The sequence below is a fragment of the Eutrigla gurnardus genome (genome assembly GCF_963514095.1).
Source record: "Eutrigla gurnardus genome assembly, chromosome: 24".
NCBI lineage: Eukaryota > Metazoa > Chordata > Actinopteri > Perciformes > Triglidae > Eutrigla > Eutrigla gurnardus.
The window spans coordinates 8,372,541-8,893,953 of record NC_139935.1 but is presented as its reverse complement, the minus strand read 5'-3'; the positions used below and the strand labels follow the sequence as shown (position 1 = coordinate 8,893,953).

At 43.2% G+C, this 521,413-nt stretch overlaps 6 protein-coding genes and 4 long non-coding RNA genes across 11 annotated transcripts; 3 read left to right on the top strand and 7 right to left on the bottom strand.

Annotated features, from left to right (window-relative positions):
* Positions 1 to 46,632: 46,632 nt before the first annotated feature.
* Positions 46,633 to 54,506, bottom strand: LOC311010053 (scavenger receptor cysteine-rich type 1 protein M130-like; the record flags this gene model as incomplete). The annotated part of the gene is made up of 4 exons (XM_084004531.1): positions 46,633 to 49,099; positions 49,193 to 49,507; positions 53,807 to 54,091; positions 54,185 to 54,506. Coding segments are annotated over 4 exons (1,293 nt in total), but the record flags the coding sequence as incomplete, so codon positions are not given.
* A 2,050-nt stretch (positions 54,507 to 56,556) lies between these two features.
* Positions 56,557 to 93,944, bottom strand: LOC311010052 (uncharacterized protein; the record flags this gene model as incomplete). The annotated part of the gene is made up of 17 exons (XM_084004530.1): positions 56,557 to 56,663; positions 57,662 to 57,976; positions 61,474 to 61,761; positions 61,855 to 62,169; positions 65,151 to 65,408; positions 73,981 to 74,035; positions 74,112 to 74,174; positions 74,254 to 74,391; positions 74,479 to 74,637; positions 74,716 to 74,831; positions 74,961 to 75,045; positions 80,211 to 80,267; positions 83,433 to 83,507; positions 85,433 to 85,634; positions 92,545 to 92,560; positions 93,282 to 93,472; positions 93,925 to 93,944. 17 exons carry the CDS (start codon positions 93,942 to 93,944, stop codon positions 56,557 to 56,559), a joined length of 2,460 nt encoding a protein of 819 aa, XP_083860656.1.
* A 3,320-nt stretch (positions 93,945 to 97,264) lies between these two features.
* LOC311010051 (scavenger receptor cysteine-rich type 1 protein M130-like) lies at positions 97,265 to 392,013 on the top strand (the record flags this gene model as incomplete). Its single annotated transcript, XM_084004529.1, has 17 exons — positions 97,265 to 97,348; positions 108,275 to 108,307; positions 108,387 to 108,674; positions 116,540 to 116,854; positions 116,948 to 117,238; positions 120,530 to 120,844; positions 120,938 to 121,222; positions 125,801 to 126,115; positions 126,209 to 126,499; positions 136,482 to 136,796; positions 136,890 to 137,177; positions 375,522 to 375,836; positions 375,930 to 376,217; positions 388,164 to 388,478; positions 388,572 to 388,853; positions 389,670 to 389,995; positions 391,948 to 392,013. The coding sequence occupies exons 1-17, from the start codon at positions 97,306 to 97,308 to the stop codon at positions 392,011 to 392,013; spliced, it is 4,371 nt and encodes a 1,456-aa protein (XP_083860655.1). The 5' UTR covers positions 97,265 to 97,305.
* LOC311009995 lies at positions 216,200 to 301,826 on the top strand. Its single transcript, XR_014596723.1, has 3 exons — positions 216,200 to 216,297; positions 216,500 to 216,583; positions 301,555 to 301,826. It is a non-coding gene; the product is annotated as an uncharacterized lncRNA (long non-coding RNA).
* On the bottom strand, positions 234,193 to 240,966 carry LOC311009990. Of its 2 annotated transcripts, none has more exons than XR_014596718.1 (2): positions 240,646 to 240,966; positions 234,193 to 234,477 (listed from the first exon to the last, which is right to left on the bottom strand). It is a non-coding gene; the product is annotated as an uncharacterized lncRNA (long non-coding RNA). The 2 variants fall into 2 exon arrangements; XR_014596719.1 differs by lacking the exon at positions 240,646 to 240,966 and adding an exon at positions 234,571 to 234,891.
* On the bottom strand, positions 249,319 to 271,894 carry LOC311009999 (scavenger receptor cysteine-rich type 1 protein M130-like; the record flags this gene model as incomplete). The annotated part of the gene is made up of 13 exons (XM_084004482.1): positions 249,319 to 249,712; positions 249,865 to 249,956; positions 250,113 to 250,303; positions 250,413 to 250,514; positions 250,628 to 250,688; positions 250,788 to 250,909; positions 251,088 to 251,268; positions 255,001 to 255,056; positions 255,150 to 255,464; positions 258,258 to 258,542; positions 258,636 to 258,941; positions 271,195 to 271,479; positions 271,573 to 271,894. Coding segments are annotated over 13 exons (2,712 nt in total), but the record flags the coding sequence as incomplete, so codon positions are not given.
* Positions 392,014 to 398,445: 6,432 nt separating the features above from the next.
* LOC311009992 lies at positions 398,446 to 401,581 on the bottom strand. The gene is made up of 3 exons (XR_014596721.1): positions 401,517 to 401,581; positions 400,836 to 400,920; positions 398,446 to 399,072 (listed from the first exon to the last, which is right to left on the bottom strand). It is a non-coding gene; the product is annotated as an uncharacterized lncRNA (long non-coding RNA).
* Positions 401,582 to 407,668: 6,087 nt separating this feature from the next.
* Positions 407,669 to 409,000, top strand: LOC311009936. The gene is made up of 4 exons (XR_014596714.1): positions 407,669 to 407,765; positions 407,849 to 408,031; positions 408,340 to 408,428; positions 408,525 to 409,000. It is a non-coding gene; the product is annotated as an uncharacterized lncRNA (long non-coding RNA).
* A 20,007-nt stretch (positions 409,001 to 429,007) lies between these two features.
* Positions 429,008 to 519,893, bottom strand: LOC311010050 (scavenger receptor cysteine-rich type 1 protein M160-like; the record flags this gene model as incomplete). Its single annotated transcript, XM_084004528.1, has 15 exons — positions 429,008 to 429,073; positions 430,336 to 430,661; positions 445,024 to 445,314; positions 445,408 to 445,722; positions 472,307 to 472,461; positions 474,313 to 474,529; positions 499,280 to 499,561; positions 499,655 to 499,969; positions 503,022 to 503,309; positions 503,403 to 503,717; positions 512,086 to 512,370; positions 512,464 to 512,778; positions 516,263 to 516,544; positions 516,638 to 516,952; positions 519,875 to 519,893. 15 exons carry the CDS (start codon positions 519,891 to 519,893, stop codon positions 429,008 to 429,010), a joined length of 3,786 nt encoding a protein of 1,261 aa, XP_083860654.1.
* On the bottom strand, positions 474,982 to 480,355 carry LOC311009998 (CD5 antigen-like; the record flags this gene model as incomplete). Its single annotated transcript, XM_084004481.1, has 4 exons — positions 480,227 to 480,355; positions 475,684 to 475,998; positions 475,445 to 475,590; positions 474,982 to 475,011 (listed from the first exon to the last, which is right to left on the bottom strand). The coding sequence occupies exons 1-4, from the start codon at positions 480,258 to 480,260 to the stop codon at positions 474,982 to 474,984; spliced, it is 525 nt and encodes a 174-aa protein (XP_083860607.1). The 5' UTR covers positions 480,261 to 480,355.
* Positions 519,894 to 521,413: the final 1,520 nt, after the last annotated feature.

Sequence of the window (521,413 nt, the reverse complement as noted above, 5' to 3'; positions counted from 1 at the left end):
AGAGAATAATGCAAACACTTGGTTGGATTTATAAGATTCTGGTTGTGTTTGTGAGACACGAATCTCTCTGGTTCAATAAAACACATGAATTCAATATTAGTTTGGATTAAAGAGGTCTTTAACTCTACATCCATCCATCAATTGTCTACCGCTTATCCTGTATTCAGGGTCGCGGGGGGGCTGGAGCCGATCCCAGCTGTCATTGGGCAAAGGCAGGGTACACCCTGGACAGGTCGCCAGTCTATCGCAGGGCTGACATGTAGAGACAGACAACCATTCACATTCACATTCACACCTACGGGCAATTTAGAGTCATCAATTAACCTACCCCCAGTGGAGGAAGCCGGGGGACCCGGAGAGAACCCACACTGACACGGGGAGAACATGCAAACTCCACACAGAAGGACCCTGGGCCGACCCGGGAATCGAACCTGGACCCTCTTGCTGTGAGGCAAGAGTGCTACCCACTACACCACCGTGCAGCCTTAAAGGGATAGTTCAGAATTTCGGACATAAGACCTATTTTCCAAGTGAGCCGGTGTGTTCGAGACGTAAGGAGACGTTTTCAAGACATTTCATTCAGTTCTTCTAGTTGCCGAGATCGCTTGTGCTATGGCTAGCGCAAGTCAACGGTTCTTAGTTAGACAGCCATTAAAAACAGTCTTGCCCACTCCACAGTGCACCCGAGGCAAATCCATTGTAACGGCAGACTATCGATGTACATATGTGTTGATAGAATGTTTGAAATAAAACCAACCTTGCATTTTTAAGGATTTATGTCTCAGCAGCAGCAGCAGCAGCAGCGTGTCATACTTCCTAGTAGGCTATGGTAAGTTACCGGTTCTATTATAGTTTGTTTACCTGCTGTTGTTGCTACAGACGCCCAGTAGCCTGCAGTGCTAGTTTCTTCAATCTCACAGAAATGGCCACTTTTGGAGAATATACTGAAACTTTTGAAGAGTTTTTTCCCACCCAAACCCAACGTACCTGTACGAGCCTGAATATACAGAGGAAGAATTGCGCGAGAGGGATGCTCAAAGGGCAGAACGCGAACAATCGTCTGTGGAGACCGAGATAGCTCCCGCTGGAGCTGAGAACCGGGACCGAACAAACGGAGACTGGTGGTGCCAGGAGGGAATCCCCCGCAACGCGTCCGAGGGTTTACGGGTCTACGGACGGAGCAGAGGTTCGGGTTCGCGGTGCGTAATTGTGCGTTCATGTGGCCGTGGGCTGCCCGGTGTTTGCGTGAGGTCCAAGTGCTTTTCACCCAGGTCTGAGGGCATGAGGCCCGACAATTCGTCTATTTACAGGCAGTATTTTGGGCTGCGCATCTTAGAGTTTTGAGTCCGACGGAGCAAAGTAAAGTTCCGCTGCTGCTGAGAAACTAGTTCCTCAAAAAATGGATGATTCATGCGATGCGAGGTAAGTTTTGTTTCAAATATTATTCTATCAACACACATATGTACATCGACAGTCTAGTGTTTTAATGGATTTGCCTCGGGTGCACTGTGGAGTGGGCAGACTGTTTTTAATGCTTGTCTAGCTAAGAACCATTGACTTGCGCTAGCCATAGCATAAGTGAACTCGGCAACTAGAAGAACTGAATGAAATTTCTTGAAAACGTCTCCAGACGTCTCGAACACACCGGCTCACTTGGAAAATAGGTATTATGTCCAAAATTCTGAACTATGCCTTTAACTAAATCGCCTGATGAAAGTGACTTTAGGGGGGGCCATGGGAGCCAGATTTTCAGTATAATAACACAAATGTGTAGTTTAACACTGTGGTTCCCAAACTGGGGGGTAAGGACCCACCATGGGTTCCCAATATAATTATGAGAGATGATTAAAGGGAAAAGAAAAGGAAAATATTTATTTCGGTTATAAAAAAAATCTGCTTATTTTTGTCTTCTTCTCTGTCTTTCATTGAAATGAAACGAGAAGGGGAAATTTCTTTTTTTCTTTCGGTTTACACTGCTTATAATTCACATCCACATTATGGCCCCAAATCTGTGGTCACAAGTCAAAACCATTGGGAACCACTTTTATAACAGACTGGTGATGAAGGGAGCTGATGAAACCTCCATTGTTTACGGTTATCATAACCCAGTGCCTTTTTCTGTCACACACAATAACATAAAAGCTGCAGTAGATGGCGCTGTCATACACATTTTATGTTGTTCATGAATTCAACAGGCTGTCACAGACCCAAACATTTTAAGAATATGATCCATACCCGTGTATTATTGGTCAGATAGGAGTTGGGTTGAGGTGAACTTGGGCAATAATAATAATAATTATATTAATAATAATCGTATACTGTTTTTTTCATGTCAACATGTTCTTCTTCATGGCGAGCACACTGACGGAACCGATCTAATCTGGTGGGAGTTAACCACTAAATAAGCCTCTAACAACCTCAATTTAATTTAAGATTGCGGGTCAAATGTGGTCGTTCTGAGGTATGACACAATGTTTGATAACTCTTCCATCTTACGAGCACCACTCACCAGCTCAATGCTGTCAACAAATAAGAATGTGTGCTTGAGGCAGCTTTGCCTGGCTCGAAAAAACAAACAAAATAGCCTTCATGTGACCTAATCCTTCTGAAATAGTGCAGGTGATGGGGCCAGGGATGAATGTGAACAACTATCAGCTGTTATTCTGTAGCATGTGGAGCCTAACACCAATGAAGCCCTCTTTAAAAAACACTGTTTCACATGTCTAGGCTATAAATGTGACACATCACGCAAAGCCATTTAGCAACTTCATTATTTAAATAGATTTAAGACATTGCACTACAAAGGACTTGAGTGTGATCGACTCGGTTTTCAAAAATGCTCCGGCTCGAGTGAAAGTGGAGATTAGAGATTATGGCACAGAGGAGCCGCGTTACAGCTGCCATGGCGATGCCCGTGTCCCTGACCAGGTCCTGGTCTACTTAAGAGGGGGGGGACTTTGATTGATTAATTGTAACAAGCTGTACATTTTGACTTTGTATGCAATCACACTGAGTGAAATATTTGCTTTGCATTTGATGTGAACACATTACGACCGTTCTGTCATTTACACACAAAAGTGCACGACAAATTTTTAAACTCTGCAGGACAAACATGGCCGGCAGCAAAGGGACTTTTTCAGATCCCTCCAGGTACGTCATCATTTCAACCAGACCAGCAGACTTAACAGCAGAATGTGAGGTTTAGAAAATCCTAAAAATCTGCCTTCGGTTCAATAACAAATAAGTCCACCTGTAGAAGGCACAACAGTCTCTTCTAGGATAAACATGGTAACACCTTGTACATAAAAGAACATATTCTGGGACTTTTCATGCATAGAAAAAGTGGGAAAGAGTTTTATGTAAGGATGTTGAAAGACTTTTGTACACTGTGAAATACAGTTTGTTTCAAATCAAATTAAAATTAAAAAATATATTTTTGTGTTCAAATGTGTTTTGGTTTGAACTCGACATTCCGAATTCAAATGAGTACAACTTGACTGGCCACAGTCACTTAGTGAGGTCACAACACTCAGAGTTCCACATCTTGAGAAGAGATTAAAGCAGACGTTTGGACACAGATCAGATACCTGGACACAGATCAGATACCTGGACACAGATCAGATACCCGGACACAGATCAGTTACCTGGACACAGATCAGATACCTGGACACATCACATATCTGCTATTACTACGTTCAACCACTACTGTTCGAGAGTCATGACTTCTACATTGTGGAAGACAACCAGCGCTGTTCAGTGTCCGTCCTCCAGGAGACAACTGAGTGAGTAGTGAGGACAAAGTCCTGGGAAAACTGTAGTCTCTTACTCGATAATCTCAACCTGATTTCACGGGAAGGCGTACAAATAGCTGGACATTTTAAGGACACTCATGAAAACACATTTTAAGCTTTTATGTGTCATTTTGCATCATGGTTGGTCTTCACTTGCAGCATGTAGACTAACTGGAAGGTGCTTCAGTCTGCAGTTTAAAAAATAACAACAATAATAATAATAGATTTTCTTTGTAGTGTACTTTTCATTCAATGAATAAAAATTAAGCATATTACATCAGAAAAGGGGTGCAATTTAGCAGTCAAAGGCCTTTTTTAAAGTCCCAGTCGTAGTGTACTTTTAAAAAAGTCCCAAGTTTGATTGAATGAAAAGTACACTACAAAGAAATTCTATTATTATAATTTGTATTTTTTTAAACTGCAGACTGAAGCACACACAGAGCCCCTCTTCCCTCGGGTCGTACCACTATCACAGGGGGGAGGCGGAGGGAAGTAGCAACGATCTTCCAATTTCCTCGGTTAAAAAATTAAACGAACAGGTCCAAAACAACCAAGGAAAAGAAAACACCGCTGGAAAAGGAGGAAAAAAAGAGAGATTGCGACGGTGCCCGTGATAAAACCAGAGTCAACATCGGACCCGCGTTTCAAAGCTGGCGTGATCTAAGGGATTTCAAAGGGCACGGAGTCGAGGGGGAGGAGCTCGGTGGTTGTGGGGGAGGAGCCTGAGAGTTGTAAACATTCAAAATCTGACAGAGTGCCCTTGATCCACCGGACTTGCCGACTGGGACTTTAATAAAAGACAAACTTCTGTGGTCTCTAACTTTATCTGTGATCACTCATTCCAAATGTTCATGTATTTTTAGGCTTTTAATGTGTCATTTTGCATCATGGTTGGTCTTCACTTGCAGCATGTTGACTAACTGATGCTGGTTCTTCCATTAGTCTCTCACACAGGCGATCATATAGTAGATAGTAGATAGCAAACTAAGCCATGTGTTTGTTGTTGCAGGACGCCACACTGAGCCCATCACCAATGCAGTTAGAGAGGAGATTCTTGAAAGGGCCAGCAAGAGGAGCAGGACAAGTCCACGTCCCTCCGAGGGCTGCAGCCTCACATTTAGTGGGCCTTCATCAAGTGGCAGTTCTGGTTCATCGTACACCTGCTCATCTGACAGCTCAGGTGAGATGAGACGGATCATTATTTCTGTGTTCTCAACTCAACAGTGTGAGCAGTCTGCTATTAACGGCTCAGCTCTCAATCCAGATACAAGTGAAGCTGCTTGTATTAAATGCTTGTATTATCAGGTCAACACTTGTCAACACTTGTTGACCTGATAATACAAGCATTTATAAAAATTCAGCAAACATTTTTCATACTCTGGCATGAAACTTGCGTCACAGAAACAGCTGGGTAAACACGGAAGTTGCGTCTACGCTCAAGGACGTAGCTACCATTGAGGACACCGAGGTCATGTCCTCGGCATTTTTTTTTTCACTGATTTCACTTTCCAATTTTTAAAAGTTGACTTTTTTTTTCCTTCCATAACCAAGGGGAAATAAGTATAGCGGTACAGCTTTTACAGCTGTTATAGAGCGTGGTCGCAGGTATTATTACAATGTTTCCATTTCATTGTCTTCGCGACAAGTCTATTTTTTTTCTCACGAGATATTGTTTTTAACATTCATTTTTTTATGCCGACCGGGGGCGAGCGCGCACGCACCAGATCAGGCACCGATAAAAAACTAAAAAGGAGCCGGTTAGAAATGAAGATAGGAAAAGCACAAAGAATGTCCAGGAGACCCGTCCTCACGAACGAGGGAAGATCAGATCAGATGGTGGCACAGGTTTAGCGATGAGGAAATCGTCACTGTCAGCTGCACATTCTGTCAGCAGGTCCGCTTCATGCAGACACTTTACAATTGATTGGTGCGACTGTTTGATGTGATTTAAAATAAAAGATTATTCTGTGAATCTCGGGTTCGTTGTGGTGGAATGTCTTCTTGATGCTCAGCCAGGTACACAGGACAATCAAACGGAGAAACGGAGACGTACTTTTCAGTGTTTACTTTCTTAACTAGCCGGCTTCATCACCATGACAGCGACCAAACAATCACAACTACTAGGCTACTGAACCAATCACAGGCCAGGGGAAACGGGTCTATGACACACACGTAGGAACATGAATAGGCCGATACAAAATATCTAACAACTAATTTACATCTGTCAACAATTAATTCAATTTACTATACCCAAACATATCCCAACTTAACACTATTTCATTGGTTTGTGGTTGGGAATTATTGAAACAGGGTGATAAGCAACTGCAGAGCAGTGCAGGGATGTAAAGCCAAGGGGGCCACTCCCCCCCCCCCCCCCCCCCCCCCCCCCTCAGACACAGACACACACACTCTGTGTTCTATTTGTTCCTTTTGTGCAAATTTTTGTGAAACTCAAAACAGTGGTTTCTCTATGTTTCATTGCTGCTGGAAATGAACACACACACACACACACACACACACACACACACACACACACACACACACACACACAGTAGTATAGGCCAGGCCAGCCATATACAGATGTTAAGGAATTTCAAGACATGAATTTTCATTCCAGTTAATTAATGATAATCAAGTTAAAACCTTCTCTCTCACACAGTTTAATATAAAACCTCATGTTCATCCACTTAACGTCAGAATTACATGACTGTTTATACAACCAGATGTTCAGCATCACTTGATGTTCCACCTCTTCCTTTTCAATCAACGACAAAATGAACGTTGAAGTTCAACATGTTAGTTATTACTGAAAATAAAAGTGTAATTAGCCACACTGATCTGTTTTATTCGTGCTTATTTCTTTCTTTTTGACCTTGGGGTGGGTCAGGGGGGCAGTTCAGGCCAGGAGGACTTTTGTTTTGAGGGTTGAGTTGGGATTGACCTCGGTATTTGAAAAATCCTGGCTACGGCCTTGTCTACGCTGCGGTAGCGTTAGTTTAGCGTTAGCAGCCGAGGATAGAAGCTATCAGGCAAGCTATCATGACTTAATAAACTATCGCACAGCACAAATGTTGTATCAAGAATCTAACAGAACTCTTCCTCAGAACCTGCAAAAACTCTTCATACACAGAGAGAGACACAATCTTAGAGGGAACATGATTTTCAGGCAAAGGAAGGTACGAACTACGTTAAAATCCTTTTCCTTATCGGTCACAGGTGTTAGACAATGGAATGTGTTAGAAGAAGAAGTACAAAAATCAGCAACACTAAGTGGCTTTAAGAAGAAGTATGTAAATTCAACTGTTGACCGGTACAGATTATTGCATGAGAGTTGAAAAAGGTCTGAGGCACGAATCAGCAGACATGGTGTTGTGACGGGATGGGAGCATAACTAATGAACATTCTGTACCCAAACAATAAGTTGAACCTGAGAAACTTGTATGGTCCAATGTCAGTTGTACGTAGCAGGGAGTATCAACAATGTGGAGATAAATTAGGTACGAATACTAATCGTGACTGTTAAATCCAACAGTCCACGATGGAGTTGCTGAACTGGTCACTGAATGCTATCGACAGAGTGTTCTCAACACGGCGTGCGGGTTCTGGTGAACCTACGTGCCCCGATGGGACCTTTATGTCCGGCTACATCATGAATAGTTGGGGAAAGTGGCAGCGGCGGCGCCAGGGTGGGGCTTGGTTGGGCTATAGCCTCATCAAGAATTGTGTTAGCCCTACTATTAGCCCTACTATAAAACCACCAAGAAAAAAACAACAACAAAATAACCAAGAAAAGTGCGGAGTTCAACAGCACCACCACGTCACGTCGTAACGGCATTCAGGCAGCTGCGATGACAACTGTCACTGATCTGGGTTCATTAACAGACTGTACTGTCCGTACGTCAACGTCACTCATGTGAGCCGCTTTTAGTGTATGCTCGACACAGAGACAGCAGGCTACTAGTTTGTAAGCTACCTGGCTCTAGCAGTTAGCGTTAGCAGCTTATAGTCACTCACGTTAAGTTAACGTTAGTAAGCATGGATACATTTGTTTTTAAACGTCGTCGGACGGAACAACAGATGGCGGTGGCGGGCGTGTTGGATAAAACTACGGACGCACCGTTGACACCTGCAGGGGAAGATGACCACTCGGGTCCCGGCTGTTAACGTAACTATTCACGTTTCGCTGTCTCTGTCTCTCTCTCTCACTGTGTGCGTGTTTATAGCTGTGGGAGGGTGTTGTCAGCGGCGCCGCCAGGATTCAATTTCAATGTACGCACAGAAACGGCAAATACAACAACAAAAGGAAAAATACTTTTTTAAGACAAAATCTAATGTTTTCAGTATCAGTGAAATCAGTAGTGTATATCATGGTGATAGGCCCCGGTGCAAATAGTTTTTTTGTGCCCTCCATCCCCGCCCTAATCACAAGCGCACGCTTGTGAGCACTCCACGCACGCACACACGCTTGGACACGCACAGTACGGTATGATAACTCTCCCGGCCCGGGGAGAGAGACATGCATCGGCTCGGCCCACAGTGCTCAGCAGCAGAGAGGTGACGAGACTAGAGCCGAGCTGTATTGTGTAGTGGAGAGGGGCCAACACATGCTATGCGTAATTGCGCACACACGCGCAATCATCCTCTCAACTGCGGCTGCGTCTCTCCAGGTCACTGTGTGAGAGAAAGAAAAGCTCTGACTTGCTTGGGCAGACGTTGTTTGGTGTCACCCGCTGATTTGCATAATTTAAATATCTAGCCCGCTGAATCTTCCAATCCGGCCCCGGTTCAACACCATCAATTTTTCTTTCACCTTCAAAAAAAGTCCTCACAGTGCGTACAGGATTCCGGCTGGCGGCGCCACTGGGTGTTGTTATATATTCACATTGAAATTCTGGCATTGATTTTATGCCCCACCGCCGTATGAGTTAGCCCCACCGTAGTTGAACCAGAACAAATACTCTGGCGCCGCCACTGCGTATGCCACAGAGCCGTGGTCACGTGACCGATGCGCTTTATGCTGGTTATTAGAGAGCATCAGAATGTCGTCTACATTGCATGCATTATGACTTCGAAAAACGATTACCAAAGCTGGGTTAAGGTAAAGATTTATAAGCAATTAAGGTAGAAACATTTTGAAAATGCAGACAACTCAACCCAAGCGCTTGAATCCTTATAATATCCTTATTATATATATATATATAATTATATTATTATTTATAATATATAATATTGGCCCTGCGATGGACTGGCGACCTGTCCAGGGTGTACCCTGCCTTCGCCCAATGACAGCTGGGATCGGCTCCAGCCCCCCCGCGACCCTGAATACAGGATAAGTGGTAGACAATGGATGCAGGGGCGCAACTACACAGTTTTTTGGGGGTATGCAACATCAATTTTGGTGCCCCCCCCCCCCCCCCCCCCCCAAAAAAAAATGCACATCTTAGTTAGGCTACAGAAGTTTACTGAAACCGATTTCACATATTTCCATATATACTATAACAACTGAGGTACTTTACATTTACATTGCAAAGGTACAGTAAGTACTGTAAGTGGAGAGATAAAAGTCCAAAGAAAAAGTACAAAATGTAAATACTTAAGTAAAGTCCAGGTGCTTCAAAAAGGTACCTCAACTAATTACAAGCACTTAGTTACTATCCAGCCCATCACTGGCCAGGGATACTGTAGTAAGGACCTTCTGTAAATCATAACATGCCAAAAATGTACTTCAGTACTTCAACTAATTACAACAATGTTACTATCCAGCTCATCACTGGCCAGGGATACTGTTAGGAACAAAATTATAACATGCCAAAAAGTAAATACTTCAGTAAAGTGCAGATGCTTCAAAAAGTACCTCAACTACATAATTACAACAATGTTACTATCCAGCTCATCACTGGCTAGGGATACTGTAGTAAGGAACTAAATCGTAACATGCCGTGCCTTGGCACTTGCCCATTTGTCAAGTATGGAATCAAAGGAAATAGACCTGGCCAGAGTATTTTCAATAGAGATCACTGACAGCTGTGTTAATCTGTCATTACTCATGGTTGACCGAAGGTAGGTCTTTATCAGCTTCAGCTTGCTGAAGGATCTCTCGGCTGAGGCAACAGTCATTGGCATGGTCAGGAAAACTCTGAGGGCCACAGTCAAATTGGGGAAAACCAGGTCAAGATTTTCCTGTAGCAGATAGTTCAATTTGTCTATAGCCTTTTTGCATCCCTTTAACAGGCGGCTAGCAGGATATATCTCTTGAATTATGTCTCTAGAGACATCACTGGTAGACAGGGCATATGTGGTCACAGATTCCTCTAATTCTGCTTGTGTCATCTGGTCCATCTGGGCTATGAACCGGAATCTTTTGGACACAAGAAACAGATTTTCAAATCTGTCTGACAGCTCCTGGATGACAGTATCAACAACTACATTGAAAACCATGCATCTGAAGTTCTCTTCAGGTTCCTGGTGCAGATGTTCACTGCTGCTGGTGTCATCATAAAACCTTTTTGGTTTTCTGCCACGCCTTTGTTTGAATACTGGACATCCGTCCATTTCAACTGCTAACTTGCGTGCAATGTCAACTGATTTCTGGAACCCCTCCTCTCTATAATTGAGCATGAATTCCTTTAAGGAATCAATCATTCTGATAGCCATGTCCATTGAGACATCAGCTGCTTGCAGGGCTTTGCTAACAAAGCTGATTTCAGACAACAGGTCAGACCAGATTATGAGGCACACAAGGAATTCCATGCAAGTAATTTCCTCAGACAGTGATTTTGCCTCTGAGACAGTTTTGCTATCATCAGAGGTTTCTTCTAGCTGTTCCAAAGCATCGAGAATGCCCCCTAACTGATAGCGCACAGCTTTCACTGACTCAATTTTTGCCTCCCACCTTGTGTCACTCAAGGGCTTTAGGGTTATGTCCACAAACTCTTTTAAGACATCCCACCTCTTTACAGAGGATGAGAAAGTAGTGTACAGCCTCTGTAGTGTTCCAAAGAATGCAAGACACACTTTATTGGAAGAGGCTGCATCACATAGCAGAAGGTTGAGACTGTGACTACAGCAGGGGATGAACAGAGCCTCTGGATACTGCTGCTGTACTAGGGCTTGAACACCTTTGCGCACGCCTCTCATATTAGAACCATTATCGTAACTTTGGCCCCTACAGTTAGCAAGATCTAACCCCAGACCATCCAGAACAGCAGACAGGGAGTCAGTAAGGCCTTGCCCAGTGGTATTTTTCACAACGGTGAAACCCACAAAGGACTCCTGTATCGTTGCCTTTCTGTTTTCGTCTGTATGCACATAACGAATGATGACTGAGGCCTGCTCCTGCTTTGAAATGTCAGGTGTGCAATCCAGTTCTACAGCAAAGTACTTGGAGGCTTTTATCTGAACGCAAATTTTCCCAAGTACACATTCAGCAATAGAATGCAAAAATTCATTCTGTGTGCACCATGACAGGTAACTTGTTGTTTCTTTGGAGGCTACCTTTTGTAAATGTGCTGCCATAATCACGTCATATCTGGCTAAGACCTCAAGAAAACCCAAGAAATTTCCATTTTTCGGACTGCCCAATTTAGCATCTTTTCCCCTCAGAGGGAGGTTTCGTTCAGCAAGGAAAAGTATACAATCAACCACCCTTGTGAGCACACCTCTCCAGTGTGCCTTTTCCCGGTCTAGTGCCCTCTGTATATCATTATCGATTGTTTTCCCTGTGCGCAAACGGGCTGCTAGTTCCTTCCACATGAGGTAAGCATTGATGTGAGACCTGCTGATTTCATGATTTTGTAAAGTTTTGGAAAGGCACTGCCAGTTACTGTACCCCACAACAAGGCGCTTATCAACCACTTTAGCTCCACCAAAAAGCTTACATGCAAAGCAGTACACTTTGTTTGCACTTTTGGAGTACAATAGCCAATCCCTATGTACTTTTTCGCCATTGGATAAAAGGCGTGAGCAATAAGCTTTAGAGAAACACCTTCTGCTTTTCTCTGATCTGGGGTATGGCCCATCAGGACATTTCGGTGGGCCATTCTCTACCATGAGCTGTCTCAGAGTGTCCCCTATCTCATGTGGTGCAGGCCAGTCAGATGGGTCTTGTGGCAAAGTTCTTTCCCTAGCAGCTCCTCTTTGTTCCACCTCCACTTCTTCCTCTGCCTCAAGTGGCTCTCCATCACTCTCTGATCTATCATTTCCCAAAAGGACACAGTAAAAAGGCTAGTAAATAACTTTCAACCACCCTGCATTAGGTCTGATTTTGTGTAATCAACACTAAAATGCTTCCTACCTGATGTCATCATGGGCCTCCTCCTCCTCTCTACCTGTTGCCACCGTCTCCTCCTCCTCTCTACCTGTTGGTGTCTCCTCCTCCTCCTCTCTATCTGTTGGTGTCTCCTCCTCCTCCTCTCTGCCTGTTGCCGTCTCCTCCTCCTCCTCTCTGCCTGTTGCTGTCTCCTCCTCCTCTCTGCCTGTTGCCGTCTCCTCCTCCTCTCTGCCTGTTGCTGTCTCCTCCTCCTCTCTGCCTGTTGCCGTCTCCTCCTCCTCTCTGCCTGTTGCCGTCTCCTCCTCCTCTCTGCCTGTTGCCGTCTCCACCTTCTCTCTGCCTGTTGCCGTCTCCTCTGTCTCATTTCTCTCCTCTCTCTCCCTCATGTCTTGTCCACTAGCCCATATTAAACAACCAGCTTAATGATTTTGCAGACTTTCTGCACATATTACACATCTATCTGATTCAGTCTTACCAGTAGGCCTAGTCATTCATAATAAATCAGTTAACTAAATTCAGAACAGAATAGTGACTGCCCTATACTTCCACCTCATATTAGACCTACCTGCTACTTTCCCTTTCATTTCCTGATCCATCTCCATCCTCACACCTGAATAAAATTGATATCTCATTAAATAGTTGATTTACACACATAGAAATATGCATTAGTCCACTAAATAACTACTCATTGTTGTGTGTTGCAGTCTATTGTTAGCTTAAATATTCACAATTAGAAAACAACAACAACAAAAACAGTCTCCAATTCATTGTTATATGTTCATTATGTTGAAGTGATTCTATAGTTTCATCAGCTACTTGTTAATGTTGCCTCTATGACATAAGGGAAAAAAGGTATAGGCCTACAGTACATCATACTGTAACATTGTGTCAAGATTACTCGTAGGACATTTTGGTTTAGCCTACTCTTGGTGATATTCATGAAACGGGTTAGCAAGTAACGTTAGTGTTGAAGATGATTAATAAATCCGTACATCTGATTTCACACACATTATGTAAGCAGCCACAAACTCCAAACCACAACACTCATGACATGACCTGGCAGTAGAAACGCCCACCGAATGTAGGCTACCTATCGTTACGCCGTTGGTCTAGCTTAACGTTACTTTCATCCGACTTTCCGCGAGCATGTTAGCTATAAACAGTGAAGTGATTATCATGAATCATGATCAGGTGCTAGTCTGACCGTCGTTTCGTTTTATTCACAATGCGCGCCCCAGATAACAATCAATATGACAAACGGTTTCCAAATCCTAGCCTATAACTGTGTGCATCAGCAAGAAATCACTACATTTTCAGTTTGAATGACGACCCAACTAAGTTATGTTAGCCAGCAGCAGCACAACATCTAACGTTAGCCTTGTTTTCTGTGAAGTCATTTGTTTCATTGTAGGTTAGTTCATACCTGTTGCTGTCTTTCATCCATTTCAGCATTTTCTGGCGCATTCCCTCAGACGCCTTCTCCTTTTCTTTTTTCCTCTTCCTACACTGTGCACCTGACAACTTTTTTGCCTTCTCCATCTTTCCTCAAGCACGCCTCACCACGTCAATGGCCAAATAGCTACTAAAAGGACGCTCGGCAGCGCCCCCCTCCCCACCTCCTCCCTCAACTGGGGCTTATAAGCACGAAAAGCCTTAAGGAGATTGAGGGCGCCCACCACAGTAACGTCGCTGATTATATAGCATCTAGCAAATTTAAGAGTGGCCAGGACTTTATTTGAAACATATTCTGAGAATAGTCATGAGTTAAAAGCACAAGAACATATTATATTTTCTCCCATCCTTGTTTTGGCGCCCCCCCTGGCGGTGCGCCCATATGCACCGCATATACTGCATACCCCCTTTTTGCGCCACTGAATGGATGGATGGATGGATGGATATATATAATATTGTAAGCCTCAGTATGACGATATTATGATATCAGCGTGTATATGCGTTTAATTTTCAAGATTTCTCCGTCGATCATTATTGATTATTATTAGGTTTGTGGTGCTGCGTCACAGGGGGAAACATTACCTCTACTTTAATGTCTTATGTTATACTAACAGTAATCATAATCACTATTTATTAAGCTCAACAAAAGTGGAACACAGATGTGTGCGGAAACTCGTTTGGTTAGTTTCATGGTTGTTTCGTCAAAAAGTCACAAGGTGGAGCTGCTGAGTTCATGATGCGCTGGATCTACGCTGCCGACTGAAAACGCGTCATTCGCCTTGAACGTCATCCATCTTTAGAGGTAAGTACACCTTCATCTTTTAACATTAAGTACAGTTCAAACTAAACTCTGGTATTAACCAGTCTTGACTCGTGGGGAAGTTTGTGTGAATTGGATTGTTTCTGCCTGCACCAGTAGTACGAAAACCAACATTAGCAGCACAGCACTGACTGTTCGGACTCGGCTAAAGCTAAGAGCTTAAGCTAACAGCACAGACAAAGTTACGTTTAACTAGCATTAGCTATGAAGCAAAATAAAGTGAACACATGGTTAAAGTCTGCCAATGTATGATGAATTGTGGCTCTCAGCAAGTTAGGTTCAACCATCAACCATAATCTTTACCGTAGGCAAATCATATTTTATTATGACATTACAAGAAACTCCTACATTTTCTTTGATATCTTATTATGTTTTTATTTATAGTAGTTGTTTCTCACACATTTATATAACATAAAACATCCTGGATATCAAAAAGACAGTAATGTTGCCAACGCTAATGTCAGGAAATAATTTGATATTTTGGATGAAATACAATATCTATAGGAACCTGACATGTCTTTGTTAAGCCCACTATGAGGCTAATATGATCCTATAATTGCAATCAGTGATTAATATCAACCTTATTTTTCGCATATTTTCTTTCTGTCTATCTTTAAATCATATTAATTGAAACAGTAAACTCGTTTTTTCTTGAGATACTATGGTCTACATGAATAATAGTGTAATAACCTGACCCTGTATGCATGGTCTAGTGATATAGGCTAATGTTGTTTGTTTACCTTTTCAGCACAATGCCAGGATCGACAATGAAAGCTTGCATATCTTGCAAGCAATACATACGTGTTGCTTGCAAGATATGCATCATTTTACCGTCTGCATCACTGATTCATCACAAGATATTTCAGACCACCCGTACAGAGCAGCCTGTCCTCCGCGAGAAAACGACCACATAGGTCGTGTGTCAAGCACCGAATTACGACCATATGTTACGTTTCAAAATAGCGCGCCCTCTAGCGGTCAAGTAAATATCGACACTCCGGTGTCTCAGACGATCGCCCCCCGTCAATCATCGGCAGAGACCCCCCCCACACGTCGACCTAAACCTACCCCCCCAGCGCGTGCGCGGACGATCGCCCCCCGTCAATCATCGGCAGAGACCCCCCCCACACGTCGACCTAAACCTAACCTTAACCACTACTATCGTTGCGGAAGAATCTCCGCAATACGCTCCCAGAGGTCGTATATTTGAGGACGTGACACACGACCTATTTGGTCGTATGAGTTGGAGGGTTAAACTTGCATGAGTCGTGCATGTATTGTCTGAGCCCTGTTTTGTGCATATGTAGCATTTATACATGAATCCCCTGATTTATATCATCTTCAAGGAACCAAAGAAGACCTGCTCAGTACCTTCTGGAGTGATGGAAATATCATGCCAACACTGTATACTGCTATTGTTCCTGCTTTTCTTTCCTCTTGTAACAGTTTTTTCTTCTACGCTCCCTCGTTCTTAGTTACAGGGTTAGAAATATTTAGAATTGTGATGATGTTCATCTCCACTCACTCATATAGGTTATGTTAGGACTTCACAGTCACCTGAACACACAATGGATGCAAAAGAAAGCAAAATATCTAGGAATTGTTTGTCGGAACCATTAGCTTAGATTTGTTGATGCATTGGTTCACAATCTCAGTTATCAATCTGTCATGTTTCAATGACATCCTTATTGAGCTGACAAGTGTCTTTGTATGGTGAACTTAAAATGAGAGGACCTGGGTAAATTATGGTCAGACTCGTTATTTGAGTCAAGGACAAATGGTAAAATGAAGAACAATCACAACAATCAGATCTACAACTTGTTCCATGACAACAGACTGACTCAAATGTTGGGCTCCAATGCATTAACACATTGGCTTTCTATTTTGATATATCACACAGTAGTTCTACATTTTAGCACCCTGCAGGTGTATGAAGAATATGAAAATAAGAAGTCCGTATGTGTTTGTCCTGTTGCATGTGTAAAAGGGCATAATCTGTTTGTAGGTATGTAATGTCTGTTTTTGGCACTTATGAATAGGCAATGATGCAACAAATGTTGTCAAATGACTCCGTATCAGTTGTTTCCTGCAGCATAAAGGAGCAAGATAAAGGCGAATGCTCAAACAATGAGGTGTAGGTGAAGATGTTCAACTCTGCTTCCAAATGGTACCTGAGAAAGCCTATCACTGCAAATAGTTTTCAACTGAGTGCACTTGAATAGTTGTAACTGCTATAAATTAGTGTATATGTTTTATAAAACACAAGCAAGATACTGTATGTATAATAGTAACAATTTAAAGAATATTTGTTATAACTGCTTGCCCGCTGATGCAATTGCAGTCCACACATCTCTAATGTATGATGATAATAATACAGAATGAAGGACAATGAAGATAACTCTTTTCCAAACAGTGATCGTTAAAAGGGAGACAGGGGTTGCAGCCTTGTCCCCGGGGGACCCAGAGGGACAAAGGGACCCTGCTGAGCCCTCTCTGCATCCTAAGGCTGTGGATGGGGCCTTCACCACAGAGGAGGATGGGACTGTTATTTGAACTTGAACACCTTGTGGTAAGAAGGACTGCATGACAAATGTGTTACTGTAAAACACTTTGAGTCCACTTCAGAGGACTGTGGAAGAAATTCTTCTTGAATGTTGAGAGTTTCTAATTCTCTTCTTCATGCTGCATGGAGAGAAGACCCGTATGGTGCTGACGCTCTGCCGGGCTTTTAGCGTGTCTTGTCTTATATCCTGACTGCCTCACAGCTTAAACACAGGGAAGAGGGTTGGAAGCACAAATTCTAGGATTGTGATTATGTTCCGCTTCTCTTAGGCCTGGAAGTAAAAAGCACTGGATGTAATACAAGCTTGCAATGAAACGTGACCTACATTTATACGACTTGCAACAACAGGACAACATTATCCTTTTGAAAACAACATTTGAACTTTACAACATAAAGATCTATTAGTACATTATTACATGAGTACTCAGTAGTTATTGGTTGGATGACACCCATCTTGGAACTAAAACCTTCAACTATACACTGCATCTTTCAAGGTTGTTAAGTTATCGCTGTGACAAAATGTGTCCATAGACAAAGAAACACCTGGTAAAGACTAATGAAGTGAAAACAATACCAGCCACTCGCCTCAGTGCTGGTCATTCTTTAACAGTGGGCAATAGCATGTTTCTCATGGAACATGCTCATAAGACACTATGGTGGAATTCATTAGTATAGGAGACAAATAATGATTTAGGAATACTAAATGAGAGTAAAATACTAGCAGATGTTTTGCTAGATGTCAGATATACGCAGCAGATAATCACTCTAATGACAGACTGAAAAAATAGAGAAATGGGCTGAAATGCTTATTTCAACAGCTGAAGGGTGTCCTTAGTCTTTATGGTACGAAATCTCTCCACACTGACAATGCAAAGGAAAAGACAATTTGGGGCAAGTGACAGAGACCATTGCATCAATTTACCAGAATGAATGGTGTAAAGCCTAAAGATGTATGACATTGCATAGTCTCTGACTGGCCTAAGTCTCTCTTTGGAGGTAGGTTTGAATGCTCATGCAAACTGGCCACTTAGGTACCCAGCGATAAAAGGTTAAGCCTGTGGACCACTGAATAATCACTCATTCTTTAGATGATTTTCCTGTATGTTTACAAGTTTAATCTCCACTAACTTTCAGATAACATCCTGTAATCCAGTTCATTTTCTTTACTCTTTCCGTCTTTGTTTATTCTATTTTTCCCAAACCCAAGGAAGAAATATTTTGTGTCAAAATGTTTTCTAAGAAATATATACTATATGCTGTAGGGAAGTCCTTAACCAATCTCAAAGATCGGTATGAGAGCTGATCTAGCATCTGTATTGGCAGATACTCAATATTATACAATTGTGAAGAAACTTGATAGGGTCACTACACTAGTCCCTGCCATGTCTGTTTTGGCACTTATGAATAGGCAATGATGCAAAAAATGTTGAATGCCTCAGTATCAGTTGATTATTCTCTTTTGCCCCACTGTACACTAGACCCTGCGCCTGCACCCTCTACCTCCTTCTCACTTGGACCTCCACTACCCTCTACTTCATCCCCACCCCCCATAACCAAGCCCCCTCCCCCTAAGCTGTGCTCTACACGAAAGCAAACGGGTAAGACTCTGCACTCAAGCAAGTGTAATGGAGCCTCATTGTGGACTCTTTGCAATTTGGCATGCACTGTTCTTAAAGGGAATGTGATGAGTTGATGTGATTGATTGCTAAATTCTTTTCATTATCATTTCCATTGAGTACAAACACACCTCTAAACACCTCTAACTGAAACAGGTACATTTGTAGACGATGCGCCTGCAGTGTAACTTAACCCCCAGGTCTGAGCCTTCCTCTACACACTGCATAATTCCCAGAAATACTCAAAAAGATGGCAAGGTGCTGAGGGGGGATTGCACTAGACATTGGACATCCACAGCAGCGGGCTTAGTCCTGTGTGATGTGGGAGGAAAGGAGACACTGACCAGACAGTGTGACCCACTGATCAGTGCTCATTGTAGGCAAATAGAGCAGGTAGTCAGAACTGAGCAGCAATAAACAGCTGCTGTCAGAAGGCACTGGAAACACAGAGAGTCTGCTGGAGCTTTAGCAGAGTCTCTAGTTCCCATCAAGAGGCTGAGAGGTCTCCAAGGTGTGTGTCTCTGTCTGTGGGGGAGTGTCTAACTTACTACAATCACACAACTTAATTCAGAGTGCTATTTTCACACATATGTTGCCTTTAACAAATATTGCTCCTCCTGCTATTTGGATCTTGCACTAGTCCATGTTCTAATTTTGTTTCGTTCTGATTAATTGGTCAGCTATATTTGAAAGTATAGTTTGCCACTGACCTAGGGGAAACACATTCAATAGATCAAAAACTACAACAAAAGTCATCATTTGACTTCTGAATTAAACCATTTTACACCAATTGATGTAAAGCAGCCTTGAGAGTTAAATAGTATAACCTTGAATAAACATTGAATAACCTCCTTTTATGTGTTGTGTCCTAACCATTTCCTTTATTTGCCCCTCACCTCCCCAGGTCGTAGAAAAAGACCCAAGCCAGTCAACCCAGCAGGTAATATTGCATCTGTATTACGTATATTTTATTTTTTTCTGATATCCATCACTTTTTCACTCAAGATAAGCCAAATCTAGATGTGGTATTTTGCCTTAATGTGATTCAGTTAATGATATGCTGGCAACATTTTCCATTATTGATAAGGTTTGTTATTATATGTGTCTTTGAAAAATCCTGACTATTCCAACTTGTATAAGTGCAGATACAAGCTGAGAGAGGTCATGTAGAAAGACTCTGTTGTGATAAACACAAATCATCACAGTGGTACCTCACCCCCCATGTCTTTGCACAGTGACATGAAATTCATTTCACAGGCACACCCAGTATGTAAATCCTCATGCAAACTCTCCTAATACTCTTTTCTGTCTAACTTAAATGGGCTTCCTTTCATTTTCAGACTGTGAATTCCATTCCACCATGGATAACTTCCCATATTCCAGAATCGTGTCACGAAGGACTGGAAATGTAAGTTGTTTTTGTTTTGAATTGAATACTGTACATTTCTGTCTAGCAGTACAGGGAGGAGCCAGATGTATTATGAATACAGTATGTTCCAGTAAATATGGGAAAACATTGAACTGGGTACATCTGTGGACTCCATGCTTACAGTGCAACAACCACTGTGCTGAAAGAATAGAGAATGGCAGAATATTTTGTACTAAAATGTCAAGATTGGTTTGACTTAACCTGAAAAAAGTTACTCTTTGATGTTTAATTCAATTGATTCATGTTGACATTCCTGAACCAGACTGGAAATACAGTGAATGCAGTCTATAATGTCAGCTGTTATGATTGTTATAATACCTGTTATAATTGCTTATGATTTTTTTGTCTGATGCATTTTGGCTATTGGCTATTTTTCAGGGAATAAGGGAAGTGAAAGTGAAGTGGGTGCCATGCCCTCCATGGTATGTATGTAGCTTCATCATACACATCATTTTGTACTGACCTGTTCTATGCAGGGTAGCTGTGAACGTATACAGGATCCAAGTATAGTTCAGTGCAAAGTTCATAAACACTGGACACCAGACCTATAGCCATTTTTTTTTTAAAGAATGACATTCCTCTTACAATCTGATGGATGGATGGTTAAATGCACTGCATTTATGTAGCTCTTTTTTAGTCTTTGCAATGACTCAAAGCGGCATTCACCCATTTCCTCATATAATCATACACTGGTGGCAGAGGATACCATGCAAGGTGCCACTAGACTGATAACCATCCACATACACACACAAACACAGTTTAGGGGGTCCTGCCAAAGATACTTTGCTTTTTCTGCTTGATTACCAGTTCATTCTCTGATTACTGAGTGAAAACAGGACATCCAAATAACCCAATGAATGCCACTCATGTTTCTGTGCATATGTCAATACATGGAAGTCATTTATGATATCTTGACACTGAATCAACTCGTACTAAAAAGAATTTCCCTATTTTCCATCTTTTCTTTCTTGTAGCAACCTGAGATGGGCCGATTCATGGGTGACACAAGATGACCTCACTTAGATGTCAAAGACCTTCCTTTAATGTGTTCTTTATTTTGTAATGTTCTGGTTTGTTTTTGTCATTAAAGTTATGTTGCTGCAGGCTCATCTCTCTGCTTGAGTTCTTACCTTAGTAAGTGAAGAACATGGTTTAAAAAAATGTAGGTGACACAACACTTATTTACCTACTGAAAAAGATTGCCTTAATCTCGATCATCTCATATCATCCGGTCAGTCGGGGGAAGGGAATACAGTGGCTCTAAACATCCATACCGAGTTAATGGGAAAACATTCATATCAAAAATGATGTTGTTAATGGGGGGGAAATGGGTTTAAACTGGTCCAAAATGAGAAGTATGATTGTGCATAGGCCAGTCATCATTATATTAAACATATTTGGCCACTCAATACCCCTAAAAACATGTTTTTCTGATTGTATCCAAGTTGGCCCTGAAAAGGGTGTGAGAAACTCCACCTGAAAGGGGCTGGCTCGGAGCAATATGAACATTCAACTTTGTCGTAGGAAAGCAGTGAAGACATCATTGGAAAGGTCTTGGCCTGGAGAGTAACATATATCAGTATGAGAACTGTGTGAGGTTCCTGCTCCTCAGGAGTGACCTTTGAACCTTGAAATTGAGACACTTATGAAGGCTTACAGGAAAGCAACAAAATGTGCTACAAACATGGGGTCAACCATTTTGGAAAGATCTTGACCTCTACTACCATAATCGAGGGTAATCCAACAGGGGGGGCCACTGTGTGGGGCCAAAACCAGGAAAAAACACAATTTCGCCCTCTAAATAAAAAGAAAGATCAAATCTGAACAGAAATATGTGTTTTCCACCTTCAAAAAGCTCTGCAGAGCCTCCACGCATCCTTGTAATCTTGTCACATAATAGGGAAAAGACAATAGAACTACAAAACATGTGTCGCAACACACGTCAGCATATTGCAACTCTGTACAAATTGTAGTTCTTCAAGCATTCTTCCGGGTTAGGGTTAGGTTTGTGACATTAGGGTTAAGAAAACATCTATCGGGCCGTTTTTCAACAGAAAAAGTCAAACCATATCATAAATGTTTATATTTTGAGAAATTTTATGAGATAAAAACATTAATACAAACATTTAATAGTGCTATTTAACACTTATTCCAGTCCGTTTCGCTCCGTTTCGCCGACTACAGGGGGTATGTTCAAAAGGCAAAACTAGAACGGGTGTCGCAGGCTGAGGTGCGTATATCAAGTGCTGAGGATGACGTCGTTGACTTGCAAGCTAAAGTGCACACGCTGGAGTCACAAAATAAAACGCTGGAGGACAAGCTCTTGGATTTGGAGTCCAGGTCTCGACTAAACAATCTGCGACTAGTTAACCTACCGGAGGGGGCCGAAGGACGGGATGCGTGCTCCTTTTTGGAAAAATGGATACCGGAGGTGCTTGGTGATACGGCTCTACAGTCATCAGTGGTCATTGAGAGGGCGCATCGAGTCGGACCGGCGAGGGGCGCCAATATGCCGCCGAGAACACTGATCATGAAGTTCCTCAGCTACAAGGGCAAACAGGCAGTTGTTGCTGCTGCACGGGCAAAAAAAGACATTCGGTACGAGGGCCAGCAAATACGATTCTACCCGGACTTGGCTACGGGAATACACCAACTGAGGAAAAAATTCGACCCGGTCCGACAGGAGCTGCGCAATCTAGGGATCCGACATGGAGTGATTCATCCTGCGAAGATGCTGGTCACACATAAAGAACGAACCTACACTTTCAACACCCCGGCCGAGGTACAGGAGTTCATAAAGAAGATTTAGATGGACAATGGTGGGGGCTAAATCACATTTGCACGCAAGCACACCGTGTAGTGTGTGGCCGACATGCATACACATGCAATACGCATTATACACATTGATCTCATATATCTGTTATGCATAGGCGGTAACTTAGGCCTACGCGTGGGGAAAATATAGAAGACGCAGAAAGTATTAAAATAAAAAATAAAAATGTAAGATGATGTATAAATTAGGTTATTTAAAGTGCTAAAATTACTAATTAGAGCAAACATATTACACACGTTGCAGATGAGTGTTTATTGAGGTCAAATTATACAGGAGCAGAGATGGTTTGGTAAGTGAAAAGTAAACAGTGGTCTGACTGATCCTCACTTGGTGTGGAGTGGTCGTCAGCGATAGCAGAAGTCAGAATGTTTTGGGGGGGGGGGGGGGGGGGGGGCTTCCACGAGAGTGGGTAAAGGGGAATTGTTCATGTTCAGTGTTCCACAGGAGTAGATCAATCACACAACAGGAAAATGATTTGCTTATTTTGAGAGCTGAATATGACAAGTTGTCTGCTTTCAGAGCTGCATCTAGTCTTCTAAGACTGAAGCAATCTTGTTATGAACAAGGCGATAAGTCGGGTAAATTATTAGCATGGCAGATTAAACAACTCCAAACTAGAATATCAATCACCACCATTATATCGAACGGGCACACTGTGGTCGATCCTGTAGAAATTAATGATGCCTTTAGAGATTATTATAAGGAATTGTATGACACAATTAATGAAACCAATGTACAAAATTTAAATAGGTTTTTAGATGACTTAACTGTACCAAGTATCCCAAATGAACAAAAAGTAGATATGGATTTAGAAATTAATAAAGAAGAAATTCGGCACGCTATTGATAGTATGAAACCCGGAAAAAGTCCAGGACCGGATGGTCTCCCTATTGATCTATATAAAAAATTTAAGAACAAATTACTAACACCACTTCTTGAAATGTTTCTAGAGTCATTTCAGAATGTCTTCCGCCAGCTATGAATAGTGCTGTAATTACTTTACTGCCAAAACCGGGTAAACCCTCAAACAAATGTGAGAACATGAGACCCATCAGTTTATTGAATGCTGATCTTAAGATAATATGTAAGCTTTTAGCAAAACGATTACAACCATTATTACCAAATATCATTAATAAAGATCAAAACGGTTTTATTACAGGAAGGCAAGGTTTCCACAACGTAAGAAGAGTACTGAATATAATTTATGCTAACAAAGAAATATCAGATACAGCACTTCTAACGTTAGATGCTGAAAAGGCCTTTGATAGAGTCACATGGCCTTATCTTTTCAATATTCTAGAAAGATTTGGCTGTGGAACTGACTTCATAAAATGGGTGCGGATAATATATAAAAATGCTACAGCGGAAATCTTTACAAATAGAAATATTTCAAAATCAATTAAAATCAGTAAAGGTTGCCGACAAGGATGTCCTCTTTCTCCCCTTCTGTTTACATTAGCAATCGAACCTTGAATTCGAATTGAGGTTCACACCCTCAATTTTGTGGAATAAGAGTAGGGCCGATAGAACACCGAATTTCATTGTATTGTGATGATGTAATTTTATTCATGTCCAAACTAAATCAAACCATTCCAGCCTTGTCACAGCTAATTAAAACATTTGGTGATATTTCGGGATATAAAGTGAATAATACAAAATCTTCTATATTACTACTTAATGAACAGGACAGAAGAAACCCAACTTCTGAGGTAACCCAATTTAACAGTGTAGAACAGTTTAAATATTTAGGAGTACAGATATTGCCTAGACTAGAAAATGTTGTTAATGCAAATTATGAACCGTTACTGATTGAAATTAGTGAGTTGATTGAGAGATGGACGTCGCTACCAGTTTCTATAATTGGGAGAATTAATATTTTAAAAATGACTATATTGCCGAAATTCCTTTATTTATTCCAAAATATTCCTCTGCCACCACCTTCAGACTTGTTCTCAAAAATAAAAAAAATATTTGTAGGATTTATATGGAGCAATAGGAGGGCGAGACTTCGTTTGTCTTGTTGTATTTACCATTTGATCGAGGGGGATTAAAATGTCCAAATTTACTATGGTACTACTGGGCTGTGCAGCTGAGGTCTATTATGTTCTATTTCTCAACGAATGATACCCCTCATTGGAGCGAAATGGAATCAGAAGGTCTTAAAGTACCTCTTCCCTTATACATATACTCAGATACAGAAAAAAAACTACGGAAAAAAACGAAAAATCCAATTGTAAAACATATGATAAAGATATGGTATGATGTAAAAAAATATTTAAAAGAACCACAATCATTGTCATTATATAGTCCAATATGGGGTAACCAGTTATTTCTACCAGGTAGAGCCGATGCAACATTTAAATTATGGAACTCTAAGGGACTCAAAATGATTAAAGATCTTTATTTGACTGATTCAGGTGCAGGATTCATGATGTCTTTTGATGAGTTGAGGTCTAAATTTAATCTTGATAGGAAACACTTTTTCAAGTACCTACAACTAAGGAGCTTTGTTAAAGTAAACCAAGACAATACAGAGTATTACAAATTGATGACATCTTACTCTCCTGAAAGTTCACAGTATAAGTTGAATGCCTGGAGGGAAAATTTGCATCTCTCCGATCAAGAATGGAATGTAGCTTGTGCTGGTGCTCATACTAAGTCTATAAATGTACGTCTTAAACTAATACAGTATAAATGGTTAATGAGGACATATGTGACACCTGTTGATTTAAATCGATACAACAAAAACATCCCTGACATTTGCACAAAATGTCTGGAATTTGAGGGAACATTGTTTCATTGTATATGGCAATGCAGAAAAATCAAAACGTTCTGGGAAGAGGTACGAGAAATACTTGAGAAGATAATTTCAAAACAAATTTTACTTGACCCTAAGCTTTTTCTGTTAGGTTTATTCCCAGGAAAACACAATTATAGTAAAAATGAACGAGCATTCATAGACCTCGGCTTGCTGTATGCCAAAACTTGTATTGCAATGTTATGGAAAAAGGTTAATAAACCAAACATAACTCAATGGCTCAGACGGATGTTGTCATGCCTCCCTTTAGAAAGGATAACTTACATATTGAAAGCTAAACAGCAACAATTTGAAAATATCTGGAGACCTTTTGTGAACTAGATTTAGATTTAACAGAGGATCAAGAAAATGAATAATTGTGAAAATAGGGCTAATAGTAGTTTCTAGGCTAGTAGATTTCAATTTGTTTTAAAGAATGTTGTATTTTACATGTACAGTATTGAGATATATTTACTCAACCTTGTAAAGATTACCATTTTATTATTTTTTCTAAACAGAAGAAGCACTTTCTCTTTTTTATTTTTTTTATTTTGTGTGTTTTTTTTGTTGTTGTTTGTTTTGTTTTGTTACGTCGTTGCAGTAATGTAAGGTTGTACTGACTGTGACGGACTGTATTGTAAGTTGTTTAAACTGTAATAAAAATATTTCTGAAAAAAAAAAAAAAAAAAAAAAGGCAAAACGAATTCAGCAACGTTTGAAATCAGAACTTTCGGGGCTCGTGACTTGGATCTATTTTTGTTGCTGTGGAGTGATAATGTGGTTTAAAGTTTGTTTAAATATAATGTGGCTTCCTAACGAGACGATGCACCACACAGCTCAATTTATCAGATCGATTAATAACAAACGTTTGTTAGCTAAACGTTGCAGCTAGTGAACATACCCCAAGAGCGGTGGACAGCACCATAGAATAGTATGAATATGGCGCTGACGGTAGAGAGCAATGAGACAATAGAAATTAATAGGGCATGTGTCCCCATTTCTCATGTAGCCTGTGAGCTTCATTTTCCTTTTTAATGTGCAAATAAACTCAAACTTTAGATGTTTTTAAATCAAACAATATTTCTGTCTTTCTAAATTAAGTGTCCTCATGGCAGGAATGATGAGGCATGAATGACTATTAATATTAGTTATTTATATTTAATGTAACCCATGAAGAGACAATAAATAAACATTAAAAAAAAGAGGTGGACAAAGTACACAACTCCATTTAATTGAGTCAAAGCATAGATACATACTACATACTGTACATCTGGTCAACATGTATTTGTGTTCCAAGTGCTTGTTTGTAAGTATTCAAGCATTCTTTAATGTGTTGTTGCCACAATGCATTTGCAAAACCTAATGACTCAGACGATCCATTGAATGCACTGACTTCCTTGTAGAACCTAACAATAAAACTGAGGACTTTGTAGCATATGCTACAAAGTGTGTGTGCCGTAAACAGAGCAAACATTTCAAACAATATGAATCATTCTTCATTTCAGAAATCTCAGCTGTGAAGAGATAAAGCCATACAGACATGCTTTAGTGAGGAATCTTCATCCAAGTTCCAATCAAACTTTTCCAAAAAAAAAAAAAAGAATGCAGCAAGCATTTAAACTTGACTGCCAGTGTAGACGTAGTTAACATGATCGGTCATTTTCTTGTGACAAACAGTTTATTGCCTATTCTTAGAAAAGAAAAGAAAAGAAAATTCATCCACTGATTTCCAAACAGGCTCAAAGTACCATGAACCTACATAGACATGTCATGGAGTCAAAAGTACATTCAGGGTCTACAGTAAGTATTCAAGTCAATATACAGAGTTATGGTCCATCCTTGACTGGGATAGACAGGGTGTTGGGATTGAACCAGCAAACCAAAACAAATAAACAATAAACATTCAACAAGATCACTGGCAGTGACACTACAGCATTATGCAGAATATCAAACATTTGCTGTAAATATTGGAAATGTGATTTTTTTTTGAGTGATTTCATCTCAAGATGCATTAAAGACACATTGGGTGTATTCACAGCCGTCTGTACTTAGACCTGTCCACTTGAGATCACAACTATCTATGATCTATTTGAGTATAATAATATTAATAATAAATATAATAACAATATCAATAATAATAATAATCACAACAATAACAATAATAATTAATAGTAATAATAATAATAATACATTTGTAATGCACTTTTCATAAAAACAAATCTCAAAGTGCCAGACTCAGTTTCAATAGGCGATGTTGTCTCTGGATTCTATTCCCCAACTGCACTGTCCAGTCCCTTTTTATTTGGGAGAAAAACAGAAGAGAAACAGGAATGAGTTCAACACAAACATAGAGCACTGCATTTGTCACAGAATAATCAAACAATTGTCAACCCATGACAGTATCTACAACATATAGTAATTTACAATATCATGTCCTTAATTACCTGCATGTCCATGTCCTCCTCATCTGAGTAGCTCTCCACATCACTTGCTACAACTTGCTCCTCAAACTGCTCTTCTCCCTCTTCAAGGTCCAGTGCAGACCCATCAAGTCCTGCCTTTACCACTTGCAAGTATTTATTTTTCACAGTGATGAGGTGAGACTGCAGCTGAGACCTTCTTCTCTTGAACTCTGCCTGAAGACCTCGGAGTCCTTCTTCAGAGAGGCTGCAGTGGCTACCTTCATAGTAATTAACAAAATATTCAAAAAGTCAAAATGACATTTATATTTTTCTTCTTTGAAATACTGGTAAGTTTCCTGTATGTTAAGTCAAGTCATGCTATCTATATGATGATTCTGGACATAAAATATCAAATATGAAAAATATTTGATATTTCATTAAATATCAAAGCCTATAACCAACCTCCTTTGCCCATAAACTTTGTGATTATGGCGGTCCTGGACAGGAAGGAGTTAACCATTTCCACCTCCTCTCCCAGGGTAGAACCCGCTCCATCCTGATTGCCTCCTCCCCATTTTATCGGACATTTTAGGAATATACAGTGCCGTCTATTAATCTGAGTTCAGGGAAACATGGATTGTTGTTTTGGCTCTGTAATCAAGCAGATTGGATTTGACATGGAAAAATGACTGGCATCGAAACACAAGGGATGAGTAAAAAATACCTCACACTTGATGCCATGTGCTTTCGCATGGAGCACAGACAACAGAGGCTTCATGGTGGTGAGGGGACTGTACTCTGGGCAGGCTTCAGCAATTCTCTGGATGTAAGGCCAGTACTTGCATATTACGTCCATGCAGAAGAAGGCTGGTGGACTGGCTGGGATTTCCTTCTGCAGGAACATTGGATATGCAAAGATCTCACCCCTGTGGGATTGTATGACAGCATTGCATTAATTAAGTGTCACTTCATGAGCATTTGAAATAAATGGAACTGTCGTGAAAATACAAAGAATGTTTTTATACCTGCCTGTACATATTCAGGGCCCGAAGGATAATGCCGTGACGGCACACTGCTACTTCTAGACCCTGGGGAAGAATTAAACATTTAATTAAATTAAATTTAACAATAATTCGGCCTTTGCTTCAATTCTGTATGCGTATTTAAATGTTATTACTGCTACTTTTCTCCATATGAAAAAGCAAATCATTTTGTTTGGAAAACCTCCAGTGTGGACGCAGCCCAAAACAGTTACATCACATCATATTAACTATTAATTGCACAAGTCTACCAGCTCGTCCAACTATGCATGCTCGTTAACAGTTGCAACTGCCATTTCCCTTGATGAGGACAAAGGCATTTGGTCCCTGGAGCATGGCTGCCCACTGCTTCTAAATAGTAAGGATGGGTTAATGTGAATTTCCCTCATTGTGGGACAATAAAGGAAATATTATCTTATCTTATCTTAAAATTTTGTATTTGGCAAATAAAGAATTTCCCATTAACTATTTTCCTATCATTATAGATAAGATAAGATATTCCTTTATTAGTCCCACAACGGGGAAATTCACAGGGGTTAGAGTGTAAGCAAAGGGTGGAATACAATGCACTACCACAAAAGTTAATATTGTGAAAAGGGCAAGCTCTAGACAACATACTTGCTCATCAAGGCTGGAACGAGCCCTCTTGCTTGTTGTCTCCTTTGCTGCGTTCAGCTGAGACCTGCCACAAACGCCTTTACCTGGCAACTAGAAAAAGGACAGGAGGAGGAGAGTGAGAATAGTCACATTAATGTTTCTGTTATTTAACAGTTTGGGGTGTAATTCTGCAGCATCAAACTGCAGAATGCATGTAATTGTAAATACTAGCCAATAGTAGTTCTTTCCTAAAATAAAATTTGACTTAAGGTATACAAAGTATAATGAGAATATATTATATCAAAATAAATAAAAAAATTTCTTACATGCTTGGCCCTCTTTTGGAGGTCGTCCACAAATGCTGCACAAATTGCAATCATTTCATGTTAGCATTGCTGAAGAATTAACATGTGCTCAGTGGTGTAACAAATGAGAGCTGATACATGGGCATGCCTAGACCAGAAACATAAAACTATAAACTGACTGTCCATCCTTTTTGAAGCGGTAGTGCTTCCTGTTTCCATCCACAGACACAGCCAGCATTTGAGGAGAACAGGCTGTGCAGGCGAATGGTTGCTCTGAGCACAACTTGTCCACTTCATAGGAGCTGATGACCCACTCCATGAAGCTCTTGGAAAATGTGTCCGAGCAAACTTTACCAGTCTGTTGAAAGAATCATCAAAGACAAATGTATACTAACATGCAGAATTAAAAGGAGGTAATGGTAAATATTGTGTCCTGTAGGCCAGCCCACCCTGCCATAGGCTGTTGTTTGCGCTTCCAGCATTCTCATGAAGGTCAGGCAGGAAATCCCTGGAGCAGCCAACTTCATCTCCCGAAAAGCTTGAAAAATAGCTACATCGTAGATTGTATGGAAATGGATGGTGGCAGGCCAGTAGCCACTGACTTGGACATCATACAGCCCTGGGGTCCAGCTGGCACAGCAGCCACCACATCGCAGCTCTGGGAGGGTCAGATCATATCGTCCTGGGGCAAAAGCATCAATTCATGTTATATTGGAGGGGGGGTAAAACCATAGGGAAGTAGAGGTTATGGTAAGGAGTTACCTTTCATGTTGATGAACACCACAGGCCTCCCAGGAATGACAGAAACGTTCTCTGGGGGGCAGTCACAAATCTCCATTGGCATTTCCATTGGCAATATTCTAGCTACAAAAGGAAAAGAGAGGTTTAGAAATTCCAAAATTAGAGAGGGGTCTTTTTTCAAGATGCCAAAAATAAATAGAGTTTTGTAAAGATATATATTTATTTATATATATATAGTACCGCATGTGTGATGGGAATAGCCCCCTTCTGCAGCTTCCTTAACCACAACTGTTGGTGGCAGAGGCATGTGGAAGCCATGAATCATTGATTGCCGATTGTGCAGTGCCTGGGACTCATGGTGTATGTCACAATCACAACAGAAATACTGCATAGGCATGCATTCTTGACATCTTATGATGGCTTCCTTGTTTCTATACGAAAATTCATGAGAATACGTTGAATAACGACAAAGATTCAGGTAAATTGTTATATTTGATCTTTATTTACAATGTATGAATAATTCTGACATTGTTGGAACATTGTTGGAACATTGGTTTTTTTTTTTTGCGGTTTCATCCCATATTTTAATCTTGGCCTCTCAAACTTTGGCACAAAAATAAATAAATAATCCCCTCACACTCGACGTCCTCTCTGACCTGCTGACAGCCATCGTCCTACAACACGTTCTGCATTGTAGTTGGCAACTGCTGGCCCCTCAATGCTTATGTAAAGCAGCTTCCACAACATTTCGACTGAAAGGCTGCTACGCTACTAGGTAGCGGTCCCGCCGCGAAACTCGAGATCGCGATCAATTTTGATTGGCCAAAACCACATTTAAAAAAAAATCAAATAGTACGCCAAGCATTACAAGCATTATCCGACGAGGGCAAGGGGAGGGGGCAACATCATAACTTTATCGATGATGAAACAACGGTTTTATTTTTGAAAATGCACTTTATTTTGAAAGTCCAAAGCGGATGTTTGCGTTACGCTTAATGCTGGGCATTTGGTTTAGCGCTCAGAAGCGACACTGCATGAAAAGTCGGATTTTCGTCCTTGTAAATCTCCCTAATTTTCGGGAGTTAACGACAATTTACAGGCTGCGAACGCCGCGTTCGTCTGTGCCGAAAATGGTCGGAAACGGACCACAGCGAAGGCTCTAATTAGCATATGAATAGCAGCGAAACCCCGCCTGGCCAGAGATGGCTCGAATATCCTCACTCAGGATTGGATGAAACCACTAGTTTTAAACAAGTATAATCGCTCGTGATTGGTTGGCAGATCTGGTCATTATAAATGTAAAGCTAACCCACGTTGGCAGATCTGTCACTATTGGTCAACCTGATGAGTCATTATAAATGTAAACCCCACCCCCGTTGGCAGATGTGTTACTATTGGTCACACTGGGTCTTTTAAACAAGAATAATCACTAGTGATTGGTTAGCAGATCTATCACTATATATATATACATATATATATATATATATATATATACATATATGTTTATATATATATATGTATATTTATACATATATATACACACATATATTTATTTTTATTTATTTATATATTTATAAATATAAATATGAATGAATTTATTGAGGAAAGGAAAAATTGCCAGGAGGAAGTATTCAAAGAAAGAGCTTTATTTGAAACACAACACACAACCGTACAAATTTGCCCACACAACAAACAAATGAACTGGCGACATTCTGTCCGAATTTGGTCAATTTTACAGCCGCCTGCGGTGCGTGGCCCTGTACTTGGGAGTCTTCTCTAATCGCGACTGTAGAGTCGCATAGAGCTCGGTGAGCTCCTGGCTACGAGAGGATGGAGGTCACACAATCCATCCAGACACCCCGCCAACGACGCCGTCCTCCTCATCAGACATCATGTCTGTGGTGGCGCACTTCCAACGGTCCACCTCATCGCCAGCAAGCACACTCCGTCTCGCTTCCAGCAGCTGTAAAACAATCAATAAAGACAATCAGTACTGCGCGATGCGCATGGACACAACACATCTATTAATGCACCTGAAAATAGGTTTAGGTAGGTTTGGTCACATTGACCAAAAACGGATCTAATAAATCTAATAAGTCTTACCCTCTTTCTCCTGGAACGACTCCGAGCTGACCTCTTCACAGCTTCCGCCTGCGATGCGAGATCAGGCTGTGTGTGTCTGAAGCTCCTGCGTACCGTTTCATAGTATGTCTTACAGGCAGCTGGAAAACAATTCAATGAGTGGTATGAATAAGAAAACTTAAGTCACAGTAAAATTAAAACAAGGAAGAAGAAAACAGTAAAAGTTACTTACACACAATGGCGTCACTATCAGCGTCATAGAAATCCGGACTTGGGGACAAAGCTCCGAGCAAGTAAGAGGTCACAGCTTCGTTATGAGGCGAGGTTCGTCTGTGAAAACAAAATGAACAGTTAAGATCGGTATACTGTTAACGCATCTATTTCCTTATACAGCAGAATGAAAGCATATTCTTTAAATCGTACCCTTGCTCCGGTTCGTAGCGCCTACAATTCGTCTCCGAGTTGTGAAGACGGCGTACTGCTTCCTGTAAAAGACCAACAACGTACACTTAACAAAGCAACTTAACGTTACACTGGTTCCTCTGTCTTGTTCTTTTACAAGGCTACTATGCTACTTTTAGCTTGGACTATTAGCTTTTAAGCTACTTTTAGCTTGGGCTTGCTTTGCTAATTTTAGTTTAGCTAGCAGTCACCGAACATATTCTTACCGCAATCTTGGGATTGTTCACCCGTCTTCTCTTCTTCGAGTTAACGTTAGTCTCTTTAAGGAAGGACTTCTGTCTTTCAAGGCGTTCCACGGAGAACCTCGTCCACTGCTTACTAACAGAACAGATGGGTTCCATGTCCTAGTTCCACGGTGGTGATGTGGGTGACAGCGACGAAGCCCAGCCACTCCAGCAGTCCTGGGACATCCTCAGAGTCTCCAGCAGTCCTGGATATAAGAATTATAACATTTAAACCACATTTTCTTAAGTGAAGCCTCTCAGAGCAGCATTCCTCCTGCCGGTGAACTTCTCCTCATCGTTCCCTCCACTGAATGAGGCGCCCGGTGTCTGCATCCGTCCCTTTAACGGACAACGGTGCACGGCGTTATTAATCACCGTTAGTAAATATATAACCACGGTTTAACATAAGCACTATATTATTAGTTAACGTCGGTAAAAACCGAAATCGATTCAGTTATGTGAGAGAAGATGAGAACGAGATGTCAATAAAGTAGGGCTGTCAAAAGATTGATTTTTTTAATCGCGATTAATCGCATTTTGTCCATAGTTAACTCGCGATTAATCGCAAATTAATCGCATTTTTTGGCACATTTTTTTTTCTTCTTCTAAATGTACCTTAATGTATTTTTTTCATATTCTTAATACTTTTAACAACATAAGGGCAAATATACTTGATTTATGAAAATGTTTATTTAACACTTCAAATATCCCCTTACCAAAACATGGGATCAAAACAGGGTTATAAGAATATATCACAAACAATTAAAGTGAACATGTCACAGGAGATAGTGTAACAGGAGATAAGTACAGTTAGGATATAAGTGCATTGGCTTGCAAGTGATATCTCAGACTGGACGTGCTTCTATGGTAGCTCATTTCATACCCACAGTACGCGCAGATGACTTTGGTCTTATCGACTGAACCATCTGGCAGTCTTTTGAAGGTGAATTTGCCGTTCACAAATCGATTTTAAACGCGTGTGGACGCGCCGCTTCCCAGTATTGCACGCTTGGTGGGCTGCCACTAGAGGATGATTGACAGGCGCTCTCCTTTAAACAACAACTTTTTGCGAGCGTTCGCGAGGCGGCGAGTCGAGCCCGGCGTCTCTGATTAGCATAAAGTAGATTCGACTTATACTTTAGGCAAATGAGGAGCGGCCAACTCGCGCGCCGTCTCTCGACATTCGCCGCGACGCTACCAGAATGCATTGCACGGCTTTTCACATAGACAATGAATGGGACGCGGGGAAACACCGCTGCCTGTGGACAGGCACCTTCCCTCTGGATCAAGACTACAGGTGCCACAGACGGCCATAAATCATACAATGCACGTTTTTTTTTTTTTAAATACCGAGCGTTAATCGCGCGTTAAAAAAATTAACGGCGTTAAGAGGATGTTGCGTTAACGCGTTAACTTTGACAGCCCTACAATAAAGTAAAAAAAAAAAAAAACGTAGTATGAGATGTGTTTGAGGTCACTTCCGTTGTGGCTTTTGAATTTGTGTTGTGACTTTTGTATTTGGCCTGACACCTCTGGGCCACCGTATTTATGGCACTTTAGCTTGCAATTATCCCTGCAGCGTTTAGCATGTGATTTACCGCAGCAGTTTCCACACGTTCTGCTGTGGATTACCCATAAATCACTTCTTTTAACCCTGTGCCGCAATGCAACATTGACACCAGCAGATGGCACTGTCCCCATTTATGCAGGCATTTTAACAGACTATTTACAACCCGTTACAAATGCAGGCCATTATGATCTTTTTTGTTTTATATTTTATTTTAAAGTATGCTAAAAAATGTTATCACTATACGATCACTGTGCAGAAGCGAGTCACGTTACGCTGTGGTTCGAGGAACAGACTGACATCTTTCATTGACACGCTGGTTGTGTGTTGTTCCCATGTTTCAGTTGCAGCAATAAACAAGTCCAGTGGTCCATCCAACCGGTCTCGTCTAAGTTCATAGCAGCAGAGCAAAATCAACAAGGTCACACATACAGAACAGGGCCTTACTGTTATGCATCTTTAACTTGTTCCATGTAATGTCAAACATTGGCCAGCAGATGTCGCCATATTTAACTGGATCCAAACACTGAACGTTTCCACACATTGCTTCGTATTGATTCAGTGGTTCAGAAAGCTTCGGTTTCTCCGTCACTACGTGTTGAACCGTCGTTAATAGAAGCGTGTGACGAGTTAACGGAAAGAACCCCGCAGAGAAGTACAACGTCGTCATCTGGTGTTTGGGTGGAGTTGTTCAGTTCCACTCCTTTAACGGCTACTTGTGTAGCTAGCTAGCATCGAAACAAAGGCCCAATCCCGACATCCCCCCTCACGGACTCACGCACTTTGATGCACGTTCACGTTAGGTTCCTGAGGGTTCAGGTCTTAGACCTTAGGGGGGACATTGGCATTTGGCCCAAGATGTCGCCCGTCTGGTCATTTCTCCGTTGTTGTCATGGCAACATGTGACCTTTATGGGATGCTTTCATACGGTTGTGCTGACATGAAGTGCAGACTGACGGATCCATACAGAAACATTCTAAAGTCAATCACTGTTTCAACTACAGTCCTATGGACCATCGCACACATATTAGACAGTATATATAGCAATAATAACAATAATTATAATAATAATAAGCAGGACACCACAGGGAGTCGGACCCCATCTCAGTAAACTGAAAATACCATCACCAGTGTCTTTTTATCTTATTACTGCCATTATTTATTCTTTAATATTATATTTATAAATGATAGATTCCACTCAAAGTGGTCCAAGACTGATCACATGATGATGTGAAACTACTTGAATTTAAAAACTGGCAAAGTGATTGAGAACAATGATTTGACACGTTGGAGTCAAACATTTCTTTACAACATTAAAGAGACCAATCGGAAACGGAGACAGACTTTGGACTTTTGATTGGAGGAACTGTTTGATCCCAGAATGCTCTCTGCCAACTCGTCAGCTGTTTGCTCTCAGCTGGAACACAAAAACAAACAATATGACAAAGTTCACAAATATTGTTGTAAATATGGTAAAAAGTGACTTTTAAATACTCAACACTTTTTTAACCGTTAGGAGCTAAATGTGTCAACATGTAGACGTTCATTTCAGAGTGTGTCACGTGAAAAAACAGACAGATACATCACATGATGTAATATATATGTATTTATTTTCATTTGCACAAAGATTCCAGAGGAGCAGTCGTTGGATGTGAGGATTCCTCCATGTTGGACTTCACCACTAAGAGCCCTGTTCCATGTTATTCTTGTACTATGGGGAGCTTTGCTCCGTTCTATTGACTGGAACACTGTTGATGATGTGAGCCTTACCGTTACACTGAGCCTGCTAGCACTGCTAGTTCACTGGACCATAGATTACCATCCGCATGAACACCTGGGTGATTCATGCATCTGGTTTTAAGTCCAAACACTGGGACTACTATCACTGCCATGCACCAGCATTTTCCAAACACAAACAGTCCTTGAGCTCTTGCTTTGACTTCATGATAGAATTGTGAATAAATAGTGAACGGCACGTCGTAGTCTGTCTTCTCTTTAGTCTGTCTTCACAAATCTCAAACAAACCAACACGCTGAAAAGATCTCAGGCTCCTCCAACAAAACTCCTTAAATGTGTCCAAAACTAAATCACAGCACTTCAAAACCACAACGTACCACATGAAATAGTCTAGAAATCAAATATAGGCAGAAAATGGAACATAGAAACATGAAATGAGAGATTTGTGGTCGATTGTAATTCCAAAACAAATATACAAAGTCAAGATTTCAATGTTCTACTTCAACTACATCGACCTGCTGCATATGTTTCTTATGTTTATTCAGATTGTTTGCTTAGTTATGACCATATTTCTCTTCAAAATCTGTTCAGTACAAAAATGAGCAAACTCCCTGAGACAGATGCTTCATCATTATTCCATATACAGACTTTTATTTTGAAATTTACCTTGGATTTACTGATCATCCCATGGCCTCATATTTGTTAGTTTTTTGGCATTTTTGTTTCATTTTGCTTTTTGCTTTCTCTTCTCATCATATAAAACATCGTCATGAATAAAAAGTCACGATAAACAACAACATTCCTTAAACTAAGTCAAATGAGCTCAAAACTTATAAAAAATAGCAAAATCAAGTACAATTGTTATGAAATAAGCAAAATGATTAATAAGAGTAAAATCCTGAAATACAAAATCAAATACTTGTTTATAAAGTACAACATTAAGTCAACACTTTATGTACAAAATGAAGCAGAATTTTTATTAAATATGAATATTGGTTCATCACAAAAATAAGCTGTTCATTGTGATTCTCTTCAGCTAAATGTGTCCTGCTGCCCAAATCGACTTCACAACAACAATGAGCCATGTGAACCACAAGGGGGCGCTGACGTGAAGTCATGACATGTGACTAACAGATGAAGTCGGTGTGAAAACAGTCTCTGGGACCTCCAACAGGACTCTGCAGTCCTGGTGCTGGGAGATTTCAACCACATCTCCACGATGAAACCTGTTACCATAGCAACAACAAGCCTCGCTTCAACAAGGAAGTAAGGCGCCTATGCAGTGAGACAAATGCTGCATTTCAATGTGGCGACAAAGACCAATACAAACTCCTTAAATAGCAACTTCAAAAGGCAGCTCAAACAGCTGAAGCCACTTCTAGAGTCACACCTGAAAACAAGCTCCAAGTCCATGACTTTAAGGGGGTTTGGCAGGGCCGGCACACAATCACTAACTACAAGACCAAGCATCATGTGAGCCCCCCTTCCTGAGAGGCTGAAGGATTTCTAATAATAATAATAACACATTCAATTTATATCACGCTTTTCTGAACCCAAAGATGCTTTACAGACAAGAGATAAACAGACCATCAGACAAAACAATGAAAGAAAGAAGATGGGTTTGGAGGCGGGACGGGAATATGGTGAGGGACTCAGAATCACCGATGGTTTGGGGAAGGGAGTCCCAGAGCCTGGGAGCTGCCCTGGAGAAGGCTCTGGCCCCGAAGCTGCGGAGGTTGGATTTGTGGATGGAGAGGAGACCGGCTGATGTGGATCTGAGGGCCCAAGAGGGTTGGTAGGGGGGGATGAGGTCAGGGAGATGAGGGGGGGCCAGATGGGGGAGTGCCTTCTAGATGGGAAGCCAGTGGAGAACACCAGACTGGAGGGGCTCAAACAGGTTATTAATGTGGAGATGGGATTGTAATTGTGTCATTTCTACTGTAGATTGGAGTCCAGTGAAGCTCAGACCAGCTCTCTCAGTCTCCCCACCCTAGGTTGGCTGGTCCACCCTTTTCAATCTCAGAGCATGATATCAGAAGGCTGCTCCACCATCAAAACATCAGGAAAGCGGCGGGGTGCTTACCAGGGAGAAGTAGAACAGCTCCCCACTGACCCCTCCCACCCAGCACATCACCTGTTCACTCTTTTACCATCAGGGAAGAGGTACAGAAGCATCACCAGCAGATCCTCACGCTTCAGAGATAGCACCTAGCTCCAAACCCCCCACTTCAACATGGACATCTTTTCATGTCCAGAGTAATAACAATATAGTAGAAATGTGATGAGTCATATTTCCAGAGGAACATGCGTATGAACATGAGCTGGTGTCGGTGTGTTAGAAACCCATGTGGATGTGAGAGGAGCTCCTTGGAGGTGCTACTCTGCTCCCCGAGCTCCTTCCTGTTCAGTCGGCCCTCCTTCAGCTGCACCAACGCCCAGGTTGTAGTAATCCGGCTCCACGTCCTCCCGTCTGCCCGGCTTCTGCCCCCTGCTGGCCTGGAGAGACGTGACAGCACACAGACATGTGACTTCCTGCATGGCTCCTCTCTCCAGGTCAATGAACACAGACTGAGTCAGTGCTCTCAACAACAGACATGTGTCAGTACCTTACAGTAGAAGTAAAGGCCGACCTGCGCCGACAGCAGAATCAGCGGCACGGTGACCAATCTGATGATGACAGGTCTCAGATCTGATGATCACATGGACAGTCATCACATGACTCATCATGACTCCAACAGCTGCCATTCAACACAAACTAGGGACCTGGCATTCTGTCCTCCAGTCCATTGTTTGCTGTCACCATTTACAGACCTGGTTTCACTTTGTTCACTAGATCAGGGCTGGATTCCAGAAAGCAGGTTTAGTTAAACTCTGAGTTTGTTAAGCCTGAGAAGAGGGACACTCTGGGTCCTCTGTTCCACAAAGACAGTGAACCTAAACTTCCACCTAATAGATATGGAAGCACATTGATTGGAGCAGCCTGACGTCGGGACACGATGTTCAGAATCAGAATCAGAAAGGAGTTTATTGCCGAGCATGGGCAGACTGGCAATCTGGCATCAGATTAAAACCATATGTCTTAGGCTGCCTTTTTGCACAATATTCTTCTGCTTCATTTTCAGCTGCAGCCACATTCTTTTTGTGTCTGTGGGATTAAACCTAAATCTAAAAGAATATTATTACATTTCACTTCTTCCAGTCATGCTAATCAGGAATTGAACAGTCAGCTTACCTACGACAGTGACAGAGAGCAGACGGCTCTCAGAGGAGAAGTTATGAGAAAGAACATGGACGTGATAAACACAGCTGTAGCGTCCCTGGTGGGCGGGCTCTGCAGCAGGAAACAGGAAGTGGGCAGTGTGATTGACAGCTGGCTGGGTGTAGTTGTGTGCTGAGTTGGAGGAGGTGAAGGTGAGCTGGAAGGAGCCTCCTGGGTACTGTGGCTGGACGGAGCAGAAGACGATGAAGGTGGAGCGCCTGAACGCCTGAAACCCCTGCTGCTGGGCCTCGGAGACCCCGTCCATGGTGGAGGACACGGAGATGTTTGGCTGCAGCAGCAGGTCTGTAAAGACAGAGAGATGATGAACGGTCACATGAGGCTCGTTGGAGATGAACTGCTCCTCGCCTGGAAAGTAGACGAGATCAGGCGGCAGCAGCAGGAGGCGGAGCCTAAAAGCTGCCGTCCAGTCCAACACTTTCCAGCAGCCTTCATAGACGTCACAGGAAGTCATAGAAACAGTTACATCCTGTTAGATGCTACCTGTAGTTTGTGAACACGTTCAGATTGATATATTTTTTAAGAATTCATTTGGATTTATTCATATTTGTTCATAAATATCTGGAAATGTGTGTATGTTGCATTTTATTCTCCCCTTTCCTCTCTTGATGTCTGCCTCATAAAGCATGATGTAACTACTTGTTTTGATAAGTGCTATAAATAACCTTTATTATTGTCGTTATAATTATGGTTATTATTATTATCAAACACAAAAGATATGTTTGAAAACTTTTATTGCACAACATGAGACTTACAGCCCATAATCTAGCGTTAAATATTAGAATGAGATCAAGATACGCTGTGGAAACAGGAAGTGATGTCACAAGTCTGCCAGGTGAAGCTCAGCAGTCTATGGAGGGTCTGAAGCTTCCAGAAACCAGCCCACTTCTCTACATTCTAGGACGTCATTGTCCTGGAGAACTTTACAGTTCAGTCCAGTGGAAACCACTGACTGTCACTGGGACAGAGGAAGGAACATACTGGGAACACTGCTGTCATAGATGATGTCATAGATGATGTCACTGAGGGGCTTACCTGAGCAGGTGAGATTCAGGATGGAGGAAGAGGAATCTGATCCTGCACACTCCCTCAGAGTGGATCCAGAATGAACACAGTCAGACCAGATCCACCACACAGGTCTGTCTGAGGACTCTCTCCATCCTACAGAAACAGCAGAGCCACAGTCCAGCTCTCTACAGGCAACAGCTGCTTCCTTCAGGGTCCAGCCACCGCCATCCATTGGTCTCCAGTCTCCCTGTCTCACCTCCAGTGTTCCAGCACAGCGACTGGCTCCTCCCACCAACCTGACAGGCTCTGAACAGAAAGAAGAGAGTCGTCAGTCAAAGAGCAAAGTGAGTTTGATGAGAACAGAAATGAACCAGATCAAAGCTGCAGCTCCTCTTCTACCTGAGCAGGTGAGTCCAACAGCTTTGCCAGGTGAGCAGGTGTTTCTATCTGAGCCTGAGCTTCTACAGTCCAGGAGAGCAGACTCATGGCCTCCACACTGGAACTCTTTGGTCCACGTTGGAGCCCCCACGTCTCCATAGAGCGCCCCCTGGAGGACTGAAGGAGCCCCACAGCCAAGCTCCCTACAGACCACCTCTGCATCCTGCTGGTCAAAGTCAGCTTCACACACTGAGGACCACCACTGGTTGGACTGGTTGGACTTCACCTCCAGTCTGCCTGAGCACAGACTAGTCCCATTCAGCAGCCTGACAGAGTCTGGAGAGATGATAGAAGATCAAATAGAGAGAGAGAAATGACACCAGACACCAGAGAAAAAGATGTCATGAAACTATTCAGTGATTCAAACTGGACTCAAAACAATTCCACCATCAGTTCATCATGAACACCAGAACACATGGTTACAACACCACAGCCTGCAGCCATGTTCCATCATATTCCCGTGTCCTCGTGGCTTAAGGGTGAAGCTGATGTGGTCTCTGTCCCACTGTGACACCGAGGTCCACAAGCAGACAACACAACACTTCACTAACTGTGGATGCTCCACGTAATAAGGCAGGGAGACACCAACTGTGCCACGTTAACACCATATCAGCCGTGTGACAAAGAAATGTGTTGCACTCTCTTCACACAGCACTGCTGTTGCAGAATAGTGGGGACGTCCATGTTCTCCCTCATGGTCCTCATGCAGCCGCTAACCTGTGATGATCACATTAGAGCTGCACAGTTTGATGTGTGCACGAGGGCGGAAGTTTGCATCGGGACGATAAGGACAAGTCACAACCAAAGTTTGGGAAAGACGGACTTGTTCCAACCAATATTTTGATATATTTTAATACAACAGAATGTGTTTTACATAATGCATTGAATAGAATATTTTTGGGCAAAATTCACCGTTTTCAGTCCAAATATGTCATTCGTGTTGATCCACAGGTGGGGGGGGGGGGGGGGTCGTTGGCATAATTTCACATAGACTGGAGTGAGACTATTGGCGTTTCAGAGTGTGATCTCCTTCACAATAAAATATCTTTGGTGGAACGTCAAGATAACAGCATCGTCGTCTTCTTCACTTTTCAATGATACTCGCTTTGAGGTAAGTCTCGTTATCTGCCAACGATATAATACACTGTTTAATGTTAAATGAAGTTTAATTGTGTCGTGATTCCTTTTTCCTAACGTTACCTTTTCCAACAAGTTTATAATGGAAAGCTGGTCAGCTAGTTAGCACGTCAGCTAACGTGACTGAATTGTGTATTAACGTTAGCCTACAATCAACGTCAGTTCAGAGGTCATTATGAAGAAGGAGCGCTGACCCAGCACATAATATCTGGACTAGGGACTGGACTATCGGCTGACCGATACTATCGGCCGATTTGTACATTTTTTGAACGTATCGGTGTCGGCCGATGCGGACTGCTGTTTTGGCTGATCGTTTTTCCCGGAGCGGGACGTTTCCATTCATTGTCTATGTAAGAAGCCCTGTAATGCCATCGCGGCGAGTTTCGAGAGACGGCGCCTCCCGCAAGCTTTTTTTTTAAACTGAGCATTGTCGATCTAAAATAAAGACAGATTCAGCAACTGCATAGCTTATTTCCTCGCCTAAAATGTTTTCAGAAACACGTTTCGGTGAACTATTTTCGTAAAATAAAGTAAGATTGGGAAGGTTGGGTGCATGGTGTGTTTGTGTGCGCATGCGTGGGACACACGTCTCGCAGCCATATATGAGCTGACTGACGGAGAGCGTTACCTTTGAGAGAATGTTTATATACTTTGTTGAATATGTATCCATGTTAACGTTGTGCAGTTTAGAACAGAAACAGTCTGTTGTTTAATGTGCATCTGACATCAAGTTACTTTCCTCTGCTACTTAATGTTCTGAGGTTGCTGGCAGCTTTTTTTTTTTTTTTTGCATTTTCGTTCAGACCTATTATTATTAGTGTGTTGTCTCTGCATACTAGGTGTTGCCTAGTAGCCGAAGACATGCTCATTTTATTTTGTGTAGAAAAAAAACATGGCAGTCTTAAATTACAAATAGAGCATTTTATTTTGATGGCTTTCAGGTTTATTGTTTTCGTAAATTATTAAAATGTGTTGACAAAAGTCATTTAGTGATCTGATTATATCTGTTTCATAATATGTCAGCAAGCAATGCATCAAGACTGTGTTGTAGATGTGGAAGCCTTTCCCCTTGTAAAGTTCACCATATCCACCTTTCATATGATGCAAACATAATGTGGGTGATATTAATGTAAGATGACTGCACCAGAGATTGACACTGATATGTGCTTTTGTTGATTCTTTTTAAAGAAATGGCAGAGACTCAGAAAACCAATCCAGTGTGGCAGCATTTCAGCGAGACGACTCCTGCAGCACTGGCTGACACTCTTTCAGCACTTTACTTGTTCTACCTCACCTGCTGTTAATATTTGTTCAATATTGTTCTACTTGTTCTTGTTCTACCTCACCTTTTTTAAGTTCAATACATATTCCATCTTAAATTGACACTTGTAATATTTGTAATCAGTGTCATTTTTAACATGTAAATTGAGGGAGCAAAAGTAATATTGGCTCCAAATATCGGCTCAAGAAAATTGGCAGGCCGTATCGGTCATCGGCCAAGACTGATGATCAGAAAATCGGTATCGGCATCGGCCCTAAAAAATCCATATCGGTCGATCCTTAATCTGGACACTTCTTTTCCAGAATGAGAGCTCAAAGAGGAAGACGCTATCTATGTAGCACAGCTAGCGTCAGGGCTGAGGTGCAGATGGAGCTGGGCCTGGCTAAAGGTTCAGGTCAAGAAATGAATTAGAGCCATCCCATGTCTCATTATTACTGAGGATATTTTCTTTGAGCACAGGGTGTCTGTAGGTCCTTGCATAAAAGCACCAGATGTGTTAAATGATTCATGTGAATCAAATTCTTTACAAAGTAGGAGTAAAAATACATGAAAAGAAGCAACCAACTAGTTAGAATCTATAAGACAAGTCAATAAAAAGATAAAGGATAAATAAAGGATAGTAAAAGCAACAGGTGACATGTAGGTTAAAACCAATAAAAAGAAAGAACACAATAAAAGTAATAATCCAGACCTTCAACCAGACTCCTGGGGCTCGTTCCAGAAAGCAGGTTTTCCTGAAACTCTGAGTTTGTTAACCCTGAGAAGAGGGAAACTCTGAGTTTTCCGTTCCAGAAAGAGAGTGAACTCAACCTTTAGGTCAGTTACCATAGTAACCAACTCTGTGAACCTAACCTGCTCGCTGGCAGGTTTGCTTCAACAAACCCTGAGTTTCTCCTACATGGCTCCGCCTTTTTCCGGAATCTGAACCAACTGAAAACAATGTCCGTCCTTTCCTCGTCAACCATCGATATGGAAATAAAAGTGATTCTAGCAGCTTTACGTCGGGAGAGGATTTTGATTACTTAGAAGGAAATTACCGTTTTTCCTACCGATCACATATCTAAACAATATTCTCCGACATTTTCAACATTTCATATCGTGGACATAATCCAGATTCTTTGCTGAGCTCTAGATTTTTTGCGAACGGGAGTTTTCTGAAAAAGGACATTTCTTTGTTGAAATAGCCGCTTATATTTACTGTTTAATATGTGAAATATGATTAAAATCATATGCCTTAGTCTACATATTTGTGCAATATTCTTATGCTTAATTTTCAGCTGCAGCCACTTTCTTTTTGTGCCTGGGGGGATTACACCGATATGAAAATGATTGTTTGCTCATTGCGCTACTTTGTGAACCACGGGAGTTGAACCTCTGTCGCCTGAACCGTAGGCAGCGTTGCTAACTGTTACACCAGTGTCACGCTGTGGGACTGTAAGTAAAGACTTATCACCTTTAGATCAATCGACTGTTTCATTCAGTTATACACATTAAGTCAGGCAGTGATTATCTGCCACGCCAACTGTCTCTATTTTGATGCAGTTACGTTGCTCCGCTTTCTAAGGATGACCTCGTTTTCTACATAAACACTCAGTAATATCTCTTACTCTCTCCCGGTTGCCATGGTGATTCGTAGTATCGGAGCTCCATTGATGATGGCTTTATAGAGTCGGCAGGCACGCGTGTAACTCAGAGTTTACATCCTCAGAGTTGACTGAACTAATTCAGAACAGCTGTTCTGGAACAGAAAACTCAGAGTTGGTCGACTCAGAGTTCAGGGTTCAGTTCAGAGTTGGTTGAGCCTGCTTTCTGGAAAGGGCCCCTGGACGGTGCCGCTAGAAATGAATGTTTCCAGTTTAGTTTTAAAGGACGACAGCATCGGGGCTCACCCACCATGATGAAAAGCTAAAGGCACTTTCACCAGTTTTCCTGGAGAGCCGGGGAATAACCAGACGGCCTGTTCTAGACCACCTGAGAGGTCTGGCTGCTTGGTACCTCACAAGCCTGTCAGAGAGATATTGGGGTCCCAGACCATGTAGGGTCTTAAAAACACCATTAACATGAACAAATAAATTCTAAAATGGACTGGAAACCAGTGAAATGACCTGAGCACAGCTGTTATATGGTCCTACTTCCTGTTTGTAGTTCTCTACTGAAAGGAGTTTGGTAAGACTTTAGATGGAAATGAGGGACGAGAGATGAAAGGTCACATTTACCCTCCGTTCAACAAGATGGACCCTCAAAACAGGAAGTGATGTCACAGGTCTGACAGACAGACAGACAGTCCCACTGACTGTCACTGGGACCGAGGAAGGAACATACTGGGAACACTGCTGTCATAGATGATGTCATAGATGATGTCACTGAGGGGCTTACCTGAGCAGGTGAGATTCAGGATGGAGGAAGAGGAGAATGATGTTGCACACTCCCTCAGAGTGGATCCAGAATGAACACAGTCAGACCTGATCCACCACACAGGTCTGTCTGAGGACTCCTCTCTCCATCCTACAGAAACAGCAGAGCCACAGTCCAGCTCTCTACAGGCAACAGCTGCTCCCTTCAGGGTCCAGTCATCACCTTCCACTGGTCTCCAGTCTCCCTGTCTCACCTCCAGTGTTCCAGCACAGCGACTGGCTCCTCCCACCAACCTGACATCATCAGGCTCTGAACAGAAAGAAGAGAGTCGTCAGTCAAAGAGCAAAGTGAGTTTGATGAGAACAGAAATGAACCAGATCAAAGCTGCAGCTCCTCTTCTACCTGAGCAGGTGAGTCCAACAGCTTTGCCAGGTGAGCAGGTGTTTCTATCTGAGCCTGAGCTTCTACAGTCCAGGAGAGCAGACTCATGGCCTCCACACTGGAACTCTTTGGTCCACGTTGGAGCCCCCACGTCTCCATAGAGCGCCCCCTGGAGGACTGAAGGATCCCCACAGCCAAGCTCCCTACAGACCACCTCTGCATCCTGCTGGTCAAAGTCAGCTTCACACACTGAGGACCACCACTGGTTGGACTGGTTGGACTTCACCTCCAGTCTGCCTGAGCACAGACTAGTCCCATTCAGCAGCCTGACAGAGTCTGGAGAGATGATAGAAGATCAAATAGAGAGAGAGAAAAGACACCAGACACCAGAGAAAAAGATGTCATGAAACTATTCAGTGATTCAAACTGGACTCAAAACAATTCCACCATCAGTTCATCATGATGTCACAGGTCTGACAGGTCTCTCTCCTGGCATTTAAGATGTGTCAGTCAGTTAGTCTTGGTTCTATTTTCTGTATTTATTTGATTTGGTTTGTTTGTTTTAGTTATTTGATTTGTTCATTTGTTTGTTTTACCTCAAACCCACACAAAGGATGATAGAAATTAATACAAACACCCTGCACATTAAATGACACACAAGGAAAAAAAAAAACACACACACTCATATCAGTTTCAATGCAAAATCGTATATTATAACCACAAATGCAAAAACTCCCCAATTCTCTCCCAGAAATTCCACACCAAAGGAAAAAAAAATCCACCTCAAAATTCCACTCAGGGTTTTTTTTCCAACAGTCCGTCTTTGTGAAAAAACAAAGAACAAAAAGAGGGAAAAAGAAAAAAACGATTCCTCAAAACAACCAGCACATTTGTTCCAAAAGCCTTCAAAATAAAAGAAAAGTTGTACTCACTCACACTCTCATTCACTGTCACTGTCCTGTCAGTCCGTCAGTCTGACGTCAGTCCAGTCCAGTCGACTCACTTGTCTTCCGGGTTTGGCTGCTGGATGTCTGGCGTGAGATGATGACCGGCTTCTCGTAACAGATGAGCAGTGCAATGGTGAAATGAATGGACCGGCGGGAGAACGAAAACGGATTGAGATGGTGTGTGAACCGGAGCGGCTGCATGCGGGTGATCAGACGTGAAAACGGGATTATACTGCCGTACTTTCTCGGACGCTGTGGGCGTATTTAAAAAAAATGCCGGGGCGAGCGGAGTGAATGGGTGAGTGCAATAACAGTCTTCCAGGGGTGTGTGTGTGTGTGTGTGTGTGTGTGCGTGTGTGTGTGTGTGTGTGTGTGTGTGTGTGTGTGTGTGTGTGTGTGTGTGTGTGTGATGCGACAGATCCATTCACAGATCCAGGTTGTCACAGTTTGAATTTGAATGATTCTGATTCCGGTTCTTTTAAGAGGCAGGGTCAAAAAAGTTTAGAATATTATAAATGAGCTAGCTAACCAACGGTCTTTCTGAATGAAATAGTCTGACATTCTCCATCAATTTGAATTCTATGAACGTTTTACTTTTTATGAACTTTACTATGAATTTCTGTTTTCACCTACAATATAAATATCAAATCTATGAACTTGAATATAAATATTATAAATTATTTATACATTTTCACAGGGGTACACTTTCCTCAAGAGAGCTTTATTTTTGAAAACCTCATGAAAACACATTTACACATGAGTGTATGATGCTGCAGGTAAACATGTTACCGTGCTCCCACTGATGGGCTAACCTGGTGCAGAACAGCAAATAAACAATAAGAAACAACTTGTAAAACCTTCCTTTTGTTGCACCGACATCTTCCCCTTTGCCGCTAAGGTGAACGGAGTAGGCTCAGCACATCACGGAGTCGTGGAGTCACCAGCCTGGCTAACGTTAGCAATCTCAGGTCGTAAATTGTCTATGAAAAAATATGTGCCCAACCCTAATCAAGATGCATCGAGAATCGGTTTATAATCGAATCGTGAGGTGCCAAGAGATTCCCACCCCTAATATGGAGGGTCTGAAGCTTCCAGAAACCAGCCCACTTCTCTACATTCTAGGACGTCATTGTCCTGGAGAACTTTACAGTTCAGTCCAGTGGAAACCACTGACTGTCACTGGGACAGAGGAAGGAACATACTGGGAACACTGCTGTCATAGATGATGTCATAGATGATGTCACTGAGGGGCTTACCTGAGCAGGTGAGATTCAGGATGGAGGAAGAGGAGAATGTTGATCTTGCACACTCCCTCAGAGTGGATCCAGAATGAACACAGTCAGACCTGATCCTCCACACAGGTCTGAATGAGGACTCCTCTCTCCGTCCTACAGAAACAGCAGAGCCACAGTCCAGCTCTCTACAGGCAACAGCTGCTTCCTTCAGGGTCCAGACATAGTCATACACTGGTCTCCAGTCTCCCTGTCTCACCTCCAGTGTTCCAGCACAGCGACTGGCTCCTCCCACCAACCTGACATCATCAGGCTCTGAACAGAAAGAAGAGAGTCGTCAGTCAAAGAGCAAAGTGAGTTTGATGAGAACAGAAATGAACCAGATCAAAGCTGCAGCTCCTCTTCTACCTGAGCAGGTGAGTCCAACAGCTTTGCCAGGTGAGCAGGTGTTTCTATCTGAGCCTGAGCTTCTACAGTCCAGGAGAGCAGACTCATGGCCTCCACACTGGAACTCTTTGGTCCACGTTGGAGCCCCCACGTCTCCATAGAGCGCCCCCTGGAGGACTGAAGGAGCCCCACAGCCAAGCTCCCTACAGACCACCTCTGCATCCTGCTGGTCAAAGTCAGCTTCACACACTGAGGACCACCACTGGTTGGACTGGTTGGACTTCACCTCCAGTCTGCCTGAGCACAGACTAGTCCCATTCAGCAGCCTGACAGAGTCTGGAGAGATGATAGAAGATCAAATAGAGAGAGAGAAAAGACACCAGACACCAGAGAAAAAGATGTCATGAAACTATTCAGTGATTCAAACTGGACTCAAAACAATTCCACCATCAGTTCATCATTTACTGTTTTTCTTAATTGCTTTGCCACAATTCTCAAAAGATAATGAATATTTTCTAAACAACATGTGTAAACCTCCAAACCACTGGCCACTGCTTCACAACAGATTATCATTTCTCATTCTTTTAGACAAATTGCAAATGTTTTAGCACATATATGCAAATGAGTACAATTATCTACAATTGTCTACAATTAATGATTGAACATATCTTGCTGATCAAAACTGATTATGTTGCTTCTCAGTTGAATAGTTGTTCTCTTCAAAACATGTATGAATTCTTTCATGGTTTACAGTCGTTTTACATGAATACAAATACAGGAACCGTTTCCATGGAAACGTGAGTGCAGTGTGTAATACTGTAAAAGAAACTTGTACTGATGAAATCAGCATGTGGATAGTATTCAGTTTAGTGTTCAGTTCACTGGACAAACAGAACATGCTGGTGGAAACCAGCGGCTCAGAAAGCTGTGGAGCTGAAGAAGGAGTCCTTTCAGGCTGCTTGGTGGTCGGCCCAGAGGACTCCTGAAGCAGCACACGTGGAGGTTTCTCTCATACAGATATGTTGGTGCATTCAGCAGCAGTGTTTCCCCTACCATTGTACAGGCCTGGCGGGTCGCCAGGCCAAGGAGACCTGCCGCCAGGCCAAAAAAAAAATCAATACGCCAAAAATAAGCCACCTATCACTTCATTCATAAATCAATAATCATTTACATTAGGAGTGCGTGTGTGGTTTCCCTTTTTTTTTTTTTCTTTCCCTCAACACTCTGATTTCATCATGCTAAGGCTTAGAGGGTGGGGACAGATTGGGTGGGTTGGAGGGACTGCGGGGAGGAGAGGGGGAGCAGGCATCGGCACCGCTGGACTGGGCATAGGGCATGGCGGGCATATGCCCGGTGGCCTGAAGCCTTTTATTTATTTATTTATTCATGCCAAACTCGCGTCTAACGTAGCAGGCCACGTTAACTTCAATGCAGGCCACATTAACGTCAATTAAAGTTAATGCAAGTTAAACTGGCAGATCTGCCCTTTATCATGATTGATTGAAGCCTGGGCCAATGAGGTGAGGGGCAGGCCAATTTGCCTACCCCTCCATCTCAGCCTCCGTTGGTGACTTGGTTGGTTAGCCACTGCTAGCAGGCAGATCGAAAACGGGCAATATGGACCCTAGTGGGAAGAAAAGAAAGGGTGGCGCTGAAAGAGCCAGGGACCAGAAAAAAGCAGCCCTTCAGGCAGATGCTACGAAATGCCTAAAAATAGCTGATATGTTTGCTGCTCGTGGACATGGAGCCTCCACATCTGCAGCAGCAGCATCAACAGGTAGTGGAGGAGAAGATGCTCGACAGCAGGTGGACGAGGCGGCCATGACGGTAAGTCAAGGTTAACTTCAGCTATTAATTAATGAACAGCAAAATGTTTATAAATCAGACATCTATGTGTGAGAAAGAAATATTGATCTTCTGTCGAAGTTAAGTGCTGTCTAACCTTGTCACTCAGATATGAATTAATGTCGGACCGTCGGATATTATTTTGGTGCTGCTCACTGCCAGTCATGTAACCTAGCCTAGCAATGTAGGCTAGGCTAGGTTACATGGTGTGCATGGCTAGCTACAACGCTGCCGCAGCCAGGTTGTTTATTTATTCTTTATTCGTTGTATTTGTGTGACTGTTGTGCCACCGCGGGGTTGCTTCTTTATTCTTTATTTTGTTTGTGTGACTGTCGTGCGTCGGCCTTACGAAATATGCTGTTTTGCACAGTCTTACTGAGCGATGGGGTGGACGGTCCCTTTCTATAGAACAGAATGTATTTTCTCACTCCTCACTTCTGGGCACCTACGAGTGCAGTCACGTAACCTAGCATAGCAATGTAACCTGTGCAAATTGTGTGCATGGCTAGTTACAACGCTGCTGCCGCCAGGTTGTTTATTTATTCTTTATTCTTCATTGCATTTGTGTGACTGTCGCGGTGGCTGCCGCCAGGTTGTTTCTTTATTCTTCATTCTGTTTGTGTGACTGTCGTGCGTCTGCCTTACGAAGTAAAAGCTTGCTGTTTTGCACCGTCTGTGATGCGGTGGCGTCTGCTGGTGTGTGGTATGACGGGGACCTACGGTCAATAGATCATACTTTTGATAAGCCTAACAGTATTTTGGGAGAACTTTTCATAATGCTTCTCATAGTGTTAAAATGTTTGTGTCTCCTAGTGCACATTGATCGTTTAAGGCAGTGATTCCCAACAAGGGGTATATGGTACATATACCACCTGAGGTGAGCAAGCAAACTGCAGGGGGTATGTGGATAAATTAACGAATGTGTGCAGCATAGTCATTGCATGAGTGAAGGGGTACTCATGGTGTGACAAAAAGGCTTAAGGGGTACGCATGTCAAAAGCAGTTGGGGAAAAAACCCACGCTGTCACACAGCGCGCTTACATTTTTCCCCGTCAATACCTGGTGGTGGCCTGCTCTTGGTTAAAAATGCCCGGCCTGAAAAATTTCCCCAGTCCAGCCCTGGGCATCGGAACAAGCAATATTTCACTTTGCCGTTATCACTGCTAAGGATGCTCTTATAATTTTGCTTTCACTTTGTTTCTTTTTGACTGTAAATATGCTTCCCCCTCCAAGATGTGCAAATAATGATTGAATAAATAAATAAAAAAATTTATCACAAAAAAAAACAAAAACTTATACCGGTATTTTACTTGATAAAATAAGACAATATATGCACTCATATGTCGTTATAATGTTTTATAACGTATAAAAGTATTTGTAGCTATTAATGTGATGCTCCTCATTTTCCAGCCATATTTTTCCGGCCCCTAATTTTGGATCATTTCCATCAACCGGCACCTTAATAAGTCACTCTCTCCTTTAATCCTTGAAAACCTTGAATACACTCAGGTTGAACAAAAATGTTGAATGCAAATATAATAATTGCAGACTGCTTGCTGTGCCAGCTGACTTAATCCAACTGCACCAATACACCATCCCACGCGTCTTGTCTGTTTAGGGTTTTTTCGGTGGGTACCACCGGGCCTGAAAAAAATTCTAGGGGAAACACTGAGAGATATGTTGAATATGTTGAATTACCAACAGCTGACAGCTTTCTAGATAAGTAAGAATGAAGAAAGTAAAACAACCACATTGCATGCATCTTTGTCATGACGTCATCGCTTCTAGAGCTCCGTCCATATCTTTGTTTCATTTCACGGAGCGCTGCCGCGCCGTTATTTCTGCGTGCGCGCTGCTGTCGCTGTTTCTGTGGTGAGATTGTGATTCAGAAAACTTAACTGTTCATCAGACTTCATGTGTCAAAAGCATCCGTTTATGTGGGCAGGCCAAGACGAGGAGGACGAGATTTCCTAGTGTTAAAAACACGTTTCTAAAAAAACATATACTCATTTCATTACATACATGTATACATTCCAATAGTACTGATTTGTTTACTATTCTAATTATATTTGGTTCCAGAAGTTCGTTCCAACAGCCCTAAAACATTCTAGTAGTTTTATTATAATTCCTTGTTATTCAGAGACCATGAACATGTGCATAAATATGCAAATGTGTGTGCAATCATTGATGGACTTTCACCGTGTCTGAAGTCAGCGCGTCTGTCGATCCACTCGCCGCTATTTAAGTTTCACTATCAGTTGTGAATCAGTTCATTTCTCAATGTTTCTAACGTCAGATTGTGTTTGGAGCTGCTCATCACATGGATTCTTGTGGGTCATTTGATGACAAAACTCAGAAAAAACGTATCATAAACATCTTCGACATGACTATCAATCACTGTGTGTGTGTGTGTGTGTGTGTGTGTGTGTGTGTGTGTGTGTGTGTGTGTGTGTGTCAGCCCCGCCCCTCTGATAGAGAAGTGAGACGCTGGATGAAGCGGGGTCCGTTAATTACACTAAAACACAGTAGAGACTCTCAACGTGTTTTTTCTCTTTTCTTTCGACAAATGCTTATAATGTTATATATATATATATATATATATATATATATATATATATATATTAGAGAAAACAAAGACTTTTATGAATTCAATGAAATTCCGCATTTTACAGTTGATTACATTTTAATTGTCAAAATATGTGATTCCATCATAGGGCCCTACTCGGCACGCCCCAGTTTGAAAACCACAGTCATAGATGATGTCATAGATGATGTCACTGAGGGGCTTACCTGAGCAGGTGAGATTCAGGATGGAGGAAGAGGAATCTGATCTTGCACACTCCCTCAGAGTGGATCCAGAATGAACACAGTCAGACCTGATCCTCCACACAGGTCTTCTTGAGGACTCCTTTCTCCGTCCTACAGAAACAGCAGAGCCACAGTCCAGCTCTCTACAGGCAACAGCTGCTTTCTTCAGGGTCCAGTAATAGCCATACACTGGTCTCCAGTCTCCCTGATGTCTCACCTCCAGTGTTCCAGCACAGCGACTGGCTCCTCCCACCAACCTGACAGGCTCTGAACAGAAAGAAGAGAGTCGTCAGTCAAAGAGCAAAGTGAGTTTGATGAGAACAGAAATGAACCAGATCAAAGCTGCAGCTCCTCTTCTACCTGAGCAGGTGAGTCCAACAGCTTTGCCAGGTGAGCAGGTGTTTCTATCTGAGCCTGAGCTTCTACAGTCCAGGAGAGCAGACTCATGGCCTCCACACTGGAACTCTTTGGTCCACGTTGGAGCCCCCACGTCTCCATAGAGCGCCCCCTGGAGGACTGAAGGAGCCCCACAGCCAAGCTCCCTACAGACCACCTCTGCATCCTGCTGGTCAAAGTCAGCTTCACACACTGAGGACCACCACTGGTTGGACTGGTTGGACTTCACCTCCAGTCTGCCTGAGCACAGACTAGTCCCATTCAGCAGCCTGACAGAGTCTGGAGAGATGATAGAAGATCAAATAGAGAGAGAGAAAAGACACCAGACACCAGAGAAAAAGATGTCATGAAACTATTCAGTGATTCAAACTGGACTCAAAACAATTCCACCATCAGTTCATCATTTACAGTTTTTCTCAATTGCTTTGCCACAATTCTCAAAAGATAATGAATATTTTCTAAACAACATGTGTAAACCTCCAAACCACTGGCCACTGCTTCACAACAGATTATCATTTCTCATTCTTTTAGACAAATTGCAAATGTTTTAGCACATATATGCAAATGAGTACAATTATCTACTATTTGCACAATTAATGATTGAACATATCTTGCTGATCAAAACTGATTATGTTGCTTCTCAGTTGAATAGTTGTTCTCTTCAAAACATGTATGAATTCTTTCATGGTTTACAGTCGTTTTACATGAATACAAATACAGGAACCGTTTCCATGGAAACGTGAGTGCAGTGTGTAATACTGTAAAAGAAACTTGTACTGATGAAATCAGCATGTGGATAGTATTCAGTTCAGTGTTCAGTTCACTGGACAAACAGAACATTCTAGTAGAGGAAACATTCAGGGTCAACTAAAGAAATAGGACAAACCTGAAATGTGGATATAAGGAACATTTCCAGGCTCCACTGCCGTCCTGAAAAACATCTAAACATTCTGGCCACCATTGTTTCCATGAGGTCAAAGGAACTTTTCATTTGGAGGGCAGAGACTTTTTATATGAGACACTAACTTTGTTTTGAAGCACGACTTCAATGTTTTGAGTGAGTTCTGACCTTTTGCAGGTGAGTTATGGTGTTGTGTTGGAACATGGAAGCTATTTAGACAAATCAGGTTCTGAGAATATTAACAAAGTTTCAAGAGATGAGCCAAAGAAATTGAAATAAACTGTAACACCAGAACATGTTTAGAACACCACAGCCTGCAGCAGTGTTACATCACATTTACATGAATACACTCTAACAACTGTTATCCATTGTTCAACACTTTCAATATGTTTTCAAGCAGAAACACATCATCATCTGCAGATCCTCTATTCTGTTCCTTCTGCTCAGAGACTCCACAAACGTTGCTCTCCACACAGAGAAGTTACAGCTTTGGATTCTCTCTTATCTTCCTGAGAATAAAGCTGTGTTTAGAAACGTGGTCTAAACCAATAAGAGACAGAGCTCGGGCAGGTCCTTGCCTCTGATTGGCTGTGGTCCTTTTCACTGCTGTAAATTGTGTCAGTTCGAAAAATGCGAGCGAGCTGAGCCGGTACTTTTCTTTGAAGATGAAGAGAGGCAGAAAGCCTGGCCCCAAGACAATTAATTAATTAATTAAAAAGCCCAAAAATATGCCTTCAGACAGGACTGGTTGAAGCAATTTCCCTGGCTGATGTACGATGAAGAAAGGGACTCAATGCACTGCATTTATTGTCGGGAGTGCCGTCAGAATATGGCCGGTAATAGTGCGTTTGTGGAAGAGTCTCTACGAAGGAGTGCGTTATTGTCTACTGCCGCATTTTGCATAGGGAGGCCGGTCAACATGTTAATTGGACATGTCGGGTGGAGCATGGACACGCACAGTGTTTGAAGGCCCACATTACAGCATGAGACATCATGAATAGGAAATTGTATAGTAGCCTATTCCTAATATTATTAAAAATGAATAGCCTAAGTAAAAATATAAGTAGGCTAGGCTAAGATCACATAAACAGTTTTCCATTTGCAATCTATAGGCTAGTGACCTGTATGATCTTTTTATTCTTGAGGAATTTATGCTGCCACAAAGCAAGCATTTGCTGCGTTTGGGCATCAGTGTGCAGATTGGCTGGAGAAAACGGGTGCTCTGGGTGCTGATGGTGCTGCAGTTAACCTAGGCCATAAGGGGGCGTCATTATGTAAAAGGAGAGCGATGAAAAGGTGACCTTTTGGTGTTAAAGGCGACCCGATGAAAAATGTGGGTGCACCTGAATTTTGTGCTGGTGCACCTAAAAAAAAAAGTTAGGCTCACCAGTGCAACCAATGCATAAAGTTAGTCTGGAGCCCTGTAAGGAGGTGTTCAGGGTGAAGGACTCCACGTGGGGGTGGAGGTACTGACGAGCCCCCGACTGAGCTGCTCAGAGTTGTGGCCACTTTTGGTGCCTGCTATGGTGGCAACCAAAGAACCTGCTGGTGGAAACCAGCGGCTCAGAAAGCTGTGGAGCTGAAGAAGGAGTCCTTTCAGGCTGCTTGGTGGTCGGCCCAGAGGACTCCTGAAGCAGCACACGTGGAGGTTTCTCTCATACAGATATCTTGGTGCATTCAGCAGATATGTTGAATATGTTGAATTACCAACAGCTGACAGCTTTCTAGATAAGTAAGAATGAAGAAAGTAAAACAACCACATTGCATGCATCTTTGTCATGACGTCATCGCTTCTAGAGCTCCGTCCATATCTTTGTTTCATTTCACGGAGCGCTGTGTGTGTGTGCGTCAGCCCCGCCCCTCTGACAGAGAGGAGAGACGCTGGATGAAGCGGGGTCCGTTAATTACACTAAAACACAGTAGAGACTCTCAACTTGTTTTTTGTCTTTTCTTTCAACAAACGCTTATAATGATATATATATATATATAAATATATATATTAGAGAAAACCAAGACTTTTATAAATTCAATGAAATTCCGCATTTTACAGTTGATTACATTTTCATTGTCAAAATATGTGATTCCATCATAGGGCCCTACTCGGCACGCCCCAGTTTGAAAACCACAGTCATAGATGATGTCACAGATGATGTCACTGAGGGGCTTACCTGAGCAGGTGAGATTCAGGATGGAGGAAGAGGAGACTGATGTTGCACACTCCCTCAGAGTGGATCCAGAATGAACACAGTCAGACCTGATCCACCACACAGGTCTGTCTGAGGACTCCTCTCTCTCTCCTACAGAAACAGCAGAGCCACAGTCCAGCTCTCTACAGACAACAGCTGCTTTCTTCAGGGTCCAGCCACCATACACTGGTCTCCAGTCTCCCTGTCTCACCTCCAGTGTTCCAGCACAGCGACTGGCTCCTCCCACCAACCTGACAGGCTCTGAACAGAAAGAAGAGAGTCGTCAGTCAAAGAGCAAAGTGAGTTTGATGAGAACAGAAATGAACCAGATCAAAGCTGCAGCTCCTCTTCTACCTGAGCAGGTGAGTCCAACAGCTTTGCCAGGTGAGCAGGTGTTTCTATCTGAGCCTGAGCTTCTACAGTCCAGGAGAGCAGACTCATGGCCTCCACACTGGAACTCTTTGGTCCACGTTGGAGCCCCCACGTCTCCATAGAGCGCCCCCTGGAGGACTGAAGGAGCCCCACAGCCAAGCTCCCTACAGACCACCTCTGCATCCTGCTGGTCAAAGTCAGCTTCACACACTGAGGACCACCACTGGTTGGACTGGTTGGACTTCACCTCCAGTCTGCCTGAGCACAGACTAGTCCCATTCAGCAGCCTGACAGAGTCTGGAGAGATGATAGAAGATCAAATAGAGAGAGAGAAAAGACACCAGACACCAGAGAAAAAGATGTCATGAAACTATTCAGTGATTCAAACTGGACTCAAAACAATTCCACCATCAGTTCATCATTTACAGTTTTTCTCAATTGCTTTGCCACAATTCTCAAAAGATAATGAATATTTTCTAAACAACATGTGTAAACCTCCAAACCACTGGCCACTGCTTCACAACAGATTATCATTTCTCATTCTTTTAGACAAATTGCAAATGTTTTAGCACATATATGCAAATGAGTACAATTATCTACTATTTGCACAATTAATGATTGAACATATCTTGCTGATCAAAACTGATTATGTTGCTTCTCAGTTGAATAGTTGTTCTCTTCAAAACATGTATGAATTCTTTCATGGTGTGAGTCATCACATGTACAATAGTCCGTTCAACTGTCTAAATGTGTCAGCATATATACCATGAATATCATTATGTACTATGGAGTATTTTCTAACGTCCACTAAACTGGTAAATTGTCTGTCAGGAGAAACTTGAACTTCACTAACCAATGAGGAGTTTGTCCCATCTTACATCAACCAATCACACGTCATCTCCAGTCAGCTGACAGGTGCTATTCATGAGTACGGCTGTTACCAAACATATTTATAGAGCTGGACTACAACAGAATAACCACAATGTCTGAACATGGAGGAACCTGCTCAGGTACATCATGAACAGGGCAACTGTAACCGTTTCCATGGAAACGTGAGTGCAGTGTGTAATACTGTAAAAGAAACTTGTACTGATGAAATCAGCATGTGGATAGTATTCAGTTTAGTGTTCAGTTCACTGGACAAACAGAACATTCTAGTAGAGGAAACATTCAGGGTCAACTAAAGAAATAGGACAAACCTGAAATGTGGATATAAGGAACATTTCCAGGCTCCACTGCCGTCCTGAAAAACATCTAAACATTCTGGCCACCATTGTTTCCATGAGGTCAAAGGAACTTTTCATTTGGAGGGCAGAGACTTTTTATATGAGACACTAACTTTGTTTTGAAGCACGACTTCAATGTTTTGAGTGAGTTCTGACCTTTTGCAGGTGAGTTATGGTGTTGTGTTGGAACATGGAAGCTATTTAGACAAATCAGGTTCTGAGAATATTAACAAAGTTTCAAGAGATGAGCCAAAGAAATTGAAATAAACTGTAACACCAGAACATGTTTAGAACACCACAGCCTGCAGCAGTGTTACATCACATTTACATGAATACACTCTAACAACTGTTATCCATTGTTCAACACTTTCAATATGTTTTCAAGCAGAAACACATCATCATCTGCAGATCCTCTATTCTGTTCCTTCTGCTCAGAGACTCCACAAACGTTGCTCTCCACACAGAGAAGTTACAACTTTGGATTCTCTCTTATCTTCCTGAGAATAAAGCTGTGTTTAGAAACGTGGTCTAAACCAATAAGAGACAGAGCTCGGGCAGGTCCTTGCCTCTGATTGGCTGTGGTCCTTTTCACTGCTGTAAATTTTGTCAGTTCGAAAAATGCGAGCGAGCTGAGCCGGTACTTTTCTTTGAAAATGAAGAGAGGCAGAAAGCCTGGCCCCAAGACAATTAATTAATTAATTAAAAAGCCCCAAAATATGCCTTCAGACAGGACTGGTTGAAGCAATTCCCCTGGCTGATGTACGATGAAGAAAGGGACTCAATGCACTGCATTTATTGTCGGGAGTGAGGTCAGAATATGGCCGGTAATAGTGCGTTTGTGGAAGAGTCTCTACGAAGGAGTGCGTTATTGTCTACTGCTGCATTTTGCATAAAGGGAGGCCGGTCAACATGTTAATTGGACATGTCGGGTGGAGCATGGACACGCACAGTGTTTGAAGGCCCACATTACAGCATGAGACATCATGAATAGGAAATTGTATAGTAGCCTATTCCTAATATTATTAAAAATGAATAGCCTAAGTAAAAACATAAGTAGGCTAGGCTAAGATCACATAAACAGTTTTCCATTTGCAATCTATAGGCTAGTGACCTGTATGATCTTTTTATTCTTGAGGAATTTATGCTGCCACAAAGCAAGCATTTGCTGCGTTTGGGCATCAGTGTGCAGATTGGCTGGAGAAAACGGGTGCTCTGGGTGCTGATGGTGCTGCAGTTAACCTAGGCCATAAGGGGGCGTCATTATGTAAAAGGAGAGCGATGAAAAGGTGACCTTTTGGTGTTAAAGGCGACGCAATGAAAAATGTGGGTGCACCTGAATTTTGTGCTGGTGCACCTAAAAAAAAAAGTTAGGCTCACCAGTGCAACCAATGCATAAAGTTAGTCTGGAGCCCTGTAAGGAGGTGTTCAGGGTGAAGGACTCCACGTGGGGGTGGAGATACTGACGAGCCCCCGACTGAGCTGCTCAGAGTTGTGGCCACTTTTGGTGCCTGCTATGGTGGCAACCAAAGAACCTGCTGGTGGAAACCAGCGGCTCAGAAAGCTGTGGAGCTGAAGAAGGAGTCCTTTCAGGCTGCTTGGTGGTCGGCCCAGAGGACTCCTGAAGCAGCACACGTGGAGGTTTCTCTCATACAGATATCTTGGTGCATTCAGCAGATATGTTGAATATGTTGAATTACCAACAGCTGACAGCTTTCTAGATAAGTAAGAATGAAGAAAGTAAAACAACCACATTGCATGCATCTTTGTCATGACGTCATCGCTTCTAGAGCTCCGTCCATATCTTTGTTTCATTTCACGGAGCGCTGCCACGCCGTTATTTCTGCGTGCGCGCTGCTGTCGCTGTTTCTGTGGTGAGATTGTGATTCAGAAAACTTTACTGTTCATCAGACTTCATGTGTCAAAAGCATCCGTTTATGTGGGCAGGCCAAGACGAGGAGGACGAGATTTCCTAGTGTTAAAAACACGTTTCTAAAAAAACATATACTCATTTCATTACATACATGTATACATTCCTATAGTACTGATTTGTTTACTATTCAAATTATATTCGGTTCCAGAAGTTCGTTCCAACAGCCCTAAAACATTCTAGTAGTTTTATTATAATTCCTTGTTATTCAGAGACCATGAACATGTGCATAAATATGCAAATGTGTGTGCAATCATTTATGGACTTTCTCCGTGTCTGAAGTCAGCGCGTCTGTCGATCCACTCGCCGCTATTTAAGTTTCACTATCAGTTGTGAATCAGTTCATTTCTCAATGTTTCTAACGTCAGATTGTGTTTGGAGCTGCTCATCACATGGATTCTTGTGGGTCATTTGATGACAAAACTCAGAAAAAACGTATCATAAACATCTTCGACATGACTATCAATCACTGTGTGTGTGTGTGTGTGTGTGTGTGTGTGTGTGTGTGTGTGTGTGTGTGTGTGTGTCAGCCCCGACCCTCTGTGAAACAGACAGAGAGGAGAGACGCTGGATGAGTGTGGGATCAGTTTGAAAACCACAGTCATAGATGATGTCATAGATGATGTCACTGAGGGGCTTACCTGAGCAGGTGAGATTCTGGATGGAGGAAAAGGAGAATGATGTTGCACACTCCCTCAGAGTGGATCCAGAATGAACACAGCCAGACCTGATCCCCCACACAGGTCTGTATGAGGACTCCTCTCTCCGTCCTACAGAAACAGCAGAGCCACAGTCCAGCTCTCTACAGGCAACAGCTGCTTCCTTCAGGGTCCAGTCATCGCCAAACACTGGTCTCCAGTCTCCCTGTCTCATCTCCAGTGTTCCAGCACAGCGACTGGCTCCTCCCACCAACCTGACATCATCAGGCCCTGAACAGAAAGAAGAGAGTCGTCAGTCAAAGAGCAAAGTGAGTTTGATGAGAACAGAAATGAACCAGATCAAAGCTGCAGCTCCTCTTCTACCTGAGCAGGTGAGTCCAACAGCTTTGCCAGGTGAGCAGGTGTTTCTATCTGAGCCTGAGCTTCTACAGTCCAGGAGAGCAGACTCATGGCCTCCACACTGGAACTCTTTGGTCCACGTTGGAGCCCCCACGTCTCCATAGAGTGCCCCCTGGAGGACTGAAGGAGCCCCACAGCCAAGCTCCCTACAGACCACCTCTGCATCCTGCTGGTCAAAGTCAGCTTCACACACTGAGGACCACCACTGGTTGGACTGGTTGGACTTCACCTCCAGTCTGCCTGAGCACAGACTAGTCCCATTCAGCAGCCTGACAGAGTCTGGAGAGATGATAGAAGATCAAATAGAGAGAGAGAAAAGACACCAGACACCAGAGAAAAAGATGTCATGAAACTATTCAGTGATTCAAACTGGACTCAAAACAATTCCACCATCAGTTCATCATTTACAGTTTTTCTCAATTGCTTTGCCACAATTCTCAAAAGATAATGAATATTTTCTAAACAACATGTGTAAATCAGAACTTGGGAGAGGATCGGGAAATTCACTCGTAGAGGGGGCTTGTTCTCAGCTTTACACCCCATTATAAATAATAAAGCCTTTCTTCCTGGTTTAGTTATTAACCTATTCCAATGCTGGTACGATCTGGGTATCAAGATTGTCGGTGATCTGCTCGAGGATGGAAAATTGTTGTCTTTTGAACAAGTCAGAGCCAAATATGGCATCCCCTCTCAACATTTCTATGGTTATCTGCAGGTTAGACATTTCATTAATGGTCTCAACTTCTCTGTAACCCAGGCAATACACTCAACTTTCGACTCTTCTTTGTTACAGTTTCACGGCAATAAAAAAATGATATCGTATCTCTATGGAAAACTACAGTCCTTCAATACATTTAACATTGACAGAATTAAAAGCTTATGGAACAGAGACTTAGGGAGTGTATTTGGAGAGGAAGAATGGTCCGTAGCGGTAGAGTCAATAGGCAAAATCTTTCTGTGTAACAGGCTAACAGAGAGTCAGTATAGGATACTCCATAGATTGCAACGCACCCCCCAATCCCTTAATACTTTCTATCCTGGGTCCTCTCCCCTTTGTATCAAGTGCAAGACAGAGGTGGGGTCATATATACATTGCATCTGGAGTTGCCCTCTGATATACAATTTCTGGGAAAGAGTCTCACGGGAAATTAACTCAATTTTTGTTAAGAACATACAGATAAATCCTGGTTTGTTCCTGTTGGGTCTTTCAGGGGAGGGGCTCTCTCTGTCCAGAGTTCAACAAAAACTTCTGAACAAGCTTCTTCTTCTAGCAAAAAGATGTATTCTTTTTCAATGGATTAAGTCTAGACCTCCAACTGTGAACCAGGACAAAACTGAAATGTGGATATAAGCAGGCAAGTGCAGAGAGGGGGGGGGGGGGGGGCGGAGGGTGCCCCTTTGCCCCTTGATGCCCAAAGTGCCCTTTTGTCAAAGTGATTTTTTTCCCCCCAAAGAGTGTGTGTGTCTGTGTGGCCCAAAATAATAATAAATAAAACAAAATAATAATAATTTAGATCTACCTGGTCGGTCGTGCCCTCACTCTGCCATCACTGCCCTGACGTGCCCAGACATGCCCTGCTGCTGAACGCTAAGCTGCTGGAGACGGACACTGCTCGTCTCGTGAAACCTCACTTTTTGGAGTAAACAACCGGTCCGGTGAGCAGGTTTTGCAGCGGTATTCGTTTGTGCACGGTCTATTCTTGCAAGATGACTGACGAAGTGAAGTGAGCAATGAGCATCCTTTGTGTTGTCCAACTCTGCACACACACCTCTCACAGCCATTAACCACACACAGCGTGCTGTGGGGGAAAAGTATGTCAGGCTTTTTTTTTTTAGTTTCTGTACGTTTCTCTTGTCATGGGCAAAGTGCATTAGAGAGATAATATGTGTTTTTTTACTGTCCAGCTGTTTTTTCCTATGTTTCTAGAGGCAATGAGGCAAAGACTATTTCACTAAAACTATGCGATATACATATTCACATAATTTTGGACTATTACAATATAAATACAACAATAATAGAAGAATTAGAATTTTGATTTTCTCAACCTCTCATTTAACAAATTAAATATAATATGCATACAAATTATATAACTTTTAGAACCTTGCTTTCTTGCGAAAAGTCGAGAGTCAAACTGAGTAAAAGCACAAAAATATTTAAGTACATGATTTCAATATCATTTAATTATTTTTTACTTTAATAATTTAGCACTAGGAATAATAAATGGATTAAATGGCTATACAGTACAATTTTTGAAAAGGTATGAAAGGTCACTGTGTGTGTGTGTGTGTGTGTGTGTGTGTGTGTGTGTGTGTGTGTGTGTGTGTGTGTGTGTGTGTGTGTGTGTGTGTGTGTGTGTGCGCGCACTGGCCATATATGAGGTGTGGACAATGACATGGTGTGTTGTGATTCCATGCTACATTCTTTATGAATATGGGTTTCTACCATTTAACCGGTTATATTGCAAGCTATGTTTCTGTATGGTGTTTCAAATTCATGCTCCATGTGCCCCCTTTCAACTTTGAGCACCTGCCCCTCCAAAGGTCTCTGCACGGCCCTGGATATAAGGAACATTTCCAGGCTCCACTGCCGTCCTGAAAAACATCTAAACATTCTGACCACCATTGTTTCCATGAGGTCAAAGGAACTTTTCATTTGGAGGGCAGAGACTTTTTATATGAGACACTAACTTTGTTTTGAAGCACGACTTCAATGTTTTGAGTGAGTTCTGACCTTTTGCAGGTGAGTTATGGTGTTGTGTTGGAACATGGAAGCTATTTAGACAAATCAGGTTCTGAGAACATTAACAAAGTTTCAAGAGATGAGCCAAAGAAATTGAAATAAACTGTAACACCAGAAGACATGTATAGGAGCCAAATGTGTTTGGTTGTGTTCTAAGGTTTCTGGTGTAATTCACTCATTGTGTGTGTGGGGTCGCTGTGCTGTCAGAAGGGGAGCTCAGGTGTATATAGGTGGCATTGTTCATTCTCTTTGTCAGGTTTTGACCCGGAAGGGCAAACAGTTTTTGTTTTCTTTGTTTATGGGCAATGCATAGCAATAAACCCACTATGTCGCAACTCAAGGGACAGCGTGGACATTCATTCAATGCGGTATGAGAGCGATATTCCGAAGTTAAATACCTCAGTAGCTCTAGTATTAGACTGAGCTCCTTTAACAACATGTTTAGAACACCACAGCCTACAGCAGTGACACACAGCAACATTACTGATGATGTCATAGATGATGTCACTGAGGGGCTTACCTGAGCAGGTGAGATTCAGGATGGAGGAAGAGGAGAATGATGTTGCACACTCCCTCAGAGTGGATCCAGAATGAACACAGTCAGACCTGATCCTCCACACAGGTCTGTCTGAGGACTCCTCTCTCAGTCCTACAGAAACAGCAGAGCCACAGTCCAGCTCTCTACAGACAACAGCTGCTTCCTTCAGGGTCCAGTCATCGCCATCCACTGGTCTCCATTCTCCCTGTCTCACCTCCAGTGTTCCAGCACAGCGACTGGCTCCTCCCACCAACCTGACATCATCAGGCTCTGAACAGAAAGAAGAGAGTCGTCAGTGAAAGAAGTGAAGATTCTGCTTTCTTTCTCTCTTGTTCATTTCTCTATTTACCTGTTGAGTTGTGATTTCCTTCAACCTGGAGTCCTGGAGAAACACAAACATATATATTGTTTTCATTCAAGAAATAAAATCAACAAACATGTTTTCAAATGATGTTGAAGAGAGCGAATATCTGGTCGATGTGACCACTGCTCTTTGAAAATCCTGTTTGTGTCCACTCCTGCATCCATCCTTCTGAGGACAAGCAGATGATGGAGGGAGACAGGAGAGAGACAGACAGCAGATGATGGAGGGAGACAGGAGAGACAGACAGCAGACGATGGAGGGAGACAGGAGAGAGACAGACAGCAGACGATGGAGGGAGACAGGAGAGAGACAGACAGCAGATGATGGAGGGAGACAGGAGAGACAGACAGCAGACGATTGAGGGAGACAGGAGAGAGACAGACAGCAGACGATGGAGGGAGACAGGAGAGAGACAGAAGGCAGATGATGGAGGGAGACAGGAGAGAGAGAGACAGCAGATGATGGAGGGAGACAGGAGAGAGACAGACAGCAGATGATGGAGGGAGACAAGAGAGAGACAGACAGCAGATGATGGAGGGAGACAGGAGAGAGACAGACAGCAGATGATGGAGGGAGACAGGAGAGAGACAGACAGCAGATGATGGAGGGAGACAAGAAAGACAGACAGCAGATGATGGAGGGAGACGAGAAAAGTTAACCATATCCACCTTTCATATGATGCAAACATAATGTAGGTGATATGAATGTAAGATGATTGCACAAGAGATTGACACTGATATGTGCTTTTGTTGATTCTTTTTAAAGAAATGGCAGAGACTCAGAAAACCAATCCAGTGTGGCAGCATTTCAGCGAGACGACTCCTGCAGCACTGGCTGACACTTTTTCAGCACTTTACTTGTTCTACCTCACCTGTTGTTAATATTTGTTCAATTTGTTTATCTACTACTTGTTCTTGTTCTATCTCACCTTTTTTAAGTTCAATAAATGTTCCTTTTTAAATCTAGACTCATAACATTTGTTATCAGTGTAATTTTTAACATGTAAATTGAGGCAGCAAAAGTAGTATCGGCTCCAAATATCGGCTCAAGAAAATTGGCAGGCAGTATCGGTCATCGGCCAAGACTGATGATCAGAAAATCGGTATCGGCATCGGCCCTAAAAAATCCATATCGGTCGATCCCTAGTCAATATTGTTGATAATTGTTTCTCTGTTCATCATTTTCTCATCAGACATGGAAATATCCAAATCACATCACATACACATACACGGAAGTACATCTCTCATGTGAAGAGATGCACAAAGATGCTCCTGAAGTACAAAGCTGAAATCTAAAAACTGCAGTTTAAGAGCAGCAGAGAACTTTACAGAGGATAACATGTTTGAGAAATATAATTTAAAAATGTTATGGAATGTAAGGGCAGAGAAAGAGATATGTTTGCACTGAAATAATATATGACTCAGGAATGTTTGTTTCTGTGTGAAGTTCACAACATTTTTCTTATGAAAATAGAAAAGTAGTTGTTGAAATATGGATTTTTCTGAAAAATAGATATGTAAATGGTAAAATGTTGATTTTTCTCACGAAAATTAGAAATGTTAAAAATGTTGGCCCACTAGGGAGCCTTGTCTGGGTCATGTGTTCTTGAGAGCCAAATCATCTGTATTTTTTTAAAATTGGTATAATAAACTTTGATTGCTAGTATATATGTTGTTGTATTTATTAAATGAGTGAGCTATAGTAGGCCAATGAAGTGACAAGGTTATAATGGTGGAAGTGTATGGTGATATATCTGGCCCTCGGGTCGTGAGGTGAACATTTGTGTGTCCCTCCCTTTCATCAAAGCTGCCCTCCCTGTTCTGGATGAACTGCTTTTTACTTCCCTGTGATCAAAAGCAAGGAAAACATGATTGATGTATGAAATACTCTGAAAAAACAAACAAACAAGAAATAATAAATGACTGGAATAGAATGAAAACCTCTGATTGGATGAAAATCCCGTGGAGTGGAGCCTGGCGGTGTTGATGTATGTGAGCAGTTTACTTCCCTGTAGGGCTGTCAAAATTACTCTAAAATGACGTTCAAATATTCCCTTTAAAAAAACACATATATTCAAACATATTCATATTTCTGGTTGTGCATTAGGCACATCAATAACAGGACAAATTAATACAACGAGACATAACTACTTGTATTGGTAATTTATTTAACATATTTAACAACATACTACCTCCAAAAATAAGGAAATTAACTGATGGACAAGCAGCCCTCTCTCTCTCTCTCTCTCTCTCTCTCTCTCTCTCTCTCTCTCTCTCTTCCTCTCTCTCTCTCTCTCCCTCCCTCCCTCCCTCACTCTCTCAACCCCCTCCCTCTCTCTCCCTCTCACGCTCTCTCTCTCTCTCCCTCCCTCCCTCCCTCCCTCACTCTCTCACCCCCTCCCTCTCTCTCCCTCTCACGCTCTCTCTCTCTCTCCCCCTCCCTCTCTCTCTCCCTCCCCCCCCCCCCCCCCCCCTCCCTCCACATATCGGTTTAAATGAACGACAACAAGAAACAAATGCTGATCAAGAGTTTAGAGCAATTTAAGGTCGTGATTCTTGTCCTAAATATGTCAGGCTTCATTCAGTGGTTGAAACTAATATTATTAACATTAATTGAAGTTGCCACTGTTTTTTTTTTTTTAATGTATGATTCAAAATAATTTTCACATTCGAAATTCTGTTTTTAACAACTATTCGAATATATATTCGAATTTAGAATATGATAGAAAACATGATTGATGTATGTAATACATACTAAAAAAGAAATAATAAATGACTGAAATGGAATGAAAACCTCTGATTGGATGAAAACCCTGTGGAGTGGAGCCTGGCGGTGTTGATGTATGTGAGCAGTTTGTTCTCATTTAAAGATCCAACACAAATAATATCACATCATCTTTAAAGCAGAGTCCTACCTGAGATCCACAGCAACAGCACCAGCACCAACAGGGGGTCCATGATGTGCAGGTAGACCGTCTGTCTGCCCGCCTGTCTGTCTCTGCTCTGATAAAGACCTGCGCTGTCCTCAATGTAGATCTGTGTACAGGAAGAGGTGGAGCTTTACTCTTTACTTAAAAACATTTCTCAGAACTGCATTTCTGGGAAACCAAAAAACTTTTAATCAGACAAGAATCTGCCTACTGAGGACATATTACATGACTGTTACTATGACAACCAGGAAACCAGGAGATGTTCCTATGAGATTAATGCGGTCAGTGTGGTCTTATTATTTCCGCTCGATGTTTCAACATCAAGTCTTTCAGAGGAGACTGGATTACAGCTTATATTAACTGTTGATGGATCTATTGAATGTTTTAGTAATCAATCATTGAGTCTATAAAACACCAGTAAACGGTATAAAATGTGCAGCCCAGTCTGTCAGAATCCGAGGTGAAGTCTTTAAATGTCTTGTTTTGTCCGACCAACAGTCCAAAAGCCAAAGAGATTCAGTGGATGTGGATCTCTGCAGGAAGCTCCGAGCTGTCCATTCCTGTTGGATTCCTTCTAACTTCTGAATTCAAACATCGTCCCTCAAACTCGTAGCAGGAAAATGATGATGAGAAACGGTGCAGGATGATATTTGAGTGTTTCAGTGTGTCGTCTCCTTGTTGACTGCAGTCTGTGTGTAAATGCTGCTCTAACTGACTGTGTCTCAGTCAGTTCACTGACATCATGTTTCAGTCTGACTTTGACTTTCATTCGTCCTTCATAAAGCAGCAGGATGTTTTCAGCTCTGCTGCTTTCTTTATTCAGAACACCTCATATTTTATTGCTCTGGAGGCTCATTTTATTCTGAACCTGTAAATCTGTTTGTGTTGTTTTAGCTGCATTCGGCCTCCAGAGGGGTTCCACCTTTGTCACGGCCTCCTGCACCGCTTTAATCTGGCACTCAAATACTCTAGAAAACAACTTTGACAGCTACGGTGGCTGAGGAGGAACATACAGGGTGAACTTTACAATAGTGATCCAGCGCTTTATCAATACATTACAACCAGAATCAAAGAGAGGGAGTGAGGGGGGCTCACAGTCTGGTTATGGGACCAGCCGGTCATAAACTGATGCACGGTGAACCTTTGCTGAACAACATGAACAGCTTCATGAACACAATTCAATAACATCCATGAATATAGGCCAGAGATCTTCAACATGGGGTCCTGGATCCAAAGGGGGTCCACGGATTTCCAGCAGGGGGTCCCCAACATTATTTGATCCCAAACCTTTTTTTCTTACAAAATTAAAAATATGTTCAAAAATACACATGAACATTAATACAACATCTAATAAGCAAATATAAATGTTAATTGTTGTGTAAATGTGAAATTGTGATGTAGAAATGCCAATATAGATTTACAATATGTTCTGTAAATATATATTTCTGTCAACAATTATTATTTTAATGGCTAAGCATTGCATACATACATCATTACAAAGTACCTGTATACATGGCACTATAGGCTGCACTACACATTATTATTGGCCCAGCTTAATAAGGAACATTATTTATATGATATGTAATAGGGGGCCCTCCACCGTGTCACTATCAGCCAAGGGGCCCTTGGCCTGGAAACCGTTGAAGACCTCTGATATGAATGAATCTAGTGTTGAAACTGAGAAGTGCAACAGAGTTGAGCTCAAGCTTCTTGTGCGGGCCATATTCAATTATATTTTCAGAATTTGCTGCGGGCCAATAAAAACTGGACCGCGGGCCGCAGTTGGCCCGCGGGCCGTAGTTTGGACACCCCTGTTTTAATGAATCATTTCACTGTACGACTCCAGTAAACTTGGACCCAAAGTCCGTCTCATTCTCTCCGTGGTCTCTCCGCTTCGCTGTCCGCTCTTCCAGCGCGTCATCCAGCCCGCTGTTCCCCCACAAACACGCAGCAGAGACGGCAGAGACACACGGAGCAGTGAGGGGGGGCGACGCGGCCAAATGTCCGTTCAGAACAGAGTTTTGAGTTCATAGTCTGCAGCATGCTCCACGTTATCACAAGTAATTAGTGGAATTATATTCATTACCAAAGCATTGGCTCATTAATTATCAAACTTCCTGGACAATAGAATGATTAAGAGAGCGAAGCTGGGAAGTGACCATGGCAGTGACTCAGCCGTGAAACCCGCAGCCACAGTAACATATTAGTGGAGGCTAGCTAGCTAATGCTAACTAGCTACGATAGTGTCGGTCCACCGAGCGACAAAACAATTAGTAAACACGAATATTACGTCCCCAAAAATAAACCGAAGGATTTTACTTTACGTTGCTACACCTAATATTAATGGAAAACATAATTTATTATATTTAAACTCACCTCCTGCTGCTGTAGTTAGCTGAGCGGGAAAAAGTCCTCTCTTTGAAGAACCGCGTTACGTTGAGTCGCTCCGCCTCGGCCGTTGTCGGGTAAATAGGCTCCCTCCGCCGGTGGCAGTAGTCCTTTCTTCTTTAGTGTATTTCACTTTTCAAAGTGTTTATATTTTGTTTGGAATTGGAATATAAGACGTATATATAGTTTGTCATAGTAGGAAATGCCCATACTACAACCTTGCCATGGTTTAGAGAAGACCATTGATGCTCGTTGCCATTTAGTCCCTGAGGGTTCAGGTCTATGCCACGGTCAAGTCCTGAAGTGCGCGAGGGCTCGCGGACATTTTGAGCCCACTTTTGATGCTGACTTTACCTGAAGGAAATTACCCACAGACAAAGTGCATGTGTGGAATATTACATTTACACAGATATATTAACATTAAAGATTTAAGGAGCATAAAACACTTGAAATCATAGGAATGTCATCATAAAGTAAAACTAGTAAATCAATGATTTGACAATGACGTCTGGTCTGGGATGATAAGATCCTGGAAGACGTTCAGATCAGGCTGTAAAATATGTGAAATAAAAACCAACACTTTTAGATCATCAAAATAAAGCGACATGTGGAGTGATGTCCTTATTTGTATTTCTACCATTTCAAGCCCTCACAGCCTCTCACACTCACCATATTGACAGTATGTGACGACGGACTGCCGTTACGTCGGTCATAAATCAGACGGGTGTGTAGAGGTGGATACACAGGTTGTCATGATCTGTGTTTTTGGCATGTTCTGTTTCCTTGGTTTTGATTTCCTGTTTTATTTTGTCCTCAGTGTCATTTCCTGTCTCGTACTTCCTGGTCCTTGTTGTTTCCGCTGTCTTGACTCCCCCACCCTCTCGTGTTGATTACCATGCCTGCCCTGATGTGTTTCACCTGTTCCTCGTCAGCTCCCTGCCTCCCTGTGTATATAGTCTGTGTTTCCCCTGTCTCATTGTTGGTTCATTGTTGCTGTCGATGTCGCTTTCGTCATTGTCTTCCCCTGCATGCTGCACCACGTCTTGTCACTGGATATTTTTGTACCTCGTCCTGCCTCCCGTATCCCTTCGTGTTTTGGTTCCTTTTTGTAAGTGTTTCTTTAATGGTCGTTTTTGCCTTTGTGGTTTCTTTGTTTGATACTTTGTTTTAGTCTTAGTTTTGGTTCTCGTTTATTATTTAAATAAATCTTCATTTTTTTAACTGCATTTGGGTCCTCGCCTCCCCTCTTTTTCAAGTCCACGTTTTGCCCTGAACCTGACAGAATGAACCAACCCAAAGAGGACCCAGCAGTTAATGGGCTTAGAGTCATACAGTGGTATGTGGACTTCATTACCAATCCTGCTAGCAGGACACGCCAAATTGCTGCTAGCGAACTGTTTTTTCAAGCCGCAGCTAAGCCACCAGCCCCTGTCACAGCCATGCTAACCGCTCATGCCGCAGTCTCAGCCATGCCACCAGACCATGTCTCAGCCACCGCACAGCTTCCCAGCTCCTGCCCGAACCCGTTTAGGGGTACTCATCTGGCCCTGGGAGGGCCAAGGAGCATCCAGCTGGCTAACCGGCAGTTGGCTCGTCGGTTGACGGCCTCGAGGAGGAGGTGCGGCATGAGGAAGCGAGCCGCCCCGATGCTGCTCACATCGGTTCTAACGGGGGGTCCGTCCGTCACCAGTTCCAGCGGAGGCCCGCCCGTCCAAGCTACCAGCCCATGCCACAGTTCCAGCCATGCTACCAGCCCATGCCACAGTTCCAGCCATGCTACCAGCCCAGGCCTCAGCTCCAGCCATGCTACCAGCCCAGGCCTCAGCTCCAGCCATGCTACCAGCCCAGGCCTCAGCTCCAGCCAAGCATCCAGCCCAGGCCACAGCCAAGCATCCAAGCATCCAGCCCACGCTACGGCCACAGCCAAGCAACCAGCCCACGCCACGGTCACAGCCAAGCAACCAGCCCACGCCTCGGTCACAGCCAAGCAACCAGCCCACGCCTTGGCCAGTGGCCTTCAGTCGGCGGCCCGGTCGACACCTGCCATTGGCCTTCAGTCGGCGGCCCGGTCGACACCTGCCATTGGCCTTCAGTCGGCGGCCCGGTCGACACCTGCCATTGGCCTTCAGTCGGCGGCCCGATCGACACTCTCCAGTGGTCTTCAGTCGGCGGCCCGTCCGTCACCAGTCCCGGCGGAGGATCGTCCGGCGCCAGCCCAGACAGGGGACCGTCCCACACCTGCTCCTCGCAGCCTATTGGGGGTTTGCCTGTCACCCTTTCCTGTTCCGACGGGGGTCCATCCGACGCCTGCTCCCCGCAGCCTATTGGGGGTTTGCCTGTCACCCTTTCCTGTTCCGACGGGGGTCCGTCCGACGCCTGCTCCGACGCCTGCTCCCCGCAGTCGTCCGGGAGCCCGCTCTTCGCCCGTTCCTGTTCCGACGGGGGGCCGTCCTGCGCCTGCTCCACGCAGCCTTCGGGAGGTCCGCTCGTCACCCGTTCCTGTTCCGACGGGGGGCCGCCCTACGCCTGCTCCACGCAGCTTTCTGGAGGTCCGCTCGTCACCCGTTCCTGTTCCGACGGGGGGCCGTCCTACGCCTGCTCCACGCAGCCTTCGGGAGGTCCGCTCGTCACCCGTACCTGTTCCGACGGGGGGCCGTCCTACGCCTGCTCCACGTCGCCTTCCTGAGTGGTTAGGGTTTGGGTGGATTTGAGGACATATTCCGCATCTGGAAGTTGGGAAAAGGAGCATTTATGATTGGTTGTTTTGTCAGTGCCATCTGCTTTAATGACAGGATGGAAAAAGGAATAATTAAATAATTATTTATAATTATAACAATGCAAGTTTGTGAACTCTGGCTGCTCAGCTGTAGCGAGTAATGGGAAACTGTGGTGCTATTCCAGGAAAAGTATCCGTTTCCTGTGCACTATGGTTCCTGTCAAATATACAGTATCATCATGTCTCAATACAACACAATCTGAGGCCAAATACAGGATATCCTGAACAAGTGCTGACCCCCCCGCCTCACTTCCTGGCTGTGCAAGTGTAAGTGTTATAACCTGCTCTCTCTGGGCCTTGATGGTGCGCTCCTTCTCCTGCAGCCTCCTGCCCATCTCCTGCTGCAGCCGCCGGCCGCTCTCCTGCTGCTCCGCCATGGACGACTGCATCCTGCTCAGCTCGTTCAGCAACTGGGAGGCGACGTTTCACGGCTTCAAATTACACGTAAACGACATAATAATGATGAGGTTTGATAAGAACACATACCTGGTTCTTTTCAGAATCGTGTTGGCCCTTTATTTCCTGCAGCCTGGATTCCCACTTTTGATCCTAGAGGAGAATATTTGTGTCCTCAAAAGGATTTCATTCACTTGTAATTATGGAAAGAACATCTGGCCTCGACACTGACCTGTTTCTTCAGTTGGTGTTCCAGCTTCTGCATGGCTTGGATCTGCATCTCTTTGTAGTTGTCCAGATCTCTCTCTGGCTGCGAGTGAACAGGGACGGACGATTTCTCAAGCTTGGCGGTCTGATTCTGATTTGCTTCCTATGAATAAAAATAGTAAAAAAAAAAGGTATGAATAAAATATATGCTGGAGAACCAAAATGGATTATCCAAGTATTCTTTTTGTACATTGAGAGCCTGAATGTTCCGGGTGTAAAGATACTCCATCTCTCTACGCATGCCGTCCCTGCTGTCTTCTATCTTTCTGTCCATGCGCGCCATCTCCTCCGCCTTAAAGTGGTCCAATTCTCTCAGCAGGTCTTTTTGCAGGGACTGCTGCTCTTTTTCCTGGAATCACAACGGAAATCAAACGAGCAGGAACCAGAAGTTTGGCATTTTTGCTTTAAAAGGTGTCGTTTTTCCTACCTGAGCTGTTTTGGCTTGCAGGTCCTGTTGCTGCTGAACAATCTGCTCCTTCAGACCGCTGATCTCCGATTTGAGGCTGTCGATCTGAGATTTCTTCTCACTGTCTGACCGGAACTCTGGAAGGACGTAGAAGAACAAAGAAAACAAGATATTTGTGTCACGACACAATGTGAGGAAGCGTATCAAATTTCAGCTGCAAATACATCTTCACAGGACATCCTTAAATGATTTAATGTGCGACGTACCGGTCTCGTACTCATCAGGGTGCCGCCGCTGGATGTGATTCTGGAGGAACGAGGAATTGAGGAAGGACTTTCCACAATGTGGACACTAAAAGAAAGAAACACAAAATACAGGTATCAATATATCACCTTGTGAGTTTTCTTTTACAAAGAAAGCAAAGCTCAAGCCATATTTTTGGATATTCAATTCAAATCAAGGTTGTGCAGGGCTCCAGACTAACTTTATGCATTGGTTGCACTGGTGCACCTAACTTTTTTTTTTAGGTGCACCAGCACAAAATTCATGATCACCCACATTTTTCATCGCGTCACCTTTAACACCAAAAGGTCACCTTTTCATCGCTCTCCATTTACATAATGACGCCCCCTTATGGCCTAGGTTAACTGCAGCACCATCAGCACCCAGAGCACCCGTTTTCTCCAGCCAATCTGCACACTGATGCCCAAACGCAGCAAATGCTTGCTTTGTGGCAGCATAAATTCCTCAAGAATAAAAAGATCATACAGGTCACTTGCCTATAGATTGCAAATGGAAAACTGTTTATGTGATCTTAGCCTAGCCTACTTATGTTTTTACTTAGGCTATTCATTTTTAATAATATTAGGAATAGGCTACTATACAATGTCCTATTCATGATGTCTCATGCTGTAATTTGGGCCTTCAAACACTGTGCGTGTCCATGCTCCACCAGACATGTCCAATTAACATGTTGACCGGCCTCCCTTTCCGCAAAATGCGGCAGTAGACAATAACGCACTCCTTCGTAGAGACGTCTGTGTCGCCGTCAATCATGAATGACGTGTACGCGGCGTTTCCAACCTCCGCAGCTGTCTTGTTCTTTAGTGTGTCGGCATCTTTTTCATCAGAATAATTTCGGACTTAGATTTAGTGAACGGCAACTCCTCCTTTGCAATATTGTATGCGACGTTGACTTTGATAATCATTTCAGATGCCTCAGCGGACCTAATTGATACAGCCTGACGCTGAAATGCAGCTGGGAGAGCTTTATTAACACACTTATCACGGCATGTAGTATGCTTTTTGGACATATTGCGCTTTTTCAACGTCTCGATGCGAAATGTTGTTGACTCTTCCACAAACGCACTATTACCGGCCATATTCTGACCACACTCCCGACAATAAATGCAGTGCATTGAGTCCCTTTCTTTATCGTACATCAGCCAGGGAAATTGCTTCAACCAGTCCTGTCTGAAGGCATATTTTTGGGCTTTTTAATTAATTAATTATTTGTCTCGGGGCCAGGCTTTCTGCCTCTCTTCATTTTTGGAGAAAATGGAAGCGCTCAGGAATACCTGCTCAGCTCGCTCACATTTTTCGAACTGACACAATTTACAGCAGTGAAAAGGACCACAGCCAATCAGAGGCAAGGACCCACCCGAGCTCTGTCTCTTATTGGTTTAGACCACGATACCATCAGGAGAACACAACGAGATGCTGCGCTTACGATTTCATAAAAATCACTCATAAAAATTTTGGTCGCATTTTCAACCAAAATGGTCGCACTCTGGAGCCCTGTATTGTATCTGAGATATCAGCCTGTCCAATTAGGAAGCAGCACTGATTGGGAATCAATTTCACCTGCTGTTGTGTAAATGGAACAGTCAACAGGTGGAAACGAGTGGCAATTAGCAAGACATCCCTATAAAGGAATGGTTCTGCAGGTGTTGACCGCAGACCATTTCTCTGTTCTCGGCCTTTCTGGCAGATTTTTTTCTTTTTTGAATTTTGCCAGTGTTTGCACCACTATGGGGAGCATGAGGCGGTTTCTCCAACCCACAGAAGTTGCCCAGTTAGTGCAACTCATCCATGATGGCACATCAATGCACACTGTGGCAAGAAGGTTTGCTGTGCCCCCCAGCACAGTGTCAAGAGCATGGAGGAGATTCCAGGAGACAGGCCAGTACACCAGGAGACGTGGAGGGGGCCGAAGAATGTCAACAACCCAACAGCAGGACCGATATCTGCTCCTTTGTGCACGGAGGAACAGGAGGAGCACTGCCAGAGCCCTACAAAATGACCTCAGCAGGCCACTGATGTTCAAGTTTCAACTCAAACGGTCCCAAATCGACTCCATGAGGGTGGTTTGAGGGCCCGACGTCCACAAATAGGGCCTGTGCTTAAAACCCAACACCGTGCAATGCCATTGGCATTTGCTAGAGATCACAGAGATTGGCAGATTCGCCATTGGCGCCCTGTGCTCTTCATGGATGAGAGCAGGTTCACCTTGAGCACATGTGACCGACATGACAGGGTCTGGCGACGCCGCGGAGAACGTTCTGCTGCTGCAACATCCTCCAGCATGACCGGTTTCGCGGTGGCCTAGTGATGGTCTGGGGAGGTATTTCTTTGGAAGGTCACACAGCCCTCCATGTGCTTGCTGGAGGTACCCTGACTGCCATTAGGTACCGGGATGAGATCCTCAGACCCATTGTGAGACCATATGCTGGTGCAGTGGGCCCTAGGTTCCTTCTAATGCATGACAATGCTAGGCCTCATGTGGCTGGAGTGTGTCAGCAGTTCCTGCATGATGAAGGCATTGATGTTATGGACTGGCCTGCCTGTTCCCCAGACCTGAATCCTATTGAGCACATCTGGGACATCATGTCTCATTCCAGACCTGTGCTGTCCTCGGAGTAGATCAGCAAAGGTGGAGCTTTACTCTTTACTTAGAAACATTTCTCAGAACTGCATTTCTGGGAAACCAAAAAACTTTTAATCATACAAGAATCTACCTACTGATGACATATTACATGACTGTTACTATGACAACCAGGAAACCACTTAGATGTTCCTGTGAGATTAATGCTGTCAGTGTGGTCTCATTATTTCCGCAGACAAACATGACTGGCAGCAAAGGGACTTTTTCAGATCCCTCCAGGTACGTCATCATTTCAACCACACCAGCAGACTTAACAGCAGAATCTGAGGTTTAGAAAGTCCTAAAAATCTGCCTTCGGTTCAATAACAAATAAGTCCACCTGTAGAAGGCACAACAGTCTCTTCTAGGATAAACATGGTAACACCTTGTACATAAAAGAACATATTCTGGGACTTTTCATGCATAGAAAAAGTGGGAAATAGTTTTATGTAAGGATGTTGAAAGACTTTTGTAGACTGTGAAATACAGTTAGTTTCAAATCACATTAAAATTAAAAATATATTTTTGTGTTCAAATTTGTTTTGGTTTGAACTTGACATTCCGAATTCCAATGAGTACAACTTGACTGGCCACAGTCACTTAGTGAGGTCACAACACTCAGAGTTCCACATCTTGAGAAGAGATTAAAGCAGACGTTTGGACACAGATCAGATACCTGAACACAGATCAGATACCTGGACACAGATCAGATACCTGGACACAGATCAGATACCTGGACACAGATCAGATACCTGGACACATCACATATCTGCTATTACTACGTTCAACCACTACTGTTCGAGAGTCATGACTTCTACATTGTGGAAGACAACCAGCGCTGTTCAGTGTCCGTCCTCCAGGAGACAACTGAGTGAGTAGTGTAGCTGCCATCAACGACAGTTGAATAAATAGGTTAAATAAATAAGTTAATACATATTTGAATCAATCAATAAATACACAAGTTAATACACATACATAGTAATACATACACAAGTTAATACACATGAATAGTAAGACATAAGAACAATTTAATGTCAAACTGCCTTTATTTTGTTTTATTTGTTTTCTTTGAAGTTTTGAAGTGACAGACGGGGGCGGGTTTACTGAAGGGACTGTTGTTGTTTGGACCACGTTCGCGGTACGGAGATACCTCAGTGCGCAGAGAGCGCTATTGCAAGAAGATTGTATTCCTCAAGTGTATTTTGTGAAGTACATTGAAGCGAGGATTTATGTTTAAGGAAGAACTGAAGACCTGTTTTTTATTTCTCTCAAGTAAAGCGGCCAATGAGGTACAGTTGCTATCTTGCTACTAAATGTTGATAGACGTTAAAGCTAACGTGACGTCATGTAGCCTGAAGGATACTGTTTACGCTACGTATGTGGTCTCGATAAGAAAGTAATTGTTTGTTTATGTATTTCTGTTTCTGTATGTCTAGTTCTCACGGCACACCTTTGCACATTCGTGTGAATAAATGCCAGTAAATATAAAGGAACGACTTGGTTTCGTGATTTCAACTTGAGGGGAGTAACAAGTAGTGAGGACAAAGTCCTGGGAAAACTGCAGTCTCTTACTTGAAAATCTCAACCTTATTTCACGGGAAGGCGTACAAATAGCCGGACATTTTAAAGACACTCATGAAAACACATTTTAAGCTTTTAATGTGTCATTTTGCATCATGGTTGGTCTTCACTTGCAGCATGTAGACTAACTGGAAGGTGCTTCAGTCTGCAGTTTAAAAAATAACAACAATAATAATAATAGATTTTCTTTGGAGTGTACTTTTCATTCAATTAATAAAAATTAAGCATAGTACATCAGAAAGAGGGTGCAATTTAGCAGTCAAAGGCCTTTTTTAAAGTCCCAGTCGTAGTGTACTTTAAAAAAAACTTTAAAAAAGTCCCGACTTTGAATGAATGAAAAGTACACTACAAAGAAATTCTATTATTATAATTGTTATTTTTTAAACTGCAGACTGAAGCACACAGAGAGCCCCTCTTCCCTCGGGTCGTACCACTATCACAGGGGGGAGGCGGAGGGAAGTTGCAACAATCTTCCAATTCCTCGGTTAAAAAACGAAACGAGGAGGTCCAAAACAACCAAGGAAAAGAAAACAGGGGTGGATAAACAGCTGGGTAAACACGGAAGTGGCGTCGATGCTGCGGTAGCGTTAGTTTAGCGTAAGCAGCCGAGGATAGAAGCTATCAGGCAAGTGTTCTTTTAAATAAACTCCTGGTGTACTTTCAAATGCCTCGTTTTGTGAGTACAGACCCTATTTGTACTACTGCAGAAGTTTGGTAACATTCCATGCATTATTAGTGGGGTAATTTACGAGATATACTCTATGTACCGTTCGCGCCAGCACTAAGCCATTCGGCTGATAGCCCTATCTTGACCAATGTTGACTCAAACGTGATGATGGTCTTGGTGTTTCGGCCGTCTGCGGTCGTCTCGTTTAATTCTTCGCTCAGCTTGAATTTAATCTGCGGTCTTGAATGTGGTTTCGGACTTCATTGAAATGAAGCCAGCATCGTCCATGCTGATCTTCAGATTGGGTTCGGCCATATTGCCCATTTGCCGGGTGGCGAAGCTCACACTGATTGCCTTCATGTAGTCATCGAAGTTCTCGCTGTCCCCATGTTGTCCCCCACTCTTTGAAACAGTAGACGTGAGACTGAGAGGTGGACAGCGTCAATGTTCATGCATGTTATTTTTATTTTATGTGGTGCTCCAAAAATAAATCATTGTATATTATAACAATACAAATCTATAATTATCTTCCTCCTGCTTCATTCCTTCATTAAAACTTGACAGTGTCAGAAGTCAGGAATTCTGACCTGAGTTTGGACTTCTGACTCTGCAGCTGAATTGCTGCATTAGTTTCTGCCATATTCTAAAGGAAAAGTCTAATTAGCATTTTGCTGAGGGGTTCTGTGTGACGCTAACTTCTGGGGTTCATCCCTGCAGCTGTATCATGAAGCATTTGCAGCACAGCGCCATCTCCTGGAGTCTTGAGAGATGTAAATTCATGCTCATTTTTATTGTGCTTGTATTGGTCTATAAACAGGCAATATCATCTACAGTTTACTTTTCTTAAAAAATATCATTTTTATTTAGTGTTACTCCCAATGCAGGTGATTAATTAGCAAAATGATAATAGTCCAGAGAATGTAATTAAACAGTTTTATTACAGGGTTCTGCTTGACAGGTTATAGGCCCACTGGTATCTCCTCAGTTTACATCAACAGTATCACTAGCAAGGCCAGGATTACGTTTTTCAAACCACTCTTTACACTGCAAAAGGTTTACACACTTAGTGAACTCACACTCTTAAGGTTTGCACACAACTCAATTTCACTGCAAACATTTTAACCACGTCACACCTTATGCCTGCCTTGACGGTTTAACTGAGACTACACCTGAGACTGAAAACGAGTGGGGGTTTGTCGCAGAGCACAAACAAACAAATAAACAAACAAAAAAAAAGAAAAAAAAGAAACTAGTCCACCCAAGGGCAATACCCAGCTCTTTTCACCCGTTACCGGCTCACTTGCCCGGTGGACTAGACAAAATAATAAACCCGAAATAATAAACAAAAAACGGCAAGAACAACTAATAGGCCACCGATTCTCTGCAGAGACACAAATACAAACCTTCATTACTTTATTACATCCCTAACAATGTTTAAGAGTTTACAGCCTATATCGCAACTTTAAAATACCTGGTCTGCCGAACTGTGCCCATTCATCAGCTACCAGCTACACACAAGCCCCGCAGGGCAATAAGTCTGAAAACATAAAACAAACAGTTCATATTACACAATAATGTCATGATATAAACCCTCAAAACAGGGCCTCAGCCTACCAGTTTTCTTTGTTTCCCCGCATGCCCGCACGGAGTGAGGTGTGCACCTGCCTCACTCCTCCGGCCAGAACCAACAAACTGAGTCTCGTTCCCTCTACAGGTAGGCTTATTTCTACCCGCCCCATAACTTCCTGCACCTCCCCTTCCCCACTCGGTGCCACCTGCCACATTAGTTTCACGCTTTTTATTTTTCAGAACAAATTTAACAGAATGCGTAAACATCCGAGCTGATTCCCAAATAGTGGACGACATTATTTTAACATTAGATAGTTGGATCATGTTAAGTATTCAATACATTTGCTACCTGTAAGCAAACTCTGAGGCATGGTACCGGTACCACATTCTGGAGACTGGAGGGGAATCAGCGACACAGATGGAGCTGTGGTGAACTGAAGTCAGATTGTAGGAAGTAAACGTGAGAAGAACTATTATCATTTTGATGACTCTCACACATTTAATTACACTCCATATCATACGTTAGATCCACGTTATCATGATGAACTCCAGCAGTGTTTTTGATGCTTTTACTGAGTGATATTTTTTTCATAAACACCTTCTTTTAAAATCCAACTCGTATCTTAAATCAAAATAATTTAGAAATATTGAATCAGCGCTGTCACCGCAGGAGGAGGAGGAGGAGGAGACGGCCCTCCTGCATGTAATACAGGATACAACAAATACCCTCCATTAGATCACTGCAGAACACAGCAGGAATAACTACATGTTCTCCTTATTTACTGTGCATATGTCATCAACACACATACATACAGCCATTAAGCCATCGTATACTTGTTACACTTCATCCTCGTTTTTAAACCACCAGAGCGCAGAGGAAATGCGCTGTAATGAGTGTCACGCTCGTGCGCGCTCAGTCGTGGAGCGTGGAGAGCACAACTTTACCGAACTTCAGGAGGCAGACTCTACCACCCGGCTAAGGTGGTACTAGAGACCCCAGCATGATGACCCCGAGCCACGGACTGCAGTCACGCCAGTCGCCGATTGAAAAAGCCCCGTCAAGCCAGCCTCCGCTTAGTATCAGTTGCGCATCTATTACTGCATTTACGGTACGGGTGCCCGACGTGGCCTAAATGGATGGGAAAGCAGTTTTTATACCCGGTGCAACGGTTAACCATGAGGATAATTATAGATTTGCTAATATTTTCAATGTATTCTTGTTGTAAATTATTCTGAATATTATTTTAGCAAATATCAAGCCATTTTACTGTATGCTTTTATCATAAATTCAATTCATAATCCCTCCCAGTATCAAAGTGCATACTGGCGAGTGGATAATTTCCTGATTTTCAAAAAGGAATTACAATTCTTCCTTAGGAGGTTTGCTAATATTTACAATGGATTCTTGTTCAGAGTGATCCTGCTATTAATATAGAAAATATCAAGACATTTTACTGTATGGTTTTATCATAAAATCAATTCATAATCCCTCCCAGTGTCAAAGTGGCGAATGGATAATTTCCTGATTTTCAGAAAAACATTACAATTATTCCTTAAGAGGTTTGCTAATATTTTCAATGGATTCTTGTTCAGAGTGACCCTGAATGTTATTATAGAAAATATCAAGACAATGTTTTTTCCGAAACTTCATGTGAGAATAGGTTTCCCATCTCTACTAAAGTGCCAGTGAGGAACGTTACCAGGTGAGGATGTGGCTGCAGGACTCCGAGCATCCAACCCACAGACAGGGAGTTGTCCGCTGAAGAACATCTGCTGGCCTAAATAAAGTCAATAAAGTGTAAATTCACAGGCTGAGTGCAAATGATTGGACTTCCCAACACTTGCAAACAAGACATTTTACACCTATATGTATGATATATTTGGATTTGTTTCTTATAGACAAGCAAAGATTGTTTTGTATCCAGAACGGCACCTTTGTCTCCCTCTTTGGCAGTGAGAGTAATTACAATAGTATTCCATGGTATAGTTGTCACTCACCTCGTGGCCTAAAAGCAGCCGTTCAAAGAGCAGGGAGCAGGCAGCGTCCAGATACTCAGCTAGGAAGTCCTGAGGCTGACAGAGAAGGACAGCTGTGACATTTAAAGCTGATTAAATACATAATGACATTAATGTGAGCAGCTCACCTCACAGTCAACCTGGGATCTTTGGTTCTGTGTTTGAAGCTCTGCAGCACATATCAAGGCAAGCAGCATTCTGGAGGCCAGGGCACCTCTGCAGGGAGGGAGGGGGGGAAGGGTGTTAATAACAGAGACAGGATTATTATTCCATAAAGGTAAAGTCAAGAGGATGGTGAGATGTTGACTTTTTGGCAGAGAGCAGGTTGATGCTGGTGCGCACGTCTGTCTTTCACTGTTTGACAAATGTTGTTACGCGTTCACACGCACGTGCGGTCGCAGATTCTGATGCTGCGCGGCCGGAAGTTGATCTGCTGTGCGCACCTACTCCGCGTAACTTGAACGCGTAATGTAGTTGGCCTGTTCATTTCAGTCAACCAGGGGAGGCAACTACATTACGCGTTCAAGTTACGCGGAGTAGGTGCGCACAGCAGATCAATTCCGGCCGCGCAGCATCAGAATCTGCGACTGCACGTGCGTGTGAACGCGTAACAACATTTGTCAAACAGTGAGAGACAGACGTGCGCACGCTGCTTCATATGTACGCAGCTTCTTGTTACGCGTGACAGAGTCTGCGCACGTCGTTTCCGCGTACATGTGAGCGCCTGACAAAAATGTTCAATTATCTTCATGCAAGCGTTAATGCGTGCGTTCGCTAAAAAACGCATGAATGTTACACGTAGTTACTCCGCGTCATGTGATCACAGGCGTGCAGCAGCCATCACGCGTGAACGTGCGCGTGAACGCGTGACCGTTATAAGTCAATGAGGAAACTACATTACACGTCAGGCGCTGTGTGCTGCACAGGCGTCAAAGCACGCGGGTGTGACGCGTTCAGTTGATAGTTGCGCAAGTAACATGAAACGATTCTGACGTCACACACACACACACACACACGCACACACACACGCACACACACACACACTCACACTCACTCACACTCACACACACTCACACACACACACACACACACACACACACACACACACACACACACACACACAACAATGAAGTCGATGTAAAGGCAGTTTACACTCAAATCAAGATGAAACCTTGTTGACTTATCTTTGAATCCACTGTATGAACACAACAAGGAATACTCTATGGAATCATTTCAATATGTGTTACTGTAAGGCTATTATTCTTAATGATAACTAGTTCTTGGTTGCTAAATCAACACTATATAATTGAGCAATGCACTAAAAGACTGACAGGTGTTCATAATGAATCATTGCACAGCTGCAAATGAAACAAATAAAAACTTTGTTCAGAGTGTATCTGTTGAAAGGAAGAATACCTACATTTGGATTCATTTATTTTTCTTGCTTTTCCTTTTCTCCTCCAGTTGGTTTGCAAACTTCGTGACCGGCTATTTTAGGAAACTACTACTGTAAGCCTCTTTTTTTAAAATGACATGATATATTAGTGAGTTGTTTTTAAGACTGGAGTCTACTGGGAGCTGAGAAAAAGGTTGAGAGACGGACTAATACATGGTTGGTTTTGGCCTTTTTTATGGGATATTTGGAAATATCAAGATCAACAGAAAGCTTGTGAAGCATGCTATGGATATTAAATGCAGAGCTACTAAGAAGACTAACACTACATTCTGTAGTAGAGCAGAAACACACACTGTGTCTCCGTCATCGCTCACAATAATGAAGCTGTTCCAGGAGCTCTGCAGATGGAGGGAAAGTCTGGACATGTGTGATACGGCATAAAGATGCAGCTCAGCCGTCCTTTCCTCTCCGCGGCTCACAAAGCCTCTCCTCAGCAGGCGAGACAGAACTGCACCAACGGCTTCTCATCTTTCCACATTTGGTATCCCCAAATATTTCAAACCAGGAAGCGTAACGGCGTCTGTACCTGGCCAGTGTCCGGGCTGCTCCGTCTGGGACTGGAGGGGGACAGAGGAGAGGTGGGGGAGCCGGTGGGGGAGTAGAGGGAGGGTGCTGTGGAGGGAGGGTGGGGGACCCTGAGGAGACCCAGAGTCTCCGGGTTTGCACAGGAGACAGAACGTGTGGGTGCTAATATGGGAACCTCCTCTATCCCCCTTTCACTGGGGCTCCTGGTGGAAAGGGAGATGAACTTTTGTTACAGCAGCAAATGAGGGCTGTAACTAACCACTGTTTTCATTGGAGATTCATTTAAACTCTTGGATTATTTTCTCCATTAATTGATCAGTTGTTTGGTCAAAAACATGTTAATGGTGAAGAATGTTGATCATTGTTTCCCAAAAGATGATGTCGTTGAAATATCTTGTTTTGGCCACAACTCAGGGATATTCAGTGTACTTTATCCAGAGGATATTCATATACTATATGTTATATGAGAAGAGATTTCAATTCCAATCTGCTCCCATATTCCTATTAGAGTTACTGACAGGCTGTCAAAACGCTCTCTCTGTCCTCATAGCTTCAACCCTGTTCCCACTACAGTTACTCGCTCCAGCTCTCATAGAAGGGTTCGATCTAACCTAATTAGCATAAAAACTGTTCCTGTCCCTCAAGCTCCTCCCCCTGTCGACCTCAGGTGTGCCTTACTTAATATTAGGTCACTCTCCAGCAAGACATTTTATATTTATGATTTTATTTCTCACCATGGTCTGCATTTCTTTTTCCTCACTGAGTGCTGGCTTTCCTCCACTGCCAGTGCTGTTCTTATTGAGGCATCTCCCCCTGACCATAGCTTCTTATTCTCTGCCAGGCAAGACAGAACAGGTGGGGGACTTGCGGTTATCTTTTCCAATCAATTTTCTTGTACAGCATGCTCACTTGGTAACTTTACATCTTTTGAGTATCTGGCCATGCTCATAGGAACCCGTCATCATATCCTGACACTACTCATCTATAGACCACCCAGGTATAATCCCATTTTCTTTAACTGAGTTCTCTGAGTTTTTATCTACTGTTCTGATTAAATATGACAAAATAGTCCTGCTCGGTGACCTGAATTTTCACATCAATGATGCTTTGGACTCAAAAGCAGCAGAATTTCTGAATCTTCTTACTGGCCTTGGCTTCATCCAGCATGTCACAGGCCCCACTCATAATCATGGCAATACCTCAGACCTAGTCTTTACAAAGGATATTACTGCTGATCTCCCATCTATCCTTCAGGTGCCGGTCTCGGACCACTCTTGTGTCTTTTTTTACCTCCCCTCGAATGCACTGACTACTCGCTCTGAACCTAACCCCCACTCTTTTCATGTCATTAACAGCCATGTTAAGTCCCTTTTAGCTGAGCATTTGCCTGATAAACTTGAGTCATTCTCCAATACGGCTATGTCTGTCAATAACCTTACAGATAGCCTAAACACTGCACTAATAGACTCACTCGACACCTTTGCTCCTCTTAGAAATAGTAGAGGCACTCGAACCAAATCTGTCCCCTGGTTCTCCGACCTCACTCGTTCATTAAAACGGGCTTCCCGCAGACTTGAAGTCAGATGGCGGGCCGGCAAATCAGAGTCCTCCCGTCTCGCCTGGAATCTTAGTTTTAAACGTTATAAACATACACTTTCTGCTGCCAGATCCTCTTATTTCTCCAACCTCATTGAAACCAATAAGAACAATCACCGGGTCCTGTTTAATACTGTGGCCAGGCTTACACAGTCTTCACCTATTCTGAGCCCTGCTATCACAGCTAATGATTTTTTAGAGTTTTTTACCGATAAAATCTCCCTAATAAGGAGCAATATCTTTGGCCAGCAGTCCTCTAGTAACATCACTGACCAGTGCTCTGCATCCCTGTCCACAAGTTCACTCTCACAGTTTAAACCTATTTCGGCTGAGGCCTTGGCCTCAATGGTTGCTGCCTCTAAGCCTACAACATGTTTACTAGATCCCATCCCTTCTGACCTCTGTAAGGAACTTTTTCCTTGTCTCAGTGGCCCTTTACTTACCATCTTAAAAACTTCCTTCACTGAGGGGTGTGTCCCCTTATCCTATAAATCTGCTATCATTAAACCACTCCTCAAGAAACCCAATAGCGATTCTCTGGTTCTTGCTAATTACCGACCTGTCTCCACTCTCCCCTTTTTCTCCAAAATACTTGAGAGAGTTGTTGCTGATCAACTGACTGCCCACCTTTCTGCCAACAACCACTTTGAAAAATTACAATCTGGTTTCCGCTCTTGTCACTCTACTGAAACTGCCCTAACTAGAGTAGTAAATGACCTACTTGTTACTGCTGACTCTGGATCAGCTTCCTTACTTTTGCTTCTTGATTTAAGTTCGGCCTTCGATACTGTAGATCATGATGTGCTTCTGGACCGACTGGAACATTATGTTGGTGTTCATGGGCTGGCGCTCTCATGGTTCCAGTCCTACTTATCTGGCAGAACACAATGCGTCAGTTTTAATAACTCCTTGTCCAAATCCTCTACAGTTATAGCTGGTGTGCCTCAGGGGTCTGTCCTGGGCCCTTTGCTGTTTTCTATTTACATGCTTCCTCTGGGTAGAATAATTGCTGAATACGGTATACAGTTCCATTTCTATGCCGATGATACACAACTATACATTCCACTGCAACCTAATGACCCCTCTCAAATACTGAATCTGGAAACATGTGTAAATCAAATCAAGATCTGGATGAGCCACAACTTTCTCATGCTCAATACTACTAAGTCTGATCTGATGGTAATCAAGCCAAATAATTATAAATACTTATCCCAGGGTCTTGGTCTCAATATTGACGGTTTTTTCATCTCTGAAAGCACTCGCATCAGAAACCTCGGTGTTACCTTTGATCCAACCCTGACTTTTCAGTCCCACATTAAAGAAATCACCAAAACAGCTTTCTTTCACCTGCGGAATATTGCCAAAATCCGCCCTTCTCTATCCCTGCGTAGCGCCGAGGTGGTTCTCCATGCCCTTGTGTCCTCCCGTTTAGACTACTGTAATGTCCTTTTTTCCGGCCTCCCCATCTGCACTACCAGGAGTCTCCAGCTTGTACAAAACTCAGCCGCTAGACTTTTAATGAAATCAGGTAAATTTTGCCACATAACTCCGGTCCTGGCATCCTTACATTGGCTGCCCATTCAAGCTAGAGCTGATTTTAAGGTTCTTCTTTTAACCTATAAGGCCTTGAATGGACTTGCACCACTGTATTTAACAGAACTACTTACTCCCTACACTCCGTCACGTCCTCTTCGTTCTCTTGGTTCAAACCTCCTGGTCATCCCATATATCAGTAAAAAGTCAGCTGGTGGCAGGGCCTTTTCCTACCGTGCTCCTCTCTTATGGAATGGCCTTCCACAAGACATCAGAGATGCTACATCCACTGCGATTTTTAAGTCTCGTCTTAAAACATACCTTTTTACCCAATACTTTGGTGAACACTAACTAATTTTATCACTCTCCTCTGGTGTTTTACTCTTGTTTTATTTCTACTATTGTTGTATTTATTTTTATTTTTATTGTCTGCTATTATTAGGGCCCGAGCGCCGACAACGTCGGGCAGCGAAGCCCTATTGAAACTGCTTTGTTTCTTATTATTATTTTTCCGCAACTTTGCTTGCCATTTTGGAGGCCTTAACATATTCAGAAGTTGAAAAAAATTTTCATGCACATGGGGACTCGCGAAAATTGCGACATTTTGGAGGTCACATAATTGGCCACAAAAAAGTGGCTCTCTAGCGCCACCTAACGCATCTTAGCCCTGGCCCCCGCACACCGTAACTCCAATTGACACAGAATTTGGTGTACATGTGCAGGCAAGTGTGCTCTACAAAAAAGCCTCTTGGAGTACAAAAGTCCGCCTACCGAAATTTTCCGCCATTTTGAATTTTGTGAAAAACACGTTTTTGCTCAATTCTCCTAAACCGTAGATCCGATTCGCACCAAATTTGCTGTGCGTCATCATTAGACCACGTTGGGCAAATGCCATCAAAAGCTTTTTAAAATGTCGTTGCGTTCACAAGTTATTAGCCAATGAACATCAGAGGGGCGGGGCTCTAGCAATCAATAGATATAACTCCACAATATTTAACCCAATCGTCACGAAACTTGCAGGATATGTTGAGATAACTCCCTGGAACATATCCTGAAAGTTTTATTAAAATTGACCACTCGGGGGCGCTACAGTAAATCAGCCATTTTGGGCCATTTTTGGCCATTTTAGCTTATTGCAGGCTTTGTATTTTAACGAACTCCTCCTACAGCGTTGATCCGATTCCTGCCAAAATCGCTGAGACTGTTCTAGAGGCCTCAACGATGCAAAATCATCGAAAGGTCTTCCAAAAGTCAAAGGGCGTGGCCAGGACGGCGTCCTGAACATGGACGAATTTCATGCTTCGACCACAAAAATCTAAACTGTTCTAACTTCAATGTACATTGTCTGATATGATCAAAACTTCACATATTTGTCAAGAGTCCAACTCTGAACACATCTGCACTGTAATATTGACTGATATTCAGAGCGCCACCTACTGGCAATAGAAAGTGTTACATTTTATACTTCAGCGAACTCTTCCTAGCAGCTTTTTCGGATTAACCTCAAACTTGGTCCTCATGTACTCAAGACGTCAATGATGAAAAATCATTGAAAGGTCTTACATAAGTCAAAGGGCGTGGCCAGGGCTTGCGTTATGGCCAGTGTACAGGAAGTTGTTGTAACTTCAGGATACAATGTCCAATCTGCTCAAAACTTGACATGTTTGATAAGAGTCTCACCCTGAACATGTATGCACTGTGATATTGACCTTAGGTCAGAGCGCCACCTGATGGTACCTGGAAATATCATGTTTTTACACTTTTACGGCTCCTTTTCGGATATTGAACACCTTTAACTTTGACGTACCTGCATGAAACTTTGTAGGTACATAGAACATGTAGAGATGTACAAAAAAGCCTCTTGGACCCATGCCCTAAACCCAACATTAAGTCAGCCATTTTGCATTTAATGTGAAATTTTAAGCGATTTTTCGCCTCTTTCATGCAGTATATTTTAACGAACTCCTCCTAGACCGCTGATCCGATTCCTACCAAACTTTATGAGCCTGTTCTAGAGGCCTCGATGATTAAAAATCATTAAAAGGTCTTACATAAGTCAAAGGGCGTGACCAGCACGACCCCACGAACACGGACGAATTTCATGCTTCACAACACTCTAAACTGTTATAACTTCAATGTACATCGTCCGATCATGTTCAAACTTCTCACATTTGATGAGAGTCCCACCCTGAACACATCCCAACTGCAATATTGACTCACAAACAGAGCGCCACCTAGTGGCGACATAAAATGTCATGTTTTTACACCCGTATAAGGTCCCAGTGTCGTGGAACTTTGCACCCCAGTCTAGCAGGACAACTTCAATGGTCTGATACGGTGATCGACGCGACGTTTCAGGCAAGGGACGACCCGCGCCGTGGCGGTGGCCGGGGACGACAGGCGCCAGCCGTGGCGGTGGCCAGGGACGACCCGCCCCGTGGCGGTGGCCGGGTACGACGGGGGACGACTGGCCACGTGGCGGTGGCCGGGGACGACCCGCCCCGTGGCGGTGGCAAGGCCAGGCGGTCCGACACGTCAGGCGGCCGTAGCACTAACCGAGTTACGTGCCATGCGAGGGCCCGTTATCACTGCTCGCAGTTTTAATTGTTCTTGTTTTTACTGTAAAGTGTATTGAGACCATGTACCATGGTGATTTTGCACTTTAAATAATAAATTGATTGATTGATTGAAGAGAGGGAGATTACACCAAGCGACCCTGAACCCTGAGGTTAAAAGTCTGATGAAGGTCAATTTCTACAGTTTCACATCAAAATAAGATGAAAACCTCAACAATCCACAGAACTACCACTCTTTCATTTAAATTCATATATATTGTACATTATTTATTATACATTATTTTTTGTTAATATTTATATTATAATTGTATTCTATATTTGTGTTTATTGATTTTTGCATTGTTTTACTTCATTTTTAATTCCATTTTCTCTTATTTGCACGTCATGCACCAAAACACCAAAGCAAATTCATTGTATGCCTCAAAAAAACCTACAATATTAATTGCAAAATTCCCTAATGCCATAATACCATACGTTTAACTTCTTAAATGGCTGGTTTAGAATATTAAAAAACAAAAATCTGCAAACAAACAATGAAAATAATCGCCGGTTGCAGCCCTACATTTATTCTGTGTTGTTCAGAGCCTTTAAGTCCATTTCTGGAGCAAATAAACAATAAACATTTGGATCTCGGTCAGAAGGTCAATCGTGGTACCTCTTCAAATTCCCCATTGAAGAAGAATAATGAGAGCAGGTAAACTAAGCTCTCTCTTTATGAAGTCATGAGCTACCTGAGACTGTGGAGAGGATCTCTACAGAGCGAGGCAGAGTGAAGGAGCTTTCACTTCATGCATTATTCACTTGTTTTCCAAACAAAACCAGCAGAGAACTTTTTGTGAACTGTTTGGTGTTTTAGTGAGAACGCTGCCTTCTAGAGATCGCCACACATACCATGTACACACACACACACACACACACACACACACACACACACACACACACACACACACACACACACACACACACACATACATGCAGGTATTTAGCCCCCTCAAGTTGAACCCTCCTCCTCACTTGTAGCCCTGCAGACAAACACAGCTGTAACGGTTTTATAGCTCAAAAGGTTTGTCTGTCTCCCTGACGCCCAGACAGAATCTATGCAGCACACTTTGCAGGGGAAAATGCAAAACTAGACACATAAAGCAACACCAAGCAGGGCAGCTCAGAGTCTGAAGTGTCAAATCATTCCTTTAGTTGTGAATAAAAATAGTGATCGATGGGGGGAAATCCATTTGTTTCAAAGTAGAATTAAATTACATTTAAGAAGCTTTTTGGACCAATTTTATAGACCGTTTGGTACTAAAAAGTAAGAGCAACCAGTGTGTGTGTATGTGTGTGTGTGTGTGTGTGTGTGTGTGTGTGTGTGTGTGTGTGTGTGTGTGTGTGTGTGTGTGTGTGTGATTCTTACCTCTGTGCAGGATATCCTGTCAGGGAAAAAAGACCCAGGAGGGTTAAAGTTGCATTTTAAGGGAAAGAAACCAAGACATAAAATATATACACCATCTTCACTGCTGTTACAGATTTTCACCAAATACCCAGAGTAGATGAACACATATTTTAACCAAAGACTGTAGAGTAGAAGCGGGCGTAGTCATGGTGATGTCACCCATTGGTTCGTGGACTACGGTTTTAGAGTCTCGAGTTCAGCTCTTTGGCCGTCGCCAATCTTGGATTTTGGGCTTCTGTTGTGAAGCTGTTTACAACGTTAGCTTCCATTATTGAAGGTGAACTTTACAGCTAAGTGCTAAAGTCCTCTGATTGCATTGGTAGCGTGGTTGCAACGGTGCCTTGCAGGTCGTAGTTTCATCCATCTCTCACACCACTGCTGGCAAAACAGCCATGCAAGGCGCTGGCCTGGATATCAGGAGCTATTTGGGATCTTTCTCAAGGACACGAGCTGGAAACACTAACTGGGTGATGAGTGTGAGACCTGCTCTTCCTCCTGAGTCACAGCCGCTCTTATAAACCTTGGCCTGTAACTGATCTAAGCTGCAACCTTGGCATTAATAGTCTCAATGAATTAATGAATTAGCAAATCCAACGTGCTGGTCTGCAAAGCCAAAACACCAGTTAATGTGCCACTGACCTTATTCTTAAGACTTTGTTGGACAATGACACTTGTTTGTAAAAAGTTTAGTTTTTTACCCTCTGAGGTGCGTGGTGTTGGGCAGTGGCTGGGTCTGCGAGAGGGCGGGGATGCAGGAGGAAGTCCCACCCTCCTGTCTCTCCTCATCCAATCACGGCCCCTCACAGCAGGCTTGTGGGACGTAGGTGATTCGGATGTGCTGGCAGAGTTCCCGGTCCTTCCCGTGGAGGAAATCTGGGAGGTCATTGACCTGAAGAGATGAGAGGGAGAGAAAATTCTGTTAAAAATGTCCATATTAATTCATTCCCCGTACTTATGAATTGTGTTTTTTATGATTTATTTAGTTGTTATGTGGAGGGACTGTATTTCCTGACTGGACTGGACAGCGATGTCTGAAGGTGCAGAGGTCACAGTGAGTTCAACACAGGCGATAATGTGACAGTTTAATGCAGACAGGATTAACTCTGAGGAGGAATTTAAACCTTTCACCTCTGACCTACGTGGAGTAACAAGGTGCTAATTAGAGGTATTCAGCTCCACAGACTCGGCTTCTCTTTCAGATACAAGAGCAAAATCTCATGTAGTCCTGACAAAGCCTCACTTTAGGTATTCAACAGGCAAAATACGACATTACTGAAAGGAAGGTCAGCTCATTATGTACAGTAAATAGTACAATAAGTAAATATAAAGGAACATAATCACATAGGAGTAGGGTTGGGCATCGTTTGGATTTTACCGATCCCGATCCCGATCCCGATCCTCTGTTTCGATTCCTGTTCTAAACGATTCTCGATTCTGATTCTTTGAGGTGCAGGTCAACAGGTCCAGTGTTGCCACAGTTACCTTGAAAGAGTAATCTGACTACTGACTACTCCTTTAAAAAGTAACTTAGTTAAGTTACTGACTACTTGATTTTAAAAGTAACTAAGTTAGATTACAAGTTACTTTATTAGTTACATTCAACAGCTGCCAACTACCGATTTTGCCAATACTCACTTTATTGATGTGCTTTTTTAACAGTAACATCAACAATGTATCCATTTTAAGTTGCACTTGAAAACTATGTCCTGATAGAAAATACATGTTTTATATAAAACAAATAAAGACAGTCTTTCTTGACTTCACTTAACTTAAATAATTGTTTGCATATTGTAATGGCAGTAACATCATGAATGAACATTTTATGAATATTGAACCGGCATTAGAGCAGCAAGGATTGGTTTTATGAAACAAATGAGCACAGTCCTCAAGTATGAGCGGCGTGATGACGAAGGGAGGGGGCGGGGCCAGCAAGCAGCGAGACATTTCTCCACTAAACACTCAAGAGAGACTCCGCTCGCATTTCAGCACAGACTGAGTTAGCAGGAGCTCCGTGAAATCGAGAACTCGTCTTGTTTATTCGCACGCTGCGCCTTTTCACCGTCACCGGGCGGGACCTGCTCGTTTAATGTGGTTGTGCCATGCTGTGACTCTAAATGTGTTTTCAAGTTTGACGTTGTATTCTTGAAAGTAGACAACACTTTGTTGTTAACACAGAGTGTACAACGAACCTTTATGTTGCCATCTTTTGCTGAGATGAAGTCGAAATAATGCTTGTATTTCCAGCTGGAAAATGCGTATCTCTCCCCCTCCATTGTTTACGTTTCTGCCGGTATAGCGACTACACGCGACCGTCCGTGAAGGTGTCGGCTAACATACGTCATCCCCGAGACGCAAGAAGAAAGCAGATCTTTTTTTTTTACTGACAAAAATACTAACACGCCGTGTATTTGGATAAGTAACTTTAATCGGACTACTGGTTTGGCAATAGTAGTGCGTTAGACTACTCGTTACTGAAAAAAAGTAGTCTGACTACAGTAACGCGTTACTAAGTAGCGCGTAGTTTTCCACATATGTTGCACTGTGCTAATCCATCTTTGTTCAAATTAAAATGAAGCCAGACTTTCGAGCGGCGTCTTCTTCTGCCATCCATGTTGAGTGAGTGACGCTCTTCGTTCTATCGCGGAGTCTCCGTACGCCGGGCGGAGTAATACAAACAAAGTAGTGCAGACGTTTAAGAACCGAAAAAAAAAGGATCGCAATTCCAACAGCTTCTCTTAACGGTTCCGGAACCGGAGATTAGGAAACGGTTCCTATTTGGAACCGGATCTCGATGCCCAACCCTATAGTATACATACTCAGAGATGGTCCAGAGTCCGGGATCAGGTTCAGAGTCCGGGGTCAGATCCAGAGTCCGGGGTCAGGTTCAGAGTCCGGGGTTAGTTCCAGAGTCCAGAGGTCCAGGTCCTGGCTGAAGTTAGCCTTGATCCAGTTCCATGAAAGTATGTCTCATGTCATGGCATCGGTCACCATGGAGATGTATCCTGTGGAGCTAGCCTGCTCCAGACCGGGCTAAGATCCAGGATCTATCAGTCTTATCTGTATCTCAGTCACTTTGTTGGGAAACTAATGTGTTCATTCCGGTTATCCCACTGCTCATTCCAAGTTTCCATCCAGTGAAGTAGCCTACTGTCATTATTTAAACAGTGTGACCATATTTTTACATTCATTCATATCAGAGGTCTTCAACGTTTTCCAGGCCAAGGGCCCCTTGGCTGATAGTGACACGGTGGAGGGCCCCCTATTACATATCATATTAATCATGTTCCTTATTAAGCCAGGCCAATAATAATGTGTAGTGCAGCCTATAGTGCCATGTATACAGGTACTTTGTAATGATGTATGTATGCAATGCTTAGCCATTAAAATAATAATTGTTGACAGAAATATATATTTACAGAACATATTGTAAATCTATATTGGCATTTCTACATCACAATTTCACATTTACACAACAAATAACATTTATATTTGCTTATTAGATGTTGTATTAATGTTCATGTGTATTTTTGAACATATTTTACATTTTGTAAGAAAAAAAGGTTTGGGATCAATTAATGTTGGGGACCCCCTGCTGGAAATCTGTGGACCCCCTATGGGTCCCGGACCCCATGTTGAAGATCTCTGGCCTATATTCATGAATGTTATTGAATTGTGTTCATGAAGCTGTTCATGTTGTTCAGCAAAGGTTCACCGTGCATCAGTTTATGACCGGCTGGTCCCATAACCAGACTGTGAGCCCCCCTCACTCCCTCTCTTTGATTCTGGTTGTAATGTATTGATAAAGCGCTGGATCACTATTGTAAAGTTCACCCTGTATGTCCCTCCTCAGCCACCGTACCTGTCAAAGTTGTTTTCTAGAGTATTTGAGCGCCAGATTAAAGCGGTGCAGGAGGCCGTGACAAAGGTGGAACCCCTCTGGAGGCCGAATGCAGCTAAAACAACACAAACAGATTTACAGGTTCAGAATAAAATGAGCCTCCAGAGCAATAAAATATGAGGTGTTCTGAATAAAGAAAGCAGCAGAGCTGAAAACATCCTGCTGCTTTATGAAGGACGAATGAAAGTCAAAGTCAGACTGAAACATGATGTCAGTGAACTGACTGAGACACAGTCAGTTAGAGCAGCAGTTACACACAGACTGCAGTCAACAAGTTAGAAGGAATCCAACAGGAATGGACAGCTCGGAGCTTCCTGCAGAGATCCACATCCACTGAATCTCTTTGGCTTTTGGACTGTTGGTCGGACAAAACAAGACATTTAAAGACTTCACCTCGGATTCTGACAGACTGGGCTGCACATTTTATACCGTTTACTGGTGTTTTATAGACTCAATGATTGATTACTAAAACATTCAATAGATCCATCAACAGTTAATATAAGCTGTAATCCAGTCTCCTCTGAAAGACTTGATGTTGAAACATTGATCAAAGTGATAAGACGACACTGACAGCATTTATCTCATAGGAACATCTCCTGGTTTCCTGGTTGTCATAGTAACAGTCATATAATATGTCCTCAGTAGGCAGATTCTTGTCCGATTAAAAGTTTTTTAGTTTCCCAGAAATGCAGTTCTGAGAAATGTTTCTAAGTAAAGAGTAAAGCTCCACCTCTTCATGTACACAGATCTACATTGAGGACAGCACAGGTCTTTATCAGAGCAGAGACAGACAGGCGGGCAGACAGACGGTCTACCTGCACATCATGGACCCCCTGTTGGTGCTGGTGCTGTTGCTGTGGATCTCAGGTAGGACTCTGCTTTAAAGATGATGTGATATTATTTGTGTTGGCTCTTTAAATGAGAACAAACTGCTCACATACATCAACACCGCCAGGCTCCACACCACGGGGTTTTCATCCAATCAGAGGTTTTCATTCCATTTCAGTCATTTATTATTTCTTTTTTAGTATGTATTACATACAACAGCTATGTCCCTAGCGCCCGCCGGGAACAGCTGGCTTAGGACACGTGTATGTGTGTGTGTGTGTGTTAGCGGGTCACAAACAAAGAGAGAGAAAATGCGCGAGCGATATTCGGAGGGACAGAAAGCGTGCCGTTACCACACGGGCTCGCGTGAATGAACTGGCGTTTATTCCGCGAGACCGGTCTTTTAACTGATAGTAGAGGCTTTCTGAGCTCGCGAATATGGCGGAGGTTAGTCGAAAACACTGTTACAGAAATCAACCCAGCGGCGATCACGATCAGCATTCAAATACAGCAGCACATGAACCAACGGACTCGGCGGTCCGCGATCAGAACTTAAAACACATTAACAAGAATTACAAGCATATCCTACACTATCACTTGTGTCTCTGCCCAGACTGATAGCCTCTTACTGGTATCGTTGCGTAAGACGATGACGGCGTTCCGTAACGGCGGTGGTTCGTGAGTCCCCGGCGTCAGCGGGGGACGTGATGAGTCGGCTTCGTCCAGACGAGAGCGGAGCGGGTTTCCTCTCGTTGATCAAACTCAAATAAAGAAAACAGTCCGTGTTTCTTTCTTCCACGGACGGCGATATAATCGCGGCTTGGCGATTTAGTCAGCTTACTTCAGACAGCGTCTGGTAGCTGGACGGCAGGAACCGGCTTGGTTCCTCTTGTTGCAGCGGTGCGCTGCGGGAGGGGGTCGCCACCCGTTGCAACGTGGTGTTGCGCCGGTTGTAGGAAGAGGCCAGAGTAGGAGTCGGAGTAAGAGTGAATAAGAGAGCGTTCTCCGGGCGGCTTCGGTTTATAAAGCTCAGGCCGCTCCAGGGGACCCCCCGGGGTTCCCTGAAGATGTCAGCCAATAGGATGGTTGTGAGGTGTCGCATCTCTCACCTGGGTGAGATGTGAAACTAAAATGGCGGTGTAGTTTTTAATCCCCTTTGTCCCTTTGTCCTGGCCGCATGTTTGGGCTTCTGTAGGCCGCATTGTGTAGTCCTAACGGTTAGGTCCCAACAGTCCCCCTTTTGGTCTGAAGGTTGAGGTGTGGGACGCAACCTTCGGAGCAACATAAGGGCCGAACCGTCCATGTATTCCTTGAAACACGTGGGAGTCCAAACAGTCTGTATATTCCATGGAAAAGAGGTTAAACAGTTCATTCAGGTTAAAGTCCATGACTTTGATGGAGGCATTGTCTGGGCAGAGATTGAGGCAAGGTCTGGGCAGAGATTTCTACGGTCTGGGCAGAGATTTCTACGGTCTGGGCAGAGATTTCTAACCATCTAACCTATATCAAACATCTGCTAAGACACAATTTTCACAAGCATCAACATTGTCATTACACTCAGGTAGTTTCAAACAGGACACGCCCCAACTATGAAACGGAACGAAGGAGGAAAAGGAAAGTGAGGAAAAGGAGAAGGGGTTAGTGGTCGTTTGGTTTACTCCTGGAGAAGATTTAAGTTAGCCATATTTACTATGTTGTGGCTCAGGGCTGTAACGCTCCATGTAGCCTGAAACAGAGGAAATGTCAGAGGCGCTGTCATTATCTGAGTTGTCATGTTTGTACACTGCTGGTTCACGTGACTGGGACAGAATTTCGGAGTAGGGCTTCCTACTACTTCTGTGTGAATGCCCATCTCGACGCAGTTGGTGGGCATGTCGGTGATGCTCAGTATCCCCACGCCGTCTCTTACCAGGCTTCTGGGGGGAGTTTAGTGATGGTTGGGTCGAGTCACGCCATAGCGCTATCGTTTTTATCAGCTTCTCGATTGGGTCGCACGGATCCCTATCTTCGTCAGTTTGGGAGTTTGTCTGATTCCAGGGGCGTGCTGGCCGCTCACCCCCTTTCGCGCGATTACGAGGGCTCTGCTTTAAGGCGGCGGATGTTTGGGAGTTACTCTCGTTCCTTGGTTTTGTCTGATTCCTGGGGCGTGCTGGCCGCTCACCCCCTTTCGCGCTGTTACGAGGGCTATGCTTTAAGGCGGCAGACGTTTCGGACGCAGATGTGTCGAAGTTAGCGGGCTGGCTTTTAAGTTTGCGCGCTAAGTGGGTTTCCCAAGCCATCTGTGCGTAATTACGAATCTCTTGCATGGAGAGTCGATGTGTCCTGAAGTGTATGGTGGCATCGTAGCGCACACTTTCGTGTAGGTTATGCAGGAAGAGGGCCTTGAAGGCAGGCTCTTCCTCCACTCCTGGGGAGTTACGGCCCTGAGCATAGGCGGCCCTGAAGCGCCAATAGTACTCCGTGGGTGATTCCTGCTCCTCATGTACAACGGCGAGGGCACTGATCGTAGCGGCGGCGGGATCCCAGTCCCGGCTATACTCCTTCCGGAGTGCTGCACAAAGTCTGGGGTATCGGTCCTGGGTTCTGGGTGCAAGTGTTCCTATGAAACTGCGGACATGTCTGGTTGTGGTCTTCCCGACTAGTCTGAGCTTCTCCCGTGAGGAGGCATGGGGGAGGTCAATCAGGAGTCTGTCTAACTCTCTCAAATATTCGTCAATATTATGGTTCGAGTTGTCGGGATCAAAATGTTGAATATCTTTAGCCATGCTCTCAAGCTCTTCAAAGCGGAAGCGCTGTGGCGTCCTTTCTGGTGAAGGCGAGACTAAGCTAGGTTGAGGAGGCGCGTCGCAAATTACAGGTTTGTTCCAAAGATAGGAAGATTTTGGAGGAGAACTTGTGTAAGTTCCACTGCTGGTTTCTTCGCTGTCTGTGTCGGAGCAATGGGAAGCTGCGTAGCCGTTACCGCTATCTCTCAGTGGAGTTTGTCTTAAGGACTTTGTGTCCGCTGGTAACTGTTCCCATCTTCTGCATGGCGGGGGAGTCGTATTTTCACTACAAAAAGAGTGGGAGTCGGAGACGCCTGAATCACACTGACTGGCCGAGTCGGCTGAGGGAGGACATTCTGGTTTAGACTTCGACCACCTGTTCTTGTAGGACAAAAACTGGGACTCTGTGGTGTGCAGGACATCTAAATAACGCAGGGCTCTCATGTCTGCTGCTTGAGCGTCGTGGAGGTGACAAGCACTTTGCTCCTCTAGTGCTACCACTTTTTTCTCTAGGGCAGATTTACTCTGAACCAAGAGACAGGTTTGTTTGTAGAAAGTTAGTAGCAAGCATTTTAACAATGGACCCTTGGATGATGTTACTTCATCAGATCTGCTGTTCAGTAACACGTTGATCTCCTCTTGGCACTCACTGAGATTTAGTTTCTGCAAAAACTCAGAGTAGCCTGTCTGAAGGCTCTGTGCCACAGATGAGATGAACTGTTCACAAAAGTTCTCCATTGTGTCTGGAGAGAAAGGAGGGGGTTATGCAAATCACCTGATAAGGTGACTGGCGGTTCTCTTTTAGAGAGGTCAGCTTCACGCTCTAATGATTCTATACAGCAACTCAGACTTACTGTAGGCTGCTTACTTAATTCTTTGCCAAAGGCACGCTAACTGAAATGCGCGGCAGGAACAGTTAGGGAATTATTTTGAAATTTTAACTCGAGCTAGAACCCGTGGTGGAAATAGCAAGGTACAATTTCAACGTTCACAGAGTCGGTGCACTCTGTGGCTCTATTCTCTGCTCTACTTCTAGTAAAGGGAGGATACGGTGGCTTTACTTGTTCGGTGCTAATCGCAAGAAAAAATAATGTATTTGTTGTTATACTGATGTGGGTGCACAGGTGAGCTGCGTCGACCTGTGACTTACAATGGAAATGTTACTACTCTTCTACAGCCTGTGGACTGCCAATGAGGTGTCTCTAGCACCTCTGGTGAGTAATAACAGTGTTATAACGCGTCTTAGTATCCCTAACCCTGTGTTTGTTAGTATTGTTGTCAAACAATAAATGGCTAATCACAACATGCATATGCAACCCTCAACTGTATTTGCTTGGCAAATAGTAACAGGGAGCAAACAAATCGATCCTTGAACATCGATTTCTAAACAATGATATCAATAACAACAATTCCTATTATTGTTATTATTACTATAATTCTCAGGTTATTGTGCATAAATCTCTGGATAAAGCTGGTTTAAGAAGGCCTCACACGGGGCGTCATTTATGTTGGGGTTGTAGCAGGAGCAGATTTGGTTATCAACAGTTAATTATTAATATCAATATGATTATCGGTATTAATAATTATATTTAATATATTATCATGATATAATCATGAATAAACGGGGCACCACCCTGGGATCAGGGAAAAGATAACCTAAAACTGTATTCAGTCTCAATATGAAGGTTTTATACTCACATGCCAATCATCGTGATCATTGGCATAGGAGTACAAAACCAATCGAACAATTAAAAAGGCGTGAAATTCAAGCACTAGCCTTCACAACCTGCTGTTATCCAGTGACATATACACAACAAGCACAAGAGACCGCTAGTTATAATATAATAAGATTTATTAAAATCAGTAATAATGATCACAATCAATAACACTGCAATTAACAAAGCCTTATTACCTAACTACCTAACACACAAAGCTAAGCTTAAACAAAGGATGTGTGTGTGTGTGCGCGTGCATGTGCATGTGTGTGTGTGTGTGTGTGCGTGCGTGTCGAGAGAGAGGGAGAGAGAGAGAGGGAGAGATTGCTATGGGCGGCCACCAGATGTAGCGAGAGAGAGAGAGAGGTGGAGCTATTCCTCGCAGCGTTCAGGGGCGGAGCCACTGAGGTCTGATGGAGTAGCGAGAGAGAGAGAGAGAGAGATAGCCGTATGTAGCCACCAGATGTAGCTATGTCCCTAGCGCCCGCCGGGAACAGCTGGCTTAGGACACGTGTATGTGTGTGTGTGTTAGCGGGTCACAAACAAAGAGAGAGAAAATGCGCGAGCGATATTCGGAGGGACAGAAAGCGTGCCGTTACCACACGGGCTCGCGTGAATGAACTGGCGTTTATTCCGCGAGACCGGTCTTTTAACTGATAGTAGAGGCTTTCTGAGCTCGCGAATATGGCGGAGGTTAGTCGAAAACACTGTTACAGAAATCAACCCAGCGGCGATCACGATCAGCATTCAAATACAGCAGCACATGAACCAACGGACTCGGCGGTCCGCGATCAGAACTTAAAACACATTAACAAGAATTACAAGCATATCCTACACTATCACTTGTGTCTCTGCCCAGACTGATAGCCTCTTACTGGTATCGTTGCGTAAGACGATGACGGCGTTCCGTAACGGCGGTGGTTCGTGAGTCCCCGGCGTCAGCGGGGGACGTGATGAGTCGGCTTCGTCCAGACGAGAGCGGAGCGGGTTTCCTCTCGTTGATCAAACTCAAATAAAGAAAACAGTCCGTGTTTCTTTCTTCCACGGACGGCGATATAATCGCGGCTTGGCGATTTAGTCAGCTTACTTCAGACAGCGTCTGGTAGCTGGACGGCAGGAACCGGCTTGGTTCCTCTTGTTGCAGCGGTGCGCTGCGGGAGGGGGTCGCCTCCCGTTGCAACGTGGTGTTGCGCCGGTTGTAGGAAGAGGCCAGAGTAGGAGTCGGAGTAAGAGTGAATAAGAGAGCGTTCTCCGGGCGGCTTCGGTTTATAAAGCTCAGGCCGCTCCAGGGGACCCCCCGGGGTTCCCTGAAGATGTCAGCCAATAGGATGGTTGTGAGGTGTCGCATCTCTCACCTGGGTGAGATGTGAAACTAAAATGGCGGTGTAGTTTTTAATCCCCTTTGTCCCCTTGTCCTGGCCGCATGTGTGGGCTTCTGTAGGCCGCATTGTGTAGTCCTAACGGTTAGGTCCCAACACAGGGAAGTAAAAAGCAGTTCATCCAGAACAGGGAGGGCAGCTTTGATGAAAGGGAGGGACACACAAATGTTCACCTCACGACCAGAGGGCCAGATATATCACCATACACTTCCACCATTATAACCTTGTCACTTCATTGGCCTACTATAGCTCACTCATTTAATAAATACAACAACATATATACTAGCAATCAAAGTTTATTATACCAATTTAAAAAAAATACAGATGATTTGGCTCTCAAGAACACATGACCCAGACAAGGCTCCCTAGTGGGCCAACATTTTTAACATTAATATTTTCATCAGAAAAATGTTGTGAACTTCACACAGAAACAAACATTACTGAGTCATATATTATGTCAGTGCAAACATATCTCTTTGTATTTTATTCTCTGCCCTTACATTCCATAACATTTTTAAATTATATTTCTCAAACATGTTATCCTCTGTAAAGTTCTCTGCTGCTCTTAAACTGCAGTTTTTAGATTTCAGCTTTGTACTTCAGGAGCATCTTTGTGCATCTCTTCACATGAGAGATGTACTTCCGTGTATTCGGACGGTCGGATTGATGGCCATCTAGCTCCCTCTAGCGGCTGACAGAATGAATTACAGCTGGGGTTCAAATGACATGCTTTTTACCAACGACTGTGAAACCAATAATATATTCATTTTTATAAATGGACACAGATTGTTTACACATGTACATGGATAATTATATATAATTATAAAAATAAAACATTGGAGAGGAGGGGATAAGAATCAGGTTTTTCCCAACATTAGAACAAGTGAAATAGAGCAGGGGTGTGTGGGAAAATAATACATGAAAAGAGAAAACACCTTTGTAGGGAGATTGTCTATCAGCTTTTAAAATTACCGTTCAATTAGCTGAGGACACTTTCATATTTAATCCGTTACTTCCCTTAGATCCGTCTGTGTCTTTTCATGAAGGAAACCCATTTTGACCATATTTTTGTGAATTTATCTATTTGTATATGAAGTGAAAGGTGATTTTCTTCCCATTCAGTATCTATCATTAATCATATCTGTCCATTCTTCTACTGTGGGAGGGTTGGGCTGCAGCCAGTGTCTACTTATGTTTTTCTAAGCTGCAGTTATCATTGTTGTAAATAAGTATTTGTGAAATGAATGTTTTGAAGTGGTTACATGTATTATTTCTACAATCACTGTATGTATATTCAGTAAGCATCTCTCTGTGCAGCGGTTGGTGTTGTTAGTCCGCCGTATATTCAGACTTGTGACAAACGATGCAGCATGTGATCAGTGTTACTGTGTGTAAGTCCATCTGATTGATCATCCTCACTGTTTCCTGTTCACTCTGTGTCAGAGCTGCATTTAAATGCTGCTGCTTCACATTAAAACACCTCAACTAGATAAACTTTTATTGTGGAGGGGTCACAGGAAACACAATAGTTGTGTCTAAATTCAGCGAGTCATCCTTCAGAGAACACAGCTGACGTAGAACGTGAAGGCCGAGACGGTCTGATCTACAGAGGACTTCCTGTTTGAGTCACCTGCTGTTCCCGCGTCCGCCCTCACACTTTGCCACTCCCGTTGCTTAGCAACCAGCTGCTGTTGACCGTAAAGAACAAAGAAGACGTAACTAACTGATCTGATTAAAATGGAGCCAGAGATCATAATTTGTATCCTTTTTATTTTATATTATGATGGTTCAGGCTGAGAGAGGAACATTGTCAGGTAAATTAAATAACATTGGTTAAGCTGTGCACTTTAAACTTAATCCCATCGGTCACTATAGTGACCATGAAAACATTTTCAGTTAACAGGTCCTAAAAACATGACTGAATATTGTATCGATCCATTTCCAGAAAGTATTGAAGTAATAAAACCTCTCAATGACATATGTGCAGTGTTGCATGTTTAGTGTAAATGTCACATGACCAGAGCTGATTACTTCCTGGTTGCACCTGTAGAGGAGGATGGCTGCATGAAAGCTCCGACAAAACAAGCTTAGTAAAGTACGTTAATATGAAGATAAGACTAATATTTCTGGTTCACATAATCTTTAAGATGTTTAGTATTGATATATGTATTTACAATCACTCAACTCTGTTCACTGAAGTCACAGAATGAAGAAACATGTTGTGACCAGTGGGATAACACAATGTACAGTATCTAGATGTACATGTACTTGTTACATGAGAAAGATGCTGTCCTCAGTGATGGTGATAGTGATGGGTCAGATATGGACTATGAGGGGGAGACACACACACACACACACACACACACACACACACACATACATATATACATGTATATATCCAAGTTTAGTTTGATGCTTTCCTCTTCTTGAATGCAGAATACCTCTATCCTGAATAACCCCTATATTGTAAATGAATCATGTGACTGGTCTACAGATTAAATATTACAATGTTACAATGAATGCACTAAAGTAATATTGAACTAAAGTACAAGATAAAATGTTTGAACAAAGTTAGAACATGAAGGTTTCAATACATTTTCCAAAAGTCACAATGTTACAATAAAGGAGATGTTTTGAGTTTGCTTTCTGTATTCATATCGGTGATGTATGAGGACTTTTGATATGTAAAATAGTCACACTAGCATGTGATGAAGTATTTTAGTGGCGATGATGGAGATGCTGCCAGAAACAGAGTTTTACATTTTAGAAGTATTTTATAAGACTGTGAAGGAGAAATATGCTAACATAGACATTATCCCACCGGTCACCTTTGTGACCATAAAACACACTTTTCACCTAATTTTCCATGAAGATTTTCAAAAGTAATGATTGATTATTGAAAAGGGTTAGTAATGACATATGATTTGGATATTTCCATGTCTGGGAAAAATTTGGGATTAAATGGGTTAAGCTAACATTAATGATAACTTTAGCTAGTTAATGTAGTTTATATGGCTGCAGGCCCATTTTCTCTAAATCACAACTTAAAAAGAAGCTAAGCTGTCTGTCTCTCTCCTGTCTCCCTCCATCATCTGCTGTCTGTCTCTCTCCTGTCTCCCTCCATCATCTGCTGTCTGTCTCTCTCCTGTCTCCCTCCATCATCTGCTGTCTGTCTCTCTCCTGTCTCCCTCCATCATCTGCTGTCTGTCTCTCTCCTGTCTCCCTCCATCATCTGCTGTCTGTCTCTCTCTCCATCATCTGCTGTCTGTCTCTCTATTTTCTCCCTCCATCATCTGCTGTCTGTCTCTCTCCTGTCTCCCTCCATCATCTGCTGTCTGTCTCTCTCCTGTCTCCCTCCATCATCTGCTGTCTGTCTCTCTCCTGTCTCCCTCCATCATCTGCTGTCTGTCTCTCTCCTGTCTCCCTCCATCATCTGCTGTCTGTCTCTCTCCTGTCTCCCTCCATCATCTGCCTTCTGTCTCTCTCCTGTCTCCCTCCATCATCTGCTGTCTGTCTCTCTCTCCATCATCTGCTGTCTGTCTCTCTATTTTCTCCCTCCATCATCTGCTGTCTGTCTCTCTCCTGTCTCCCTCCATCATCTGCTGTCTGTCTCTCTCTCCATCATCTGCTGTCTGTCTCTCTCTTGTCTCCCTCCATCATCTGCTGTCTGTCTCTCTCCTGTCTCCCTCCATCATCTGCTATCTGTCTCTCTCTCCTGTCTCTCTCCATCATCTGCTGTCTGTCTCTCTCCTGTCTCCCTCCATCATCTGCTGTCTGTCTCTCTCCTGTCTCCCTCTATCATCTGCTGTCTGTCTCTCTCCTGTCTCCCTCCATCATCTGCTGTCTGTCTCTCTCCTGTCTCCCTCCATCATCTGCTGTCTGTCTCTCTCTTGTCTCCCTCCATCATCTGCTGTCTGTCTCTCTTGTCTCCCTCCATCATCTGCTGTCTGTCTCTCTTGTCTCCCTCCATCATCTGCTGTCTGTCTCTCTTGTCTCCCTCCATCATCTGCTGTCTGTCTCTCTCCTGTCTCCCTCCATCACCTGCTGTCTGTCTCTCCTGTCTCCCTCCATCATCTGCTGTCTGTCTCTCCTGTCTCCCTCCATCATCTGCTGTCTGTCTCTCTTGTCTCCCTCCATCATCTGCTGTCTGTCTCTCTTGTCTCCCTCCATCATCTGCTGTCTGTCTCTCTCCTGTCTCCCTCCATCATCTGCTGTCTGTCTCTCTCCTGTCTCCCTCCATCATCTGCTGTCTGTCTCTCTCCTGTCTCCCTCCATCATCTGCTGTCTGTCTCTCTCCTGTCTCCCTCCATCATCTGCTGTCTGTCTCTCTCCTGTCTCCCTCCATCATCTGCTGTCTGTCTCTCTCCTGTCTCCCACCATCATCTGCTGTCTGTCTCTCTCCTGTCTCCCTCCATCGTCTGCTGTCTGTCTCTCTCCTGTCTCCCTCCATCATCTGCTGTCTGTCTCTCTCCTGTCTCCCTCCATCATCTGCTGTCTGTCTCTCTCCTGTCTCCCTCCATCATCTGCTGTCTGTCTCTCTCCTGTCTCCCTCCATCGTCTGCTGTCTGTCTCTCTCCTGTCTCCCTCCATCATCTGCTGTCTGTCTCTCTCCTGTCTCCCACCATCATCTGCTGTCTGTCTCTCTCCTGTCTCCCTCCATCGTCTGCTGTCTGTCTCTCTCCTGTCTCCCTCCATCATCTGCTGTCTGTCTCTCTCCTGTCTCCCTCCATCGTCTGCTGTCTGTCTCTCTCCTGTCTCCCTCCATCATCTGCTGTCTGTCTCTCTCCTGTCTCCCACCATCATCTGCTGTCTGTCTCTCTCCTGTCTCCCTCCATCGTCTGCTGTCTGTCTCTCTCCTGTCTCCCTCCATCATCTGCTGTCTGTCTCTCTCCTGTCTCCCTCCATCATCTGCTGTCTGTCTCTCTCCTGTCTCCCTCCATCATCTGCTTGTCCTCAGAAGGATGGATAGGAGTGGACACAAACAGGATTTTCAAAGAGCAGTGGTCACATCGACCAGATATTCGCTCTCTTCAACATCATTTGAAAACATGTTTGATGATTTTATTTCATTGAATGAAAACAATATATATGTTTGTGTTTCTCCAGGACTCCAGGTTGAAGGAAATCACAACTCAACAGGTAAATAGAGAAATGAACAAGAGAGAAAGAAAGCAGAATCTTCACTTCTTTCACTGACGACTCTCTTCTTTCTGTTCAGAGCCTGATGATGTCAGGTTGGTGGGAGGAGCCAGTCGCTGTGCTGGAACACTGGAGGTGAGACATCAGGGAGACTGGAGACCAGTGTATGGCTATTACTGGACCCTGAAGGAAGCAGCTGTTGCCTGTAGAGAACTGGACTGTGGCTCTGCTGTTTCTGTAGGATGGAGAGAGTCCTCATACAGACCTGCGTGGAGGATCAGGTCTGACTGTGTTCATTCTGGATCCACTCTGAGGGAGTGTGCAACATCAGTCTCCTCTTCCTCCATCCTGGATCTCACCTGCTCAGGTAAGCCCCTCAGTGACATCATCTATGACATCATCAGTAATGTTGCTGTGTGTCACTGCTGCAGGCTGTGGTGTTCTAAACGTGTTCTGGTGTTACAGTTTATTTCAATTTCTTTGGCTCATCTCTTGAAACTTTGTTAATATTCTCAGAACCTGATTTGTCTAAATAGCTTCCATGTTCCAACACAACACCATAACTCACCTGCAAAAGGTCAGAACTCACTCAAAACATTGAAGTCGTGCTTCAAAACAAAGTTAGTGTCTCATATAAAAAGTCTCTGCCCTCCAAATGAAAAGTTCCTTTGACCTCATGGAAACAATGGTGGTCAGAATGTTGAGATGTTTTTCAGGACGGCAGTGGAGCCTGGAAATGTTCCTTATATCCACATTTCAGGTTTGTCCTATTTCTTTAGTTGACCCTGAATGTTTCCTCTACTAGAATGTTCTGTTTGTCCAGTGAACTGAACACTAAACTGAATACTATCCACATGCTGATTTCATCAGTACAAGTTTCTTTTACAGTATTACACACTGCACTCACGTTTCCATGGAAACGGTTACAGTTGCCCTGTTCATGATGTACCTGAGCAGGTTCCTCCATGTTCAGACATTGTGGTAATTCTGTTGTAGTCCAGCTCTATAAATATGTTTGGTAACAGCCGTACTCATGAATAGCACCTGTCAGCTGACTGGAGATGACGTGTGATTGGTTGATGTAAGATGGGACAAACTCCTCATTGGTTAGTGAAGTTCAAGTTTCTCCTGACAGACAATTTACCAGTTTAGTGGACGTTAGAAAATACTCCATAGTACATAATGATATTCATGGTATATATGCTGACACATTTAGACAGTTAAACGGACTATTAGGGGTGGGAATCTCTTGGCACCTCATGCTTCGATCCGATTACGATTCAGAGGAATGATTCGATTATAAACCGTTTCTCGATGCAACAATTTTTTTGTGTACATTCCCATGCATGATTTAAAATAAATGAAATATGAGTTTGCTACTAAGAGTTTGCTAGTGACTTCCTACTTTTGTGATCATCATAAAAGAAAACCAACAGGTTAATTACCTTCTCTAATATGTTATTAAAGCCCCAGTCGGCAACATTTTTTTGATCATATTCACTGAAGCCGACACTATGCTCCTCGTGCACGTAGATCCTGTTATTTGTTTTGCAAAGATCGACAGCACCCGGCTCATCCTGTCCACTCAGCACCCAGGGCTGTGTTCGTGCACACACAGAGTCCCTCCCCCCTCGGGTCGTACCACTATCACAGGGGGGAGGCGGAGGGAAGTAGCAACAAGCTTCCAATTCCTCGGTTAAAAACCGAAACGTGGAGGTCCAAAACAACCAAGGAAAAGAAAACACTGGTGGAAAAGAAGGAAAAAAAGAGAGATTACGACGGTGCCCGTGATTAAACCAGAGTCAACATCGGACATGCGTTTCAAAGGTGGCGTGATCTAAGGGATTTCAAAGGGCACGGAGTGGAGGGGAAGGAGCTCGGTGGTCGTGGGCGAGGAGCCTGAGAGTTGTAAACAATTTACCAGTTTAGTGGACATTAGAAAATACTCCATACAGTGTTTCCCCTATATGCGCATCGCCACTGCTGGTTTGTCAGCGCCACGGCAAAAAGAAAAAAGAAAAAAAAATCCTGGCCTAATGGTTTGGAGTCACATTCAGACGCTACCTTGAATTTAAAGTTGCTAGCAGGCAGCTAGGTAAACTTGGCAGCGTGATCTGAAGCTTCCTTGGACCCACCAGCCTACTTACGATCTAGAATCTTTGACTGAAAGAGAAACATTATGTTTCTCCGACACGCACAACTAGTACTACGTTGCTATGTTGTTGCGATGTGCTTCTTTATCCTGATTGGATTATCTCCTGTGGCGGTAAACTCTTGGAACATCTGTATCTCGAGCTGTCAGCTGGCTCAGCTGTCATTCTGAAGTTATTGAAGTCCGATGATCCTCACCCAGCATCCACCAAGAAACACATTTCTGATGCATGTATTCCTATGGCGAGATCGAAATTATGTCCTGGTCCCGTTTGAATTGTGCCATGAATTTCACATGTTGTTTGTGGTTTTTAAAGATCATTTTTCATGGAAAAAGAACTCTGTTTGATAATGGTAGTGTAACACCCTTTAGTTACACACACACTGTAATCCCCAATATTTCTAGTTCAACTATGTTGAGCTATACAGTCTGATTGAGTTTTGTAGATGTAGTTCCTTTATTTCACCAGCAGGGTGCGTATTCCACACACGCAAGCGCCGCTCACAGGGCGTACCCACCAAACGCGATGAAACTTCATCGCGCGACAAGATTACATGTAAAGTCAATGCAAAGACGCGATTAGACGCTTCATCGCGCCGGGCGACGCGATGGACACGATAGCGCGATGGACGCGAAAAATTGCTTCATCGCGCCATCGCTTCATCGCGCCATCGCTCGAGTTGAAATAATTGAACTTTTGCGGCGAATTCGCGTGAAGACGCGCCGCGACAGCCTATCAGTGTTGAGATCGTCACCGACGTGCTGACGTACGGACGTCCTGGTGTTCCCTCGCTTTTTGCCGGCTTGCTGCTCCAGTGAAGAAGATGGAGGCGCAGCTCCTGCAGGAGACGGTGGAACTCGCCGAGCTCACGCCGCCTCCGTAGGGTAGCATGCACCCAGAACCGACGTCGGCGCCTAGCCCACAGATGAAGCTGGGAACTTCGCCAGAGTAGATACAGTGCAGCGATGGTGGTTATCTCAGCCATGATCGACGAGAGAATGAAATGGCGGAAGAAATGTTGTTGTTTGGGCGGGCTCGTCGCGCGACGCGATGACGCGATGCCGCGATGCCGCGATGCCGCGATGAGGCGTTTTTTGGCATATTGGACCGGCGTCAAAACTGGAGCGTCTAGCGCGACGCGATTTCATTTGTCGCGCGATTAAATCGCGTTCATCGCGTTTGGTGGGTACGCCCCGTCACGCTCGTAGTTCCTTGTATCCCCTGCTTGTTTCTTTCCTTCACTGATGCCGATGAGGACAGAAACTAGCCGAGAAGAGAGCTTGCTAATGTTAAATAGCTAGACTAAAAGTGGTTAAAACTTTATTTTGTCTTGAGTTATTGATCCGTGAGGTATCCACAATCCGTGAGGAGGTTTTTTTTTGGAGTACCGGACATTACCGGGTTGTTGTGTTTTGTCGAGGAAAAACTCCGGTTGGTTTTATTTTGGTGTATGAAACGATTCTGATGGCGAGCCAGAGCCCAAACCCGAGGAACGTGGAGCAGGACACCGGCTTACATGCGTGGAGGGTGTGACGTCGGAACAGCTCATCGTGCATCTGGAGAAAGCATCTATCACACCATACAGTTAAGACTCAAAAAAAAAATCACACTACCCGGGTAGATGAACAATTACATGAACAATTGCACTACCATACATTAAAGGACTAATACAAAAACTGTGGACACTGACTAAATTGGACATTTGACTATTTTTGGACTTTATTGGACTTTGTTTGTTTATTATTTTGGGCCCATTATTTCATTTGTACTTTGAACAATATTTTTCTTTTTCATTTGCACTTTAAACAACATTTTTGTGAGTTGTAAATTTGTTTATGCTGTTGGTTACAACTGAGGTTTTGAATGGTAAATACCAGGTTGAATTTACTGGGTTTTGATACATAGAGAAGATTATTAATCCAGTTATAGCTGAGCTAATTCAGTGTCGGTATTAAGAGTGGCTTTCCTGCCGATAAAGAATTGTTTTGTTACTCTTTTCTAAACTGTGGTCCACGTCATTTAAATCCTCCTTGAGCGAAACTATTTCTTCTGATTTTGGCCTAACCTTAAAAGTACATGATAGTCACCTTAGCCCATGTACTGTAGACATGTGCTACAGTAGGTTTTGTGTGAGGCCGCTTTGTGAACTACAGCTCTTCGCTGCTCTCGGCGTGAATGATATCCGTCAGTTTGAGCCAGCGATTCCTCGTCATGTCATCGGACGGGAACCGAAAGCATGAACAGCCGTACCTGCTGGAATGGAACATTCAAGAACAAAACACACCGGCATCTTCGTTTGATCGGCACTGAATGGCTGTGAGAAAGGGCGATGACTAGGGCTGTAGCAATACACTAATCTCACGATACGTACATGATATTCAACTCACGATACGATATGTATCACGATATTCAGCCAACAATACGATTCGATTTTAGACGATTCGATTTTATATGATTTGATACACTAACATCATTTTCTGAAGGATTTTAAAGGGACAGTGTAATTTTTGGTAACATCTTTTGAGTGTTCCATTGACTTGGATTGAATTAATAAAAACTGAAAGAATCAATTACACGATATATGGCTCTGACTGGACAGGGATTCTACAGCTTGCAAATGCTGGACAAAATGAATCAAAGATGTGGTGAGAAAATAAGTTACATTTATTGAAGTACAAACTGTAACTTACAAAGCAAGTACACACACACACACGCGCGTGTGCAAGCGCACACACACACACACACACACACAGAGTACGGAGTAGGCTGGCTACGGGGCGGGGGGTGGGGTTTTGGGTGTCTACAGAAACATGGCGTATTCATTTTATGAGGTTATTTACTTATCGATTTATATCGCAGAATTGATCAAATCCCTCATCCCTAGCGATGACGTGACGTCACAAAGCCACGTGTAGTCTTTCTCATTGGGTTTCTCTACAGCCTTAAAACTGAACAATTGCACAACAAACGGTCAAACTCTTCACGTGAACATTTTTAATTTAAATCCACAAACAACATATTTCTAGCAAATAATGACCAGCAAATAATTATTTTAGCTCCATTAATAGAGCTTAATTACAAGCCATTTTCCAGAAAAGCAATGTTGACAGCAATGATCTTTCTTACATTTACCACAAATACTGTTTATATTTGCTTTTTACTTTTAGGTGAAGACGGATCTGAGGAACAAGTTACAGGGAGACCATTTGGCCACTTGTATGCGGATCAGCATAAATGGGCCCCCTATACCCCAATTTAACTACAAAAGACCTTTGGAGCTTCTTTTTGAAAAGCCAAGAAAAATGAAATGCTCAGGTGCAGAGTGTAGCTCTGGCTTCAGCTACTTGTTTTAATAAATCAGGTTCAATCAAGATTGTTACGCTCGGCTCAGGGCACAACACAAAAAGAGACAGAACAACGGTTTCCATAATAATGATGAATAATATTTATTGAATGTAACCGAAGATAGTCTAGGGGTAGAAATGATCTAATGTATGGATGTGTGTCGGTCATATGTAAGTGTTTAAAAGTGGCGTGGAATGCGGTGTGTCAGCAAAGTGTCCTAACGAGAGAGAGAGAGAGAGAGCAAGAGCAAAGGAGGGTGAGGGCTTATATGCCTACACCGGCGCCAGGTGAGGCCAATCACCCCTAAGTACTCTCCGCACTGTAGGCCGTCAACCTGAAGCCGTGTGGCCACCACGAGAAACCGCAGGCGGCCCGCAGGGGGAGATGAGGGCGTCACAAAGATGCCTTGACTCTGTTGGTTGTTAGGTCATATTTGGAAGCTCAATCTGTACGTCCCCCCCCCCAAATGTCACCAGAAGTAGCCATTTAAAGGGTTATTTTTCAAAACTTTCTTCCGGGGGGTTATGCCCCTGGACCACCCTAGCGTTGCTAGGTTACCAACTCTGAGCACCACTGCCATGAATAGATTTAGGGAAAACACATTTAGACAGTTGAATGGACTATTGTACTCACACCATGAAAGAATTCATACATGTTTTGAAGAGAACAACTATTCAACTGATAGACAACATAATTAGTTTTGATCAGCAAGATATGTTCAATCATTAACGGTGCAAATTGTAGATAATTGTACTCTTTTGCATATATGTGCTAAAATATTTGTAATTTGTTTCAAAGAATGAGAAATGATAATCTGTTGTGAAGCAGTGGCCAGTGGTTTGGAGGTTTGCACATGTTGTTTAGTGTAGGGACCTCACCATCAGGACTACAAAAAGCGGCCTACGCAGGCCCAGGAGCCTTCACATGCGGTCAGAACAAAGTGACAAAGGTGATAAAAAACTACAACCGCCATTTTGGCTTTACTTCTCACCCAGGTGCGAAGTGCAACTTCACACAACTGGTGCCCTATTGGCTGACAACCACAAGTACCCCAGGGGGTCCCCGGGAGCAGCCATGAGGCATAAAACCCGGCGCCGCCTTAAAAACGTTCTCTTCCATCGCAACACCACGTTGCAACAGGAGGTGGACTCGTCCACCGCAGCACACCGCTGCAACAGGAGACCAACTTTTAACGTCTGCAGCGTTTCCTTTGTCTTAGGCCACAGTCTTTTCCCAAACTCGCTGGACGAGCAACAGACTGTTCCCCCCCATTTTCCGCGACTCGCCCCTTTTCTTTTACTCGTTTTTGGATCCTGAGAGATCGCAGCACCCGCGCGATTCTTTGTTTGCCTGCAGAAGAGGAACACGAACGGTAACTTTATTTCAGCGACCAGCCGGAAGGATAACTTCTACGACCCGCTCCTGTCTGAAGTCAGCTGACTAAATCGCCAAGCCGTGCAATTCTATTGTTGTCCGCGGAAGGCAGCAACACAAACTGTTTTCTTCATTCGAGTCGATCATCGAGAAGCATTACTGCTACGCCCCGCTCTCGTCTGGACTCAGCCGACTCGTCGCGTCCCCCGCTGCTGCCGTGGACTCGCAAACCACAAGCCGCCGGGGCGTCAAGAAGCACCGCCGCCGCACAAGACGGACTTACGCACATCGACAAAGTAAGAGGCTATCAGTCTGGGCAGAGACATAAGTTTGATAGTGTAGGAGGTGCTTGTAATTCTTGTTAACGTGTTTTAAGTTTTGATCACGGACCGCCGAGCCCGTTGCTTTCTGTGTTGTTGTATTGAATTGCGCGCATTCTCTCTCTTTGTTCCGGCTAACGCACATGTGCACACACATACACCGCCCCCACACGTATCCTCCGCCAGCTGTTTCCGTCTCCGGACGCCAAGGAAATAGCTCCATCTGGTGGCTGTACATGGCTATCTCTCTCTCTCTCTCTCTCTCCCTCTCTCGCTATTCTATCTGACGTCAGCGGCTCCGCCCCTGAACGCTGTGAGGTATAGCTCCACCTGGTGGTCGTGCCCAGGCAACTCTATCTCTCTCTCTCTCTCTCTCTCCACACACACACACACACAACCACACACTCCACGTGTGTCTCTTCCTTTGTTTAGCTTAGCTTTGTGTGTTAGGTAGTTAGGTGATAATGCTTTGTTAATTGCAGTGTTATTGATTGTGATCATTATTACTGATTTTAATAAATCTTATTATATTATAACTAGCGGTCTCTTGTGCTTGTTGTGTATATGTCACTGGATAACAGCAGGTTGTGAAGGCTAGTGCTTGAATTTCACGCGTTTTTAATTGTTCAACTGTTTTTATACTTCTATGCCAATGATCACGATGATTGGCATGTGAGTATAAAACCTTTATATTGAGACTGAATACAGTTTTAGGTTATCTTTTCCCTGATCCCAGGGTGGTGCCCCGTTTATTCATGATTATATCATGATAATATATTAAATATAATTATTGATATCGATAGTCATATTGACATTAACTGTTGATAACCACATCTGCTCCTGCTACTACCCCAACATTAGAAAATATTCATTATCTTTTGAGAATTGTGGCAAAGCAATTGAGAAAAACTGTAAATGATGAACTGATGGTGGAATTGTTTTGAGTCCAGTTTGAATCACTGAATAGTTTCATGACATCTTTTTCTCTGGTGTCTGGTGTCTTTTCTCTCTCTCTATTTGATCTTCTATCATCTCTCCAGACTCTGTCAGGCTGCTGAATGGGACTAGTCTGTGCTCAGGCAGACTGGAGGTGAAGTCCAACCAGTCCAACCAGTGGTGGTCCTCAGTGTGTGAAGCTGACTTTGACCAGCAGGATGCAGAGGTGGTCTGTAGGGAGCTTGGCTGTGGGGCTCCTTCAGTCCTCCAGGGGGCGCTCTATGGAGACGTGGGGGCTCCAACGTGGACCAAAGAGTTCCAGTGTGGAGGCCATGAGTCTGCTCTCCTGGACTGTAGAAGCTCAGGCTCAGATAGAAACACCTGCTCACCTGGCAAAGCTGTTGGACTCACCTGCTCAGGTAGAAGAGGAGCTGCAGCTTTGATCTGGTTCATTTCTGTTCTCATCAAACTCACTTTGCTCTTTGACTGACGACTCTCTTCTTTCTGTTCAGAGCCTGATGATGTCAGGTTGGTGGGAGGAGCCAGTCGCTGTGCTGGAACACTGGAGATGAGACATCAGGGAGACTGGAGACCAGTGTATGGCGGTGGCTGGACCCTGAAGGGAGCAGCTGTTGCCTGTAGAGAGCTGGACTGTGGCTCTGCTGTTTCTGTAGGACGGAGAAAGGAGTCCTCATACAGACCTGTGTGGAGGATCAAGTCTGACTTTGTTCATTCTGGATCCACTCTGAGGGAGTGTGCAACATCATTCTCCTCTTCCTCCATCCTGAATCTCACCTGCTCAGGTAAGCCCCTCAGTGACATCATCTATGACATCCTCTATGACTGTGGTTTTCAAACTAGGGCGTGCCGAGTAGGGCCCTATGATGGAATCACATATTTTGACAATGAAAATGTAATCAACTGTAAAATGTGGAATTTAATTGAATTTATAAAAGTCTTTGTTTTCTCTAATATATATATATATATATATATATATATATAACATTATAAGCGTTTGTCGAAAGAAAAGAGAAAAAACACGTTGAGAGTCTCTCCTGTGTTTTAGTGTAATTAACGGAAACCGCTTCATCCAGTGTCTCTCCTCTCTGTCTGTTTCACAGAGGGGCGGGGCTGACGCACACACACACACACACACACACACACACCCACACACACACACACACAGTGATTGATAGTCATGTCGAAGATGTTTATAATAAGTTTTTTCTGAGTTTTGTCATCAAATGACCCACAAGAATCCATGTGATGAGCAGCTCCAAACACAATCTGACGTTAGAAACACTGAGAAATGAACTGATTCACAACTGATAGTGAAACTTAAATAGCGGCGAGTGGATCGACAGACGCGCTGACTTCAGACACGGTGAAAGTCCATAAATGATTGCTCACACATTTGCATATTTATGCACATGTTCATGGTCTCTGAATAACTAGAATGTTTTAGGGCTGTTGGAACGAACTTCTGGAACCGAATATAATTAGAATAGTAAACAAATCAGTACTATTGGAATGTATACATGTATGTAATGAAATGAGTATATGTTTTGTTAGAAACGTGTTTTTAACACTAGGAAACCTCGTCCTCCTCGTCTTGGCCTGCCCACATAAACGGATGCTTTTGACACATGAAGTCTGATGAACAGTAAAGTTTTCTGAATCACAATCTCACCACAGAAACAGCGACAGCAGCGCACGCAGAAATAACGGCGCGGCAGCGCTCCGTGAAATGAAACAAAGATATGGACGGAGCTCTAGAAGCGATGACGCCATGACAAAGATGCATGCAATGTGGTTGTTTTACTTTCTTCATTCTTACTTATCTAGAAAGCTGTCAGCTGTTGGTAATTCAACATATTCAACATATCTGCTGAATGCACCAAGATATCTGTATGAGAGAAACCTCCACGTGTGCTGCTTCAGGAGTCCTCTGGGCCGACCACCAAGCAGCCTGAAAGGACTCCTTCTTCAGCTCCACAGCTTTCTGAGCCGCTGGTTTCCACCAGCAGGTTCTTTGGTTGCCACCATAGCAGGCACCAAAAGTGGCCACAACTCTGAGCAGCTCAGTCGGGGACTCGTCAGTATCTCCACCCCCACGTGGAGTCCTTCACCCTGAACACCTCCTTACAGGGCTCCAGACTAACTTTATGCATTGGTTGCACTGGTGAGCCTAACTTTTTTTTTTAGGTGCACCAGCACAAAATTCAGGTGCACCCACATTTTTCATCGCGTCGCCTTTAACACCAAAAGGTCACCTTTTCATCGCTCTCCTTTTACATAATGACGCCCCCTTATGGCCTAGGTTAACTGCAGCACCATCAGCACCCAGAGCACCCGTTTTCTCCAGCCAATCTGCACACTGATGCCCAAACGCAGCAAATGCTTGCTTTGTGGCAGCATAAATTCCTCAAGAATAAAAAGATCATACAGGTCACTAGCCTATAGATTGCAAATGGAAAACTGTTTATGTGATCTTAGCCTAGCCTACTTATATTTTTACTTAGGCTATTCATTTTTAATAATATTAGGAATAGGCTACTATACAATTTCCTATTCATGATGTCTCATGCTGTAATGTGGGCCTTCAAACACTGTGCGTGTCCATGCTCCACCCGACATGTCCAATTAACATGTTGACCGGCCTCCCTTTATGCAAAATGCGGCAGTAGACAATAACGCACTCCTTCGTAGAGACTCTTCCACAAACGCACTATTACCGGCCATATTCTGACCGCACTCCCGACAATAAATGCAGTGCATTGAGTCCCTTTCTTCATCGTACATCAGCCAGGGGAATTGCTTCAACCAGTCCTGTCTGAAGGCATATTTTGGGGCTTTTTAATTAATTAATTAATTGTCTTGGGGCCAGGCTTTCTGCCTCTCTTCATTTTCAAAGAAAAGTACCGGCTCAGCTCGCTCGCATTCTTCGAACTGACACAATTTACAGCAGTGAAAAGGACCACAGCCAATCAGAGGCAAGGACCCGCCCGAGCTCTGTCTCTTATTGGTTTAGACCACGTTTCTAAACACAGCTTTATTCTCAGGAAGATAAGAGAGAATCCAAAGTTGTAACTTCTCTGTGTGGAGAGCAACGTTTGTGGAGTCTCTGAGCAGAAGGAACAGAATAGAGGATCTGCAGATGATGATGTGTTTCTGCTTGAAAACATATTGAAAGTGTTGAACAATGGATAACAGTTGTTAGAGTGTATTCATGTAAATGTGATGTAACACTGCTGCAGGCTGTGGTGTTCTAAACATGTTCTGGTGTTACAGTTTATTTCAATTTCTTTGGCTCATCTCTTGAAACTTTGTTAATATTCTCAGAACCTGATTTGTCTAAATAGCTTCCATGTTCCAACACAACACCATAACTCACCTGCAAAAGGTCAGAACTCACTCAAAACATTGAAGTCGTGCTTCAAAACAAAGTTAGTGTCTCATATAAAAAGTCTCTGCCCTCCAAATGAAAAGTTCCTTTGACCTCATGGAAACAATGGTGGTCAGAATGTTGAGATGTTTTTCAGGACGGCAGTGGAGCCTGGAAATGTTCCTTATATCCACATTTCAGGTTTGTCCTATTTCTTTAGTTGACCCTGAATGTTTCCTCTACTAGAATGTTCTGTTTGTCCAGTGAACTGAACACTAAACTGAATACTATCCACATGCTGATTTCATCAGTACAAGTTTCTTTTACAGTATTACACACTGCACTCACATTTCCATGGAAACGGTTGCGTGGCAAAGCAGTTTCCCCTTGGGGATCAATAAAGTTTTCTAATCTAATCTACTCATTTGCATATATGTGCTAAAACATTTGCAATTTGTCTAAAAGAATGAGAAATGATAATCTGTTGTGAAGCAGTGGCCAGTGGTTTGGAGGTTTACACATGTTGTTTAGAAAATATTCGTTATCTTTTGAGAATTGTGGCAAAGCAATTAGAAAAACTGTAAATGATGAACTGATGGTGGAATTGTTTTGAGTCCAGTTTGAATCACTGAATAGTTTCATGACATCTTTTTCTCTGGTGTCTTGTGTCTTTTCTCTCTCTCTATTTGATCTTCTATCATCTCTCCAGACTCTGTCAGGCTGCTGAATGGGACTAGTCTGTGCTCAGGCAGACTGGAGGTGAAGTCCAACCAGTCCAACCAGTGGTGGTCCTCAGTGTGTGAAGCTGACTTTGACCAGCAGGATGCAGAGGTGGTCTGTAGGGAGCTTGGCTGTGGGGCTCCTTCAGTCCTCCAGGGGGCGCTCTATGGAGACGTGGGGGCTCCAACGTGGACCAAAGAGTTCCAGTGTGGAGGCCATGAGTCTGCTCTCCTGGACTGTAGAAGCTCAGGCTCAGATAGAAACACCTGCTCACCTGGCAAAGCTGTTGGACTCACCTGCTCAGGTAGAAGAGGAGCTGCAGCTTTGATCTGGTTCATTTCTGTTCTCATCAAACTCACTTTGCTCTTTGACTGACGACTCTCTTCTTTCTGTTCAGAGCCTGTCAGGTTGGTGGGAGGAGCCAGTCGCTGTGCTGGAACACTGGAGGTGAGACATCAGGGAGACTGGAGACCAGTGTATGGCTATGTCTGGACCCTGAAGGAAGCAGCTGTTGCCTGTAGAGAGCTGGACTGTGGCTCTGCTGTTTCTGTAGGACGGAGAAAGGAGTCCTCAGACAGACCTGTGTGGAGGATCAGGTCTGACTGTGTTCATTCTGGATCCACGCTGAGGGAGTGTGCAACATCATTCTCCTCTTCCTCCATCCTGAATCTCACCTGCTCAGGTAAGCCCCTCAGTGACATCATCTATGACATCATCTATGACAGCAGTGTTCCCAGTATGTTCCTTCCTCTGTCCCAGTGACAGTCAGTGGTTTCCACTGGACTGAACTGTAAAGTTCTCCAGGACAATGACGTCCTAGAATGTAGAGAAGTGGGCTAGTTTCTGGAAGCTTCAGACCCTCCATAGACTGCTGAGCTTCACCTGGCAGGACACACCTGTCTGTCTGTCTGTCTGTCTGTCTGTCTGTCTGTCTGTCTGTCTGTCCTTTCAGTAGAGAACTACAAACAGGAAGTAGGACCATATAACAGCTGTGCTCAGGTCATTTCACTGGCTTCCAGTCCATTTTAGAATTGATTTGTTCATGTTAATGGTGTTTTTAAGACCCTACATGGTCTGGGACCCCAATATCTCTCTGACAGGCTTGTGAGGTACCAAGCAGCCAGACCTCTCAGGTGGTCTAGAACAGGCCGTCTGGTTATTCCCCGGCTCTCCAGGAAAACTGGTGAAAGTGCCTTTAGCTTTTCATCATGGTGGGTGAGCCCCGATGCTGTTGTCCTTTTAAACTAAACTGGAAACATTCCTTTCTAGCGGCACCGTCCAGGGGCCCGTTCCAGAAAGCAGGCTCAACCAACTCTGAACTGAACCCTGAACTCTGAGTCAACCAACTCTGAGTTTTCTGTTCCAGAACAGCTGTTCTGAATTAGTTCAGTCAACTCTGAAGATGTAAACTCTGAGTTACACGCGTGCCTGCCGACTCTATAAAGCCATCATCAATGGAGCTCTGATACTACGATTCACCATGGCAACCGGGAGAGAGTAAGAGATATTACTGAGTGTTTATGTAGAAAAGGAGGTCATCCTTAGAAAGCGGAGCTACGTAACTGCATCAAAATAGAGACAGTTGGCGTGGCAGATAATCACTGCCTGACTTAATGTGTATAAATGAATGAAACAGTCGATTGATCTAAAGGTGATAAGTCTTTACTTACAGTCCCACAGCGTGACACTGGTGTAACAGTTAGCAACGCTGTCTACGGTTCAGGCGACAGAGGTTCAACTCCCGTGGTTCACAAAGTAGCGCAGTGAGCAAATAATCATTTTCATATCGGTGTAATCCCCCCAGGCACAAAAAGAAAGTGGCTGCAGCTGAAAATTAAGCATAAGAATATTGCACAAATATGTAGACTAAGGCATATGATTTTAATCATATTGCACATATTAAACAGTAAATATAAGCGGCTATTTCAACAAAGAAATGTCCTTTTTCAGAAAACTCCCGTTCGCAAAAAATCTAGAGCTCTGCAAAGAATCTGGATTATGTCCACGATATGAAATGTTGAAAATGTCTGAGAATATTGTTTAGATATGTGATCGGTAGGAAAAACGGTAATTTCCTTCTAAGTAATCAAAATCCTCTCCCGACGTAAAGCTGCTAGAATCACTTTTATTTCCATATCGATGGTTGACGAGGAAAGGACGGACATTGTTTTCAGTTGGTTCAGATTTCGGAAAAAGGCAGACATGTAGGAGAAACTCAGGGTTTGTTGAAGCAAACCTGCCAGCGAGCAGGTTAGGTTCACAGAGTTGGTTACTATGGTAACTGACCTAAAGGTTGAGTTCACTCTCTCTCTGGAACGGAAAACTCAGAGTTTCCCTCTTCTCAGGGTTAACAAACTCAGAGTTTCAGGAAAACCTGCTTTCTGGAACGAGCCCCAGGAGTCTGGTTGAAGGTCTGGATTATTACTTTCATTGTGTTCTTTCTTTTTATTGGTTTTAACCTAAATGTCACCTGTTGCTTTTACTATTCTTTATTTATCCTTTATCTTTTTATTGACTTGTCTTATAGATTCTAACTAGTTGGTTGCTTCTTTTCATGTATTTTTACTCCTACTTTGTAAAGAATTTGATTCACATGAATCATTTAACACATCTGGTGCTTTTATGCAAGGACCTACAGACACCCTGTGCTCAAAGAAAATATCCTCAGTAATTATGAGACATGGGATGGCTCTAATTAATTTCTTGACCTGAACCTTTAGCCAGGCCCAGCTCCATCTGCACCTCAGCCCTGACGCTAGCTGTGCTACATAGATAGCGTCTTCCTCTTTGAGCTCTCATTCTGGAAAAGAACTGTCCAGATTAAGGATCGACCGATATAGATTTTTTAGGGCCGATGCCGATACCGATTTTCTGATCATCAGTCTTGGCCGATGACCGATACGGCCTGCCAATTTTCTTGAGCTGATATTTGGAGCCAATATTACTTTTGCTCCCTGAATTTGCATGTTAAAAATGACACTGATAACAAATATTACAAGTGTCAATTTAAGATGGAATATTTATTGAACTTAAAAAAGGTGAGTTAGAACAAGAACAAGTAGTAGATAAACAAATTTAACAAATATTAACAGCAGGTGAGGTAGAACAAGTAAAGTGCTGAAAAAGTGTCAGCCAGTGCTGCAGGAGTCGTCTCGCTGAAATGCTGCCACACTGGATTGGTTTTCTGAGTCTCTGCCTTTTCTTTAAAAAGAATCAACAAAAGCACATATCAGTGTCAATCTCTGGTGCAATCATCTTACATTCATATCACCTACATTATGTTTGCATCATATGAAAGGTGGATATGGTGAACTTTACAAGGGGGAAAGGCTTCCACATCTACAACACAGTCTTGATGCATTGCTTGCTGACATATTATGAAACAGATATAATCAGATCACTAAATTACTTTTGTCAACACATTTTAATAATTTACGAAAACAATAAACCTGAAAGCCATCAAAATAAAATGCTCTATTTGTAATTTAAGACTGCCATGTTTTTTTTCTACACAAAATAAAATGAGCATGTCTTCGGCTACTAGGCAACACCTAGTATGCAGAGACAACACACTAATAATAATAGGTCTGAACGAAAATGCAAAAAAAAAAAAAGCTGCCAGCAACCTCAGAACATTAAGTAGCAGAGGAAAGTAACTTGATGTCAGATGCACATTAAACAACAGACTGTTTCTGTTCTAAACTGCACAACGTTAACATGGATACATATTCAACAAAGTATATAAACATTCTCTCAAAGGTAACGCTCTCCGTCAGTCAGCTCATATATGGCTGCGAGACGTGTGTCCCACGCATGCGCACACAAACACACCATGCACCCAACCTTCCCAATCTTACTTTATTTTACGAAAATAGTTCACCGAAACGTGTTTCTGAAAACATTTTAGGCGAGAAATAAGCTATGCAGTTGCTGAATCTGTCTTTATTTTAGATCGACAATGCTCAGTTTAAAAAAAAAGCTTGCGGGAGGCGCCGTCTCTCGAAACTCGCCGCGATGGCATTACAGGGCTTCTTACATAGACAATGAATGGAAACGTCCCGCTCCGGGAAAAACGATCAGCCAAAACAGCAGTCCGCATCGGCCGACACCGATACGTTCAAAAAATGTAAAAATCGGCCGATAGTATCGGTCAGCCGATAGTCCAGTCCCTAGTCCAGATATTATCTGCTGGGTCAGCGCTCCTTCTTCATCATGACCTCTGAACTGACGTTGATTGTAGGCTAACGTTAATACACAATTCAGTCACGTTAGCTGACGTGCTAACTAGCTGACCAGCTTTCCATTATAAACTTGTTGGAAAAGGTAACGTTAGGAAAAAGGAATCACGACACACTTAAACTTCATTTAACATTAAACAGTGTATTATATCGTTGGCAGATAACGAGACTTACCTCAAAGCGAGTATCATTGAAAAGTGAAGAAGACGACGATGCCGTTATCTTGACGTTCCACCAAAGATATTTTATTGTGAAGGAGATCACACTCTGATACGCCAATAGTCTCACTCCAGTCTATGTGAAATTATGCCAACGACCCCCCCCCCCCCCCCCCCCCCTTTGGATCTACACGATTCACATGAATGACATATTTGGACTGAAAACGGTGAATTTTTCTGAAAAATATTCTATTCAATGCATTATGTAAAATAACATTCTGTTATATTAAAACGTATCAAAATATTGGTTGGAACAAGTCTGTCTTTCCCAAACTTTGGTTGTGACTTGTCCTTATCGTCCCGATGCAACCTTCCGCCCTCGTGCACACATCAAACTGTGCAGCTCTAATGTGATCATCACAGGTTAGCGGCTGCATGAGGACCATGAGGGAGAACATGGACGTCCCCACTATTCTGCAACAGCAGTGCTGTGTGAAGAGAGTGCAACACATTTCTTTGTCACACGGCTGATATGGTGTTAACGTGGCACAGTTGGTGTCTCCATGCCTTATTACGTGGAGCATCCACAGTTAGTGAAGTGTTGTGTTGTCTGCTTGTGGACCTCGGTGTCACAGTGGGACAGAGACCACATCAGCTTCACCCTTAAGCCACGAGGACACGGGAATGTGATGGAACATGGCTGCAGGCTGTGGTGTTGTAACCATGTGTTCTGGTGTTCATGATGAACTGATGGTGGAATTGTTTTGAGTCCAGTTTGAATCACTGAATAGTTTCATGACATCTTTTTCTCTGGTGTCTGGTGTCTTTTCTCTCTCTCTATTTGATCTTCTATCATCTCTCCAGACTCTGTCAGGCTGCTGAATGGGACTAGTCTGTGCTCAGGCAGACTGGAGGTGAAGTCCAACCAGTCCAACCAGTGGTGGTCCTCAGTGTGTGAAGCTGACTTTGACCAGCAGGATGCAGAGGTGGTCTGTAGGGAGCTTGGCTGTGGGGCTCCTTCAGTCCTCCAGGGGGCACTCTATGGAGACGTGGGGGCTCCAACGTGGACCAAAGAGTTCCAGTGTGGAGGCCATGAGTCTGCTCTCCTGGACTGTAGAAGCTCAGGCTCAGATAGAAACACCTGCTCACCTGGCAAAGCTGTTGGACTCACCTGCTCAGGTAGAAGAGGAGCTGCAGCTTTGATCTGGTTCATTTCTGTTCTCATCAAACTCACTTTGCTCTTTGACTGACGACTCTCTTCTTTCTGTTCAGAGCCTGATGATGTCAGGTTGGTGGGAGGAGCCAGTCGCTGTGCTGGAACACTGGAGATGAGACATCAGGGAGACTGGAGACCAGTGGATCGCTATGACTGGACCCTGAAGGGAGCAGCTGTTGCCTGTAGAGAGCTGGACTGTGGCTCTGCTGTTTCTGTAGTAGAGAGAGAGGAGTCCTCAGACAGACCTGTGTGGAGGATCAGGTCTGACTGTGTTCATTCTGGATCCACTCTGAGGGAGTGTGCAACATCATCCTCCTCTTCCTCCATCCTGAATCTCACCTGCTCAGGTAAGCCCCTCAGTGACATCATCTATGACATCATCAGTAATGTTGCTGTGTGTCACTGCTGCAGGCTGTGGTGTTCTAAACATGTTCTGGTGTTACAGTTTATTTCAATTTCTTTGGCTCATCTCTTGAAACTTTGTTAATATTCTCAGAACCTGATTTGTCTAAATAGCTTCCATGTTCCAACACAACACCATAACTCACCTGCAAAAGGTCAGAACTCACTCAAAACATTGAAGTCGTGCTTCAAAACAAAGTTAGTGTCTCATATAAAAAGTCTCTGCCCTCCAAATGAAAAGTTCCTTTGACCTCATGGAAACAATGGTGGTCAGAATGTTTAGATGTTTTTCAGGACGGCAGTGGAGCCTGGAAATGTTCCTTATATCCACATTTCAGGTTTGTCCTATTTCTTTAGTTGACCCTGAATGTTTCCTCTATTTACCAGTTTAGTGGACGTTAGAAAATACTCCATAGTACATAATGATATTCATGGTATATATGCTGACACATTTAGACAGTTAAACGGACTATTAGGGGTGGGAATCTCTTGGCACCTCATGCTTCGATCCGATTACGATTCAGAGGAATGATTCGATTATAAACCGTTTCTCGATGCAACAATTTTTTTGTGTACATTCCCATGCATGATTTAAAATAAATGAAATATGAGTTTGCTACTAAGAGTTTGCTAGTGACTTCCTACTTTTGTGATCATCATAAAAGAAAACCAACAGGTTAATTACCTTCTCTAATATGTTATTAAAGCCCCAGTCGGCAACATTTTTTTGATCATATTCACTGAAGCCGACACTATGCTCCTCGTGCAAGTAGATCCTGTTATTTGTTTTGCAAAGATCGACAGCACCCGGCTCATCCTGTCCACTCAGCACCCAGGGCTGTGTTCGTGCACACACAGAGTCCCTCCCCCCTCGGGTCGTACCACTATCACAGGGGGGAGGCGGAGGGAAGTAGCAACAAGCTTCCAATTCCTCGGTTAAAAACCGAAACGAGGAGGTCCAAAACAACCAAGGAAAAGAAAACACTGGTGGAAAAGAAGGAAGAAAAGAGAGATTACGACGGTGCCCGTGATTAAACCAGAGTCAACATCGGACCCACGTTTCAAAGGTGGCGTGATCTAAGGGATTTCAAAAGGCACGGAGTGGAGGGGAAGGAGCTCGGTGGTCGTGGGCGAGGAGCGTGAGAGTTGTAAACAATTTACCAGTTTAGTGGACATTAGAAAATACTCCATACAGTGTTTCCCCTATATGCGCATCGCCACTGCAGGTTTGTCAGCGCCACGGCAAAAAGAAAAAAGAAAAAAAAAATCCTGGCCTAATTGGTTTGGAGTCACATTCAGACGCTACCTTGAATTTAAAGTTGCTAGCAGGCAGCTAGGTAAACTTGGCAGCGTGATCTGAAGCTTCCTTGGACCCACCAGCCTACTTACGATCTAGAATCTTTGACTGAAAGAGAAACATTATGTTTCTCCGACACGCACAACTAGTACTACGTTGCTATGTTGTTGCGATGTGCTTCTTTATCCTGATTGGATTATCTCCTGTGGCAGTAAACTCTTGGAACGTCTGTATCTCGAGCTGTCAGCTGGCTCAGCTGTCATTCTGAAGTTATTGAAGTCCGATGATCCTCACCCAGCATCCACCAAGAAACACATTTCTGATGCATGTATTCCTATGGAGATCGAAATTATGTTCTGGTCCCGTTTGAATTGCGCCATGAATTTCACATGTTGTTTGTGGTTTTTAAAGATCATTTTTCATGGAAAAAGAACTCTGTTTGATAATGGTAGTGTAACACCCTTTAGTTACACACACACTGTAATCCCCAATATTCCTAGTTCAACTATGTTGAGCTATACAGTCTGATTGAGTTTTGTAGATGTAGTTCCTTTATTTCACCAGCAGGGTGCGTATTCCACACACGCAAGCGCCGCTCACGCTCGTAGTTCCTTGTATCCCCTGCTTGTTTCTTTCCTTCACTGATGCCGATGAGGACAGAAACTAGCCGAGAAGAGAGCTTGCTAATGTTAATAGCTAGACTAAAAGTGGTTAAAACTTTATTTTGTCTTGAGTTATTGATCCGTGAGGTATCCACAATCCGTGAGGAGGTTTTTTTTTTGGAGTACCGGACATTACCGGGTTGTGTTTTGTCGAGGAAAAACTCCGGTTGGTTTTATTTTGGTGTATGAAACGATTCTGATGGCGAGCCAGAGCCCAAACCCGAGGAACGTGGAGCAGGACACCGGCTTACATGCGTGGAGGGTGTGACGTCGGAACAGCTCATCGTGCATCTGGAGAAAGCATCTATCACACCATACAGTTAAGACTAAAAAAAAAATCACACTACCCGGGTAGATGAACAATTACATGAACAATTGCACTACCATACATTAAAGGACTAATACAAAAACTGTGGACACTGACTAAATTGGACATTTGACTATTTTTGGACTTTATTGGACTTTGTTTGTTTATTATTTTGGGCCCATTATTTCATTTGTACTTTGAACAATATTTTTCTTTTTCATTTGCACTTTGAACAACATTTTTGTGAGTTGTAAATTTGTTTATGCTGTTGGTTACAACTGAGGTTTTGAATGGTAAATACCAGGTTGAATTTACTGGGTTTTGATACATAGAGAAGATTATTAATCCAGTTATAGCTGAGCTAATTCAGTGTCGGTATTAAGAGTGGCTTTCCTGCCAATAAAGAATTGTTTTGTTACTCTTTTCTAAACTGTGGTCCACGTCATTTAAATCCTCCTTGAGCGAAACTATTTCTTCTGATTTTGGCCTAACCTTAAAAGTACATGATAGTCACCTTAGCCCATGTACTGTAGACATGTGCTACAGTAGGTTTTGTGTGAGGCCGCTTTGTGAACTACAGCTCTTCGCTGCTCTCGGCGTGAATGATATCCGTCAGTTTGAGCCAGCGATTCCTCGTCATGTCATCGGACGGGAACCGAAAGCATGAACAGCCGTACCTGCTGGAATGGAACTTTCAAGAACAAAACACACCGGCATCTTCGTTTGATCGGCACTGAATGGCTGTGAGAAAGGGCGATGACTAGGGCTGTAGCAATACACTAATCTCACGATACGTACATGATATTCAGCTCACGATACGATATGTATCACGATATTCAGCCAACAATACGATTCGATTTTAGACGATTCGATTTTATATGCTTTGATACACTAACATCATTTTCTGAAGGATTTTAAAGGGACAGTGTAATTTTTGGTAACATCTTTTGAGTGTTCCATTGACTTGGATTGAATTAATAAAAACTGAAAGAATCAATTACACGATATATGGCTCTGACTGGACAGGGATTCTACAGCTTGCAAATGCTGGACAAAATGAATCAAAGATGTGGTGAGAAAATAAGTTACATTTATTGAAGTACAAACTGTAACTTACAAAGCAAGCACACACACACACGCGCGTGTGCAAGCGCACACACACACACACGCGCGTGTGTGCAAGCGCACACACACACACACAGAGTACGGAGTAGGCTGGCTACGGGGCAGGGGGTGGGGTTTTGGGTGTCTACAGAAACATGGCGTATTCATTTTATGAGGTTATTTACTTATCGATTTATATCGCAGAATTGATCAAATCCCTCATCCCTAGCGATGACGTGACGTCACAAAGCCACGTGTAGTCTTTCTCATTGGGTTTCTCTACAGCCTTAAAACTGAACAATTGCACAACAAACGGTCAAACTCTTCACGTGAACATTTTTAATTTAAATCCACAAACAACATATTTCTAGCAAATAATGACCAGCAAATAATTATTTTAGCTCCATTAATAGAGCTTAATTACAAGCCATTTTCCAGAAAAGCAATGTTGACAGCAATGATCTTTCTTACATTTACCACAAATACTGTTTATATTTGCTTTTTACTTTTAGGTGAAGACGGATCTGAGGAACAAGTTACAGGGAGACCATTTGGCCACTTGTATGCGGATCAGCATAAATGGGCCCCCTATACCCCAATTTAACTACAAAAGAGCTTTGGAGCTTCTTTTTGAAAAGCCAAGAAAAATGAAATGCTCAGGTGCAGAGTGTAGCTCTGGCTTCAGCTACTTGTTTTAATAAATCAGGTTCAATCAAGATTGTTACGCTCGGCTCAGGGCACAACACAAAAAGAGACAGAACAACGGTTTCCATAATAATGATGAATAATATTTATTGAATGTAACCGAAGATAGTCTAGGGGTAGAAATGATCTAATGTATGGATGTGTGTCGGTCATATGTAAGTGTTTAAAAGTGCCGTGGAATGCGGTGTGTCAGCAAAGTGTCCTAACGAGAGAGAGAGAGAGAGCAAGAGCAAAGGAGGGTGAGGGCTTATATGCCTACACCGGCGCCAGGTGAGGCCAATCACCCCTAGGGTGGTCCAGGGGCATAACCCCCCGGAAGAAAGTTTTGAAAAATAACCCTTTAAATGGCTACTTCTGGTGACATTTGGGGGGGGGGGACGTACAGATTGAGCTTCCAAATATGACCTAACAACCAACAGAGTCAAGGCATCTTTGTGACGCCCTCATCTCCCCCTGCGGGCCGCCTGCGGTTTCTCGTGGTGGCCACACGGCTTCAGGTTGACGGCCTACAGTGCGGAGAGTACCTAGCGTTGCTAGGTTACCAACTCTGAGCACCACTGCCATGAATAGATTTAGGGAAAACACTGCTCCATAGTATAATGATATTCATGGTATATATGCCGACACATTTAGACAGTTGAATGGACTATTGTACTCACACCATGAAAGAATTCATACATGTTTTGAAGAGAACAACTATTCAACTGATAGACAACATAATTAGTTTTGATCAGCAAGATATGTTCAATCATTAACGGTGCAAATTGTAGATAATTGTACTCTTTTGCATATATGTGCTAAAATATTTGCAATTTGTTTCAAAGAATGAGAAATGATAATCTGTTGTGAAGCAGTGGCCAGTGGTTTGGAGGTTTACACATGTTGTTTAGTGTAGGGACCTCACCATCAGGACTACAAAAAGCGGCCTACGCAGGCCCAGGAGCCTTCACATGCGGTCAGAACAAAGTGACAAAGGTGATAAAAAACTACAACCGCCATTTTGGCTTTACTTCTCACCCAGGTGCGAAGTGCAACTTCACACAACTGGTGCCCTATTGGCTGACAACCACAAGTACCCCAGGGGGTCCCCGGGAGCAGCCATGAGGCATAAAACCCGGCGCCGCCTTAAAAACGTTCTCTTCCATCGCAACACCACGTTGCAACAGGAGGTGGACTCGTCCACCGCAGCACACCGCTGCAACAGGCACTGCATGAAAAGTCGGATTTTCGTCCCTGTAAACGCCCGAAAATCTCCCTAATTTTCGGGAGTAAACGACAATTTACAGGCTGCGAACGCCGCGTTCGTCTGTGCCGAAAATTGTCGGAAACGAACCACAGCGAAGGCTCTAATTAGCATATGAATAGCGGCGAAACCCCGCCTGGCCAGAGATGGCTTGAATATCCTCCCTCAGGATTGGATGAAACCACTAGTTTTAAACAAGTATAATCGCTCGTGATTGGTTGGCAGATCTGGTCATTATAAATGTAAAGCCAACCCACGTTGGTAGATCTGTCACTATTGGTCAACCTGATGAGTCATTATAAATGTAAACCCCACCCCCGTTGGCAGATGTGTTACTATTGGTCACACTGGGTCTTTTAAACAAGAATAATCACTAGTGATTGGTTAGCAGATCTATCACTATATATATATATATATACATATATACATATATATATATACATACATACACACATATATATATATACATGTGTTTATATATATATATATATATATATATATATATATGTATATTTATACATACACACATTTATTTTTATTTATTTATATATTTATAAATATAAATATGAATGAATTAATTGAGGAAAGGAAAAATTGCCAGGAGGAAGTATTCAAAGAAAGAGCTTTATTGACAACACAACACACAACTGTACAAATTTGCCCACACAACAAACAAATGAACTGGCGACATTCTGTCCGAATTTGGTCAATTTTACAGCCGCCTGCGGTGCGTGGCCCTGTACTTGGGAGTCTTCTCTAATCGCGACTGTAGAGTCGCACAGAGCTCGGTGAGCTCCTGGCTACGAGAGGATGGAGGTCGCACAATCCATCCAGACACCCCGCCAACGACGCCGTCCTCCTCCTCATCAGACATCATGTCTGTGGTGGCGCACTTCCAACGGTCCGCCTCATCGCCAGCAAGCACACTCCGTCTCGCTTCCAGCAGCTGTAAAACAATCAATAAAGACAATCAGTACTGCGCGATGCACTGCGCATGGACACAAAACATCTATTAATGCACCTGAAAAATAGGTTTAGGTAGGTTTGGTCACATTGACCAAAAACGGATCTAATAAGTCTTACCCTCTTTCTCCTGGAACGACTCCGAGCTGACGTCTTCACAGCTTCCGCCTGCGATGCGAGATCAGGCTGTGTGTGTCTGAAGCTCCTGCGTACCGTTTCATAGTATGTCTTACAGGCAGCTGGAAAACAATTAAATGAGCGGTATGAATACAGTTAAGATCGGTATCTACTGTTAACGCATCTATTTCCTTATACAGCAGAATGAAAGCATATTCTTTAAATCGTACCCTTACTCCGGTTCGTAGCGCCTACAATTCGTCTCCGAGTTGTGAAGACGGCGTACTGCTTCCTGTAAAAGACCAACATACACTTAACAAAGCAACTTAACGTTACACTGGTTCCTCTCTCTTGTTCTTTTACAAGGCTACTATGCTACTTTTAGCTTGGACTATTAGCGTTTAAGCTACTTTTAGCTTGGGCTTGCTTTGCTAATTTTAGCTTAGCTAGCAGTCACCCAACATATTCTTACCGCAATCATCCTGAGAGTCTCCAGCAGTCCTGGGACATCCTGAGAGTCTCCAGCAGTCCTGGATATAAGAATTATAACATTTAAACCACATTTTCTTAAGTGAAGCCTCTCAGAGCAGCATCCCTCCTGCCGGTGAACGTCTCGTCATCGTTCCCCCCACTGAATGAGGCGCCCGGTGTCTGCCGTCCCTTTAGCGGACAACGGTGCACGGCGTTATTAATCACCGTTAGTAAATATATAACCACGGTTTAACATAAGCACTATATTATTAGTTAACGTCGGTAAAAACGGCACATTTTCCGCTTCGCTTGCGCTCGCTAACCCCTAAATGGTAAATTAGCGTCAGTAGGCTAGCCGGCTGGCAGGACCTTCGATTCGTAACGTTAACGTACAATGCCAACAACAATAAAGTAACGTTCATTATCAATACGATTTAAAAGTCAGCTGGAAACGTAAAAGTCATGTTACAGTATACTTACATGTGTACGCGGTTTGTGTCGGGCTCCTCGCCAGAATCACCGCAGTCGTCCGCCATTATCCAAAACTTGTGAAGTCAGACGAGCCGCATTGCATTTTGGGAAGTTGAGTAGATTTAGCAAGGTCCGCTGTACTCAGAAATTCTTGCCAATGCAGTATACATCCGGGCATTTCTCGCGTGCACAAATTCACATACTATTGTATGTGAACGCACTACGTACTCAAATTTACGTCACAATTAAGTACGAGTAGGACGTTAGTATGGCATTTCGAACACAGCCGAGATCTATGATCTATGAACCCATCCTTGACCCTCAGAACTACGACCAGCCATTATAAAGCAGTTTATAGTTGTTAATGTTGTGTCAAAAGGTACTGCATTTAAACATGTTACTGCGCAAGTTTCCTGGCTTCATCCCCATCCGGACAGACATTTTAATGGAAAGCCAATAGAAGTTTGGAGCTTGCAGGGAACAGACACGTCATACCCAGCATCATTTCTGCCTGTTGAGCGCATTGCTGGGAGATGTGTGCTTAACACATCCACTGTGCATTTAAGCACAGAAAGGGTCACTGTAGTCATGCCACTATGCACAGTGGTTGAGCTCTAGGAGACTGTGATGTTGTTTGCATGAATGTACATTTTACCTTTGTGGCAAAGCCTGATTAAAAGTAATTGTTGAAGCAAATTGTTTTGTGTATCTTTGAATGAAGATGAAATTAAGTTATATCTTTGAATGAAGATGAACTGAAGTTAACACCTTTCAGAAAAATGTCACCTGGGGGAAAACTCCCCCTGCTACCCTGATTTGCATTTGTATAGCTCACAGCATTTTCATTTACATGTTAAAGCCTCCCCTAGGATTACGGGGAGGGGGGTCATGGGGGGACAACTGCCAAGCAAGGCCCACGTCAATTCCCGGCAATTTACGTCAGTTTTCGGTGTTTCCTGCAAATTGCCGTTTGCAGTCGTAAACCTGAACTTCCACGTCAATTTACAGGGCCGCTAACTGACGAAAATCCCACTTTTCATGCAGTGAGGAGACCAACTTTTAACGTCTGCAGCGTTTCCTTTGTCTGAGGCCACAGTCTTTTCCCAAACTCGCTGGACGAGCAACAGACTGTTCCCCCCCATTTTCCACGACTCGCCCCTTTTCTTTTACTCCTTTTTGGGGTCCTGAGAGATCGCAGCACCCGCGCGATTCTTTGTTTGCCTGCAGAAGTAACTTTATTTCAGCGACCAGCCGGAAGGATAACTTCTACGACCCGCTCCTGTCTGAAGTCAGCTGACTAAATCGCCAAGCCGTGCAATTCTATTGTTGTCCGCGGAAGGAAGCAACACAAACTGTTTTCTTCATTCGAGTCGATCATCGAGAAGCATTACTGCTACGCCCCGCTCTCGTCTGGACTCAGCCGACTCGTCGCGTCCCCCGCTGCTGCCGTGGACTCGCAAACCACAAGCCGCCGGGGCGTCAAGAAGCACCGCCCCCGCACAAGACGGACTTACGCACATCGACAAAGTAAGAGGCTATCAGTCTGGGCAGAGACATAAGTTTGATAGTGTAGGAGGTGCTTGTAATTCTTGTTAACGTGTTTTAAGTTTTGATCACGGACCGCCGAGCCCGTTGCTTTCTGTGTTGTTGTATTGAATTGCGCGCATTCTCTCTCTTTGTTCCGGCTAACGCACATGTGCACACACATACACCGCCCCCACACGTATCCTCCGCCAGCTGTTTCCGTCTCCGGACGCCAAGGAAATAGCTCCATCTGGTGACTGTACATGGCTATATCTCTCTCTCTCTCTCTCCCTCTCTCGCTATTCTATCTGACGTCAGCGGCTCCGCCCCTGAACGCTGTGAGGTATAGCTCCACCTGGTGGTCGCACCCAGGCAACTCTATCTCTCTCTCTCTCTCTCTCTCCACACACACACACACAACCACACACTCCACGTGTGTCTCTTCCTTTGTTTAGCTTAGCTTTGTGTGTTAGGTAGTTAGGTGATAATGCTTTGTTAATTGCAGTGTTATTGATTGTCATCATTATTACTGATTTTAATAAATCTTATTATATTATAACTAGCGGTCTCTTGTGCTTGTTGTGTATATGTCACTGGATAACAGCAGGTTGTGAAGGCTAGTGCTTGAATTTCACGCCTTTTTAATTGTTCAACTGTTTTTATACTTCTATGCCAATGATCACGATGATTGGCATGTGAGTATAAAACCTTTATATTGAGACTGAATACAGTTTTAGGTTATCTTTTCCCTGATCCCAGGGTGGTGCCCCGTTTATTCATGATTATATCATGATAATATATTAAATATAATTATTGATATCGATAGTCATATTGACATTAACTGTTGATAACCACATCTGCTCCTGCTACTACCCCAACATTAGAAAATATTCATTATCTTTTGAGAATTGTGGCAAAGCAATTGAGAAAAACTGTAAATGATGAACTGATGGTGGAATTGTTTTGAGTCCAGTTTGAATCACTGAATAGTTTCATGACATCTTTTTCTCTGGTGTCTGGTGTCTTTTCTCTCTCTCTATTTGATCTTCTATCATCTCTCCAGACTCTGTCAGGCTGCTGAATGGGACTAGTCTGTGCTCAGGCAGACTGGAGGTGAAGTCCAACCAGTCCAACCAGTGGTGGTCCTCAGTGTGTGAAGCTGACTTTGACCAGCAGGATGCAGAGGTGGTCTGTAGGGAGCTTGGCTGTGGGGCTCCTTCAGTCCTCCAGGGGGCGCTCTATGGAGACGTGGGGGCTCCAACGTGGACCAAAGAGTTCCAGTGTGGAGGCCATGAGTCTGCTCTCCTGGACTGTAGAAGCTCAGGCTCAGATAGAAACACCTGCTCACCTGGCAAAGCTGTTGGACTCACCTGCTCAGGTAGAAGAGGAGCTGCAGCTTTGATCTGGTTCATTTCTGTTCTCATCAAACTCACTTTGCTCTTTGACTGACGACTCTCTTCTTTCTGTTCAGAGCCTGATGATGTCAGGTTGGTGGGAGGAGCCAGTCGCTGTGCTGGAACACTGGAGGTGAGACAGGGAGACTGGAGACCAGTGTATGGCTATTACTGGACCCTGAAGGAAGCAGCTGTTGTCTGTAGAGAGCTGGACTGTGGCTCTGCTGTTTCTGTAGGACGGAGAGAGGAGTCCTCATTCAGACCTGTGTGGAGGATCAGGTCTGACTGTGTTCATTCTGGATCCACTCTGAGGGAGTGTGCAACATCAGTCTCCTCTTCCTCCATCCTGAATCTCACCTGCTCAGGTAAGCCCCTCAGTGACATCATCTATGACATCATCTATGACAGCAGTGTTCCCAGTATGTTCCTTCCTCTGTCCCAGTGACAGTCAGTGGTTTCCACTGGACTGAACTGTAAAGTCCTCCAGGACAATGACGTCCTAGAATGTAGAGAAGTGGGCTGGTTTCTGGAAGCTTCAGACCCTCCATAGACTGCTGAGCTTCACCTGGCAGACTTGTGACATCACTTCCTGTTTCCACAGCGTATCTTGATCTCATTCTAATGTTTAACGCTAGATTATGGGCTGTAAGTCTCATGTTGTGCAATAAAAGTTTTCAAACATATCTTTTGTGTTTGATAATAATAATAACCATAATTATAATGACAATAATAAAGGTTATTTATAGCACTTATCAAAACAAGTAGTTACATCATGCTTTACGAGGCAGACATCAAAAGAGGAAAGGAGAGAATAAAATGCAACATACACACATTTCCAGATATTTATGAACAAATCTGAATAAATCCAAATGAATTCTTAAAAAATATATCAATCTGAACGTGTTCACAAACTACAGGTAGCATCTAACAGGATGTAACTGTTTCTATGACTTCCTGTGACGTCTATGAAGGCTGCTGGAAAGTGTTGGACTGCACGGCAGCTTTTAGGCTCCGCCTCCTGCTGCTGCCGCCTGATCTCGTCTACTTTCCAGGCGAGGAGCAGTTCATCTCCAACGAGCCTCATGTGACCGTTCATCATCTCTCTGTCTTTACAGACCTGCTGCTGCAGCCAAACATCTCCGTGTCCTCCTCCATGGACGGGGTCTCCGAGGCCCAGCAGCAGGGGTTTCAGGCGTTCAGGCGCTCCACCTTCATCGTCTTCTGCTCCGTCCAGCCACAGTACCCAGGAGGCTCCTTCCAGCTCACCTTCACCTCCTCCAACTCAGCACACAACTACACCCAGCCAGCTGTCAATCACACTGCCCACTTCCTGTTTCCTGCTGCAGAGCCCGCCCACCAGGGACGCTACAGCTGTGTTTATCACGTCCATGTTCTTTCTCATAACTTCTCCTCTGAGAGCCGTCTGCTCTCTGTCACTGTCGTAGGTAAGCTGACTGTTCAATTCCTGATTAGCATGACTGGAAGAAGTGAAATGTAATAATATTCTTTTAGATTTAGGTTTAATCCCACAGACACAAAAAGAATGTGGCTGCAGCTGAAAATGAAGCAGAAGAATATTGTGCAAACAGGCAGCCTAAGACATATGGTTTTAATCTGATGCCAGATTGCCAGTCTGCCCATGCTCGGCAATAAACTCCTTTCTGATTCTGATTCTGAACATCGTGTCCCGACGTCAGGCTGCTCCAATCAATGTGCTTCCATATCTATTAGGTGGAAGTTTAGGTTCACTGTCTTTGTGGAACAGAGGACCCAGAGTGTCCCTCTTCTCAGGCTTAACAAACTCAGAGTTTGAACTAAACCTGCTTTCTGGAATCCAGCCCTGATCTAGTGAACAAAGTGAAACCAGGTCTGTAAATGGTGACAGCAAACAATGGACTGGAGGACAGAATGCCAGGTCCCTAGTTTGTGTTGAATGGCAGCTGTTGGAGTCATGATGAGTCATGTGATGACTGTCCATGTGTTTGATCATCAGATCTGAGACCTGTCATCATCAGATTGGTCACCGTGCCGCTGATTCTGCTGTCGGCGCAGGTCGGCCTTTACTTCTACTGTAAGGTACTGACACATGTCTGTTGTTGAGAGCACTGACTCAGTCTGTGTTCATTGACCTGGAGAGAGGAGCCATGCAGGAAGTCACATGTCTGTGTGCTGTCACGTCTCTCCAGGCCAGCAGGGGGCAGAAGCCGGGCAGACGGGAGGACGTGGAGCCGGATTACTACAACCTGGGCGTTGGTGCAGCTGAAGGAGGGCCGACTGAACAGGAAGGAGCTCGGGGAGCAGAGTAGCACCTCCAAGGAGCTCCTCTCACATCCACATGGGTTTCTAACACACCGACACCAGCTCATGTTCATACGCATGTTCCTCTGGAAATATGACTGATCACATTTCTACTATATTGTTATTACTCTGGACATGAAAAGATGTCCATGTTGAAGTGGGGGGTTTGGAGCTAGGTGCTATCTCTGAAGCGTGAGGATCTGCTGGTGATGCTTCTGTACCTCTTCCCTGATGGTAAAAGAGTGAACAGGTGATGTGCTGGGTGGGAGGGGTCAGTGGGGAGCTGTTCTCCTTCACCCTGGTAAGCACCCCGCCGCTTTCCTGATGTTTTGATGGTGGAGCAGCCTTCTGACATCATGCTCTGAGATTGAAAAGGGTGGACCAGCCAACCTAGGGTGGAGAGACTGAGAGAGCTGGTCTGAGCTTCACTGGTCTCCAATCTACAGTAGAAATGACAAAATTACAATCCCATCTCCACATTAATAACCTGTTTGAGCCCCTCCAGTCTGGTGTTCTCCACTGGCTTCCCATCTAGAAGGCACTCCACCATCTGGCCCCCCCTCATCTCCCTGACCTCACCCCCCCCCTACCAACCCTCGCGGGCCCTCAGATCCACATCAGCCGGTCTCCTCTCCATCCACAAATCCAACCTCCGCAGCTTCGGGGCCAGAGGCTTCTCCAGGGCAGCTCCCAGGCTCTGGGACTCCCTTCCCCAAACCATCGGTGATTCTGAGTCCCTCACCATATTCCAGTCCCGCCTCCAAACCCATCTTCTTTCTTTCATTGTTTTGTCTGATGGTCTGTTTATCTCTCGTCTGTAAAGCGTCTTTGGGTTCAGAAAAGCGTGATATAAATTGAATGTGTTATTATTATTATTAGAAATCCTTCAGCCTCTCAGGAAGGGGGGCTCACATGATGCTTGGTCTTGTAGTTAGTGATTGTGTGCCGGCCCTGCCAAACCCCCTTAAAGTCATGGACTTGGAGCTTGTTTTCAGGTGTGACTCTAGAAGTGGCTTCAGCTGTTTGAGCTGCCTTTTGAAGTTGCTATTTAAGGAGTTTGTATTGGTCTTTGTCGCCACATTGAAATGCAGCATTTGTCTCACTGCATAGGCGCCTTACTTCCTTGTTGAAGCGAGGCTTGTTGTTGCTATGGTAACAGGTTTCTTCATGGAGACGTGGTTGAAATGTCCCAGCACCAGGACTGCAGAGTCCTGTTGGAGGTCCCAGAGACTGTTTTCACACCGACTTCATCTGTTAGTCACATGTCATGACTTCACGTCAGCGCCCCCTTGTGGTTCACATGGCTCATTGTTGTTGTGAAGTCGATTTGGGCAGCAGGACACATTTAATTGAAGAGAATTACAATGAACAGCTTATTTTTGTGATGAACCAATATTCATATTTCATAAGAATTCTGCTTCATTTTGTACATAAAGTGTTGACTTAATGTTGTACTTTATAAACAAGTATTTGATTTTGTATTTCAGGATTTTACTCTTATTAATCATTTTTCTTATTTCATAACAATTGTACTTGATTTTGCTATTTTTTATAAGTTTTGAGCTCATTTGACTTAGTTTAAGGAATGTTGTTGTTTATCGTGACTTTTTATTCATGACGATGTTTTATATGATGAGAAGAGAAAGCAAAAAGCAAAATGAAACAAAAATGCCAAAAAACTAACAAATATGAGGCCATGGGATGATCAGTAAATCCAAGGTAAATTTCAAAATAAAAGTCTGTATATAGAATAATGATGAAGCATCTGTCTCAGGGAGTTTGCTCATTTTTGTACTGAACAGATTTTGAAGAGAAATATGGTCATAACTAAGCAAACAATCTGAATAAACATAAGAAACATATGCAGCAGGTCGATGCAGTTGAAGTAGAACATTGAAATCTTGACTTTGTATATTTGTTTTGGAATTACAATCGACCACAAATCTCTCATTTCATGTTTCTATGTTCCATTTTCTGCCTATATTTGATTTCTAGACTATTTCATGTGGTACGTTGTGGTTTTGAAGTGCTGTGATTTAGTTTTGGACACATTTAAGGAGCTTTGTTGGAGGAGCCTGAGATCTGTTCAGCGTGTTGGTTTGTTTGAGATTTGTGAAGACAGACTAAAGAGAAGACAGACTACAGACTTCACTATTTATTCACAATTCTATCATGAAGTCAAAGCAAGAGCTCAAGGACTGTTTGTGTTTGGAAAATGCTGGTGCATGGCAGTGATAGTAGTCCCAGTGTTTGGACTTAAAACCTGATGCATGAATCACCCAGGTGTTCATGCGGATGGTAATCTATGGTCCAGTGAACTAGCAGTGCTAGCAGGCTCAGTGTAACGGTAAGGCTCACATCATCAACAGTGTTCCAGTCAATAGAACGGAGCAAAGCTCCCCATAGTACAAGAATAACATGGAACAGGGCTCTTAGTGGTGAAGTCCAACATGGAGGAATCCTCACATCCAACGACTGCTCCTCTGGAATCTTTGTGCAAATGAAAATAAATACATATATATTACATCATGTGATGTATCTGTCTGTTTTTTCACGTGACACTCTCTGAAATGAACGGCTACATGTTGACACATTTAGCTCCTAACGGTTAAAAAAGTGGTGAGTATTTAAAAGTCACTTTTTACCATATTTACAGCAATATTTGTGAACTTTGTCATATTGTTTGTTTTTGTGTTCCAGCTGAGAGCAAACAGCTGACGAGTTGGCAGAGAGCATTCTGGGACCAAACAGTTCCTCCAATCAAAAGTCCAAAGTCTGTCTCCGTTTCCGATTGGTCTCTTTAATGTTGTAAAGAAATGTTTGACTCCAACGTGTCAAATCATTGTTCTCAATCACTTTGCCAGTTTTTAAATTCAAGTACTTTCACGTCATCATGTGATCAGTCTTGGACCACTTTGAGTGGAATCTATCATTTATAAATATAATATTAAGGAATAAATAATGGCAGTAATAAGATAAAAAGACACTTGTGATGGTATTTTCAGTTTACTGAGATGGGGTCCGACTCCCTGTGGTGTCCTGCTTATTATTATTGTTATTATTGCTATATATACTGTCTGATATGTGTGCGATGGTCATGTTGCCATGACAACAACGGAGAAATGACCGGACGGGCGACATCTTGGGCCAAATGCCAATGTCCCCCCTAAGGTCTAAGACCTGAACCCTCAGGGACCTAACGTGAACGCGCATCCAAGTGCGTGAGTCCGTGAGGGGGGATGTCGGGATTGGGCTTTTGTTTCGATGCTAGCTAGCTACACAAGTAGCCGTTAAAAGGAGTGGAACTGAACAACTCCACCCAAACACCACGGAGGCACACTGGCCAATCACAGCGCAGCAGGGTGAGCCTAGGCGGAAGTGGGCGGGGCCAAAACGTCGTGCGGGAAACGGTGGCTCCAGGCCGTAGTTTGTTGTTTGTAATGTGTAGCGGAGTGTTTTCTCCAACGTTTCACCGGACTGAATATGGAGAAGACAACATGGCGTCTTTTTTTTTTACTTTATTGACATCTCGTTCTCCTCTTCTCTCACATAACTGAATCGATTTCGGTTCTAGCTCCCATTTAATGGACATTACTTATCAAAATATAAAGCATGATTAGGATTACACTTAATTAAATATTTCAAAATATTTTTTCAGTCAAACTACCATTGTCAAATGTTTTCTACAGTTTTTTATTTATGCGCGCTCTCGCTTTCTTCCTCTTACCTGAGTAGCTGCTTTCACTCGCCATCGATTGCAACTATTAAGCAGCTTTTATCGATCATTAATGTTCATAGATTGTATTATTCCTCTGACCACGGAACACCAGCACCTTCACCGCGGAGACGACGGAGGAAATCGGCCGTCGGAGGAGCTACATTATTCACATACATGGAATTTGGATTTCCCTCTGAAGTAAGTAATATCACTTATCTGGTTTAAATAAGTTCTTCTATTATTTGATTATCAATAGACAGGCATATGCATGCATAAACAAAATCAACAGACATGTAGGCTAATATAAGCCGTTTTAATATCATGTATGAGTTTAGTGGGATAAAAAAAACAAGTAGTGGGCTATTAGTGAATCATTTATTAGACAAATAATCCATGTTATATATACAGGTTGCAATACGTGTATGATAAGAAATAAGTACTGTTCATCAACAAATTAACAGGAAAACATTCAGAATAAATGTAATATATTGTGTTTTCTGTTACAGGTTGGTGCCAGAGGGCTGTACTGCAGGTCAAACCTCATGTTCCCCCGCTGGGGGAGGGGATTTAAGGAAGGACCTCCGTCTTTCAAGGCGTTCCAAGGAGAACCTCGTCCACTGCTTACTAACAGAACATACCTTATATATAGTTTACGTAATTTCTCCGGCGGCTGAGGAAGTTAAAGGTCTCCCCCTCCATCCTGAGGACCTTCTACTCCGCAGCCATTGAGAGCATCCTCACAGGTTGTACCTCAGCCTGCTATGGAAGCTGCACTGCACGGGACCGAGCTGCATTGCAGAGGGTATCAAGGCATCCCTCACCACGCTGGAGGAAACGTACAGCAAGAGGGTGAGGCTGAGAGCCAGGAAAATCTCTTCTTTACCCTGCTGCAGTCGGGCAGACGTCAACGCTGCATAAAGGCCAGGACAGACACTGAGGAAGAGCTTTTTCCTGCAGGCAGTCAGACTTCTCAACCCTGATGGACTTTAATTGGCACTTTATGCACTTAAAAAAAAACACATGCAATTTTTTCTATAGCATCGCCTTAGGTAGATGCCTGTTTTTTTTAAATACATTAAATTACATTGCTCTGGAGGAGAGACCCTGCTGCAGTGGTTGGCATCATGGCTGAGGAGATGGGGTGTAGTGGGGTAATAGCAGGTCTTTGCTCCATCACCTCATCCATGACAACAAACACTTCCAGTGTGCAGCAGTGACCTCTCCTCCCTCAGTGCTGACACTGTCAGTTCCTTTAAACAACATATACAAACACTTCTTGTAATCATTGTTTAGATCAACTATTCACCACTAGTCATATATTATAATATGTACTGTAATACTGTTCCACATGGGACCAACTTAATGGACTCTGATGTTTTAACACATTGTAGATATTACCCAGCACCGACTTTGCCTGATTATTAATAAGAAAGACAACATCATCTTGTTTCTTTTATGCTTCACATCAAGCATGTAGAGTTCAATACTTTAAACTGCTTCCAACTCACCTTGTATTTCTGCTTGAGGGTCTCCCACTTCTTCTTAGCTCATCCAGCTCCACCTTCCCTCCACCCCTGTTCTTTAAGAAACATCCTATATGAAGAACAGTACATAGAAAAGTGTTACAGCACATTGATGATTTCTTGCTGTTCAACAGAACGTTTCAGGTAGACATCTCAGGAGAGCAGGACATCTCCCATCTATATACGCTGGTGTTCAACCTTATACCATTGAGTAGCTAAATATGCACCAGTAGTACTTAAGCCCTGCATATGAGAATTATAACATTTAACACCACATTTTCTTAAATGAAGCCTCTCAGAGCAGCATTCCTCCTGCCGGTGAACTTCTCCTCATCGTTCCCTCCACCGGATGAGGCGCTCGGTGTCTGCATCCCTCCCTTTAACGAACAACGATGCACCGTGTTATTTACCACCGTTAGTAAATATATAACCACGTTTTAACATAAGCACTATCTTTTTAGTTAACGTCGGTAAAAACGGCACATTTGCCGCTTCGGTTACGCTCGCTAACCTCTGTGGTAAATTACCGTCTGTAGGCTAGCCGGCTAGCAGGACCTTCGATTCGTAACGTTAACGTACAATTCCAACAACAATAAAGTAACGTTCATTATCAATACGATTTAAAAGTCAGCTGGAAACATAAAAATCATGTTACAGTATACTTACATGTGTACGCGGTTTGTTGCTGACTGTCGCCAGAATCACCGCAATCGTCCGCCATTATCCAAAACTTTTCAGAAGTCAGACGAGTCGCAATGCATTTTGGGAAGTTGAGTTTATCCGTGTTTTAGGTCACTTCCGTTGTGGCTTTTGTATTTGTGTTGTGACTTTTGTATTTGTGTTGCAGCTTTTGTATTTGGCCTGACACCTCTGGGCCACCGTACATAAAGCCCACAACACATCACTTTAGTTTACTGTATTTTTGTTATCTAATTGAGAAATGAACGCTGTTTATTTGGCGTCAGGTAAATTATTAAAGGAGTCATCACCAGGAAATCGCAATTTCTCTTGTTAAAACATGCATATCTGTGTTTGACCTCAGTTGAAACTTGCCTGAAAGGCTGGAGTTTGAAAGTGGCGCCGTTTTTTCGCTTCTGCTATTTTTCCGAACAGGAATAGCACACAAGGGTGTGCATTCCTAAAGCACGAGATTTTGATTCTGCGCCTACGGTGACGTCACCGTGGAGGGTACTTGCATAAGCCCACCCCTCTTTCACCACCCAACCCCGCCCCGTCCGCTACCTGAAATCGCCGAAGCGCCGCCATTAGAGAACAGCAAGATGTCAAAACGTCGTTCACATGTAAAGTGCGCGGTGGTTGGTTGCCACAATCAACATCCAAGTATTTTTAATATCCCTGCGTCGGCAGATCAATCCACCAGGGACCAGTGGGTCAATTTTATATACAACGGCAATGTTCCTGGGACCCTCCCTGCCCCTCTTCATGTCTGTGGTAAACACTTTACCACAGACTCCTTCACGAACCTGGGCCAGTATCAGGCACAGCTGGCTACAGCGCTACGGCTAAAAAAGGGGGCGATTCCGACCATCAGGGACACACCTGCAGCGCAGTCGGTAAGTGTTGTGTAAGATTATGCTTTATAATGTCTGAGACCCTGAAGTGACGGTATACCGCTGTCTGTTTGGCAGAAAGGGCACCAGCTAACTGCTAATCGTGCTAACACTAGATGCTAACGGGACTAGTATAAACTATATGAACCCCGTATTTTCCGCGGTGCGTCTGCGGTTTGCACCCCGGGTTACTCTGGTTCGTACATAAATGCCTGAATTCCGTAAGGTTCGTCATTTAGTGTGTGCGCCATGACAGGGGGCTGTTTATGTTTTGGAGTCTGCATGCAGGCAAGCCCCCCCGGCTCTGTCCTTCCTGCGGCGAATCAACGCGCGCCTCATTACATATTATACAATGCACATCCGGACCAGTCAAAACCTCGCGCGTAATCTCGCGTGATAAAATCGCGGTACGAAAAAGGGTCAGAACAAGCTCAATGTTTGATTAAAATTTTTTTTTTTTTTTTCTAATAAGTTTTACGAATTGATCCAAAGCGATCCAAGGGGGGCTGGATACGTATAAAACCAGGTTATGACTCCTTTAAGTTCAGGCGCAGAGCTCAATGCTAGCTTATGCGTAGCTTATTTTACGTTGTCTCTGATGCTAGCCCTCCGTTCTCATTTATTATGTGTTGTGTAGGGCTGCTTGTGTCTCTGTCCGTGATGCTGACGTGCTGTCTTTGACACACTGGATTCCCCATGTGCAGGTGCAGGTCTACATATACAGCGCAGAGAGCAAGAGAGACTGGCACATAGTGGACCGTTACACATTCACATATAACACAGAATATTTTACATTCAACAATACAAACAAACATACCTGAAACATGGGAACAACACACAACCAGCGTGTCAATGAAAGATGTCAGTCTGTTCCTCGACCTACAAAAGAAGAGCTCCGCATGAGAGAGATGAGAGTACGCAAGTCACGTACACCTCGTGCTGCTGGTAGCTAGCTTAAAGGAGTCATCACCTGGTTTTATACGTATCCAGCCCCCCTTGGATCGCTTTGGATCAATTCGTAAAACTTATTAGAAAAAAAAAAAAAAATTTTAATCAAACATTGAGCTTGTTCTGACCCTTTTTCGTACCGCGATTTTATCACGCGAGATTACGCGCGAGGTTTTGACTGGTCCGGATGTGCATTGTATAATATGTAATGAGGCGCGCGTTGATTCGCCGCAGGAAGGACAGAGCCGGGGGGGCTTGCCTGCATGCAGACTCCAAAACATAATGGCGGCGCTTCGGCGATTTCAGGTAGCGGACGGGGCGGGGTTGGGTGGTGAAAGAGGGGTGGGCTTATGCAAGTAGCCTCCACGGTGACGTCACCGAAGGCGCAGAATCAAAATCTCGTGCTTTAGGAATGCACACCCTTGTGTGCTATTCCTGTTCGGAAAAAGAGCAGAAGCGAAAAAACGGCGCCACTTTCAAACTCCAGCCTTTCAGGCAAGTTTCAACTGAGGTCAAACACAGATATGCATGTTTTAACAAGAGAAATTGCGATTTCCAGGTGATGACTCCTTTAAATCACATTCGCACATATTACGGCAACAATTCTTCATAAAACAGTCAAACTACGAGTTTTACAAGACTTACGCTTAACAAGCAATTATACACATTAAATGCTGACCGAGTCTACATAATAATATAACAATATGAAAACATAGTTTGCATTTATAATTATCGTGATGTCCGAGCGAACAGAATGGTAACTCACCCACAGCGTAACGTTACTCGCTTCTGAGCGCTAAACCAAATGCCCAGCATTAAGCGTAACGCAGACATCCGCTTTGGACTTTCAAAATAAAGTACATTTTCAAAATAAAACCATTGGTTGCAGTCCCAAGTTTGACAGGAATTTAACAAAATAACAAATTCATTATTTTGTCACAGCCCCTGTAGGTACCTTTTCAGGGCCTGTGCTGGGCAGTCTCTCTCCTTCTCTCTCCTCAGATCCACGGCTGATTGGAGTATGGGGCTCTAATTAGGGCAACTCAGGGCACCTGGCCAGTGGCCTGTGTGGTGGTGGTGAAAAGCCCTGTCTTTGACCGGTTGAGGGATCCCCTGAGGACGGCAGCGCTGTTTTTGATTCTTTTGGCGTTACCTTTTTGTTCGTCTAAGTTTTGCACCATACAACACCCTCGCAGCACATTCTCCACCTACAACATCACCAACTTACTGACTACTGATTTCCACACCGCACATTTTCTCCTTTGTTGTCTGTCAAGTTTAGTTTCTGAACAGTTAAATAAATATACTTCTTTTGTTTACGCTAAACCGTGTGCTTCCTCCTTTTTTGACGCGGCCTATGAGCAAAGAATAATCCAGAGCCGGTTTTACCAGGTTTCATACATGATTAACGGAAGTTTGAGTTCGTAATAAAGAGGTTATTATAATTATTTTGGATCTTGTTTTTGTGAATATTTTAGCCATAACAACTTGAGACTTAAGTTTTTGTCACCCTTACATGATACAGTAAAATGTCTTAACTGTTTTATGTATTGTTTATTTTCTCTATCCCCACCGTACACTAGAGCCTGTGCCTGCACCCAATGTCGTGTCCCAAACCCCTCCTGAACCAACTCCCCTACCCTCTGCTTCGCCCCCTCCCCCTAAGCTGTGCTCTGCACCCAAGCAAACGGGTAAGACTTCATGAAAAATACCTGCAAGAGACAAGGGACTTTCCAGGGATTGTGTGAAACAACTCTTCTGGCGGTGCAGTTTTGGCATAAAATCATGCCTACACCTCCCACTCAGACCACGTCTAAATGCAAAAGCTGTTTTTGTTAGCTGTTATTAGTGTGGCTGGATCCCCCCTGTTAGTCCCTTGTTGAACTTAGTGTAATGGAGCCTCATTGTGGACTCTTTGCAATTTGGCATGAACTGTTCTTAAAGGGAATGTGATGAGTTGATGGGATTGATTGCTAAATTCTTTTCATTATCATTTCCATTGAAAACTATATTAAAGTACAAACACACCTCTAAACACCTCTAACTGAAACAGGTACATTTGTAGACGATGCGCCTGCAGTGTAACTTAACCCCCAGGTCTGAGCCTTCCTCTACACACTGCATAATTCCCAGAAATACTCAAAAAGATGGCAAGGTGCTGAGGGGGGATTGCACTAGACATTGGACATCCACAGTAGCGGGCTTAGTCCTGTGTGATGTGGGAGGAAAGGAGACACTGACCAGACAGTGTGACCCACTGATCAGTGCTCATTGTAGGCAAATAGAGCAGGTAGTCAGAACTGAGCAGCAATAAACAGCTGCTGTCAGACCGCACTGGAAACACAGAGAGTCTGCTGGAGCTTTAGCAGAGTCTCTAGTTCCCATCAAGAGGCTGAGAGGTCTCCAAGGTGTGTGTCTCTGTCTGTGGGGGAGTGTCTAACTTACTACAATCACACAACTTCATTCAGAGTGCTATTTTCACACATATGTTGCCTTTAACAAATATTGCTCCTCCTGCTATTTGGATCTTGCACTAGTCCATGTTCTAATTTAGTTTCGTTCTGATTAATTGGTCAGCTATATTTGAAAGTATAGTTTGCCACTGACCTAGGGGAAACACATTCAATAGATCAAAAACTACAACAAAAGTCATCATTTGACTTCTGAATTAAACCATTTTACACCAATTGATGTAAAGCAGCCTTGAGAGTTAAATAGTATAACCTTGAATAAACATTGAATAACCTCCTTTTATGTGTTGTGTCCTAACCATTTCCTTTATTTGCCCCTCACCTCCCCAGGTCGTAGAAAAAGACCCAAGCCAGTCAACCCAGCAGGTAATATTGCATCTGTATTACGTATATTTGATTTTTTTCTGATATCCATCACTTTTTCACTCAAGATAAGCCAAATCTAGATGTGGTATTTTGCCTTAATGTGATTCCGTTAATGATATGCTGGCAACATTTTCCATTATTGATAAGGTTTGTTATTATATGTGTCTTTGAAAAATCCTGACTATTCCAACTTGTATAAGTGCAAATACAAGCTGAGAGAGGTCATGTAGAAAGACTCTGTTGTGATAAACACAAATCATCACAGTGGTACCTCACCCCCCATGTCTTTGCACAGTGACATGAAATTCATTTCACAGGCACACCCAGTATGTAAATCCTCATGCAAACTCTCCTAATACTCTTTTCTGTCTAACTTAAATGGCTTCCTTTCATTTTCAGACTGTGAATTCCATTCCACCATGGATAACTTCCCATATTCCAGAATCGTGTCACGAAGGACTGGAAATGTAAGTTGTTTTTGTTTTTAATTGAATACTGTACATTTCTGTCTAGCAGTACAGGGAGGAGCCAGATGTATTATGAATACAGTATGTTCCAGTAAATATGGGAAAACATTGAACTGGGTACATCTGTGGACTCCATGCTTACAGTGCAACAACCACTGTGCTGAAAGAATAGAGAATGGCAGAATATTTTGTACTAAAATGTCAAGATTGGTTTGACTTAACCTGAAAAAAGTTACTCTTTGATGTTTAATTCAATTGATTCATGTTCACATTCCTGAACCAGACTGGAAATACAGTGAATGCAGTCTATAATGTCAGCTGTTATGATTGTTATAATACCTGTTATAATTGCTTATGATTTTTTTGTCTGATGCATTTTGGCTATTGGCTATTTTTCAGGGAATAAGGGAAGTGAAAGTGAAGTGGGTGCCATGCCCTCAATGGTATGTATGTAGCTTCATCATACACATCATTTTGTACTGACCTGTTCTATGCAGGGTAGCTGTGAACGTATACAGGATCCAAGTATAGTTCAGTGCAAAGTTCATAAACACTGGACACCAGACCTATAGCCATTTATTTTTTTAAAGAATGACATTCCTCTTACGATCTGATGGATGGATGGTTAAATGCACTGCATTTATGTAGCTCTTTTTTAGTCTTTGCAATGACTCAAAGCGGCATTCACCCATTTCCTCATATAATCATACACTGGTGGCAGAGGATACCATGCAAGGTGCCACTAGACTGATAACCATCCACATACACACACAAACACAATTTAGGGTGTCCTGCCAAAGATACTTTGCTTTTTCTGCTTGATTACCAGTTCATTCTCTGATTACTGAGTGAAAACAGGACATCCAAATAACCCAATGAATGCCACTCATGTTTCTGTGCATATGTCAATACATGGAAGTCATTTATGATATCTTGACACTGAATCAACTCGTACTCAAAAGAATTTCCCTATTTTCCATCTTTTCTTTCTTGTAGCAACCTGAGATGGGCCGATTCATGGGTGACACAAGATGACCTCACTTAGATGTCAAAGACCTTCCTTTAATGTGTTCTTTATTTTGTAATGTTCTGGTTTGTTTTTGTCATTAAAGTTATGTTGCTGCAGGCTCATCTCTCTGCTTGAGTTCTTACCTTAGTAAGTGAAGAACATGGTTTAAAAAAATGTAGGTGACACAACACTTATTTACCTACTGAAAAAGATTGCCTTAATCTCGATCATCTCATATCATCCTGTCAGTCGGGGGAAGGGAATACAGTGGCTCTAAACGTCCATACCGAGTTAATGGGAAAACATTCATATCAAAAATGATGGTGTTAATGGGGGGGAAATGGGTTTAAACTGGTCCAAAATGAGAAGCATGATTGTGCATAGGCCAGTCATCATTATATTAAACATATTTGGCAACTCAATACCCCTAAAAACATGTTTTTCTGATTGTATCCAAGTTGGCCCTGAAAAGGGTGTGAGAAACTCCACCTGAAAGGGGCTGGCTCGGAGCAATATGAACATTAAACTTTGTCGTAGGAAAACAGTGAAGACATCATTGGAAAGGTCTTGGCCTGGAGAGTAACATATATCAGTATGAGAACTGTGTGAGGTTCCTGCTCCTCAGGAGTGACCTTTGAACCTTGAAATTGAGACACTTATGAAGGCTTACAGGAAAGCAACAAAATGTGCTACAAACATGGGGTCAACCATTTTGGAAAGATCTTGACCTCTACTACCATAATCGAGGGTAATCCAACAGGGGGGGCCACTGTGTGGGGCCAAAACCAGGAAAAAACACAATTTCGCCCTCTAAATAAAAAGAAAGATCAAATCTGAACAGAAATATGTGTTTTCCACCTTCAAAAAGCTCTGGAGAGCCTCCACGCATCCTTGTAATCTTGTCACATAATAGGGAAAAGACAATAGAACTACAAAACATGTGTCGCAACACACGTCAGCATATTGCAACTCTGTACAAATTGTAGTTCTTCAAGCATTCTTCCGGGTTAGGGTTAGGTTTGTGACATTAGGGTTAAGAAAACATCTATCGGGCCGTTTTTCAACAGAAAAAGTCAAACCATATCATAAATGTTTATATTTTGTGAAGTTTATGTTTATATTTTGTGAAGTTTTATGAGATAAAAACATTAATACAAACATTTAATAGTGCTATTTAACACTTATTCCAGTCTCTTTCGCTCCGTTTCGCCGACTACAGGGGGTATGTTCAAAGGCAAAACTGATTCAGCAACGTTTGAAATCAGAACTTTCGGGGCTCGTGACTTGGATCTATTTTTGTTGCTGTGGAGTGATAATGTGGTTTAAAGTTTGTTTAAATATAATGTGGCTTCCTAACGAGACGATGCACCACACAGCTCAATTTATCAGATCGATTAATAACAAACGTTTGTTAGCTAAACGTTGCAGCTAGTGAACATACCCCAAGAGCGGTGGACAGCACCATAGAATAGTATGAATATGGCGCTGACGGTAGAGAGCAATGAGACAATAGAAATTAATAGGGCATGTGTCCCGATTTCTCATGTAGCCTGTGAGCTTCATTTTCCTTTTTAATGTGCAAATAAACTCAAACTTTAGATGTTTTTAAATCAAACAATATTTCTATCTTTCTAAATTAAGTGTCCTCATGGCAGGAATGATGAGGCATGAATGACTATTAATATTAGTTATTTATATTTAATGTAACCCATGAAGAGACAATAAATAAACATTAAAAAAAAAGAGGTGGACAAAGTACACAACTCCATTTAATTGAGTCAAAGCATAGATACATACTACATACTGTACATCTGGTCAACATGTATTTGTGTTCCAAGTGCTTGTTTGTAAGTATTCAAGCATTCTTTAATGTGTTGTTGCTACAATGCATTTGTAAAACCTAATGACTCAGACGATCCATTGAATGCACTGACTTCCTTGTAGAACCTAACAATAAAACTGAGGACTTTGTAGCATATGTTACAAAGTGTGTGTGCCGTAAACAGAGCAAACATTTCAAACAATATGAATCTTTCTTCATTTCAGAAATCTCAGCTGTGAAGAGATAAAGCCATACAGACATGCTTTAGTGAGGAATCTTCATCCAAGTTCCAATCAAACTTTTCCAACAAAAAAAGGAAAAAAAAAAAAAAATGCAGCAAGCATTTAAACTTGACTGCCAGTGTAGACGTAGTTAACATGATCGGTAGTTTTCTTGTGACAAACAGTTTATTGCCTATTCTTAGAAAAGAAAAGAAAATTCATCCACTGATTTCCAAACAGGCTCTAAGTACCATGAACCTACATAGACATGTCATGGAGTCAAAAGTACATTCAGGGTCTACAGTAAGTATTCAAGTCAATATACAGAGTTATGGTCCATCCTTGACTGGGATAGACAGGGTGTTGGGATTGAACCAGCAAACCAAAACAAATAAACAATAAACATTCAACAAGATCACAGGCAGTGACACTACAGCATTATGCAGAATATCAAATATTTGCTGTAAATATTGGAAATGTGATTTTTTTTGGAGTGATTTGATCTCAAGATGCATTAAAGACACATTGGGTGTATTCACAGCCGTCTGTACTTAGACCTGTCCACTTGAGATCACAACTATCTATGATCTATTTGAGTATAATAATATTCATAATAAATATAATAATAACAATAATAATTAATAGTAATAATAATAATAATAATACATTTGTAATGCACTTTTCATAAAAACAAATCTCAAAGTGCCAGACTCAGTTTCAATAGGCGATGTTGTCTCTGGATTCTATTCCCCAACTGCACTGTCCAGTCCCTTTTTTATTTGGGAGAAAAACAGAAGAGAAACAGGAATGAGTTCAACACAAACATAGAGCACTGCATTTGTCACAGAATAATCAAACAATTGTCAACCCATGACAGTATCTACGACATATAGTAATTTACAATATCATGTCCTTAATTACCTGCATGTCCATGTCCTCCTCATCTGAGTAGCTCTCCACATCACTTGCTACATCTTGCTCCTCAAACTGCTCTTCTCCCTCTTCAAGGTCCAGTGCAGACCCATCAAGTCCTGCCTTTACCACTTGCAAGTATTTATTTTACACAGTGATAAGGTGAGACTGCAGCTGAGACCTTCTTCTCTTGAACTCTGCCTGAAGACCTCGGAGTCCTTCTTCAGAGAGGCTGCAGTGGCTACCTTCATAGTAATTAACAAAATATTCAAAAGGTCAAAATGACATTTATATTTTTCTTCTTTGAAATCAAGTCTTCTTATGTGCATTACCTCGTCAAAAATCTTTTTTTTGGCAAGGAAATCCACAACATCTGGAAATGTAAAAAAAAGAAGAAAAGAAAAATGAAGCCAGAACAAAAAGACTAATAAGCTAAAACATAAATTAATGTAGAACAGTTGGCGACCAGTCTCCCAATTCAATACATTTTTTACACGAGAAGAAATAATGTTGCCAAGAATAATTAATTAGGCCATGACCTCTTTTGTCATCCAGACCCTTCTCTAAACTCATTCATAAAAAGTTGAGGCTATTCGGTGATACCAATTAGAAGGTTCAAAAAATGCAATGTGTAACATACCATTGGGGGGTAACTGGCAAGGAAATATGTAGCCAGCTTGTACAGTGTTACTGACAGGGCCGATTTGCTCTTGGGGTTGGACCATTGCATCATGTTGAGCCACATAGATCTCAAGCTGTTTCTGCTCCCTCCACATGCGGTTGCGGATCACAGAGCGTCCTGAGTTGCTGTCTGGGAGACATCAGAGAAGACACATTCCGATCCATGAAAAAACCCTAATAATCAAATGTGAAAAACATTCTGAAAACATCTGATGTCTTTCACAAACGTTGTACCTGTTTGGCTATAAAGCCGTGCCCTACGCTGCCTTAGGCCCAGAGAAGTCTCCTCAACTCTGGATCTCACTTGTAGCAGAGAATCATTACTGGCTGCAGGGGGTTCTTTACAACACAAAGCAATGTTGAGTTATGCAAGAACATTGTACTGACTTATTTAATCAGAGAAGGCCCTTAAGAGACTGCTCTCTTTTACATGGACACCCTGAAGTTACAGTGTACTGCAAATCAACAAATTATACAAGGAAATCACATAACAGACAACACCAACTCAAAGAAAGAACATGCTCATAATTGACATTGCCATGGTTCATAACAGATAAAAACATTGACCGAACATTTGGCTTTCTGCAGAAACGGCAAAAATGCTTGTTTCAATTGTAATGCAGAAATGTTCGATATTATACAAGTTGATTAATGATACCTACCATGTTCAGCCCAGTCCCGGACATCTCTGACCCACTGTTCCACAGTCCCATCATGTGCAGACATCTCTCCCTTGAGGGTCTCTAGGCTCTGCCTCTCCCACTCAAGATTCTGCTGTGTCTGTAGGAAAAGGAGGGATGGGGGAAATGAAACTTTAAGAGTGACATTTGTCACTCATATTGCAATGTGGCCACTTTTCTGCAAAGAGAAGGTTACCTTACGAAATCTTGTGCACATGGTTTTACACATGTTCTCCATCTTTCTCTTATTCCGGTCCATAATCTGGACAGTTAGCATGTCTGTGCTGTTACCGACCGAAAAAGAAGACAAAAATGATGTTTGCCTAGCAGCTCCAGTTAACAACAATGCTGTTAAAAGGCTCCACTAGTGGAACTCTATGCTGTCAAGTCATGCTATCTATATGATGATTCTGGACATAAAATATCAAATATGAAAAATATTTGATATTTCATTAAATATCAAAGCCTATAACCAACCTCCTTTGCCCATAAACTTTGTGATTATGGCGGTCCTGGACAGGAAGGAGTTAACCATTTCCACCTCCTCTCCCAGGGTAGAACCCGCTCCATCCTGATTGCCTCCTCCCCATTTTATCGGACATTTTAGGAATATACAGTGCCGTCTATCAATCTGAGTTCAGGGAAACATGGATTGTTGTTTTGGCTCTGTAATCAAGCAGATTGGATTTGACATGGAAAAATGACTGGCATCGAAACACAAGGGATGAGTAAAAACTACCTCACACTTGATGCCATGTGCTTTCGCATGGAGCACAGACAACAGAGGCTTCATGGTGGTGAGGGGACTGTACTCTGGGCAGGCTTCAGCAATTCTCTGGATGTAAGGCCAGTACTTGCATATTACGTCCATGCAGAAGAAGGCTGGTGGACTGGCTGGGATTTCCTTCTGCAGGAACATTGGATATGCAAAGATCTCACCCCTGTGGGATTGTATGACAGCATTGCATTAATTAAGTGTCACTTCATGAGCATTTGAAATAAATGGAACTGTCGTGAAAATACAAAGAATGTTTTTATACTTGCCTGTACATATTCAGGGCCCGAAGGATAATGCCGTGACGGCACACTGCTACTTCTAGACCCTGGGGAAGAATTAAAAATAAATTTAATTTAATTTAACAATAATTCGGCCTTTGCTTCAATTCTGTATGCCTATTTAAATGTTATTACTGCTACTTTTCTCCATATGAAAAAGCAAATCATTTTGTTTGGAAAACCTCCAGTGTGGACGCAGCCCAAAACAGTTACATCACATCATATTAACTATTAATTGCACAAGTCTACCAGCTCGTCCAACTATGCATGCTCGTTAACTGTTGCAACTGCCATTTCCCTTGATGAGGACAAAGGCATTTGGTCCCTGGAGCATGGCTGCCCACTGCTTCTAAATAGTAAGGATGGGTTAATGTGAATTTCCCTCATTGTGGGACAATAAAGGAAATATTATCTTATCTTATCTTAAAATGTTGTATTTGGCAAATAAAGAATTTCCCATTAACTATTTTCCTATCATTATAGATAAGATAAGATATTCCTTTATTAGTCCCACAACGGGGAAATTCACAGGGGTTAGAGTGTAAGCAAAGGGTGGAATACAATGCACTACCACAAAAGTTAATATTGTGAAAAGGGCAAGCTCTAGACAACATACTTGCTCATCAAGGCTGGAACGAGCCCTCTTGCTTGTTGTCTCCTTTGCTGCGTTCAGCTGAGACCTGCCACAAACGCCTTTACCTGGCAACTACAAAAAGGACAGGAGGAGGAGAGTGAGAATAGTCACATTAATGTTTCTGTTATTTAACAGTTTGGGGTGTAATTCTGCAGCATCAAACTGCAGAATGCATGTAATTGTAAATAATAGCCAATAGTAGTTCTTTCCTAAAATAAAATTTGACTTAAGGTATACAAAGTATAATGAGAATATATGATATCAAAATAAATAAAAAATGTTCTTACATGCTTGGCCCTCTTTTGGAGGTCGTCCACAAATGCTGCACAAATTGCAATCATTTCATGTTAGCATTGCTGAAGAATTAACATGTGCTCAGTGGTGTAACAAATGAGAGCTGATACATGGGCATGCCTAGACCAGAAACATAAAACTATAAACTGACTGTCCATCCTTTTTGAAGCGGTAGTGCTTCCTGTTTCCATCCACAGACACAGCCAGCATTTGAGGAGAACAGGCTGTGCAGGCGAATGGTTGCTCTGAGCACAACTTGTCCACTTCATAGGAGCTGATGACCCACTCCATGAAGCTCTTGGAAAATGTGTCAGAGCAAACTTTACCAGTCTGTTGAAAGAATCATCAAAGACAAATGTATACTAACGTGCAGAATTAAAAGGAGGTAATGGTAAATATTGTGTACTGTAGGCCGGCCCACCCTGCCATACGCTGTTGTTTGCGCTTCCAGCATTCTCATGAAGGTCAGGCAGGAAATCCCTGGAGCAGCCAACTTCATCTCCCGAAAAGCTTGAAAAATAGCTACATCGTAGATTGTATGGAAATGGATGGTGGCAGGCCAGTAGCCACTGACTTGGACATCATACAGCCCTGGGGTCCAGCTGGCACAGCAGCCACCACATCGCAGCTCTGGGAGGGTCAGATCATATCGTCCTGGGGCAAAAGCATCAATTCATGTTATATTGGAGGGGGGGTAAAACCATAGGGAAGTAGAGGTTATGGTAAGGAGTTACCTTTCATGTTGATGAACACCACAGGCCTCCCAGGAATGACAGAAACGTTCTCTGGGGGGCAGTCACAAATCTCCATTGGCATTTCCATTGGCAATATTCTAGCTACAAAAGGAAAAGAGAGGTTTAGAAATTCCAAAATTAGAGAGGGGTCTTTTTTCAAGATGCCAAAAATAAATAGAGTTTTGTAAAGATATATATTTATATATATATAGTACCGCATGTGTGATGGGAATAGCCCCCTTCTGCAGCTTCCTTAACCACAACTGTTGGTGGCAGAGGCATGTGGAAGCCATGAATCATTGATTGCCGATTGTGCAGTGCCTGGGACTCATGGTGTATGTCACAATCACAACAGAAATACTGCATAGGCATGCATTCTTGACATCTTATGATGGCTTCCTTGTTTCTATACGAAAATTCATGAGAATACGTTGAATAACGACAAAGATTCAGGTAAATTGTTATATTTGATCTTTATTTACAATGTATGAATAATTCTGACATTGTTGGAACATTGTTGGAACATTGGTTTTTTTTTTTTGCGGTTTTATCCCATATTTTAATCTTGGCCTCTCAAACTTTGGCACAAAAATAAATAAATAATCCCCTCACACCCGACGTGCTCTCTGACCTGCTGACAGCCATCGTCCTACAACACGTTCTGCATTGTAGTTGGCAACTGCTGGCCCCTCAATGCTTATGTAAAGCAGCTTCCACAACATTTCGACTGAAAGGCTGCTACGCTACTAGGTAGCGGTCCCGCCGCGAAACTCGAGATCGCGAAAACTCCCGCTACTATGTAGCGGAGTAGCGGGAGTTTCGCGATCTCAATTTTGATTGGCCAAAACCACATTTAAAAAAAATCAAATAGTACGCCAAGCATTACAAGCATTATCCGACGAGGGCAAGGGGAGGGGGCAACATCATAACTTTATCGATGATGATCGTTTTTTTTTTTTTTTTTTTGCTTCGAGTCCTCCACTTGCCCGAACGGGCAAGCGGGCTGTCATAGTTACTTGCCCGACGTGGCGTTTTACTTGCCCCGGGACGTCGGGCAATCCTTATTGTTGAGCCCTGTAATATTAATGACTTTCACATATGTCAACATGCACACAGAGCCTTTATAGTTACACATATGTAAAGTGTAAATAATGAATTTGTTATTTTGTTAAATTCCTGTCAAACTTGGGACTGCAACCAACGGTTTTATTTTTGAAAATGCACTTTATTTTGAAAGTCCAAAGCGGATGTTTGCGTTACGCTTAATGCTGGGCATTTGGTTTAGCGCTCAGAAGCGACACTGCATGAAAAGTCGGATTTTCGTCCCTGTAAATCTCCCTAATTTTCGGGAGTTAACGACAATTTACAGGCTGCGAACGCCGCGTTCGTCTGTGCCGAAAATGGTCGGAAACGGACCACAGCGAAGGCTCTAATTAGCATATGAAGAGCAGCGAAACCCCGCCTGGTCAGAGATGGCTCGAATATCCTCACTCAGGATTGGATGAAACCACTAGTTTTAAACAAGTATAATCGCTCGTGATTGGTTGGCAGATCTGGTCATTATAAATGTAAAGCCAACCCACGTTGGCAGATCTGTCACTATTGGTCAACCTGATGAGTCATTATAAATGTAAACCCCACCCCCGTTGGCAGATGTGTTACTATTGGTCACACTGGGTCTTTTAAACAAGAATAATCACTAGTGATTGGTTAGCAGATCTATCACTATATATATATACATATATATATATATATATATACATATATGTTTATATATATATATGTATATTTATACATATATATACACACATATATTTATTTTTATTTATTTATATATTTATAAATATAAATATGAATGAATTTATTGAGGAAAGGAAAAATTGCCAGGAGGAAGTATTCAAAGAAAGAGTTTTATTTGAAACACAACACACAACTGTACAAATTTGCCCACACAACAAACAAATGAACTGGCGACATTCTGTCCGAATTTGGTCAATTTTACAGCCGCCTGCGGTGCGTGGCCCTGTACTTGGGAGTCTTCTCTAATCGCGACTGTAGAGTCGCACAGAGCTCGGTGAGCTCCTGGCTACGAGAGGATGGAGGTCACACAATCCATCCAGACACCCCGCCAACGACGCCGTCCTCCTCATCAGACATCATGTCTGTGGTGGCGCACTTCCAACGGTCCACCTCATCGCCAGCAAGCACACTCCGTCTCGCTTCCAGCAGCTGTAAAACAATCAATAAAGACAATCAGTACTGCGCGATGCGCATGGACACAACACATCTATTAATGCACCTGAAAATAGGTTTAGGTAGGTTTGGTCACATTGACCAAAAACGGATCTAATAAATCTAATAAGTCTTACCCTCTTTCTCCTGGAACGACTCCGAGCTGACGTCTTCACAGCTTCCGCCTGCGATGCGAGATCAGGCTGTGTGTGTCTGAAGCTCCTGCGTACCGTTTCATAGTATGTCTTACAGGCAGCTGGAAAACAATTCAATGAGTGGTATGAATAAGAAAACTTAAGTCACAGTAAAATTAAAACAAGGAAGAAGAAAACAGTAAAAGTTACTTACACACAATGGCGTCACTATCAGCGTCATAGAAATCTGGACTTGGGGACAAAGCTCCGAGCAAGTAAGAGGTCACAGCTTCGTTATGAGGCGAGGTTCGTCTGTGAAAACAAAATGAACAGTTAAGATCGGTATCTACTGTTAACGCATCTATTTCCTTATACAGCAGAATGAAAGCATATTCTTTTAAATCTTACCCTTGCTCCGGTTCGTAGCGCCTACAATTCGTCTCCGAGTTGTGAAGACGGCGTACTGCTTCCTGTAAAAGACCAACAACGTACACTTAACAAAGCAACTTAACGTTACACTGGTTCCTCTCTCTTGTTCTTTTACAAGGCTACTATGCTACTTTTAGCTTGGACTATTAGCTTTTAAGCTACTTTTAGCTTGGGCTTGCTTTGCTAATTTTAGTTTAGCTAGCAGTCACCGAACATATTCTTACCGCAATCTTGGGATTGTTCACCCGTCTTCTCTTCTTCGAGTTAACGTTAGTCTCTTTAAGGAAGGACTTCTGTCTTTCAAGGCGTTCCACGGAGAACCTCGTCCACTGCTTACTAACAGAACAGATGGGTTCCATGTCCATAGTTCCACGGTGGTGATGGGGGTGACAGCGACGAAGCCCAGCCACTCCAGCAGTCCTGGGACATCCTCAAAGTCTCCAGCAGTCCTGGATATAAGAATTATAACATTTAAACCACATTTTCTTAAGTGAAGCCTCTCAGAGCAGCATTCCTCCTGCCGGTGAACTTCTCCTCATCGTTCCCTCCACTGAATGAGGCGCCCGGTGTCTGCATCCGTCCCTTTAACGGACAACGGTGCACGGCGTTATTAATCACCGTTAGTAAATATATAACCACGGTTTAACATAAGCACTATATTATTAGTTAACGTCGGTAAAAACCGAAATCGATTCAGTTATGTGAGAGAAGATGAGAACGAGATGTCAATAAAGTAAAAAAAAAAAAAACGTAGTATGAGATGTGTTTGAGGTCACTTCCGTTGTGGCTTTTGTATTTGTGTTGTGACTTTTGTATTTGGCCTGACACCTCTGGGCCACCGTATTTATGGCACTTTAGCTTGCAATTATCCCTGCAGCGTTTAGCATGTGATTTACCGCAGCAGTTTCCACACGTTCTGCTGTGGATTACCCATAAATCACTTCTTTTAACCCTGTGCCGCAATGCAACATTGACACCAGCAGATGGCACTGTCCCCATTTATGCAGGCATTTTAACAGACTATTTACAACCCGTTACAAATGCAGGCCATTATGATCTTTTTTGTTTTATATTTTATTTTAAAGTATGCTAAAAAATGTTATCACTATACGATCACTGTGCAGAAGCGAGTAACGTTACGCTGTGGTTCGAGGAACAGACTGACATCATTCATTGACACGCTGGTTGTGTGTTGTTCCCATGTTTCAGTTGCAGCAATAAACAAGTCCAGTGGTCCATCCAACCGGTCTCGTCTGAGTTCATAGCAGCAGAGCAAAATCAACAAGGTCACACATACAGAACAGGGCCTTACTGTTATGCATCTTTAACTTGTTCCATGTAATGTCAAACATTGGACAGCAGATGTCGCAGTATTTAACTGGATCCAAACAGAACGTTTCCACACATTGCTTCGTATTGATTCAGTGGTTCAGAAAGCTTTGGTTTCTCCGTCACTACGTGTTGAACCATCGTTAATAGAAGCGTGTGACGAGTTCACGGAAAGAACCCCGCAGAGAACTACAACGTCTTGTTTACCTTCTGCTGCTTCCGGTCTGTTTGTTAGCGTCCAAGGCCAAGTCTGAACGTCCTCTCCTCGGCCTCACAGGAATACGTGCGGACACCGGCTTCAGACGCCATGTTGTCTTCTCCATATTCAGTCCGGTGAAACGTTGGAGAAAACACTCCGCTACACATTCCGGACAACAAAGTACGGCCTGGAGCCACCGTTTCCCGCACGGACGTTTTGGCCCCGCCCACTTCCGCCTTGGCTCACCCTGCTGCGCTGTGATTGGCCAGTGTGCCTCCGTGGTGTTTGGGTGGAGTTGTTCAGTTCCACTCCTTTAACGGCTACTTGTGTAGCTAGCTAGCATCGAAACAAAAGCCCAATCCCGACGTCCCCCGTCACAGACTCACACACTTTGATGCATGTTCACGTTAGGTCCCTGATGGTTCAGGTCTTAGACCTTGGGGGGGGGGACATTGGCATTTGGCCCAAGATGTCGCCCATCTGGTCATTTCTCCGTTGTTGTCATGGCAACATGTGACCTTTATGGGATGCTTTCATACGGTTGTGCTGACATGAAGTGCAGACTGACGGATCCATACAGAATCATTCTAAAGTCAATCACTGTTTCAACTACTGTCCTGTGGACCATCGCACACATATTAGACAGTATATATAGCAATAATAACAATAATTATAATAATAATAAGCTGGACACCACAGGGAGTCGGACCCCATCTCAGTAAACTGAAAATACCATCACCAGTGTCTTTTTATCTTATTACTGCCATTATTTATTCCTTAATATTATATTTATAAATGATAGATTCCACTCAAAGTGGTCCAAGACTGATCACATGATGACGTGAAACTACTTCAATTTAAAAACTGTCAAAGTGATTGAGAACAATGATTTGACACGTTGGAGTCAAACATTTCTTTACAACATTAAAGAGACCAATCGGAAACGGAGACAGACTTTGGACTTTTGATTGGAGGAACTGTTTGGTCCCAGAATGCTCTCTGCCAACTCGTCAGCTGTTTGCTCTCAGCTGGAACACAAAAACAAACAATATGACAAAGTTCACAAATATTGCTGTAAATATGATAAAAAGTGACTTTAAAATACTCACCACTTTTTTAACCGTTAGGAGCTAAATGTGTCAACATGTAGCCGTTCATTTCAGAGTATGTCACTTGAAAAAACAGACAGATACATCACATGATGTAATATATATGTATTTATTTTCATTTGCACAAAGATTCCAGAGGAGCAGTCGTTGGATGTGAGGATTCCTCCATGTTGGACTTCACCACTAAGAGCCCTGTTCCATGTTATTCTTGTACTATGGGGAGCTTTGCTCCGTTCTATTGACTGGAACACTGTTGATGATGTGAGCCTTACCGTTACACTGAGCCTGCTAGCACTGCTAGTTCACTGGACCATAGATTACCATCCGCATGAACACCTGGGTGATTCATGCATCTGGTTTTAAGTCCAAACACTGGGACTACTATCACTGCCATGCACCAGCATTTTCCAAACATAAACAGTCCTTGAGCTCTTGCTCTGACTTCATGATAGAATTGTGAATAAATAGTGAACGGCACGTCGTAGTCTGTCTTCTCTTTAGTCTGTCTTCACAAATCTCAAACAAACCAACACGCTGAACAGATCTCAGGCTCCTCCAACAAAGCTCCTTAAATGTGTCCAAAACTAAATCACAGCACTTCAAAACCAAAACGTACCACATGAAATAGTCTAGAAGTCAAATATAGGCAGAAAATGGAACATAGAAACATGAAATGAGAGATTTGTGGTCGATTGTAATTCCAAAACAAATACAAAGTCAAGATTTCAATGTTCTACTTCAACTGCATCGACCTGCTGCATATGTTTCTTATGTTTATTCAGATTGTTTGCTTAGTTATGACCATATTTCTCATCAAATCTGTTCAGTACAAAAATGAGCAAACTCCCTGAGACAGATGCTTCATCATTATTCTATATACAGACTTTTTCAAATTTACTTGGATCTACTGATCATCCCATGGCCTCATATTTGTTAGTTTTTGGTAATTTTGTTTCATTTTGCTTTTTGTTTTTTCTTCTCATCATATAAAACATCGTCATGAATAAAAAGTCACGATAAACAACATTCCTTAAACTAAGTCAAATGAGCTCAAAACTTATGAAAAATAGCAAAATCAAGTACAATTGTTATGAAATGAGCAAAATGATTAATAAGAGTAAAATCCAGAAATACAAAATCAAATACTTGTTTATAAAGTACAACATTAAGTCAACACTTTATGTACAAAATGAAGCAGAATTCTTATGAAATATGAAAATTGGTTCATCACAAAAATAAGCTGTTCATTGTGATTCTCTTCAGCTAAATGTGTCCTGCTGCCCAAATCGACTTCAAAACAACAATGAGCCATGTGAACCACAAGGGGGCGCTGACGTGAAGTCATGACATGTGACTAACAGATGAAGTCGGTGTGAAAACATCTCTGGGACCTCCAACAGGACTCTGCAGTCCTGGTGCTGGGAGATTTCAACCACGTCTCCATGAAGAAACCTGTTACCATAGCAACAACAAGCCTCGCTTCAACAAGGAAGTAAGGCTCCTATGCAGTGAGACAAATGCTGCATTTCAATGTGGCGACAAAGACCAATACAAACTCCTTAAATAGCAACTTCAAAAGGCAGCTCAAACAGCTGAAGCCACTTCTAGAGTCACACCTGAAAACAAGCTCCAAGTCCATGACTTTAAGGGGGTTTGGCAGGGCCGGCACACAATCACTAACTACAAGACCAAGCATCATGTGAGCCCCCCTTCCTGAGAGGCTGAAGGATTTCTAATAATAATAATAACACATTCAATTTATATCACGCTTTTCTGAACCCAAAGACGCTTTACAGACAAGAGATAAACAAACCATCAGACAAAACAATGAAAGAAAGAAGATGGGTTTGGAGGCGGGACTGGAATATGGTGAGGGACTCAGAATCACCGATGGTTTGGGGAAGGGAGTCCCAGAGCCTGGGAGCTGCCCTGGAGAAGGCTCTGGCCCCGAAGATGTGGAGGTTGGATTTGTGGATGGAGAGGAGACCGGCTGATGTGGATCTGAGGGCCAGCGAGGGTTGGTAGGGGGGGATGAGGTCAGGGAGATGATGGCGGGCCAGATGGTGGAGTGCCTTCTAGGTGAGGACCAGGATTTTGGAGGGGATGCGGTGGGAGATGGGAAGCCAGTGAAGGTTCTTTAGGACTGGGCTGATGAGACGGGCGGCTGCGTTCTGGACCAGTTGGAGTCGGTTTGTGGAGCTGGAGTTGATGCCGTGGAGGAATGAGCTACAGTCATCCAGATGGGAGGAAATGAAGGCATGAATGAGGATGGAGATGATGAAGAGGAGGGGGCCGAGTACAGATACCTGGGGAACACCCTGTGTGACTGTGGCTGAGGAAGAGGTGTGGTTATGGAGGGAAATAAAGTGGGATCTGTTGGAGCCAGCTGAGTGCGGTACCTTCCATACCGAGGTCTTGGAGCCTGGAGAGCAGAATGTTAGGGCTCACGGTATCGAAGGCTGCACTCAGATCGAGGAGGGTGAGGATATTGAGGGAACCTGTGTCAGCAGAGGTGAGGAGGTCATTGAGGACTTTGACGAGGGCTGTTTCAGTGCTGTGGAGGGGGCGAACACCAGACTGGAGGGGCTCAAACAGGTTATTAATGTGGAGATGGGATTGTAATTGTGTCATTTCTACTGTAGATTGGAGTCCAGTGAAGCTCAGACCAGCTCTCTCAGTCTCCCCACCCTAGGTTGGCTGGTCCCCCTTTTCAATCTCAGAGCATGATTTCAGAAGGCTGCTCCACCATCAAAACATCAGGAAAGCGGCAGGGAGCTTACCAGGGTGAAGGAGAACAGCTGGTGAGGTGGTGCCAAGACAACAACCTCATCATCAATACATCTACAAGCAAAGAGCTGATGGTTGACCTCAGAAAGAAGGGAGCCCAACACCTCCCCCTCTCCATCTATGGCCATCTTGTTGAGAGGGTCTCCTCCTTCTGCTTCTTAGGTCCTACCATACACCAGTCCCTCTCATGGGACCTGAACATCAGTGTCATTGTCAGCAAAGCCCAGCAGAGACTCCACTTCCTCCGTCAGCTGAGGACATTTGGGGTTAGCAACAGAGAGAAAGTAGTGCACAGAGCCTCCGAGGTCATTGGCTGCAGTCTGCCTACCATCGCCTCACACTATGACACCAGAATCATCAGGAAGGCTAGAAACATCCCCACTGACCCCTCCCACCCAGCACATCACCTGTTCACTCTTTTACCATCAGGGAAGAGGTACAGAAGCATCACCAGCAGATCCTCACGCTTCAGAGATAGCACCTAGCTCCAAACCCCCCACTTCAACATGGACATCTTTTCATGTCCAGAGTAATAACAATATAGTAGAAATGTGATGAGTCATATTTCCAGAGGAACATGCGTATGAACATGAGCTGGTGTCGTTGTGTTAGAAACCCATGTGGATGTGAGAGGAGCTCCTTGGAGGTGCTACTCTGCTCCCCGAGCTCCTTCCTGTTCAGTCGGCCCTCCTTCAGCTGCACCAACGCCCAGGTTGTAGTAATCCGGCTCCACGTCCTCCCGTCTGCCCGGCTTCTGCCCCCTGCTGGCCTGGAGAGACGTGACAGCACACAGACATGTGACTTCCTGCATGGCTCCTCTCTCCAGGTCAATGAACACAGACTGGGTCAGTGCTCTCAACAACAGACATGTGTCAGTACCTTACAGCAGAAGTAAAGGCCAACGTTCACCAACAGCAGAATCAGCGGCACGGTGACCAATCTGATGATGACAGGTCTCAGATCTGATGATCAAACACATGGACAGTCATCACATGACTCATCATGACTCCAACAGCTGCCATTCAACACAAACTAGGGACCTGGCATTCTGTCCTCCAGTCCATTGTTTGCTGTCACCATTTACAGACCTGGTTTCACTTTGTTCACTAGATCAGGGCTGGATTCCAGAAAGCAGGTTTAGTTCAAACTCTGAGTTTGTTAAGCCTGAGAAGAGGGACACTCTGGGTCCTCTGTTCCACAAAGACAGTGAACCTAAACTTCCACCTAATAGATATGGAAGCACATTGATTGGAGCAGCCTGACGTCGGGACACGATGTTCAGAATCAGAATCAGAAAGGAGTTTATTGCCGAGCATGGGCAGACTGGCAATCTGGCATCAGATTAAAACCATATGTCTTAGGCTGCCTGTTTGCACAATATTCTTCTGCTTCATTTTCAGCTGCAGCCACATTCTTTTTGTGTCTGTGGGATTAAACCTAAATCTAAAAGAATATTATTACATTTCACTTCTTTCAGTCATGCTAATCAGGAATTGAACAGTCAGCTTACCTACGACAGTGACAGAGAGCAGACGGCTCTCAGAGGAGAAGTTATGAGAAAGAACATGGACGTGATAAACACAGCTGTAGCGTCCCTGGTGGGCGGGCTCTGCAGCAGGAAACAGGAAGTGGGCGGTGTGATTGACAGCTGGCTGGGTGTAGTTGTGTGCTGAGTTGGAGGAGGTGAAGGTGAGCTGGAAGGAGCCTCCTGGGTACTGTGGCTGGACGGAGCAGAAGACGATGAAGGTGGAGCGCCTGAACGCCTGAAACCCCTGCTGCTGGGCCTCGGAGACCCCGTCCATGGAGGAGGACACGGAGATGTTTGGCTGCAGCAGCAGGTCTGTAAAGACAGAGAGATGATGAACGGTCACATGAGGCTCGTTGGAGATGAACTGCTCCTCGCCTGGAAAGTAGACGAGATCAGGCGGCAGCAGCAGGAGGCGGAGCCTAAAAGCTGCCGTCCAGTCCAACACTTTCCAGCAGCCTTCATAGACGTCACAGGAAGTCATAGAAACAGTTACATCCTGTTAGATGCTACCTGTAGTTTGTGAACACGTTCAGATTGATATATTTTTTAAGAATTCATTTGGATTTATTCATATTTGTTCATAAATATCTGGAAATGTGTGTATGTTGCATTTTATTCTCTCCTTTCCTCTCTTGATGTCTGCCTCGTAAAGAATGATGTAACTACTTGTTTTGATAAGTGCTAAATAAATAACCTTTATTATTGTCGTTATAATTATGGTTATTATTATTATCAAACACAAAAGACGTGTTTGAAAACGTTTATTACACAACATGAGACTTAAAGCCCACGATCTAGCGTTAAACATTAGAATGAGATCAAGATACGCTGTGGAAACAGGAAGTGATGTCACAGGTCTGACAGGTCTGACAGACAGACAGACAGGTGTGTCCTGCCAGGTGAAGCTCAGCAGTCTATGGAGGGTCTGAAACTTCCAGAAACCAGCCCACTTCACTACATTCTAGGACGTCATTGTCCTGGAGAACTTTACAGTTCAGTCCAGTGAAAACCACTGACTGTCACTGGGACAGAGGAAGGAACATACTGGGAACACTGCTGTCATAGATGATGTCATAGATGATGTCACTGAGGGGCTTACCTGAGCAGGTGAGATTCAGGATGAAAGAAGAGGAGATTGATGTTGTACACTCCCTCAGAGTGGATCCAGAATGAACACAGTCAGACCTGATCCACCACACAGGTCTGTCTGAGGACTCCTCTCTCCGTCCTACAGAAACAGCAGAGCCACAGTCCAGCTCTCTACAGGCAACAGCTGCTTCCTTCAGGGTCAAGCCATCCACTGGTCTCCAGTCTCCCTGATGTTTCACCTCCAGTGTTCCAGCACAGCGACTGGCTCCTCCCACCAACCTGACAGGCTCTGAACAGAAAGAAGAGAGTCATCAGTCAAAGAGCAAAGTGAGTTTGATGAGAACAGAAATGAACCAGATCAAAGCTGCAGCTCCTCTTCTACCTGAGCAGGTGAGTCCAACAGCTTTGCCAGGTGAGCAGGTGTTTCTATCTGAGCCTGAGCTTCTACAGTCCAGGAGAGCAGACTCATGGCCTCCACACTGGAACTCTTTGGTCCACGTTGGAGCCCCCACGTCTCCATAGAGCGCCCCCTGGAGGACTGAAGGAGCCCCACAGCCAAGCTCCCTACAGACCACCTCTGCATCCTGCTGGTCAAAGTCAGCTTCACACACTGAGGACCACCACTGGTTGGACTGGTTGGACTTCACCTCCAGTCTGCCTGAGCACAGACTAGTCCCATTCAGCAGCCTGACAGAGTCTGGAGAGATGATAGAAGATCAAATAGAGAGAGAGAAAAGACACCAGACACCAGAGAAAAAGATGTCATGAAACTATTCAGTGATTCAAACTGGACTCAAAACAATTCCACCATCAGTTCATCATTTACAGTTTTTCTCAATTGCTTTGATTCTCAAAATATAATGAATATTTTCTAAACAACATGTGTAAACCTGAACTAAAAGAACAGATTATCATTTCTCATTCTTTTAAACAAATTGCAAATATTTTAGCACATATATGCAAATGAGTACAATTATCTACAATTTGCACAATTAATGATTGAACATATCTTGCTGATCAAAACTGATTATGTTGTTTCTCAGTTGAATAGTTGCTCTTCAAAACATGTATGAATTCTTTCATGGTGTGAGTCATCACATGTACAATAGTCCGTTCAACTGTCTAAATGTGTCAGCATATATAGAAACAACCAGTGGACACTAATCTGCCTGTATTTAAGTATTAGTGACAAACACATTTACATTTCATTTATATTTATTTACAATGTTGTATTGTATTTATGTATTTCCAATGTTGTTGATGGACAGTAGGCTATGTTAATTGACAGTATGATGCACAGTAGCACTACAGCCCTGAAGCCCTGCACTAAAGAGTAAAGATGAGAACTCTTCGAAGTTGCCTACTTGTCTTTCATTAGTTGCTGTTACGGCCACCACATAAAGTTGGCTCAATCTGTGGCCGCAAACATACCAAAGAGTCCAAACTCGACACTGAAGAGACAAAAACCCAAATCTTTATTAACGAAATATAAATCAAACAATTAACACCACCAGAGTCTGGAGGTCTGGCAAAAAAAAACACAAGAGTGGAGAGAGCCCAGGCCAGCCGTGCAATGGGCCGTAGGACCCGGACTCTTCCCTAACAAAAGAAATAAATGGTAACTCAGGTTACCAACCTAAAACCCCGAAAACATAACCGCCAGACCCCCATCCTCAAGGCAGTAAATCAAAGAACTAAAGTAGAACAAAAACTGCCCCGATCGCAGTTTGGCCGGAACCCGACAGCCCGGACGCCAGAGAGACAGAGAGCGCGCGGCACCTCCCGCGGCTCTTAAATGGACCACAGGTAATCACCTTCCTCCAGCGCACACCTGGTGAGGAGAGGAAAGGGAAAAAAAGAAAAGGAGAAAGGGCGGGCGCGCATAACAGTTGCTTTAAAGGAAAAGTTCGGAATTTTGGACATAGGACCTCATTTCCAACTTACCCGAGGTGATATAGGTCGGTGGAGAAAATTTAAAAAAAATTAAACCAACCTTGCATGGCATTGGAATAGCTTATACTGTAGGGCGCTTAGGTTTCGTTTTTACGCACTACTACTAACACGCAAAGTAAAATTCCGCTGCTGCTGAGAAACTAGTCCCTCAAAATGTTTTATCATTGAAAATGCAAGGTTGGTTTAATTTCTAAAATTATTCTACCAACACTGACATGTACATCGATAGTCCGACGTTATAATACATTTGTCTCGGGTGTTCTGCGGAGCAGTTAAAGCTGTTTTTAGTGACAGGCTGGATGTTACCGTTGACGTGCGCTAGCTCAACACCAGTTAGCAACGGTCACTTGTGCAACTATAAGGACTGGACCAATTGTGCTGAAAACGGTCTCCACCGACCTATATCACCTCGGGTAAGTTGGAAATGAGGTCCTATGTCCAAAATTCCGAACTTTTCCTTTAACTTATAACATCTTCATGAAGTGAAATTATGATTGCTCGAGTTAATTTCTAGAAAGGCTGAAAAGTACTCGTTACTTTCAGGTCTGCTCTTTTTTTTCTTTCTTTTTGTTTTAAATACTATTGAACACAAGCTGTGTTTGTCAAAGAAGGAAACCTATCACAGTGCACGCTCTCCACTGGGATCTACGTAAAAGCAGAAATACGTAATCCCTCCCCATAAGGATACCGCCAAAGTAGCCACGCTCTCCACTGTGTTTGTCAACACAAAACCGCGACAATGACTGAGTCTCAGACTGAGTGTGATAATGATCCGGAGGAACTTTCAGAACATCCTTGGCCTTATCTGGACTCCATGTTTGAGTTTTACAGAGTAAAAAACATGGACACAGACAAACAGTCATATATTTTCCAATGTGTGTTGTGTTTGCAGAAGGAAAACTACATCTCTGCTTTCAACAACTCCACGTCCAACTTAAAGAAACACGTTGACGTAAGTTAACCAGACTTTCACCGTGTGTTTTTCCTATTTGTCTCGGTCAATGTCATCGTGTTGTGAGAATGTGAGTGTGTGTTGATCACAAAAACTACATTTTGTAGGAAGTGGCACTGTGTGTGGTGTGTGTGTGTGTGTGTGTGTGTGTGTGTGTGTGTGTGTGTGTGTGTGTGTGTGTGTGTGTGTGTGTGTGTGTGTGTTGTGGTTTGAAACGGAGACAGACAAGACAGACATGGGGAGACAGAGTTTGTTGTGCTCCTATATTGTCCTTCCTGTAAAGACAAGTGACCTCAACATTGAGTTATTGAAAGCAGAGATGTCGTTTTTTGTAAAACAGTGATTCTCAACCAGTGGTGTGGGGACAACATTGGTCTTTGAGGGGGTTCCAGTTCCCAATGATAGAGAGTTCGTTGGACGGTGCAGGTTCATCTGGTTACAATTTCAATGATTGTTAATAAACATCTGCAACATCTGCTGTAGTCCTGTGATCCCATTCATTTGATTTGAAATGTACTCTTACTCTTACTTTTATTTAAAGTAAATTTAATAGCATGTACTTTTGGATACTTAAGTACCTTTTAAAAGCAAGTACTTTTTTACTCTTACTCGAGTACCATGTCGACTGAGCTACTTTTACTTGTAACGGAGTAAATGTTGACCAGTAGTATTTGTACTCTTACTCAAGTACTGGGGTCGTGTACTCTGTCCATCTCTGAATATCATTATGTACTATGGAGTATTTTCTAACGTCCACTAAACTGGTAAATTGTCTGTCAGGAGAAACTTGAACTTCACTAACCAATGAGGAGTTTGTCCCATCTTACATCAACCAATCACACGTCATCTCCAGTCAGCTGACACAGGGCCGGTTTTTGCTATGGGCAATGTGGGCGACCGCCCAGGGCGCAATCTATGTGAGGGCGCACGAGCGAGCGCCCTCCAAAAATAAATAAATAAATAAATAAATAAATAAATAAAAAAATAAAAAATAAATAAAAAAACTCTCATCGCTCATTTCCATGTCAAAGTTGGTGGAGTGGGCGCTTGGGCGCCCTCACGTCAACTTGCTGCTGAGAGTCAGAGTCATACAGGTTATGTGTGTGTGTCAGAAGAGGCAAGAGGGAGGGGGGCGGCGGGGGATCAACTTGCGACTGCAGAGGTCGGCAAGAGGGAGGGGGGCGGGGGATAGACTGATCCTAGGCCACCACACAACACAAACTGCTGCCAAATAAATTGTATTTCATTCCTAAAATTAACATAGACCCACATACCTACATGTAATTAATTGGGTTATGTGAAAAATGTAAAAAAAATTAAAAAAAATCTGTGTCAATCTCCGTGAATTTATTTACGTGATGTCACGTGACTCCGGTTGATTGACGGGCGAACGGACGGTGTTGGCAAAAGGTCATGCAAAAGGTGCTATTCATGAGTACGGCTGTTACCAAACATATTTATAGAGCTGGACTACAACAGAATAACCACAATGTCTGAACATGGAGGAACCTGCTCAGGTACATCATGAACAGGGCAACTGTAACCGTTTCCATGGAAACGTGAGTGCAGTGTGTAATACTGTAAAAGAAACTTGTACTGATGAAATCAGCATGTGGATAGTATTCAGTTTAGTGTTCAGTTCACTGGACAAACAGAACATTCTAGTAGAGGAAACATTCAGGGTCAACTAAAGAAATAGGACAAACCTGAAATGTGGATATAAGGAACATTTCCAGGCTCCACTGCCGTCCTGAAAAACATCTAAACATTCTGACCACCATTGTTTCCATGAGGTCAAAGGAACTTTTCATTTGGAGGGCAGAGACTTTTTATATGAGACACTAACTTTGTTTTGAAGCACGACTTCAATGTTTTGAGTGAGTTCTGACCTTTTGCAGGTGAGTTATGGTGTTGTGTTGGAACATGGAAGCTATTTAGACAAATCAGGTTCTGAGAATATTAACAAAGTTTCAAGAGATGTTCTAAAGATATTGAAATAAACTGTAACACCAGAACACGTTTAGAACACCACAGCCTGCAGCAGTGACACACAGCAACATTACTGATGATGTCATAGATGATGTCACTGAGGGGCTTACCTGAGCAGGTGAGATTCAGGATGTAGGAAGACATATCTGATGTTGCACACTCCCTCAGAGTGGATCCATAATGAACACATTCAAACCAGATCCACCACACAGGTCTGACTGAGGACTCCTCTCTCCGTCTTACAGAAACAGCAGAGCCACAGTCCAGCTCTCTACAGACAACAGCTGCTTCCTTCAGGGTCCAGACATAGCCATCCACTGGTCTCCAGTCTCCCTGTCTCACCTCCAGTGCTCCAGCACAGCGACTGGCTCCTCCCACCAACCTGACATCATCAGGCTCTGAACAGAAAGAAGAGAGTCTTCAGTGAAAGAAGTGAAGATTCTGCCTTCTTTCTCTCGTGTTAATTTCTCTATTTACCTGTTGAGTTGTGATTTCCTTCAACCTGGAGTCCTGGAGAAACACAAACATATATATTGTTTTCATTCAATGAAATAAAATCAACAAACATGTTTTCAAATGATGTTGGAGAGAGCGAATATCTGGTCGATGTGACCACTGCTCTTTGAAAATCCTGTTTGTGTCCACTCCTGCATCCATCCTTCTGAGGACAAGCAGATGATGGAGGGAGACAGGAGAGAGACAGACAGCAGGTGATGGAGGGAGACAGGAGAGAGACAGACAGCAGGTGATGGAGGGAGACAGGAGAGAGACAGACAGCAGATGATGGAGGGAGACAGGAGAGACAGACAGCAGATGATGGAGGGAGACAGGAGAGAGACAGACATGGAAATATCCAAATCATATTTCATTACTAACCCTATAACGCAATAATCAATCATTACTTTTGAAAATCTTCATGGAAAATTAGGTGAAAAGTGTGTTTTATGGTCACAAAGGTGACCGGTGGGATAATGTCTATGTTAGCATATTTCTCCTTCACAGTCTTATAAAATACTTCTAAAATGTAAAACTCTGTTTCTGGCAGCATCTCCATCATCGCCACTAAAATACTTCATCACATGCTAGTGTGACTATTTTACATATCAAAAGTCCTCATACATCACCGATATGAATACAGAAAGCAAACTCAAAACATCTCCTTTATTGTAACATTGTGACTTTATGAAAATGTATTGAAACCTTCATGTTCTAACTTTGTTCTAACATTTTATCTTGTACTTTAGTTCAATATTACTTTAGTGCATTCATTGTAACATTGTAATATTTAATCTGTAGGCCAGTCACATGATTCATTTACAATATAGGGGTTATTCAGGATAGAGGTATTCTGCAGTCAAGAAGAGGAAAGCATCAAACTAAACTTTGATATATACATGTATATATTTATGTGTGTGTGTGTGTGTGTGTGTGTGTGTCTCCCCCTCATAGTCCATATCTGACCCATCACTATCACCATCACTGAGGACAGCATCTTTCTCATGTTGAGGGCTAGCTGTAATATTGCATGCCTTGTGTGGGCGGGAGCCCTCGGTCCAACATATGCAGCATGTTAGTGTGTGTAAGTTCAACTAGAAGACAGAAGAGAAAGTTAGGTAGAACAACAACTCTGTATGTGTACAAGTTGAAGTATGCCCTGTCTTCTCATGATAGGATTACTTGTTCATGTCCTTAACACAATCATGTCTGATCACTAATGTCACTTATTAATCATCTAGTTTCTTTGATCGTCTGTTATACTTCTCTATGAGTCGTATCTTCCCATCTTTTTCTTCTTATTTAATTAATGACATGTTTCTGTTTGTGTCCGTGTGTTTCTGTTCAATGTTTTGTCTAAATTGTGTTTTCATTGTATTCATGTTGTTCGGGACCCCCTGGAAAACGAGATGGTACATCCCAAGGGCTTATTCCTAATAAAGAACTCCAAACAAGTACATGTACATCTAGATACTGTACATTGTGTTATCCCACTGGTCACAACATGTTTCTTCATTCTGTGACTTCAGTGAACAGAGTTGAGTGATTGTAAATACATATATCAATACTAAACATCTTAAAGATTATGTGAACCAGAAATATTAGACTTATCTTCATATTAACATACTTTACTAAGCTTTTTTTGTTGGAGCTTTCATGCAGCCATCCTCCTCTACAGGTGCAACCAGGAAGTAATCAGCTCTGGTCATGTGACATTTACACTAAACATGCAACACTGCACATATGTCATTGAGAGGTTTTATTACTTCAATACTTTCTGGAAATGGATCGATACAATATTCAGTAATGTTTTTAGGACCTGTTAACTGAAAATGTTTTCATGGTTACTATAGTGACCGATGGGATTAAATTTAAAGTGCACAGCTTAACCAATGTTAATGTTATTTAATTTACCTGACAATGTTCCTCTCTCAGCCTGAACCATCATAATATCAAATAAAAAGGATACAAATTATGATCTTTGGCTCCATTTTAATCAGATAAGTTAGTTACGTCTTCTTTGTGCTTTAGGGTCAACAGCAGCTGGTTGCTAAGCAACGGGAGTGGCAAAGTGTGAGGGCGGACGCGGGAACAGCAGGTGACTCAAACAGGAAGTCCTCTGTAGATCACACTGGGCGCGTTTGGGATCGCATGCATTTGCGCCGATGCATGCACGAGACTTGAGAGGATCCGCCGGAACTCGTCATAAACACGCAAAGTTATCACCACGTCAAGTCGGACACAGGTGCACTTCACGGACTTTTTTTTAATTTAAACTTTATTATTAATTGTATACATAACAAAAACTATCGCGCCAGGGGAAACTTCACGGACTTTGCACAAAGAATATGGCCTGCCCAGTGGCGCTGGCTTTCTTCGTCGCTGACGAACTCGAGCCGAGGCATTTGAAGTCCCGTTGTTGACGGAGGCTGAGGAATTTTCTCACGTGGGAAATACCACGTGATAATTCTAACCAACTAGGGCAACGTTGAGGGGAGTGTCTTATGTCCGCACTTATTTCAGACCATCTGCAGAGAAAAGCATGCGAAGGGAGGTACCTGGAGATACCGCAGCTGCGTTTCAATAACGGTTTGAGTCGCCCTCGCTCACTCGCCCTAAGCACTTGCCCTCGGGGGAATCCCCGCCGCCATCTTAAGGGCTGTTCCATTTCCCTGAACAGCTGAAGTGAACTCCGTGAGATCGACCCTTGAGGGCTGAGTGATCGAGTGAACAACGATGGCCACTTCAGAGCTGTATATCACCCACAATGCATTGCAGTGGTGCACGAAAAATATGTCCATGCGGTGGCGATAATGAACCTCAAACACCAGTGTCTGCTGTCTATTCACCACCAAGGAAGAAGAAGAAAGAAGAAAGTAGAAAATGAATTAAATTTAATTCATTTTCTTAAATTGTGCAATTAGACTGTCTGTTGCAGAGTTATGGCAGAGCCCACCGTTTACAAGTGTAAGTATATAAGCCGACGTATTGCCATTAAGCGTAGAATACGTCTTCGTCTCAATGAAATGAGTCTCCACATATTTTGTGTAATTTGGAATAGGCAGTATAGCGCTACTCCAACAACGTGTGGTTGATCCATGATTGTCTGGGCTGTTAGTGAACGAGGGCAGGTGTGTTCCATTTACCTCTTTCACTCCCCCTCCGCCCTCTTTCCCTCCGCCCTCCAAGTGGCCTCCGTGTGACGTCATAGCAAGGGCTGAGGGCAAGTGAGCGAGGGCGACTCAAACTGTTATTGAAACGCAGCCCGCGAGTTTTTAAAGTCATGTGACATGTCGCAAAGGGAAGTTATCACCAGCATTTGTGACGTTTTTTTCCCAGAATGCCTTGTTTTGCGAGGCAAATGCATGCGCATGCTTGATTCCAAACAAGCCTACTGTCTCGGCCTTCACGTTCTACGTCAGCTGTGTTCTCTGAAGGATGCAGCCGCTGAATTTAGACACAACTATTGTGTTTCCTGTGACCCCTCCACAATAAAAGTTTATGTAGTGAGGTGTTTTAATGTGAAGCAGCAGCATTTAAATGCAGCTCTGACACAGAGTGAACAGGAAACAGTGAGGATGATCAATCAGATGGACTTACACACAGTAACACTGATCACATTTACATTTACATTTACATTTAGGTCATTTAGCAGACGCTTTTGTCCAAAGCGACTTACAATAAGTACATTTGTCAAAAGAAGGAAACAAGGAAACCACAACGAATCATTGCCGATAAAGTAAGAGCTAAAAGTAGAACAAGTGTTAGGTCCTCATCTGAGTAAACTAGTAGTTCACTCAGGACACACATGCTGCATCGTTTGTCACAAGTCTGAATATATGGCGGACTAACAACACCAACCGCTGCACAGAGAGATGCTTACTGAATATACATACAGTGATTGTAGAAATAATACATGTAACCACTTCAAAACATTCATTTCACAAATACTTATTTACAACAATGATAACTGCAGCTTAGAAAAACATAAGTAGACACTGGCTGCAGCCCAACCCTCCCACAGTAGAAGAATGGACAGATATGATTAATGATAGATACTGAATGGGAAGAAAATCACCTTTTCAATTCATATACAAATGGATAAATCCACAAAAATATGGTCAAAATGGGTTTCCTTCATGAAAAGACACAGACTGATCTAAGGGAAGTAACAGATTAAATATGAAAGTGTCCTCAGCTAATTGAACGGTCATTTTAAAAGCTGATAGACAATCTCCCTACAAAGGTGTTTTCTCTTTTCATGTATTATTTTCCCACACACCCCTGCTCTATTTCACTTGTTCTAATGTTGGGAAAAACCTGGTTCTTATCCCCTCCTCTCTAATGTTTTATTTTTATAGTTATATATAATTATCCATGTACATGTGTAAACAATCTGTGTCCATTTATAAAAATGAATATATTATTGGTTTCACAGTCGTTGGAAAATAGCATGTCATTTGAACCCCAGCTGTAATTCATTCTGTCAGCCGCTAGAGGGAGCTAGAGGGCCATCAATCCGACCGTCTGAACACACGGAAGTACATCTCTCATGTGAAGAGATGCACAAAGATGCTCCTGAAGTACAAAGCTGAAATCTAAAAACTGCAGTTTAAGAGCAGCAGAGAACTTTACAGAGGATAACATGTTTGAGAAATATAATTTAAAAATGTTATGGAATGTAAGGGCAGAGAAGAAAATACAAAGAGATATGTTTGCACTGAAATAATATATGACTCAGGAATGTTTATTTCTGTTTGAAGTTCACAACATTTTTCGTATGAAAATAGAAAAGTTGTTGTTGAAATATGGATTTTTCTGAAAAATAGAAATGTTAAAAATGTTGGCCCACTAGGGAGCCTTGTCTGGGTCATGTGTTCTTGAGATGTCTTATGCATTTATTCTAAAACTTCGTACAATGTACAAATGAATAAACACTGTCCAGCTGGACACATTAAAGTGCATGAACATTAATAACATGTCTTATGTAAACTAGAGGTGGGGGAAAAATCGGGCAGCGGGCGGCCCCCGCGGATCCGCTCCGGAGAACCGTAAACTCTTAGACGCACCGATGGGAGTCTAAAAAAACCTGTGGACCCAAAGTATCGATATTTGCCGTCAGTGTATCGATTATTTATTGCGACAGAGAGCACAACAATATATTGTAATATAGATTTTTTTCCAACCTCTAATATTACCTACAAAAATAAGGAAATTAACTGATGGCCAAGACCGCAGGCCTCTCTCTCTCACTCTCTCTCTCACCCCCTCCCTCCCTCCCTCCCTCCCTCATTCTCTCTCTCTCACCCCCTCCCTCCCTCACTCTCTCTCTCTCTCCCCCTCCCTCCCTCACTCTCTCTCCCCCCCTCCCTCACTCTCTCTCTCTCTCCCCCTCCCTCACTCTCTCTCTCTCTCTCTTCCCCTCCCTCCCTCACTCTCTCTCTCTCCCCCTCCCTCCCTCACTCTCTCTCACCCCCTCCCTCACTCTCTCTCTCTCCCCCTCCCTCACTCTCTCTCTCTCCCCCCCTCCCTCCCTCCCTCCTTCCCTCCCTCACTCTCTCTCTCTCCCCCTCCCTCCCTCTCTCTCCCCCCCTCCCTCACTCTCTCTCTCTCCCCCTACCTCACTCTCTCTCTCTCCCCCCCTCCCTCCCTCCCTCTCTCTCTCTCTCTCTCCCTCCCTCCACATATCAGTTTAAATGAACGACAACAAGAAACAAATGCTGATCAAGAGTTTAGAGCAATTTAAGGTCGTGATTCTTGTCCTAAATGTCAGGCTTCATTCAGTGGTTGAAACTAATATTATTAACATTAATTGAAGTTTTGCAGTATAGAACAGACATTCCCTGACCTCAGGCGCACGCCCACCCACAAAGCAGACAGTCGCACCGCTGTTGTTTTACATATGATTCAAATATTAATTTTCACATTCGAAATTGTTTTTAACAACTATTCGAATATATATTGGAATTTAGAATATTTGTCGACAGCCCTACTTCCCTGTGATCAAAAGCAAGGAAAACATGATTGATGTATGTAATACATACTAAAAAATAAATAATAAATGACTGAAATGGAATGAAAACCTCTGATTGGATGAAAACCCCGTGGAGTGGAGCCTGGCGGTGTTGATGTATGTGAGCAGTTTGTTCTCATTTAAAGATCCAACACAAATAATATCACATCATCTTTAAAGCAGAGTCCTACCTGAGATCCACAGCAACAGCACCAGCACCAACAGGGGGTCCATGATGTGCAGGTAGACCGTCTGTCTGCCCGCCTGTCTGTCTCTGCTCTGATAAAGACCTGCGCTGTCCTCAATGTAGATCTGTGTACAGGAAGAGGTGGAGCTTTACTCTTTACTTATAAAAATTTCTCAGAACTGCATTTCTGGGAAACCAAAAAACTTTTAATCAGACAAGAATCTGCCTACTGAGGACATTATATGACTGTTACTATGACAACCAGGAAACCACTTAGATGTTCCTATGAGATAAATGCTGTCAGTGTCGTCTTATTATTTCCGCTCGATGTTTCAACATCAAGTCTTTCAGAGGAGACTGGATTACAGCTTATATTAACTGTTGATGGATCTATTGAATGTTTTAGTAATCAATCATTGAGTCTATAAAACACCAGTAAACGGTATAAAATGTGCAGCCCAGTCTGTCAGAATCCGAGATGAAGTCTTTAAATGTCTTGTTTTTTCCGACCAACAGTCCAAAAGCCAAAGAGATTCAGTGGATGTGGATCTCTGCAGGAAGCTCCGAGCTGTCCATTCCTGTTGGATTCCTTCTAACTTCTGAATTCAAACATCGTCCCTCAAACTCGTAGCAGGAAAATGATGATGAGAAACGGTGCAGGATGATATTTGAGTGTTTCAGTGTGTCGTCTCCTTGTTGACTGCAGTCTGTGTGTAACTGCCGCTGTAACTGACTGTGTCTCAGTCACTTCACTGACATCATGTTTCAGTCTGACTTTGACTTTCATTCGTCCTTCATAAAGCAGCAGGATGTTTTCAGCTCTGCTGCTTTCTTTATTCAGAACACCTCATATTTTATTGCTCTGGAGGCTCATTTTATTCTGAACCTGTAAATCTGTTTGTGTTGTTTTAGCTGCATTCGGCCTCCAGAGGGGTTCCACCTTTGTCACGGCCTCCTGCACCGCTTTAATCTGGCGCTCAAATACTCTAGAAAACAACTTTGACAGGTACGGTGGCTGAGGAGGAACATACAGGGTGAACTTTACAATAGTGATCCAGCGCTTTATCAATACATTACAACCAGAATCAAAGAGAGGGAGTGAGGGGGGCTCACAGTCTGGTTATGGGACCAGCCGGTCATAAACTGATGCACGGTGAACCTTTGCTGAACAACATGAACAGCTTCATGAACACAATTCAATAACATTCATGAATATAGGCCAGAGATCTTCAACATGGGGTCCGGGACCCATAGGGGGTCCACGGATTTCCAGCAGGGGGTCCCCAACATTATTTGATCCCAAACCTTTTTTCTTACAAAATGTAAAATATGTTCAAAAATACACATGAACATTAATACAACATCTAATAAGCAAATATAAATGTTAATTGTTGTGTAAATGTGAAATTGTGATGTAGAAATGCCAATATAGATTTACAATATGTTCTGTAAATATATATTTCTGTCAACAATTATTATTTTAATGGCTAAGCATTGCATACATACATCATTACAAAGTACCTGTATACATGGCACTATAGGCTGCACTACACATTATTATTGGCCCGGCTTAATAAGGAACATGATTAATATGATATGTAATAGGGGGCCCTCCACCGTGTCATTATCAGCCAAGGGGCCCTTGGCCTGGAAAACGTTGAACACCTCTGATATGAATGAATTTAAAAATATGGTCACACTGTTTAAATAATGACAGTAGGCTACTTCACTGGATGGAAACTTGGAATGAGCAGTGGGATAACCGGAATGAACACATTAGTTTCCCAACAAAGTGACTGAGATACAGATAAGACTGATAGATCCTGGATCTTAGCCCAGTCTGGAGCAGGCTAGCTCCACAGGATACATCTCCATGGTGACCGATGCCATGACATGAGACATACTTTCATGGAACTGGATCAAGGCTAACTTCAGCCAGGATCTGGACCTCTGGACTCTGAACCTAACCCCGGACTCTGAACCTGACCCCGGACTCTGAACCTGACCTACGAGTCACCATGGCAACCAGGAGAGTTAGAGATATTACTTTTGTGTTTATGGAGAAAACAAGCTCATCCTTAGAAAGCGGAGCAACACAGCTGCAGCAACGGAGCAATAGTTGGTCTGGGAAGCAAATGTAGACCGAATTAAATAGTCATTTGATTTCAAAGTGAATAACATTTTCTTTTTAGGTCCACAGCGCAGCGGCGTAACGGTAAGCAACGCTGACTAATACAAACCCGACTGAGGTTCAGCTCCTGTTGGTCATGGCTGAAAGTTGTGGAAATAAAAAGAAGAGTTTTGATTTAGGTTTAATCCCACAGACACAAAAAGAATGTGGCTGCAGCTGAAAATGAAGCATAAAACTATTGTGCAGCCTAAGACATGGTTTTAATCATATTTCACATATTAAACAGAGTTAATATCAGTGGCTATTTCTACTTCCAACAGAACGCTGCTTCAACACACAGAAATGTCCTTAAACATTTCAGAAAACTCCCGTTTGCAAAAAAAAACCTAAGAGTTCTGCAAAGAATCTGGTCTGAGATTACGATATGAAATAAAGAAATGGAAGGCTGGAGAATATTGTTCAGATGTGTGATGGATGGTGAGGTAAAACTGAAGAGTTCTACTAAGTAATCAACATCCTCTCCAGACGCGAGGCTGCTAGAATCACTTGTGCTTCCATATCGATGGTTGACGAGGAAAGGACTCTGCAAGTTTCCACAGCTGGTTCAGGATCAGCAAAATGGAGGAGACAGACTGGGAGAAACTCAGTTTGTTGAAGAAAACCTGCCAGCGAGCAGGTTAGCTTCACAGAGTCAGTTACCATGGTAACAGTTTACTGATAAGGAAACGTCAGCCTGTTAAAGCCTGAACGTATTAAGTGTATGTTGCAATAACAGCTGAGTGGAAGGAGAGGCGGTTTGAGGGGGAAGGGGGTGGAGCTGCTGATACAGCTGATAACGACACACACGTGCACGCGCTAGTGCTCGAGACGGCAGAGTGTGTGCAATCAGGAAGTAAGCATCGACACACAGGCACGCCGTCCAAGTTTACCTCCGGCCCGACTTTTTGATTGACGGGGTTTTTAACCTTTAACGACAACTTTAATCTGCAGAATCAAGATCACTTTAGGTATTTACAAATCAGGGATTTTGTCTGCAAAATATAAAAAAAAAAATGATACTACAATGGGAGAGGAGATCCTAGACATTTTTCAAAAAGCCTGTAAAAGAAGCTACTTACCAAAACCAGATTATCTTAATGATATTGAAAAGAGACCATTCTCTGAATATTAAAGCAAGATGGAAAGCCGAGCTTCACAAGCTCTCCCTCCTGGAGAGAACGGGACTCCATTATTCTGAACTCAGCACAAAATACTCACTTCTCTAATCACTCTGTTTGCTGGAGGTCCTGTTGAAGCATCTTCACATTTCCTGGAATCGCCCTTCTGTGGCTCCATTTTTGTGTCCATGGTGTCCTGGAAGCAGTTTTTAAGATGAAAGTCTATTTTAGTGTTTAAATCTTGTACCTGGGTGATCTAGAAGGGCTTCACTGTGCAAAGTGTGATACATATTAGTTGAGGGTGTTATTAATGGCATGTAAAAAGACTTTGACCTCACTGTCAGACATTTCAAGCTGGCAATTTGCAATTTAAGTTCATTTTTAAACAATTTAGGTGATTTTGATGTCTTTGTTTGCGTTGAGATTTAAATAAAGAAAAAACATTTATCTTTAGCTTTTTTCTCTCCTTTCTTCTTATCTTTATTGCTTTTTATAGTCATGTATGTGTATATGGGAGCTGTATACAATGTTCATTTTTTTATTCGATTACTCGATAAACCGATGGAATAATCGGTAGATTACTCGATTACAAAAAGATCTGATAGCTGCAGCCCTACTTTTAACCACTAGTTATTACAACTTCATACTATCAGTTAAAACAAATAATTATTTTACATTATAAATGCCAGAAAACTTCCCTTACCGAGTCACACAAACACACGTCTGCATTATTGTAACTCACCATCTCAAGTTAAAACAACTTGAATATGTTTATATGACTTCCCATTTCAAGTTAAGATTTATATTCCAAATGACTTTCGACTAAAGGCTCATTTATGCTTCCATTACGTGCATAAATAGAGATGTGCGTTATCAACGTTCTAAACGTCGCTGCCCTCATGCTTTCATGCATCCTCTACATTGGAATGGACGTTTAGCAATACATCCTCTAGAGGGCGTCGTCCACATTTAAACGTTACTCCAATAAAGTCTTAAAAAAATACGTTTATCACAACAACAAACATGGCGAATGGACAAAGGAGGAGATAACGATCCTGCATCTATTGAGTAGGAGGCAAAATTGCAGGCTGCGTTGTAGACGGCGGTGGTCTGTGAGACCACTGAATACATCCCGAGTGTGGACGGAGAATTCCAGTCATTGGTTTTACCGATGAGAGAAATTGACGACGAACGTCATTTTCAGTATATTTTTGTATGTCCGTCGGGGCTTTCGACAACTGGCTTCGCCGGGTGGCTGCTCACATTAAGCATGGGAACTCGCACAATTCACCGGTGACGCCAGCTGAGCGACTAGCGTTCACCATTCGCTTCCTCGCGTCAGGGATTATTCATTTTAAAACGTTTTTTAATTTGTGTATGCGGACAGAAGGCTCCGTCCGTATCCGTATGCGTGTCTAGCATAGAGCATAAATGAGCCTTTACATGTAGAAGTTAACTTGACTGACAATTATTTCAGTGTATCTGTATCAGATTGGGTTGTAAAGCGGCAGAACATTTCCAGTACATTTTCTGAAGACTTTCCATGGGAAGTTACGCTGGGGAATTTGGGAAATATTCATATATTATATTTGCACTTTACAATATGCAGCTGCAGTTTTGTGGCATTCTTCACGTATGTCTTTTCACAATATTTACACATATACAAAGACATTTTGTGGTAGAATAAGATACCAGCATTGATACTCTCAAGTGTAGCCTACTTGCATGAAATCTGGTTGTTTCAGTCAAAATTATGCTTAAGTATATTTTCCACAACTATATTAAAAATCCCTGTTCAGGACCAACCTTCACTTTTGTAAATTCCAGGTTTATTCACATGAATTCCTGATAATTCCCATGGAAAGTTTCCAACTGAAACTTGCATTAAGCAGCCCTGTGACGTCACTGCTCCTCTCCTGTCAGCCTCTCTGCTGCTGTGAAGACACACAGCGGTGGTAGGGAGGACGGGCTGGTTGTCTCAACCTCAGAGTAACAACAAGTTCACCTGTTTCCAGACGCTTGACGTTAAATTATGACTCAACTGTTTTACCTTCAAACTGACGTTCGTGTTGTTTAATCCGACGTTCCGTTTGTCGTGTAAAACATAACGGAGGACACGAAAAACCCATTCTAACGTTCGTTTTTAATGAATCATTTCACTGTACGACTCCAGTAAACCTGAACCCAAAGTCCGTCTCATTCTCTCCGTGGTCTCTCCGCTTCGCTGTCCGCTCTTCCAGCGCGTCATCCAGCCCACTGTTCCCCCATAAACACGCAGCAGAGACGGCAGAGACACACGGAGCAGTGAGGGGGGGCGACGCGGCCAAATGTCCGTTCAGAACAGAGTTTTGAGTTCATAGTCTGCAGCATGCTCCACGTTATCACAAGCAGGGCCGCCGCTGCCTACACGCAGAACACGCGCAGTGCATAGGGCCCCGCGATCCAATAGGGGCCCCGTTTTGCACAAAGGATGCGCATATGCACAGCCGTGGGCACGCTTCTAGATCAGCTATCAGCGCGAGGCAGGAGAAGAGAGAGAAGAAGAGACCTTTTTTTTAAATTTATAATCTGACGCCGCACGCGCCGTCACTGCAATGATTGACAGCAATCGATCTGACCAATCACTGGTCAGATGCACATACGCTACAGACACTTGTCAAGCAGCTGCAGGTGAAGACGTGATGGCTTCGAAAACAACCCGACAAGTCAGGCGCGAGCAAGAGGGGAAAAAAGCCAAACAAGAGGAAACTCGTGCTTCTCTCAGATATTCTGCTCGTCTGTACGACGGCGTATCAGGGCCACTGTATGAACAAAAAAACGGAGCTGAGAGAGGAGGGCGATATTCTGGGGAAAAAGCTACTTTATTACGATGCTAACAAACAACCGCTAGCTAACTTCCCATGAATGTAGGCATTTATTTGTCTAATTAATCCATCCCAACGTGTGACAACGCCTCGTTAAGGTCCTTAGGGTGACGGCTGTTGATGCTTATTGTCGGTTTTATTTATACGGGCCAAATTGTCATCTTATGGGTGTTTATTGATCGGGTGGTCGGGCGGAGATTAGCCGTAACTCACTCGTGTTGCCATAGCAACGGCAAACATCCGGTCACGCTCCGTCTCTTCTTCTACATTTTTGTAGCAGAAACAGCGCCGCATAAGGGCCTGGAATATGTACTACAGCGCACTGAGTCGTTTTCAGTGGATTCGTCTGGAAGCAGATTTTCTTGAAACGATGCCAAGGCAAAAAGGAGAAAAAAAGTTTGTTTTGCTTCGTGTGTACGGGGCCTAAACCTCCATGCTCAACATGCTTGTCTGACTCAAAGGTCTGACTGTAAGTTTTTTGTAGACACAAGTTGAAGTTACTGTTAATTTTTAAGCCCTGAAATAAGCCAGCTCGTTTATTTCCTGTCTTATATTATTGGACAAACTGATTAATCATTATACTGTCGTTTTGTACCTCATATACATTTGGGATTTGGTAGGGTCGGATGGCGTTGGGGACAGAGAAAGATAATTCAGGCGTTGGCCTGAAGAAATTTTTTCGCTTAGGGCCCCATTTTGGTCAGGGGCAGCCCTGATCACAAGTAATTAGTGGCATTATATTCATTACCAAAGCATTGGTTCATTAATTGTCAAACTTCCTGGACAATAGAATGATTAAGAGAGCGAAGCTGGGAAGTGACCATGGCGGTGACTCAGCCGTGAAACCCGCAGCCACAGTAACACATTAGTACGACGCTGAAGTTGGCTTCCGATTCGCCAGCCTCCGATTCGGCACTTAAGGGGAAAGTTAAGGGGAAATTAACTCATTGTGCAGTGCGACTGTTTGTCCACTGATTGACTGTTTTTTTGTGACACTTCTTGATGTGAAAACTCTTTAGACATTTTAGGTAAGACATCAGCTTTGCCAGACACCTACTATTGTATCTGTAAAACTTTTATTTAATTTGTGAAAATGCTAAAGGGGAGATTTTGCCGTTTTTGTTTTATACCAAGACCTCATTAGACCAGGTCCAGATCCAAAACCACTGTGCCTAGACTTCTCAAATCTACGCACATTCTGGAGACTGGAGGGGAATCAGCGACACAGATGGAGCTGTGGTGAACTGAAGTCAGATTGTAGGAAGTAAACGTGAGAAGAACTATTATAATTTTGATGACTCACACACATTTAATTACACTCCATATCATACGTTAGATCCGTGTTATCATGATGAACTCCAGCAGTGTTTTTGATGCTTTTACTGCATGCAATTTTTTTCATAAACACCTTCTTTTAAAATCCAACTTGTATCTTAAATCAAAATAATTTTGAAATATTGAATCAGCGCTGTCACCGCAGGAGGAGGAGGAGGAGACGGCCCGACTGCATGTAATACAGGATACAATAAATACCCTCCATTAGATCCAGTGGCGTGGCGTGGGGAACATTTCCGAGGAAGCCAAGTGAGACACAACCTCGAAGCTGTGTATGTTTTTTACGGGGTGGGAGCAGAAAAACGGATGTTGCAGTTTATATGGTGCTATTTCCCGTGGTCGGATGAACTATTAGAGCGCCCAGCATCATTTTACCAGGACTTACACACGCTGAGCTCTCTCTCTCTCTCTCTCTCTCTCTCTCTCTCTCTCTCTCTCTCTCTCTCTCTCTCTCATTATTATTATTATTATTATTATATGATTATTCAGGGAGCAGGAATCCTTGTCAAAAAGGAGACAGGGCCAGCAGAATAGCCGCTGTAGCTTGGCGCTACCAGCTAGCCACTCAGTGCGGACGTAATTCTCCTCATTAAAGGTAAGAAAACCTTTCTTTTTTTTCCACCAAGGGAGTTCAGCGCAGCTTGGCCTCCTCACAGACAACAGGGTGCAGTAACATGTTTTCAACACTCATTCACCCTGTAATATTTAGAGGGGCGCTGTTTAACACATCATGAAACGCTCAATAATTACTGAAGAGAGACGAGGAGGAGACGACAGACACATCACAGAGGGATTACGTAAACTGTTAAAAAAAAAAGTGATTTTATTAAATGATGGTTATATTCTGAAAAAACTGAGGAAGCCTGGCTTCCCTTGGCCTCTGCAAGGAAACACCACTGATTAGATTAGAAAATCAGGAAATGATCCATTCGCCAGTGTGCACTTTGATACTGGGAGTGATTTTGAATTGAATTTATTATACAACCAGTAGAATATCTTGATATTTTCTATAATAACATTCAGGATCACTCAACAAGAATTCATTGAAAATATTAGCAAACCTCTTAAGGAATAAGTTTAATTCATTTATGAATATGAGGAAATTATCTGATTGTCAGTATGCACTTGAGAGAGATTTTGAGGTGACTTTATTATAAAACCATCCAGTAAAATGACTTGATATTTGCTATGTAACTGCTAGTCACAGTCACTCTGAACAAAGATCTATTGAAGAAATTAGCAAACCCATCATTTTCCTCATGTTTAACCGTTGCACCTGATATAAAAACTGCTTTCAACACCATTTTGGTAACTTCAGGCACCCGTACCGTAAGTACAGGAATAGATGCGCAACAGATTTCAATCGGCGGCTGCCGGACCGCAGTGAGCCACGGCCCCCTGCCTGACTGGAGGGGTATCAACATCCGTCAGGATTTCATGCAGGGTTTGTAAGATAAGGAAGACAACAATCATTGTTCATTTTAAAGAATTCACTTATTAATATGGCAATTTCTTGCATCACAGAGCGTGTTTGCTGTAGCTCATCTGCATCTAGACAGTTGGCAGTGATGGAGAAAATACCGACTTATTCATGTGAGCTTGTTATTTTCCAAATTTGCATTGCATTAGCCTATGAATTCCAGATCATTTCAGTTTGTTTCTGTCTGTGAGTGAAGACCACATGTTATTGACTCATTCACTTAAGCTTGTGTAACCGGTCAATGAATGACATATTTTTGTAACCTTTAATTAGATATTTTGTGGTTTGTAGAGTTTTATTTGACTAAAATGCTGTGTTGTTCATGGTAGCTGAGTATTGAGAGATTGATTTGTTGTATAACTCTGCCATCTAGTGGTTAGTGGTGGCTATTTCAGTGTGCACATGTGTGAGTGCACATGATAAATTGCACGGTTATCCTGATGAGTGCACATAAATTTAGTTGTTATGTTGAGAACATTGCTGTTTTGAGAGCTTAATAAAGTGCCATAAAACAACAACAGCGTCCCATCTTCAATGCATCATTATGTATTACGCTACGAGAGAGGTATGGAAATATAGTTTTATCTGCTTTAAATTGTCTAGCGATGTGTCTTACTATATTGTAAAAAAAATGGATCCACTGACCTCATGGCAAATTTCTGTCCCCACCACTTTACAAACCAAACCTACACCCTTGCCTCTCAGTCAGATGAACCACCAAAGTGGTTCGACCCCAAAGCTTCAAATAAGTACGCTAGGGACCCCTAGTGGTGAATGAAATAATGAAGAAAGTCAAAGAGTTTCCAGTCAACCTAACATGAGATTGTTTGCTTCATGTGCCGATCCAACATCAAATCATTTGAGAATTAAGGTCATCTTGGTGATACATGTGTGTGAGTGTGCCTTTCATAAATAGTTCTGAACTCAAGGTAGAAAATAAGTCATTCGGTTTATAATTCCCTCAGGTACCACAGACACAAGCGGTTTCCTCAACTGATGAATTTATTAGCGTCCATCTTGCATAGAGCCATATAAATCACACCGTGAAAACTAAAGAAAAACAGACATATAAAACGACAATTAGCTTAGCATAAAACAAATACATTTGACAATTACAATTACTTTTAGAAAATAAAATACACAAAACTAACCTCGTTGGCTGGATACCGAGTGAGGGATTAGCTTGAGTTTCTTCTTATTTCTGTCTTTCTATGATTTACACACTTTTCTCTTGCTTTTCTCTTAATCATGCTGTCTTTTTCTCTCTGCTGAGATCGCTTCTTCTCTGCTACTCAACCTGCAACTGCGCACAAGTCCGACCACCGCTACAGCGCCTCCTAGTGACACCATCCAGAACCACAACAAAAAACATGCCCCAAACAGAAGCAACTGTATAACTGAATGTGTGGCAGTTACACTCCCACCAAATCTCACTATACACAATGTGGGATTTCAAATCTCAAACAAACTGACACAATTAAACAAACAATGTGTCTAGTCTGCCTCCAACAACACAATAACCTTATGTATTGGTCTTTCTAGGGAAGTTGTCTTGGTAGTAAGTTTACCCCTTTTATCGTAAGTGCTGTCACTAATCAAAAGTCTAATCTTTCTCACTTTGTTATCTGCTCCAGGATAGACATCTGTGACTCTGGCTAATTTCCATTCATTCCGTGGTGCGAGATCTTCTTTGAGAAGAATGATGTCATTTATTTTCACGTCTCTTTTATGTGTATTCCACTTCTGTCTTGTTTGTAAGTTGAGCAAGTATTCCTTTCTCCAACGGATCCAAAACTCGTTAGACAAATACTGTACTCTTCTCCATCTCTTTAGAAGGTACAGATCTTCTCTCATGAACTGTCCTGGTGGAGGTTGAACAATGGTGGACTTCATAGTTAGAATGTGGTTGGGTGTCAATGGTTCAGGGCCTGTTGGATCATTCAAATATTCAACAGAGAGTGGCCTACTATTGATAATCGCCATAACTTCGTACAAAAACATTCTCAGGGATGTACTGTCAAGTCTCTTTCCTGATTGGTCCAGGATAGCTGAAAGAACACTCCGGATGGTCCTTATCTGTCTTTCCCACACTCCGCCCATGTGGCTTGCTGAAGGGGGATTCATGAGAAATTCACATCCAAGATCTTTCACCCTTTCCTGATCCATTTCCGTAACGAGACTTGCAAACTCTCTCCGTGCACCAACAAAGTTGGTTCCTCTGTCACATCTTAGCTGACGAACATTTCCTCTTATTGCAATGAATGCCCGTAAAGCATTGATGAACGCGTCTGTACTTAGGTCATCAACAACCTCAATATGAATGGCTCGCGAACATAAACATGTTAGTATGAGACCATATTTCTTGAGCTCCTTGCGTCCATCCTTGACATAAATCGGTCCAAAACAATCCATCCCGACATACGTGAACGGTGGAGTTGGTTCTGTTCGGTCAAGTGGTAAATCTCCCATACTCTGGATCTCTGTTTTCCTTCTATACTTGCGACATTTCACACATTTGTAAATGTAAGATGAAACTGCACGACTGCATCCAAGGATCCACCAGCCGTTAGCACGCAGTTCATTTATTGCCATTCCACGACCTTGATGTTGAGATTTCGAATGAAAATGTCTGATGAGTAAAGTTGAAATGTGGCTGTCTTTGGGAAGTATCGCTGGATGCTTCACATTCGTGTGTAGTACAGCTTGACTCAAACGTCCGCCGACTCTGAGGATACCTTCTTCATCCAAAAACGGACTGAGTTTGTATAGTTGGCTGGTTTTGTGAATAGCTTTCTTTGCTTTCAGACCTTTTATTTCTTCTGTGAAGGCTTTCTGTTGAACAAGTTTGATGACAAACATTTCTGTGTCCTTTCTTTCTTCCAGACTTGTGCTTCCTGTTGTCTTTTGTATTTCACCCTTGTGCTCTTTTACTTTCTTTCTCAGGATTGCAAGCGCTTTTATCAGTCTGGACCATTCTGAGAATTTCTCAAATCTGCTGAGCAAAGATGGCTCTTCCTTTGAGTTTGTGGTGCGAACAAAGGCTTTGCGAAGCTCTGGATCACTTTCTTTGATCTCTCCCACCTTGACGTCTCTATCTGGTAAGTTCTTTTCCCAGAGAAACGATGGCCCTGTGAACCAATCTGAAGACTTAAGTTGCTCTGCTGTCAAACCTCGAGAAGCGTAGTCTGCAGGGTTTTGTTCTGAAGCAACATATGCCCATTGTTCTGGTGTTGTACTGGACTTGATTCTTTGAATGCGGTTTGCTACGAAGACTTGAAACCTTCTGGCATCATTGCTGATGTAGCCGAGAACGACTGTGGAGTCTGTCCAGAAGAACTCTTGAATGTTTGGGATTTCAAGCTCTGCTCTGAGAAGATCGCTGACTCTGACTGCAACAACTGCTGCTGAGAGTTCAAGACGAGGGATTGTCGTGATACTAGTAGGTGTTACTCTTGACTTGGCCATTACCAAGCATCAATGGACTTGATATGACTCATTAACAACACGCAGGTACGAACACACTCCATATCCGCTAACGCTGGCATCTGCGAAGTGATGTAGCTCGTATCTCTTGACGGGTCCAAAGTCTGAAGGAACGAAACATCTTTGAATCTCGACGTCAGCCAAACTTGGAAGATCTTTGATCCAAGACTCCCACTGGGGTTTCAAATGTTCTGGAAGTTCTTGATCCCAATCAACTTTCTCTCTACACATTTGCTGGAGAATCTGTTTCCCTATGAGGATGAACGGTGCAATGAAGCCTAAAGGATCATAAACAGAAGCTACGGTGGAAAGAACACCTCTTCTTGTCAGTGAGTTTGTCTTGACTTGAACTCTGAACTTGAACGCATCTGATGTAATGCACCATTCTACTCCAAGAGCTCTCTCCATGCGTGGTAAACTTAGCGACATATTGAGATCCTTGACTACTGCACACTCCTCTTCAGGAATAGTTGACATTACGCTTTCTCTGTTGCACACAAACTTGTGAAGCCTTAACTTTCCTGTAGAACACAGTTCTCTTGAGTCCTTGATGAGCTGAATGGCTTCCTTTTCTGTTGAGACACTTGCCAAGCCATCATCAACATAGAAGTTTCTTTGTATGAAACGAATGGCATTATCTTCGAACTCTCCTTGCCCTTGAGCTGCCAGGTGTTTCAGGCCAAAGTTGGCGCAGCCTGGTGAAGACGCTGCTCCAAAAAGGTGGACCTTCATCCGGTAGACTAAAGGTGCAGCTTCCAAATCTCCCTTCTCCCACCAAAGAAACCTCAAGTAATCCTGATCCTCCCTTGAAACGTGGAACTGATGAAACATTCGTTCTATATCACAGATGAATGCGACAGAACCTTTTCGAAACCGACAAAGAACACCCACCAATATGTTCGTCAGGTCAGGACCGGTTAACAGATGGTCGTTGAGAGAGGTATCTTGGTACTTGGCGGAGGCATCAAACACTACCCTGATTTTTCCTGGTTTGTGTGGGTGATAGACCCCATGGTGTGGGATATACCACGAAGGCAGGTTGTCCAACTCTTCATCAGGGACCCTTTCTGCGTCACCTCTGGAAATAATATCATCCATGAAGTTTGTGTAGTCCTTGTAGTATGTTTTGTCTTTTCTTAGTCTTTTCTCCAGACACTTCAGACGATGCATTGCACACACTTTGTTGTCTGGTAGCTTGGGTCTTTCAACACGAAATGGTAAAGGCATTTCAAAGTGACCACTACTGTTTTGTTTGATGTTGTCTCTGAGTTTAGAGAGAAACTGGAAATCTTCTTGAGACACTGGGTTCTCATCCAGAGTCCTTTCAGAGAAATCAGACTCCAGCGCCTTGACAATGTCTGCAGGTGTGACCTCTCTTACCTTTGTCCTGTTCACGTAATGAACTGTGTTTTGAAGATTCACAGAGGGTTCAAGCTCGGGAATGACTTTCTTTACAAAGATGCGATGACTGATTCCGATAGCATCTCCATAGTTCAAACAGGGGTTACTTTGTCCAACAATACTCCAACCCAGGTCAGTGCGTTGTGCGTATGGCTCATCTTCATTACCTGACACTATTTCTCGTGGAAGGAGAGCTTGTGAGCAGTTGTATCCGACCAACAGACCTACTTCACAGTCTTGCAGAGGAGGCAACTCTGTTTGAAGGTGCTCCAAATGAGGCCAAGCTTTAGCGGTCTCATTGGTAGGAATGTGGGTTTTGTTGGCTGGAATAAACTCTCGCGTGAATGTTGGAGGTAGAGTGATTCTCTTGCTTGAGTTAAATTCACGAACTTGCAAGTCTTGTAGCCTGTGAGACTGCACAACTGTGGTCTTGGAAGACATAGTAGACAACTCTAGTTTCACTGGTTCTTTGTCACCTTTTAGTGAATCAGCAACCTCACTGAGAATGAATGTTGTGTCACTTTGCGAGTCCAGTAAGGCATAAACAAGGATTTCTCTTGTAGGCTGTGTAGACGTTGAAAGCCAAACAGGAACAATCGCGGCTGTTTGTGTGTTACATTCTTCACGCACAACTCTGTTTGTTGTAGCTGTGGCTGTCGCTTGTGGTTCTTGAGATTGACTGTTTGTACTTAGTCTTTCGTCGCTAGTGTGCAACTTATCTGGTTGTCGTCTTAGTTCTCCTTTAACTCTATCTTCGTGTAGACAGGTAGGGTGCCTTTTGTTGCACTTCTCACAACTGCTTCTGTTTGTACACTTCTTTGAGAGATGGCCAGGTTTGAGACAGCCGAAACATAGCTTTTCTGACTGAATGAACTTGACTCTGTCTTGTACAGCAATCTCCAGAAAACTTCTGCACTTGTGTAGCGAATGCTTAGGCCTTTTGCAGAAACTACAAGTCAGTTCTTGTGATTTTTCTTGAGAACTTGTGGCCAGTGTTTTAGCACCAACTTGTCTCTGTCTTGTAGTCTTGAACCTCTCAGATTTATCTGACTCACTTTGCTTTAGTGACTGTAATGATGTAACCGGATTACAGGCTATTTTGGCTTCTCTTGTTAGAAACGCGACAAACTGGCTGAATGTGGGAAACTGATTTGTTTGCTCTTCTATTTCCATCACTTTGCGGTTCCAGCTAGCGGTCAGCCAATCTGGTAACTTGGAGAGAATCTTTCTGTTTTCAATGCAGTCGTTGAGAATCTCCAATGACTTGATGTGAACCATAGCTGCTTCACAACTGCGCAAGAAATCTGCAAAGTCTCTGAGCTCCAAATTGTCCTTTGACGTCATCTTGGGCCAGGCTTGTAGCTTGTCTCTGTAGGCCTTTGCAATAGTAAATGGATTTCCGTATCTTTCTTCAAGAACTTGCCAAGCAGCAACATATGCAGACTCAGTTCCAAGCAGGAAGTATCCATCAAGCGCACTTTTCACCTGACCAGTCACATATCTCCGAAGGTAGAATATTTTCTCATTCTCAGGAATGTTCTTTTGGTCGATGAGTGTTTGAAATGAAAGTTTCCAGTCACTGTATCTTATCGGATCCCCGCTAAACACTGCTGGTTCAGGAACAGGAATGCGGCTTGCACTTAGCGCACTTGCTAGCACTTTAACAAGGTCTGCTACACTGTCACTTGTTGACATGGTGTTGACTGCTTGTGGCACCACTTGTTCACGAGGAGGAGGAAAACTTACATGTGCGTTGTCTTTGTCTTCAGTGTGAAACTTAGTTACATCAACTTTCTGCCCCTCCTTCATGCTTGCCTGGTCGTACACCTTCATTCTTGCTTGTGCTGCCTTGAGATCTTTGATTTTTTCCAATTGCTGTAACTTTCTTTTCTTTTCATCAAGCGTTCTTTGCAAAGCTGCATATTCTTCTTCTTGTTGCGCTTTCATTTTAGCTTCATCTGCTTCTCTTAGCATTCTTAGTTTGATTTCTTCTGCCTCTCTTTCTAAACGCTGATTTCTGACCAAAACTTCTTGCTCTGCAGCCTTTCTCTTGACTTCAGTTTCAAGTCTGTCAATCTCTTGTTGTTCTCTTTCTTGTTCTTGTAACACTTGGAGAACGGCTTGACTTGCAGCTGCTTCTGCTGCAGCTTCTTGGTGCTTGACAGAAGACCTACTTGACTGTGAAGTACTCTTGGTTGTTGCAGAGTTTGACTTACTGGTTATTGTAGTTTGAAAGAGAGAGCCTGCCTCTGGCCAGTCTTGTTCCTCTTCCACCAAACTTCCTTTCAAACGAGATGAAGCTTTATTAACGATGAACTTTGAGATCTCCACACAAAGGTCCACTCTGCGACGTGTCTCTTGATCTGGTGGGGTGAGCGTGCGCAGCTCTGTATAAATCTTTCTGACATCTGCAGAGAGTCCTAAAACATCCTGAATAATATCATTAAGCACTTCTTCACTCAGCGGTTCTGATTGTGAGAGGGGTTTCTTGGATGATCTTGCATGTGTTCTCCATTTATCATAAGTGTAGCTGAATCTTTGTTGGAGTGACTTAATTCTCTCATCCTGCATTTCTTTGCCCTTCTCCGTGAGCCCTCTCACTCTTTTACTTCTTCTTGGTTGAACTTCTTCTATTTCTTCATCACTGGTTTCTGGCTCATGGGGTTCTGCACTAACCTCAACTTGAGCTTGAGACTCACTTGGCTCACTCATTGTGATGTCTTAGTAAACAAACTTAAAGTGGCACTGAATAGTGTAAAATGTCTTAAGTATTAACTTAAATGCCTCTTAGTATGAGTTTAAACCATTTGAAAGTAAGGGTTTTAGTTTGTAAAATAAAATGTGCTCCTTTAACTGTAGTACAGTAATAAACGTGACTTAAATAGAAGCTCAAATATTACCCAAATGTTACCAAATATGCTCTCAGAGTCCTTAACTTCAAATAAAATACAGCATTCACACAACTGTTTCACATGTACAAAATGAAATCAAATATGTAGATAGATCAACTTATGTGGGCTTTACCTCATAAACCTATAGCAGCTTTAACTTAATTGACAGGGAACTTTTGAATAGCAGGGTCAGGGCTGTTCCCTTCTTTCTTCAGTTTGATTAACCAACCTTTACTTTGCCTCTGATGCTTGAACTCTTTACATGTGAAAGATCAAGTTCTTATGGCGTTATCTTGTGGTGTTGCTTCTCAAACTGCGAGCTGCTGCGTCCTGTACTGTCCCTGGTTCAACAGTCCCTTGGTCGCAGCTCCGCTCCGTATGCGCCTCGACCACGCCCCAACATATACGCTGCTCCTCCGTCCATGCGCGACGCCGTTTTCTCTCCACTCGCGCTGATTTCAGTCCGAGTTTTCACTATAATTCCCTCAGGTACCACAGACACAAGCGGTTTCCTCAACTGATGAATTTATTAGCGTCCATCTTGCATAGAGCCATATAAATCACACCGTGAAAACTAAAGAAAAACAGACATATAAAACGACAATTAGCTTAGCATAAAACAAATACATTTGACAATTACAATTACTTTTAGAAAATAAAATACACAAAACTAACCTCGTTGGCTGGATACCGAGTGAGGGATTAGCTTGAGTTTCTTCTTATTTCTGTCTTTCTATGATTTACACACTTTTCTCTTGCTTTTCTCTTAATCATGCTGTCTTTTTCTCTCTGCTGAGATCGCTTCTTCTCTGCTACTCAACCTGCAACTGCGCACAAGTCCGACCACCGCTACAGCGCCTCCTAGTGACACCATCCAGAACCACAACAAAAAACATGCCCCAAACAGAAGCAACTGTATAACTGAATGTGTGGCAGTTACACGGTTTAAATTTAAACCTAGATTTGAACCAGCAACTCTTTGATAATGTGTCTTATTCCTTAGCCACTACACCACCATTGTCTATTTGTAACATGAGATAGTAGTAATACTTATAATAGTGATATATAATAATAATCATTTGTAATATGACTAATGGATCCATGAAGGTGGGTCAATGCAACTCATATATATATGATAATAATAATAATTATAATAAACAGGACACTACAGGGAGTCGAACCCCATCTCAGTAAACTGAAAGTACCTCCACCGCTGTCTTTTTATATTATTATCACCATTATGTATTAATTCATACTAAACTCATGAATTACATATACATTGATTTATAAATATATATCCATGAATGAATACATTTGATTTATAAATTATATAGATACATTAGTTTGTGAATTATATTTACATTAATGTATTATACAACATTCATTTATAAATTAGATATACATTACAGTCCTTCTGTGCAAATACACTTTTTTTTCGTGAGGCATCAACTGTTTCTTCCCTTTTCTTCACAATAGTGAACAATTTAACAAAAGGCACAACTAGTTTCTTTCTTTGTGTTTTATATAAAAAGGCCAGTGTTCTTCATACACCCTTTTCAGCCAATTAGAAGTCGAGGACTTGCCTTGGCTGAATGGGACGACCGTACCTGGAACAGGGATTGCTGTGCTCTGGTTCACACACTCAACCATGGTGAGTTTGTAGTTCACTTGTCTCTTTTTGTCCAGAGGTCAAATCGTCTTTGCTGACCTCTGGCTGTTGTGTGAGGTGTGTGTTTGTTAAGGAGGACGTGTTGTCGGTCACCCCTGAAGGTCCGTCCGTTGCTGCTTTGGATGTGGGAACTTGGCGGGGTCTCTGCGGGTTGGATGACTGTGCAGGTTTCCAGCGGCCATCTTCCTGCTGGAAACGGATGGGTGCTCCGGCATGCAGCGCCGTCAGAGGTGGAGCAGACTTGTTGCATTGCTGCTTCTGGCGGCGCTGGCATTCCTCTCTGCTTGCTGGCTGGTGTTCAGAGGGGTTACCTGGGGTTGCAAGTGTTGCTGCTGTCGCAGTGTTGCTAGGTGAGAAATGTAGGATTATCGTACCAGAGACATAAAATTATCCTATTTTGAGGGAAATTATCGTACACCTGTCATAACCAAAATAACAAGTCTATTGATGCGCTGTAGTCACTCTAGTGTTGAATAGCGTCTAACATGTTCACTCATTTTCAGCGCTTCTTCTTCCAGACTGGCTCTGCTTCTTAATTTTTATTTATTTTTTTCTCACTCATAGGGCGGGCGCAGCGGACTATTCAGCCAATCATGGCCGTTGTTCTGAGGCAAACGCATACACGTCACTTGTAGCTCACATTTAGAAAAGGCACTCGTTACACTGCCACCTATAGGTTCAGCATGGTTGTGACGGCACTAAAGGCGATACGTTCAAAGTCGTCGGCTGTGTTCGAAATGCCATACTAACGTACTGCCTACTACATACTCAACGTGTATGTACTGCATACTGCCTACTAAATGAACGTTTGAGTATGCTGTTACCCTCAGACTGTTCACACCGAAGTATACACATCTCATACTACATTTTTTTTGTTTTTTAACTTTATTGACATCTCGTCCTCATCTTCTCTCACGTAACCGAATCGATGACGTTAGCGGTTCTAGCTCCCGTTTAATATTAATTACTCATCAAAATATAAAGCATGATTATTATTACAGTTAATTAAATATTTCTTAATATTTTTAAGTCAAATTACAACTGTCAAATGTTTTCTACAGTTTATTATATATGCGCGCTCCCACGCTTTCCCTCTTTCTTCCTCTTACCTGAGTAGCTTCTTCACTCGCCATCGATCGCGACTATTAAGTAGCTTTTATCGATCATTAATCGTCCGTTCATAGATCGTATTATACCTCTGACCACGGAACACCAGCACCTTCACCGCGGAGACGACGGAGGCAATCTGCCCGTCGGAGCTACATTATTCACATGAACATGGACTTTGGATTTCCCTCTGAAGTAAGTAATATGATTTATCTGGTTTAAATACGTTCCTTTATTATTTAATTATCAATAGATGTGCATATGCATGCATAAACATAACAAATGTAGGCTACATGAAGGCTAATATAAGTGGTTTTAATAATATCATGTATGAGTTTAGTGTGATAAAAATAAACAAGTACAAGCAAGTGGGATATTAGTGAATAATTTATTAGACAAATAATCAATGTTATATATAGCCTACAGGTTGCAATACGTGTATGATAAGAAATAAGTAGTTTATCAACAAATGAAAAGGAAAACATTCTGAATAAATGTAATATCTGATGTTTTCTGTTACAGGTTGGTGCAGACGGCCGTACTGCAGGTCAATCCTCATGTTCCCCTGATGGGCCTCTACTTCGGGAAGGGGATTTAAGGAAGGACTTCTGTCTTTCAAAGTGTTCCACGGAGAACCTCGTCCACTGCTTACTAACAGAACAGATGGGTTCCATGTCCATAGTTCCACGTGGTGATGGGGCTGACAGCGACGAAGCCGAGCCACTCCAGCAGTCCTGGGACATCCTCATAGGCTCGTAGCTGCAGTGTCTGCTCCAAATGTCCAGATCCCTGTGTTGGAGGAACAATATTATTGTTGAGGTTTTATTTGTGTTCATCAGTAATGCAGTTTATAAGTAATACTACACAGTAGAAGTTCTTACAAATGTTTCCTGTTTAATGTTTTACGATTATTAGGTTGTGTACAAATCTAAATAATAAATATCTTAATATATATACACGATTGTTGACTCATGTTTTAGGCCTGCAGGTCTATTTCCCTCCTGCTCTGGAGGAGAGACCCTGCTGCAGTGGTTGGCATCATGGCTGAGGAGATGGGGTGTAGTGGGGTAATAGCAGGTCTTTGCTCCATCACCTCATCCATGACAACAAACACTTCCAGTGTGCAGCAGTGACCTCTCCTCCCTCAGTGCTGACACTGTCAGTTCCTTTAAACAACATATACAAACACTTCTTGTAATCATTGTTTAGATCAACTATTCACCACTAGTCATATATTATAATATGTACTGTAATACTGTTCCACATGGGACCAACTTAATGGACTCTGATGTTTGAACACATTGTAGATATTACCCAGCACTGACTTTGCCTGATTATTAATAAGAAAGACAACTTCATCTGGTTTATTTTATGCTTAACATCAAGCATGTAGAGTTCAATACTTTAAACTGCTTCCAACTCACCTTGTATTTCTGCCTCATGTTCTCCCACTTCTTCTTAGCTCATCCAGCTCCACCTTCCCTCCACCCCTGTTCTTTAAGAAACATCCTATATGAAGAACAGCACGTAGAAAAGTGTTACAGTTCATTGATGATTTCTTGCTGTTAAACAGAACGTTTCAGGTAGACATCTCAGGAGAGCAGGACATCTCCCATCTATATACGCTGGTGTTCAACCTTATATCATTGAGAAGCTAAATATGCACCAGTAGTACTTAAGCCCTGCATATGAGAATTATAACATTTAATACCACATTTTCTTAAGTGAAGCATCTCAGAGCAGCATCTCTTCTGCCGGTGAACGTCTCCTCATCGTTCCCTCCACCGGATGAGGCGCCCGGTGTGTGCATCCGTCCCTTTAACGGACAACGGTACACCGCGTTATTAACCACCGTTAGTAAATATATTATCACGTTTTCACATGTCCCAGGACTGCTGGAGTGGCTCGGCTTCGTCGCTGTCACCCCCATCACCACGTGGAACTATGGACATGGAACCCATCTGTTCTGTTAGTAATGCTAACAATAGCCGACATGCTAGCGGTTAGCTCGCTAGGTAGCTACCTTAAATGGGTCAAACTGAGCTTAATGCTTCATTTACGCTACAGATTTCACGATGTTCCCAGAATTTGCATGTTGTGTGACATCATGCGACAGAGTAAATCCAGCAGACCAGATGGAAGGTTCCGGGCTCCGTGGACTCAAATCAGGATCACAAGTCGATACGAGTTGGAAAAAGCTGTCATCTTTATTTCGCATGTTTTCACAACACTGAATACGTGTAGACCTTCATCAGTTTCAATCTTTCAGAATGCAACCGTCGGGAGTTGAACCCATGGATGAAAACGCCTTTCCTTGCCAGGATGGGGTTGACCTTTTGACCTTCCCAAGAGCTCTGTCACATGTCCAAGTGAGCAGCATGTTCAGCATTACAAAACGGAGGTACAGAGTCATGTTAAAAGAGACCTGGGCTCACTAACGGCTGAAAGTTATCCTCCATCGCTCCACATGACGGAGGTTTCCATGAAAAGTTGCCTCCCGCATCACTTTGCCCAGGCTTCCACCATCAAACCAAAAACCCATTAAATGATAATACATTCAGATGGAGTTCAGAGAGAAGTTGGTGAAGAAAAGCTGCTAAAATGAGGAAGACAACAGTAAGTGTAGAAAACTCTGGGTTGGGTTGAAGTGGTGTTTGTGGACAGAATGTTACCTTCAGTGTTTTTCTGACAAACAGGGTGAAATAATACTTGAACATGGATTATGTGTTGGATGAACGGTGTCGGTGTCGGGGCCGTTCTTGGTGATGATCATCTTCAGCTTGCCCAGCCCGCCTACGGGCGCTCGGTCGGTGCCGGTGGTGAACTGCAGGAAGAGGCGCTTCTGGTCCTCCCTGAACGAGTGCAACGTCTCCCAGAACTCCCTGCGAGTCATCAAACGGACATCCCAACAGTCTGAGTCTCTGAGGAGCGACTTGTAGACGTTCCGTGTGTTTAACCCATACATGCTGCACCGACAAAAACACTTTCTTACTTGATGATTGGAGAATCTCTGTTGTAACCTCCGTCGTATCCGTCGTTTCTTCCAGGGCGAGGAAGTCCAAAAGATTTACATTACTGAGCTAAATGTGTCCAATGGACGGATCAAAAGAAGCCCATCGTTGACACATATGAGGCAAACTACAGTCACAACTTACACACAGAGACAAGATCATCTTTAACTCAACACATGGACTCGTACTAAACCTTTACATACAAGCTGTGGAGGAAAAACCCCAAATAAACCACAACACAAGAAGCTTTCTATGACTGGATTTGCACTAAATCCAACATCCAACAGCTTCCATTTTGGCTCCACGGTTTCTCTTTCCCCCGTGCTTATGGATGACGGATGATCTCTTCACCACGGCCATAGTTGCTTCTGCGTCTTCGTGCTTTCGTCTCTTGCCTCGGCCGACTCCGAGCTCGGTGTCTGGCAAATACAAGAGAAGCGAGGATGAGAGGAGGACAGAAGCCGAGGGGAACAAACACAACGAGGAGAACCAACACAGTCATGGAGGTTGCAGAGGAAAAGAAACCAGGACAGAAGAGCACAAATGGATCTTCTTCCAGGATGAGATGAGATGATTGATTCACCGTTCATCTCCTCTGATTGAACAACGGGTGTCGTCTATGACATCATGCTGACAATTGATCAGAGAATAATGCAAACACTTGGTTGGATTTAGAAGATTCTGGTTGTGTTTGTGAGACACTAATCTCTCTGGTTCAATAAAACACATGAATTCAATATAAGTTTGGATTAAAGAGGTCTTTTTTTATTCAACAGGTCACTTTTACACTCGTTTCACCTCCGTGATGCTCTCCACATATTCAGGCTGTTGGAATGAAATTCAGGATCGAATGTCATTCAAATAGGAAACAAAATCTAAACTAATCAAATGCTAACAAATAATAATCCAATGTGTTAGCAAAACCCACCCTCCTCACCTTGGCCTACCCACATAAACAGATGCCTTTGTGACCTGTAACCATGGCAACGGACACACGGCGTCCTCCGGAAACGGCAACGTGGTTGTACTTTCTGTTAAAGTTGACTATTTGAGGTCATTCACTTTGTAGTACAACGCTTCACTAAGCTTTACGTTTAACTAAGCAAGAAAGCTGTCGCCTGTTGGGAACTCTACATATTTACTGGAAATGTTTTTGGAACGCCCTCTAGTGGACAAGACGTAACACAATCACGATAATGGCATTGACTATGGATTTACACATGCTAATATTGAACTAGGGCTGAAACGATTCCTCGAGTTATTCGAGTAACTCGATTCTAAAAAATGCTCGAGACAAAAACTCTGCCTCGAAGCTTCTTAAATTCCTATCTCACACATTAAGCTGCTGCTCAGCAGGGAACATTGTTCCACACGGACCGTTTTTCAGGAGTCCTGGGCTGCAGAGTGCAACCATTTAGGGTGCACATGCGACCAAAAATCAGTGAAGTGCAGCTAAAATGTGTTCCTTGGTCGCACCGGAGCTCCAGCGGGTCTATCTAGCGTCTTTCCCCCCCACAGCATACAGAGATGAATCACCACGGTCTGAGCCGATCAGAGGCCGAGTATGGGTGGGCCAATCATCTCTGATTGGCTCTGACCCCCGTTGAAAAGTTTTTTTCATACAGAAAGTTGACATGCCGTAACACTTGTCTCCCCTCGCGCCGTAAGATCCCGGTCCTGTCTCACGCGTCTCCGTCCAAGACGATGTCGCAGCCCTATACTGAACCAAATATGGATTTACATTTGAACAGGATTAAAGAGACACATTGACAGCTCCACTACATATAGGTGCTTCATTTATTAGATGGTATTTTAATACACTTCATAGTCACCATCAGTGACAACAAACACCAGTTGTTCCTGCAAGCAGCCTGTTTGGCCTCCCTCCTTATGTCTCCTTATGTCTCTCTCTCTCACTCTCTCTCTCACTCGTGCCTGAAATTCAAAACAACCATTTGCTGACAGTGTGCTTCAAATATGACATTTATTTACATGAGTTGTATTGAAATAATTACATGAACACTAAATGTCTACATCACCGATCTCATGGAAATAACAACAATAGGCATATACAGTATATATATATATATATATGTGTATAGCATAATAACACAATTACACATATAATATTAATTTCACATATGTCAACATGCACACAGAGCCTTTATAGTTACACATATGTAACAGTGTAAATAATTAATTTGTTATTTTGTTAAATTCCTGTCAAACTTGGGACTGCAACCAACGGTTTTATTTTGAAAATGCACTTTATTTTGAAAGTCCAAAGCGGATGTTTGCGTTACGCTTAATGCTGGGCATTTGGTTTAGCGCTCAGAAGCGAGTAACGTTACGCTGTGGGTGAGTTACCATTCTGTTCGCTCGGAAATCACGATAATTATAAATGCAAACTATGTTTTCATATTGTTATATTATTATGTAGACTCGGCCAGCATTTAATGTGTATAATTGCTTGTTAAGCGTTAGTCTTGTAAAAGTCGTAGTTTGACTGTTTTATGAAGAATTGTTGCCGTAATATGTGCGAATGTGATTTAAGCTAGCTACCAGCAGCACGAGGTGTACGTGACCTGCGTACTCTCATCTCTCTCATGCGGAGCTCTTCTTTTGTAGGTCGAGGAACAGACTGACATCTTTCATTGACACGCTGGTTGTGTGTTGTTCCCATGTTTCAGGTATGTTTGTTTGTATTGTAATAAATATGGGTTTTATCCTTTGGCAGGAAAATACTGCCAGTGTCAGAGCCTTTAAATAATCACAACGATATAGGAAAATATACAATCTTTATTAAATGATCACATGTTGAATATATAAAACTATTGCATAGAGGTAAGGAGGACTACAAATGACTAGAGGTCACCAGTCACCACGGGACGATCACTGCACGTTTCATCCAGGTGAAGAACCACTACACAGCACACACAGGGCTAGTTTCTAGCTTAAGGCACACCATTTCAAATCACAGCACGCAACACCCTCAACGCAGGAGGCACTGCAATTTATCAATCACAGCAACTTGAGAAATCACAGCAATCCACTCTCACCGTTTAAAGTAGGGCTGCCCCCAAATAGTCGACCAAGGGTCATTCCGTGTCATTTCATCAAATGCCTCCCACCTGACCATCTCAGAATGTCCTGAAAAAATTTGAGTACAAAGACACACTTGTTAATAGGACAAATCCAAAATATTAGGTCTCTACTGTCAACAGTTTCCTCATGAAACGTCATTGAATGAAGGGTAGTTTAGACGGTTTTTGGCATCATACTCTGAAAAGCCATTTTTAAACGGCATTATCTTGAAAACTATCTCACCTGTGGCCTTCAAAGTTTTTACAGAGTATATCTGTTATGAATAGCCTCCAGACATGGAATATTGGGGGTGTAGCTCAATGATAACCTAGTATGGTAGGTACTTAAAATGTGGCTTGTTGAAATAAAGTAGTACATTTGAAGAGTGGCTGAGCTCCCATTTTTGCAGATAAAAGACTTCTATCACTTCTGCTTCTATCTCTGGTGTTAGCTTAAACATTCTACAAAATATGGTTTCTCTTAGATTATTAGTTTCACAGATATTAAGGCTCAAAAATGGAAGTAAACACATCTTTGCCCAACTTCAGAGTCATATTCCAAAAAACTGACAACACGTATCAGGTCCAAACTTACTTTTTTTGAAATATCATATTCTTGTTAAAATCATATTAAAAAATCAGGAGGGTGTTTTGCCTCATTTTGTCACAGTGATTTTTTAAAATCCTGATATTGGTGGGGTTTTTGTGGCTGGTTTTGGTACTGCATGTCCTAATAGCCTACCAGTAAACATCACAGGAGGGCAATTCAAATGTGTTTTTTACCATTTACCAAAGACTTACATGTGCCTAAATGCTTCTGATAAATTTAGCCTTACGAAAACCTTAAAATGTAGCACAGTTGTAGTTACAGAGGCAATAAGTCCTTGAATGTGAGTTAAACATGCTGAAAGCAGCTTTTCTTAAACCATGAACAAACAGCATAATATTGAAGACTGTACATTTTGTCACACTTTAAGTATATAAATACCACAACCAAATCAAATAATAATCTTTATTTGAGCATAAGATTTTACATTACAGTACAAAAGTCTCCAAAGTTTGATATTGAATAACAGTTTGTCTCTATGCTCACTGTGAGGGATCACACATTTTTCATCTTTTAGATCCAATTCCTTCGTCACATTCATTAATTTGGCAGTCACTTTAGAAATTGTCTAATGTAAATCTCTGCTCTGTTGTGCTCATCTTTTTTGATGGCATACATGCGCCCAGTTTCTGTAGAGGGAACGTCAAATCTTGCAATTCTATGCTGCAGTGGGACATTGCACATCTTCTTTTCTTGGCCAGTAGAAACTCTTGGCAGGGCCATGTGGGTGCATGAACTGAACCAGTACATCTTCATCTTCATCTGAAACATCTCTGATACTTCCTATCCACCATTTCTGATAATAACTCACATATTGTCTCATAGTGAGCATAGAGACAAACTGTTATTCAATATCAAACTTTGGAGACTTTTCTACTGTAATTCAAAATCTTTATGCTCAAATTAAGATTATTATTTGGTTTAGTTGTGTAATTTATATACTTAAAGTATGACAAAATGTACAGTCTTGAATATTATGCTGTTTGTTCATGGTTTAAGACATTAAAAGCTGCTTTCAGCATGTTCAACTCACATCTAAGGACTTATTGCCTCTGTAACTACAACTGTGCTACATTTTAATGTTTTCGTGAGGCTAAATTTATCAGTAGCATTTAGTCACATGTAAGTCTTTGGTAAATGGTAAAAAACACATTTGAATTGCCCTGCTGTGATGTTGACTTGTAGGATTATAAGACATGCAGTACCAAAAACGGACACAAAAACCCCACCAATATCAGGATTTTTAAAAATCACTGCGACAAATTGAGGCAAAACACCCTCCCAATTTTTAAATATGATTTTAACAAGAATATGATCTTTCAAAAAAAGTACGTTTGGACCTGATACGTGTTGTCAGTTTTTTGGAATATGACCCTGAAGTTGGGCAAAGATGTGTTTACTTCCATTTTTGAGCCTTAATATCTGTGAAACTAATAATCTAAGAGAAACCATATTTTGTAGAATGTTTAAGCTAACACCAGAGATAGAGGCATAAGTGATAGAAGTCTTTTATCTGCAAAAATGGGAGCTCAGCCACTCTTTAAATGTACTACTTTATTTCAAAAAGCCTAATTTTAAGTACCTACCATACTAGGTTATCATTGAGCTACATCCCTGATATTCCATGTCTGGAGGCTATTTGTAACAGATATACTCTGTAAAAATTTTGAAGGCCACAGGTGAGATAGTTTTCCAGATATTGCTGTTTAAAAATGGCTCTTCAGAGTATGATGCCAAAAACCGTCTAAACTACCCTTCATTCAATTATGTTTCATGAGAAAACTATTGACAGTAGAGACCTAATATTTTGGATTTGTCCTATTAACAAGTGTGTCTTTGTAGTTGATTTTTTTCAGGACATTCTGAGATGGTCAGGTGGGAAGATTTTCAGAAATTTGATGAAATGACACGGAATGACCCCCAAGCACTGGTCGACCAAAAAATCATTAGCTGACCAAAATTTCATTAGTCGATTGGTCGCAGGAAAAAAAAAAAAAAACATTTGGAGCCGTGTCTTTTCAAAATTAAGTGAAAATCTAAATCTATGTGACTGGCGGCTGGCCTAAAAGGCTAGAGGGCTTTTAATTTGTAGGAAGTCGTGACACTCGCTCACTGTCGGTGTTTTTTTTTTTCAACACGGCAGGTCCCTTCGACATCGCGGTTAGACAGTTAACAATTAATAGCCAATCATGTCGGGAAAGACGTCTAAAATATGGGATCACTTCGAAAAGAACAAGGATGACCCCAAGAAGGTCACATGCAAACTTTGCAAGAAAAACTTTGCCTATCACTCGTCCACGACGAACATGACCTACCTACTGAAACATGTAAGTAGCCTAAGGCTAGCCTAGCTACCTGTCCATTGCGGCCGAAGTTTGAAAGCAGATAAATAAAAATGATTACTGTTATACGGAAGCTAAATTATCCAGCTCACCGTGTTTTACTTATTGTAAATCTCTCTACTAACAGGCGCATCCACTTTACTGCGGAAAAGACACCGCGCCATCCACCTCCACGGCATCCTCCACTGCATCCATGACGCAGCAAAAGCTAATTCTGAAACCCCCTCTTTCCGACAAAAGGAAAAGAGACATCACTGACAAAATAGCCGACTTTATTGCATTGGACATGAGACCTGTTAACATTATCAGTGGTGATTAGGGGTGTAACGGTTCACCAAAACCACGATTCGGTTCGACTTCGGTTTTTGACTCACGGTTCTTAAAAACATACTGAAAAACCTTTTGGAAAACTTCCAGAAAAAATGTCTGGATTTTATTAAAGGATATATCAAGAGACAAGAACATGAACATTAGTTATATTAACAAGTATAACACTTCTCTTTGAACAAGTCCACAACAAAAACATTTTTTTTTAAAACACTTCTATTCATCTCTTATGGAATACAAAAAAATTAACATTTGTCTACATTGTCTAAATAAAGTAAAAATGAAAAACTTCTTACACCAGTCTGAGGTATAACGAAAATAAATAAAAAGCACTTCTCTTAAGACCAGTCTACAATAAAAAAACAAAACCAAAACCTAATTTCTAGGCCAGTCTCACATATACAAATAAATAAAAGCACTTCTTTTAAGACCAGTCTAGAAATAAACAAAATAAGAAATATAAATAAAAATTGCCACTGAGTAGAACAGTCAGTGGTTTGTGCATTCAGTTATCGGAACATTTGTGTAAATGCTTCAGTAAATTTCCAGGTTCTTCTTCATGAAGACCATCATGTCTACATGTTCAGATGAGAGGCTTGCTCTTTGTGCGGTTACAATGTCCCCTGCAGTAGAGAAAACTCGTTCACTAGCAACAGATGTTGCTGGGACTCCGAGGTAGCATTTAGCCAACTTGGCTAAATGGGGAAACAGCCTCTCATTGTCCTTCCACCATGTAAGTGGGTTTGACTCCACTGGGATGCTGTTCTCTGCCTTGTAACGCTGCACCTCTTCCTCCACCACTTGACACCAAGGCTTGGTTGTTGTCTGTTCAGATGATGGAAACAGACTTCCAAACAGTTCGGTGATTGCTGCCCTTTTGGCTGGAGGACCACTGCTGCTGGATGCCATTTCCACTTCCTCTTTGTCAGTCTCAACCTCTGAGGCCTGGACCTAACCAAGACAAGTGCACAGTTGCAATATAATGTTACTATATTATTTATCAAAATAGTTCACAACAGGCCTACAAATCCAGGGAAACAAGATATTAAATCTACCAAAACATTGATGTACATTTCTGATGGTAATAGTATACATTTATAGTTAATTTATTGTTAAATTCAATTATAAAACTTGCAAAGCATTTGTCACACAACATGTTTTTAACTATAGGGCTTACAGGTCTCAGGACCTAACAGGGAAGTAAACTGTATTTTTTAAATTTTTTATTAATTTTACTTTAAATTAAAACTATTTAACAAATACCTGTGGGGGGCCACGAGCTGTGATATCCTCAGTCAGGCTGTTGAAGATCTGGCCACGAGTGGTCTCATCCAGAAAGGGCAGAGATTTAAAACGTGGGTCAAGTGCTGTGCTCACGTGAAGAAAGTGAACAAGTGTTGAGTCAGTGTCAGGGTATCTCTTTTTGAAGTCAGATGTAATGGCAGCTTTGACATCTTTCACAACTGCTGAATCTGAATCATTCTGCTCCATGGATGCAAGAATTGTGTGTTTCAGAGGCATTATCATTGAAACTGTTGGCAACTGTTCACTGCTCATTAGTGTCGTCACTGTTTTCAGTGTTTTCATAGCCTGGACGACGTCCTCCGCTGTTTTAACGTCATCTTCAGACAGAGTAACAACATCCTTGATATTCTTCTTCACTCTCTTGTCTGTAAGTGCTGAGAAAACAGCCGTCTGCTGTACAAGGTAGCGCTCCAGCATGTCGAGGCTCGAGTTCCACCTAGTTGAGACATCCTGAATCAGTTTGTGTGTCGGAAGTTGTAGCATCTCTTGTTTATCCCGCAGCACTGCTGCAGCAGTCGTGCTGCGATGGAAAAATGAGACCACTTTTCTGACCCTTCCTAAAACCCGTGACACCTGGTTTATGCCCATGCCCTTCTGCGATGCCAGGTTAACTGTGTGCCCGAAACACCGGATGCTTGGAGAAAATCCACATGCTTCAACGGCATTAACGATATTTTTTGCGTTGTCCGTTGTCACGGGAATGGTGACGTTTGGTCGGTCAATCTTCCACTCTGATACAGCTGCCTGTAGTATTTCCGACAGATGATCACTTGTGTGACTTTCATACACAGCGCGTGTCTGAAGAACGGGATTCTTAATTACCCAGTTATCGGTGATGTAGTGTGCCGTTACTGTGATGAAGCTCTCCGTTGCGCGAGATGTCCAACCATCGGTAGTTAATGCAATGAATTTTGCGCTGCTTAAGTCCTCTCGCAGTTTAGCCTTCACGTCCTCGTAAAGTTTTGGCAACACATTTTGGCTGAAATGCGGTCGACTTGGTACGTTATATCGATGATCCAGGACACTTAGCAAATGCTTGAATCCAGGGTTCTCAACAACAGAAAAGGGGCTCATATCCAATGCCATGAAAACCCCTATAGCATGTGTAATTGCTTTGGCTCGCTCTGAGTTTTGAGGAAGCTTCACTTTAAAGGCCTCGTGAAGAGTTTGCTGTTGTTGTGGTTTCTTACTTGCTGCTCCGCTGGACTGAGTGAGCTCAGTGTCGGGGTGATGTCTCCGCATATGCGCGTGCATATTTGAAGTGTTAGTGCCCCTCCGACAACAAGTTTCAGAAAGCACAGACGACAAATAACGTGCGTTTTGATAACTACGCGACTGCCATCCTCATTAACATCCACTGGATATCCAAAATGTTTCCACACGGCTGACCGTAATGTGGCCGGGGGATCCGCTAGCTCAGGTGTATTAGCCATCTTGCAGAAATGAAACTAACCTGAGCTACCTGACACACGTGTGCGGTCGGGGCGGGTTTGAACCGAGGTTCGGGAAGATAGAATGAGTTTCTGAACCGAAGTCCTCTGAACCTCGGTTCAGAACCGTTACACCCCTAGTGGTGATGGATTCAAACAACTGGTTGAATTCCTGGAGCCAGGATACAGTCTCCCTAAACGGGACACTGTAATGCACGCGATTACAAGCAAATACAACACTACAAGAGAAACACTTCTGGACAAGATTAAAAGCTGTACAGCACTCAGCCCCACAACGGATATATGGACATCTAACCAGATGGACAGTTACATGACAGTCACAGCACATTTCATTTCCGATGACTGGCGACTGCACTCATTCGTGCTGGAAACAAAAGTGTTGGAGGTGAGCCACACAGCTGCTAACATAGCAGAGCGACTCAGTGACGTACTGGCGGACTTTAACATCCCTGCAGAAAAAAGGGCCGCTATTGTACACGACAATGCCGCGAACATGGTGTTGTGCGCGGATCAGCTGTCTTATAACCGGTCCTGGGGTAATGTCCAGGGAGTTAGTTGTGCAGGGCACACTTTGCAGCTGTGCATCAATGCGGCTCTTAAAAAAGACCCGATCTGCCGAGTCACTGCAGCTGCCAGACGTCTCGTTGGACATTTTAAAAAAAGTGCCAAGGCTACAGCAGCTCTGACCGACAAACAAAAACAACAGCAAGTTGTGGAACATAAACTCATTCAGGACGTCTCCACGCGATGGAACTCAACTCACTACATGCTGGAGCGTCTCCTGGAACAGAGGTGGCCGGTCACAGCTGTGCTTTCCGACCCTGTTACCACCAACAGATCTGACCGCGATCTGGATCTCACCACAGCCCATTGGAGGATAGCGGAGGACATCGTCTCGGTGCTGAAGCCGATGGTCACGCTCACCGAGTTGCTTTCGCAGGATGTTAATGCATCTCTGCCACGCTGCCCATGCTCATAAACATGAAAAGACGCCACCTGTTGCTGCGCGATGATGACAGCGCGGCTGTGACCGCAATGAAGAAAACGCTTACTGAAGAAATTGACAAGAGATGGGGGCTCAAAGGGAATTTCGAGACCAGCATATACATCCAAGCTTCTGTCTTGGATCCACGGTTTAAAAGCCTGTCATTCCTCGAGGTGGAGAAACGGGACGAGGCATACACAACGGTGTTGGACTTGGCTGAGAGTTTAGCTCCAGCAGAAGAACCTGCTCAGGGAGAGCACAGTGGGGATGACAGCGAACCCGGCCCTGCACCAAAAAAGAAGCGGGAAAAGCAGGAGGAAATACCCATGCTGATGAATACAGATGAAGAGCAGCCAACAGAAGAACAGAACAGTGAGATGAAACGATACTTGGAGGACAAAACAAAAGTGGAATCAGGACCGCTCCCATGGTGGCAAAAAAACGAGGACCGCTACCCGAAGCTGGCCAGAGCAGCTAAGCGTGTCCACTCCATCCCATCCACGTCCACACCATCGGAGCGCATCTTCTCCAAGGCCGGCTTCATTGTGAGCAAGACGCGGAGCTCACTTCTCCCCGACAATGTGGACAAACTTGTGTTCCTTTCTCATAATATGAGGAAACTGAGAGCCGAGGGGATATAACTGTGAGTTAATTGCTTGTGCAAAACGAAATGTGTGATTTACATCATTTGTGCTGGCTACTGACTTAAGGAAAATGTAGAAAGTTGTTTGGGCTACTTTTCCGTTTATTTGCACTGAGTGTTTCAGTTTGCTTAATACATATTTATTCCGTTTATTCACAATGTTTGCCTATTTTATAGTCATTGAGTTTTTATTTCATGTAAGCTTAGGCTATACCTCACCGTTGGTCTGTGTATTTGCACTAATTATCCTAAGTGTTTTCGTTTTGCCGAATGGTTATTTATTCATTTTTATTTGAATTCTTGTTATATTTATCTTTCGAATCTGACAGCCTATATATTTTTTTCGTTATCTAGATTTTGAAAAGAAACGAAAATATTGTTTAATTTAGTTTTCAAGGCTGTATTTTATTTGTTTGTTACAATTGTGTTGTTACATCAACGATGTGTGTGTGTGTGTGTGTGTGACGTGTTTAAATAAATATTCAGAATGTTCCGACAGTCCCCTTGCTGATTTTTTCTGACACATTAATAATTAGAATCTGAAATAATCTGCCAGTGTCATTAACAGGCGGCAGATTTAAAGCGCGCAGCTGTGTGCACTTGTAAAATTAATGGTTATTTATTTATTCAGTCGCTCAGGCTAATTTGGGGAGAAAAAAATTAAATATATATATATATATATGCGTCGATTAGTCGACTAATCGCTCTAAATGACGACCAGTGGTCGACCAAGAAAATCCTTGGTCGGGGGCAGCCCTAGTTTAAAGTGACCCGTACGGATGTCCCGCTTAGGACGATAGCTCTCCCACCTGTAACCTCCTCCCCCTCTGCACTACACAACGGCCTATCTGAAACACACACACATACAGAAATACATTTAACAAGAATATTGGTCAAACTTAACTCGCCCGCTTGACGAGACCCTCCTCCGGGGTCTGAGCTTGTGATGCCGTCCAACTCCCCCGGGAGCGGCTTCGCTGGACGGCACAGACAGTTCGGCTGGCGTCAGTGTCGCGCACGGCAGCAGGGAGTATGAAGAGCAGTGGCGGCTCCTGCACTCTTCTAAAGCCCGGCCCTAACTTCCTACAGGAGGCAGCAGACCTCCCCTCCTCACACAGGAACCTCTGACCCCCTCTCTAACTATCTTCATCGCCGGCAGTCCTAAACGGCTGCGAACGACACCCTCCCTCCCAAGAGTGCCGAACCGCAGTAGTCAGATGCTCTCGTCGTGCCCCGTCTGCTCTGTCCTTTATCACCTTCCAGACGACCTCCCGCCCGCAACCACACACACACATACACACACACCTGTACTCAATTCCCTTGATACACAGGTGATGCTAATTACGTCACCGAATGTGTCCCCCAGCATATTCACATCACAGTATTGTTGAATGTAAAATATTCTGTGTTATATGTGAATGTGTAACGGTCCACTATGTGCCAGTCTCTCTTGCTCTCTGCGTTGTTTATGTAGACCTGCACCTGCACATGGGGAAACCAGTGTGTCAAAGACAGCACGTCAGCATCACGGACAGAGACACAAGCAGCCCTACACAACACATAATAAATGAGAACGGAGGGCTAGCATCAGAGACAACGTAAAATAAGCTACGCATAAGCTAGCATTGAGCTCTGCGCCTGAACTTAATAATTTACCTGACGCCAAATAAACGGCGTTAATTTCTCAATTAGATAACAAAAATACAGTAAACTAAAGTGATGTGTTGTGGGCTTTATGTACGGTGGCCCAGAGGTGTCAGGCCAAATACAAAAGTCACAACACAAATACAAAAGCCACAACACAAATACAAAAGCTACAACACAAATACAAAAGCCACAACGGAAGTGACCTAAAACACGGATAAACTCAACTTCCCAAAATGCATTGCGGCTCGTCTGACTTCTGAAAAGTTTTGGATAATGGCGGACGATTGCGGTGATTCTGGCGACAGTCAGCAACAAACCGCGTACACAGTATACTTACATGATGTAAGTATACTGTAACATGATTTTTATGTTTCCAGCTGACTTTTAAACCGTATTGATAATGAACGTTACTTTATCGTTGTTGGAATTGTACGTTAACGTTACGAATCAAAGGTCCTGCTAGCCGGCTAGCCTACAGACGGTAATTTACCACAGAGGTTAGCGAGCGTAACCGAAGCGGCAACTGTGCCGTTTTTACCGACGTTAACTAAAAAGATAGTGCTTATGTTAAAACGTGGTTATATATTTACTAACGGTGGTAAATAACACGGTGCATCATTGTTCGTTAAAGGGAGGGGTGCAGACACCGAGCGCCTCATCCAGTGGAGGGAACGATGAGGAGAAGTTCACCGGCAGGAGGAATGCTGCTCTGAGAGGCTTCATTTAAGAAAATGTGGTGTTAAATGTTATAATTCTCATATGCAGGGCTTAAGTACTACTGGTGCATATTTAGCTTCTCAATGATATAAGGTTGAACACCAGCGTATATAGATGGGAGATGTCCTGCTCTCCTGAGATGTCTACCTGAAACGTTCTGTTTAACACCAAGAAATCATCAATGTGCTGTAACACTTTTCTATGTACTGTTCTTCATATAGGATGTTTCTTAAAGAACAGGGTGGAGGGAAGGTGGAGCTGGATGAGCTAAGAAGAAGTGGGAGACCCTCAAGCAGAAATACAAGGTGAGTTGGAAGCAGTTTAAAGTATTGAACTCTACATGCTTGATGTGAAGCATAAAAGAAACAAGATGAAGTTGTCTTTCTTATTAATAATCAGGCAAAGTCAGTGCTGGGTAATATCTACAATGTGTTAAAACATCAGAGTCCATTAAGTTGGTCCCATGTGGAACAGTATTACAGTACATATTCTAATATATGACTAGTGGTGAATAGTTGATCTAAACAATAATTACAAAAAGTGTTTGTATATGTTGTTTAAAGGAACTGACAGTGTCAGCACTGAGGGAGGAGAGGTCACTGCTGCACACTGGAAGTGTTTGTTGTCATGGATGAGATGATGGAGCAAAGACCTGCTATTACCCCACTACACCCCATCTCCTCAGCCATGATGCCAACCACTGCAGCAGGGTCTCTCCTCCAGAGCAGGAGGGAAATAGACCTGCAGGCCTAAAACATGAGTCAACAATGATATATATTCAGATATTTATTATTTATATTTGTACAGATCATCAGATATATTCCTAAAACATTTAACAGGAAACATTTGACTGTAAGAACTTCTACTGTGTGGTTTTACTTATAAACTGCACTACTGATAAACAAAAATAAAACCTCAACAATAATCATGTTCCTGCAACACAGGGATCTGGACATTTTGTCCATGGTTGAGAAGTCTGACTGCCTGCAGGGCTCCAGAGTGCGACCATTTTGGTCGCATATGCGACCAAAATTTTTACGAGTGCGACTGAAAAAAATTGTAGGTCGCACTGGTGCACCTAACGCTGCTCGGGTGAAAAAAAAATCATAAGCGCAGCATTTCTTTGTGTTCTCCTGACGGTATCGTGGTCTAAACCAATAAGAGACGGAGCGCGGGCGGGTCCTTGCCTCTGATTGGCTGTGGTCCTTTTCACTGCTGTAAATTGTGTCAGTTCGAAAATGCGAGCGAGCGGAGCAGGTACTACGGAGCGCTTCGATTCTCTTTGAAAATGAAGAGAGGCAGAAAGCCTCGCCCCGAGACTAATTAAAAAGCCCCAAAATATGCCATCAGACAGGACTGGTTGAAGCAATTCCCCTGGCTGATGAACGATAAAGAAAGGGACTCAATGCACTGCATTTATTGTCGGGAGTGCGGTCAGAATTTGTCCGGTAATAGTGCGTTTGTGGAGGAGTCAACAACATTTCGCATCGAGACGTTGAAAAAGCGCAATATGTCCAAAAAGCATACTACATGCCGTGATAAGTGTGTTAATAAAGTGGCCCCTCATCCAGCTGCATTTCAGCGTCAGGCTGTATCGATCAGGTCCGCTGAGGAATCTGAAATTATTATAAAATTAAACGTTGCATACAATATTGCAACGGAGGAGTTGCCGTTCACTAAATTTAAGTCAGAAATTATTCTGATGAAAAAAATGCCGACACACTAAAGAACAAGACAGCTGAGGTTGGAAACGCCACGTACACGTCATTCATGATTGACGGCGACACAGACGTCTCTACGAAGGAGTGCGTTATTGTCTACTGCTGCATTTTGCGTAAAGGGAGGCCGTTAATTGGACATGTCCGGTGGAGCATGGACACGCACAGTGTTTGAAGGCCCACATTACAGCGTGAGAGATCATGAATAGGAAATTGTATAGTAGCCTATTCCTAATATTATTATTAAAAATTAATAGCTTAAGTAAAAATATAAGTAGGCTAGGCTAAGATCACATAAACAGTTTTCCATTTGCAATCTATAGGCTAGTGACCTGTATGATCTTTTTATTGTGCCACAAAGCAAGCATTTACTGCGTTTGGGCATCAGTGTGCAGATTGGCTGGAGAAAACGGTTGCTCTGGGTGCTGATGGTGCTGCAGTTAACCTAGGCCATAAGCGGGTGTCATTATGTAAAAGGAGAGCCATAAAAAGGTGACTTTTTGGCGTTAAAGGCGACGCGATGAAAAATGTGGGTGCACCTAAATTTTGTGCTGGTGCACCTAAAAAAAAAAGTTAGGCGCACCAGTGCAACCAATGCATAAAGTTAGTCTGGAGCCCTGGCCTGCAGGAAAAAGCTCTTCCTCAGTGTCTGTCCTGGCCTTTATGCAGCGTTGACGTCTGCCCGACTGCAGCAGGGTAAAGAAGAGATTTTCCTGGCTCTCAGCCTCACCCTCTTGCTGTACGTTTCCTCCAGCGTGGTGAGGGATGCCTTGATACCCTCTGCAATGCAGCTCGGTCCCGTGCAGTGCAGCTTCCATAGCAGGCTGAGGTACAACCTGTGAGGATGCTCTCAATGGCTGTGGAGTAGAAGGTCCTCAGGATGGAGGGGGAGACCTTAAACTTCCTCAGCCGCCGGAGAAATTACGTAAACTATATATAAGGTATGTTCTGTTAGTAAGCAGTGGACGAGGTTCTCCTTGGAACGCCTTGAAAGACGGAGGTCCTTCCTTAAATCCCCTCCCCCAGCGGGGGAACATGAGGATTGACCTGCAGTACAGCCCTCTGGCACCAACCTGTAACAGAAAACACAAGATATTACATTTATTCTGAATGTTTTGCTGTTAATTTGATGATGAACAGTACTTATTTCTTATCATACACGTATTGCAACCTGTATATATAACATGGATTATTTGTCTAATAAATGATTCACTAATAGCCCACTACTTGTTTTTTTTATCCCACCAAACTCATACATGATATTAAAACGGCTTATATTAGCCTACATGTCTGTTGATTTTGTTGCCCGTCTATTGATAATCAAATAATAGAAGAACTTATTTATAAAAGCTGCTTAATAGTTGCTGTTGGGACCTTACCGTTAGGACTACACAATGCGGCCAGACAAAGAGACAAAGGAGATAAAAAAACTACAACCACCATTTTAGTGTCACCTCCACCTGGTCGCGAGATCTGATGTCACACCCCTGGGGCCCGATTGGCTGACAACTGAATGGGACTCCAGGGGGTCCCCCGGACCAGCCGTGAGCTATAAATCCCGCGGCCACCAGACAAACTTTCTCTCTCCAAAGTAACTCACGTTACCCCAGGAGGTGAAGATTACGTCTGCAGCGTTTCTCTTTGTCCTAGGCCGCAGTCTTTCCCCCAAACTCGCTGGACGAGCAACAGACTGTTTTACCCCTCTTTTTCCCTACCCGTTTTATTTTTTCTTTGTTTATCATTTTGGATCCTGGGGAGACCGCCACGACAGCGCGACTCTCCCGTTCCCCACGGTAAGAAGAAAAACTTTCTTCGTCCCAGCTGCCAGCAGAACGGATAACTCGACCCGTCTTTGTCTGAAATCAGCTGACTAAATCGCCGAGCCCCGCGATTTTCATTTTCATTTTACTAACGGTCTTCTTCAACTAAATTGGATCCGGCGCTGAACGAGCGCCCACGAACTGCCGTCCGTTGCCGGCATCAAGGAACGCCATTCCCGCACGGGACGAAACCCTCACATCGACGCATCTCACATCGACAAAAGTAAGAGGCTATTTGTCTGGGCAGAAGCAGAGATTCAATAGTGTAGGACATGCTTGTAATTCTTGTTAATGTGTTTTAAGTTCTGATCGCGGACCGCCGAGTCCGTTTGTTCATGTGCTGCTGTATGTGAATGCTGATTGTGTACCCACGCAGCTGGGTTGATTTCTGTAACAGTGTTTTCGACTAACCTCCGCCATATTCGCGAGCTCAGGAAGCCTCTACTATCAGTTAAAAGACCGGTCTCGCGGAATAAACGCCAGTTCATTTACGCGAGCCCGTGTGATAGCGGCACGGCTTCTGGGCATCCGAATATCGCTCGCGCATTCTCGCTCTCTTTGTTTGTGTCCCGCTAACACACACACACACACACACACACGCCGCACACACGTGTCCTAAGCCAGCTGTTCCCGGCGGACGCTAGGGACATAGCTACATCTGGTGGCTACATACGGCTATCTCTCTCTCTCTCTCTCTCTCTCGCTACTCCATCGGACGCCAGTGGCTCCGCCCCTGAACGCTGCGAGGAATAGCTCCACCTCTCTCTCTCTCGCTACTCCATCGGACATCAGTGGCTCCACCCCTGAACGCTGCGAGGAACAGCTCCATCTGGTGGCTGCACATAGCCATCTCTCCCTCTCTCTCTCTCTCTCGACACACACGCACACATGCACACGCACGCACACACACACACACACACACACACACACACACACACTCCACGTGTGTCTCTCCCTTTGTTCAGCTTAGCTTTGTGTGTTAGGTAGTTAGGTAATAAGGCTTTGTTAATTGCAGTGTTATTGATTGTGATCATTATTACTGATTTTAATAAATCTTATTATCTTATTAATCTTATTATTATAACTAGCGGTCTCTTGTGCTTGTTGTGTATATGTCACTGGATAACAGCAGGTTGTGAAGGCTAGTGCTTGAATTTCATGCCCTTCTTAATTGTTAGATTGTTTTTGTGCTTCCATGCCAATGATCACGATGATTGGCATGTGAGTATAAAACCTTTATATCGAGACTGAATACAGTTTTAGGTTATCTTTTCCCTGATCCCAGGGTGGTGCCCCGTTTATTCATGGTTAGATCATGAGAATATATTAAATATAATTATTACTACCGATAATCATATTGATATTGATAATTAACTGTTGATAACCAAATCTGCTCCTGCTACAACCCCAACATTGCAATCGATGGCGAGTGAAAGCAGCTACTCAGGTAAGAGGAAGAAAGCGAGAGCGCCCATATATAAAAAATTGTAGAAAACATTTGACAATGGTAGTTTGACTGAAAAAATATTTTGAAATATTTGATTAAGTGTAATCCTAATCATGCTTTATATTTTGATAAGTAATGTCCATTAAATGGGAGCTAGAACCAAAATTGATTCAGTTATGTGAGAGAAGATGAGAACGAGATGTCAATAAAATACAAAAAAATAAAAAATGTAGTATGAGATGTGTTTGAGGTCACTTCCGTTGTGGCTTTTGTATTTGTGTTGTGGCTTTTGTATTTGGCCTGACACCTCTGGGCCACCATATTTATGGCACTTTAGCTTGCAATTATCCCTGCAGCGTTTAGCATGTGACTTACCGCAGCAGTTTCCTCACGTTCTGCTGTGGATTACCCATAAGTCACTTCTTTTAACCCTGTGCCGCAATGCAACATTGACACCAGCAGATGGCACTGTCCCAATTTATGCAGGCATTTTAACAGACTATTTACAACCCGTTACAAATGCAGGCCATTATGATCTTTTGTGTTTTATATTTTATTTTCAAGTATGCTAAAAAATGTTATCACTATACGATCACTGTGCAGAAGCGAGTAACGTTACGCTGTGGTTCGAGGAACAGACTGACATCTTTCATTGACACGCTGGTTGTGTGTTGTTCCCATGTTTCAGTTGCAGCAATAAACAAGTCCAGTAGTCCATCCAACCGGTCTCGTCTAAGTTCATAGCAGCAGAGCAAAATCAACAAGGTCACACATACAGAACAGGGCCTTACTGTTATGCATCTTTAACTTGTTCCATGTAATGTTAAACATTGGCCAGCAGATGTCGCCATATTTAACTGGATCCAAACAGAACGTTTCCACACATTGCTTCATATTGATTCAATGGTTCAGAAAGCTTCGGTTTCTTCGTCACTACGTGTTGAACCGTCGTTAATAGAAGTGTGTGACGAGTTAACGGAAAGAACCCCGCAGAGAAGTACAACGTCTTGTTTACCTTCCGCTGCTTCCGGTCCGTTTGTTAGCGTTCAAGGCCAAGTCTGAACGTCCTCTCCTCGGCCTCACAGAAATACGTGCGGCCACCGGCTTCAGACGCCATGTTGTCTTCTCCATATTCAGTCCGGTGAAACGTTGGAGAAAACACTCCGCTACACATTCCGGACAACGAACTACGGCCTGGATCCACCGTTTCCAGCACGGACGTTATGGCCCCGCCCACTTCCGCCTAGGCTCACCCTGCTGCGCTGTGATTGGCCAGTGTGCCTCCGTGGTGTTTGGGTGGAGTTGTTCAGTTCCACTCCTTTAACGGCTACTTGTGTAGCTAGCTAGCATCGAAACAAAGGCCCAATCCCGACATCCCCCCTCACGGACTCACGCAATTTGATGCACGTTCACGTTAGGTCCCTGAGGGTTCAGGTCTTAGACCTTAGGGGGGACATTGGCATTTGGCCCAAGATGTCGCCCATCTGGTCATTTCTCCGTTGTTGTCATGGCAACATGTGACCTTTATGGGATGCTTTCATAAGGTTGTGCTGACTGACGGATACATACAGAATCATTCTAAAGTCAATCACTGTTTCAACTACAGTCCTGTGGACCATCGCACACATATTAGACAGTATATATAGCTATAATAACTAGAAAATGCATTTCCTGCGGAAATACGTGGAAATGCTTTAATGCTGAAGCAACACTGAAAAAAAAGCTGAATATTTGAAGAAAATATTAAAAAAGCTGAATATTTGAAGAAAATATTTAAAAAGCTGAATATTTGAAGAGAATATTCAAAAAGCTGAATAAGTGCAAAAGTATGAAAAAGCTGAATTAGTGCAAAAGTATGAAAAAGCTGAATATTTGAAGAAAATATTAAAAAAGCTGAATATTTGAAGAGAATATTTTAAAAAAGCTGAATATGTGCAAAAGTATGAAAAAGCTGAATATTTGAAGAGAATATTCAAAAAGCTGAATATGTGAAAAGTATAAATAGCTGAAGAGAATATTCAAAAAGTAGAATATGCAAAAAGTTTGAAAAAGCTGAATAGCTTTAGAGAATATTCCAAAAGCTGAATATGTGAAAAGTATGAAAAAGCTGAATGTGTGCAAAATTATGTAAAAAGCGAAATATTTGAAAATAATATTAAGAAAGCTAAATATCTGCAAACGTATGAAATAAGCTAAATAGCTGAACAAATATGAAAAACCTGAATATTTCTAAAGAATATGAAAGGCAAAAAAATGTTGAAGACAAGTTGAAATGTCCTTAAACAGCTGAACATTTTAATATTTGAATTTTTGTTTTTGTTTGTAGTATTAGTAGGGTACTAAAAGAACTAGAAGGAGTAGTATCAGTAGCAGTAGAAGCAGTAGTACTAGTAGTATGAGTAGAAGCAGTATTAGTAGTAGCAGTAGTATAGTTATAGTAATATTAGTACAAGTATTAGTAGTAGTAGTAGAAGTACTACTAGTACTAGTAATATTAGTATAAGTATTAGTAGTATTAGTAGTAGTAGAAGTACTACTAGTACTAGTAATATTAGTACAATTATTAGTAGTATTAGTAGTAGTAGAAGTACTAGTACTAGTAGTAGTAGTCCTAGTACTACTACAAGTAGTGGAGGTAGTATCAGTAGTAGGCTAGTAGTAGTAGTAGTAGTAGTGCTATTACAAATAGTGGACATAGTATCAGTAGTAGTACTAGTACAAGTTCAAGTAGTGGACGTAGTATCAGTAGTAGAAGAAGTTGTAGTAGTATTACTACTACAAGCAGTGGAGGTAGAATCAGTAGTAGGCTAGTAGTATAAGTATTAGAAGTAGTATCAGTAGTAGTCTAGTAGTAGAAGTAGTAGTACTAGTACTAGTACTACTACAAGTAGTGGACGTAGTATCAGTAGTAGGCTAGTAGTAGTAGTATTAGTAGTAGTACTATTACAAGTAGTGGACATAGTATCAGTAGTAGGCTAGCAGAATAAGTAGTAGTAGTACTAGTACAAATACAAGTAGGGGACGTAGTATCAGTAGTAGGCTAGTAGGAGAAGTAGTAGTAGTAGTCAGACAGACAGAGAGTGAGACAGAGAGAGATAGACAGACTTGTGTCTACATTTTAAAGTTTAAATGGAGTTTCTAGGTGAAAGTATACCTGAGCAAAAGATGTTTGACAAAAAGAACTAGAAAATTCCCCCGCCGGGAAATTTTGAAAGGGCCACGGGGGCTACTGCCGGAGTGTATATACATTACGATGAGATTCTTGGAGATTTCAAACGAGACGGAGTTGTTTTAGAGGCAAATACAGAGACTGCTTGCTGACTGAGCTGTCAGAGTAGTCCGTTTTGAGTATTGTGATGTACTTCAAAAACTGTCCACCAATCAGAGCACACCACTCGTGTCTCCATTTTAAAGTTTAAATTGAGTTTCTAGGTGAAAGTATGACTGAGCAGAAGACGTTTGACTAAAAAAAACTACATTTCCCACCAACTGCTCCTTCCTGTCCACCAATCAGAGCCCACCACTCGTGTCTCCATTTTAAAGTTTAAATGGAGTTTCTAGGTGAAAGTATGACTGAGCAGAAGACGTTTGACTAAAAGAACTACATTTCCCACTACTAAATGTAGTTTTTAGTACATTCCTGTCCACCAATCAGAGCACACAGCTCGTGTCTCCATTTTAAAGTTTAAATGGAGTTTCTAGGTAAAAGTATGCCCGAGCAGAAGAAGTTTGACTGAAAAAACTACATTTCCCATTACTAAATGTAGTTTTTAGTACATTTCTGTCCACCCATCAGAGCACACCGCTCGTGTCTCCATTTTAAAGTTTAAATGGAGTTTCTAGGTGAAAGTATGCCCGAGCAGACGACGTTTGACTGAAAAAACTACATTTCCCACTACTAAATGTAGTTTTTAGCACATTCCTGTCCACCAATCAGAGCACACCGCTCGTGTCTCCATTTTAAAGTTTAAACGGAGTTTCTAGGTGAAAGTATGCCCGAGCAGAAGACGTTTGACTGAAAAAACTACATTTCGCACTACTTAATGTAGTTTTTAGTACGTTCCTGTTTAGTACATTCCTGTCCACCAATCAGAGTACTCGGTAGTACTTGGTAGTACTCTGTAGTACTGAGAAATACTAGGTCCTATGTATTGTCACTGGGCTCAGCTGTCACTCAATTACTACCTAGTACTACCTAGTACTACCAATTACTACCTAGTACTACCAAGTACTACAGAGTACTACTGACACTCAGGTACTGAGTAATACTAGGTACTATGCATTGTCAAACAGTTGAGTGCTTCGCACTCAACTGTTTGCCAGTACTAGTCGCCTGGCTCGGCTGTCAAGTACTACCTAGTACTACTGAGTACTACAGAGTACTACTGACACTCAGGTACTGAGAAATACTTCGCACTCAACTGTTTGCCAGTACATGTCACCGAGGTCAGCTGTCACTCAAGTACTACCGAGTACTACCAAGTACTACCAAGTACTACCGAGTACTACTGAGACTCAAGTACTGAGAACTACTAGGTCCTATGTATTGTCAAACAGTTGAGTGCTTCGCACTCAACTGTTTGCCAGTACATGTCACCGAGGTCAGCTGTCACTCAAGTACTACCAAGTACTACCAAGTACTAGCGAGTACTACTGAGACTCAAGTACTGAGAACTACTAGGTACTATGTATTGTTAAACAGTTGAGCGCAAAGCGTATGCCAGTACATGTCACCGAGGTCAGCTGTCACTCAAGTACTACCAAGTACTACCAAGTACTACCGAGTACTAGCGAGTACTACCGAGTACTACCGAGTACTACCGAATACTACCAAGACTCAAGTACTGACAAGTACTAGGTACTATGTATTGTTTGAAAAACTAATACTCTGCCAGTCAGAGCGCACCTGCTATCACTTCTGAGTGAGACAGAGACAGATAGTCTCCATTTTAAAGTTTAAATGTAGTTTCTAGGTGAAAGTATGGCTGAGTTGACGATGGACTACATTTCCCACGGACTGCTCCTTCCTGTCCACCAATCAGAGCACACCTACTGTGAGTTATGAAGATCAAAGCACCACAGTGCTGTCACCATGGCAACGGCCCTCTCTGCGTATGTGTAACTGCTTTGGAGCGTCTCTCATCCTCTCACTATCGCTCCATTCCCCCTTTGCGGAGGGTCCGAACAAAAGCTTGCCACGCTCACAACGAATCGCCAAAATTTTCGCACCGTTAGCGCCACAAGACTCGGCTGAAGACACTGATGACTTTTATTTTTTCCTAGTGTCAGAAATGTGGACGCTAGGGCGAGTTAGAAATGCTGTTCATATTAGGTTTCTTTGAAAATCTGCTTCTAAATTAACATTGGAGCGGATGACGAGAAAAATGGACTTGGCCGTGCTTAGAGGTTGCTAGTTCAAATTCTGTAAATCTCACAGAGATTTTGAGCACATTGTGAGAGACAGGACAAGTTTGTCTACAAAATTGGAAAATATCACGTCTGTAGAGTGAAGATTGTGGCCGGGAGGAGTTTGGAAAGGAAAAAATTTGAGAAGCCCTCACACTCTAAGCGATGATGTCATCCACTCTAGCCCAGAAGGTTCCGCGCAATACACACCCATTGTAAACTCATGATTTCTCCCAAAACGTTCATGGTCGTTGAACAGTGATTGGTCAAAAACTATATGACCTATTGAAACGCGGATTGGCACACCAGGACACAAGACTTGTGTCTACGTTTTAGAGTTTAAATGGAGTTTCTAGGTGAAAGTATGCCTGAGCAACAGGTGTTTGAAAAACGACATTTTCGTTTTGTTTTTTTTCGCTCGTCCCATTCATTTCAATGGGAAAATTTCGGTGGTTTTTCGCGACTTACGCCGTGTTCGGCTAAGAAAAGCAATAGCACGCCGATCCCGATCGAACTGCACGTTTTGATATATAACTTGTCCTACAACTCTTGAAGCTCTAGGAGTTTTAGGCAATCGAATTTCGAGGCAAAATAATAATAATAAGTAGGAAAAAATCCTATGAATAGCTATGAATCAGCTTATAGCTGTAGGGACCAGTGCTCGGTGCGATTGCCCCGTGGCCCTAACTACAAATCCCACTGAATGCTCCTGTCTGCTGCTCCTGTCAGCCAATCAGAGCACACCTGCTGTCACTTCTAAAGATCAAAGCCACAGAGATCAAAGCCCTCTATGCGTGTGTGTAACTGCCTGTCTCTATTCCTCCATTTTGGCTTTGTGGAGGCTCCGAACAAAAGCTTCTCACGCTCACAATGAGACTCCTATCACCAAAATTTTTGCACCGTTAGGGCCACAAGACTCTGCTGAAGACACTGATCACTTTAATTTTTTCATAGTGTCAGAAATGTGGATGCTAGGGCGAGTTAGAAATGGCCCTGCTTTCAGGTTTCTGTGAAAATCTGTTTCTCAATTTGTATGGCAGCCCATTGGGAGAAAAAAACGACATGGCCGCGCTTAGAGGTTGCTAGTTCAAATTCTGTAAATCTCACAGAGTTTTTGAGCACATTGTGAGAGACAGGACAAGTTTGTCTACAAAATTGGAAAATATCACATCTGTAACGTGAAAATTGTGGCCGGGAGGAGTTTGGAAAGAAAAAAAAGCTGAAGTGTGTTGGGCTGCTCTCACACTCTAAGTGATGATGTCACCCACTCTAGCATGCGCAATACACACCCATTATAAACTCTGATGAGGTCTGAAAAAACCATAAAACATAAACTGTGATTATAGAAAAACTGTAAAAGATATCAAAAAACTGAGTAAGAGTTTTATAGTTCAAAGTCTTGTAGGTTGTTTAAAGTTTAAATGGAGTCTGTAGGTGGAAGTATGTGAGGAAAGGAGTCGGAGTTCAAAGAGGAGGATGCTAAAGAGGTTTTCAGGCTGATCTCCATAGGAATGCATTGAAAAAAAAATATGGAAAAGGCTGAATATTTTAAAAAGTATGAAAGGTAGAACAAAGGTTGAAAATCAGCAAAAAAGAGCTGAAAAAGCTGAACATTTTGATAGTTGAATGGTTTTTGTAGCTGAAAGTATGCAGCTAGAGGCGACCAAAAAACGTACGGAAGAAGAAGAATAAAGATTCGAATAACATAGGTTGGAAATGCTTCAAAGCATTTCCACCAATAATAAGCAGGACACCACAGGGAGTCGGACCCCATCTCAGTAAACTGAAAATACCATCACCAGTGTCAATTTATCATATTACTGCCATTATTTATTCCTTAATATTATATTTATAAATGATAGATTCCACTCAAAGTGGTCCAAGACTGATCACATGATGACGTGAAACTACTTGGATTTAAAAACTGTCAAAGTGATTGAGAACAATGATTTGACACGTTGGAGTCAAACATTTCTTTACAACATTAAAGAGACCAATCGGAAACGGAGACAGACTTTGGACTTTTGATTGGAGGAACTGTTTGGTCCCAGAATGCTCTCTGCCAACTCGTCAGCTGTTTGCTCTCAGCTAGAACACAAAAACAAACAATATGACAAAGTTCACAAATATTGCTGTAAATATGGTAAAAAGTGACTTCTAAATACTCACCACTTTTTTAACCATTAAGAGCTAAATGTGGCAACATGTAGCCGTTCATTTCAGAGTGTGTCACGTGAAAAAACAGACAGATACATCACATGATGTAATATATATGTATTTATTTTCATTTGCACAAAGATTCCAGAGGAGCAGTCGTTGGATGTGAGGATTCCTCCATGTTGGACTTCACCACTAAGAGCCCTGTTCCATGTTATTCTTGTACTATGGGGAGCTTTGCTCCGTTCTATTGACTGGAACACTGTTGATAATGTGAGCCTTACCGTTACACTGAGCCTGCTAGCACTGCTAGTTCACTGGACCATAGATTACCATCCGCATGAACACCTGGGTGATTCATGCATCTGGTTTTAAGTCCAAACACTGGGACTACTATCACTGCCACGCACCAGCATTTTACAAACACAAACAGTCCTTGAGCTCTTGCTTTGACTTCATGATAGAATTGTGAATAAATAGTGAACGGCACGTCGTAGTCTGTCTTCTCTTTAGTCTGTCTTCACAAATCTCAAACAAACCAACACGCTGAACAGATCTCAGGCTCCTCCAACAAAACTCCTTAAAAAATAAATCACAGCACTTCAAAACCACAACGTACCACATGAAATAGTCTAGAAATCAAATATAGGCAGAAAATGGAACATGGAAACATGAAATGAGAGATTTGTGGTCGATTGTAATTCCAAAACAAATATACAAAGTCAAGATTTCAATGTTCTACCTCAACTGCATCGACCTGCTGCATATGTTTCTTATGTTTATTCAGATTGTTTGCTTAGTTATGACCATATTTCTCATCAAAATCTGTTCAGTACAAAAATGAGCAAACTCCCTGAGACAGATACTTCATCATTATTCTATATACAGACTTTTTCAAATTTACTTGGATTTACTGATCATCCCATGGCCTCATATTTATTAGTTTTTTGGTATTTTTGTTTCATTTTGCTTTTTGCTTTCTCTTCTCATCATATAAAACATCGTCATGAATAAAAAGTCACGATAAACAACAACATTCCTTGAACTAAGTCAAATGAGCTCAAAACTTATGAAAAATAGCAAAATCAAGTACAATTGTTATAAAATTAGCAAAATGATTAATAAGAGTAAAATCCTGAAATACAAAATCATATACTTGTTTATAAAGTACAACATTAAGTCAACACTTTATGTACAAAATGAAGCAGAATTCTTATGAAATATGAAAATTGGTTCATCACAAAAACAAGCTGTTCATTGTGATTCTCTTCAGCTAAATGTGTCCTGCGGCCCAAATCGACTTCACAACAACAATGAGCCATGTGAACCACAGGGGGGCGCTGACGTGAAGTCATGACATGTGATTAACAGATGAAGTGTGAAAACGGTCTCTGGGACCTCCAACAGGACTCTGCAGTCCTGGTGCTGGGAGATTTCAACCACATCTCCATGAAGAAACCTGTTACCATAGCAACAACAAGCCTCGCTTCAACAAGGAAGTAAGGCGCCTATGCAGTGAGACAAATGCTGCATTTCAATGTGGCGACAAAGACCAATACAAACTCCTTAAATAGCAACTTCAAAAGGCAGCTCAAACAGCTGAAGCCACTTCTAGAGTCACACCTGAAAACAAGCTCCAAGTCCATGACTTTAAGGGGGTTTGGCAGGGCCGGCACACAATCACTAACTACAAGCCCAAGCATCATGTGAGCCCCCCTTCCTGAGAGGCTGAAGGATTTCTGAGGGGATGCGGTGGGAGATGGGAAGCCAGTGGAGGTTCTTAAGGACTGGGCTGGTGAGACGTGCGGCTGCGTTCTGGACCAGTTGGAGTCGGTTTGTGGAGCTGGAGTTGATGCCGTGGAGGAATGAGTTACAGCCATCCAGACGGGAGGAAATGAAGGCATGAATCAGTCTTTCAGCACTGGGGGGGGGGGGGGGGGGCGAGAGAAGGTCTGACCTTGGCAATATAGCGGAAATGACAGAAGGAGGTTTTAACTATATGGTGGATATGGGGCTCAAGGGAGAGGGTGGAGTTGCGGGCCTGGAGAGAGGGGGAGATGGTGTTGACGTTGATGATGACAGTGGGGTTTTTTGTTTTGCTGAGTGTGGATTTTGGGGCCGAGGAGGAGGAGCTCAGTTTTATCGCTGGTAAGTTTGAGGAGATTGTGTTGCATCCAGGTTTTCATTGCTGACAGACCGGAGTTGATGTGGGAGAGTGAGAGGGGAGATTTCCTGCTGAGGGAAGTCTGGGTGTCGTCGGCATAGCAGTGGAAGTCCAGGTTGAACTGACAAAGTATGTGACCAAGGGGGAGGATGGAGATGATGAAGAGGAGGGGGCCGATTACAGATCCCTGGGGAACACCCTGTGTGACTGTGGCTGAGGAAGAGGTGTGGTTATGGAGGGAAATAAACGGTATCGAAGGCTGCACTCAGATCCAGGAGGGTGAGGATATTGAGGGAACCTGTGTCAGCAGAGGTGAGGAGGTCATTGAGGACTTTGCCGAGGGCTGTTTCAGTGCTGTGGAGGGGGCGAACACCAGACTGGAGGGGCTCAAACAGGTTATTAATGTGGAGATGGGATTGTAATTGTGTCATTTCTATTGTTGATTGGAGTCCAGTGAAGCTCAGACCAGCTCTCTCAGTCTCCCCCACCCTAGGTTGGCTGGTCCCCCCTTCTCAATCTCAGAGCATGATGTCAGAAGGCTGCTCCACCGTCAAAACATCAGGAAAGCGGCAGGGTGCTTACCAGGGTGAAGGAGAACAGCTGGTGAGGTGGTGCCAAGACAACAACCTCATCATCAATACATCTACAAGCAAAGAGCTGATGGTTGACCTCAGAAAGAAGGCAGCCCAACACCTCCCCCTCTCCATCTATGGCCAGCTTGTTGAGAGGGTCTCCTCCTTCTGCTTCTTAGGTCTCACCATACACCAGTCCCTCTCATGGGACCTGAACATCAGTGTCATTGTCAGCAAAGCCCAGTAGAGACTCCACTTCCTCTGTCAGCTGAGGACATTTGGGTTAGCAACAGAGAGAAAGTAGTGCACAGAGCCTCCAAGGTCATTGGCTGCAGTCTGCCTACCATCGCCTCACACTATGACATCAGAATCATCAGGAAGGCTAGAAACATCCCCACTGACCCCTCCCACCCAGCACATCACCTGTTCACTCTTTTACCATCAGGGAAGAGGTACAGAAGCATCACCAGCAGATCCTCACGCTTCAGAGATAGCACCTAGCTCCAAAGCCCCCACTTCAACATGGACATCTTTTCATGTCCAGAGTAATAACAATATAGTAGAAATGTGATGAGTCATATTTCCAGAGGAACATGCGTATGAACATGAGCTGGTGTCGGTGTGTTAGAAACCCATGTGGATGTGAGAGGAGCTCCTTGGAGGTGCTACTCTGCTCCCCGAGCTCCTTCCTGTTCAGTCGGCCCTCCTTCAGCTGCACCAACGCCCAGGTTGTAGTAATCCGGCTCCACGTCCTCCCGTCTGCCGGCCTGGAGAGACGTGACAGCACACAGACATGTGACTTCCTGCATGGCTCCTCTCTCCAGGTCAATGAACACAGACTGAGTCAGTGCTCTCAACAACAGACATGTGTCAGTACCTTACAGCAGAAGTAAAGGCCAACGTTCACCAACAGCAGAAGCAGCGGCACGGTGACCAATCTGATGATGACAGGTCTCAGATCTGATGATCAAACACATGGACAGTCATCACATGACTCATCATGACTCCAACAGCTGCCATTCAACACAAACTAGGGACCTGGCATTCTGTCCTCCAGTCCATTGTTTGCTGTCACCATTTACAGACCTGGTTTCACTTTGTTCACTAGATCAGGGCTGGATTCCAGAAAGCAGGTTTAGTTCAAACTCTGAGTTTGTTAAGCCTGAGAAGAGGGACACTCTGGGTCCTCTGTTCCACAAAGACAGTGAACCTAAACTTCCACCTAATAGATATGGAAGCACATTGATTGGAGCAGCCTGACATCGGGACACGATGTTCAGAATCAGAATCAGAAAGGAGTTTATTGCCGAGCATGGGCAGACTGGCAATCTGGCATCAGATTAAAACCATATGTCTTAGGCTGCCTGTTTGCACAATATTCTTCCGCTTCATTTTCAGCTGCAGCCACATTCTTTTTGTGTCTGTGGGATTAAACCTAAATCTAAAAGAATATTATTACATTTCACTTCTTCCAGTCATGCTAATCAGGAATTGAACAGTCAGCTTACCTACGACAGTGACAGAGAGCAGACGGCTCTCAGAGGAGAAGTTATGAGAAAGAACATGGACGTGATAAACACAGCTGTAGCGTCCCTGGTGGGCGGGCTCTGCAGCAGGAAACAGGAAGTGGGCAGTGTGATTGACAGCTGGCTGGGTGTAGTTGTGTGCTGAGTTGGAGGAGGTGAAGGTGAGCTGGAAGGAGCCTCCTGGGTACTGTGGCTGGACGGAGCAGAAGACGATGAAGGTGGAGCCCCTGAACGCCTGAAACCCCTGCTGCTGGGCCTCGGAGACCCCGTCCATGGAGGAGGACACGGAGATGTTTGGCTGCAGCAGCAGGTCTGTAAAGACAGAGAGATGATGAACGGTCACATGAGGCTCGTTGGAGATGAACTGCTCCTCGCCTGGAAAGTAGACGAGATCAGGCGGCAGCAGCAGGAGGCGGAGCCTAAAAGCTGCCGTCCAGTCCAACACTTTCCAGCAGCCTTCATAGACGTCACAGGAAGTCATAGAAACAGTTACATCCTGTTAGATGCTACTTGTAGTTTGTGACCACGTTCAGATTGATATATTTTTTAAGAATTCATTTGGATTTATTCATATTTGTTCATAAATATCTGGAAATGTGTGTATGTTGCATTTTATTCTCTCCTTTCCTCTTTTGATGTCTGCCTCGTAAAGCATGATGTAACTACTGGTTTTGATAAGTGCTAAATAAATAACCTTTATTATTGTGGTTGTAATTATGGATATTATTATTATCAAACACAAAAGATATGTTTGAAAACTTTTATTGCACAACATGAGACTTAAAGCCCACGATCTAGCATTAAATATTAGAATGAGATCAAGATACGCTGTGGAAACAGGAAGTGATGTCACAGGTCTGAAACACAAACAGACAGACAGACAGGTGTGTCCTGCCAGGTGAAGCTCAGCAGTCTATGGAGGGTCTGAAGCTTCCAGAAACCAGCCCACTTCTCTACATTCTAGGACGTCATTGTCTTGGAGAACTTTACAGTTCAGTCCAGTGGAAACCACTGACTGTCACTGGGACAGAGGAAGGAACATACTGGGAACACTGCTGTCATAGATGATGTCATAGATGATGTCACTGAGGGGCTTACCTGAGCAGGTGAGATCCAGGATGGAGGAAGAGGAGAATGATCTTGCACACTCCCTCAGAGTGGATCCAGAATGAACACAGTCAGACCTGATCCACCACACAGGTCTGTCTGAGGACTCCTCTCTCCGTCCTACAGAAACAGCAGAGCCACAGTCCAGCTCTCTACAGACAACAGCTGCTTTCTTCAGGGTCCAGCCACCGCCAGCCACTGGTCTCCAGTCTCCCTGATGTCTCATCTCCAGTGTTCCAGCACAGCGACTGGCTCCTCCCACCAACCTGACATCATCAGGCTCTGAACAGAAAGAAGAGAGTCGTCAGTCAAAGAGCAAAGTGAGTTTGATGAGAACAGAAATGAACCAGATCAAAGCTGCAGCTCCTCTTCTACCTGAGCAGGTGAGTCCAACAGCTTTGCCAGGTGAGCAGGTGTTTCTATCTGAGCCTGAGCTTCTACAGTCCAGGAGAGCAGACTCATGGCCTCCACACTGGAACTCTTTGGTCCACGTTGGAGCCCCCACGTCTCCATAGAGCGCCCCCTGGAGGACTGAAGGAGCCCCACAGCCAAGCTCCCTACAGACCACCTCTGCATCCTGCTGGTCAAAGTCAGCTTCACACACTGAGGACCACCACTGGTTGGACTGGTTGGACTTCACCTCCAGTCTGCCTGAGCACAGACTAGTCCCATTCAGCAGCCTGACAGAGTCTGGAGAGATGATCGAAGATCAAATAGAGAGAGAGAAAAGACACCAGACACCAGAGAAAAAGATGTCATGAAACTATTCAGTGATTCAAACTGGACTCAAAACAATTCCACCATCAGTTCATCATTTACAGTTTTTCTCAATTGCTTTGCCACAATTCTCAAAAGATAATGAATATTTTCTAAACAACATGTGTAAACCTCCAAACCACTGGCCACTGCTTCACAACAGATTATCATTTTTCATTCTTTTAAACAAATTGCAAATGTTTAAGCACATATGCAAATGAGAACAATTATCTACAACCGTAGAGGGGGGTGGGGGGTGAATAATTTGGGTAAATGTGTACGCTAGATGGGGCTGCTGTAGTACTGTCGCCTCACAGCGAGAGGGTCCCAGGTTCAAATTCCGGGTCAGGTTTGGGATCCTTCTGTGTGGAGTTTGCATGTTCTCCCTGTGTGAGCGTGGGTTCTCTCCGGGTTCTCCAGCTTCCTACCAGAGTCCAAAGACTGTAGGATGGGGACCTGTCTGTCTCTACAGTGTTTCCCCTAGAATTTTTTTCAGGCCCGGTGGTACCCACCGAAAAAACCTTAAACAGACGCGTGGGATGGTGTATTGGTGCAGTTGGATTAAGTCAGGTGGCACAGCAAGCAGTCTGCAATTCTGCAATTATTAGGGCCCGAGCGCCGACAACGTCGGGCTGCGAAGCCCTATTGTTATTCAAATGTTTTTATTATTCTTTCACACCTTCGACCTGCGTTTTGGGGGCCTGAACATTAAAAAAAACTAACGAAAATTGGAGTGTCTATAGGGCCTGGTGAAAAATTTGAGAATTTGGCGTTGTTCACGAAAAAGTTGCTCGCTAGCGCCACCTAGCGTTGGAATCGCCACCACTGCCGCACCGTAAGTCCGATTGATTGATGAAATTCCTCTCATTTCAGCCTGGACAATGAGAGGGGGAGAGATGCACACTTTACATGCATCTCATACAGCTGTCAGCTGAACTCTGTCATTAACATCCAAACTATTATAACTTCAGTGTTTCTTCTCCGACTTGCGCCACGAGAGGCGGCCGCGCCAAGGGCAGCATCCACGACACTGCCCTGTGACCGCAGGCACTCCACCGCATATGAGCAAGGGCCCGTCAGATACTGTTTGCAGTTTTAATTATATTTGCATTCAACATTTTTGTTCAACCAGAGTGTATTCAAGGTTTTCAAGGATTCAAGGAGAGAGTGACTTATTAAGGTGCCGGTTGATGGAAATGATCCAAAATTAGGGGCCGGAAAAATATGGCTTGAAAATGAGGAGCATAACATTAATAGCTACAGATACTGTAAAACACTATAACGACATATGAGTGCATATATTGTCTTATTTTATCAAGTAAAATATAAGTTATAGGTTTACTCAACAGCCTAATAGTTCATAGAAATTCAGGTAGAAATAGGTTAACTCAGAGTTCCACAGCTTATCAAAAAACAATCCTTATTTTATTAACATAGGCTGCCTAAGGGCGCGATCAGTAGCGTGCCTCGGCACTATTGCCCCAGGGGGGTCCCCCGTGGCTTTGCATTCACACTGCTCAAGCCCAAACGGGCTTTGGCCCGTTAGCTGGTTGTACATATGTCATCACGTCCTAATACTACACACGCATGGCTCGATGTTTTTAAGGAGCGCGTCTCTGCATATATTTCTCAACAACGCTCGAATGTGCGCACGAGCGGATCTGTGCGAGCAGGCAGCGCGAGGAAAGCGGATTTTGGACGGAGACACACAGCGGCATTTTTCTTATAAATGCACCGGTCCGGTTCCGCTCACACCACAAGTCTGAAGAGTGCAACAGTTTATCAAAATACAGTGTCAACTTTCCGTGTTTTCAAAGTAGAAAGTGACATCGTGGTGGTTTAACGAGGCAGAGCGGCATCAGAACAACATCAAGCGCGTAAAGTACACGAAGAAGAACGGAGCGTGCCACTCATTATAGCGCATTTCCTCTGCGCTCTGGTGGTTTAAAAACGAGGATAAGTGTAACAATTATACGATGGCTTAATGGCTGTATGTATGTGTGTTGATGCACATAAATAAGGAGAATATTTAGTTATTCCCGCTGTGTTCTACAGTGATCTAATGGAGGGTATTTATTGTATCCTGTATTACATGCATTTGGGCCGTCTCCTCCTCCTGCGGTGACAGCGCTGATTCAATATTTCAAAATGATTTTGATTTAAGATACAAGTCAGATTTTAAAAGGTGTTAACATGAAAAAAACTATCACTCATTAAAAACATCAAAAACATTGCTGGAGTTCATCATGATAACGCAGATCTAACGTATGATATGGAGCGTAATTAAATGTGTGCGAGTCATCAACAATATATAGTTCTTCTCACGTTTACTGCTGATTCCCTTCCAGTCTCCAGAATGTGCGTACCGGTACGCATGCCTCAGAGTTTGCTTACGGGTACGCAGACTTTCCCATCAAGTTTGGTTTTTATAGATCACAACATTTGCGTGGAAAGTGGCGTACGCACGTTTCCAGCCCCGTTTTGTGCGTACGCAAGCTTTATAAATGAGGGACCTGGGGCCTCATGTACTAAGAATTGCGTGGATTTCCTACTGAAACATGGCGTACGCTAGAATCCAGAAACTGTCGTACGCACAAAATAAATCAGATGTATCAAAGTGTGCGTACGCATGGATCCAAGCACTTTTCCTTTGTACATCCCAATCAACGTGGAATTAAGCGCACATGTGGAAGTGCTAAACTCCTCCCTGTCCACGCACCCATTTAAATATGCAAATGAATTTAAATAGGTCCTGCACCGGGGATTCCCCTCTCTGCACCATCAGATCTAGAAAATGAGTCTGAGCTCGAAACGCTCTTAAACGAAGTCGAGACTCGAAGACCAGTATTATTTGGTAGCCTCTCATCAGGCATAAACACAAAAAAAAAGAAATGTGAGTGGGAGCGTGTGTGTGAGGCAGTGAACGCTGTGGGGTCGGAGCAGCGCACAATCCCTGAATTAAAAAAGAAATGGTCCGACGTGAAGGTGGAGGTGAAGCGGAGGATTTCAGCCCACCGCCAAAGCGTGACCGCAACGGGCGGGGGGACCGGAGGATATCAATATATTACATATTATATATATTAATGACTGCAGAAGTGCGCCGTGGCTACTGCAGTGTGACATTTCCAACTTTACGCACGCGTTTATCGACCCAAATACTGAACACAAGGAGACGATAAAGGGCTTGTTAGATAGCTCTGCCGCTCTATTTTCCTCAGGGAAAAACAAATGCACATATTTGAATGCACGTGCCCAAATGGGCCTTGTGCTGGTTTACATTCGGGGCGCAATTAAACGGATACATGTACTCACCGAGAAGCCACCCATCGCGCACCGTGCCAGCCTCCAGCCTGTTACCAACCATGCTATTAGTAAGAATGAACGAGTCATGCGTTGAAGCAGGCCACCTTGCCACGATGTTGGTGAGCTGCATTTGCGCATCACATATTATTTGAACATTTATTGAATGAAAATGTTTCCTGTTGACAAAAACAAATTCATCCTGTGATGGCGCTTACAGCAACATGTGTGCAGTCAATAGCTCCGATTACATTAGGGAAACCGGCTCTTGCTGCAAATTGCGCTTTAATGCTGGCCTGTTCAACAGCATTGTATGGGAATTTGATGTACCTGGATGACATTCTTATGATCCCGTCCCACACAGCTGGCATGGCTCGGCTCAGAGTGGACTGGCACACTCCTGACCAGTCGGCCAGTTCCCTCTGGAAGGCTCGTGTTGCCAGAAACCCCAGAGTGGTCAGCACCTGTGTGGGCACGGACAACCCCTGGCTCCTGGCTGTGTTTCTTTCTAGGGCCGGCCGCAGCTCTGCGCACAGCTCCAGTAACACTGGCCTCGGCAACCTAAAACGACTCATGAGCCAGTTGTCGTCATTTGCTAACATATCCTCCCATTCTCTAAACACCCTCTCACGTCTGATGTTACCGTTTGCGATGTCTTCTAACAAGGCCAAGGCTGCCATTGTTAATGGCATTTTTTTCATCACTTTGCACATGCTTTTATATCCATCCATATGATTGTGTGTTAATTGTCCATTAATGTGTCTCTGACGTGCACATTACTCTGAGGACTAATTGTTTTCACATAATTAATAGTTTCCCAGCATCACCTCAGAGTGTCGCCAAAGGAACAATAGCTGTAGAAACGTGCGTACGCCAGCCATGAAGCTGCCGTGGGACACCGCACATTTCCACGCTCATTTCACTTTTGATACATCTGAACGTTGGCGTGGAAAATTACGTACGCCACGTTTTTGTGCGTACGCAACATTGATACATGAGGCCCCTGGTCTGTGGTGGAATGGTTTCTGAAACATCAACATAGCACCATGGAAACTTATTAGTTGTAAGTGAGTTTCCTATCTTACCGACCTGCGTATCTGGTGGAAAAGTCCGCTGTGCATCGGATGGAAAATAGGGAGGATACTTGCATTGGTGTTGAAAGTGCAATGTGCTAGGTGCAAGATAGGACCCAATATGTACTATGGAGTATTTTCTAACATCCACTTAACTGGTAAATTGTCTGTCAGGAGAAACTTGAACTTCACTGACCAATGAGGAGTTTGTCCCATCTTACATCAACCAATCACACGTCATCTCCAGTCAGCTGACAGGTGCTATTCATGAGTACGGCTGTTACCAAACATATTTATAGAGCTGGACTACAACAGAATAACCACAATGTCTGAAGATGGAGGAACCTGCTCAGGTACATCATGAACAGGGCAACTGTAACCGTTTCCATGGAAACGTGAGTGCAGTGTGTAATACTGTAAAAGAAACTTGTACTGATGAAATCAGCATGTGGATAGTATTCAGTTTAGTGTTCAGTTCACTGGACAAACAGAACATTCTAGTAGAGGAAACATTCAGGGTCAACTAAAGAAATAGGACAAACCTGGAATGTGGATATAAGGAACATTTCCAGGCTCCACTGCCGTCCTGAAAAACATCTAAACATTCTGACCACCATTGTTTCCATGAGGTCAAAGAAACTTTTCATTTGGATGGCAGAGACTTTTTATATGAGACACTAACTTTGTTTTGAAGCACGACTTCAATGTTTTGAGTGAGTTCTGACCTTTTGCAGGTGAGTTATGGTGTTGTGTTGGAACATGGAAGCTATTTAGACAAATCAGGTTCTGAGAATATTAACAAAGTTTCAAGAGATGAGCCAAAGAAATTGAAATAAACTGTAACACCAGAACACATGTTTAGAACACCACAGCCTATAGCAGTGACACACAGCAACATTACTGATGATGTCATAGATGATGTCACTGAGGGGCTTACCTGAGCAGGTGAGATTCAGGATGGAGGAAGAGTAGACTGATGTTGCACACTCCCTCAGAGTGGATCCAGAATGAACACAGTTAGACCTGATCCTCCACACAGGTCTTTTTGAGGACTCCTCTCTCCGTCCTACAGAAACAGCAGAGCCACAGTCCAGCTCTCTACAGACAACAGCTGCTTTCTTCAGGGTCCAGTCATCGCCATCCACTGGTCTCCAGTCTCCCTGATGTCTCATCTCCAATGTTCCAGCACAGCGACTGGCTCCTCCCACCAACCTGACATCATCGGGCTCTGAACAGAAAGAAGAGAGTCGTCAGTCAAAGAGCAAAGTGAGTTTGATGAGAACAGAAATGAACCAGATCAAAGCTGCAGCTCCTCTTCTACCTGAGCAGGTGAGTCCAACAGCTTTGCCAGGTGAGCAGGTGTTTCTATCTGAGCCTGAGCTTCTACAGTCCAGGAGAGCAGACTCATGGCCTCCACAATGGAACTCTTTGGTCCACGTTGGAGCCCCCACGTCTCCATAGAGCGCCCCCTGGAGGACTGAAGGATCCCCACAGCCAAGCTCCCTACAGACCACCTCTGCATCCTGCTGGTCAAAGTCAGCTTCACACACTGAGGACCACCACTGGTTGGACTGGTTGGACTTCACCTCCAGTCTGCCTGAGCACAGACTAGTCCCATTCAGCAGCCTGACAGAGTCTGGAGAGATGATAGAAGATCAAATAGAGAGAGAGAAAAGACACCAGACACCAGAGAAAAATATGTCATGAAACTATTCAGTGATTCAAACTGGACTCAAAACAATTCCACCATCAGTTCATCATGAACACCAGAACACATGGTTACAACACCATAGCCTGCAGCCATGTTCCATCACATTCCCGTGTACTCGTGGCTTAAGGGTGAAGCTGATGTGGTCTCTGTCCCACTGTGACACCGACGTCCACAAGCAGACAACACAACACTTCACTGTGGATGCTCCACGGAATAAGGCAGGGAGACACCAACTGTGCCACGTTAACACTAGGGTTTAATCTCGGGACCCGGGATTCCCCGGAAAGGTTGTGGAGGGAAACCGGGAAAATAGCAAAATAAAAAAATGGTATGAGTCTAATTGTTGTCATACAGTAATGTTGATGGAGGCGATGGTGCGCGTTGCCGCCGTCGGTACGGTAATACAGGCTCACTTCAACAGTAGGCGGGCTATACCTCTGCTAATGATGTCTTGGTCTGCAACCAGTTTTCTTTGGGGGCATTTTCAAAAACTGGAGAATGACAACGCTTAGTGTATGTTGTTTGACCGGGTTATCAAGTGTTCCGGGGGATCAACAAATAGGGATGTCCCGATCCGATATTTGGATCGGATTGGCCGCCGATATCAGCAAAAAATGCATATCGATATCGGATCGGCCTTCACGGGAAAATCCCGATCCGGATTCCCGATCCAGTTTTTTTCCTTCAAAACTCCGGTCCGTGTTTTCCAGCACACCAATGTAGGTAATCCATTCCATTTTTTTTACGGTTTTCCCCACAATCCGGTCTGCGTTTTCCAGCACCATTAGCGCACACCTCGCGACCTGTCCAGCATCCACTAAACTACAACAAGACGGATTTGTCTGTGCATGTCCAGTGTTTCCCCTACCATTGTACAGGCCATAAAATCAATACGCCAAAAATAAGCCACCTATCAATTCATTCATAAATCAATAAACATTTACATTAGGAGGGCCTCCACGCAGCAAAGTGTAGACAACAATACTCGCCGCGCGCTCCCGCTACGCTCTTCTTCGTGTACTTTACGCGCTTGTTGTTGTTCTGATGCCGTTCCGCCTCGTTAAACCACCACGATGTCGCTTTCTACTTTGAAAACACAGTTGACACTGTATTTTGATAAGCTGTTGCACTCTTCAGACTCGTGGTGTGAGCGGAACCGGACCGGTTTCCGCGCTGCCTGCTCGCACAGATCCGCTCGTGCGCACATGCGCTGATGAAGGTCGAGTGTTGTCGATAAATATATGCACTCCTTCAAAACAGCATCAAGCAATATTGTGTGTAGTATTAGGACGTGATGACGTCTGTGGGGGAGGATTGTTTTTGATATGATGTGGAACTCTGAGTTAACCTATTTCTACCTGAATTTCTATGAAATATTAGGCTGTTGAGTAAACCCATAACTTATATTTACCACTAATTTAAAGTTATCGATAAAAATGTCAGCTGTGTGGGATTATTTTACCCTAAAAGACGAAGAGGCGGAGTGCAATACTTGCCACAATAAAGTCAAGCGTGGTGGTAAAGCGGTAAGATTGATTATTATTATTTAGTCTATTTTGTGTTTATTTAACCCTGTTAAGAATAAAGAGGTCAGCTTCTCATTACCAACCATTGTGGATCATTCAAACTAACCTAATTAAGTTGGCTAGTTGTTCTTAAGAGTAAAACCCTTGTCAACATGAGTCTGACAACAATATAAGTAAATATCTTTGGTACATGCTTGGATCGGCCGGTATCGGTATTGGCCGATACTAAAAGCTACAATATCGGTATCGGATCAGAAGTGCAAAAAGCTGGATCGGGACATCCCTATCAACAAGTGGATTGCGCAGACTAACGCTGAGTGATTATTTCCGTTTGCAGCCGCTTGCAAATCTTAACAGCCACGTAATGGATATAGTTTAAGATAATGGTTTGGGAAGGAATCATTCCATGGTTTCCTTTAACATATTTCATTTTTATAATGGAGTTCTGTAAACTATTAGATTTGGATAAGGGTTGCTTTTCAGAAGAGAGGTCACAGACAATCCACTTGGCATTTCAAAATTAGTGCTGCAGCATTTCTCTCACAAAGCGCAGTGGCATAGACTTCATTATTGCTTTCTTGATGGACATCGCCTAAACTGTATTCTTTTGCCCTTATAATGATACAAATAATGGGTAGCAATACAAAATGTCAGTTTGGGATTTAGGAACAAATGTTTGACTGATAGATACCTAAGGCGTGAAATTTGAGCACTAGCCTTCACAACCTGCTGTTATCCAGTGACATATACACAGCAAGCACAAGAGACCGCTAGTTATAATAAGATTTATTAAAATCAGTAATAATGATCACAGTCAATAACACTGCAGTTGACAAAGCCTTATTACCTAACACCTAACTAACTACCTAATACACAAAGCTAAGCTAAACAAGGGAAGAGACACATGTGGAGTGTGTGTGTGTGAGTGTGGGTGTGGGTGTGTGTGTGTGTGTGTGTGTGTGTGTGTGTGTGTGTGTGTTTGTTTGTGTGTGTGTGTGTGTGTGTGTGTGTGGAGAGAGAGAGAGAGAGAGAGAGAGAGAGAGAGAGAGAGAGAAATGGCCGGGCGCGACCACCAGGTGGAGCTATTTCCCACAGCGTTCAGGGGCGGAGCCACTGACGTCAGATAGAATAGCAAGAGAGATGGCTGGTACAGCCACCCAATGGAGCTATTTCCTCAGTGTCCGGAGACGGAAACAGCTGGTGGAGGACACGTGTGGGTGGGTGGGGGGTGGGGTTGTATGTGTGCGTGTGTGTGTTAGCGGCACACAAACAAAGAGAGGTAGAGAATGCGCGCGCGCGCAATACTCGAAGGCTCAGGAGGCGCGGTACTATCACAAGGGAGCTTGTGAATGAACTGCCGTTCGTTCAGCGGGACCCCGGTCCTTTAACTGATAGTAGACCGCTTACTGAGCTCGCAAATATGGCTGAGGTTAGTCAAAACACCGTTACAGAAATCAACCCAGCAGCGTGGGTGGAATCAGCCTTCGAATACAACAATACAGAAAGCCACGGACACGGAGGTCCGTGATCAAAACTTAAAACATGTTAACAAGAATGACAGGGCAGTCCTACACTATCGAATCTCTGCTTCTGCCCAGACAAATAGCCTCTTACTTTGTTGATGTGAGGTTTTCTGCCCGTGCGGTGATGGAGTTTCTTGACGCCGGCGACGGACGGTGGTTCGCGAGTACTCGTTCGGCGACGGAGGGTGCGACGAGCACGGCTGAATCCAGACAAGAGCGGGGCGTAGAAGTTATCCTTCTTGCTGGCAGCTGGGACAAAGAAAGTGTTTATTCTTCCTTCCACGGGTAAACAGGAGAGTCACGCGGTCGCGGCGATCTCCTCAGGATCAGGAAATGATAAAAAAAAAGAAAAATTAAGCAAGTAGAGAAAAAGAGGGAAAACATTAGCTGTGTCCCAATTCAGGGTCTGCAGCCTTCGGAGGACCCAGCCTTCGCGGTCTACGGAGGCGACACCTTCGGAGACTCCTCCGAAGGCTGGGTCAACCGTCGGTAAATGGGACGGTCTAACCTACGGAGCATTTCCTGATTGCGTCGCGACGTCATCACTTCTGCCGGCCAAGCCCGGGAAAAACACCAGTCAAAACAAAAATACGACAGACGAACATGATGGAGAGTTTTATATAAATATATATATATTTTCTATTTTTTTTTTCTTTTAATTTAATTTAATTTTAATTTTTTTGAGCAAGAGGAGAGGCGGCTGCGGCGACACCAGCGGGTTGTTTATCTCAGACTGGGAGAGCTCCCGTGGGGAGGTAACGTTAAAGCCGTTATTTTAACCCATATTAATGTTCATACATAGCTAGCGTAGTACGTGGTAATTAATATACCCGTTAATAAATGATACCGCTAAGTGACAAGCCATATTAAGTATAGATTGACATGGATAATGTCATTTAACCATAAGACTTAATACAGGGTTCGTACAGGTGCTTAAAATGTAAAATCTTTGAAAATGCTGTAATTTTAATGCTGTTTTTCAAGGTCTGAAAAGTGCTTGAATTTAAGTCTAAATCCTTGGCTTATAAAGTGATTAAATTGAATAGTAAAATGTGTACGAACCCTGTAAATAACCCCGACTTAATTCAATATTTTATTCTTGCCTCTCTTTAAAACATTTTAGTGACATGGCATCTGTCTGATGATGGATGATGTGGTGGACAGTGGAGACATGCATCCCACACCCCCCACCTTCCAGATGATGTCCCACTCAGAGCCAGAAGAGTCCAGGGTCCTTCTTGTGGCATCCCATCCAGTCCAGCAGCACCACCAGGGACTCCTGCTCAGTCAATACTGTATATATGTTCTCTGTAAATAGTTATTTCTGATGATATTTTGTAAATAGTTCTACATGTTAAGAACACCCACTTGCCAATAGTTATTGTAACTATTTTGTCACTGAAAAGCAGTTCAAAAGATGACTTTAGTTGTAAATACGAAATGGAACAGATAATGTTACAAGGTTAGAGGATTTTTATTTAACTATATACAATATTTGGAACAGAAAATGGAACAATACAATATTTTTAATTAACAATTTAAATTACAAATAAACACAGAACTTAATCCAAGAGAAAAAAACATCCACCACCCCCCAAAAAATTCAACGCCTCTCAACCAGTCTCTCCAATAAACTAAAAGGTCTCTCCATCCTCTCTCTGCTCTCTCCTTTCCTCGCTCTCCCTCTGTAACTTCATGTCCTCCCTGATCAAATCCAGCAAATCATCCGTTTTCCTCTGTCTTGCTGCTGTCGGTGGCCCTGTGTTCTTGGCCTCAACAGGTGGTCGTTCTCATCCCGGACCCGGAGTTTGATCAAATCCTCAGTCTGCTCCTTGCTCTCTACAACAAAACGACATGTGAAGCACATTTCCTGTTATGTCAACATGCAAAATCATTGTACGATATAATAACGATATTAACAGTAATAATGCTCCTAAGGTTAGCTCTGTATTCAATCCAAACGTTTACAGTTTTACAGCCTAGAAATACAGCGGGGCTCACAACCCATCGTTAACGTTATATATTCACCTGCGAGAGGAGCGGACTGTAGCCTACACAACTTACAACGAGAACAAATTAATTTAACAGCTCCACGGTTACAATAAGATGTAAATTACCATCGGAGCTTGTAACATTTGAAAGTGAAGGGTTTTAGGCTTACGTTACGTTTAAAGGCTAACGTTAACTGAGCTCCTCGTATCAACAGCCTTAAGCTACATCACGTAGCTGGCCCTACATTCCGGTGGCTACACGTATTAGCATTATAAACTTCACGCATTTTAACACTCAAATGCATTTTAAGGCCCCTTGAACGTCCGACGTTAAGCAAAAACCCATTACTTACATTTAAATGTGTATTCGGCACTGCTGCCGGTGCCGGTGCTGCTGCCGTCTTTCGCCGCCATTGTTGGTTGAACAGCGGCGCGCAAAGCATCTTGGGATATGGGAGGCCGCGAAGGATAGTAGCGGTGCATCCTCCGAATACGGGGGAAAGGAGGACACATTTGTCGGCCGCATTTGGAGGAGCCTTCGAATTTAGACGAATTGGGACAGCCTTCGCGCAGCTCTGTGACGTAAGCGGCCTTCAAATGCAGCCTCCGAAGGCTGCAGACCCTGAATTGGGACACAGCTAGTCTGTTGCTCGTCCAGCAAGTTTGGGGAAAAGACTGCGGCCTAGGACAAAGGAAAATGCGGCAGACGTAAAAGTTTACCTCCTGTTGTAACGCATGTCATGGTGGAGAGAGGAAGTTCTTAAGGGGCGCCGGGTTATATACCTCACGGCTGTTCCCGGGGACCCCCCCTGGCGTACCTGTGGTTGTCAGCCAATAGGGCACCAGTTGTGTGACGTTGCACTTCGCACCTCGGTGAGAAGTGAAACTAAAATGGCGGTTGTAGTTTTTAATCCCTTTTGTCCCTTTGTTCTGACCGCATGTGAAGGCTTTTGGTCTCTGTGTAGGCCGCATCGTGTAGTCTCAATGGTGAGGTCCCAACATTCCCCCTTTTGGTCTGAAGGTTGAGGTGTGGGACGCAACCTTCAGAGCAACATAAGGGCCGAACAGTCCATGTATTCCTTGAAACACGTGGGAGTCCAAACAGTCTGTATATTTCGTGGAAAAGAGGTTAAACAGTTCATTCAGGTTAGAGTCCATAGCGTTTGATGGAGGCATAGTGTCTGGGCAGAGTTTGAGGCAAAGTCTGGACAGAGATTGAGGCAATGTCTGGGCAGAGACTTCTAACTATCTAAACTATATTAAACATCACTAAGGCACAATTTATACAAACATCAGCATTATCATTTCATTTGGGAAATTTCAAAACAGGACATATTCCTACTATGAAAAACGAAACGAAGAAGGAAGGGGAAAGCAAGGAAAAGGGGTTAGTGGTCGCTTGGCTTACTCCTGGAGGAGGTTGGAGTTAGCCTGTGGGACGTGTGTGGTATCTCTCCATAACCCAACATTAAGTATGGCTTTAGCCTATGTGTATCCTGTTTTCCTATAATGGTTAGGCTGAGGATGAATCCTATGCCCAGGTTCCTGGGGTCTACTGAGATCGGGATTGCATTGCCAAGACTATAAGCCAACCGCACTTATGAAGGTTGCACCACAGTTGTAATAGGGGATTGGAGGATTTTCTTGACAAGGTATCTAAGGCATGTAAGGTGTTATTGAGCAGGCCGGAGTGTAAGTTGACAGTGGCTACGATTCCCCGACGGGGTGTTGCCTAAGTTCGGCAGTTGTTGTCGCTGTGAGAAGGGTTTAATGTTTAGGTGTTCATGCATGCGGTTACACCCTACTGCGGCTATCGTGAGTCTTCTCCCTTGTGAGAGGGAGACTGCCTCCCCCTTTCGGGTGTGGCAACTGGGATCTCTAAGAGGTGTGAAAGGTTTGTAGGGCTTGATCTGATTCGCATGAACCCACTTGTATGCGGCTGGGTGCCTTGGTTGTGAGACCCTGATGCGGTAAGCCACTGGTGATAGCTTACCGACAATCTCGAAGGTTCCACTCCTCATGAGGATGTCGTCCACGCAGATGACATTTCCGCGTGCAGCCGCGTCACTCATTGCCTTGTGGAGGAAAATACTGAACTCGGCTGGGGAGTTTGAATACCCAACAGGACAGTGGTTCCAAGTATACTGGCGGTTCTCAAAGGAGAAGGCAAGCTTATATTGGTCTGTTGGGTCAACTTTCATTGTCCAGAAACCATAGCGATGTCTACCGTTGAGAAGAAGCGGGCTCCCTTGACCTAAGCCAGTTCCTGATCCAGGTGGATCATGGGCCAGCGGGAGAGAGGAACCTGTTTTTTCAGTGGCCAGTAGTCGATGGTGAGACGCCATTTCCCAGTGGGTTTCAAGACCGGCCAGATTGGAGAATTATATGTTGAGTTGCATTCCTGGATGATTTTTCTTCTCCAGCAATTTGTCCAGGATGTCTCGGATAGACTTGTATGCGGCTAACGGCATCCTGTACTGGCGTATGAAGGTCGGTGGCGCATTCGGATCGGTGGGGATGCAGACCGTGTGAAGCTGGGTCTCCCCACAGTCCTGCGGGTCTCAGGAGAAGATCGGCTGGAAGTCGTGGAACAACTTCCGTAGCGCGTCTCTCTGGTCCTTGGTAGTGAGGGCATCTGCTTTGGCAAGCTGTTGGGTTATCTCAGACTCAAAGCCCGAATAGGGTTCCTCCGGTGGTTGGTGTGTCTCACCTGAGGTTGCTTCTGTTGATTGAGTCGTTAATGTGTAGATGACCAGATCACCCCCTTTTCCCAGTGCTGTGCTACAAATGGCTTCACCGTGAAGGGTTTCATGACGGGCCATGGTGATCATTGCGGTTGGGAATGTGAAAAGGACATCGTCTAAGTTTTTACTCCTGGCTAAGGAGGGAGGTAACTCCCCTATGACTGGTATGGTCAGTTCAAAGTCATGGAAAGAGTTGTCAACCAGCATCCCTATCGGTTTCCGTGCTCCCACCTGGATTGGGGCATGTGTCAAGTTTTGGACCAGGATGTAGGTTGAACGATTGTTCAACTCAAGCAGGGGCGTGCCGCAGACTGTAAGGTTAAGTTCCCAGAAAAGGGGTAAGGGCTGGAAGAATGCTTAGGAGCCAGGCATCTTCTGTCACTTAAGGATGGCGAGCCGGTTGGGGACACCTGCGGTCCTGGCAGGGACCATCATGTCGACTTTGCTGGCAACCTGACATGCCTCCGGGACAGTTTGGCCTGATGTCATGTGTTCCAGTTCAATGGACAGGGGCTCGCTTAGCATTAGCCTGGGAACACAGAATCTGATTGACCGTGTCCAGTTTGGTGCCAAGTCTGACCAGAATATCAGCGCCTAAAAGGAGTGGTGGATGTAGTTTGGGCACTACGCTTATGAAATCGTCAACCTGTTTCTTCCCAATACGGATCAAGAGGGCGCACACTCCTACCGCCTTAAGGAGAGCCTGCTGTGATTCTGCAGAAAGGAGGTGGTGGTTGAGAGGCGCGAAAGCTGGGAGGGTGATGCTTGCACAGATGGTGGTACAGATCTTGACTGACGGCCGTTCTGACCAAAGCCCCAGGATCGCTTCCAGGACATGGGTGTCATTGAGATGCACGCCGCCAACCAGATGAGGGCTGTACAGCGCTGGGTTTCTGTTCTCCAGCGGACACAGGAAAGATCCGTGGGTTTTCGGGAGGAACTCAAGTCGCCGGCTTGGAGTTGTGGGCTCGCAAGCGATGTGGTTAGAGCAGAGCCAGGATTAGGCTCTGGAAAAGGCATCCGCATTGGTAGAGGGTCTCTGGACTCTTGGAGGACGGCAACTCGTTCGTCGGAGGCCATCAGGCCACCTGAGGGGTGGAGCAGTTTTGGCGTCTCGACCTGAGCCCAGATGCGCCCCTGATGACAGTCGATAAGTGGTGCCAGTCAGTCAAGGAGAACCTGACCAATGAGAAGTAGTTCTGTGTCGAGGGCACAAATGTGGATGGGGTGCACAAGAGTGACTCCCTGAGACGTGAGGTCCACCCACGCACATTCTGTGACGGGTGACCTGACCTGCGTGTAGCTGGTGATGCTCACGTGGCAGGGCTCAATTTGAAGTGGTTTACCTAGGGAGAGCATGGTTCGGGTCACCTCCACAAAGGTGCGTTGGCACATTAGACTGATCTCAGAGCCTGGGTCAAGTAGGGTGAGGATGGTGATGCACCCCCCTACCAGCACTGAGTTGTAAATGCGTCGAGCGTGGCCTTTGCGGACAAGATCTCCAAGGAAAGTCAAGAAAGGGGGTTGCGAAGGGTCGATGGCCTCGGTTGCCGAGTCTGATCTTGGTTCCCCCGCCCATCCTACCAAGCAAACCTTGGTGGTGGAAGTGGGAACAGCCTGGCCTAGTCATGTAGGCGGAGGCTTCGTGTCCGGGTTCTTGCCGGGCTTTTGTGGGGAGCTTGGTGACGGCGGTGACTGTTGGGTCGCGTTGAACCACAGCTGTATCGCTTTCGTCAGCTTGTTGACCAGGTCGTTCAGATTCCTTTCTTCTTTCATTCGGGAGTTTGTCGTCCAGGAATTATACTTACCCTCTTGTTTGCGTTCAAACTGGACCTTATTCCTGGGGTTATTTTCGTTCCTTGGTTTTGGCTGATTCCAGGGGCGTGCGTTCCGCTCACCCCCTTGATTCTGTCGCCATCGTTGCTGGTTAGGTTCCTGGTGTGCCTGTTGTACTGGTCTGGTACTTACCCTTGGCTGAGGCACTTCATCTCCCTCCAGACCTAGGCCTGTGTGTCCCGGGGTTTGGATCCCCAGGACTCCGGCGTCCTCCTCGGGTGACCTTGCGGGTGTATCCGGGTCTCCCATGACATCTGTGCGAAATTACGAACCTCTTGCATGGAGAATCGATATGTCCTGCAGTGCATGGTGACCTCGTAGCGCACGCTTTAGTGTAGGTTATGCAGGAAGAGGGCCTTGAAGGCAGGCTCTTCCCCCAGTCCTGGGGAGTTACGGCCCTGAGCATAGGCGGCCCTGAAGCGCATATAGTACTCCCTGGGTTGTTCCTGCTTCTTGTGTAGAACACAGAGTGTGGCCGCGGCGGGGTCCCTGTACCGGCTATACTCCTCCCGGAGTGCTTCACAAAGTCTGGATTATCGGTCCCGGGTCCCGTTGCAAGTGTTTCTATGAAACTGTGGACATGTCTGGTAGTGATCTTCCAGACTAGCTTGAGCTTCTCGCGTGAGGAGGCACGGGGTAGGTCACGCAGACAGTGGTCTATCTCTTTGAGATAGCCATAAATATCCGACTCTTTGTGAGTTGGATCAAACCGTTCAATGTCTCTGGCGAAGGACTCTAACTGTTGGGTGCGCAGGCCATGGCTTGGTGCTGGATATGGCCCATCTGATTCACTTGACGACCCGTTGTCACCACGGTAATTGTGGTTATACATTATTATGATATAAACATGAATAAACAGGGCACCACCCTGGGATCAGGGAAAAGATAACCTAAAACTGTATTCAGTCTCAATATAAAGGTTTTATACTCACATGCCAATCATCGTGATCATTGGCATAGAAGTATAAAAACAATCGAACAATTAAAAAGGTGTGATATTTGAGCACTAGCCTTCACAACCTGCTCTTATCCAGTGACATATACACAGCAAGCACAAGAGACCGCTAGTTATAATATAATAAGATTTATTAAAATCAGTAATAATGATCACAATCAATAACAAAATTAATCAATTAACAAAACCTTATTACCTAAGTACCTTACACACAAAGCTAAGCTAAACAAGGGAAGTGGAGTGTGTGTGTGTGTGTGTGTGTGTGCGTGCGTGTGTGTGGTGTGTGTGTGTGTGTGTGTGGAGAGAGAGAGAGAGAGAGAGATGGCCGGTACAGCCACCCGATGGAGCTATTTCCTCAGTGTCCGGAAACGGAAACAGCTGGCACAGGACACGTGTGTGTGTGTGTGTGTGTGTGTGTGGGGGGGGGGGGGTTGTATGTGTGCATGTGTGTGTTAGTGGGACACAAACAAAGAGAGGGAGAGAATGCGTGTGCAATATTCGAAGGCTCAGGAGGCGTGTTACTTTCATACAGGAGCTCGTGACTGAACTGCCGTTCGTTCAGCGGGACCCTGGTCCTTTAACTGATAGTAGACCGCTTACTGAGCTCGCGAATATGGCTGAGGTTGTATGTGAATATGGCTGAGGTTGTATGTGTGCATGTGTGTGTTAGTGGGACACAAACAAAGAGAGGGAGAGAATGCGTGTGCAATATTCGAAGGCTCAGGAGGCATGTTACTTTCATACAGGAGCTCGTGACTGAACTGCCGTTCGTTCAGCGGGACCCTGGTCCTTTAACTGATAGTAGACCGCTTACTGAGCTCGCGAATATGGCTGAGGTTAGTAAAAACACCGTTACAGATATCAACTCAGCGGCGTGGGTACACAATCAGCCTTCGAATACAACAATACAGAAAGCCACGGACTCGGCGGTCCATGATCAAAACTTAAAACTTACAGTTCACTGTTTTCTCTCAGGGATATGCTCATTGCCTGTAACAGGAGGACTTTGTGTTCATAGGAAGTCATATCTACTTGTGACTATAGCCCGACCGATAAAGGATTTTGAAGGCCGATAACGATACAAATGTTCTTTGATTTAAAAATCCGATATTACGATATATCGGCCGATATTTCTTTTTTATCATTTCAGAAACGCGTAATAAAACATTAACAGATTTCCCTAACATTAGTTATTTGTAGTTATTTATGAGTCTTCACTAAAATAATATGATAATGCAGTTAATAATAAACTTGTTTATTTTATTAATAGAAAAAAACGGCCACCGCACACTGATAAGACTCTGCTGATATATTTTTATTATGAACAACGCGTTTCCCTTTCAGCGTTGTCAGGTTCGCCTCTGGCGTTGCTGGGTGTGTTCATATACCTTGTTTACAACGGAACAGAGGAACATCAAAATATATTTAAGTTCTGATAAATAAAATGTATAAAATTACAAAGTTAAAATATAAAACTTAAAGTCCTTTGAACAAAAACAGAATAACAACAACAACAAACACAAAGTTACCAGTATTAATAGACTTGGTAAGCTTTATAAATATGACTTCCAACAAGACAAATTCTGTTAAGTTCTATAAGGGTGTTTCGTCCATTTTTTTTTTAATTTTAAAATATTCATTTATCGGCCATTATATATGCCAATACCGATAATTTAGAAAATGCCTTATATTGGCCGATAATATCGGCCCGTCGATATATTCTCTGTACCACCTACTGCTGTTACATGTTATGTCAAATGTCACAAGTAAAAGAAAATGTTATGTCAAGTGGAAAATGCAATGACAAGAAAAGATTATGATGACGATTTTATCCTGTGGGTAATGGGGGCGGGACTAGATAAGCCTTGGCTTCTCCCGCTTCCCCTTTCGGCCATGTGTATTTTACTATTTGAACAAAGATGTGTGATAATGATTTAAGGGACATGCCCGAAATAAATAAATATTGGTCGGGCTCTACTTTTGACAAAGAAAAGACTTTTCTTTCATAATATATGAGAGAAGGTAATTAACCTGTTGATTTTCTTTAATAATTCTGTATGTATTATTATTAATTATCACAAAAGAAGGAAGTGACGAGCAAACTCTGAGTAGCAAAGTCGGATGTAATTTGTTTTTTTTAAATCATGCATGGAAATGTACACAAAAATATTGTTGTATCGAGATGCAGCGATAATTGTTTAATAATCGAATAATTGACTTCTGAATCGTAATTTAATCAAATCGTGAGGTGCCAAGAGATTCCCATCCCTAATATGGAGGGTCTTACGGGGCGTACCCACCAAACGCGATGAAACTTCATCGCGCGACAAGATTACATGTAAAGTCAATGCAAAGACGCGATTAGACGCTTCATCGCGCCGGGCGACGCGATGGACGCGATAGCGCGGCGCGATGGACGCGATGGACGCGAAAAATCGCTTCATCGCGCCATCGCTTCATCGCGCCATCGCTCGAGTTGAAATAATTGAACTTTTGCGGCGAATTCGCGTGAAGACGCGCCGCGACAGCCTATCAGCGTTGAGATCGTCACCGACGTGCTGACGTACGGACGTCCTGGTGTTCCCTCGCTTCCCTCCCTCGCCGGTGTTCCGGCCGTCGTCCAGGCGCAGCTCCTGCAGGAGACGGTGGAACTCGCCGAGCTCACGCCGCCTCCGTAGGGTAGCATGCACCCAGAACCGACGTCGGCGCCTAGCCCGCAGACGAAGCTGGGAACTTCTCCAGAGTAGATACAGTGCAGCGATGGTGGTTATCTCAGCCATGATCGACGAGAGAATGAAATGGCGGAAGAAATGTTGTTGTTTGGGCGGGCTCGTCGCGCGACGACGCGATGCCGCCATGAGGCGTTTTTTGGCATATTGGACCGGCGTCAAAACTGGAGCGTCTAGCGCGACGCAATTTCATTTGTCGCGCGATTAAATCGCGTTCATCGCGTTTGGTGGGTACACGCCGTTAAGCTTCCAGAAACCAGCCCACTTCTCTACATTCTAGGACGTCATTGTCCTGGAGAACTTTACAGTTCAGTCCAGTGGAAACCACTGACTCTCACTGGGACAGAGGAAGGACAATACTGGGAACACTGCTGTCATAGATGATGTCATAGATGATGTCATAGATGATGTCACTGAGGGGCTTACCTGAGCAGGTGAGATCCAGGATGGAGGAAGAAGAGAATGATGTTGCACACTCCCTCAGAGTGGATCCAGAATGAACACAGTCAGCGCTGATCCTCCACACAGGTCTGTCTGAGGACTCCTTTCTCCGTCCTACAGAAACAGCAGAGCCACAGTCCAGCTCTCTACAGGCAACAGCTGCTCCCTTCAGGGTCCAGCCACCGCCATACACTGGTCTCCAGTCTCCCTGCTGTCTCACCTCCAGTGTTCCAGCACAGCGACTGGCTCCTCCCACCAACCTGACATCATCAGGCTCTGAACAGAAAGAAGAGAGTCGTCAGTCAAAGAGCAAAGTGAGTTTGATGAGAACAGAAATGAACCAGATCAAAGCTGCAGCTCCTCTTCTACCTGAGCAGGTGAGTCCAACAGCTTTGCCAGGTGAGCAGGTGTTTCTATCTGAGCCTGAGCTTCTACAGTCCAGGAGAGCAGACTCATGGCCTCCACACTGGAAGTCTTTGGTCCACGTTGGAGCCCCCATGTCTCCATAGAGCGCCCCCTGGAGGACTGAAGGAGCCCCACAGCCAAGCTCTCTACAGACCACCTCTGCATCTTGCTGGTCAAAGTCAGCTTCACACACTGAGGACCACCACTGGTTGGACTGGTTGGACTTCACCTCCAGTCTGCCTGAGCACAGACTAGTCCCATTCAGCAGCCTGACAGAGTCTGGAGAGATGATAGAAGATCAAATAGAGAGAGAGAAAAGACACCAGACACCAGAGAAAAAGATGTCATGAAACTATTCAGTGATTCAAACTGGACTCAAAACAATTCCACCATCAGTTCATCATGAACACCAGAACACATGGTTACAACACCACAGCCTGCAGCCATGTTCCATCACATTCCCATGTACTCGTGACTTAAGGGTGAAGCTGATGTGGTCTCTGTCCCACTGTGACACCGAGGTCCACAAGCAGACAACACTTCACTAACTGTGGATGCTCCACGTAATAAGGCAGGGAGACACCAACTGTGCCACGTTAACACCATATCAGCCGTGTGACAAAGAAATGTGTTGCACTCTCTTCACACAGCACTGCTGTTGCAGAATAGTGGGGATGTCCATGTTCTCCCTCATGGTCCTCATGCAGCCGCTAACCTGTGATGATCACATTAGAGCTGCACAGTTTGATGTGTGCATAAAAGCACCAGATGGTCAACGCTTCATCGGCCATCGAGCTCATTTAACACTGAATGAGTCAGGGAGGATTCAGATCCATCTGGCAGATAGAAACAGATGAAAGGGCACGGAGAATCCCAGGATGCTGCTGCAAACATGTCTGCCACTGTCATCCCTCTGAGGAGAGCCTTGGATGAGGTAATGGGCCCTAGTTTCGTGGCGCAGCGCAGGGTGGCGCAGCCGGCGCAGTGCAAGTTTCGACCCGCGCAGCCTTGCGCACCGTCAGTTTGGCAGTTTGGTGGATCGCCTGCGCCAAGATGGGTGTGGCGGCGCAGCAGGGGGAGGCGTCACTGATTCAGCTTGGCGTAGCGGAAGTTTCGTGGCAAAAAGCCTCGCCGAGACTGCGCTGAAAGCTCGCCAGCTCTGACCTGGTCTACTTTCAGCGCAAGGCGTAAGGCGTAAATAAAGTCCATTCATTCAAGGGGAATCACAGCTGGCGCAGTGGAAGTTTGGTTGACGGCATGCAGTGCGCACACGTCACCGAGATCTCACAGGCAGGTTTCCACAGTTCCAGGCATATTTACATGCAATAAATAATCACAACAAACACTATTTAATGCAACTAATTGAATCAACACGTGAATTTATATCGATATAGTTTGTCCCGTCACATCTGATGTCAGATCAAAGGCGGATGGCACGCGTAACGGAAACTCAGCCTCTCGGACCAAAACATCTCCCTCTCTCTCTCCTGTTTTCTATAATATCGGCATTGTTATTATTATGATACGCGCGCACAGCGGCGGCGCTGCTTCTGTCATCGGGTTGTCAAGTGACGGAACTTGCACTGAACCTCCCCTAACGCATTAAAGGAGAGGAGAGGAGCTCATTTGATTGGTGAAGATCTGAATCGGCTGTGTTTATCCCAGTCCACGCCTCGTCTCCTCCTCGTCTCCCACTCACGCCTTCTTCTCCTCCCTCTTTCCCACTTGCGCCGGTGGGCGAGACGGGAGGTGTGCCTGCGCGAGCCTGCGCCGGCCTGCGCGGTGCACGAAACTTGCAAAGTCCAGGCGGACACACCCCGTCGGCGCGGCGCAGGTGCGCTGAAATCTAACTGCGCCTGGTCTACGAAACTAGGGCCCAATGACTCTCTTGCAGTGCACCTGAATGTCCAGCGGAGGCTCCTCTCCTGCTGCACTTGAGGCTTGTGTGATTGCGTCCCACAGCCAGAGAGACAAACGCTGTTTTAACAGAGCCACGCCTTGTGAGTGACCTCTGTAACGAGCAAACAGCTGCTGCCTCCTTCTGTTTAACATGCCAAGCAAAATAAACTTCATTTATGTGGAACGTTTCCTTCCTGGTGGAAGCACAATGAGCAACACGATGCATTAGCAAGCATGGAAGTCACAGCCACAAACACAGCGGATAAAACCTTTGACATCAGTAATTACAAATTAAAACAGACACATAAATGATGCATGTGAATCAAATCCTTTAAAAAGTAGGAATAAAATAAATAAAAAGAAGCCACCAACTAGTTAGGATCTATAAGACAAGTCAATAAAAAGCTAAAGGATAAATAAAGAATAGTAAAAGCAACAGGTGACAAGTAGGTTATCACCAATAAAAAGAAAGAACACAATAAAAGTAATAATCCAGACCTTCAACCAGACTCCTGGACGGTGCCGCTAGAAAGGAATGTTTCCAGTTTAGTTTTAAAGGACAACAGCATCGGGGCTCACCCACCATGATGAAAAGCTAAAGGCACTTTCACCAGTTTTCCTGGAGAGCCGGGGAATAACCAGACGGCCTGTTCTAGACCACCTGAGAGGTCTGGCTGCTTGGTACCTCACAAGCCTGTCAGAGAGATATTGGGGTCCCAGACCATGTAGGGTCTTAAAAACACCATTAACATGAACAAATCAATTCTAAAATGGACTGGAAGCCAGTGAAATGACCTGAGCACAGCTGTTATATGGTCCTACTTCCTGTTTGTAGTTCTCTACTGAAAGGAGTTTGGTAAGACTTTAGATGGAAATGAGGGACGAGAGATGAAAGGTCACATTTACCCTCCGTTCAACAAGATGGACCCTCAAAACAGGAAGTGATGTCACAGGTCTGACAGACAGACAGACCGTGTCCTGCCAGGTGAAGCTCAGCAGTCTATGGAGGGTCTGAAGCTTCCAGAAACCAGACCACTTCTCTACATTCTAGGACGTCATTGTCCTGGAGAACTTTACAGTTCAGTCCAGTGGAAACCACTGACTGTCACTGGGACAGAGGAAGGAACATACTGGGAACACTGCTGTCATAGATGATGTCACTGAGGGGCTTACCTGAGCAGGTGAAATTCAGGATGGAGGAAGAGGAGAATGATCTTGCACACTCCCTCAGAGTGGATCCAGAATGAACACAGTCAGACCTGATCCTCCACACAGGTCTGTCTGAGGACTCCTCTATCCATCCTACAGAAACAGCAGAGCCACAGTCCAGCTCTCTACAGGCAACAGCTGCTTCCTTCAGGGTCCAGACATAGCCAACCACTGGTCTCCAGTCTCCCTGCTGTCTCACCTCCAGTGTTCCAGCACAGCGACTGGCTCCTCCCACCAACCTGACAGGCTCTGAACAGAAAGAAGAGAGTCGTCAGTCAAAGAGCAAAGTGAGTTTGATGAGAACAGAAATGAACCAGATCAAAGCTGCAGCTCATCTTCTACCTGAGCAGGTGAGTCCAACAGCTTTGCCAGGTGAGCAGGTGTTTCTATCTGAGCCTGAGCTTCTACAGTCCAGGAGAGCAGACTCATGGCCTCCACACTGGAACTCTTTGGTCCACGTTGGAGCCCCCACGTCTCCATAGAGCGCCCCCTGGAGGACTGAAGGAGCCCCACAGCCAAGCTCCCTACAGACCACCTCTGCATCCTGCTGGTCAAAGTCAGCTTCACACACTGAGGACCACCACTGGTTGGACTTCACCTCCAGTCTGCCTGAGCACAGACTAGTCCCATTCAGCAGCCTGACAGAGTCTGGAGAGATGATAGAAGATCAAATAGAGAGAGAGAAAAGACACCAGACACCAGAGAAAAAGATGTCATGAAACTATTCAGTGATTCAAACTGGACTCAAAACAATTCCACCATCAGTTCATCATTTACAGTTTTTCTCAATTGCTTTGCCACAATTCTCAAAAGATAATGAATATTTTATAAACATGTGTAAACCTCCAAACCACTGGCCACTGCTTCACAACAGATTAGCATTTCTCATTCTTTTAAACAAATTGCAAATGATTTAGCACATCTATGCAAATGAGTACAATTATCTACAATTTGCAGTAGGGATGCAAATTATCGAGTAATTCGTTAATCGATAGTTGTTTCATCTTATCGATCGATTAATTGATAAGCGGCAATTCTTCTGAGAAGATGAATTTCCCAATTCTTCTGAGAAGCTGCATTTCCCTTTGAATAGGTTCTATCTACTATACGTAACATAAAATGCTATCTTCCTTATGATATAAAGAAAAATGCAAATCATATTTTGAATAATTTCATTTTAATGTATCAATTTGATGAATTTTGAGAACCAAAATATGACATATCAATTACTGACCAATTTCTTACAAACTGCTGGTACTGATACAAATGTTGACATACTAAATGGGGTTGAGGACAGTGGCGTCATTAGGCCTATTTTAGGGGGGCTTCATTCTTAAGCCCCCCTAAATAATTTTATGTCCATTTATTAAAAACATTTCATTTATTTATTTTTTTTTACAAAAAAGTGCACACAAATTCAATATAATGTGGCCAGAATATGAGTTTAGATAAAAAATAACAGTTATTAACTCATAAATCTTAGTTTCCCTTCACTTCATAGTGGAAGCGGTAGAGAGTCAGGGCCCTAGTTTCGTAGACCAGCGCAGGGCGGCGCAGGGTGGCGCAGCCGGCGCAGTGCAAGTTTCGACCCACGCAGCCTTGCGCACCGTCAGTTTGGCAGTTTGGTGGATCGCCTGCGCCAAGATGGGTGTGGCGGTGCAGCAGGGGGAGGCGTCACAGATTCAGCTTGGCGTAGCGGAAGTTTCGTGGCAAAAAGCCTCGCCGAGACTGCGCTGAAAGCTCACCAGCTCCAACCTGGTCTACTTTCGGCGCAAGGCGTAAGGCGTAAATAAAGTCCATTCATTCAAGGGGAATCACAGCTGGCGCAGTGGAAGTTTGGTTGACGGCGCGCAGTGCGCACACGTTACCGAGACCTCACAGGCAGGTTTCCACAGTTCCAGGCACATTTACATGCAATAAATAATCACAACAAACACTATTTAATGCAACTAACTGAATCAACACGTGAATTTATATCTATATAGATTGTCCCGTCACATCTGACGTCAGATCAAAGGCGGATGGCACGCGTAACGGAAACTCAGCCTCTCGGACCAAAACATCTCCCTCTCTCTCTCCTGTTTTTTATAATATCGGCATTGTTATTATTATGATACGCGCGCACAGCGGCGGCGCTGCTTCTGTCATCGGGTTGTCAAGTGACGGAACTTGCACTGAACCTCCCCTAACGCATTAAAGGTGAGGAGAGGAGCTCATTTGATTGGTGAAGATCTGAATCGGCTGTATTAATCCCAGTCCACGCCTCGTCTCCTCCTCGTCTCCCACTCACGCCTTCTTCTCCTCCCTCTTTCCCACTTGCGCCGGTGGGCGAGACGGGAGGTGTGCCTGCGCCGGCCTGCGCGGTGCACGAAACTTGCAAAGTCCAGGCGGACACACCCCGTCGGCGCGGCGCAGGTGCGCTGAAAGCTGACTGCGCCTGGTCTACGAAACTAGGGCCCTCAGAGTCAGTGCGTCGTTATCCAGTCCATTCCACTTGCTCATATAGAGCACGCCCACATCACTGAAATCCAGTCCATGTTTTCCCTGCAACCTAGGTTGCACTCGGTACCTGGGTACCTGCAGTGTGTGTACCGGGAGCGGAGCACACAGAACCAACTAGAGCAGCATAAGGAGAAGAACGTGAACAAGAATGGATATACAAAATATTTTCAAGAAATAACTCTATGTGGATTTTTTTCTTTTTTTTTGTTGTTGTTAATGCTGTAAACATACAGTACTTCCTGTGTTTGTTGTTGTACTGTGTTAAAAATGTAATGGTGGCCTAAAACATTTACACAGTAAAGTATCTCTGTTAAATCTGTCCAAAACGTGCAATTTCTCAGTTTTTGTTAGCTGTTTGTGAAATTAAACGTTCGCTCACATTCTGTGCATCTCCTGGGGGCTAAGCCCCCCCTGTCCTTAAAACCTAGTTTCATTTAGATGAAAACAAAAATGACTAAAACACAGTGCTGAGCCTTTATACTCTTACTTTATTATTATTATTATTTATCATAATCATTTTAACTTTCTGCGATGCGAGTGAAGCGAGTACCAGTCGGGATGTAGAATAGAGATGATTGACATTTGACGTCAACAGAGAGTTCCACAGAGAGTTGCTGCTTGAAGTCGCCGCCAGCGGCAGTGAATTTTTTTTGACAGCAAGTAGAATTCAGTGAGAAAGCGAATGACGGGCGAGTAGTGACGTATGTGAACGGGGCTATACGCGCACACACTGTCAAACTCGCCAGCTGAGGGGGGGTCGGTGCCAGGGACGCCTTGCCATGGCGACGGGGGAAAACAGAGCGTTGATGAGCCAAATCAGCCGCGAGGATTTCCCCTTATAATAAGCGCTGCTGCCCTCCTGTTTAGGCCTATCATTAGAGCCGGTCCATTTGCCTTGATAAAATAATTTTGGCCGAACATCGAGACTATGGCGGCCGAAATCAGACTGGCGGTGCACCATAGTCTCGTCAATGTGTGGGGAACACGGTTGTTCCGCAAGCTTGCAGGATACGGACAGAAATACGGACGAAATGTATGCAGAGAACGGACAGAAGGCTCCGTCCGTATCCATATGCGTGTCTAGCGTAGAGCATAAATGAGCCTTAAACTGGTCCTCTTTGAGTCTGTTAACTCCCAGGATGAGGAAAACAAGCAATTCCTGCATGGTCTCTGCAGCCTCCACACTGGTACAACAGTGCTCTTACAGGCTGTTCAGATTCAGCTCTTAACGTGACGTAACGATAAGGGTCTTTTGCATAAGCCGAACTCTTCTGCACGATGATAGGAGATATCCGAGAGGGGGCGTTTCGCAACACAGCGCTGACGCAGCCCAGGCGACAGCTCGCTCAGCCTACCAACGAGCGAGCACAGTGGAGAACTAGCGCAGCCGACAGACAGGGAGAGCGAACGACAGCGGGAGAGCAAGCCGGACCGGCAGCCGACAGTGCGGCCCGTGACCCACAGCGCTCCGGATCGCACGGAGAGTGCAGCCCGACTTACCTGTTGTGGTACTGGGTGATCCGGCTGGTGCTTCGTGAATAAATCCCGGTGAGGGCAAAGCTGGAGATAATCCTCTCTGTCTTACACGCTCTGTTGTGTCGTCACTGCTGCCTCCGGTATGACGGAACCCGGGGGCGCATGTCCGACAGCACCGTGGATGAAGGTCTGGGTGTGGTCTCTTGCGTTTTATTTTTAATGACAATGTGCCGGCTACGGTCCGTGTTAGCTTGTATGTGTGTGCTAGCCACTTCACATTGGACTGCTTCAGTAACAAGGGTCAGTACAAAGCTGGCTTTGACCCTCGTAAAAGGATCTGTCCCAACCATACGGGACCCAGCAACTTCACCTGAGCCACATAGGCGAGCCATAGCCATACATCCACGTAAACATTGCCGCATGCTGCCGCGTAGCGTAAGCAAAGCATCGGCTGCGTTTCGGATCGCATGCATTTGTGCCTATGCATGCACGAGACTTGAGAGGATCCGCCGGAACTCGTCATAAACACGTCAAGTTCCCACCCCGCAAGTCGGACACAGGTGCAATTCACCGACTTTTTTTTATTTTTTATTTAAACTTTATTAGTAATTATATACATAACAAAAACTATCGGGCCAGGGGAAACTTCACGGACTTTGCACAAAGAATATGTTCTACCCAGTGGCGCTGGCTTTCTTCGAATTCTAGCCAAGGCATTTGAACTCCCCTTGTTGATGGAGGCTGAGGAATTTTCTCATGTGGGAAATACCACGTGGTAATTCTAACCAACAAGGGCAACGTTGAGGGGAATGTCTTATGTCCACACTTATTTGAGACCATCTGCACAGAAAAGCATGCGGAGGGAGGTACCCTGGAGATCCTGCGAGTTTTTAAAGTCATGTGACATGTCGCAAAGGGAAGTTATCATCAGCATTTCTGACGTTTTTATCCCAGAATGCCTTGTTTTGCGAGGCAAATGCATGCACATGCATGATTGGAAACGCGCCTATCGTCTCCGTAGCTCTTCAAGTAGGCGATGACAGACTGAGCTCATTAGCATTTAAAGGTGCAGATACAGAACCAGCCTACTCTCAGCAGAGCTCATTTGAGCAACTTTTAGACAGCTGAAATTCAGGACCACGGATGGGTTTGGGGCAATGCATATCGAATACAGTGTGGTTGGACCTCTGACAGCTGTGTGGATTTCGTGAAAATCAGTATAATATGTCCGCTTTAAAAGATTTTGGAGAGCTTGCGGGAGGCGGCGCTGCGTCTCCCGAAACTCGACGCGACACGAAGGCATTGCACGGCTTTGGGATTTTGGGGAATTGGCACATCGTCAAACAATTAAAAAATGTCATAAATAGACGCCGGTGACGGTTGTGAACGGTGGCAAAACTGTGGCAGCGATACAACGTATCCTCATGCTGAACCAAAGACGTCGCCGTCCTCATAGCCGTTGGAATACATAATTTCATAAGGATCAATCCCATGGATATATTGACCTACGCGGCTATATTGCATAAATTTCGACTACAACGGCAACAAATACGCCTGTAATTAAGGCTGTAATTGGCTCAATCTCCTCCGCTGTTTCTATATTTATTATATCTTTTTTAAAATCAGTAGGCTACATGGTAGTATGTTCGACCATGATTAAATGAATGTTTAGGCCTAGAAGGATTTCTAGCAATGTTTTATTCGCAAACACTGCAATAGCCTACATTTTATAATATAATGCTGTCATGCACCTGCGCATTAAATGGAAAATCGTTCTCTGAGCAATCAATTTCAGCACTTTCTTTCTGGACAGCGCCGTGTACGTACGACATAAGGAGCGTTTCTTGAGAAGAGTCCTAAGAGACCGTTCGGGAACCAGGACCACAGAGGTAAACAACTTTGGTAAGTCATAACGTAGGAGTCTTCGTAGCGCGCTAAGAGTGGGCGTTATCGGGAAACTGGGCCCTGGCCTCCATTAGAGATCGGCTACTGTTAGAGACCCGGCCGGTAATAGAATACAGGCCAATATTAGAGGATTTACGGTATGAAATATTTCACGGTGTGAGTCATCACATGTACAACAGTCCGTTCAACTGTCTAAATGTGTCGGCATATACCATGAATATCATTATGTACTATGGAGTATTTTCTAACATCCACTAAACCGGTAAATTGTCTGTCAGGAGAAACTTGAACTTCACTAACCAATGAGGGGTTTGACCCATCTTACATCAACCAATCACACGTCATCTCCAGTCAGCTGACAGATGCTATTTGTTGGGACCTCACCGTTAGGACTACACAATCTGGCCTACAAAAGCCTACACATGCAGTCAGAACAAAGGAGATAAAAAAAAACTACAACCACCATTTTAGGGTCACCTAAAATGGCAACGTCACTCAACTGGTGCCCTATTGGCTGACAACCTCAGGTAACCACAGGGGGTCCCCTGAAGCAGCCGTAAGCTATATATATTCCGGCGCCGCCTGAGGAACTTCCTCTCTCCACCGTGACCCACGTTACAACAGGAGGTGAACATTACGTCTGCAGTGTTTCCTTTGTCCTAGGCCGCAGTCTTTCCCCCAAACTCGCTGGACGAGCAACAGACTGTTTTACCCCTCTTTTCCTCTACTTGTTTTTTTTTTTTTTGGTTATCATTTTGGATCCTGAGGAGATCGCCGTGACAGCGCGACTCTCCTGTTCCCCCTCGGAAGGAAGAAAATACTTTCTTCGTCTCAGCTGCCAGCAGAACGGAACTACGACCCGTCTTTGTCTGAAATCAGCTGACTAAATCGCCAAGCCCCGCGATTGTTCATCGTTGCCTGCAGAAGGAAGAAATACTAACGGTTTTCTTCAACTAATTGGATCCGGCGCTGAACGAGCGCCCACGAACTACCGTCCGTTGCCGGCGTCAAGAAACGGCATCACCGCACGGGACGGAAACCTCACATCGACGCATCTCACATCGACAAAAGTAAGAGGCTATTTGTCTGGGCAGAAGCAGAGATTCGATAGTGTAGGACATGCTTGTAATTCTTGTTGATGTGTTTTAAATTCTGATCGCGGACCGCCGAGTCCGTTGGTTATGTGCTGCTGTATTTGAATGCTGATTGTGTACCCACGCCGCTGGGTTGATTTCTGTAACAGTGTTTTCGACTAACCTCAGCCATATTCGCGAGTTCAGTAAGCGTCTACTATCAGTTAAAACACCGGTCTCGCGGAATAAACGCCAGTTCATTCACGCGCGCCCGTGTGATAGCGGCACGCCTTCTGAACCTCAGAATTTTGCTCGCGCATTCTCTCTCTCTCTTTGTTTGTGTCCCGCTAACACACACACACACACGTGTCCTACGCCAGCAGGACATAGCTACATCCGGTGGCTGCACTCGGCCATCTCTCCTCCCCTCTCTCCCTCTCTCGCTACGCCATCTGACGTCAGTGGCTCCGCCCCTGAACGCTGTAAGGAATAGCTCCATCTCTCCCTCTCTCTCTCGCTCTCTCTCTCTACACACACACACGTACACACACTCCACGTGTGTCTCTCGTTCTGTTTAGCTTAGCTTTGTGTGTTAGGTAGTTAGGTAATAAGGCTTTGTTAATTGCAGTGTTATTGATTGTGATCATTATTACTGATTTTAATAAATCTTATCATATTATAACTAGCGGTCTCTTGTGCTTGTTGTGTATATGTCACTGGATAACAGCAGGTTGTGAAGGCTAGTGCTTGAATTTCACGCCTTTTTAATTGTTAGATTGTTTTTATGCTTCTATGCCAATGATCACGATGATTGGCATGTGAGTATAAAACCTTTATATTGAGACTGAATACAGTTTTAGGTTATCTTTTCCCTGATCCCAGGGTGGTGCCCCGTTTATTCATGATTATATTATGATAATATATTAAATATAATTATTGATAGTCATATTGACATTAATAATTAACTGTTGATAACCAAATCTGCCCCTGCTACATCCCCAACATAATCATGAGTACGGCTGTTACCAAACATATTTATAGAGCTGGACTACAACAGAATAACCACAATGTCTGAACATGGAGGAACCTGCTCAGGTACATCATGAACAGGGCAACTGCCTGCTGGAGGAGGAGGAGGAAGACCCAAGGTGGTGTCGGGAGGGCAAGACAGTCGTTTTACATGAATAAAAATACAGGAACAGTTTCCATGGAAACGTGAGTGCAGTGTGTAATACTGTAAAAGAAACTTGTACTGATGAAATCAGCATGTGGATAGTATTCAGTTTAGTGTTCAGTTCACTGGACAAACAGAACATTCTAGTAGAGGAAACATTCAGGGTCAACTAAAGAAATAGGACAAACCTGAAATGTGGATATAAGGAACATTTCCAGGCTCCACTGCCGTCCTGAAAAACATCTAAACATTCTGACCACCATTGTTTCCATGAGGTCAAAGGAACTTTTCATTTGGAGGGCAGAGACTTTTTATATGAGACACTAACTTTGTTTTGAAGCACGACTTCAATGTTTTGAGTGAGTTCTGACCTTTTGCAGGTGAGTTATGGTGTTGTGTTGGAACATGGAAGCTATTTAGACTAATCAGGTTCTGAGAATATTAACACAGTTTCAAGAGATGAGCCAAAGAAATTGAAATTGTAACACCAGAACATGTTTAGAACACCACAGCCTGCAGCAGTGTTACATCACATTTACATGAATACACTAACAACTGTTATCCATTGTTCAACACTTTCAATGTGTTTTCAAGCAGAAACACATCATCATCTGCAGATCCTCTATTCTGTTCCTTCTGCTCAGAGACTCCACAAACGTTGCTCTCCACACAGAGAAGTTACAACTTTGGATTCTCTCTTATCTTCCTGAAAATAAAGCTGTGTTTAGAAACAGAGCTGTAAGATGTAAAAGCCATCGGGGCTGGAATGTCTCCTTCTAAGGAGGTGTTCAGGGTGAAGGACTCCACGTGGGGGTGGAGATACTGACGAGCCCCCGACTGAGCTGCTCAGAGTTGTGGCCACTTTTGGTGCCTGCTATGGTGGCAACCAAAGAACCTGCTGGTGGAAACCAGCGGCTCAGAAAGCTGTGGAGCTGAAGAAGGAGTCCTTTCAGGCTGCTTGGTGGTCGGCCGAGAGGACTCCTGAAGCAGCACACATGGAGGTTTCTCTCATACAGATATCTTGGTGCATTCAGCAGCTGATTTACTGACACTGAGCTCATCAGTCTGCTGCTGTTCTGGGCCCTCATTTATAAAACTGTGCGTAGGATCCTTACTAAAAGTGTACGTACGCCCAAAAGCCAAAGTTTGCGTGCGCAAAAAAAAAATCAGATTTATAAAACTGTGCGCACGCAAGCTGTACGCAATGTTCCCTTTATAAATCACAGGATCACCTACAAGTGTGCGTACCTGAATCCCGCCCTGTACACGCCCACATTTTACTATATTAATGAGCCGGCATGCAATCGTTTCCGTGTGGTGAATCACGGCGACAGGTCAGAAAAAAGCGAAGAAACTTAACTTTTCAGAAACGGAGAAAGAGACACTTGTTGGGGAGGTGGAGGGCCGGACAATAATTTAATTTAGTGGCCACAGCAGCGGGATCACGGATAAAAAGAAGCAGTGCGAGTGGCAACACATTGCTGCTGCAGTCGGCGTCAGTGGGACGGAGCGGACGGTGATCTGGAGGTAAATGACATCTTTCCGCTTCTAACATGGATTTAATGTATTGCTAGAGTATTTGAGGAGGTTTGATTTTGATGTGACTTTGACGGGGATTGTGTCCGAAAAGGAGGGAGACACAGACGCGACTGAGACCAGAGGGATAAGGGTAAACCGATTTTAAACTTTTATTGTATATAAAACAAAACATTAAATAGTGTTTGTCCTTCCAGAGTCTGCAGCGTGTGGCGTAGAGGAGGGTGACGTGAGGAGGGTGATGGTGAGGAGGTTATGTGAGGAGGGTGATGTGAGGACAATGATGTGAGGAGGGTGACGGTGACGGGCCCTCGGCACAGCGTCCGGGTCCTGCGCAAAGCAGCAGCGCACCCCGGACGCATGGCACATCAAGCGGTCGGGTGCTCACTGATGCCGTCCTGCAACTTCAGCGAGACACAATCACCGCCATCAACAACATTGCAGATGAGCTACGGCAAACGCGCAATGTGATTAATAAAATAATACCTTTACAATGAACATTGATTGTTGTCTTCCTTATATTACAAACGCATAACATCCTCACGGATTCTTGCGCCCTGTTGATACCCCTCCAGTCGGGCAGGGGGCCGAGGCTCGGGGTCATCGATAAATTTGCGCTCTCCACGCTCCACGACTGAGCGCGCACGAGCGTGCCACTCATTATAGCGCATTTCCTCTGCGCTCTGGTGGTTTAAAAACGAGGATAAAGTGTAACAATTATACGATGGCTTAATGGCTGTATGTATGTGCGTTGATGACATATGCACATAAATAAGGAGAATATTTAGTTATTCCCGCTGTGTTCTACAGTGATCTAATGGAGGGTATTTATTGTATACTACATGCATCTGGGCCGTCTCCTCCTCCTGCGGTGACAGCGCTGATTCAATATTTCAAAATGATTTTGATTTAAGATACAAGTCAGATTTTAAAAGAAGGTGTTAACATGAAAAAAACTATCACTCATTAAAAGCGTCAAAAACATTGCTGGAGTTCATCATGATAACGCAGATCTAACCTATGATACGGAGTGTAATTAAATGTGTGCGAGTCATCAAAACTACAATAGTTCTTCTCACGTTTACTGCTGATTCCCTTCCAGTCTCCAGAATGTGCGTACCGGTACGCATGCCTCAGAGTTTGCTTACGGGTACGCACACTTTCCCGTCAAGTTTGGTTTTTATAGATCACAACATTTGCGTGGAAAGTGGCGTACGCACGTTTCCAGCCCCCTTTTGTGCGTACGCAAGCTTTATAAATGAGGCCCCTGGAGAAGAGAGGAGGGAATCGGGTCGAGGGAGCAGGTAGTGGCACAGTTAGATGTAACAAGTGCGTGAACGTCTTCAGAGGTGAGGGGGCTAAAGCTGGTAAGACCATCCCAGTTGAGAGTTGGGGGAGATGTCTTCTGGGAGGGAATATGAGGAGCTGATGTCATTTACTTTCTTGGTAAAGTAAGTTGCAAAGTCATCGGCAGTAAGGGAGGAAGGGGGGGAGGGGTAGGAGGGGAGAGGAGGGAAGAGAACATGGAGAAGAGTTTCCTGGGGTTGGAGGCAGAAGAGTTGATCTTTGCCAGGTAGAAGGCAGATTTAGCTGCCGAAACAGTTGTGGTGAAGTCAGAGAGGAGGTGGTGGTGGGCGATAGATCACTATGATGTTGAGTTTGAAAGGAAGGGTGACAGAGACGGCGTGGAATTCAAGTGTAGATCAGGGTAGGTGGTCCAGAGGAAGGACCTGGTAGGACCATCGGGGTGAGATGAGGAGCCCAGTTCCTCCTCCTCGCCCTGTTCGTCTTGGGGAGTGTGAAAACGAGTAGGCAGTTGAAAGGGCAGCTGGAGTGGCAATGTTTTCTGGGGTGATCCAGGTCTCCGTGAGGGCCAGGAAGTGCAGAGTCTGCAGGGAGGCATAGCCTGAGATTGTGTCCGCCTTCTTGACTGCAGACTGGCAGTTCCACAGCCCCCCTAGTACCTCAAGTCCCTTACCAGTGGAGAATGGTGGGTAGCAGAGATTGGATGGGTTACAGCTAACAGTTATAAATTTAATGACATTCCGCATATTACAGTTGATTACATTTTCAGTGTTTCCCCTAGAATTTTATTCAGGCTCGGTGGTACCCACCGAAAAAACCCTAAACAGACGAGACGCGTGGGATGGTGTATTGGTGCAGTTGGATTAAGTCAGGTGGCACACCAAGCAGTCTGCAATTATTATATTTGCATTCAACATTTTTGTTCAACCAGAGCGTATTCAAGATCACCAGGAGAGAGTGACTTATTAAGGTGCCGGTTGATGGAAATGATCCAAAATTAGGGTCCGGAAAAATATGTCTGGAAAATGAGGAGCATCACATTAATAGCTACAGATACTTTTATACGTTATAAAACATTATAACGACATATGAGTGCATAATGTCTTATTTTGTCAAGTAAAATATAAGTTATAGGTTTACTCAACAGCTTAATAGTTCGTAGAATTTCAGGTAGAAATAGGTTAACTCAGAGTTCCACAGCTTATCAAAAACAATCCTCCCCCACAGGCACTTTGCATTAACACTGCTCAAGGCCAAACGGGCTTTGGCCCGTTAGCCGGTTGTACATACGTCATCACGTCCTAATACTACACACACATGGCTTGATGTTGTTTTTAAGGAGCGCCGTCTCTGCATATATTTCTATTAAACACTCGACCTGCATCAGCACATGTGCGCACGAGCGGATCTGTGCGAGCAGGCAGCGCGAGCGCAGCCGATTTTGGACGGAGACACACAGCAGCATTTTTATTATAAATGTACTGGTCTGGTCCGGTTCCGCTCACACCACGAGTCTGAAGAGTGCAACAGCTTATCAAAATACAGTGTCAACTTTCCGTGTTTTCAAAGTAGAAAGCGACATCGTGGTGGTTTAACGAGGCAGAGCGGCATCAGAACAACATCAAGCGCGTAAAGTACACGAAGAAGAACGTAGCGGGAGCGCGCAGCGAGGATTGTTGCGTCCGGAGCAAGTCAACACTGTGCTGCGCAGAGGCGCTCCTAATGTAAATGATTATTGATTTATGAATGATTTTTTATTTTTGTACAATGTACAATGGTAGGGGAAACACTGATTTTCATTGTCACTGATTTTCATTGTCAAAATATGTGATTCCGTCATAGGGCCCTACTCGGCACGCCCCAGTTTGAAAACCACAGTCATAGATGATGTCATAGATGATGTCATAGATGATGTCACTGAGGGGCTTACCTGAGCAGGTGTGATTCAGGATGAAAGAAGAGGAGAATGATGTTGCACACTCCCTCAGAGTGGATCCAGAATGAACACAGTCAGACCTGATCCACCACACAGGTCTGTATGAGGACTCCTCTCTCCGTCCTACAGAAACAGCAAAGCCACAGTCCAGCTCTCTACAGACAACAGCTGCTTCCTTCAGGGTCCAGTCATAGTCCTTCACTGGTCTCCAGTCTCCCTGATGTCTCACCTCCAGTGTTCCAGCACAGCGACTGGCTCCTCCCACCAACCTGACAGGCTCTGAACAGAAAGAAGAGAGTCGTCAGTCAAAGAGAAAAGTGAGTTTGATGAGAACAGAAATGAACCAGATCAAAGCGGCAGCTCCTCTTCTACCTGAGCAGGTGAGTCCAACAGCTTTGCCAGGTGAGCAGGTGTTTCTATCTGAGCCTGAGCTTCTACAGTCCAGGAGAGCAGACTCATGGCCTCCACACTGGAACTCTTTGGTCCACGTTGGAGCCCCCACGTCTCCATAGAGCGCCCCCTGGAGGACTGAAGGAGCCCCACAGCCAAGCTCCCTACAGACCACCTCTGCATCCTGCTGGTCAAAGTCAGCTTCACACACTGAGGACCACCACTGGTTGGACTGGTTGGACTTCACCTCCAGTCTGCCTGAGCACAGACTAGTCCCATTCAGCAGCCTGACAGAGTCTGGAGAGATGATAGAAGATCAAATAGAGAGAGAGAAAAGACACCAGACACCAGAGAAAAAGATGTCATGAAACTATTCAGTGATTCAAACTGGACTCAAAACAATTCCACCATCAGTTCATCATTTACAGTTTTTCTCAATTGCTTTGCCACAATTCTCAAAAGATAATGAATATTTTCTAAACAACATGTGTAAACCTCCAAACCACTGGCCACTGCTTCACAACAGATTATCATTTCTCATTCTTTTAGACAATATGTTTTAGCACATATATGCAAATGAGAACAATTATCTACAATTAATGATTGAACATATCTTGCTGATCAAAACTGATTATGTTGCTTCTCAGTTGAATAATTGTTCTCTTCAAAACATGTATGAATTCTTTCAACAACATTCTGACCACCATTGTTTCCATGAGGTCAAAGGAACTTTTCATTTGGAGGGCAGAGACTTTTTATATGAGACACTAACTTTGTTTTGAAGCACGACTTCAATGTTTTCAGTGAGTTCTGACCTTTTGCAGGTGAGTTATGATGTTGTGTTGGAACATGGAAGCTATTTAGACTAATCAGGTTCTGAGAATATTAACAATGTTTCAAGAGATGAGCCAAAGAAATTGAAATAAACTGTAACACCAGAACATGTTTAGAACACCACAGCCTGCAGCAGTGATACACAGCAACATTACTGATGATGTCATAGATGATGTCACTGAGGGGCTTACCTGAGCAGGTGAGATCCAGGATGGAGGAAGAGGAATCTGATGTTGCACACTCCCTCAGAGTGGATCCAGCATGAACACAGTCAGACCTGATCCACCACACAGGTCTTTCTGAGGACTCCTCTCTCCGTACTACAGAAACAGCAGAGCCACAGTCCAGCTCTCTACAGAAAACAGCTGCTTCCTTCAGGGTCCAGTGATAGTCATCCACTGGTCTCCAGTCTCCCTGATGTCTCACCTCCAGTGTTCCAGCACAGCGACTGGCTCCTCCTACCAACCTGACATCATCAGGCTCTGAACAGAAAGAAGAGAGTCGTCAGTGAAAGAAGTGAAGATTCTGCTTTCTTTCTCTCTTGTTCATTTCTCTATTTACCTGTTGAGTTGTGATTTCCTTCAACCTGGAGTCCTGGAGAAACACAAACATATATATTGTTTTCATTCAATGAAATAAAATCAACAAACATGTTTGATATAATATATAATGTAATAAAATACTTCTAAATGTAAAACTCTGTTTCTGGCAGCATCTCCATCATCGCCACTAAAATACTTCATCACATAGTGTGACTATTTTACATATCAAGTCCTTTTATAAAGGTTCCACCTGGAACCCTTTTGGAAGGTTCTACCGAGAACCCCCCATGAGAGGTTCTACAAAGAACCCACTAAGAACCCTTTCATTTCTCAAGAATTACTTCTAGAACCCACACAGAGAGTTTTATTTTTATAGTTATATATAATTATCCATATACATGTGTACACAATCTGTGTCCATTTATAAAAATGAATATATTATTGGTTTCACAGTCGTTGGAAAAAAGCATGTCATTTGAACCCCAGCTGTAATTCATTCTTTCAGCCGCTAGAGGGAGCTAGAGGGCCACCAATTCGACCGTCTGAATACACGGAAGTACATCTCTCATGTGAAGAGATGCACAAAGATGCTCCTGAAGTACAAAGCTGAAATCTAGAAACTGCAGTTTAAGAGCAGCAGAGAACTTTACAGAGGATAACATGTTTGAGAAATATAATCTAAAAATGTTATGGAATGTAAGGGCAGAGAATAAAATACAAAGAGATATGTTTCGGTTTTTGGAGCATTATTAAATAATTGTTTCAGACCCCATTGCTTAAGACATAAGAAATGACTCAGGAATGTTTGTTTCTGTGTGAAGTTCACAATATTTTTCTGATGAAAATATTAATGTTAAAAATGTTGGCCCACTAGGGAGCCTTGTCTGGGTCATGTGTTCTTGAGAGCCAAATCATCTGTATTTTTTTTTAAATTGGTATAATAAACTTTGATTGCTAGTATATATGTTGTAGTATTTATTAAATGAGTGAGCTATAGTAGTATGGAAGCGAATCTGTTCCATAATTCAAATTAAAATGGATTAACAGAAATGCTTTTTCATTTTCAGAATATAGCTGCATTTTTTGACTCATAAATAAAATGAGTAATAAATAATCCAAACTGCATTTTCATTTTCTTCTTCAAAACTGCTCATTGTGTAACTTAATTCAAATGAAAAAGAAAAGGACATTTAAGATTTCATTTTCAAAAGATGCCCCAGCAAATAGGTACCAAAATTCAATTTGAAAAGTCAAATTTGAAAATGAAAATGCATTAGCAAAAGGCTTTTGCATTTCAAGGTCATAGCTGCGTTATTTGACTCATAAATAAAATGAGTAATAAATAATCCAAACTGCATTTTCATTTTCTTATCAAGACTGCTCATTCTGTGACACAACTAAAAAGAAAACAAAGAGGACATTGCTTTTTCGTTTTCATGCCCGCCCCCTGCAAAAAAGGTAACATAATTCAATTTGGATTCGCAATCCCAAGCGGCGCAGGAGAGTGACGTCAGTGGCAGTTCTTCTCCTTCCGTGTTGGTTGGGCTCACCTGCACAGGGTCTGCAGCCTTCGGAGGACCCAGCCTACGCGGTCTACGGAGGCAACACCTTCGGAGCAAAAGGAGAGGCGGCTGCAGCGACACCGGCGGCTTGTTTATGTCCGGCTGGGAGAGCCGTGGGGAGGTAACGTTAAAGCCGTTATTTTAACCCATATTAATGTTCATACATAGCTAGCGTAGTACGTGGTAATGAATATACCCGTTAATAAATGATACCGCTAAGTGACGAGCCATATTAAGTATAGATTGACATGGATAATGTCATTTAACCATAAGACTTAATACAGGGTTCGTACAGGTGCTTAAAATGTAAAATATTTGAAAATGCTGTCATTTTAATGCTGTTTTTCAAGGTCTGAAAAGTGCTTGAATTTAAGTCTAAATGCTTGGCTTATAAAGTGATTAAATTGAATAGTAAAATGTGTACGAAACCTGTAAATAACCCCGACTTAATTCAATATTTTATTCTTGCCTCTCTTTTAAACATTTTAGTGACATGGCATCCGTCGATTGCATCAGCCCTGCAAACCCCGATGATGGACGATGTGGTGGACAGTGGAGACATGCATCCCACACCCCCCACCTTCCAGATGATGTCCCACTCAGAGCCAGAAGAGTCCAGGGTCCTTATTGTGGCATCCCATCCAGTCCAGCAGCACCACCAGGGACTCCTGCTCAGTCAATACTGTATATATGTTCTCTGTTAATAGTTATTTCTGATGATCTTTTGTAAATAGTTCTACATGTTAAGAACACCCACTTGTCAATAGTTATTGTAACTTTGTAAATATTTGTTAATTACACAAAAAATACATTATTTTGTCACTGAAAAGCAGTTCAAAAGTTGACTTTAGTTGTAAATAAGAAATAGAACAGATAATGTTACAGGTTATAATATTTTAATTTAACTATTTACAATATTTGGAAAAGAAAATGGAACAATACAATATTTTTAATTAACAATTTAAATTACAAATAAACACAGAACTTAATCAAAGAGAAAGAAAAACATCCACCACCCCCCAAAAAATTCAACACCTCTCAACCATTCTCTCCAATAAACTAAAAGGTCTCTCCATCCTCTCTCTTTCTCTCCTTTCCTCGCTCTCCCTCTGTAACTTCATCTCCTCCTTGATCAAATCCAGCAAGTCATCCGTTTTCCTCTTTCTTGCTGCTGTCGGTGGTCCTGTGTTCTTGGCCTCAACAGGTGGTCGTTCTCATCCCGGACCCGGAGTTTGATCAAATCCTCAGTCTGCTCCTTCCTCTCTACAACAAAACGACATGTGAAGCACATTTCCTGTGATGTCAACATGCAAAATGATTGTACGATATAATAACGATATTAACAGTAATCATACTCCTAAGGTTAGCTCTGTATTCAATCCAAAGGTTTACAGTTGTACAGCCTAGAAATACAGCGGGGCTCACAACCCATCGTTAACGTTATATATTCAGCTGCGAGAGGAGCGAACGGTAGCCTACACAACTTACAACGAGAACAAATTAACTTAACAGCTCCACGGTTACAATAAGATATACGTTACCATCGGAGCTTGTAACATTTGAAAGTGAAGGTTTTTAGGCTTACGTTACGTTTAAAGGCTAACGTTAACTGAGCTCCTCGTATCAACAGCCTTAAGCTACATCACGTAGCTGGCCCTACAGTCCGGTGGCTACACGTATTAGCATTATTAACTTCACGCATTTTAACATTTAAATATATTTTAAGGCCCCTTGAACGTCCGACGTTAAGCAAAAACCCGTTACTTACATTTAAATATGGTACCCGTACTGCTGCCGGTGCCGGAGCTGCTGCCGTCTTTGGTCGCCATTGTTGGTTGAACAGCGGTGTCAGACTGGGGGCTGAAGGAGAAGAACTGCCACTGACGTCACTCTCCTGCGCCGCTTGGGATTGCGAATCCAAATTGAATTATGTTACCTTTTTCGCGGGGGGAGGGCATGTAAACGAAAAAGCAATGTCCTCTTTGTTTTCTTTTTAGTTGTGTCACAGAATGAGCAGCCTTGATAAGAAAATGAAAATGCAGTTTGGATTATTTATTACTCATTTTATTTATGAGTCAAATAACGCAGCTATGACCTTGAAATGCAAAAGCCTTTCTGCTAATGCATTTTCATTTTCAAATTTGACATTTCAAATTGAATTTTGGTACCTATTTGCTGGGGCATCTTTTGAAAATGAAATCTTAAATGTCCTTTTCTTTTTCATTTGAATTAAGTTACACAATGAGCAGTTTTGAAGAAGAAAATGAAAATGCAGTTTGGATTATTTATTACTCATTTTATTTATGAGTCAAAAAATGCAGCTATATTCTGAAAATGAAAAAGCATTTCTGTTAATCCATTTTAATTTGAATTATGGAACAGATTCACTTCCATACAGTAGGTCAATGAAGTGACTAGGTTATAATGGTGGAAGTGTATGGTGATATATCTGGCCCTCTGGTCGTGAGGTGAACATTTGTGTGTCCCTCCCTTTCATCAAAGCTGCCCTCCCTGTTCTGGATGAACTGCTTTTTACTTCCCTGTGATCAAAAGCAAGGAAAACATGATTGATGTATGAAATACTATATATAAAACAAACAAACAAGAAATAATAAATGACTGACGTTCGAATATTCCCTTTAAAAAAAACACATATATTTGAACTTCTTATTCAAATTTCTGGTTGCGCATTAGGCACGTCAATAACAGGACATATTACTACAATGAGACATAACTACTTGTATTGGTAATTTATTTAAATGGGACGATACGGGTAACTCACGATTCGATACTGTGATGATATTTGGCCCACGATAATTATATCAGGATGCACGATATCTGCAATATTCGATATATTGCAAGATATTTCATCAACAGTATATCATGATATGTGACTGAAAAAGAAAAAATATGCATAAAAAGGAAAATGTCTTATGGAAAATGTCTTATCTAACTTTGTACAATGTACAAATGAATAAACACTGTCCAGCTGGACACATCAAAGTGCATGAACATTAATAACATGTCTTATGTAAACCAGTGCTTTCTGATACTGAAAAGTCAGAAGCAACTTGTTTTATGTAAACTTGGGCCCGTTTTAGTTTAACAATAGCTAAACAAGATAAGAATAATATCAAAATTAAATGAAATATTGGGCACATTTCAGTTTGCAACCAATTATGTGCAGAGTTATGTTCACTCATCCAGTACCTGGGAAGTTAGGCCTCATGCCCTCAGAGCTGGGTGAAAACCGCTTGGAGCTCACAGCAACACCGGGCAACAGGCGGCCCCCGCGGATCCGCTCCGGAGAACCGTAAACTCTTAGACGCACCGACGGGAGTCTAAAAAAACCTGTGGACCCAAAGTATCGATATTTGCCGTCAGTGTATCGATTATTTATTGCGAGAGAGAGCACAACAATATATTGCAATATCGATTTTTTCCCCACCTCTAATATTACCTACAAAAATAAGGAAATGAACTGATGGCCAAGACTGCAGGCCTCTCTCTCTCCCTCCCTCCCTCACTCTCTCTCACCCCCTCCCTCACGCTCTCTCTCTCTCTCTCCCCCTCCCTCCCTCTCTCTCTCACCCCCTCCCTCCCTCACGCTCTCTCACCCCCTCCCTCACGCTCTCTCTCTCTCTCCCCCTCCCTCCCTCTCTCTCTCTCACCCCCTCCCTCCCTCACGCTCTCTCTCTCTCCCCCTCCCTCCCTCCCTCCCTCGCTCTCTCCCCCTCCCTCCCTCACGCTCTCTCTCTCTCTCCCCTCCCTCCCTCTCTCTCTCTCACCCCCTCCCTCCCTCACGCTCTCTCTCTCTCCCCCTCCCTCCCTCCCTCCCTCCCTCCCTCATTCTCTCTCTCTCTCCCCTCCCTCCCTCTCTCTCTCTTACCCCCTCCCTCCCTCACGCTCTCTCTCTCTCTCCCCCTCCCTTCCTCCCTCACTCTCTCTCTCTTTCCATCTCCCTCCCTCACGCTTTCCCCCTCCCTCCCTCCCTCTCTCTCTCTCACCCCCTCCCTCCCTCACGCTCTCTCTCTCTCTCCCTCCCTCTCTCTCTCTCTCTCTCTCTCCCTCCCTCCCTCCCTCCCTCTCTCTCTCTCCCCCTCCCTCCCTCCACATATCAGTTTAAATGAACGACAACAAGAAACAAATGCTGATCAAGAGTTTAGAGCAATTTAAGGTTGTGATTCTTGTCCTAAATATGTCAGGCTTCATTCAGTGGTTGAAACAAATATTATTAACATTAATTGAAGTTGCCACTGTTTTTTAACGTATGATTCAAAATAATTTTCACATTCGAAATTCTGTTTTGAACAACTATTCGAATATATATTTGAATTTAGAATATTTGTCGACAGCCCTACTTCCCTGTGATCAAAAGCAAGGAAAACATGATTGATGTATGTAATACATACTAAAAAAGAAATAATAAATGACTGAAATGGAATGAAAACCTCTGATTGGATGAAAACCCCGTGGAGTGGAGCCTGGCGGTGTTGATGTATGTGAGCAGTTTGTTCTCATTTAAAGATCCAACACAAATAATATCACATCATCTTTAAAGCAGAGTCCTACCTGAGCTCCACAGCAACAGCACCAGCACCAACAGGGGGTCCATGATGTGCAGGTAGACCGTCTGTCTGCCCGCCTGTCTCTCTCTGCTCTGATAAAGACCTGCGCTGTCCTCAGATCTGTGTACAGGAAGAGGTGGAGCTTTACTCTTTACTTAGAAACATTTCTCAGAACTGCATTTCTGGGAAACCAAAAAACGTTTAATCGGACAAGAATCTGCCTACTGAGGACATATTATATGACTGTTACTATGACAACCAGTAAACATGGAGATGTTCCTATGAGATTAATACTGTCAGTGTCGTCTTATCACTTTGATCGATGTTTCAACATCAAGTCTTTCAGAGGAGACTGGATTACAGCTTATATTAACTGTTGATGGATCTATTGAATGTTTTAGTAATCAATCATTGAGTCTATAAAACACCAGTAAACGGTATAAAATGTGCAGCCCAGTCTGTCAGAATCCGAGGTGAAGTCTTTAAATGTCTTGTTTTGTCCGACCAACAGTCCAAAAGCCAAAGAGATTCAGTGGATGTGGATCTCTGCAGGAAGCTCCGAGCTGTCCATTCCTGTTGGATTCCTTCTAACTTCTGGATTCAAACATCGTCCCTCAAACTCGTAGCAGGAAAATGATGATGAGAAACGGTGCAGGATGATATTTGAGTGTTTCAGTGTGTCGTCTCCTTGTTGACTGCAGTCTGTGTGTAACTGCCGCTGTAACTGACTGTGTCTCAGTCAGTTCACTGACATCATGGGACCTAGTTTCGTAGACTAGGCATAGTCAGCATTCAGCGCACCTGCGCCATGCTGACGGGGTGTGTCCGCCTGGACTTTGCAAGTTTCGTGCAGCGCGCAGGCTAGCGCAGGCACGCCTCCCGTCACTCCCACCAGCGCAAGTGGGAAAGAGGGAGGAGAAGACGGTGTGAGTGGGAAACGAGGAGGAGACGAGGCGTGGACTGGGATGAACACAGCCGATGGAGGCCCCGTACACACGAAGCAAAAAAACTTTTTTCCTCCGTTTTTGCCTTGGCGTCGTTTCAAGAAAATCTGCGTCCAGACGAATCCACTGAAAACGACTCAGCGCGCTGTAGTACATATTCCAGGCCCTTATGCGGCGCTGTTTCTGCTACAAAACTGCAGAAGAAGAGACGGAGCGTGACCGGATGTTTGCCGTTGCTATGGCAACACGTGAGAGTTGGCTAATCTCCGCCCGACCACCCGATCAATAAACACCCATAAGATGACAATATGGCCCGTATAAATAAAACCAACAATAAGCATCAACAGCCGTCACCCTAAGGACCTTGACGAGGCATTGTCACACATTGGGATGGATTAATTAGACAAATAAATGCCTACATTCATGGGAAGTTAGCTAGCGGTTGTTTGTTAGCATCGTAATAAAGTAGCTTTTTTCCCGGAATATCGCCCCCCCCCCCCCCTCTCGCAGCGTTTTTTTTTTCATACAGTGGCCCTGATACGCCATCGTACAGATGAGCAGAATATCTGCTACGAGCACGGAGGCCGCCGTTATTGTTGTTGTTACGAGACATTGCGGGGGAAGAAGTCAGGCTCGAGCGTCGAGGAGCGGGGCGATGACGTCAGCGTTTTCGTTTTCGCTGTCCACACGAAAACGATCACGAAACGGAGGGGGGGGGGGCGTTTTTTTCTTTTCCACCCTGAGAGCTGGTTTCAAAAAAGTGCATTTTCATGCCGCGGAAAAGCCGGATCCGTATGGACGGAAGGGCGAAACGCACAAGACTTGTGCGTTTACGCACTGAAAACGTTTTCGTGTGGACAGACCCTCAGACCTTCACCAATCAAATTAGCTCCTCTCCTCACCTTTAATGCGTTAGGGGAGGTTCAGTGCAAGTTTCGTCACTTGACAACCCGATGACAGAAGCAGCACCGCCACTCCCACCACGCTCATCACGTGCTGTGCATGCATATAGTCATAATAATTATAATGCCAATATTATATCACTATAGAGATTGAAGGCACATTTTAGGCATGTCCATCACAAAACAGGGTCAGCGCGCACAGCAGTAGATTCATCATCAGCCCCAACTCGCGCATTTCCACGGACACGTACGGACAACAGGCTGCCGAGGCGCGAGACCAGCACAAGCTGCTGTATTTTTTTTTTTTACGATTTTTTCAGGCATAGACGCATTTTATTAGCAGTGGATAGATATGAAAAACAGGAGAGAGAGAGGGAGATGCTTTGGTCCGAGAGGTCCAAGTTTCAGCTGCGTTAATTCAGTCAGGCTGAGTTTCCGTTACGCGTGCCATCCGCCTTTGATCTGACGTCAGATGTGACGGGACAATCTATATAGATATAAATTCACGTGTTGATTCAATTATTTGCATTAAATAGTGTTTGTTGTGATTATTTATTGCATGTAAATGGGCCTGGAACTGTAGAAACCTGCCTGTGAGATCTCGGTGACGTGTGCGCACTACGCGCCGGTCAGCAAAACTGCCACTCCGCCAGCTGTAATTCGCCTTGAATGAATGGACTTTATTTGAGCCTTAAGCCAAGACTAGACCAGGTTGGACCTGGCGGGCTTTCGGCGGGGTCTCGGCGAGGCTTTATGCCACGAAACTTCCGCTATGCCAAGTTGAATCTGTGACGCCTCCCCCTACTGCGCCGCCACACCCATCTTGGCGCAGGCGATCCACCAAACTGCCAAACTGACCGTGCGCAAGGCTGCGCTGGTCGAAACTTGCATTGCGCCGGCTCCGCCACCCTGCGCCGCCCTGCGCTGCGCCACGGAACTAGGGCCCTGTGTCTCAGTCAGTTCACTGACATCATGTTTCAGTCTGACTTTGACTTTCATTCGTCCTTCATAAAGCAGCAGGATGTTTTCAGCTCTGCTGCTTTCTTTATTCAGAACACCTCATACTTTATTGCTCTGGAGGCTCATTTTATTCTGAACCTGTAAATCTGTTTGTGTTGTTTTAGCTGCCTTCGGCCTCCAGAGGGGTTCCACCTTTGTCACGGTCTCCTGCACCGCTTTAATCTGGCGCTCAAATACTCTAGAAAACAACTTTGACAGGTACGGTGGCTGAGGAGGAACATGACACATGACATGAGACATACTTTCATGCAACTGGATCAAGGCTAACTTCAGCCAGGACCTGAACCTCTGGTCTCTGAACCTGATCCCGGACTCTGAACCTGACCCCGACCTCTCATTCAAACAACTCTGAGTATGTATACTGAGTTATGCGTGTGCCTGCCGACTATACAAAGCCATCATCAATGGAGCTCTGATACTACAAGTCACCATGGCAACCAGGAGAGTTAGAGATATTATTTTTGTGTTTATGGAGAAAACAAGCTCATCCTTAGAAAGCGGAGCAACACAGCTGCAGCAACGGAGCAATAGTTGGTCTGGGAAGCAAATGTAGACCGAATTAAATAGTCATTTGATTTCAAAGTGAATAACATTTTCTTTTTAGGTCCACAGCGCAGTACAGCGGCGTAACGGTAAGCAACGCTGACTAATACAAACCCAACTGAGGTTCAGTTCCTGTTGGTCATGGCTGAAAGTTGTGGAAATAAAAAGAAGAGTTTTGATTTCAGTTTAATCCCACAGACACAAAAAGAATGTGGCTGCAGCTGAAAATGAAGCATAAGAATATTGTGCAGCCTAAGATATGGTTTTAATCATATTTCACATATTAAACAGACTTAATATCAGTGGCTATTTCTACTTCCAACAGAACGCTGCTTCAACACACAGAAATGTCCTTAAACATTTCAGAAAACTCCCGTTTGCAAAAAACCTAAGAGCTCTGCAAAGAATCTGGTCTGAGATTACGATATGAAATAAAGAAATGGAAGGCTGGAGAATATTGTTCAGATGTGTGATGGATGGTGAGGTAAAACTGAAGAGTTCTACTAAGTAATCAACATCCTCTCCAGACGCGAGGCTGCTAGAATCACTTGTGCTTCCATATCGATGGTTGACGAGGAAAGGACTCTGCAAGTTTCCACAGCTGGTTCAGGATCAGCAAAATGGAGGAGACAGATTGGGAGAAACTCAGTTTGTTGAAGAAAACCTGCCAGCGAGCAGGTTAGCTTCACAGAGTCAGTTACCATGGTAACAGTTTACTGATAAGGAAACGTCAGCCTGTTAAAGCCTGAACGTATTAAGTGTATGTTGCAATAACAGCTGAGTGGAAGGAGAGGCGGTTTGAGGGGGAAGGGGGTGGAGCTGCTGATACAGCTGATAACGACACACACGTGCACGCGCTAGTGCTCGAGACGGCAGAGTGTGTGCAATCAGGAAGTAAGCATCGACACACAGGCACGCCGTCCAAGTTTACCTCCGGCCCGACTTTTTGATTGACGGGGTTTTTAACCTTTAACAACAACTTTAATCTGCAGAATCAAGATCACTTTAGGTATTTACAAATCAGGGATTTTGTCTGCAAAATATTAAAAAAAAAAAATGATACTACAATGGGAGAGGAGATCCTAGACATTTTTCAAAAAGCCTGTAAAAGAAGCTACTTACCAAAACCAGAATATCTAAATGATATTGAAAAGAGACCATTCTCTGAATATTAAAGCAAGATGGAAAGCAGAGCTTCACAAGCTCTCCCTCCTGGAGAGAACGGGACTCCATTATTCTGAACTCAGCACAAAATACTCACTTCTCTAATCAATCTGCTTGCTGGAGGTCCTGTTGAAGCATCTTCACATTTCCTGGCATCGCCCTTCTGTGGCTCCATTTTGGTGTCCATGGTGTCCTGGAAGCAGTTTTTAAGATGAAAGTCTATTTTAGTGTTTAAATCTTGTACCTGGGTGATCTAGAAGGGCTTCACTGTGCAAAGTGTGATACATATTAGTTGAAGGTGTTATTAATGGCGTGTAAAAATACTTTGACCTCACTGTCAGACATTTCAAGCTGACAATTTGCAATTTAAGTTTATTTTTAAACAATTTAGGTGATTTTGATGTCTTTGTTTGCGTTGAGATTTAAATAAAGAAAAAACATTCATCTTTAGCTTTTATCTCTCCTTTTTTCTTATCTTTATTGCTTTTTATAGTCATGTATGTGTATATGGGAGCTTTAATTTTTATCCGATTACTCGATAAACCGATGGAATAATCGGTAGATTACTCGATTACAAAAAGATCTGATAGCTGCAGCCCTACTTTTAACCACTAGTTATTACAACTTCATACTATCAGTTAAAACAAATAACTGTTTTACATTATAAATGCCAGAAAACTTCCCTTACCGAGTCACACAAACACACGTCTGCATTATTGTAACTCACCATCTCAAGTTAAAACAACTTGAATATGTTTATATGACTTCCCATTTGGGCTGCACGGTGGTGTAGTGGGTAGCACTGTCGCCTCACAGCGAGAGGATCCCAGGTTCGGCCTGGGTTCCTTCTGTATGGAGTTTGCATGTTCTCCCCGTGTAAGCATGGGTTCTCTCCGGGTTCTCCGGCTTCCTCCCACAGTCCAAAGACATGCAGGATGGGGATAGGTAAAAACCGTAGGTGTGAATGGGAGTGTGAATGGTTGTCTGTCTCTACATGTCGGCCCTGCGATAGAATGGCGTCCTGTCCAGGGTGTACCCTGCCTTCGCCCAATGACAGCTGGGATCGGCTCCAGCCCCCCGTGACCCTGAATACAGGATAAGCGGTAGACGATGGATGGATGGACTTCCCATTTCAAGTTAAGATTTATATTCCAAATGACTTTCGACTAACATGTAGAAGTTAACTTGACTGACAATTATTGCAGTGTATCTGTTCAAAGAATGGGTTACAAAGCAGCAGAACATTTCCAGTACATTTTCTGAAGACTTTCCATGGGAAGTTACGGGAATTTTGGAAATATTAATATATTATATTTGCACTTTACAATATGCTGCATTCAATTTTGTGGCATTCTTCACGTATGACTTTTCACAATATTTACACACAAAGACTTTCCTTGAACATCAGCTTGTGTGAAATCGGATGGTGCACGTGGCATTTCTCGGTAGAATCAGATACCAGCATTGATACTCTCAAGTGTACTTGCATGAAATCTGTCCGTTTTAGTCAAAATTATGCTTAAGTATATTTTCCCCAACAATTTTGTAAATTGCAGGTTTATTCCCATGAATTCCTGATAATTCCCATGGAAAGTTTCCAACTGAAACTTGCATTGAGCAGCCCTGTGACGTCACTGCTCCTCTCCTGTCAGCCTCTCTGCTGCTGTGAAGACACACAGCGGTGGTAGGGAGGACGGGCTGGTTGTCTCAACCTCAAAGTAACAACAAGTTCACCTGTTTCCAGACGCTTGACGTTAAATTATGACTCAACTGTTTTACCTTCAAACTGACGTTCGTGTTGTTTAATCCGACGTTCCGTTTGTCGTGTAAAACATAACGGAGGACACGAAAAAAACATTCCAACGTCCGTTTTTAATGAATCATTTCACTGAACGACTCCAGTAAACTTGAACCCAAAGTCCGTCTCATTCTCTCCGTGGTCTCTCCGCTTCGCTGTCCGCTCTTCCAGCGCGTCATCCAGCCCGCTGTTCCCCCACAAACACGCAGCAGAGACGGCAGAGACACACGGAGCAGTGAGGGGGGGCGACGCGGCCAAATGTCCGTTCAGAACAGAGTTTTGAGTTCATAGTCTGCAGCATGCTCCACGTTATCACAAGTAATTAGTGGCATTATATTCATTACCAAAGCATTGGCTCATTAATTATCAAACTTCCTGGACAATAGAATGATTAAGAGAGCGAAGCTGGGAAGTGACCATGGCGGTGACTCAGCCGTGAAACCCGCAGCCACAGTAATATATTAGTACGACGCTGAAGTTGGCTTCCGATTCGCCAGCCTCCGATTCGGCACTTAAGGGGAAAGTTAAGGGGAAATTAACTCATTGTGCAGTGCGACTGTTTGTCCACTGATTGACTGTTTTTTGTGACACTTCTTGATGTGAAAACTTTTTAGACATTTTAGGTAAGACATCAGCTTTGCCTGACACCTACTATTGTATCTGTAAAACTTGTATTTTATTTCTGAAAACGCTAAAGGGGAGATTTTGCCGTTTTTGTTTTATACCAAGACTTCATTAGACCAGGTCCAGATCCAAAACCAAAACGACACACATGTTCTGACACATGTTCTGGCATCTTTTATTGACTTCTCATCAGCTTTTAATTGTATGCAGCGTCATTTCCTCGCTACCAGGCTCTCTGAAATTCCAGATATTGATGCTGGTACTATTGGATGGTCGGTGGGGTGGCTGACCAGGAGACCGCAGAGAGTTCACGTCAACAACACCTTGTCCACAGCTCTGACACGCTCAACTAGTTCTCCTCAGGGGTGTGTTCTGTCACCCTTATTATTCATCCTGTACACAAACTGTTGTTGCAGTACTTATGAATCATCATTTATCATAAAATATGCTGATGATTCAGTGATCCTTAGTCTCCTGCAGGACCATGAGGTGGGTCACGGTCCTATTTTGGATAATTTTGCAGATTGGTGTGAGGAGTCATTTCTGCATCTAAATGTCAGCAAGACTAAAAAATATGTGGTTTGATTTCCGTAGAAACCCTCATACCTGACATTTGAGGCCAACACGGACAAAATTTGCAAGAAGGTTAACCAAAGATTGTTTTATTTGAGAAAGCTGAGGACTTTCCAGGTAGAGAGATCCCTCTTGAGAATGTTTTATTTATCATTTGTTGAGTCTGTTCTCACTTTTTCTATGATCTGCTGGTTTGGCAATCTCGTCGGCATTGACCTTGATGATCTAGGTCAGGTTCATGAGGTGTGCTCGGAAAGTAAAGGCCATACTAGCAGATCCAGAACATCCTCTGAACAAGTAGTTCAGACTATTACCTTCAGGAAGGAGGCTGGCTTTTTCTAGGAAGGCCAGGTCAAATAGATGCCTAAGATCGTTTGTTCCATCAGCTGTTAAATATCTGAATCAGCTGTAGTTGATGATTTGGTGTAACTTGCAGGTTACAAGTTTTTACGATGCATTCTGGAAATTCTCATACTGTTATGTTTTATTTTTATGACGTACTTCTATTTATTTACTATTGCTTTGTGTGTTTGTCTGGTGTGTTTGTTGTGCTGGCCACTGTTGTGCACTGAATTGCCCCTTGAGGGACATTTAAGCTTAAAGCTTATTCACTGTGCCTAGACCTCTCAAATCTGGACTGGATTAATCTACAGACCTTGAAGATTCATAAAAACACAGTCTCTGATTTGTGAAACCTTTATTCTATTTGTGAAAATGCAATAAAGGCACATTATACTGTTTTTCCAGCATGTAGACCTAGTGTTGGTCCACCAAGCGAAAAAACAATTAGTAAACACGAATATTACGTCCCTGTATGAAAAATAAACCGAAGGATTTTACTTTAGGTTACTACACCTAATATTAATGGAAAACATCATTTATGGTATCATTTAAACTCACCTGCCGCTGTAGTTAGCTGAGCGGGAAAAGGGCCTCTCTTTGAAGAACCGCGTTACGTTTGAGGGCCGGTTCGGAGCCGGTGCCCAATCGCGAACCAGTTCTTCCTGTTTCCACAGACAAAGAGCCGGCTCTGGGCCTGGAAAACTGGTTCCCGAGCGGCCCCAACTCTTTGCTGGGCTGGAACTGGGCCCGGCTTACGTTAGGGGCTGGGGGCGGGGTTAACGCTCGAGGCAACGGGGGATAATACGCCGCTGCGGAGTGCGGAGTTTGACTAACGTAACTGTTCCCGGTAAGTTTCACTTTTAAAATGTTTCACCTCGTTGCAAACCAACGACACATTTCTGTTTAGTTTACCAAGCTAGTGATTACGTTCGTAACAGCAGCAACTAGTGGCTTTGCTTCCTCGGGTAATGTAAGCTGACCGGCTAGCTAGCCAGCTAGCGTGATATTGCTAACAACAACGTTAGCATGCCACTTTCTGACTGCCGTTGGCTCACTAAACGTTACCAACTACCAACGTGACTTAACATCTGTGTTCACAGCGTCGTGGACACGTTTGTGATTAAACCACTGTTCTCTGGTTTGTGTTTGTAGAGCTGACATCGGCGATATTTAACGGAGGTCCAACCGGCAGATGACTAAACACCAAACACTCCGATCTATTGATCACACACTGTTCTACACTGTAAAAAATGTTGTGATTTTAGTATTTTGTGTATTTTATTGTTATTGTATTATTTGCCAAAATAAACACTTTTTCTGAAGAGACATGTCTGCTATGCTTGAAATGAGCGATGCGGGGAAACCTCAGACGTATACAGTGACGTAATTACGCAGCTCTCTGGGCTCTCTAGCCGGTGGAATGGCAAACAGGTTCTCGGACGGTTCCTAAGTTGATCCAACTGCGAACCAGCACGACACCGGCCCGGCTCTGGAACTAGGTTCGCGTTAGAGGAAAAGGGGTAGTTGAGTCGCTCCGCCTCGGCCGTTGTCAGGTAAATTGGCTTCCTCCGCCTGTGGCTGGTGGCAGTAGTCCTTTCTTCTTTAGTGTATTTATCTTTTCTAAGTGTCTATATTTTAGTTGGAATTGGAATATAAGACGTATATAGTTTGTAATAGTAGGAATTGCCCATACTACCTTGTCATGGTTTAATTGTTTAGAGAAGACCATTGATGCTTGTTGGTGCAGAACTAGACATGAAGGCATCTGATTGTTTTTTTACTCTGACCAATCCGCGCCCTTCGGTGTGAGGGGCGCAGATTGGTTTGTTTTCTCGGTCCCACGGCCTATGGAAGCTAATCTGTTCCATAATTCAAATTAAAATGGATTAACAGAAATGCTTTTTCATTTTCAGAATATAGCTGCATTTTTTGACTCATAAATAAAATGAGTAATAAATAATCCAAACTGCATTTTCATTTTCTTCTTCAAGACTGCTCATTGTGTAACATAATTAAAATGAAAAAGAAAAGGACATTTAAGTTTTCATTTCCAAAAGATGCCCCAGCAAATAGGTACCAAAATTCAATTTGAAATGTCAAATTTGAAAATTAAAATACATTAGCAGAAAGGCTTTTGCATTTTGAAGGTCATAGCTGCGTTATTTGACTCATAAATAAAATGAGTAATAAATAATCCAAACTGCATTTTCATTTTCTTATCAAGACTGCTCATTCTGTGACACAACTAAAAAGAAAACAAAGAAGACATTGCTTTTTCGTTTTCATGCCCGCCCCCCGCAAAAAAGGTAACATAATTGAATTTGGATTCGCAATCCCAAGCGGCGCAGGAGAGTGACGTCAGTGGCAGTTCTTCTCCTTCAGCCCCCAGTCTGACACCGCTGTTCAACCAACAATGGCGGCCAAAGACGGCAGCAGTGCCGAATACTAGTGATGGTGAGATGAAGCCTCATGAAACATCAAAGCCTCTCAGCCAGATGAACTACCAAAGTGGTTCAACCCCAAAGCTTCAAATATGTACGCTAGGGACACCTAGTGGTGAATGAAATTATGAAGTGCTATATGTGCCGATCCAACATCAAATCATTTGAGAATTAAAGTAATCTTGGTGATACATGTGTGTGAGTGTGCCTTTCATAAATAGTTCTGAACTCAAGATATAAAATAAGTCATTTGGTAAACCACAGACTTGGATTTGAACCTACAATGCTTTGATAATGTGCCCATTTTTATAATAATGATGTATAAGAATATATAAGAATAATTAATAAGAATACTGATATGCCCACGAGTTAGTATTCGTGTATGAGGCATTTTTATAGTCATAATGTCCCACCAATTGTAAACCTGTATCACCGCGGATACAGGTAAACCTGTATCGCGAAAAAGTAGCCCGAAACGAAGCCTCGCTCGTCATATGCTACGTCATTTTGCCGAGGTGAATCAGATCTCGACACGGAGCTTCATTGGGGGAGGAGCCGAAATTCTCGACACATGCCTCGAAGCCTCGACGCAAACCATAACATCACTACCGAATACACGTTTAAATGTAAGTAACGGGTTTTTTTGCTTAACGTCGGACTTTCAAGGGGCCCTAAAACACATTTGAGTGTGAAAATGCGTGAAGTTAATAATGCTAATACGTGTAGCCACCGGAGTGTGGGGCCAGCTACGTGATACGAGGAGCTCAGTTAACGTTAAAACCCTTCACTTTTAAATGTTACAAGCTCCGATGGTAACTTATGTTATTATAACCGTGGAGCTGTTCAGTTAATTTGTTCTCGTTGTAAGTTGTGTAGGCTACAGTTCGCTCCTCTGGCAGCTGAATATATAACGTTAACGATGGGTTGTGAGCCCCGCTGTATTTCTAGGCTGTAAAACTGTAAACGTTTGGATTGAATACAGAGCTAACCTTAGGAGCATTATTACTGTTAATATCGTTATTATATCGTACGATCATTTTGCATGTTGACATAACAGGAAATGTGCTTCACATGTCGTTTTGTTGTAGAGAGGAAGGAGCAGACGAAGGATTTGATCAAACTCCGGGTCCGGGATGAGAATGACCACCTGTTGAGGCCAAGAACACAGGGCCACCGACAGCAGCAAGAAAGAGGAAAACGGATGACTTGCTGGATTTGATCAGGGAGGACATGAAGTTACAGAGGGAGAGCGAGGAAAGGAGAGAAAGAGAGAGGATGGAGAGATTTTTTAGTTTATTGGAGAGAATGGTTGAGAGGCTTTGACTTTTTTGGCGGGTGGTGGATGTTTTTCTGTTTAAACTTAAGATTAAGTTCTGTGTTGATTTGTAATTTAAATTGTTAATTAAAAATATTGTATTGTACCATTTTCTTGTCCAAATATTGTATATAGTTAAATTAAAATCTTATAACCTTGTAACATTATCTGTTCCATTTCTTTTTTACAACTAAAGTCAACTTTTGAACTGCTTTTCAGTGACAAGAAAATCATTTATTTTTTGTGTAATTAACAAATATTTACAAAGTTACAATAACTATTGACAAGTGGGTGTTCTTAACATATAGAACTATTTACAAAAGATCATCAGAAATAACTATTTACAGAGAACATTACAGTATTGACTGAGCAGGACTCCCTGGTGGTGCTGCTGGACTGGATGGGATGCCACAAGAAGGACCCTGGACTCTTCTGGCTCTGAGTGGGACATCATCTGGGAGGTGGGGGGTGTGGGATGCATGTCTCCACTGTCCACCACATCGTCCATCATCGGGGTTTGCAGGGCTGATGCAATCGACGGATGCCATGTCACTAAAATGTTTAAAAGAGAGGCAAGAATAAAATATTGAATTAAGTCGGGGTTATTTACAGGGTTCATACACATTTTACTATTCAATTCAATCACTTTATAAGCCAAGCATTTAAACTAAGATTCAAGCACTTTTCAGACCTTGAAAACAGCATTAAAATTACAGCATTTTCAAAGATTTTACATTTTAAGCACCTGTACGAACCCTGTATTAAGTCTTATGGTTAAATGACATTATCCATGTCGATCTATACTTAATATGGCTCGTCACTTAGCGGTATCATTTATTAACGGGTATATTAATTACCACGTACTATGCTAGCTATGTATGAACATTAATATGGGTTAAAATAACAGCTTTAAGCCCAAGTTATGCTTCCGCGTCGACACAACGCAAGAGGGCTTGCGGACCCCCCTTGCGTCCGACGCAAGGGCCTGACGTGCACCTCCCAAAAATCCTAGACGCGCGTCAAGGCGACGCAACACCAACGCAGCGGCATCGGCTGTGATTGGTCCGCTAACTACATCCGCTGGAGACCGCTATCCGGTTTCCACTTGTAAACACCGCCATTTAAACTTTTAAAAGGCTACTCTTATTGTTTTCACCTCGTTTTATTGTTTGCACCTTGACGCTTTTACACAAAGAAATAAAACACCAAGTTCTGAAAAATTGTGGACGTTTAAAGCCGGAAAGTAAACAAATAGGCTATAACGAGGCTAACGACGATATACGTCAAGAGTCTCAGTCGGTCGGTCAGTCTTTACAAAAAACATAGCGCCCTTTGCCGGTGTGGCATTGAATTGCATTTCGACACGTAAACCCAACGCAGAACCATCACGGTCTCCAAGCAACTGCGTCGCCGTTGCGTTGCCGTTGCGTGATCACTACGCGGAAGCATAATCAGGGCTTTAACGTTACCTCCGCACGGCTCTCTCCCAGCCGGAGATAAACAAGCCGCCGGTGTCGCCGCAGCCGCCTCTCCTTTTGCTCCGAAGTTGTTGTTGCCTCCGTAGACCGCGTAGGCTGGGTCCTCCGAAGGCTGCAGATCCTGTGCAGGTGAGCCCTACCAACACGGAAGGAGAAGAACTGCCACTGACGTCACTCTCCTGCGCCGCTTGGGATTGCGAATCCAAATTGAATTATGTTACCTTTTTTGCGGGGGGCGGGCATGAAAACGAAAAAGCAATGTCCTCTTTGTTTTCTTTTTAGTTGTGTCACAGAATGAGCAGCCTTGATAAGAAAATGAAAATGCAGTTTGGATTATTTATTACTCATTTTATTTATGAGTCAAATAACGCAGCTATGACCTTCAAAATGCAAAAGCCTTTCTGCTAATGTATTTTAATTTTCAAATTTGACATTTCAAATTGAATTTGGGTACCTATTTGCTGGGGCATCTTTTGGAAATGAAATCTTAAATGTCCTTTTCTTTTTCTTTTTAATTATGTTACACAATGAGCAGTCTTGAAGAAGAAAATGAAAATGCAGTTTGGATTATTTATTACTCATTTTATTTATGAGTCAAAAAATGCAGCTATATTCTGAAAATGAAAAAGCATTTCTGTTAATCCATTTTAATTTGAATTATGAACAGATTTGCTTCCATACACGGCGGCCACAGAGCTCTGTTTAATTCCGTTCCTTTTCCTGGTGACATAATGTACTGATCCCTCTGAAATTAGACGGGCCATTTCACCCAGTATAACAAAAAGTGCTTCTGAACAGGATTACATACCCATCTTTAAGTCCCTGAGGGTTCAGGGTCCTCATTTATAAAGCTTGCATACAAAACGGGTTTGGAAACGTGCGTACGCCACTTTCCACACATAGAAGCCAAGTGAGACACAACCTCGAAGCTGTGTATGTTTTTTACGGGGTGGGAGCAGAAAAACGGATGTTGCAGTTTATATGTTGCTATTTCCCGTGGTCGGATGAACTATTAGAGCGCCCAGCATCATTTTACCAGGACTTACACACGCTGAGCTCTCTCTCTCTCTCTCTCTCTCTCTCTCTCTCTCTCTCTCTTATTATTATTATATGATTATTCAGGGAGCAGGAATCCTTGTCAAAAAGGAGACAGGGCCAGCAGAATAGCCGCTGTAGCTTGGCGCTACCAGCTAGCCACTCAGTGCGGACGTAATTCTCCTCATTAAAGGGAAGAAAACCTCTCTTTTTTTCCACCAAGGGAGTTCAGCGCAGCTTGGCCTCCTCACAGACAACAGGGTGCAGTAACATGTTTTCAACACTCATTCACCCCGTAACATTTAGAGGGGCGCTGTTTAACACATCATGAAACGCTCAATAATTACTGAAGAGAGACGAGGAGGAGACGACAGACACGTCACAGAGGGAGTACGTAAACTGTTAAAAAAGTGATTTTATTAAATGATGGTTATATTCTGAAAAAACGGAGGAAGCCTGGCTTCCCTTGGCCTCTGCAAGGAAACGCCACTGATTAGATTAGAAAATCAGGAAATGATCCATTCGCCAGTGTGCACTTTGATACTGGGAGTGATTTTGAATTGAATTTATTATACAACCATACAGTAGAATGTCTTGATATTTTCTATAATAACATTCAGGATCACTCAACAAGAATCCATTGAAAATATTAGCAAACCTCTTAAGGAATAAGTTTAATTCATTTATGAATATGAGGAAATTATCTGATTGTCAGTATGCACTTGAGAGAGATTTTGAGGTGACTTTATTATAAAACCATCCAGTAAAATGACTTGATATTTGCTATGTAACTGCTAGTCACAGTCACTCTGAACAAAGATCTATTGAAGAAATTAGCAAACCCATCATTTTCCTCATGTTTAACCGTTGCACCTGATATAAAAACTGCTTTCAACACCATTTTGGTAACTTCGGGCACCCGTACCGTAAGTACAGAAATAGATGCGCAACAGATTTCAAGCGGCGGCTGGCGTGACCGCAGTGAGCCACGGCCCCCTGCCCGACTGGAGGAGTATCAACATCTGTGAGGATGTCATGCAGGGTTTGTAAGATAAGGAAGACAACAATCATTGTTCATTTTAACGAAGTCACTTATTAATATGGCAATTTCTTGCATCACAGAGCGTGTTTGCTGTAGCTCATCTGCAACGTTGTTGATGGCGGTGATTGTGTCTCAATTGTGTCGCTGAAGTTGCAGGACGGCATCAGTGAGCAGCACCCGACCGCTTGATGTGCCATGCGCCCAGGGTGCACTGCTGCTTTGCGCCGACTTGGAAGCTGTGCCGTTCTCACGTCACCCTCCCTTATAAAGGGAACATTGCGTACAGATTGCCTGTTTTATAAATCAGATTTTTTTTTTTTTGGCGCACACAAACTTTGGCTTTTGGGCGTACGTACACTTTTAGTAAGGATCCTACTGACAGTTTTATGAATGAGGCCCCAGGTCTGTGCCACGGTCAAGTCCTGAAGTGCGCGAGGGCCCGCTCACGGACATTTTGAGCCCACTACTTTCGATGCTGACTTTACCTGAGGGAATTACCCACAGTTCATAGCGTTGCAACGAGAAACTTGGGGTTACCAGGGGAAGCCAGAGGAATTACAATGTGTGGAATATTACATTTACACAGATATATTAACATCAATGATTTAAGGAGCATAAACCACTTGAAATCATAGACATACATCAGACGGGTGTGTCGAGGTGGATACACAGGTGGAATGAGACGCACACATATTTGTTTCTTTATTGTTTGTTTAGGGGTGAAGGAAAGGTAATGGTACATGCCAATTAGGGAAAGGAGGTGCTGGGGGGATTTAAGCGGGTCATTTGGGGGAAGATGGTGTTGAGTGAGGATGTGTGGGAAACCTGTTGTGTTGAAGGTAGTGATGGTGAGATGAAGCCTCATGAAACATCAAAGCCTCTCAGCATGGGTGTAATTTATGGTATGGACGGTAGGGACATGTCCATACCACTTTTGGAATGAGTAGAATTGTCCCCACCACTTTTTCACAAATGGCGTTTCCATAGAATACTGTAGCATAGGCCACCGCCTTTCCCCACCGCTTCACAGTCCCCCAAAGAGTATTTTGATAGCCTATCCCCTCTACTCGCAGGGGAAACAGCGCTTCTGATTGGTGCTTTTCCTCTTTGGTCCCGCCTATGTGTCGTGGATGTTTGTTTGTTTGCCAAAAGCGCAATCATTTGAAAGGAAATACTGAACGGAAGGCATGAGTTGGAGTGGAGACAGCTGCACTGTGACCGTTGTTCAGGAGAGGAGAGGTATATATGAACGTTTCCAACGTTTCCTGCAAAGATCTAAGGATTTTCTAGACCTTGAACTAATCTATTTTAGTGGAAAAACAGCTGTAACGTAGGCTAGATGGAGATGCTATATGCCATGGTTTATATGTATGGTTTGTAGAGTTTTATTTGACTAAAATGCTGTGTTGTTCATGGTATCTGAGTATCGGGATATTTTTTGTTGTATAACTCTGCCATCTAGTGGTTAGTGGTGGCTATTTCAGTGTGCACATGTGTGAGTGCGCATGATAAATTGCACGTTTTTCCTGATGAGTGCGCATAAATTTAGTTATGTTGAGAACATTGTTGTTTTGAGAGCTTAATAAAGTGCCATAAAACAACAACAGCATCCCATCTTCAATGTATCATTATATATTACGCTACGAGAGAGGTATGGAAATATAGTTTTATCTGCTTTAAATTGGCTAGCGATGGATCTTGCTATATTGTAAAAAAAATTGGCAAATTTCTGTCCCCACCACTTTACAAACCAAACCTACACCCTTGCCTCTCAGCCAGATGAACCACCAACGTGGTTCGACCCCAAAGCTTCAAATAAGTACGCTAGGGACCCCTAGTGGTGAATGAAATAATGAAGAAAGTCAAAGAGTTTCCAGTGAACCTAACATGAGATGTTTGCTTCATGTGCCGATCCAACATGAAATCATTTGAGAATTAAAGTCATCTTGGTGATACATGTGTGTGAGTGTGCCTTTCATAAATAATAGCCCAAAGTCCACACAAGTCTCCTCCGATGCATCCCCGGTGAAATGGGCGGGGCAAGAACACATCCGGGGTATTTGACCGTACTTGGCCAGATGCGAACTTTGAATTGGAACAGTACTCGGTCCGACGCTGATGACGTTTCTCAAGTCCACAAGAACAGAAGTACAGAGAAGAACGCATATTGAGAAACGGCCAAAAACTCTGCCTCGAAGCTTCTAGATTCCTATCTCGCGCATTATGCCGCTGCTCAGCAAGGAACACTGTTCCACACGGACCGTTTTTCAGGAGTCCTGGGCTGCAGAGTGCAACCATTGAGGATGCACATGCGATCAAAAATCAGTGAAGTGCAGCTAAAATGTGTTCCTTGGTCGCACCGGAGCTCCAGCGGGTCTATCTAGCGTCTTTCCCCCCACAGCATAGAGATGAATCACCACGGTCTGAGCCAATCAGAGGACGAGTATGGGCGGGCCAATCATCTCTGATTGGCTCTGACCCCGGTTGAAAAGTTTTTTTCATACAGAAAGTTGACATGCCGTAACACTTGTCTCCCCTCGCGCCGTAAGATCCCGGTCCTGTCTCACGCGTCTCCGTCCAAGACGGTGTCGCAGCCCTATACTGAACCAAATATGGATTTACATTTGAACAGGATTAAAGAGACACATTGATAGCTCCACTACATATAGGTGCTTCATTTATTAGATGGTATTTTAATACACTTCATAGTCACCATCAGTGACAACAAACACCAGTTGTTCCTGCAAGCAGCCTGTTTGGCCTCCCTCCTTATGCCTCCTTATGTCTCTCTCTCTCTCTCTCTCTCTCTCTCTCTCTCTCTTACTCGCGCCTGAAATTCAAAACAACCATTTGCTGACAGTGTGCTTCAAATATGACATTTATTTACATGAGTTGTATTGAAATAATTACATGAACACTAAATGTCTACATCACTGATCTCATGGAAATAACAACAATAGGCATATATAGCATAATAACACAATTACACATATAATATTAATGACTTTCACATATGTCAACATGCACACAGAGCCTTTATAGTTACACATATGTAACAGTGTAAATAATGAATTTGTTATTTTGTTAAATTCCTGTCAAACTTGGGACTGCAACCAACGGTTTTATTTTGAAAATGCACTTTATTTTGAAAGTCCAAAGCGGATGTTTGCGTTACGCTTAATGCTGGGCATTTGGTTTAGCGCTCAGAAGCGAGTAACGTTACGCTGTGGGTGAGTTACCATTCTGTTCGCTCGGAAATCACGATAATTATAAATGCAAACTATGTTTTCATATTGTTATATTATTATGTAGACTCGGTCAGCATTTAATGTGTATAATTACTTGTTAAGTGTAAGTCTTGTAAAAGTCGTAGTTTGACTGTTTTATGAAGAATTGTTGCCGTAATATGTGTGAATGTGATTTAAGCTAGCTACCAGCAGCACGAGGTGTACGTGACCTGCGTACTCTCATCTCTCTCATGCGGAGCTCTTCTTTTGTAGGTCGAGGAACAGACTGACATCTTTCATTGACACGCTGGTTGTGTGTTGTTCCCATGTTTCAGGTATGTTTGTTTGTATTGTTGAATGTAAAATATTCTGTGTTATATGTGAATGTGTAACGGTCCACTATGTGCCAGTCTCTCTTGCTCTCTGCGTTGTATATGTAGACCTGCACCTGCACATGGGGAAACCAGTGTGTCAAAGACAGCACGTCAGCATCACGGACAGAGACACAAGCAGCCCTACACAACACATAATAAATGAGAACGGAGGGCTAGCATCAGAGACAACGTAAAATAAGCTACGCATAAGCTAGCATTGAGCTCTGCGCCTGAATTTAATAATTTACCTCACTACCTTTACCTCAATTTCTCAATTAGATAACAAAAATACAGTAAACTAAAGTGATGTGTTGTGGGCTTTATATACGGTGGCCCAGAGGTGTCAGGCCAAATACAAAAGTCACAACACAAATACAAAAGTCACAACACAAATACAAAAGCCACAACACAAATACAAAAGCCACAACACAAATACAAAAGTCACAACACAAATACAAAAGCCACAACGGAAGTGACCTAAAACACGGATAAACTCAACTTCCCAAAATGCATTGCGACTCGTCTGACTTCTGAAAAGTTTTGGATAATGGCGGACGATTGCGGTGATTCTGGCGACAGTCAGCAACAAACCGCGTACACATGTAAGTATACTGTAACATGATTTTATGTTTCCAGCTGACTTTTAAATCGTATTGATAATGAACGTTACTTTATTGTTGTTGGAATTGTACGTTAACGTTACGAATCGAAGGTCCTGCTAGCCGGCTAGCCTACAGACGGTAATTTACCACAGAGGTTAGCGAGCCTAACCGAAGCGGCAAATGTGCCGTTTTTACCGACGTTAAATAAAAAGATAGTGGTTATGTTAAAACGTGGTTATATATTTACTAAAGGTGGTAAATAAAACGGTGCATCGTTGTTGGTTAAAGGGAGGGATGCAGACACCGAGCGCCTCATCCGGTGGAGGGAACGATGAGGAGAAGTTCACCGGCAGGAGGAATGCTGCTCTGAGAGGCATCATTTAAGAAAATGTGGTGTTAAATGTTATAATTCTCATATGCAGGGCTTAAGTACTACTGGTGCATATTTAGCTACTCAATGATATAAGGTTGAACACCAGCGTATATAGATGGGAGATGTCCTGCTCTCCTGAGATGTCTACCTGAAACGTTCTGTTGAACAGCAAGAAATCATCAATGTGCTGTAACACTTTTCTATGTGCTGTTCTTCATATAGGATGTTTCTTAAAGAACAGGGGTGGAGGGAAGGTGGAGCTGGATGAGCTAAGAAGAAGTGGGAGACCCTCAAGCATAAATACAAGGTGAGTTGGAAGCAGTTTAAAGTATTGAACTCTACATACTTGATGTGAAGCATAAAAGAAACAAGATGAAGTTGTCTTTCTTATTAATAATCAGGCAAAGTCAGTGCTGGGTAATATCTACAATGTGTTCAAACATCAGAGTCCATTAAGTTGGTCCCATGTGGAACAGTATTACAGTACATATTATAATATATGACTAGTGGTGAATAGTTGATCTAAACAATGATTACAAGAAGTGTTTGTATATGTTGTTTAAAGGAACTGACAGTGTCAGCACTGAGGGAGGAGAGGTCACTGCTGCACACTGGAAGTGTTTGTTGTCATGGATGAGGTGATGGAGCAAAGACCTGCTATTACACCACTACACCCCATCACCTCAGCCATGATGCCAACCACTGCAGCAGGGTCTCTCCTCCAGAGCAGGAGGGAAATAGACCTGCAGGCCTAAAACATGAGTCAACAATGATATATATTCAGATATTTATTATTTAGATTTGTACAGATCATCAGATATATTCCTAAAACATTTAACAGGAAACATTTGACTGTAAGAACTTATACCGTGTGGTATTACTTATAAACTGCACTACTGATAAACAAAAATAAAACCTCAACAATAATCATGTTCCTGCAACACAGGGATCTGGGCCCTCATTTATAAAGCTTGCGTACGCACAAAACGGGGCTGGAAACGTGCGTACGCCACTTTCCACGCAAATGTTGTGATTTATAAAAACCAACCTCGACGGGAAAGTGTGCGTACCCGTAAGCAAACTCTGAGGCATGCGTACCGGTACGCACATTCTGGAGACTGGAAGGGAATCAGCAGTAAACGTGAGAAGAACTATATATTTTTGATGACCCGCACACATTTAATTACACTCCATATCATACGTTAGATCTGCGTTATCATGATGAACTCCAGCAATGTTTTTGACGCTTTTAATGAGTGATAGTTTTTTCATGTTAACACCTTCTTTTAAAATCTGACTTGTATCTTAGATTCAAAATCCTTTTGAAATATTGAATCAGCGCTGTCACCGCAGGAGGAGGAGACGGCCCAAATGCATGTAATACAGGATACAATAAATACCCTCCATTAGATCACTGCAGAACACAGCGGGAATAACTAGATATTCTCCTTCTTTATGTGCATATATCATCAACGCACATACATACAGCCATTAAGCCATCGTCTAATTGTTACACTAATCCTGGTTTTTAAACCACCGGAGTGCAGAGGAAATGCGCTGTAATGAGTGGCACGCTCGTGCGCGCTCAGTCGTGGAGCGTGGACAGTGCAACTTTACCGAACTTCAGGAGGCAGCCTCTACCGCCCGGTAAAGGTGGTAGAGACCCCAGCATGATGAGCCCGAGCCACGGCCCGACTGGAGGGGTATCAACAGGGCGCAAGAATCCGTGAGGATGTTATGCGTTTAAGGAAGACAACAATCAGTGTTCATTGTAAACGTATTATTTTATTAATCACAGTGCGCGTTTGCCGTAGCTCATCTGCAACGTGGTTGATGGCGGTGATTGTGTCTCGCTGAAGTTGCAGGACGGCATCAGTGAGCACCCGACCGCTTGATGTGCCATGCGTCCGGGGTGCGCTGCTGCTTTGCGCCGGACCCGGACGCTGTGCCGAGGGCCCGTCACCCTCCTCCCCGTCACCCTCCTCTACGCCACACGCTGCAGACTCTGGAAGGACAAAAACTATTGAACGTTTTGTTTTATATACAATAAACGTTTAAAATCTGTTCACCCTTATCCCTCTGGTCTCAGTCGCGTCTGTGTCTCCCTCCTTTTCGGACACAATCCCCGTCAAAGTCACATCAAAGTCAAACTTCCTCAAATACTCTAGCAATACATTAAATACATGTTGGTAAACGAGCGGAAAGATGTCATTTACCTCCAGATCACCGTCCGCTCCGTCCAGCTGACGCCGACTGCAGCAGCAATGTGTTGCCACTCGCACTGCGTCTTTTTATTCGTGATCCCGCTGCTGTGGCCACTAAATTAAATTATTGTCCGGGCCTCCACCTCCCCAACAAGTGTCTCTTTCTCCGTTTCTGAAAAGTTACGTTTCTTCGCTATTTTCATGACCTGTCGCCGTGATTCAACACACGGAAACGATCGCATGCCGGCTCATTAATATAGTAAAATGTGGGCGTGTACAGGGCGGAATTCAGGTACGCACACTTGTAGTTGAGCCTGTGATTTATAAAGGGAACATTGCGTACAGCTTGCGTGCGCACAGTTTTATAAATCAGATTTTTTTTTGGCGCACGCAAACTTTGGCTTTCTGGCGTACGTACACTTTTAGTAAGGATCCTACGCACAGTTTTATAAATGAGGGCCCTGGACATTTGGAGCAGACACTGCAGCTACGAGCCTCTGAGGATGTCCCAGGACTGCTGGAGACTCTGAGGATGTCCCAGGACTGCTGAAGTGGCTCGTTGGCTTTGTTGCAGTCACCCCCATCACCACCGTGGAAATATGGACATGGAACCCATCTTTTTTTTTTTTTCTTCAAGTTTTATTGATCACATGTTTTGTAAAAAACAGCATTCTTTACATACAGTGAAATTAAAAGGGGTAAAGCAATCTGTCTGTCACTGCAACAAAATAAAAACTTTAATAAATAGTAATGTATTAAAAAAAAACAGGCATCTACCTAAGGCGATGCTATAGAAAAGTATAGTATAAAAAAATGACTTAAAAATTGCAGGTGTTTTTTTGTGTGTTCTTTTTTAAGTGCATAAAGTGCCAATTAAAGTCCATCATGGTTGAGAAGTCTTGACTGCCATGCAAATGTAGTATGAGATGTGTTTGAGGTTACTTCCGTTGTGGGACACTTCCGTTTTGTATTTGTGTTGTGACTTTTGTATTTGGCCTGACACCTCTGGGCCACCGTATTTATGGCACTTTAGCTTGCAATTATCCCTGCAGCGTTTAGCATGTGACTTACCGCAGCAGTTTCCTCACGTTCTGCTGTGGATTACCCATAAGTCACTTCTTTTAACCCTGTTCCGCAATGCAACGTTGACACCAGCAGATGGCACTGTCCCAATTTCTGCAACGTTGACACCAGCAGATGGCACTGTCCCAATTTCTGCAGGCATTTTAACAGACTATTTAAAACCCGTTACAAATGCAGGCCATTATGATCCTTTGTGTTTTATATTTTATTTTAAAGTATGCTAAAATATGTTATCACTATACGATCACTGTGCAGAAGCGAGTAACGTTACGTGGTTCGAGGAACAGACTGACATCTTTCATTGACACGCTGGTTGTGTGTTGTTCCCATGTTTCAGTTGCAGCAATAAACAAGTCCAGTGGTCCATCCAACCGGTCTCGTCTAAGTTCATAGCAGCAGAGCAAAATCAACAAGGTCACACATACAGAACAGGGCCTTACTGTTATGTATCTTTAACTTGTTCCATGTAATGTCAAACGTTGGCCAGCAGATGTCGCCATATTTAACTGGATCCAAACACTGAACGTTTCCACACATTGCTTCGTATTGATTCAGTGGTTCAGAAAGCTTGGGTTTCTCCGTCACTACGTGTTGAACCGTCGTTAATAGAAGCGTGTGACGAGTTAACGGAAAGAACCCCGCAACGTCTTGTTTACCTTCCGCTGCTTCCGGTCCGTTTGTTAGCGTCCAAGGCCAAGTCTGAACGTCCTCTCCTCGGCCTCACAGGAATACGTGCGGCCACCGGCTTCAGACGCCATGTTGTCTTCTCCATATTCAGTCCGGTGAAACGTTGGAGAAAACACTCCGCTACACATTCCGGACAACGACCTACGGCCTGGAGCCACCGTTTCCCGCACGGACATTTTGGCCCCGCCCACTTCCGCCTAGGCTCACCCTGCTGCACTGTGATTGGTCAGTGTGCCTCCGTAGTGTTTGGGTGGAGTTGTTCAGTTCCACTCCTTTAACGGCTACTTGTGTAGCTAGCTAGCATCGAAACAAAAGCCCAATCCCGACATCCCCCCTCACGGACTCACGCACTTTGATGCGCGTTCACATTAGGTCCCTGAGGGTTCAGGTCTTAAACCTTAGGGGGGACATTGGCATTTGGCCCAAGATGTCGCCCGTCTGGTCATTTCTCCGTTGTTGTCATGGCAACATGTGACCTTTATGGGATGCTTTCATACGGTTGTGCTGACATGAAGTGCAGACTGACGGATCCATACAGAATCATTCTAAAGTCAATCACTGTTTCAACTACAGTCCTGTGGACCAGCGCACACATATTAGACATTATACAGCAATAATAACTATAATTATAATAATAATAATAAGCAGGACACCACAGGGAGTCGGACCCCATCTCAGTAAACTGAAAATACCATCACCAGTGTCTTTTTTATCTTATTACTGCTTAATATTATATTTATAAATGATAGATACCACCCAAAGTGGTCCAAGACTGATCACATGATGACGTGAAACTACTTGAATTTAAAAACTGGCAAAGTGATTGAGAACAATGAGTTGACACGTTGGAGTCAAACATTTCTTTACAACATTAAAGAGACCAATCGGAAACGGAGACAGACTTTGGACTTTTGATTGGAGGAACTGTTTGGTCCCAGAATGCTCTCTGCCAACTCGTCAGCTGTTTGCTCTCAGCTGGAACACAAAAACAAACAATATGACAAAGTTCACAAATATTGCTGTAAATATGGTAAAAAGTGACTTTAAAATACTCACCACTTTTTTAACCGTTAAGAGCTAAATGTGTCAACATGTAGCCGTTCATTTCAGAGTGTGTCACGTGAAAAAACAGACAGATACATCACATGATGTAATATATATGTATTTATTTTCATTTGCACAAAGATTCCAGAGGAGCAGTCGTTGGATGTGAGGATTCCTCCATGTTGGACTTCACCACTAAGAGCCCTGTTCCATGTTATTCTTGTACTATGGGGAGCTTGGCTCCGTTCTATTGACTGGAACACTGTTGATGATGTGAGCCTTACCGTTACACTGAGCCTGCTAGCACTGCTAGTTCACTGGACCATAGATTACCATCCGCATGAACACCTGGGTGATTCATGCATCTGGTTTTAAGTCCAAACACTGGGACTACTATCACTGCCATGCACCAGCATTTTCCAAACACAAACAGTCCTTGAGCTCTTGCTTTGACTTCATGATAGAATTGTGAATAAATAGTGAAGTCTGTAGTCTGTCTTCTCTTTAGTCTGTCTTCACAAATCTCAAACAAACCAACACGCTGAACAGATCTCAGGCTCCTCCAACAAAGCTCCTTAAATGTGTCCAAAACTAAATCACAGCACTTCAAAACCACAACGTACCACATGAAATAGTCTAGAAATCAAATATAGGCAAAAAATGGAAAATAGAAACATGAAATGAGAGATTTGTGGTCGATTGTAATTCCTAAACAAATATACAAAGTCAAGATTTCAATGTTCTACTTCAACTGCATCGACCTGCTGCATATGTTTCTTATGTTTATTCAGATTGTTTGCTTAGTTTTGACCATATTTCTCATAAAAATCTGTTCAGTACAAAAATGAGCAAACTCCGAGACAGATGCTTCATCATTATTCTATATACAGACTTTTATTTTGAAATTTGCTTGGATTTACTGATCATCCCATGGCCTCATATTTGTTAGTTTTTGGGTATTTTTGTTTCATTTTGCTTTTTGGTTTCTCTTCTCATCATATAAAACATCGTCATGAATAAAAAGTCACGATAAACAACAACATTCCTTAAACTAAGTCAAATGAGCTCAAAACTTATGAAAAATAGCAAAATCAATACAATTGTTATGAAATGAGCAAAAATGATTAATAAGAGTAAAATCCTGAAATACAAAATCAAATACTTGTTTATAAAGTACAACATTAAGTCAACACTTTATGTACAAAATGAAGCAGAATTCTTATGAAATATGAATTTTGGTTCATCACAAAAATAAGCTGTTCATTGTGATTCTCTTCAGTTAAATGTGTCCTGCTGCCCAAATCGACTTCACAACAACAATGAGCCATGTGAACCACAAGGGGGCGCTGATGTAAAGTCATGACATGTGACTAACTGATGAAGTCAATGTGAAAACGGTCTCTGGGACCTCCAACAGGACTCTGCAGTCCTGGTGCTGGGAGATTTCAACCACGTCTCCATGAAGAAACCTGTTACCATAGCAACAACAAGCCTCGCTTCAACAAGGAAGTAAGGTGCCTATGCAGTGAGACAAATGCTGCATTTCAATGTGGCGACAAAGACCAATACAAACTCCTTAAATAGCAACTTCAAAAGGCAGCTCAAACAGCTGAAGCCACTTCTAGAGTCACACCTGAAAACAAGCTCCAAGTCCATGACTTTAAGGGGGTTTGGCAGGGCCGGCACACAATCACTAACTACAAGACCAAGCATCATGTGAGCCCCCCTTCCTGAGAGGCTGAAGGATTTCTAATAATAATAATAACACATTCAATTTATATCACGCTTTTCTGAACCCAAAGACGCTTTACAGACAAGAGATAAACAGACCATCAGACAAAACACTGAAAGAAAGAAGAGAGGTTTGGAGGCGGGACTGGAATATGGTGAGGGACTCACCGACCATCAACCATCACCGATGGTTTGGGGAAGGGAGTCCCAGAGCCTGGGAGCTACCCTGGAGAAGGCTCTGGCCCTGAAGCTGCGGAGGTTGGATTTGTGGATGGAGAGGAGACCAGCTGATGTGGATCTGAGGGCCCACGAGGGTTGAAGAGGTCAGGGAGATGAGGGGGGGGGGGGGGGGGGGGCAGATGGTGGAGTGCCTTAGGTGAGGACCAGGATTTTGGAGGGGATGCGGTGGGAGATGGGAAGCCAGTGGAGGTTCTTTAGGACTGGGCTGATGAGACGTGCGGCTGCGTTCTGGACCAGTTGGAGTCGGTTTGTGGAGCTGGAGTTGATGCCGTGGAGGAATGAGTTACAGTCATCCAGATGGGAGGAAATGAAGGCATGAATGAGGATGGAGATGATGAAGAGGAGGGGGCCGAGTACAGATCCATGGGGAACACCCTGTGTGACTGTGGCTGAGGAAGAGGTGTGGTTATGGAGGGAAATAAAGTGGGATCTGTTGGAGCCAGCTGAGTGCGGTACCTTCTATACCGAGGTCTTGGAGACTGGAGAGCAGAATGTTATGGCTCACGGTATCGAAGGAGGACTTTGACGAGGGCTGTTTCAGTGCTGTGGAGGGGGCGAACACCAGACTGGAGGGGCTCAAACAGGTTATTAATGTGGAGATGGGATTATAATTGTGTCATTTCTACTGTAGATTGGAGTCCAGTGAAGCTCAGACCAGCTCTCTCAGTATCCCCCACCCTAGGTTGGCTGGTCCCCCCTTTTCAATCTCAGAGCATGATGTCAGAAGGCTGCTCCACCATCAAAACATCAGGAAAGCGGCAGGGTGCTTACCAGGGTGAAGTAGAACAGCTGGTGAGGTGGTGCCAAGACAACAACCTCATCATCAATACATCTACAAGCAAAGAGCTGATAGTTGACCTCACAAAGAAGGCAGCCCAACACCTCCCCCTCTCCATCGATGGTCAGCTTGTTGAGAGGGTCTCCTCCTTCTGCTTCTTAGGTCCCACCATACACCAGTCCCTCTCATGGGACCTGTACATCAGTGTCATTGTCAGCAAAGCCCAGCAGAGACTTCACTTCCTCCGTCAGCTGAGGACATTTGGGTTAGCAACAGAGAGAAAGTAGTGCACAGAGCCTCCAAGGTCATTGGCTGCAGTCTGCCTACCATCGCCTCACACTATGACACCAGAATCATCAGGAAGGCTAGAAACATCCCCACTGACCCCTCCCACCCAGCACATCACCTGTTCACTCTTTTACCCTCAGGGAAGAGGTACAGAAGCATCACCAGCAGATCCTCACGCTTCAGAGATAGCACCTAGCTCCAAACCCCCCACTTCAACATCTTTTCATGTCCAGAGTAATAACAATATAGTAGAAATGTGATGAGTCATATTTCCAGAGGAACATGCGTATGAACATGAGCTGGTGTCGGTGTGTTAGAAACCCATGTGGATGTGAGAGGAGCTCCTTGGAGGTGCTACTCTGCTCCCCGAGCTCCTTCCTGTTCAGTCGGCCCTCCTTCAGCTGCACCAACGCCCAGGTTGTAGTAATCCGGCTCCACGTCCTCCCGTCTGCCCGGCTTCTGCCCCCTGCTGGCCTGGAGAGACGTGACAGGACACAGACATGTGACTTCCTGCATGGCTCCTCTCTCCAGGTCAATGAACACAGACTGAGTCAGTGCTCTCAACAACAGACATGTGTCAGTACCTTACAGTAGAAGTAAAGGCCGACCTGTGCCGACAGCAGAATCAGCGGCACGGTGACCAATCTGATGATGACAGGTCTCAGATCTGATGATCAAACACATGGACAGTCATCACATGACTCATCATGACTCCAACAGCTGCCATTCAACACAAACTAGGGACCTGGCATTCTGTCCTCCAGTCCATTGTTTGCTGTCACCATTTACAGACCTGGTTTCACTTTGTTCACTAGATCAGGGCTGGATTCCAGAAAGCAGGTTTAGTTAAACTCTGAGTTTGTTAAGCCTGAGAAGAGGGACACTCTGGGTCCTCTGTTCCACAAAGACAGTGAACTTAAACTTCCACCTAATAGATATGGAAGCACATTGATTGGAGCAGCCTGACGTCGGGACACGATGTTCAGAATCAGAATCAGAAAGGAGTTTATTGCCGAGCATGGGCAGACTGGCAATCTGGCATCAGATTAAAACCATATGTCTTAGGCTGCCTGTTTGCACAATATTCTTCTGCTTCATTTTCAGCTGCAGCCACATTCTTTTTGTGTCTGTGGGATTAAACCTAAATCTAAAAGAATATTATTACATTTCACTTCTTCCAGTCATGCTAATCAGGAATTGAACAGTCAGCTTACCTACGACAGTGACAGAGAGCAGACGGCTCTCAGAGGAGAAGTTATGAGAAAGAACATGGACGTGATAAACACAGCTGTAGCGTCCCTGGTGGGCGGGCTCTGCAGCAGGAAACAGGAAGTGGGCAGTGTGATTGACAGCTGGCTGGGTGTAGTTGTGTGCTGAGTTGGAGGAGGTGAAGGTGAGCTGGAAGGAGCCTCCTGGGTACTGTGGCTGGACGGAGCAGAAGACGATGAAGGTGGAGCCCCTGAACGCCTGAAACCCCTGCTGCTGGGCCTCGGAGACCCCGTCCATGGAGGAGGACACGGAGATGTTTGGCTGCAGCAGCAGGTCTGTAAAGACAGAGAGATGATGAACGGTCACGTGAGGCTCGTTGGAGATTGTTACGGCTGTCACTATTCCCATACTGTCTGTGTGAAGGTCAATATGCAAAGAGGATGTGTGGCCTCCCGTCGGGGATTGGCCCGTCGGCTCCGGCCCCTCCCACTACCTGGTCGGAGATCCGTGGACCGTGATTGGTGCGGCGGTCGGCAGTTCAACCAAGCAGCAGTCACTTCAGCGGCACTGGCTCCCTATAAATCCTTCGCTTTTTGTAGCACTCGAGGCTGTGATTGCCCTTGATCAGCCACCCCGTGCTTTGTTGTGTACTCTATTGTGTGGTGTCTGTCAAATCTACCCCAGAGACTGGGCCAGGTTCGTTTGGTTAGCTACTGATTTTGCTGTGCCCATAGTTACCTGTATGTCTAGAAACCCTAGGGATAGGGGTGCTGCTCACATTGTTTTACTTCTTCGAGACTTAGATCCGTAGCGCTCTTTTGTTTGCTTTTTGGTTCTGGTTGTAACTCTAGCCGTAAAGAGTCCTTTTTCAGTTACATTTGTTTCGTTGATTCAGCAGCACCCTTAGGCCCTCTCTTTCTGTTTGTAATTCTGGATGTTCCTTTTTTTCCCTCTCTTAACAAATTGAACTTTATTGTTAAATAAACCTCTTACTTTACCAAAAACACCTGGTTTTATGTTACTTCCCTTTCCCCTCACGAGCTGGGTTCGTAACAGAGATGAACTGCTCCTCGCCTGGAAAGTAGACGAGATCAGGCGGCAGCAGCAGGAGGCGGAGCCTAAAAGCTGCCGTCCAGTCCAACACTTTCCAGCAGCCTTCATAGACGTCACAGGAAGTAATAGAAACAGTTACATCCTGTTAGATGCTACCTGTAGTTTGTGAACACGTTCAGATTGATATATTTTTTAAGAATTCATTTGGATTTATTCATATTTGTTCATAAATATCTGGAAATGTGTGTATGTTGCATTTTATTCTCTCCTTTCCTCTTTTGATGTCTGCCTCGTAAAGAATGATGTAACTATTTGTTTTGATGAGTGCTATAAATAACCTTTATTATTGTCGTTATAATTATGGTTATTACTATTATCAAATACAAAAGATGTGTTTGAAAACTTTTATTGCACAACATGAGACTTATAGCCCACGATCTAGCGTTAAATATTAGAATGAGATCAAGATACGCTGTGGAAACAGGAAGTGATGTCACAGGTCTGACAGACAGACAGACAGACAGGTGTGTCCTGCCAGGTGAAGCTCAGCAGTCTATGGAGGGTCTGAAGCTTCCAGAAACCAGCCCACTTCTCTACATTCTAGGACGTCATTGTCCTGGAGAACTTTACAGTTCAGTCCAGTGGAAACCACTGACTGTCACTGGGACAGAGGAAGGAACATACTGGGAACACTGCTGTCATAGATGATGTCATAGATGATGTCACTGAGGGGCTTACCTGAGCAGGTGAGATTCAGGATGGAGGAAGAGGAGACTGATCTTGCACACTCCCTCAGAGTGGATCCAGAATGAACACAGTGAGACCTGATCCTCCACACAGGTCTGTCTGAGGACTCCTTTCTCCGTCCTACAGAAACAGCAGAGCCACAGTCCAGCTCTCTACAGGCAACAGCTGCTTCCTTCAGGGTCCAGTCACCAACCACTGGTCTCCAGTCTCCCTGTCTCATCTCCAGTGTTCCAGCACAGCGACTGGCTCCTCCCACCAACCTGACATCATCAGGCTCTGAACAGAAAGAAGAGAGTCGTCAGTGAAAGAAGTGAAGATTCTGCTTTCTTTCTCTCTTGTTAATTTCTCTATTTACCTGTTGAGTTGTGATTTCCTTCAACCTGGAGTCCTGGAGAAACACAAACATATATATTGTTTTCATTCAATGAAATAAAATCAACAAACATGTTTTCAAATGATGTTGAAGAGAGCGAATATCTGGTCGATGTGACCACTGCTCTTTGAAAATCCTGTTTGTGTCCACTCCTGCATCCATCCTTCTGAGGACAAGCAGATGATGGAGGGAGACAGGAGAGAGACAGACAGCAGATGATGGAGGGAGACAGGAGAGAGACAGACAGCAGATGATGGAGGGAGACAGGAGAGAGACAGACAGCAGATGATGGAGGGGGACAGGAGAGAGACAGACAGCAGATGATGGAGGGAGACAGGAGAGAGACAGACAGCAGACGATGGAGGGAGACAGGAGAGAGACAGACAGGAGATGATGGAGGGAGACAGGAGAGACAGACAGCAGATGATGGAGGGAGACAGGAGAGAGACAGACAGCAGATGATGGAGGGAGACAGGAGAGAGACAGACAGCAGATGATTGAGGGAGACAGGAGAGAGACAGACAGCAGATGATGGAGGTAGACAAGAGAGAGACAGACAGCAGGTGATGGAGGGAGACAGGAGAGGGACAGACAGCAGGTGATGAAGGGAGACAGGAGAGACAGACAGCAGATGATGGAGGGAGACAGGAGAGAGAGACAGACAGCAGATGATGGAGGGAGACAGGAGAGAGATAGACAGCAGATGATGGAGGGAGACAGGAGAGGGACAGACAGCAGGTGATGAAGGGAGACAGGAGAGACAGACAGCAGATGATGGAGGGAGACAGGAGAGAGAGACAGACAGCAGATGATGGAGGGAGACAAGAGAGAGACAGACAGCAGATGATGGAGGGAGACAGGAGAGAGATAGACAGCAGATGATGGAGGGAGACAAGAGAGAGACAGACAGCAGGTGATGGAGGGAGACAGGAGAGAGACAGACAGCAGATGATGGAGGGAGACAGGAGAGGGACAGACAGCAGGTGATGAAGGGAGACAGGAGAGGGACAGACAGCAGGTGATGAAGGGAGACAGGAGAGACAGACAGCAGATGATGGAGGGAGACAAGAGAGAGACAGACAGCAGATGATGGAGGGAGACAGGAGAGAGATAGACAGCAGATGATGGAGGGAGACAAGAGAGAGACAGACAGCAGGTGATGGAGGGAGACAGGAGAGAGACAGACAGCAGATGATGGAGGGAGACAGGAGAGAGACAGACAGCAGGTGATGGAGGGAGACAGGAGAGAGACAGACAGCAGATGATGGAGGGAGACAGGAGAGAGACAGACAGCAGATGATGGAGGGAGACAAGAGAGAGACCGACAGCAGATGATGGAGGGAGACAGGAGAGAGACAGACAGCAGATGATGGAGGGAGACAGGAGAGAGACAGACAGCAGATGATGGAGGGAGACAGGAGAGAGACAGACAGCAGATGATGGAGGGAGACAAGAGAGAGAGAGACAGCAGATGATGGAGGGAGACAGGAGAGAGACAGACAGCAGGTGATGGAGGGAGACAGGAGAGAGACAGACAGCAGATGATGGAGGGAGACAAGAGAGAGACAGACAGCAGGTGATGGAGGGAGACAGGAGAGAGACAGACAGCAGATGATGGAGGGAGACAGGAGAGAGACAGACAGCAGATGATGGAGGGAGACAAGAGAGAGACAGACAGCAGATGATGGAGGGAGACAGGAGAGAGACAGACAGCAGATGATGGAGGGAGACAAGAGAGAGACAGACAGCAGATGATGGAGGGAGACAGGAGAGAGACAGACAGCAGGTGATGAAGGGAGACAGGAGAGGGACAGACAGCAGGTGATGAAGGGAGACAGGAGAGACAGACAGCAGATGATGGAGGGAGACAGGAGAGAGAGACAGACAGCAGATGATGGAGGGAGACAAGAGAGAGACAGACAGCAGATGATGGAGGGAGACAGGAGAGAGACAGACAGCAGATGATTGAGGGAGACAGGAGAGAGACAGACAGCAGATGATGGAGGGAGACAAGAGAGAGACAGACAGCAGGTGATGGAGGGAGACAGGAGAGGGACAGACAGCAGGTGATGAAGGGAGACAGGAGAGACAGACAGCAGATGATGGAGGGAGACAGGAGAGAGAGACAGACAGCAGATGATGGAGGGAGACAGGAGAGAGATAGACAGCAGATGATGGAGGGAGACAGGAGAGGGACAGACAGCAGGTGATGAAGGGAGACAGGAGAGACAGACAGCAGATGATGGAGGGAGACAGGAGAGAGAGACAGACAGCAGATGATGGAGGGAGACAAGAGAGAGACAGACAGCAGATGATGGAGGGAGACAGGAGAGAGATAGACAGCAGATGATGGAGGGAGACAAGAGAGAGACAGACAGCAGGTGATGGAGGGAGACAGGAGAGAGACAGACAGCAGATGATGGAGGGAGACAGGAGAGGGACAGACAGCAGGTGATGAAGGGAGACAGGAGAGGGACAGACAGCAGGTGATGAAGGGAGACAGGAGAGACAGACAGCAGATGATGGAGGGAGACAAGAGAGAGACAGACAGCAGATGATGGAGGGAGACAGGAGAGAGATAGACAGCAGATGATGGAGGGAGACAAGAGAGAGACAGACAGCAGGTGATGGAGGGAGACAGGAGAGAGACAGACAGCAGATGATGGAGGGAGACAGGAGAGAGACAGACAGCAGGTGATGGAGGGAGACAGGAGAGAGACAGACAGCAGATGATGGAGGGAGACAGGAGAGAGACAGACAGCAGATGATGGAGGGAGACAAGAGAGAGACAGACAGCAGATGATGGAGGGAGACAGGAGAGAGACAGACAGCAGATGATGGAGGGAGACAGGAGAGAGACAGACAGCAGATGATGGAGGGAGACAGGAGAGAGACAGACAGCAGATGATGGAGGGAGACAAGAGAGAGACAGACAGCAGATGATGGAGGGAGACAGGAGAGAGAGAGACAGCAGATGATGGAGGGAGACAGGAGAGAGACAGACAGCAGGTGATGGAGGGAGACAGGAGAGAGACAGACAGCAGATGATGGAGGGAGACAAGAGAGAGACAGACAGCAGGTGATGGAGGGAGACAGGAGAGAGACAGACAGCAGATGATGGAGGGAGACAGGAGAGAGACAGACAGCAGATGATGGAGGGAGACAAGAGAGAGACAGACAGCAGATGATGGAGGGAGACAGGAGAGAGACAGACAGCAGATGATGGAGGGAGACAAGAGAGAGACAGACAGCAGATGATGGAGGGAGACAGGAGAGAGACAGACAGCAGGTGATGAAGGGAGACAGGAGAGGGACAGACAGCAGGTGATGAAGGGAGACAGGAGAGACAGACAGCAGATGATGGAGGGAGACAGGAGAGAGAGACAGACAGCAGATGATGGAGGGAGACAAGAGAGAGACAGACAGCAGATGATGGAGGGAGACAGGAGAGAGATAGACAGCAGGTGATGGAGGGAGACAGGAGAGAGACAGACAGCAGGTGATGGAGGGAGACAGGAGAGAGACAGACAGCAGATGATGGAGGGAGACAGGAGAGAGAGAGACAGCAGATGATGGAGGGAGACAAGAGAGACAGACAGCAGGTGATGGAGGGAGACAGGAGAGAGACAGACAGCAGATGATGGAGGGAGACAAGAGAGAGACAGACAGCAGGTGATGGAGGGAGACAAGAGAGAGCCAGACAGCAGGTGATGGAGGGAGACAAGAGAGACAGACAGCAGGTGATGGAGGGAGACAAGAAAAGTTAACCATATCCACCTTTCATATGATGCAAACATAATGTAGGTGATATTAATGTAAGATGATTGCACCAGAGATTGACACTGATATGTTTTGTTTGTTCTTTTTAAAGAAATGGCAGAGACTCAGAAAACCAATCCAGTGTGGCAGCATTTCAGCGAGACGACTCCTGCAGCACTGGCTGACACTTTTTCAGCACTTTACTTGTTCTACCTCACCTGCTGTTAATATTTGTTCAATTTGTTTATCTACTACTTGTTCTTGTTCTAACTCACCTTTTTTAAGTTCAATAAATGTTCCTTTTAAAATCTAGACTCATAACATTTGTTATCAGTGTAATTTTTAACATGTAATTTGAGGGAGCAAAAGTAGTATCGGCTCCAAATATCGGCTCAAGAAAATTGGCAGGCCGTATCGGTCATCGGCCAAGACTGATGATCAGAAAATCGGTATCGGCATCGGCCCTAAAAAATCCATATCGGTCGATCCCTAGTCAATATTGTTGATAATTGTTTCTCTGTTCATCATTTTCTCAGTGTGATTTGGAGAAAATGGGCCTGCAGCCATATAAACTACATTAACTAGTACAATAACATTTAATCCCCAATTTTCCCAGACATGGAAATATCCAAATCATATGTCATTACTAACCCTTTGCAATAATCAATCATTACTTTTGAAAATCTTCATGGAAAATTAGGTGAAAAGTGTGTTTTATGGTCACAAAGGTGACCGGTGGGATAATGTCTATGTTAGCATATTTCTCCTTCACAGTCTTATAAAATACTTCTAAAATGTAAAACTCTGTTTCTGGCAGCATCTCCATCATCGCCACTAAAATCAAGGGTGGACAATATAAATGGCCCGGACGTACTTTTAAAACCGTCCGGGCCACCAGAAGGCTCCAAGCACTGGCCCGATAGAGAAGTTCAGACCAGACGCGAAGCGCCGCGATCCTACGGCCGTCTCACGCCGTGCAGCGATCGTTTCGGCGTCTGGTCTATTTTGTGTGCGAGCCCCGAGCGATCGCATCAATTCTGGCATGAAGTCACACAAAGAAACACGAGACAGCGGATCGCGCGCGACTATCTTGGGCGCACCGCTTTGTGGTGCTTTGGTGTGAACCCGGTCGCTCGCTCACTGCTGCTGACTGTTGACACGGAGTTTCTGTAGGTAGTTTAGCTAGTTTTTTATATTCATGATGAATACAGGCAGGAGATGTGAGTTGTGAGTCGATGCAGAGAAGGCTGTTCTGAGCTGGTGGCAGTCAGGGCCCAGAAGCAGACGATAGACTGCAAGAGGGGGGGGGGGCAAAAATCAACCAACTGAGGAGGAGATGGAGGAAGAACTGATTGTGCTTGAGTAATGCAGCACTGTTTGCACTTTTGATTTGAATATTTGCACGTTTTTACCTCAGTACTGCAGTATTAAAGTAAATGTTGTTAAATCAAATTGTTCTTTTTCGTTATTATAGGGATCGATTCCTGGGCCAGTGGTTACAATGGTGGGGCCAGTGATCTTCAAAAGCCCCAAAGGAGGGCCAGTGGCAAATTTCCCTTATTGTTTACCCCTGAAAATACTTCATCACATGCTAGTGTGACTATTTTACTATCAAAAGTCCTCATACATCACCGATATGAATACAGAAAGCAAACTCAAAACATCTCCTTTATTGTAACATTGTGACTTTTGGAAAATGTATTGAAACATTCATGTTAAAACTGTCTTCTCATGATAGGATTACTTGTTCATGTCCTTAACACAATCATGTCTGATCACTAATTGTTAAAAGAATTTTTCCGTAAACGAATAAATTCACCCAAGGAGGAGATCGGAGACATAAGTAAAGTCGACGTCTGACTTTAATCTTGTACAAGAGGAGCAGTTACAGTGCAACAACGTGTGAGGATGCTACAGAGGAAGTGCTCAAATCATTGTTGTGACTTGAGTCTTTTAAAGGCACAGGAGATAACGCGTCATTGAAAACATGTAATACAAGACATCATGTGCACAGGGCCCCTGATAACGGTTAGCTGTTCTGCAGGATAGCTTTAGGCCCTGTTTAGGTCATCAGTGGAAATACTAAAGTCATTAAAACACTAAAATCATGTGGTTATACAAAATTCTTATAACACTAATGTCACTTATTAATCATCTAGTTTCTTTGATCGTCTGTTATACTTCTCTATGAGTCGTATCTTCCCATCTTTTTTTTCTTATTTAATTAATGACATGTTTCTGTTTGTGTCCGTGTGTTTCTGTTCAATGTTTTGTCTAAATTGTGTTTTCATTGTATTCATGTTGTTCGGGACCCCCTGGAAAACGAGATGGTACATCCCAAGGGCTTATTCCTAATAAAGAACTCCAAACAAGTACATGTACATCTAGATACTGTACATTGTGTTATCCCACTGGTCACAACATGTTTCTTCATTCTGTGACTTCAGTGAACAGAGTTGAGTGATTGTAAATACATATATCAATACTAAACATCTTAAAGATTATGTGTACCAGAAATATTAGTCTTATCTTCATATTAACATACTTTACTAAGCTTTTTTTGTCGGAGCTTTCATGCAGCCATCCTCCTCTACAGGTGCAACCAGGAAGTAATCAGCTCTGGTCATGTGACATTTACACTAAACATGCAACACTGCACATATGTCATTGAGAGGTTTTATTACTTCAATACTTTCTGGAAATGGATCGATACAATATTCAGTAATGTTTTTAGGACCTGTTAACTGAAAATGTTTTCATGGTCACTATAGTGACCGATGGGATTAAATTTAAAGTGCACAGTTTAACCAATGTTAATGTTATTTAATTTACCTGACAATGTTCCTCTCTCAGCCTGAACCATCATAATATCAAATAAAAAGGATACAAATTATGATCTCTGGCTCCACTTTAATCAGATAAGTTAGTTACGTCTTCTTTGTTCTTTAGGGTCAACAGCAGCTGGTTGCTAAGCAACGGGAGTGGCAAAGTGTGAGGGCGGGAACAGCTGGTGACTCAAACAGGAAGTCCTCTGTAGATCAGACCGTCTCGGCCTTCACGTTCTACGTCAGCTGTGTTCTCTGAAGGATGAGTCGCTGAATTTAGACACAACTATTGTGTTTCCTGTGACCCCTCCACAATAAAAGTTTATCTAGTTGAGGTGTTTTAATGTGAAGCAGCAGCATTTAAATGCAGCTCTGACACAGAGTGAACAGGAAACAGTGAGGATGATCAATCAGAAGGACTTACACACAGTAACACTGATCACATGCTGCATCGTTTGTCACAAGTCTGAATATATGGCGGACTAACAACACCAACCGCTGCACAGAGAGATGCTTACTGAATATACATACAGTGATTGTAGAAATAATACATGTAACCACTTCAAAACATTCATTTCACAAATACTTATTTACAACAATGATAACTGCAGCTTAGAAAAACATAAGTAGACACTGGCTGCAGCCCAACCCTCCCACAGTAGAAGAATGGACAGATATGATTAATGATAGATACTGAATGGGAAGAAAATCACCTTTTCACTTCATATACAAATAGATAAATTCACAAAAATATGGTCAAAATGGGTTTCCTTCATGAAAAGACACAGGAGGATCTAAGGGAAGTAACGGATTAAATATGAAAGTGTCCTCAGCTAATTGAACGGTCATTTTAAAAGCTGATAGACAATCTCCCTACAAAGGTTTTTCTCTTTTCATGTATTATTTTCCCACACACCCCTGCTCTATTTCACTTGTTCTAATGTTGGGAAAAACCTGATTCTTATCCCCTCCTCTCCAATGTTTTATTTTTATAGTTATATATAATTATCCATGTACATTTGTACACAATCTGTGTCCATTTATAAAAATGAATATATTATTGGTTTCACAGTCGTTGGAAAATAGCATGTCATTTGAACCCCAGCTGTAATTCAGTCTGTCAGCCGCTAGAGGGAGCTAGAGGGCCATCAATCAGACCGTCCGAATACACGGAAGTACATCTCGCATGTGAAGAGATGCACAAAGATGCTCCTGAAGTACAAAGCTGAAATCTAAAAACTGCAGTTTAAGAGCAGCAGAGAACTTTACAGAGGATAACATGTTTGAGAAATATAATTTAAAAATGTTATGGAATGTAAGGGCAGAGAAGAAAATACAAAGAGATATGTTTGCACTGAAATAATATATGACTCAGGAATGTTTGTTTCTGTGTGAAGTTCACAACATTTTTCGTATGAAAATAGAAAAGTTGTTGTTGAAATATGGATTTTTCTGAAAAATAGAAATGTTAAAAATGTTGGCCCACTAGGGAGCCTTGTCTGGGTCATGGGTTCTTGAGATGTCTTATGCATTTATTCTAAAACTTCGTACAATGTACAAATGAATAAACACTGTCCAGCTGGACACATTAAAGTGCATGAACATTAATAACATGTCTTATGTAAACTAGAGGTGGGGGAAAAATCGGGCAGCGGGCGGCCCCCGCGGATCCGCTCCGGAGAACCGTAAACTCTTAGACGCACCGACGGGAGTCTAAAAAAACCTGTGGACCCAAAATATCGATATTTGCCGTCAGTGTATCGATTATTTATTGCGACAGAGAGCACAACAATAAATTGCAATATCGATTTTTTTCCCACCTCTAATATTACCTACAAAAATAAGGAAATGAACTGATGGCCAAGACTGCAGACCTCTCTCTCTCCCTCTCTCTCTCACCCCATCTTTCCCTCCCTCCCTCATTCTCTCTCTCACCCCCTCCCTCACTCTCTCTCCCCCCCTCCCTCACTCTCCCTTCCTCCCTCCCTCCCTCACACTCTCTCTATCTACCCCTCCCTCCCTCACTCTCTCTCCCTCCCTCACACACTCTCTCTCTCTCTCCATCACTCTCTCTCTCTCCGCCCCTCCCTCCCTCTCTCTCTCTCTCTCTCCCTCCCTCCCTCCCTCCACATATCGGTTTAAATGAACGACAACAAGAAACAAATGCTGATCAAGAGTTTAGAGCAATTTAAGGTCGTGATTCTTGTCCTAAATATGTCAGGCTTCATTCAGTGGTTGAAACTAATATTATTAACATTAATTGAAGTTTTACAGTATAGAACAGACATTCCCTGACCTCAGGCGCACGCTCACCCGCAAAGCAGACAGTCGCACCGCTGTTGGTTTTTTTTTTACATATGATTAGAATATTAATTTTCACATTCGAAATTCTGTTTTTAACAACTATTCGAATATATATTTGAATTTAGAATATTTGTCGACAGCCCTACTTCCTTTGATCAAAATCAAGGAAAACATGATTGATGTATGTAATACATACTAAAACAGAAATAATAAATGACTGAAATGGAATGAAAACCTCTGATTGGATGAAAACCCCGTGGAGTGGAGCCTGGCGGTGTTGATGTATGTGAGCAGTTTGTTCTCGTGTAAAGATCCAACACAAATAATATCACATCATCTTTAAAGCAGAGTCCTACCTGAGATCCACAGGAACAGCGCCAGCACCAACAGGGGGTCCATGATGTGCAGGTAGACCGTCTGTCTGCCCGCCTGTCTGTCTCTGCTCTGATAAAGACCTGTGCTGTCCTCAATGTAGATCTGTGTACAGGAAGAGGTGGAGCTTTACTCTTTACTTAGAAACATTTCTCAGTTTCTGGGAAACCAAAAAACTTTTAATCAGACAAGAATCTGCCTACTGATGACATATTATATGACTGTTACTATGACAACCAGGAAACCACTTAGATGTTCCTATGAGATTAATGCTGTCAGTGTGGTCTTATTATTTCCGCTCGATGTTTCAACATCAAGTCTTTCACAGGAGACTGGATTACAGCTTATATTAACTGTTGATGGATCTATTGAATGTTTTAGTAATCAATCATTGAGTCTATAAAACACCAGTAAACGGTATAAAATGTGCAGCCCAGTCTGTCAGAATCCGAGATGAAGTCTTTAAATGTCTTGTTTTGTCCGACCAACAGTCCAAAAGCCAAAGAGATTCAGTGGATGTGGATCTCTGCAGGAAGCTCCGAGCTGTCCATTCCTGTTGGATTCCTTCTAACTTCTGAATTCAAACATCGTCCCTCAAACTCGTAGCAGGAAAATGATGATGAGAAACGGTGCAGGATGATATTTGAGTGTTTCAGTGTGTCGTCTCCTTGTTGACTGCAGTCTGTGTGTAACTGCTGCTGTAACTGACTGTGTCTCAGTCACTTCACTGACATCATGTTTCAGTCGGACTTTGACTTTCATTCGTCCTTCATAAAGCAGCAGGATGTTTTCAGCTCTGCTGCTTTCTTTATTCAGAACACCTCATATTTTATTGCTCTGGAGGCTCATTTTATTCTGAACCTGTAAATCTGTTTGTGTTGTTTTAGCTGCATTCGGCCTCCAGAGGGGTTCCACCTTTGTCACGGCCTCCTGCACCGCTTTAATCTGGCGCTCAAATACTCTAGAAAACAACTTTGACAGGTACGGTGGCTGAGGAGGAACATACAGGGTGAACTTTACAATAGTGATCCAGCGCTTTATCAATACATTACAACCAGAATCAAAGAGAGGGAGTGAGGGGGGCTCACAGTCTGGTTATGGGACCAGCCGGTCATAAACTGATGCACGGTGAACCTTTGCTGAACAACATGAACAGCTTCATGAACACAATTCAATAACATCCATGAATATAGGCCAGAGATCTTCAACATGGGGTCCGGGACCCATAGGGGGTCCACGGATTTCCAGCAGGGGGTCCCCAACATTATTTGATCCCAAACCTTTTTTTCTTACAAAATTAAAAATATGTTCAAAAATACACATTAACATTAATACAACATCTAATAAGCAAATATAAATGTTAATTGTTGTGTAAATGTGAAATTGTGATGTAGAAATGCCAACATAGATTTACAATATGTTCTGTAAATATATATTTCTGTCAACAATTATTATTTTAATGGCTAAGCATTGCATACATACATCATTACAAAGTACCTGTATACATGGCACTATAGGCTGCACTACACATTATTATTGGCCCAGCTTAATAAGGAACATGATTAATATGATATGTAATAGGGGGCCCTCCACCGTGTCACTATCAGCCAAGGGGCCCTTGGCCTGGAAAACGTTGAAGACCTCTGATATGAATGAATGTAAAAATATGGTCACACTGTTTAAATAATGACAGTAGGCTACTTCACTGGATGGAAACTTGGAATGAGCAGTGCGATAACCGGAATGAACACATTAGTTTCCCAAAAAAGGGACTGAGATACAGATAAGACTGATAGATCCTGGATCTTAGCCCGGTCTGGAGCAGGCTAGCTCCACAGGATACATCTCCATGGTGACCGATGCCATGACATGAGACATACTTTCATGGAACTGGATCAAGGCTAACTTCAGCCAGGACCTGGACCTCTGGACTCTGGACCTAACCCCGGACTCTGAACCTGACCCCGGACTCTGGATCTGACCCCGGACTCTGAACCTGATCCCGGACTCTGGACCATCTCTGAGTATGTATACTATAGGGTTGGGCATCGAGATCCGGTTCCAAATAGGAACCGTTTCCTAATCTCCGGTTCCGGAACCGTTAAGAGAAGCTGTTGGAATTGCGATCCTTTTTTTTTCGGTTCTTAAACGTCTGCACTACTTTGTTTGTATTACTCCGCCCGGCGCACGGAGACTCCGCGATAGAACGAAGAGCGTCACTCACTCAACATGGATGGCAGAAGAAGACGCCGCTCGAAAGTCTGGCTTCATTTTAATTTGAACAAAGATGGATTAGCACAGTGCAACATATGTGGAAAACTACGCGCTACTTAGTAACGCGTTACTGTAGTCGGACTACTTTTTTCAGTAACGAGTAGTCTAACGCGCTACTATTGCCAAACCAGTAGTCCGATTAAAGTTACTTACACGGCGTGTTACTATTTTTGTCAGTAAAAAAAAAAGATCTGCTTTCTTCGTGCGTCTCGGGGATGACGTATGTTAGCCGACACCTTCACGGACGGTCGCGTGTAGTCGCTATACAGGCAAAAACGTAAACAATGGAGGGGGAGAGATACGCATTTTCCAGCTGGAAATACAAGCATTATTTCGACTTCATCTCAGCAAAAGATGGCAACATAAAGGTTCGTTGTACACTCTGTGTTAACAACAAAGTGTTGTCTACTTTCAAGAATACAACGTCAAACTTGAAAAAACATTTAGAGTCACAGCATGGCTGAACCACATTAAAAGAGCAGGTCCCGCCCGGTGACGGTGAAAAGGCGCAGCGTGTGAATAAACAAGACGAGTTCTCGATTTCACGGAGCTCCTGCTAACTCAGTCTGTGCTGAAATGCGAGCGGAGTCTCTCTTGAGTGTTTAGTGGAGAAATGTCTCGCTGCTTGCTGGCCCCGCCCCCTCCCTTCGTCATCACGCCGCTCATACTTGAGGACTGTGCTCATTTGTTTCATAAAACCAATCCTTGCTGCTCTAATGCCGGTTCAATATTCATAAAATGTTCATTCATGATGTCACTGCCATTACAATATGCAAACAATTATTTAAGTTAAGTGAAGTCAAGAAAGACTGTCTTTATTTTTTTATATAAAAACATGTATTTTCTATCAGGACATAGTTTTCAAGTGCAACTTAAAATGGATACATTGTTGATGTTACTGTTAAAAAAGCACATCAATAAAGTGAGTATTGGCAAAATCGGTAGTTGGCAGCTGTTGAATGTAACTAATAAAGTAACTTGTAATCTAACTTAGTTACTTTTGAAATCAAGTAGTCAGTAACTTAACTAAGTTACTTTTTAAAGGAGTAGTCAGTAGTCAGATTACTCTTTCAAGGTAACTGTGGCAACACTGGACCTGTTGACCTGCACCTCAAAGAATCAGAATCGAGAATCGTTTAGAACAGGAATCGAAACAGAGGATCGGGATCTGGATCGGTAAAATCCAAACGATGCCCAACCCTACTCCTATGTGATTATGTTCCTTTATATTTACTTATTGTACTATTTACTGTACATAATGAGCTGACCTTCCTTTCAGTAATGTCGTATTTTGCCTGTTGAATACCTAAAGTGAGGCTTTGTCAGGACTACATGAGATTTTGCTCTTGTATCTGAAAGAGAAGCCGAGTCTGTGGAGCTGAATACCTCTAATTAGCACCTTGTTACTCCACGTAGGTCAGAGGTGAAAGGTTTAAATTCCTCCTCAGAGTTAATCCTGTCTGCATTAAACTGTCACATTATCGCCTGTGTTGAACTCACTGTGACCTCTGCACCTTCAGACATCGCTGTCCAGTCCAGTCAGGAAATACAGTCCCTCCACATAACAACTAAATAAATCATAAAAAACACAATTCATAAGTACGGGGAATGAATTAATATGGACATTTTTAACAGAATTTTCTCTCCCTCTCATCTCTTCAGGTCAATGACCTCCCAGATTTCCTCCACGGGAAGGACCGGGAACTCTGCCAGCACATCCGAATCACCTACGTCCCACAAGCCTGCTGTGAGGGGCCGTGATTGGATGAGGAGAGACAGGAGGGTGGGACTTCCTCCTGCATCCCCGCCCTCTCGCAGACCCAGCCACTGCCCAACACCACGCACCTCAGAGGGTAAAAAACTAAACTTTTTACAAACAAGTGTCATTGTCCAACAAAGTCTTAAGAATAAGGTCAGTGGCACATTAACTGGTGTTTTGGCTTTGCAGACCAGCACGTTGGATTTGCTAATTCATTAATTCATTGAGACTATTAATGCCAAGGTTGCAGCTTAGATCACTTACAGGCCAAGGTTTATAAGAGCGGCTGTGACTCAGGAGGAAGAGCAGGTCTCACACTCATCACCCAGTTAGTGTTTCCAGCTCGTGTCCTTGAGAAAGATCCCAAATAGCTCCTGATATCCAGGCCAGCGCCTTGCATGGCTGTTTTGCCACCAGTGGTGTGAGAGATGGATGAAACTACGACCTGCAAGGCACCGTTGCAACCACGCTACCAATGCAATCAGAGGACTTTAGCACTTAGCTGTAAAGTTCACCTTCAATAATGGAAGCTAACGTTGGAAACAGCTTCACAACAGAAGCCCAAAATCCAAGATTGGCGACGGCCAAAGAGCTGAACTCGAGACTCTAAAACCGTAGTCCACGAACCAATGGGTGACATCACCATGACTACGCCCGCTTCTACTCTACAGTCTTTGGTTAAAATATGTGTTCATCTACTCTGGGTATTTGGTGAAAATCTGTAACAGCAGTGAAGATGGTGTATATATTTTATGTCTTGGTTTCTTTCCCTTAAAATGCAGCTTTAACCCTCCTGGGTCTTTTTTCCCTGACAGGATATCCTGCACAGAGGTAAGAATCACACACACACACACACACACACACACACACACACACTGGTTGCTCTTACTTTTTAGTACCAAACGGTCTATAAAATTGGTCCAAAAAGCTTCTTAAATGTAATTTAATTCTACTTTGAAACAAATGGATTTTCCCCCCATCGATCACTATTTTTATTCACAACTAAAGGAATGATTTGACACTTCAGACTCTGAGCTGCCCTGCTTGGTGTTGCTTTATGTGTCTAGTTTTGCATTTTCCCCTGCAAAGTGTGCTGCATAGATTCTGTCTGGGCGTCAGGGAGACAGACAAACCTTTTGAGCTCTAAAACCTTTACAGCTGTGTTTGTCTGCAGGGCTACAAGTGAGGAGGAGGGTTCAACTTGAGGGGGTTAAATACCTGCATGTATGTATGTGTGTGTGTGTGTGTGTGTGTGTGTGTGTGTGTGTGTGTGTGTGTGTGTGTGTGTGTGTGTGTGTGTGTGTGTGTGTGTGTGTGTGTGTACATGGTATGTGTGGCGATCTCTAGAAGGCAGCGTTCTCACTAAAACGCCAAACAGTTCACAAAAAGTTCTCTGCTGGTTTTGTTTGGAAACCAAGTGAATAATGCATGAAGTGAAAGCTCCTTCACTCTGCCTCGCTCTGTAGAGATCCTCTCCACAGTCTCAGGTAGCTCATGACTTCAGAAAGAGAGCTTAGTTCACCTGCTCTCATTATTCTTCTTCAATGGGGAATTTGAAGAGGTACCACGATTGACCTTCTGACCGAGATCCAAATGTTTATTGTTTTTTTGCTCCAGAAATTGACTTAAAGGCTCTGAACAACACAGAATAAATGTAGGGCTGCAACCGGCGATTATTTTCATTGTTTGTTTGCAGATTATTGTTTTTTAATATTCTAAACCAGCCATTTAACAAGTTAAACGTATGGTATTATGGCATTAGGGAATTTTGCAATTAATATTGTAGGTTTTTTTGAGGCATACAATGAATTTGCTTTGGTGTTTTGGTGCATGACGTGAGAATAAGAGAAAATGGAATTAAAAATGAAGTAAAACAATGCAAAAATCAATAAACACAAATATAGAATAAAATTATAATATAAATATTAACAAAAAATAATGTATAATAAATAATGTACAATATATATGAATTTAAATGAAAGAGTGGTAGTTCTGTGGATTGTTGAGGTTTTCATCTTATTTTGATGTAAAACTGTAGAAATTGACCTTCATCAGACTTTTAACCTCAGGGTTCAGGGTCGCTTGGTGTAATCTCCCTCTCTTCTCATAGAACATATAGTATATGAATATCCTCTGGATAAAGTAAACTGAATATCCCTGAGTTGTGGCCAAAACAAGATACCGGTATTTCAACGACATCATCTTCTGGGAAACAATGATCAACATTCTTCACCATTTACATGTTTTTGACCAAACAACTGATCAATAATGGAGAAAATAATCCAGGAATTTAAATGAATCTCCAATGAAAACAGTGGTTAGTTACAGCCCTCATTTGCTGCTGTAACAAAAGTTCATCTCCCTTTTCACCAGGAGCCCCAGTGAAAGGGGGATAGAGGAGGTTCCCATATTAGCACCCACACGTTCTGCCTCCTGTCCAAACCCGGAGACTCTGGGTCTCCTCAGGGTCCCCCACCCTCCACAGCACCCTCCCTCTACTCCCCCACCGGCTCCCCCACCTCTCCTCTGTCCCCCTCCAGTCCCAGACGGAGCGGCCCGGACACTGGCCAGGTACAGACGCCGTTACGCTTCCTGGTTTGAAATATTTGGGGATACAAAATGTGGAAAGATGAAAAGCCGTTGTGTGTTGATGATGTGATGCTCCAGGTCCCGAGGATGATCGGTGCAGGTCTGTCTCGCCTGCTGAGGAGAGGCTTTGTGAGCCGCGGAGAGGAAAGGACGGCTGAGCTGCATCTTTATGCCGTATCACACATGTCCAGACTTTCCCTCCATCTGCAGAGCTCCTGGAACAGCTTCATTATTGTGAGTGATGACGGAGACACAGTGTGTGTTTCTGTTCTACTACAGAATGTAGTGTTAGTCTTCTTAGTAGCTCTGCATTTAATATCCATAGCATGAAAGCATTGATATTTCCAAACATCCCATAAAAAAGGCCAAAACCAACAATGTATTAGTCCGTCTCTCAACCTTTTTCTCAGCTCCCAGTAGACTCCAGTCTTTAAAAACAACTCACTAATATATCATGTCATTTTAAAAAAAGAGGCTTACAGTAGTAGTTTCCTAAAATAGCCGGTCACGAAGTTTGCAAACCAACTGGAGGAGAAAAGGAAAAGCAAGAAAAATAAATGAATCCAAATGTTAGTATTCTTCCTTTCAACAGATACACTCTGAACAAAGTTTTTATTTGTTTCATTTGCAGCTGTGCAATGATTCATTATGAACACCTGTCAGTCTTTTAGTGCATTGCTCAATTATAAAGGGTTGATTTAGCAACCAAGAACTAGTTATCATTAAGAATAATAGCCTTACAGTAACACATATTGAAATGATTCCATAGAGTATTCCTTGTTGTGTTCATACAGTGGATTCAAAGATAAGTCAACAAGGTTTCATCTTGATTTGAGTGTAAACTGCCTTTACATCGACTTCATTGTTGTGTGTGTGTGTGTGTGTGTGTGTGTGTGTGTGTGTGTGTGTGAGTGTGTGTGAGTGTGAGTGAGTGTGAGTGTGTGTGTGTGTGTGTGTGCGTGTGTGTGTGTGTGTGTGTGTGTGTGAGTGTGTGTGAGTGTGAGTGAGTGTGAGTGTGTGTGTGTGTGTGTGTGCGTGTGTGTGTGCGTGTGTGTGTGCGTGTGTGTGTGTGTGTGTGTGTGTGACGTCAGAATCGTTTCATATTACTTGCGCAACTATCAACTGAACGCGTCACACCCGCGTGCTTTGACGCCTGTGCAGCACACAGCGCCTGACGTGTAATGTAGTTTCCTCATTGACTTATAATGGTCACGCGTTCACGCGCACGTTCACGCTTGATGGCTGCTGCACGCCTGTGATCACATGACGCGGAGTAACTACGTGTAACATTCATGCGTTTTTTAGCGAACGCATGCATTAACGCTCGCATGAAGATAATTGAACATTTTTGTCAGGCGCTCACATGTACGCGGAAACGACGTGCGCAGACTCTGTCACGCGTAACAAGAAGCTGCGTACATATGAAGCAGCGTGCACACGTCTGTCTCTCACTGTTTGACAAATGTTGTTACGCGTTCACACGCACGTGCAGTCGCAGATTCTGATGCTGCGCGGCCGGAATTGATCTGCTGTGCGCACCTACTCCGCGTAACTTGAACGCGTAATGTAGTTGCCTCCCCTGGTTGACTGAAATGAACAGGCCAACTACATTACGCGTTCAAGTTACGCGGAGTAGGTGCGCACAGCAGATCAACTTCCGGCCGCGCAGCATCAGAATCTGCGACCGCACGTGCGTGTGAACGCATAACAACATTTGTCAAACAGTGACAGACAGACGTGCGCACCAGCATCAACCTGCTCTCTGCCAAAAAGTCAACATCTCACCATCCTCTTGACTTTACCTTTATGGAATAATAATCCTGTCTCCGTTATTAACACCCTTCCCCCCCTCCCTCCCTGCAGAGGTGCCCTGGCCTCCAGAATGCTGCTTGCCTTGATATGTGCTGCAGAGCTTCAAACACAGAACCAAAGATCCCAGGTTGACTGTGAGGTGAGCTGCTCACATTAATGTCATTATGTATTTAATCAGCTTTAAATGTCACAGCTGTCCTTCTCTGTCAGCCTCAGGACTTCCTAGCTGAGTATCTGGACGCTGCCTGCTCCCTGCTCTTTGAACGGCTGCTTTTAGGCCACGAGGTGAGTGACAACTATACCATGGAATACTATTGTAATTACTCTCACTGCCAAAGAGGGAGACAAAGGTGCCGTTCTGGATACAAAACAATCTTTGCTTGTCTATAAGAAACAAATCCAAATATATCATACATATAGGTGTAAAATATCTTGTTTGCAAGTGTGGGGAAGTCCAATCATTTGCACTCAGCCTGTGAATTTACACTTTATTGACTTTATTTAGGCCAGCAGATGTTCTTCAGCGGACAACTCCCTGTCTGTGGGTTGGATGCTCGGAGTCCTGCAGCCACATCCTCACCTGGTAACGTTCCTCACTGGCACTTTAGTAGAGATGGGAAACCTATTCTCACATGAAGTTTCGGAAAAAACATTGTCTTGATATTTTCTATAATAACATTCAGGGTCACTCTGAACAAGAATCCATTGAAAATATTAGCAAACCTCTTAAGGAATAATTGTAATGTTTTTCTGAAAATCAGGAAATTATCCATTCGCCACTTTGACACTGGGAGGGATTATGAATTGATTTTATGATAAAACCATACAGTAAAATGTCTTGATATTTTCTATATTAATAGCAGGATCACTCTGAACAAGAATCCATTGTAAATATTAGCAAACCTCCTAAGGAAGAATTGTAATTCCTTTTTGAAAATCAGGAAATTATCCACTCGCCAGTATGCACTTTGATACTGGGAGGGATTATGAATTGAATTTATGATAAAAGCATACAGTAAAATGGCTTGATATTTGCTAAAATAATATTCAGAATAATTCACAACAAGAATACATTGAAAATATTAGCAAATCTATAATTATCCTCATGGTTAACCGTTGCACCGGGTATAAAAACTGCTTTCCCATCCATTTAGGCCACGTCGGGCACCCGGACCGTAAATGCAGTAATAGATGCGCAACTGATACTAAGCGGAGGCTGGCTTGACGGGGCTTTTTCAATCGGCGACTGGCGTGACTGCAGTCCGTGGCTCGGGGTCATCATGCTGGGGTCTCTAGTACCACCTTAGCCGGGTGGTAGAGTCTGCCTCCTGAAGTTCGGTAAAGTTGTGCTCTCCACGCTCCACGACTGAGCGCGCACGAGCGTGACACTCATTCAGCGCATTTCCTCTGCGCTCTGGTGGTTTAAAAACGAGGATGAAGTGTAACAAGTATACGATGGCTTAATGGCTGTATGTATGTGTGTTGATGACATATGCACAGTAAATAAGGAGAACATGTAGTTATTCCCGCTGTGTTCTGCAGTGATCTAATGGAGGGTATTTGTTGTATCCTGTATTACATGCAGTCGGGCCGTCTCCTCCTCCTCCTCCTGCGGTGACAGCGCTGATTCAATATTTCAAAATTATTTTGATTTAAGATACGAGTTGGATTTTAAAAGAAGGTGTTTATGAAAAAAAATATCACTCAGTAAAAGCATCAAAAACACTGCTGGAGTTCATCATGATAACACGGATCTAACGTATGATATGGAGTGTAATTAAATGTGTGAGAGTCATCAAAATGATAGTTCTTCTCACGTTTACTTCCTACAATCTGACTTCAGTTCACCACAGCTCCATCTGTGTCGCTGATTCCCCTCCAGTCTCCAGAATGTGGTACCGGTACCATGCCTCAGAGTTTGCTTACAGGTAGCAAATGTATTGAATACTTAACCTGATCCAACTATCTAATGTTAAAATAATGTCGTCCACTATTTGGGAATCAGCTCGGATGTTTACGCATTCTGTTAAATTTGTTCTGAAAAATAAAAAGCGTGAAACTAATGTGGCAGGTGGCACCGAGTGGGGAAGGGGAGGTGCAGGAAGTTATGGGGCGGGTAGAAATAAGCCTACCTGTAGAGGGAACGAGACTCAGTTTGTTGGTTCTGGCCGGAGGAGTGAGGCAGGTGCACACCTCACTCCGTGCGGGCATGCGGGGAAACAAAGAAAACTGGTAGGCTGAGGCCCTGTTTTGAGGGTTTATATCATGACATTATTGTGTAATATAAACTGTTTGTTTCTATGTTTTCAGACTTATTGCCCTGCGGGGCTTGTGTGTAGCTGGTAGCTGATGAATGGGCACAGTTCGGCAGACCAGGTATTTTAAAGTTGCGATATAGGCTGTAAACTCTTAAACATTTTTATGGATGTAATAAAGTAATGAACGTTTGTATTTGTGTCTCTGCAGAGAATCGGTGGCCTATTAGTTGTTCTTGCCGTTTTTTGTTTATTATTTCGGGTTTATTATTTTGTCTAGTCCACCGGGCAAGTGAGCCGGTAACGGGTGAAAAGAGCTGGGTATTGCCCTTGGGTGGACTAGTTTCTTTTTTTTCTTTTTGTTTGTTTGTTTATTTGTTTGTTTGTGCTCTGCGACAAACCCCCACTCGTTTTCAGTCTCAGGTGTAGTCTCAGTTAAACCGTCAAGGCAGGCATAAGGTGTGACGTGGTTAAAATGTTTGCAGTGAAATTGAGTTGTGTGCAAACCTTAAGAGTGTGAGTTCACTAAGTGTGTAAACCTTTTGCAGTGTAAAGAGTGGTTTGAAAAACGTAATCCTGGCCTTGCTAGTGATACTGTTGATGTAAACTGAGGAGATACCAGTGGGCCTATAACCTGTCAAGCAGAACCCTGTAATAAAACTGTTTAATTACATTCTCTGGACTATTATCATTTTGCTAATTAATCACCTGCATTGGGAGTAACACTAAATAAAAATGATATTTTTTAAGAAAAGTAAACTGTAGATGATATTGCCTGTTTATAGACCAATACAAGCACAATAAAAATGAGCATGAATTTACATCTCTCAAGACTCCAGGAGATGGCGCTGTGCTGCAAATGCTTCATGATACAGCTGCAGGGATGAACCCCAGAAGTTAGCGTCACACAGAACCCCTCAGCAAAATGCTAATTAGACTTTTCCTTTAGAATATGGCAGAAACTAATGCAGCAATTCAGCTGCAGAGTCAGAAGTCCAAACTCAGAATTCCTGACTTCTGACACTGTCAAGTTTTAATGAAGGAATGAAGCAGGAGGAAGATAATTATAGATTTGTATTGTTATAATATACAATGATTTATTTTTGGAGCACCACATAAAATAAAAATAACATGCATGAACATTGACGCTGTCCACCTCTCAGTCTCACGTCTACTGTTTCAAAGAGTGGGGGACAACATGGGGACAGCGAGAACTTCGATGACTACATGAAGGCAATCAGTGTGAGCTTCGCCACCCGGCAAATGGGCAATATGGCCGAACCCAATCTGAAGATCAGCATGGACGATGCTGGCTTCATTTCAATGAAGTCCGAAACCACATTCAAGACCACGGAGATCAAATTCAAGCTGAGCGAAGAATTAAACGAGACGACCGCAGACGGCCGAAACACCAAGACCATCATCACGTTTGAGTCAACATTGGTCAAGATAGGGCTATCAGCCGAATGGCTTAGTGCTGGCGCGAACGGTACATAGAGTATATCTCGTAATTTACCCCACTGATAATGCATGGAATGTTACCAAACTTCTGCAGTAGTACAAATAGGGTCTGTACTCACAAAACGAGGCATTTGAAAGTACACCAGGAGTTTATTTAAAAGAACACTTGCCTGATAGCTTCTATCCTCGGCTGCTTACGCTAAACTAACGCTACCGCAGCGTAGACGCCACTTCCGTGTTTACCCAGCTGTTTATCCACCCCTGTTTTCTTTTCCTTGGTTGTTTTGGACCTCCTCGTTTCGTTTTTTAACCGAGGAATTGGAAGATTGTTGCAACTTCCCTCCGCCTCCCCCCTGTGATAGTGGTACGACCCGAGGGAAGAGGGGCTCTCTGTGTGCTTCAGTCTGCAGTTTAAAAAATAACAATTATAATAATAGAATTTCTTTGTAGTGTACTTTTCATTCATTCAAAGTCGGGACTTTTTTGAAGTTTTTTTTAAAGTACACTACGACTGGGACTTTAAAAAAGGCCTTTGACTGCTAAATTGCACCCCCTTTCTGATGTACTATGCTTAATTTTTATTCATTGAATGAAAAGTACACTCCAAAGAAAATCTATTATTATTATTGTTATTTTTTAAACTGCAGACTGAAGCACCTTCCAGTTAGTCTACATGCTGCAAGTGAAGACCAACCATGATGCAAAATGACACATTAAAAGCTTAAAATGTGTTTTCATGAGTGTCTTTAAAATGTCCAGCTATTTGTACGCCTTCCCGTGAAATAAGGTTGAGATTTTCAAGTAAGAGACTGCAGTTTTCCCAGGACTTTGTCCTCACTACTTGTTACTCCCCTCAAGTTGAAATCACGAAACCAAGTCGTTCCTTTATATTTACTGGCATTTATTCACACGAATGTGCAAAGGTGTGCCGTGAGAACTAGACATACAGAAACAGAAATACATAAACAAACAATTACTTTCTTATCGAGACCACATACGTAGCGTAAACAGTATCCTTCAGGCTACATGACGTCACGTTAGCTTTAACGTCTATCAACATTTAGTAGCAAGATAGCAACTGTACCTCATTGGCCGCTTTACTTGAGAGAAATAAAAAACAGGTCTTCAGTTCTTCCTTAAACATAAATCCTCGCTTCAATGTACTTCACAAAATACACTTGAGGAATACAATCTTCTTGCAATAGCGCTCTCTGCGCACTGAGGTATCTCCGTACCGCGAACGTGGTCCAAACAACAACAGTCCCTTCAGTAAACCCGCCCCCGTCTGTCACTTCAAAACTTCAAAGAAAACAAATAAAACAAAATAAAGGCAGTTTGACATTAAATTGTTCTTATGTCTTACTATTCATGTGTATTAACTTGTGTATGTATTACTATGTATGTCTATTAACTTGTGTATTTATTGATTGATTCAAATATGTATTAACTTATTTATTTAACCTATTTATTCAACTGTCGTTGATGGCAGCTACACTACTCACTCAGTTGTCTCCTGGAGGACGGACACTGAACAGCGCTGGTTGTCTTCCACAATGTAGAAGTCATGACTCTCGAACAGTAGTGGTTGAACGTAGTAATAGCAGATATGTGATGTGTCCAGGTATCTGATCTGTGTCCAGGTATCTGATCTGTGTCCAGGTATCTGATCTGTGTCCAGGTATCTGATCTGTGTCCAGGTATCTGATCTGTGTTCAGGTATCTGATCTGTGTCCAAACGTCTGCTTTAATCTCTTCTCAAGATGTGTAACTCTGAGTGTTGTGACCTCACTAAGTGACTGTGGCCAGTCAAGTTGTACTCATTGGAATTCGGAATGTCGAGTTCAAACCAAAACAAATTTGAACACAAAAATATATTTTTAATTTTAATGTGATTTGAAACTAACTGTATTTCACAGTCTACAAAAGTCTTTCAACATCCTTACATAAAACTATTTCCCACTTTTTCTATGTATGAAAAGTCCCAAAATATGTTCTTTTATGTACAAGGTGTTACCATGTTTATCCTAGAAGAGACTGTTGTGCCTTCTACAGGTGGACTTATTTGTTATTGAACCGAAGGCAGATTTTTAGGACTTTCTAAACCTCAGATTCTGCTGTTAAGTCTGCTGGTGTGGTTGAAATGATGACGTACCTGGAGGGATCTGAAAAAGTCCCTTTGCTGCCAGTCATGTTTGTCTGCGGAAATAATGAGACCACACTGACAGCATTAATCTCACAGGAACATCTAAGTGGTTTCCTGGTTGTCATAGTAACAGTCATGTAATATGTCATCAGTAGGTAGATTCTTGTATGATTAAAAGTTTTTTGGTTTCCCAGAAATGCAGTTCTGAGAAATGTTTCTAAGTAAAGAGTAAACCTCCACCTTTGCTGATCTACTCCGAGGACAGCACAGGTCTGGAATGAGACATGATGTCCCAGATGTGCTCAATAGGATTCAGGTCTGGGGAACAGGCAGGCCAGTCCATAACATCAATGCCTTCATCATGCAGGAACTGCTGACACACTCCAGCCACATGAGGCCTAGCATTGTCATGCATTAGAAGGAACCTAGGGCCCACTGCACCAGCATATGGTCTCACAATGGGTCTGAGGATCTCATCCCGGTACCTAATGGCAGTCAGGGTACCTCCAGCAAGCACATGGAGGGCTGTGTGACCTTCCAAAGAAATACCTCCCCAGACCATCACTAGGCCACCGCGAAACCGGTCATGCTGGAGGATGTTGCAGCAGCAGAACGTTCTCCGCGGCGTCGCCAGACCCTGTCATGTCGGTCACATGTGCTCAAGGTGAACCTGCTCTCATCCATGAAGAGCACAGGGCGCCAATGGCCAATCTGCCAATCTCTGTGATCTCTAGCAAATGCCAATGGCATTGCACGGTGTTGGGTTTTAAGCACAGGCCCTATTTGTGGACGTCGGGCCCTCAAACCACCCTCATGGAGTCGATTTGGGACCGTTTGAGTTGAAACTTGAACATCAGTGGCCTGCTGAGGTCATTTTGTAGGGCTCTGGCAGTGCTCCTCCTGTTCCTCCGTGCACAAAGGAGCAGATATCGGTCCTGCTGTTGGGTTGTTGACATTCTTCGGCCCCCTCCACGTCTCCTGGTGTACTGGCCTGTCTCCTGGAATCTCCTCCATGCTCTTGACACTGTGCTGGGGGGCACAGCAAACCTTCTTGCCACAGTGTGCATTGATGTGCCATCATGGATGAGTTGCACTAACTGGGCAACTTCTGTGGGTTGGAGAAACCGCCTCATGCTACCTCTAGTGGTGCAAACACTGGCAAAATTCAAAAAAGAAAAAAATCTGCCAGAAAGGCCGAGAACAGAGAAATGGTCTGCGGTCACCACCTGCAGAACCATTCCTTTATAGGGATGTCTTGCTAATTGCCACTCGTTTCCACCTGTGGACTGTTCCATTTACACAACAGCAGGTGAAATTGATTCCCAATCAGTGCTGCTTCCTAATTGGACAGGCTGATATCTCAGATACAATACAGGGCTCCAGAGTGCGACCATTTTGGTTGAAAATGCGACCAAAATTTTTATGAGTGATTTTTATGAAATCGTAAGCGCAGCATCTCGTTGTGTTCTCCTGATGGTATCGTGGTCTAAACCAATAAGAGACAGAGCTCGGGTGGGTCCTTGCCTCTGATTGGCTGTGGTCCTTTTCACTGCTGTAAATTGTGTCAGTTCGAAAAATGTGAGCGAGCTGAGCAGGTATTCCTGAGCGCTTCCATTTTCTCCAAAAATGAAGAGAGGCAGAAAGCCTGGCCCCGAGACAAATAATTAATTAATTAAAAAGCCCAAAAATATGCCTTCAGACAGGACTGGTTGAAGCAATTTCCCTGGCTGATGTACGATAAAGAAAGGGACTCAATGCACTGCATTTATTGTCGGGAGTGTGGTCAGAATATGGCCGGTAATAGTGCGTTTGTGGAAGAGTCAACAACATTTCGCATCGAGACGTTGAAAAAGCGCAATATGTCCAAAAAGCATACTACATGCCGTGATAAGTGTGTTAATAAAGCTCTCCCAGCTGCATTTCAGCGTCAGGCTGTATCAATCAGGTCCGCTGAGGCATCTGAAATGATTATCAAAGTCAACGTCGCATACAATATTGCAAAGGAGGAGTTGCCGTTCACTAAATCTAAGTCCGAAATTATTCTGATGAAAAAGATGCCGACACACTAAAGAACAAGACAGCTGCGGAGGTTGGAAACGCCGCGTACACGTCATTCATGATTGAGGGCGACACAGACGTCTCTACGAAGGAGTGCGTTATTGTCTACTGCCGCATTTTGCGGAAAGGGAGGCCGGTCAACATGTTAATTGGACATGTCGAGGTGGAGCATGGACACGCACAGTGTTTGAAGGCCCAAATTACAGCATGAGACATCATGAATAGGACATTGTATAGTAGCCTATTCCTAATATTATTAAAAATGAATAGCCTAAGTAAAAACATAAGTAAGCTAGGCTAAGATCACATAAACAGTTTTCCATTTGCAATCTATAGGCAAGTGACCTGTATGATCTTTTTATTCTTGAGGAATTTATGCTGCCACAAAGCAAGCATTTGCTGCGTTTGGGCATCAGTGTGCAGATTGGCTGGAGAAAACGGGTGCTCTGGGGCGTCATTATGTAAAAGGAGAGCGATGAAAAGGTGACCTTTTGGTGCTAAAGGTGACGCGATGAAAAATGTGGGTGATCATGAATTTTGTGCTGGTGCACCTAAAAAAAAAAGTTAGGTGCACCAGTGCAACCAATGCATAAAGTTAGTCTGGAGCCCTGCACAACCTTGATTTGAATTGAATATCCAAAAATATGGCTTGAGCTTTGCTTTCTTTATATAAGAAAACTCACAAGGTGATATATTGATACCTGTATTTTGTGTTTCTTTCTTTTAGTGTCCACATTGTGGAAAGTCCTTCCTCAATTCCTCGTTCCTCAAGAATCACATCCAGCGGCGGCACCCTGATGAGTACGAGACCGGTACGTCGCACATTAAATCATTTAAGGATGTCCTGTGAAGATGTATTTGCAGCTGAAATATGATACGCTTCCTCACATTGTGTCGTGACACAAATATCTTGTTTTCTTTGTTCTTCTACGTCCTTCCAGAGTTCCGGTCAGACAGTGAGAAGAAATCTCAGATCGACAGCCTCAAATCGGAGATCAGCGGTCTGAAGGAGCAGATTGTTCAGCAGCAACAGGACCTGCAAGCCAAAACAGCTCAGGTAGGAAAAACGACACCTTTTAAAGCAAAAATGCCAAACTTCTGGTTCCTGCTCGTTTGATTTCCGTTGTGATTCCAGGAAAAAGAGCAGCAGTCCCTGCAAAAAGACCTGCTGAGAGAATTGGACCACTTTAAGGCGGAGGAGATGGCGCGCATGGACAGAAAGATAGAAGACAGCAGGGACGGCATGCGTAGAGAGATGGAGTATCTTTACACCCGGAACATTCAGGCTCTCAATGTACAAAAAGAATACTTGGATAATCCATTTTGGTTCTCCAGCATATATTTTATTCATACCTTTTTTTTTTACTATTTTTATTCATAGGAAGCAAATCAGAATCAGACCGCCAAGCTTGAGAAATCGTCCGTCCCTGTTCACTCGCAGCCAGAGAGAGATCTGGACAACTACAAAGAGATGCAGATCCAAGCCATGCAGAAGCTGGAACACCAACTGAAGAAACAGGTCAGTGTCGAGGCCAGATGTTCTTTCCATAATTACAAGTGAATGAAATCCTTTTGAGGACACAAATATTCTCCTCTAGGATCAAAAGTGGGAATCCAGGCTGCAGGAAATAAAGGGCCAACACGAGTCTGAAAAGAACCAGGTATGTGTTCTTATCAAACCTCATCATTATTATGTCGTTTACGTGTAATTTGAAGCCGTGAAACGTCGCCTCCCAGTTGCTGAACGAGCTGAGCAGGATGCAGTCGTCCGTGGCGGAGCAGCAGGAGAGCGGCCGGCGGCTGCAGCAGGAGATGGGCAGGAGGCTGCAGGAGAAGGAGCGCACCATCAAGGCCCAGAGAGAGCAGGTTATAACACTTACACTTGCACAGCCAGGAAGTGAGGCGGGGGGGTCAGCACTTGTTCAGGATATCCTGTATTTGGCCTCAGATTGTGTTGTATTGAGACATGATGATACTGTATATTTGACAGGAACCATAGTGCACAGGAAACGGATACTTTTCCTGGAATAGCACCACAGTTTCCCATTACTCGCTACAGCTGAGCAGCCAGAGTTCACAAACTTGCATTGTTATAATTATAAATAATTATTTAATTATTCCTTTTTCCATCCTGTCATTAAAGCAGATGGCACTGACAAAACAACCAATCATAAATGCTCCTTTTCCCAACTTCCAGATGCAGAATATTTCCTCAAATCCACCCAAACCCTAACCACTCAGGAAGGCGACGTGGAGCAGGCGTAGGACGGCCCCCCGTCGGAACAGGTACGGGTGACGAGCGGACCTCCCGAAGGCTGCGTGGAGCAGGCGTAGGACGGCCCCCCGTCGGAACAGGAACGGGTGACGAGCGGACCTCCCGAAGGCTGCGTGGAGCAGGCGCAGGACGGCCCCCCGTCGGAACAGGAACGGGCGAAGAGCGGGCTCCCGGACGACTGCGGGGAGCAGGCGTCGGACTGACCCCCGTCGGAACAGGAAAGGGTGACAGGCAAACCCCCAATAGGCTGCGGGGAGCAGGCGTCGGATGGACCCCCGTCGGAACAGGAAAGGGTGACAGGCAAACCCCCAATAGGCTGCGAGGAGCAGGTGTGGGACGGTCCCCTGTCTGGGCTGGCGCCGGACGATCCTCCGCCGGGACTGGTGACGGACGGGCCGCTGACTGAAGACCACTGGAGAGTGTCGATCGGGCCGCCGACTGAAGGCCAATGGCAGGTGTCGACCGGGCCGCCGACTGAAGGCCAATGGCAGGTGTCGACCGGGCCGCCGACTGAAGGCCAATGGCAGGTGTCGACCGGGCCGCCGACTGAAGGCCACTGGCCAAGGCGTGGGCTGGTTGCTTGGCTGTGACCGAGGCGTGGGCTGGTTGCTTGGCTGTGACCGTGGCGTGGGCTGGTTGCTTGGCTGTGGCCGTAGCGTGGGCTGGATGCTTGGATGCTTGGCTGTGGCCTGGGCTGGATGCTTGGCTGGAGCTGAGGCCTGGGCTGGTAGCATGGCTGGAGCTGAGGCCTGGGCTGGTAGCATGGCTGGAGCTGAGGCCTGGGCTGGTAGCATGGCTGGAGCTGAGGCCTGGGCTGGTAGCATGGCTGGAACTGTGGCATGGGCTGGTAGCATGGCTGGAACTGTGGCATGGGCTGGTAGCTTGGACGGGCGGGCCTCCGCTGGAACTGGTGACGGACGGACCCCCCGTTAGAACCGATGTGAGCAGCATCGGGGCGGCTCGCTTCCTCATGCCGCACCTGCTCCTCGAGGCCGTCAACCGACGAGCCAACTGCCGGTTAGCCAGCTGGATGCTCCTTGGCCCTCCCAGGGCCAGACGAATACCCCTAAACGGGTTCGGGCAGGAGCTGGGAAGCTGTGCGGTGGCTGAGACATGGTCTGGTGGCATGGCTGAGACTGCGGCATGAGCGGTTAGCATGGCTGTGACAGGGGCTGGTGGCTTAGCTGCGGCTTGAAAAAACAGTTCGCTAGCAGCAATTTGGCGTGTCCTGCTAGCAGTAGGGCTGCAACGATTCATCGAGTTACTCGATTAACTCGATTATGAAAATTCCTCGAGGCAAAACATCTGCCTCGAAGCCTCGTTAAATTCCTATGACGCGCCTATGTGCAGGGATCCGATTGTTCCACACGGACCGTTGTTCAGGAAGCACACCAGCGCGTCATACACGGTCATTCATTCTGAATTTAGTTGGCGCGATGGCGGAAAGTCAGCCTCAGAATGTCCGTAAACGACAGAGAGTATCGGGGCTAAACAACGGTATCCTGCTTGCCCATGTGAGCGATTTATTTCTGACAACAAAACGAATGCGTAAAGTTGTAACATATGTGACTAGATGTCTCCTTGTCTCCGTGGCGCATTTATCCGTTTTGTTTATGTATATCGATCACTTCTCATCCGCCATCTTGCGAGTGACGTATAGAGTTACGTTTATGCATCGGACGCTCGTATTGGCTCCCGTAGCGGCTTTTACAGCCAATCGGAAAGCCTGATTTACGCTTGGCTGTGAGTTGTTGTGTTTGCCCAAACGGGAGACACGGAGGAGTTCAGAGCAGAGAAAAGAACGGTCAAACAGTTACTGTAGTGATAGAGAAAGCTAAATACATAAATGGCACAGAAGAAGTAGGCTACACTATATACACACATATTTAGGGCAGGGAGAGGAAAGGGCCATTGCTGGCAAAACAAAACGTAAATTAAATGTTATCCATGTTTTATCCAAGTTGATTTAACTGTATTGTTAAATTCTCACTGGCACTTAATAAATGGGCTTCGTTTTGGAGCCAAATTTTGGAGTTGGAATGAATACCTCTGTTTATTTTTTTTAGAAATGCTTGATCATTTTACAGCCACATCATTTTCATTATGCATTATTTGTTTTGGTTGTTTAAAAACGCAATTTTTTTTTATCCGATTCCTCGATTAATCGATCGATAAAGTGCTAAATTAATCGATTACAAAAAGAATCGATAGCTGCAGCCCTAGCTAGCAGGATTGGTAATGAAGTCCACATACCACTGTATGACTCTAAGCCCATTAACTGCTGGGTCCTCTTTGGGTTGGTTCATTCTGTCAGGTTCAGGGCAAAACGTGGACTTGAAAAAGAGGGGAGGCGAGGACCCAAATGCAGTTAAAAAAATGAAGATTTATTTAAATAATAATTGAGAACCAAAACTAAGACTAAAACAAAGTATCAAACAAAGAAACCACAAAGGCAAAAACGACCATTAATGAAACACTTACAAAAAGGAACCAAAACACGAAGGGATACGGGAGGCAGGACGAGGTACAAAAATATCCAGTGACAAGAAGTGGTGCAGCATGCAGGGGAAGACAATGACGAAAGCGACATCGACAGCAACAATGAACCAACAATGAGACAGGGGAAACACAGACTATATACACAGGGAGGCAGGGAGCTGACGAGGAACAGTTGAAACACATCAGGGCAGGCATGGTAATCAACACGAGAGGGAGGGGGAGTCAAGACAGCGGAAACAACAAGGACCAGGAAGTACGAGACAGGAAATGACACTGAGGACAAAATAAAACAGGAAATCAAAACCAAGGAAACAGAACATGCCAAAAACACAGATCATGACAACCTGTGTATCCACCTCTACACACCCGTCTGATTTATGACCGACGTAACGGCAGTCCGTCGTCACATACTGTCAAATATGGTGAGTGTGAGAGGCTGTGAGGGCTGGAAATGGTAGAAATACAAATAAGGACATCACTCCGCATGTCGCTTTATTTTGATGATCTAAAAGTGTTGGTTTTTATTTCACATATTTTACAGCCTGATCTGAACGTCTTCCAGGATCTTATCATCCCAGACCAGACGTCATTGTCAAATCATTGATTTACTAGTTTTACTTTATGATGACATTCCTATGATTTCAAGTGTTTTATGCTCCTTAAATCTTTAATGTTAATATATCTGTGTAAATGTAATATTCCACACATGCACTTTGTCTGTGGGTAATTTCCTTCAGGTAAAGTCAGCATCAAAAGTGGGCTCAAAATGTCCGCGAGCGAGCCCTCGCGCACTTCAGGACTTGACCGTGGCATAGACCTGAACCCTCAGGGACTAAATGGCAACGAGCATCAATGGTCTTCTCTAAACCATGGCAAGGTTGTAGTATGGGCATTTCCTACTATGACAAACTATATATACGTCTTATATTCCAATTCCAAACAAAATATAAACACTTTGAAAAGTGAAATACACTAAAGAAGAAAGGACTACTGCCACCGGCGGAGGGAGCCTATTTACCCGACAACGGCCGAGGCGGAGCGACTCAACGTAACGCGGTTCTTCAAAGAGAGGACTTTTTCCCGCTCAGCTAACTACAGCAGCAGGAGGTGAGTTTAAATATAATAAATTATGTTTTCCATTAATATTAGGTGTAGCAACGTAAAGTAAAATCCTTCGGTTTATTTTTGGGGACGTAATATTCGTGTTTACTAATTGTTTTGTCGCTCGGTGGACCGACACTATCGTAGCTAGTTAGCATTAGCTAGCTAGCCTCCACTAATATGTTACTGTGGCTGCGGGTTTCACGGCTGAGTCACCGCCATGGTCACTTCCCAGCTTAGCTCTCTTAATCATTCTATTGTCCAGGAAGTTTGATAATTAATGAGCCAATGCTTTGGTAATGAATATAATTCCACTAATTACTTGTGATGACGTGGAGCATGCTGCAGACTATGAACTCAAAACTCTGTTCTGAACGGACATTTGGCCGCGTCGCCCCCCCTCACTGCTCCGTGTGTCTCTGCCGTCTCTGCTGCGTGTTTGTGGGGGAACAGCGGGCTGGATGACGCGCTGGAAGAGCGGACAGCGAAGCGGAGAGACCACGGAGAGAATGAGACGGACTTTGGGTCCAAGTTTACTGGAGTCGTACAGTGAAATGATTCATTAAAACAGGGGTGTCCAAACTACGGCCCGCGGGCCAACTGCGGCCCGCGGTCCAGTTTTTATTGGCCCGCAGCAAATTCTGAAAATATAATTGAATATGGCCCGCACAAGAAGCTTGAGCTCAACTCTGTTGCACTTCTCAGTTTCAACACTAGATGGAGCCAGCCACGGTAACGGTGCTTCTCCACTAAGCAAAATTAAGCAAAGAAAAACTTTTACCGCGAGTCACCAGAAATGGCAGCACCGAAGAAACGCAAAATAGCAAGTGAGTGTAGAAGATTTCAAACACGGTGGGAAAATGAATATTTCTTCAAAGAAATCAACGGAAAGTGTGTCTGTTTGATTTGCAATGAAGATATTTCTGTGATGAAAGAGTATAATGTCCGTCGGCACTATGAGACCAAGCATCAGAGCTACACATCGTACACCGGTGCCGAACGAACACAGAAAGTCAAGCAAATGGCAGCTAGCCTGCAAGCTCAACAACAGTTTTTTTTTCGTGCTAACAAAATACAGGAAAATGCCACAACAGCAAGCTATGAAGTCGCTAAACTTATTGCCCAGCACGGCAAACCGTTCTCAGACGGTGATTTCATAAAGCAGTGCCTCATCAAAGTCACAGAAATAATGTGCCCGGAAAAAGTGCAGGATTTCAACAACGTGAGCTTATCCAGAAATACAGTGGTGCGGAGAATCGAGGACTTGTCAGCTAACTTGAAACTTCAGCTGAGAGACAAAGCTTGTGCTTTTGATTTCTACTCAATAGCATGCGATGAGAGCACAGATGCCACAGACACCGCGCAGCTGTTAATTTTTTTGCGGGGAGTAGATGATAATTTTTGCTGTACGGAGGAGCTGCTTGATATGATGAGCCTAAAAGGCACAACGACGGGTAGAGATATTTTTGAAGCTGTGTCAGAGGCAGTTGAAAAGATGGGACTTCAATGGGACAAGCTCTGTGGAGTAACAACGGATGGAGCTCCGGCCATGACGGGCGAGCGCAAAGGAATGGCATCGATGGTGTGCGCAAAGGTAAAAGAGAGCGGAGGTGAGGCTGTTAGGATGCACTGTATAATCCACCAAGAAGCACTGTGTGCCAAGACTGTCCAGCTGGGCGATGTGATGAACACTGTTGTAAAAACTGTCAACATAATTCGAGCTAGAGGACTGTACCACAGAGAATTTCAAGCTTTCCTATCTGATGTGGATGCTGAATACGGGGATGTGCTCTACCACTCTGATGTGCGCTGGCTCAGCCGCGGCTCTGTGCTGCAGCGGTTTTATTCGCTGAGATCAGAAATCGACCAGTTTTTGAAAGACAAGGGCCGACCTCTTCATGAACTGAGTGACCCTCTGTGGCTGGCAGACCTGGCATTTTTAGTTGATCTTACTCATCATCTGAATACACTGAACAAGAACCTACAAGGCAAAGAACAGCTGGTGCCACACCTGTATGCGCACATGAAAGCCTTCTGTGTAAAGCTCCGCCTGTTTGAGACACAACTACGAAGCTTTAATGCTGCACACTTCCCTGCGCTGTCTGAAATCAAGTCTGCTTTTCCAAAGGCCGACCTTTCTGCTAAAAAGGAGAAATATGTGTCTGTGATTGCATCTCTCGTGACAGAATTCAACCAGCGTTTCCAAGATTTTTCTGTCATTGAAAAACAAATCAAGCTGTTCTCGACCCCCTTCCTGGTGGATGCAGAAGAAGTGGAAGAGAGTCTGCAGTTAGAACTGATTGAAATGCAATGTGATGATTCTCTGAAGAGTCAACATCAGCTTCTCTCCCTCCCTGACTTCTATCAGAGTTTGGATAATGCCAAGTTTCCTCTGATGAGACGCCACGCAAAAAGAATGATGAGCCTGTTCGGCTCAACATACATATGTGAACAAACATTTTCTCTGTTAAATCAGAACAAAAGCAGACTGAGAACCAGAATGACTGATAGCCATCTCTGTGAAGTCCTTCGTGTCTCAACCACCAAACTTTCTCCTGACATGTCAGCCATCCTTCAATCCAAAGGACAGCATCACTGCTCCCACTGAGTGCAATGTTCTTCACATTATAGGTGAGTTAGAAATACACACAGTATTCATGTGTAAATATGTCACCTCTAGTGTGTGGCCCGGCCCTTTGTTTATTTTTCTGTATTTGGCCCTCACTAAAAAAACTTTGGACACCCCTGCATTAAAACGAACGTTTGAATGGGTTTTGCGTGTCCTCCGTTATGTTTTACACGACAAACGGAACGTCGGATTAAACAACACGTACGTCAGTTTGAAGGTAAAACAGTTGAGTCATAATTTAACGTCAAGCGTCTGGAAACAGGTGAACTTGTTGTTACTCTGAGGTTGAGACAACCAGCCCGTCCTCCCTACCACCGCTGTGTGTCTTCACAGCAGCAGAGAGGCTGACAGGAGAGGAGCAGTGACGTCACAGGGCTGCTTAATGCAAGTTTCAGTTGGAAACTTTCCATGGGAATTATCAGGAATTCATGGGAATGAACCTGGAATTTACAAAACTGAAGGTTGGTCCTGAACAGGGATTTTTAATATAGTTGGGGAAAATATACTTAAGCATAATTTTGACTAAAACGGACAGATTTCATGCAAGTACACTTGAGAGTATGAATACTGTTATCTTATTCTACCGAGAAATGCCACGTGCACCATCCGATTTCACACAAGCTAATGTTCAAGGAAAGTCTTTGTGTGTAAATATTGTGAAAAGACATACGTGAAGAATGCCACAAAACTGCAGCTGCATATTGTAAAGTGCAAATATAATATATGAATATTTCTAAAATTCCCCAGCGTAACTTCCCATGGAAAGTCTTCAGAAAATGTACTGGAAATGTTCTGCCGCTTTGCAACCCAATCTTTGAACAGATACACTGCAATAATTGTCAGTCAAGTTAACTTCTACATGTTAGTCGAAAGTCATTTGGAATATAAATCTTAACTTGAAATGGGAAGTCATATAAACATATTCAAGTTGTTTTAACTTGAGATGGTGAGTTACAATAATGCAGACGTGTGTTTGTGTGACTCGGTAAGGGAAGTTTTCTGGCATTTATAATGTAAAATAATTATTTGTTTTAACTGATAGTATGAAGTTGTAATAACTAGTGGTTAAAAGTAGGGCTGCAGCTATCAGATCTTTTTGTAATCGAGTAATCTACCGATTATTCCATCGGTTTATCGAGTAATCGGATAAAAATTAACATTGTATACAGCTCCCATATACACATATATGACTATAAAAAGCAATAAAGATAAGAAAAAAAGGAGAGAAAAAAGCTAAAGATGAATGTTTTTTGTTTATTTAAATCTCAACGCAAACAAAGACATCAAAATCACCTAAACTGTTTAAAAATGAACTTAAATTGCAAATTGCCAGCTTGAAATGTCTGACAGTGAGGTCAAAGTCTTTTTACATGCCATTAATAACAACCTCAACTAATATGTATCACACTTTGCACAGTGAAGCCCTTCTAGATCACCTAGGTACAAGATTTAAACACTAAAATAGATTATCATCTTAAAAACTGCTTCCAGGACACCATGGACACCAAAATGGAGCCACAGAAGGGCGATTCCAGGAAATGTGAAGATGCTTCAACAGGACCTCCAGCAAGCAGAGTGATTAGAGAAGTGAGTATTTTGTGCTGAGTTCAGAATAATGGAGTCCCGTTCTCTCCAGGAGGGAGAGCTTGTGAAGCTCGGCTTTCCATCTTGCTTTAATATTCAGAGAATGGTCTCTTTTCAATATCATTTAGATAATCTGGTTTTGGTAAGTAGCTTCTTTTACAGGCTTTTTGAAAAATGTCTAGGATCTCCTCTCCCATTGTAGTATCATTTTTTTAAATATTTTGCAGACAAAGTCCCTGATTTGTAAATACCTAAAGTGATCTTGATTCTGCAGATTAAAGTTGTTGTTAAAGGTTAAAAACCCTGTCAATCAAAAAGTCAGGCCGGAGGTAAACTTGGACGGCGTGCCTGTGTGTCGATGCTTACTTCCTGATTGCACACACTCTGCCGTCTCGAGCACTAGCGCGTGCACGTGTGTGTCGTTATCAGCTGTATCAGCAGCTCCACCCCCTTCCCCCTCAAACCGCCTCTCCTTCCACTCAGCTGTTATTGCAACATACACTTAATACGTTCAGGCTTTAACAGGCTGACGTTTCCTTATCAGTAAACTGTTACCATGGTAACTGACTCTGTGAAGCTAACCTGCTCGCTGGCAGGTTTTCTTCAACAAACTGTGTTTCTCCCAATCTGTCTCCTCCATTTTGCTGATCCTGAACCAGCTGTGGAAACTTGCAGAGTCCTTTCCTCGTCAACCATCGATATGGAAGCACAAGTGATTCTAGCAGCCTCGCGTCTGGAGAGGATGTTGATTACTTAGTAGAACTCTTCAGTTTTACCTCACCATCCATCACACATCTGAACAATATTCTCCAGCCTTTCATTTCTTTATTTCATATCGTAATCTCAGACCAGATTCTTTGCAGAACTCATTCCAAGTTTCCATCCAGTGAAGTAGCCTACTGTCATTATTTAAACAGTGTAACCATATTTTTACATTCATTCATATCGGAGGTCTTAAATGGTTTCCAGGCCAAGGGCCCCTTGGCTGATAGTGACACGGTGGAGGGCCCCCTATTACATATCATATTAATCATGTTCCTTATTAAGCCGGGCCAATAATAATGTGTAGTGCAGCCTATAGTGCCATGTATACAGGTACTTTGTAATGATGTATGTATGCAATGCTTAGCCATTAAAATAATAATTGTTGACAGAAATATATATTTACAGAACATATTGTAAATCTATGTTGGCATTTCTACATCACAATTTCACATTTACACAACAATTAACATTTTTATTTGCTTATTAGATGTTGTATTAATGTTCATGTGTATTTTTGAACATATTTTTAATTTTGTAAGAAAAAAAGGTTTGGGATCAAATAATGTTGGGGACCCCCTGCTGGAAATCCGTGGACCCCCTATGGATCCAGGACCCCATGTTGAAGATCTCTGGCCTATATTCATGAATGTTATTGAATTGTGTTCATGAAGCTGTTCATGTTGTTCAGCAAAGGTTCACCGTGCATCAGTTTATGACCGGCTGGTCCCATAACCAGACTGTGAGCCCCCCTCACTCCCTCTCTTTGATTCTGGTTGTAATGTATTGATAAAGCGCTGGATCACTATTGTAAAGTTCACCCTGTATGTTCCTCCTCAGCCACCGTACCTGTCAAAGTTGTTTTCTAGAGTATTTGAGCGCCAGATTAAAGCGGTGCAGGAGGCCGTGACAAAGGTGGAACCCCTCTGGAGGCCGAATGCAGCTAAAATAACACAAACAGTTTCTCATCATCATTTTCATGCTACGAGTTTGAGGGACGATGTTTGAATTCATAAGTTAGAAGGAATCCAACAGGAATGGACAGCTCGGAGCTTCCTGCAGAGATCCACATCCACTGAATCTCTTTGGCTTTTGGACTGTTGGTCGGACAAAACAAGACATTTAGAGACTTCACCTCGGATTCTGACAGACTGGGCTGCACATTTTATACCGTTTACTGGTGTTTTATAGACTCAATGATTGATTACTGCAACATTCAATAGATCCATCAACAGTTAATATAAGCTGTAATCCAGTCTCCTCTGAAAGACTTGGTGTTGAAACATAGAGCGGAAATAATAAGACCACACTGACAGCATTAATCTGATAGGAACATCTCCTGGTTTCCTGATTGTCATAGTAACAGTCATGTAATATGTCCTCAGTAGGCAGATTCTTGTCTGATTAAAAGTTTTTTGGTTTCCCAGAAATGCAGTTCTGAGAAATGTTTCTAAGTTAAGAGTAAAGCTCCACCTCTTCCTGTACACAGATCTACACTGACAGCGCAGGTCTTTATCAGAGCAGAGACAGACAGGCGGGCAGACAGACGGTCTACCTGCACATCATGGACCCCCTGTTGGTGCTGGTGCTGTTGCTGTGGAGCTCAGGTAGGACTCTGATTTAAAGATGATGTGATATTATTTGTGTTTGATCTTTAAATGAGAACAAACTGCTCACATACATCAACACCGCCAGGCTCCACTCCACGGGGTTTTCATCCAATCAGAGGATTTCATTCTATTTCAGTAATTTATTATTTCTTTTTTAGTATGTATTACATACATCAATCATGTTTTCCTTGCTTTTGATCACAGGGAAGTAGGGCTGTCGACAAATATTCTAAATTCAAATATGTATTCAAATAGTTGTTAAAAACAATTTCGAATGTGAAAATTAATATTTGAATCATATGTAAAAAAACAACAACAGCAGTGTGACTGTCTGCTTTGTGGGTGGGCGTGCGCCCGAGGTCAGGGAATGTCTGTTCTTTACTGTAAAACTTCAATTAATGTTAATAATATTTGTTTCAACCACTGAATGAAGCCTGACATATTTAGGACAAGAATCACGACCTTAAATTGCTCTAAACTCTTGATCAGCATTTGTTTCTTGTTGTTGTTCATTTAAACCGATATGTGGAGGGAGGGACGGGGAGAGAGAGAGGGAGGGAGGGAGGGGGAGAGAGAGAGGGAGGGGGAGAGAGAGAGAGAGCGTGAGGGAGGGGGTGAGAGAGAGAGAGGGAGGGAGGGGGAGAGAGAGCGTGAGTGAGGGAGGGAGGGAGGGGGGAGAGAGAGTGAGGGGGGAGGGGGAGATAGAGAGAACGTGAGGGAGGGAGGGGGTGAGAGAGAGTGAGGGAGGGAGGGGGAGAGAGAGAGAGTGAGGGAGGGAGGGGGAGAGAGAGAGCGTGATGGAGGGAGGGAGGGAGGTGGAGAGAGAGAGTGAGGGAGGGAGGGGGTGAGAGAGAGAGTGAGGGAGGGAGGGGGTGAGAGCGAGAGAATGAGGGAGGGAGGGGTGAAAGCGAGAGAGTGAGGGAGGGAGGGAGAGAGAAGCGTGATGGAGGGAGGGAGGGGGTGAGAGAGAGAGAATGAGGGAGGGAGGGGTGAGAGCGAGAGAGTGAGGGAGGGAGGGGGAGAGAGAGAGGGGGTGAGAGAGAGAGAATGAGGGAGGGGGTGAGAGAGAGAGGGGGAGGGAGGGAGAGAGGGAGGGAGAGGGAGAGAGGGAGGGAGGGGGAGAGAGAGAGGGAGGGAGGAGAGAGAGAGGGAGGGAGGGGGAGAGAGAGAGAATGAGGGAGGGAGGGAGGGGGTGAGAGAGAGAGAGTGAGGGAGTGAGGGAAAGATGGGGTGAGAGAGAGAGGGAGAGAGAGAGGTCTGCGGTCTTGGCCATCAGTTCATTTCCTTATTTTTGTAGGTAATATTAGAGGTGGGAAAAAAATCGATATTGCAATATATTGTTGTGCTCTCTGTCGCAATAAATAATCGATACACTGAAGGCAAATATCGATACTTTGGGTCCACAGGTTTTTTTAGACTCCCGTCGGTGCGTCTAAGAGTTTACGGTTCTCCGGACCGGATCCGTGGGAGCCGCCTGGTGCCCGATCTTTCCACACCTCTAGTTTACATAAGACATGTTATTAATGTTCATGCACTTTAATGTGTCCAGCTGGACAGTGTTTATTCATTTGTACATTGTACGAAGTTTTAGAATAAATGCATAAGACATCTCAAGAACACATGACCCAGACAAGGCTCCCTAGTGGGCCAACATTTTTAACATTTCTATTTTTCGTGAGAAAAATCAACATTTTACTATTTACATATCTATTTTTCAGAAAATCCATATTTCAACAAATACGTTTCTATTTTCATAAGAAAAATGTTGTGAACTTCACACAGAAACAAACATTACTGAGTCATATATTATTTCAGTGCAAACATATCTCTTTGTATTTTATTCTCTGCCTTACATTCCATAACATTTTTAAATTATATTTCTCAAACATGTTATCCTCTGTAAAGTTCTCTGCTGCTCTTAAACTGCAGTTTTTAGATTTCAGCTTTGTACTTCATGAGCATCTTTGTGCATTTCACATAAGAGATGTACTTCCGTGTATTCGGACGGTCGGATTGATGGCCCTCTACCTCCCTCTAGCGGCTGACAGAATGAATTACAGCTGGGGATCAAATGACATGCTATTTTCCAACGACTGTGAAACCAATAATATATTCATTTTCAGTGTTACTGTGTGTAAGTCCATCTGATTGATCATCCTCACTGTTTCCTGTTCACTCTGTGTCAGAGCTGCATTTAAATGCTGCTGCTTCACATTAAAACACCTCAACTAGATAAACTTTTATTGTGGAGGGGTCACAGGAAACACAATAGTTGTGTCTAAATTCAGCGGCCGCATCCTTCAGAGAACACAGCTGACGTAGAACGTGAAGGCCGAGACGGTCTGATCTACAGAGGACTTCCTGTTTGAGTCACCAGCTGTTCCCGCCCTCACACTTTGCTGCTCCCGTTGCTGAGCAACCAGCTGCTGTTGACCCTAAAGAACAAAGAAGACGTAACTAACTTATCTGATTAAAGTGGAGCCAGAGATCATAATTTGTATCCTTTTTATTTGATATTATGATGGTTCAGGCTGAGAGAGGAACATTGTCAGGTAAATTAAATAACATTAACATTGGTTAAGCTGTGCACTTTAAATTTAATCCCATCGGTCACTATAGTGACCATGAAAACATTTTCAGTTAACAGGTCCTAAAAACATTACTGAATATTGTATCAATCCATTTCCAGAAAGTATTGAAGTAATAAAACCTCTCAATGACATATGTGCAGTGTTGCATGTTTAGTGTAAATGTCACATGACCAGAGCTGATTACTTCCTGGTTGCACCTGTAGAGGAGGATGGCTGCATGAAAGCTCCGACAAAACAAGCTTAGTAAAGTATGTTAATATGAAGATAAGACTAATATTTCTGGTTCACATAATCTTTAAGATCTTTAGTATTGATTTATGTATTTACAATCACTCAACTCTGTTCACTGAAGTCACAGAATGAAGAAACATGTTGTGACCAGTGGGATAACACAATGTACAGTATCTAGATGTACATGTACTTGTTTGGAGTTCTTTATTAGGAATAAGCCCTTGGGATGTACCATCTCGTTTTCCAGGGGGTCCTGAACAACATGAATACAATGAAAACACAATTTAGACAAAACATTGAACAGAAACACACGGACACAAACAGAAACATGTCATTAATTAAATAAGAAAAAAAAGATGGGAAGATACGACTCATAGAGAAGTATAACAGACGATTAAAGAAACTAGATGATTAATAAGTGACATTAGTGATCAGACATGATTGTGTTAAGGACATGAACAAGTAATCCTATCATGAGAAGACAGGGCATTCTTCAACTTGTACACATACAGAGTTGTTGTTCTACCTAACTTTCTCTTCTGTCTTCTAGTTGAACTTACACACACTAACATGCTGCATATGTTGGACCGAGGGGCCCGCCCACACAAGGCATGCATTATTACAGCTAGCCCTCAACATGAGAAAGATGCTGTCCTCAGTGATGGTGATAGTGATGGGTCAGATATGGACTATGAGGGGGAGACACACACACACACACACACACACACACACACATAAATATATACATGTATATATCAAAGTTTAGTTTGATGCTTTCCTCTTCTTGAATGCAGAATACCTCTATCCTGAATAACCCCTATATTGTAAATGAATCATGTGACTGATCTACAGATTAAATATTACAATGTTACAATGAATGCACTAAAGTAATATTGAACTAAAGTACAAGATAAAATGTTAGAACAAAGTTAGAACATGAAGGTTTCTATACATTTTACAAAAGTCACAATGTTACAATAAAGGAGATGTTTTAGTTTGCTTTCTGTATTCATATCGGTGATGTATGAGGACTTTTGATGTGTAAAATAGTCACACTAGCATGTGATGAAGTATTTTCAGGGGTAGACAATAAGGGAAATTTGCCACTGGCCCTCCTTTGGGGCTTTTGAAGATCACTGGCCCCACCATTGCAACCACTGGCCCAGGAATCGATCCCCATAATAACGAAAAAGAACAATTTGATTTAACAACATTTACTTTAATACTGAGGTCAAAACGTGCAAATATTCAAATCAAAAGTGCAAACAGTGCTGCATTACTCAAGCACAATCAGTTCTTCTTCCATCTCCTCCTCAGTTGGTTGATTTTTGCCCCCCCCTCCTGATGCCCAGGCAGTCTATCGTTTGCTTCTGGGCCCTGACTGCCACCAGCTCAGAACATATATAAAATCTAAAAAAACTAGCTACTATAATTTATATCAAGCAAGTGTTTATCATTAGATTATTAAAAATAATTGTATGATAATAATTCCAAGTTATGAATAGTAATATAATAATTCAAACGCCGATCTACAGTGTGTCACAAATGGGACACATGTGCTTGCAGATCTGTGTCTCATATTGAAATGAGACGAACGGACAACTGTTTGCATGAACTCAGGTTTATCCACGGGATATCCGATGCACGTCTGACTCGTTTCCGTCCTACGTCATGACCAACCAATATACGGCAGTGTCGCAAACACTACATCACTCTCTTCTTTTTTTAGACGCCTAACATCACAACATTTCTGAATAGGCATACATGAACTTATGCATTGTAAACAGACGAGGCCAGATACCATTTACTTGTGGCTTCTAGTAAACAAAATAACATTTCACACAGTACCAAACAGTAAACATTCTTCTGGTTTCAAATGTCTCATATACCCTGGTATTCAACATTCACAGTAATTTGCATAACATTCTCTGCATTACAAGTGCAAGTGTACTCGGTACGAACAGTCATTAGAACGAGCTGTCATGTTCACTGACAGTAATGAGCTATGTTGGCATATTGCCTTTGACCAACATCTCACACATAGTCCCTTAGGTACGGAGGGCGCTGTCGTCTGGTTCTGGAGGGGTACCTTTGTGGCCTTGGTGAGGCACCAGTGACAGCGTCACCGTCATCATCTTCGTCGGGATCTGATGGAATGTCCTGTATCTCTGGATTCACTCTCTTGAAAAAGGATGAATTACGAGTAATGGAATGTCCATCTCTGGTCGCAGTGACCATTGAGCCTTTCACTTTTGAAACAGTATGTGGCTTACTGTTGTATGGTGTTGTAAGCTTGTTGTGTTTTGGTTGTTTGTGAAGCACTGCGTCACCAGGAATGAGGGGGCGTGGTTTGGCGTGACGGCGTGCGTCTGAGTTGCGCTTCATCTTGGCCTTAGCTGTGTTGTCTTTGTCTCTGATTGTGTGGTCAACGTTCTTTTCGATGGTTGAGGTGAGTGTGGGGACTTTTGTGTGCATCTTGTACCGCAGCATGAGGTCGGCTGGGGATGCTCCAGTGGTGCTGTGAGGTGTAGAGCGATACTCACGGAGGAATGTGTTGAGTGTCTGCTTCCACGGAATGTTCACAGTCTCTGACACTCGGATGGCTTTCCCGAGTGTGCACATGAAACGCTCTGCTGTCGCGTTGGCCTGAGGCCAGAGGGGTGTTATCTTCCGATGATGGAAACCTAGGCAGTCAGCAAACTTGGAAAACTGTTCACTGTTAAATGGTGGACCATTATCTGTTTTGACCACTCGGGGTATACCAAACATGGAAAACACTTTGTCAAACACTGGGATAACTGTGTTAGCTGAAGTAGACCTTATTATCTCAACTATAGGGTAGCGTGAGTACTCGTCTATAATAACTAAGAGATACTCTCCCGTAGGGAGGGGGCCATAGAAATCTGCACTGATATTAAGCCAAGGGGCTTCTGGTAGATCTGACATTCTCAGGGGCTCTGACTGGGCTATGGGTGTGTTTGCTTGACATGCTAAACAGTTCTTTACAGTTTGTTCTGCTTTCTGATCGATGTCGGGCAACCATACCTTTGACCTGAGAAGTGTCTTTGTTTTAACAATGCCCTAATGTCCTTCATGGGCTAACTGTAACACTCTGTGTTCAAGGGATGCTGGGATGATGATCCTCGTGCCTCTGAGGACGATGTCGTTGCTGGGCAGCATGCTCAGCTCTTCGCTGACTCGGATGAATTTCTTCAGAGTAGCAGCATGCTGTGTGTTGTCGGTGATCCTGTGCCACGTGTTGTGTCTGATGTAGGAAGTGACCTCCTGTAATATCGGGTCCTTGAGTGTTTCTTCTCTGATCTCGGCGAGGGTCATTGCTTTGGGTGTAGCATGGTGGGCGATGAAGTTGACATATTCTTCTGCTACCTTCCCTGCTCTTGTAGATTCTCCTGTTGGTGTCTTGATGGGGTGACGTGACATGTAGTCGGCGGGGTTCTCTGCGCCTTTCCGGTACTCCACGCGAAAGTTGTAGGGCTGGAGTCTCAGTCCCCATCTCTCGATTCTCGCCGGTGGTTTTGATTTGGGGTTATTCCAGATCACTTCAAGGGCTTTGTGGTCTGTGACCAAGGTGAAGGGGTTTCCGTAGATATATAAGTGGAAATGTTCACAACTCCACACGATGGCCAGTGCTTCCCGTTCGGTCTGTGAGTAGCGTCTTTCCACGTCACTTAGAGCACGGCTGGCATATGCTATGGTGTGCCTCTCCCCTTTTCTGTCAGATTGATAAAGAATGGCACCTAGGCCGACTGGGCTGGCGTCCACGATCAGCTCTGTGTCCTTAGCTGGATCGAAGTACGCCATGACTGTGTCACTGGTGAGGCTGTCTTTGATTGTCTGTAGCGCAGACTGTGTGCTCCGGGCCCCAGCTCCATTGTGTGTCTTTTTTGGTGAGCTCGCGTAATGGAGCGGAGATGGTGGCAAAGTCTGGTATGAACTGTGCACAGTAGTTTGCCATGCCGAGTAGGCTTCTGACCTCTGTCGGGACCTGTGGGTCGCTGGCTTGCTTGATGGCCGCGACCTTTTTGGGGTCAGCTGAGATTCCGTCTGCTGAAAAGATGAACCCGAAGAATTCGAGGCTGGATTTATCAAACTCACACTTTTTGCGATTGAGTGTGAGACCTCTCTCTTTCAGTCTCTGGAACACCGCTCTGAGGGTGTTGTCGTGCTCAGCCTGTGTCTTGCCGTGGATGATGATGTCGTCACTTGACACCGCTGATCCCTTGCAATGTCTGGCATATTGCATTCTGGAACACCTCCGTGGCAGACGATATTCCAAAGTTTAGGCGTTTGTATCGCCTCAGACCTTGGTGTGTGGTGAAGGTCGTGATGTATCTGCTGGCCGGATGGAGCTCTAACTGATGATATCCGGCAGTCAGGTCCAGCTTGGAGAAGACCGTTTCTCCGTTGAGCTCATGGATGACGTCGTCCATGGTGGGTGTGATGTGGCGTTCGCGCTGTATGGCGGTGTTGGCTTGTCTCATGTCGACGCAGATCCTCACTTTATCCGGGTCTTTTGGTTTGGGAGGCGTCACAATTGGGGAGACCCATGGCGTAGGGCCTGTGACTGTCTCTATGATGTCATCATTCTCGAGTTTCAGCAGTTCGTCTTCGACTTTTTTTCGGATGTGAAACGGCACCCGCCTGTGTGGCTGACAGGTAGGCTGCAAGTCTTTGTTGATATGTAGCTTGACTTGAAAATCTTTTAGTTTGCCTATTCCCTGGAAGAGCTCTGGATAACTGTCCATCAGCTCGTCTGCCACTGTTCGGCCGCTTGTGGATGAGACGCTGTTGACTATTTTGATCAGGCCAAGCTCATCGGCCGTTTTGTAGCTTAACAGGGAGCAGCCATCACCCTCCAGCATGTAGAACACACCCTTAGTCTTTTTGTTCCCTGCCTCTATATCACAGTTGAATGCTCCATCTATGGGCAGTGGGTTGGTGCAGCCATAAGGATATATCTTTACACTGACTGTGGTGAGCTGCGGGCGTGGAGTCATTGTGTTGAAGACGGACTCACTGATAATATTCACTGCAGCTCCAGAGTCTATGAGTGCTGATATCTTGGTACCGTTGAGCTTGATGCATGTCTGTGGCTGCATATTGCCACTGTTGCTGTTTATTATAAACACATATTTCTCATCGCTGCTAGACGAGTTGTAGCCACCATTTTGCTCGGTGCTGGTCACATTGTACACTTTGCGTCTGTGTTGTTTACCTTTCTCTCTCTCTTCGTCTTTTGGCTCACGCCCTCTGGTTGGTTCTTGTTGCCTAGATCTGCATTGTCGAGCAAAGTGATTCATCCTACCGCATGCTTTGCAGTCCTTGCCCCGTGCTGGGCAGTCTCCTTCATGTGGATATTGTCCTCCACAGTTCCTGCAGTTGTTGCTGGGCTTGCCTCTCCCAGTGTATTGGCTGGGCCGCCAATTCTGCTGGATCACATTAACTGATGCAGTATCTGTCTGTTCCATGCCTGCTGCTTGCTGCTCGGACAGTTCTAGTGACCTGCCATGGTCGAGAAGGTCATCTAAGCCCTTGTCAGGCTCTCTCAGCGCGCGTCGACGCAGCCTGGTTGAAGTGCAGCTTTGAATCAGCTGTGCTTTGATCTCTTTGTCAGTGTCTGCAAACTCACAGTTCTTTGCAAGCATGCGTAGTCTAGTGCAGTATGTGTCTAGATTTTCGCCTGGCAGTTGCACTGCCTTTCACTGCATGAAAAGTCGGATTTTCGTCCCTGTAAACGCCCGAAAATCTCCCTAATTTTCGGGAGTTAACGACAATTTACAGGCTGCGAACGCCGCGTTCGTCTGTGCCGAAAATTGTCGGAAACGAACCACAGCGAAGGCTCTAATTAGCATATGAATAGCGGCGAAACCCCGCCTGGCCAGAGATGGCTTGAATATCCTCACTCAGGATTGGATGAAACCACTAGTTTTAAACAAGTATAATCGCTCGTGATTGGTTGGCAGATCTGGTCATTATAAATGTAAAGCCAACCCACGTTGGTAGATCTGTCACTATTGGTCAACCTGATGAGTCATTATAAATGTAAACCCCACCCCCGTTGGCAGATGTGTTACTATTGGTCACACTGGGTCTTTTAAACAAGAATAATCACTAGTGATTGGTTAGCAGATCTATCACTATATATATATATACATATATATATATATATATACACACACATATATATATATATATACATATGTTTATATATATATATATATATATATATGTATATTTATACATACACACATTTATTTTTATTTATTTATATATTTATAAATATAAATATGAATGAATTAATTGAGGAAAGGAAAAATTGCCAGGAGGAAGTATTCAAAGAAAGAGCTTTATTGACAACACAACACACAACTGTACAAATTTGCCCACACAACAAACAAATGAACTGGCGACATTCTGTCCGAATTTGGTCAATTTTACAGCCGCCTGCGGTGCGTGGCCCTGTACTTGGGAGTCTTCTCTAATCGCGACTGTAGAGTCGCACAGAGCTCGGTGAGCTCCTGGCTACGAGAGGATGGAGGTCGCACAATCCATCCAGACACCCCGCCAACGACGCCGTCCTCCTCATCAGACATCATGTCTGTGGTGGAGCACTTCCAACGGTCCACCTCATCGCCAGCAAGCACACTCCGTCTCGCTTCCAGCAGCTGTAAAACAATCAATAAAGACAATCAGTACCGCGCGATGCACTGCGCATGGACACAACACATCTATTAATGCACCTGAAAAATAGGTTTAGGTAGGTTTGGTCACATTGACCAAAAACGGATCTAATAAGTCTTACCCTCTTTCTCCTGGAACCGAGCTGACGTCTTCACAGCTTCCGCCTGCGATGCGAGATCAGGCTGTGTGTGTCTGAAGCTCCTGTGTACCGTTTCATAGTATGTCTTACAGGCAGCTGGAAAACAATTAAATGAGTGGTATGAATACAGTTAAGATCGGTATCTACTGTTAACGCATCTATTTCCTTATACAGCAGAATGAAAGCATATTCTTTAAATCGTACCCTTGCTCCGGTTCGTAGTGTCTACAATTCGTCTCCGAGTTGTGAAGACGGCGTACTGCTTCCTGTAAAAGACCAACAACATACACTTAACAAAGCAACTTAACGTTACACTGGTTCCTCTCTCTTGTTCTTTTACAAGGCTACTATGCTACTTTTAGCTTGGACTATTAGCGTTTAAGCTACTTTTAGCTTGGGCTTGCTTTGCTAATTTTAGCTTAGCTAGCAGTCACCGAACATATTCTTACCGCAATCATCCTGAGAGTCTCCAGCAGTCCTGGGACATCCTGAGAGTCTCCAGCAGTCCTGGATATAAGAATTATAACATTTAAACCACATTTTCTTAAGTGAAGCCTCTCAGAGCAGCATTCCTGCTGCCGGTGAACGTGAACGTCTCCGCCTCGTTCCCCCCACTGAATGAGGCGCCCGGTGTCTGCATCAGTCCCTTTAACGGACAACGGTGCACGGCGTTATTAATCACCGTTAGTAAATATATAACCACGGTTTAACATAAGCACTATATTATTAGTTAACGTCGGTAAAAACGGCACATTTTCCGCTTCGCTTGCGCTCGCTAACCCTAAATGGTAAATTAGCGTCAGTAGGCTAGCCGGCTAGCAGGACCTTCGATTCGTAACGTTAACGTACAATGCCAACAACAATAAAGTAACGTTCATTATCAATACGATTTAAAAGTCAGCTGGAAACGTAAAAGTCATGTTACAGTATACTTACATGTGTACGCGGTTTGTGTCGGGCTGTCGCCAGAATCACCGCAGTCGTCCGCCATTATCCAAAACTTGTGAAGTCAGACGAGCCGCAATGCATTTTGGGAAGTTGAGTAGATTTAGCAAGGTCCGCTGTACTCAGAAATTCTTGCCAATGCAGTATACATCCGGGCATTTCTCGCGTGCACAAATTCACATACTATTGTATGTGAACGCACTACGTACTCAAATTTACGTCACAATTAAGTACGAGTAGGACGTTAGTATGGCATTTCGAACACAGCCGAGATCTATGATCTATGAACCCATCCTTGACCCTCAGAACTACGACCAGCCATTATAAAGCAGTTTATAGTTGTTAATGTTGTGTCAAAAGGTACTGCATTTAAACATGTTACTGCGCACGTTTCCTGGCTTCATCCCCATCCGGACAGACATTTTTATGGAAAGCCAATAGAAGTTTGGAGCTTGCAGGGAACAGACACGTCATACCCAGCATCATTTCTGCCTGTTGAGCGCATTGCTGGGAGATGTGTGGTTAACACATCCACTGTGCATTTAAGCACAGAAAGGGTCACTGTAGTCATGCCACTATGCACAGTGGTTGAGCTCTAGGAGACTGTGATGTTTCTTTGCATGAATGTACATTTTACCTTTGTGGCAAAGCCTGATTAAAAGTAATTGTTGAAGCAAATTGTTTTGTGTATCTTTGAATGAAGATGAAATTAAGTTATATCTTTGAATGAAGATGAACTGAAGTTAACACCTTTCAGAAAAATGTCACCTGGGGGAAAACTCCCCCTGCTACCCTGATTTGCATTTGTATAGCTCACAGCATTTTCATTTACATGTTAAAGCCTCCCCTAAGATTACGGGGAGGGGGGTCATGGGGGGACAACTGCCAAGCAAGGCCCACGTCAATTCCCGGCAATTTACGTCAGTTTTCGGTGTTTCCTGCAAATTGCCGTTTGCAGTCGTAAACCTGAACTTCCACGTCAATTTACAGGGCCGCTAACTGACGAAAATCCCACTTTTCATGCAGTGTTTCTGAACATATAAACTTGATACTGAGTGTTCTTCTTGGGGGTGAAGTACGTTTCAAGCCTTGCCTTTACGTCCGCATATTTGTCTCCCTCATCTGCGAGCGTGTCGTAGATATCATGCACGCGCTCTCCTGCTAGGTGCAGCAGCAGTGCCTTTAGCCTAGCATCGCCGGTGATGTTGACCGCAGTAGTGTAGTTTTCAAACCTCTGCACCCATTTGGTCCAACGCGGTCCCACCGAGCTTGGATCCGTTTCTGAGTCAAATGCATGGAGTGCAGGAGTGTGCGCGAGCGACATGACGAGTGCAGCGTGTAGCGTTGGCCACTCAGTCCTCGGAATGCTGTCTATGCTAACTGTGAAGCTAGCTAAACTCCCGCGGTTAGGAAACGCTTTATATTCCTCTTCTTTTCTGGACTTTATTGTTCCATATTTATCCTCGTCGCCAGTGTGATGTTGTAGGTTATCATATTGAAATGAGACGAACGGACAACTGTTTGCATGAACTCAGGTTTATCCACGGGATATCCGATGCACGTCTGACTCGTTTCCGCCCTACGTCATGACCAACCAATATACGGCAGTGTCGCAAACACTACACGTATTTACACAGCATGCGTTATCATACACTTCTGTTCATAAACGTCAACTTTTCTCTAACTTACTTGTCTGCAAAGGTGGGCATTGCCCTGCATAGTTCACAATACACCTCATTCTTTTCCTCGTCATATCCCAGCAGCTCCAGCCGTCTCACCACTGAGGCTGGAAATTTCTTGCCCTTTTCTTTTCATAATTCCTGTCATTCTCTCTCAATCATCTGGTGCCTTTCTTTTCTTTTTGTTTCTGCCCGGCGTCTGGCCGGGTACTGGGGGTTTTAGAAACATTACTGATGTCGGGAACAGAAACTCCGTGTCAACAGTCAGCAGCAGTGAGCGAGCGACCGGGTTCACACCGGCCGCCAAAGCACCACAAAGCGGTGCGCCCAACAAAGTCGCGCGCGATCCACTGTTTGTTTCGTGTTTCTTTGTGTGACTTCATGCCAGAATTGATGCGATCGCTCGCGGCTCGCACACGAAATAGACCAGACGCCGATCGCTGCACGCCATGAGACGGCCGCATAGGATCGCGGCGCTTCGCGTCTGGTCTGAACTACACTATCGGGCCAGTGCTTGGAGCGTTCTGGTGGCCCGGACGGTTTTAAAGGTACGTCCGGGCCATTTGTATTGTCGACCCTTGATTTTAGTGGCGATGATGGAGAGACTGCCAGAAACAGAGTTTTACATTTCAGAAGTATTTTATAAGACTGTGAAGGAGAAATATGCTAACATAGACATTATCCCACCGGTCACCTTTGTGACCCTAAAACAAACTTTTCACCTAATTTTCCATGAAGATTTTCAAAAGTAATGATTGATTATTGCAAAGGGTTAGTAATGACATATGATTTGGATATTTCCATGTCTGGGAAAAATTTGGGATTAAATGTTATTGTACTAGTTAATGTAGTTTATATGGCTGCAGGCCCATTTTCTCCAAATCACACTGAGAAAATGATGAACAGAGAAACAATTATCAACAATATTGACTAGGGATCGACCGATATGGATTTTTTAGGGCCGATGCCGATACCGATTTTCTGATCATCAGTCTTGGCCGATGACCGATACGGCCTGTCAATTTTCTTGAGCCGATATTTGGAGGCGATACTACTTTTGCTCCCTCAATTTACATGTTAGAAATTAAACTGATAACAAATGTTAGGAGTCTAGATTTAAATAGGAACATTTATTGAACTTAAAAAAGGTGAGTTAGAACAAGAACAAGTAGTAGATAAACAAATTTAACAAATATTAACAACAGGTGAGGTAGAACAAGTAAAGTGCTGAAAAAGTGTCAGCCAGTGCTGCAGGAGTCGTCTCGCTGAAATGCTGCAACACTGGATTGGTTTTCTGAGTCTCTGCCATTTCTTTAAAAAGAATCAACAAAAGCACATATCAGTGTCAATCTCTTGTGCAATCATCTTACATTCATATCACCCACATTATGTTTGCATCATATGAAAGGTGGATATGGTTAACTTTTCTCGTCTCCCTCCATCACCTGCTGTCTGTCTCTCTCCTGTCTCCCTCCATCATCTGCTGTCTGTCTCTCCTGTCTCCCTCCATCATCTGCTGTCTGTCTCTCTCCTGTCTCCCTCCATCACCTGCTGTCTGTCTCTTTCCTGTTTCCCTCCATCATCTGCTGTCTGTCTCTCCTGTCTCCCTCCATCATCTGCTGTCTGTCTCTCTCCTGTCTCCCTCCATCACCTGCTGTCTGTCTCTCTCCTGTTTCCCTCCATCATCTGTTGTCTGTCTCTCCTGTCTCCCTCCATCATCTGCTGTCTGTCTCTCTCCTGTCTCCCTCCATCACCTGCTGTCTGTCTCTCTCCTGTCTCCCTCCATCATCTGCTTGTCCTCAGAAGGATGGATGCAGGAGTGGACACAAACAGGATTTTCAAAGAGCAGTGGTCACATCGACCAGATATTCGCTCTCTTAAACATCATTTGAAAACATGTTTGTTGATTTTATTTCATTGAATGAAAACAATATATATGTTTGTGTTTCTCCAGGACTCCAGGTTGAAGGAAATCACATCTCAACAGGTAAATAGAGAAATTAACAAGAGAGAAAGAAAGCAGAATCTTCACTTCTTTGACTGACGACTCTCTTCTTTCTGTTCAGAGCCTGATGATGTCAGGTTGGTGGGAGGAGCCAGTCGCTGTGCTGGAACACTGGAGGTGAGACAGGGAGACTGGAGACCAGTGGATGGCTATGTCTGGACCCTGAAGGAAGCAGCTGTTGTCTGTAGAGAGCTGGACTGTGGTTCTGCTGTTTCTGTAGGATGGAGAGAGGAGTCCTCATTCAGACCTATGTGGGGGATCAGGTCTAACTGTGTTCATTCTGGATCCACTCTGAGGGAGTGTACAAGATCAGTCTTCTCTTCCTCCATCCTGGATCTCACCTGCTCAGGTAAGCCCCTCAGTGACATCATCTATGACATCATCAGTAATGTTGCTGTGTGTCACTGCTGCAGGCTGTGGTGTTCTAAACGTGTTCTGGTGTTACAGTTTATTTCAATTTCTTTGGCTCATCTCTTGAAACTTTGTTAATATTCTCAGGACCTGATTTGTCTAAATAGCTTCCATGTTCCAACACAACACCATAACTCACCTGCAAAAGGTCAGAACTCACTCAAAACATTGAAGTCGTGCTTCAAAACAAAGTTAGTGTCTCATGTAAAAAGTCTCTGCCCTCCAAATGAAAAGTTCCTTTGACCTCATGGAAACAATGGTGGTCAGAATGTTTAGATGTTTTTCAGGACGGCAGTGGAGCCTGGAAATGTTCCTTATATCCAGGGCCGTGCAGAGACCTTTGGAGGGGCAGGTGCTCAAAGTTAAAAGGGGGCACATGGAGCACGAATTTGAAACACCATACAGAAACATAGGCTACCTTGCAATATAACCGGTTGAATGGTAGAAACCCATATTCATAAAGAATGTAGCATGGAATCACAACACACCATGTCATTGTCCACACCTCATATATGGCCAGTGCGCGCACACACACACACACACACACACACACACACACATACATGTAAACAGGGCCAACAGGGAACTATCATGCGCCACCAGCCAATAGGGGACTCCTGTTTCTGGTCATTTTGAAGATACAAACATAGAATAGTATAGCTTCTTTTAATGTATTTTACCATAATATTACTTCAAATGTGTTCTTTTAATTTTTTTAAAGAAAAGACTAACAGTGGACTTGAATCCTTCAGCGACGTCTACCTATCACAAAGGGGACTTCCATAGCCTGCATTGGAGCCGTTAGCACCCACTCTTTCACCTATTGTTAGTTTGTTTACTGCGACGTCTACCTATCACAGAGGGGACTTCCATAGCCTGCATTGGAGCCGTTAGCACCCACTCTTTCACCTATTGTTAGTTTGTTTACTAAAGAGAATTTCATTGTTTCTTTCTGAAGTTGATCATTAACTTTGATGTTATCAACATTTAAACATTTCTCTGGAAAATAGAGAATACTTTTTTACCTGTAAATCAGAAGTAATTTGCTAATTAGTATAAGCAACTTAATTTCTGAAAGTTACATTTTAGAGAGAAATTAAACCATGACACTACTTTTAAGGGGAATGCATATTCATCTACTAAATAATGCTATATTGCTTTAAACCTGATTTGTCATTCTGTTTCAATAACAAAATGTTAATGCTTAGCTCTATTGGATGGCCTAGCCATTTACCAGACCTTCTCTGTATTAAAATGAGGAGCCAAGCACAATGAAAAGAAGTAAAAAACTACATCCAATAAAGGATAAACACAATCAGGATAAAGTCAAGAGGAAAAGAATATAGTTTCATTTTTAATTAATTGCTTAGAATAGATCTATTATAAACATCCCCAGAAATCCCCTATTAGCGAGTATTTTATGGCACAAGTTCCCATTTGGATAGCATGGAGCGACACTCACACTCCAACATGGACTGTCTCAAACTCAACTGAATTGTCTCTTCAAATATAGTTTTCTTTTAAAACAATACTTTAAGCTCAACTTTAGTGGATTTCCCAGCTTAAAGCTTCAGTATTTTTGAAAGTGAAGGACTACAGGGAAGAGCATTGATTGATCTTGTTTTTACTCATCTATCACTGTGTATTAGTGTTGATTCTGTCAGTCTTACCAGTACAAGTGGGGACCTCCTAATAAAATGTTACTTGTGTTTACATGCTCTAGGCTTTACAATGCCGACAAAATCTTGAATTGCAGGAATCTCTGCAAGAGAAATATCTATCCTATTAAGATGAGGCACAGATCACATAGTTGTCTTAGTTTAAATAGTTAGGCACTACATTCTCAGAATTGAGTTACCTGCAGCCTGACTTAGAACCAAAATCATCTTTTAAAGTTTATTAATCTTTTTAATGACCTTTAAATAGGGCCTTTTTGTTTTTCAGTTAATCATTGAAAAAATAATGCAACACTTGAAGTGTGCCTACCACTTTAAACAAAGTCTCCGTTCCAGTCTGAATTATTAGACATAGATCAGATATCACCAGTCCTGGTGTTTTTTTAATTGTAGGTTGTATTGAATGTATCAATAAATAATGCATGAGCTCTTATAAAGGAAAACACATTTTATTTTTGGTGGTCTTGTGGCAACGTTACAGGACATGGTCTTGAAGAACTTCACAATGTCACCTAAAAATATATTATTTCCCTTTGGGGTCAAATAAACATTGTCTCTAAAAAATAGCCCAGGCTTATCCAGTAGGCACCAAATACTCCTATGAAACTACTGTGAAGAACACATAATATATAGAATCCTGAGCTGATATCAGGACAGTGATTGGTTCCCTTGGTCAGGACTACGATGCAAATGTTCACTTTTGGTTACAGGGGATAATGGAATGTGTCTCAGTCACTTATGATGTCATTGTATGAAAGACATTTGATCATAGCACTGTTGTTCTTACGGTATACAGCTACTACTTTACTAAGACGAGGACCTAACACTTGTTTCTATTTTTTCGCTCTTACTTTATCGGCAATGATATGTTGTGGTTTCTTCCTTTTGACAAATGTACTTATTTTAAGTCGCTTTGGACAAAAGCATCTGCTAAATGCCCTAAATTTAAATGTAAATACTACATGTGAATAAATGGCCAGACAACCATTGTTCCCTTCATAGACATTTAAATGTAACACATTTAACACCACTTGGCCTTCATTCAGATTCCAATGAGAGCTATGTGGCAATGGCAGACGGATGAAGCCAATGTTCAAATGTAGAAAATCTTGTCACATAATGATTGGTAGATGTGTCAGCAGACATTTGCATCCCAAACCTCGGGAACCAATCACTGTCCATGTAGCTGCTGAGGATTCTGTATATATTCTGGGCTTTTTTCACAAATCAGCCTTTGGTAACTTTTGTGTTGAAGCCTGCAGTATTTTTGTAAGACGACTAAATATTCTTCCTTCTCTTTGAACATTCATCTATTTTTGCCTTCTACCAGCTTCATCGCCAAAGTGATAGGTAAGTTCAACATTTACATTTACATATACCCCTTGTATGGCTGAATCAGTTGAGTCTGTTACTATCAATATGCTTTAGAGTAGATGCAGTTGAGTAAAAGGTTGCTTTTTCCACTAGTCAAAGTCTCCATTTTGCATTTGGGTTAAATGTAATAATATAATAATAACATTGTGTTGAAACTTATTTGAAATGCATGAGACCTTGCAAAATCCTAGAGCTGTACTTCAAATACTTTTTCAGTAATGCATTTGTGAGGTTTAGGCCTCAGACCAAAATTAAGCATTTAGTGACATTTTGTTTGTATGATGGAATCCTTGTGGGTTTTGTCTCGTTTGCTCATTGTTCATTTCCCTCAGATGCTTGTCATTGGTGAAGACAGTGCATCATGTATAATATGATCTTAATTACTCCACAGAAAAATTACATCCTGAAAAGGAAGCCTTCATTCCTGCTGGCAAAGATAAAGCCATATACACAGGAGAAGAACTTGTGTATGACAATGTCCATGGTGCCCTAACTGTCCATGGCGACATGTATGTATATATCTATTTCTATATTTTGTTTCTTTGACACAAACACACACACACACAAACACAATTTCATCATTTAACTAAGATATAAGGACTCTCATCCATACCAATATTGTGGATATCTGATTTGATTAGAAACTGGTTTAAATTCTTTTGAAGCTCATTGTTTTAAACTGAAACGTCGTCTTGCCATTACATTGTGCAGTAAAAAATATTGAGAAAGTAGGAGAAAAATTGTAAGGTATCTTAAAGCTATGGTCTACGATTTGAAAGGTTTGAAAAAAGCACCCCCCCCCCCCACACACATACACACATCCCTCCCCTCTGTGCTCCTTAACCCCCCCCGAGTTCATATCGTTCTCTCCTCGCAGCCTCCCACCTTCCTCTTATTTTACGAAAATAGTTCACCGAAATGTGTTTCTGAAAATATTTTAGGCGAGAAATAAGCTATGCAGTTCCTGAATCTGTCTTTATTTTAGATCGACAACGGTCAGTTTAAAACATTTTCAAGAGCTTGAGGGCGGCAGCCCGTCTCTCGAAACTCGCCACACGATGTGTCGCGATGGCATGCATGGCTTCTTACATAGACAATAAATGGGAACATTCCCTCCGGGTAAAGGATGAACTCAGGCAGGAAATTGTTTAGTTCCCGGTGTGTCCAGGACTTCCACAACATGAACAAAGCAATAATAGTGTTTATTACGGCCACGAATGATGAAACATTATCGGTGTAAATGCAGCGATTGCCGGTAAGATTTCTCTTTCACCCCGACTGCATTACGTCCATGATCCCAAACTGTTCGCCACAATCCTGATCCAATAGTAAATTGACAAATTTTTCAAACCGTAGACCAGAGCTTTAATTGTCTGTCACTGATGTGAGCAATAACAGAGAGAAAATGGATTATAGAAATTGTGATGGGAATTTTTTTATTTAGTGGTTTATTTAAGGGTTAATTAGAAGTTTGAATAGTTATAACCCTAACCCTTACAATATTCCATGTGTCATGAGGTTATCTGTCGCTACTGCTAGCCTGTTTTGGACTCCTTATTTATAAATTACTCAGAGCTCTGTTAGGAGTGGTATTATTTCTCACCAGGAAATCATAAACTGATTTCCACCACAGAAATGACAGTCTACACTCATATAGTTGTGATATCACTAACATAACCAACCTTCTTCTTCAATTCGACACTCTGTAGTCATTTCTAGATATATTGTTTCACCCTCACATTGCCATAATCTTATTGGGTTTTCTGCCCTTTCAAGGAATCTTGATGGAAGACTTCATTGGAAAATCTTGACTCCATGGCATGATGAAAATTGATAAAGTCCTTTTCAACACTGAAATGAAGATTGCAAATGGACGCAATGCTGCTGAAACATTCCCATGACTCCTGCACAACTGCCCTGTGGCAGTGAAACGAGTTCCCAAACATATGTCCAAAAAAGAATTGGAGATGGCTTATTTTCTGTGTTCAAAAAATGTACTAGTGGAACATTTGTTGCCAACCCATTTCTGTGTTAGAAGATGCTTACTTTGCCTATTTTGTCTCCCCTCTCTGTAAATTCAGCCTGAGTGAACTGGTTGAAAACGAGAATCTTCCAGAGAGACAAAACCTTACCAAGCAGTGACGACAAGAAATCTGCCAGGAGTTATTGCTGGGACTTGGGGAGCTTCACTTTTTTGCACTTTTGAATTTTGAAACCTGAAGCCTAAAAAACATTTTGTCTTGTAAAAGTTTAAAGATGGAATAACCGGTATTATGCATTTTGATTATGTTTGGTTGTGATTTTGTAGATGGCCTTTAATGGGCATATGAATAAGGAGTATTTTTGCTTTTCTACAGACGTCAACAACAAACTGTATATCACAGACTGTGGAGCAAGCAGAATAAAGGATCTTGCACAGACAGTTACGAGGATGTTGGAGGCCCACAATACACGTACAAGAAGGAATCTGATATCCAAGTGAGTTGAGCTTGAAAATGTTCATTTAAACGTAATTCATGATGCCATTTCGAACCATGACCACTGAGTTTGGATTTCTCAAATGTAATAATATAAAATATACCATATCAAGTTGTCCTGCATAGTCAGAAGAACTCATTATTTATTTTTATTTTTATTATTATTGTTCCTTATTTTTTACAGTTTGACTAGGTAAATGCAAATAGTTCAATGCAAAGAGCAGTTTTGGTGACTGTTAGATGACATTTTTTCAATTTCTTCCAATACATTTTAGGTAGCGGGGTGCTTGGTGCATTACATCCTGACTGATGATCCCGATCAAACCAGAACACCCTACTCCAGTGATCCCCTTGGGCTGTCTCACAATGTCCAAACAGGCAACTTCACTCAGAAAAATGGATGAACCTAAAGGATATTATTACCAGAATGCTGAAAAGTTCATTTGAAGAATGTCCAACCATTGAGGAATGCCTTCAGATTTTCACATGTAAGTGCCACCCTAAATATTCTCTATTTTTTATTTGAAGTTCATTCCATGCCAACTCACTCAGAATTCAGAACCCCTCTTCGTTCATGTCATGAAGGGGTGGGGCTGGGATGCAGTGTCTGCTGCGGGGGTTGGTGTGGAGCTGTGGGACCTGTGTTAGTCTTGTCCTGGACTTGTTGCTCAAAGGAGCAGCACGGGGGTTGGGGAAGGTAGAGTCGTTTGCACATCGTTCATTTCAATGAGCTACCCCTCCAGTTACCATGGCGATCTACCCCGGTAAGAAGTGAACCAGCGTTGTAGGACAGAAAACCCAGAGTTAATGCTGAAGTTACCTCGCTAAGCCCAAATCCTGCTTCCTAGGACAGGCCTCCGGTGTCTCCAGTTTGTATTCAATGTACATAATCATATAGAATACACATATAATAATCACAAAACTGTTCATATTTAGCGTAGTGGGCCAAATCTCAAAAATTCATGACTTAAAAAGTATTTGGATTCCAGCTATAGTATTTTACGAGGTCCAATGAATTTAAGATACATTTTTACATACATTTTTCAAGAAATTCCATGACATGAACTGGGAGGGCCAAGGTGAACTGGTATGGCATGACCCCATGTGTGTGTATGATTCTGTGCATTGGAAAAATGTTATCCTTAGAACACTACGGTGGAAACAATGAACTGTTTTAATATATTTACAGGTTTCACACAACAGTCAGTACAGTGGAACCACAACCAACTCTGGCAGTGTGAATATAAATGAAGGAAGTTAATGTTTCTGTGAGTGAATTGGTGATTAGTGTTTACATAACCGGAGGTGGCAAAAAATGCATTTGGTAAATGTGTTTGAAGAAAGGTAGTGCCGTAAAAATGTATTCTTTTACTATTTTGAAAAAATGTTTGTTTATTTCAGAGCACTTTGTTTATTTCAGGTTACCCTGACCCTGGAAATGTCAGATGAAGAGGAACAGGAACAACCAGCAGAAGCAGAAACATCTTCCGACGACACCGAAAAGGAATTATCTGTGCGTGAAATAGTAATTAGGAAGACAATTGCAAAACCAATTCCTAAAAAGTAGACAAATGTATGAAAATAGTGTGGCTATTAATTTTTAATACTATTATTTTTTGCAAATTGTTTCTTCAGAAAGGGAAGTAATCCAAGGAAGACCACCTTCAAAAACCCCAACGCCAATGGACATTCAAGTGAAAACTTCGTCAAACATTCGACATCAGCGGATCTATGACAAGAAAAACTACAAGACATCTGAAAAAGAAGCATCAGGTTAAACCTGAAGTGGCAAAGGCACTTGCACACAGGCAAGTTTCAGCCATGCACAATCATCTTTTGAGCAAAATTAGGAACCTTGGAAACTACAACCATAACTGATCAGTCGTGAAATCTGGGAAAGGACAAATTGTACCTTAAAGGCAAGCAACCTGTCAATCAACAGCAACAGACTACCTGCCTTGCAAGTTTTGCTTCGCTATGTACGTCACAACAGACCTCAGGAGACATTGAAAGTGGTGCAAACTACAAGTTAAAGAGGACAGCCATTTCCATTGTTAGGAGTACAGCAAAAGCAAGAGATATACTCTCAGTTTAAGAGTGTGTGTGGATTTAAAAGCACTTTAAATAAACTTTGGCTTAACAAAGCTCTGTATTGTTTTTATGTTTTTTATTTGTAGTTATAACCTGAAAATTGTATAATACACTGGAAAAAAATATATCGTATTTGCACACAAATGATTTAGTCAAATCAATGCTGCAATATCAATTAACACTCACTTGCCAGTATCAAGTAAATTTTTACTTACCATAAAACATAACAGTTGTAAAGACATTAAGTAGCATTTACTTAATTACATTGAAGTTTTAAGTTATAGTTATTTAAAATTAATTTAAAATGAAGTAAAATCTACTTGTTTTTCATAGACAGGAACATAATTGTCCTCAAAATTTTAAATATATTTTATATATATATATAGTATTTGCTGTTATGAAGTAGATTTTAATTATTTTCTTGTGCTTCACATTTTAATTTACTTGGTTGCATTCCGTTACATTACTCACTAAAATTAGGTAATCATTGCCAGTTTTCTTTTGATAAATGTTACCAAATTAATTTAACCAATACTCATTTAATATATATTTATCACATACCACACAACTAAATAATAATGCAATTAAACTGTTTATTTGTCATTTAAAACAGTTCAACAAACAAGAACCGTCAAAGTAAATCCACTACTGTGAATTGAATTGCCCAATACAGTATACATTATATTACAGTATTTTAAAAATCTTCAATGCAGTGAGGATTGTGCTTCCTTATTTATGTGAAGCAAAAGTTGAACATATATTCAACTGTAGTCATAATCTTTAAAAACACAATTAACAGTTTCGTGCTTTTTCAGATGAGTCTCGAGGTGTTCAAAATATTGCTTCTGTGTTAAAACTCCATGAATTACATACAAGACACAAAAATGAAACTATCTGCCATGCCTGTGTATGATTTCTAGACAAATGTGCATGAATGCCCCCCAACTTTTAAATAAACAAGGACAATCTGAGTACAAGCAGGGTAGTGACCAGCCTTGACCAGTGTGTAGATCCTTCAACCTACAATGTTTTATGAGCTCTAAACGTTTTGATGACCTAAAATTGCATCTTTTGCATGACCACCTCATATCATAAGAGGCCTACTTCTCCCTGATGGATATCTCCTCCACCCTAGACCTCAACTCCAACTGTCTACAAAGTCCACTGGCTCCTCCAAAGGGCACCCTGAAAGTGAAGAGACACAATTTGCCGTATTAAAACAATGGTCTAAAATATTCAGCCACAATTTTAATATTTCGTTATGATGGATGAATAAGGGACAATAACAAAACAATATTATATCATTATTATTTTCTACTTGCCTGAATGATGAGAATAATTTTCTGTTCTGATTTGCTTCCTGTTGATAGATAGAAAAATATTTTAATAAGACTTAATAAGAAACAAACTGTATCATGATCAAACGTAAATTAACATTTTGTTTGTCTATGCTAAATCAAGCAATTAATACATAACATTTCAACAGATTTATTTGCGAGTAGAACTTGTAATGAACAATCGATTCTTTTATTGAATTACAAAAACATGAATGCTGAGTAAAATTGGTATCGAAAGTATCAGTCCGTACATCATAAGCTTGCTGTGGGCTTCACACCACACGGCACAGCCGTGCTACTAGCCGTGCTAACTAGCTTCTTGTCAAAATTTGCAAGCTGGGGCTCTCAAAGACCTCTGGCGCTTCTGTCAGTAAACGTGTTTTAAAAACCTATTCTCGGGCGTTTCTCCCAAAAATTCATCAGTAGCCGTTTTTAGACAGAGGCCGGCGAAATCTATCTCCCCCTCATTCTCAATGCACAATATTAATTCACTAACGTAATGTTACTTCAGTCAGTGTCACTGCCAAAAGTTTTACAGACAACAAAACCATGTTCTACTATGTTGATGTCAGTTGATTAACATTATACAGTTACGCTGGTGTTTTTTTAATATCCTAACTTTAGTTATTTTTATTAGGGGAAAAACTGCAGCCCTCCCACTTACAGGCCAGCACGGACCAATGTGACGTTATGCTAACTTTAAATTAACTTATGAACAGTAATATATCTTGCGTCAAACTATCAAAATACATGCAGACTTATATATTATCACAAATTTAAAACAGAACAGTAATAACTTACCTGCGAAATGACTGTCGTACTGTTACACCTTGCTCTGTGATCCTGTAACGCCCGGAGCAGAGCCAGTCCTGTTGTACTGTGCGCATGCGTCGTGCATCAATTCAAAACGCTACACTTTCAGAGTAAAGTTTAAATAGTATGAGGAAACCGAAGTAAAACTTACTCTTCCCCCATAATTCATGTATTGCATTAATAAAATGTTTAATTTTACTTAAGAAACTCTAGTTCTCACTGAATCTTTAAAATACGGTAGAAATTATGACAGTTACTCTAATAGAGTTTACTGCACCAAAAAGTCAAATTTTTCAGTGTACGAACATTGTTGGGCACTGAAAACATTGTAGAAATATACAGAAAAACAGACAGCCACAGGATAATTGTCATTCAATACCATCCAACAGGGGACTTGTGTCATTTTGTACAGGCAAAGAGGGGACTAATACAACTCTATACAGTGGACCAACTTAACTGTTTTATAGCATTTCAGACAAAAGGCAACATATAAAGGCCTATTAGACAGTTTCAGTGTGAACCCTGATGCAGTATTGTTATGTGCATTCACATTTCTCAATCCCATTGTTATGATACCGCTCGGCTTGACCACCCTCAAATATACCTTCTCCATTTGCCAAACAAAAACATAACTTAATGTGACAGTATTTTTGTTATAACAATTTTGTATAACCACATGATTTTAGTGTTTTAATGACTTTAGTATTTCCACTGATGACCTAAACAGGGCCTAAAGCTATTCTGCAGAACAGCTAACCGTTATCAGGGGCCCTGTGCACATGATGTCTTGTATTACATGTTTTCAATGATGCATTATCTCCTGTGCCTTTAAAAGACTCAAGTCACAACAATGATTTGAGCACTTCCTCTGTAGCATCCTCACACGTTGTTGCATTGTAACTGCTCCTCTTGTACAAGATTAAAGAAAGACGTCGACTTTACTTATGTCTCCGATCTCCTCCTTGGGTGAATTTATTCGTTTACGGAAAAATTATTTTAACAATTTTGTATTGAGGTATTCAAATTAATAATTTTAATTTTATCCCAGTTGTTTTTCTTCCTCTAAATGACTTGATACTCTCCTGCCTTTCCGGTGGTTATTTATTTTAATAGTGTTTTTGCTTGAAACTTAAGACATCCACAAAAGGAGAACCACATTCTTCTTCGATAAGCTTAATAACAAACCTATTCAGCTTCTTTTAAAAAAAAAAAAAAGCCTTCTCATGAATGTTATTGATGTTACTGTTTTCTTGTACCAAAAAAGAAAACAAAATGATCTGCTGATTTATTTTTTGTGATTTAATTTAATTTAATTATTATTTTATTTTTTTAATTATGAAAATCAATATTATTGTTCTACTCTGTGGGTACCCTTTTATTTTGATACAGTGTAGAGCTGGAATCATGTAAGCTTAGCTTTCTCTATTTTGTAGTATCTTTTAAGAGACTGGCTTCTCCAGTCCCCCTGCAGTCTGAACGACCCTCTGACGATGCAGGCCATTCGTATTCATGAGTGTTGAATACGACGTGTGTGAGTTAATCCTTAGAATTCCTGCTCCGGTCTGCCAGGACACTCACACACCTCCAGGTCCACTCTTGGCAAAAATGAAAAAAATTTGCCAGCAGGCTTTAGGCATGATTTTAGCAAGATTCAAGGCAAGTCCAACAGGGGACTTGAAAAATGTCCCCTGTTGCATTTCAAGTCCCCTGTTAGTGTGAGTGTTACGATCCATAGGTCCACTGTTAGATAGTTACACTAGAGCACACACACACACACACACACACACACACACACACACACACACAGTGACCTTTCATACCTTTTCAAAAATTGTACTGTATAGCCACGAATTTAATCCATTTATTATTCCTAGTGCTAAATTATTAAAGTAAAACATAATTGAATGATATTGAAATCATGTACTTAAATATTTTTGTGCTTTTACTCAGTTTGACTATCGACTTTGCGCAAGACAGCAAGGTTTTAAAAGTTATATAATTTGTATGCATATTATATTTAATTTGTTAAATGAGAGGTTGAGAAAATCAAAATTCTAATTCTTCTATTATTGTTGTATTTATATTGTAATAGTCCAAAATTATGTGAATATGTATATCGCATAGTTTTAGTGAAATAGTCTTTGCCTCATTGCCTCTAGATACATAAAAAACAGCTGGACAGTAAAATAACACATATTATCTCTCTAATGCACTTTGCCCGTGACAAGAGAAACGTACACAAACTAAAAAAAAAAAAAAAGCCTAACATACTTTTCCCCCACAGCACGCTGTGTGTGGTTAATGGCTATAACTTGTGAGAGGTGTGTGTGTAGAGTTGGAAAACACAGAGGATGCTCATTGCTCACTTCACTTCGGTAGTCATCTTGCAAGAATAGACCGTACACAAACGAATACCGCTGCAAAACCTGCTCACCGGGCCAGTTGTTTACTCCCTGTCTGTCAGAAAGTGAGGTTTATCATTATCTTTTGAGAATTGTGGCAAAGCAATTGAGAAAAACTGTAAATGATGAACTGATGGTGGAATTGTTTTGAGTCCAGTTTGAATCACTGAATAGTTTCATGACATCTTTTTCTCTGGTGTCTGGTGTCTTTTCTCTCTCTCTATTTGATCTTCTATCATCTCTCCAGACTCTGTCAGGCTGCTGAATGGGACTAGTCTGTGCTCAGGCAGACTGGAGGTGAAGTCCAACCAGTCCAACCAGTGGTGGTCCTCAGTGTGTGAAGCTGACTTTGACCAGCAGGATGCTGAGGTGGTCTGTAGGGAGCTTGGCTGTGGGGCTCCTTCAGTCCTCCAGGGGGCGCTCTATGGAGACGTGGGGGGTCCAACGTGGACCAAAGAGTTCCAGTGTGGAGGCCATGAGTCTGCTCTCCTGGACTGTAGAAGCTCAGGCTCAGATAGAAACACCTCCTCACCTGGCAAAGCTGTTGGACTCACCTGCTCAGGTAGAAGAGGAGCTGCAGCTTTGATCTGGTTCATTTCTGTTCTCATCAAACTCACTTTGCTCTTTGACTGACGACTCTCTTCTTTCTGTTCAGAGCCTGATGATGTCAGGTTGGTGGGAGGAGCCAGTCGCTGTGCTGGAACACTGGAGGTGAGACAGGGAGACTGGAGACCAGTGGGTGGCTATGTCTGGACCCTGAAGGAAGCAGCTGTTGCCTGTAGAGAGCTGGACTGTGGCTCTGCTGTTTCTGTAGGAGAGAGAGAGGAGTCCTCAGACAGACCTGTGTGGGGGATCAGGTCTGACTGTGTTCATTCTGGATCCACTCTGAGGGAGTGTGCAGGATCAGATTCCTCTTCCTCCATCCTGAATCTCACCTGCTCAGGTAAGCCCCTCAGTGACATCGTCTATGACATCATCTATGACCTTGGTTTTCAAACTGATCCCACACTCATCCAGCGTCTCTCCTCTCTGTTTGTTTCACAGAGGGGCGGGGCTGACGCACACACACACACACACACACACACACACACACACACACACAGTGATTGATAGTCATGTCGAAGATGTTTATGATAAGTTTTTTCTGAGTTTTGTCATCAAATGACCCACAAGAATCCATGTGATGAGCAGCTCCAAACACAATCTGACGTTAGAAACATTGAGAAATGAACTGATTCACGATTTGTTGTGAAAAAAACAGTAAGCTTGAATATACGAGGAGAGTCTATGGGTTATATCAATAAAAGTGCTTTATTTGCACAAATATCAGGAAAACATATTCCGGCAGTTATACGTGCACGGACCTAATAGTCAACTCAACATAGGGTTGAATTCACTCAAAAGGCGCTTACAACAGAGTGCGCAGCTTATTTCAAGAGACTCCACATGAGTCTGATTGGCTCAGTCAATAGATGCAGGCTTGGCTCAGTCAATAGATGCAGGCGGAGCGTAATTTTAGCATGCCGCGGCCTGGTTGGAGCGCTGGGTATCTCCACCCACACTGGCTCATACGATCCATCCCTCCGGGTGCTGTCATCTATGTATGTCTGTGTATGTTGTCGAGATGCATATCATGTGCTTGTCATGTGCTCCTTCCGGGTGCAGCTACACATTGTGTCCGTTCATTGTGTGTTGTCGGGATGTATATCATGAGCTTGTCATGTGCTCCTTCCTGGTGCGGCTACACAATGTGTCCGTTCATTGTATGTTGGCCCCCACCCTTGCCGCTCTCTTGCCTGTGCCTGTGTGTGTGTGTGTGTGAGACCCAGATGTTATCCTCTCTTGTGTTTCCTGTTTTCAACGTATGGCGTGCAGATGGAATGCCCTGACTCAGTTTTTAACCCCCACCGTAGTTTTCCACTAGCCTAAACATCTGAGTTTATGTGTAGTAATTTAAAGCTGTGTGATTAGCTTATGCATTTACATTTTTCTCCACAAATCCCCCTTTTCACACCAACTAGGTGTGAACATTTTGTTTAAAGGTACTCTTTTCCTTCCTCGTCTTCCATGTCCAGGCTCCCATCCTCGAGTTCCTCATTAGCTAGTAGGGGCATCATATATTTTGGTGGGTCTTTTTCTTTAGTCAGTGCAGTTTGCACTAACCTGGAAACCATGGTTCTCAGACATGGAATGCAGCAGCACCCACAGGTGACTAGTATGGCCAGGAAGATGGCTATTGAGGCTGCTAAAGATATTATTACCGCTTTCCATTTTCCAAACACTACTTCCATCCATTTGGTGAACGGGTCATCGACCCCTGATGCTTCGTGCATTTCTTTGGAGAGTGCTCTTAGGTTTTCTAATGCTCGAGTGACTGAGCCATCTGGGGCCGTGTTATTGGGGATTATGGTACAGCAAAGTTTTCCGAACATGGCACAGACACCCCCTTTTTCAGCTAGGAGCATGTCTAGCGCCATTCTATTTTGCATAGTGATGATCGATGTGGGTGCGAGCTGCTCCGCCAGCCCTTCCACTGCATCCCTAGTGGCATTAGCGAGGCGCAAAAGATTATAGTGGATATAGTTAATGCGGTCTACGTTTTTATTGGGGAGTATCCAGAGAAAGATCGATTCGAACCCTGCCCCTACTTGATTGGCCAATTTATACTCGTCTGGCACGCCTCGAGGGATACCTATAGCGTATGTGGTCCCTCCAAATGGGTCTTGCAAGCTTGTGTCCCTTTTAGCAAGTATATGTCTTCTTCTTCGCCGGACGAGGGCGTTAGGTCCTGAGGGGTTTTTTATCACTCGACTGCCTATTAACGTAAGGGGCATCCCTAGTCTGACCATGGCGCAGGTGCCTATGGTGGTGTCGGCCTCTACTCGAGAATAGAGACGCAACCCTCCACAATAGTAAAACAGTCCCGCTCGGGCCCATGGTCCTATCACATCCCCAGATGTTGTCCTATTACACCAATCTGAGGGTATGTTTCCCACATTAACTTTTGGTTTGCTGCTGGTGAAGTTGAAACACTGATACCTGGGATCTTTTCCTTTTATGGCGGTAAAATAGCCGGCCCTAGTTTTATTATCAATGGGTGGGAAGACTGATGCCAGGGATTGGCATCCTGAGGGTGTGGCTTTTCTGGTTAAGTTCATCATACATTCATAACCTACTTTGTCTTTGTCTGGATATAAGGGGGCAGGTTCGACGAACATGGCAGGACGCGCAGCCGCGCATGCTACACATCCCGTCATGTTCTGGCGCTTAGCATTATCCGTAATCCACCTCAACCAAATGTTACTTTCTCCGAAGCCTGTAGCCATCTTTACGACGTCTAAAGGAGTTAATTCTGTGTAATCCTGGGTCATCACTATCGGACTGGTAGTGGGCGGCTTTAGGGCAGTGGAATTAGCTGTGGTCGTATTCGTTGCACTACCTTTACTAGTGGGGGCGTATTTGGGCGGGTATATGTTTACTTGTATTCCTCGTATCTGGTCTTTTCCGGTGACGTCTACTCCTAATGCGATCCATATGCGATTTTTTCCCGTGGAGCTTGCCTTAATGTTATTGATAGAGAGAGTGAGCGGATTGCCGGTTGGACTGAAATCTCTTTGGAACGAAATGTGGTCCCAAAACTCGCTGTGTGGGAATCGGGTAAAACCGGACCAAGTCCCAGTGAACTTTGTTACTAGATACCACTCGGGACAAAATGGCTGTGAATCCACCGAGAACCCAAACCCACGTTGGTAAGCATTCCCAGTGGCCTCGCAGCTCTCCACTATTCGTGGACTATGACACAGATAGACATTGTAGCCCCGCCAACTTGCTTGGGATTCCCCGCAGTCTATCACGGAGCACAGGTCGAATGTGAACATTGTGGTATCCCCGGCAGTATAATTTAAAACTATTTTAGCACCGCACGCGACTTCGGGGATCTGGAAAGTTTTCGTTTGTTCCCTTTTGGGACGGGTTAGGTAAATGTTGGTGGAATTGTCTCGCTCTTTGTTTATTAGTTCGAGTCCTAGTAGAAGGAGTATTACCGCCACCCCGGTTACACCCATGATCACGGTGCACATCGTTTTCCCCCTTGGGAGATAGTCTGCATATCTCCACCTCCGTCTTTCCTCCTGTGCAACAGACGGATCTCCGGAGAGTCTCCTAAAACTCCTCTGAGTCGTCATTTTGGGCCAAATCTGTTCTCACTTCCTGGAGTGAGCGAGTAGGTGGTGATGCTGGGGCACAATGTGTCAGGTGGTGCCAGGGAGCTCCTGCTTTTCCCTTGACCTGGACCGAGTGTGAAGTAACCTCCTTCACTTCGTACGGACCAGTCCACCTGGGGTCTGTCCACTTTCTTTTGTGAACCTTGACCCTGACCCAGTCTCCTACTTTGACTATCGTCCCCTGCTCTTCGGGATCCTTCTCCTGTGCCTTCTGCACCTGTGTCGAGAGGGCTGAGACAAGAGATATTAGTTCTCTCATGTAGTCGGATTCCTCTATCTGACACACATCTAAAGGAGGTATATGTCCTCCATCACGTGGCGGGCCAGGCATTGGCCTTCCCGTCAACAACTCATGGGGCGACAGGTGCGTGCCTCCCCCTTTTGAGGTTCTCATGGCCATGAGAGCCAAAGGGAGGGCCTCCAACCATGTCATCTTACTGCCCGCACATACCTTGGCTATTTTAGCCTTCAACGTTTGATTTGCGCGTTCCACCAGTCCCTGGGACTGTGGATGGTAGACCGAACCAAAACTGTGTGCAATCCCCAGGAATGCCTCCACTTCACTCAGCATTTGATTGTTAAAATGTGTCCCGTTGTCTGATCTGTTACGTTTTGGTACCCCGTATCTGGGTATTAGCTCTGTTTGCAACCACTTTATTACTGTCTTCCCGTCTTCTCTATTTGTGGGGATTGCTTCTACTCATCTTGAAAATCTGTCTACCATTACCAACATGTACCTCTTTCCCTGTACTACGTTCTCCTGTCCCATATCTGTATAATCTATACTAATATCTTGGAATGGTGCGAGAGGTACGGGGTAGGATCCCATGGGCGTTTTGAATGGTTTTCTTGGGTTGTGGTTTCCACAGACGACGCATTCTTCGCAGTATAGTTTTGCCATGCTGTCTAGGTGTGGGTGCCACCAGAGTGCTGAAATGTTCAACAGTGTCTGTCTTTGTCCTTCATGGGTTGGTCCATGGGCTTCTTTTAGTAGGGTCGCTACTAGTTTTGCTGGTGCCACTATCCTTCCATCATGTGATCTCCAGAGACCTTCTTTCTTTGTGGCCCCCTTTTGTGTCCATGTCGACCATTCGTACGGGCCTGCTTGTTCTTGTATCTTTTTTAGGTCCTCTTCGGTGAGTTTAGGTTGGGGGGGCGTCAGCCTGAGTACCATTTGCTTTGGCTGATATCCTCCTGCCTTTTTGGCCGCCTGATCTGCAGCCTCGTTTCCTTGACTGATCCTGGTGCCTGTTTTCTCATGACCTTTGCACTTCATTATGGATACTCCTCTTGGTAGAGTGATTGCTTCCACCAGCTCTTGTATTTCTCTTTGGTGTTTGATTGGGGCGTTGCTGGATGTTACGAATCCCCTCCGTTGCCACATGGGTGCATCTACTTGTGCCGCCCCATGTGCGTAAGCAGAATCTGTAAAGATGTTCACCGTCTTTCCTTTGGCCAGTTTCAAGGCTTCGGTGAGCGCCTTGACTTCTGCCATTTGCGCTGAAGCGGGTTGTGGTATTACTTCTGCTTTGAGCGTCTCATGTCTTCCATTGGGGTGTTGCTGAACCACTGCATATGATGCCTGGTTCAGTCCGTTTTCTCCTCGGTAGCAGCATCCGTCAGTGTAGAGCCAGAGTTCTGCTTTGGGATCTATGTCATTTTTCAGGTCTTGTCTGAGCTTACTTTCCTTGACCGCAAGTTCTTCACATGAATGTGGAGTTCCTTTCCCAAAGTTTCCAGCCATGTTCCTTTCGGCTGCGACAAAGGTTATATGTGGCCTGGTGCATTCTCTTTGAATCTTGGTTTTTCTGGCCATGCTGAAAGTAAACTCCTTACTTGCCAAAAACGCTGCAACTCCATGTTCAGTGTGGACCTGTAATGGGTGACACATCACTACATGTGCTGTTTTTTGGAGAGCTTTTGCTACTGCTGCAACATATCTGGCGCACATTGACTGTCCGGTTTCCACTGCGTCGAGTTTTGAAGAGTAGTATATCAACACATTCCTCTCTCCCCCTTTTTTCTGATACAAAACAGCATTTAAAAATGCATTTTGTTCAGAAACATCCAAATGGAACACTTCTGTGTAGTCCGGTGAGGTGAGTGCAGCAGCTTGGGAGAGTACTTGTTTCATGTCAGTGAATGCTTGTTCAGCTTCAAAAGTCCAGGGTAGTCGTTCTGTGAGGTTTCGAGCCCCTACCTCGTTGATCATTGTCCGCAAAGGTTGTGTCCGATTGGAGTAATCAGGTATGTGGGATCGGCTGTAGCCCGTTAGTCCCAGAAATGACAGCATGTCTGCCACCGTGGTGGGCTTTGGATGGTGTAGGATTGATTCCCTGTGGGCCGTAGATACTCCCAATCCTGATGCCGAGATTTGTCGGCTTAGGAATAGGACTTCTTCTCTGCATAGCTGCACTTTTTCCCTCTTGACTTTGTAGCCCTTTTTGTGCAGAACTGAGAACAGTAGGGCAGTGGCCTCCAGGCAGAGGGTAGATGTTTCTGCTGCCAAGAGAAGATCATCTACATATTGGATGAGCACAACCCCTGGTGGCCATTGGAGTTCTAGTAGGTGTGCTTTTAGTACCTGATTAAAGAGACCTGGCGAGTCCCTGAACCCCTGTGGCAACCGATTGTAGGTGTACTGTTTGCCCCCAAACGTGAAAGCAAACATGGCTTGTGATGTTTGTGCCAGTGGAACACTGAAGAAAGCGTTTGCCAAATCTATGACAGTGAAGTATCGAAATGCTGGGCTTAAACTCGTGAGTGCTACGTGTGGGTCTGGTACTGGATGAACATCTGGAGTCGTTACATCATTTATAGGGCGGAAGTCTTGTACCATTCTCCAGCCCTTTCCCCCTGCTTTCTGTACCGGTAATATGGGAGTATTCCATGGGGAGTGGCACTCGTATATTACCCCGACGTCCAGAAGGCCCTGTATCGTGGGGGCAATTCCCTTCATTTGATCTTGGGTTAGAGGATACTGCCGTCGATAAATAGGAGGTGCATCTGGGTCTTTCAGGATGACAATCACTGGTTGTGTTTCCAGGGCTCCTACGTCATGGGGGGTTATAGTCCAAAATCGTGAGTTCACCGCATTCAAAACCGCTGCGGCTCCTGGGTGGTCCGTACATGGGAGTCCATGTTGTCTTGGCAGTGGTATGTGTTCTGGGAGGGAGACATCCGTGGTATCGGGGCCCGTGAAGCACCACATATCTTCTTCTGGTGGGGCTTGGGCTCCTTTCTGGGGTTTTTTGACTTGGAGCGGCCATGTTGCTTAGATCAGTTAATTGAGATATGTCTACCCCTCCTGTGGGGAGGCCAAAGTGGTCCTCGTTATCTCTCATGAAGTCCCGATCGTATCCACATGCCGCTGATTTAGGGTTGTATCCTCCAGCCGCTCCCCGTTCCTCTTCCTCTTTCTGGCCGCCAATGTTGCTGGCAGGAGACTTTACTCTGGTTGACCCCTCCTTCCTTGGGTCGATATGGTTTCCACCACTAGGTGGCTTCGAGGGATTTTTTGTGAGGGGTCCTTCTGGTTCACTTTCTGACCAGGTCTTTTCTGAGCCGCCTTGACTCCTTGATCCTCCAGGGGGCTCCAGTGCCGTTATTCGCTGTTGCAGTCTTTCCACTTCTCTCTTCATTTCCTCTCTGTCTTGGTCTTGTACTAGGACTTCCACGCCGGCCAATGTTAGTACTGGTGCTTGTACTGCTGTGTCTGTGGTCTGTGCAGGCATTAATCTTTGGTGGGTGTAGGGAGGTGGGGCTGTTGGGGGAGGTGTCGTTTCTGGAGGCCCAGTTGTTAACTTCTCTGGCAGGACTGGATATATGCCCCCTCCCCCTCCCTGTGTCTCTTCATGTTTGTCTCCCCTCTCCATTCTTCTCTGCTGAAACAGGTCTTTTAGCATTAGATTTGTTACTCTTGTCTCTTCTTCTTGTTCTTCAAACATCTTTTTGAGTGGTTTGAAAAATGATCGCTTGTCCTTTTCAGCCTCCATGTTCTGTCGAGCTCTCTCTAATCTTTGTTTGACATCATTCACCATTATATTCATAGCTTCTCTTGATGGCAGCCCGTCCTTGGTGATCCATCCCTTTATCTCCCACCTTTTCGCTATTGATTTAACTATCTTCCCATCTCCCTTTTTACTTCTATCCTCAGTCATAACTCTAGCCTTCAAGGTCTCTACGAAGTCTTCCATTTCCCCCTCGTTCAATCCTTCAATATAATCAAAAGAATCGCTCCTAACATTACCCAGACCAGCCCCAATCCCACTAGGTTTATTTAACAGACTCGTCTTAATAAGTTTTTCTAGTTCTAGTATCTGTCTACTCACTACCGTTATCGTTGGTGTGTGTGTCTCTGCTGTTGCTGCTGAGTGGAGAGTGTCACTTCCTAGAGCGTGCAACAGGGTGTCGGCTGCTTCCTCTTCTTCTTTGTTATCTATCTCTCTGAACTCTTCTATGTCTATGTCATAAAACTCCATGCCATGTCTAAATTTTATTGTATTACAACCACTGCCTACGCTTCTCTACTCGACAGCGCGGTCCCGGGGGAGTTGTATCGGTTTCCAAATTACAAAGTACTATAAATTTCTATTGTATTACAACCACTGCCTACGCTTCTCTGCTCGACAGCGCGGTCCCGGGGGAGTTGTATCGGTTTCCAAATTACAAAGTACTATTTATGCAGTCTGTTGGTTAACCCAAAACACGCTATGTTCGTTAATAGAGTGACTTAATTATGTGCAAGAATTCTCATGCTTCACGGGGTGTGGTGGGTCCGCTACTTCACGATACTGTACACATAAAAGCCCTTCTATTCGTCCTTCATCTCGTGTTTTCTGTTAGGTTCAGTCACACATGTGTACACACTATGGCAGGTTTATTTTTATCACTTTTGCAGAATATGCTTTCCTTCTGTTCTTTTAACATTTTATCCTTTAGTTAAATTTTGTCTAAAGTATTCATACTCACACTCGGTAGTTGTTGATCACCTAATTTATATTTTTCAATATACAGAATTCAATTAAATAGGTTTCTGCTTACCTTTTCGGTTGAGCGCTCAGTGATCAACGTTCCCGAGAATGGATGAATCCTTCTGGCCTCCACTTTCTTTCAGGAAACCCCCCTCCTTCTGCAAGACAGGAGGTAGTCGTCAAAATTCTTTCCTCCTCAAGCTTTTCTCCCAACCATCCTCTGCTACCAGATTTGTTGTGAAAAAAACAGTAAGCTTGAATATACGAGGAGAGTCTATGGGTTATATCAATAACAGCGCTTTATTTGCACAAATATCAGGAAAACATATTCCGGCAGTTATACGTGCACGGACCTAATAGTCAACTCAACATAGGGTTGAATTCACTCAAAAGGCGCTTACAACAGAGTGCGCAGCTTATTTCAAGAGACTCCACATGAGTCTGATTGGCTCAGTCAATAGATGCAGGCGGAGCGTAATTTTAGCATGCTGCGGCCTGGTTGGAGCGCTGGGTATCTCCACCCACACTGGCTCATACGATCCATCCCTCCGGGTGCTGTCATCTATGTATGTGTGTGTATGTTGTCGAGATGCATATCATGTGCTTGTCATGTGCTCCTTCCGGGTGCAGCTACACATTGTGTCCGTTCATTGTGTGTTGTCGGGATGTATATCATGAGCTTGTCATGTGCTCCTTCCTGGTGCGGCTACACAATGTGTCCGTTCATTGTATGTTGGCCCCCACCCTTGCCGCTCTCTTGCCTGTGCCTGTGTGTGTGTGTGTGTGTGAGACCCAGATGTTATCCTCTCTTGTGTTTCCTGTTTTCAACGTATGGCGTGCAGATGGAATGCCCTGACTCAGTTTCTAACCCCCACCGTAGTTTTCCACTAGCCTAAACATCTGAGTTTATGTGTAGTAATTTAAAGCTGTGTGATTAGCTTATGCATTTACATTTTTCTCCACACAACTGATAGTGAAACTTAAATAGCGGCGAGTGGATCGACAGACGCGCTGACTTCAGACACGGTGAAAGTCCATAAATGATTGCACACACATTTGCATATTTATGCACATGTTCATGGTCTCTGAATAACAAGGAATTATAATAAAACTACTAGAATGTTTGAGGGCTGTTGGAACGAACTTCTGGAACCGAATATAATTTGAATAATAAACAAATCAGTACTATTGGAATGTATACATGTATGTAATGAAATTAGTATATGTTTTTTTAGAAACGTGTTTTTAACACTAGGAAATCTCGTCCTCCTCGTCCACAACTCTGAGCAGCTCAGTCGGGGCTCGTCAGTATCTCCACCCCCACGTGGAGTCCTTCACCCTGAACACCTCCTTACAGGGCTCCAGACTAACTTTATGCATTGGTTGCACTGGTGCGCCTAACTTTTTTTTTTAGGTGCACCAGCACAAAATTCAGGTGCACCCACATTTTTCATCGCGTCGCCTTTAACGCCAAAAGGTCACCTTTTCATCGCTCTCCTTTTACATAATGACGCCCCCTTATGGCCTAGGTTAACTGCAGCACCATTAGCACCCAGAGCACCCGTTTTCTCCAGCCAATCTGCACACTGATGCCCAAACGCAGCAAATGCTTGCTTTGTGGCAGCATAAATTCCTCAAGAATAAAAAGATCATACAGGTCACTAGCCTATAGATTGCAAATGGAAAACTGTTTATGTGATCTTAGCCTAGCCTACGTATATTTTTACTTAGGCTATTCATTTTTAATAATATTAGGAATAGGCTACTATACAATTTCCTATTCATGATCTCTCATGCTGTAATGTGGGCCTTCAAACACTGTGTGTGTCCATGCTCCACCCGACATGTCCAATTAACATGTTGACCGGCCTCCCTTTATGCAAAATGCTTCAGTAGACAATAACGCACTCCTTCGTAGAGACTCTTCCACAAACGCACTATTACCGGCCATATTCTGACCGCACTCCCAACAATAAATGCAGTGCATTGAGTCCCTTTCTTCATCGTACATCAGCCAGGGAAATTGCTTCAACCAGTCCTGTCTGAAGGCATATTTTTGGGCTTTTTAATTAATTAATTAATTGTCTTGGGGCCAGGCTTTCTGCCTCTCTTCATTTTCAAAGAAAAGTACCTGCTCAGCTCGCTCGCATTTTTCAAACTGACACAATTTACAGCAGTGAAAAGGACCACAGCCAATCAGAGGCAAGGACCCGCCCGAGCTCTGTCTCTTATTGGTTTAGACCACGTTTCTAAACACAGCTTTATTCTCAGGAAGATAAGAGAGAATCCAAAGTTGTAACTTCTCTGTGTGGAGAGCAACGTTTGTGGAGTCTCTGAGCAGAAGGAACAGAATAGAGGATCTGCAGATGATGATGTGTTTCTGCTTGAAAACATATTGAAAGGGTTGAACAATGGATAACAGTTGTTAGAGTGTATTCATGTAAATGTGATGTAACACTGCTGCAGGCTGTGGTGTTCTAAACATGTTCTGGTGTTACAGTTTATTTAAATTTCTTTGGCTCATCTCTTGAAACTTTGTTAATATTCTCAGAACCTGATTTGTCTAAATAGCTTCCATGTTCCAACACAACACCATAACTCACCTGCAAAAGGTCAGAACTCACTCAAAACATTGAAGTCGTGCTTCAAAACAAAGTTAGTGTCTCATATAAAAAGTCTCTGCCCTCCAAATGAAAAGTTCCTTTGACCTCATGGAAACAATGGTGGTCAGAATGTTTAGATGTTTTTCAGGACGGCAGTGGAGCCTGGAAATGTTCCTTATATCCACATTTCAGGTTTGTCCTATTTCTTTAGTTGACCCTGAATGTTTCCTCTACTAGAATGTTCTGTTTGTCCAGTGAACTGAACACTAAACTGAATACTATCCACATGCTGATTTCATCAGTACAAGTTTCTTTTACAGTATTACACACTGCACTCACGTTTCCATGGAAACGGTTACAGTTGCCCTGTTCATGATGTACCTGAGCAGGTTCCTCCATGTTCAGACATTGTGGTTATTCTGTTGTAGTCCAGCTCTATAAATATGTTTGGTAACAGCCGTACTCATGAATAGCACCTGTCAGCTGACTGGAGATGACGTGTGATTGGTTGATGTAAGATGGGACAAACTCCTCATTGGTTAGTGAAGTTCAAGTTTCTCCTGACAGACAATTTACCAGTTTAGTGGACGTTAGAAAATACTCCATCGTACATAATGATATTCATGGTATATATGCTGACACATTTAGACAGTTGAATGGATTATTGTACATGTGATGACTCACACCATGAAAGAATTCATACATGTTTTGAAGAGAACAACTGTTCAACTGAACAACATAATCAGTTTTGATCAGCAAGATATGTTCAATCATTAATTGTGCAAATTGTAGATAATTGTACTCATTTGCATATATGTGCTGAATCATTTGCAATTTTTTTAAAAGAATGAGAAATGATCATCTGTTGTGAAGCAGTGGCCAGTGGTTTGGAGGTTTACACATGTTGTTTAGAAAATATTCATTATCTTTTGAGAATTGTGGCAAAGCAATTAGAAAAACTGTAAATGATGAACTGATGGTGGAATTGTTTTGAGTCCAGTTTGAATCACTGAATAGTTTCATGACATCTTTTTCTCTGGTGTCTGGTGTCTTTTCTCTCTCTCTATTTGATCTTCTATCATCTCTCCAGACTCTGTCAGGCTGCTGAATGGGACTAGTCTGTGCTCAGGCAGACTGGAGGTGAAGTCCAACCAGTCCAACCAGTGGTGGTCCTCAGTGTGTGAAGCTGACTTTGACCAGCAGGATGCAGAGGTGGTCTGTAGGGAGTTTGGCTGTGGTGCTCCTTCAGTCCTCCAGGGGGCGCTCTATGGAGACATGGGGGCTCCAACGTGGACCAAAGAGTTCCAGTGTGGAGGCCATGAGTCTGCTCTCCTGGACTGTAGAAGCTCAGGCTCAGATAGAAACACCTGCTCACCTGGCAAAGCTGTTGGACTCACCTGCTCAGGTAGAAGAGGAGCTGCAGCTTTGATCTGGTTCATTTCTGTTCTCATCAAACTCACTTTGCTCTTTGACTGACGACTCTCTTCTTTCTGTTCAGAGCCTGTCAGGTTGGTGGGAGGAGCCAGTCGCTGTGCTGGAACACTGGAGGTGAGACAGGGAGACTGGAGACCAGTGGCTGACTATGGCTGGACCCTGAAGGAAGCAGCTGTTGTCTGTAGAGAGCTGGACTGTGGCTCTGCTGTTTCTGTAGGACGGAGAGAGGAGTCCTCATTCAGACCTGTGTGGTGGATCAGGTCTGACTGTGTTCATTCTGGATCCACTCTGAGGGAGTGTGCAATATCAGATTCCTATTTCTTCATCCTAAATCTCACCTGCTCAGGTAAGCCCCTCAGTGACATCATCTATGACATCATCTATGACATCAGTGTTCCCAGTATGTTCCTTCCTCTGTCCCAGTGACAGTCAGTGGTTTCCACTGGACTGAACTGTAAAGTTCTCCAGGACAATGATGTCCTAGAATGTAGAGAAGTGGGCTGGTTTCTGGAAGCTTCAGACCCTCCATAGACTGCTGAGCTTCACCTGGCAGGACACACCTGTCTGTCTGTCTGTCTGTCTGTCTGTCTGTCTGTCTGTCTGTCTGTCTGTCTGTCAGACCTGTGACATCACTTCCTGTTTCCACACTGTATCTTGATCTCATTCTAATATTTAACGCTAGATCGTGGGCTTTAAGTCTCATGTTGTGTAATAAACGTTTTCAAACACGTCTTTTGTGTTTGATAATAATAATAACCATAATTATAATGACAATAATAAAGGTTATTTATAGCACTTATCAAAACAAGTAGTTACATCATGCTTTACGAGGCAGACATCAAAAGAGGAAAGGAGAGAATAAAATGCAACATACACACATTTCCAGATATTTATGAACAAATATGAATAAATCCAAATGAATTCTTAAAAAATATATCAATCTGAACGTGTTCACAAACTACAGGTAGCATCTAACAGGATGTAACTGTTTCTATGACTTCCTGTGACGTCTATGAAGGCTGCTGGAAAGTGTTGGACTGCACGGCAGCTTTTAGGCTCCGCCTCCTGCTGCTGCCGCCTGATCTGGTCTACTTTCCAGGCGAGGAGCAGTTCATCTCCAACGAGCCTCATGTGACCGTTCATCATCTCTCTGTCTTTACAGACCTGCTGCTGCAGCCAAACATCTCCGTGTCCTCCTCCATGGACGGGGTCTCTGAGGCCCAGCAGCAGGGGTTTCAGGCGTTCAGGGGCTCCACCTTCATCGTCCTTTGCTCCGTCCAGCCACAGTACCCAGGAGGCTCCTTCCAGCTCACCTTCACCTCCTCCAACTCAGCACACAACTACACCCAGCCAGCTGTCAATCACACTGCCCACTTCCTGTTTCCTGCTGCAGAGCCCGCCCACCAGGGACGCTACAGCTGTGTTTATCACGTCCATGTTCTTTCTCATAACTTCTCCTCTGAGAGCCGTCTGCTCTCTGTCACTGTCGTAGGTAAGCTGACTGTTCAATTCCTGATTAGCATGACTGAAAGAAGTGAAATGTAATAATATTCTTTTAGACTTAGGTTTAATCCCACAGACACAAAAAGAATGTGGCTGCAGCTGAAAATGAAGCAGAAGAATATTGTGCAAACAGGCAGCCTAAGACATATGGTTTTAATCTGATGCCAGATTGCCAGTCTGCCCATGCTCGGCAATAAACTCCTTTCTGATTCTGATTCTGAACATCGTGTCCCGACGTCAGGCTGCTCCAATCAATGTGCTTCCATATCTATTAGGTGGAAGTTTAGGTTCACTGTCTTTGTGGAACAGAGGACCCAGAGTGTCCCTCTTCTCAGGCTTAACAAACTCAGAGTTTGAACTAAACCTGCTTTCTGGAATCCAGCCCTGATCTAGTGAACAAAGTGAAACCAGGTCTGTAAATGGTGACAGCAAACAATGGACTGGAGGACAGAATGCCAGGTCCCTAGTTTGTGTTGAATGGCAGCTGTTGGAGTCATGATGAGTCATGTGATGACTGTCCATGTGTTTGATCATCAGATCTGAGACCTGTCATCATCAGATTGGTCACCGTGCCGCTGCTTCTGCTGTTGGTGAACGTTGGCCTTTACTTCTACTTTAAGGTACTGACGCATGTCTGTTGTTGAGAGCACTGACTCAGTAGCTGCGTTTCAATAACGGTTTGAGTCGCCCTCGCTCACTTGCCCTCAGCCCTTGCTATGACGTCACACGGAGGCCCCTTGGAGGGCGGAGGGAAAGAGGGCGGAGGGGGAGTGAAAGGGGTAAATGGAACACACCTGCCCTCGTTCACTAACAGCCCAGATAATCATGGATCAACCACACGTTGTTGGAGTAGCGCTATACTGCCTATTCCAAATTACACAGAATATGCGGAGACTCATTTCATTGAGATGAAGACGTATTCTGCGCTTGATGGCAATACATCGGCTTATATACTTACACTTGTAAACGGTCATAACTCTGCAACAGACAGTCTAACTGCACAATTTAAGAAAATGAATTAAATTTAATTCATTTTCTACTTTCTTCTTTCTTCTTCTTCCTTGGTGGTGAATAGACAGCAGACAATGGTGTTTGAGGTTCATTATCACCACCGCATGGACATATTTTTCGTGCACCACTGCAATGCATTGTGGATGATATACAGCTCTGAAGTGACCATCGTTGTTCACTCGATCACTCAGCCCTCAAGGGTCGATCTCACGGAGTTCACTTCAGCTGTTCAGGGAATTGGAACAGCCCTTAAGATGGCGGCGGGGATTCCCCCGAGGGCAAGTGCTTAGGGAAAGTGAGCGAGGGCGACTCAAACCGCTATTGAAACGCAGCTAGTCTGTGTTCATTGACAAGGAGAGAGGAGCCATGCAGGAAGTCACATGTCTTTGTGCTGTCACGTCCCTCCAGGCCAGCAGGGGGCAGAAGCCGGGCAGACAGGAGGACGTGGAGCCGGATTACTACAACCTGGGCGTTGGTGCAGCTGAAGGAGGGCCGACTGAACAGGAAGGAGCTCGGGGAGCAGAGTAGCACCTCCAAGGAGCTCCTCTCACATCCACATGGGTTTCTAACACACCGACACCAGCTCATGTTCATACGCATGTTCCTCTGGAAATATGACTGATCACATTTCTACTATATTGTTATTACTCTGGACATGAAAAGATGTCCATGTTGAAGTGGGGGGTTTGGAGCTAGGTGCTATCTCTGAAGCGTGAGGATCTGCTGGTGATGCTTCTGTACCTCTTCCCTGATGGTAAAAGAGTGAACAGGTGATATGCTGGGTGGGAGGGGTCAGTGGGGATGTTTCTAGCCTTCCTGATGATTCTGGTGTCATAGTGTGAGGCAATGGTAAGCAGACTGCAGCCAATGACCTCAGAGGCTCTGTGCACTATTTTCTCTCTGTTGCTAACCCCAAATGTCCTCAGCTGATGGAGGAAGTGGAGTCTCTGCTGGGCTTTGCTGACAATGACACTGATGTTCAGGTCCCATGAGAGGGACTGGTGTATGGTGGGACCTAAGAAGCAGAAGGAGGAGACCCTCTCAACAAGATGGCCATAGATGGAGAGGGGGAGGTGTTGGGCTGCCTTCTTTCTGAGGTCAACCATCAGCTCTTTGCTTGTAGATGTATTGATGATGAGGTTGTTGTCTTGGCACCACCTCACCAGCTGTTCTACTTCACCCTGGTAAGCACCCTGCCGCTTTCCTGATGTTTTGACGGTGGAGCAGCCTTCTGACATCATGCTCTGAGATTGAAAAGGGTGGACCAGCCAACCTAGGGTGAGGAGACTGAGAGAGCTGGTCTGAGCTTCACTGGACTCCAATCTACAGTAGAAATGACACAATTACAATCCCATCTCCACATTAATAATCTGTTTGAGCCCCTCCAGTCTGGTGTTCGCCCCCTCCACAGCACTGAAACAGCCCTCGTCAAAGTCTCAATGACCTCCACCTCTGCTGACACAGGTTCCCTCAATATCCTCACCCTCCTCGATCTGAGTGCAGCCTTCAATACCGTGAGCCATAACATTCTGCTCTCCAGGCTCCAAGACCTCGGTATGGAAGGTACCGCACTCAGCTGGCTCCAACAGATCCCACTTTATTTCCCTCCATAACCACACCTCTTCCTCAGCCACAGTCACACAGGGTGTTCCCCAAGGATCTGTACTCGGCCCCCTCCTCTTCATCATCTCCATCCTCATTCATGCCTTCATTTCCTCCCGTCTCGATGACTGTAACTCATTCCTCCACGGCATCAACTCCAGCTCCACAAACCGACTCCAACTGGTCCAGAATGCAGCCGCACGTCTCATCAGCCCAGTCATAAAGAACCTCCACTGGCTTCCCATCTCCCACCGCATCCCCTCCAAAATCCTGGTCCTCACCTAGCAGGCACTCCACCATCTGGCCCCCCCTCATCTCCCTGAACTCATCCCCCCCTACCAACCCTCGCGGGCCCTCAGATCCACATCAGCCGGTCTCCTCTCCATCCACAAATCCAACCTCTGCAGCTTCGGGGACAGAGCCTTCTCCAGGGCAGCTCCCAGGCTCTGGGACTCCCTTCCCCAAACCATCGGTGATTCTGAGTCCCTCACCATATTCCAGTCCCGCCTCCAAACCCATCTTCTTTCTTTTATTGTTTTGTCTGATGGTCTGTTTATCTCTTGTCTGTAAAGCATCTTTGGGTTCAGAAAAGCGTGATATAATTGAATCTGTTATTATTATTATTAGAAATCCTTCAGCCTCTCAGGAAGGGGGGCTCACATGATGCTTGGTCTTGTAGTTAGTGATTGCCCTGCCAAACCCCTTAAAGTCATGGACTTGGAGCTTGTTTTCAGGTGTGACTCTAGAAGTGGCTTCAGCTGTTTGAGCTGCCTTTTGAAGTTGCTATTTAAGGAGTTTGTATTGGTCTTTGTCGCCACATTGAAATGCAGCATTTGTCTCACTGCATAGGCGCCTTACTTCCTTGTTGAAGCGAGGCTTGTTGTTGCTATGGTAACAGGTTTCTTCATGGAGACGTGGTTGGAATGTCCGAGCACCAGGACTGCAGAGTCCTGTTGGAGGTCCCCGAGACTGTTTTCACACCGACTTCATCTGTTAGTCACATGTCATCAATTCACGTCAGCGCCCCCTTGTGGTTCACATGGCTCATTGTTGTTGTGAAGTCGATTTGGGCAGCAGGACACATTTAGCTGAAGAGAATCACAATGAACAGCTTATTTTTGTGATGAACCAATTTTCATATTTCATAAGAATTCTGCTTAATTTTGTACATAAAGTGTTGACTTAATGTTGTACTTTATAAAAAGTATATGATTTTGTATTTCAGGATTTTACTCTTATTAATCATTTTGCTCATTTCATAACAATTGTACTTGATATTGCTATTTTTCATAAGTTTTGAGCTCATTTGACTTAATTTAAGGAATGTTGTTGTTTATCGTGACTTTTTATTCATGACGATGTTTTATATGATGAGAAGAGAATGCAAAAAGCTAAATGAAACAAAAATACCAAAAACTAACAAATGTGAGGCCATGGGATGATCAGTAAATCCAAGGTAAATTTCAAAATAAAAGTCTGAATATAGAATAATGATGAAGCATCTGTCTCAGGGAGTTTGCTGATTTTTGTACTGAACAGATTTGATGAGAAATATGGTCATAACTAAGCAAACAATCTGAATAAACATAAGAAACATATGCAGCAGGTCGATGCAGTTGAAGTAGAACATTGAAATCTTGACTTTGTATATTTGTTTTGGAATTACAATCGACCACAAATCTCTCATTTCATGTTTCTATGTTCCATTTTCTGCCTATATTTGACTTCTAGACCATTTCATGTGGTATATTGTGGTTTTGAAGTGCTGTGATTTAGTTTTGGACACATTTAAGGAGCTTTGTTGGAGGAGCCTGAGATCTGTTCAGCGTGTTGGTTTGTTTGAGATTTGTGAAGACAGACTAAAGAGAAGACAGACTACGACGTGCCGTTCACTATTTATTCACAATTCTATCATGAAGTTAAAACAAGAGCTCAAGGACTGTTTGTGTTTGGAAAATGCTGGTGCATGGCAGTGATAGTAGTCCCAGTGTTTGGACTTAAAACCAGATGCATGAATCACCCAGGTGTTCATGCGGATGGTAATCTATGGTCCAGTGAACTAGCAGTGCTAGCAGGCTCAGTGTAACGGTAAGGCTCACATCATCAACAGTGTTCCAGTCAATAGAACGGAGCAAAGCTCCCCATAGTACAAGAATAACATGGAACAGGGCTCTTAGTGGTGAAGTCCAACATGGAGGAATCCTCACATCCAACGACTGCTCCTCTGTAATCTTTGTGCATATGAAAATAAATACATATATATTACATCATGTGATGTATCTGTCTGTTTTTTCACGTGACACTCTGAAATGAACGGCTACATGTTGACACATTTAGCTCCTAACGGTTAAAAAAGTGGTGAGTATTTTAAAGTCACTTTTTACCATATTTACAGCAATATTTGTGAACTTTGTCATATTGTTTGTTTTTGTGTTCCAGCTGAGAGCAAACAGCTGACGAGTTGGCAGAGAGCATTCTGGGACCAAACAGTTCCTCCAATCAAAAGTCCAAAGTCTGTCTCCGTTTCCGATTGGTCTCTTTAATGTTGTAAAGAAATGTTTGACTCCAACGTGTCAAATCATTGTTCTCAATCACTTTGCTAGTTTTTAAATTGAAGTAGTTTCACGTCATCATGTGATCAGTCTTGGACCACTTTGAGTGGTATCTATCATTTATAAATATAATATTAAGGAATAAATAATGGCAGTAATAAGTTAAAAAGACACTGGTGATGGTATTTTCAGTTTACTGAGATGGGGTCCGACTCCCTGTGGTGTCCTGCTTATTATTATTATTATTATTATTATTATTATTATTATTGTTATTATTGCTATATATACTGTCTGATATGTGTGCGATGGTCCACAGGACTGTAGTTGAAACAGTAATTGACTTTAGAATGATTCTGTATGGATCCTTCAGTCTGCACTTCATGTCAGCACAACCGTAAGAAAGCATCCCATAAAGGTCACATGTTGCCATGACAACAACGGAGAAATTACCAGACGGGCGAAATCTTGGGCCAAATGCCAATGTCCCCCCTAAGGTCTAAAACCTGAACCCTCAGGGACCTAACGTGAACGTGCATCAAAGTGCGTGAGTCTGTGAGGGGGGACGTCGGGATTGGGCCTTTGTTTCGATGCTAGCTAGCTACACAAGTAGCCGTTAAAGGAGTGGAACTGAACAACTCCACCCAAACACCACGGAGGCACACTGGCCAATCACAGCGCAGCAGGGTGAGCCTAGGCGGAAGTGGGCAAGGCCAAAACGTCCGTGCGGGAAACGGTGGCTCCAGGCCGTAGTTCGTTGTCCGGAATGTGTAGCGGAGTGTTTTCTCCAACGTTTCAGCGGACTGAATATGGAGAAGACAACATGGCGTCTGAAGCCGGTAGCCGCACGTATTCCTGTGAGGCCTAGGAGAGGACGTTCAGACTTGGCCTTGGACGCTAACAAACGGACCGGAAGCAGCGGAAGGTAAACAAGACGTTGTACTTCTCTGCGGGGTTCTTTCCGTTAACTCGTCACACGCTTCTATTAACGACGGTTCAACACGTAGTGACGGAGAAACCGAAGCTTTCTGAACCACTGAATCAATACGAAACAATGTGTGGAAACGTTCAGTGTTTGGATCCAGTTAAATATGGCGACATCTGCTGGCCAATGTTTGACATTACATGGAACAAGTCAAAGATGCATAATAGTAAGGCCCTGTTCTGTATGTGTGACCTTGTTGATTTTGCTCTGCTGCTATGAACTTAGACGAGACCGGTTGGATGGACCACTGGACTTGTTTATTGCTGCAACTGAAACATGGGAACAACACACAACCAGCGTGTCAATGAAAGATGTCAGTCTGTTCCTCGAACCACAGCGTAACGTTACTCGCTTCTGCACAGTGATCGTATAGTGATAACATTTTTTAGCATACTTGAAAATAAAATATAAAACACAAAAGATCATAATGGCCTGCATTTGTAACGGGTTGTAAATAGTCTGTTAAAATGCCTGCATAAATGGTTACAGTGCCATCTGCTGGTGTCAATGTTGCATTGCGGCACAGGGTTAAAAGAAGTGACATATGGGTAATCCACAGCAGAACGTGTGGAAACTGCTGCGGTAAGTCACATGCTAAACGCTGCAGGGATAATTGCAAGCTAAAGGCGCATAAATACGGTGGCCCAGAGGTGTCAGGCCAAATACAAAAGTCACAACACAAATACAAAAGCCACAACAGAAGTGACCTCAAACACATCTCATACTACATTTTTTTTTTTTTTTTACTTTATTGACATCTCGTTCTCCTCTTCTCTCACATAACTGAATCGATTTCGGTTCTAGCTCCCATTTAATGGACATTACTTATCAAAATATAAAGCATGATTAGGATTACACTTAATTAAATATTTCAAAATATTTTTTCAGTCAAACTACCATTGTCAAATGTTTTCTACAGTTTTTTATATATGCGCGCTCTCGCTTTCTTCCTCTTACCTGAGTAGCTGCTTTCACTCGCCATCGATTGCAACTATTAAGCAGCTTTTATCCATCATTAATGTTCATAGATTGTATTATTCCTCTGACCACGGAACACCAGCACCTTCACCGCGGAGACGACGGAGGAAATCGGCCGTCGGAGGAGCTACATTATTCACATACATGGAATTTGGATTTCCCTCTGAAGTAAGTAATATCACTTATCTGGTTTAAATAAGTTCTTCTATAATTTTGATTATCAATAGACAGGCATATGCATGCATAAACAAAATCAACAGACATGTAGGCTAATATAAGCCGTTTTAATATCATGTATGAGTTTGGTGGGATAAAAAAAACAAGTAGTGGGCTATTAGTGAATCATTTATTAGACAAATAATCCATGTTATATATACAGGTTGCAATACGTGTATGATAAGAAATAAGTACTGTTCATCAACAAATTAACAGGAAAACATTCAGAATAAATGTAATATCTTGTGTTTTCTGTTACAGGTTGGTGCCAGAGGGCTGTACTGCAGGTCAATACTCATGTTCCCCCGCTGGGGGAGGGGATTTAAGGAAGGACCTCCGTCTTTCAAGGCGTTCCAAGGAGAACCTCGTCCACTGCTTACTAACAGAACATACCTTATATATAGTTTACGTAATTTCTCCAGCGGTTGAGGAAGTTTAAGGTCTCCCCCTCCATCCTGAGGACCTTCTACTCCGCAGCCATTGAGAGCATCCTCACAGGTTGTACCTCAGCCTGCTATGGAAGCTGCACTGCACGGGACCGAGCTGCATTGCAGAGGGTATCAAGGCATCCCTCACCACGCTGGAGGAAACATACAGCAAGAGGGTGAGGCTGAGAGTGTTGTGGAAAAATGAATCTGCCCAATAAAGATCAACAACCAGGATCAGCTTTTTCTCCGAGGTAGTATTCTCATCTGCAGAGGAGGGACTGTTCACCCCTGCCTTCTGATGCAAAGGTTCAGAATCAGCAGGAACGACCCTGAGTCCAACAACAATCTCCCTTTTAAGGAGGAGGAACCATGGACAAAGGACGGATCATGTCCTATCTTACAAAGACAAGATGTACAGGCAAGGTCAAGATTTACAGAACACAGGCGTCATAGTCCTGAAATTATCTTATGTCAATGTGGCACTCATGTTCATATCATCTACAAACAGGCATTCATTTTCGTCATAGCATAACAGTCAGATGAGGAGATGCGGATCGACGTCTGGCCTGACAAATATTCTGATTATAAAGTACAAACATCCAAAATTCCCATTACAAGAGCCAGGAAAATCTCTTCTTTACCCTGCTGCAGTCGGGCAGACGTCAACGCTGCATAAAGGCCAGGACAGACACTGAGGAAGAGCTTTTTCCTGCAGGCAGTCAGACTTCTCAACCATGATGGACTTTAATTGGCACTTTATGCACTTAAAAAAAAACACACAAAAAAAACACCTGCAATTTTTAAGTCATTTTTTATACTATACTTTTTTATCAACTATTTCTATAGCATCGCCTTAGGTAGATGCCTGTTTTTTTTAAATACATTACTATTTATAAAAGTTTTTTCTTTTTTTTGCAGTGACAGACAGATTGCTTTACCACTTTTAATTTCACTTTATGTAAAGAATGCTGTTTTTTACAAAACATGTGATCAATAAAACTTGAAGAAAAAAAAAACAGATGGGTTCCATGTCCATATTTCCACGGTGGTGATGGGGGTGACTGCAACAAGCCAACGAGCCACTTCAGCAGTCCTGGGACATCCTCAGAGTCTGCAGCAGTCCTGGGACATCCTCAGAGTCTCCAGCAGTCCTGGGACATCCTCAGGGTCTCCAGCAGTCTTGGGACATCCTCAGAGTCTCCAGCAGTCCTGGGACATCCTCAGAGTCTCCAGCATTCCTGGGACATCCTCAGAGGCTCGTAGCTGCAGTGTCTGCTCCAAATGTCCAGATCCCTGTGTTGCAGGAACATGATTATTGTTGAGGTTTTATTTTTGTTTATCAGTAGTGCAGTTTATAAGTAATACCACACGGTATAAGTTCTTACAGTCAAATGTTTCCTGTTAAATGTTTTAGGAATATATCTGATGATCTGTACAAATCTAAATAATAAATATCTGAATATATATCATTGTTGACTCATGTTTTAGGCCTGCAGGTCTATTTCCCTCCTGCTCTGGAGGAGAGACCCTGCTGCAGTGGTTGGCATCATGGCTGAGGAGATGGGGTGCAGTGGGGTAATAGCAGGTCTTTGCTCCTTCACCTCATCCATGACAACAAACACTTCCAGTGTGCAGCAGTTAGGGCTGGGCGATATGGGAAAAAATCCCGATACGATATTTTTTTTCATATCAGTCGATATCGATATATATCACGATATATAAATCAAATTACTATTACGTGTGCTGTGTGCGTCAACCTAACTTGACGTGGCTCTATTCCAGCATGATTGGTTCGGTGCAGCGCTACTTAATTATGATTGGCTATTCTTACGCCTGGTTCACACTGGACGCGGAAGCGCCGCGAATAGACGCGTAGCGGAGCCCGCTTCCATTCGGCGCCCCTGTTAAGCTATGGTGTCGTTCACACTGGACGCGGAGCGCCGCGAATACGCGCGGCCCTCCCGCGCCGTGAAGCGATCGTTTCGGCGTCTGCTCTATTTTTTGCGCGTGCCGCGAGTGAACGCGTCAATTCTGGCAGGAAATCACACGGAGAAACACGAAACAATCCGGTCAATTTTCAAAATAAAAGCAATTTTCAAAATAAAATACCGCGATTGACAAACGCGATCATATTTGTGTATCTCAACTCGCACTGGGAAACAGGAAGAGACAATACATTTAATAAATGTGAAGATTAGATAAAAAAAATGTGTATTTCAACGGTATATCTGCACTACTACTGTCTTCTACCATACACATTCTCTCTGTCTGTGTGTGTGTCCCTCTCTCTCTCGCTCTCTTTCTCTCGCTCAGAGAGAGAGAACGGATAAATACAAGAAGTTTACAAACTTCTTGGTTACAGAAACATGGCGTATTAATTTTATGGGGTTTAATGGGAAAAAATAGCTCTGAATGAACAACAGCTGAGCAGAAGCGCTTGTCGACCGCCGCGGAGAAATACGCGTCTGGTCTGAACGGGGGTGCGCGGATCGCTCGCGATTTTCGGCTCTGTCGTTGCAACTGAAATACCAGTTTAGTCTAGTGCAGGTGAGAGTTGGCAATGAAATACCAGTAGACATAATATCCGAATCTGAAGATCTTTTAATGCTGCTTCCGCGTCCAGTGTGGACCAGGCGTTATGTCCGTCAAAACATGGACGAATGAATTCTATCGAAATTGTATCGAGCGTGTCTCATATTTCTATCGAGGAAAAGTTATTTCGCGATATGTATCTTTATCGTTTTATCGCCCAGCCCTAGCAGCAGTGACCTCTCCTCCCTCAGTGCTGACACTGTCAGTTCCTTTAAACATATACAAACACTTCTTGTAATCATTGTTTAGATCAACTATTCACCACTAGTCATATATTATAATATGTACTGTAATACTGTTCCACATGGGACCAACTTAATGGACTCTGATGTTTTAACACATTGTAGATATTACCCAGCACTGACTTTGCCTGATTATTAATAAGAAAGACAACTTAATCTTGTTTCTTTTATGCTTCACATCAAGCATGTAGAGTTCAATACTTTAAACTGCTTACAACTCACCTTGTATTTCTGCTTGAGGGTCTCCCACTTCTTCTTAGCTCATCCAGCTCCACCTTCCCTCCACCCCTGTTCTTTAAGAAACATCCTATATGAAGAACAGTACATAGAAAAGTGTTACAGCACATTGATGATTTCTTGCTTTTCAACAGAACGTTTCAGGTAGACATCTCAGGAGAGCAGGACATCTCCCATCTATATACGCTGGTGTTCAACCTTATATCATTGAGTAGCTAAATATGCACCAGTAGTACTTAAGCCCTGCATATGAGAATTATAACATTTTACACCACATTTTCTTAAATGAAGCCTCTCAGAGCAGCATTCCTCCTGCCGGTGAACGTCTCCTCATCGTTCCCTCCACCGGATGAGGCGCTCGGTGTCTGCATCCCTCCCTTTAACGAACAACGATGCACCGTGTTATTTACCACCGTTAGTAAATATATAACCATGTTTTAACATAAGCACTATCTTTTTAGTTAACGTCGGTAAAAACGGCACATTTGCTGCTTCGGTTACGCTCGCTAACCTCTGTGGTAAATTACCGTCTGTAGGCTAGCCGGCTAGCAGGACCTTCGATTCGTAACGTTAACGTACAATTCCAACAACAATAAAGTAACGTTCATTATCAATACGATTTAAAAGTCAGCTGGAAACATAAAAATCATGTTACAGTATACTTACATGTGTACGCGGTTTGTTGCTGACTGTCGCCAGAATCACCGCAATCGTCCGCCATTATCCAAAACTTTTCAGAAGTCAGACGAGCTGCAATGCATTTTGGGAAGTTGAGTTTATCCGTGTTTTAGGTCACTTCCGTTGTGGCTTTTGTATTTGTGTTGTGACTTTTGTATTTGTGTTGTGACTTTTGTATTTGTGTTGCAGCTTTTGTATTTGGCCTGACACCTCTGGGCCACCGTACATAAAGCCCACAACACATCACTTTAGTTTACTGTATTTTTGTTATCTAATTGAGAAATTAACGCCGTTTATTTGGCGTCCGGTAAATTATTAAGTTCAGGCGCAGAGCTCAATGCTAGCTTATGCGTAGCTTATTTTACGTTGTCTCTGATGCTAGCCCTCCGTTCTCATTTATTATGTATTGTGTAGGGCTGCTTGTGTCTCTGTCCGTGATGCTGACGTGCTGTCTTTGACACACTGGTTTCCCCATGTGCAGGTGCAGGTCTACATATACAACGCAGAGAGCAAGAGAGACTGGCACATAGTGGACCGTTACACATTCACATATAACACAGAATATTTTACATTCAACAATACAAACAAACATACCTGAAACATGGGAACAACACACAACCAGCGTGTCAATGAAAGATGTCAGTCTGTTCCTCGACCTACAAAAGAAGAGCTCCGCATGAGAGAGATGAGAGTACGCAGGTCACGTACACCTCGTGCTGCTGGTAGCTAGCTTAAATCACATTCGCACATATTACGGGAACAATTCTTCATAAAACAGTCAAACTACGAGTTTTACAAGACTTACGCTTAACAAGCAATTATACACATTAAATGCTGACCGAGTCTACATAATAATATAACAATATGAAAACATAGTTCAGGCTGCTCTCATTCAGCTTTCGTACTAAAAACTACGAAAAGTAAAGCACGATATTTTCGTATGCTTTCCTACGTATGCCACAGAGCCGTGGTCACGTGACCGATGCGCTTTATGCTGGTTATTAGAGAGCATCAGAATGTCGTCGACATTGCATGCATTATGACTTCGAAAAACGATTACCAAAGCTGGGTTACGGTAAAGATTTATAAGCAATTAAGGTAGAAACATTTTGAAAATGCAGACAACTCAACCCAAGCCCTTGAATCCTTATAATATCCTATTACATATATATTTAAAATAATATTATTATATTATTATTTGTAATATATAATATTGGCCCTGCGATGGACTGGCGTCCTGTCCAGGGTGTACCCTGCCTTCGCCCAATGACAGCTGGGATCGGCTCCAGCCCCCCCGCGACCCTGAATACAGGATAAGCGGTAGACAATGGATGGATGGATGGATGGATATATATAATATTGTAAGCCTCAGTATGACGATATTATGATATCAGCGTGTATATGCGTTTAATTTTCAAGATTTCTCCATCGATCATTATTGATTATTATTAGGTTTGTGGTGCTGCGTCACAGGGGGAAACATTACCTCTACTTTAATGTCTTATGTTATACTAACAGTAATCATAATCACTATTTATTAAGCTCAACAAAAGTGGAACACAGATGTGTGCGGAAACTCGTTTGGTTAGTTTCATGGTTGTTTCGTCAAAAAGTCACAAGGTGGAGCTGCTGAGTTCATGATGCGCTGGATCTACGCTGCCGACTGAAAACGCGTCATTCGCCTTGAACGTCATCCATCTTTAGAGGTAAGTACACCTTCATCTTTTAACATTAAGTACAGTTCAAACTAAACTCTGGTATTAACCAGTCTTGACTCGTGGGGAAGTTTGTGTGAATTGGATTGTTTCTGCCTGCACCAGTAGTACGAAAACCAACATTAGCAGCACAGCACTGACTGTTCTGACTCGGCTAAAGCTAAGAGCTTAAGCTAACAGCACAGACAAAGTTACGTTTAACTAGCATTAGCTATGAAGCAAAATAAAGTGAACACATGGTTAAAGTCTGCCAATGTATGATGAATTGTGGCTCTCAGCAAGTTAGGTTCAACCATCAACCATAATCTTTACCGTAGGCAAATCATATTTTATTATGACATTACAAGAAACTCCTACATTTTCTTTGATATCTTATTATGTTTTTATTTATAGTAGTTGTTTCTCACACATTTATATAACATAAAACATCCTGGATATCAAAAAGACAGTAATGTTGCCAACGTTAATTTCAGGAAATAATTTGATATTTTGGATGAAATACAATATCTATAGGAACCTGACATGTCTTTGTTAAGCCCACTATGAGGCTAATATGATCCTATAATTGCAATCAGTGATTAATATCAACCTTATTTTTCGCATATTTTATTTCTGTCTATCTTTAAATCATATGAATTGAAACAGTAAACTCGTTTTTTCTTGAGATACTATGGTCTACATGAATAATAGTGTAATAACCTGACCCTGTATGCATGGTCTAGTGATATAGGCTAATGTTGTTTGTTTACCTTTTCAGCACAATGCCAGGATCGACAATGAATGCTTGCATATTTAGTCACGGAGACAGAAGAGGGGAGCATTCAGTCTATCCACACTCTGTATGAGAGAATCTTGAAAGGTTAGTCCATAGAATGCTTTATTGGTGCTTTTTTATTCATATTCCATATCATTTTACCGTCTGCATCACTGATTCATCACAAGATATTTCAGACCACCCGTACAGAGGGGTTAAACTTGCATGAGTCGTGCATGTATTGTCTGAGCCCTGTTTTGTGCATATGTAGCATTTATACATGAATCCCCTGATTTATATCATCTTCAAGGAACCAAAGAAGACCTGCTCAGTACCTTCTGGAGTGATGGAAATATCATGCCAACACTGTATACTGCTATTGTTCCTGCTTTTCTTTCCTCTTGTAACAGTTTTTTCTTCTACGCTCCCTCGTTCTTAGTTACAGGGTTAGAAATATTTAGAATTGTGATGATGTTCATCTCCACTCACTCATATAGGTTATGTTAGGACTTCACAGTCACCTGAACACACAATGGATGCAAAAGAAAGCAAAATATCTAGGAATTGTTTGTCGGAACCATTAGCTTAGATTTGTTGATGCATTGGTTCACAATCTCAGTTATCAATCTGTCATGTTTCAATGACATCCTTATTGAGCTGACAAGTGTCTTTGTATGGTGAACTTAAAATGAGAGGACCTGGGTAAATTATGGTCCGACTCGTTATTTGAGTCAAGGACAAATGGTAAAATGAAGAACAATCACAACAATCAGATCTACAACTTGTTCCATGACAACAGACTGACTCAAATGTTGGGCTCCAATGCATTAACACATTGGCTTTCTATTTTGATATATCACACAGTAGTTCTACATTTGAGCACCCTGCAGGTGTATGAAGAATATGAAAATAGGAAGTCCGTATGTGTTTGTCCTGTTGCATGTGTAAAAGGGCATAATCTGTTTGTAGGTATGTAATGTCTGTTTCTGGCACTTATGAATAGGCAATGATGCAAAAAATGTTGTCAAATGACTCCGTATCAGTTGTTTCCTGCAGCATAAAGGAGCAAGATAAAGGCGAATGCTCAAACAATGAGGTGTAGGTGAAGATGTTCAACTCTGCTTCCAAATGGTACCTGAGAAAGCCTATCACTGCAAATAGTTTTCAACTGAGTGCACTTGAATAGTTGTAACTGCTATAAATTAGTGTATATGTTTTATAAAACACAAGCAAGATACTGTATGTATAATAGTAACAATTTAAAGAATATTTGTTATAACTGCTTGCCCGCTGATGAAATTGCAGTCCACACATCTCTAATGTATGATGATAATAATACAGAATGAAGGACAATGAAGATAACTCTTTTCCAAACAGTGATGGTTAAAAGGGAGACAGGGGTTGCAGCCTTGTCCCCGGGGGACCCAGAGGGACAAAGGGACCCTGCTGAGCCCTCTCTGCATCCTAAGGCTGTGGATGGGGCCTTCACCACAGAGGAGGATGGGACTGTTATTTGAACTTGAACACCTTGTGGTAAGAAGGACTGCATGACAAATGTGTTACTGTAAAACACTTTGAGTCCACTTCAGAGGACTGTGGAAGGAATTCTTCTTGAATGTTGAGAGTTTCTAATTCTCTTCTTCATGCTGCATGGAGAGAAGACCCGTATGGTGCTGACGCTCTGCCGGGCTTTTAGCGTGTCTTGTCTTATATCCTGACTGCCTCACAGCTTAAACACAGGGAAGAGGGTTGGAAGCACAAATTCTAGGATTGTGATTATGTTCCGCTTCTCTTAGGGACATCCTAATGTGCTTTTTACATCCAGTGCTGGAAGTAAAAAGCACTGGATGTAATACAAGCTTGCAATGAAACGTGACCTACATTTATACGACTTGCAACAACAGGACAACATTATCCTTTTGAAAACAACATTTGAACTTTACAACATAAAGATCTATTAGTACATTATTACATGAGTACTCAGTAGTTATTGGTTGGATGACACCCATCTTGGAACTAAAACCTTCAACTATACACTGCATCTTTCAAGGTTGTTAAGTTATCGCTGTGACAAAATGTGTCCATAGACAAAGAAACACCTGGTAAAGACTAATGAAGTGAAAACAATACCAGCCACTCGCCTCAGTGCTGGTCATTCTTTAACAGTGGGCAATAGCATGTTTCTCATGGAACATGCTCATAAGACACTATGGTGGAATTCATTAGTATAGGAGACAAATAATGATTTAGGAATACTAAATGAGAGTAAAATACTAGCAGATGTTTTGCTAGATGTCAGATATACGCAGCAGATAATCACTCTAATGACAGACTGAAAAAATAGAGAAATGGGCTGAAATGCTTATTTCAACAGCTGAAGGGTGTCCTTAGTCTTTATGGTATGAAATCTCTCCACACTGACAATGCAAAGGAAAAGACCATTTGGGCAAGTGACAGAGACCATTGCATCAATTTAACAGAATGAATGGTGTAAAGCCTAAAGATGTATGACATTGCATAGTCTCTGACTGGCCTAAGTCTCTCTTTGGAGGTAGGTTTGAATGCTCATGCAAACTGGCCACTTAGGTACCCAGCGATAAAAGGTTAAGCCTGTGGACCACTGAATAATCACTCATTCTTTAGATGATTTTCCTGTATGTTTACAAGTTTAATCTCCACTAACTTTCACATAACATCCTGTAATCCAGTTCATTTTCTTTACTCTTTCCGTCTTTGTTTATTCTATTTTTCCCAAACCCAAGGAAGAAATATTGTGTGTCAAAATGTTTTCTAAGAAATATATACTATATGCTGTAGGGAAGTCCTTAACCAATCTCAAAGATCGGTATGAGAGCTGATCTAGCATCTGTATTGGCAGATACTCAATATTATACAATTGTGAAGAAACTTGATAGGGTCACTACACTAGTCCCTGCCATGTCTGTTTTGGCACTTATGAATAGGCAATGATGCAAAAAATGTTGAATGCCTCAGTACAGGGATGCAAACTTGTCACCTTTCGGCGAAATTCGCCGTTTTTGTTCCGAAAAAGGTCATTTGTGTGATTCATGGAGATCTGCAATAAAAATATTTCGGGGGGGGGGGGGGGGGCGTCCAAGTAATCGGCGGACGCAAGCTGTCATAAATATTTATTCCAAGCTTGTTCGTTTGGCCAACCCGTGTAATCATGTCATCTTCGGGTCTGTAGCTGCCTTGATGCCGTACTAGACAGGAGTGACGTTGGTACGCTTCAAAAACGTCATGGTACAGACACACCAACTCCGGCAGCGACGCAACGGGAGAGGGGTCTGTCTGCGGCCTGCAAGAGGGAGGCGTTTCGCGTAGAGGCGTGTCGCGTAGTGACGTCACTACGCGACACGCCCCATCCACACGGGAAAGTCACGTTGAACCACGCGAGATGTAAAATGAGAACGCCAAAACGGATAACAAAACAGGAAGTAAACCAGTTCCGCCGTAAAACTTGACTAGTCTGAATGGCCGAACATATGCAGACTGTAAGTGTCCGTGTAATTTAATTAATTCATCGATTAATGTATATAATAATTGTGTTTAGCGATGGACTAAGGAAGTAAGGCTATATTTATCCATATTATTAAATATAAGTGTATAAACAGAACGATATATAATATATAATATATTTTGAAATTTCAGGAAGCTGTTAAAGAAGCCGAGAGAGACAGAAACCTCCTGTGTGAGGACCTTATTGGCTGCATGAAGACAAGCTCCTCAGTTAGGAAACATATTGAGGTAAGTATATCAGCATGAAGCAATTATTACCAGTACTACCATACCATACTATCAATATGGACCATCACCATGTTTGTTTTCAGGCAATTTTAACTGGGGAGCTTGTCCCACAATGGAAACACAGGGAGGAGAGGCCAACACTGCACTTTGAAAATGAGAGCCTGGATGAGGCCTTCTCATTTTTATATGAGGTCGTGAGGGCAACGCCAAAAGCCACAGAACAAGAGGACTGGGTTGCGTACATTTTAGATGTCCTCCTACCTGAAGTATGACATGATTTGTTAATTTACGTTAAATTATTAATATTGGCACTGTTTAATATTGTAGATAGGTGTTTTTCACATCACATTTCACACTTGTATTTGAAAGAACCTTGAAATAGAACAACGCAGATGTGTGATGTTAAAATTTTGAGAGCATTCAGACCCCCATTTTTAGAATATTACTTACAGTGCCTCTTACAGTGTAAGATTTGACAAAAGGAAAAATAATTGCAAACTGGACACAACATGAGGCTACATTCAGATCAGTGACTTTTTCATTTAAGTTAACAAATGTCAATCATCCTGCCAAGGCAACGATTCAGACCCTGGCGGAGAAATTCAACATAACAGTGCCAGAGGCTGTGGCGAGATTCCGAATGGGACCTCAATATCAACCGTGGTAAGATTAATATGTAAAGAATTGATGATAGACACATGACACATCAATGTGTGATGTAACATGTAATTGAAAACCTTTATTGTTCTTTTTTGACAGTGAGTTAAATGTGATGGCCGAAGCCCTGGTGGGGCACATGTCCAAGGAGGGAGCAAAGAAGCTCCAAATTTACAAGGAGAAACTGGAAGAAGCCCTCTCCTCTGAGGCATTTCTGAGCAGGCTATAAAATAAAAAAAAAATGAGCCTTGAAATGTTTTGGTTTGTTTTTTTTTAAATAGATCTCTTCTTCACTACAAATACGTTTGACAGACCAAATATAGTTGAGATGAATTGCTACTTGTCACAAAACGACCATGACAAAGAAAGTTATGGTCTATGATCAGTGCTGTGAGTGCATGAGTACAGTAGTGTGTGTGTTGTAGGGTGAAATAAAGGAAATCAGAATACCAAACAAAGCCCAAGAGGTGTTGCAGGTAGGAGAGAGGGCGAGAGGGCCAGCAACTCAAGCTCCAGGAGAATGCTGCTGATGATCCCTGCTGATATCAAGAGAGAAAGCAAGGGAGCAACACTGCTCAGTAACCTACAGAATGGAGAGATTCACAAATGAATTCCCCATTAAGGAATAATAAAAGTTATTGTCATCACATTATTTTAATTTTGTTATGTAGGCCACTACTTTTATTTATATATATATATATATTTATTTATTTATATATATATCTACACATTACGCTCTTACTCCCACATAAGCACTGACATTATTATTTACTACTTTTATTTATTTATATAAATAAATATAGGGTAGGCCACTACTTTTATATATATATATATATATATATATATATATACATATATATATATATATCAACACATTACGCTCTTACTCCCACATAAGCACTGACATTTAGCTCATGAATTCCTGTCTGTTAATTATCTTGTGTTTTCTCTTGTGACAAAGTCAGAAAATTTTACATCTAAATTTTAATATAAATGAAATCCTGCTTTAATTGTTTTTACCCAATTAAAAATGTAATAATAACATTTGTAAGCTTTTGAATACATTCATTATAGGGCAAAGAACGCGTAGGCAAAGTCGTTAACTTTTGCATGCAACATGCAACTGTAGTGGGCTCATATCCCTTTAAGAACCGTGTGTAGGGCGTTCCCTGTAGTGGCGGGGGGCGTGTCGCGTAGTGACGTCATTACGCGACACGCCTCCTACAGTGCCTACTACTCGACACGCCTCCCTCTTGCAGGCCGCAGACGGATACACTTGCGCAACGGACCGTCGAACGCACCGGCGAGTGGGCAGTTCTGTGTTCAAGTTATATCAATTGGATAGACGTCCTGCGAAGTGGGCGGGACTTGAGTTTTGCTCTGCCGTTTCCAACATGGCGGCCGGGCCACAAACGATCTCATTTTACAGTTAAACTACACGCTAAAGCATGTTTCTGAAAACATTTGAGGCGGGAAATGTGTAGTGCAGTAACAGAATCTGGATTCATATTTGATCAACACTGCCTAGTTTGATAGTTTGAACGAAGTTTCTGGAGCCGGCGGCATTGCGTTGGACGGACGGCATTTGCATAAAGTTCAATCCATCGAACTTTATGCATATTCACGTACGGCGACAGGGCCGTCAATTCGACGTGCCGTATCCATCATGTGGAGCTCCTGCTCTACATAGACAATGAATGGGATCCGTTGACTTGACGTCTGCTGCCGGAGTTGGTGTGTCTGTACCATCAGGCTTTCTAACGTAGGCTAACGTGCTAATGTCAGACAGTTCGCTGACATACGCATCGCAAATCACAACCATTTTTGCTGGTTACAATAACGGTGTTATCGGATAGTACAGTGTCTATTTCTCAGGAACCTTTGAAAAATCTAAGCGAGAAAACAACGTTAAATGTACCTACCATACCTTCACTTTAAAAAAAAAAACCTAAAATAAATAATGGAAAATCAACGGAGCAAAGGCTTACTCTGATATCGATGTAATGTTAGCGAATGAGGGGTGAGAAGCCCCCTACCTCCCCTTGCTAATATTTATTCCGTTCGTCCAGAGTCAAATCTATTCTTGAGGTTCCAAATATTTTCAAAGCAGTTTGTCTTTCAATGTGAGGAGTCGATCGAGTTATTTTATGTTCCGTCGTTTGAAGCAAACCTTTTAGCCCTGGCATTGGTCTCCCATTATTTATACCTTTACTGGAAGGGAAGTCCATTTTCCAGGCTCTCGCCAGCCCCCTTCAGTGAGGCAGAGGAATAACATTGAAGCATATGCAATATATATATATATATGTGTGTGTATATATATATATATTGTGTGTGTATATATATATATATATATATTCCGCGAGGGGGTTTGGGTCCTTGTCACCTTTTTCATCCCTGATGAGTTTGCACCCCTGTCAGTATCAGTTGATTATTCTCTTTTGCCCCACTGTACACTAGACCCTGCGCCTGCACCCTCTACCTCCTTCTCACTTGGACCTCCACGACCCTCTACTTCATCCCCACCCCCCATAACCAAGCCCCCTCCCCCTAAGCTGTGCTCTACACGAAAGTAAACGGGTAAGACTGCATGAAAAATACCTGCAAGAGACAAGGGACGTTCCAGGGATTGTGTGAAACAACTCTTCTGGCGGTGCAGTTTTGGCATAAAATCATGCATACACCTCCCACTCAGACCACGTCTAAATGCAAAAGCTGTGTTTGTTAGCTGTTATAAGTGTGGCTGGATCCCCCCTGTTAGTCCCTTGGTGAAGTTAGTGTAATGGAGCCTCATTGTGGACTCTTTGCTATTTGGCATGCACTGTTCTTAAAGGGAATGTGATGAGTTGATGTGATTGATTGCTAAATTCTTTTCATTATCATTTCCATTGAAAACTATATTAAAGTACAAACACACCTCTAAACACCTCGATTAATTGGTCAGCTATATTTGAAAGTATAGTTTGCCACTGACCTAGGGGAAACACATTCAATAGATCAAAAACTACAACAAAAGTCATCATTTGACTTCTGAATTAAACCATTTTACACCAATTGATGTAAAGCAGCCTTGAGAGTTAAATAGTATAACCTTGAATAAACATTGAATAACCTCCTTTTATGTGTTGTGTCCTAACCATTTCCTTTATTTGCCCCTCACCTCCCCAGGTCGTAGAAAAAGAGCCAAGCCAGTCAACCCAGCAGGTAATATTGCATCTGTATTACGTATATTTGATTTTTTTCTGATATCCATCACTTTTTCACTCAAGATAAGCCAAATCTAGATGTGGTATTTTGCCTTAATGTGATTCAGTTAATGATATGCTGGCAACATTTTCCATTATTGATAAGGTTTGTTATTATATGTGTCTTTGAAAAATCCTGACTATTCCAACTTGTATAAGTGCAGATACAAGCTGAGAGAGGTCATGTAGAAAGACTCTGTTGTGATAAACACAAATCATCACAGTGGTACCTCACCCCCCATGTCTTTGCACAGTGACATGAAATTCATTTCACAGGCACACCCAGTATGTAAATCCTCATGCAAACTCTCCTAATACTCTTTTCTGTATAACTTAAATGGCTTCCTTTCATTTTCAGACTGTGAATTCCATTCCACCATGGATAACTTCCCATATTCCAGAATCGTGTCACGAAGGACTGGAAATGTAAGTTGTTTTTGTTTTTAATTGAATACTGTACATTTCTGTCTAGCAGTACAGGGAGGAGCAAGATGTATTATGAATACAGTATGTTACAGTAAATATGGGAAAACATTGAACTGGGTACATCTGTGGACTCCATGCTTACAGTGCAACAACCACTGTGCTGAAAGAATAGAGAATGGCAGAATATTTTGTACTAAAATGTCAAGATTGGTTTGACTTAACCTGAAAAAAGTTACTCTTTGATGTTTAATTCAATTGATTCATGTTGACATTCCTGAACCAGACTGGAAATACAGTGAATGCAGTCTATAATGTCAGCTGTTATGATTGTTATAATACCTGTTATAATTGCTTATGATTTTTTTGTCTGATGCATTTTGGCTATTGGCTATTTTTCAGGGAATAAGGGAAGTGAAAGTGAAGTGGGTGCCATGCCCTCAATGGTATGTATGTAGCTTCATCATACACATCATTCTGTACTGACCTGTTCTATGCAGGGTAGCTGTGAACGTATACAGGATCCAAGTATAGTTCAGTGCAAAGTTCATAAACACTGGACACCAGACCTATAGCCATTTTTATTTTAAAGAATGACATTCCTCTTACAATCTGATGGATGGATGGTTAAATGCACTGCATTTATGTAGCTCTTTTTTAGTCTTTGCAATGACTCAAAGCGGCATTCACCCATTTCCTCATATAATCATACACTGGTGGCAGAGGATACCATGCAAGGTGCCACTAGACTGATAACCATCCACATACACACACAAACACAGTTTAGGGTGTCCTGCCAAAGATACTTTGCTTTTTCTGCTTGATTACCAGTTCATTCTCTGATTACTGAGTGAAAACAGGACATCCAAATAACCCAATGAATGCCACTCATGTTTCTGTGCATATGTCAATACATGGAAGTCATTTATGATATCTTGACACTGAATCAACTCGTACTAAAAAGAATTTCCCTATTTTCCATCTTTTCTTTCTTGTAGCAACCTGAGATGGGCCGATTCATGGGTGACACAAGATGACCTCACTTAGATGTCAAAGACCTTCCTTTAATGTGTTCTTTATTTTGTAATGTTCTGGTTTGTTTTTGTCATTAAAGTTATGTTGCTGCAGGCTCATCTCTCTGCTTGAGTTCTTACCTTAGTAAGTGAAGAACATGGTTTAAAACAATGTAGGTGACACAACACTTATTTACCTACTGAAAAAGATTGCCTTAATCTCCATCATCTCATATCATCCTGTCAGTCGGGGGAAGGGAATACAGTGGCTCTAAACGTCCATACCGAGTTAATGGGAAAACATTCATATCAAAAATGATGGTGTTAATGGGGGGGAAATGGGTTTAAACTGGTCCAAAATGAGAAGCATGATTGTGCATAGGCCAGTCATCATTATATTAAACATATTTGGCCACTCAATACCCCTAAAAACATGTTTTTCTGATTGTATCCAAGTTGGCCCTGAAAAGGGTGTGAGAAACTCCACCTGAAAGGGGCTGGCTCGGAGCAATATGAACATTAAACTTTGTCGTAGGAAAACAGTGAAGACATCATTGGAAAGGTCTTGGCCTGGAGAGTAACATATATCAGTATGAGAACTGTGTGAGGTTCCTGCTCCTCAGGAGTGACCTTTGAACCTTGAAATTGAGACACTTATGAAGGCTTACAGGAAAGCAACAAAATGTGCTACAAACATGGGGTCAACCATTTTGGAAAGATCTTGACCTCTACTACCATAATCGAGGGTAATCCAACAGGGGGGGCCACTGTGTGGGGCCAAAACCAGGAAAAAACACAATTTCGCCCTCTAAATAAAAAGAAAGATCAAATCTGAACAGAAATATGTGTTTTCCACCTTCAAAAAGCTCTGGAGAGCCTCCACGCATCCTTGTAATCTTGTCACATAATAGGGAAAAGACAATAGAACTACAAAACATGTGTCGCAACACACGTCAGCATATTGCAACTCTGTACAAATTGTAGTTCTTCAAGCATTCTTCCGGGTTAGGGTTAGGTTTGTGACATTAGGGTTAAGAAAACATCTATCGGGCCGTTTTTCAACAGAAAAAGTCAAACCATATCATAAATGTTTATATTTTGTGAAGTTTTATGAGATAAAAACATTAATACAAACATTTAATAGTGCTATTTAACACTTATTCCAGTCCGTTTCGCTCCGTTTCGCCGACTACAGGGGGTATGTTCAAAGGCAAAACTGATTCAGCAACGTTTGAAATCAGAACTTTCAGGGCTCGTGACTTGGATCTATTTTTGTTGCTGTGGAGTGATAATGTGGTTTAAAGTTTGTTTAAATATAATGTGGCTTCCTAACGAGACGATGCACCACACAGCTCAATTTATCAGATCGATTAATAACAAACGTTTGTTAGCTAAACGTTGCAGCTAGTGAACATACCCCAAGAGCGGTGGACAGCACCATAGAATAGTATGAATATGGCGCTGACGGTAGAGAGCAATGAGACAATAGAAATTAATAGGGCATGTGTCCCCATTTCTCATGTAGCCTGTGAGCTTCATTTTCCTTTTTAATGTGCAAATAAACTCAAACTTTAGATGTTTTTAAATCAAACAATATTTCTATCTTTCTAAATTAAGTGTCCTCATGGCAGGAATGATGAGGCATGAATGACTATTAATATTAGTTATTTATATTTAATGTAACCCATGAAGAGACAATAAATAAACATTAAAAAAAAAGAGGTGGACAAAGTACACAACTCCATTGAATTGAGTCAAAGCATAGATACATACTACATACTGTACATCTGGTCAACATGTATTTGTGTTCCAAGTGCTTGTTTGTAAATATTCAAGCATTCTTTAATGTGTTGTTGCCACAATGCATTTGTAAAACCTAATGACTCAGACGATCCATTGAATGCACTGACTTCCTTGTAGAACCTAACAATAAAACTGAGGACTTTGTAGCATATGTTACAAAGTGTGTGTGCCGTAAACAGAGCAAACATTTCAAACAATATGAATCTTTCTTCATTTCAGAAATCTCAGCTGTGAAGAGATAAAGCCATACAGACATGCTTTAGTGAGGAATCTTCATCCAAGTTCCAATCAAACTTTTCCAACAAAAAAAGGAAAAAAAAAAAAAATGCAGCAAGCATTTAAACTTGACTGCCAGTGTAGACGTAGTTAACATGATCGGTAGTTTTCTTGTGACAAACAGTTTATTGCCTATTCTTAGAAAAGAAAAGAAAATTCATCCACTGATTTCCAAACAGGCTCTAAGTACCATGAACCTACATAGACATGTCATGGAGTCAAAAGTACATTCAGGGTCTACAGTAAGTATTCAAGTCAATATACAGAGTTATGGTCCATCCTTGACTGGGATAGACCGGGTGTTGGGATTGAACCAGCAAACCAAAACAAATAAACATTCAACAAGATCACAGGCAGTGACACTACAGCATTATGCAGAATATCAAATATTTGCTGTAAATATTGGAAATGTGATTTTTTTTGGAGTGATTTGATCTCAAGATGCATTAAAGACACATTGGGTGTATTCACAGCCGTCTGTACTTAGACCTGTCCACTTGAGATCACAACTATCTATGATCTATTTGAGTATAATAATATTCATAATAAATATAATAATAACAATAATAATTAATAGTAATAATAATAATAATAATACATTTGTAATGCACTTTTCATAAAAACAAATCTCAAAGTGCCAGACTCAGTTTCAATAGGCGATGTTGTCTCTGGATTCTATTCCCCAACTGCACTGTCCAGTCCCTTTTTTATTTGGGAGAAAAACAGAAGAGAAACAGGAATGAGTTCAACACAAACATAGAGCACTGCATTTGTCACAGAATAATCAAACAATTGTCAACCCATGACAGTATCTACGACATATAGTAATTTACAATATCATGTCCTTAATTACCTGCATGTCCATGTCCTCCTCATCTGAGTAGCTCTCCACATCACTTGCTACATCTTGCTCCTCAAACTGCTCTTCTCCCTCTTCAAGGTCCAGTGCAGACCCATCAAGTCCTGCCTTTACCACTTGCAAGTATTTATTTTTCACAGTGATAAGGTGAGACTGCAGCTGAGACCTTCTTCTCTTGAACTCTGCCTGAAGACCTCGGAGTCCTTCTTCAGAGAGGCTGCAGTGGCTACCTTCATAGTAATTAACAAAATATTCAAAAGGTCAAAATGACATTTATATTTTTCTTCTTTGAAATCAAGTCTTCTTATGTGCATTACCTCGTCAAAAATCTTTTTTTTGGCAAGGAAATCCACAACATCTGGAAATGTAAAAAAAAGAAGAAAAGAAAAATGAAGCCAGAACAAAAAGACTAATAAGCTAAAACATAAATTAATGTAGAACAGTTGGCGACCAGTCTCCCAATTCAATACATTTTTTACACGAGAAGAAATAATGTTGCCAAGAATAATTAATTAGGCCATGACCTCTTTTGTCATCCAGACCCTTCTCTAAACTCATTCATAAAAAGTTGAGGCTATTCGGTGATACCAATTAGAAGGTTCAAAAAATGCAATGTGTAACATACCATTGGGGGGTAACTGGCAAGGAAATATGTAGCCAGCTTGTACAGTGTTACTGACAGGGCCGATTTGCTCTTGGGGTTGGACCATTGCATCATGTTGAGCCACATAGATCTCAAGCTGTTTCTGCTCCCTCCACATGCGGTTGCGGATCACAGAGCGTCCTGAGTTGCTGTCTGGGAGACATCAGAGAAGACACATTCCGATCCATGAAAAAACCCTAATAATCAAATGTGAAAAACATTCTGAAAACATCTGATGTCTTTCACAAACGTTGTACCTGTTTGGCTATAAAGCCGTGCCCTACGCTGCCTTAGGCCCAGTCTCCTCAATTCTGGATCTCACTTGTAGCAGAGAATCATTACTGGCTGCAGGGGGTTCTTTACAACACAAAGCAATGTTGAGTTATGCAAGAACATTGTACTGACTTATTTAATCAGAGAAGGCCCTTAAGAGACTGCTCTCTTTTACATGGACACCCTGAAGTTACAGTGTACTGCAAATCAACAAATTATACAAGGAAATCACATAACAGACAACACCAACTCAAAGAAAGAACATGCTCATAATTGACATTGCCATGGTTCATAACAGATAAAAACATTGACCGAACATTTGGCTTTCTGCAGAAACGGCAAAAATGCTTGTTTCAATTGTAATGCAGAAATGTTCGATATTATACAAGTTGATTAATGATACCTACCATGTTCAGCCCAGTCCCGGACATCTCTGACCCACTGTTCCACAGTCCCATCATGTGCAGACATCTCTCCCTTGAGGGTCTCTAGGCTCTGCCTCTCCCACTCAAGATTCTGCTGTGTCTGTAGGAAAAGGAGGGATGGGGGAAATGAAACTTTAAGAGTGACATTTGTCACTCATATTGCAATGTGGCCGCTTTTCTGCAAAGAGAAGGTTACCTTACGAAATCTTGTGCACAAGGTTTTACATGTTCTCCATCTTTCTCTTATTCCGGTCCATAATCTGGACAGTTAGCATGTCTGTGCGTGCTGTTACCGACCAAAAAAGAAGACAAAAATGATGTTTGCCTAGCAGCTCCAGTTAACAACAATGCTGTTAAAAGGCTCCACTAGTGGAACTCTATGCTGTCAAGTCATGCTATCTATATGATGATTCTGGACATAAAATATCAAATATGAAAAATATTTGATATTTCATTAAATATCAAAGCCTATAACCAACCTCCTTTGCCCATAAACTTTGTGATTATGGCGGTCCTGGACAGGAAGGAGTTAACCATTTCCACCTCCTCTCCCAGGGTAGAACCCGCTCCATCCTGATTGCCTCCTCCCCATTTTATCGGACATTTTAGGAATATACAGTGCCGTCTATTAATCTGAGTTCAGGGAAACATGGATTGTTGTTTTGGCTCTGTAATCAAGCAGATTGGATTTGACATGGAAAAATGACTGGCATCGAAACACAAGGGATGAGTAAAAAATACCTCACACTTGATGCCATGTGCTTTCGCATGGAGCACAGACAACAGAGGCTTCATGGTGGTGAGGGGACTGTACTCTGGGCAGGCTTCAGCAATTCTCTGGATGTAAGGCCAGTACTTGCATATTACGTCCATGCAGAAGAAGGCTGGTGGACTGGCTGGGATTTCCTTCTGCAGGAACATTGGATATGCAAAGATCTCACCCCTGTGGGATTGTATGACAGCATTGCATTAATTAAGTGTCACTTCATGAGCATTTGAAATAAATGGAACTGTCGTGAAAATACAAAGAATGTTTTTATACTTGCCTGTACATATTCAGGGCCCGAAGGATAATGCCGTGACGGCACACTGCTACTTCTAGACCCTGGGGAAGAATTCAAAATTAAATTAAATTACATTTATTTTAATTTAACAATAATTCGGCCTTTGCTTCAATTCTGTATGCGTATTTAAAAGTTATTACTGCTACTTTTCTCCATATGAAAAAGCAAATCATTTTGTTTGGAAAACCTCCAGTGTGGACGCAGCCCAAAACAGTTACATCACATCATATTAACTATTAATTGCACAAGTCTACCAGCTCGTCCAACTATGCATGCTCGTTAACAGTTGCAACTGCCATTTCCCTTGATGAGGACAAAGGCATTTGGTCCCTGGACCATGGCTGCCCACTGCTTCTAAATAGTAAGGATGGGTTAATGTGAATTTCCCTCATTGTGGGACAATAAAGGAAATATTATCTTATCTTATCTTAAAATTTTGTATTTGGCAAATAAAGAATTTCCCATTAACTATTTTCCTATCATTATAGATAAGATAAGATATTCCTTTATTAGTCCCACAACGGGGAAATTCACAGGGGTTAGAGTGTAAGCAAAGGGTGGAATACAATGCACTACCACAAAAGTTAATATTGTGAAAAGGGCAAGCTCTAGACAACATACTTGCTCATCAAGGCTGGAACGAGCCCTCTTGCTTGTTGTCTCCTTTGCTGCGTTCAGCTGAGACCTGCCACAAACGCCTTTACCTGGCAACTACAAAAAGGACAGGAGGAGGAGAGTGAGAATAGTCACTTTAATGTCTTACCCCTTACTTCCGGCTTTGCTACAGTGCAGACGCTTTTCCTCTTTGCTCTCACCCCTGCCTGCGATTTTCTGCAATTTTTTTGCTATCTGCTTCTCCTCAATAAGAAACAAAGAGCAGCAGCTCCTGGATATTTACAAAACCAGTGGGATTATATTTTCTTTGAGATACAACGGGCATTTTTCAATATTTTTACGACTTCCTCAACGCTACGCGAGGAGGCCTACCAAACAAGATAAGCCTGAGCCTGCTAAAGGTAATTAGCAGAAGATGCCTCCCTTCTCTACGGAAGATTACCATAAACTCCTACAGAAGATTTTACTGCTGGAAACAAAAATGAATCGGTTAGAAGTAAATGTAGAAGTGAATGGACTTTGTGGGAACAACACCACTCTAGCACTGACTCAAAACAGTGGACAGGAGCATGCTAGAACCCAGCTAAGTAGCAATAATGAAGCTATGAAGAAACGGGAGGATCCTGTACACGGTAATAAATCTACCAGCGATAATCCTCCCTGGAACACACTTGGTGCGAAGCCAAAGAGAAGACCATTTCCCCGTGACATGGGAGAACGGATATCTGGCAGGACCCAGCGTCCCGATATCTGTGATCTGACCGGCTGGCCTGCGTTACCATCTCCATCCAGGCACAGCGTCTCCTCAACCCCACTGCCTCGTAGGACACAGCATTGGACAGCTGGGAAGAGGAGAGCTACCAAGAAACCTCCCCAGCAAACAACTGTTCAACTAAAGAACAGGTTTGCTCCACTGCTGCAGGACCATGGATCCCCCTCTGACTGCCTGGATAACCCCCCACCACCACGCAGCAGGGTAAGACCTGCTAACTTAAAGCCACAGAGAAAGCTAATGACAGGGCCTGAAAATCTGATTGTGGGTGACTTTTCTGTAAAAGATATGAAAAGCAGTAATAACATCAAAGTACTCTGCTTTCCGAAGGATACGGTGTCTGATTTGAAAAAAAGAATCCTGGAAATTGTGGCTGCACACCTAACTGTGAAAAATATCATTCTGCACATTGGATTTAATGACATTGAAAAACAACAATCAACAGAGTTGAGAGAGGACTTCAACAAACTCTTTGAAACAGTCAGCTCTGTGAATGCTGAGGTTTTCATCAGTGGCCCTCTGCCCCCGACCGGGAGAGGAGCGGAGACATTCAGTAGACTGTTCTGGCTCAACAAATGGCTCTCAACTGCATCTCTTGCTCGCCCAATGCATTTTATTGACAATTTCCGCTTTTTCTGGGACCGCAGGCATCTTTTTATGACAAACGGACTTTGCCTAAATAAGCTAGGGGCAAAGCTTTTCATCACCAACATGTCTTACTGCCTGCGTCATCCATCTGTCGCCAAGGACAAGAGACGAGAGGAACCAACAAAGAGGGAAGACGAAACACAGATTATCAGAAACGTCGAAGGAGGACTGAATGTGGATCCCTCCCCCACCCTCCCCCAAATCTCCATCCAGGTCTTCGTCATTCTCCCTCCCTCCAATAAACCTTTCTCTCCCCTCCTCCCCCTTGGAGTTCCAAGAGCTACCCCCACCTACCCCCCGCCTTACTCAGACCCCCTCTCCCAAGGCTGCAACTAAGTCACCAAAACTCAAGACCCCCTCTTCCAAGGCTGCAACAAAGTCACCAAAATCCAAGACCCCCTCTTCCAAAGCTGCAACTAAGTCACTAAAACCCAAGACCCCCTCTTCCAAAGCTGAAACTAAGTCACTAAAATCCAAGACCCCCTCCTCCAAGACTCTTCCCTTATGGCCACCTCTTCCCTTTTGGCCACCCCCTCCCCACCCTGACAGCAGCCCTGAATATTACTGAGACAGAAAAGGGTTCAGCAGTAGACCGCATTATCAGCTGGACCCAAGGTCGCCTACATCAAAACATGGCACCTTCTGCATTCCTGTTGTGACTACTAAGAGAGTAAACATTGGGAAACTTGAACACACAGCTAACCTAAACAATCTCATTCCTGTTCTCTCAAAATCAAAGTCAACCTCAAAGCCTGTCAATAACACCATCAGGATGGGTCTGCTAAATGTTAGGTCTCTTAATAACAAATCATTTTTAGTCAATGATTTTATTACCACTTCTAAACTTGATTTTATGTTTTTAACTGAAACATGGCTAGAACAAAATAACAGTGCAAGCATTCTGATCGAGACAGCACCCCCCAACTATAATTTTATTGATGTTTGTAGATCTGGGAAAAGAGGTGGAGGGGTTGCTGCTATATTTAAAAATACATTTCAGGGGAAACAGATGTCACTTGGTGTTTTTCCATCATTCGAATATCTTTGTGCTGTGTTGAAATGCTCTCCCAGAGTTCTCCTGTTAATTATTTACAGGCCACCTAAATATTCGTCAAATTTTTTCGATGATTTTACTGAATTATTGTCTAGCATCTCCACTGATTTTGACTGCCTAGTTATAACTGGTGACTTTAATTTTCATATTGATGATTTGAATGACAAGGGTGCAAAAGAACTTTTTCATATTCTAGACACATTTGACCTTTCTCAACATGTGAAAGAGGCTACTCATTGTAAGGGACACACCCTGGACCTGATTATCACAAAAGGTCTCCATGTTTCTGATGTTTTTGTGACTGATCCTTCATTGTCTGATCACTTCTGTGTATTCTTTAATATTTCTTTCATTCCTGACACACAAACAGAATCAAATAAGGTCAAAAAGCGGTACATCAACGAACATGCCAATGTACTCTTTAAAAATGCCATCTCCTCGTTACCACCTCTAAACCCATGTCATGCTGATGATCTTGTAAACATCTTTAATTACAAAATTCTGAATGTCATAGATGTCATTGCACCTGCTACGGTTAAAACAATTTCTGGTAAGCAAAAGGCACCCTGGAGAAAAGCTGCTGTTGTGACAGCCCAGAGAAGAGAGTGCAGGAAGGCTGAACGAATCTGGCGGAGTACTAAACTTCAATTCACCATGACATCTATAAAGAGAGCCTCCGGGCCTACAATTTAGTCTTAAAAAGTGCGAGAGAAACATTCTTCTCCAATATCATAAACAACAACACTAATAAGGCGAAAACCCTATTTGCAACTGTTGACAGACTGACCAACCCCCCAACACAAATACCAGCTAAACTCCACTCCACGCAGAAATGCAATGAGTTTGCATTCTTTTATACTAATAAAATTGAAGGCATCAGACGCGCCATCAATATCTCAAACAAAAAAGTTGGATCACCACCCTTTTCAGGCAAAAGTAACACAGCAATGATGGCAAGCTTTAATGCCATAGACTCTAAAACTCTAGTGGAAACGGTGACAAATCTAAAATCATCCACCTGCTGCCTTGATGCTTTACCTACCAACTTTTTTAAGAATGTTTTTGACTGCCTATCAACAGACGTATTGCAAATAGTTAACAACTCCATTCAATCAGGCAATTTCCCAAAGGCCTTCAAAACTGCAGTCATTAAACCTCTTCTAAAAAAGCGGAGCCTAGATGCCTCTATTATCAACAACTACAGACCAATTTCAAATCTACCCTTCATAAGTAAAATAATTGAGAAAGTTGTCCTCCAACAACTAAATCACTTCCTGGCTTCAACTGGCTGCCACAACAACTTCCAGTCAGGATTTCAACCTTTTCATAGCACTGAGACGGCCCTTATTAAAGTTGTAAATGACATCCGTCTTAACACAGACTCTGGCAAAACTTCAATATTAATGCTATTAGACCTCAGTGCTGCATTTGACACTGTCGACCACTCAATATTCTTGGACAGGTTGGAAAACTGGGTGGGGCTCTCAGGCACAGTCTTAAACTGGTTCAAGTCATATCTACAAGATAGGAACTATTTTGTTTCCATTGGCGACTTTGTATCAGAACCTACCAATGTAACGTGTGGAGTCCCCCAAGGTTCAATCTTGGGGCCAACTTTATTCAACATCTACATGCTCCCACTAGGACAAATCATGCAAAATAATAACATTGACCACCATTGCTATGCCGATGACACCCAAATCTATGTAGCACTATCACCAAACGACTATCGCCCCATAGATCTTCTGTGCCAGTGCATTGAGCAAGTCAAAGACTGGATGTGCCAAAACTTCCTACAACTAAATGAGGACAAAACTGAGATAATTGTTTTTGGTGCTAAAAAAGAAAGGTTTAAAGTAATTCAACACCTTCACTCTCTGTCCCTGAAAACCTCAAACAAAGCCAGAAATCTTGGGGTTATTATGGATTCTGATTTACATTTCGACAGTCACATTAAATCAGTAACAAAATCAGCCTACTATCACCTAAAAAATGTAGCAAGACTTAGAGGGCTCATGTCAGCTCAAGACTTAGAAAAATTTGTACATGCCTTTATTACTAGTAGGCTAGACTACTCTAATGGTCTCCTTGCAGGTCTTCCGAAAAAAACTGTCAGGCAGCTACAGCTTGTTCAGAACGCTGCTGCTAGAGTTCTTACAAAGACCAAAAAATGTGAGCACATTACACCAATTCTTAAATCCTTACATTGGCTCCCTGTATGTCAGAGGATGATTTCAAAATCCTCCTGCTCACATATAAATCACTACATGGTCTAGGACCGAAGTATATCACTGATATGCTCCCACTACATAAGCCTTCTAGACCACTAAGATCTTCTGAGACCAATCTGTTAGTGATTCCCAGAGTAAACAACAATCACGGGAGAGCATCATTTAGTCACTATGCAACAAATGGCTGGAATAAACTTCCTGAAGATGTAAGACTTGCCCCAACTCTGACCACTTTTAAAACTAGACTGAAAACTTTTATGTTCACCATAGCCTTCTGCTAAATATTGTAATGTCTGCACTGTTTTTAATTATTGCAAATATGTTTTTATTCTCCTTTTCTTTCTGTAATGCATTTTTAAATTTTTGCCTTTATTTTCTTTTAATTTTTCTATTTTTTTCACTTTGTTGTATGATGTGAAGCACTTTGAGTCTGCCTTGTGTATGAAATGTGCTATACAAATAAAGTTGCCTTGCCTAATAAATTAGATATTTTTCAATAGGGTTGCAAAATTCCGGGAATTTTCAGAGTTGCAAAATGTCTATGGTAATTAACGGGAATTAATGGGAATAAATGGGAATAAACCTGGAATTTACAAAATTGAAGGTTGGCCCTTAACAGGTCAGGGATTTTAAAGGTCCCATATTATACTGTTTTTCATCAATTCCACACAGCCGTCGGAGGTCCAACAACACTGGAGCCCTGTTGTACCAGTGGGGGGGGCTGCAGAGACCATGCAGGAGTCGCTTGTTCTCCTCATCCTGGGAGTTGACAGGCTCAGGGAGGACCAGTTTATAGGTGGAGAGACCAGAGAAAACCTGTTTTTCATAATATGGGACCTTTAACAAACGGATTTATATTTCATATCAAACATTTAGATTTAATATATTTTTACAAGAAAAGTAAATATGACAAAGTTCACAAATATTGCTGTAAATGTGGCAAAAAGTGACTTTAAAATATTCACACCACTTTTTTAAACGTTAAGAGCTAAATGTGGCAAAATTTAGTCGTTCATTTGACATGTGAAAGTGTGTCATGTGAAAAAACAGAGTGATACATCAAATTATGTATTATATATGTATTTATTTTCTTTTGCACAAGGATTCCAGAGGAGCAGTCGTTGGATCTCAGGCTCCTCCAACAAAGCTCATTAAATGTGTCCAAAACAAAATCACAGCAGTTCAAAATGACAACGTACGACATGAAATAGTCTAGGAATCAAATATAGGCATAAAATGTAACATAGAAACATGAACTGAGAGATTTGTGGTCGATTGTAATTCCAAAACAAATATACAAAGTCAAGATTTCAGTGTTCTACTTCAACTGCATCGACCTGCTGCATATGTTTCTTATGTTTATTCAGATTGTTTGCTTAGTTATGACCATATTTCTCATCAAAATCTGTTCAGTACAAAAATGAGCAAACTCATTGAGACAGATGCTTCATCATTATTCTATATACAGACTTTTATTTTGAAATTTGCTTTGATTTACTGATCATCCCATGGCCTCATATTTGTTAGTTTTTTGTATTTTTGTTTCATTTTGCTTTTTGCTTTCTCTTCTCATCATATAAAACATTGTCATGAATAAAAAGTCACGATAAACAACATCATTCCTTAAACTAAGTCAAATGAGCTTAAAACTTATAAAAAATAGCAAAATCAAATACAACTGTTGATGATATGAGCAAAATGATTAATAAGAGTAAAATCCTGAAATACAAAATCATATACTTATTTATAAAGAACAACATTAAGTCAACACTTATGTATAAAAAGAAGCAGAATTCTTATGAAATATAAACATTGGTTCATCACAAATTAAGCTGTTCATTGTGATTCTCTTCAGCTAAATGTGTCCTGCTGCCCAAATCAACATCAGAACAACAATGAGCCATGTGAACCACAAGGGGGCGCTGACGTGAAGTCATGACATATGTGACTAACAGATGATGTCGGTGTGAAAACGGTCTCTGAGACCTCCAACAGGACTCTGCAGTCCTGGTGCTGGGAGATTTCAACCACGTCTCCATGAAGAAAGCTCTTCCCAGATACAACTGATCAGTGAGTCTGATCACAACACTGTATTCCTCCTTCCTAATTACCTTCAGAGACTCCAAACATCTAAACCAAGGACAAAGATGGTGTTTATAAACCTGATCAACATGATGATATCCACATTTTCACTGACACTGCAATGTCCTCTATCAATGTGTGTGAGTCTGTGTGTATCCCACCAAACCTGTTACCATAGCAACAACAAGCCTCGCTTCAACAAGGAAGTAAGGCGCCTATGCAGTGAGACAAATGCTGCATTTCAATGTGGCGACATAGACCAATACAAACTCCTTAAATAGCAACTTCAAAAGGCAGCTCAAACAGCTGAAGTCACTTCTAGAGTCACACCTGAAAACAAGCTCCAAGTCCATGACTTTAAGGGGGTTTGGCAGGGCCTGCAGACAACAGGGCTGTCAACAAATATTCTAAATTCGAATATATATTCAAATAGTTGTTAAAAACAGAATTTTGAATGTGAAAATTAATATTCGAATCATATGTAAAAAAACAAAAAAAACAAAAAAAAAATTCAATTAATGTTAATATTGGGCTGCACGGTGGTGTAGTGGGTAGCACTCTCGCCTCACAGCAAGAGGGTCCTGGGTTCGATTCCCGGGTCGGCCTGGGTTCCTTCTGTGTGGAGTTTGCATGTTCTCCCCGTGTAAGCGTGGGTTCTCTCCGGGTTCTCCGGCTTCCTCCCACAGTCCAAAGACATGCAGGATGGGGATAATTGGTGACTCTAAATTGCCCGTAGGTGTGAATGTGAGTGTGAATGGTTGTCTGTCTCTACATGTCGGCCCTGCGATAGACTGGCAACCTGTCCAGGGTGTACCCTGCCTTCACCCAATGACAGCTGGGATTGGCTCCAGCCCCACCGTGACCCTAAAATACAGGATAAGCGGTAGAAAATGGATGGATGGATGGATAATGTTAATATTTGTTTCAATCACTGAATGAAGCCTGCCATATTTGGGACAAGAATCACGACCTTAAATTGCTCTAAAGTCTTGATCATCTCTCAGCATTTGTTTATTGTTGTCGTTCATTTAAACCGCTATGCACGCACGCACGCACACACACATGCACGCGCGCGCACACGCACATACACACAGACAGACAGACAGACAGACAGACAGACAGACAGACAGACAGACAGACAGACAGAGAGACTGACTGATTGACTAAATTAAATTGATAAAAAGTCACGATAAACAACAACATTCCTTAAACTAAGTCAAATGACCTCAAAACTTATGAAAAATAGCAAAATCAAGTACAATTGTTATGAAATGAGCAAAATGATTAATAAGAGTAAAATCCTGAAATACAAAATCAAATACTTGTTTATAAAGTACAACATTAATTCAACACTTTATGTACAAAATGAAGCAGAATTCTTATGAAATATGAAAATTGGTTCATCACAAAAATAAGCTGTTCATTGTGATTCTCTTCAGCTAAATGTGTCCTGCTTCCCAAATTGACCTACAACAACAATGAGCCATGTGAACCACAAGGGGGCGCTGACGTGAAGTCATGACATGTGACCAACAAATGAAGTCGGTGTGAAAACAGTCTCTGGGACCTCCAACAGGACTCTGCAGTCCTGGTGCTGGGAGATTTCAACCACGTCTCTATGAAGAAACCTGTTACCATAGCAACAACAAGCCTCGCTTCAACAAGGAAGTAAGGCGCCTATGCAGTGAGACAAATGCTGCATTTCAATGTGGCGACAAAGACCAATACAAACTCCTTAAATGGCAACTTCAAAAGGCAGCTCAAACAGCTGAAGCCACTTCTAGAGTCACACCTGAAAACAAGCTCCAAGTCCATGACTTTAAGGGGTTTGGCAGGGCCGGCACACAATCACTAACTACAAGACCAAGCATCATGTGAGCCCCCCTTCCTGAGAGGCTGAAGGATTTCTAATAATAATAATAACACATTCAATTTATATCACGCTTTTCTGAACCCAAAGACGCTTTACAGACAAGAGATAAACAGACCATCAGACAAAACAATGAAAGAAAGAAGATGGGTTTGGAGGAGGGACTGGAATATGGTGAGGGACTCAGAATCACCGATGGTTTGGGGAAGGGAGTCCCAGAGCCTGGGAGCTGCCCTGGAGAAGGCTCTGGCCCCGAAGATGTGGAGGTTGGATTTGTGGATGGAGAGGAGCCCGGCTGATGTGGATCTGAGGGCCCGCGAGGGTTGGTAGGGGGGGATGAGGTCAGGGAGATGAGGGGGGGCCAGATGGTGGAGTGCCTTCTAGGTGAGACCAGGATTTTGGAGGTGATGCGGTGGGAGATGGGAAGCCAGTGGATATTCTTTAGGACTGGGCTGATGAGACGGGCGGCTGCGTTCTGGACCAGTTGGAGTCGGTTTGTGGAGCTGGAGTTGATGCCGTGGAGGAATGAGTTACAGTCATCCAGACGGGAGGAAATGAAGGCATGAATGAGGATGGAGATGATGAAGAGGAGGGGGCCGAGTACAGATCCCTGGGGAACACCCTGTGTGACTGTGGCTGAGGAAGAGGTGTGGTTATGGAGGGAAATAAAGTGGGATCTGTTGGAGAGGTATGACTGGAGCCAGCTGAGTGCGGTACCTTCCATACCGAGGTCTTGGAGCCTGGAGAGCAGAATGTTAGGGCTCACGGTATCGACGGCTGCGCTCAGATCGAGGAGGGTGAGGATATTGAGGGAACCTGTGTCAGCAGAGGTGAGGAGGTCATTGAGTACTTTGACGAGGGCTGTTTCAGTGCTGTGGAGGGGGCGAACACCAGACTGGAGGGGCTCAAACAGGTTATTAATGTGGAGATGGGATTATAATTGTGTCATTTCTACTGTAGATTGGAGTCCAGTGAAGCTCAGACCAGCTCTCTCAGTCTCCCCACCCTAGGTTGGCTGGTCCCCCCCTTTTCAATCTCAGAGCATGATGTCAGAAGGCTGCTCCACCATCAAAACATCAGGAAAGCGGCAGGGTGCTTACCAGGGTGAAGTAGAACAGCTGGTGAGGTGGTGCCAAGACAACAACCTCATCCTCAATACATCTACAAGCAAAGAGCTGATGGTTGACCTCAGAAAGAAGGCAGCCCAACACCTCCCCCTCTCCATCTATGGCCATCTTGTTGAGAGGGTCTCCTCCTTCTGCTTCTTAGGTCCCACCATACACCAGTCCCTCTCATGGGACCTGAACATCAGTGTCATTGTCAGCAAAGCCCAGCAGAGACTCCACTTCCTCCATCAGCTGAGGACATTTGGGTAAGCAACAGAGAGAAAGTAGTGCACAGAGCCTCCAAGGTCATTGGCTGCAGTCTGCCTACCATCGCCTCACACTATGACACCAGAATCATCAGGAAGGCTAGAAACATCCCCACTGACCCCTCCCACCCAGCACATCACCTGTTCACTCTTTTACCATCAGGGAAGAGGTACAGAAGCATCACCAGCAGATCCTCACGCTTCAGAGATAGCACCTAGCTCCAAACCCCCCACTTCAACATGGACATCTTTTCATGTCCAGAGTAATAACAATATAGTAGAAATGTGATGAGTCATATTTCCAGAGGAACATGCGTATGAACATGAGCTGGTGTCGGTGTGTTAGAAACCCATGTGGATGTGAGAGGAGCTCCTTGGAGGTGCTACTCTGCTCCCCGAGCTCCTTCCTGTTCAGTCGGCCCTCCTTCAGCTGCACCAACGCCCAGGTTGTAGTAATCCGGCTCCACGTCCTCCCGTCTGCCCGGCTTCTGCCCCCTGCTGGCCTGGAGAGACGTGACAGCACACAGACATGTGACTTCCTGCATGGCTCCTCTCTCCAGGTCAATGAACACAGACTGAGTCAGTGCTCTCAACAACAGACATGTGTCAGTACCTTACAGTAGAAGTAAAGGCCGACCTGCGCCGACAGCAGAATCAGCGGCACGGTGACCAATCTGATGATGACAGGTCTCAGATCTGATGATCAAACACATGGACAGTCATCACATGACTCATCATGACTCCAACAGCTGCCATTCAACACAAACTAGGGACCTGGCATTCTGTCCTCCAGTCCATTGTTTGCTGTCACCATTTACAGACCTGGTTTCACTTTGTTCACTAGATCAGGGCTGGATTCCAGAAAGCAGGTTTAGTTCAAACTCTGAGTTTGTTAAGCCTGAGAAGAGGGACACTCTGGGTCCTCTGTTCCACAAAGACAGTGAACCTAAACTTCCACCTAATAGATATGGAAGCACATTGATTGGAGCAGCCTGACGTCGGGACACGATGTTCAGAATCAGAATCAGAAAGGAGTTTATTGCCGAGCATGGGCAGACTGGCAATCTGGCATCAGATTAAAACCATATGTCTTAGGCTGCCTGTTTGCACAATATTCTTCTGCTTCATTTTCAGCTGCAGCCACATTCTTTTTGTGTCTGTGGGATTAAACCTAAATCTAAAAGAATATTATTACATTTCACTTCTTTCAGTCATGCTAATCAGGAATTGAACAGTCAGCTTACCTACGACAGTGACAGAGAGCAGACGGCTCTCAGAGGAGAAGTTATGAGAAAGAACATGGACGTGATAAACACAGCTGTAGCGTCCCTGGTGGGCGGGCTCTGCAGCAGGAAACAGGAAGTGGGCAGTGTGATTGACAGCTGGCTGGGTGTAGTTGTGTGCTGAGTTGGAGGAGGTGAAGGTGAGCTGGAAGGAGCCTCCTGGGTACTGTGGCTGGACGGAGCAGAAGACGATGAAGTTGGAGCCCCTGAACGCCTGAAACCCCTGCTGCTGGGCCTCGGAGACCCCGTCCATGGAGGAGGACACGGAGATGTTTGGCTGCAGCAGCAGGTCTGTAAAGACAGAGAGATGATGAACGGTCACATGAGGCTCGTTGGAGAGGAACTGCTCCTCGCCTGGAAAGTAGACGAGATCAGGCGGCAGCAGCAGGAGGCGGAGCCTAAAAGCTGCCGTCCAGTCCAACACTTTCCAGCAGCCTTCATAGACGTCACAGGAAGTCATAGAAACAGTTCCATCCTGTTAGATGCTACCTGTAGTTTGTGAACACGTTCAGATTGATATATTTTTTAAGAATTCATTTGGATTTATTCATATTTGTTCATAAATATCTGGAAATGTGTGTATGTTGCATTTTATTCTCTCCTTTCCTCTTTTGATGTCTGCCTCGTAAAGAATGATGTAACTACTTGTTTTGATAAGTGCTATAAATAACCTTTATTATTGTCGTTATAATTATGGTTATTATTATTATCAAACAAAAAAGATATGTTTGAAAACTTTTATGACACAACATGAGACTTAAAGCCCACGATCTAGCGTTAAATATTAGAATGAGATCAAGATACACTGTGGAAACAGGAAGTGATGTCACAGGTCTGACAGACAGACAGACAGACAGACAGACAGACAGGTGTGTCCTGCCAGGTGAAGCTCAGCAGTCTATGGAGGGTCTGAAGCTTCCAGAAACCAGCCCACTTCTCTACATTCTAGGACGTCATTGTCCTGGAGAACTTTACAGTTCAGTCCAGTGGAAACCACTGACTGTCACTGGGACAGAGGAAGGAACATACTGGGAACACTGCTGTCATAGATGATGTCACTGAGGGGCTTACCTGAGCAGGTGAGATTCTGGATGGAGGAAGAGGAATCTGATCTTGCACACTCCCTCAGAGTGGATCCAGAATGAACACAGTCAGACCTGATCCTCCACACAGGTCTTTTTGAGGACTCCTCTCTCTCTCCTACAGAAACAGCAGAGCCACAGTCCAGCTCTCTGCAGGCAACAGCTGCTTCCTTCAGGGTCCAGTCATAGTCATCCACTGGTCTCCAGTCTCCCTGATGTCTCACCTCCAGTGTTCCAGCACAGCGACTGGCTCCTCCCACCAACCTGACAGGCTCTGAACAGAAAGAAGAGAGTCGTCAGTCAAAGAGCAAAGTGAGTTTGATGAGAACAGAAATGAACCAGATCAAAGCTGCAGCTCCTCTTCTACCTGAGCAGGTGAGTCCAACAGCTTTGCCAGGTGAGCAGGTGTTTCTATCTGAGCCTGAGCTTCTACAGTCCAGGAGAGCAGACTCATGGCCTCCACACTGGAACTCTTTGGTCCACGTTGGAGCCCCCACGTCTCCATAGAGCGCCCCCTGGAGGACTGAAGGAGCCCCACAGCCAAGCTCCCTACAGACCACCTCTGCATCCTGCTGGTCAAAGTCAGCTTCACACACTGAGGACCACCACTGGTTGGACTGGTTGGACTTCACCTCCAGTCTGCCTGAGCACAGACTAGTCCCATTCAGCAGCCTGACAGAGTCTGGAGAGATGATAGAAGATCAAATAGAGAGAGAGAAAAGACACCAGACACCAGAGAAAAAGATGTCATGAAACTATTCAGTGATTCAAACTGGACTCAAAACAATTCCACCATCAGTTCATCATGAACAGTTTTTCTCAATTGCTTTGCCACAATTCTCAAAACATAATGAATATTTTCTAAACAACATGTGTAAACCTCCAAACCACTGGCCACTGCTTCACAACACATTATCATTTCTCATTCTTTTAGACAAATTGCAAATATTTTAGCACATATATGCAAATGAGTACAATTATCTACAATTAATGATTGAACATATCTTGCTGATCAAAACTGATTATGTTGTTTCTCAGTTGAATAGTTGTTCTCTTCAAAACATGTATGAATTCTTTCATGGTGTGAGTCATCACATGTACAATAGTCCGTTCAACTGTCTAAATGTGTCAGCATATATACCATGAATATCATTATGTACTATGGAGTATTTTCTAACGTCCACTAAACTGGTAAATTGTCTGTCAGGAGAAACTTGAACTTCACTAACCAATGAGGAGTTTGTCCCATCTTACATCAACCAATCACACGTCATCTCCAGTCAGCTGACAGGTGCTATTCATGAGTACGGCTGTTACCAAACATATTTATAGAGCTGGACTACAACAGAATAACCACAATGTCTGAACATGGAGGAACCTGCTCAGGTACATCATGAACAGGGCAACTGTAACCGTTTCCATGGAAACGTGAGTGCAGTGTGTAATACTGTAAAAGAAACTTGTACTGATGAAATCAGCATGTGGATAGTATTCAGTTTAGTGTTCAGTTCACTGGACAAACAGAACATTCTAGTAGAGGAAACATTCAGGGTCAACTAAAGAAATAGGACAAACCTGAAATGTGGATATAAGCAGTGTTTCCCCTACCATTGTACCAAGGAGACCTGCCGCCAGGCCAAAAAAAATAAAAAAAATAAGCCACTTATCAATTAATTCATAAATCAATAATCATTTACATTAGGAGCGCCTCTGTGCATCGCGACGCGAGTCAAACCGCTTCGTGCCTAGCGATGCGAGTACCGCTGCTGAGAGCGCGGGCATACATTCTGGGATGTTTAGGGTTTGTTAGCTAACCAACTGGCGCCGCCGGAGGCAACTCCAGAAAAAAAGACAGGTGCAGGTGAGACGGAAGAAAGGGGAGCAGATTGCAGTGGAGAGGGGGGCTGGTCGAGGACCGTTGCACGGTTCACACCGGGTTCACACCGGCTGCCGAAGCACCGCAAATAGCCACGGAACGGAGCCCGCTTCCTCTCGGCACCCTTGTTAACCAATAGTGTAGTTCAGACCAGACGCGGAGCGCCGCGATCCTACGCGCCGTGTAGCGATCGTTTCGCCGTCTATTTCGGGTGTATTATGTGCGCGAGCCGCGAGTGATCGCGTCAATTATGGCAGAAAGTCACACAAAGAAACACGAGACAATCCGGTCAATTTGCAAAATAAAAGCAATTTTCAAAATAAAATACAGCGATTGACAAATGCGATCATATTTGTGTATCTAAACAGTAGAGAGATGAAAACAAACAAGCTTCTCTCTCTCTCTCTCTCTCTCTCTTTTTTGGTAAGCAATAATGATGAAAATAACACAGACAATAGGCTAGTTTTCCCAGGCATTGTCAAATGTATGTAACTCTGTTATAATAAAATGAATAAAAAACTTGTGGCCAAGTTCCCCTATGACAAGGCCTTGGTGAAGTTCTTCACAAAACCCAGAAAAATCAAGTGCAGCAGAGAACGATGCACACTGTGTGGTTGAAGTGCACATGTAGCATGTTCCATTTGTACTGTATGCAATAAATGCACCTTAATAAGTCACTCTCTCCTTGTGATCTTCAATACACTCGGGTTGAACATAAATTTGAATGCAAATATAATAATTGCAGAATTGCAGACTGCTTGCTGTACCACTTAATCCAAATGCACCAATACACCATCCCACGCGTCTCGTCCGTGTAGGGTTTTTTCGGTGGGTACCACCGGGCCTGAAAAAAATTCTAGGGGAGACACTGTATAAGGAACATTTCCAGGCTCCACTGCCGTCCTGAAAAACATCTCAACATTCTGACCACCATTGTTTCCATGAGGTCAAAGGAACTTTTCATTTGGAGGGCAGAGACTTTTTATATGAGACACTAACTTTGTTTTGAAGCACGACTTCAATGTTTTGAGTGAGTTCTGACCTTTTGCAGGTGAGTTATGGTGTTGTGTTGGAACATGGAAGCTATTTAGACAAATCAGGTTCTGAGAATATTAACAAAGTTTCAAGAGATGAGCCAAAGAAATTGAAATAAACTGTAACACCAGAACACACGTTTAGAACACCACAGCCTGCAGCAGTGTTACATCACATTTACATGAATACACTCTAACAACTGTTATCCATTGTTCAACACTTTCAATATGTTTTCAAGCAGAAACACATCATCATCTGCAGATCCTCTATTCTGTTCCTTCTGCTCAGAGACTCCACAAACGTTGCTCTCCACACAGAGAAGTTACAGCTTTGGATTCTCTCTTATCTTCCTGACAATAAAGCTGTGTTTAGAAACAGAGCTGTAAGATGTAAAAGCCATCGGGGCTGGACTCTCTCCTTCTAAGGAGGTGTTCAGGGTGAAGGACTCCACGTGGGGGTGGAGATACTGACGAGCCCCCGACTGAGCTGCTCAGAGTTGTGGCCACTTTTGGTGCCTGCTATGGTGGCAACCAAAGAACCTGCTGGTGGAAACCAGCGGCTCAGAAAGCTGTGGAGCTGAAGAAGGAGTCCTTTCAGGCTGCTTGGTGGTCGGCCCAGAGGACTCCTGAAGCAGCACACGTGGAGGTTTCTCTCATACAGATATCTTGGTGCATTCAGCAGATATGTTGAATATGTTGAATTACCAACAGCTGACAGCTTTCTAGATAAGTAAGAATGAAGAAAGTAAAACAACCACATTGCATGCATCTTTGTCATGACTTCATCGCTTCTAGAGCTCCGTCCATATCTTTGTTTCATTTCACGGAGTGCTGTGTGTGTGTGCGTCAGCCCCGCCCCTCTGACAGAGAGGAGAGACGCTGGATGAAGCGGTGTTGTTAGACAGTAGAGACTCTCAACGTTTATAATGATAATAATATATATATATATATATATATATATATTAGAGAAAACAAATACTTTTAAATACTTTTATAAATTCAATGAAATTCCGCATTTTACAGTTGATTACATTTTCATTGTCCAAATATGTGATTCTGTCATAGGGCCCTACTCGGCACGCCCCAGTTTGAAAACCACAGTGTGACGGAGGGAGAAGATTCCTCCCAGTCCTGGTGCTGCCTGCTCATCAGGCTGAATGGCTGGCACCTGGCAAGGTGTGGGTGTGGCCACTAGGCCTGAGCAGAAGTACTCTGCTCAGGCTACGCAGTCTCTCTCTGCCTTTGGTCTGGTTTGGATCTCGCACATGGTGTGGGGACTGTTTGGGGCCTGGTGTTCTGTGTAATGGATTATTTTGGGTCAATTATAGGTTTTTGCATCCACGCACCCATACATACACATTCAGCCACCTCACTTACAGACACGCATCCATAAAACACCATCGATTACTGATTCCTTTTCTTTTTGAGTTGTTTAATACATTTCTTTGTTTAAAAAGTATATGTCTGGTGTGGTCTCCACCTTTTTTGTCTGGTTCCCTGATTAAGGAACGTGACAACAGTCATAGATGATGTCATAGATGATGTCACTGAGGGACTTACCTGAGCAGGTGAGATCCAGGATGAAGGAAGAGGAGACTGATGTTGCACACTCCCTCAGAGTGGATCTAGAATGAACACAGTCAGACCTGATTGCCCACACAGGTCTGTATGAGGACTCCTTTCTCAGTCCTACAGAAACAGCAGAGCCACAGTCCAGCTCTCTACAGGCAACAGCTGCTTCCTTCAGGGTCCAGTAATAGCCATACACTGGTCTCCAGTCTCCCTGTCTCACCTCCAGTGTTCCAGCACAGCGACTGGCTCCTCCCACCAACCTGACAGGCTCTGAACAGAAAGAAGAGAGTCGTCAGTCAAAGAGCAAAGTGAGTTTGATGAGAACAGAAATGAACCAGATCAAAGCTGCAGCTCCTCTTCTACCTGAGCAGGTGAGTCCAACAGCTTTGCCAGGTGAGCAGGTGTTTCTATCTGAGCCTGAGCTTCTACAGTCCAGGAGAGCAGACTCATGGCCTCCACACTGGAACTCTTTGGTCCACGTTGGAGCCCCCACGTCTCCATAGAGCGCCCCCTGGAGGACTGAAGGAGCCCCACAGCCAAGCTCCCTACAGACCACCTCTGCATCCTGCTGGTCAAAGTCAGCTTCACACACTGAGGACCACCACTGGTTGGACTGGTTGGACTTCACCTCCAGTCTGCCTGAGCACAGACTAGTCCCATTCAGCAGCCTGACAGAGTCTGGAGAGATGATAGAAGATCAAATAGAGAGAGAGAAAAGACACCAGACACCAGAGAAAAAGATGTCATGAAACTATTCAGTGATTCAAACTGGACTCAAAACAATTCCACCATCAGTTCATCATTTACAGTTTTTCTCAATTGCTTTGCCACAATTCTCAAAAGATAATGAATATTTTCTAAACAACATGTGTAAACCTCCAAACCACTGGCCACTGCTTCACAACAGATTATCATTTCTCATTCTTTTAGAGAAATTGCAAATATTTTAGCACATATATGCAAATGAGTACAATTATCTACTATTAATGATTGAACATATCTTGCTGATCAAAACTGATTATGTTGCTTCTCAGTTGAATAGTTGTTCTCTTCAAAACATGTATGAATTCTTTCATGGTGTGAGTCATCACATGTACAATAGTCCATTCAACTGTCTAAATGTGTCAGCATATATACTAGGGGTGTCAACGTTTAATGCTAATGCTAATGCTAATCCCATGAAATCAAAGCCATTGTAAGTGGTTGCGCATGGATCCCGTGCTGTTACTATAAGCCAACTTTGCCTGGCATGAATTACACTCAACTGTTGTACATATAATACTACACACACAGGGCTTGATGTTGTTTTGAAGGAGCGCCGTCTGCATATATTTCTAGTCAACACTCGACCTGCATCAGCGCATGTGAATACGAGCGGATCTGTGCGAGCAGGCAGCGCGAGCGCAGCGGATTTTGGACGGAGACACACAGCCGCATTTTGATTATAAAGTAACGGTCCGGTCCGGTTCCGCTCACACCACGAGTCTGAAGAGTGCAACAGCTTATCCAAATACAGTGTCAACTTTCCGAGTTTTCAAAGTAGAAAGCGACATCGTGGTGGTTCAACGAGGCGGACGGTCATCAGAACAACATCAAGAACGTACACGAAGAAGAACGTAGCGGGGGCGCGCGGTGAGGATTGTTGTGGCCGCGCGCCTTAAGGAGCAAGTCTCCACTGTGCTGCGTGGAGATGAGAGATCAGCTCATATCAGACACTATACGGCCAGCATTTTTTTATGTTTTTTTTTTCACTAAACGGGCCAGTAAATATTCCTTCGCGGGCCGGATACTATAGCCGTATATATTGGTGAGAAATAAACGAGGAGGAGGGAAAATGACGTGTAAACGGTTATAGATTTTTCTAAACGGTTACGATTTATTATTGTATCGTTGACACCCCTAATATATACCATGAATATCATTTCAGTCAGGACCACTTTGTCAAAAATAATCTTTATTTCTTGCAGTTTTATTTGGCGGTATGGTACTGTTCTGGGACTCCCTGCTCTTCCACGCGCTTGCGTGGAAAGCCTGAGGCAGGAAGAGCACCTTCCTGCCCTTCATGAGCCATCATGAACGGCATAAGCAGGGAGCGCAGCAGCAGGAAAACCCAGAGCAGAGCAGCCAACATGAATACAATGACAGGAGGAGCTGGGGTGGAGGTGGGTTGCGAAGTGCCATCAGAGAAAGCAGGACGGAGGGTCGGGCAGGAGCAGTTTAAATAACCCGCTCTGAATGCAATTTACCAATAGGGAGCGGACACGCAGAGTCAGCTGAGCCATCAGCTGATCTGTACTGACAGCTAAGCTGTTAGAGCTTGACGTCGTGGCCTGCCGGAACTAACGCTACGCTTGATTTGTTTATCAGTGTTACTGCGGCTGGAACAAAGCTGTTTTTATAACGTTTTGTTCTGCAGTATGGGACTGACAACCTCCGTCCAGAGGGAAGAAACTGGAATTCACTGTGCAAAGGGTGTAAACTATCATTTAAAATGGTCGTGGCTATCCGCTGTAACTGTCTGGTATACAGGGAAGAAGGGTTCAGCTGTGGCTCACCTATCAGCTTACTTGACCATTTCACAATTTGATTCAATGTGTTCTTGTTTTTAGTAGAAAGGCTTCCAAACCATGACACCAAAGAAAAGGATAAAACGGACTCAATAAAAGCACGATAAAAAAGAATCATCATGGTTCTGTCAACATTCCAGTAAGACAGTTTTCTAAGACAGTGCAAACGCTGTTGTCCTTTTTTACACACAGTTTCACAGTTTTCTTGAAAGTTCAATTTAAAATCAATGATAGTTCCAAGATATTTGTAGGATTCCACACATTCCACTAACTGACCTCTTATGGTTGTGGCATCATATGTGTGAATTTGTTTGCTAAAATCAATTAACATGTCCTTTGTTTTCGATATGTTAATTTGAAGATGTGACTCTTCACACCACTGCACAAAGTCATCAACTATAGGGCCATGGCCTCTTTCATTCTTTTGGAGCAGACTAACAATAACGGAAACATCTGCATACTTAATAATTGTGCTGTTTTGATATTTGCTCTGGCACATGTTTGTGTAAAGAATGAACAGAAGTGGAGAGAGTACGCATCCTTGTGGGGAGCCTGTGGAGCTATGTAGCTGACCAGACAGGACCCCGTTCACCCTTACTCTCTGTCCTATTAGTTAAAAAATCCAAAATCCAGCCTACAAGATTAGAATTAAAATTGAATTGCTCTAAAAGGCGCTTGGCCAAAATGTGTGGTTGGATGGTATTAAAAGCAGATGAAAAGTCAATGAAAAGGATTCGAGCATGAGATCCACTTCCCTCCAGATGCTTAAAGAGCAGGTGGAGCAAGGTGGTTGTGGCATCCTCTACTCCCCTGTGAGGCCTGTAAGCGAACTGCATGGGGTCAAGAGCATTTTTAGTGATTTTTAAGATCTCTGACCTTACCAGTTTCTCAAAGTTTTTCATTAAAATTGAGGTCAAAGTAACCGGTCTAAAATCATTAAAAATTTTGGGGCCACTAGATTTAGGTACTGGGACCACTATAGCATCCTTCCAGACCTTTGGGACATATTGTGTCTGCAAGGATTTATTAAAAATGTAGTGGAATATGGGACTCAGCTCTTTTGTACAAGATTTAATCAAGCGTCCACAGATATTATCTGGGCCTTGGCTTTTGTTGACTTTTGTTTTGTAAAAAACATTTTCAACATCTCTACATGTGATGTTAAAATGCTGATTGTTCCTAAGTTTGTGTTGAAGTTCCTGAACCTCCAGACTAAAATCCATGTTATCAAAACGAGTGTAAAAACAGTTAAGAGCATTGGCAAGCTCACAATCAGACTTAAAACCCTCTAAGGAAACATGGCTGTTATGCCCTTGACTCTGGATGCCCGCAATTGTTTTCATGCAGGACCAAGCTGAGCCAAGGTTATTTGCAGCCATCTTATCTTCAAGTTTAGACTTGTATCTCTGTTTAGCTTTTAAAATTTCAGTTTTCAACTCCTTAGTGGCCATATGTAAGTCAGAGGCGACTCCTTGCTTAAAAGCATTTTTCTTCTTCTGTATACAGTCTTTTACGGACTTATTTACCCATGGTTTGTTATTTGGGTAGATTTTGACTTGTTTACAGGGAATGATCGTGTCTCTACAAAAAGTCACATATGAACAAATGACATCAGTCAATTCATCCAAGTCATCACCAGAGGCGATTCTAGAGTCTGTTGGGGCCCCAAGCAAAATTTTCAGTGGGGCCCTTCTGACTAAACAATAACAATAATAATCTTCTAAATAATCTGACGCCGACGTGAGGTGGATTGATTGACATGGGGCCCCGTTCGGGAGGTTTCAAGATGTCAATGCAAATCGCCCATTGTTGTTGTTGTTTATTTACACTTTACACAAATTTATTTTTTAAACATTCATAAAACAGCCCTCAGGCCGAGTCTCGGGGGCCCCCTGGCAACTCGGGGCCCCAAGCAGTTGCCTGCCTTGCCTGTTCACAAACAGCGCCTCTGGTCATCACCACAGGATTCTTTAAACACGTTCCAGTCTGTGCTATCATAACACTCCTGAAGGCACATAACAGATTCCTCGGTCCAGTCTTTTATTTCCTTGGTTTGTACCTTCTCCCTCTTCAAGACAGTTTGGTATGTGGGCAATAGATGCACGCAGTTATGGTCTGCGGAACCCAATGGGGGAAGTGGAACTGATTTATAGGCATCTTTCACTGAGCCATAGCAAAAGTCCAGTGTCTTATCCCGCCTGGTTGGACAGGAGACATACTGGTGAAAATTTCTCAGTGTCTTTTTCAAGGAGACATGATTAAAATCTCCCAGTTTTAAAGTTTGGCGCATCAGGAGAAATCGACTGCAGTTTTTGCACCACATCAAAGATCACACCAGAAGCAGTGGCGGCATTTGCTTTCGGGTGAATGTACACAACTGTTAAGAAGATTTGGGGGAACTCACGTGGCAGATAATAGGGACGTAGTGACACAGACAAAAGTTCAATGTCCGAGGCGCAGATACTTTCTCTCACAGTCACAGAGTTACAGTATCGTCTGTTGAGATACAAACATACCCCACCGCCGAGCGTTTTTCCCGTTGCTTCGGCCTGCCGGTCCAGCCGGACAGGAGGCCCAAAGCCGTCAATGAGCAGGTCATGGTTCTGGTCACGGTCGGTCAGCCAGGTCTCCGTTAGGGCCAGGACACAGCATTCCCCGTAGTCCTTCTGGAACCGGACGTTCCCCTGGAGCTCGTCCACCTTGTTTCTGAGCGACTGCACATTCCCCAGGATCATGGAAGGCAAGGGGACCCGGGTCAAGCGCTGCTTCCTTAGACGAAGTCGGACCCCTCCGCGTTTTCCTCGTTTTCTCCTTTTCCCTTCACTTGTCGAGTGACAGGTTTCGTCAAAGTCTCTTCGTATGAAGTCCGGTAGCTGTGCTACATCTGCTCCGCTCGGCAGGCTCGCTGGGTTCAGCTGAAACAACAGCTCTCTGCTGTACTGGATTCTGTCTCGGTTGGCTGCCTGCTTCGTGTCGCGGGCAAGCAGCACACATGATAAAATCCACGACAGGACAAGGGATAAAATATCCATTTCGGAATAGCAGCACTAAAAACAGTTAAAAACACTTGAGACAAGACAGAGACAGGAGACAAAGACGCCACAAACTCTCGCTGCCTGTCGCTACGTGCGTATGCGCCAGACGTCCGTAACTCTTGGTGTGTTTGGCTGTTACCAAACATATTTATAGAGCTGGACTACAACAGAATAACCACAATGTCTGAACATGGAGGAACCTGCTCAGGTACATCATGAACAGGGCAACTGTAACCGTTTCCATGGAAACGTGAGTGCAGTGTGTAATACTGTAAAAGAAACTTGTACTGATGAAATCAGCATGTGGATAGTATTCAGTTTAGTGTTGAGTTCACTGGACAAACAGAACATTCTAGTAGAGGAAACATTCAGGGTCAACTAAAGAAATAGGACAAACCTGAAATGTGGATATAAGGAACATTTCCAGGCTCCACTGCCGTCCTGAAAAACATCTCAACATTCTGACCACCATTGTTTCCATGAGGTCAAAGGAACTTTTCATTTGGAGGGCAGAGACTTTTTATATGAGACACTAACTTTGTTTTGAAGCACGACTTCAATGTTTTGAGTGAGTTCTGACCTTTTGCAGGTGAGTTATGGTGTTGTGTTGGAACATGGAAGCTATTTAGACAAATCAGGTTCTGAGAATATTAACAAAGTTTCAAGAGATGAGCCAAAGAAATTGAAATAAACTGTAACACCAGAACATGTTTAGAACACTACAGCCTGCAGCAGTGTTACATCACATTTACATGAATACACTCTAACAACTGTTATCCATTGTTCAACACTTTCAATATGTTTTCAAGCAGAAACACATCATCATCTGCAGATCCTCTATTCTGTTCCTTCTGCTCAGAGACTCCACAAACGTTGCTCTCCACACAGAGAAGTTACAGCTTTGGATTCTCTCTTATCTTCCTGAGAATAAAGCTGTGTTTAGAAACGTGGTCTAAACCAATAAGAGACAGAGCTCGGGCAGGTCCTTGCCTCTGATTGGCTGTGGTCCTTTTCACTGCTGTAAATTGTGTCAGTTTGAAAAATGTGAGCGAGCTGAGCAGGTACTTTTCTTTGAAAATGAAGAGAGGCAGAAAGCCTGGCCCCAAGACAATTAATTAATTAATTAAAAAGCCCCAAAATATGCCTTCAGACAGGACTGGTTGAAGCAATTTCCCTGGCTGATGTACGATGAAGAAAGGGACTCAATGCACTGCATTTATTGTCAGGAGTGCGGTCAGAATATGGCCGGTAATAGTGCGTTTGTGGAAGAGTCTCTATGAAGGTGTGCGTTATTGTCTACTGCTGCATTTTGCGTAAAGGGAGGCCGGTCAACATGTTAATTGGACATGTCGGGTGGAGCATGGACACACACAGTGTTTGAAGGCCCACATTACAGCATGAGAGATCATGAATAGGAAATTGTATAGTAGCCTATTCCTAATGTTATTAAAAATGAATAGCCTAAGTAAAAATATAAGTAGGCTAGGCTAAGATCACATAAACAGTTTTCCATTTGCAATCTATAGGCTAGTGACCTGTAGGATCTTTTTATTCTTCAGGAATTTATGCTGCCACAAAGCAAGCATTTGCTGCGTTTGGGCATCAGTGTGCAGATTGGCTGGAGAAAACGGGTGCTCTGGGTGCTGATGGTGCTGCAGTTAACCTAGGCCATAAGGGGGCGTCATTATGTCAAAGGAGAGCGATGAAAAGGTGACCTTTTGGTGTTAAAGGCGACGCGATGAAAAACGTGGGTGCACCTGAATTTTGTGCTGGTGCACCTAAAAAAAAAAGTTAGGCGCACCAGTGCAACCAATGCATAAAGTTAGTCTGGAGCCCTGTAAGGAGGTGTTCAGGGTGAAGGACTCCACGTGGGGGTGGAGATACTGACGAGCCCCCGACTGAGCTGCTCAGAGTTGTGGCCACTTTTGGTGCCTGCTATGGTGGCAACCAAAGAACCTGCTGGTGGAAACCAGCGGCTCAGAAAGCTGTGGAGCTGAAGAAGGAGTCCTTTCAGGCTGCTTGGTGGTCGGCCCAGAGGACTCCTGAAGCAGCACACGTGGAGGTTTCTCTCATACAGATATCTTGGTGCATTCAGCAGATATGTTGAATATGTTGAATTACCAACAGCTGACAGCTTTCTAGATAAGTAAGAATGAAGAAAGTAAAACAACCACATTGCATGCATCTTTGTCATGACGTCATCGCTTCTAGAGCTCCGTCCATATCTTTGTTTCATTTCACGGAGCGCTGCCGCGCCGTTATTTCTGCGTGCGCTGCTGTCGCTGTTTCTGTGGTGAGATTGTGATTCAGAAAACTTTACTGTTCATCAGACTTCATGTGTCAAAAGCATCCGTTTATGTGGGCAGGCCAAGATGAGGAGGACGAGATTTCCTAGTGTTAAAAACACGTTTCTAACAAAACATATACTCATTTCATTACATACATGTATACAGGGCCGGCTCTACCTGATTTTGTGCCCTAGGCGAGATTGCTCTCCGGTGCCCCCCCCCCCCCCCCACACACACACACACACACACGAATTACACCAGCCAAATGAACAATCACACATGTTTAATTTGAACAACAACAGCAAACAGCAAAAAATGAGGGCGACTGGGAATAGAAAATCATTTTTATTTTCATTGTTTTAATTTTTTTTTTTTTTTTTTTTTTTTTGCTGGAGGGGCGCCTCGCGGCCACCCTCCAGCAGATGGCGCTCTAGGCGACCGCCTATATCGCCTATGCCAAGAGCCGGCCCTGCATGTATACATTCCAATAGTACTGATTTGTTTACTATTCTAATTATATTCGGTTCCAGAAGTTCGTTCCAACAGCCCTAAAACATTCTAGTAGTTTTATTATAATTCCTTGTTATTCAGAGACCATGAACATGTGCATAAATATGCAAATGTGTGTGCAATCATTGATGGACTTTCACCGTGTCTGAAGTCAGCGCGTCTGTCGATCCACTCGCCGCTATTTAAGTTTCACTATCAGTTGTGAATCAGTTCATTTCTCAGTGTTTCTAATGTCAGATTGTGTTTGGAGCTGCTCATCACATGGATTCTTGTGGGTCATTTGATGACAAAACTCAGAAAAAACTTATCATAAACATCTTCGACATGACTATCAATCACTGTGTGTGTGTGTGTGTGTGTGTGTGTGTGTGTGTGTGTGTGTGTGTGTGTGTGCGTCAGCCAGAGAGGAGAGACGCTGGATGAAGAGGTGTCCGTTAATTACACTTAAACACAGACTCTCAACGTGTTTTTTCTCTTTTCTTTCGACAAACGCTTATAATGTTATATATATATATATATATTAGAGAAAACAAAGACTTTTATGAATTCAATGAAATTCCGCATTTTACAGTTGATTACATTTTAATTGTCAAAATATGTGATTCCATCATAGGGCCCTACTCGGCACGCCCCAGTTTGAAAACCACAGTCATAGATGATGTCATAGATGATGTCACTGAGGGGCTTACCTGAGCAGGTGAGATCCAGGATGGAGGAAGAGGAGACTGATGTTGCACACTCCCTCAGAGTGGATCCAGAATGAACACAGTCAGACCTGATCCCCCACACAGGTCTTCTTGAGGACTCCTCTCTCAGTCCTACAGAAACAGCAGAGCCACAGTCCAGCTCTCTACAGGCAACAGCTGCTTTCTTCAGGGTCCAGTCATTGCCAAACACTGGTCTCCAGTCTCCCTGATGTCTCACCTCCAGTGTTCCAGCACAGCGACTGGCTCCTCCCACCAACCTGACATCATCAGGCTCTGAACAGAAAGAAGAGAGTCGTCAGTCAAAGAGCAAAGTGAGTTTGATGAGAACAGAAATGAACCAGATCAAAGCTGCAGCTCCTCTTCTACCTGAGCAGGTGAGTCCAACAGCTTTGCCAGGTGAGCAGGTGTTTCTATCTGAGCCTGAGCTTCTACAGTCCAGGAGAGCAGACTCATGGCCTCCACACTGGAACTCTTTGGTCCACGTTGGAGCCCCCACGTCTCCATAGAGCGCCCCCTGGAGGACTGAAGGAGCCCCACAGCCAAGCTCCCTACAGACCACCTCTGCATCCTGCTGGTCAAAGTCAGCTTCACACACTGAGGACCACCACTGGTTGGACTGGTTAGACTTCACCTCCAGTCTGCCTGAGCACAGACTAGTCCCATTCAGCAGCCTGACAGAGTCTGGAGAGATGATAGAAGATCAAATAGAGAGAGAGAAAAGACACCAGACACCAGAGAAAAAGATGTCATGAAACTATTCAGTGATTCAAACTGGACTCAAAACAATTCCACCATCAGTTCATCATGAACAATTTTTCTCAATTGCTTTGCCACAATTCTCAAAAGATAATGAATATTTTCTAAACAACATGTGTAAACCTCCAAACCACTGGCCACTGCTTCACAACAGATTATCATTTCTCATTCTTTTAGAGAAATTGCAAATATTTTAGCACATATATGCAAATTAGTAAAATTATCTACAATTAATGATTGAACATATCTTGCTGATCAAAACTGATTATGTTGCTTCTCAGTTGAATAGTTGTTCTCTTCAAAACATGTATGAATTCTTTCATGGTGTGAGTCATCACATGTACAATAGTCCATTCAACTGTCTAAATGTGTCAGCATATATACCATGAATATCATTATGTACTATGGAGTATTTTCTAACGTCCACTAAACTGGTAAATTGTCTGTCAGGAGAAAATTGAACTTCACTAACCAATGAGGAGTTTGTCCCATCTTACATCAACCAATCACACGTCATCTCCAGTCAGCTGACAGGTGCTATTCATGAGTACGGCTGTTACCAAACATATTTATAGAGCTGGACTACAACAGAATAACCACAATGTCTGAACATGGAGGAACCTGCTCAGGTACATCATGAACAGGGCAACTGTAACCGTTTCCATGGAAACGTGAGTGCAGTGTGTAATACTGTAAAAGAAACTTGTACTGATGAAATCAGCATGTGGATAGTATTCAGTTTAGTGTTCAGTTCACTGGACAAACAGAACATTCTAGTAGAGGAAACATTCAGGGTCAACTAAAGAAATAGGACAAACCTGAAATGTGGATATAAGGAACATTTCCAGGCTCCACTGCCATCCTGAAAAACATCTAAACATTCTGACCACCATTGTTTCCATGAGGTCAAAGGAACTTTTCATTTGGAGGGCAGAGACTTTTTATATGAGACACTAACTTTGTTGTGAAGCACGACTTCAATGTTTTGAGTGAGTTCTGACCTTTTGCAGGTGAGTTATGGTGTTGTGTTGGAACATGGAAGCTATTTAGACAAATCAGGTTCTGAGAATATTAACAAAGTTTCAAGAGATGAGCCAAAGAAATTGAAATAAACTGTAACACCAGAACACATGTTTAGAACACCACAGCCTGCAGCAGTGACACACAGCAACATTACTGATGATGTCATAGATGATGTCACTGAGGGGCTTACCTGAGCAGGTGAGATTCAGGATGGAGGAAGAGGAGACTGATGTTGCACACTCCCTCAGAGTGGATCCAGAATGAACACAGTCAGACCTGATCCTCCACACAGGTCTTCTTGAGGACTCCTCTCTCCGTCCTACAGAAACAGCAGAGCCACAGTCCAGCTCTCTACAGACAACAGCTGCTTCCTTCAGGGTCCAGTCATAGCCATCCAATGGTCTCCAGTCTCCCTGTCTCACCTCCAGTGTTCCAGCACAGCGACTGGCTCCTCCCACCAACCTGACATCATCAGGCTCTGAACAGAAAGAAGAGAGTCTTCAGTGAAAGAAGTGAAGATTCTGCTTTCTTTCTCTCTTGTTAATTTCTCTATTTACCTGTTGAGTTGTGATTTCCTTCAACCTGGAGTCCTGGAGAAACACAAACATATATATTGTTTTCATTCAATGAAATAAAATCAACAAACATGTTTTCAAATGATGTTGAAGAGAGCGAATATCTGGTCGATGTGACCACTGCTCTTTGAAAATCCTGTTTGTGTCCACTCCTGCATCCATCCTTCTGAGGACAAGCAGATGATGGAGGGAGACAGGAGAGAGACAGACAGCAGATGATGGAGGGAGACAGGAGAGAGACAGACAGCAGACGATGGAGGGAGACAGGAGAGAGACAGACAGCAGACGATGGAGGGAGACAGGAGAGAGACAGACAGGAGATGATGGAGGGAGACAGGAGAGAGACAGACAGCAGATGATGGAGGGAGACAGGAGAGAGACAGACAGCAGATGATGGAGGGAGACAGGAGAGAGACAGACAGCAGGTGATGGAGGGAGACAGGAGAGAGACAGACAGCAGATGATGGAGGGAGACAGGAGAGAGACAGACAGCAGATGATGGAGGGAGACAGGAGAGAGACAGACAGGAGAGAGACAGACAGCAGATGATGGAGGGAGACAGGAGAGAGACAGACAGCAGATGATGGAGGGAGACAGGAGAGAGACAGACAGCAGATGATGGAGGGAGACAGGAGAGAGACAGATGGTGGAGGGAGACAGGAGAGACAGACAGCAGATGATGGAGGGAGACAGGAGAGAGACAGACAGCAGATGATGGAGGGAGACAAGAGAGAGACAGACAGCAGATGATGGAGGGAGACAGGAGAGAGACAGATTGTGGAGGGAGACAGGAGAGAGACAGACAGCAGATGATGGAGGGAGACAAGAGAGAGACAGACAGCAGACGATGGAGGGAGACAGGAGAGAGACAGATGGTGGAGGGAGACAGGAGAGACAGACAGCAGATGATGGAGGGAGACAGGAGAGAGACAGACAGCAGATGATGGAGGGAGACAAGAGAGAGACAGACAGCAGATGATGGAGGGAGACAGGAGAGAGACAGATTGTGGAGGGAGACAGGAGAGAGACAGACAGCAGATGATGGAGGGAGACAAGAGAGAGACAGACAGCAGACGATGGAGGGAGACAGGAGAGAGACAGACATGGAAATATCCAAATCATATGTCATTACTAACCCTTTTCAATAATCAATCATTACTTTTGAAAATTAGGAAAATTAGGTGAAAAGTGTGTTTTATGGTCACAAAGGTGACCGGTGGGATAATGTCTATGTTAGCATATTTCTCCTTCACAGTCTTATAAAATACTTCTAAAATGTAAAACTCTGTTTCTGGCAGCATCTCCATCATCGCCACTAAAATACTTCATCACATGCTAGTGTGACTATTTTACATATCAAAAGTCCTCATACATCACCGATATGAATACAGAAAGCAAACTCAAAACATCTCCTTTGTGACTTTTGGAAAATGTATTGAAACCTTCATGTTCTAACTTTGTTCTAACATTTTATCTTGTACTTTAGTTCAATATTACTTTAGTGCATTCATTGTAACATTGTAATATTTAATCTGTAGACCAGTCACATGATTCATTTACAATATAGGGGTTATTCAGGATAGAGGTATTCTGCATTCAAGAAGAGGAAAGCATCAAACTAAACTTTGATATATACATGTATATATTTATGTGTGTGTGTGTGTGTGTGTGTGTGTGTGTGTGTGTGTGTGTGTGTGTGTGTGTGTGTGTGTGTGTGTGTGTGTGTGTGTCTCCCCCTCATAGTCCATATCTGACCCATCACTATCACCATCACTGAGGACAGCATCTTTCTCATGTTGAGGGCTAGCTGTAATATTGCATGCCTTGTGTGGGCGGGCCCCTCGGTCCAACATATGCAGCATGTTAGTGTGTGTAAGTTCAACTAGAAGACAGAAGAGAAAGTTAGGTAGAACAACAACTCTGTATGTGTACAAGTTGAAGAATGCCCTGTCTTCTCATGATAGGATTACTTGTTCATGTCCTTAACACAATCATGTCTGATCACTAATGTCACTTATTAATCATCTAGTTTCTTTGATCGTCTGTTATACTTCTCTATGAGTCGTATCTTCCCATCTTTTTTTTCTTATTTAATTAATGACATGTTTCTGTTTGTGTCCGTGTGTTTCTGTTCAATGTTTTGTCTAAATTGTGTTTTCATTGTATTCATGTTGTTCGGGACCCCCTGGAAAACGAGATGGTACATCCCAAGGGCTTATTCCTAATAAAGAACTCCAAACAAGTACATGTACATCTAGATACTGTACATTGTGTTATCCCACTGGTCACAACATGTTTCTTCATTCTGTGACTTCAGTGAACAGAGTTGAGTGATTGTAAATACATATATCAATACTAAACATCTTAAAGATTATGTGAACCAGAAATATTAGTCTTATCTTCATATTAACATACTTTACTAAGCTTGTTTTGTCGGAGCTTTCATGCAGCCATCCTCCTCTACAGGTGCAACCAGGAAGTAATCAGCTCTGGTCATGTGACATTTACACTAAACATGCAACACTGCACATTGAGTCATTGAGAGGTTTTATTACTTCAATACTTTCTGGAAATGGATCGATACAATATTCAGTAATGTTTTTAGGACCTGTTAACTGAAAATGTTTTCATGGTCACTATAGTGACCGATGGGATTAAATTTAAAGTGCACAGTTTAACCAATGTTAATGTTATTTAATTTACCTGACAATGTTCTTCTCTCAGCCTGAACCATCATAATATCAAATAAAAAGGATACAAATTATGATCTCTGGCTCCATTTTAATCAGATCAGTTAGTTACGTCTTCTTTGTGCTTTAGGGTCAACAGCAGCTGGTTGCTAAGCGACGGGAGCAGCAAAGTGTGAGGGCGGGAACAGCAGGTGACTCAAACAGGAAGTCCTCTGTAGATCAGACCGTCTCGGCCTTCATGTTCTACGTCAGCTGTGTTCTCTGAAGGATGAGTCGCTGAATTTAGACACAACTATTGTGTTTCCTGTGACCCCTCCACAATAAAAGTTTATGTAGTTGAGGTGTTTTAATGTGAAGCAGCAGCATTTAATTGCAGCTCTGACACAGAGTGAACAGGAAACAGTGAGGATGATCAATCAGATGGACTTACACACAGTAACACTGATCACATGCTGCATCGTTTGTCACAAGTCTGAATATATGGCGGACTAACAACACCAACCGCTGCACAGAGAGATGCTTACTGAATATACATACAGTGATTGTAGAAATAATACATGTAACCACTTCAAAACATTCATTTCACAAATACTTATTTACAACAATGATAACTGCAGCTTAGAAAAACATAAGTAGACACTGGCTGCAGCCCAACTCTCCCACAGTAGAAGAATGGACGGATATGATTAATGATAGATACTGAATGGGAAGAAAATCACCTTTCACTTCATATACAAATAGATAAATTCACAAAAATATGGTCAAAATGGGTTTCCTTCATGAAAAGACACAGACGGATCTAAGGGAAGTAACGGATTAAATATGAAAGTGTCCTCAGCTAATTGAACGGTCATTTTAAAAGCTGATAGACAATCTCCCTACAAAGGTGTTTCCTCTTTTCATGTATTATTTTCCCACACACCCCTGCTCTATTTCACTTGTTCTAATGTTGGGAAAAACCTGATTCTTATCCCCTCCTCTCCAATGTTTTATTTTTATAGTTATATATAATTATCCATGTACATGTGTACACAATCTGTGTCCATTTATAAAAATGAATATATTATTGGTTTCACAGTCGTTGGAAAATAGCATGTCATTTGAACCCCAGCTGTAATTCAGTCTGTCAGCCGCTAGAGGGAGCTAGAGGGCCATCAATCCGACCGTCCGAATACACGGAAGTACATCTCTCATGTGAAGAGATGCACAAAGATGCTCCTGAAGTACAAAGCTGAAATCTAAAAACTGCAGTTTAAGAGCAGCAGATAACTTTACAGAGGATAACATGTTTGAGAAATATAATTTAAAAATGTTATGGAATGTAAGGGCAGAGAAGAAAATACAAAGAGATATGTTTACACTGAAATAATATATGACTCAGTAATGTTTGTTTCTGTGTGAAGTTCACAACATTTTTCTTATGAAAATAGAAAAGTAGTTGTTGAAATATGGATTTTTCTGAAAAATAGATATGTAAATGGTAAAATGTTGATTTTTCTCATGAAAATATTAATGTTAAAAATGTTGGCCCACTAGGGAGCCTTGTCTGGGTCATGTGTTCTTGAGAGCCAAATCATCTGTATTTTTTTTAAATTGGTATAATAAACTTTGATTGCTAGTATATATGTTGTTGTATTTATTAAATGAGTGAGCTATAGTAGGCCAATGAAGTGACAAGGTTATAATGGTGGAAGTGTATGGTGATATATCTGGCCCTCTGGTCGTGAGGTGAACATTTGTGTGTCCCTCCCTTTCATCAAAGCTGCCCTCCCTGTTCTGGATGAACTGCTTTTTACTTCCCTGTGATCAAAAGCAAGGAAAACATGATTGATGTATGAAATACTCTGAAAAAACAAACAAACAAGAAATAATAAATGACTGAAATAGAATGAAAACCTCTGATTGGATGAAAATCCCGTGAGTGGAGCCTGGCGGTGTTGATGTATGTGAGCAGTTTACTTCCCTGTAGGGCTGTCAAAATTACTCTAAAATGACGTTCAAATATTCCCTTTAAAAAAACACATATATTCAAACATATTCAAATTTCTGGTTGTGCATTAGGCACGTCAATAACAGGACAAATTAATACAACGAGACATAACTACTTGTATTGGTAATTTATTTAAGTTTAAACATATTCAACAACATATTACCTACAAAAATAAGGAAATGAACTGATGGACAAGCAGACCTCTCTCTCTCTCTCTCACGCTCTCTCTCTCTCTCTTCCTCTCTCTCTCTCACGCTCTCTCTCTCTCTCTCTCCCTCCCTCCCTCCCTCACTCTCTCACCCCCTCCCTCTCTCTCCCTCTCTCTCTCTCTCTCTCTCCCTCTCTCTCCCTCTCACGCTCTCTCTCTCTCTCTCTCTCCCTCCCTCCCTCCCTCACTCTCTCACCCCCTCCCTCTCTCTCCCTCTCTCTCTCTCTCTCTCTCCCTCTCTCTCCCTCTCACGCTCTCTCTCTCTCTCTCTCTCCCTCCCTCCCTCCCTCACTCTCTCACCCCCTCCCTCTCTCTCCCTCTCTCTCTCTCTCTCTCCCTCTCTCTCCCTCTCACGCTCTCTCTCCCTCTCTCCCCCTCCCTCCCTCCACATATCGGTTTAAATGAACGACAACAAGAAACAAATGCTGATCAAGAGTTTAGAGCAATTTAAGGTCGTGATTCTTGTCCTAAATATGTCAGGCTTCATTCAGTGGTTGAAACAAATATTATTAACATTAATTGAAGTTGCCACTGTTTTTTAACGTATGATTCAAAATAATTTTCACATTCGAAATTCTGTTTTTAACAACTATTCGAATATATATTGGAATTTAGAATATTTGTCGACAGCCCTACTTCCCTGTGATCAAAAGCAAGGAAAACATGATTGATGTATGTAATACATACTAAAAAAGAAATAATAAATGACTGAAATGGAATGAAAACCTCTGATTGGATGAAAACCCCGTGGAGTGGAGCCTGGCGGTGTTGATGTATGTGAGCAGTTTGTTCTCATTTAGAGATCCAACACAAATAATATCACATCATCTTTAAAGCAGAGTCCTACCTGAGATCCACAGCAACAGCACCAGCACCAACAGGGGGTCCATGATGTGCAGGTAGACCGTCTGTCTGCCCGCCTGTCTGTCTCTGCTCTGATAAAGACCTGCGCTGTCCTCAATATAGATCTGTGTACAGGAAGAGGTGGAGCTTTACTCTTTACTTAAAAACATTTCTCAGAACTGCATTTCTGGGAAACCAAAAAACTTTTAATCGGACAAGAATCTACCTACTGAGGACATATTATATGACTGTTACTATGACAACCAGGAAACCACTTAGATGTTCTTATGAGATTAATGCTGTCAGTGTGGTCTTATTATTTCCGCTCGATGTTTCAACAACAAGTCTTTCAGAGGAGACTGGATGACAGCTTATATTAACTGTTGATGGATCTATTGAATGTTTTAGTAATCAATCATTGAGTCTATAAAACACCAGTAAACGGTATAAAATGTGCAGCCCAGTCTGTCAGAATCCGAGGTGAAGTCTTTAAATGTCTTGTTTTGTCCGACCAACAGTCCAAAAGCCAAAGAGATTCAGTGGATGTGGATCTCTGCAGGAAGCTCCGAGCTGTCCATTCCTGTTGGATTCCTTCTAACTTCTGAATTCAAACATCGTCCCTCAAACTCGTAGCAGGAAAATGATGATGAGAAACTGTTTGTGTTATTTTAGCTGCATTCGGCCTCCAGAGGGGTTCCACCTTTGTCACGGCCTCCTGCACCGCTTTAATCTGGCGCTCAAATACTCTAGAAAACAACTTTGACAGGTACGGTGGCTGAGGAGGAACATACAGGGTGAACTTTACAATAGTGATCCAGCGCTTTATCAATACATTACAACCAGAATCAAAGAGAGGGAGTGAGGGGGGCTCACAGTCTGGTTATGGGACCAGCCGGTCATAAACTGATGCACGGTGAACCTTTGCTGAACAACATGAACAGCTTCATGAACACAATTCAATAACATCCATGAATATAGGCCAGAGATCTTCAACATGGGGTCCTGGACCCATAGGGGGTCCACGGATTTCCAGCAGGGGGTCCCCAACATTATTTGATCCCAAACCTTTTTTTCTTACAAAATTAAAAATATGTTCAAAAATACACATGAACATTAATACAACATCTAATAAGCAAATATAAATGTTAATTGTTGTGTAAATGTGAAATTGTGATGTAGAAATGCCAATATAGATTTACAATATGTTCTGTAAATATATATTTCTGTCAACAATTATTATTTTAATGGCTAAGCATTGCATACATACATCATTACAAAGTACCTGTATACATGGCACTATAGGCTGCACTACACATTATTATTGGCCCGGCTTAATAAGGAACATGATTAATATGATATGTAATAGGGGGCCCTCCACCGTGTCACTATCAGCCAAGGGGCCCTTGGCCTGGAAAACGTTGAAGACCTCTGATATGAATGAATGTAAAAATATGGTCACACTGTTTAAATAATGACAGTAGGCTACTTCACTGGATGGAAACTTGGAATGAGATCTGCAAAGAATCTGGTCTGAGATTACGATATGAAATAAAGAAATGGAAGGCCGGAGAATATTGTTCAGATGTGTGATGGATGGTGAGGTAAAACTGAAGAGTTCTACTAAGTAATCAACATCCTCTCCAGACGCGAGGCTGCTAGAATCACTTGTGCTTCCATATCCATGGTTGACGAGGAAAGGACTCTGCAAGTTTCCACAGCTGGTTCAGGATCAGCAAAATGGAGGAGACAGATTGGGAGAAACTCAGTTTGTTGAAGAAAACCTGCCAGCGAGCAGGTTAACTTCAGAGTCAGTAACCATGGTAACAGTTTACTGATAAGGAAACGTCAGCCTGTTAAAGCCTGAACGTATTAAGTGTATGTTGCAATAACAGCTGAGTGGAAGGAGAGGCGGTTTGAGGGGGAAGGGGGTGGAGCTGCTGATACAGCTGATAACGACACACACGTGCACGCGCTAGTGCTCGAGACGGCAGAGTGTGTGCAATCAGGAAGTAAGCATCGACATACAGGCACGCCGTCCAAGTTTACCTCCGGCCCGACTTTTTGATTGACGGGGTTTTTAACCTTTAACGACAACTTTAATCTGCAGAATCAAGATCACTTTAGGTATTTACAAATCAGGGACTTTGTCTGCAAAATATTTAAAAAATGATACTACAATGGGAGAGGAGATCCTAGACATTTTTCAAAAAGCCTGTAAAAGAAGCTACTTACCAAAACCAGATTATCTAAATGATATTGAAAAGAGACCATTCTCTGAATATTAAAGCAAGATGGAAAGCAGAGCTTCACAAGCTCTCCCTCCTGGAGAGAACGGGACTCCATTATTCTGAACTCAGCACCAAATACTCACTTCTCTAATCACTCTGCTTGCTGGAGGTCCTGTTGAAGCATCTTCACATTTCCTGGAATCGCCCTTCTGTGGCTCCATTTTGGTGTCCATGGTGTCCTGGAAGCAGTTTTTAAGATGAAAGTCTATTTTAGTGTTTAAATCTTGTACCTGGGTGATCTAGAAGGGCTTCACTGTGCAAAGTGTGATACATATTAGTTGAGGTTGTTATTAATGGCATGTAAAAAGACTTTAACCTCACTGTAAGACATTTCAAGCTGGCAATTTGCAATTTAAGTTTATTTTTAAACAATTTAGGTGATTTTGATGTCTTTGTTTGCGTTGAGATTTAAATAAAGAAAAAACATTCATCTTTAGCTTTTTTCTCTCCTTTTTTCTTATCTTTATTGCTTTTTATAGTCATGTATGTGTATATGGGAGCTGTATACAATGTTAATTTTTATCCGATTACTCGATAAACCGATGGAATAATCGGTAGATTACTCGATTACAAAAAGATCTGATAGCTGCAGCCCTACTTTTAACCACTAGTTATTACAACTTCATACTATCAGTTAAAACAAATAACTGTTTTACATTATAAATGCCAGAAAACTTCCCTTACCGAGTCACACAAACACACGTCTGCATTATTGTAACTCACCATCTCAAGTTAAAACAACTTGAATATGTTTATATGACTTCCCATTTCAAGTTAAGATTTATATTCCAAATGACTTTCGACTAACATGTAGAAGTTAACTTGACTGACAATTATTGCAGTGTATCTGTTCAAAGATTGGGTTACAAAGCGGCAGAACATTTCCAGTACATTTTCTGAAGACTTTCCATGGGAAGTTACGCTGGGGAATTTTGGAAATATTAATATATTATATTTGCACTTTACAATATGCAGCTGCAGTTTTGTGGCATTCTTCACGTATGTCTTTTCACAATATTTACACACAAAGACTTTCCTTGAACATTAGCTTGTGTGAAATCAGATGGTGCACGCAGGGCCGTAACCAGGATTTTAGAAATACTGAGGTCATAATTGCGGAGGTCCGAACGTAAGCAAAGTTTAAGAGGGTGGGTCCATAAGGAAATGGTCTCCTTTGCTCTTTACCTCAGCCTCCTTTTCTGTGTCTATCTGCTGTTGATGATCTGCTCTCTCTTTTTCGTTTCCTGTCTCTGTGCCTTCAGTATTTCTACCTCCATCCTTGTCTCTTTGTTCGCTCTCATCCTCTGACTGTCCCTGTCTTTTCAACTCCTCTCCACTTGTCTCTCCTGCTAAGAAGGAATTAAGCAAAATAATATACACCTACTTAATATCAACTTTAAGACACACTTAATAACTCAAATACCAAAAATACAAACTCAAACACAGTACATGACAAGCAAAATGTAAGTCATACAATTTCACTATATGTCTTACTAGATATGTTGTTAAGTTAAGTTACAATGAGATTGAATAATTATGATTGAATTTAGATGAGAGGACAGTATGGTTTGTTTAACAGCAGTGTGTATGGGACATTGATAATCCTATCCTGGGGCAACACCTGGTCTTCTCATTCACCTGTCTTTCCTTTTTTCCCCTTCTCATCCTCTTCTTGCCTTATCTTCTTCCCAAATGAGAGCAGGGTTTGACGTGCTCTCTTCATTATGTCTGAAGAAAGTAAACACACAACAACTCAGCTGAGGTGATAAAGTAACATTAACAGCACTGGGTAACATTGTATTACTGGCCTGGCCTCTGTTAGGATTAACATTATAAAAACTAGTTTTAGAGTTCCAGAAGAAGTACTACACTACCCACAATCCTATAGTGTAACAGCGACGTCTGTGATTGGTGGAGCTCGCTGTTACCATGGAAATGTTAAACAAACCCGCACATTTCATGTTCGCTAGTAACTGCTACCACTGACCTCTACAATCGTTTAGAGCTGCTATGATTTCACTTTCTGACCTACTGTGGTTCCAGGCTTAAACCTCTTTATATGAAACGTCAATGAAGTAAATGAATGGTTAATTCACGTCCGGAACCGGAGCCGTTAAAAAAGTGGTCGGTCACTGTTGAGCTCTATGTTATCACTTGAGATGGTTGATCACTAACTTGGATGGCACTACTAGGCATGAAGTCGCAGTTAAATTAAAAGTATCGTTACATGTGAAAAATTGTTGCTTCGTATCACTCAGCTTGTTGGCATGCTTTTATATTTACATCAACGGACACCACGTTTTAAAGTTTTTAATCGTGTGGTTTATTCAAATACAAGCAACCTGGCCTGTATATTCCAGTTACCAATTTTGCGATGTCTATTTTAGGAAGTAGAGAATGAGTCGGACTACAAATCCTTACCGCTGATGGTTCCCAAATGCCGCTGTCTGGGCTGGAGCAGAGACAGTGGATATATAAGAGTTTCCCCTTCCCGCTGAGGTAGTCTACCCACAAACCAGTGCAATGACCAAAGATGGTATATTTACGACAAGATAACCCACTCTGTAACGGAAACCCATGGTGATGATCGGACAGAGGACCAAGTTGTTGTCCATGCAAAGTAAAGTTATTTGGAGGCAGTTATCGCCTTTTTTTTTTCTTTTTTTTTTCACAGAAAAAATACCGAGGACATGACCTCAGTGTCCTCAATGGTAGTTACGGCCCTGGCCTGGGTGCACGTGGCATTTCTCGGTAGAATAAGATACCAGCATTGATACTCTCAAGTGTACTTGCATGAAATCTGTCCGTTTTAGTCAAAATTATGCTTAAGTACATTTTCCACAACTATATTAAAAATCCCTGTTCAGGACCAACCTTCAATTTTGTAAATTGCAGGTTTATTCCCATGAATTCCTGATAATTCCCATGGAAAGTTTCCAACTGAAACTTGCATTAAGCAGCCCTGTGACGTCACTGCTCCTCTCCTGTCAGCCTCTCTGCTGCTGTGAAGACACACAGCGGTGGTAGGGAGGACGGGCTGGTTGTCTCAACCTCAGAGTAACAACAAGTTCACCTGTTTCCAGACGCTTGACGTGAAATTAGGACTCAACTGTTTTACCTTCAAACTGACGTTCGTGTTGTTTAATCCGACGTTCCGTTTGTCGTGTAAAACATAACGGAGAAACCCATTCTAACGTTCGGTTTAAATGAATCATTTCACTGTACGACTCCAGTAAACTTGGACCCAAAGTCCGTCTCATTCTCTCCGTGGTCTCTCCGCTTCGCTGTCCGCTCTTCCAGCGCGTCATCCAGCCCGCTGTTCCCCCACAAACACGCAGCAGAGACGGCAGAGACACACGGAGCAGTGAGGGGGGGCGACGCGGCCAAATGTCCGTTCAGAACAGAGTTTTGAGTTCATAGTCTGCAGCATGCTCCACGTTATCACAAGTAATTAGTGGCATTATATTCATTACCAAAGCATTGGCTCATTAATTATCAAACTTCCTGGACAATAGAATGATTAAGAGAGCGAAGCTGGGAAGTGACCATGGCGGTGACTCAGCCGTGAAACCCGCAGCCACAGTAACATATTAGTACGACGCTGAAGTTGGCTTCCGATTCGCCAGCCTCCGATTCGGCACTTAAGGGGAAAGTTAAGGGGAAATTAACTCATTGTGCAGTGCGACTGTTTGTCCACTGATTGACTGTTTTTTGTGACATTTCTTGATGTGAAAACTTTTTAGACATTTTAGGTAAGACATCAGCTTTGCCTGACACCTACTATTGTATCTGTAAAACTTTTATTTAATTTGTGAAAATGCTAAAGGGGAGATTTTGCCGTTTTTGTTTTATACCAAGACCTCATTAGACCAGGTCCAGATCCAAACCACTGTGCCTAGACTTCTCAGATCTACGCACATTCTGGAGACTGGAGGGGAATCAGCGACACAGATGGAGCTGTGGTGAACTGAAGTCAGATTGTAGGAAGTAAACGTGAGAAGAACTATTATCATTTTGATGACTCGCACACATTTAATTACACTCCATATCATACGTTAGATCCGTGTTATCATGATGAACTCCAGCAGTGTTTTTGATGCCTTTTCATGCAATTTTTTTCATAAACACCTTCTTTTAAAATCCAACTCGTATCTTAAATCAAAATAATTTAGAAATATTGAATCAGCGCTGTCACCGCAGGAGGAGGAGGAGGAGACGGCCCGACTGCATGTAATACAGGATACAATAAATACCCTCCATTAGATCCAGTGGCGTGGCGTGGGGAACATTTCCGAGGAAGCCAAGTGAGACACAACCTCGAAGCTGTGTATGTTTTTTACGGGGTGGGAGCAGAAAAACGGATGTTGCAGTTTATATGTTGCTATTTCCCGTGGTCGGATGAACTATTAGAGCGCCCAGCATCATTTTACCAGGACTTACACACGCTGAGCTCTCTCTCTCTCTCTCTCTCTCTCTCTCTCTCTCTCTCTCTCTCTCTCTCTCTCTCTCTCGCTCTCTCTTTCTCTCTCTCTCTCTCTCTCTCTCTCTCTCTCTCTCTCTCTCTCTCTCTCTCTCTTATTATTATTATTATATGATTATTGAGGGAGCAGGAATCCTTGTCAAAAAGGAGACAGGGCCAGCAGAATAGCCGCTGTAGCTTGGCGCTACCAGCTAGCCACTCAGTGCGGACGTAATTCTCCTCATTAAAGGTCCGAAAACCTTTCTTTTTTTCCACCAAGGGAGTTCAGCGCAGCTTGGCCTCCTCACAGACAACAGGGTGCAGTAACATGTTTTCAACACTCATTCACCCCGTAACATTTAGAGGGGCGCTGTTTAACACATCATGAAACGCTCAATAATTACTGAAGAGAGACGAGGAGGAGACGACAGACACATCACAGAGGGATTACGTAAACTGTTAAAAAAGTGATTTTATTAAATGATGGTTATATTCTGAAAAAACGGAGGAAGCCTGGCTTCCCTTGGCCTCTGCAAGGAAACACCACTGATTAGATTAGAAAATCAGGAAATGATCCATTCGCCAGTGTGCACTTTGATACTGGGAGTGATTTTGATATGAATTTATTATACAACCATACAGTAGAATGTCTTGATATTTTCTAAAATAACATTCAGGATCACTCAACAAGAATCCATTGAAAATATTAGCAAACCTCTTAAGGTATAAGTTTAATTCATTTATGAATATGAGGAAATTATCTGATTGTCAGTATGCACTTGAGAGAGATTTTGAGGTGACTTTATTATAAAACCATCCAGTAAAATGACTTGATATTTGCTCTGTAACTGCTAGTCACAGTCACTCTGAACAAAGATCTATTGAAGAAATTAGCAAACCCATCATTTTCCTCATGTTTAACCGTTGCACCTGATATAAAAACTGCTTTCAACACCATTTTGGTAACTTCGGGCACCCGTACCGTAAGTACAGGAATAGATGCGCAACAGATTTCAAGCGGCGGCTGGCGTGACCGCAGTGAGCCACGGCCCCCAGCCCGACTGGAGGGGTATCAACATCCGTGAGGATGTCATGCGGGGTTTGTAAGATAAGGAAGACAACAATCATTGTTCATTTTAACGAAGTCACTTATTAATATGGCAATTTCTTGCATCACAGAGCGTGTTTGCTGTAGCTCATCTGCAACGTTGTTGATGGCGGTGATTGTGTCTCAATTGTGTCTCGCTGAAGTTGCAGGACGGCATCAGTGAGCACCCGACCGCTTGATGTGCCATGTGCCCAGGGTGCACTGCTGCTTTGCGCCGACTTGGAAGCTGTGCCGTCCTCACGTCACCCTCCCTTATAAAGGGAACATTGCGTACAGCTTGCCTGTTTTATAAATCAGATTTTTTTTGGGGGGGGCACACAAACTTTGGCTTTTGGGCGTACGTACACTTTTAGTAAGGATCCTACTGACAGTTTTATAAATGAGGCCCCAGGTCTGTGCCACGGTCAAGTCCTGAAGTGCGCGAGGGCTCGCTCACGGACATTTTGAGCCCACTACTTTCGATGCTGACTTTACCTGAGGGAATTACCCACAGTTCATAGCGTTGCAACGTGAAAACGTGGGGTTACCAGGGGAAGTCAGAGGAATTACAATGTGTGGAATATTACATTTACACAGATATATTAACATTAAAGATTTAAGGAGCATAAAGCACTTGAAATCATAGACATAAATCAGACGGGTGTGTAGAGGTGGATACACAGGTGGAATGAGACGCACACATATTTGTTTCTTTATTGTATGTTTAGGGGGTGAAGGAAAGGTAATGGTACATGCCAATTAGGGAAACCTACACCCTTGCCTCTCAGCCAGATGAACCACCAAAGTGGTTCCACCCCAAAGCTTCAAATAAGTACGCTAGGGACCCCTAGTGGTGAATGAAATAATGAAGAAAGTCAAAGAGTTTCCAGTCAACCTAACATGAGATGTTTGCTTCATGTGCCGATCCAACATCAAATCATTTGAGAATTAAAGTCATCTTGGTGATACATGTGTGTGAGTGTGCCTTTCATAAATAGTGCTGAACTCAAGGTAGAAAATAAGTCATTCGGTAAAATTCAAACCTGGATTTGAACCATCAACACTTTGATAATGTGTCTTATTCCTTAGCCACTACACCACCATTGTCTATTTGTAACATGAGATAGTAGTAATACTTATAATAATGATATATAATAATAATCATTTTTAATATAAGTAATGGATCCATGAAGGTGGGTCAATGCAACTCATATGATAATAACAATAATTATAATAAACAGGACACTACAGGGAGTCGAACCCCATCTCAGTAAACTGAAAGTATCTCCACCGCTGTCTTTTTACATTATTATCACCATTATGTATTCAAATCACATTGCATCAATCGGTTGAAAAGATTTACATTACCGAGCTAAATGTGTCCAATGGACGGATCAAAAGAAGGCCATCGTCGACACATATGAGGCAAACTACAGTCACAACTTACACACAGAGACAAGATCATCTTTAACTCAACACATGGACTCGTACTAAACCTTTGCATACAAGTTGTCGAGGAAAAACCCCAAATAAACCACAACACAAGAAGCTTTCTATGACTGGATTTGCACTAAATCCAACATCCAACAGCTTCCATTTTGGCTCCACGGTTTCTCTTTCCCCCGTGCTTATGGATGACGGATGATCTCTTCACCACAGCCATAGTTGCTTCTGCGTCTTCGTGCTTTCGTCTCTTGCCTCGGCCGACTCCGAGCTCGGTGTCTGGCAGATACGAGAGAAGCGAGGATGAGAGGAGGACAGAAGCCGAGGGGAACAAACACAACGAGGAGAACCAACACAGTCATGGAGGATGCAGAGGAGGAGAGTGGAAAAGAAACCAGGACAGAAGAGCACAAATGGATCTTCTTCCAGGATGAGATGAGATGATTGATTCACCGTTCATCTCCTCTGATTGAACAACGGGTGTCGTCTATGACATCATGCTGACAATTGATCAGAGAAGAATGCAAACACTTGGTTGGATTTAGAAGATTCTGGTTGTGTTTGTGAGACACTGATCTCTCTGGTTCAATAAAACACATGAATTCAATATTAGTTTGGATTAAAGAGGTCTTTTTTTATTCAACAGGTCACTTTTGCACTCGTTTCACCTCCGTGATGCTCTCCACATATTCAGGCTGTTGGAATGAAATTCAGGATCGAATGTCAATCAAATAGGAAACAAAATCTAAACTAATCAAATGCTAAGAAAATATAATCCAATGTGTTTGCAAAACCCACCCTCCTCACCTTGGCCTACCCACATAAAGGGATGCCTTTGTGACCTGTAACCATGGCAACGGACACACGACGTCCTCCGGAGAACGGCAACGTGGTTGTACTTTGTGTTAAAGTTGACTATTTGAGGTCATTCACTTTGTAATACAACGCTTCACTAAGCTTTACGTTTAACTAAGCTAGAAAGCTGTCGCCTGTTGGGAACTCTACATATTTACTGGAAATGTTTTTGGAACGCCCTCTAGTGGACAAGACGTAACACAACCACGATAATGGCATTGACTATGGATTTACACATGCTAATATTGAACTAGGGCTGAAACGATTCCTAGAGTTATTCGAGTAACTCGATTCTAAAAAATGCTCGAGACAAAAACTGCCTCGAAGCTTCTTAAATTCCTATCTCGCGCATTATGCCGCTGCTCAGCAGGGAACATTGTTCCACACTCACCGTTTTTCAGGAGTCCTGGGCTGCAGAGTGCAACCATTTAGGGCGCACATGCGACCAGAAATCAGTGAAGTGCGGCTAAAATGTGTTCCTTGGTCGCACCGGAGCTCCAGCGGGTCTAATAGCGTCTTTCCCCCCACAGCATACAGAGATGAATCACCACGGTCTGAGCCAATCAGAGGCCGAGTATGTGCGGGCCTTCATCTCTGATTGGCTCTGACCCCGGTTGAAAAGTTTTTTTCATACAGAAAGTTGACATGCCCGTAACACTTGTCTCCCCTCGCGCCGTAAGATCCCGGTCCTGTCTCACGGGTCTCCGTCCAAGACGGTGTCGCAGCCCTATACTGAACCAAATATGGATTTACATTTGAACAGGATTAAAGAGACACACTGACAGCTCCACTACATATAGGTGCTTCATTTATTAGATGGTATTTTAATACAATTTATATTCACCATCAGTGACAACAAACACCAGTTGTTCCTGCAAGCAGCCTGTTTGGCCTCCCTCCTTATGTCTCCTTATGTCTCTCTCTCTCTCTCTCTCTCTCGCCTGAAATTCTAAACAACAATTTCCTGACAATGTGCTTCAAATATGACATTTATTTACATGAGTTGTATTGAAATAATTACATGAACACTAAATGTCTACATCACTGATCTCATGGAAATAACAACAATAGGCATATACAGTGTATATATATATATATATATATATATATATATATATATATATATATATATATATATATATATATATATATATATATATATATATATATAGCATAATAACACAATTACACATATAATATTAATTTCACATATGTCAACATGCACACAGAGCCTTTATAGTTACACATATGTAACAGTGTAAATAATGAATTTGTTATTTTGTTAAATTCCTGTCAAACTTGGGACTGCAACCAACGGTTTTATTTTGAAAATGTACTTTATTTTGAAAGTCCACAGCGGATGTTTGCGTTACGCTTAATGCTGGGCATTTGGTTTAGCGCTCAGAAGCGAGTAACGTTACGCTGTGGGTGAGTTACCATTCTGTTCGCTCGGACATCACGATAATTATAAATGGAAACTATGTTTTCATATTGTTATATTATTATGTAGACTCGGTCAGCATTTAATGTGTATAATTGCTTGTTAAGCGTAAGTCTTGTAAAACTCGTAGTTTGACTGTTTTATGAAGAATTGTTGCCGTAATATGTGCGAATGTGATTTAAGCTAGCTACCAGCAGCACGAGGTGTACGTGACCTGCGTACTCTCATCTCTCTCATGCGGAGCTCTTCTTTTGTAGGTCGAGGAACAGACTGACATCTTTCATTGACACGCTGGTTGTGTGTTGTTCCCATGTTTCAGGTATGTTTGTTTGTATTGTTGAATGTAAAATATTCTGTGTTATATGTGAATGTGTAACGGTCCACTATGTGCCAGTCTCTCTTGCTCTCTGCGTTGTATATGTAGACCTGCACCTGCACATGGGGAAACCAGTGTGTCAAAGACAGCACGTCAGCATCACGGACAGAGACACAAGCAGCCCTACACAACACATAATAAATGAGAACGGAGGGCTAGCATCAGAGACAACGTAAAATAAGCTACGCATAAGCTAGCATTGAGCTCTGCGCCTGAACTTAATAATTTACCTGACGCCAAATAAACGGTATTAATTTCTCAATTAGATAACAAAAATACAGTAAACTAAAGTGATGTGTTGTGGGCTTTATGTACGGTGGCCCAGAGGTGTCAGGCCAAATACAAAAGCCACAACACAAATACAAAAGTCACAACACAAATACAAAAGTCACAACACAAATACAAAAGCTGCAACACAAATACAAAAGTCACAACACAAATACAAAAGTCACAACGGAAGTGACCTAAAACACGGATAAACTCAACTTCCCAAAATGCATTGCGACTTGTCTGACTTCTGAAAAGTTTTGGATAATGGCGGACGATTGCGGTGATTCTGGCGACAGTCAGCAACAAACCGCGTACACATGTAAGTATACTGTAACATGATTTTTATGTTTCCAGCTGACTTTTAAATCGTATTGATAATGAACGTTACTTTATTGTTGTTGGAATTGTACGTTAACGTTACGAATCGAAGGTCCTGCTAGCCGGCTAGCCTACAGACGGTAATTTACCACAGAGGTTAGCGAGCGTAACCGAAGCGGCAAATGTGCCGTTTTTACCGACTTTAACTAAAAAGATAGTGCTTATGTTAAAACGTGGTTATATATTTACTAACGGTGGTAAATAACACGGTGCATCATTGTTCGTTAAAGGGAGGGATGGAGACACCGAGCGCCTCATCCGGTGGAGGGAACGATGAGGAGAAGTTCACCGGCAGGAGGAATGCTGCTCTGAGAGGCTTCATTTAAGAAAATGTGGTATTAAATGTTATAATTCTCATATGCAGGGCTTAAGTACTACTGGTGCATATTTAGCTACTCAATGATATAAGGTTGAACACCAGCATATAGATGGGAGATGTCCTGCTCTCCTGAGATGTCTACCTGAAACGTTCTGTTGAACAGCAAGAAATCATCAATGTGCTGTAACACTTTTCTATGTACTGTTCTTCATATAGGATGTTTCTTAAAGAACAGGGGTGGAGGGAAGGTGGAGCTGGATGAGCTAAGAAGAAGTGGGAGACCCTCAAGCAGAAATACAAGGTGAGTTGGAAGCAGTTTAAAGTATTGAACTCTACATGCTTGATGTGAAGCATAAAAGAAACAAGATGAAGTTGTCTTTCTTATTAATAATCAGGTAAAGTCAGTGCTGGGTAATATCTACAATGTGTTAAAACATCAGAGTCCATTAAGTTGGTCCCATGTGGAACAGTATTACAGTACATATTATAATATATGACTAGTGGTGAATAGTTGATCTAAACAATGATTACAAGAAGTGTTTGTATATGTTGTTTAAAGGAACTGACAGTGTCAGCACTGAGGGAGGAGAGGTCACTGCTGCACACTGGAAGTGTTTGTTGTCATGGATGAGGTGATGGAGCAAAGACCTGCTATTACCCCACTACACCCCATCTCCTCAGCCATGATGCCAACCACTGCAGCAGGGTCTCTCCTCCAGAGCAATGTAATTTAATGTATTTAAAAAAAACAGGCATCTACCTAAGGCGATGCTATAGAAAAAATTGCAGGTGTTTTTTTTTAAGTGCATAAAGTGCCAAATAAAGTCCATCATGGTTGAGAAGTCTGACTGCCTGCAGGAAAAAGCTCTTCCTCAGTGTCTGTCCTGGCCTTTATGCAGCGTTGACGTCTGCCCGACTGCAGCAGGGTAAAGAAGAGATTTTCCTGGCTCTCAGCCTCACCCTCTTGCTGTACGTTTCCTCCAGCGTGGTGAGGGATGCCTTGATACCCTCTGCAATGCAGCTCGGTCCCGTGCAGTGCAGCTTCCATAGCAGGCTGAGGTACAACCTGTGAGGATGCTCTCAATGGCTGCGGAGTAGAAGGTCCTCAGGATGGAGGGGGAGACCTTAAACTTCCTCAGCCGCCGGAGAAATTACGTAAACTATATATAAGGTATGTTCTGTTAGTAAGCAGTGGACGAGGTTCTCCTTGGAACGCCTTGAAAGACGGAGGTCCTTCCTTAAATCCCCTCCCCCAGCGGGGGAACATGAGGATTGACCTGCAGTACAGCCCTCTGGCACCAACCTGTAACAGAAAACACAAGATATTACATTTATTCTGAATGTTTTCCTGTTAATTTGTTGATGAACAGTACTTATTTCTTATCATACACGTATTGCAACCTGTATATATAACATGGATTATTTGTCTAATAAATGATTCACTAATAGCCCACTACTTGTTTTTTTTATCCCACCAAACTCATACATGATATTAAAACGGCTTATATTAGCCTACATGTCTGTTGATTTTGTTTATGCATGCATATGCCTGTCTATTGATAATCAAATAATAGAAGAACTTATTTAAACCAGATAAGTGATATTACTTACTTCAGAGGGAAATCCAAATTCCATGTATGTGAATAATGTAGCTCCTCCGACGGCCGATTTCCTCCGTCGTCTCCGCGGTGAAGGTGCTGGTGTTCCGTGGTCAGAGGAATAATACAATCTATGAACATTAATGATCGATAAAAGCTGCTTAATAGTTGCAATCCATGGCGAGTGAAAGCAGCTACTCAGGTAAGAGGAAGAAAGCGAGAGCGCGCATATATAAAAAACTGTAGAAAACATTTGACAATGGTAGTTTGACTGAAAAAATATTTTGAAATATTTAATTAAGTGTAATCCTAATCATGCTTTATATTTTGATAAGTAATGTCCATTAAATGGGAGCTAGAACCGAAATCGATTCAGTTATGTGAGAGAAGATGAGAACGAGATGTCACTAAAGTTTAAAAAAAAAAAAAAAAACGTAGTATGAGATGTGTTTGAGGTCACTTCCGTTGTGGCTTTTGTATTTGTGTTGTGACTTTTGTATTTGGCCTGACACCTCTGGGCCACCGTATTTATGGCACTTTAGCTTGCAATTATCCCTGCAGCGTTTAGCATGTGATTTACCGCAGCAGTTTCCACACGTTCTGCTGTGGATTACCCATAAATCACTTCTTTTAACCCTGTGCCGCAATGCAACATTGACACCAGCAGATGGCACTGTCCCCATTTATGCAGGCATTTTAACAAACTATTTACAACCCGTTACAAATGCAGGCCATTATGATCTTTTGTGTTTTATATTTTATTTTCAAGTATGCTAAAAAATGTTATCACTATACGATCACTGTGCAGAAGCGAGTAACGTTACGCTGTGGTTCGAGGAACAGACTGACATCTTTCATTGACACGCTGGTTGTGTGTTGTTCCCATGTTTCAGTTGCAGCAATAAACAAGTCCAGTGGTCCATCCAACCGGTCTCGTCTGAGTTCATAGCAGCAGAGCAAAATCAACAAGGTCACACATACAGAACAGGGCCTTACTGTTATGCATCTTTAACTTGTTCCATGTAATGTCAAACATTGGACAGCAGATGTCGCAGTATTTAACTGGATCCAAACAGAACGTTTCCACACATTGCTTCGTATTGATTCAGTGGTTCAGAAAGCTTTGGTTTCTCCGTCACTACGTGTTGAACCATCGTTAATAGAAGCGTGTGACGAGTTCACGGAAAGAACCCCGCAGAGAACTACAACGTCTTGTTTACCTTCTGCTGCTTCCGGTCTGTTTGTTAGCGTCCAAGGCCAAGTCTGAACGTCCTCTCCTCGGCCTCACAGGAATACGTGCGGACACCGGCTTCAGACGCCATGTTGTCTTCTCCATATTCAGTCCGGTGAAACGTTGGAGAAAACACTCCGCTACTCATTCCGGACAACAAAGTACGGCCTGGAGCCACCGTTTCCCGCACGGACGTTTTGGCCCCGCCCACTTCCGCCTTGGCTCACCCTACTCCTTTAACGGCTACTTGTGTAGCTAGCTAGCATCGAAACAAAAGCCCAATCCCGACGTCCCCCGTCACAGACTCACACACTTTGATGCATGTTCACGTTAGGTCCCTGATGGTTCAGGTCTTAGACCTTGGGGGGGGGGGGGACATTGGCATTTGGCCCAAGATGTCGCCCATCTGGTCATTTCTCCGTTGTTGTCATGGCAACATGTGACCTTTATGGGATGCTTTCATACGGTTGTGCTGACATGAAGTGCAGACTGACGGATCCATACAGAATCATTCTAAAGTCAATCACTGTTTCAACTACTGTCCTGTGGACCATCGCACACATATTAGACAGTATATATAGCAATAATAACAATAATTATAATAATAATAAGCTGGACACCACAGGGAGTCGGACCCCATCTCAGTAAACTGAAAATACCATCACCAGTGTCTTTTTATCTTATTACTGCCATTATTTATTCCTTAATATTATATTTATAAATGATAGATTCCACTCAAAGTGGTCCAAGACTGATCACATGATGACGTGAAACTACTTCAATTTAAAAACTGTCAAAGTGATTGAGAACAATGATTTGACACGTTGGAGTCAAACATTTCTTTACAACATTAAAGAGACCAATCGGAAACGGAGACAGACTTTGGACTTTTGATTGGAGGAACTGTTTGGTCCCAGAATGCTCTCTGCCAACTCGTCAGCTGTTTGCTCTCAGCTGGAACACAAAAACAAACAATATGACAAAGTTCACAAATATTGCTGTAAATATGGTAAAAAGTGACTTTAAAATACTCACCACTTTTTTAACCGTTAGGAGCTAAATGTGTCAACATGTAGCCGTTCATTTCAGAGTATGTCACTTGAAAAAACAGACAGATACATCACATGATGTAATATATATGTATTTATTTTCATTTGCACAAAGATTCCAGAGGAGCAGTCGTTGGATGTGAGGATTCCTCCATGTTGGACTTCACCACTAAGAGCCCTGTTCCATGTTATTCTTGTACTATGGGGAGCTTTGCTCCGTTCTATTGACTGGAACACTGTTGATGATGTGAGCCTTACCGTTACACTGAGCCTGCTAGCACTGCTAGTTCACTGGACCATAGATTACCATCCGCATGAACACCTGGGTGATTCATGCATCTGGTTTTAAGTCCAAACACTGGGACTACTATCACTGCCATGCACCAGCATTTTCCAAACATAAACAGTCCTTGAGCTCTTGCTCTGACTTCATGATAGAATTGTGAATAAATAGTGAACGGCACGTCGTAGTCTGTCTTCTCTTTAGTCTGTCTTCACAAATCTCAAACAAACCAACACGCTGAACAGATCTCAGGCTCCTCCAACAAAGCTCCTTAAATGTGTCCAAAACTAAATCACAGCACTTCAAAACCAAAACGTACCACATGAAATAGTCTAGAAATCAAATATAGGCAGAAAATGGAACATAGAAACATGAAATGAGAGATTTGTGGTCGATTGTAATTCCAAAACAAATACAAAGTCAAGATTTCAATGTTCTACTTCAACTGCATCGACCTGCTGCATATGTTTCTTATGTTTATTCAGATTGTTTGCTTAGTTATGACCATATTTCTCATCAAAATCTGTTCAGTACAAAAATGAGCAAACTCCCTGAGACAGATGCTTCATCATTATTCTATATACAGACTTTTTCAAATTTACTTGGATCTGCTGATCATCCCATGGCCTCATATTTGTTAGTTTTTGGTAATTTTGTTTCATTTTGCTTTTTGTTTTTTCTTCTCATCATATAAAACATCGTCATGAATAAAAAGTCACGATAAACAACATTCCTTAAACTAAGTCAAATGAGCTCAAAACTTATGAAAAATAGCAAAATCAAGTACAATTGTTATGAAATGAGCAAAATGATTAATAAGAGTAAAATCCAGAAATACAAAATCAAATACTTGTTTATAAAGTACAACATTAAGTCAACACTTTATGTACAAAATGAAGCAGAATTCTTATGAAATATGAAAATTGGTTCATCACAAAAATAAGCTGTTCATTGTGATTCTCTTCAGCTAAATGTGTCCTGCTGCCCAAATCGACTTCAAAACAACAATGAGCCATGTGAACCACAAGGGGGCGCTGACGTGAAGTCATGACATGTGACTAACAGATGAAGTCGGTGTGAAAACATCTCTGGGACCTCCAACAGGACTCTGCAGTCCTGGTGCTGGGAGATTTCAACCACGTCTCCATGAAGAAACCTGTTACCATAGCAACAACAAGCCTCGCTTCAACAAGGAAGTAAGGCTCCTATGCAGTGAGACAAATGCTGCATTTCAATGTGGCGACAAAGACCAATACAAACTCCTTAAATAGCAACTTCAAAAGGCAGCTCAAACAGCTGAAGCCACTTCTAGAGTCACACCTGAAAACAAGCTCCAAGTCCATGACTTTAAGGGGGTTTGGCAGGGCCGGCACACAATCACTAACTACAAGACCAAGCATCATGTGAGCCCCCCTTCCTGAGAGGCTGAAGGATTTCTAATAATAATAATAACACATTCAATTTATATCACGCTTTTCTGAACCCAAAGACGCTTTACAGACAAGAGATAAACAGACCATCAGACAAAACAATGAAAGAAAGAAGATGGGTTTGGAGGCGGGACTGGAATATGGTGAGGGACTCAGAATCACCGATGGTTTGGGGAAGGGAGTCCCAGAGCCTGGGAGCTGCCCTGGAGAAGGCTCTGGCCCCGAAGATGTGGAGGTTGGATTTGTGGATGGAGAGGAGACCGGCTGATGTGGATCTGAGGGCCAGCGAGGGTTGGTAGGGGGGGATGAGGTCAGGGAGATGATGGCGGGCCAGATGGTGGAGTGCCTTCTAGGTGAGGACCAGGATTTTGGAGGGGATGCGGTGGGAGATGGGAAGCCAGTGAAGGTTCTTTAGGACTGGGCTGATGAGACGGGCGGCTGCGTTCTGGACCAGTTGGAGTCGGTTTGTGGAGCTGGAGTTGATGCCGTGGAGGAATGAGCTACAGTCATCCAGATGGGAGGAAATGAAGGCATGAATGAGGATGGAGATGATGAAGAGGAGGGGGCCGAGTACAGATACCTGGGGAACACCCTGTGTGACTGTGGCTGAGGAAGAGGTGTGGTTATGGAGGGAAATAAAGTGGGATCTGTTGGAGCCAGCTGAGTGCGGTACCTTCCATACCGAGGTCTTGGAGCCTGGAGAGCAGAATGTTAGGGCTCACGGTATCGAAGGCTGCACTCAGATCGAGGAGGGTGAGGATATTGAGGGAACCTGTGTCAGCAGAGGTGAGGAGGTCATTGAGGACTTTGACGAGGGCTGTTTCAGTGCTGTGGAGGGGGCGAACACCAGACTGGAGGGGCTCAAACAGATTATTAATGTGGAGATGGGATTGTAATTGTGTCATTTCTACTGTAGATTGGAGTCCAGTGAAGCTCAGACCAGCTCTCTCAGTCTCCCCACCCTAGGTTGGCTGGTCCCCCTTTTCAATCTCAGAGCATGATTTCAGAAGGCTGCTCCACCATCAAAACATCAGGAAAGCGGCAGGGTGCTTACCAGGGTGAAGTAGAACAGCTGGTGAGGTGGTGCCAAGAGAACAACCTCATCATCAATACATCTACAAGCAAAGAGCTGATGGTTGACCTCAGAAAGAAGGGAGCCCAACACCTCCCCCTCTCCATCTATGGCCATCTTGTTGAGAGGGTCTCCTCCTTCTGCTTTTAGGTCCCAACATACACCAGTCCCTCTCATGGGACCTGAACATCAGTGTCATTGTCAGCAAAGCCCAGCAGAGACTCCACTTCCTCCGTCAGCTGAGGACATTTGGGGTTAGCAACAGAGAGAAAGTAGTGCACAGAGCCTCCGAGGTCATTGGCTGCAGTCTGCCTACCATCGCCTCACACTATGACACCAGAATCATCAGGAAGGCTAGAAACATCCCCACTGACCCCTCCCACCCAGCACATCACCTGTTCACTCTTTTACCATCAGGGAAGAGGTACAGAAGCATCACCAGCAGATCCTCACGCTTCAGAGATAGCACCTAGCTCCAAACCCCCCACTTCAACATGGACATCTTTTCATGTCCAGAGTAATAACAATATAGTAGAAATGTGATGAGTCATATTTCCAGAGGAACATGCGTATGAACATGAGCTGGTGTCGTTGTGTTAGAAACCCATGTGGATGTGAGAGGAGCTCCTTGGAGGTGCTACTCTGCTCCCCGAGCTCCTTCCTGTTCAGTCGGCCCTCCTTCAGCTGCACCAACGCCCAGGTTGTAGTAATCCGGCTCCACGTCCTCCCGTCTGCCCGGCTTCTGCCCCCTGCTGGCCTGGAGAGACGTGACAGCACACAGACATGTGACTTCCTGCATGGCTCCTCTCTCCAGGTCAATGAACACAGACTGGGTCAGTGCTCTCAACAACAGACATGTGTCAGTACCTTACAGCAGAAGTAAAGGCCAACGTTCACCAACAGCAGAATCAGCGGCACGGTGACCAATCTGATGATGACAGGTCTCAGATCTGATGATCACATGGACAGTCATCACATGACTCATCATGACTCCAACAGCTGCCATTCAACACAAACTAGGGACCTGGCATTCTGTCCTCCAGTCCATTGTTTGCTGTCACCATTTACAGACCTGGTTTCACTTTGTTCACTAGATCAGGGCTGGATTCCAGAAAGCAGGTTTAGTTCAAACTCTGAGTTTGTTAAGCCTGAGAAGAGGGACACTCTGGGTCCTCTGTTCCACAAAGACAGTGAACCTAAACTTCCACCTAATAGATATGGAAGCACATTGATTGGAGCAGCCTGACGTCGGGACACGATGTTCAGAATCAGAATCAGAAAGGAGTTTATTGCCGAGCATGGGCAGACTGGCAATCTGGCATCAGATTAAAACCATATGTCTTAGGCTGCCTGTTTGCACAATATTCTTCTGCTTCATTTTCAGCTGCAGCCACATTCTTTTTGTGTCTGTGGGATTAAACCTAAATCTAAAAGAATATTATTACATTTCACTTCTTTCAGTCATGCTAATCAGGAATTGAACAGTCAGCTTACCTACGACAGTGACAGAGAGCAGACAGCTCTCAGAGGAGAAGTTATGAGAAAGAACATGGACGTGATAAACACAGCTGTAGCGTCCCTGGTGGGCGGGCTCTGCAGCAGGAAACAGGAAGTGGGTGGTGTGATTGACAGCTGGCTGGGTGTAGTTGTGTGCTGAGTTGGAGGAGGTGAAGGTGAGCTGGAAGGAGCCTCCTGGGTACTGTGGCTGGACGGAGCAGAAGACGATGAAGGTGGAGCGCCTGAACGCCTGAAACCCCTGCTGCTGGGCCTCGGAGACCCCGTCCATGGAGGAGGACACGGAGATGTTTGGCTGCAGCAGCAGGTCTGTAAAGACAGAGAGATGATGAACGGTCACATGAGGCTCGTTGGAGATGAACTGCTCCTCGCCTGGAAAGTAGACGAGATCAGGCGGCAGCAGCAGGAGGCGGAGCCTAAAAGCTGCCGTCCAGTCCAACACTTTCCAGCAGCCTTCATAGACGTCACAGGAAGTCATAGAAACAGTTACATCCTGTTAGATGCTACCTGTAGTTTGTGAACACGTTCAGATTGATATATTTTTTAAGAATTAATTTGGATTTATTCATATTTGTTCATAAATATCTGGAAATGTGTGTATGTTGCATTTTATTCTCTCCTTTCCTCTCTTGATGTCTGCCTCGTAAAGAATGATGTAACTACTTGTTTTGATAAGTGCTAAATAAATAACCTTTATTATTGTCGTTATAATTATGGCTATTATTATTATCAAACACAAAAGACGTGTTTGAAAATGTTTATTACACAACATGAGACTTACAGCCCATGATCTAGCGTTAAATATTAGAATGAGATCAAGATACGCTGTGGAAACAGGAAGTGATATCACAGGTCTGACAGACAGACAGACAGACAGGTGTGTCCTGCCAGGTGAAGCTCAGCAGTCTATGGAGGGTCTGAAACTTCCAGAAACCAGCCCACTTCTCTACTTTCTAGGACGTCATTGTCCTGGAGAACTTTACAGTTCAGTCCAGTGGAAACCACTGACTGTCACTGGGACAGAGGAAGGAACATACTGGGAACACTGCTGTCATAGATGATGTCATAGATGATGTCACTGAGGGGCTTACCTGAGCAGGTGAGATTCAGGATGAAAGAAGAGGAGATTGATGTTGTACACTCCCTCAGAGTGGATCCAGAATGAACACAGTCAGACCTGATCCACCACACAGGTCTGTCTGAGGACTCCTCTCTCCGTCCTACAGAAACAGCAGAGCCACAGTCCAGCTCTCTACAGGCAACAGCTGCTTCCTTCAGGGTCAAGCCATCCACTGGTCTCCAGTCTCCCTGATGTTTCACCTCCAGTGTTCCAGCACAGCGACTGGCTCCTCCCACCAACCTGACAGGCTCTGAACAGAAAGAAGAGAGTCATCAGTCAAAGAGCAAAGTGAGTTTGATGAGAACAGAAATGAACCAGATCAAAGCTGCAGCTCCTCTTCTACCTGAGCAGGTGAGTCCAACAGCTTTGCCAGGTGAGCAGGTGTTTCTATCTGAGCCTGAGCTTCTACAGTCCAGGAGAGCAGACTCATGGCCTCCACACTGGAACTCTTTGGTCCACGTTGGAGCCCCCACGTCTCCATAGAGCGCCCCCTGGAGGACTGAAGGAGCCCCACAGCCAAGCTCCCTACAGACCACCTCTGCATCCTGCTGGTCAAAGTCAGCTTCACACACTGAGGACCACCACTGGTTGGACTGGTTGGACTTCACCTCCAGTCTGCCTGAGCACAGACTAGTCCCATTCAGCAGCCTGACAGAGTCTGGAGAGATGATAGAAGATCAAATAGAGAGAGAGAAAAGACACCAGACACCAGAGAAAAAGATGTCATGAAACTATTCAGTGATTCAAACTGGACTCAAAACAATTCCACCATCAGTTCATCATTTACAGTTTTTCTCAATTGCTTTGATTCTCAAAATATAATGAATATTTTCTAAACAACATGTGTAAACCTGAACTAAAAGAACAGATTATCATTTCTCATTCTTTTAAACAAATTGCAAATATTTTAGCACATATATGCAAATGAGTACAATTATCTACAATTTGCACAATTAATGATTGAACATATCTTGCTGATCAAAACTGATTATGTTGTTTCTCAGTTGAATAGTTGCTCTTCAAAACATGTATGAATTCTTTCATGGTGTGAGTCATCACATGTACAATAGTCCGTTCAACTGTCTAAATGTGTCAGCATATATAGAAACAACCAGTGGACACTAATCTGCCTGTATTTAAGTATTAGTGACAAACACATTTACATTTCATTTATATTTATTTACAATGTTGTATTGTATTTATGTATTTCCAATGTTGTTGATGGACAGTAGGCTATGTTAATTGACAGTATGATGCACAGTAGCACTACAGCCCTGAAGCCCTGCACTAAAGAGTAAAGATGAGAACTCTTCGAAGTTGCCTACTTGTCTTTCATTAGTTGCTGTTACGGCCACCACATAAAGTTGGCTCAATCTGTGGCCGCAAACATACCAAAGAGTCCAAACTCGACACTGAAGAGACAAAAACCCAAATCTTTATTAACGAAATATAAATCAAACAATTAACACCACCAGAGTCTGGAGGTCTGGCAAAAAAAAACACAAGAGTGGAGAGAGCCCAGGCCAGCCGTGCAATGGGCCGTAGGACCCGGACTCTTCCCTAACAAAAGAAATAAATGGTAACTCAGGTTACCAACCTAAAACCCCGAAAACATAACCGCCAGACCCCCATCCTCAAGGCAGTAAATCAAAGAACTAAAGTAGAACAAAAACTGCCCCGATCGCAGTTTGGCCGGAACCCGACAGCCCGGACGCCAGAGAGACAGAGAGCGCGCGGCACCTCCCGCGGCTCTTAAATGGACCACAGGTAATCACCTTCCTCCAGCGCACACCTGGTGAGGAGAGGAAAGGGAAAAAAAGAAAAGGAGAAAGGGCGGGCGCGCATAACAGTTGCTTTAAAGGAAAAGTTCGGAATTTTGGACATAGGACCTCATTTCCAACTTACCCGAGGTGATATAGGTCGGTGGAGAAAATTAAAAAAATTAAACCAACCTTGCATGGCATTGGAATAGCTTATACTGTAGGGCGCTTAGGTTTCGTTTTTACGCACTACTACTAACACGCAAAGTAAAATTCCGCTGCTGCTGAGAAACTAGTCCCTCAAAATGTTTTATCATTGAAAATGCAAGGTTGGTTTAATTTCTAAAATTATTCTACCAACACTGACATGTACATCGATAGTCCGACGTTATAATACATTTGTCTCGGGTGTTCTGCGGAGCAGTTAAAGCTGTTTTTAGTGACAGGCTGGATGTTACCGTTGACGTGCGCTAGCTCAACACCAGTTAGCAACGGTCACTTGTGCAACTATAAGGACTGGACCAATTGTGCTGAAAACGGTCTCCACCGACCTATATCACCTCGGGTAAGTTGGAAATGAGGTCCTATGTCCAAAATTCCGAACTTTTCCTTTAACTTATAACATCTTCATGAAGTGAAATTATGATTGCTCGAGTTAATTTCTAGAAAGGCTGAAAAGTACTCGTTACTTTCAGGTCTGCTCTTTTTTTTCTTTCTTTTTGTTTTAAATACTATTGAACACAAGCTGTGTTTGTCAAAGAAGGAAACCTATCACAGTGCACGCTCTCCACTGGGATCTACGTAAAAGCAGAAATACGTAATCCCTCCCCATAAGGATACCGCCAAAGTAGCCACGCTCTCCACTGTGTTTGTCAACACAAAACCGCGACAATGACTGAGTCTCAGACTGAGTGTGATAATGATCCGGAGGAACTTTCAGAACATCCTTGGCCTTATCTGGACTCCATGTTTGAGTTTTACAGAGTAAAAAACATGGACACAGACAAACAGTCATATATTTTCCAATGTGTGTTGTGTTTGCAGAAGGAAAACTACATCTCTGCTTTCAACAACTCCACGTCCAACTTAAAGAAACACGTTGACGTAAGTTAACCAGACTTTCACCGTGTGTTTTTCCTATTTGTCTCGGTCAATGTCATCGTGTTGTGAGAATGTGAGTGTGTGTTGATCACAAAAACTACATTTTGTAGGAAGTGGCACTGTGTGTGTGTGTGTGTGTGTGTGTGTGTGTGTGTGTGTGTGTGTGTGTGTGTGTGTGTGTGTGTGTGTGTGTGTGTTGTGGTTTGAAACGGAGACAGACAAGACAGACATGGGGAGACAGAGTTTGTTGTGCTCCTATATTGTCCTTCCTGTAAAGACAAGTGACCTCAACATTGAGTTATTGAAAGCAGAGATGTTGTTTTTTGTAAAACAGTGATTCTCAACCAGTGGTGTGGGGACAACATTGGTCTTTGAGGGGGTTCCAGTTCCCAATGATAGAGAGTTTGTTCGACGGTGCAGGTTCATTTGGTTACAATTTCAATGATTGTTAATAAACATCTGCATCTGCAACATCTGCTGTAGTCCTGTGATCCCATTCATTTGATTTGAAATGTACTCTTACTCTTACTTTTATTTAAAGTAAATTTAATAGCATGTACTTTTGGATACTTAAGTACCTTTTAAAAGCAAGTACTTTTTTACTCTTACTCGAGTACCATGTCGACTGAGCTACTTTTACTTGTAACGAAATAAATTTTGACCGGTAGTATTTGTACTCTTACTCAAGTACTGGGGTCGTGTACTCTGTCCATCTCTGAATATCATTATGTACTATGGAGTATTTTCTAACGTCCACTAAACTGGTAAATTGTCTGTCAGGAGAAACTTGAACTTCACTAACCAATGAGGAGTTTGTCCCATCTTACATCAACCAATCACACGTCATCTCCAGTCAGCTGACACAGGGCCGGTTTTTGCTATGGGCAATGTGGGCGACCGCCCAGGGCGCAATCTATGTGAGCGAGCGAGCGCCCTCCAAAAATAAATAAATAAATAAAAAAATAAAAAATAAATAAAAAAACTGTCGCTCATTTCCATGTCAAAGTTGGTGGAGTGGGCGCTTGGGCGCCCTCACGTCAACTTGCTGCTGAGAGTCAGAGTCATACAGGTTATGTGTGTGTGTCAGAAGAGGCAAGAGGGAGGGGGGCGGGGGATAGACTGATCCTAGGCCACCACACAACACAAACTGCTGCCAAATAAATTGTATTTCATTCCTAAAATTAACATAGACCCATATACCTACATGTAATTAATTGGGTTATGTGAAAAATGTAAAAAAAATTAAAAAAAATCTGTGTCAATCTCCGTGAATTTATTTACGTGATGTCACGTGACTCCGGTTGATTGACGGGCGAACGGACGGTGTTGGCAAAAGGTCATGCAAAAGGTGCTATTCATGAGTACGGCTGTTACCAAACATATTTATAGAGCTGGACTACAACAGAATAACCACAATGTCTGAACATGGAGGAACCTGCTCAGGTACATCATGAACAGGGCAACTGTAACCGTTTCCATGGAAACGTGAGTGCAGTGTGTAATACTGTCAAAGAAACTTGTACTGATGAAATCAGCATGTGGATAGTATTCAGTTTAGTGTTCAGTTCACTGGACAAACAGAACATTCTAGTAGAGGAAACATTCAGGGTCAACTAAAGAAATAGGACAAACCTGAAATGTGGATATAAGGAACATTTCCAGGCTCCACTGCCGTCCTGAAAAACATCTAAACATTCTGACCACCATTGTTTCCATGAGGTCAAAGGAACTTTTCATTTGGAGGGCAGAGACTTTTTATATGAGACACTAACTTTGTTTTGAAGCACGACTTCAATGTTTTGAGTGAGTTCTGACCTTTTGCAGGTGAGTTATGGTGTTGTGTTGGAACATGGAAGCTATTTAGACAAATCAGGTTCTGAGAATATTAACAAAGTTTCAAGAGATGTTCTAAAGATATTGAAATAAACTGTAACACCAGAACATGTTTAGAACACCACAGCCTGCAGCAGTGACACACAGCAACATTACTGATGATGTCATAGATGATGTCACTGAGGGGCTTACCTGAGCAGGTGAGATTCAGGATGTAGGAAGACATATCTGATGTTGCACACTCCCTCAGAGTGGATCCATAATGAACACATTCAAACCAGATCCACCACACAGGTCTGACTGAGGACTCCTCTCTCCGTCTTACAGAAACAGCAGAGCCACAGTCCAGCTCTCTACAGACAACAGCTGCTTCCTTCAGGGTCCAGACATAGCCATCCACTGGTCTCCAGTCTCCCTGTCTCACCTCCAGTGCTCCAGCACAGCGACTGGCTCCTCCCACCAACCTGACATCATCAGGCTCTGAACAGAAAGAAGAGAGTCTTCAGTGAAAGAAGTGAAGATTCTGCCTTCTTTCTCTCGTGTTAATTTCTCTATTTACCTGTTGAGTTGTGATTTCCTTCAACCTGGAGTCCTGGAGAAACACAAACATATATATTGTTTTCATTCAATGAAATAAAATCAACAAACATGTTTTCAAATGATGTTGGAGAGAGCGAATATCTGGTCGATGTGACCACTGCTCTTTGAAAATCCTGTTTGTGTCCACTCCTGCATCCATCCTTCTGAGGACAAGCAGATGATGGAGGGAGACAGGAGAGAGACAGACAGCAGGTGATGGAGGGAGACAGGAGAGAGACAGACAGCAGGTGATGGAGGGAGACAGGAGAGAGACAGACAGCAGATGATGGAGGGAGACAGGAGAGACAGACAGCAGATGATGGAGGGAGACAGGAGAGAGACAGACATGGAAATATCCAAATCATATTTCATTACTAACCCTATAACGCAATAATCAATCATTACTTTTGAAAATCTTCATGGAAAATTAGGTGAAAAGTGTGTTTTATGGTCACAAAGGTGACCGGTGGGATAATGTCTATGTTAGCATATTTCTCCTTCACAGTCTTATAAAATACTTCTAAAATGTAAAACTCTGTTTCTGGCAGCATCTCCATCATCGCCACTAAAATACTTCATCACATGCTAGTGTGACTATTTTACATATCAAAAGTCCTCATACATCACCGATATGAATACAGAAAGCAAACTCAAAACATCTCCTTTATTGTAACATTGTGACTTTATGAAAATGTATTGAAACCTTCATGTTCTAACTTTGTTCTAACATTTTATCTTGTACTTTAGTTCAATATTACTTTAGTGCATTCATTGTAACATTGTAATATTTAATCTGTAGGCCAGTCACATGATTCATTTACAATATAGGGGTTATTCAGGATAGAGGTATTCTGCAGTCAAGAAGAGGAAAGCATCAAACTAAACTTTGATATATACATGTATATATTTATGTGTGTGTGTGTGTGTGTGTGTGTCTCCTCCTCATAGTCCATATCTGACCCATCACTATCACCATCACTGAGGACAGCATCTTTCTCATGTTGAGGGCTAGCTGTAATATTGCATGCCTTGTGTGGGCGGGCCCCTCGGTCCAACATAATGCAGCATGTTAGTGTGTGTAAGTTCAACTAGAAGACAGAAGAGAAAGTTAGGTAGAACAACAACTCTGTATGTGTACAAGTTGAAGAATGCCCTGTCTTCTCATGATAGGATTACTTGTTCATGTCCTTAACACAATCATGTCTGATCACTAATGTCACTTATTAATCATCTAGTTTCTTTGATCGTCTGTTATACTTCTCTATGAGTCGTATCTTCCCATCTTTTTTTTCTTATTTAATTAATGACATGTTTCTGTTTGTGTCCGTGTGTTTCTGTTCAATGTTTTGTCTAAATTGTGTTTTCATTGTATTCATGTTGTTCGGGACCCCCTGGAAAACGAGATGGTACATCCCAAGGGCTTATTCCTAATAAAGAACTCCAAACAAGTACATGTACATCTAGATACTGTACATTGTGTTATCCCACTGGTCACAACATGTTTCTTCATTCTGTGACTTCAGTGAACAGAGTTGAGTGATTGTAAATACATATATCAATACTAAACATCTTAAAGATTATGTGAACCAGAAATATTAGTCTTATCTTCATATTAACATACTTTACTAAGCTTGTTTTGTTGGAGCTTTCATGCAGCCATCCTCCTCTACAGGTGCAACCAGGAAGTAATCAGCTCTGGTCATGTGACATTTACACTAAACATGCAACACTGCACATATGTCATTGAGAGGTTTTATTACTTCAATACTTTCTGGAAATGGATCGATACAATATTCAGTAATGTTTTTAGGACCTGTTAACTGAAAATGTTTTCATGGTTACTATAGTGACCGATGGGATTAAATTTAAAGTGCACAGCTTAACCAATGTTAATGTTATTTAATTTACCTGACAATGTTCCTCTCTCAGCCTGAACCATCATAATATCAAATAAAAAGGATACAAATTATGATCTTTGGCTCCATTTTAATCAGATCAGTTAGTTACGTCTTCTTTGTGCTTTAGGGTCAACAGCAGCTGGTTGCTAAGCAACGGGAGTGGCAAAGTGTGAGGGCGGACGCGGGAACAGCAGGTGACTCAAACAGGAAGTCCTCTGTAGATCACACTGGGCGCGTTTGGGATCGCATGCATTTGCGCCGATGCATGCACGAGACTTGAGAGGATCCGCCGGAACTCGTCATAAACACGCAAAGTTATCACCACGTCAAGTCGGACACAGGTGCACTTCACGGACTTTTTTTTAATTTAAACTTTATTATTAATTGTATACATAACAAAAACTATCGCGCCAGGGGAAACTTCACGGACTTTGCACAAAGAATATGGCCTGCCCAGTGGCGCTGGCTTTCTTCGTCGCTGACGAACTCGAGCCGAGGCATTTGAAGTCCCGTTGTTGACGGAGGCTGAGGAATTTTCTCACGTGGGAAATACCACGTGATAATTCTAACCAACTAGGGCAACGTTGAGGGGAGTGTCTTATGTCCGCACTTATTTCAGACCATCTGCAGAGAAAAGCATGCGAAGGGAGGTACCTGGAGATACCGCGAGTTTTTAAAGTCATGTGACATGTCGCAAAGGGAAGTTATCACCAGCATTTGTGACGTTTTTTTCCCAGAATGCCTTGTTTTGCGAGGCAAATGCATGCGCATGCTTGATTCCAAACAAGCCTACTGTCTCGGCCTTCACGTTCTACGTCAGCTGTGTTCTCTGAAGGATGCAGCCGCTGAATTTAGACACAACTATTGTGTTTCCTGTGACCCCTCCACAATAAAAGTTTATGTAGTGAGGTGTTTTAATGTGAAGCAGCAGCATTTAAATGCAGCTCTGACACAGAGTGAACAGGAAACAGTGAGGATGATCAATCAGATGGACTTACACACAGTAACACTGATCACATTTACATTTACATTTACATTTAGGTCATTTAGCAGACGCTTTTGTCCAAAGCGACTTACAATAAGTACATTTGTCAAAAGAAGGAAACAAGGAAACCACAACGAATCATTGCCGATAAAGTAAGAGCTAAAAGTAGAACAAGTGTTAGGTCCTCATCTGAGTAAACTAGTAGTTCACTCAGGACACACATGCTGCATCGTTTGTCACAAGTCTGAATATATGGCGGACTAACAACACCAACCGCTGCACAGAGAGATGCTTACTGAATATACATACAGTGATTGTAGAAATAATACATGTAACCACTTCAAAACATTCATTTCACAAATACTTATTTACAACAATGATAACTGCAGCTTAGAAAAACATAAGTAGACACTGGCTGCAGCCCAACCCTCCCACAGTAGAAGAATGGACAGATATGATTAATGATAGATACTGAATGGGAAGAAAATCACCTTTTCAATTCATATACAAATGGATAAATCCACAAAAATATGGTCAAAATGGGTTTCCTTCATGAAAAGACACAGACTGATCTAAGGGAAGTAACGGATTAAATATGAAAGTGTCCTCAGCTAATTGAACGGTCATTTTAAAAGCTGATAGACAATCTCCCTACAAAGGTGTTTTCTCTTTTCATGTATTATTTTCCCACACACCCCTGCTCTATTTCACTTGTTCTAATGTTGGGAAAAACCTGGTTCTTATCCCCTCCTCTCTAATGTTTTATTTTTATAGTTATATATAATTATCCATGTACATGTGTAAACAATCTGTGTCCATTTATAAAAATGAATATATTATTGGTTTCACAGTCGTTGGAAAATAGCATGTCATTTGAACCCCAGCTGTAATTCATTGTGTCAGCCGCTAGAGGGAGCTAGAGGGCCATCAATCAGACCGTCCGAATACACGGAAGTACATCTCTCATGTGAAGAGATGCACAAAGATGCTCCTGAAGTACAAAGCTGAAATCTAAAAACTGCAGTTTAAGAGCAGCAGAGAACTTTACAGAGGATAACATGTTTGAGAAATATAATTTAAAAATGTTATGGAATGTAAGGGCAGAGAAGAAAATACAAAGAGATATGTTTGCACTGAAATAATATATGACTCAGGAATGTTTATTTCTGTTTGAAGTTCACAACATTTTTCGTATGAAAATAGAAAAGTTGTTGTTGAAATATGGATTTTTATGAAAAATAGAAATGTTAAAAATGTTGGCCCACTAGGGAGCCTTGTCTGGGTCATGTGTTCTTGAGATGTCTTATGCATTTATTCTAAAACTTCGTACAATGTACAAATGAATAAACACTGTCCAGCTGGACACATTAAAGTGCATGAACATTAATAACATGTCTTATGTAAACTAGAGGTGGGGGAAAAATCGGGCAGCGGGCGGCCCCCGCGGATCCGCTCCGGAGAACCGTAAACTCTTAGACGCACCGATGGGAGTCTAAAAAAACCTGTGGACCCAAAGTATCGATATTTGCCGTCAGTGTATCGATTATTTATTGCGACAGAGAGCACAACAATATATTGTAATATAGATTTTTTTCCAACCTCTAATATTACCTACAAAAATAAGGAAATTAACTGATGGCCAAGACCGCAGGCCTCTCTCTCTCCCTCTCTCTCTCACCCCCTCCCTCCCTCCCTCATTCTCTCTCTCTCACTCTCTCTCTCACCCCCTCCCTCCCTCCCTCATTCTCTCTCTCTCACCCCCTCCCTCCCTCACTCTCTCTCTCTCCCCCTCCCTCCCTCACTCTCTCTCCCCCCCTCCCTCACTCTCTCTCTCTCTCCCCCTCCCTCACTCTCTCTCTCTCTCTCTTCCCCTCCCTCCCTCACTCTCTCTCTCTCCCCCTCCCTCCCTCACTCTCTCTCACCCCCTCCCTCACTCTCTCTCTCTCCCCCTCCCTCACTCTCTCTCTCTCCCCCCCTCCCTCCCTCCCTCCTTCCTTCCCTCCCTCACTCTCTCTCTCTCTCCCCCTCCCTCCCTCCCTCTCTCTCCCCCCCTCCCTCACTCTCTCTCTCTCCCCCTACCTCACTCTCTCTCTCTCCCCCCCTCCCTCCCTCCCTCTCTCTCTCTCTCTCTCTCTCCCTCCCTCCACATATCAGTTTAAATGAACGACAACAAGAAACAAATGCTGATCAAGAGTTTAGAGCAATTTAAGGTCGTGATTCTTGTCCTAAATATGTCAGGCTTCATTCAGTGGTTGAAACTAATATTATTAACATTAATTGAAGTTTTGCAGTATAGAACAGACATTCCCTGACCTCAGGCGCACGCCCACCCACAAAGCAGACAGTCGCACCGCTGTTGTTTTACATATGATTCAAATATTAATTTTCACATTCGAAATTGTTTTTAACAACTATTCGAATATATATTGGAATTTAGAATATTTGTCGACAGCCCTACTTCCCTGTGATCAAAAGCAAGGAAAACATGATTGATGTATGTAATACATACTAAAAAAGAAATAATAAATGACTGAAATGGAATGAAAACCTCTGATTGGATGAAAACCCCGTGGAGTGGAGCCTGGCGGTGTTGATGTATGTGAGCAGTTTGTTCTCATTTAAAGATCCAACACAAATAATATCACATCATCTTTAAAGCAGAGTCCTACCTGAGATCCACAGCAACAGCACCAGCACCAACAGGGGGTCCATGATGTGCAGGTAGACCGTCTGTCTGCCCGCCTGTCTGTCTCTGCTCTGATAAAGACCTGCGCTGTCCTCAATGTAGATCTGTGTACAGGAAGAGGTGGAGCTTTACTCTTTACTTATAAAAATTTCTCAGAACTGCATTTCTGGGAAACCAAAAAACTTTTAATCAGACAAGAATCTGCCTACTGAGGACATTATATGACTGTTACTATGACAACCAGGAAACCACTTAGATGTTCCTATGAGATAAATGCTGTCAGTGTCGTCTTATTATTTCCGCTCGATGTTTCAACATCAAGTCTTTCAGAGGAGACTGGATTACAGCTTATATTAACTGTTGATGGATCTATTGAATGTTTTAGTAATCAATCATTGAGTCTATAAAACACCAGTAAACGGTATAAAATGTGCAGCCCAGTCTGTCAGAATCCGAGGTGAAGTCTTTAAATGTCTTGTTTTGTCCGACCAACAGTCCAAAAGCCAAAGAGATTCAGTGGATGTGGATCTCTGCAGGAAGCTCCGAGCTGTCCATTCCTGTTGGATTCCTTCTAACTTCTGAATTCAAACATCGTCCCTCAAACTCGTAGCAGGAAAATGATGATGAGAAACGGTGCAGGATGATATTTGAGTGTTTCAGTGTGTCGTCTCCTTGTTGACTGCAGTCTGTGTGTAACTGCCGCTGTAACTGACTGTGTCTCAGTCACTTCACTGACATCATGTTTCAGTCTGACTTTGACTTTCATTCGTCCTTCATAAAGCAGCAGGATGTTTTCAGCTCTGCTGCTTTCTTTATTCAGAACACCTCATATTTTATTGCTCTGGAGGCTCATTTTATTCTGAACCTGTAAATCTGTTTGTGTTGTTTTAGCTGCATTCGGCCTCCAGAGGGGTTCCACCTTTGTCACGGCCTCCTGCACCGCTTTAATCTGGCGCTCAAATACTCTAGAAAACAACTTTGACAGGTACGGTGGCTGAGGAGGAACATACAGGGTGAACTTTACAATAGTGATCCAGCGCTTTATCAATACATTACAACCAGAATCAAAGAGAGGGAGTGAGGGGGGCTCACAGTCTGGTTATGGGACCAGCCGGTCATAAACTGATGCACGGTGAACCTTTGCTGAACAACATGAACAGCTTCATGAACACAATTCAATAACATTCATGAATATAGGCCAGAGATCTTCAACATGGGGTCCTGGACCCATAGGGGGTCCACGGATTTCCAGCAGGGGGTCCCCAACATTATTTGATCCCAAACCTTTTTTCTTACAAAATGTAAAATATGTTCAAAAATACACATGAACATTAATACAACATCTAATAAGCAAATATAAATGTTAATTGTTGTGTAAATGTGAAATTGTGATGTAGAAATGCCAATATAGATTTACAATATGTTCTGTAAATATATATTTCTGTCAACAATTATTATTTTAATGGCTAAGCATTGCATACATACATCATTACAAAGTACCTGTATACATGGCACTATAGGCTGCACTACACATTATTATTGGCCCGGCTTAATAAGGAACATGATTAATATGATATGTAATAGGAGGCCCTCCACCGTGTCACTATCAGCCAAGGGGCCCTTGGCCTGGAAAACGTTGAAGACCTCTGATATGAATGAATGTAAAAATATGGTCACACTGTTTAAATAATGACAGTAGGCTACTTCACTGGATGGAAACTTGGAATGAGCAGTGGGATAACCGGAATGAACACATTAGTTTCCCAACAAAGTGACTGAGATACAGATAAGACTGATAGATCCTGGATCTTAGCCCGGTCTGGAGCAGGCTAGCTCCACAGGATACATCTCCATGGTGACCGATGCCATGACATGAGACATACTTTCATGGAACTGGATCAAGGCTAACTTCAGCCAGGATATGGATCTCTGGACTCTGAACCTAACCCCGGACTCTGAACCTGACCCCGGACTCTGAACCTGACCTACGAGTCACCATGGCAACCAGGAGAGTTAGAGATATTACTTTTGTGTTTATGGAGAAAACAAGCTCATCCTTAGAAAGCGGAGCAACACAGCTGCAGCAACGGAGCAATAGTTGGTCTGGGAAGCAAATGTAGACCGAATTAAATAGTCATTTGATTTCAAAGTGAATAACATTTTCTTTTTAGGTCCACAGCGCAGCGGCGTAACGGTAAGCAACGCTGACTAATACAAACCCGACTGAGGTTCAGTTCCTGTTGGTCATGGCTGAAAGTTGTGGAAATAAAAAGAAGAGTTTTGATTTAGGTTTAATCCCACAGACACAAAAAGAATGTGGCTGCAGCTGAAAATGAAGCATAAGAATATTGTGCAGCCTAAGACATGGTTTTAATCATATTTCACATATTAAACAGAGTTAATATCAGTGGCTATTTCTACTTCCAACAGAACGCTGCTTCAACACACAGAAATGTCCTTAAACATTTCAGAAAACTCCCATTTGCAAAAAACCTAAGAGTTCTGCAAAGAATCTGGTCTGAGATTACGATATGAAATAAAGAAATGTAAGGCCGGAGAATATTGTTCAGATGTGTGATGGATGGTGAGGTAAAACTGAAGAGTTCTACTAAGTAAACAACATCCTCTCCAGACGCGAGGCTGCTAGAATCACTTGTGCTTCCATATCGATGGTTGACGAGGAAAGGACTCTGCAAGTTTCCACAGCTGGTTCAGGATCAGCAAAAGGAGGAGACAGATTGGGAGAAACTCAGTTTGTTGAAGAAAACCTGCCAGCGAGCAGGTTAGCTTCAGAGTCAGTTACCATGGTAACAGTTTACTGATAAGGAAACGTCAGCCTGTTAAAGCCTGAACGTATTAAGTGTATGTTGCAATAACAGCTGAGTGGAAGGAGAGGCGGTTTGAGGGGGAAGGGGGTGGAGCTGCTGATATAGCTGATAACGACACACGCGTGCACGCGCTAGTGCTCGAGACGGCAGAGTGCCAGAAAACTTCCCCTACCGAGTCACACAAACACACGTCTGCATTATTGTAACTCACCATCTCAAGTTAAAACAACTTGAATATGTTTATATGACTTCCCATTTCAAGTTAAGATTTATATTCCAAATGACTTTCGACTAACATGTAGAAGTTAACTTGACTGACAATTATTGCAGTGTATCTGTTCAAAGATTGGGTTGCAAAGCAGCAGAACATTTCCAGTACATTTTCTGAAGACTTTCCATGGGAAGTTACGCTGGGGAATTTGGGAGATATTCATATATTATATTTGCACTTTGCAATATGCTGCTGCAGTTTTGTGGCATTCTTCACGTATGTCTTTTCACAATATTTACACACAAAGACTTTCCTTGAACATCAGCTTGTGTGAAATCGGATGATGCATGTGGCATTTTACGGTAGAATAAGATAACAGCATTGATACTCTCAAGTGTACTTGCATGAAATCTGGTTGTTTTAGTCAAAATTATGCTTAAGTATATTTTCCTCAACTATATTAAAAATCCCTGTTCAGGACCAACCTTTAATTTTGTAAATTCCAGGTTTATTCCCATGAATTCCTGATAATTCCCATGGAAAGTTTCCAACTGAAACTTGCATTAAGCAGCCCTGTGACGTCACTGCTCCTCTCCTGTCAGCCTCTCTGCTGCTGTGAAGACACACAGCGGTGGTAGGGAGGACGGGCTGGTTGTCTCAACCTCAGAGTAACAACATGGATGAAGGTCGGTGAGGAGGTGGGACCCGGTAACTTCATGAATCCAGACACGAAGGCGGGTGGTTTTCCGGCGTTTCTGGGACTTGTACAGCAGGTACAGTGCAGCAACGGGGGAGATATCAGCCATGATCGACGTGGAAAGAGAGCGGGAGAAAGGGGCGCCCACGGTTCAAAAATCAGCATCATGCGCGAATGACGCGAATAGTCCAAAATGATCAAGCGGCGCGATACACGCGTGTCACGCGATTGTATTCGCCTCTGTCGCGTCCGGTGTGAACGCCGCATAATGTAAACCAGTTTGTAGTACAACAGTATGTCGAGTTATTAATGTTAATGGTTAGACTTGAAATACTTTACATCAAGGAAATGTGATGAGGAGGTTATGATCTGGGAGTATATACATATTTGACATAATAAATGAAATTAATATATTAATTATTTGAGTTTTACATGGGTGAGATTGTAGAGATTTACTTTACTTATTTTTGAGTTATTTTTTTGGACTATTAAAGTGTTTTATATTGAGAGGAGTTTCTCTTAATTTGTCCACAGTTTATGATGTAACACACTTAAACATCACAATCTACAGTCTCCAGCAACAGCAACACTCTCTGCCTGTCTACAACCCCACCTTCTGTCTGACTACCTGTCTAACTGCCTGTCTACAAGGCGGGCCTTATCTGTCTGTGTACAGACACTTAAGTATAGTGGGACCCATGTGTTTAACAGCTTTCTGGGTGTGAAGTTATGTTTGAGATGTACCAAAACCCAATGTTTGAGCTTATGTATAATGTTTTGCTAATAACTTACTGCCTGCGTCATCCATCTGTAGCCAAGGACAAGAGACGAGAGGAACCAACAAAGAGGGAAGACGAAACACAGATTATCAGAAACGTCGAAGAGGGACTGAATGTGGATCCCTCCCCCACCCCCCCCAAATCTCCATCCAGGTCTTCGTCATTCTCCCTCCCTCCAATAAACCTTTCTCTCCCCTCCTCCCCCTTGGAATTCCAGGAGCTACCCCCACCTACCCCCCGCCCTACTCAGACCCCCTCTCCCAAGGCTGCAACTAAGTCACCAAAACCCAGGACCCCCTCTAAACATCAAAACATGGCACCTTCTGCATTCCTGTAGTGACTACTAAGAGAGTAAACATTGGGAAACCTGAACACACAGCTAACCTAAACAATCTCATTCCTGTTCTCTCAAAATCAAAGTCAACCTCAAAGCCTGTCAATAACACCATCAGGATGGGTCTGCTAAATGTTAGGTCTCTTAATACCAAATCATTTTTAGTCAATGATTTTATTACCACTTCTAAACTTGATTTTATGTTTTTAAGTGAAACATGGCTAGAACAAAATAACAGTGCAAGCATTCTGATCGAGACAGCACCCCCCAACTATAATTTGATTGATGTTTGTAGATCTGGGAAAAGAGGTGGAGGGGTTGCTGCTATATTTAAAAATACATTTCAGGGGAAACAGATGTCACTTGGTGTTTTTCCATCATTCGAATATCTTTGTGCTGTGTTAAAATGCTCTCCCAGAGTTCTCCTGTTAATTATTTACAGGCCACCTAAATATTCATCACATTTTTTCGATGATTTTACTGAATTATTGTCTAGCATCTCCACTGATTTTGACTGCCTAGTTATAACTGGTGACTTTAATTTTCATATTGATGATTTGAATGACAAGGGTGCAAAAGAACTTTTTAATATTCTAGACACATTTGACCTTTCTCAACATGTGAAAGAGGCTACTCATTGTAAGGGACACACCCTGGACCTGATTATCACAAAAGGTCTCCATGTTTCTGATGTTTTTGGGACTGATCCTTCATTGTCTGATCACTTCTGTGTTTTCTTTAATATTTCTTTCATTCCTGACACACAAACAGAATCAAATAAGGTCAAAAAGCGGTACATCAATGAACATGCCAATGTACTCTTTAAAAATGCCATCTCCTCGTTACCACCTCTAAACCCATGTCATGCTGATGATCTTGTAAACATCTTTAATTCCAAAATTCTGAATGTCATAGATGTCATTGCACCTGCTACGGTTAAAACAATTTCTGGTAAGCAAAAGGCACCCTGGAGAAAAGCTGCTGTTGTGACAGCCCAGAGAAGAGAGTGCAGGAAGGCTGAACGAATCTGGCGGAGTACTAAACTTCATATTCACCATGACATCTATAAAGAGAGCCTCCGGGCCTACAATTTAGTCTTAAAAAGTGCGAGAGAAACATACTTCTCCAATATCATAAACAACAACACTAATAAGGCGAAAACCCTATTTGCAACTGTTGACAGACTGACCAACCCCCCAACACAAATACCAGCTAAACTCCACTCCACGCAGAAATGCAATGAGTTTGCATTCTTTTATACTAATAAAATTGAAGGCATCAGACGCGCCATCAATATCTCAAACAAAAAAGTTGGATCACCACCCTGTTCAGGCAAAAGTAACACAGCAATGATGGCAAGCTTTAATGTCATAGACTCTAAAACTCTAGTGGAAACGGTGACAAATCTAAAATCATCCACCTGCTGCCTTGATGCTTTACCTACCAACTTTTTTAAGAATGTTTTTGACTGCCTATCAATAGACGTATTGCAAATAGTTAATAACTCCATTCAATCAGGCAATTTCCCAAAGGCCTTCAAAACTGCAGTCATTAAACCTCTTCTAAAAAAGCGGAGCCTAGATGCCTCTATTATCAACAACTACAGACCAATTTCAAATCTACCCTTCATAAGTAAAATAATTGAGAAAGTTGTCCTCCAACAACTAAATCACTTCCTGGCTTCAACTGGCTACCACAACAACTTCCAGTCAGGATTTCAACCTTTTCATAGCACCGAGACCTTATTAAAGTTGTAAATGACATCCGTCTTAACACAAACTTCAATATTAATGCTATTAGACCTCGGTGCTGCATTTGACACTGTCGACCACTCAATACTCTTGGACAGGTTGGAAAACTGGGTGGGGCTCTCAGGCACAGTCTTAAACTGGTTCAAGTCATATCTACAAGATAGGAACTATTTTGTTTCCATTGGCGACTTTGTATCAGAACCTACCAATGTAACGTGTGGAGTCCCCCAAGGTTCAATCTTGGGGCCAACTTTATTCAACATCTACATGCTCCCACTAGGACAAATCATGCAAAATAATAACATTGACCACCATTGCTATGCCGATGACACCCAAATCTATGTAGCACTATCACCAAACGACTATCGCCCCATAGATCTTCTGTGCCAGTGCATTGAGCAAGTCAAAGACTGGATGTGCCAAAACTTCCTACAACTAAATGAGGACAAAACTGAGATAATTGTTTTTGGTGCTAAAAAAGAAAGGTTTAAAGTAATTCAACACCTTCACTCTCTGTCCCTGAAAACCTCAAACAAAGCCAGAAATCTTGGGGTTATTATGGATTCTGATTTACATTTCGACAGTCACATTAAATCAGTAACAAAATCAGCCTACTATCACCTAAAAAATGTAGCAAGACTTAGAGGGCTCATGTCAGCTCAAGACTTAGAAAAACTTGTACATGCCTTTATTACTAGTAGGCTAGACTACTGTAATGGTCTCCTTGCAGGTCGTCCGAAAAAAACTGTCAGGCAGCTACAGCTTGTTCAGAACGCTACTGCTAGAGTTCTTACAAAGACCAAAAAATGTGAGCACATTACACCAATTCTTAAATCCTTACATTGGCTCCCTGTATGTCAGAGGATTGATTTCAAAATCCTCCTGCTCACATATACCTCGGTCCTAGACCATGTAGTGATTTATATCACTGATATGCTCCCACTACATAAGACTTCTAGACCACTAAGATCTTCTGAGACCAATATGTTAGTGATTCCCAGAGTAAACAACAATCACGGGAAAGCATCATTTAGTCACTATGCAACAAAAAGCTGGAATAAACTTCCTGAAGATGTAAGACTTGCCCCAACTCTGACCACTTTTAAAACTAGACTGAAAACTTTTATGTTCACCATAGCTTTCTGCTAAATCTTTTAATGTCTGCACTGTTTTTAATTATTGCAAATATGTTTTTATTCTCCTTTTCTTTCTGTAATGCATTTTTAATTTTTTGCCTTTATTTTCTTTTAATTCTTCTGTTGTTTTTTGTTGTATGATGTGAAGCACTTTGAGTCTGCCTTGTGTATGAAATGTGCTATACAAATAAAGTTGCCTTGCCTTGCCTTGCCTAATAAATTAGATATTTTTCAATAGGGTTGCAAAATTCCGGGAATTTTCAGAGTTGCAAAATGTCTATGGTAATTAACGGGAATTAATGGGAATAAACCTGGAATTTACAAAATTGAAGGTTGGCCCTTAACAGGTCAGGGATTTTAAAGGTCCCATATTATACTGTTTTTCATCAATTCCACACAGCCGTCGGAGGTCCAACAACACTGGAGCCCTGTTGTACCAGTGGGGGGGCTGCAGAGACCATGCAGGAGTCGCTTGTTTTCCTCATCCTGGGAGTTGACAGGCTCAGGGAGGACCAGTTTATAGGTGGAGAGACCAGAGAAAACCTGTTTTTCATAATATGGGACCTTTAACAAACGGATTTATATTTCATATCAAACATTTAGATTTAATATATTTTTACAAGAAAAGTAAATATGACAAAGTTCACAAATATTGCTGTAAATGTGGCAAAAAGTGACTTTAAAATATTCACACCACTTTTTTAAACGTTAAGAGCTAAATGTGGCAAAATGTAGTCGTTCATTTGACATGTGAAAGTGTGTCATGTGAAAAAACAGAGCGATACATCAAATTATGTACTATATATGTATTTATTTTCTTTTGCACAAGGATTCCAGAGGAGCAGTCGTTGGATGTCAGGCTCCTCCAACAAAACTCATTAAATGTGTCCAAAACAAAATCACAGCAGTTCAAAATGACAACGTACGACATGAAATAGTCTAGGAATCAAATATAGGCATAAAATGTAACATAGAAACATGAACTGAGAGATTTGTGGTCGATTGTAATTCCAAAACAAATATACAAAGTCAAGATTTCAATGTTCTACTTCAACTGCATCGACCTGCTGCATATGTTTCTTATGTTTATTCAGATTGTTTGCTTAGTTATGACCATATTTCTCATCAAAATCTGTTCAGTACAAAAATTAGCAAACTCATTGAGACAGATGCTTAATCATTATTCTATATACAGACTTTTATTTTGAAATTTGCTTTGATTTACTGATCATCCCATGGCCTCATATTTGTTAGTTTTTGGTATTTTTGTTTCATTTTGCTTTTTGCTTTCTCTTCTCATCATATAAAACATTGTCATGAATAAAAAGTCACGATAAACAACAACACTCCTTAAACTAAGTCAAATGAGCTTAAAACTTATAAAAAATAGCAAAATCAAATACAACTGTTGATGATATGAGCAAAATGATTAATAAGAGTAAAATCCTGAAATACAAAATCAAATACTTGTTTATAAAGTACAACATTAAGTCAACACTTTATGTATAAAAAGAAGCAGAATTCTTATGAAATATAAACATTGGTTCATCACAAATTAAGCTGTTCATTGTGATTCTCTTCAGCTAAATGTGTCCTGCTGCCCAAATCAACATCAGAACAACAATGAGCCATGTGAACCACAAGGGGGCGCTGACGTGAAGTCATGACATATGTGACTTAACAGATGATGTCGGTGTGAAAACGGTCTCTGAGACCTCTGCAGTCCTGGTGCTGGGAGATTTCAACCACGTCTCCATGAAGAAAGCTCTTCCCAGATACAACTGATCAGTGAGTCTGATCACAACACTGTATTCCTCCTTCCTAATTACCTTCAGAGACTCCAAACATCTAAACCAAGGACAAAGATGGTGTTTATAAACCTGATCAACATGATGATATCCACATTTTCACTGACACTGCAATGTCCTCTATCAATGTGTGTGAGTCTGTGTGTATCCCACCAAACCTGTTACCATAGCAACAACAAGCCTCGCTTCAACAAGGAAGTAAGGCGCCTATGCAGTGAGACAAATGCTGCATTTCAATGTGGCGACAAAGACCAATACAAACTCCTTAAATAGCAACTTCAAAAGGCAGCTCAAACAGCTGAAGCCACTTCTAGAGTCACACCTGAAAACAAGCTCCAAGTCCATGACTTTAAGGGGGTTTGGCAGGGCCGGCACACAATCACTAACTACAAGACCAAGCATCATGTGAGCCCCCCTTCCTGAGAGGCTGAAGGATTTCTAATAATAATAATAATAATAACACATTCAATTTATATCACGCTTTTCTGAACCCAAAGACGCTTTACAGACAAGAGATAAACAGACCATCAGACAAAACAATGAAAGAAAGAAGATGGGTTTGGAGGCGGGACTGGAATATGGTGAGGGACTCAGAATCACTGATGGTTTGGGGAAGGGAGTCCCAGAGCCTGGGAGCTGCCCTGGAGAAGGCTCTGGCCCCGAAGCTGCGGAGGTTGGATTTGTGGATGGAGAGGAGACCGGCTGATGTGGATCTGAGGGCCCGCGAGGGTTGGTAGGGGGGGGGTGAGGTCAGGGAAATGAGGGTGGGCCAGATGGTGGAGTGCCTTCTAGGTGAAGACCAGGATTTTGGAGTTGATGCCGTGGAGGAATGAGTTACAGTCATCCAGATCGGAGGAAATGAAGGCATGAATGAGGATGTAGATGATGAAGAGGAGGGGGTCGAGTACAGATCCCTGGGGAACACCCTGTGTGCGGTACCTTCCATACCGAGGTCTTGGAGCCTGGAGAGCAGAATGTTAGGGCTCACGGTATCGAAGGCTGCACTCAGATCGAGGAGGGTGAGGATATTGAGGGAACCTGTGTCAGCAGAGGTGGAGGTCACTGAGGACTTTGACGAGGGCTGTTTCAGTGCTGTGGAGGGGGCGAACACCAGACTGGAGGGGCTCAAACAGGTTATTAATGTGGAGATGGGATTGTAATTGTGTCATTTCTGCTGTAGATTGGAGTCCAGTGAAGCTCAGACCAGCTCTCTCAGTCTCCCCCACCCTAGGTTGGCTGGTCCCCCTTTTCAATCTCAGAGCATGATGTCAGAAGGCTGCTCCACCGTCAAAACATCAGGAAAGTGGCAGGGTGCTTACCAGGGTGAAGTAGAACAGCTCCCCACTGACCCCTCCCACCCAGCACATCACCTGTTCACTCTTTTACCATCAGGGAAGAGGTACAGAAGCATCACCAGCAGATCCTCACGCTTCAGAGATAGCACCTAGCTCCAAACCCCCCACTTCAACATGGACATCTTTTCATGTCCAGAGTAATAACAATATAGTAGAAATGTGATGAGTCATATTTCCAGAGGAACATGCGTATGAACATGAGCTGGTGTCGGTGTGTTAGAAACCCATGTGGATGTGAGAGGAGCTCCTTGGAGGTGCTACTCTGCTCCCCGAGCTCCTTCCTGTACAGTCGGCCCTCCTTCAGCTGCACCAACGCCCAGGTTGTAGTAATCCGGCTCCACGTCCTCCCGTCTGCCCGGCTTCTGCCCCCTGCTGGCCTGGAGAGACGTGACAGCACACAGACATGTGACTTCCTGCATGGCTCCTCTCTCCAGGTCAATGAACACAGACTGAGTCAGTGCTCTCAACAACAGACATGTGTCAGTACCTTACAGTAGAAGTAAAGGCCGACCTGCGCCGACAGCAGAATCAGCGGCACGGTGACCAATCTGATGATGACAGGTCTCAGATCTGATGATCAAACACATGGACAGTCATCACATGACTCATCATGACTCCAACAGCTGCCATTCAACACAAACTAGGGACCTGGCATTCTGTCCTCCAGTCCATTGTTTGCTGTCACCTTTTACAGACCTGGTTTCACTTTGTTCACTAGATCAGGGCTGGATTCCAGAAAGCAGGTTTAGTTCAAACTCTGAGTTTGTTAAGCCTGAGAAGAGGGACACTCTGGGTCCTCTGTTCCACAAAGACAGTGAACCTAAACTTCCACCTAATAGATATGGAAGCACATTGATTGGAGCAGCCTGACGTCGGGACACGATGTTCAGAATCAGAATCAGAAAGGAGTTTATTGCCGAGCATGGGCAGACTGGCAATCTGGCATAAGATTAAAACCATATGTCTTAGGCTGCCTGTTTGCACAATATTCTTCTGCTTCATTTTCAGCTGCAGCCACATTCTTTTTGTGTCTGTGGGATTAAACCTAAATCTAAAAGAATATTATTACATTTCACTTCTTCCAGTCATGCTAATCAGGAATTGAACAGTCAGCTTACCTACGACAGTGACAGAGAGCAGACGGCTCTCAGAGGAGAAGTTATGAGAAAGAACATGGACGTGATAAACACAGCTGTAGCGTCCCTGGTGGGCGGGCTCTGCAGCAGGAAACAGGAAGTGGGCGGTGTGATTGACAGCTGGCTGGGTGTAGTTGTGTGCTGAGTTGGAGGAGGTGAAGGTGAGCTGGAAGGAGCCTCCTGGGTACTGTGGCTGGACGGAGCAGAAGACGATGAAGGTGGAGCGCCTGAACGCCTGAAACCCCTGCTGCTGGGCCTCGGAGACCCCGTCCATGGAGGAGGACATGGAGATGTTTGGCTGCAGCAGCAGGTCTGTAAAGACAGAGAGATGATGAAGGGTCACATGAGGCTCGTTGGAGATGAACTGCTCCTCGCCTGGAAAGTAGACGAGATCAGGCGGCAGCAGCAGGAGGCGGAGCCTAAAAGCTGCCGTCCAGTCCAACACTTTCCAGCAGCCTTCATAGACGTCACAGGAAGTCATAGAAACAGTTCCATCCTGTTAGATGCTACGTGTAGTTTGTGAACACGTTCAGATTGATATATTTTTTAAAAATTCATTTGGATTTATTCATATTTGTTCATAAATATCTGGAAATGTGTGTATGTTGCATTTTATTCTCCCCTTTCCTCTCTTGATGTCTGCCTCATAAAGAATGATGTAACTACTTGTTTTGATAAGTGCTATAAATAACCTTTATTATTGTCATTATAATTATGGTTATTATTATTATCAAACACAAAAGATATGTTTGAAAACTTTTATTGCACAACATGAGACTTACAGCCCACGATCTAGCGTTAAACATTAGAATGAGATCAAGATACACTGTGGAAACAGGAAGTGATGTCACAAGTCTGCCAGGTGAAGCTCAGCAGTCTATGGAGGGTCTGAAGCTTCCAGAAACCAGCCCACTTCTCTACATTCTAGGACGTCATTGTCCTGGAGAACTTTACAGTTCAGTCCAGTGGAAACCACTGACTGTCACTGGGACAGAGGAAGGAACATACTGGGAACACTGCTGTCATAGATGATGTCATAGATGATGTCACTGAGGGGCTTACCTGAGCAGGTGAGATTCAGGATGGAGGAAGAGGAATCTGATCTTGCACACTCCCTCAGAGTGGATCCAGAATGAACACAGTCAGACCTGATCCCCCACACAGGTCTGTATGAGGACTCCTCTCTCCGTCCTACAGAAACAGCAGAGCCACAGTCCAGCTCTCTACAGGCAACAGCTGCTTCCTTCAGGGTCCAGCCATAGCCATCCACTGGTCTCCAGTCTCCCTGTCTCACCTCCAGTGTTCCAGCACAGCGACTGGCTCCTCCCACCAACCTGACAGGCTCTGAACAGAAAGAAGAGAGTCGTCAGTCAAAGAGCAAAGTGAGTTTGATGAGAACAGAAATGAACCAGATCAAAGCTGCAGCTCCTCTTCTACCTGAGCAGGTGAGTCCAACAGCTTTGCCAGGTGAGCAGGTGTTTCTATCTGAGCCTGAGCTTCTACAGTCCAGGAGAGCAGACTCATGGCCTCCACACTGGAACTCTTTGGTCCACGTTGGAGCCCCCACGTCTCCATAGAGCGCCCCCTGGAGGACTGAAGGAGCCCCACAGCCAAGCTCCCTACAGACCACCTCTGCATCCTGCTGGTCAAAGTCAGCTTCACACACTGAGGACCACCACTGGTTGGACTGGTTGGACTTCACCTCCAGTCTGCCTGAGCACAGACTAGTCCCATTCAGCAGCCTGACAGAGTCTGGAGAGATGATAGAAGATCAAATAGAGAGAGAGAAAAGACACCAGACACCAGAGAAAAAGATGTCATGAAACTATTCAGTGATTCAAACTGGACTCAAAACAATTCCACCATCAGTTCATCATGAACACCAGAACACATGGTTACAACACCACAGCCTGCAGCCATGTTCCATCACATTCCCGTGTACTCGTGGCTTAAGGGTGAAGCTGATGTGGTCTCTGTCCCACTGTGACACCGAGGTCCACAAGCAGACAACACAACACTTCACTAACTGTGGATGCTCCACGGAATAAGGCAGGGAGACACCAACTGTGCCACGTTAACACCATATCAGCCGCGTGACAAAGAAATGTGTTGCACTCTCTTCACACAGCACTGCTGTTGCAGAATAGTGGGGACGTCCATGTTCTCCCTCATGGTCCTCATGCAGCCGCTAACCTGTGATGATCACATTAGAGCTGCACAGTTTGATGTGTGCATAAAAGCACCAGATGGTCAACGCTTCATCGGCCATCGAGCTCATTTAACACTGAATGAGTCAGGGAGGATTCAGATCCATCTGGCAGATAGAAACAGATGAAAGGGCACGGAGAATCCCAGGATGCTGCTGCAAACATGTCTGCCACTGTCATCCCTCTGAGGTGCCTTGGATGAGGACATGACATGAAAAACCCCCATTAACATGAACAAATCAATTCTAAAATGGACTGGAAGCCAGTGAAATGACCTGAGCACAGCTGTTATATGGTCCTACTTCCTGTTTGTAGTTCTCTACTGAAAGGAGTTTGGTAAGACTTTAGATGGAAATGAGGAACGAGAGATGAAAGGTCACATTTACCCTCCGTTCAACAAGATGGACCCTCAAAACAGGAAGTGATGTCACAGGTCTGACAGACAGACAGACAGACAGACAGACAGGTGTGTCCTGCCAGGTGGAGCTCAGCAGTCTATGGAGTAGGGGTGGGGAAAAAATCAATACTTAGATGCATCTGTCAGACCTGGACTAGAAGGAGGACTCAGGCGCAGAGTGAGGACAGTAGATCCAAGCTTTTATTTACAGGTTCACACGAATTCCAATAAACGAGTGACAACACAATGGCTATGAAAATTCACTAGGTTCCTAACCTTAGGAAAAGGGGAGAGAGAGGGAAGGGAAAAGGGAAGGGGAGCGGGGATAGGGAAGGTGGCGGACGTACAAACACGACAAAGGAAAACGCTCCGCAGGGGAGGATACAAAACAAAAGGCTAACTAAATGTCTACTCTAACAGGGACTAAATTATAAACTTTAACAAACGAAAGACGCGCCAAAAGGGAGGACACAAGACTACTACAGGAATATCAAATATCGAAAAATAGGAACAACACGAGAACACAAAACGCTCCAACAAGGGAGGAAAAAAAACAAAGCACTGAAAGGCTGAAAACAGAAAACGCTCCTAAACGAGGAGGACAAAACTATTACGAGAATCTATCTATGAACTAGGAACTGAAAACTTTAACAAAACACAAAATCACTCGTCTCGAGGAATACCTGAAACACTGAACAAAGAAGACTTGGACGCGATCGAGAGCTGTGGTCATGGGCTAGATTCAGACGTGGGACGAAATACTCTGGCAACGAGACAGGGGAAGACACAGACTATATAGACATCAGGGAGGGGAGCACAGGTGACAACAATCAGGGATTAGGGATGAAGTCAGACCGGAGACACATGAGGAAGGGCAAGTGACCTGAAACGAGAGGAGAGTTACTTTTCAAAATAAAACATAAAATTCACAAGACAGAAAACCCAAGACAGGACACCCATCACCGCTGTGTGACAGCATCGTGATGCGGACGATTCGGAATCGATTCACAATTGTCAAAAATGGATTATTTTTATTCCGTATTGTTTACGGAACACAAAAGGTGGAACTCTGAAATGCAGCGCCCGGACAGTCTGTGGCGTTACACATAACAGAGACACGGCTGAGAGAGAAATCCCACCGGCACCCGCTGCATTTACACTGATACTGTTCATCATTCATGGCTGAAATAAACACTAGTACTGCTTTGTACATGTTGTGAAGTCCCAGACACACCAGGAAACTAAACAGCGTCCTGTCTGAGTTTCTACCTTTACCCAGAGGGGGATCGGTGAGTCTCATAGAGCTGCATTCACAGCAGCGGTCGCTGTCAAAGAACCACGTTGTGATTTATTTACCATTTAAAGAGAGTATGCCGAAGTAATGACGATTAGTAAAAAGTCTGAAGTCATGGTTTATTAAGTCTGTCCGTTAAGACGATACAAAATAACTTTACAAATACCTGTTTTTGCATTCGGCTCGCTCAGAGCTAAGCTAGGCTAACACCGTAGCTGCTACGTAAACACTGAACATAACGTCGTCTCGGCATAAATATGGCAGAGACCTTGTTGTTGTTGGGTCTCTGTATGAGACGTAAGATACTATCCCACGGGAGACCACAGACCGCTACGCTGTGATGTGTTGAAATGCAGCTGCATTGATTATTGCATTGAAAGCTTTTTATTTGTATATCGGCTACAGTTCACTGTTTTCTCTCAGGGATAAGCTCATCGCCTGTAACAGGAGGACTTTGTGTTCATAGGAAGTCATTCTACTTGTGACAAAGAAAAGCCTTTTCTTTCATAATATATGAGAGAAGGTAATTAACCTGTTGATTTTCTTTAATAATTATCACAAAAGAAGGAAGTGACGAGCAAACTCTGAGTAGCAAAGTCAGATTTAATTTGTTTTTTTTTAATCATGCATGGAAATGTACACAAAAAAAATTGTTGTATCAAGATGCATCTATAATCGGTTTATAATCGAATCGTGAGGTGCCAAGAGATTCCCACCCCTAATATGGAGGGTCTGAAGCTTCCAGAAACCAGCCCACTTCTCTACTTTCTAGGACGTCATTGTCCTGGAGAACTTTACAGTTCAGTCCAGTGGAAACCACTGACTGTCACTGGGACAGAGGAAGGAACATACTGGGAACACTGCTGTCATAGATGATGTCATAGATGATGTCACTGAGGGGCTTACCTGAGCAGGTGAGATTCAGGATGGAGGAAGAGGAATCTGATCCTGCACACTCCCTCAGAGTGGATCTAGAATGAACACAGTAAGAACTGATCCTCCACACAGGTCTTCTTGAGGACTTCTTTCTCCGTCCTACAGAAACAGCAGAGCCACAGTCCAGCTCTCTACAGGCAACAGCTGCTTCCTTCAGGGTCCAGCCACCGCCATCCATTGGTCTCCAGTCTCCCTGTCTCAGCTCCAGTGTTCCAGCACAGCGACTGGCTCCTCCCACCAACCTGACATCATCAGGCTCTGAACAGAAAGAAGAGAGTCGTCAGTCAAAGAGCAAAGTGAGTTTGATGAGAACAGAAATGAACCAGATCAAAGCTGCAGCTCCTCTTCTACCTGAGCAGGTGAGTCCAACAGCTTTGCCAGGTGAGCAGGTGTTTCTATCTGAGCCTGAGCTTCTACAGTCCAGGAGAGCAGACTCATGGCCTCCACACTGGAACTCTTTGGTCCACGTTGGAGCCCCCACGTCTCCATAGAGCGCCCCCTGGAGGACTGAAGGAGCCCCACAGCCAAGCTCCCTACAGACCACCTCTGAATCCTGCTGGTCAAAGTCAGCTTCACACACTGAGGACCACCACTGGTTGGACTGGTTGGACTTCACCTCCAGTCTGCCTGAGCACAGACTAGTCCCATTCAGCAGCCTGACAGAGTCTGGAGAGATGATAGAAGATCAAATAGAGAGAGAGAAAAGACACCAGACACCAGAGAAAAAGATGTCATGAAACTATTCAGTGATTCAAACTGGACTCAAAACAATTCCACCATCAGTTCATCATTTACAGTTTTTCTCAATTGCTTTGCCACAATTCTCAAAAGATAATGAATATTTTCTAAACAACATGTGTAAACCTCCAAACCACTGGCCACTGCTTCACAACAGATTATCATTTCTCATTCTTTTAGAGAAATTGCAAATATTTTAGCACATATATGCAAATGAGTACAATTATCTACTATTTGCACAATTAATGATTGAACATATCTTGCTGATCAAAACTGATTATGTTGCTTCTCAGTTGAATAGTTGTTCTCTTCAAAACATGTATGAATTATTTCATGGTGTGAGTCATCACATGTACAATAGTCCGTTCAACTGTCTAAATGTGTCAGCATATATACTAGGGGTGTCAACGTTTAATGCTAATGCTAATGCTAATCCCATGAAATCAAAGCCATTGTAAGTGGTTGCGCATGGATCCCGTGCTGTTACTATAAGCCAACTTTGCCTGGCATGAATTACACTCAACTGTTGTACATATAATACTACACACACATGGCTTGATGTTGTTTTGAAGGAGCGCCGTCTGCATATATTTCTAGTCAACACTCGACCTGCATCAGCGCATGTGAATACGAGCGGATCTGTGCGAGCAGGCAGCGCGAGCGCAGCAGATTTTGGACGGAGACACACAGCCGCATTTTGATTATAAAGTACCGGTCCGGTCCGGTTCCGCTCACACCACGAGTCTGAAGAGTGCAACAGCTTATCAAAATACAGTGTCAACTTTCCGAGTTTTCAAAGTAGAAAGCGACATCGTGGTGGTTCAACGAGGCGGACGGTCATCAGAACAACATCAAGAACGTACACGAAGAAGAACGTAGCGGGGGCGCGCGGTGAGGGTTGTTGTGGCCGCGCGCCTCAAGGAGCAAGTCTCCACTGTGCTGCGTGGAGATGAGAGAGGGCAGCTCATATCAGACACTATACGGCCAGCATTTTTAATGTTTTTTTTCACTAAACGGGCCAGTAAATATTCCTTCGCGGGCCGGATACTATAGCCGTATATATTGGTGAGAAATAAACGAGGAGGAGGGGAAATGACGTGTAAACGGTTATAGATTTTTCTAAACGGTTACGATTTATTATTGTATCGTTGACACCCCTAATATATACCATGAATATCATCAGTGGTGGACAGTAACGGAGTATATTTACTTAAGTACTGTACTTAAGTACATATCCAGAGGATTTTGTACTTTACTTGAGTATTAGATTTCTTTGGTACTTATTACTCTTACTTGAATACATTTCCAAGACAAATACTTTTACTTTTCAAGGGCGTAGAATTGGGTAGTGACGCTAGGGACACGTCCCTCCCAATATTCAGCCGCTACTGTGTAGTCACTATCAATACAACCGCTGTCCGTAGTGTTTAGTCAATGATTATGGCACACAAAGGGTTAAGTCGGTCTCTGCTAGAAGTCCCGCCTCTAACCTAAATACCGCTCCCTGATTGGCTGCCGGTTTTTCGCTAACTTACATGTGATTGGCTGTCCCCACTGTCACTCCTTCTGCTTGTTAAAACTACCTGCAACCTGCTAGTTGGACCGGACGAGAGGCAGTGCATGTTATCTGCAGGTTGTCAACATGTTCGGCATTTGTTCTTCCTGGGTCACGTCAGCTAGATGGATTTTAATATCAGTGGTGTCATTTACATTTGTGTTTGTGTCTGTTTGCGTGCGTGTACGTGTACGTGTGTGTGTGTGTGTACATGTGTACGTGCGTGTGTGTGTGCTGTCCAGGATTTGAAGGATGTCAAAGAAAAGAAAAGTGTATAAGAGACTTCTTTAGGAGTCAAAGTGTAAGTTATTTCAGGGTGTATAGGTAGAGGCTCAACAGATATTGAATAAAAGAGAATATTTAATGCCAAAGAGATACACTTTTTAAAAGTTATTTTTTCATTCTTATTTTTCATGTATTTGTGTAGAAGAGAGCAACGGTTTAAAAACAGAAATAAAGAACATTTGTGGTGGAAATACAATAAAACCTCAGATTCTAGATGATCATGTGATTTTATAATTATCAAATATAATTAATTCATATTAAGTAATCTTAATATTTAGTAAAAGCCTTTTTTGCTCAGGCAATAACTGTACCATCAAGCTCTATGATCATTGTATCCCTAATGTATCTGTTCATGTCATGCATCAACACATTGTGTAAGGTGACAGACTGCAGAGAGGCTGGAGGAGGTAGAGAAGGAGAGGCTGGAGGAGGAGGAGAAGGAGAGGCTGGAGGAGGTAGAGGCAGGAGAAGCTGGAGGAGATAGAGGAGGAGAGGCTGGAGGAGGAGGAGAAGGAGAGGCTGGAGAAGGTAGAGGAAGAGAGGCTGGAGGAGATAGAGGAGGAGAAGCTGGAGGAGGAGAAGCTGGAGGAGGAGGAGAAGCTGGAGGAGGAGGAGAAGGAGAGGCTGGAGGAGATAGAGGAGGAGAGGCTGGAGGAGGAGGAGAAGGAGAGGCTGGAGAAGGTAGAGGAAGAGAGGCTGGAGGAGATAGAGGAGGAGAAGCTGGAGGAGGAGAAGCTGGAGGAGATGAAGGAAGAGAGGCAGGAGAAGGTAGAGAAGGAGAGGCTGGAGGAGATAGAGGAGGAGAAGCTGGAGCAGATAGAGGGGAGGCCAGAGAAGGTAGAGGAAGAGAGGCAGGAGGAGAAGGAGAGGCTGGAGGAGTTGGGGGGGGAGAAGCTGGAGGAGATGAAGGAAGAGAGGCAGGAGGAGATAGAGGAGGAGAGGCTGGAGGAGATGGAGGAGGAGAGGCTGGAGGAGATGGAGGAGGAGAGACCAGAGAAGGTAGAGGAAGAGAGGCTGGAGGAGATAGAGGAGGAGAAGCTGGAGGAGATGAAGGAAGAGAGGCAGGAGGAGGTAGAGAAGGAGAAGCTGGATGAGATGGAGGAGAGGCCAGAGAAGGTAGAGGAAGAGAGGCAGGAGGAGAAGGAGAGGCTGGAGGAGATAGAGGAGGAGAAGCTGGAGGAGATGAAGGAAGAGAGGCAGGAGGAGGTAAAGAAGGAGAGGCTGGAGGAGATAGAGGAGGAGAAGCTGGAGGAGATGGAGGAGGTAGAGGAAGAGAGGCAGGAGGAGAAGGAGAGGCTGGAGGAGATAGAGGAGGAGAAGCTGGAGGAGATGGAGGAGGAGAGGCCAGAGAAGGTAGAGGAAGAGAGGCAGGAGGAGAAGGAGAGGCTGGAGGAGATAGAGGAGGAGAAGCTGGAGGAGATGGAGGAGGTAGGGGAAGAGAGGCAGGAGGAGAAGGAGAGGCTGGAGGAGATGGAGGAGGTAGAGGAAGAGAGGCAGGAGGAGAAGGAGAGGCTGGAGGAGATGGAGGAGGTAGAGGAAGAGAGGCAGGAGGAGAAGGAGAGGCTGAAGGAGATAGAGGAGGAGAAGCTGGAGGAGATGGAGGAGGTAGAGGAAGAGAGGCAGGAGGAGAAGGAGAGGCTGGAGGAGATAGAGGAGGAGAAGCTGGAGGAGATGGAGGAGGTAGAGGAAGAGAGGCAGGAGGAGAAGGAGAGGCTGGAGGAGATAGAGGAGGAGAAGCTGGAGGAGATGGAGGAGGAGAGGCCAGAGAAGGTAGAGGAAGAGAGGCAGGAGGAGAAGGAGAGGCTGGAGGAGATAGAGGAGGAGAAGCTGGAGGAGATGGAGGAGGTAGGGGAAGAGAGGCAGGAGGAGAAGGAGAGGCTGGAGGAGATGGAGGAGGTAGAGGAAGAGAGGCAGGAGGAGAAGGAGAGGCTGGAGGAGATGGAGGAGGTAGAGGAAGAGAGGCAGGAGGAGAAGGAGAGGCTGAAGGAGATGGAGGAGGAGAAGCTGGAGGAGGTAGAGAAGGAGAGGCTGAAGGAGATGAAGGAAGAGACTTGACAATAGTGATCTGACAGAAATCTGCCAGCAGTTCATTTCTGTTACAGACCGGCGTGGGCATGTTTGGCTCTTTCAAATAGAAACAACCAGTGGACACTAATCTGCTTGTATTTAAGTATTAGTGACAAACACATTTACATTTCATTTATATTTATTTACAATGTTGTATTGTATTTATGTATTTCCAATGTTGTTGATGGACAGTAGGCTATGTTAATTGACAGTATGATGCACAGTAGCACTACAGCCCTGAAGCCCTGCACTAAAGAGTAAAGATGAGAACTCTTTGAAGTTGCCTACTTGTCTTTCATTAGTTGCTTTAACCTATAACATCTTCATGACGTGAAATTATGATTGCTCGAGTTAATTTCTAGAAAGGCTGAAAAGTACTCGTTACTTTCAGGTCTGCTCTTTTTTTTCTTTCTTTCTTTTTGTTTTAAATACTATTGAACACAAGCTGTGTTTGTCAAAGAAGGAAACCTATCACAGTGCACGCTCTCCACTGGGATCTACGTAAAAGCAGAAATACGTAATCCCTCCCCATAAGGATACCGCCAAAGTAGCCACGCTCTCCACTGTGTTTGTCAACACAAAACCGCGACAATGACTGAGTCTCAGACTGAGTGTGATAATGATCCGGAGGAACTTTCAGAACATCCTTGGCCTTATCTGGACTCCATGTTTGAGTTTTACAGAGTAAAAAACATGGACACAGACAAACAGTCATATATTTTCCAATGTGTGTTGTGTTTGCCGAAGGAAAACTACATCTCTGCTTTCAACAACTCCACGTCCAACTTAAAGAAACACGTTGACGTAAGTTAACCAGACTTTCACCGTGTGTTTTTCCTATTTGTCTCGGTCAATGTCATCGTGTTGTGAGAATGTGAGTGTGTGTTGATCACAAAAACTACATTTTGTAGGAAGTGGCACTGTGTGTGTGTGTGTGTGTGTGTGTGTTGTGGTTTGAAACGGAGACAGACAAGACAGACATGGGGAGACAGAGTTTGTTGTGCTCCTATATTGTCCTTCCTGTAAAGACAAGTGACCTCAACATTGAGTTATTGAAAGCAGAGATGTCGTTTTTTGTAAAACAGTGATTCTCAACCAGTGGTGTGGGGACAACATTGGTCTTTGAGGGGGTTCCAGTTCCCAATGATAGAGAGTTCGTTGGACGGTGCAGGTTCATCTGGTTACAATTTCAATGATTGTTAATAAACATCTGCATCTGCAACATCTGCTGTAGTCCTGTGATCCCATTCATTTTATTTGAAATGTACTCTTACTCTTACTTTTATTTAAAGTAAATTTAATAGCATGTACTTTTGGATACTTAAGTACCTTTTAAAAGCAAGTACTTTTTTACTCTTACTCGAGTACCATGTCGACTGAGCTACTTTTACTTGTAACGGAGTAAATGTTGACCAGTAGTATTTGTACTCTTACTCAAGTCAGACCTGCAAACTCCTCAGAGGAAAAAAGGTGACAGTGTCACGGGGGGATTTTTTTTTTTGATGGTACTATGCAAATGACACTAGTCTGAGCGTGACTTAACAAAACTCAGCATACTTTCTCAAAAATCATTGTCATTGAGGGATTTGCGCGGTAGCCAGGCGACCGTCTCATCCAATGGCGAGGTCAGTTGGCGCTGTGTGCTTCAAGATTCCGATTGGCTCAGAGAAATGTCAATTATAAGAAAGATTCTGAAGCAAGTGCTGAGATTCCGATTGGCCCAGAGAAATGTCAATTATTATTGTTCAATAACGAAAAACCATGCAAAAGTGCATTCAACCTTTCTCCGTGAACAAAAACTACAGCTCCCATGATGCCCCGCGGCAAACCAGGAAGTGCAGCCCCCACGTCAAGTGCCGGTCCCTGTGATTCACTCATCAAAACTAAACAAACAAGTATGAATAAACACGGATGGAACAACAACGTTATAAATCCAAATATTATCTTTATGTGCCACAGCTTCACCATTTCATTAACTTGAAGCGTACAACATGAAAGCACACAAGAAAACAAGAACTTAAGAGAGCTTACCAAGTGGCTGCATACCTGGTTGAAAGTCAGTACAAAGAAAATACTCTTGCGCTTCCTTTTCACGGAGTAAACACCGGTCACATGGACCCACATTCACCCATCTCTTAAAGAGGAACTAGGCTACACCATTGGGCTGCTGAACCTCGAACGGTTCTCAATGAATATTACTTGCGGGATTTTAGCTCTGGATTAACATACACAAAAATAAAAAATAAACTACACAAATGACATAACTGCACAGAAAACACAACAATAAGAATGATCCAATAATTGTTCGCAATTCTGGACCCCCCCCCCCCCCAAAAGAAAACTCTCCGGTTCTACACGATCCACGTGAATGACCAAATTGACCAAGAAAACGGCGATTGTCGCCGAAGTTTGCAGCTCTGTCAAGTACTGGGGTCGTGTACTATGTCCATCTCTGAATATCATTATGTACTATGGAGTATTTTCTAACGTCCACTAAACTGGTAAAATGTCTGTCAGGTGAAACTTGAACTTCACTAACCAATGAGGAGTTTGTCCCATCTTACATCAACCAATCACACGTCATCTCCAGTCAGCTGACAGGTGCAGTGTTTCCCCTACCATTGTACAGGCCTGGCGGCACGCCAGGCCAAGGAGACCTGCCGCCAGGCCAAAAAAAAAAATCAATATACCAAAAATAAATTATTGATTTATGAATGAATTGATAGGTGGCTACCTATCAATTCATTCATAAATCAATAATCATTTACATTAGGAGCGCCTCCGCGCAGCACAGCAGACTTGCTCCGCAAGACGCGCGGCCGCAACAATCCTCGCCGCGCGCTCCCGCTACGTTCTTCTTCGTGTACTTTACACGCTTGATGTTGTTCTGATGCCGTTCCGCCTCGTTAAACCACCACGATGTCGCTTTCTACTTTGAAAACACGGAACGTTGACACTGTATTTTGATAAGCTGTTGCACTCTTCAGACTCGTGGTGTGAGCGGAACCGGTCCATAGGGTCCATAATATTTATTTTATTACATTACATTATTATTTATTTTTACATAATAAAAATGCCGCTGTGTGTCTCCGTCCAAAACCCGCTGCGCTCGCGCTGTCTGCTCGCACAGATCCGCTCGTGCGCACATGCGCTGATGCAGGTCGAGTGTTGTCGAGAAATATAAGCAGAGACGGCGCTCCTTAAAAACAACATCACGCCATGTGTGTGTAGTATTAGGACGTGATGACGTATGTACAACCGGCCAAAGCCCGTTTGCCCCCCCTCCCCGGGGGGGGAGGATTGTTTTTGATAAGATGTGGAACTTTGAGTTAACTGCTGTTGAGTAAACCTATAACTTATATTTTACTTGATAAAATAAGACAATATATGCACTCATATGTCGTTGTAGTGTTTTACACTATCTGTAGCTATTAATGTGATGCTCATCATTTTCCAGCCATATTTTTCTGGACCCTGTTCATTTCCATTAACCGGCACCTCAATAAGAAACTCTCTCCTTGTGATCTTGAATACACTCTGGTTGAACAAAAATGTTGAATGCAAATATAATAATTGCAGAATTGCAGACTGCTTGCTGTGCCACCTGACTTAATCCAACTGCACCAATACACCATCCCACGCGTCTCGTCTGTTTAGGGTTTTTTCGTTGGGTACCACCGGGCCTGAAAAAAATTCTAGGGGAAACACTGAGGTGCTATTCATGAGTACGGCTGTTACCAAACATATTTATAGAGCTGGACTACAACAGAATAACCACAATGTCTGAACATGGAGGAACCTGCTCAGGTACATCATGAACAGGGCAACTGTAACCGTTTCCATGGAAACGTGAGTGCAGTGTGTAATACTGTAAAAGAAACTTGTACTGATGAAATCAGCATGTGGATAGTATTCAGTTTAGTGTTCAGTTCACTGGACAAACAGAACATTCTAGTAGAGGAAACATTCAGGGTCAACTAAAGAAATAGGACAAACCTGAAATGTGGATATAAGGAACATTTCCAGGCTCCACTGCCGTCCTGAAAAACATCTCAACATTCTGACCACCATTGTTTCCATGAGGTCAAAGGAACTTTTCATTTGGAGGGCAGAGACTTTTTATATGAGACACTAACTTTGTTTTGAAGCACGACTTCAATGTTTTGAGTGAGTTCTGACCTTTTGCAGGTGAGTTATGGTGTTGTGTTGGAACATGGAAGCTATTTAGACAAATCAGGTTCTGAGAATATTAACAAAGTTTCAAGAGATGAGCCAAAGAAATTGATATAAACTGTAACACCAGAACATGTTTAGAACACCACAGCCTGCAGCAGTGACACACAGCAACATTACTGATGATGTCATAGATGATGTCACTGAGGGGCTTACCTGAGCAGATGAGATTCAGGGTGGAGGAAGAGGAGACTGATGTTGCACACTCCCTCAGAGTGGATCCAGAATTAACACAGCCAGACCTGATCCTCCACACAGGTCTGTATGAGGACTCCTTTCTCAGTCCTACAGAAACAGCAGAGCCACAGTCCAGCTCTCTACAGGCAACAGCTGCTTCCTTCAGGGTCCAGTAATAGTCATCCACTGGTCTCCAGTCTCCCTGATGTCTCACCTCCAGTGTTCCAGCACAGCGACTGGCTCCTCCCACCAACCTGACAGGCTCTGAACAGAAAGAAGAGAGTCGTCAGTCAAAGAGCAAAGTGAGTTTGATGAGAACAGAAATGAACCAGATCAAAGCTGCAGCTCCTCTTCTACCTGAGCAGGTGAGTCCAACAGCTTTGCCAGGTGAGCAGGTGTTTCTATCTGAGCCTGAGCTTCTACAGTCCAGGAGAGCAGACTCATGGCCTCCACACTGGAACTCTTTGGTCCACGTTGGAGCCCCCACGTCTCCATAGAGCGCCCCCTGGAGGACTGAAGGAGCCCCACAGCCAAGCTCCCTACAGACCACCTCTGCATCCTGCTGGTCAAAGTCAGCTTCACACACTGAGGACCACCACTGGTTGGACTGGTTGGACTTCACCTCCAGTCTGCCTGAGCACAGACTAGTCCCATTCAGCAGCCTGACAGAGTCTGGAGAGATGATAGAAGATCAAATAGAGAGAGAGAAAAGACACCAGACACCAGAGAAAAAGATGTCATGAAACTATTCAGTGATTCAAACTGGACTCAAAACAATTCCACCATCAGTTCATCATGAACAGTTTTTCTCAATTGCTTTGCCACAATTCTCAAAAGATAATGAATATTTTCTAAACAACATGTGTAAACCTCCAAACCACTGGCCACTGCTTCACAACAGATTATCATTTCTCATTCTTTTAAGTAAATTGCAAATGTTTTAGCACATATATGCAAATGAGTACAATTATCTACTATTTGCACAATTAATGATTGAACATATCTTGCTGATCAAAACTGATTATGTTGCTTCTCAGTTGAATAGTTGTTCTCTTCAAAACATGTATGAATTCTTTCATGGTGTGAGTCATCACATGTACAATAGTCCATTCAACTGTCTAAATGTGTCAGCATATATACCATGAATATCATTATGTACTATGGAGTATTTTCTAACGTCCACTAAACTGGTAAATTGTCTGTCAGGAGAAACTTGAACTTCACTAACCAATGAGGAGTTTGTCCCATCTTACATCAACCAATCACACGTCATCTCCAGTCAGCTGACAGGTGCTATTCATGAGTACGGCTGTTACCAAACATATTTATAGAGCTGGACTACAACAGAATAACCACAATGTCTGAACATGGAGGAACCTGCTCAGGTACATCATGAACAGGGCAACTGTAACCGTTTCCATGGAAACGTGAGTGCAGTGTGTAATACTGTAAAAGAAACTTGTACTGATGAAATCAGCATGTGGATAGTATTCAGTTTAGTGTTCAGTTCACTGGACAAACAGAACATTCTAGTAGAGGAAACATTCAGGGTCAACTAAAGAAATAGGACAAACCTGAAATGTGGATATAAGGAACATTTCCAGGCTCCACTGCCGTCCCGAAAAACATCTAAACATTCTGACCACCATTGTTTCCATGAGGTCAAAGGGACTTTTCATTTGGAGGGCAGAGACTTTTTATATGAGACACTAACTTTGTTTTGAAGCACGACTTCAATGTTTTGAGTGAGTTCTGACCTTTTGCAGGTGAGTTATGGTGTTGTGTTGGAACATGGAAGCTATTTAGACAAATCAGGTTCTGAGAATATTAACAAAGTTTCAAGAGATGAGCCAAAGAAATTGAAATAAACTGTAACACCAGAACATGTTTAGAACACCACAGCCTGCAGCAGTGTTACATCACATTTACATGAATACACTCTAACAACTGTTATCCATTGTTCAACACTTTCAATATGTTTTCAAGCAGAAACACATCATCATCTGCAGATCCTCTATTCTGTTCCTTCTGCTCAGAGACTCCACAAACGTTGCTCTCCACACAGAGAAGTTACAGCTTTGGATTCTCTCTTATCTTCCTGAGAATAAAGCTGTGTTTAGAAACGTGGTCTAAACCAATAAGAGACAGAGCTCGGGCGGGTCCTTGCCTCTGATTGGCTGTGGTCCTTTTCACTGCTGTAAATTGTGTCAGTTCGAAAAATGTGAGCGAGCTGAGCCGGTACTTTTCTTTGAAAATGAAGAGAGGCAGAAAGCCTGGCCCCAAGACAATTAATTAATTAATTAAAAAGCCCCAAAATATGCCTTCAGACAGGACTGGTTGAAGCAATTTCCCTGGCTGATGTACGATGAAGAAAGGGACTCAATGCACTGCATTTATTGTCGGGAGTGCGGTCAGAATATGGCCGGTAATAGTGCGTTTGTGGAAGAGTCTCTATGAAGGAGTGCGTTATTGTCTACTGAAGCATTTTGCATAAAGGGAGGCCTGGTCAACATGTTAATTGGACATGTCGGGTGGAGCATGGACACGCACAGTGTTTGAAGGCCCACATTACAGCATGAGAGATCATGAATAGGACATTGTATAGTAGCCTATTCCTAATATTATTAAAAATGAATAGCCTAAGTAAAAATATAAGTAGGCTAGGCTAAGATCACATAAACAGTTTTCCATTTGCAATCTATAGGCTAGTGACCTGTATGATCTTTTTATTCTTGAGGAATTTATGCTGCCACAAAGCAAGCATTTGCTGCGTTTGGGCATCAGTGTGAAGATTGGCTGGAGAAAACGGGTGCTCTGGGTGCTGATGGTGCTGCAGTTAACCTAGGCCATAAGGGGGCGTCATTATGTAAAAGGAGAGCGATGAAAAGGTGACCTTTTGGTGTTAAAGGCGACGCGATGAAAAATGTGGGTGCACCTGAATTTTGTGCTGGTGCACCTAAAAAAAAAAGTTAGGCTCACCAGTGCAACCAATGCATAAAGTTAGTCTGGAGCCCTGTAAGGAGGTGTTCAGGGTGAAGGACTCCACGTGGGGGTGGAGATACTGACGAGCCCCCGACTGAGCTGCTCAGAGTTGTGGCCACTTTTGGTGCCTGCTATGGTGGCAACCAAAGAACCTGCTGGTGGAAACCAGCGGCTCAGAAAGCTGTGGAGCTGAAGAAGGAGTCCTTTCAGGCTGCTTGGTGGTCGGCCCAGAGGACTCCTGAAGCAGCACACGTGGAGGTTTCTCTCATACAGATATCTTGGTGCATTCAGCAGATATGTTGAATATGTTGAATTACCAACAGCTGACAGCTTTCTAGATAAGTAAGAATGAAGAAAGTAAAACAACCACATTGCATGCATCTTTGTCATGACGTCATCGCTTCTAGAGCTCCGTCCATATCTTTGTTTCATTTCACGGAGCGCTGTGTGTGTGTGCGTCAGCCCCGCCCCTCTGACAGAGAGGAGAGACGCTCGATGAAGCGGTGTTGTTAGACAGTAGAGACTCTCAACGTTTATAATGATAATAATATATATATATATATATTAGAGAAAACAAATACTTTTAAATACTTTTATAAATTCAATGAAATTCCGCATTTTACAGTTGATTACATTTTCATTGTCCAAATATGTGATTCTGTCATAAGGCCCTACTCGGCACGCCCCAGTTTGAAAACCACAGTGTGACGGAGGGAGGAGATTCCTCCCAGTCCTGGTGCTGCCTGCTCATCAGGCTGAATGGCTGGCACCTGGCAAGGTGTGGGTGTGGCCACTAGGCCTGAGCAGAAGTACTCTGCTCAGGCTACGCAGTCTCTCTCTGCCTTTGGTCTGGTTTGGATCTCGCACATGGTGTGGGGACTGTTTGGGGCCTGGTGTTCTGTGTAATGGATTATTTTGGGTCAATTATAGGTTTTTGCATCCACGCACCCATACATACACATTCAGCCACCTCACTTACAGACACGCATCCATAAAACACCATCGATTACTGATTCCTTTTCTTTTTGAGTTGTTTAATACATTTCTTTGTTTAAAAAGTATATGTCTGGTGTGGTCTCCACCTTTTTTGTCTGGTTCCCTGATTAAGGAACGTGACAACAGTCATAGATGATGTCATAGATGATGTCATAGATGATGTCACTGAGGGACTTACCTGAGCAGGTGAGATTCAGGATGGAGTAAGAGGAATCTGGTGCTGCACACTCCCTCAGAGTGGATCCAGAATGAACACAGTCAGACCAGATCCTCCACACAGGTCTTCTTGAGGACTCCTTTCTCAGTCCTACAGAAACAGCAGAGCCACAGTCCAGCTCTCTACAGGCAACAGCTGCTTCCTTCAGGGTCCAGCCATAGTCATCCACTGGTCTCCAGTCTCCCTGTCTCACCTCCAGTGTTCCAGCACAGCGACTGGCTCCTCCCACCAACCTGACAGGCTCTGAACAGAAAGAAGAGAGTCGTCAGTCAAAGAGCAAAGTGAGTTTGATGAGAACAGAAATGAACCAGATCAAAGCTGCAGCTCCTCTTCTACCTGAGCAGGTGAGTCCAACAGCTTTGCCAGGTGAGCAGGTGTTTCTATCTGAGCCTGAGCTTCTACAGTCCAGGAGAGCAGACTCATGGCCTCCACACTGGAACTCTTTGGTCCACGTTGGAGCCCCCACGTCTCCATAGAGTGCCCCCTGGAGGACTGAAGGAGCCCCACAGCCAAGCTCCCTACAGACCACCTCTGCATCCTGCTGGTCAAAGTCAGCTTCACACACTGAGGACCACCACTGGTTGGACTGGTTGGACTTCACCTCCAGACTGCCTGAGCACAGACTAGTCCCATTCAGTAGCCTGACAGAGTCTGGAGAGATGATAGAAGATCAAATAGAGAGAGAGAAAAGACACCAGACACCAGAGAAAAAGATGTCATGAAACTATTCAGTGATTCAAACTGGACTCAAAACAATTCCACCATCAGTTCATCATTTACAGTTTTTCTCAATTGCTTTGCCACAATTCTCAAAAGATAGTGAATATTTTCTAAACAACATGTGTAAACCTCCAAACCATTGGCCACTGCTTCACAACAGATTATCATTTCTCATTCTTTTAAAGAAATTGCAAATATTTTAGCACATATATGCAAATGAGAACAATTATCTACAATTTGCACAATTAATGATTGAACATATCTTGCTGATCAAAACTGATTATGTTGCTTCTCAGTTGAATAGTTGTTCTCTTCAAAACATGCATGAATTCTTTCATGGTGTGAGTCATCACATGTACAATAGTCCGTTCAACTGTCTAAATGTGTCAGCATGTATACTAGGGGTGTCAACGTTTAATGCTAATGCTAATGCTAATCCCATGAAATCAAAGCCATTGTAAGTGGTTGCGCATGGATCCCGTGCTGTTACTATAAGCCAACTTTGCCTGGCATGAATTACACTCAACTGTTGTACATATAATACTACACACACAGGGCTTGATGTTGTTTTGAAGGAGCGCCGTCTGCATATATTTCTAGTCAACACTCGACCTGCATCAGCGCATGTGAATACGAGCGGATCTGTGCGAGCAGGCAGCGCGAGCGCAGCGGATTTTGGACGGAGACACACAGCCGCATTTTGATTATAAAGTACCGGTCCAGTCCGGTTCCGCTCACACCACGAGTCTGAAGAGTGCAACAGCTTATCAAAATACAGTGTCAACTTTCCGAGTTTTCAAAGTAGAAAGCGACATCGTGGTGGTTCAACGAGGCGGACGGTCATCAGAACAACATCAAGAACGTACACGAAGAAGAACGTAGCGGGGGCGCGCGGTGAGGATTGTTGTGGCCGCGCGCCTCAAGGAGCAAGTCTCCACTGTGCTGCGCGGAGATGAGAGAGGGCAGCTCATATCAGACACTATACGGCCAGCATTTTTTTATGTTTTTTTTCACTAAACGGGCCAGTAAATATTCCTTCGCGGGCCGGATACTATAGCCGTATATATTGGTGAGAAATAAACGAGGAGGAGGGAAAATGACGTGTAAACGGTTATTGATTTTTCTAAACGGTTACGATTTATTATTGTATCGTTGACACCCCTAATATAAACCATGAATATCATCAGTGGTGGACAGTAACGGAGTATATTTACTTAAGTACTGTACTTAAGTACATATCCAGAGGATTTTGTACTTTACTTGAGTATTAGATTTCTTTGGTACTTATTACTCTTACTTGAATACATTTCCAAGACAAATACTTTTACTTTTCAAGGGCGTAGAATTGGGTAGGGACGCTAGGGACACGTCCCTACCAATATTCAGCCGCTACTGTGTCGTCACTATCAATACAACCGCTGTCCGTAGTGTTTAGACAATGATTATGGCACACAAAGGGTTAAGTCGGTCTCTGCTAGAAGTCCCGCCTCTAACCTAAATACCGCATCCTGATTGGCTGCCGGTTTCTCGCTAACTTACATGTGATTAGCTGTCCCCACTGTCACTCCTTCTGCTTGTTAAAACTACCTGCAACCTGCTAGTTGGACCGGACGAGAGGCAGTGCATGTTATCTACAGGTTGTCAACATGTTCGGCATTTGTTCTTCCTGGGTCACGTCAGCTAGATGGATTTTAATATCAGTGGTGTCATTTACATTTGTGTTTGTGTCTGTTTGCGTGCGTGTACGTGTGTGCGTGTGTACGTGTGTGTGTGTGTACGTGTGTACGTGCGTGTATGTGTGTGCGTGTGTACGTGCGTGTGTGTGTGTACGTGTGTGTACGTGTGTACGTGCGTGTATGTGTGTATGTGTGTACGTGTGTACGTGCGTGTATGTGTGTACTTGTGTACGTGCGTGTATGTGTGTACGTGTGTGTACGTGTGTACGTGTGTACGTGCGTGTATGTGTGTACGTGTGTACGTGCGTGTATGTGTGTACGTGTGTACGTGCGTGTATGTGTGTACGTGTGTGTACGTGTGTACGTGTGTGTACGTGTGTACGTGCGTGTATGTGTGTATGTGTGTACGTGTGTACGTGCGTGTATGTGTGTACGTGTGTACGTGCGTGTATGTGTGTACGTGTGTACGTGTGTGTACGTGTGTACGTGCGTGTATGTGTGTACCTGTGTGTACGTGTGTGTACGTGTGTGCGTGTGTGCGTGTGTGTGTGTACGTGTGTGTACGTGTGTACGTGCGTGTGTGTGTACGTGTGTGTACGTGTGTACGTGCGTGTATGTGTGTGCGTGTGTACGTGCGTGTGTGTGTACGTGCGTGTATGTGTGTACGTGTGTGTACGTGTGTACGTGTGTGTACGTGTGTGTGTACGCGTGTGTACGTGTGTATGTGTGTACGTGTGTATGTGTGTATGTGTGTATGTGTGTACGTGTGTGTACGTGTGTACGTGTGTGTGTGTGTGTTCGTGTGTGCGTGCGTGTGTGTGTGCTGTCCAGGATTTGAAGGATGTCAAAGAAAAGAAAAGTGTATAAGAGACTTCTTTAGGAGTCAAAGTGTAAGTTATTTCAAGGGTGTATAGAGGCTCAACAATACAGATATTGAATAAAAGAGAATATTTAATGCCAAAGAGATACACTTTTTAAAAGTTATTTTTTCATTCTTATTTTTCATGTATTTGTGTAGAAGAGATCAACGGTTTAAAAACAGAAATAAAGAACATTTGTGCTGGAAATACAATAAAACCTCAGATTCTAGATGATCATGTCATTAAAATATAATTAATTCATATTAAGTAATCTTAATATTTAGTAAAAGCCTTTTTTGCTCAGGCAATAACTGTACCATCAAGCTCTACGATCATTGTATCCCTAATGTATCTGTTCATGTCATGCATCAACAAATTGTGTAAGGTGACAGATACCCTAACCCTGGAGGAGGTAGAGAAGGAGAGGCTGGAGGAGGAGGAGAAGGAGAAGCTGGAGGAGGTAGAGAAGGAGAGGCTGGAGGAGATGGAGAAGGAGAGGCTGGAGGAGGTAGAGGAAGAGAGGCTGGAGGAGATGGAGGAGGAGAAGCTGGAGGAGGTAGAGAAGGAGAGGCTGGAGCAGATAGAGGAGGAGAGGCTGGAGGAGATGGAGGAGGAGAAGCTGGATGAGACTTGACAATACTGATCTGACAGAAATCTGCCAGCAGTTCATTTCTGTTACAGACCGGCGTGGGCATGTGTTTGGCTCTTTCAAATAGAAACAACCAATGGACACTAATCTGCTTGTATTTAAGTATTAGTGACAAACACATTTACATTTCATTTATATTTATTTACAATGTTGTATTGTATTTATGTATTTACAATGTTGTTGATGGACAGTAGGCTATGTTAATTGACAGTATGATGCACAGTAGCACTACAGCCCTGAAGCCCTGCACTAAAGAGTAAAGATGAGAACTCTTTGAAGTTGCCTACTTGTCTTTCATTAGTTGCTTTAACCTATAACATCTTCATGACGTGAAATTATGATTGCTCGAGTTAATTTCTAGAAAGGCTGAAAAGTACTCGTTACTTTCAGGTCTGCTCTTTTTTTTCTTTCTTTCTTTTTGTTTTAAATACTATTGAACACAAGCTGTGTTTGTCAAAGAAGGAAACCTATCACAGTGCACGCTCTCCACTGGGATCTACGTAAAAGCAGAAATACGTAATCCCTCCCCATAAGGATACCGCCAAAGTAGCCACGCTCTCCACTGTGTTTGTCAACACAAAACCGCCACAATGACTGAGTCTCAGACTGAGTGTGATAATGATCCGGAGGAACTTTCAGAACATCCTTGGCCTTATCTGGACTCCATGTTTGAGTTTTACAGAGTAAAAAACATGGACACAGACAAACAGTCATATATTTTCCAATGTGTATTGTGTTTGCCGAAGGAAAACTACATCTCTGCTTTCAACAACTCCACGTCCAACTTAAAGAAACACGTTGACGTAAGTTAACCAGACTTTCACCGTGTGTTTTTCCTATTTGTCTCGGTCAATGTCATCGTGTTGTGAGAATGTGAGTGTGTTGATCACAAAAACTACATTTTGTAGGAAGTGGCACTGTGTGTGTGTGTGTGTGTGTGTGTGTGTGTGTGTGTGTGTGTGTGTGTGTGTGTGTGTGTGTGTGTGTGTGTTGTGGTTTGAAACGGAGACAGACAAGACAGACATGGGGAGACAGAGTTTGTTGTGCTCCTATATTGTCCTTCCTGTAAAGACAAGTGACCTCAACATTGAGTTTTTGAAAGCAGAGATGTCGTTTCTTGTAAAACAGTGATTCTCAACCAGTGGTGTGGGGACAACATTGGTCTTTGAGGGGGTTCCAGTTCCCAATGATAGAGAGTTCGTTGGAC